Consider the following 576,716-nt stretch of genomic DNA (forward strand, 5'->3'; position numbering starts at 1 on the left):
TCAATGAGTGAATAAACAAATTAGTGCATCCACAGCATAGCAATACTACTACCCAGCAATAAAAAGGAATGACCTATTGATAACATGCAACAATTGGGGTGGATCTCAAGGAAATTCTGCTGAGTGTAAAAAAGCCAAATTCAAAAGGTACGATTCCATTTACATGATATGCTTGAAATAACAAAATTATAGAGATGGAGAACATGTTAGTGGTTGCCAGGGGTTGGGTTAGAGGAAGGAGATGACAGTGACTATATTGGGTAGCAGGAAGAATCTTTGTGGTAGAAGAACAGTTGATTGTGGTGGTTACCCGAATCTACACATGTGATAAAATTGCATAGTACTACACACAGATACAGAACATTGCACGTAAAACTGGTGAAATCTGAATAAGGTCTGTGGATTGTACCAATGTCAATATCTTGTTTATATAAGATATTACCATTGGGGAAAACTGGGGAAAAGTACATGGGACTGCTCTGTAATATTTTGTACAGATCCTGTTAATCTATAATTATATCAAAGTAAGTGAAGTATAATAAATGATGTAAGTGAAGGACTATGAATATTTTAGAACTCATACATTTGCATATTGTAAAATAGAATTACATCTTTAATATGGAAAACAGACAAAATATAAAAGAGCCCACATTTGTGTTTAGCCTAGACATGTCAATGAAAATGACAATGTGTTCATGGTAATTGCACAGGGTACACAGCCAAACCCAGACAAGTAAATCAAAAAGGTTTTGTTGCTTAAACATCAGTTATGAGTCAGGATTCCACCAGAGAAGCAGACCAATAGGACATTATATCTATGTCTATAAAATTTGTTCATTCATTCATTCGAAGATATTGGCTTACACAATTGTGGGGTTGGCTGAGCAAATCCAAAATCTGTAGGGCACACAGACACAAAGGAATGATCACCCCCCCCCCCGATTATCCAGGATAATCTCCCTTACTTTAAATCAATTGATCAGGAGCTTTAATTACATCAAAATATCTTCACACCAACACCTAGATTAATGTTTGATTGAGTAACTCGGGGCTCTAACCTAACCAAGTGGACACATCAAAAAACTACACAACATCATAAAGCAACTTTATAAGTGTATTCTGTGAATAGCCACCTTGGCTTTATCTTTATGGGTAATCCAAGCGCTAATGATTTAAATCAATAGTGCCAGACGAGGAGTTTTCTCTACATGAGGGTCCACTTATAGAACTTTGGAGTTAAAGGGGGCCGTGAAAAGCTTAGTTTGTATTTGAATATAGCCAAGGCACCTCCTGTGGTCCTCCCTGGCACACGGCGGGGCCAAGGCTCCTGGCGGCAGCAGCGCACCCAGCAGGAGCAGAGAGAAACCCACCTGGAGCACCGCGCGACGGGTGCGGGAGCACGAGGTGGGCGGAGCCTCGAGGCGCTCTGGCGGTAGCAACAGCTCCCAGCCCGCCAGAAGGGCGCTCGGCGGTCGGCGGGGAGCCAGTCGGGTAGGGCGAGCGCGGCCAGCGGTGGTGGTGGTGGTGGGGGGAATGCGGGAGGGGGAGGAAGGAAGGGGAAGAGGCGGAGCGTGGGAGCCCACAGTGTCAGGAATACAATAGTGCTCCGCGCCGCTTCAGCCGCCGCGGTGCCGCCGCCGCCCAACCGCTTGCCGGGCGCTGAGGCCTGACGGGCCCGGAGGGCGAGGGCCGAGGGCGGGAGCTGAGGCGCAGGGGGCGGCCCCAGCAGATCGGGCGGGGGGCGGGGGTGGGGAGGAGATTGGAGGGCAGGTGCGAGGGAGGGGAGAGAAGAAAGCGAGCAGTTCGGGGGGCGGTTACCACTCCAACCGGACTCGCCCGGCACAGTGCCGGGCCGAGCGTGGAGCTGGGAGGGAGCTTTGACTGGCTGCACGAAGGTAGGCGCCACTGAGGCCGGACGCGATGCGAGTGAGCTGGGGGGCGGCGCGCCGGGTGGGCACGGGAGGGGCTGCCTCAGGGAGCCGAAGCGGGCGGTGAGGGGCGCAGCGTCCCGGCCCAACCTCGCGGCGCTCCAGGTCGCTCCGGCGTCCCAGGCGGCTGGGGGCCGAGAGCGTGTGTGAGCTGATGTAAAGTGACCGGCAGTGGTCGGCGCGGGGGGCGGGGGCGGGCGCCCGAGCTCGGCTGCAGCCACACTCAGGCAGGCGTGGAGCGCCATAACTGTTGCGGCGGATCCCTCCGGTGCCCCTTCCCGACGCCCCCTCGCTCCCTGTCCTCTGCCTGGTCTCGGGTCTCACGGGGTCAGACCCGCGGCTGGAGGACCTGCTCTGCGGGACGCCTGGAGCCGGATGCTCCCGGGAGCGAGGGCGCGCCCTGGCTGTTTCGATGTTGGGGGGCGGGAAGAACCGTGAGCCCTGAGGGGGGGCAGGCGGTGAGGGGAGCGGCGAGGTCCTGGGTGAGCCTGGGCGCCCCGCGGGCTGGCGAACTTTCCCTCCCCCTCGCGTCATTGTTCTGGCGCTGCTGATCGGGTCCGCCACGACCACCGAGTGCCGGGCGGTCCGGGGGGTGGGAAAAGCAAGAGGGCTTTGCGACTCTTCTGGAGAAAATTTCCCACCGCTGTGCTTGGCAAAGTTAACTTTTCTCCAGCGATCAAGTTGGTTTTATTCGCTCCGCCGTGGGGCAATCGATTAAAAAATATATGTATAGACTCCCTCCAATCTTTTTCTCTCTCTTTTCAGAGCCACTGCTTCGGAGAAGTCTGTCTCTAAATTGCACAGGGCAACCTGCGTTTATTATTTGGGAGAAGGGAAGGGGGGCGTGATCTCGAGTGAGTGACCATAATGGTGGTAATGTGAAGGCATGTTTAAAAGTTGGTAGCATTGTGTAGCCCTGGGACATATGGAGCGCCTAGGCATTTGGCAAGAAACTTTTTTGGGCGCTTCTCTGACTTTCGGGGTTGCAAGGAAATACATGGCCTCAGATGTACACGAGATTTTTTTCAAGTGAGATCCGTTTATCTGTGAAGCTGAGGAGGCGATCCCAGCATCCCCCCCCCCATCTTCCACCGTCTGACTGTATAAGAAATCAAAACCATGTTGATGGTGATTCCAGTGGCCTGGAGGGAAAGACGACCTCGTTCCCTGCATTCAGTCTGATAAAGATAACTGTCTGCTTCTCTCTAAACTCTAAAATAATTTAAGTACAGATTAGTTGCACAACATCTTGGCTTACTTTAAGCAACCCAGAATCCACTTTCCCAGAGTAGTTCTCTTAAATACCTTCCCTGCAGCCACTTCTTGTCAGCCTGGGGGTGGGGGTGAGGGGGTAAGAAAAGAGTAGACCCGAACAAAGCATTGTTTTTATTTAATTTAATACTTTCTTGACAACTGTAAACAATGGGAATGTGGATCCCAGCCTCTGTACACTTTGAATAGTGTAGTTCTCATAAAACATATGATTACTCTCCGGATAATTGGGAATAGATGGGGTTTTTTTTCTTTTTTGTTTAGCCGAGGAATATTCTATCTCTATAACATATCTTTTTTTTTTTTTTTCATTTATAGTGAGCTCTGAGCTTAAATATTTGAACTGTAGAAGGATAATACCTCTCTTCAAGGGGGTGAAGGGATTACATGAGGTGTTTTGGTAAGTGTTTCTCAGTTAGTGTGAGCTACCATCATTGCCACCTTTTCTTCAACTGTGCTTTTCTATAGTTTTGTTTGCTAGAAAAGAGCTCTTAACCCAATCTTGTTGCTGTGAAACAGTGCCGTTGTCCAGACAATTCTGGAATACTCAGGGGTTCTAGAACCCACACTTTGTGTCTCACTGTTTTCTGAGCTGCCTTGCTGTGTCTTGGCCTTCTCACCAGTAGGAGCCTGTGAAGCTCCCAACTCCTTCCTGAAGTGTTTGTGATCAGCTGGGAGCCAGGAGTGACTTGGAAGCAGCCTTGACCCACCATCTGGCCTGTAGAGAAGGTTCTCGGGCAGGACAGGTGATTGTTCAGAGCTCTCATCAGAGTTGAGACATATAGTTAAAGAACAAAGGATGTGGAAGACTCACAGGTTGAGTATGGGCCTCTTCTTTGATAATGCTTGTCCTTTCCCTCCCTTGTGTTTTCACTGCCACAGCAACCCATTTCTCCCCTAAGCTACACAAAGCCATTTCTTCTTTTTGCCCACTACTTTGAGGTCTGGCTAGAACTAGGCAAGTATCTGGGGGGAAGTTGGGGAGGCAGGAAGCATCAGGTGTTTGTGAAGACATGGCGTTACAGAGGGCTCTTACAAGCCTTGAGAAGGGACACAGGTTGAAGATTATCATAGGACGTGATGTACCTACCTCCTCATGGAGCTGACACACAAGGAGGAAGGTAGAGATCAGATGCTGGCTTCCATTAAGAAAATCTCTCATCGGGATAATTTACTATAACCTTTACTTACCTCATGTGATACATGAGGGGTGGGTGTTGGGGGACACTCCTCTGGCACTCTCCTGAAATGGCTACTAGTGGGACACTTGAATGGTTTACAAGTTTCTACCTGTTCCAGTTACAGTGGCTGGGAAAGCTGAAGCATTCTGGTTTGTGGGGTGGGGAGGATCTAGAATGAGTAGGTAGAAGTGGTGAACGAATAAAAGGGTGCTAGCAAGTGGTCATTACAGACCAAGTAACTACTGCTTTGAGTTTTCTGTTTTCTGGAATCTTCTGTTTTCTGGAATGGTTGTTTTTGCCTCCTCCCTGTAGGTCTCTCTGTAGACAATAGAGAAACTCTTACCATCAGACAATAGCGAAACTCTTAATAGTACATTCATTAATACTCTTCAAGCAGTAAATAATTTAATCTCTTACCACAACCCCAAAGCCATGGCTGAGCCCTGCTACCCAAGGAGTTCCTTGTCCCTTGATATTGGCTGATAGGCAAGGAAATCCAAGCATGGAGAATATAGTACCAGCGTGACACTAGACCTTGTGTGTTGTAATCTCCTGGGAAAATTGTTATTCTAAATTTTAAAAACTTATTTTGATATAATATTATAATTACAAAAAAGTTGCAAGAGTAGTACAAAGAACTCCAGTATTCCTTTTACCCGAAGTCACCAATTACTAACAGTTTGCTCCCATTTGCTTTATCATTTGTGCTTGCTGTTTCTTTTTCTGAACAGTGTGAGTAACCATTGAGAGGCTAGTACTTTTCAAGGGCATCCTGTCCTGAAGGGTGGCTCAGATGCAGCTGTGGGGTACAGCAGAACATGGTTGGTGATGCAGGGCCCCAGAGGTAGTGAAGTCTACCTACAGCCGTAAAACACATTTGTACATCACATGGAATCTCTGGTGCTGGATATAGGAATCATTATCAATTGTAAAATGGTTAAGATAAACGCCTCTTTTGTCATCATTCATGTCAAGTTTGTTCCTAACTATGCCAAACCTTAATATTGTTATGAAAATCTACTCCACCACCCCCAACTTTGTGCCATAATGTATTCTCCAACATTTTAATCGATTCATTCAGCAATCATGCATTGAGTGCCTCCAATTTGCTAGGGGGTATAAGAGGTGAAAGATATTCATCCCCTTACAATCACAACATCCAGTGGAAAGGAATAAAGAAAAGTACCATCACAGTCAGAGAGTGTTCTTCTGAAGCGGTCTACAGGGGGTGATTGGGACACCAGGCTGGTCAAGGATCTGAAGAGTAGATACCTGGGAATTGTTTGGGATGTATGTGAATGTGAAGATCCATCTTCTCTGAGGCTTGGCACTCTTAGTTGACAACGATCATGAGTTAGGGAAACCTTTGGTGTCATGCACCCAGCTTCGGCTATGGGGGTAGGCCAGCTTGGATTCTAATCTACCACTTGATCTTGGCCAGTTACTTAACTTCTCTGTGCCTCAGTTTATTCATCTGCCAAACCACTTCTTCGAGGTAATAATTGAGGTAACAATTGCTCTGTAAACATTCATTTTTATCTGCCCTTCCAAAAATGCAGTACATGGGGAAATCGCCTGAAAGGTATTAGGTAGTAAGGTGGGATTCAATGGAGTGTTTGTATTTTTCTCTACAGATAATTGCTAATTGTAATAAGAGCCGTGATGGAGATTACTGTGTGGAAGAATAACAATACCAGCAGCCGATGATGTGTTAACTATTTCCTGTGTGCGGAGCACTGTGCTAAGTGCTTAATGTAGGATATCTCTCTGAGGTTTGAGTCTCAGAAGTGAAACAAAGGTAACTTGTCTAAGGTCACACAGCAAGTTAAGAGGTAGAATGCTTCTGAGGGAGACCAGCAAGGTGCCCTGGGGCCTGAAGGATGAGCAGGAATAAAAGCAAGGTACAAGTCAGAGAATGGATTGGCAGGCAGAGGGAATAGCACGTGTGAGGGCACTGAGGTGGGAAAGAGATGTAAGGATCCATAGAGGTTTGGCTAGGACCTGGGGAAAGAAAGATGAGGTACGCAGGGGAAGATTGACAGGGCCTTATGGGACCTCATTAAGGAGCTTGTGTTTTATTCCAAGGGCAGTGGGAAGCTGCTGGAAGGTGTTTTTCACTTTTTCTTAAACCAAACCGTGTGTGTATATATACACTGTGGTACCCCGAAAATAAGACCTAGCCGGACAATCAGCTCTAATACGTCTTTTGGAGCAAAAATTAATATAAGACCCGATGTTACATTATATTATATTAATTGTACTATATTATACCTGGACTTATAGTAAAATAAGAGCGGGTCTTATATTAATTTTTGCTCCAAAAGACGTATTAGAGCTGATTGTCTGTATAGGTGTTATTTTCGGGGAAGCACAGTGTGTGTGTGTGTGTGTGTGTGTGTGTGTTTAATCCAGAAAAGCATCTAGGCCTAAACAAAAGTGGCTTAAGAAAGTAATTTCCCTGTCAGTGCCCCACTTTGTGATACAATAGAGGCAATGTTTCTAACCCAAATGTGTAGATCTTAGACAATTTTTACTACCCACCATTAACGTGGCTAGAAAGACTTGCTGTGATACTGGAAGAAGCTGGTCCTACAGGATGTTTTTAGAAGGAGGCTTAATTAGTCTCATATATCTGAGGATTTTTAGGCTGCATTAAGGGAGCTCTTGCAGCTTTCACCAAGCCCTGTCAAATGGGGAAAAAAGTAGAACTGGGAGAAAAAGTAATTCCTGGAAACCTGAGTTGTTCAGTGTTAGAAATGGAACTATTGAGTATAAGACTTTGGTTTAAATAAATCATGATAAAGATGCTTCAGTGACTAAATGGAAATATTTTTTATGTGTGGTTTTTTTTGTGTTTTTTTTTTTTGGTGTGTGCCGTCTGTGATGGCAGACAGCACATTTGTGAGAATCTGGGAAGACTTAGGCATTTTTTCAATACTTACATATTTATTTATTCTCATACAGGTACTGCAGGTTTTTCTGTTTGAAACTATTTATGTGCAGACTAAACTTCACAGGAGGAAAACTCGTGTGCTCTTCCCCTTTCCATATGTACTGGACCCCAAACATATTTACTTTGAAGTAGCCTGTGTCAGTTAGATTTGGCGGGGGATGGGCGGTGGTGGGCGGGTGGCTGGAAGATCTAAGATGGCCCTGCTCACACATCTGGTGGTTGGCAGGCTAGGTTGGTCTAGGAGGCCCTACGTCCCACGCCAAGATGGCTCATCTCCACTCCAAATGGTCTCCTCCAGCTAGCTGGTCTGAACTTGTTAAGATGGTGGTCTCCAAGACATAAAGAGTAGCGAGTGAGAACAGGCATCGGTGCCCAAGCACTTCTTGAGTGTCTGCTTGTGTCACATTTGATATTGTCCCATCAGCCAAAGCCTAGAAGTGCTTCTGTGGCTAAGCTCAGAGTCATTGTGGGAGGGAACCATCCAAAGGTGTGGATACAAAGAGATGCAAAAAATTGGGGGCCATTACTACAGTAATACATAATAATTATGAATGTAACCTCTTTTCCTTTGACAAATCGTGTTAAACACCCATTTCTAAATGTAGTGTGTTCTTGAAACTAAGTAATATGATTGTGCCACCTCTTTTACTGAGTGTGGAGCTGAATGATGGTTTTTCTAGGAGGAAACCAAAGGGAGGCAGTGTGGCTCTGGATATATTCTCATGAGTGGCTTGACTGCTCATTGATTTGTGTGACTATGATCAACGGAGCCCCCCTGTGTTTCCTCAACCTCCTGCCCAAGCTTTCTCACAAAAACTGGAGTGCACTAGGCTATACGAGGGTTTGTAGACAAGAAAAAGATGCTTAATTGGGAATCCATCATTACCTGAAAGGTGAGAGAAACATTTGCAGCCTTTTCTCATAACCTTTATGTGATTTATAGTTTTTACCGAAGAACAAAAAAGACTTACTTGGGCACTGTAATAAGGATAAAGGATTCTTTGTAGATGTGTTTTATTTGGTCAAGGTTTTAAAATCTTCCTGTGGTTGCAGGGAAATATCCAGTATTGTGCTGTGAAGTAGGGGGCCAGTGACCAGCAATTTGGGGCACCAGCCTTTGGTCTTTGATTGTGAAGTTTTTAGAAGTAACACCTTGCACATAACTGAAATGGGCTTTACAACCAGTTTGTGGCCTGAAACATTACAGGAAAATGCAGCTGGACCCTGGGAAGCACGTGTGGGACACTGGATAGAAGGCTCATTTTGTACGTCTTAGACTTGTACATTCCTCCAGAAAATGGTGTGGTGATAGACTCTCAGCTTCCCTTCTTTTCTCCTAGGATAAAAATTAAAGGTGAAAAATCCCTGACATTGTAAAAATGAGGGACTTGGAAATAGCCATCAAAATTATAAATGCACATATCGTTTGACCCAGCAAACACTTCCAGGAATTTATTCAACACATATTTGCATATTACTTGGAGTATTGCTTATAATAGCAAAAGGTTGGTAATATCCTAAGTATCAGTCACGGCTCGATTGTACAGTAGTATATATCACACTGATACTGCATGATCTCCAAGATGTACAAAGTGAAAAAAAAAGCAAGAAACAGAACAGTGTGTATCATATATGCTACCATTTGTGTAAAATAGATAGTGAGGCAATAATATATACATTCTTGCTTATACAGAAAATATTTCTTGAAGGATATTCAAGACACTGATAGTTTGGGGTTGTACATGCTCAGGGGCAGACGGATGGAGGGAGACTTTTCACTGCATAAACTTTTATATGTGCTTTTTGAATTTTAAGCCATGTGAATATATTACCATATTTTTAAAATTAAATACATTCATTTAAAAAGAGATGGTATATGGTGATGGTGATGTGAACTTACATGGACTCCCACCGAAGTTGACCTGGTCAGAACTATCTCTATTAAAAATATATATCCTTGCCTGACCACTGTGCTATACACCTAAAGCTGAAGCAGAATAATATTGAGTGTCAGCTATAACTAAATATATGGGTACGTATAGTCACAGGATGTGGAGTAAAACATAGGGATTGTAACAGCTATATAAGATGTCAGAGGGTTAGTAGATTGGGGAGGTTATCACTTTGTCAGGGGTGTAAATGTTTATTTCGTTGCTTTGTACAAGGCAAGTAATATGCTGAAAGAGGGGAAAAAATTCTCAACTCAGAATTCCATATTCCATGAAAGTGTCCTTCAAAAGTGAAGAAAAAATAGGGCGACCAGTTAGCTTGAATCTAATAAAAAATGTGTGTGTGTGTATTATATATGTCTCCTGATATGATCTCACTTATATGTGGAATCTAAAGAATAGAATAAATGAACAAGCTAATCAGAAACAGTCTCAGAGACATAGAGAAAAAACTGAGGGTTGCTAGATGGGAGGAGGGTGGGGATGAGGGAGAAGGTGAGGGGATTAGAAAGCACAGTCAGTAACCACAAGATTGCCACTGGGATATGAAAGACAGTTGGGGAATATAATCAATAATGTAAAGATTTTGTAGGTTATCCAGTGGACGCTTGTCTTATTAGGGAGACCACTTCATGGACGGACTAGATGCCTGACTACTGTGCTGTATGCCTGAAGCTGAATAATAATGAATGCCAACTATAATTTAATATATATGTGGTCACAGGATGTGGAGTACAGCGTAGGGAATAGAGTCAGTGGAATTGTAACAGGTATATACGATGTCCAGGGGTAGCAGATTGTGGGAGAGGGTTATCACTTTGTGAGGGGTGTGAATGTCTAACAATTACATTGTTTTGTACACCTGAAACTAATAAAACATGTATTGATATCAATATAGATAGATATGCATACAGATATATATCTCCTGTCACGTTTGTTTCCTAGAAATGCCTCAGAATAATGTACTTCTGAATTTTTAACTATAGTCCTGCCTTTTCCAAAATGTCATCTGAGTGGAATCATATAATATGTAGTCGTTTTGGTTTGGCTTCTTTTACTTGATTTTATCCATATTATGTTCCTGTTCCTTTCCTCACTGAATAGTATTCCATTGTATGCATGTACCACACTTTGTTCAATTCACCTGTTGAAGGACAACTTGGCTGCTTCCATGTTCTTGGCGATTATGAATAAAGCTATAGTAAACATTAACATGCAGGTTTCTTTGTGAACATAAGTTTTCCGTTCATTTGGGTAAGTACCTAGGAGTGAGATTGCTGAGTTTTTATAAGAAACTGTCAAACTGTCTTCCAAAGTGGTTCTACCATTTGGCACGTTTGCCAGCCACGAATGAGGCATGTGTCAAGGTTCATTTTCCCACATATGGATGTCCACTAGCTCCAGGATCATTTGGTAAAAAGACTATCCTTTCTCCATTGAATTGCTTTTGTACCTGTGTCAAAAATATGACTTTGCTGTGTGGGTCTATTTCTGAGCTCTCTATTCTGTTGCATTAATCTATGTGTCTATCATTTTATTATTATCACAAAGTCTTGGTTAGTATAGCTTTGTAGTAAGTCTTGAAATCAGGTAAGATGAATACTCTTTCTTCTTCTGTATCAGAATTGTAGTGGTGAGAGAGGACATGCTTCATTTATTCCAATCTCGGAAAGCTTTCCATCTCTCACCGTTAGGTATGTTAGCTGTAGGTTTTTGAACATACCAGGGGTGCCAAAAAAATGTATACATATGACTTGTATTCATCTTTTGTTATTGATATATATTAAGTAGTACAATTGTAATACAGTTTTTTCCTTTCTTAAAATATGTATATGGTTTTTTTTTTGGCACCCTCTGTATATACCCTGTCATGTGGAAAAGAATTGTCACAGTAGGCCTGAGGCTGTTTGCTGTCTTTAGAAGGCCTGCTTGCAAGATTGGCCCTTGGCTGGTACCTGGGAAATGGGCTTTTCACACATTTTGAAGATAAACTATTCTACCTTCATTTATTCCTTTTCCAATTCTCTTCATTTCTTTATGCTAATCCAAGTTCCCACCTTAATCTTTCTGCCTGAAGAATTTTCCTTTAACGTTTCTTTTATGCCAGGTCTGCTGACAGTAAATTTTTTGTCTGAGAAAGTCTTTATTTTATTTTTCTTCAATTTTTTAAAAACTTTTATTTATTTTAAGTGTTTTTCCAGGACCCAACTACAAGTCAAGTAGTTGTTCCAATCTAGCTGTGGAGGGCGCAGCTCAGAGTGGCCCATGTGGGGATCGAACTGGCAACCTTGTTGTTAAGAGCACCACGTTCTAACCAACTGAGCTAACCGGCCGCCCTATTTTTTCTTCATTTTTGAAGGACACTTTCATGGAATATGGAATTCTGAGTTGAGAATTATTGCCCTCTTTCAGCATATTGCCTTGTTTGCATGGTTTCTAATAAGTCTGCTGTAATTCTTACCCTTGTTCCTCTATAGTTAACCAGTCTTTTTTCCTCTGGGTGTCTTGGAGGTCTTTCTTTGCCTAGGTGTGACTTTTTAATTTTTTTCATATTTATCCTGTTTGATGTTCTCTGAGCTTCTTGTATCTGCGGTTTGTTGCCTGTCACTAATTTTGGAAAGTTCTCAGTTATTATTTCTTCAAATAATTCTTGTGCCCTGTTTTTTTTTCCTTTGTCCTTCTGGGATTCCAATTACAAGTATGTTATACTGTTGGATATTTCCCACAGTTCTTGTGTGCTGTGTTCCATTTTTTTCACTCTTTCGTGTCTTTCTTTTAATTTTTGTTGACCTGATCAATAAACTTGATATTCATGCTCCCTGATTCCTTGGCTGTGTCAAGTCTGCTGTTGAGCATGTTGTGTTTTTTACTGTGGGTTTTTTTTTTTTGTTTTTGTTTTTTTTAATTTCTAGCATTTCCATTTGAGTCTTACAGTTTCTGTCTCTTTGAAATTATCCATCTGGTCTTGCATTTGTCTACTTTTCCCGTTAAAATCTTTAACGTTAATCATAATTCTTCTAAATTTCATTTCTGATAGCCACGACATCTGTGTCATACTGAGTCTGGATCTGATGATTGCTTTGTCACTTGGAATATTTTCTTGCCTTTTCTTATGCCTCATAAGCTTATTGAAAGCTGAATATGGGCAGGAGATACTGAGGTAAATTGATATATTTGAAGAAGAACACAGGTTCCTTTCTGCTAGGCCCTTATTGGGGGGACTAGAGTTAATCTAGGCAGGAGGTGACTTGCATTGGATGTTTGGTTTTGCAGTGGGCACCAGAGATTTCTGATTCCTCTGGTGGTAACCTTTTTGCCTCTTGCTTGGCTTGGGGTTTTCCTTTGTGTTGTTTCCCAAGAGTTGTTTCTTACAGCCCTCCTAGTTGTATTCCACTGTTACTAACCATGTAGCTGGTTTGCCAGGTGGTGGCTGGTGAGGGAGGAGGACGTTTTGTGATGATTTTATTCAGCCTTAGACTTAACAAAGGTACTGGAACCTGGGCCTTGAGTGGGTCCTTCAGAGGATTTCCTGCTCCTCCAGGTATGGAACTTTTTCTTTTTCCTCTGTTCCTTTTCCCTTGCTGCAGTGAGGACACCGGTGTCCTCAAGCCTTGGGTTTTCAGCCCTTCCCCCTGCGGATTAAGCCTTTTGTTCTGTACGGGAGATAAAGGAAAGAGGTCTGGGTGGATTTCACAACGGGTGCTGTTTTCCTCAGGCAACCAGCCCCACCGTGAGAGCTTCCTCTGGGATTTTCCCCATCCTCCCGGTAGGAACCTGGTGGGGTTCCTGTAGGAAAAACTTGTAAGAGGATGGGAATGCTCCCCCATGTGGAGCCCAGGAGCTTCATAACTCTCATGACACCCTGTACTCCGGCCTCCAGTAATTTATCAGCATTTTCAGTTTAATCTTCCCATTGATTGACATGCTCGGATCATGTGTGCAGGCGCCTGGCTTTTCAGATAGAGATGCTGGTTTGCCCTGTGACCTTGGTTCTCTGATAGGTCCAAGAAGATTGTCTAGCTTCTTTCTTGGAAGGGTGGGAGTGATGGCTTCTCAGTGCTTTACATGTCACAGCTGAAACCTGAGTCCTAAAATACGTTTTAATCTACATAAATGTCTAATGCTGTGCATGGCCCATAAAACTCAGTACAGGTTAGTTTTCCCCCTTTTTCTCTTTTTCTCACCCCCTTGAATTTTATGGTTTTCTGCCTAGGGAGCCAGAAATAATTGATTCTGGTTTGGGTTCTGCCTGTTTTAGGCTTTAAAAACTTGTACACCACTGGCAGTATGTTATGTTTACCTTGCTCTCTTCCACAATTCTGTGTATGCCTTGGTAATTATTGAGCACATTGTTAGCACTCAGTAATTATTTTCCTTATTCAAAATTAGAGCATAATTAAGACTTTCTAGATTACAGGTTTTGCTAGTGACCATGTGTCTGTCATTGTTATTCCTCACATTTCCAGATGTAATTCAGTTTAGCAAATATTTGTTGAGTGCCTACTGTTCTACGAGTGAGGCACTAGGTGTTGAGTAGAATACAGGCGGTGGACCAAGGCAGTGGAAGCCCTGTGGATGGAAGGATGTTGCAACTTGGGAGATACCTCCGTTTCAACCTAAAGGATTTTAAAAATTCTTTTTAAAATTCTATCTTCAATTATACTGGAGATACATGAGTGCATTCCAGTAAAAATTGTAGAAAGAGCCATGATGGTCCATGTCATTATTATGACATCCTCATTCCATCACATTTACCTTCCCAGGATGAATTTTGATGACTTATTTTTGTTTTACTATGTAAATTGTTATATCAGGTATCATGCCATCTAATCATTTGCTGAAATACTTTTATTTTTCAGTGAATAAGTACCCAAATTCATTTAACTTTTAAGGAGTGTATATTTATGTATGTGTTTTCTCATTCACTTTGTTTTAATGGGTCTCAAAATTCTGTGGCAGATTTTTGGTCAAGTTGTTTCTGTTAAAAAGTACCGATTTTAAAATCCAAATGGTCAACAAAATGGTCTCCTTTCCTTCTGAAGGTTTTACAATTCATTGTAATCATTAACCAGTCTTTTACTATTACACTTAAATGGCCAATTGAGACAAACAGTTCTGAGACCATTCTTCCACCACTGATTAAGACTGGGGTGGCAGGTATTGGGGATAATATTCATTTGGCCTTCTGAGCTTTCTGGGCAGACTTGGTGACCTTACCAGCTCCAGCTGCCTTCTTGTCCACTGTTTTGATAACACCCACAAAAACTGTCTGTCTCATGTCACGAACAGCAAAATGGCCAAGAGGAGGGTAGTCAGAGAAGCTCTCAACACCCATGAGCTTGCCAGGAACCATATCAATGATGGCAGCATCACCAGATTTCAAAACTTTAGGGCCATCTTCCAACTTTTTCCCAGAATGATGATCAATCTTCCACTTAGCAAATTTGCAAGCAATGTAAGCTATGTGACAATCCAGCACAGGTGCATATCCAGCACTGATTTGGTCTGGATGGTTCAGGATCATCACTTGAGCCATGAAGGAAGCCAGCTGCCTCCACTGGTGGGTCATTTTTGCTGTCACCAGCCACATTGCCACAACAAACATCTTTGACAGATGCATTCTTGACACTGAAGCCTTCATTGTCCCCAGGAAGAGCTTCACTCAAAGCTTCACAGTGCATTTCATCAGACTTTATTTCAGTTGTAACTCTGACTGGAGCCAAGGTGACCACTATGCCAGGTGTGAGAACACCAGTCTCTACTCGGCCCCCAGGGCAGGACCACTACCACCAACTGTGTAGACAGGGGCAGGCGCACAGGTTTGTCAGTTGGACAAGTTGGTGGCAGGATGCAATCCAGAGCTTCAAGCAGCTTGGTTCCTCTGGCATTGCCATCTTTGTGGGTGACTTTCCATCCTTTGAACCAAGGCATGTTAGCACTTGGCTCCAGCATGCTGTTACCATTCCATCCAGAAACTGGCACAAACGCTATTGTGTTAGGGTTGTAGCCAATTTTCTTAATGTAGGTGCTGACTTCCTTAATGATTTCCTTGTATCTCTTCTGGCTATAAGGCAGCTCAGTGGAATCCATTTTGTTAACACCCACAGTTAGTTGTTTCACACCCAATGTGCAAGCCAGAAGGGTATGCTCATGGGTCTGCCCATTCTTGGAGATACTTGCTTCAAGTTCACCAGCAGCAGCAGCAGCAACAATCAGGACAGCAAGTGAGCCTGAGATGTGCCTGGAATCATGTTTTTGATAAAGTCTCTCTGTCCTGAGGCACCAGTGATGGTCACACAATACTTGCGCGCCTTGAATTTCCACTGGGCGATATCAGTGGTGATACCACGCTCAGGTTCAGCTTTCAGTTTATCCAAGACCCAGGCAGACTTGAAGGAGCCCTTTCCCATCTCAGCAGCCTCCTTCTCAAACTTTTTGGTGAATCTTTTGTTGATCCCACCACATTTATAAATCAAATGGCCAGTAGTGATAGACTTGCGTGAATCTTCATGTCCAGTAATGACAATGTTGATATGAGTCTTTTCCTTTCCCCTTTTGGCTTAGATTTAATGGCGGTTTTCATGATACCTGTGTTCTGGCAGCAAATCTGTTACAAAACAGCTAAGGAATGTTTATTTAAAGAGGTAACTGTCATCATTCAGTTTGGATGCATAGCCTGAAAATGGCTTTTTGCTTCACATCATTACAGTGTAACTTTTAATTTTTAAATCTGAAAACTTGTTAGTGGTAAATAGAACTATAACAGTCTACTGTGAGTAAATGGGAAATACAGAAATTAGTGCTGACTGAAAAGATGATCTATTACCTTTAAAAAAAACCATTATACAGTAAAATTGATTTTTTGGGGGTGTGCATAGTTCTGTGGATTTTGACACATGTATAGATTGGTGTAATCACCACCACAGTCAAGGTACAGAACAGTTCCATCACCCCAAAAAACTCCTTTGTGCTACCTCTAGTCACACTTTTCCCACCCCTGGCAGCTACTGATCTGTGCTCCATTGCTGATAGTTTCGTCATTTTGAGGAGGTTTCCTGTATAGAGATGTGTTTTAAGATAGGTTCTGAGAAATCATACATGGTTCACATCATGGGGGCTCCAAGAGACCATGTCCTCAACAGTTAGCTTTTAAAAAGTATAAAAATAACATTTAGTGATTATCCAAATTACTTATTTTATGGAAAGGTACTAAGGCTCATATCTTGAGGAGTGTGTAGCCTGGGGCTTGGTATATGGCAAGCACTCAACACGTGTTGGTTGATTCTGAGCTACTTTTTCCATTTTCTTTATGAACTATAGCAAGGTATTAACTTTTGGTGAGCGGGATTCTTTAATGTTGGGAGGACAAGTAAAACCATCAAAATTGGGCATCTGGTCCAACCTTTGGATGTTATATAGGGCTCCCATACACCTATGTTCTAAACGTTTTCACCACTGAGGACAACTTTTGAAATTTTCCTTACTAACAACTGTCACATAAATGGTGTGACACTGTATGTAATCTTTGGGTCTTACTTTTTATCACTCAGCATAATGCTTTTGAGTCATCCAAATTGTGTGTATCAATAGTTTGTTCCTTTTTTATTTTTTTAATTATTTTTTCAGTTACAGTTGACATTTAATATTATTTTATATTAGTTTCAGGTGTACAGCATAGTGGTTAGACATTTGTTCCTTTTTTTTATCGTTGAGTTGTATTCCATTGTATGAATGTACCACATTTGGGTTGTTACCAGTTTTGGGTAATTATAAGTAGAGCGGTTATAAAAATTCACGTGCAGGTGTTTGTGTGTACATAAATTTGCCCCTCTACAGTAAATACATGAAAGTGAGATTGCTAGAATTATACTACAATTCATGGTAAGACTAGTTAGCTAGAGTTTGAATGCTAGAGTGGATAGAGTAGCAGACCCAAGTTGAATCCTGTTTTTGCTTCTAACTAGCTATGCAACCTGAATGAGTTTAACCTCTTTGTGCCTCAGTTTCCTCATTTGTAAAATGAAGTCAGTAATACTAACCACTTAGGTTGTTGTGTCAAATTAGTGCTATATTAAGGATAAAATACTCAGCAATGTCTGACATACCTATTATTATTATTATTATTATTATTACCATTACCTCATGTTTAATAGAACCTTTTCTTGTCAGAAACAGTCAGCTTTGATTAATTAAAATGGACCATTTAAGTAATCCATAGTGTGGCGTGTTTGGTAGGCAAGTTTCAAAGCACATGCTCTCTGTGGGGGAAATTTCTTGACAGTTGTTAGTAAAGGGAAATTTCAAAAGTTGTCCTCAGTGGTGAAAACGTTTAGAACATAGGTGTATGGGAGCCCTATATAACATCCAAAGGTTGGACCAGATGCCCAATTTTGATGGTTTTACTTGTCCTCCCAACATTAAAGAATCCCGCTCACCAAAAGTTAATACCTTGCTATAGTTCATAAAGAAAATGGAAAAAGTAGCTCAGAATCAACCAACACGTGTTGAGTGCTTGCCATATACCAAGCCCCAGGCTACACACTCCTCAAGATATGAGCCTTAGTACCTTTCCATAAAATAAGTAATTTGGATAATCACTAAATGTTATTTTTATACTTTTTAAAAGCTAACTGTTGAGGACACTTGATGAGGCATGGTCTCTTGGAGCCCCCATGATGTGAACCATCTATGATTTCTCAGAACCCATCTTAAAACACATCTCTTTACAGGAAATCTCCTCAGTTCTGAGGAGCACATTGAGGAGAGAGTTACAGAACTTCAGCATGCCCACTCAAATCTCTCCCTAGCGTGCTGTGAGTAGAACGTGCAGCGGAGGCCCCTTTCTTGCAGAACTCCAGTGTAGTACGGTCCAGTTCAATCTGAGCAAACATCGGGACCAGAGGGCGTGTGTTTCCCTGTGCTTTGAGGTACGCACAGAAGGCTACCCATTCACCAGCTAGACGGGAGGAAATCTCGTGTGTGGAAAGAGGAACCTAAATGTTCTTTCTTGTTTGTTAGTTCAGTTGTTTTGTAATGTTTTCAAATGACACAATCCATCGACTGAGGATAATTCTTCACCTGGGATTCCAGGCAGAACTGGGTAGAACAAGAAGTCTTGAGCAAACAGTCTGAGATGTCATCTCTGAACTGTTTCCTCACTGCGTCCCCGACCCCAGTACTACCAACAGTCCAACACTCACGTTTCCCTGGAGCCTTTCCTCCCATCTGGGACACCCTTCCTTCTTTTGCCCTGCTAATCCTGCCTGGGCCATTTCTTTTCAAATTCTTGAAAGTGATGGCTCAGCAAGAGACACCTCTCTTCCCGCACCCCACTCATTTGGACACCATCCCCTACTCCATGTTCTCTCATTAAGGCCTTTCTTTTCTAGTCAACTTTAGCACCTATTGCCATACTTCCTCGCTCTGTAACATATTTTGTATACATATGACCTGAGGATTTACAACTAGATTGCCACTCTCTGATTGATAGGAAACCCTCAAATTATCTATGTCCTGCCTTCCACAAATACAAAATGAGAATTGCTGCCTGCTGTTTAACAAATTAAACATCGGTTCTCATTTTGTGTTAAAAAATTACGTGTAACATGTTCTAATGGCCACATACGCGGTTGGACAATTAAGTTCGCGAACTCACCCTAGAAAAAGTGCTACATACCTCATTGCTGAATATCACTACGGTCACCTTTGAAGTACTCCCCTTGGGAAGCTATGCACTGATGCCAGTGCCTACTCCACCCTTCAAAGCAATTTTGGAACTCTTTTTCTGGAATGGCCATCAGAGCTGTTGTCGTATTCCCCTTGATGTCCTGAATGTCATCAAAATGTCTTCCTTTCAGTATTTCCTTTATCTTTGGCTAAAGGAAGAAGTCATTGGGGGCCAGATCAGGTGAGTAGGGAGGGTGTTCCAATACAGTTGCTAGTTTACTGGCAAAAAACTCCCTCACAGACAGTGCCGTGTGAGCTGGTGCATTGTTGTGATGCAAGAGCCATGAATTGTTGGCCAGAAGTTCAGGGCGTGTAACTTTCTCATGCAGCCTTTTCAGCACTTCCAAATAGTATACTCGGTTAACTTTGTCCAGTTGGTACAAATTCATAATGAATAATCCCTCTGGTATCAGAAAAAGGTTAGCAGTATCACTGCAACAAGTTCACGAACTTAATTGTCAGACCTCATACGACCTATAGTTTGCAAAAGAAATAAGCATTTTGCGGACTGTGATTCCTTGCCATGCTGCTACTGTGAAAAACTGTGGCCATACAGTCTGCCTGGGCAGAGCACGGCTTCACAGTGTTGATTACAGTCAAAACTACAGGCAGCTTTTCCCTGGCTCCATCATGGTTTCCAGCCTTCCCTGTGATTCCTTGCCCACTTACAGTGTCCAAGAGCACTAGGAATTTTTTCTTTTCAAATGTAGATGAACTTTGGCTATAAACGGTTGTATCCTACCTGTCTCATATGAAGCTCGCATCATATACAGGACAGAGGTGTGTGTGTATTACGAGCCTAAATTTAGCTGTCTATGATAACCAGTTTAAATCAGGATAAACCTTTTTTATACTTCTAAATAAACGTATCTGTGAAAGCTCCAATTGTGCCATGTAGCCCCTCGAGGAGAATCCACGTAGGTCTTGCCTTTAGGGAAACTGTCTCGAGGCTGCTTTCTTGCCATGATCTGTGTGCTTCTACAGCCCAGGCGCGACTCCACCTCCTTCCATCCGCTGTCCATCAGGCTCTGAAGGCCTCTTCCCTCCGCTCCTGCCACTAGGTCCCCACTGACCCCTGGCTGCCCACTGTGTAGCAGGTAGTGTCTGTATTCCTGAAAGCCTAGCAATTAATGTCCCCCACACCCAATCGTAACCTTTCTCACCACCCCTACCTCTTACTTCTCGAGTCCTCTTCTCTACCCACTCTCCCCAAACATGCCTTCACTGGAGTCTAAACATACCATGAGTCATCCTGCCGATCTGTCTGTACGGCCTCTGCCTGAAGTTCTCCACATTCCTCTGGGTTTGTTCCATCCTGCACATTCTTCAGAACCCACTTCTGACAAAGCTCTTTTTTCTTTTTTTTTTTTACCTCAGTGGTTCCTTCCATTTCTGAAGGCGCACAGAACTACATGTCTCCACACATTGTCCTGAATGGGATGGTGTGATAGCGTACTTAATGGCCACAAAGTCCTTTCATCTCTGTATGTACATCCCTCTATAGTGTGGCTTTGCAGCTTGGCCCGTGAAGAGGTGGAGTTTCTCTATTCCTTTAATTTGAGCTGCACTTGTAACCTGCTTTGGCCAGCAAAATGCAGCATGAGTAAAGTAACTCCGGGTAACTTCTGAGCCTAGGTTTCAAGAAGGGCTGTAGCTTTCCTCTGGCTCCCTAGAAACCCTGAAACAACCATGTACAGAAGCCCCAGCTAGCCTGCTGGAGGAAGAGAGATGATGGGGATAGACAGGCCAGTCAACAGCCGTGTGTGAGGCCATTTTAGAACATTCAGCCCCAGTCTCATTGCCAGGTGACTTTGGAACCGCATGAGGGACCCTGGGAAAGACTAGCAGAAGAACCACCTAGCTGATTCTAGCCCAAATTGCTGATCCACAGAATTGCGAGCAAACAAAATTGTTGTTATTTATAAATAAATGCTTGTTGATTAATTGACATTTAAAAAGCAGTTACTCTTAGAACTGTTCTATATCTTGTTTGTACTGGTAATTATATTCATACGCATTTGTCAAAACTTGAACTGAACATTAAAAAGGGTAAATTATATTGTGTATAATTTTTTTAAATTAAGGTATAATTCAAAGCAATTATGCTGAAGAAATCCATTTATTTGATAAATGTAGCTAAATGTATAGGTAACATGTTACTGTGAGAAAAGAAATTTGGCCCTTTGAAAATAAATTTGCACATAATAGGCACTCAGTAATGTTAGTTTCCTTCTTCCTTCCACACAAATTCTTCACAATCACCTGTCAAGGCTGTTAAAGAGCACATTCCCACCCTCGAGATGGCTGGATCTCAGGTGATTTATGAGATCCTATGATTGATTTGAAAGGTAAATAAATGACTATTTTAGAATGCTTATGTAAAATACAATATATAAGCGCTACCATGCTATCCTAAAGGCTTGCCCCCTAGAACCTTAATTTTATTTCCAAAGATTTAGACTCAGTTATAAATAAACCATTAGCCCTCTGTTAATAGAAATTATTTAAAACTTTAAAATAATACAAAAGGATGATTGAATGTCTTTTCACTGTCATACTGGAGCATTGACTGAGAGGCCCACCAAAGATTTAGTTCTCTAGGGGATTGCATCTTTCTTTGGCTCATTATTCACTAATGATTCAGGTCCAGATTTCTTGAACTGATGTGTTAAATTACATGTTTTTGTCGGGTAGAGATGTAAAATTTTCTTTTTGGTACAAGAAAGAATCCCAAAGACTACAGATTAATTGTCCTATAGGGCATTAACCATTCTTCTAATTTAACTATTTTACGAGGTCTGTCAATTAAGTTCACGAACTCATCCTAGAAAAAGTGCAACATACCTCACTGCTGAATATCAGTCCAGTCACCTTCGAAGTACTCCCCTTGGGAAGCTATGCACCGATGCCAGTGCCTAGTCCACCCTTCAAACCAATTTTGGAACTCTTTCTCTGGAATGGCCATCAGGGCTGTTGTCATATTACCCTTGATGTCCTGAATGTCATCAAAATGTCCTCCTTTCAATATTTCCTTTATCTTCAGATAAAGAAAGAAGTCATTGGGGGCCAGATCAGGTGAGTAGGGAGGGTGTTCCAATGCAGTTATTTGTTTACTGGCTAAAAACTCCCTCACAGACAGTGCCGTGTGAGCTGGTGCATTGTTGTGATGCAAGAGCCATGAACTGTTGGCAAAAAGTTCAGGTCGTCTAACTTTTTCACGTGGCCTTTTCAGCACTTCCGAATAGTAAACTTGGTTAACTGTTTGTCCAGTTGGTACAAATTCATAATGAATAATCCCTCTGATATCAAAAAAGGTTAGCAACATCTTTGCAACAAGTTCGCGAACTTAATTGCCAGACCTCTTATTCTAGCATTTTTATTTTCAGTATCTATGTATACCAGATCTCTCAAATATTCTTTGAATAAGCCTAACATCCTACTACTAATAAATTAGTAATTCCCTTACTTATAACATTCCCTTACTAATAAATTAGTCTTTGCTATGTGCTCATTCTATATTTGCATGTGAGTCATGTTTTTTTCTATGCAGTTTATTGTATCAGGTCTTATACTTAAGTCTTTGATCCATTTTGAATTAACTTTGGTACATGGTGACAAATAGCAGTCCAGTTTCATTCTTTTGCACGTGGCTATCCAATTCTCCCAGCACCATTTATTGAAGAGTCTGTCTTTGCTCCATTGTATGTTTTTAGCTTCTTTGTCAAAAATTATCTGTCCATATTTATGTGGTTTTATTTCTGGGTTCTCAATTCTATTCCATTGGTCTATGTGTCTGTTTTTCTGCCCAATGGCGTATTTTAAAGAAATAGAACAAAAAATCATCAGATTTGTTTGGAACCACAAAAGACCCCAAATAGCCAAAGCAATCTTAAGAAAAAAGAACAATAATGGAGGTATCACACTTCCTGACTTTGGCTTGTACTACAGGGCTACAATAATCAAAACAGCATGGTATTGAGTCATGTTTTTTAATTTTGAAAATTGTATTATGACATCCCAAACATCCTACAGCATTGCTGGTGGATCACGCCCCAGCCTATGCAAAGTCCCTGAAATCCACTACTGGCTGCTGGGGTATTTTAGTGCTATACCAGCACCTTGAAATACCTTTCTGATCATACTGGTACCTGAAGAGGTCTTCACAGGAAAAAACAAAACTGGATACCTCTGCAGGTGCTCAAGAACACTGAAGACTTTGTAGAACTACTCTCACAAAATGAGAAACTGATGTTCCTTCTGTCATGTTACTGTTCTTTCTATAAGCTGAGAGGATGACATTAAGAACCTTTGTTTTAGGAGATCCAGAGCTGACAGACTCACACTGGGCCCTTCTTTTCTGTCAAACACTATTTCTGTAATCTGCTTTTGCTAGTAATGGCCATAAAATAACTATATTGGAGCAATAAAAATTGATAAACTACCAACTGCCTCGAAAATCTAATGGCTTTGGCAGAATATACTGCAGCTCACTGTGATAGGACCTCCTTTTCCCTAACAGGTTTTATTTTAACACTTTCCTTTTCACACTAATGAACAACATAATCAAATTCACAAATTCAGCAAATGTGCAGTGTGTCCCAGGCACTAGGCACTGCTCTACCCTCACGAGCCCCTCCCCACCCCCACCCTGCCCCAAGCAGGCTCCAATAGTACTCAGTGTCAGTCATTGATTGGTAGTTATCCAGGATGAAAATGGAGAATAGAGCCCAAATGGAGGGTTGCAGTCTGCTGTATCAGCACCCAAAGGATTTCAAATGGAGTCAAGCAAAAGAATGGATCTCTTTCATATTAATAAAAGCTTAGTTACGTATGTACAAGACCACTGAGTATTAAATACGTACAAATTTGTAACATCCTGAGAAACTGGTGTTTATAAATATTCTGAATCAGCTTGATAATTTTATTGAAAGAGGCATAAAACAAATACCTTGCAATAAAAACTCAAACTCAGAAATAATCCACGTATGGCGCCCATTCATACAAAAACCAAAGTACCAACTTGCCATTCAGCATAGGGCATCCTCTGCAGAAGAAGTCAGAACTAAAATTTTAAAACACCGGGGAGGAGGGGTGGAGTGGGTGGAGGATATGGAACAGGAGCCGGGGAAAATATTTCAACCCATCTTTTTCCTAGTGATTATTCAAACAAAATTCTTTAATTCACTATAAAATGTTTTTGAAAAAAAGTAATCAATTAGGCCAGCTTCTGCCCTGGCATGTAGGAAGCTGGAAGCATTGCTCCCACCTTTACAATTTTAAAAAAGCCAGCCTAACTTCAAATTCATGACTTTTATTGAACCTATCAGAGAGAAAGAAGTATTTTGCTCAAGTATTTGTTGAGAGGAGTATTTGTTTAAATATTTTGCTCATTTTTAAATTCTGTTGTTGAGTTTTGAGAATTAAATGAAATGGAATATTCTGGATAAAAATCCTTTCTTGGTTATGTGATTTATCAATCAATATTTTCTCTGTGGCTTGGCTTTTCATTCTCTTAACAGTATCATTCACCAAGCAAGATTTTAATTTTGATAAAGTCTATTGTATCGTTTTTTTAAAGGATTTACGTCTGAAAACTCTTGTATTAACCTCAAGTCATGAAGGTTTTCTCCTACGTTTTCTTCTAAAAGTTTTGTAGTACTTATTTTGCATTTAGGTCTATGCCCATTTTAATTTAATCTTTGTATATGATGTGAAGTTTAGGTGGAGATCTTTTCTTGCGTATGTATGTATAATTGCTCCAGCACCATTTGTCCAGAAGACTATCCTTCGTCCTTTACATTGCTTTTGCACCCATGGCAAAAATCATTTGCCTTTATTTATGTGGGCCAATAGCTGGACTCTCTTTTGTTCCGTTGGTCTATTTTTATCACTTCATCAATCCCATTGTCTTTATTACGATAGCTTTCTAGTAAGCCTTAAAATCAATGAATGTGATTTTTCCAACTTTATTCTACTTTTTAAAATTTGTTTTAGCTATTCTAGATATTTTGCTGTTCTTTATAAATTTTAGAATCAGCTTGTCTATATTTGCAATACCTGGGATTTTTATTAGAATTTTAAATCTAATGATGAATTTGATCAATTTAGGGATAATTGACATGTTTAATGTTTAATATGCTGAATCTTCTACCACATGATTATTTTATATTTCTCCATTTACTTAGATTTTCTGTGACTTCTTTTATAAGTGTTTTCTATAATAGTTTTCAGCATATAGATTCTGCACATGTTTTGTTAGGTTTATACCTAAATATTTCATTTGAGCAATTGTCAATTATATTGTTTTTAAAACTTCAGTTTCCAATTGTTTATTGCTACTATAGTGAAATATAGTTGACTTTTGTATTGACCTCATATCCTGCTCTCCCTTGCTAAGCTAACTATTATAGGGCTTTTTAAAAATATATATATAGATTCCCTGATATATTCTAAGCAAGCAATCATGTGTTTAAAAGTAGGGATAATTTGATTTCTTTGAATCTATATGGCATTTTTGTGTCCCTTATTTCACAGGCTGAGACTTCCAGTATGACATTTAATAGGAGTGGTGAGAAAGGGCATCTTTTTCTTCACCTTTAAGGGTTTCATCCTGAAGTTTTTTGTTAGGTTGAGGAAGTTCCCTTCTATTCCTAGTTTGCTGACAGTTTCTGTCATGAAAGCATGCTGAATTTTGACAAATGCTTTTGTTGTCATCAGCTGATATAATCATGTGGTTTTTCTTCTTTAGACTTAATGGTTGATTACATTGATTGATTTTGAACATTGAACCTACCTTGCATTCCTGGGATAAACCCCACTTGGTTGTAGGATTTTATATGTCGCTATTTGTTAATATTATGTTGGGGATATTTGCGTCTATATTGATGAGGGATATTGGTCTGTAGTTTTCTTTTTTGTACTGAATTTGTCTAGGTTTGGCATCAGGGCTTGATAAAATAAGTTGGGAAGGATTCCCTCTTCTGTTTTCTGGAAGAGATATTACAGAATTGATGTTACTTTTTCTTTAAATGTTTGTTGGAATTGGCCAGTGAAACCATCTGGACCTGGGCATTTGGTTTAAAAAGATTTTTAGCTGTGAATTTAATTTCCTTGGTAGATATGGCATTATTCAGGTTATTTATTTAATCTTCAGTGAGTTTTGGTAGTTTTGTTTTTGAGCAATGTGACCATTTCATTTAAGTTGTCTAATTTATGTGTGTAGAGTTATAAATAGTATCCCCTTATTATCCTTTTAATATCTGTGGGGTCAATAGTGATAATCCCCTCTTTCATTCCTGATATTGGTAATTTGAGTGTTCTTTCATTTTTTCTTTCTTAGTCTTGCTAGAGGTATATCAATTGTATTCGTGTTTTCAAACAACCAGCTTTTGTTTTCATTGATTTTTCTCTGTTGTTTTTCTGTTTTTCTGTCATTTTCCAGCTTCATTGATTTCTGCATTATCTTGATTATTTCCCTTTTCTGCTTGCTTTGGATTTATTTTGCTTTTTTTTAATTCTCTAGACAAAGTGTAGATTATTTATTTGAGACCTTTTATCCTCCTAAAAGAACATGTAATGCTATAAATTTCCCTCTAAGCACTGCTTCAGTTGTAGGACACAAATTGGGTTATGTTGTATTTTCATTTTTCTTTAATTCAAAATATTTTCTAATTTCCCTTGGCAGTTTCTCTTTGATTCATGGATTATTTAGATGTATACTATCTAATATCCAACTGTTTAGAGCTTTTCTTCTTATCTCTCTTTTGTTGATTTCTATTTTAATTCCTTTATGGTCAGGGAACATATTCTTGATGAATTCAGTTCTTTTATGTTTGAGGTTTGTTTGTTTTTTAGTTTCAGGTGTACCAAGGAACATAATAGACATTTACACCCTTCACAGTGTGATAACCCTCCCCCATCTGCTACCCCTCTGACATCGTATATAGCTGTTACAGTTCCATTGACTATATTCTCTATGCTGTACTTTACATCCTGTAAGTGTATAAATATATAATTATAGTTGACATTCAATATTATTCTACTTCAGCTTCAGGTGTACAGCACAGTGGTCAGGCATCTACACAGTATGAAATGATCCCCCTGATAAGACCAGTACCCATCTGGCACCTTACATGATCTTTACATTACTGACTATTCCCCATACTGTATTTCATATCCCCGTGACTATTTTGTGACTACCAATCTGTACTTCCTAATCCCTTCAGCTTCTCCCCCATCCCCACCCCGTCACATCTAGCAACCATCAGTTCTTTTTTCCCTATATCTCTGACTCTATTTCTGTTTTGTTTCCTCATTTATTCTGTTCTTTAGATTCCACATATAAGTGAGATCTCATGGTATTTCCCTTTCTCTGTCTGACTTATTTCACTTTGTATAACATTCTCTAGGTCCGTCCATGTTGTTATAATGGTAAGATTCCATCCTTTTTTATGGCGGAGTAATACTCCATTGTATAAATCTACCACAGTCTTTTTGTCTAGTCGTCTGTTGATGGGCATTTCAGTTGTGTACATATCTTGGCTATTGTGAATAGTGCTGCAATAAACATCAGGGTGCATATTCTTTTTTGAATTAGCGTCTTGGATTTCTCCGGGTAGATACCCAGAAGTGGAATTGCTGGATCATACTGAGTGCCGTTTTAAGATTTTTGAGATACTTCCATACTGTTTTCCATAGTGGCTGCACCAGTCTGCAATCCCACCAACAGTGCACAAGGATTCCCTTTTCTCCACATCCTCGCCAACACTTGTTGTTTGTTGATTTATTGATGATAGCCATTTTGACTGGGGTGAGGTGGTATCTCATTGTGGTTTTTATTTGCATTTCTCTGATGGTTAGTGAGGTTGAGCATTTCTTCATATGTCTATTTGCCATCTGTATGTCCTCTTTAGAGAAATGTCTCTTCATGTCCTCTGCCCATTTTTTAATTGGGTTGTTTGTTTTCTTGGTATTGTGAGTTTTTAAAATAAATTTTGGATATTAACCCCTTGTCAGGTGTATCATTGGCAAATATCCCATTCAGTAGGCTGTCTTTTTGTTTTATTGATAGTTTCCTTTGCTGTGCAAAAACTTTTAATGTAGTCCCACATGTTTATTTTTTTCTTTGAGGTTTGTTTTATAACCCAGGATATGGTCTATCTTGTTGAAAGAGTATATGTTCTGCTATTGTCAGGTAGAGTGTTCTACACGTGTCAGCTGATTCCACTAGGTTGATAATGGTGTTCAGTTTTTATTTATTCTTGCTGATTTGCTGTCTACTAGTTCTGTATATTAATTAGAGAGGAGCCTCCAACTATAATTGTGATTTTTCTACCTCTAATTTTAGGTCTGACATTTTTGGCTTCACATATTTTGAAGCACTGTTGTTAGGTGTTTACACATTTAGGATTGTTAAGTCTTTTGGATGAGTTAATAACCCTTTTAGCATTATGTCATGTCCCTCTTTATCCTTGTAATTTTCTTTGCTCTGAATTTTTCTTTTGATTGGTGTTTGTATCATCTTTTTTTATACTTTTCACCTACCTTATGTCATTATATTTAAAGTGATTTTATTATACACAGTGTGCAGTTGGGTTATGTTTATATTTAGACTATTACACTTAACGTAATTATTGACCTGCTCACTTTATGTCTACCATTTTATTATTTCTTTGTGTTATCTCTGTTATTATTTTCTCTTTTTTCTGCTTTCCTGCCTTCTTTTGGGTTATTGGAACATTTTTTAGTGCTCCATCTTAATTCGTCTACTATGATTTTTGAGTTTATCTTTTTGCATATTTTTTGTGTTTGCATCTTGGGATTATGATATACATATTTAGCTTTGCACAGTCTGTTTTGAATCAGTGCTTTACCACTTCAAAAGGAATGCAGAAATATTAGCACCCTACAGGGCCTTCACCCTCCCCTTTTTTGTTGTAGTTATCTCATATATTACATGTACACCTATTGAAAATCCCTTTACATATTGTAATCATTTTTGCTGATAGCTACCAAACATTTTAAAGAACTCAAGAGAATAGTCTGTATAATGTTTATCCAAATATTTACCATTTATGTTGTTGTTTCTTCATTCCTAATGATCTAGATTTCTTTCTGCTATAATTTCCCAACTGTCTGAAGAACTTCCTATAGCAATTCTTTTAGAGCAGATTATTGGCTATAAATTCTCATTCCCAAAGGATATTTTTGCTGGATATAGAATTATGTTTTAACAGTTCTTTTTTCCCCATACTTGAAATATGTTATGCCATCTCCTGAGCTGCATGGTTTCCAATAAAAAATCCACTGTAATTCAAATCGTTGTACCCCTGTAAGGTAATGTGGTGTTTTTCTCTGGCTTCTTTCAAGATTTTTTCTTTGTGTTTATATTCAGCAGTTTGATTTGGATATGTTTGGACATGGATTTCTTTGGGTTTATCCTGTTTGGGGTTTTTCACTGCTCAGCCTATTCAAAGTATCATAAGTAGGCTTTAGATTTCAGAATAGGCTGGCATAATAATAGGCCTATTCTGAAATCTAAATTCTGAAATAGATTTTAGAATAGGCTGGATAAAAGACTTCTTTTGAAAGTATCTTTGCTTCATAGGGGCCTGCACATAGTAGAAATAGAAATATTTGGTATATTCATATATCCCAGACAGAATTCAACATCCGTAGTAAATTATAGTTGTAACTCCTGCTCACTTTCAGTGATGTGGAAGATTATTGCAATTGGACTAGAATGGAGAGAATTGAGCCCAGAAGAGAATGTGTTTTGTAGCTTTCTACACCTGTTTAGTTGCAGGTCTGTAAGTTAGTTTTCCAGTTCTGCTATAATACATTGCTATGCATTTACAAAATTTGCCCCTCCCCCAAGCTGAAACCTGAACATAAGTTTATGATGAAATGCTGATTTGAAATAGCTACTTTTTTTTAATCAAAAAAGTCTGAAATTCTTTCAGGGAAGCATCAAGTCGTGGTTCGAGCAGAGATTGATACACTACAACCTGCCAGCCAAATCTGGCCCACTACCTGTTTTTGTACAGCCCACAAGCTATGAATGAGTTTTTCTGTTTTGAAATGGTTGAAAAAAATCAAAAGAATAATATATCATGACTTGTGAAAATTATATGAAATTCAAATTTTAGTGTTCATAAGTGAAGTTTTATTGGAACACTTCCATGTCCATTTGTTTACATATTACCTATGGTTTCTTTTATGCTGCAGTGACAAAGGTGAATGGTAACACAGAGACCGAATCACCTACAAAGCAAAGAAGTATTTACTGACTGATCCTTTACAGAAAAAGTTTGCTAACTCCTGGTTTAGAATAATGTCCAATTAATTGAGTTAGAATTTCAGTGACTTGAGCTGTGTGAAAAGAGTAGCTAGAATTCAAACTTTGCTCTTAGGTGTAAGAGAAGTAGAAGAGTTACTAACTGATTACAGTACGAGTCTAGTTACATGTTTAAATATTTTCAGTTCTGCAGCAATATTCCACATTACCTCTACTTTTAAAATTAGCCCTTCAGGAAATCCTGCCATTTGCAACAACATGGATGAACCTGGAGGGCATTATACTAAGTGAAATTAAACCAGATAGAGAAAGACAAATACTCTATGGTATCACTTATATGTGGTATCTAAAAGAAAAAAAAGTTGAACTCATAGAAACAAACTGTAGAATAGTGGTTATTAGGGACCAGGGGGTGAGGAAATAGGGAGAGATTGGTAAAAGGGTACAAACTTTCACTTATAAGAAGAATAAGTTTTGGGGGATCTAATGTACAGCATGGTGACTTTATTTAGTGATACTGTGTTATATATTTGAAAGTGGCTAAGAGAGTAAATCTTAAATATTCTCACCACAAAAAGCAAAAATTATGTGAGGTGATGGATGTGTTAATTAACTCGGTGGGAATCCTTTCACAATGTATATATCAAATCTCACACTGTACACTTTAAATATATTATCGTTTTATTTGTCAATTTCACCTCAGTAAAGCTGAGGAGAAATTAAATGAATAAATAAAGGGCAATAAATAAATAACACTAGCCCTTCGTATCAGGAGAAATTAAATGGATGAAGAAGCAGAACTGTTACCTAGTTATTTGAAGAAGATTGTCAGTTGGAGGCACTTTAGGCCCAAGTATGAGTGGCTTGGGGAGGTTTTCTTGGCTAGAAGAGATAAAGACATTTAAATTTTGTTTTCCTGCCTCTGAGTTGGGCTTTTTACAGGTCTAATTATCTAATGGACTTTCTGTCAATAGGCTTCTTTTGTGAGGCTGTTTCTCTGTGACTAGTGAAAGGAAATGGCCGGTCACCTTTAAATGAAGAGGACAGCCCAGCTCTGACAGGAACCAGCCTGCCACTGCCCCTCATCCCGGTCCCTATAGTGGGCCTTTCCTCTGTCTCGGAGACCTGCTTTGCCCATTGGCATCAGAAGTCCATTGAAATGTCCATGGACTGTTTCTTCCAATCTCTTCTCTCCATCTCAAGGACTAGATGGGCCACATCTGTGCTATTCGTGCATTTAAGGATATTTTTGGGCCAAAGTTAATTTCTGTTGCTCATTGAAATTTAGGCTTCTTCAGTGGATCGCCTATCACAGAGTTCCTAGAAACAACCAATTTTAAATCACAATTCACATTAATTTTTAGGATTAAAAAAAAACTACTCACTTGATTTGGAAACTTACCTTTTAGGTGACAGGAAAACAAATCTCTCTTTGTATTATGCATGCATATGTATATCTATATATGTGATTTCTCTATATATTCACCCTTAGATCTATCACTGCCATGAAATACAGCTGTTCAAAGTGCCCTGGGCCACACCATCCTGAATCAGAAACCAGGGTGTGCCTAAACAGTCACTCAGACTTTTGCTCGCTCTCTTTATGGTGCCAGGACAGTCTTCAGACATACCCAGTTCACCCTGGAGGTATCTGCTGTGTTTTCCTGAATAGGTACTGTGGAATTCCAAGTATCATCCCCCCCACCCCTCTTAGCATCTTTGGTGACCTCTGAAGCAAGGTCCTTGCTGGGCTGCTAGTGCTTTTAGCCCCTGGAGGCTGCTCTTCTGTATTTGCACAGCTCCCAGTGCTGCTACACCACTGACAGACCTGACTCTGCCCATGTGGGTGGCCCACTCTTCCAGTACCCACTTAAGGACACTGGTGTCTGTGCTGAGACTCTTCATTGTCTCATCCTTCTGCTGCAGCTGTAGCTCCCGAGGCTGTGGGGGCTGCATGTCCGCTTGTTTAGGGTTCTGTGGAAAGTCCCTCTCACTGGGATTCTGAACCAAGTTCCTGAGAGCTGAGCTTTTCGATAAAACTGCGTAACACTTCACACCATTTTCTGAATCATTCCTCCCTCCTACTTTGGAGTATTGCCCATAGGTCCAATCGATGAGCTACCATCTTCTCTTGGGACACCCTTCTTTACTAGGAGATGCCTTGTTCCCTCAAGAACTAGATTCCTAGTAACATAGGCTGCTCCTGGGCGCACACTGACAGGTGAGAGTCCCACTGTGTGCTAATCACCTTCTGCTCACATGGGGCCCCTCTGTGGGTTTATGTCTCTATACAGTCATGCACCACGTAGTGACATTTTGGTCAGCGATGGACCATGTATACAGCAGTGGTCCCATAAGATTATAATGGAGCTGAAAAAATTCCTATTGCCTAGTGACACTATAGCCATCTTATCTTAATGTCTTGGAACCCATTACTCACGCGTTTGTGGTGCTGCTGGTGTAAGCAAACCTAGTGCACTGCTGGTCATAGAAAAATATAGCATGTACAGTTACGTACAGTACGTAATACTTGGTAATGGTAATCAACGACTATATTACTTACTGGTTTATGTATTTACTGCACTATGCTTTTTATCATTAGAGTGTACACTTTCTACTTAGAAAAAAGAGTTTGCTGTAAAACAGTGTGCTGTGTTACACCGGCAGCAGCCTCATCCATTTTGTGTGTACCACGTCTCTTGATTGCGTCATTTTCTCTTGTGCTTGATTTCATCTTCTTTTTTTTTTTATTTGAGTTTTGTTTTGTTTTTTAAATTTATTGGGGTGATATTTGTTAGTAGAATTACATAGATTGATTTAATCTTTTTTAAGATGTGTAATTCATATTTTTAATTTTTATTTTTGAAAACTTCTGTAAAAAATTTTTCAATTACTGTTGATATTGAATAGTATTTTAGTTTCAAGGTATGCTGTACACCTGACTGAATCTTCAGTTGTTTTGTGCAGTAACGTGCTGTACAGGCTTGTAGCCTGGGAGCAGTAGGCTACACCATATGGCCTAGGTGCGTAGTAGGCTGTACAGTCTAGGTTTGTGCAAGTGCCCTCTACAATGTTTGAACAAGGACGAAGTCATCTAATGACGCATTCCTCAGTGTATCCAGTCATTAAGGGGCACATGACTGCATTGATAATGTATGCCCTGTGGTACATATATTCCTGTTCCTCTCTCTCCTTGAGGATATTTTTAAGCTGGTCAACTGCTGTAGGAAGCCCAGAGCTTAATTTCTACCTCAACTAGGCCATCTGCAGTCCATCTGAGATATTGGCATTAGTTTGGTCTTCTCCCTGCCCAAACATTCTGCCACATACTACCTTTGCCCACTGCAGGCGTACGTCTCCAGTGGTTGCTACCATGTTTCCCCAAAAATAAGCCCTAGCCAGACCATCAGCTCTAATGTGTCTTTTGGAGCAAAAATTAATATAAGACCCGGTATTATATTAATATTATATTATATTATATTATATTATATTATATTATATTATATTACACCTGGTCTTATAGTAAAATAAGACTGGGTCTTATATAATATAGTGTAAGACTGGGTCTTATATTAATTTTTGCTTCAAAAGACGCATTAGAGCTGATGGTTCGGCTAGGACTTATTTTGGGGGAAACTCGGTACTTCATAGAAGTTGACTTTCATTCTTCCCAAACCTCCATCTATTTTTGTATCCTATTCCAAGTATTGTTATCCTCCTTCTAGTTCTTTGAGGTAGGAACTTAGATTATTGCTTTGAGACTTTCATATTTTCTAATGTAAGCATTTAGTACTATAAATTTCCTTTTCAGCACTGCTTTAGCTGTGCCCTACAAATTTTGATATGTTATGTGCGTTTTCATTTTCATTCAGTTTGATGTATTTTTTAAAATTTCTCTTGAGACTTCCTCTTTGACCCATGGCTTATTTAGAAGTATGTTATTTAGTTTCCAAATGTTTGGAAATTTTCCTGTCATCTTTCTGCTATTGATTTGTGGTCAGAGAATGTACTCTGTATGATTTCAAGCCTATTAAATTTGTTTACACTTGCTTTATGGCCTAAGATATGGTCTATCTTGGTACTTTTTCAGTAGGTGCTTGAAGAGAATGTAGTCTGCTATTGTTGGATGCAATGTTCTACGGGTGTTAATTAAATCCTGTCGGTTGGTTCTGTTGTTGAGTTCTTCCATACCTTTGCTGATTTTCTCTCTGTTGGCTCTGTCAGTTGTTGAGAGAAGAATGTTGAAGTCTCCAACTATAACTGGGTTTGTCTGTTTCTCCTTTCAGTTGTTTTTGCTTCGCGTATTTTGTAGCTCTGGTTTTTTTGGTGCAAACACATTTTGGATTGCTGTATCTTGGTAGGTTGACCTGCCTGTCTTTTTTTTTTTTTTTTTTTTTTTAAGATTTTATTGAGAGAAAGGGAACAGGACCTTATTGGGGAACAGTGTGTTTTTCCCAGGACCCATCAGCTCCAAGTCAAGTTGTCCTTTCGATCTCAGTTGTGGAGGGCACAGCTCAGCTCCAAGTTCAGTTGCCGTTTTCAGTCTTGTTGCTGTGGGGGGGGGGGCAGTGGGGGGGCGCAGTTCACCATGCCTTGCAGGAGTCGAACCGGCAACTTTGTGGTTGAGAGGACGCGCTCTAACCAAGTGAGCCATCCGGCCACCGCTGGCCTATCATTATTAATGTTCTTGTCTATCTGTGATAATGTTCTTTTTATTGATACTAATATAGCCATTTCTGCTTTCTTTTGAATAATGTTTGCATCTTATTTCTTTTTTTTTTTACTTTCTGTATTTGAAGTGAGTTGTGGTAGACAGCATATAGGTGGATCATGATTTTAAACCCATTCTGCCAATCTGTCTTAATTTGTTTATTTAGACGATTTACATTTTCTGGTCCTTCAGAGATCAATAAAATGTCTATCTATAGAATGCATTTTTTCTAGGTTTGTGTCTGGCTTCTTCATGAGTGACTCTTTAAAAAATATGTGATGTAATGGAAAACTTACTAGATGAAGAGTCAAATGCCCTGGGGCCTGGGCCTTCCTTTGCTGTACAGCAGTTCTGTGACCTTGGGTAAATAATACCACTCAGTTCCATTAAAAAAGGCTCACTGAGCTCCTGTTGGGCACCAAGTACTGGGCAAGGGACCAGAGACACAATGATACGATATGACTTACTCCTTGCCTTCCAGGAATTTAGAGCTCAGTGGGAGGTATGTACAAGTCATCAGATCATTGCAAGGGGTAAATATTATGGTAGATGTTAGTAGGGGCATGTTACCCAGCTTCGGAGTGGGGGGGAGGTTAAGTAAAGTTTTCGATAATCGATGATGACTTAGCATAATTGAAAAAATAGAAGTCATAAAGATTAGGGGGGAAAAAAGAGGTGACGACTGCATGGAATTTTAAATGACCGATAAAGATTGACAAGGTAAAAGGGAGCAGAGAAAGAAAATTATGAACATTTCTGAATTTTTGTTTCCTTGTATTTAAGGGGAGATTGGCAGTCTAATCAAAAAAAATCCAGCCACTACCCAGACACACATGTATAATGTGTAATCTAGATGTCTCCAGGCCTTGGTATCCTGTATGTCTGTTTATACCCAAATGACTTGGTTCTTGCTTCCACTGGCTTCTGCTGGACTTGGATCCTCCAGCAAAGTGTTCATGGTTAGGTCTGTAAGTCATCATGGGGTATCCCACATGTCTTAATAAATCAACATCAATTATAGTCACCCTTCTCCTGTGCAGATCATTTATACAGTAGATGCTTAGGTAGGCAGTAGAGAGCAGGATTGAATCAGGCTTCAAAAGACTCTTTTTAAAATAAGGATTATAGTTTATTCGAATGATAAATTAATGATACATGTCATTTTAGTTAATGTACTGGTAAGTTAATTACATTTTTAAAAAACTTTTATTTTAAATGTGTTTTTCCAGGACCCATCAGCTCCAAGTCAAGTAGTTGTTTCAATCTAATTGTGGAGGGCACAGCTCACAGTGGCCCATGTGGGGATTGAACCAGCAACCTTGGTGTTATTAGCACCACACTGTAACCAACTGAGCTAACCGGCCGCTCCCAAAAGACTCTTAAGCTTACACTTGATTTTTGTCACATTTCTAATTCCTGTATTCACCCTAATGGTATCTTCTGCATATAGGTAAATTTTACTGTATTTGTTTCCCTCTTCCTCAAACCATGTTTGCGTTTATTAATAAGGATTAAATATATTTTTATATTTTTATAAAGTTCTTTTTCAATTTTAAGGCGTTTATAAAGCACTCTCCCAGTATTGGTTTTAATTCTTACAACAGTTTGCCAGTAATTTTGTTAACTCATTTTATAGGTGAGGAAACTGAGGCCCAGGATGTGATCTGCCTAAGGTCACACAACTGCTGAGTGAGCCAGGGCTGAACCGCGGTCTCTCTGACTCAGTCTGGTGCTTTTTCCATCAAAAGAGAAGTCCATCCATTCACTTCTTCACTACGTGTATTGATCTCATTTCTTCTGCTGTATTTTAGGTCTCTCTCCTCTTCCCCCTCTTTCCTGACTGAAGTTGTCTTCTTCCTTAGGTGCGTATCTCTGCTGCCCATCGGACTGAAAGTGTTACTTGTTTTTCATACCAACCCTTGGAGGAGCCATTTCCTTCTTTTCCCCAGCCTGGGACCAGGGCTGATTTTCCAGATGGTCCCTGGGCCTTCATCTGTATTGCTCGTCACCGAGACAGTGAGCTATCCGACCATCATTTATGTGACTGTCACCATAGAGAGGGAAGATCTGATTGGTGCTTATCCTACAAGTGTGGTTCTGCCCGCACCACTGTGCAGTGACCTGTCTGCTCAGATCTGCCTTGGGCAGCTGCCTGCTGGGATGCTTTTGACCTCTCTTCCAAATGTCTATGTAGCCCCCGGCCCCCTCTTGAGGTGATCCCCTTGGAGGCTTCCATCTGAAGCTGCCTTCCAATGGGACCTCTCGGCGCTCCGCCTCTCCCTGTTCTCACACCTCCTACGGGGAAAGCTAGGCTGTGTGCACACAAGTATAGTTCAGTATGGCAGGTACCGTGAGATGCTCAGGGCTCTGGGGATGCTTTACTCACCCTAAAATCCTTGCAGTTTTTATTTTCCGTAAGCCCAGTCCAGTCTGGGAGTCATTAGATAACAGACGTTCTGGTCATGACGCTCCAAATGACTCGTCGTGTGACTTTGGACAAACCCTTTCTCTTTATGGAGCCTCAATTTTAATCCTGGGCTCTGGTGGAGGGACAGCAACTCTGGGGGTGTCAGAGATACATGAGGAGAGACCGAGGCATGTATCGGGCTGACACCGGAGGGGCAGCCCCCACCCCCCCGTGCAGCCGGCAGGTGGGCAGCACCCCTCCTGCGCTGAGACCCAATTTGTTATAAAGCTCTTTAACCACCTTAATCATTCATTTTTTGAGAATTCCTGTCCATTGTCTTTAGTGTTTTCTAATAACTGCATGAGTACATGGCAGTACAGAATACAGGAGCTACTGCATAATGTCCTCGTGGTATTCACCAGTGGCCAAGCCTTTTAGAAGAGTGTCTGGCCGGGGAAGACATGGAGAATGGTAAAGAGTTGGAAAGCAAGACTGCAGAATAGCAGTAACGGATTATGATCACTGACTCTGCAAAAGACAAGATTAAGGAGGTGCCCCTTCATTATATGGGACATTTTAAACAAAATTTGGTGGTGGCCAGTTCGGAGTACTAAAAATAAAATAAAGGACTTTATTGCTATGGTGAGTTTAGGAAAAGGAGAAAGTGTTTGTAACAACTGTTGACATGTTGAAATGGATTCCAAAGGGGTATAGTAAAATTTCATAGCTGAACCTGAGGGAAAAAAAAGTGTCATAGTCTCCCTTTTGGGGGTTCAGGTAAACGCAGAGGACTTGAGGGGCAGTGGGCAGACTTGGGGAGGGGACGTGCTTACATCATCACCCAGCCCTCCCGTGGAAGTAGCATGATGTAGTGGGGAAGTAGGGCCTTGTGAATCAGTCCATGGGTTCAAATCTCAGCTCCTTGATGTCTCACTGAGTCTCTTTCATGTAAATGGATAACATCATGTAATAGGTATGATTAAATGAACTAGTGTATGTGAAGCGTCTACCATAGCAAAGGGTGCCCCCATGAGTATAGTAGCCCACACCCCTCTTGACATTACAGCCTGTCCCTAGCTTGGCGCTCCAAACTCACTGCTCATCAGTCTCTCATACCACTCTGCAGTCTAATCACACAGAATCACTTACAGGTAGTTTTGTCTGTTAGTTCATTTTATTTTAAGCATATTGTTCTTTTCCACGCGCTCGTGTGTGTTGTGCACTTCTCCTTGGAGAATTCATCTTGGTGCAGGGCTGGCCTTGCACTTCGTGGACTCTGACACCCAATCTTGTTCACACTGAGGATGGACCCCTCCTTAGGGATGGACTTGAGGTGACCTAGCTCTTGAGCTCTGATCTGTATAAGCCAAGTTGGCAATTTTTTGATAGACGTATAGTGAACATTCAACTGATGGTATTTTTGTGTGATTTCGCCACACCTCACAGCAAATGACAAGAGCTGATTGTGTGCACCACTTTCAAACTCCGTGGTGATTGATGTCATCTTAATAGCTTGAAACTGACCATGAACAGAGTATCCACATCACAGAAATCCATACACTACAAATTAGAGCTCCCCACCCCCGAGAGCCTGATGTTAAACATTTATCAGCATTCCACTGATACGATCTCTCTGTCTCTTTGGTTGTTGTATGGGAGGCCAGGCCATCTTCACAAGATTACATCACATGTGTGGACTTGGACCGGGGACTTTGGACCTGTGATGTGATTCTCATGTTTGATGTTACCCGCCTATGAGCTCCTCTTGGTCCTTTTCTGAAACCGTGGTATTCCTGCCTTCAGCCCAGATGGCTGGGTATTCGGACATGAGCTCTATCTCCTCTGGGCCATGCTTGGATGCCAACTTCTGACTGTGTGACTCTCCTGTTTTGATCATTCAGACTGATCCACCTTGTGTTCTCACAGTCTTTTTTCATCCTAAGTAGAATATAAAATATAACGTTTGTTTTTACTAAATTGTAGTCATATTCCAATCCTTCCCTGAAATGAAGTCAAACTCACTTTTTTTTTTTTTGCATCCATGCCACTCCCTGTTAATTTGTTTGGAGTTTTGGGTATTGATAAGTTTTTTAGTCTTCTGTGGAGTCCGTATCGGGGTTCGCCCCGTAGGTGTCCAGTCACATCCAAATGTGGGTTTTACTAGTTATTTCTCAGAGTAAACACATGTGTTTTGCTCATCGCTAAATTCTGGAGAGGTCCGGTGCTGTTTGGTTGGTCCATGTCCTGATAATATGTCACTTGCAACATGAAGCTTCCATGCCCTCTCTGGACAGATTTAATCATTATCCTTCTATGGTTCTAGGAAATTGGGAGCCTTCCCTCTTTCTTCTCTTATAAAACCTGTCACCCTGGATGGTTGTGGTCATTTGTTTCCCTCTTTTTCTTATCCCTCCATCAGAGCACTGGGCTCGGCGAGATTATAGGTCTTGCATTTATCCGTCCCTGTATCTGTAATGCTAAGCATGGTGTCAAGCCTGTAGTATCCTGTACATAAATTTGGAATGTGGGCAAATCAATGAATAACATTCTATGAAATTAAAGAAAATGTAAAAGTTAAGTTAGCCTGTGGGAGTTTTTAAGATTAAGATCCCTAAATCCAAATTTACACTGTGGATTAAGAATTAATTCCTGAACAGTCCTTTTGCCCCCTTTATAATATCTTTCAACTCTGGTTGTTTCTAAAGTATGTGAAAGTGCTTTTAGAAAGATTCCCTATACAGGAAGGAACGCATAAAGGAGTGTCATTCTGGTTCTACAGCTTGGTCATGGAATTATGTGGGCAAATGAACCAGGCCTTTTATTTAAAGGATGGTTTCCCCTCTGTGGATAGACAGGGGCCAGCTTCTTTGATGCTGACTTATGAAATTCTGCCTGTGTTCTCCCTGCAGTTATTTTGTGGGCTCACTTTATCCACTACAGTTTTGACTTTACGTGTTCCTAGTCACTGGCAACGAAGATTCAGGTTAAGTACCAAATATTATTCGTATTTCAGCAGACAGGAATACAGAGAGAAAAGGAAGTGTACGTGCTAAAGAAAGATAAAGGGGTGGTGGCAGCGGTAGTGAACAAAGAGAAAAAAAACCTTAAATATACATACATATAGCATAAGGGACAGAATCTAAAATATAAGTGGAAGTATAATATACCTGAGGAAAAAGTGTACAAGTCATAAGTGTACGGCCCTACTAACAATCGAAAAGTGAACATGCCCATTTAACTGGTGCCCAGGTCAGGAAAAGAACATTACCAGCATTTCACAGGCCCCTTTCCTGCTTCCTGGCAGTGCCTACTCCTTCCTTTTACCCCAGAGGTTATCAAGTTACCACTATCCTGATTCTGTCACTATAGATTAGTCCTGTTTTTTCACTTTGCATAGATGAAGAATATATATGTGTGTATATGTGTATGTATATATGTATGTATGAGGCGTGACAATTAAGTTCACAAACTCATCCTAGAAAAAGTGCTACATACCTCATTGCTGAATATCACTACACTCACCTTCGATGTACTCCCCTTGGGAAGCTATGCATCGACGCTAGCGCCTAGTCCACCCTTCAAAGCAATTTTGGAACTTTTTCTGGAATGGCCATCAGAGCTGTCGTATTACCCTTGATGTCCTGAATGTCATCAAAATGTCTTCCTTTCAATATTTCCTTTATCTTCAGGTAAAGAAAGAAGTCATTGGGGACCAGATCAGGTGAGTAGGGAGGGTGTTCCAATATAGTTATTTGTTTACTGGCTAAAAACTCCCTCACAGGCAGTGCTGTGTGAGCTGGTGCTTTGTCGTGATGCAAGAGCCATGAATTGTTGGCGAAAAGTTCAGGTCGTCTAACTTTTTCATGCAGCCTTTTCAGCATTTCCAAATAGTAAACTTGGTTAAGTGTTTGTCCCATTGGTACAAATTCATACTGAATAATCCCTCTGATACCAAAAAAGGTGAGCAACATCACTGCAACAATCTTGTGAGCATAATTGTCATAAAATCTCACAGTTTGTAAAAGCCTGTTATATTGTGATGAATATATTGGGGTTGTTTCCAGTTTGGGGCTATTCCATATAGTTCTCATCTGAACATTCTCACACATGTCTTTTGAGGAACAAATGTGTGTATTTCTGTAGGCTATATAACGAAGATCTGGGTCATAAGGTATGCATATGTTAAGCTTTAGTAAATATTGTTGAACAGCTTTCCAAAGCATTTATACAGATTTACATTCTCACCAGCAGTATACAAGAGAAACCATTTGTCCACAGCTTTGTCAACACTTGTATTGTTGATGTTTTCAATTTTAGCCATCTAATGGTAGTAGTGGTATCCCATTGTGGCTTTCTTGTTTCTTTTTTATTGAGGTATAATTTACATACAATAAAATGCAAAGATTTTAAGAGTACAGTTTGAGGTTTGACAAATATATATACCGATGTAACCCATACCCTAATTAAGATATAGATGATTTTGTCACTCCAGAAAGTACCATCATGTCTCTTTTTAGTCGATCATCTCCAATGAGAGGTAACCACTATTCTGATTTCTGTCACCATAGATTAGTTTTGCCTGTTATTGAACTTCATGTAAATAAAATCATACAGTATGCTCTTTTTGCTTGTGTAATTTTTTTACATTTGTATTTTTCAGTTACAGTCAGCATTCAATATTTTATATTTGTTTCAGGTGTACAGCATAGTGGTATACAGTATATGTTCTTGCATCTGCCTTGTTTTTGGCTTATTTTGCTCAACGTAATGCTTTTGAGATTCATCCATGATGTTGTATGTAGCAGTAGTTTTATCCTCTTCTATTGCTGAGTATTTTATTGTATGAATATACCGAAATTTGTTTACCTGTTCTCCTGTTGATGGACATTTTGGGTTTTTTTGGAAGTCTCATTGTGGTGTCAATTTATATTTCTATGACAACTAATACTGTTGAACATCTTTTGACAATTTATTGCCATTTCAGTATCCTCTTGTGAAGAGCTTGTTCGAATCTGCCATTTTTCTGTTGAGTTGTCCCTCTCCTTATTAATTTATTGGAGTTCTTTATATAGTGTGGATGTGAATCCATTCTAGTATGAGAGAGTCTGCTCATTCTCTTAAGAGTATCTTTTTCACACAAAAACCTGTATAGAAATGTTCATAGCAGCTTTATTTGTCATAACCCCAAATTGGAAACAACCCAGATGTCCTTCAGTGGGTGAGTGGTTAAACAAACTGTGGTATATTCATATAATGGGATAAAAGGAAAGAACTATTGATACATAGAACAACTTGGATGGATCTCAGGAGCATTATACTGAATGAAAAAAAGCCAATCTCGAAAGTTCATATACTGTATGATTTCATTTATATAACATTCTTAAAATGACAACTTTGAGGTATTATTTACGTACCACAAAATTCACGTGTTTAAATATACAATTCAATGCTTTTTTAGTAAATCTACCAAGTTATATAACCATCTCCATAATCCAGTTTTAGAGCATTTCCATCACTCCAATACAATTCCTTGTGCCCATTTGCGGTCACTTTATTCCCCTTTTCCCCCAGCCCTTGGCAACGACTAGTCTAATTTCTGTCTCTATAGATTTGTATTTTGCAGACATGTCATAGAAAGAATCATACACTATGTGGTCTTTTACGTCTGGCTTCTTCCATGTAGCGTAATGTTTTTGATGCATCCATGGTTGTACCATGTATCAATAATTCATTCCTTTTTATTGTTGAATAGTATTACGTTATATGTATATACCACGCAATTATGATTATCTCTTTGCTGTGGATGGACATTTAGGGTGTTTCCACTTTGGGGTTCTCATAAATAGTGCTGTGAACATTTAAGTACATGTCCTTGTGTAGACATGTTTTCATTTCTTTGGGGTAGATTCCTAGGAGTAGAATTGCTGGGTTGCCTGGTAAATTTATGCTTAACTTTTTAAAGAAGCTCCATCTGTTTTTCAAGGTAGCTGAACCATTTTATAGTCCACCAGCAATTCCTGGAGAATGTTCCATGTACTTGAAAAGCATGTGTATGTTGCTCATCTTGGGAAGAATGTTTCATAAATGCCAGCTAGGTCAATTTTGGTGTGTCAGTTTTCTGTATTCTTGCTGATTTTCTTTCTAGTTATTCCATCCATTATCAAGAATGGGATGTTGAACTCTCTGTTAGTGTTGAATGTAGAAAACATTCAGCAGTTTGATTATGATGTGCCTGGGCGTGGATTTCTTTGTATTATGTTTGGTGTTCTCTCAGCTTCTTGACAACTTTCAGCTATTTTTTCTTCAAATATTTTTCAGCATCACACACTTTCTTCTCTGTATTGCATTCCATTTACACAAATTTTAGATCTTTTATTGCTATCCTCAGGTCCCTGAGGCTTTGTTCTTCCCCCCCCCCAATCTTTTTTCTTTGTATTATTTAGATGGGCTAGTTTGTTTATCTGTTTTCAAGTTCACTGCCTCCTCTATCCTGCTATTGTATTCTTTCATTGAATTTTTATTTTGGTTATTTTAATTTCCAGTTCTAAAGTTACTATTTAATTATCCTTTGTCTCTTCTCTTTACTTTGCCAATACGTTCTATTTTAACTTTCTTTCAGGAGTGTTCAAGTTTGGTGATTGCTCATTTGAGCATTTTTATAACAGCAGCTTTAATATACTTGTTAGATAATTTCAACATTTGTATCATCTCATCATTGGCATCTGTTGATTTTCTTTCCCCATGTCAGTTTGCATTTTTGTGCTTGTTTGTATGCTGAGTAATTTTGGATTTTATCCTGGACATTTTGAATATTACGTTATTAGAATATGAATCTTGTTTCAGTCCAATGGAGAGTGTTGACATATTTGTTTTAGCAGTCGATTGACCTGGTTAGATTCAGACTGCAACTTTCAGCTCACTTTCTGTGGGCTATAGTTCCAATGTCAGTTCAGTATTCAGTGTCTTTGCAGTAGCACTCTTCAGATCTGGCACCCACTGGTCAGTGTGGGACCTGAGTGTTAGTCTGTTAGCTCAGTTCTCAAAGATCTCGACGTGCTGATAAGGATCAAACCCGCACGTGCACAGGTAGGGCATGATCCCAGTTGATCATGATGAGTCCTAGCTCGAAGCAGCTTTATGGGTTGGCTTTCCTAAGCTCTTCCTTCTTTGTTATTTTTGTGGTACTTTCTGGTTTCCTAGAGCTTTCTTTTTTGGTCCTCCAGTCAGAAACCATGCACTTTCACGATGCACTGCCTCTGGGGCCCAGGAGCAGGCAGGCAGACAGAAAGTGAAGAAACAACGGGATTGGCCTTTGCCCTTTTGGAGCTGTAGCTCCACCGAATACAATGAAGTTTCCTCGGTGAAGGCTCGTCTCCCTCAGAGTTTGAATTCCTCCGGTCTCCCTCTGTCAGTCAGTGTCGTTGCTGCTGCCACAGCCTCCATCATGGGATTTTCTGGGCATGAGAGAAGGGAGAAAAAGGAGAGAAAAACCCAGGGGATTTCCCCCAGTCTCTCTGAGTTTTAGTAGTTCCTGTTTCCGAAAACAGCACCTTGAGCCAGAACATGTGTTCTAACCACAGTGGTCACTTTCAGGTTTTGTTGTGTTGAGTTCAGGCCAGAAAATACAGGAGGAAGAAAAGTAGTAAAGTCACCACCAGTTCAGTTGTACTTGGCATTATTCTTCCCTGATCCTCCTGCTGAGACATACTTTAAACAGATTTCTAATAGCTGTTCATGCATTTTGTACAGATTTTATAGTTGCATTCAGTGGCCAGAAAGGTGGATGTGCTTACTCCATCTTACCTGGAACCAAAAGTCTTAACTGATATTTTCAGTAATGTTTTGGCTCGGTTTCTCTGCCTACCCAAAGTACTGATATCTCTGAAGTAATAGTTGCAGAGATGCAGTGTTTCATGTAGTTAAGTGGACGTAAGTTTCTAAGGGTAAACAGAGGAGCTGCACTGCTGGCAGAATACACAGTGACCTCCTGAAAAACAAAGCCCCTTTCCGGAAGTCATACACGGTAATCCCATCAGGAAGTACAGTGCTTCGTCCTCATGCAGCATCATTGACCTGGTGGTTTTTCTGTGGCCCTGTCTGTCTGTCTGTCTGTGACATCCTCTGACTTCTGTCCTGCTGTTTGCAAGTAACCTTTCCCCACCCCAGGACTTCATCAACCCCTTTCTCCTCCTCCCTCTTCTTTTTGTCTCGTTTCCCCTACAGTCTCTCCTTCCTAGCATTAGAGTCTTTCATTTTATCACCAGGCTCTGTCTTCCAAGGATAAATACCCTGCCTGTGACATCTTAGGATGTAAGTGCTTGCACTTGAATGATGGAGAAGCTACGCTGAGGACGTGGGGGGTGAGTAATCACCTTTTGCTCATAGATTAGGGCGAGACCCGAGGCTCCGCAAGGCATTGTGGTTGTCTAGCCAGCCAATTTTCCAGACTATCAGGGCTTTTTCTCTTATATGGCATTTCTGGTGGTTGTGGGACCAGGCCACATCAAGCTCCAGTACAGCCAGGAATATGGGTCTAGAAACAAAAGTAGTATTCAAGTCACACTAACCTCATTAATCTGGGAATAGATCAGGGCCTTCTGAGCTGTTTTTTGGTTTGGTTTTGATTGTTCTTACTCTTGAAATTTAATAGTAAGACACTACTAAATAACAGTCATCTTTATGCAGGTATTATTTCCTATTGTAAGTTACATGGTACAGAATCACTCCTGGAAGGAAGTCCTAAACTGGCAAAAACACATGGTCAAAGCACATGTTTTTATGCTGCAGCATGCTTTCCCTCTTTTATGGTGGAAATACATTCCTTAACAACCACAGTGGGCTTCCCAGGTGTCTATTCAGATGGATGCCTCAGGTTCCAGGCACAAAAGGCTGCTCATAACCAGGCACGTAACCGGCTGGGCATATCACTACGAGGTGTGACAATTAGGTTCATGAACTTGTTGCAACGAATTTGCTAACCTTTTCTTATATCCGAGGGATTATTCATTATGAATCTGTACCAACTGGACAAACAGTTAACCAAGTTTACTATTTGGAAGTGCTGAAAAGGCTGCGTGAAAAAGTTAGACAACCTGAACTTTTGGTCAACAATTCATGGCTCTTGTATCACGACAATGCACCAGCTCACACGGCACTGTCTGTGAGGGAGTTTTTAGCCAGTAAACAAATAACTGCATTGGAACACTCTCCCTACTCACCTGATCTGGCCCCCAATGACTTCTTTCTTTACCCAAAGATAAAGGAAATATTGAAAGGAAGACGTTTTGATGACATTCAGGACATGTAGGGTAATTTGATGACAGCTCTGATGGCCATTCCAGAAAAAGAGATCCAAAATTGGTTTGAAGGGTGGACTAGGCACTGGCATCAGTGCATAGCTTCCCAAGGGGAGTACTTTAAAAGTGACCGTAGTGATATTCAGCAATGAGGTATGTAGCACTTTTTCTAGGATGAATTCACGAACTTAATTGTCCAACTTCATATGTACAGATAAAAACTTGCTGATATGAAAGATATGGTACCTTTTGGAAAGAAAATCCTTAGCTGCAACATGTTGTCTCATTTACTACCACTAAAATCCATTATCTTCTTGGCTGGGAGCAGGGCAGCAGCAGGGAGCTGCCTGAGTTATGACCTCACTGTTTTTATGCCAGACTGGCCCTTCTTTGTTTTGTTTTGTTTTTTACATTTTTGATTTCCAAGAGTTTTATTTTTTTCTTTTGACAGGAGTCAAAGTGACTAGTTTAAAAAAACATCACTCACTGTTCTTACTCTTTTATTTTACAAAGTAATCTTGTAAAATGTATTGCGAGAACTAAGACGTCACAGAAACAGTGATTAAACAGGCAACAATTCTACAAATAATACTGATTTAATTATGTGCATAGGTTGACCAAGGCATGAGAATTAAAGCTAGCTTTATTCAAGGCCAGTATAATTCTTGTAACCCCCCCCGCCTATAATAATTTTCAGGCCCAATTTAATGAATTATTCCTTATTCATTGTGAAATATTCCTAGGTAACACCATTAAAGGCTGTTTTGAGTTCAGATTGTTGCATTATTTTTTAAAGCTTGTCTTGGGATAACTGTTGCATTTCCCAGAACCTGTAAGCTCTGAACTGAGAAGTTCTGGTCCAAGATTCATGGAACTTGAGAATTGGACCTTCGAGGTCATAAAATCCAGGTACCTTCCCAGTGCAGGAATCCTCTCCACAATATTCTGTCAGACAGGCAGTTGTCTGATTCTTGACCACCCCCCACCCCATCACCCGCTCCAAGAATACATATTTTTTTCTCTCCATACATTTTTGAGGCTACTTACTCATCTTTCCATGATAGGTCATTCTTTATTCCCAAGCCAAACTCTGCCTTCCTGGAACTCTCACCGCTATTTCCACCTCTCCCTCCATAGCCACACATTGCAAGTCTCTCCTTTATCCAAAATAGTTAAAGCCATCTATTTTCCTACTTCCCATTTCCCTTTCTCCCACCTGTGGTTCTTCACAAGCTGAAAAATCCCTGATTCTCTCAACAGCTTCTTATGTCAAGGATTTTAATGCTGTGGAAAAATTCAAAGAACAATATAATGAGCACTCAGATTCTCCACTAGACAGGATTATGAATAATTAAGATTTTGTCATATTCTTATTTTTCTTAAAGAAATTAAAACGTTAGAGAAGCGGTTATTTCCCCTTTGATCACCTCTTCTAGTGTCGTGCTCCTCCACCCTCAGTTTCATGCATATATAGGTGTGTACAAACAGCATATAGATTGGTTTCTGATTTGTTTTAACTTACATAAATGGTGGTATTATAAATGTGACTGTGTATTTTGGCCACACAGCAAAATATCTTAGCTATTTTCATACGTTTTGTATTAATTTTTCCATACTATATATTATATTAGTCATTGTATGTAACAACATATTTTTGGCTGTCTGCCATCTGGACTGATGGTTGGATTGTACCTTGTTCCTGCCCCTTTTGAAGTTAGGTGTGGCCATGTGACTTACTTTGGTCAATGAAATGTCAGCAAAAGTAAGGGGTGCACTTTCAAATGGAGGTTTTCATAGCCAGTATGAGATTTAGCACACTTCGTTTCCCTGGCAGATAGAGATGGGGTCTGAGAATGACTACTTGAGCTTTCGTGTCAACTCACTTTAAACACGTAGCCTAAGGAATACACTTGGGTTGTGTGACGCCACTCACGTTTTCGGTTCCTTTTGTTACTTTGGCAAGCTTAGCCCATCCTGATGGACAAGTAGACCTACATCATTGTTTTTAGCTGCTGCAAAGTATCCCCAAGTGTGAATAGACCTTACTCTGTCTAGCCGTTTTCCTTTTGACAGAAGCCTAAGTACTTCCTGAATTTTGCTTTCATGAACAATTCTGTTATGGTAATTGTGTGAATTTGTGAGAATTTCTCCAGGATATATATCTAGAAATAGGATTGCTGGGTCATGAGGTACAGTTCTTTTCCGTTTTACAGGATTCTGTCTGTACTATCCAAAGCGGCTGTACCAATTTGTGCAACATGATTCCCAAACCTTTTTCTAATCTTGATTCTCCTCTCTGAATTCCCTTTTGTCCTTTTGTTGGTCATTGTTTGTCAGTGATACGCAGACTGGAATTTGGTTGTCCAGTTGTTTTCTGACTGAGGTAGATGGTATGTTTCCAAATTCAGCCCAAGTGGAGTAGCTGTATCACCCTGTGGTATTTGCTGGAATCAAACACGGAACTGCTATCATCCTGTATTTGGGAAACAGGTTTTTAAAAATTACAATGGCTTTACACATGTTCTAGTTAAATTTCATCCTTATTTTCCTTATCGTATTAGCTTTCAAATTCTCCCCTTTCCTCTGATGAATATTCCTCCTAGGTCAGTAACCCTAACTTTATGTCATCGATCAAAGTTTTGATGAGCACAGGTCCAAGGGCATAGATAATTCTGTGTCCCACCGCAAGATGCCTTTCAGGTGTACCTGTCTGCAGCCTAGATTCTTCATCTCAGCAACTGGAAAACCCTGATGGCCTTTGTCAGTTGCCTCCACATATAGTGTCCCTATAAAGAATTATCTCAATAAATGATTCAAGTGACTGAACAGAAAGGAATCTGGGGTAAGTTGGGTGTGTTACAATTTTAGAGAGCCTGTGCTAGCTGCTGCTAGTGACTATTTTTCTCTTTTTCAAGTGCTTATCTAACCAATGCTTAATTAATCTCATCTAGAATTTAGCTTGGAGTGAAAGTCCAGCGTTTTTGTTTGTAATGAGTATACTCCACCCCGTTGAAAATAAGGGAGATTTTTGCCTCTCTCCAGTCTGTTGGGAGGTCTGGTTTCTGCAAGTTTTCATAGATGACAGGTAGTGATTCTGCTGTCATAGATGCAGACAGTCTTTTAGCCCTGAGGAGAGGAACAAGGCCGTGTTTAGGATCATGACCAGCCCAGTTGCCTGTGCTCTACTCCCCAGCCAGGGTATCTCTTCTCCTTGCACCAGAACCAAAGCTGTTCATAGTTCCAGGAACTGTAAGGACTCCCTAAGCCAGTGGCTCAGGTCATTACAAGTTAGGCTTGCTAATAATGGTCTTTCTCTTGTTCTTTGGGACCAACTATTAATACATGTCTAATTCCGGTTATTTTGTTGTTGTTAGGATTGTTAGTTACATGCCTCAGAATCCCAACTCAAATGAGCCTAAGAAACAAACAATTTACTGGTAGATGAGTAGCCCGTGGTCTGAAACCTTTAGGAGTGGCTGTATCATCACACACATCCCAGCCCGGAGTTTCCTTCTCTCACCTTTGCTTTCCTCTGAGTTAGTTTCACTCAGGCAGACCATCGGCAGCAGATGGAGTTTCTCTTTTCTAATATTGTCAGAACCCTGGCGTGACTTGATGTGGCCTGGGTCATGTGCCTGAGACGCAGGAGCTGTGTATGTGTTGCAGAGGCAGCAATTGCCCTCACCCAGCCCGCATGGACTGAGAGTGAGCCCTCATCCATTCCTCTTTCATCCATTTGCTGGGTGCTTCCTAGTATGTGAGAGACACCGTTAGGCTCAGGGGTTATCATGTGAGCAATAGGCTTAGTCTCTGCCTTCTTAAAATGTGTAAGTGTTTAGAAAAATGGACTTGAATGTGCTTGCCGTGATAAAGGAGAAGTTACTGATACGGGGAAGCAAACGACAGGGGTTCTGACCTCTGCTGGGGTGGGTGAGGAAAGGCTGCCCTGAGGAGGTGTTGTTGGGATAGAAGTGTGACATGAGCAGGAGTGAGCTGTGTGAAGTGGGAAGAGTAATGCTGAGCCGCGGGCGGGGCTGGAGTACTACGTGCAGAGGCTCGGAGGGAGACAGGAACGTGTTCCAGGCACTGAAAGGAGGCCAGGATGCTTGGAGCACAGAGACTGATGGGGCAGAGAGGCGCCGGTGGGGCTGAAGGAGTAGGTTGCTACCACCTCTAGCAAGGCCGAGTGGCTGGCCAGAGGTTTGGCAGCCATAGAGTTTGAGCAGGGAATCAGGGTGATTAATAGCCCTGGTCCATGTGGATAACTCACTTCCTGAGACACAGCTTAGTCTAGTGAACTAGCCAAGAGCACCCACTTCGTTGGGATTTCAATCGGGCCACCACAATATCTGTCATGTGTCCAGACCTGGCTCAGGCATTGCCTCTCTGCCAGGAAGCAGTTCTCATTGCCCCTTCCTTCCTGCCCCTGGGAGAGGGTGTGTGTTCCTCCTTCCTGCTGCCTTCGTACCCTGCTCAGAGATCTCGCCTGGCTTGGGTTACCCCTTCCGGGTCTAGGCAGGACATGTTGGGGCCCAGTCAGGCTAATGTTTGGCATCTGTGCAAAAAAGTATTATCATAGCAAGGTCTGGCTGTGAAAGGCCTGCTTATAAGGTTGTCCCTCGGCTGGCATCTGGGCACCTGGTTTTCAGGAGGGTTCCCACCATTCCCAGAACTGAGAAGGGTAGTTGCTTGTGCCTGAACTCTTGATACAGTGCGGTTTCTGCTGAACACCTGCTTTCCTTCTTTTGGAGCCTGGAATTTTGGCATTTGCCAATCAGAGGGTGCCTATGTGACCAGCCTCCAATCAAAACCTTGGGCACTGAGTCCCTAATGAGCCTCCCTAGTAGACATTTCACATGTGTTGTCGCAACTCGTCGCTAGGGAAATTAAGTGCATGCATCCTGTGTAACTCCACTGGGAGAGGTCTCTTGGAAGCTTCTGCCTGGTCTCCCCTATATTTCACCTCGTGTGCCTTTTCCCTTTGCTGATTTTGCTTTCTGTCCTTTCAGTGTAATAGATCATAGCCATGAATGTGATTGTGTGCTGAGTTCTGTGACTCCTAGTGAATCACAGAAGTTGGGGAGTGGTCTTGGGGACCTCTGACATAGCATCCTTACATAACCATTGTTAAATCCTTGTTTAACACTTACTCGAAGGAGAGCGTTAGCCTGGTGAGGAACCAGGGCAGACGGGGACTCGCTGGTGGTGGCACTGCTCTCCTTCTGAGAAGTCAGCTTTGGCCCTAAACTTGGAATCTTCACTCTATTAAACCACGGTCCTGCCGGGCCCACAAGGGACTCTGAGCACTGGGGAGCAATGGAAGGGTTTTACACTAAGGAGTATCGTGATCAGATTTGCATTTTGAAAAGAATCATCATGAAAATTCGTGGGGAAGGTTTGCTTTCCCAGATTCAAACTTACTGCAAAGCCACTGTAATGAAAAGAGCGTGGTAACAGACTGGAAATTTGGTGTAGCGTCCAGGTTTTCCAAATTCCAGCTCAAGTTTCTTCATCAAATCTTTTTTGAGTTCTTCCTTGGGCCTTGTAAGGGTGAACAGGTAAGAGTCATTTCCTCCTTGGCTTTACTTCTGAGGTCATGCAAAAACATGCATCACTTCTACTGTCTGCAATAGAACCCGCTGAATCTGTTTGTATGTGGTTGTGATGTCAACTGTCAAAGTAGGATTGTGGGGTTCTGAATTCAGAACCCAGGAAAAACAGTAAATAAAAAAACCTTTTTACCAGTCTTCTATGAATTATAGGTATTTCAAACCATTGCATATTAATAGCTTACGGGTAATTTTGGCACTTTTAATTTTTATCGTTTTTCATTTGGTAAAAATGAAATATTCCTGTTTCTACAATCTGCCATCATAGTTTTGTCTTTCTTCGCATGTCAGGGGTGATGTTTCCTAAAGGAAAACTTAATTAGACTGTTCAATAATCTTGGGGAAAAGAGAACGTTGGTTATATAAAGCACACTAGATGAAAGACTTTATTTTAAAAACCTTTGAAACAGGAAGACATCCTGTACTGAGGGAACAGAGGTGGGATGATGGAGTTTTGCTGTCCTCATTTTGCATTTCTAACAGTAAACTTGAAAGCACAGGATCTTCTGACCATTGAAGCTGAAATTATGTATTCAGTGTTTCTCATGAAATAACATTTACCATTAGAAAGATTGCATTTGTACTTGTCCTGGGTAGTTCTAAAAATTTCTATGCAGAAAACTCAGCAGTTCAAGACCCAAACGAGCACACAAAAGCATACATTGATTACATACATGTCTGTGTATTGGCTGATTTCTGAAATGGTGTCTCAGAAGGATTAAAATTGAGCCTGTGTTCCGAGCCCGCGGTGCGGCCCATGGCCTGGGAGTGAGCCAGGGAGTCGCAGCTCCTGCGCCTCCTCGCAGGCTCTTGTTGCTGCTGCCCAGGAAGATGGAGGGAAACTGCCTCACCACGCCAGCCCCACACACGGCTGGAAATCCTGCCTGTGAGGCTTCTCCTCTGACTGACAAGAGACACGGAGGTGATAGTCTAGCCCGCTGGTTGCAGTACTGGGGCAGGAAAAGCAGAAGTGAGAATAAAACCACTACACTATACACCTGAAACTAATACAAAATAATCTTGAATGTCAACTCTAATTAAAAAAATACATAGTCGCGGGATGTGAAGTACAGCATAGGGAATATAGTCAACAGTATTGTACTAGCTATGTACAGTGTCAGATGGATAGTAGACTTGCTGGGGTTATCACTTTGTGAGGGGTGTAAATGTCTAATCACTGTGTTGTTTTGTACACCTGAAACTGATCATAAAAAAAATCAAGCCCTCCCACCAAACCAAGCCCACACGGATCGTAACGATCAGAAGGATCAGCCTGTTTGTCAACAGCCTCCTCTTGCATGAAACAGCATTCAGGAACCCTGGGTGTGATGGCCTGTTTGCACTGTGCACATGGAATATGGGCAGAGGGTACTCAGATCTGACCTAGAAATTTGAGATGTAGGTAGAGAGACCTGATACCCCGCTGGGGACTCCCAGGGCAATTACCTTGAGTCTAGTGAGTGGAATACAACTCCTACAGGAAACTAGGTGTTTTGAACTAAGCAATAATGTATGTAGAGGCAAAGTTTCATGTCTGTCTTTCTTTGTTTATTATAAGTCCTCAAAAGTGCGTAGGAATTAAGGTTTTCCAGATTGGGTGAGGGCTTTGGAGACAAAGGGAAAGAAGCAGAGGAAGGAGTCTTCTTTTTGTACTTATTTTTCTTCATCAGTAAAATCCTGCAGTATTAAGTTGACCCAAATGAAATTGCTGATATTCAAATATTTTGACCTACAACAATGACATTTCATATGGTTTAACCTAATATAAGCTAATTTTACCACATAAATGCTTTGAAAATATTCTGTTTATTGTTGCATTGGGCTTGACTTCATCAGGAGGGGAAGGTTCTCAAATTCTTAGAGTCTTTATTCTTTATAGTAACTTATGGCATACTCGTCACTTACCAAACCAGTGTTTTAGCAGCTCTATTGAGGTATAATTGATGTACAAAACTGCACATATTCAGTGTATACAATTTGATAAGTTTGACGTATGCACACACCTGTGAAACCATCGCCACAATCAAGGTAATAGACATATCTATCACCTCCAAAAGTTTTCTTATGCCTCTTTTTTGTGATAAGAACACTTAACATCTAATCTACCCTCTTAAATTTTTAAGTGCACAGTACATTATCATTAGTAGGCATTATGTTGGACAGCAGGTCTCTAGAACTCACTCATCTTGCATAACTGAAATTTTATACTTACTGAACAACTCCGCATTTCCTTATTTCCAGCCCCTGGCAATCGTTGTTCTTCTCTCTGCTTCTGTGAGTTTGACGATTTTACATACCTCATTTAAGTGGAATCGTGCAGTATTTGTCTTTCGGTGACTGGCCTTTTCACTTAGCATAATGTCCTCCAGGTTCATCCACATTGCAAATGGCAGGATTCCCTTTTTTTTAAGGCTGGATAATATTCCATTGCATTGCATACACCACATTTTCTGTATCAGTTCATCTGTCAGTGGACGTTTGGGTTGTTTCCATGTCTTGACTATTGTGACTAATGCTGCCGTGAACATGGGAGTACAGATATCTCTTCAGGATCCTGATTTCAGTTCTTTTGCAATTATATGACCAACAGGTATGTGAAAAGCTGCTCAACATCACTGTCAGGGAAATTCAAACAAAAATCACAATGAGATATCACCTCACACCTGTTAGGACGGCAGTTATATGTTTTATATGTACAGAGGGTGCCAAAAAATGTATACACATTTTAAGAAAGGAAAACTGTATTAAAGTGGTAATACTCAATATATACCGATAACAAAAGATGAATACAAGTCACGTTTGACTTCTGCAATTACAAGAGGTGCTCAAAGTGGTTACCATCAGCGTCCAGACACCTCTGATTACGGTGAACTAGTTACTGCTTGAGCAACACTGACCAAAGTGTATGCTTGTGTTGCTGCACACATGTACCATGCGTCTCAAATTGATCACGGATGCGTGCAATTGTTAGGCATGTTTGAGGTTCTGTTGTGTACTCATGCTTCCGTTGTCATTGTACTTCCACAATGTTCTCGAATTTCAAATAACACTTCCAAATGGTCTTGCGCTCCGTGAACACAACCGTGCTTCTGCCATTTTCTTTGTCCTGCCCCTTGCAGGTGACACTAGCATTCATTTGATTAACCATCTTTTGAGCAAATGTCATACTTTACATTGCTACCGTAATTCAATTCAACTTCGACATAGATAAAATCTCTTAACATATGTATACATTTTTTGGCACCCCGGGTGTGTGTGTGTGTGTGTACACATACATTGTAAGAAAGGAAAAAACTATTAAAATTACACCGATGGTAACCACTTTGAGCACCTCTTGTAATTGCAGAAGTCAAATGTGACTTGTATTCGTCTTTTGTTATTGGTATATATTGAGTATTACAATTTTAGTACAGTTTCTTCCTTTCTTAAAATGTGTATACATTTTTTGGGCACCTTCTGTATATGTGTGTTATACACACACACACACACATGTGTGTGTGTGTGTGTGTGTGTGTGTGTGGGTAAGAATGTGGAGAAATTATAACTCTTGTGCACTGTTGGTGGGAGTGTAAAATGGCGCAGCCACTATGGAAAACAGTATGGAGATTCTCAAAAAATAAAAAAATAGAGCTACCATATGATCCAGCAATCCCACTTCTAGGTATATATCCAAAAGCAGTGTTTGTTTTTAACTTAGATATTCTTGAGAGAGAATCCCAAAGAAATCCAGAACCCCAGGGCTTACTGTCTTCAATACAAGGGCATTGTGATCTGTTGTCTAAGTAAACTGAGTAGCCTGGAACTTTCAGTTTGTTTCTGGCTCAGTCCATGATTCACTAGGCCTTCTTAGACAGTCATTAGGCATGACTACAAATCAGTTGCTATTCCATCATTTCATAACTTCATCCTCATAATGCACGTTAGAGGCTAGCTACTTATTCCCTCACTCAGAATGTTTTTGGAGCGAGCTCTCCTTTTTGGAATTACCATCAGAGCCATTTTCTAAGCCACGGGAGGAATTTATTATTCACTTCATTCATTCAATAAGTATTTATTTGAGTCACGTACAGTTTTGGGCACTGTATCAGGCACAGAGAAGATGACTAGGACATAGAGGGCGGTCAAGGGGAGGAGTGTGAACAGATGTATGCGTGCAAGAAAGCACAAGGACACGTGAGTGCGGAGCAGTGAGGGGCTCAGCTTCCCTAGAAAAGAAACTGTGCAAGGAAAGTAAGACTGAGCTGTGGCCACACTGTGCCTTGGCTACTCGGCCCAGGAGTTTGAAATCTGTGCTGTGAGCAGTAGGGAGCCATTGAAGGTTTTTGTGCTTTTAATTTTAACCTGCCAGCTAATTACAGTAGAATTGGAATTACAAATCAGCCTTGCACTTTATTTTCCCAACTTGTTACTGACTAAAACTGGTTTTACACACCTCAGTTTTGTGTTCACTTGAATGGACTTTGAATAACATTTGATTGTTTCCAAAAATTAAATTCACTCTCAAAGGAAAAAATTTGCTTCCATTGACCTTATTCAAAGAAATATGATATGCCAAGGGAACAGAAAGCAAATCCAAGCAAAAATGTTCTGACTATTTTGAGAAATTGCATTGTTGGAACAAACATTTGCTGCCTCAGAGGGTCTCTTGGAATAAGCTTATAATTGGATGTGTGCATTCTGGTGTATTTTGGGTTGTTTTTTAAATTACTTCATAGTTACATGTGTGTGATTAACCTTTGGAGTTGGTATCTGCCCTGCCCTTACTGGAGTGCACTGAAGAGTAACACTGGTGCAAATAATGAGGATGGGGATTGTAACTAAACAGAATAGGGGTTCTAGTTGCAGTGTTTTCTCTTCATATGACATCAGGGGTGTGGGGTGTGTTCCTCTGACATTCTAGTAACTATTTAACTGCTGATTGCAGGTGCTACTCACCTCTGGTCTGAGGAGGTACCTATGGCTGCCTTGGCATCAGGTAGGATGAGAGACTTGCAAATAGAGTGACATTTGCTATCTGTATGGTCGCTAATACACGTTTCTTCTTTTGGGCCAGGTGTTTGACCCCTCCGTGATCTTGGCATTAGCTAGAGTGTCCTCTCAGTGGAGCCCAGCAGCTTTGCCTGGGTTTGGGGAATTATACAGTATCTAAAGGGATTCAGTGTAGTAGGACTGAGGCGTGTGATGAAATAGACAATAGTTTAGTGGTTGCCAGAGGGTAGGGGGGTGGGGGTGGAGATGAGGGTAAGGGGGATCAAATATATGGTGATGGAAGGAGAACTGACTCTGGGTGGTGAACACACAATGGGATTTATAGATGATGTAATACAGAATTGTACACCTGAATTCTATGTAATTTTACTAACAATCGTCACCCCAATAAATTTAAAAAAAAAGAAATTTCCATTCTACAGTTAAAAAACTGACTTCTAAATTCTATCAATTAACTATTGCTGTATACCTAGCCACTTTCAAAGTTAGTGGCTCAAAATAGTAATTATTTATTTGGTTCATTATTCTGCGAGCTGACCTTTTGGGCTGGGTTCAGCTGAGTGGTTCTGTTGCTGTTAGCTGGTCTCCCTTAGACGTGGGTCAGCCACATGTCCGCAGGGAGCTCTGCTTCTGAAGTTGGCTGGCTGTCAACTGGGGTCAGGGGTAGAAGCATGGGTCTGTACATCTCTTATTCTGCAGCAGGCTAGGCCAGGCCTGTTTTCATAGTAGCTGGCAAGTTTCTAAGACTGAGTAGAAGTGGCAAGGCCTAGGCTCAGAACTGACACACCATCCCCTCTGCTGCATTCTGTTGCCCTAAGCAAGTCACAAAGCCAGTCCAGATTCAAAGAGTGGGAAGGAGCTTCAAAGTTACCTTGAAAGGGTGGAGAATCAGGGCCATTTTTGCTATCTATGACACAAATAGAGATTTCTTAACGGTTTCAGTTACTCCTGTAACGTTTCAACACTCATGTGTTCTTTATGTTCAGAGTTAAAGATTGATCAGAAACAAATAGGAAAGTATTAAAATTATTCACAAGTCAGGGCCTGATGACAGTCCTTTTGTGAAGCTGAGTGTTTTTGGACCTTGGAGGCTTGGATACCTGAATGCCTCACATTTTAAGTCAAAGGCATTAATTCTGGATCCTTGCAACTAAATGTGAAGAATGTAAATGGAGGTTTCAAATGGAGCGGCAGGTTCTTTTATACTGCTCTCCTCAGGAGGCAGGGCCTGTGTCTCCTTCCAGTGAAATCTGGGTGGGCTTGTGACTGCTTCAACCAACACAATAGAATATGTGACTGGTGAGGCTGAGTCATAAAAGGCAACGCAGCTTCTGTCTCATTCATTAGAACACTCATGCCGGGAGCTCTGAGCTGCCCTATAAGAAGTCACCTGTGCTGGGGACGCCTCTGGGTGCTCCCGAGATGGTCTCTGCTAAGCCCAGTCCTCCCTGTCAAACGTGCCAGATACATGAAGACTTGAAGAAACCTCCAGATGGCTCCAGTTCTTCCCAGCTAAGGTCCCAGACATCTTGGAGTAGGAAAAAGCCATCCCTGCTGTGCTTTGTCTGAATTCCTGACCTGCAGAATTCGTGAGATGATAAAATGGTGGTTGCTTTCTGCCACTGTTTTGCAGTGGTTTGTTACACAGCAGTTGATTCCTGGAACAGCATAAATGAATGGGCATGGCTATCTTCCAGTAAGAATTTTACATAATTTTACATTTCACACAATATTATTCTTCTTTTGATTTTTTTCCCCAGCCATTTAAAAATGTAAAAGCCATTCTTAGCTCATGAACTATCCCCAAAACAAGCAGTGAGTTCCATTTGGCCTAGGAGCCATAGTTTGCTGACCCCTGATCTAAAAGATTATGTAGTTACTTGTAAAATTTAAACCTAAGGGCTTCTAGTCAAGATGGCGGTGATTTCATACTTTAAACTGATATCTTCTTTCTAAACAAAGTTATCATGGCTAAAATTAAAAATTAGACATATCTGTGATCACAAAAAAATAAATCTCTGGACCAGAAACAGATCAAACAGTGAGTGAAGATTGTTCGTCACAGACCCTAGTTACTGATGAACTGGACTCTAGATCCAGAAGAAGGTAGAGATGGCTGGGAATTGTATTTCTGTAGATAATGAGGATCAAAACACCATTGCATAGAGGAGATGATCCGTGACTATGTAAAGCCAAGGATTGCCCAGGAACAGAGACAGAAAATGATGTTACTTCTAGTCAGAGTGGCAGGCAGGAGAGCAGAGAGAGACTCAGGGCCAGAGACAAATGTATTATTGGCCTAGTGTCTAAATCTGAACTTTTCTCCCTATTTTGGTGGGATGGGACTGAGACTCCTGGGAGGAGAGGGTGATGGAAAGAGGGAAATGAATTTTCTCCAAGGTTAGCCTGCAAAGTAAAATTTCAAAGTGAGGACAGTTGTCCACATTAACAACCAGCAAATAAATTCACCCTCAATGAGAATCATTTTAGAATGACTTGAAAGGTTTCAAAGAGATAAAGGAAGAGTAACATCCATTACACATTAAAAAAAAAAAAAAAAAAAAAAAAAACCACACAGAAGTAGCCCATACCTGATAGGAACTCATATTTGACTTGTATTTTTACATAAATGTCAGTGGTTACAAAATAGTTTAAATTAGTTATGGTGCTATACACAAGGCCCTCTGAGAGCAATACTGCTGTTGGAATTGTCAAGGTGTGGTGGCTGAATCAGGCAAGGGAGGCTTTCTAGAAGAGTGACATGTTTGCTAAGCTGTATAAGGATGAGTTTATATGTTTTCAAAGTGAGGAAATGAGAAGAGGGCCTTCCAGGCAGAAGGGACGGTATGATTATGTAAAGCATAGGGGTGAGCAGTGGCGTGGGGGTGGGAACGACCGAGGTTCAGCGCTGTTAGAGCGTAGCACCAGGCAGGGTGAAGGAGGCAGGGAGCAGGAGTAGCTGCAGCTCGACGGTGGAGGACCTGGAGGACCTGCATGAAGACCTTAATAAAGATCTGGGAGCAAAGGGAAGCCATTGAAGTCTCAGCAATGAAGGGACACGGTCTGATTTGTGTTTCAGATAAGTTTCTGGCCATTGGGTGGAGGGTAAATTTGAAGGCAACAAGATCAAGAGTCCTAAGACCAGTTAGGAAGCTGCTGTTGTAGTCTTGGTTTCGGGAGATTGTTAGGTCCCAAATGGGAAACGAAAGCTAAAATGAGATAGGAATATTGATGTAGAAGATAATTTCAGATGTTACCTTGGCAGAATTTGATGACTAATTGGATATTCCAGGGTGAGAGAAAGGAAAGTGTTTAGACATTTCTCTAGATTTTGTGACTGCATAGAGGCGTGTATCCACTGAGACCAGTAGAAGAGTCAGTGGAGAAAGAGAAGATAGTGTGGCCTTGGTATTGATCAGCCTTCAGGTGGATGCCTCTCTCTCTCTCTCTCTCTCTCTCTCTCTCTCTCTCTCTCTCTCTCTCTCTCTCTCTCCTCTGTTCTGGGGGTCACAAACGTGTAGTGTGTGTAGTGTATGTAGTATGGCACTTTCCATACTGCATGTATAGTGTAGTATGGAAACACCATCACTTACATGATGGTTAGAGGAAGAAAAGGATATTAGGATATTAGGCGGCAACACAGGGAACCCAGAAAAAGCCTTTGGAAACCAAGGCATTTTTTTCAAGAGGGATGGTCAGAGGTGATGAGCATGTCAAATTCAGCATACAGATACCTAGAGAGGAGGGGTGGGAAATATACAGAGACATGACTTTTCCCAAAACTCTGGTGTGGTACAAGCCAGTTGAGGAGTGACTGAGAGGAAGAAAGGGAAGATTTTTAAGGAGTTTGCAAGAGAAGGGAAAGAAAGAAGTTAGGTATTAAATAGAGCAAAATGATAGTTTGGGGATAAAGGTAGGGAGAGATTTGAACCTGTTCACAGATACAAATCTAGTATAGAGTCAGAATTAGGAAGGTAAAAAGGCAGATTTTTTTTTCTGTTCATAGAAAATTATTTGTTCATTTAGAGCTGTCTAAAAATTGGAATGGATTGCCTTGTTAGATAATGAGCTTCCTGTCACTGTCAAGTAAGTAGAGGTTAGCTGTTTTCTGCTCAATTGTGTAGAAAGATATATTGGTGACTGTCTTGGGGTGTTTTAGTCTCTGTTCAAGTCTCCAGTTTGCCCGAAGTTGTTTTAAGCATCATAAACGAATGAATTACTCTGTGGGCCTGCCTTGCCTGGCAGCTCTCCATAATCAAATCAATGGACCAAGTACATTTATGTGCCTTTGATCTTGAAGGATGAAATTAAACTGCAGATTCTCAGATAAGAAAATATTAAGGCTAGGAAAGTTTCATCACTGTGACAATCAACCCTGGTCTGAGCTCATGGTCAGTATTTTTGACAAGGTAGCCACTTTCCACACACAGCAACAATGAGTCTTTATTTCATTTTTTTAAATGAAATTCATTGGGGTGACGTTGGTTATTAAAATTATATAGGTTTCAAGTATACAGTTCTATAATACATCATCTGTATATTGTACTGTGTATTCACCACCCTGTTTCAAATTTTTGAGAGTTTTATCTTTGTCCACCATGCTTGTAAAACACTCTTACTTGGAATAATTAAAATAGCACTGAGATGATGGGAGAAATACAGAAAAAACTGTTTGCTTGACTCTGTGGTTCATATTTCTATATGGATGCTTTTAGTTTACACAGAAGTTTGGTTTTCTCGTGCCAGGAGGAGATAATTCGTTTCTATCTATGTTCTCTAGTCCTCATTTTAGATCTTCTAGAGATCCCTTCGGCTAGCATTTAAAACAGTTCAGGGGTAACCTTTTGCTGTTTTGTCTCAAATGACTACTTGTCTGTATCCAAACCTGGCTTCGTGGGGTACTGAAGCATGAACAGCATAAATGACTGAACTCAACTAATTCTCAGAAAGCCACATTTTAGTCAGTACTTTCCAACTTTCTCACCATCATTTCTTTTACAGAACTAACAAGTGGTATAACTAATTAGAATTTTATTCCTTCTCAGGTTATACACTTTCAATTCTCTGTTTAACCTTTTTAAAATGCTAATAAGCAGTAAAAATAACTAAAACTCACACAGGGAAAGTAGAAAATGCAAGTATATGGGAGTAACAGTTCCCTGTCCCCAAAGAAAAACCAGGAGCACCAGGTGTGATGAATATTTATCTTTTAAGGAAAAATCGCTACATTCTTGTTACCAACTGACTTTCCTTCCTATGGCCCACAGATAAGGGGGTCAGCCTCCCAGTTTCCCTGGCCTGTAAGTGTTGCCTGTTTCCTTGATGTGAGAGAGTGCAGTAAGCGAACAACTCCCAAGTTCACAGGCTGATTCTTTTCCTTCTCAATTTAGTACTTTCCAGATATGTTAGGAACATGAATAAAGTGCCTTTTTTATCATATGCTTACTTTGTTAGCAGTTAATAATTTTGAGATAATTTTTTTTTATTTTGAAATAGCAGATTTGGAGATAATGTGTCTAAATTTAGAGAGAAGTTGCAAAAATAGTACAGAGAGCAAACTTCCTGTTCCAGACAAGATGGAGTAGACACATTTCACTCTATTCCAATTAAATGTCATGCTGTGGGTAGCTTAAAAGTAAATGGGTGGGGAAAGATACGCCATACAAATGCCAATCAAAAGAAAGCTGGAGTGGTTATACTAGTATCAGATAAATTAGACTTTAGAGCAAATAAAATGATCAGGGACAAAGAGGAGCACTGCATAATGATTGAAAGGGTCCGTCCAACCGGACGACATAGCAGTCTTAAACGTGTATGCACCAAATAACAGAGTTGTAAAGTACATGACGTAAAACTCACGATAACTGAATTGAGAAGTAAACAAATCTACAATTACAGTTGGGAACTTCAGTGCCCCTCTTTAGAGAATTGATAGAACCAGTAGACAGAAAATTAGCTACAGAAGAAGCCCACCAATCAACCAGATCGAATTGACATAGAATGCTTCACTTGACAACAGTATAATATATTTACTTTTCAAGTACACATGTAACATTCACCAAGATAGGCTATATGTCCTAGGTCATAAACCTCAACAAATATAAAAGAATTGAAATCATACAGAGTATATTCTCTGATCAAATGGAATCAAACTCGAAATCAAAAGTGTACTGCAGGAAAATCTCCAAACTCTTGGAAACTAAACAACACACTTCTCATTAATCCATGGATCAATCCGGAAGTTTCTAGGGAAATAAAAAGTACATTGCCCTGAATGAAAATGAAAATACAGCATTACAAAACTCGTAGGATATTGCAAAATCGGTGCTGAGGGGGAAATTTATAGCACTAAATGCTTATGTGAGGAATAGGTGAAAGAGCTCAAATGAATAATCTAGGCTTTCACCTCAAGAAAATAAAAAAAGACTGAAATAAACCCAAAGCAAGCTGGAGGAAGGAAATAATCACGAGAAGTTAATGTAATAGAAAACAAAAGCAATACAGAAAAACGATGAATCCAAAAGCTGGTTCTTTGAAAAGAGAGATTCTAACTTAATTGGCAATGGGTGCAGTTTGGGCATTGAGATTTTTATAAGCTCCCCCAGATGATTCCAGTGTGTAATGACGATTGGGAACCTATGCTGGGGAGGCCAGATATATTTTCTTGGCTTTTAACCTATGTTGGCATTTATGGCCCAGCCCCTTTCATTTTTTCTGAGGAAAATTTGTAGCCATTTTTTTCTCCCTCACTTTTGGTTGCCCTCAGAGTCAAGACTGACTCTTTCCCCTCGTATATTCCTCTTTCCCCTTGTATATTCCGAGTCCGGCCCCGGGAGCATGCTGTGACCTTAGGTGATTATTTAACAGCACCCCCCACACTTCACACCCACACCACCTTGATTGATTTTGGGATTAACTGAAACCCTCCTCTGATTGGTGTGTCACACGCCATTGGTTACCAGTTCTAGGCTGTGATCACCCAAGCTTTCGTGACAGTATGTCTAGAGCACCTGGTCCTGTGGCCCTGGCTCTGAGGAGCAGAAGGAAGGACTTGGTTTCTCAGTTCTGGAGGCCAGTGTGATGCCTGCGCTCTGTTAGCGCAGTAGGAACAGCTGACGTGTGGTGGATTTGAACTTTCTCAGTAAGTTTGGGATTGTTGCTGTTTGTTTGACCTTATATGTGAGGCTTTCATGCCTGCTGTTATCCCTGAAACCTAGGATAAAGGTTATTTTTTTCTCCTAATAAAAGCTGACGATCATTTAAAATCAGGTAGATGTTATTGTAAATGTACCAGGGGTACATGTGAGTAAATGTTGCAATGTGGACACCACTCACAGCAGCAGATAAGAAATGATTATTTTAAAATTTTGAGTTTCTATCTGGAGAAAGAATTATGTTGTATAGTAAAAGCTATTCTTGTTGATTTATTAGGTTGGTGCAAAAGAAATTGCGGTTTAAAAGCAGCTGAAGAAGAATTGCACAAACCGCAGTCTCTTTTGCACCAACCTAATAGTTTATCCTTAAGAGGCCGTATTTGCGAATATTATTTTATCAAAAAAGGATTTATGTTTTCTACATGTCTCTCTATTTTAAAGATGCCAAGCCTACTTATTTATCTGGATGGTTGAAATTATTGAATATATGTACATAAATTAAAAAGAAAATGTACTGCTAATTTTTTTAAAAAGTTATTGGAACTGGGGCCTTTTTCCTTAAAAGGCATAGAACAGATTTTAATTTAGAACGGGCTAGGGCCATTAAAATCTGTCAAGATAATATCACAAAATAGGCCATCCAGGCTGAAACCTTCCAGTAAGGTCTGTGCAGCCAAGCAGTGGGCTGAGAGACGGGGAAGGAAGGGATGATGTTAGGAGAGTGATAATTCAATTGTATGCTTCCTAGTTTCAATATTCTTTCTGTTGTTAAAGGAAAGGTTTCTTACCGTTTAAACCAGAGGTTGACAAGCTATGTATGGCCTGTGAACCAAATCTAGTCTGCCACCTGTTTTCTGTATGGCCTTTGAGCTAAGAATGGTTTTTGCGTTTTTAAATGGTTGAAAAATGAAGAGTAGTATTTCATGATGTTAAAATTTATATGAAATTAAAATTTCAGTATAATAAAGTTTTATTGGAACAGAGCCATACTCATTTGTTGTTCTGTTTATGGCTGCTTTCATGCTACAATAGCAGATCTGAATAATTGCAACAGAGACCATATGGCCCACAAAGCCAAAAATATTTGCTATCTGGTATCTTACAGAAAAAGTTTGTCGAACCCTGATTGAAATTCATTTCCCAACCTGGCCTTCCCATGTAAGATGATTTCTCCTCAGGGGGTTTGAAATTCCCAAATAATGTGTTAACAAGTCTGTATATTAAAGGGGGTAAACCTGCTTCCTGGCAGCAGGCATTAACTGTGGTTGACCTAGAAATACTTGTCTGAGCGGCAGGAACCTACCAAGATAAATTCTTCTTCTTTTTTCTTAAGTGCTTTTTGAGGGCTTTGGAAAAGAGTTGAGCTCCACACTCATCTCGTCACAGGGGGCTGATGAGTCACATGATATGTCTTAATTTTTAAAATAAACTTTAAAATGACTGAGATGAAGGTATTCTTTTAGAAAGTACAAAAAAGTTTATTACCACTTCTGGTAGCTCTTCTTTTTTAAAGGTAAAGATTGGTTGGGGGTGAGGAGAAGCAGTAAAATACATACCATATGTTCTTTTTCTTCTGATTATTTTTTTGTTTACTCAGACTCTTGATAGATATTTATGGCTTCAGTCACTGGACTACTGAGATGTGGAAGAGATGAAAGACATTTGAGGCAAACAGGCTCGAAGGGTAGTTTTGTTTTCACAATAATGAAGCAGTGATAGATTGTTTTATAGAGAGGGGTGAATCCTGAATTAAAGCATAGGCAGTGGACTCAAATGGTCTCAGTGTGGAGAGGGTTAGTATTCTCTACCCCAAAGCAGGGGAAATCAGCTCAAGAAGCACATTTATAGTATCTATGATTTCTGGGAGCTTTTGTGCCCACATGGCAGGAATTGACTCTTAAGGACATAAGAAATGTGCTGCTCCAGTCTGACCATTGGACTAAGTCAAGCGTCTGTCACTGTTCCTGGCTCTGAAGGATAGTTTCCTGAAAGCCTAAGAGAGCTGGACTTTAAGATGCTTCTTTACTTAAGGATTACTTCCAGATACCATCATGGATTTATCCTTGCTGATTTTATCTCAGTCCTTCTTGAACCTGTTTACATTTCCATTCTGTTCCACTTCTTGAGCTGATGAGTTCTCTACGTTCCCTAAGCTTTGCTCAAAGTCCTGCTTTCTTTTTGATAAAATTGCCTTTAGGTTTCAGGGAGTGCCCCTTTGTTACTTTAACTTTGTGATTGGGTGAATAAACTCAAGTCAATCATTTCTATATTCTTGACTCTACTGATGTCTGCTTCTTTCTTTCAGAGCAAGATTTCTCAACCTTGACAGTATTAACCTTTTGTTTGGACCAGATAAGTGTGTAGTAAGGGACTGTCGTGTGCGTCATAGGATGTTTACCAGCGTCCCTGGCCTCTACCCCCCAGATGCCCCCTTCCCAGTTGTGAGAACCAACAAAGTCTCCAGATAGTGCTATGTGTCCCCTGGGGGACAAAGTTGCCTTCAGTTGGGAACCACTGCTTTTTTGGGGGGTGGGGGGTCTTCTCCAAACTGCAACGTTTTGTGCTTTTTGAACTACCTTTATAACATGGAGGCTTCTCTAACCGATTGATTGTATTGTGCTTTTCTGGATTTTTTTCAGCTCTAGTGAATGCCTGTCTTGGACGACGTTGATAGCTACTTTCATAGTTTCCATTTTTCAGATCAGCTGCACCATTTGTGGGTGGTGTGGGAGACAGATACCTCAAAATCTTAGAAGTATTTTTTTCTAGTTATAAATGACCTCTATGTATACTATAAAATTGTGGAGGATGGAAAAAATGAAAGACTGTTTTTATCACCCAGAAATTCATCACTTCAGTGTTACTAATGTACCTGATGTTAATAAGCTGGTCTGTGGCCTTCATCTGTTTTTCTGTATATTTTATTTCATAGACGTAACATTGCTATATAACCAATTTTTGTAATGTTTTTTGCACTTAACATTTAAACAGATGTTTCCCTGTATACCACGTTTAAATGATTAAATGAAATACCATAAAATTAATATACTTTAATTATTCCTCTTTTGTTTGATAGCTAGGTTTCATTTATTACTTTCATTATGGAGTTCTAATGGACATTTTTGTTCATAAATCATTTTCTATGTTTTGGATTTATTCTCAAAGACGAATGTTGGAAGTAGAATTCCTGGGTCAAAGTGTGTAAATATGTTTGAAGTAGAACCTGAAATTATTTTTAAGCTGCTGCATGGCCCCACAGAGAGCAGTGAATAGGAGCTCTTGCAGTGACCACACGTTTCAGAAGTGCGTCTCAAGGGTGTATGGAAAGAAAGGAAAGCGCTGTGTTGGAGTTAATCACTTTTCCTTTCCTGTCTGCTCTTCTGTGGGAGTATTAATGGGGAGTCAAGTAGCCACCAAACCACAGGCTTAGATTCCAGTCCCAAATAATCCCATTGGGTTGACTTCCAGACAGTGCTCCTTTAACCGGGAGATTCACTTAAGGAAGGCGTTTACTTCATACATTTGTATTTTGCCTGGTTTACAGTCACTGCTAAAGTAAATCTGCCTGTTGTAATCAGTTTTGTTGAGATTATAGTAGGAATAAGATCTGAAAACAGCCATCAAAAAGTACTGTTGCCAGGGGTGCAAAGTGAGGGCTGGTGCAAATTTCATTTCTGCCAAAACAAAGGAATACTCATTGTGGGAGGTAAGGAAGAAAAGAATAGCTTTATAAAGCCTGTACCCTGAATAGAGAACTAGTAAATAAACAGCTGAATAATATATCCAAATGGCACATCAGGTAGTTACTCCAAGATTGCCCTGTACTTTGTTATGGTTTTGCTTAACAAAACATTTCATTCTAAAGTACTTTTGAAAATGTACCACTTAATGAAGATTCACATGTCGTCTTCAGTAGGGGTGCCTAGAAGCAGAACCTGAGGCAGTATTTGAACGGACATGATTTATTGAGGGAGTGCTGTCAGGAGAAACCTACAAGGGAGCAAGGCAAGAGGGTAGGGAGGAGATGGAGCTAAAGTCAAGAGATGGTTCTTGGGAAGTCTAGCCTTAGCCTGTTTGGGTTGCAGGGGGTGTAGGACAATTATTGGCTGCTGGCTGCCCCTGGGAGAGAGAGACAGAGTCTAGTATAATCTCCCTGGCAGGACGCCAGCTCTTGGGGAGGGGGACAGCTGTGAGCCATTAGCAGCCAACAGGCAGCAGCTGGGAGAGGGTATGCTGGTTAGGTGAAGGGGACCTATGTGGGGCACCGCAGGATCTGTTACTCTTTTGTGAGTTTACTTTGTGCAGGACGCTCCTAAAACATGGAAGTAAGAGATGAATGTGCTCTAGTCCCTACTTTCAAGCAGTTTGTGGTCTAGTGGCACAGCTGACCATGTAAAGAAACTTTATAGTGCAAGTCAGGTGCTTTTTACACGGACAGAAGCATGTGCAGAGACTTGGGTAGAAAGCATGAGAGGAAATGGTTGTGTGAGCGGGTTCTCTAGGGCGCTTCATGAGGAGAAGCCCACAAATTGGTAGGATGAGGTTGGGGGGAAATGGGCTAGCCAAGGTAAACAGGGAGGGAACTGTAGACAGAGGGAAGAGCCCCTCGCCAAGGCCTGCAAGTATGAAACAAGATGATGTTCATGAAATCACATGGGGCGGAGCATGTGCAGGAGGCAGGGGAGCAGCCGCTGATGAGGCGTGACAGATTGGAGCCAGAATACTGTGGGCCTGGAAGGTCACGCAGAGGAGGCTGGGCTGAGAGGAGGCAACATTCCTGCTGTCAGCCACCCCCAACAGCCTGCCTCAGGGCTCAGGGTCAACTTGGAGCGCTGATTCCTGATATACCTGCCAGCTCTGCCCTCTGGTGGCCATGTGGCTCTAAGCATGTCACTTAAACATTTCTGAGCCCCAGTTTCCTCATCTGTAAAATGGCTGGTAATGATATTTATAGGACTGTTGTTGTGATTAGAAATAATAAAGCCAGATCTAAATTTACCATCATAGAATCACTGCTGGTGTTTCCTGTTCTTTGTCTTTTTCCTACAGTAATTAAAACAGCAGTGCTGTCACAAAAGCGAACAGACAGATGAATGGACTATAACAGCCCAGACCCAAAAATTTGCTTGTTTTGTTTTCTTTTCTAAAAATCATTAGCACCCCAGTTTCTTATTTCCTAGGACTGGTGTTACTGGTGTTAAATAATGTTTCCTGGGTTCTTTATTGACAATAGAAGATTTCTGTTTCCATCTATAATGAAAAGTGATTGTTACTATAATAGTTTTAAAAACACCAAATTTTGCAGATTCTTAAAAATCTGCACCTCCCTCAGTCATGAACACTTGGTAACTCACTTAAAGAACAGAATATTATAGAAAATGGAAGCACTATTTTAGCCAAAGCTCATAAGACCAGAACTTCAGATAAGATGGAGTATCTATCTCACCAGAAGTCTTGGGTTTGTCACTTGAGACTCAGGGAAGTGAGAAGAGGGTCCATGCTCCGCTGACTTCTTCACTGAGAGTTTTTGGAGAATAAAAGTATTTCCTCTATGGCATTTGCTACCGTCAGTCCGGGTATGAGTTATCCACATGGAGGTTATGTTCAGTAGACACAGAATTTTTGTTGCTAGTCCTCTTAACTTTGCCTAAAAATGTCTCATTACCAAAATGTTACAATAATTTAAAAGCTTTTAAAGCTTTATTGAGGTCTAATGTACGTACTGTAAAATTCACTTTGAGTATATAGTTCACTGGGTTTCAGTATATTTACAGGGTTTTGCAACTATCACTACTATTCAAGTTTAGAACATTTCTGTCACCCCAATGAAATTGACTTGGCATCAGTTCACATTCCCCCTCCTAACCTAAGGCACCCACTAATCTACTTCCTGTATTTTATAGATATGCCTACTCTGGACATTTCGTATAAATGGAATCATACAAAAAGTGATCTTGTGTTTATGACTTCTTTGACTAAGCATAATGTTTTTGCGAAGTTTTTAAATATGGTTTACATTTGTTTTACATGTAGCACGCATCAGTACTTTGTTCCTTTTTTACTGCTGAGTAGTATTCCATGGTATGGATGTACCACAGATTGTTTTGCAGTTCACCTGTTGAAAGACATCTGGGTTTTTTCCAGTTTTTTGGCTATTAAGAATAAAGTTGCTATAAACATTTGTGTACAGGTTTTTGTGTGAACATAAATTTTCATTTCTTTAGGATGAATGCCCAGGAGTACAATTGTAGTTGCATGTTTAATTTTTAAAGAAATGGCCACAATTTTTTTTCTAGAATAGCTGTACCATTTTACATTCCCTCTAGCAATGTCTGAGCAATATAGTTTCTTCACATCTTCTCCACCATTGGAATTTTCATGTGCTTATTTGCCATTTGTATTGCTTTTTGATGAAATGTCTGTTGTTTGCCCATTTTCAATTGAATCATTTGTTTTCTTACTGTTGAGTTTTGAGAGTTCTTTACATATTCTGGATACAAATCCATTGTTGGATATATGATTTGTAAATATTTTGTCTTGTTCTGTAGCTTTTTAAAAATATCTTCTTAACAGACTTTTGCAGAACATGGTTTTCATTTTGATGAAGGTGAATTTTTCTTTGACAGATCATGCTTTCAGTGTCAAGTCTAAGAACTCTTTGCTTAGCCCTACATCCTGAAGATTTCCTCCTATGTTTTCTTAAAGTTTTACTTTTAAGTATGTGATCCATTTTGAATTAACTTTTGTATAAGGTGTGAGACTTAGGTTGAGGTTCTTTGTTGTTTTTTGTGTTTTGTTTGTTTGTTTTTTGGTATTGCTCCACTACTATTGTTGAAAAGGCTATCTTTCCTCCATGGAATTACTTTTCTACCTTTGTTAAAAATCTGTTGGGCGTATTTGTGTGGGAGTATATTCACTTTTAATAATATAGAAATATATTAGGTTGTGGTAGGCAGAATAAGATGTCTATACTGTGATCCCTGGAACCTATGAATATGTTAGGTTACGTGGCAAAGGAGAATTAGGGTTGCTAATCAGCTAGCGTTAAAATAGGGACATTATTCTGGATTATCCGGGTGAGCCTGATATAATCGCAAGGGTCCTTAAAAGTGGAAGAGGGGAGGCAGAAGGTCCAGAGAATGAGATATGATGATAGAAGCAGGGTCAGAGAGATACTGTGATGGCTTTGAAGGCTGAGGATGATGGCCAGGATCCAAGGAACGTGAATAGCCTCTAGAACATGGAAAGGCAGGAAAATGGATTCTCTCCTAGAGCCTCCAGAAAGGAACACAGCCCTGCCCATATCTTGATTTTAGCCCAGTAATACCTATATCAGACTTATGACCCACTGAGCTGTAAGATAATAAATTTGTGTAGTTTTAAGCCGCTGACTTTGTGGTAACTTGTTACTGCAGCAATAAGACATTAATAAATAGATATTTTAGTAAAAGCTGCCATTGATAATAGGATTTTAGATGTTTGGGCACACGATTTATCTGAAAAGTTTACATATATGGAACATCCCAATGATATCAGATAAATGAAGTTCCACTCTAGGTATGTTTGTGCATTCAATAGGGAATAATTAGAAATATGTATTTTATTTTTGTTTAAATTTCTACACTCATTGCGACTTTAAATTATACCTTACTTTTTGATGGTGCTATTGTTGTTTTTGTTTGCATTCAGAAGAGTGTTTGAATGTCTTAAGTTGTGCACGAGGGAGCCAAATGTAGCCCCCAAAATTTATGTGATAGGAGGTTAACATTTTATTTAAAGAACTGTTCTTCATTTTGCAATGTACACAAATATTGAATCACTATGTTGTGCACCTGAAACTGATATAGTGTTATATGTCAATTTTATCTCAATTTTTAAAAAAGAAATATTCAATGTACTTTAACAGTAGGACAAATAGAACTTTGATTAATGATTTTGATACTTGTGCTACACCTGTTTTATTTTAATAGCTTATCGAGATATAATTTACATACCATACAGTTCACCCATTTAAAGCATACAATTCCATGATTCTTAATATGAATATATTAATAGTGAATTCTACGTGCAAACATTGCTGCAGAGTACTTTGAATATCTTAACTCACTGCTTTCTGACTTCCATTGTTCCTGATGAGAAGTTAGCTGTTTATCTTATTGGGGTCCAATTATAAGTGAGGATTCACTTTTCCCTTGCTACTTTCAAGATTTTCTCCTCTGGCTTTCAGTAGTTTTACCTTAATGTATCTGTGGATTTCTTTACAGGTGGTGGTGGTGGTGGTGGTGGTGGTGGTGGTGGTGGTGGTGGTGGTGGTGGTGGTGGTGGTATAAACTACTTGGAGTTTGTCAAGCTTCCTGGATGTACAAATTAATGTTTTTCAGTAAATTTAGGAAGTTTTCATCCATTATTTTCTTCAAATTTTTTTTTTTCTGCTCCTTTCTCTCCTCTCTTTCTGGTACTCCCATTACATACTCGTATATGTTGATGCACTTAATGGTGTCCCACATTTCTGTAAAGCTTTGTTCATTTTTCTTCATCTTCTTCCTCTCTGTTCTTTTGCTTGCATACTCTATATTGATCTGTTTCAAGTTCACTAATTCTTCTGCCAGTTAAAATCTACTGTTGGACCTCTTTAGTGAATTTTTCATTTTAGTTACTGTACTTTTCAATGCCAGAATTACCATTTGGTTCTTTTTTATACTTTCTATCTCTTATTTATATTTTTGTCTTTCTTTTTTGAATTTTGTTAAATTTATTGGGGTGACATTGGATACTAAAATTATATAGGTTTCAAGTGTACAATTTTATAGTACATCATATGTCTATTGCATTACGTGTTCACCACCCAAAGTCAAAGCTCCTTTCGTCACAATATATTTGACCCCCTTTTCTACTTCCCCCACCTCTCCTTTCCAAACTCTGGTAACCACCATATTGTTGTCTGTCACTATGAGTTTTTGTTTGTTTGTTTGTCTTGTTTGTTCATTTTATATCCCACATAGGAGTGAAATCATGTTTCTTCACTTTTTCTGCCTGACTTTGCTTAGCATGATAATCTCAGGATCCATCCATGTTGTCGCAAATGGCAGTATTTCATCTTTTCTTATGGCTGAGTAGTATTTCATTGTATATATGTACCACATTTTCTTTATCTGATCATCTATGGAAGGGCAATTCGGTTGTTTCCATGTCTTGGCCACCGTAAATAATGCTGCCGTGAACATAGGGGTACATACATCTTTATGAATAAATATTTTCAAATTTTGGGGGTACATACCCAGAAGAGAGATTTGATGGATCATGTGGTAACTCTATTTTTAATTTTTTGAGGAAGCTCCATACTGTTTTCCAGAGTGGCTGTACTAATTTACATTCCTACCAGCAGAGTATGAGGGTTCCTTTTTTTCCACAACCTCTCCCACAGTTATTATTACTCCTCTTGTTGATGATAGCCGTTCTAACAGGTATGAGGTGGTATCTCATTGTGGTTTTGATTTGCATTTCCCTAACAGCTAGTGAAGTTGAGCACCTTGTCATATATCTGTTGGACATTTGTATGTCTTCTTGGGAGAAGTGTCTGTTCATGTCCTCTACCCATTTTTTTAATTGGATTGTTTGTTTGTTTTTGTTGTTGGGTTGTATGAGTTGTTTATATATTTTGGATATTAACCCCTTATTGAAGGTGTTGTTTGCAGATGTCTTCTCCCATTTGCTTCCTTGCCTTTTTGCGTTGTTGATAGTTTATTTTGCTGTGAAGAAGCTTTTTAATTTGATATAATCCCATTCATTTATTTTTGCTTTTACTTCCCTTGCCTTTAAGGTCAAATTCATAAAATCCTCTGTAAGACCAACGTCCATAAGTTTAGTACCTATGTCTTCTATGTATTTTATTGTTTCAGGTCTTATATTTAGGTCTTTGATCCATTTTGAGTTAATTTTTGTGTATGGGGACAAACAGCATCTAGTTTCATTCTTTTGCATGTGGATTTCCAATTCTCCCAGCACCATTTATTGAAGAAGCTGTCTTTTCTCCATTGTATGTTTCTGGCTCCTTTGTTGAAAATTATTTGCCCATGTAGTATATATGTGTTTATTTCTGGTTCTCAATTCTATTCCATTGGTCTGTGTGTCTTTTCCAGCCAATACTATGCTGTTTTGATTATTGTCACTTTGTAGTATAAATTGAAGTCAAGGAGTGTGATACTCCAGCCGTGTTCTTTTTCTTAGGGTTGCTTTGGCTGTTCGGGGTCTTTTGTGGTTCCAAACTATTCTGATGATTTTTTGTTCTATTTCTTTAAAAAATGCCATTGGGATTTTGATGGGGATTGCATTAAATCTGTATATTGCTTTGGGTAATATGGCCATTTTAACTATGTTGATTCTTCCAATTCATTAGCACGGAATGTCTTTCCATTTCTTTGTGTCTTCTTCAATTTCTTTCAAAAATGTCTTATAGTTTTCAGCATATAGGTCCTTCACATCCTTGGTTAAGTTTATTCCTAGGTATTTTATTCTTTTTGCTGCAATTGCAAAATTTTTTTTTCATTTCTATTTCTGAAATTTCATTGTTAATATATAGGAACACAGTGGATTTCCTTACCCTTTACTTCTTTAGCCATGGTTTTCTTTAGTTCTCTGAATATATTGATATGGCTAATTTAAAGATTGCCTATTAAATCTGACATCTGGTTGCTCTCACGGGCAGTTTCTGTCATTTTTTGCTAGTGTATATGTCATACTTTCCTATTTCTTTGCATGTCTCATAATTTTTTTGTTGGAAACTGAACATTTTAGATAATAAAATATAGCAACTCTGGGTACTGGCACCCCCACCCCAGGCTCTTTATTGTTATTTATTTACTTTAGTGACTCACTGGATTATTTTATTGAAGTCTATTTCTCCCCCCTTCTCCCTATAGTGTGAAGTCTTGATGCTGCTTTTTAGGGGTGCAGCCTTTGGTATGCCCAGAGTCATTCTGGGATGATAGTGGTTCTGGTGGGGCTCTCTTTCCCTGACCACAGTGGAGCTAGCTATTAAGCTCCACTAATTGCTGGCTGCTCTGTTGTTTTTAATAATGCCCTGGGGCATAAATTGCCCCAGCAAACTGATCCAATCCAATTAGGGCTCCTTTGAAGGGATAGTTCCTGAGATCAGTATTTGAAATTTCTTCTGACCCCAGAATGGTTCCTCCCAGCTGTCTCATTCCCTGGTTCTCTCCAGCGTGCTAGCCAGCCTAGGTGTGAACAACCTCTCCAAGCTCTGTTGCAGAGGAAGTCGGTTCCATTGGGGGAGATTTGGAGCCCTCTGTTCTATAGCCTGCTTCTCCTGCTAGGGAAAACCTCCGAGCCACAGCTCTAGCACAGGGGGTGGGCATAGTGATGTGTTTCTCTGTGAGTCACAGCCCCAGGTCTCCTAGGGTTTCCTCTCCTGAGGTAGAACCCCCATTGTGTAACCAGGGTAATTGTGGCCCCAGGGTTCTTGGTGGCACCACACCCGAGGCATAGCTTCCATCCCAGGAGCAGGGGCCACCTGGTAGAAGAGAGCACCCCACCTCTTAGCCACACTTGTGTGGAACTTAGCCTCAGCAACAGGTAGCTGGGGGCAGGATGAGAAACGCTGATGTCTGCCTCTAACAGGAAACAAGCCTGGCAGCTGGAAGCTGGGAGAGAGGTAGCTCTGTGTTCTCCGCTACACCAGCCTCCTGTGACACCTGTGCTGGGAGCCAGGGGTGCAGGGAGGGTGTCTACGTTCAGATACTACCGATTCTTACTCTACTTACTGAGTTTTAGGAGGTTTCCTTTACTAAATGCTTCTTCATTTGCCGTATGCCCTTAGGACCATTTCCAGAGATTTTAAATGAAGGGGTTTTTGTTTCCATGCAGCTCTTCATATTGTCATACCAGGAGTGGAACTCTGTTAGCTTTTTAACATACAGTTTTGTTTCTGAATCTCCTAATTGTTCACAGTGGCCTTGTACTTGGATTTTTATGTCCTTTGAAGATTGTGAGTGATGTGAAGGCAGCAGCCCTGACCTTTATCCTCATGAGTGCCCCCGTAGCATTCTGTGTCCTCTGGCACAGAACAGAATGGCGGTGACTGCCTGTATCACTCCCTTTTCTCGTTTATATTTGCAGCACTTCCTTTGTGACTTGAAGTATCTAGCTGTGTCTTCCTTTTTTTCCTACACTCTAGTGCTGGTGTATTCCCAGAAAGGGGGTGCCTCTGTCACTGGCCACACCCACAAGGAAGGACACTTGAACCATTTGAAGTTTTAGTCAAAAGCATTATGTCTCTTGACAATATAGGAGCTTTCTATTGCATTCCTTGCAGTGTATATGTAGGTATAATTTTAAATTCGGTTAGTGGTTTTGGGACTGGGTCCAGGGATATAGTGAGAAGAGGGAGAAAGGGCAGACAGAAAAGCAGTGTGTGGTTCTGCTCTTAAAGGTGAGACGTGCCTCACGTGTTCTTTCTTCAGCCAACCACATCTCATGCCTTTCAACCTTGGCCCTTGACAGCTCTGCCTTGGCTACTGCTTTTTTCTTTCCTGCTCCTCCCTTGTTGGGGATGCTGAGCTGGTGACAGCCCTGTGGCTGCCCTTCTTTGTTTGGGTGGACATCGATCATGTGGCCACATTTGAGGCTACAGCCTGTCCTGTGCCCTTCATCCTCTGTTGCGTGGGCTACCTCCTAAGGCCCATGTGTAGCTTCGCCCAGTCTTTGACACACTCTGTGTTGGAGAATTTGATAGTACTCTTCTCCCATCACTCTAGGCCATTTGAGAATATTCTTGACAGAAATCATTTGATTTGTGTGAATGGCCTGCTGCTCCTTCTTGGGATCTGTAGGAAAGCATTGACTGTCCTCTGGGATGGGTGTGCGTGCGTGTTGACTGTTTCATTCAGTGTTGTTCTCTTTCCCAGGATGCTCCAGAATGAAACGCCATAGAACTCTCAGCAGCAGTGACAGTTCAGATGAGAGTGAGTAGAACCAGCCAACAGCTGGTAACCTCTGTATCTATACTCCTTGAGGATTTCTTCTTTGACTTGAGGACACGCTGTTTCATACTTCCTTCAATGGTTAAAAAATAATGTTTTTAGGAAGGAAAGCTTTGGGTACCATTTTTCTTATCCATTTAAATTTCATTAGAAATAGACACGTTAGGTGGGAGAATTGGTTTTATGTGGCATATAGCATTTTGTTTTTCACTTTTCATTTACTTACACAACAAATGCCAAAGCTAATAATGATTTAACACTGCTTTTCTAGAGAGGAAGAAAAGTACGAGAGCATAAATTTGTAGGCCCTACAATTCTAATTGTAGCTCAGGTACTAAATGTTTGACTGGATGAATCATCATTTGTAAAAGGCAACAACCTTATTAACGATAGCATTTGTGGAAGTGTTGAAGGATACACAGATTACTTGTTCTACATTTTTAGTTTTCCAGTTGCTTTTGCAGATACTTTTTCTCCAGGTGGAGCATGAATAGTATTATTCCAAAATGTTATGAGGTATGATTACAGCAAATCAAATCTCCTCAGGATTAGCATTGTTGAAGCTTTTACACGCAGAGGGGTCACCTATAAATGTCATTAAACTACATTATGAGGCTTTCTCGGTTGTAATTTAACTTTCTTCAGTGGTATGAGATCACTGTGTTCTTCTCCATCATATCTTTCATATTCTCTTGGATGACATTTAGTTATATTAGCAGGTAATAAGTCTCAGTATTTTTTTCTAATTATCTTTTGCAGGTCCTTCTACTTCCTTTACCTCAGGCTCAATGTATAGGAGCAAGTCAAAAATTCAAAATGAACACAAGAAATCTGCTGAGGTGAGATCAGATATTCAATTTTTAGACTTGAAAAAAAAATAGACAGTTGCCTTCTGCGTACATACCTACAATACCCAGATCTTGGAGATGTGAGGAATAAACTACGTGCCAACAGATAGGCTTGTTTTCTGATTAGTTTATTTTTTTAAGTAAGATTCCATTTTCTTTTCCCTTTGGGAAAACAGTAATCTTCGCACTGTGATTTCGTTTTGGCGATGACACTTAAGTGCCTAGCTTTAGAATATAAAGCTTCCCCTTAGCCAAGAAGTCAAAGGGAGCCAGACTTGGGGAATTGGGAAGGACCCATACATCTGTCCTATGATTAGAAAGAGCTAAGTTGGTAAGTGGGAGACAGTGCAAGAAGGGATAGATGAGGACTAGCGGATGGAGAAGGGAAGGACCAGTTTGCAGATCTGGGCTGTGGTGGTTCCTCACAACCGTCAGCACTGCCAGCCCAGGAAGAAAGTGGCACTCCCGGTGAGGCCACGCATCTTCTGCCCAGGGGGCAGCAAAGTGCCAGAGTTGCACTTGTACTTGGTAATGATTCCGTGGATCCTACAGACTTTCCTCTGTGATAATTAAATGATGATAAATTGCCCTGTGTATCTTCACTTCTACTATGAGTACACTTCCTTGGCTGAAAAGGAAAAGAGAGTATAGTAGTTAACTCTTGCTGCATTACAAATCATCACAAAAATAGTGGCTTAAAGCAGTACACGCGTATTATCTCAGTTTCTGTGGATCCGGAGTCTGGGCACATTATGACTAGGTTCTCTTTTCAGGGTCTTCCAAGGCTGCAGTCAGTATACTAGCTGGGCTGTGTTCTCATCTGGAGGTTTGACTAGCAAAGAATTGGCTTCCAAGCTCATTCAAGTTGTTGGCAGAATTCATCTCCTTGCAGCTGTAGGACTGTGGTCCCTGCTTTTTTTGCTGGCTTTGGTGGAGGTCCACCCTCTGCTCCTGGAGGCTACTTGTCGTCCCTTGCCATGTGGCTGGCCTTCTCCATAGCTCCTCTCAAAATATGACAGCTTACTTTTTCAAATCCAGCAAGTGGAGAATGTTTTGCTCCAGCCTGCTAAGACTGAGTCTTACATTACATAATCATGGGAGCAACATCCCATCACGTTTGCCATATTCTATTGGTTAGAAGCAAGTCACAGGTTCTACCTGCTGCCACACAAGGTGTGTGTGTGGGGGGGTCATTGCTTTAGAGTGTCAGCCAAAGAGAACATTTCTCCTATTTTCAGAGGTCACTTTTCATTTCCCTACTTTGCCAGGGATCTTTCTGGGCTGAGTAGAATATCAGTGAATTTATATGTGTCTGTGTCATACAGAAAAACTTCCAGAATAAAATGCACATAAACAGGAGCAGAACAAATTTCCCATCTATCCTAACGAGGCTTTGACTACATAATGGTGAGAAAGAAAGAAACCTTGCTGCTTTCCCATTTAGGACAGCTGGTCCTAGAATAGAAAGTGACTCAAAAGCTTTAGACTTTAAGGCCTGCTGCCTCCAGCGCAGTGAGAATAGCAGTCTTTTGTTGTGAGGGATAGGGCACCTGGGCTACTGGAAGCAAGTGTTTTCATTTATGTTTCACATTCTGTTATAAAAGAGAGACCCTGATATTGTAGGACCAAACTCGCCTTGGTGTTAGAAGAGATTGATTCCATTTTACTCTGGCTTATTTCATCTCTCTGAAATAATTTGTTATCATAACATGGACATTATCACACCTACCTCTCATAGCTACCATTTATTTGATATTTTATGTGCCAAGACCTTTATATTAGCTCATCTGATTGTTTCCCAAAGTTAAGCAATTGTAAGAATCTCCTTGGATGCTTCCCTCATTTAAAACTGTATTTAATAGCTTAATTGTATATCAGTATGGACTCATGCGTATTTATACCTTGGTTTATAATCCAATACCACATAATTTGTTGTGCTGCTATAATTGTTCCATAAATTAGTGAAGTCATCTCTATTATTTTTCTCTTTTCAATTCCATTGATTTCTGATCTTTATTATTTTAGTCCTTTTTGTTTTAGGTTTATTTTGTTCTTTTTCTAAATTCTTCAGGGTGGGTACTTAGGCTATTTCAGATTTTTCCTCTTTTCTAATATAAGAATTTTAGTGCTATAAAGTTTTCTTTAAATACTGGGATGTAGCTACATCCCATTGATTTTGATACGTTTATTTTATTCTAGTTTGGTATATTTTTTATTTCTCTTGAGACTTCCTCTTTAACCCATGGATTATTCAGAAGTGTGTTTATTAGTTTCCAAGCATTTGGAGACTTTCCTGCTACCTTTCTGTTACTGATTTCTAGTTTGAGTCCATTTTTGTCAGAGAATATAGTCTGTATGATTTCAGTTCTTTTACGTTTGTCAAGGTTTTGTTTCATAGCCCACAATATGGTTTATCTTGGTATGTGTTTCATGGGCACTTGAAATGAATGTGTATTCTGCTGTTGTTGGGTCCTATTGGTTGATAGTGTTCCTCTATATCCTTGATGATTTTTTCTGCCTCATAGTTTATCAATTGTTTAGAGAGAGCTGTAGAAGGCTCCAGCTGTACTTGTGGATTTGTCCATTTTTCCTTTCAGTACTATCAGTTTTGCCTTACATATTTTGAAGCTCTCTTGTTAGGTATATACATATTTAGGGTTCCTATATCTACTTGGCAAATTTCTTATCATGTATTGCCCCTCTTTGTCTTTGCACTATCTAATATTATTATAGTTTCTGACTTTCTTTTTGATTCATGTTTGTGTGGTATATTTTTTCCATCTTTTTACTTTCGATCTATATATATGATATTTGAAGTGATTTTTTTGTAGATAATATATAGTTGGGTCATTTTTCAGTCCACTCTTACAATCTCTTTTAACTGGCATATTTAAACCATTTATATTTAATTTTGGTATTATTTGGTTTAAATATGCCATTTTATTGTTTGTTTTCTATTTGTTCTCTGGGTTTTTGTTTTTTTCCCCCCTCTGATTTATCTTCTGTCTTCCTGTGGATTACTTGAACATTTAAAAAACAAACTCCGTGTTGATTTTTCTATAGTGGTTTTGAGTGTGTATTTTTGTGTCAATTTTTAGTGGTTGCTCTTGGGTGGGACCCTTTACATATATAACTTATCAGTCTACTGCTCTCTGCATTTTACCACTTCAAGTGAAATACAGAAACTCTTAACACCAATTTAGGTTCATTTACCCACCCCCCACCTTTATTATATAATCGTCTTAAATATTTTCTGTACATATATTGAGAACTACTTTAGACAATGTACTATTTGCTTCAACCATCAAACATTATTTGCAAAACTCAAGAGGAAGGTAGTCTATTATGTTTACCCATATTTTTACTCTCTTGTTCTTCCTTTATTCCTGATGTTCCAACTTTCCTTTTGTTCGTTTCCTTTCTGTTTGAAGAATTCCCTTACACACAATGCGATGGATAGATGATGTTTTGTAGAAATGTACATTTGAAACCTATATAATTTTACTAACCAGTGTTACCCCCAATAAATTAAATTAATCAATCAATCAGTTTCCCTTTAGCCATTATTCTTTTAGGGTGAGTCTTCTGGTGACAAATTCTTTCAGTTTTCCTTCATTTGAGAACGTCTTGGCTTTATGGCCATTCCTGAAGGATATTTTCACTTGATATAGAATTCTGATTTGACGACACTTTTCTTTTAGCACCTCTGGCCTCCATGGTTTCTAATGAGAAGTCTGCTCTCACTCAGATAGTTGCTCCCCTGTAGGTAGTCAGTCATTTATTTTCCAGTTGCTTTTAAGATTTGTCTTTGTTTTTAGTTTTCCAAAGTTAGATTATGATGTGCCTGGGCATGAATTTCTTTTTTTTTATCCTGTTTGGAGTTTGATCAGCTTCCTGAAGCTAGGTTTATATCATATGCAAAGTTTGGGACATTTTCAGCAATTATTTCTTCAACTATTTTTTCAGGTCCACCTTCTTCTATCTCCGTCTCTTCTTGGGACTTCAATTGCTTGAATGTTAAATCTTTCGTTTTTTTACCATAGGTCCCTTAGACTCTTACCTTTTTTTTTTTTAATTCAGTATATATTCTTTTTGCTGATCAGATTGGGTAATTTCTCTTGTTCCCTTATTCTTTATTCTGCTAATTCTATTTTTCTGTTGAGCCTATTCCCTGAGTTTATTTCAGTCATTGTGTTATTCCATTTCAAATTTCCCATTTGGTTATTTTTTTATGTCCACTATATCCTTGCTGAAACTTTCTCTTTTTTTAATTAAAGTTTATTGGGGTGACAATTGTTAGTAACTGTCAATCTTCTTGTTTCAGGAAAGTGTTAGTAATTTCTCATTGAAGCATTTTCATGATGGCTGCTTTGAAATCCTTGTCAGATAATTCCAACATCTGTGTCATCTCGGTGTTAGTGTCTGTTGTCGCCTCTCCTGATTCTTAGTGTGATGAGTGACTTTTCCATTGTGTCCTGGCCTTTTTTGGTAGTATGTAATCAGACACTAAGTCTTATTTAAATCTGTTTTATTGGGCCTCTGTAATAAATGGGCCAGTGAGGAAGAGGGGCTCTGACTCCTTACCACCAGTTGCAGAATTCCTAGGCTCCCCATCCTAGTTCTGTTATCTTGCTAGGAAGATAGTTCTCTCATCTGTCTGGGAAGGGGCAGGAGTTACTCATTACTCTCCTTAGTACTTGGTGGGGGGTGGAAATCCCTACCTCGCTGCCTCCCTGATATCAGGAGGCGTGGTGGTGGTAAAGGGTACCTCATTACTGATGGGCTATCATCCAGGCTGTCTACCTAACCCCTGCTGATACCACACTGAGGAGTGGGGGGCACCTTGGTATCACTGGGTGGGAGTGGACATCAAGGCCTGTCAGGTGATGTCCACTGACATCACAACAATCTCCCTAAAAACAACAACAACAAAACTATTTTAAACATCTTTCTTGAAATATGATTCTCACGCCAGGCAATTTATCCATTTAAAGTGTATAATTCATTGGGTTTTAGTATATTCAGAGAACTGTTTAACCATTACCACAATCTAAATGTAGAACATTTTCTTCACCCCAGAAAGAAACTCCCTACCCATTAGCAGTTACTCCCCAATTCCCCTACTCCCAGCCCCTGCCAACTACTAATCTAATTTGTATCGCTATGGATTTGCCTGTTGTCGACATTTCATAGAAATGGAATCATACACTATATAGCCTTTTGTGTCTGGCTTCTTTCACTTAGCATAACATTTTCAAGGTTCATTCAGGTTTTAGAATGTCTCAGTACTTCATCGTTTTATGACCGAATGATATTCTATTGTATAGAAGATCACATTTTGTTCATCCATTCATTAGTTGATGGACAATTGGATTGTCTCCATTTTTGTAGTATTATGAATAATGCTGCTGTGAACATTGAGGTCCAAGTTTTTATGTAGACATGTGTTCAGTTGTCTTGAGTATCACCTAGGAATGGAATACAGTAAAGGAGTCATATGGTAACTCTTTAGCCATTCGAGGAAATGCCAAATTTGTTTTAAAGGGGCTTCATCAGTTTCCACTCCCACCAGCAGCAGTGTATGAGGGTGTAAAATTTGTTGTTGCTGTGGGTACCAGAGACTTCAAATTCTTCTAGTGGCCTTGTTTTGGTTTCCTCTCTTGGCTTAGTCTTCCCTTTGTGCTTGTCCTGAGGGAGAGTCTGTCCTTTGCAGCTCTCCCAGCTGTAAGCCACTGTTATTACCACCGGGGGCTTTAGCGTGGTGGTAGGACATGGGGGCGGGGCAGTGTTCTCTCATCTTCTGATGCCATCTCAGTCTTTGGAGTGCATAGTGGTCCTACATCTGTGATGCTGTGAGATGGGGGAGGCGGACTTAAAGGGTAGAGCTTTTTTGCCCCTGCCCCCTATTCTGCTATCTGCCCGCAGCAAGTATACGCTGGTGTTCTCAGTCTGTATCCTTCAGGCTCTCCCGTCTGTAGATCAAGGCTTTTGTCCCCCTTAGATAACACAAGGGAGGCTGAGGCCGGATGCTTTTCCTTTCTCCCAGCACTAGTGAAATTATATTAGTGCCCTTACTTGATAGCCTTCCCCTGGAGATGAAACCTTTTGTTCAGTAAGGGAGTCAGGACACTGAGCCCCAGGGACCCAGACAGCACCACGGGGGACCTTTTCTCCAGCTTTCCCCCCCATCTTCCATAAGAGAGCCAAGTTGGAGTCCTGGAGAAAAAGCTTATGAGAGGGTGGGAACCCTGTGTGACTACATCCCCAGGAACTTCGTACTCTCACAGCAGTCCCCGTGTGGCCCCAGCAATTCATCAGAATTTGTAGTGTCGTGTTGGTATTGTGGCTTCTGCGCCAGGTGAGCAAATGCTCCTGTCCAGTGTCTCCCCGCAGCCATTCCTGTCCCTCTTTGAGTTGGCCATTTGTCCTGTGACTCATTTCTGTAACGGAGTCACACAAAAATCGTTAATTTGCTGCCTGTCCTGCCTTTTTCCTTCTTGTAAGGATTGGAGTTTCTTCTTTCTGACCCTCTATAGGTCCGAGATAAACCCTATTTTTTTACAGGCAATTAGTCATTGAAACGCAATATAAATGATCATTTTTTTCTGGGGCTTAATTAGCCGCCTTAATCGATTTTTTGGTTTGTTTGTTTATTTATTTTTTTTTTTTGGATGTTTAGTGCTTTGGTGAGATTTCTGAACCTGCCTTCCCCCTGATTTATCCTTTAGAGAAGAGTTTCCTATGGGTGTGTGAATCTCACGTAGGGTTCAGGGGCTTTCAGGGGCTATCTTAAAGGACTGACTGCATATCATCTGTGACTCATGTATTACGTCCAAGATTTTCACGGCACCAGAGTGAATGCTCATATATTTTAACTCAGCAGAGAACACTGCAATACCCTCACATAGAGCCTATTTACATCACTTTATCTGTATTTTTTGACAAGCTTGATTATTTGATTTTCTGGCCCACAGCAGATAAAAAGCACTAAGCTTGCAAATGCACATTTACTGCACAAAAAGGGACATTGAGGGATGGGAGAGAAACTTGCAGAGCAAACCTCAGATGTCATCTCTTGTATGAAAATTGCCCAGATCTCCAAGTCAGACTCAGTTGCTCCCCCTCCTCCATGACCAGGATGCATACACCTCTGTTATTTATGGGGCAAGGGGCGTAATCAAACCTCCCAACACAGCCCCGAAGTACATTGCTTTATGGCAATTGATGTTCCAGTGAATGGCAGCCGGTAGCCATCAAAAATGTCCCATTTTTTATAAGAAACTTGAGAATAATTTTAAACTGTTTGAAAAATATTTCCATGTAAAATATTTACATGATTTTTAAAGTTTTAAACTTAGAAATTGAATCAGCTTTGCTTCATTGGAAAAAAATATCATTGTGGGAAACAATGTCTTGACAATAGTGGGTACCTTTGTTACCATATAAGAATAAGCTTGTATTCTGTGCTAGGTTTTCACTGTTTTAAGTGGTTGATTCTTGTAGATAACCTGAAAATCTTTTCTTGCCGTAAGATTGTATAATTCTAAGAAAATTGCTTACGGTTAACTCTATTTAAATATAGTTACCATGTTTGCAGTTGGTTTTTTTTGTGTGCTTACGGGGTGACACATCTGTTTGTGGTCAGTTATGTATAGTTTCAGATTTAAGTGACTGTGAATCAAAAGTGATCAATCTCTAGTTGCTTCATTCACACGAACCAGACAGTGTTCCCCTTTGTGTCAGACAGGAAGTAAATGTTTGGCTTTTCCTCTAAAAAATGTCGCATAAATGTTCAGACTAGCTGTGCTTTAAGAAACTGTGCACTGAGAGATGTTAATGAGAGCAGTAAAAGCCAGAGCTGTCCGTGAAGGGCATTTTCATTTTGTGGCGCTGGCAGGTTAAGCATTGATATTCTAATTGAATTCCTAGTGAGGCCTCCTTTGTTTCTGTGAGCATCTGAGAGGCCAAGACGAGCATGCACTGTTGGACTTGGCATAGATTCTGGGCTGTATGTTAGCCTGTGAATCCCCTCTTTGACCATAAATGAGCAGATATCTGGTAAGTACAAAGCCTTTTTGTTTCAGGAACTTTTGGGGCAACTACCAGTGCATATAAAATAGGCACACAATTAAGAACTTGTAAAACTTCTCAACTTCATTACCTAGGTCAGTGTCAACATCCAGATCCTTCATTCATAATCTTTAATTTTGCAATAAATGGCCATGTTTTATTTTGTGAAGTTTCTGCATTAACTCGTGGTCTCTAGAATGTTGGTTACAGGTCTTGATGGGGCTCTTGCTTGGGAACCCTGTCTTTGGGAGCCAAACCATGCACGTTTTAGTTGAGCCAGAAACATCTCCTTTACCCCATCAGATTACTTTCTGGACTAGATAGAACTCAGCCATATTCTTCCTCTTTTAGAAGTAAAGCTGAGACTATGGTGATAATAAAATAACTGCAGCTAGAATTTATTTAGCAATGACTATGAGCCCAGTACCATGCTAAGCCCTTAATGTAAATTCACCCATTTAATCCTTAACAACAACCCCTCTGAGGTAAGTGTGATTATTATCCCCATTTTACAGATGAGTAAACTGAGACACACAGAATTTAGATAACTTGCCCCAAACTATTAAGTGGTAAAACCAGTAGAACAATCCAGGCTGTCTGTCCCTAGACCCATTTTACTTTCTTCATAGATTTTTAATTTCATATTTAGCTATATTAAAACATTTGCCAATGATGGTCTCCTATAATGGGTAAAATATTTAAATGCTCTGGATATTAGAATATGACACGGGGAAAAGTAGTAAATAAAAGTCAAAAAATATGAAAAAAAAATTTGCTTGGTTCAAACATTGAACCATGAAACAAAATACATTCAGAGAGACCCAGCTTTTGTCTCTCTCTTCTCCCTATTTTCCTCCCTCTCCAGAGCTAACCTTTTTTTAAGTTTTAGATTTATCCTTTTATTGTTTCTTTATGAAAATATAGACAAGTGTGTGTGTGTGTGTGTGTGTGTGTGTGTGTGTGTGTGTGTGTGTGAGAGAGACACTGTATGTGTATAAAACTCACACCTCTACCCAGGATACACTATAGCTATTTTATTTGCCTGTATTCATTTTAAAAACAAGCAAACAAACAAAAAAGTCTTATCAGAAGAAGATTCATGAGACCAGTCTGGTAATATATTTCATATCACTTTGCAGATATATGCCTGAGTACTGAACTTACATTCCTATCCCCTCTTTAACATTTTATGTTCCGCCTCATGCTTGAGATGTTTGACTTCTATAGCAAGATAAGGCAGACTCTTGTACTCTACTTTGAGTTAAAATGCTTCTCTGGAAACTTTGGATCTGATGCTATTTAATCTGGCTAGCTTATAAAATTGAAGTCAGGCTTATCATATAAGTCTGCTTTTTTTTTTTCTCTAAAGGTAGACAGGAAAATTACAGTAGTCATTGGGTTTAGCCATTTACTTAAGAAAGAAGGGTGTGAATTGACTGGTATTCCTGCAGTGCAAGGTTTCCCAGACTTCACAGAGTGCCTGTTCCTGAAGAGCATGTATTTCTTTCTTTTTCTTTTTTTTTTTAATTGGGGAATATTGGGAAACAGTGTGTTTTTCCATGGCTCATCAGCTCCAAGTCAAGTCGTCGTCCTTAACCCTAGTTGTGGAGGGCACAGCTCAGCTCCAAGTCCAGTCACCATTTTCAATCTTTAGTTGCAGGGGGCACAGCCCACCATCCCATGTGGGAATTGAACTGGCAACCTTGTTGTTGAGAGCTCACACTCTAACCAACTGAGCCATCCAGCCACCCCTCTGGCAGCTCAGCGGCAGCTCAGCAGTTCGTTGTCTTCAATCTAGTTGTGGAGGGCGCAGCTCACTGGCCCATGTGGGAATTGAACCGGTAGCCCTGTTGTTCAGAGCTCACGCTCTAACCAACTGAGCCATCCAGCCGCCCAAGATTTGGTATTTCCAAAGCCATGGGCAAAGGCCAGATTTCACTGGCCTCTGCTTTTATACCTCTTTGTCTAGAGTCTCCAAGTTACTCTTCTGTTTGGCGAATATGTGTATTAGTTTTTAGGGCTGCTGTAACACATGACCACAAACTGGGTGGCTTAAAACAACAGGAGTTTATTTTCTCACAGTTCTGGAGGCCAAAAGTTCAAAATTGACCAGGCTGCACTCCAGCAATTTTAGGGGGGATTCCATTTTTTTTTACCTCTTTCAGGTACTGGTGACTGTCAACACTTATTGACTTGTAGATCAATGAGTCATTCCAGTCTCTGCCTCCTCCGCTTCTTCCTCTAATTTCCTTCAGCCTTTCTCTTTGTAAAAACACTTGCCATTGGATTTAGGCCCACTGGGATTTTCCTGGATGATCTCTTCATCTCTGATTTTTAAAATTATTTACATCCACAAAGATCCATTTTCCAAATAAGGTTAATATTCACAGGTTCCAGAAATTAGGATCTGGACATATCTGTTTTGGATGCCACCATTCAACCCACTACAGTATGTTTCCAGGTTAATTCCTTAGGAAACTATACAGAACAGGTTTTCATAAGCAGTTATATCAAGTATGAACTCACGGCATATGCTGTATGATTAGATAATGTGGCATTATTAAGCCCAAAGTGTACTTTTGCAGTTAATTGATTTATATTGTGAAGTGTATCACATGGAAAATAATGAAATATTTTAAGAAGCTGAAAAATATCAGGTTGTTGCCAAAGTGATTGCGGTTTTTGCAATTATTCTTAACCTTTTAAACCGCAATTACTTTTGCACCAACCTAATACTTGGCTCTAGTATTCTTTATGGATCTACGGTAGGATTCCCACACCACTGTCTTTCCCAAAGATAGTAGTTTAGCACAACTGTAAATTGCTACCGCCACTTAACCACTGGCTCATTAAAGACATGCTAATAATTTATTGAAATGGATCGGAGTGTTCAGGAAAATGGTGATTCCATTTCTCCTACTAGCCACCCGGAACACTGAGCTCTGTCCAAAACATATTCAACGGATATGTCTGTGATCGTTTCTTACCCCCTTATACAAAGCATTATGTAATAAACCACCAGTTTTTGTTTCCTGCTAGACGTAGCTTTCTCCCTCCATAGCACCCAATTAACTTTAATAGGCTAGGATTCTTGGTAGGAAAGTCATTTTGTTGCCACCTGACCACCAGCATGTTTAAGGTTTGTTTCATTCTCTACTTTGCTCAGGTCATGTTATTAATTCGAAATTTTCCGTAAGTGAAACCAATAGGCATTTGCAGAATTGTCTCTGGAAAGTAGCAAATGGAATGAGTCATTATTCATTTAAATGGCATCATTTGATTATGTGACTGTTCAATCTGAAATGTCGTCAGTTTAAACAGAACTGCACCAACTGAGAACTAATTGCTTCATTGGATAATTCTCTGTGCCTCTACACGTAATTTGGACAGTGTTTCTCCTCAGAGAACCTTTATTAGCATGAAAGGCTAAAATGTTTGCTTGATAGCAGCTCTTCCTTTGATCTTCCTGAAACGTGGACACATTTATCTTCAGCTTGCAAGTGGTTTTTAAATTTTTTTCAGAATTAGAAATTAGTAGGTGAGATATAGACCAGCGTATGTGTGCTTTCGTGTGAAAGTGTATTCCCTCATTGCTTAAGACACTAACTGGGACTTAATCACTGAAATCATTGCCAGCACTCACGGCATACTTAAAAAAAGCACGGCATGCTTTTTTTCCCCTGTTGTTTAAAAGGCAGAATCACAAAGCTTAGGCTGCCACAGCCATTGAAATCACATTTCTAGGCTGGTGAGCACATTTCTGGGCCCCTTAGTCATCCAGAGGCCTTTTCAACCAGAGGATAATAGTACATCACACTTTGGATGGATCCCCATTCCCATATTGTCAATACCTAATTGTGCTGAGAGTGCAGAAAATGAACTATGGGGAATCTCTTCATTTCCACAAGTCCGGGTTGTAATTGTACCCATATCATCATCCCCTCCCTCTGGCCTCTGGACGTTCCACACAGCTTGGGCTCCCTGGCCAGGGGTAGGGTTAAGGCTCGCACTGGAGCCTCTTGGCTGCCGCCGTAGACATATCAGTCCTGTCCTCTTCACCCGTGAGGAGTTCACTGAAAGCGATAAAAGTGAATAAAGTAGATAGTAAAAGTTTATAAAAAAGAAAATGAAAAGAAAGAAAGAAAGAAAAAATAAAATGAGACTAAGGACATTTTTAAAAGATATAAGTACAAAGATAACTAGAATAAAACTGAAAACCTTCTTAAATATAAAAAAATTACAATTAAAAGCAAAGAAATCTGATAAAGAAAGAAGCATAGGAAATATAATATACATAATTATAAAATATGAGAGTTGAGACCAAATATATGAGTCATGCCAATAAATATGAATGGGCTTAACATCTGTTAAAAATATTTTTGGCTTACAAAACAAGACCCAGTTATATGCTGTATATAAGAGCATACCTAAAACATCTATTCAGAAAGGATTAAAAAAAAGAGATGGACAAAGGTATACCAGGAAAATGGAAACAAAAATAGCAGGAGTTGTGATATGAATATCATACAAAGTAGAAACCAAACCCCCAAAACAGGAAAGGACACTCTAATGCTAAAAGCTACAGTTCACCATGAAGGTACAATACTTGTGAATCATTATACATTGAATAACACAGCAACCACTTCATGGAGCAAAGACTATAGGAGATGCAAGGAGACATACATAGAAACACACTAATCATAGGAGATTTTCAAACACCCCTCTCCATATCAGACAGATTAAGTGACCAAAAAAATAAGGGGATAGAAGGTCTAAACAACATAAGCAGTAAGGTACATCTTGATGAATGTATATCAAATTCTACAGCTTGATTTTAGAGGTACTAGAGACTACACCTGCTCCAATATCTAGGGTACATACACAAAATATGATCAAGTATATTAAGTCACAAAGGAAGCATCAATCATTTCCATTAAGTAGAAATATTATAAACAACACTGACCACAATGCAGTAAAATCAGAAATTAACAAAAACAGAAAGGTCCTTCCCTATGGAAATTTTAAAATCTATTTAACAACTCTTGGGTGAAAAGGGGAAATTCAAACTGAAATTATAGGTTTGGTTTTTTTAAGATAATGAAAACATTCCAGTTCAGATGCTTGCTCCATATCTTGTTATATGATGAGAAAAAGAAGGCAAGCATTGTTCTACCTACTCCTGATAAGCTTTTCTACAAAAAAATTTACTTCTCAATGTTTCTAATGTTTAATTACAGTATACTAAAAATAGTACAGTAGCTCTATTTTTTCGTTTATGTATTTATGGCCAACAGTAAAGGACTTTAATATTTTGACCAAAATGTTTAAAGGTATACAAAATCATAATTTTCCCATTAATTGTTAAGATCACTTTTCATAGTTATTATGTGCACTGTCATTTTTATGGCCCCACACTGCTGTATAAAGTGGAACTGCCTGTACTTTGCAAACCTCTGTACAAATAAATTTGAAAACCTGGATAAGATAGATAACTTCCTATGGAAATACAGATTACCAAAATTGACCCCAGTAGAGGCAGAAAGCTTAAAGAAATAAATTTCAAAAAAAGAAGTGGAGAACATTATTAAGGAACTGCCTTCCCCCAAAAGAACCAAATGCAGATGGTTTCAAAGGGACCATGATTCTCAGATTATTCTAGAGCATTGTAACAGAAGGAAAATGTCCTAAATTGTTTTATGAAGCATGCATAACACTGATACCTAAACCTTAAAGATAAAAAACAAAATAAAAAGAAAGAAAACTGCAGATAAATAACACTCATGGATGTAATACAAAAACATTAATGAGTTATTAGAAAATGATACTATTCTTCATAAGAAAAGATGAAATAGTGCCATTTGCAACAACCTGGATGGGTCTTGAGATTATTCTGCTAAATGAAATAAATCACACAGAAAACGTCGAGAACCATATGATTTCACTGATGTGGGTTGTAAAGCTGAAAGGAACAAGACAAACAAATGAAGAAACAAAAACTCATAGACACAGACAATAGTTTAGTGGTTACCAGAGGGTAAGGGGGGAGAGGGGTGGTCGATGAGGGTAAAGGGGATCAAATATATGGTGATGGAAGGAGAACTGACTCTGGGTGGTGAACACACAATGGGATTTATAGATGATGTAATACAGAATTGTACACCTGAAGTCTATGTAACTTTACTAACCATTGTCATCCCAATAAACTTTAATTTAAAAAAAAAGAAACGCTACAATACCATATTAAGAAAATAATATATGACCAAATGACATTCTTCTGGAAATGCAAGTTTGTCTCAATTTTAAGAAATCCAATATTATCATGCAACATATTAATATATCTAAGGAAAATTATATACTTATTTACATATACACTGAAGAAGCCTTTAACAAAATTCAATACCCGGGCATTATAAAACATTCAAGAAAATAGGAGCTGCAAGATACTTTATTAACATTATAAAGTGTATACACCATAGTCCTCAACCTAGTATTTTATTTAATGGGAAACACTAGAGACATTTCCACTAATTTCAGGAAAAAAGCAGATATGCCCACTATCCCCATTACTATTCCAAATATTAGTAAAGGTATTAGCCAATGCAATTAAAGAAGAGAAATCAATTAGAGACATAAGACTAGGTAAAGAAGATACAAAACCCTCTCTTTTTGTAGATGATATGGTAGTTTATCTGGAGACCCATAGGAAAATTCATGATAAAATTAAAGCAATTAAAGAATTCAAAAAAAATTCAATGTGGTAGCAGGATATGAAGTTCACATATAAAATGAATAGCTTTTGTAACCAGGTGGAAGATATAAACATGCCGGGACATGTTGTAATATTGGAAATTAAGGAAATACTCCAAAAAGTATGGGATGTATTAAAAGAGCACAGGCACCAGCCAACCTGAAAGCGTTCCAAATGACCAAAGGTGGGACAGTTTCATGAACAAAATAAATAATAATACTGAATTATAATCCAAAGAATAAAATAGATATCCACAAGTCTATAATGATATAAATAAACAGGTAAATACCGTGTTTCCCCAAAAATAAGACCTAGCCGGACAATCAGCTCTACTGTGTCTTTTGGAGCAAAAATTAATATATATTATATAAGACCCGGTATTACATTATGTTATATCATATTATATTATACCCAGTCTTACAGTAAAATAAGACTGTGTCTTACAGTAAAATAAGACTGTGTCTTACAGTAAAATAAGACTGTGTCTTATATTAATTTTTGCTCCTCCAAAGGACGCATTAGAGCTGATTGTCTGGCTAGGTCTTATTTTCGGGGAAACACGGTAAGGGAGAAAGGACACATCTTTCTTAGAAAAGAATTTGAATTAATAAATGTAGGACTGACGGAAATAGAAAATCACCATTAGAACACCACAGAAATAATTGTTGCAGGAAAGATATCTACCAATGGATACTAAAATTAGTTCATGACAGTTTGAGGAGAAACAGGATGTTTTTATAATCTCAAAGTAGCTCCTCTAAGATATTTTTTTAATTACAAAGGGAAATATAGTAACCTGATAGTGAAGAAAACAAGCAAGACACTACCTTAACCAAGTGATCAAGTTTAACATCACTACTAATAAGACTGGCATTGTATATCCCTGATATAATGAAATGAGAAGGGCACAGCATCATTTCTGTGGTGTTCTTGCCAAAAAATGAATAACCTCAGTCTAATCATAAGAAAACATCACAGAAACCCAAATTCTACCAAATATATGACTAGTACTCTTCAAAAGTGTCAACGTCCTGAAAGACAAAGAAAGACTGCGAAACTATCACAAATCCGAGGGTACTAAGACATGACAACTAATTGCAATGTGGGATCTTGGATTGAATTCTGGAACAAGGACACTAGGGGGAAATTAGTAAAATGTGAATAAGGTCTGTAGATTAATTAATAGTATTGTAGCAATGTTAATTTTTTGGTTTAGGCAATTGTGCTCTGGTTATACTCAATGTTAACATTAGAGAAAACTATGTGAAGGGCATGCAGGAGCTTTGTACTATTTTTGTAACTTCTGTAAGTCTAAAATTATTTCTGAGTAAATAATTAAAAATTAAGGTGATAGCTAAATAAACAATTATAAGTTATATGGGGATACTTTTTACTTAATTTGAGAGAGTTAAGGATTATTTGTTTTATACAAACTGTTTTAGAGTAACCTGTATTGTTAATTTAAATTTAAGGAGCCCAAGAAAATAATTCAGGAATAATTCAGGACTCATATAAGGAGCTTCCCTATTCTTTTGGGATCACAAGCCCATCTGAGCATCTGATGAAAGCTTTGCTCTCCCCAGAAACATGCTGTTACTCGATATTTGTCATACAGCTTCAGGGGCATCAGAGACACCCCCATGCCTATCCACGAACCACAGGCTGCCAAATTGTCCTTAGTATAAATACTAAAACTTTACTCTTTATTAGATATAGAGCAAGCTGGCTTCTTTGTCAGTATTTCAATCCCCTTCCAATTAGAAGAAGGTAATCTGGCCATTTAGGAAGTTAGAGATGTCTCTCTTGTTGAAATGTAGAGTAGGTGGGGATGGTCTTTTTAAAAGACAGTTAAGTGGTGTCAGTTCCTTAGTGATGGTCATCTCAAGGTGTGTGCAATGTCTTCCAGGTATTCCGAAAGGACCTCATCAGTGCCATGAAAATTTCAGATTCTCACCACGTTAATCCTGACAGCTATTACCTCTTTGCGGATACATGGAAAGAAGAATGGGAAAAGGGAGTCCAGGTACCAGCCAGTCCAGACGCTGTTCCACAGCCTACCCTCAGGTATTTGCATGCTTGCACCTTTGACTTAAGAAATCAATGTGTGTGTTTTTTTTGTGTGTGGGGGGGGTTAAGGTTTTATTGGGGAAAGGGAACGGGACTTTATTGGGGAACAGTGTGTACTTCCAGGACTTTTTTTCCAAGTCAAGTCCTTTCGATCTTAGTTGTGGAAGGCACAATTCAGCTCCAGATCCAGTTGCCATTGCTAGTTGCAGGGAGCACAGCCCTTTTTTTCCCAAGTCCTTTCAATCTTAGTTGTGGAGGGTGCAGTTCAGCTCCAAGTCCAGTTGCCGTTGCTAGTTGCAGGGGGCACAGCCCACCATCCCTTGCGGGAGTTGAACCGGCAACCTTGTGGTTGAGAGCCCACGCTCCAACCAACAACTGAGCCATCCGGGAGGCAGCTCAGCTCAAGGTGCCGTGTTCAATCTTAGTTGCAGGGGGCAGAGTCCACCATCTCGAGGAATTGAACTGGCAACCTTGTGGTTGAGAGCCCACTGGCCCATGTGGGAATCGAACCGGCAGCCTTCGGAGTTAGGAGCACGGAGCTCTAACCGCCTGAGCCACCGGGCCAGCCCCTGTATTCAATCTTAGTTGCAGGGGGTGGAGCCCACCATCCATTGTGGAGTTGAACCGGCAACCTTGTGGTTGAGAGCCCACTGGCCCATGTGGGAATCAAACCGGCAGCCTTCGGAGTTAGGAGCACGGAGCTCCAACAGCCTGAGCCACCGGGCCGGCCCAGGAAATGAATGTTCTTATGGTTATCTGTGTGTTGCTTAGGGACAGAGTTTCATACATTCATAAATGCAAAAGCATATACCATGTTTACCAGTTCACTCAGACTACTGGCAGATTATGCCAGGCTAAAATAGGCCAGTAGTTACAGTCAAGTTCAATTATTTGGGGATATAATATGTGCCCATTTACAGGATAAAGCTGTTTGGAGTCCAGTCTGAAATTATAATAAGATTTTTGGAGACGAGGATTTCCAAGTCTGACTGAACAATCAGTAGAATTTATTTGTCTTTGAAGAGAAGCAGAGCATTCATTACATAACCCCATAATAACCCTTGTAATGCGTAACACCATGAGAAGTTGCTTCATTATAATAGGGGCCTTATAGTGATAGCATCTATAAATAAAGGGCCAAAACATTTAGTTGTAGAATGCATAAATACTGGGGGTGCCAAAAAAAATGTAGACACATGACTTGTATTCATCTTTTGTTGCCAGTATATATTGAGTACTCGCATTACAATTTTAATACAGTTTTTTCCTTTCTTAAAATGTGTATACATTTGTATAAATGAAAGGGGATAGCTGAAATAATTGGGTTGACTAGAAGCCTGTAGCCTTCGTTTGCAAAGATTAGAGAAGAAAGTTTAAGCAAGACAGGACTTTGGTTTTGTAGGAAGGGGAGAAAGGACTTTTCTGCCAGAGTAAGTAGTAAGTTCAGCTCCTCAAGAGTAATGACTGGTTTTAGAAACCATTTTTTCTTACTGGCCTTTGTGTTCCCAGTGCTTTACACAAAGGCTGGAATGAAATAAAATGCTTGGTATAAGAGTGAGTGAATGAGTGAGTGAAGGGAGGGAGAGTGGGTGAGGGAAGGGAAGGGATAGCAACAGATAAAGGGGCTGATGGAATCTGCTGCCTACTATGAGAAATTATACCTCTCATTGTACATCTATTTCTTTTTTCTTTTTTTTTTCTTTTTTTAAAGATTTTATTGGGGAAGGGGAACAGGACTTTATTGGGGAACAATGGTCAAATTGTTGTCCTTTCAATCTTAGTTGTGGAGGGTTCTGTTCAGCTTCAAGTTGTTGTTCTTTCAGTCTTAGTTGTGGAGGGCGCAGCTCAGCTCCAGGTCCAGTTGCCGTTTTCTAGTTGCAGGGGGCACAGCCCACCATCCCTTGCGGGAGTCGAACCGCAACCTTGTGGTTGAGAGGACGCACTCCAACCAACTGAGCCATCCGGGAGCTCAGCGGCAGCTCAGCTCAAGGTGCCGTGTTCAATTTTAGTTGCAGGGGGCGCTGCCCACCATCCCTTGCAGGACTCAAGGAATTGAACTGGCAACCTCGTGGTTGAGAGCCCATGCTCCAACCAACAACTGAGCCATCCAGGAGGCAGCTCAGCTCAAGGTGCCGTGTTCAATCTTAGTTGCAGGGGGCAGAGCCCACCATCCCTTGCGGGACTCGAGGAATTGAACTGGCAACCTTGTGGTTGAGAGCCCACTGGCCCATGTGGGAATCGAACCGGCAGCCTTCGGAGTTACGAGCACGGAGCTCTAACCGCCTGAGCCACCGGGCCGGCCCCTGTACATCTATTTCTAGTACATACAGAGGGTGCCAAAAAAAGGAACATGCATTTTAAAAAAGGAAAAAAACTGTATTAAAATTGCAATACTCCATATATACCGATAACAAAAGATGAATACAAGTCATGTGTATACATTTTTTTGGCACCCCCAGTATTAGGTTCTTAAAGGACAGAGGTTATACATCCTTGAATTCTCTGTCCTTAGCACCAGGTTCATGCTCCAGAAATGCTTGTTGAGTCCCTTCTGGAAACACAAGCCCAAGCTGTCCCACCCACAGAGACTGTCTGCTCTGTTGAGGAAAGCTCCAGTCATGCCGAACATGCATCCTGAGCCTTACTAGCTCACCATCATTGACACCAACATCTGGCCCCTAAAAATTAGAACAGCATCATGAGTGAACAGAAGAGTCGGGCATTTGCACGTCCTTGCTGTCAATATGTTTATATAGCCCATAGCAGTAACAGTGGGGAAGCTAGACTTCCACCTCAATCCTGCAGTAATGATGCATCCCTTCCCCTCCCATCTAAGGTGGTATCAGAGGAGACTGAGTGCAAAGTTGGGACTTTCACCATTGCCCAGTAGTAATGAGGGCACCTCCTCTTCCTGTAATGTCAGTGGAGGAGGCCACATAGAGAGCAGTAATAAGGTGCTCTTACCAATCCCAGTGAGGGAGGAACATCAGTGGGGGCTTAATGGGGAGCCAGAACTCCCAGCCTCACCCAGCAGTAACAGAGTCCCTGCCCTTGGATATCGACAGAGGCCAAATGGTGAACCAAGAGTTCTGCAACCATGGTAGTAATGAGGTGATAACCCCTCTCCCTAACCCAATCTCCATGCAGAGCAGTGTCAGAGGAAGCGAGTCAAAACAGAAAGTTTAAAGGTCCAGAGTCCCAAGTTGCAGTATGAAAAAAAATCACTTATACCAAGAACCAAGAGGATCTCAACTTGATCAAAGATAGTTAATAGATGCCAGTACCAAGATGACACAGATACGAGAATTGCCTAATAAAGATTTAAAAGCAGTCATTATAAAAATGCTTCAGTGAACAATTGTGAACACATTTGAAGCAAAATGAAATGATAGTATCTCTTCTTTCATTCCTGATACTGGCAATTTTTATCTCCTTTTTTATTTGCTACAGGTTGATCAATTTTATTGACCATGTCACAGAATCATCTTTGTTTTGTTATTTTTTTCTGTTTTTAATTTCATTTTTCCTGCTCTTTCTATTATTTCAATTCTTCTGCTTACTTTGGGTTTATTTTGCTCTTTAACTAGTTTCTTGAATTGGGAGCTCAGCTTATTGATTTGACTTTTCCTCTTTTCCAATGTAAGCATTTAGTGTTATAAATTGCCCTCTCAGCATTGCTCTAGTTGTGTCCCACAAATTTTGATGTGTTCTATTTTCATTTTCATTCCCTTTAGTGTATTTTCCCCTTTAGACTTCATCTTTCACCTTTTTTCCCCTTTGAGATTCATTTTATTTAGAAATGTGGTTTTCAGTTTCCAAGCATGTGGATATTTTCTTGTTATCTTCTAGTTACCGATTTCTAGTTTTGATTCCATTGTAATTAGAGAACACACTCAGTATAGTTCCAATTTGTTTAAATTTGTTGAGGTTTATTTTATGGCCCAGGATATGGTCTATTATGGTACATGTTTGTGGATGCTTGAAAACAATGCTGCTGCTCTTGGGTCGAGTGTTTTATAATTGTTAATTTGATCCTATTAGTTGATGGTGTTGAGTTCTTCTATATCCTTAAACATTTTCTGTCTATTATGTCAATTACTGAGATAGGTTCAAGACTCCCAACTATAATTGAGAAGCTGTTTATTTATCCTTTCAGTTCAATCAGTTTTTGTTTCACATATTTTGCAACACAGTTATTTGGTGCACATACATTTACAATTGCTATGTTTTCTTGGATTGATCCTTATGTCTTTATATAATGTGCCTCTCCATCTCTGGTAATTTGCTTTGCTATGAAGTCTACTTAATCTGATATTAATATAGCTACTCCTGATTCTTTTGAATAATGTTTGCCTTATATGTCTTTTTCTTTTCAACTTACATATATGCTTATATTTTAAGTATGTTTTTTGTAGACAACATATATTTAGATCATGTTTTTAATCCACTCTGTCAATCTCTGTCTTTTAAGGGGTTTACATCATTTACACTAAATGTAATTATTGATATGTTAGGGTTTAAGTCTGCCATTTTAGTTTATCTTATTGTGTATGTTCTCTGTTTTTTTATTTCTGGTTTTTTTTTCTGCCTTCCTGAGGGTTATCTGAACAAATTACCACAGCTTCACCCAATGTGAAATACATTATTTGAGTAGCCCATAACTGTTCATGAAATTGAATTTTTAATTAACAACTCTCCCTAAAAAAATACCTCCAGGCCCAAATGGTTTTACTGGAGAATTCTACCAAACATTTAAAGAAATAAAAAGTGATAATCCTAGAAGAGAAATTTGAATCAAACTTAATGGAGTTACAGAATAGCTGACTGTGGGAATGTGGATGCACTGTTGTTGAGAGGCTCTAGATGTGCAGCCAAAGGAACTTAGTGAAAGTGAAATTACAGACATAAATAAAGTGATTGTGGTAAAAAGAATGAAGATAGCCTGGAGAAAATGATGCCAACAAAAAATTTCACATTAGGGCGTCCCGGTGGCTCAGGTGGTTGGAGCACCGTGCTCCTAACGCCGAGGTCACCGGTTCGAGTCCCACATGGGCCAGTGAGTTGCGCCCTCTATAGCTAAGATTGTGAACAATGGCTCCACCTGGAGCTGGGCTGCTGTGCGCAGCCGGACAACGGCATGCGCTGCCGTGGGCTACCATGTGCTGTCATGAGCAGCCGGCAGCCAGCGTGAGTGGCCAGCAGCCAGCAAGAGCTGCTGTGAGCGGCCGACCGACTGCCAGTGACAGACTGCCTCAGCCCAGGGGAGCGCAAGGTTCATAATACCAACATGGACGAGGGAGTTGCGTCCTCCACAACTAGACTGAACAACAGCTTGAACCAGAGTGGGGTTGAGGGGGAAACCACATTAAAGGAACTCTCAGAAATATTTTACAACACTGAAAACACAAAGGACAAAATGTTGGAAACTAATCTAAATTTAAAAAGGAGTATGACAATTTGTCAAAGCCTAGAAAAGGTGCTTTCTCTTTATCATAAATCATGCAATGAAAAGGAATCAAGCACTGTACTCTTGATAAGTTTTTACAAAAAGAATTTAAATTCACAGTGTTTCAAATTATAGTGTATTAAACACATACTGGTTTTACAATTTTTATTTCCCTATATATTTGTAACCCACAATAAGAGAGGTTTTAATGTTTTGACAAAAATTTTAAGGGTCACTGAACAATAATAATTTTCCCCATTGATTATTAAGATTGCTTTTCAGTTTCAGCTTGCACAGTCATTTTTACAGTACCATGCCACAGGGCAGAACAAGGACTACCTGTAATCTGTAGTGACAGCAGATCAGTAATTTTTTGGAAGAGGAGAGTGGAACAGGAAGGTACAAGGAAACTTTTGGAAGTAATGGATATATTCATTATCTTGGCTGTAATGTTGGTTGCAGAGATGTATATATATGTTTGTCAGAACTTAACTAATTTGTACATTTAAAGTATATGCAGTTTAATGTATGTCATTTATACCCCAATTAATGTTAATAAAAGTATCATTCACATCTATATACAGAGGGTGCCAAAAACATTTTAAGAAAGGAAAAAAGTGCATTAAAACTGTAATACTCAATATATACCAATAACAAAAGATGAATACAAGTCACGTTTGACCTCTGCAGTTACAAGAGCTGCTCAAAGTGGTTGCCATCCATGTAATTTTAATAAAGTTTTTTCCTTTCTTAAAATGTGTATACATTTTTTGGCACCCTCTGTATATATGCACATACATTTCATGTATGTGAACAATCACAAATAGAGGAATCTATAGAATGGTAAGAAAATGTGATAAGTGATAGTGGGCACATAAAAACATAACAGTGTGTGATTAGAAGAGAAAAGAAAGACAGCAGAATGTGACTATAAGCTACCTAAAAGCAGAAGCCCTACTGTCAAGTAGTAGTTTTTCAATACACATTTATTGTTGTAAGGAGAATAAGGCAAAGGAAGCAAAGAGGAAAATGGGTAGATATCAGGAAAGAAAATTAATGAAAAAGCAAAAGATACTCTGGTAAGAAAAACAAAAATGAGGATAGGAAGAAAAGGGTATAAAAACAAGGAAGATTTGGGAATAATAGCAAATAAAAAGGGCTGAATCTCCCATTTTAACCACTTGCCTTTTCTATACTGAAAGTAAAAAAGATTTTTTTCACTTTATCAAGCAATTGATTGAGTTTTAGTGTAAGTAAATATGCATTGTACATAATGAGTGACATGGTAAATCAAAATAAGAAAATGGGACAATATTTTTACTGATATATCCCCTCGGGCAAGGAAAGCAAAATAAAAAATAAACATACAGGTGGCCGAATGGCTCAGTTGGTGAGAACACAAGCTCTGAACAACGGGGTTGCCAGTTCAATTCCCATATGGGCCAGTGAGCTGCGCCCTCCACAACTAGATCAGATACAACGAGCTGCCAATGAGCTGCTGGAGGGGCAGCCGTATGGCTCAGTTGGTTAGAGTGTGAGCTCTCAACAGCAGGGTTGCCGGTTCAATTCCTGCATGGGATGGTGGGCTGCGCCCCCTGCAACTAAAGATTGAAAATGGATTGAAAATGGTGACTGGACTTGGAGCTGAGCTGCACCCTCCACAATTAGACTGAAGGATAACTACCTGGAACTGATGGGCCCTGGAGAAACACACTGTCCCCCAATATTCCCCAATAAAAAAAGTAAAAAGAAACATGTAGGATTACATCAAACTAAAAAATATTTTCACAGCAAAGGATACCATCAATAAAACAAAAGGGCATCCTGTTGAATGGGAGAAGATATTTGTCAAAGATACATCTGATAAGGGGTTAATTTCCAAAATTGATAAAAATCTCATTCAACTCAACACCAAAAAAAAAACCCAATTAAAAAATGGGCAGACAACATGAAGAGACATTTCTCTAAAGAGGACATACAGACATGAAAAAATGCTCAACCTCACTAATCACTAGAGAAACGCAAATAAAAACCACAATGAGATACCATCTCATTCTGGTCAGAATAGCTATCATCAGTAAATCAACAAACAACAAGTGCTGGCGAGGATGTGGAGAAAAGGGAACCCTCGTGCACTGTTGGTGGGATTGCAGATTGGTGCAGCCACTATGGAAATCAATATGGAGATATCTCAAAAAACTGGAAATGGTACTACCTTATGACTCAGAAATTCCACTCTTAGGTATCTAGCCATAACGGTAATTCGAAAAAATTTATGCACCTCTATGTTTATTGCAACGCTATTCACAATAGCTAAGACGTGGAAACAACTGAAATGCCCATCAGTAGATGACTGGATTAAGAAACTGTGGTACATTTATACAATGGAGTATTACGCAGCCATAAAGAAGATGAAATCTTACCATTTGCAACGATATGGATGGACCTAGAGAACATTATGCTAAGTGAAACAAGTCAGATGAAGAAAGAAAAATACCATATGATCACTTATATGTGGAATCTAAAGAATAGAATAAATGCCAAACTAATCAGAAACAGTATCAGAGATACAGAGAAAAACAGAGTTCCTAGATGGGAGGATGGTGAGGGAGAAGGTGAGGGGATTAGAAAGCACAGTCGGTAATCACAAGATTGCCACGGGGATGCGACAGACAGTTTGGGGAATATAATCAATAATGTTGTAAAGATTTTGTAGGTTATCCAGTGGACAGTTGTCTTATTAGTGAGACCACTTCATGGATACTGTAGATGCCTGACCACTGCAGTGTACGCCTGAAGCTGAATAATAATGAATGTCAACTATAATTTAATATATATGTGGTCACAGGATGTGGAGTACAGCGTAGGGAATGGAGTCAGTGGAATTGTAACAGCTATATACGATGTCAGAGGGGTAGTAGATTGCGGGAGGGGTTTACCACTTTGTGACAGGTATAAATTTCTAACTATATTGTTTTGTATATCTGAAACCAATAAAAAAAAGTGGGAGGTAGGAGGATTTCACTAAGTTCCTCAGTCAGGTCAAGTTCTAAGTTTGTCACATAACCACCATGGGCTTTTATAAATGTGCAGCTTTCCATTTTTTTTAGATTTTTCAACATTGGGATATAATTAATAAATATTTTTTTATCAAAATAGAATTCACATACCATAAAATTCACCCTTTTAAGTTGTGTGGTGGTTTTTAGTATATTCACAGAGTCATGAAACTATCACCACTATGTAATTCCAATTTGAAGGCAAGAAGTTCAAGATCAAGTTGCTGTCAGGGTTGGTGTCCAGTGAAGCCTCTCTTCCTGGCTTGTAGATGGCCACCTTCTCTCTGTATCCTCACAGGGCCTTTCCTCTGTGCATTAAGAGGGAGAGATCTATTTGGTGTCTTGCTCTTCTTTTTTTTCTCTTCCTCTTCTTATAAGGACAACAACCCTATCAGAGTAGGTCCCCACACTTGTGACTTCCCTTAATTCTTACGGGCCCCATCTCCAAATAGGGCTTCAGCCTATGAATTCTGGGAAGACACACGTCAGTTTATAACAGCCACTAATCTGCTTTCTGTCCCTATGGATTTGCCTATTCTGGACATCGCATAAATGGAATCATACAGCATGTGTCCATTTGAAACTGACTTCCTTTACTCAGCATAATGTTTTCAAAGTTTGTCCATGTTATAATACTTACCAGTATTTTGTTACTTTTTATGGCCAAATAATATTCCATTCTATGAGTATACCACATTTTGTTAATCTGTTCATCAGTTGATAGATGTTTGGGTTGTTTCCATGTTTTGGCAATTATGAATAATGATGCTATGGACGTTCTTGTACAAGTTTTTGAGTGGACATATGTTTTCTTTTCTCTCAGGTATATACCTAGGAGTTGAATTACTGGGTCACATGTTAACCGTATCTCTACCATTTTGAGGAATCATTAAATTGTTTTCCACAGCATCTGCAATATTTTGTATTCTTACTGGCCATGTATGACAGGGTTCCATTTTCTCCATATGTTCACCTCACTTGTTGATAATAGCCATCTTAGTGGGTATGAAGTGTATCTCATTGTGGTTTTGATTTGCATTTGCCTGATGGCTAATGACGTTGAGCATCTCTTCTTCATGTGCTTATTAGCCATTTGTATATTTGTTTTGAAAGAGAGCTTTTCTGCTTTATTACAAAAAGAAGAACCCTTTATGTGGTCAGAAAATACAAGATTGATCTTTTTTTCTCTTCCTGTGAAATGCTACTGTTCAGACAGCCAAAGTGTATCATCTCAGTTGTTCACTTCTTTCTTTCTTTCTTTCTTTCTTTCTTTCTTTCTTTCTTTCTTTCTTTCTTTCTTTCTTTTTAATTTTCTAATCCATAAACTTGGTATTTTTTATTTATTGGTTTCCTTAATATTTCTTTGTGATTATTTATAGTTTTTTGTTAGATATCTTTAACATTTTTTTCATTAAATTCATACCTAGGTCGCTGTGGTGTTTTAATGCTATTGTAAATATTTTTTTTTATTTTAGTTTGCAGTTGTTTCCTTTTACTTTGTAGAAATACTACAAATATATCCATTGACCTAGTATCCCATTACTTGGATAAATTCACTTATTAATTGCAGTAGTTTGTAAGTTCTTTAAGGTTTTCTGTGTACACAATCATGTCATCTGTAAATAAAAATAATTGTACTTCTTCCTTTTGAGGTTGATCGTTATAGTAGTACCCCCCGCCAAAGAATCTTGCCTCCTGCTCTCTGTGCCCTTATGTATAACCCTCACACAACAATTCTGAACTGGTATTGTCCAATGTGACATCAGCAAAAATGATGCAAAACAAAGGCTTGATTAAGCACTTGCACATGGAGGCTTGCCTTCTTTGAATCATGAGACCACCATGCCATAAAGAACACCCCCGCAAAACAACGAAAAAAAAGAATATGTTGATCAAGAGGCCCCACTGCCCTAGGTAAACTCTTTTCCCTGGATTCCCACCATATGATTACAGTTTCATGAATGATCCTAAAGCAAGACCAGCAAGAGATGGCTCTGCCAACTCACAAATTTGCAAAAAAATGGTAGATAATTGTTATTTGAAGATGCTAAGTTTCAGAATAGTTTGTTATGCAGCAATAAATAATGGGTACAGGCATTTGTACCTAGAAATAGGGTGTTGCCATAACAGAAGCACAAAATATGTGGCATTGGTCTGGTCATGATCTGAGGCTTGAAAAAGTAGCACGGAGATAATTGGTAAAGTTGGATGTATGGCAAACAAACTGTTAGTGGGGTCTGGACAGATGACAACGCATAGAGTAAAACCCTTAAAGAATTCATAGAAAACACAAATTTGCATTGTATTGTACTATACTGATAAAAGCACAATCATCAGTTCACTTTATGTTCCATCGCATTCACTTTGGAATGGATGCCCGTGGTTGCTGAAAATCTGACTCTTCAGTGAATAGGATGACAAAGTCCCCTGATCATCAGTTCCAGAATGTCCCATTTTTATATGGTGCATTCCTGAATTCCATATCTCCATAATTATATATATATATAATATAATTATATATATATATATATATATATATATATATATTCCAAAAAAATGTATACACATATTAAGAAAGGAAAACTATTAAAATTGTAATACTCAATAAATACCGATAACAAAAGATGAATACAAGTCACATTTGACTTCTGCAAAAAAAAAACACAAAAAAAACCAAGAGGTGCTCAAAGTGGTTACCATCAGCGTCCAGACACTTGTGAGTATGGCAAACTACTGCTTGAGCAACGTCGACCAGTGTCCATTTGTATACATTTTTTTGGCACCCCAGTGTGTGTGTGTGTGTGTGTGTGTGTGTGTGTGTGTGTGTGTATTTGGAGAAATTATTCAGGTCTTTTGCCCACTTTGAAAATTGGGCTGTCTTTTTATTGCTGAGTTGTCAAAGTTCTTTACATATTCTGGATACAAGTCTCTTATCAGATACATGATTTTAAAACATTGTCTCCTGTTCTGTGAATTGCCTTTTCACTTTCTTGGTGGCGTCCTTTGAGGCACAAAATTTTTTAATTTTTATGAAATTCAGCTTTTCTATTTTTTCCTTTGGTTGCTTGTCCTTTTGGTGTCAGGTCTAAGAAATCATCGCCTAAACCAAGATCATGAAACTTTACATCTATTTTTTTTAAGAATTTTATAGTTTTGTTTCTTATACTTGGGTCTTTGATCTATTTGAGTTAATGTTTGTATATGGTGTGAGGTGTTCGGGGTCAACTTCATTCTTTTGCATGGGAATATCCAGGTGTCCCAGCTTCATTTGTTGAGCAGCTTACTTTTAGAAAGTCATAGACACTATATACCCTAACCCCATCCACCTGGGTTCCATGAGTACCTTATAAACCAGGCTGCTATGGAAGAAAACATAGTTCTTGAATCACCAAGAAATCCCAGTTCTATTTTTTCTTACAAAAGTGTAACTACTATTTTTTTTTTATTAGTTTCAGGTGTACAAAACACTATAATAGTTAGACATTTACACCCCTCCCAAAGTGATAACCCCCCCATCTACTACCCCTCCAACATCGTATATAGCTGTTAAAAAAACATTGACTATTCCCTATGTTGTACTTTACATCCCGTGACCAAACATATATATCTCAAAAAAACTGGATACACATTTTAAGAAAGGAAAAAAGTTGTATTAAAATTACACTGATGGTAACCATTTTGAGCACCTCTTGTAATTGCAGAAGTCAAACGTGACTTGCGTTCATCTTTTGTGATTGGTATATATTGAGTATTACAATTTTAATACAGTTTTTTCCTTTCTTAAAATGTGTATACATTTCTTTGATACCCTCTGTATATATTTAATTATAGTTGACGTTCAATATTGTACTTTAGCTTCAGGTGTACAGCACAGTGGTCAGGCATCTACACAGTCTATGAAGTAATCCCCCTGATAAGTCCTGTGCCCATCTGGCACCCTACGTGATCTTTACAACATTGTTGGTTATATTCCCCATACTGTATTTGATGTCCCTATGACTATATTGTGACTACCAATCTGTACTTTCTAATCCCTTCACCTTCTCCCCCATCCCCACCCCTCCCATCTAGCAACCATCCTTTTTTTTCCCCCTGAATCTCTGAATCTATTTCTGTTTTGTTTGTTCGTTTATTCTGTTTTTTAGATTCCACATATAAGTGAGATCATTTGGTATTTGTCTTTCTCTGTCAGAACTTATTTCACTTAGCATAATATTCTCTAGGTCCGTCCATGTTGTTGCAAATGGTAAGATTCCATCATTTTTTATGGCAGAGTAATACTCCATTGTATAAATGTACCACAGTTTCTTAATCCAGTCATCTACTGATGGGCATTTTGTTGTTTACATATCTTGGCTATGTGAACAGTGCTGCAATAAACATCGGGGTGCATATATTTTTTCGAATCAGTGCTTTGGGTTTCTTTGCGTAGATACCTAGGAGTGGAATTGATGGGTCATAAGATAGTTCCATTTTCAATTTTCTGAGGAACCTCCATACTGTTTTCCATAGTGGCTGCACCAATCTGCAATCCCACCAACAGTGCACGAGGGTTCCCTTTTCTCCACATCCTCGCCAGCACTTGTTGTTTGTTGATTTATTGATGATAGCCATTCTGACTGGGGTGACATGGTATCTCATTGTGGTTTTTATTTGCATTTCTCTAATGATTAGTGATGTTGAGCATCGTTTCATATGTCTGTTGGCCATCTGTATGTCCTCTTTAGAGAAATGTCTCTTCATGTCCTCTGCCCATTTTTGAATTGGGGTGTTTGTTTTTTCGGTGTTGTATGAGTTTTTGTAACAAATTTTGGATATAAGCCCCTTATCAGATGTAACATTGACAAATATCTTCTCCCATTCAGTAGGCTGTCTTTTGTTTTATTGATGATTTCCTTTGCTATGAAAAAACTCTTTAGTTTGATGTAATCCCCCATGTTTATTTTTTCTTTTGCTTCCCTTGCCAGAGGGGATATATCAGTAAAAATATCACTAAGGGTATTGTCTGCAAATTTACTTCCTATATTTTCTAATAGGAGTTTCATTGTTTCGGGCCTTACATTTAAGTGTTTAATCCATTTTGGATTTATTCTTGTCTATGGCGTAAGAAGGTGGTCCAATTTCATTTTTTTGCATGTGTTGTCCAGTTTTCCCAGAACCATTTATTAAATAGACTGTCTTTACCCCCAGTGTAAATTCTTGCTTCCATTGTTATTAGATTAATTGACCATATAGGCATGGATTTATATCTGGGCTGTCTGTTCTGTTTCATTGGCCTATGTGTCTGTTTTTATGCCAATACTTTGCTGTATTGATTGCCATAGCCTTGTAGTGTGATTTGATGTCAGGTAGTGTTATACCTCCCACTTTGTTCTTATTTCTCAAGATTGTTGTGACTGTTCGGGGTCTTTTATGATTCCATATAAATTTTAGGATTATTCTTAAAATCCCCTCTTTCACAAATCTACCAAGGTAACTTTTTAAAGTTTTCCCTACTTTGAACTAAGAAGCTGTTTTCTACTTTATGCTTGACTCTGTCCAAGTATGATACTTTTTCCCCCTACTATATGACAAAACATCATTTATGTTCCTTTTTATTGGTTAATTTTATAACTTTTTATGTTAGTGTTTCTTTTTGTATGTCTTTGTTGTTTTTTGCATAGATCACAAAACTCCTAGATGTTAAGGAGGTGTCTGGTAACTGGTTATTTACACTCTTGAGAATATTTCAACAGTTTTTGAAGTGGAAAGATAATACCTTTGGGAGCATTTGAGATCTTGCTCCCTGGCACATGTCGTGAATTTGGCTCAAGTAAACTCATAAAAATAAAAAAAATAAAAAAAGAAAAAAGCTGTATTCTCAAAGTTTCAAATTAAAGTGTTTTCTTCTGACATAACTGCCAAATCTAAGCTAATATAAATGTTTCATAATAAACCCTTGTAATGATTGCTTTTAGAATTAAAACTTATCTTCAGTGATTGTGTATTGCTTTCATATAAAGAAGAAATGTTAATAATTATTCAATTGTAAAAATTCTTCCTGCCTTCCAAATTTTAAAAATTGTAAATCACTGTGCATTGAAAGCATGATGGCATTTCTCTTTTTTAACATTTAACTTTTTATTTATTTATTTAGTTTTGGTCCTTGGAAAGAACCTTTTAGATTTTTATTAAAATATAGCTAACATACAATATTATGTTAGTTTCAGGTGTACACCATAGTTATACAACATTTATGTACTTGAAGAAATGATTGTTTATTAATTCTGTGTAAAAGATTTTTAATACAGAATGTTATAGCGGTTTACAATAGCATACGAAAAGTGTCAGAATGTAAAAACAAAAATCTTTTAACATATTATTTTGGGTTAGTTTGTTAAAATCAAAACCAATTGGTTAGTTATTTTATTATCTACTGATGGAAAACTCACTTCTCTGGAGAAAATATTCTAAAATATAAATCTGTTAGAGAAATTTAAGTATGACTCTAATGTAATACAATAGTTACATAAGTTAAAATATTGGGAAACAATTCTTTACCATTATGTATTACTCAAGATAGGCCAATTCCTGTAACAAACATCCCCAAAAGTCTCAGCATCTTAACATAATGAAGGTTTTGTTTCTTGCACATGTCTCCTTCCAATGTGGGTTTGGGATGGGGGTCATCTCTGTCCCATGTAGTCAGTCATTCAGGGACTCAGGGGTTTGTTTTATTTTAGTTTGGTCTGGTTTCGTTTTTTTTCTGTGTTTTTTATTTATTTATTAAAGTTTATTGGGATGGCAATTGTTAGTAAAGTTACATAGATTTCAGGTGTACAGTTGTGTATTACATCATCTATAAATCCCATTGTGTGTTCACCACTCAGAGTCAGTTCTCCTTCCATCACCATATGTTTGATCCCCTTGGTTTCGTTTTTTGAGTGGCTCTTCTATCTACTAGGTCCTTTCCCACTCCCTTCTCCACCCCAAAAATTCTAAATCAAGTCTGCAGGAAAATAAAAGACAATGCAGAGGGTTATGCAGGTAGATTTGGAAGGGGAGGCAGCTAGACTTTGAAGTGGTTTATCCACCCATATGCCATAAGCCAGGACTCACTCACATGGCCCACCTAACTGCAAAGGAGGCTGGGGAATGCAGTCTTGCTGTGTGCTTAGATGAAAAAAGGAAACAGGGTTTGGTGAGCACAGAGCATTTCTCTGCTGCTCTTTAATAGTGGCATTACAAATTCAAACCTACAGGAGCACAGGAACCTTATTTATTTTATTCACCACTGTAACACTCTCAGACCTCTTGCATGGCAGCTCTGGGCTCCAGGAGAGAGCATTCCAAGAGATAAGAGGTAGAAGCTGCTAGTCTCAAGGCTTGGGCTCAGGAACTGGCACAATATTCCACCGCACTTAATTAGAACATTTGCAGAGCTCCCAGACTGAACGGGAGGGAAATAGATCCTACCTCTTGACAGAAGAACTATCAAAGGATTTCTGACCATCATCAATCCATCACAATAGTAATATTTTAATGTATATATTTGAATTGTCTTATTACCTACAATTAATCCATTAGAAAAACTTAAATGCAAATAAAACTAAACACTTGCTTTTTATTACCTAAACTGCAAGATTGTCAAAATACTTCAGAATTTTCTTTCCTAATGGACTTAGAAGTGATTTTGGATATCTGTAAATTAATTGACCTGATCCTTGGGTGCTAGAATTACTCTATTGGTGATATAATAACTAAAAAGGACAAAAAGATGCAATAGAGTAGGTGGAGCAAATCCTTTCAGAATTTTTGTTTTGGCTTCAGACTAGGATTTTCCCTCTGTTCCATCATCCCTTGTGCAGTTCTCTTGTCTTGTAGTGTAGTGTGTGTATGTGGTGATTGAAGGGTGTGGTGCAGAGAATCACAGAGCCAGCTTGCTCTGTAAGTTACAACTACTTAGATAAGTTTGTTCACTGCCACAAATAATTTTTTTTTAAGGAAGGCGCAGCTCACAGTGGCCCATATGGGAATCGAACCAGCAACCTTGGTGTTATTAGCACCACACTCTAACCAACTGAGCTAACCAGCCACCCCCACAAGGAATTTTTTGAAAGTTCAACAAATAAAGATGGTGTTGACCCCATTACATATATTTTTAGGTAGACTGGGTGATTTTGACTCTCGTCAGTAATAAATAAGCTTCAGATAGTTTTTTCAGGTTTTTATTTGTATATTTAAATTATTTTCTACTGCAGTAAGTTTCCAGTGAAAGGAAAACAATGCTTCATGTTTGGTAAAAGAAGTGTGCATTATAAGTTGTATGACACAGAAGTGGTTAATGGTTAATATTTACTACGTGTATGTGTGTTTAAAACTATAGATGAATTATTGACTTCTGTAAAAAAATAATCAGAGTACAAAACATTAACTGTGTAGTATATATGCTTATACATACATATACATCGTATGTGTATATATAAATAAAGGGGAATGTTCTTGATTTTTTTCACTTAACAATATATCATCATATACTTCTGAGTCATTAATGATACTGAGAGGGAATGATTAGATTTTCAGGCAGGCCCTATTTCTCTTTGGAATGTACAAACTGGACTAACTGCGCTATGGACAGTAGTACTTGCTTCACTAACTTGCCGGCTCAAATATATACCCACCGGTTCAGCATTTCCACTTGGATGTCCAATAGACATCTCAGACTTAAAGGTCCCAAACTGAACTACTGATCTTCCCAAACTAGTCCCACGTGTAATTTTCCATGTTTAATTGATGGTAGATCCATCCTTTCTGTTGTAGCTCTGCCTTTTCAGTCTTTCAGGCAACATTCTTAGTCATCTTTGATTCTTCATTCCCTCATACCCCATATTCACTATTAAAGGAGACCCTCTTGGCTCTACTTTCAAAAGATAATATGGATTTCATACAGTAAGTCAAAGGAGGAACAGCCACTAATGATCAATGGGAGCACAGGCCTACCTGCCTCCCACTTCACTGCTGTATTTGATCGTCATGCCTCTCTCACCTCCCCCTACTCCCCTTGCCCTACTCTTCCCACACCACCTTTCCCATTCCATTTCAGGCAGCGGCAGCCTACCGTTCATGCTTTCAATTGTGAGAATTAGTAGAGCACAGTGTACAGAGACTTTCATATACACACTTATCTAAAGTTTAAGGCAGTCCTTTGACTGTTTTTCCAGTACTATTGCTGTATAAGTTGTTTTTCCATTTACTATTGCCCCCAAACTTAGCAACATCAAGCAACTATTTTATTGTATTCATGGATTCTGTGGGTCTGGAAATCAGGCAGGGCACAGTGGGGGTGCTTCGTCTCTGCTCTACAATGTCTCTGACCTCATCTAAGAAGACTTGAAGTTTGGAGTTGACTCAGTAGCTCGGGGGTGGAATCATCTGCAGGTTTATTTACTAACATGTCTGTCACCTGGGCTGGGATGTCATAAAGACTGCATGTGGCCTCTCCATGTGGTTTGGCTTCTTCACAGCATGACAGCCTCAGCATAGGCAGACTTTTTACAGGCCTTAGGCACAGGGCTCCCCACATGCACATGTTCCAGCAAACGGGGTAGAAGCTATATTCCCTTTTATAAGCCAGCGTTGCAATTCTCAGAGCATCACTTCTGCCATATTCTATCGGTGAAAACAGTCACAAGCCCTCCCCAACTCAAGAGAAGGAGAAATAGCCTTTACCACTTGATGCGAGAGTGGCAAAGTCACATTGTAGAAGAGCGTGTGGGATTTTGAAAATACCATCTGTCACAGGTTATAATTGTCCTGTTTGATAGATGAGTCATGGAGTCTGGTAGAGAAGTGGTAGCCTGGAGTGGCAAGATTAATAAGGGGTATCTTGGGAAACGACTCCTAGAGAAATGATAACAAGGGGTTCCTATTTAGTGATCTTTTAAGACACTTATTTCCAGCCTTTAAAAAATCCATGATGTTTTAGTGTTTGCAAGATCTGTGCTCTTCACAGATGATTCTAATCTGCTCATTAGGAAATGAAAAATAGTCTCTACTGCCAAATATTTTTAAGATTTTTCTTAAAGTATAGCTAACATGCAATATTATATTAGTTTCAGGTGTACACCATAGTTATTCAACATTTATATGCCAAAAGAAGTGATCACCCTAAGTCCAACAACCATCAGACACCATACAACGCTCTCACAATATTACTGACTATATTCCCTGTGCTGTACATTACATCCCCATGACTTACTTGTTTTATACCTGGAAATTTGGACCTCTTATTCTTCTTTATTCCCCCCCCCCTTTTTCAGTTACATTTGACATTCAGTATTATTTTATATTAATTTCAGGTGTACAGCATAGTGGTTAGACATTTATATAATTTAAGAATTGATGCCCCTGACGCGTCTATTACCCACCAGGCAGTATACATAGTTATTACCATATTATTGACTGTAGTCCCTATGCTGTACTTTACATCGTCATGACTGTTTTGTAACTACCAATTTGTACTTCGTAATCCCTTCACTTTTTCACCCTGCCCCCCAAGTCCCTCCTCTCACCCCGACACCATCTGTGTCCATCTGACACCATGCATAGTCATTACAATATTATTGACTATATTCCTTATGCTATAACCTACATCCCCATGACTACTGTGTAGCACCCAGTTTGTACTTCTTAACCCCTTCCCCTTCCCCTTTTTCACCGATCCCCCCAACCCCCCTTCCATCTGGCAACCATCAAAATGTCCTCTGTATCTATGAATTTATTTCTGTATTGTTTGCTTGTTTATTTTGTTCTTTAGATTCCACATATAAGCAAAATCACATTGCATCTGTCTTCCTCTGTCTGACATACTCCACTCAGCACAACACCCTCCAGGTCCATCCATGCCGCTGCAGATGGCAAGACCCCATTCCCTTCCCTGGCCGAGCAATATTCTATTGTATAATCATATATGTACCATCACCTCTTTATCCATTCTTCCACCGAGGGACACCCAGGCTGCCTCCACATCCCGGCCATTGTAAACAATGCTGCAATGAACATATGGGTGCACAATTCCCTTGAAATAGCATTTTGGGTTTCTTTACATAAATACCCAGAAGTGGGATTACTGGGTCCTCCTTTGTCTCTTCTTATAACCTTTGTTTTGCAGTCTATTTTGTCTGGTATAAAAATATTGCTACCCCTGCTTTTTTTGTTTATTTCCATTTTCATTAAATATCTTTTTCCATCCCTTTCAGTCTGTGTGTGTATTTCAATCTGAAATGAGTCTCTTGTAGGCAGTATCTGTCAGGATCTTGTTTTCTTATCCATTCAGCCACCATGTCTTTTGATTGGAGGATTTAACCGATTTCTATTTAAAGTAATTGTTGATAGATATGTAGTAATGGCCATATTATTATTTCATATTTTTCTTTTTTTTTCCTTTGTCTTAAAGAAATCCTTCTTAGCATTATAATCTCAAGATCCATCCATGTTGTCACAAATGTTCCTATATCGTCTTTTCTTACCACCGAATAGTATTCCATTGTGTATATATACCACAACTTCTTTATCCATTCATCTATCGAAGGACACTTTGGTTGTTTTCATGTCTTGTCCACCGTAAATAAAGCTGCAATGAACATTGGAGCACACGTGTCTTTATGTATAAATGTTTTCAGATTTTTGGGGTAGATACCCAGGAGAGGGATTGCTGGGTCATATGGCAATTCTATTCGTAATTTTTTGAGGAACCTCCACACTGCCTTCCATAACGGCTGCACCAGTCTGCATTCCCACCAACAGTGTATGAGGGTTCCTTTTTCTCCACAGCCTCTCCAACACTTGTTACTATTTGTCTTGCTGATGATAGCCATTCTGACTGGGGTGAGGTGATATCTCATTGTGGTTTTTATTTGTATTTCTCTGATGATTAGTGGTGTTGAGCATTTTTTCATATGTCTATTTGCCGTTTGTATGTCCTCTTTGGAGAAATGTCTCTTCAGGTCCTCTGCCCACTTTTCAATTGGGTTGTTTGTTTTTTTGTTGTTGAGTTTCACAAGTTCCTTGTATATTTTGGATATTAGCCCTTTATCAGAGGCACTGTTTGCAAAAATCTTCTCCTATTGAGTTGGTGGCCTCTTTATTTTGTCGATGGTTTCTTTTGCTGTGCAGAAGCTTTTAAGTTTCATATCGTCCCATTCATTTATTTTAGCTTTTACTTCCCTTGCCTTTGGAGTCAAATTCATAAAACGCTCTTTGAACCCAAGGTCCATAAGTTTAGTACCTATGTTTTCTTCTATGCAGTTTAGTGTTTCAGGTCTTATGCTTAAGTCTTTGACCCATTTTGAATTAATTTTGGTATATGGTGACAGATAGCAGTACAGTTTCATTCTTTTGCCCGTGGCTTTCCAATTCTGCCAGCACTGTTTATTGAAAAGGCTGTCTTTTCTCCATTGTATGTTTTTTGCTTCTTTGTCAAAAATTATCTGTCCATATTTATGTGGTTTTGTTTCTGGGTTCTCAGTTCTATTCCATTGGTCTATGTGTCTGTTTTTCTGCCAATACCATGCTGTTTTGATTATTGTTGCCCTGTAGTACAAGCTAAAGTCAGGGAGTGTGATACCTCCATTATTGTTCTTTTTTCTTAACATTGCTTTGGCTATTCAGGGTCTTTTGTGGTTCCAAACAAATCTGATGATTTTTTGTTCTATTTCTTTTAAAAATGCCATTGGGATTTTGATGGGGATTGCATTAAATCTGTGTCTTGCTTTGGGTAATATGGCCATTTTAACTATGTTGATTCTTCCAATCCATGAGCATGGAATGTCTTTCCATTTCTTTGTGTCTTCTTTAATTTATTTTAAAAATGTCTTATAGTTTTCAGCATATAGGTCTTTCACATCCTTGGTTAAGTTTATTCCTAGGTATTTTATTCTTTTTGCTGCAATTGCAAAAGGAATTGTTTTTTGTATGTCTTTTTCTGAGATTTCATTGTTAGTATATAGGAATGCAATGGACTTTTGTACGTTGATTTTGTAGCCAGCGTCTTTACTGTATTCGTTGATTGTTTCTAATAGCTTTTTGGTGGAGTCTTTAGGGTTTTCTATATATAGCATCATGTCATCTGCAAAGAGTGATAATTTAACTTCTTCATTGCCAATTTGGATGCTTTTTATTTCTTTCTCTTGCCTGATTGCTGTGGCGTCTCTCCCGATTTTTAGTGGTTACATGCAGCTGTCGGACCAGCTTGTTCCATGTCTCCACCCCTCCTCCCAGTCTCAATGTGGCCTCTTCTGTATGTCTTCTACCTGCCAAACATTTAGATCAATGGTCGCAGCTTCCTTTTATTGCCTTCTCAGCGTCACAGCAGAGTTCACATGGAGCAGAGGTAGCAAGTAGGTAGCCTACCTTGAGGAGCAGCAGGTGGATCCAGATAGTTATTACAACATTCACTTACACTCAAACATCCAAATTGGAAACTGCACCCTACTGCATCATTCTAACAAAATTGCTCAGACCTCTAGGTTTATGAGCTTTTGCTGATTTGGTTAGTGGTCTGGTGACCATTCAAAGAGTGTCTGTTATACCTAGTATATAATAGCCAGAGAATAAAATTACCCAGGGATAATCCCGGGATTTTCCCCCTCAGCTGTAACAGTGTTATATGTACTTGAAGATATTAAAGCTGCATTTTTAAATTCCAGAGTCATAGTTTTTTCACTAATTCTCATACACCTTCCCTTCTTTTGTTATAAATACAAGAATTTCTCCTTGTGAGTATGTTGTGTTAACTTTACCTTTTACCCATGTGTTTCCTTTCCTTTGCTGTTACTGATTCACTCTATAATCTTTAGACTCAGTCCTTAGATTCAGATCTTTAGTTACATATGAAAATATACATATTAAAAGATGAGATACCATCATCATCATTATAAATTTTGCATCGAATTGTAATATATACACGGAAAAGTAACCAAAGCATAACTGTATATAACTCTGTGAATTTTCATGAATTAACTGTCATTTCACTGCCACTCAGATCAAGAACTAGAGCATTACCAGCACCCCAGAAGCCCTCCTGCTCCTACCCACTAACTGACCTTCGTCACCATAGGTGATCGTTTTACCAGTTTTTGAACTTCATCTTGTTCATCATTGTGGCTGTGAGATGCGTCCGTGCTGTTGCATGTGGTAGTAGAGCATTAAGCTTCACTTCTGTGTCGTGATCTGTTGTGTGATTATACCACATGTTATTTATCTGCTCTGTTCTTGATAGATATTTGGGTTGCTTCCAGTTTTCAGCTATGATGAAAAATGCTAATAACATTTTTCTGCATCTTTTGGTAGATATATGTGGACTTTTTGTTTAGTATATTCCTGGGAATGGGTTTTCTAGATCATAGGGTATGTGTATGTTCAGGTATAATATCTGCTGCCAAATAGTTTGCCAGAGTGGCAATTACACTCCCACTAGCAGTATATGAGAGGTCTGTTTGCTCCGCTAAGTAGTGTCAGTTTTTTACCAGTCTTCACGTTCAGCCATTCTGGTAGGTAGTAGTGATTGATTTCAATTTTCAATCTGTAATAACTAATGAGGTTCAGAACCTTTAAAATGTTTTCTTGCCCTGGATAGCTTTGTCAAGTGTCTATTCAAGTTTTTTGCCCAGTTTTTAGTTGGTTGTTCTGTCTTTTTGTAATTTGTAAGAGTTTGTTATATATAGTTGATAACGTTTTTCAATGTCTTCCTTTATGGTTAATGACTTTTGTGTCTTATTTAAAAATTATCCTTTCCTATCCCAAGGTTATAAAGATACTGCCCTTCGTTTTCTTCCAGAAATCTAATAAACGTTACTAGTTTAATTTAAAAACATTTATAGTCTACCTTGTTCCACATAGAATTTGAGGCAATTGAGGTGTTAGCAGAATATTCTTCCTTTTAGAAGAAGATGAATCGTGAAAAGATTATTCTAAAATTACCTCATCCGCCATTCATCAAAAAAGCACAGCATATTTAATCTGATAGTCTCTGGAGAATTCATATACGAGTATTATCCTTTTCAGTTGGGTTCATTTCAATTGGAAGCAGGCCTCTTACAGCAGTTCCGAAATTTTTAGCTTCAATTAATATTATAGGGTTCTGTTTTTTCTTCAAATATTTGTTGCCTTTGGCTTTAAAAACTCCATATAGTAGAAAAAATAATATGTGCAAATGTGTATAGTTACTAGCTTTATTCAATATATATTGTTTGGAATCAAAAGCTTTTAGAAGGATGCTTAGGAGGAAATATTTACTCTGTATTTACAGAGTAGACTGCCTATATATTTATATGTATTCATATGAATGCATTTATGTTTATGAATCCTTCTAAATATATAGTAACTCTAGAGTAAAGAAGCTCGCTCCAGAAGTCTTACAGAGAAACATATTTCATCATAAAATAATGAAAATTACATCTGTGGGTTTCTGTCTTGTTTTTTACAATTGCCAGGGAATGATAATCCAAATTTCCTCTTGGGTGTGTTTTCTTTTTATTAAGTGTTTTTTCTTTTTTAATTATTTTTTTTTAATTTTTTTATTGGGGAAAAACAGTGTGTTTTTCCAGGACCCATCAGTCGTTGTCCTTCAATCTAGTTGTGAAGGGCACAGCTCAGCTCCAAGTCCAGTTGCCATTTGCAATCTTTAGTTGCAGGGGGCGCAGCCCACCATCTCATGCGGGAATTGAACTGGCAACCTTGTTGTTAAGAGCTCGCACTCTAACCAACTGAACCATCCGGCCGCCCCTCTTGGGTATATTTTCTGATGCTTCATGCAGTACCTAAAACATTGGTTGTAGAATAGGTAATTGGTATGAGAAACTTCTTTTTCTTTCCTTGCTTGGTTTCCTTGCCTTAAGCTCTTAAATGTCAGAAGGGGTGAGGGGAAATACGGGTTTGCTCAGCCCTGCTGAAGAAGTTGATGGAAGATCATAAATCTTTCATGCCATCATATTACTCTGGCTCAGGCTTATGATCACTATCATTTATGGTTGGGTAATGCCTTAAGTTTGTGTAAGCCCATGGCCTCTTGGCTTTAACTTATCTACATGAACAGTGAAAATAAGAACTATAACAACAGCGGCATTATTAAACATTTATTTTTTTGCTGTACACTGTGCTAAGCACTTTATATATTTTATTTCATATAATTGTCTTAATAGCCCTAAAAGTTTGATATTATTTTATCACAATTTATGATTATCGTCAGCCCTAGCTAAGAAAACTGAACCAATATGGAAACTAAGTAATTGCCCAAGATCACCGTACAAGTGAGTGGCAGAATAAACAGCCTTGTGTGATTCTCGAGCCTGAACTCTTTATCACCATCCAGTGTTGCCTTTGTGGCAGAAAAGCATGAGCTGAAATAGATCTTTGGTATGGAATCTGGTTGTGCCTTTGTGCAGGTATCACCCCTTCCTCGGTTTCCACTTCCAAATAAACGTGGTGGCCGTTGTACCAAGAACACACAATGCAACATTTTATTAGAATGAATGGTAGTAGGGGCCCAGGAGCCATGAGGGTAAATGAAGCATTTCGTTAGCAGTCAGTGTTCACAGCTTATGACAAAACTGAATTTGTAGAACCATTTGCTGTCTAGAAAGGGATCTGCCATCCTCCCATTTGGGTAGAAAGGGGGAGCATTTGACTTCACTTCATGACTTGAGTGCTATTGGGCCTATCCAGTCAGTGCCTGCAATCTGTCATTTGTTGATTGTTATCACTGTCTGTCTTTTACTTTTCTAGGATTGTGGCCGAGAAGGTAAAGGATGTTCTGTTTACCCGGCCCCGAAAGTATATCCAGTGCTCTAACTCAGAGACTGCGGAGCCTGGTTATATCAACATTACGGAGCTGGCGGCATCTGTGTGCCGCTATGACCTAGATGACATGGACATCTTCTGGCTCCAGGGACTCAATGAGGACCTTGCAGAAATGGGTAAGTTAGTTTTTCACAAGTAAGTTGCTTCTTGACGCAACATGTGATTTTTTGTTGTTGTTTTTGTTGTTAAGTTGTCAGGACCATTTTACTTGCTTTCATCTTGTGACTTCCTTTCTTTTCTGGCCTTTTGTTTACTTTTCTCTTTGATTTTATCTTAATGAGGCATATATTGAACTGCATAAATATACTGAAATAGAGCAATACAATTTAAATCTGACCTTTTCTTTCCTTGTTCATGGTGAGTAGCACAGATCAGGGATGGCATGTAGGTTTCACGAGACTGTTTCCCAATTCTGAGTGTGTGAGTGGTCATGGCTCATGGACTTCTGGTTGAGGAGGATTCTTAGATTGGTTCCTCATTCAGCCCTGAAAAGCATTCAGATCAGAGAGCGGGCCCCAAGATAATAGCTCCTCTACCATCTCTTCTTGATGGAGAGAAGCTCCAAGTTCAGCATTAGGCAGCACCGCTGCAACTGACAGGGTGATATGACCAGACGCCTTAATGCAGGTAATTTTGCTGCTTGGAAGAATGACAGGCCAAGGGTAAACCATCCCAAAGCAGTTCTTAGCTACCTCCAGAGAGTTCTAGAGTGGTCATGCAACTCTCAAAAATAAAATAAAATGAAACAAAAACAAACAGAAACCTTGCAAGTCAACATAATAATAATTTTAAAGAGAATGGATGCTATGCGGTACCTTACTGGCAATCCTAGGCTGAAAGGAAACTAACACACACAACTCTTTTTGGCCTGTCTTCCATCTGAGCAGTGTTTAGGTCAAAGTGGTTCTGTGGAACTGGGTGCTTTTTAATTCTATATATGAGATATGGTGAAGGATACATTTGAGTTCATTTTTGTTTGAATCTCATTTGTTCGTTGTTAGTACAAGGATCAGTGGTTTTCCTTCCCTCCCTCCCCCTCTTTTTTTTTTCTTTCTTTCTTTTGAGGTTGGTATCTGAATGCATGTGACCAAAAAATTAAAATTGAATGAATCCAGTTTGGCACAATGGTGGTACTTATTTTGCCAGTAACCAATACTTACTCCTTGCTTTTTAAAACTTTTTGTTTTATGTATTTTCTTGCTCTGCTCTCTAAGAGGAGAGGGGTTGTCAATTTAGGATGGGAAGCACAAAGAGAATAAAAGACAGACAGAGTGGACCGTCTTTTTTTTAAACAAGTGGATTGATGGCTCGAGGTGTGGTGTTTATGAACCACATAACATCCACATACATTACAGTTGTTACAATGCTGCCTTTGACATGACACTACCTTATAGCAAGGTCGCTTTGGGATTTTGCAGTTAATTCCCTTTGGATGAGTTTTTTTTTTAAATAAACTTTATTTAGGAATATTTTTACATTTACAGAGAAGTTGCATATTTAATACAGTTAGCTATATCCCTCACACAGTTTCAGTTTCCCCTAATGCTGACATCTCACTTCACCAGGGTACATTTGTCAAAGCTAAGAAACCAACACAGGTACATTACTACTAGCTAAATTCCAGGCTTTATCAGGATTTCACCAATTTTTTACTAATGACCTTTTTCTGTTCCAGGATCCCATCCAGGATACCACACTGCATTTAGGCTTGGACGAGTTTTAAAAGAGGATTGCCTTACCTCAAGCATTCCTTTAGGGTGAATGATATTGTAGTGAGGCTTCTAAGAGCTTAAAATAAACTTTTTTAAAAGCAATGTTCAATTAAGCATATTTTTGTGATTCAGATTAAGGAATTTTAAAAATTGAGTGCTTACTACATACCAGGCATTATATTAAGCAATGTATAAACATTACCTCGTCTCAGCCTTACGAGAAATCAGTGAGTTTGATATTATCCTTATTTTATAGATAAGGAAACTAAGCCTTAGAGCAGATAAATAACTTGTCAAAGTTTACATAACCAATATGAGGTCAAGTTGGAATTTGAATCCAAGGGCTCTTCTAACCAGACACTATACCCCTTCACTGCAGAAACAAAGTTGTGATTTGTATTGCCTGGAAAATTGAAACATACCACCTGGGTAGTTTTTTGTATGTTTTATAAGTATCTACAACATTAAGAAAGGTAATTTATGTGGAATTTCAAAGTTCCTTAGGAGATCTTATATTGCAAATGAAGTAGAATACTTAGGTAAATTTGTTTTTTGTTTATTTTGGGAATTGTTCCTCAGTTTACAAGCTGTTAGAATAAATATATGTGTGCTCTCACAAAATTATTAGTCCTCCAAGCAAAAAATGTTTAGTTTTATCAATATCCACCATATGAATCTTTTATAGTTTGGTTATTAAGTATGGAAGACTAAGAAAAATTAAAAATATAGAAGGAAAAGGAATCAAGAGTCAAAAAATGGAATTTCAGAATTTGCATTTAGACTTTTGTAAATGCTAACAGGTTTGTTTTATATTGGAGTTTGACCTTGGTAAATTATTGGATTTTTTTAAAAGTCAGATTTGAAAAACAATATTTCATGTATATAATCACATATACAGTACCTAGAATTTTCTTTTATGACTTAATACCTTTTTGTATGAAAATTTCCTTGTATAACCATTAAATGTGCTCATTGGGACTAATTTGCTACGAATGATTATTTATATCCAAATAATTACGTGATTCTAATTATCTTATGCTATAAGTTAGTCTTCAAAATTACAAAGCTCAGTGAAAGTCCCCTCTCTGGGAATAAAAGAAAATGCAGAGATTTAGGAGGAGACTGGCTAGGATTTAGAGAAAATTGAAAGGGTCAGTAATAGATCTTACAAGGAATATGGTAAAATGCATTTCTCCTTCATGTGTCAAACACTAATATGTAATGGTAGGTAAATATTAGAATAGCTCTGGTAAAATGATTCCTTGAAATCTGGTGGTATTAGATCAAGGAAGAGATGGTTTTGTCCTTTAGAATATCCTCACCCATGGAAAGAGAACTGACTCTAGGTGGTGAACACACAATGTGATATATAGATAATGTATTACAGAATTGTACACCTGAAACCTATATAACTTTACTAACAGTTGTCACCCCGATAAACTTTAATTTTAAAATGAAAAAAGAATATCCTCATGCCTGCACCGGGCTCACAGTAGGTGATTTGGGAATGACAGCTAACTGACAGGTTGATTGATTGTTTGTATTTCTGTGCAGGTTGTGGGCCAGTTGATGAGAATCTTATGGAAAAGACAATAGAAGTCCTGGAACGCCATTGCCATGAAAATATGAACCATGCTATTAAGACAGAGGAAGGGCTAGGCATAGAGTATGATGAAGATGTGATCTGTGATGTGTGCCGGTCTCCAGACAGTGAAGAAGGGAATGATATGGTGTTCTGTGATAAGTGTAACGTCTGTGTGCACCAGGTCAGTGAGCGCTGAGACCAGCACCTCCCCGCCGTCAGCCTTGCCGAGGCTCGCTGATGAGCTCCAGCACCATGTCTGGGTAGCAAGCAGCTTGCGTGTAGGGGGAAAAGAAAGATGTGGTCTGGCTGTTCCTCAGTAGTTCCTTTAGAAACAGTACTTCTTATAATCCCCAGGGTGACTTACTAACTTGACCCCAGGGGCCACTCCCAGGTGATCGCTGTGTTCCTTTATGCCCACGCCATCGAGATTGCCTTGTTCAGTACTTTTACAGTACCTTGGGGAGTCTCCTTGCTGCCTGCCTGGGAGTCTCTCCTCTGCCTTCGAATCCTTGTGAACTCATCAGGTGCACCCGTGGTCAGCAACCTTGAGTTTACACCTCCTGCAGCCGGAAGTCTGGACTCCTTATCCTAGCACCTGGCGCCCTCCCCCATCTGCCACGTATACCACTCCCAGAAAGCTAGGTCCGCTCCACTTTTAAAGGTCATAGAATCTTAGGACTATAAAGGACGGTCCCACTCCTCAATTTTACAGGTTATGCCAGGAAGGTGAAGTGACTTTAACTAAGCTCTCACTGCTAGTTATTTGTCATTCTTTCTACCACACTGCCTTTTTAATGAATAATAGTGATGGTGATGATATCAACATTCTTTTCAGCTCTTTTCTTCCCCCACAAGCCGTGTGTTCCAGCGAAATAAGGTGACTTAAGGGGGCAGTGGTGCATATTCCTGACACTACCTTGGCTCCATGTTTAGGCCACACCCCAATCCAAAATGCCTCCTCCCATCTCCAACTGTCAAAAATCTACATATCTTCCAAGATCTAGTTCAAATCCTTTCTTGAGCTCCCCTATCCCAAGTGATTTTTCACTCTTCTGAACCTGTTGGATGTTTCATTTCATTAATTTATCTAGCAGATAGGTACGCACCACCATCCATATGCCAGGACTGTGCTGCATGCGGAAGACACAGTCAGTGGCGAAGAGGCAGACATGGTCTTCACCCCCAGGGAGATCAGAGTCTGTTGTAGGGACTACCTGGAAAGTGCCCATTTAGCATAATACACCGAGTGTCTTTTGTAGGTAAAAGTCCATGCTGCTGTGGAAGTACATGGGGGAATGGGGGGTCAGGGACAACTTTCAGGAAGCGGCATCCAAGTTGAATCTTAACGGCCAAAAGGAGATGCCAGATGAAACAGCAGCAGGTGTTCAGGCAGAGTGGAGAGCACGGTCAGATGGGGTGAAGGAGTGGGCAAAGCATATTGGAGGCAACTCTGAGCAGTTCAGAGCTGCAGAGAGTGGCAGGTGGAGCTGGGAAGGCATGCAGAGTAAGGGGAGACAAGGGTACAAGGCACACGTGTGAAGGGCCTTCTCTCACAAACTAAGGAACCTCGCTTTTGTCCTATCAACTCTGAAGGATCGGATTTGTATTTTAGAAAGATCATTCTGGCTACAAAATGAAAGGATTATATAACAGGAGATAGAGAGAAACCACGGCTTAAGACTTTATTTTAATTCCCTGGGCCGTGTAACCTAACCCTCTATATTAGAAGGTACTCAAAATTATTCTGTGGCCAATTGGTTCTTCATTTTACTTTTGCCCTTGTTTTTTGTTTGTTTTTTAAGAGAATTTATGAAAGGTAACTTTTTTTAATGTATACACTTTTATTTTATTTTATTTTATTTTATTTTATTTTATTTTATTTTATTTTTTTTTATTTTATTTTTTTTTATTTTTATTTTTTTTATTTTTTTTATTTTATTGGAACAGTGTGTTTCTCCAGGGCCCATCAGCTCCAAGTCAGTGTCCTTCAATCTAGTTGTGGAGGGCGCAGCTCAGCTCCAAGTCCAGTCGCTGTTTTCAGTCTTTAGTTGCAGGGGGCGCAGCCCACCATCCCATGTGGGAATTGAACCAGCAACCTTGTTGTTGAGAGCTCACGCTCTAACCAACTGAGCCATCCTGCCGCCCCTCGGGCAGCTCAGTGGAATGCTCATCTTCAATCTAGTTGTGGAGGGCGCAGTTCACTGGCCCATGTGGGAATCGAACCAGCAACCCTGTTGTTCAGAGCTCGCGCTCTAACCAACTGAGCCATCCAGCTGCCCACTTTTGTCCTTTAAAAGACTGAATTTCAAAAATTTGTCTTTACCAGTTATTGTCATTTATGTCACACCCTTAGTGAGAGAGAAAATCTTTACTATATAAGGATGAATTTAGGTATCTGACAGTATAGGTCCACAGTCCCTTCTCTGCAATTCCAAATTTTTAAAACTCTGAAAACTGCACATTGTTGTTTAAGTTTGGCACCAAAACTAGTTTGGGGGCAATAGTAGAACTCACCCAATATGAGGCCATTTATAGTCTTTATACCGTTTTGTGTAAATACTCGTGTATTTTTTAGAGAAATATTAATGTATTTGATTATATGGCACTGCCCCTGGTCCCATTAGGGGGTTAGGTAATATACCGTGTATGTACGATATTTCTTAAAATCTGAGCAACCCTGAATTTCCTGATGTTTCTCACCCTAGGGTTTTCTGATTAATGACTGTCAATCTGTAGTAGGCTTAAAGGGAATAGTACAAAGATCATCTGTGTATACTTTCTGTATTTGTCCTTCACAGTTGGGACAAAATATTAAGGAATTATTTTCAAGTTATTTGACTAACAAAATGAAATGTAGCATAATAATTCTCCTCAAAGGTATTTTTAAAAAAAAACATACCCAGTGATGACTATGAATGATGCTCTTTCATCACGTAGAAAAAGATAACAGTAACACCTGCCCAGGCCTTGCAGGATGTAAGCTGGTATGTAGTAAAGCTGGGTGTTGTGCCACATAAAATTTCATCTAACAGAGGTTCTTCCAGAGTACAGTCACTGGCATTCTGAAGTTACTTAGGTTAGAGCTCCCTCTGTTGACTGAAAAATGATTTAAAATGATTTGGAAGACTTGGTTTACTCAACACAATCGGGAACATATTGACATATTTATTAAACAGAATTTTTGTTCTTTAATGCCACCATAGTATGCAAATGTTTGTGCCTCTGTGCCTATAATATACTTAATAAGAGAGGTTTACTCTATAGACTTCAGATTTTAACAGTGAACTTAAAATTTTTCATTAAAAATGTGAAAATTGAGACCATTCCAAGTCCCTTTGTATGTTCCATTTTCTGCTTCTTAGCCCTGGTATTGAATACTCAAACTGAGGCTTAAATTTGCCTGAAGATACATGCTCATGGTTTTTCTATCTGTCATATATAATGTTTGGCACTGAGTTTATTAACCCCCTGAAATTGTATGCAAAACATATGTTCATGCACGTGTGTAGTTTTCTCAAGAGAGTCCACAGCCTTCATCATTTTGTGGTCTACAAAAACTTGAGAACCATTGCTATGAAATACAAGTTTCTATGATTTTATGACCATGAATAAGTCTACACAAGACTCAGTAAATGATTTTCTGCCCAATAGAATGGCCAGGAGGTAAAGGGTCATCCTAGAACCAGCCATTGGTTTTTCTTCTGCTGGTCTGAAAGAGGCTGTGTTTTAGGGAGGAAGCTTGCTTTCATTTCCCAGCAATCTTTCTATCTGGACCTCAGAGAAAGAAAAGCTTTGAAAGTTAGAAACCTTATAAAGTGATGTTCTGCTGTTGTGAGACCAGCCTGGCCGGATTCCACCTTCAGTTCTTGAGCTTTAATTTGTATGACCAAACCTACCGACTGGAGCTCAGTGTAGAGATCATTCCAGATAAATTGATGATAAAGGACCTACTCCCAGTGACCTTAAAGTCTCAGTGAGGAGATGAAACATGACAGCCGAAGTAGAGCCTACGTGATGCAGACTGTGCACCTAGTGAGGGGAAGCACTGAGTAGAAGGCCGGGGCCGAGAAGTGGAGCAGACACAGGGGGTATAGTGGCCTGAGCAGTGAGGTGAGGAGCAGCAGGCTTTAGATCCAGGGCCAGCAAACGTTTCCTTTGAAGGCTCAGATAGTAAATATTCTAGACTTTGAGGGTCACATACAGTCCCTGTTACATATTTTTTAATTTCCTTTAAAAGTATGAAAAACATTCTCAGCTTGTTGGCCTTACAAAACAGGCTACAGGTAGTTTGCCAACCCCTGGTTTAGAAGGGGGTGGAGGTAAGGAGTTTCTAGAGGGTTTGTTTGTGCAATGGTATGAAATCACTGTTTTAATAAGAATATGGCAGCCAAATAGAGGAAAGGTTGAAGGTGTGAAGGGGGAGGAGGAGGATTTTGAAACAAATCAATCCAGGCATGATGTGATGAGGACTTGGGTGGAGCCATTGTGGTCTGGATGGGGAAGAAGGTCAGAGTCTAGAGGTCACTGCAGGGAGCACTCCTAAGCCCCGGGGACAATAGGTGAAGGAGGAAAGGGGATAATAGGAGTCTGGGAATTTGGATCTGGAAGGTGGGAAGCATTGTGGTGATATGGATAGAGGGAGCTGGGAAAGGGGGCCAGTTGACGGGTGGGGGGGTGACATGATGGTAACTGTTGTGACTTGAATCTGAGCTGTGGGTGAACCACCTGGGCAGGCACAGATTCTGAAGCTGCCGTGGTGAGTAAGTCAGTGGTGTAGGGTGTCCCAGGCCACATGGGGAGCCAGGTGGCCCCCCGGTTTGGTCTCAAATGGTGAGAGTAGAGCAGTAAGCAGGGAAGGATGGGCGTAATGAAAATGAAATCTAGAATGTTTTCCAAACTAATCTCCCTCCTCTCCCCCACTAATTCATTTATTTGTCCAGCTTCATTCCGCAAAGGATTTGAAGCAGCTTCCAAAACTCATTATGGAGTATTGTGATTAGTCTAATATTCTATTCAATTCAGTATTTATTCACAAGGCCCTTTTTCTTCAACTCAAGCAAGTAATTGCTACAATTTGCAGAGTGCTTTTTGTGTACCAGGCAGTTAGGCTCTTTAAACATCAGCTCATTTGCCTCTCAGAAGTTTCATTCTGTTTATTTTCTAACATGCTTTTCTTGATCAAAACACTGCCTGACATGGAGAAGTTGTTGAATAAGTATGTGACTAACTATAATAATCATTGAAGAAGCTTTAAAAAATGGAGGCCAAAAAAAAATATGTAACCCCCCAAACTCAGATAACAGTTGGGCTAACCTTTGCATGTATTTCCTTCTAATCTTCCTCTGTTCTCACAGACCGACATACTGCTCTTAGAACAGATGCTGGAAGTTGCCCTTTTTTTTTTTGGAATGTTTTAAACCGTGCTTCCCCAAAACTAAGCCCTAGCCAGACCATCAGCTCTAATGCATCTTTTGGAGCAAAGCTTAATGTAAGACCTGGTATTATATTATATTATTATATCCATTCTTATATTAAAGCAAGACTGGGTCGTATGTTAATTTTTGCTCCAAAAGACGCAGTAGAGCTGGTGGTCCGGCTAGGGCTTATTTTCAGGGAAACAGGGAATTACTAAATCCTAGATATGAGCTTGTTTGGCCTTTTTGGCCTCTTTCTCCTAAAAGTGGAGGATACTCTGTGGCTGTACCAGAAAGCAGACATCGACCCTGGTGAGAAGAATGCTAACCACTCTCCCTTTTCCTCGTGTCTCCAGGCCTGTTACGGCATCCTCAAGGTCCCAGAAGGCAGTTGGCTGTGTCGCTCCTGTGTCCTGGGCATCTATCCACAGTGTCTATTATGTCCAAAGAAAGGTGGGGCCATGAAGACCACCAAGACGGGAACTAAATGGGCTCATGTCAGTTGTGCCCTGTGGATTCCGGAGGTAAGAACTCATCCAGGCCTGTGAGGCCTCTTGCTCGAGAGTACTCCCATTTCCCACAATATTCAGACCGCCTCAGGCTTCATAGAGATGCTTCATGCCTGCCCATGTTTCTGAGGTGATAATGCTTCTCCGTGAGCTCCCTCACGTCCTTCTTGTATAAAAGTGATCATGTAAGCCCATGCTGATTCATTTATAGGTGGTACTGCCAGCAGTACTGGATAAATTTGTAGGACAGCAGAGGCACAAAAGACCAGGAAATGAGCAGCAGGATTTTTTTAAAATATTTATTAAATTTAGTGGGGTGACATTGGTTAGTAGAATTACTATATAGGTTTCAAGTGTATAAATCTATAATATATTATCTAACTTTTGCATTGTGTGTTCACTACCCAAAGTCAAATCTCCTTCCATCACATATATTTGACCCCCTTTACCCTCATCTACAACCCTCTCCCCCCTTATTCTCTGGTAACCACTAAACTGTTGTCCGCGTCTATGAGTTTCTGTTTGTTCGTCTTGTTCCTTTGTTGCTTTCAGTTTTATATCCCACATAGGAGTGAAGTCATATGGTTCTCACCTTTTTCTGTGTGACTTATTTCACTTAGCATGATAGTCTCAAGATCCATCCATGTTATTGCAAATGGCAGTATTTCATCTTTTCTCATGGCAGAGTAGTATTCCATTGTGTATATATACCACATCTTCTTTAATCGTCTATCGAAGGATACTTCGGTTGTTTCCATGTCTTGACCACCGAGCAAAAGATTTTTTAAGGTAACATTTACCTTAAAATACCAAATCTTAAGTGTAGGGGGTTCATGCATTTTCACACGTGTGTATCTGTAACCACAACCCACACCAAGACATGGAACTCTATGGAGAGATCCCTCATACCCACTTTCCGGTCCCTCTTTGGGTCCCTATTACCCAAGAGTGATTTCTATCAGTATACATTAGTTTTGTCTGTTTTTGAACTTCATATAAATAGAATCATACTTTTTGCACTTTTTTCTGTCTGGCTAGCACTCTGTGTTGTAGTGTGTATCAACATTCATTCCTTTCTATTGCTGGGTAGTGTTCCATTGTATGGATATACCGTGATTTATTTATCCATTCTCCTTTGATGGACATTTGAGTTGTTTCCAGTTTGAGGCTATTACAAATAAAGTGAGCAACAGCTCTTTCCCCCCACCCCCCTGTGATGGTTGCCCTTTGATTTTTGAAGCTCTTTCCAGAGCTTGGTTGGATTCAACATTTGTTTAAGAGCTTCTTTATACAAAACTCCATCCATTATTATTTAATCTGGTTCTTCAGTTTCTGGTATTTCTTGATGGGCTGTGTGCACACTAAGTTGATTAAAAAGGGCTTCCAGACAGTACTTCTCCTTACTTCTTATGGCTGCCCTTTTTTTTTTAAACTATTTGGACATCCCACTCACATCCTCTTTCCCCAGCCCCTATCCAAGCCAGCAAATTTGTTAGGCAGTTTAACTGTAGGACAAGAGAGACTACAGAATTCAGTTCACGGGGGAGCTGATGACAATATATCAGTAATTCACTCTCCTTTAACATTTCCCTGGCTTTATTCTTGTTAATGTCAGTTCCAGGGGAGTTATACAATAATCAAGCGCACAGAGTTAAACTGAAAGTTCTAGATACATACTGTGGTATTCTTATGGATATAGAGGTCAGTATTTTTAAAAATACTTGAGAAGTGGTTTCTTTTTCTTACTAAGAACAGTCAGCTTATAGATATGTGAAATGAGCTTTCAGGTTTCCGGCCTGAGAGTGACTACTTTCCAGCAGCAAATCCCTTGCTAAGAGAGCCGGCTCCCTCAGCATATAAGAGTCTGGAATATGACTCAGGAAGAGTTCTTTAAAAGTAAAAGAAGCTTTCACACCTCTTGACCTTCTCTTACGGTTTCTAGTACCTGGTTTCCAGTACCCTTTGGGCTGGTTTCTTGATGTGGGCAGAACTTGTGCTAGTTTAACCATCCTTATTCAACAGACCTTCACTTTTTAGAGTTGTGTCTCTCTGAGAAATTCATGTACATATTTGTATTAAAGAAAAAGAGGAAAGAAAAAGAAAACACTTTTTACTAGAATTTACTTGACCCCTTATTTTCATGTGGAAAAGAATTTTCCATCTTTTTTAAAAACATCCTTTTCCTTTCAGCACTCTCCCAAAGACTTAATTTCTCTTTGAAGCCACTTTGGCTGAGAGAGCAGATGAGTAAGCTGATGATACATATGTGATTTTTAAGGACTTTGGTTTACAAATGTTGTCATCCCCATCCTTTCTACTTCCTTGCTGCAATCTCTTCATTGCACAAATTGCTGCTACTTTCCAACAATATCATGCTTCTTTGTAGACTGAACTGAAAGGCTTGTCGCTGCCTCTGTTTCTCATCCTTCATTGATTAAATGAAAAAAACAAGGCATGTGGCACCATCTGTAACATAATAGGTGCTAGATTTTGTGAATTTTAATTTCTTTCCTTAGTAGCTTTCTTTTTTTAAAATTAAAGTTTATTGGGGTGACAATTGTTAGTAAAGTTACATAGATTTCAGGTGTACAATTCTGTAACACATCATCTACAAATCCCATTGTGTGTTCACCACCCAGAGTCAGTTCTCCTTCCATCACCATATATTTGATCCCCTCCTTAGTAGCTTTCTTTGATTCCTAAGTAAAGTGTAGATGTCTTTGATTCATTAAGGTAACCACACCTAGTCTCCACTCCAGCCCTCTCATCCTATATATGAATCGTTATATTACTGGAAATGATTGAAGTCTTGAGCAGTGGCCAGAGACAAGTTTTATTTCTCCTTAGTCCCATCGTAACCTTAAGAGCCATGGCTCACCTCATTGTTGTGATGTTCTGAGCTTCATGTAGCATCATTCATGGTTTGTAGAAGGGATTTCAGGAATGCCATGGGGCCTCGCCTTATGCTACTGTTTTCTTCATAGGTCAGCATTGGTTGTCCCGAGAGGATGGAACCAATCACAAAGATATCCCACATCCCACCCAGTCGGTGGGCCTTAGTCTGTAACTTGTGCAAGTTGAAGACAGGAGCTTGCATTCAGGTAAGTCCCCATGAGAAGTGGTAGAGTGGGCTAACACCAAATTAGCCAGACTCGCCCGCCCAGTGAGAGCATTCTGTTAACTGAAAGGTTACTCAGGAGGCCCGCCACTCACTCCCAGGGCTCTACCATTGTACAGACCATTTCTGGAACCCTTTTTTTTTTGGATATTGTCTCTGAACCCTTCAGCTTAGTCTTTTCAGTATCCATAGCGGTAGTTAATTTCCATCCTTGGTTGTCAGAGTTGATGAACTAGGTGAATTCTGAAGTACCTGGCTCAGGTGACCAGGGAGACTGCACCACTGAGCCCCACAGCACACCTGCTACCTAAGGCCACGCTACTAAGACCGGGACACATAGCAGCTCCACCTTACATAGAAACAAACAGGGAGGCAGCCAAAATGGGGAGACAGAGAAACATGTCCCAAATGAAAGAACAGAACAAAACTCCAGGGGGAAAAAAAAACGAAATGGAGACAAGCATGATCTCAGGGAGAACTTCAACATAGAGATAGGAAACATAAAAATGGAGATAGAAAACAAAGAACCAAGCAGAAATGAAGAATACAATAACAGAAATAAAGAAGACATTACAGGCTCCAGGGTACAACGTGAGGTGCCTCCCTGGTTACACAAATCACAGGTGACTGTATCCAGTACCTGCAGCTGGAGAAGAACAAGCACCAATTTCATCCAGCAAGGCTAATCCCTATGACCAGGGATCTGACCTTTAGCTAATTGTAATGTTATTATAATGTCATTTGGATCCTTTTATAGTTCATAAGCATGATGATTGGGTTCCACACTCCTGTGTGAGATATGCCTCCCGCAAACCTTGTTACAACACATGAAATGAAAACATATGCCCACACAATAACTTGTACACAAATGTTCATAGTAACATTATTTCATAAAAGCCAAAAAGTGTAAATAATCCAAATGACTATCAACTAATGAATGGATAAACAAATGTGGTATAGCCATACAATAGAATATTATTTGGCTATATTTTAAAAAGAATGAAATTCTAATACTTGTTACAACACGAACCTTGAAAACATGCTAAGTGAAAGAAGCCAGACGCAAGCAGCCACATATTGTATGGTTCCACTTACATGAAATGCCCAGACTAGACCTATCTATAGAGAGAGAAAGTAGATTAGTGGTTGGGCGGGGCTGGGGTTGGGAACAGGGAGCGACTGTACATAGGCATGAGATTTCTTTTGGGAGGGGTTGAAAATGTACTGGAATGCATATGGACATGTTTATACAACTCTATAAAATATACTAAAGACCACAGAAGTATATACTTAAAATTGGTGAGTTTATGGTATGTAAATTATATCTCAATAAAGCTGTTTTTTAATAGGCATAATAGTACCTCCCCTATCACCTTAACTGGTTACAGTAGAAATAAATGAGATGTATACAGAGGCATTTTGTGTAATAAAATGTTTTGGGGAGAAAGTTAAATAGCTTTTTAATTGGCACCAAAACTTAGTTGGCATTTCTCCTTTACCACTGAAATATATAGACCTCCAGCTATAAATATCATAGAATGACTTTTTTTTTTTTGAAACTAGATGACTTTTATGGCAGAGTTTCCTAAGGACATTCCAGTTTTCATCTAAATACCCAATTCATATTCATGTATTTTGTTTTAGGTAATTTATATTTATGTTTCTATTAGGTTGCTGCAAAAGTAATTGCGGTTTTTGCAATTATTTTTCACCTTTTAAACCACAATTACTTTTGCACCAACCTAATACATTCTATAAATTTGAACTGAGAGAGATGATTTGTCTTTAGCTTCCCATTAGTAATAGTTTTATGTCACACATTCATTCTCTTAAACAGCAAACAATCTTTTTGCTTTCTTTTCCGATATTTGTATCAGTTATTAAATAGCAAAAGAGCACTATGCCCAACACTTTTAATCTTCTGCTAAAGAATGCCTTTTGCGTCTTGTTTTTTAAATGACTGGCTAGTTTCTTAGCCAAGTGATGACAAAAGATACCCAGATAAAAATACATTTGGGGCTTTTATCACGGTCATTTTCATGAGGCTTTTCAAATACATGGAAGTTTTAAGGATACAGATGTCAGTGTAATATAACAAACTTTTCCAACAGAGCTTTCCAGAGCTGGGGTGGGCTTTTGTGGGAGTGCTAGAGTAATTAGTAAATGGCTAGATGACCACTTAATTGAAAAGTGGAAAGCGTGGGAGGTGGGGGGGGCGGTGAAGGTAGAAAATCAGGTCTTTTAGAGGAAGTACAAGCAATAATAAATGTGATGCTTGATAAGATGATCTTAGAATTCCATCCCTGGGATTTTTTATCCTGTGAAGTTAATTTAAATGGAATCTGCCCCACTAAAGCTTTGATGGTTGTCAGGATTCTCTTAGGTGTTGAATTTCTCAATCTATTATAAGGAGACCTGTCAGGGTTTGCATTTCTTCAGTCTTTATTCATATCCAAGGTCATTCTCTATATTTAGTTATCAAAAACTCAACACATAGGTGATTGAGCATTTTGCCCTCCAGATGCAGGCATCCAAAAGAGTTGAAACTTGGCTTTAACCATGGGCATTCCCACTACATCCTTTGAAACAAATCCTCCATTGCTTTCCCTCCTGCCTCTGCATAAGCATAAATACACCCAAGCATTTTAAATCTTTGGAAGGAAAGCTATAGCAGTATAACCATAACAAATGGTAACTGAGACTAAGTGAAGCATAGGAAAGAAGTACAGCAGTCATGGGCCAGATTCTCCCTGGTCTGTGTTGAATCTTTGAATGGCAAAATATAGTTAATTTCAGATTATCTATAACCATACTGTCCAATAGAACTTTATGCAGTGATGGAAGTCTGTGCTGTCCAGTATGGTGGGAATATGACTAATGTGACTGAGAAATTGAATTTTTCATTGTGTGTAATTTTAATTAATTTAAATAGCTGCTTGTGGCTGGTTGGCTACCATGTCAGAGAGCACAGCTCTATAAGAACAATTTCAAGAAGTTAGATTACTTAGATATTGGAGTTCCCATGGCATTTTTAGAACTAGTAGATGCTCTGGCAATAATACTGACTTGTTTTTTTCCTGTAATGTGTTCAGAAGAATTTCTTGAGCACCTGCTTGTTCAATAGTTGTTGGCAATGCATGACAAATGACACAGCTGCTCTCTTTAAGAACGATGGCCAGGGATTTGACATTTGTTATTCTGTAGGTACAGTGTGAGAAGTACCACTATAGAAGCACATAATAAGGTAATATGGGAGACACAGAATAGGGACAGCATGACTCTTTACAGAGGTCAAGGACGAATTCTCAGACAAACTTAGTGCTTGAGCTGAAACCTTAAAGGAGAGTTTGGAGCTTTTGGGGGGTTTTTGCCTTTGTTTTGCTGTTTTCTATAAGAACAGATTGCCTGGGTGACTTGTAAAGCCTCTGTCATGGTCAATTCAGGACCAGCTTTATCCCTGTCTTTCCTTTGCTTCCTGAGTTCTCATTTTAGGCCCAGGTATATAGGGCTTCCCCTTCTCCCCAGCCCCGCTGCCTTAACACATCTTTTGTCTTCCTTCAGTGCTCAGTGAAAAGCTGCATCACTGCCTTCCATGTCACTTGTGCGTTTGAGCACAGCCTAGAAATGAAGACCATCCTAGATGAAGGGGATGAAGTGAAGTTCAAGTCATACTGCCTCAAGCACAGCCAGAACAGGCAGAAACCTGGGGAGGCCGAGTACCCCCTACATAGGGCTGCAGAGCAGAGCCAGGCCAAAAGTGAGAAGATCAGCCTGCGGGCACAGAAGCTTCGGGAGCTGGAGGAGGAGTTCTATACCCTGGTCAGTGTGGAAGATGTGGCCGCAGAGCTGGGGCTGCCCACACTAATGGTGGACTTTATCTACAATTACTGGAAACTAAAGCGGAAAAGTAACTTCAATAAGCCGTTACTGCCTCCGAAGGAGGAGGCAGAAAATGGCCTAGTGCAGCCAAAAGAGGAGAGTATTCACACTCGCATGAGAATGTTTATGCATCTTCGGCAAGACCTAGAGCGGGTAAGGAGACCAGCTGTGACGAGTGTGTAAATCTCAGTCTGCATAGAAATGGAGGTCCCACTTCCAGTTGTTTTCTTTAAGCGTCAGCTCATTTACAGTGTGGGCTTCTGTGTCCTTGCTTATCTTCTCATTTCATCATGGCCCCAGATACTGGGCTCTGTTTCAATTTTGTCAGGGAATGGAGAAGCCTCACTTATATGCTCCATGAACCGTAAATCTGAAATAAATTCTCCTTTGGTTTATTTTTTATTCACTGTTGAGCCTAAATTAGATCAGTTGTATTTTACTGACACACTTATGAGGCTGCGAGCTGAAGAAAGAATGAATTTTGTTCAGGAAAGACCTAGTTCAGAGTTTCTCAAACTCGGCACTATTGACAGTGGTGCTGGATGGTTCTTTGTTGTCAGGGCCTGTCCTTTGTTGTGTCCTTGGTAAGATGCTTAGCAGCACCCTTGCTCTCTACCCACTAGTGGCCAGCAGCAAACCTGCCTCCCCACTGTGCCCAGATACCAGTTGTGACAACCAAAATATTTCCAGATTACCAAATGCCCTGGGGGTCAAAATCGTCCTTGGTTGAGAGCCTCTGCACCAGATAATTCCATTTAACTCATGATACATATGATATGAATAAAGTACCAGTTTAGTAGATACCGTATATACATAGTATCTACTAAATTCTGTACGGTAAATGCAGGGCCTAACTTATACCCCTGTAGTACCAATTTAGTAGATACTATATATACATTGTATTGTATATATGCAATTTAGTAGATACTATGGATATGTAGTATCTACTAAATTGGTACTACAGGGGTATAAGTTAGGCCCTGTGTTTACCCTACAGAATTTTATTATCAAGTATAATTACAGAGATGGCTTATTTGTTTGTTTTTCTCTGCTGCCAGAATTTGGAAGGGAACATAGATTTGGCTCACTTTTTACAATTTAACTCACATATATATAGCACTTACTGTGCAGCGACACTGTTGTAAGCATTTTTTATATAAATTTTATTGGGGTGTTGTAAGCATTTTTTTATAAATACTGACTCATTTAATCCTAACATGCCTATGAAGTAAGTGCTATTATTATCCCTACTTACAGATGAATAAACTAGGACACTGAAAGGTTGAATAATTTGTCCAGATGGGGAATAGGACAGAGTGAGGATTTCCCCCTTGTGAATGAGTTGAAAGAGTGAGCAGTAAACTTTATCTATAACTGTTGGAAACTGAAACTTTACCCTGCTGGTCCAGCACTCATTAGAAAATTGTACTGGATCCAGCATTACCATTGTTTACTCAGGGAAGGCTGAAATGTTAAATTATCATTCAGTCTTCCCAGCCTGGCTGTGCAGATAACTGGCAAGCCCAGGACACTGCAGGGAGAGTAGGTTTTAGGAGGTGGCTTTGGAGCCTTTTATTTATGCTGCTGAGTGATATGGGAACCACAATCCCACAAATGACCAATGCTGCGTGAATTCATGTGGAGTGGCTGTCGTTGTACAGCCTTTAGGTTCATTCTTCTCTCCTCACCACTCCCCGTCCCACCCGACTTTAGTTGTCTAAATTTTAGCTAAACAATTTTGTCAGATTAGCTCAACATGACAAAAATCTCTGTTTGCTGGGGTTTGGGCTTTCAGGTCCGAAATTTGTGCTACATGATAGGCCGGCGAGAAAAGCTGAAGCTGTCACACAACAAACTACAGGAACAGATCTTCGGTTTGCAAGTCCAGCTTCTTAACCAGGAAATGGCTGCAGGTAACCTATATATCAAAGATGGTCTAGAAAATACCAGGGATGCCAAAAAAATGTATACAAGTCAACACTTTGGTCAGCGTTGCTCAAGCAGTAGCTCGCCATAATCAGAAGTGTCTGGACGCTGATGGTAACCACTTTGAGCACCTCTTGTAGTTGTAGAAGTCAAACGTGACTTGTATTCATCTTTTGTTATCGGTATATATTGAGCATTACAATTTTAATACAGTTTCCTTTCTTAAAATGTATACATTTTTTGGCACCCTCTGTATATAGATTCTATTTTAACAAGTTAAATGTTATGTCAATTATTTCACTTAAAAATCTTTTAAAATTCTTGTCAAATATCTCATTTGCTCTAGTCCAACCATGATACAGTGTGACCCATTCCACTGTCAACTCATGAGACAAGAAATCCCAGGGTGGGTTTGGGGGAGTTGCAGGTCTAGGGCAGATAATATAGGTCCCAGACAGATTGGGGCCATTAGTTGGAGCCATGAAATTGTTCTATAATCATTAGATTCATTTATAAATCAAGAAGATAGTATCTAATCCTAGTTTCCAAAAAACATTTCATTCCAGGGTTAGCCATCTTAACAATAATCTGTTAAAATAAATCCTTAACCAGAAGTTAGGAGATCTGGGTTCTTGTCTCTTCATTTATTCACTAATATTTGTTGAGCACCTACTATGGGCTAAGAATTGAGCTAGAAGATAAGATAGAGCAGTCAGTGAGACACAATCCCTGCCTGCAAGGTACACTGCCTTGCAGGGACAGGTGAGAGAGACAGGTGAGCATAATTAGAGTGCCCTGAGCATGGAGAACGTGGCTGGAATGGTGACAGTTATATTCAGTAACATGTGTAACCTCCCTATGCCTCATTTAACATAGAGGTTGGTGGCAGAGCTTGGGCAACAAGGGGTCTCTGTGCTATTGGCTTCTCGGTGGGAGTTGGCCCCACAACTGCTTGTGGCGTCAGTAGATGGCAGCCCCTGGGAGAGAAGGGGGCTGTGAGTGTTCCACATGGACCGTTGGGGAATAAACGGTGCCCATTGGGGCACCTAATAGTTGTCCTCTCTGTATGTCATTTTTGTGAGGCTACATTAAGGTAATAATGGGCAACGGCCAAGGCCATATGCAAGGAGGAAGTGTTTGGTAGCGCTCTGTTAATTTCAGAGCACTCAAAATACTAGAGAGAGGACCTGTTCTAAATATGAATATAGGGTGAAATAGCCAGTTAACCGACAGCCAGCACTTCCCAGGCCAAACCCATAGCAGGCCATTGGCAGGGATGTCAGTCCTTTCCTCCCGGCCTTGCCACTACAAAACCTGCCCCACACCTCCATGACGGTCATTCATAGTGGGGAGATGTTTTTCAGTTAAGGACATAAAATACTCAGGAACCACCCACTACCACTTCTACTAGTGTCAGGTTAAAACCCATCTATGCGCCTCACCCACCAAAGCCAGTGCTGTGTTCCTGAAGGTTTGTATTTGACTTGCTTTAGGATGGCCAGGAAAGACGAGGGTGGAATCTGAAATGTCTGTGTTTAAGGCGCATCCTAAGTGCTGTCCAGTACCCACCATGTGCGAGCATGCACACGCGCACACACAGACCCTATGTGTGTATCATTGCTGGTGACATTCTTTTCATAAATGGAAGGGGCAGAGGTGGGGGTATAGGAGGCAGCACACTAGTCTTTGTGATCATTTTACAGACTGGGAGAGCAGAAGGAGTGAGGTCGGGAGTCACAGAGCAAACACTGGCATTGCTGAGTTTCCCCCGCCCCAACCTCTAGTTCAGCTCGTTCTAGCTGCTATACTGTGATGTACTCGCAGAGAGTGTTTGTTAGCCATTTGGAAGAGTGGGTATGTGAACTCACTCTGCCGTGAGTACGTGTGCCATTGTTTAAATCAGTTGTTAAAATGAATCTTTCTTTTTGATCTCAGGACTTCCTTTGTCAAGTGCACTAGAAAACTCATTGTTTTACCCACCACCAAGAATTACCTTAAAGTTAAAAATGCCCAGATCGGCCCCAGAAGACTGCCGAAACAGCTCCACAGAGCCTGATCACGGACCCCTCTCTCCTGACAGCAACTCCCCTGTTCAAAATATAAGGAGCACGCAAGTGCCTCAGGAATCACTAGAAATGAGAATGAAATCATACCCAAGGTATCCATTAGAGAGCAACAGTAACCGTTTGCTGGCCAGTCTCGGCCTTTCTATTAGTGAAGCAAAGGATCCCAGTCCTGCTTGGAGACCTCCATCTCCGGAGTTCTATCATGGGCAGTCACAGGGAAAGCCTCTGGTCCTTCCGGCTGCCCTTCATGGGCAGTCTTCCATTGGGAATGGGAAAAATCAGCCTAACTCCAAGGTTGCCAAGTCCAATGGCCTGGAGGACAGCTGGTCTGGGGATATTACCCAAAAAGATAGCTCGAGTGAGATGTTCTGTGGCCATGAGTCTATGCTCAGCTCCCACTTGGCCAGTCAGGGCAGCTTTAGAAAATCTGCTGTGGAACACTTCAGCAGGTCCTTTAAGGCCACCAACAGGTGGATGAGGAGCACAGAGGGCCTCCCGTGCTGTGGGAAGCCAACCAAGAATAGTAACCCCAAGGAGCAGCTCTGGGGCAAGCAGCTTGTCAGGCGGTCTGCAGGGAGAGCTCCATATCAGGAAAACGATGGGTATTGCCCAGATTTGGAGCTCAGTGATTCAGAAGTAGAAAGTGATGGGAGTAAAGAGAAAGTCAAGGTTAGGAGAGAGAGCTCAGACAGGGAAAATCCTCCCCACGACTCTAGACGGGATTGCCACAGTAAAAGCAAGACATATCCCCTTTCCCACAGTTCAATGCAAAGGTGATCAACAACGTCCAAGAATAACTCCATCTGCCTTTGCCATATATATTGTGGAAAACCCATACACTAAAAAGATTCTGGCATATGTTGGGAGAAATTGTAATGAAAAAAATAAAGTGTTTCCACAGTAAATTGGCTTGCAGTTTCTGAACCAGTTTCAAGTCTAGTTTTCACAAGCACATTATAAGAATTGCAGATTGTCCAAAAGTCTCTTTTTGCCAGAGACTATTGAGAACAGCTGGGCCCAGAGTATTAGTTCAGTAAATACTTTGGGGCAGCTTTGCTGTTATATTAACACATTGATGCGCATATGTGTTAAGAATCCTTGTATTGTTCATGGATTTGCGAGAGACATGATTACCAGACACTAATACTACTTATCTTTTGAAGCTACAGCATGTGACTCCCAGAGCGCCTATCTATAGGAAGTTTCTAACTCCACTGGTATCTGGAAACCCTCCTCAGGGAAAGACCAGGGGCCAACATCTCAGATACTGTCAGACTCAACTACCCTCTTCCTTCGCTCTACGCAAGGTAGAGTTCCTTTCAGAGGATCTTAATTTACCAAGTCAATACTCCTAATGCTTATAAGTGTCCAGTGCCTGTTCCTAGACTTGCTTGTTGGGGACGCACTTGTAACTATTTCACCCAGCTAACAAGCATAAAAAGCTAACTTGTGGATAGTGTTTACAAAAGTACGAAAGTACTACTTCCAAGGGAAATGCTCTGATTCTCCCAGTGGAGGCGTTTGTGAAGGATCCCAGAGCCTTTCCCAAAGTGAGACCATTTCTGGGGGATTTGTACCAGGTCAGGGTTTTTGTGTTATTGTTTTCAAATAAGTTTGACTTAAATAAGTTTGGCTGACAGTTTTTGTATACCTGCTTTAATGTTTATAAAATTTTTATTGAGGTATAATTAAAATATAATAAAATGCACAGAGGTTAAGTATTCTTACCTGCTTTAATTTTGAAACATATTTTTATTGTCAAACAGAATTTGAAAGCATGTGTTTAACACATGGATGTAATTTAGCTTTGTACCAACTTTGAATCCGAAGTAATTTCCCAAACAAAAAGCTGGAACCATTTTTCAGAAGTTGTTTCTACCCTGTTCCCAAACTATCTGCCTTGATTGATTTCTGGGAGGAAGAGAATGATTATGTTTGGTGGGGGGTGGGATAAAACATGTCTGCTTCCCATGTAAAGAAGGGGGAACTGTTACAGTTTTTAAAATGTGAAGCCAACTATAATTCTCTGCTCTCTTTTCTTAGCCTTAATATTCTCTTTCTTCTAGTTTGGGAAACTGTAGTGGAAATATTAAGACAAAAGTGGCCATTGTCAATTTTTTTTGAGTTGCTTAGTGGTAGAACAGCCCAGCTACAATAGGCGCCGGTCAGTAAAGGCAGCGGCGCTTCTCTCCATCAATAAGGAAACAGCAGTTTCCTCTCCCCGCTTTTGTAGCCTTGTTAACGGCTTTCTTTGCTTTTGTTTTTGCCTCCTTTTCTGGAGACTTCTGTATTTTGCCTCTCCTTTGGTCACACCTTCAGCATGTTTCTTTTAACACCTGTGTACATGTGTGAACATGCCCTAACATGTGGAAGGTGTCCTGTATTTTGTTTGAATGGAAAAAGCTGTGGATTATCCAAAGGAGGAATAGAATTTCTCCTATTTATACACCAGGTTTCTGTGCATTTTTTTTTCTGGAGTTCTCCTGGGGTTAGATACTAATTGGACACTTTCATGGCGATGAAGTGATAATGGAGCTGTGTTATAAACTCCTTGTGTTAGAGGCCAGTACAGTAGCCCATGTCCCTTCATGCTTTTCAATTCTGAGTGAGTGGGAGGAAAAGTGAACATTGAAAAAGTGCTTTAGCCAAATTCCATATGTAATGCCATTGGGATAGTATTGACTAAAATAATTTCAGTCAGGGAAACATAGTTGTAATATTTTTACAGGATTTTCCTAGGTAAATGAAGGAGCCTTCAGTTGTGTACATTTCAATTGCCCCAAAATGTATTTGCTACATTTTGCTGTTGTTGGAAGTATTACCTCTTAACCTTCTTTGTTAATTTTTTTCATTTTGTCTTATATAGTCCAGTTTTCCAAGGTAAACTCAGTCTTTTTTCAAATGTCACGTTTTTACCAATACTTTTTCATTAAATTATGAAAACTGCTAACTACTGTCAGTGTGGTAATGTTTTATTTTGGCATATGGGTTTTAGGAAAAGCTTACATATGTGCCTTTTGTATTTTAAAAAAATCTTACTCAAAAAAATGAAAATAAAAAGTCTTGTTAATTAAACAAAAAGAGATGGTGGGGGAAAGGAAGGGGGGGGGGAATTCAGTGTTTAGAAGCACAAATTCATGATTCATGTCAATCCCAGGGCCCAAAGAGAACTCTGGGGACTTGGACTCAGCCAGAAAGCATGAGTCCATTGGTCTGATAAGACAAAACCTTAGTGTTATCCAAAAAAATCACCAGGGAAATGGATCCTATCTATAGTCACAAAGTTTGGGAGGCTTAGATCAGGCGTCACTTAACTACATATCTTTACAGTATTCATTCTGTTTGGAGTCATGTGAGTATATTAATGTTATACGAGTTATGTAGTATCGTGGGGGAACTCTGAGGCCTTTATAAACATTTTCATTATGTTTGAGAAATGTACTTGCTAAAAGTCACTGGGTAAATCAGTAGTGAAGATAAAGGATAAGGTTGTTTCTCTCCCCCTTCTTCCCTCCCTCCCTCCCCCTCCTGTTAATGGATAGCTGTTTTGATTCAGTAAATTGTTAGGTAAAATGTTGGAGAACTGTAACTACAAATATACCTTATTACAGCCAGCAAGAGCTTTGGGTTTATAGTAATGTCTGTATTTCCAATGGGAGATGAACCTTAGTCTTTGCGTTGAGAAAACTTTTACACTCAGAGAATAAACCATAGGATGCACAGTCCTGGGGGATTTTCCCCTTAAGGACTCAGCATTGTTTTCCCTCAACAACTCAGCATTGTTTTAAAAAAAGGAAGAACAGGACAAAATAGAGTCACTTTTGCTAAGCCACATCACCAAACCAAAACTTAAGAACTAACCTAATTGCAGTTTCAGCCTCTCCCAGGAGTGGAATTTTCAACCAATCAGATTGCAATTCCCTGGTCAACACTGGGGAGGTAATCTGCCTGATAAAGGTGTTTTTGCCTGAAACTACCCACTCTTTTAACTGCTTAGTCCCCTTCCTTCTGCCTATGAAAACCTTCCATATTGTATTACTCATCAGCCTGCCCTTCTAGTTGCTAGATGGGATGCTACCCGATCCATGAATTGCTTAATGAAGCCATTAGATCTTCAAATTTACTGGTTGAATTTTGTTCTTTACAGCGTGCTTGCTGACCCTTAAGAATCGAAGGAAAACACCTGATAGGAATAAAACCTTACCACTGAATAACTCATGCAATATTTTTTTTAAATGTATCTTATTTGTAACAAATGTTTATTAGATTTTCACAGCCTTAATTCAACTATTTTCAAGTTTTATGGAAAGCAGCCATTGTGTATTGATTATTTTAAAAATAGCTTATAGTTAAATAAAGGCCTACCCCGAGGCTGTCAGTCTTCCGCAGGGAACTCTAACACTCAATTCAGCACAGTTAAAGAAGGCTTCTGTGAATACAGTTAATTTTGATTCATGGATTGGGACAAACTCATGACCTGAAGCCAAGAGGATAATTGTCCTTGAAATGAGTCAAGTAGGGGAGGCTCGATCCCCAGACTGGTGTCCCCTGTTCTTTCCAGTCACTGATGAGTTAAATACATTAATCGTCTTGATAAACTCTCAGAGCATCCATCATTTCTCAACTTGTGAAGGGGGTGTTGGATGTGCACATTCCAGCCTCAAGGCCTGCACACCCCAAGTTTTAAGTTTCCTTTCCCTGTTCTCACTACTCCTGCTCCACCTCCTCAATTTCATTTATTTTTACTGAATATCAGGTTATAAACAAGCTAGAAAGGTGGAATTGGACTGATTAAGCTATACTCATTACAGCAAGTTATCAGAATTTGGAAACCACTTGCAGAAGCGCCTTTTCATCAACATTACTTTCTAAAGTGTCGCCATGATGTAATGAAGCTGCTTCCATAAATCACACATGGAAATGGGTCTCATTTTATAGTCATTTTTCATATGGTTGATAAAAACAACTTCATGCTAAGAATTGATGACACTTTGAAAATTGTAATCTCATTGTACTAATCACCTCAGCCTCAAAAAAGAAAGATACTTCAGGTTGGGTGGTTATTGGTTTTCAATCTTTCAACTGCTTAGGGAAGCAAACATTGCATACTTATTCCTGCTTCAGATAAGCCTTGTGCATGTACCAGGGTTCTGGTAACAGACTTTTCTTTTTATCCTAACTTTGCCTCTTCAACTTTCCAAGACAGGCTCTCTGGTTAATTCTACCATTCTGTGGCCATGGGGTAAAACCAACGATGGTTCACAAGGCTGGTTTTGGCTATTTGCAGTACTGTGGCCATTCATCAGTCTTTTCAGTCGTATTTTCCCACAGGGGTAACAATAAACAGGGTCAAACAGGACTGTCTGCATCTTTGGGACAGATGTCCTTGTCCCCCAGTCCTCATAGGTGAACTGAGAACTACACTGGCAAAGATGAGGCTAAAGATCAGTTTCAAGACAGTTTGTTTGGGACCAGCCAACACTTCAATTAATGAAGATGGCAGTATTCATTGAGCCCTTTCTCTGTCCCAGGCCCTTTGCTAATTAAGCCTTCTACATAAACTACCTTGTATTTAGTTCTTATGCCAACAATATAAAGATGATACAATTAGCTCCATTTGACACATATGAAAACTGAGGCCAAATGGTTAAAAAGCAGTTGCTAAAGGCCCCACAGCTAGTGTACAGCAAGATCAGGGCAAAAATCTGTGAAGTTGCCTCTACAGCTCATACTCTTGGCCACTTTGCTTGACTCCAGTGCCCCAAGCCCCTTCTCTAAGTGTTCCTACTCAGCTTCTCCCTGAAAAAAGCAACCTGACTTGAGGTTTAATCATATGAGTTCTGTACCACTTGAGCCTTGCCATCCTGGACAGAGATGACTGCACCAGAATTAGCCATCTGACACACAGGCAGTCTAGAGGCTCACGTCCGAAGAGCAAGATAATTCACACAAATCTGGACAGGACAGGCTTCGTGGTAGAGCTAGGACCTGGTGGACTTGCCACCTCTATGGCTCGTCTAACCTGTAAGCTAAATAATGGCCCGTCAAAGAGGTCCACATCCTCATCCCTGGAACCTGTGACTGTTATCTTGTGTGATAAAAGGGACTTTGCAGATGTGAGGACCCGAGATGGGGAAGTTACCCTTGATCAGCCCGGTGGCCCAACCAATATCACAAGAGGGAGGCAGGAGGATTAATATCGGTAGTAATAGGAGATATGACAGTGGCAGCAAGAGGTTGGAGTGACGCTAAGAGGGGCATGAATGAGCCAAGGAATGCAGGTGGCCTCTAGAAACAAAAAGTCAAGAAAACGAATTTTCCTCTAAAGTCTCCAGAGGGAACCCAGCCCTGCCTGCCCCGTGATTTTAGACTTCTGACGTCCAGAACTGTAGGGAATTAAATGTGTGTTGTTTTAAGCCACTAAATTTGTGGTAATCTGTTACAGTAGTAATAGGAAACTCATATACAAGACATAGAGAAAGTGTTTCTTACCCTTTCAGAGGAGCATTCCTCCTTCCCAAAGGGCCCACCTGGGCTACCACTGACCACTCTAGGTTGGTCCTCTGCTTTTCTCTCTTCATTGAAACACTTTATTAAAATGGAAAATAGGTGTTTTTTCAATCAATAAAATCTTCCCCTGTATAAATTAGATTTCTATTTCCTGCCCTTCACATTTTTTCTAAGGTAGCCTTTGTTACTCAGGTGACCTTGGGTAATCCTGTATGGTCCTGCTTGATTGACTGTGGCTGGACCTGGCACCGCCTGAGGAGTTGCCATAGGTTTGGATATGCCCGTTTGGGTAAAAATATCCTAGGGAAGTGGAAATAATTCTCTTTGAGTGTTACTCCATGGGGAGAGGTGAGGCTCATTATGAGGAATGATGCTCTAATTATCAGAGTGTCCTACAAGGAAGTGGGCAGCTTGGAGAATTCTTGAAGATCCCAGGCACCTGAGCAGAGCTTGGGGATTAAAGAATGCAATTTATGCTACTTATGAAAAAACCTACTTTTAAATATAAAGACAAAGTTTAATAGGATGGAACAATCCTATGCTAACACCAAAAGAAAGCTGGAGTAGCTATATAAATATACAAGGGCCAATTCATCAAGAGGACATAAAAATCCTAAATGTTTATGCACCTAATAAAGCTTCAAAATACATTAAGAAACTTGTTGAGGTCATCACTTTGTGAGTTATGTAAATATCTGATCACTATGTTCCATATGCCTGAAACTAATAAAAAAATAATGCAGCTTCCTGGGCAAAACAATAATAATACATTAAGGAAAAAATTCTAGAACTGCAAGGAGAAATGAACAAATCCACAGTTACAGCTTATGTCTATAATTAACAGAACAAGTACACAGAAAATCAGTAAGGACATAGGAGATTTGAACAAAACTATCAACCACCTAGATTTAAATTGACATTTACCACTCCATCCCCCAACAGCAGAATGCACATCGTTTTCAAATGCAAATGGAACATTTACCAAGATAGATATTCTGGGCCATTAAACAAGTATTAATAAATGTAAGAGAATTCAAGTTAAAGTATGTGCTCTGACCACAATGGAGTGAAATTAGAAATCAATAACAAACATCTGTAGAAAATCCAATTATTGGAAACTAAACACACTTCTAACACGAGTCAAAGAACTCAAAATGGAAATCAGAAAATATTTTAAATTGAATGAAAAAAAACAATTTGTGGGATGGTGCTAAAGCAGCACCTTAGGGAAATTCTATAGCACTAAATGCCTATATTAGAAAAGAAGGGTTTCATTCAAATCAATGACCTCACCTTCCCCCTTAAGAAATTCTAAAAAGAAGAGGAAATGAAATCCAAAGTAAGTAGAAGAAAGGAAATTATAAAGGTCAGAGATGAAATCAGTGAAGTAGGGAAGAGAAATTCATTGGAACCAAAAGCTAGGTCTTGGAGGAGATAAATAAAATTGATGAAACATCTAGTGAGACTAATCAGGAAAAAGAAAAGGTAAATTTACCAGTATTAAAAATGAGAAAAATTTTCATTGCTACAGATTCTACAAGTATTAAAAAGATAAGGGAAGGGCGGCCGGATGGCTCAGCTGGTTAGAGCACGAGCTCTCAACGACAAGGTTGCCGGTTCAACTCCCACATGGGATGGTGAGCTGTGCCTGCTGCAACTAAGATTGAAAACCGCAACTGGATTTGGAGCTGAGCTGCACCCTCCACAACTAGATTGAAAGAACAACAACTTGGAGCTGATGGGCCTGGAGAAAACACACTGTTCCCCAATATTCCCCAATAAAAAAGTTTTTCAAAAAATAGTTTGTTACTTCATATGGCTGGATAGCCTCCAACATGAGTTTAAAAAAAAAAAGAAGGGAATATTGTAAACAACCTTATGCCAGTAAATTTAACAATAAAGGTGAAATGGATAAATTCTCTGAGACAAATTATTAAAGCACATTCAAGAAGAAATAGATAACCTGAAAAGCTCTTCATTATTAAATAAATTGAATCTGCAGTTAAAAACTTGTGAAGAAAACTCCAGCCCCAAATCACTTCACTAGTAGATTTTAACAAACATTTAAGTAACAAATAATATCAAAACTTCGAACAAATTGAACAGGAGAGAATAGTTCTCAACTCATTCTATGAGACCAGCATTACCCTGATAACCAAACTAGGCAAAGACCTGATAAGGAAAGAAAAATAGACCAATATCCTTCATCAAAGGCAAAAGTTCTTAAAACTAGCAAATTGAATCCCAACAATGGATCAAAAGGAGAATACATCCTGATGCCTTAGCTCGGGCTGCTATAACAAAAAACTATAGACAGGGTAGCTTAAACAACAGAAATGTATTTCTCACAGTCTGAAAGCTGGAAAGTCCAAGCTCACGGTGCCGGCAGATTCCATGTCTAATAGGGGCTCACTTTCTAGCTAAGTAGACAACCACCTTGCTGTGCTCACATGGCCCTTCCTAGGTGTGTACTTGAAAGAGATCTCATTCTCTCTTCCTGTTATAAGGGCACTATTCCCACCCTTGTGGCCTAATTGAAACCTAATTACCTCCCTGAGGCCTCACCCCTGAATACCATCATAATGGGGGCTAGGGCTTCAATGTATGAATTTTGGGAGGGACATAAACATTCACTCCATAACAAATACCAAGTGAGATCCCAGAAATGCAAGGTTGATTTAACATTCAAAAACACTCAGTGTAACTCACCATATTTCAATAAATACATAAAAAAAACATTTGACAAAATTCAATATCCATTGCTGATAATGCTCAGCAAACTTAAAACTTACCAATAAAGGACATCTATGAAAAACCTATAACTAAGATATTTAGTGGTGAAAGACAGTGCTTTCCCCCTAAGATCAGGAATAAGACAAGAATGTCTGTATTCCCTACTTCTCTTGAACATTGTACTGGAATTTCTAGAGAGTGCAATAAGCAAGAAAAAGAAATGAAGGCATCCTGATTAGAAATGAAGAAATACAACTTGCTTTATTCTCAGATCACATGATTGTCTATGTAGAAAATCAGATGAAATCTACAAAAAAACTACCAGAACGAATAAGTGAGTCTAGCAAGGCTGCAGGATAAAAGGTAAATTTACAAAAATCTGTTGTATTTTATATACAGGCAAATAACAATCAGAAATTGAAATTTAAAAAAAAAATTACCATTTATGATAGCACCAAAAAATTGTAAAATTCTTAGGTATAAATCTGCCAAAAGATATGAAAGACCTGTACAATGACATCTACAAAACATTGCTGAGAGAAATGGAAGAAGACCTAATTAAGTAGAGAAATATACGATGTTCATGGATCAGAAGACTCAACATTATTAAGACGTCAATTGTACCCAAATTGGTCTATAGACTCAATGCAATTCCAATCAAAATCATACCAAGTTTGGGTTTTTTCGGGGGAAGGGGTTGGGGGATTGACAAGCCAATTTTAAAATTCATATGAAAGTGCAAAGGACCTAGGGTAGGCAAAAACACTTAGAATGAGAAGAATGGAGTTAGAAGACTGATACTACCCTATTTCAAGACTTATTAGAAAGCTATAGTCAGTAATCAAAACTGTGGTATTGATATAAAGATAGATATATAGATCAATAGAAGAGAATGAACTCAGAAGTGGACTCACACATATATGGGCAACTGATTTTCAACAAAGGTATACTCCATTTAATGAAAAGGGGATTGTCTTTAACAATCGTCTTCCCAAAAAGTGTGGTGGAACAATTGGATACCTGTATGTTAGAAACTTCAATCCATACCTCACACCGTATATAAAATTTTAAAAAATGGATCAAAGGCCTAAATTTAAAACCTAAAGCTATAAAGCTTCTAGACAAAAACAAAGGAGAAAACCTTTAGGACCTTGGTTAGGCAAAGGTTTTTTAGATATAACACCAAAAGCACTTTCCATTAAAGAACATATCAATACTTGTAAATAGCTCGTCATCAAAATTAAAAACTGCTACTTTTTGACAGACACTGTTAAGAAGAAGAAAAGAGAAGTCGCAGAATGGGAGAAAAGATTTACCAATCATTTATCTGATAAAGGACTGGTATCCTGAATATGTCAAGACTCAAAACTTAATAACAAGAAAATAACTAAAAATGAGCAAACAGTCTCAACAGACACTTTGGTGAAGACATACGAATAGCAAATACTCAATGAAAAGATGCTCAACACCATTAGTCATTAGGGAAATACAAATTAAAACTACAATGAGACCCCACTACACACCTATTAGAATGGCTAAAATTAAAAAGACCACACCAAGTGATAGTGAAGACGTCTAGAATTGGAACTCATATACACAGGTGGTGGGAATATAAAATGGCTCGACCACATTGGAAAAGTGTGGAAACTTCTTACTAAGTTAAACATACACCTAACATGAGGTCCAGCCATTCTCCTACTAAATATTTACTCAAGAAAAATGAAAGCAAATGTTCACATAAACACTAGTACACAAATGTTCATAGTAGCTTTGTCTGTGATAGCCGAAACTGGAAACTCAAATGTCCATCAACGCTTGGATGGATAACAAGTTGTGTTTACATACAGTGGAATACCGCTTAGTAATAAAAAGTAAGAAACTACAAGATAGATGAATCTCAAAATAATTACGCTGAGTGAAAGGAACAGATAAAACAGAATACATACTGTATATAAAAATCTAGAAATTGAAAACTAAAGTGACAGATCCATGGTTGCCTGGGAGTTAGGAGAATGGAGGGATAATAATTGAGGCCACAAGTGCCACTTTAGTCTCTTAAACTTTGCTCTAACCATCTCCTTCCTGCCTAGAGCCTGTGCCTTTGGATGCTGGTTTCTGGCCCTTCCTCCTTCATGAATTAAAGAGAATTAGAATGTCACAGTGATTGTGAATTGAGTGTACTAAGGGGTTTTAGGACAGTGCAGATGGCAAGGAATGGGACACTGGATTGCGAGATGTAAATAATTAGGAATACTGACCTTGGATTCAGTACATTCAATAAAACACACATCTCAAGTGTAATACTGGATGATGCTTGACAGGACATACACCAACTCAAAGCTCCATCAGGATAGCCAGCAGCTCCATCACCCCCAGAAAATTCTCTTAACTCCCCTTCACGGTTAATCCCTGCCTCCCACTGCCCCGGGCAATCACCGTTCTGTTTACCTCCCTCCTTTAATTTAATATTTTCCACTTGTGGGTTATTTAGAGAACGTGTGGGTGGTGAGGTGGCAGGTCCAGGAGTACATGGAGACTCTCAATGGGCAATGTGAAGCTGAGTCAAATTAAGCCTTTCCTTTCCTCACCAAAAACGTTTTTGCAAGAGTTGGCCTCCAGCCATCAGAGTCTTCTCCACTAAGAAAAGAGGATTTATTTAACAGCTTTGTTCTTTCCTTTTTAATCTGTTTATTTGACCCGACCCTCGACCCACTCTCTCGGTTAAGCATTTTAGTAACTTTTTGTTTGAGAAACTAGCGAACCGTCCAAACTGCAAAGCCTAGGTTAACTGGTCTCTAAGCCTCGACCCCAACCCCCCATCCGGGTGGCTTTGCAGGATTCTTCCAGCTGAGATGGAGGACAGGGACAGCGTTGGGCTTACCGGCTACATCCCCCACCCCCAGCCTAAGTGTCCCCCTCACCTCCTCCCGCTCCGCTGCCTGACCTTTGAGCCACCCAGAAGTCACCAGCCCGGCCTCCCTGCCCCCTCCCCGGAAAGGTCTGGCGACAGCCGAGCAAATCCCGCTCAGACTGGTCTTCCGATCAGGGACAGCGGGAAGGACACCGACTGCCATCCGCCTACCCACGGACTCCCGCCGGAGACCAGGCGGGCTCGACCTGCAGCGTCCGAGGGCCTCGCTGTCGCCTGAGGCCGCAGCGGCGCTACCAGATAGCGGAGTGGCCCCTCGCCTGCACAGGTACCGAGCTGTAGCAGGTACCTGCCGCAACGTCCCCGCTCCCCCTCCCCCCCACCACCACCCGGCCACCCGTTTGTGACCACGAACCCCTCCCTGTCGGGCTGCGCTCTCTGGAACCCAGGCAGAAAGGGCACATTTGCCAGCCAGCCCCTGGCTTGCACAACAGAGCGAGCGTGGGGTTAAAAGTTGCTATTGCAAAAGCCTCGCGTCTGATCTTGGGCCTTATCTCAGACTGATAACATGCAGGCCTTTGGAGCCGGTGCCAATTTTTAACAGTCAATGAAGATTGCAAATGCTGGCACACTAGCAGTTGGTATTGGAGGCCGATTTGAGCTGTGTTTCTTAAAAAAAGAAAAAGTCAGTTTATTGAAGGAAATATTAAACCAAAGATTGTTTTCCTTTTCCTCCCATTATTAACTTCCTCATCTATGTGTGGGGTCACTGACTTCAAAGCAGGTAGATTGCAGAGAGAAAAGATGAAGAGCCAGGTGATTTTGGTCCTCACCAGCCTGGGTGCCCACCTCTTGGGAAAGCCTCTCTTAGGAAAGAGAGAAGGCTCTTGAAAGTTGCCTGTTTTTCCTCTCCCGCATGGGTTTCTGAGGTAATGTTTTATTTCTTTTCTGATAATTTTTCATTTTCTTCTCCCTGTTTCCTGGTCACAGTCTCTGGCCTAAAATCCCAGCATAGAATGTTCCTGCCTGTGAAGTTCAAGACCTTGCCAAGTTGGCACCGTGCCTTCCTAGGCAGCAAGAAATAGCCGAGGGGCTGCCAGTTCTACAAGGGTGTCCAGACGATGTCCTTTTCTCCACCCGTTCCATTATCTGAATTTGAAAATGTGTGTTCGTTCTAATTTAGTATATTATCACCAATGAACATATTTGTTTACAATGCAGTCAGAAAAATGCAGAGCGAAAAGGCTCTGGCCTTTGAGCAGTCAGAGAAGTGAATCAACAACAATGGATTGGGAGGGCAGCAGGAGAAGGTGACCTGCAGACTCCCAGAGGGGCCACCAATGAGGGAGTTGCCTCCCCCCACCCCCTCACTCCCGCCCTGCCTTGGGGACTAGGGTGTTGGCATAAAGAGCAGCCTTGCCTCTGCTGAGCTGCTGGTTCTCTGAGGTCACCAGCGCCCAGGTGTGGATGTTGGAGTGTTGTGTTGCTTTGTTGTTGTTGTTGTTTTGGTGTTTTTTCTCTCTCTCTTTTTAAAAGACAGCTTGATAAAAAAGCCCTGGTAAGTTGACTGAAGATGTCTCATGTTATTGCCTATCAGCTCTTCCTTTTCAGGCACATCTCCTGCTACGTTGCATATTTCTTTCTGATTTGGAGAAAGTGCGTCCAGCCTTTCCAGTTCTAACAAAAAACACTCAGTCTGTACTGGGCTCTTACCAGGGTCTCAGTCCAGGTGTTGTGCTGAATTTGCTCCATGTGATGACATTTCCTTTTGTCTCTGTCACCCTCAGTAGATTGCCCCATGACAATGTCTTCCATTAAGATTGAGTGTATCCTGCCGGGGAACTGCCGGTTAGGTGAATCTCCAATATGGGAGGAAGCGTCCAACTCTCTGCTCTTCGTAGATATTCCTGCAAAAAAGGTTTGCCGGTGGGATTCACTCAGCCAGCAAGTGCAGCAAGTGACTGTGGGTAAGGATGAAGGCCGGGCTCAGATCCGCTGAGCCAGCCATCTTTTCCCTGGGAAGGGGTGGGACCACCTAAGGTGCTATTCCCACAGGACCTTCCTAAAGCATGTTGAATAGACTTTAAAAGTTTTGGATTGCCGTGCTGTCTGTCCTCCCACTTTGACCCAGGAGTGAATTCTAGATAGTCAATATTTGTCTCTTCCTCTGCAGTGGAGGGGCAACATTCCCCATTTTGCTCTGATAAGGAGGCACTGTAGAATCTTTCCCTAACATCTTCAGATAACAGCACTGAAAGCTTGAGACCCAGTATCTACCTTGGATCAGACCAAGGTTAATTAACAACAAAAAATGTATATTCCTTCTTTGAATGTGAATAGAAGAGCGTTTGGATTGATAAAGCATCAACCAGTACTATCTGTTCAGTGTACAAAATAGAATTTCCAGTGCTTTTGAGTGTGATTCTGTTTATGGCCATGTGATTTCCAGAGGGGTTTTATGATATTCTGCGGCCCAAAGGGATGGCCATAGAGAAAGAAGTTTCTTGTTTTCATTATTGTGATCTTGGCAAGAGACACCAGGAATTCCTCAGCATTGGGACCCTCACTCTCAACCCAGAACTGGGGACCTCAACCTTTATTTTTATGAGAGGTAACAACTTTTTAATTCGCTCAGGGATGTGATTATGGCTGGAAGCAAAGTGACTGTGACCACTGAGGTCAGAGCAGGGGGAGGGGCCCATGCCTTTCCTAGTCTCTTTTCCAGCATACACACGTTAGGGGTACATTCCTACCCTAATCTGCACACCCCCTCCCCCAAATGTGGAAAGGGCTTGTGCCGTCAGCAGTAGCTTAGAAGGCTAACGGAACTCTCAAGCCACAGGCTGGGATCCCTGATGAGAATGTGACTCTCCTAATAGTGTCCTGCACATTCCCTGGGACCCTCAGTGGCTCAAATCAACTTCTGGGTAGGGCTTTTAGCTGAGCACTCAGCACCTTGCACTGAATAGGTGTTCAGGAAATGTTTTCAAAATAAATTCTGATAAATTTGTTTCTGGTGACTGCTCACCATGGTAATTAATAGCTCCACTTAAAAAAAAGGAAGTTTTCTTGTACACAGAATATTAAACCCAGAAAACCTAAAATTGAAAAATACAGGGAGCATTTTAGATCTTGCTCCCCAGCATATATCGTCAGCTTGGTTCAAATAAACTCTTATAAAAATTCTCTAAATAAATAAATACATACATACATACATACTAAATATAGTAATATAATGAAGACATGTGTTTTATCACTGTAGCTACATTCATATTTATTACTTTTATGATGTCTACTTCCAAAAAGTATTTGAAAACAATTTTAATTAAACAATTTTAAATTGAATTAGATTTAAATAAAAGTTAAATAAAATATTTTAATTAAATGAAATCTTTAATTTAAACAAATTTAAAATTTTTATTTAATTAAATAAATTTAACTTCTAATTAAATAGGGCCCCTTAAAAAAGACAGTGCTGTATTGGAGGGAGAGAAAGATGTCGCAAAACCTAGTTGCTGGAACTGAACAAAGTTTGTCTCTGAATTTCCTGGAGATCTGTCAGATTGAGCATCAGTTGTTCTGTAACAACTGCTCCGGTGCGCCCTTTCCCAGTTAGAAACCTCCTCCTCTGAACTTGATGTGACTCCTGCCCCAATGTGTGGTGGCTGCTGTGGTTTGACTTCTCTGCTTCTCTCACTAGACTGGGAGCTTCCAGAATTGGGTTCCATTCACCTTTCTGTCCCTGCTATCCAGAACAGCACACGGAGTTCATTCTCAACAAATCTACTCGGTTACATAGCCTTCACTATTCAACGGAAGGAAGAGAGCACTCCCATTGTCAAAAGAGCTGGAATCCTCTTAGGCCAGGTGGCATGGTGGTCGCAGCATGCAGCTGGGCCACTGGACTGCTTGCAGCGTTCTGAATGTTGCTTTTGCCTCTTGCAGATGCCCCAGTCAGCTCTGTGGCCTTCCGACATCGACATTTTTAAAGAACAAGTCCCACCCAACTCCCCCCATTTCCTTTTTTAAACTTTTTTTCCTCCCCTTCTGCCTTCCCCCACCCCCAACTCTGGTTCAAGCGATTGTTTCTCAGTCTAGTTGTGTAGGACACAGCTCCCTGGCCCATGGTGGTACTGTGAGCCTTGCGCTCCCCCACCTCCCCCCTCGGCTGAGGCAGTCAGTCACCAGTCATCTGTCCCCGGCTCACAGCAGCTCACGGCAGCCCAGCTCCAGGGAGAGCTGTTGTTTACAATCTTAGCTGTAGCAGGTGTCACTCACTGGGAATCGAACCGGTGGCCTCAGCTGAGGAGCACGGAACTCCAACCACCTGAGCCACCGGGCCGGCCCACTCCCCCCTTTTTTGACGGCACATTCCTCATATCCCTCATGTTTCTGTATTTGTCTAATGTTTCCTTGTGGTTAGAGTAGTGCTATACATTCATGGCTAGAATACTGCATAGGTGATGTTTTGGCTTTCTCAGGGTATCCCATCTAGATACTCTCTGTCCCTCGTTGGTTGATGTTAGTTTTGATCACCCAAATCAAGGTCTTCTCAGATTTCTCCACTGCATAGTTATTAGTTTTTATTTGCAATTTTGTGGGGTTTGTTAATTATCTATTGCTGTGTAACAAATTACCCTGAAATTTAGTGACTTAAAATAACAAACATTTATTATCTCACGTCATCTCTGAAGGCCAAGAATCTGGGTGTGGCTCAGCTGGATGGTTCTAGTTCAAAGTTATGTCATGAGATTGCAGTCTCAGTGGGGACAACAGCCTCAGAAGGGGCTGGAGTCTCTGAAGGGGCCTGGAGGATCTGCTTCCAAGCTTCCTCATGTGGGGGTTCGCAGGAGGCTTCACTTCCTTACCATGTGGACCTTTCCATAGGATGGCTCAGGACATGGCTTCCCCCAAAGCTGGTGATGAGAGAGAGAGAGAGAGAGAGAGAGAGAGAGAGAGAGAGAGAGAGAAACTAGTTTTACTATAACTAGTCCCAGAAATGGCATAGCATCACTTCTGCCATGTGCTATTGGTCACAAAGGCAATGGTGGAGGGAACTGTACATGGGTGCGAATACTAGGAGGCATTAGGGGCCATCTTGGTGCAGGCTACATGAAGAGATACTTTAAGTCCAAGCAAATATCCTGGTCCTCATCAAAATCTCTCATTTACATTTTACGTTCTTTGATGATTCTTGCTTGAACCAATCTTGATTGTGATGGTGGCAGAATGACTTACATACGGCTTTAAATGAATTTTAACTACAGTTTGAATTTAAATAATGCATTTCACACCTATTTCTCATTTTGCTCCCATAATAACAACCCTATAAATTAGCCAAAGTCAATTCTAAATCCATGCTGTTTCCACCTCCCCATATTGCCCCCTCCTATTTTCAGCCATGCTGTCCTGACTCCATTCACTTTTAACATGGAAGGTAGGTGAGATCTGAGCAGCTAGTTCTGGGTTGCTCCCAATCTTCTTGGACTTGACACAACCACAGATCTAGTCCAGGATGGGTTGAAAGATTAAAGATGGAAGTTCGTTGGAAGCCTATCTGCCAGTAATTTCTGCAGGATAAAGAAATATGATTGGATACTTTACCTCCTGCTGAAATTGATTTTCTCTCTCCCTTATGGCTAGAAGTTTACAGTTCTGTGGCACTTTGTGAGACAAAATAAAGATGTCCTCAGAGGCCTGAGTTCTTAGCCTGGACCTCCTGAGGGTAACCTGTGCCCTCAGGAGACCCCTTAAAATTGTAGGTGTCATCTCGAGTATACATACTGGCTGTGTGCATCTGCCAGAAGCACCTGAGAGCCTTTTTCTAGAGAGAGTTCATAGCTTTCAGCAGGTGCTAAGACGTGTCCCTGGACCAGGAAAGGGTGGGGTCATCTGACAGTCTAGATGGAGTTTCAATTTGGTAGGCAGTACCCTGGAGGTATCACCACACCCAAGGGCTGACCTGTCTGTGCTCACTGCTGGATACTGATGCATAATCCAGGGCTCCAGGTTGTTCTTTCCCACTAAGGAAGGGCCTTTCCAAGCAACAGGGGGTTCCCCTCATGTTCCAGGCATCTTTTTCTGTGAGGCACATAGTGGAGAGGAATAGTAATGAAACAAATCTAACTGCCTTACAGCAGGAAACTGCCACACGGGCATTCTTTTCTTCAGGACAGAGAATCTATCCTGTCTTGCTTGCTATTCAGGCTTCCTGGTTTCAGTCCATTTTCTCTTCTTTCAGATGGAGCTTAGTAAAAGTAAATGAGCTTTCCAGTTTCTTCTTACAGTCAAATTCTGCTCTGCCCCCTGAGATCACACTCAAGTCTCTATAAGTGAATAGCTCGTGTGCACTTGAGAAGAATGCGTATTCTACTGTTGTTGAGTGGATTTCTATAAATGTCACTTAGTGACCAGTTGGTGAATTCTGGTCAGTTGTGTTCTTTGCTGATTATCTACTTGTATCTATTACTGAGAGAGAGATGCCAACATCTCCAACTACTATTGTGGATTTGTCTATTTCTCCTTTCAATTCAGACTTTTGCTTTGTGTATTTGGAAGCTCTGTTGTGAAGCACATACACATTTAGGATTACTATGTCTCCTTAGTGAACTGACCATTTTCAATATGTAGTACCCGTATTTAGCCCTGGTAATTTTCTTTGCTCGAAGTATATTTTTCTGATATTAGCATAGCCTCTCCAGTTTTCTTTTCATTAATGTCTGCATGGTATATCTTTTCTCATCCATTGACGTTTAAGCTACCTATATCATTATATTTGAAGTGAGTTTCTTGTAGACAGCATATAGTTGGATTTTTTAAAATTCCTTTTCACAATCTGTCTTAATTGATGTGTTTAGATTATTTAATGTAATTATTGATATACTGTAACTTAGATCTACCATTTTATTATTTGTTTTCTCTTCTTTCCCTCTGCATTTTTTCATTCTTTTGTTTCCCCTTTCCTGCCTTCTTTTGGGTCATTTGAACACTTTTCAGGATCCAGTTTTAATTTCTTTATTGTGATTTTTCACTACATCTCTTTGGATAGTTTTTAAAGGGTTGCTGAAGGGATTGCAAGATATATAGTTAACTTTTCACAGTCTATCTAGAACCAATATTTTATCACGTTGGTAATCCACCTCTTTATGCTATAGTTGTCTTTATACACAAACATTGAAAACCCCATCAGAAAATGTAATTTTTGTTTTCAACCATCAGAAATATTTTAAAGAACTAAAGAGGAGAATAATCTGTTATATTTTCTCACATATTTACTATTTTACTATTTCTATTGCTCTTCTTTCATTCTTTATGATCCAAACTTCCTTTTAGCATCATTTCTTATCTGTCTGAAGAACTTTCTTTAGCAATTCTTTAGAGCAGGTCTATTGGCTATGAATTCTGTTAGTTTTACTTCATTTGAGAATGTCTTTATTTCACTCTCTTTCTTGTAGGATATTTTCACTAAATATAGACTTCTAGGTTTACTTTTTTTAAAATTTTATTTTATTAAATTTATTGGGGTGACAATTGTTAGTAAAATTACATAGATTTCAGGTGTACAATTCTGTATTACATCATCTATAAATCCCATTGTGTGTTCATCACCCAGAGTCAGTTCTCCTTCCATCACCATATATTCGATCCCCCTTACCCTCATCTCCCATCCCCCACCCCCCACCCCCCTTACCCTCTGGCAACCACCAAACCATTGTCTGTGTCTATGAGTTTCTGTTTCTCATTTGTTTGTCTTGTTCTTTTGTTGCTTTTGGTTTATATACCACATATCAGTGAAATCACATGGTTCTCTGCTTTTTCTGTCTGACTTATTTCGCTCAGCATGCCATATGACCCAGCAATCCCTCTCCTGGGTATCTACCCAAAAAATCTGAAAACATTTAGAGATAAAGACACGTGTGCTCCAATGTTCATTGCAGCTTTTTCTTTCAGCAAATTAAAAATGTGTCACTTCCTTCTGACCTCCGTGGTTTCTCATGAAAAAAATCGATAGTCATTGAAATCATTATTCTCCTATATGTAAAATGTCATTTTTCTTCCATTGCTCCCAAGGATTTCTATTTGACTTTAGTTTTCACAAATTTGATTATGACGTATCTGGGTATAGGTTTTGTTGGGTTACCCTGTTTTTGGGTTTGTGCAGCTTCTTGGATCTATAGTTTTGTGCTTTTCAGCAAACTTGGGGAGTTTTGACCCATTTACTTCTTCAAATCTTTTTGAACTTCCCTATTACTCTGCAAAGGGTCCTGAAAGCTTTTGCAGGTTGGAAATTTGCTAGATGTAAACTTTAAATAAAATATTTGGCGATCTAGGAAAAAGACTCCAAACTGTGAAGTTGCCTGTTGATAAAACAACCTCATGCTGCTTTGGAGGGAAGGATTACTCTGAAATGTATGTGACCTGTGCCCGAGATGGAATAGACCCTGAGGGTCTTTTGCGGCAACCTGAAGCTGGTGGAATTTTCAAGGTGATCTGGCTATTTCTTTTCTTTTATGGGTGATGTGGGAGATCCTCGGTTAAGTACCTGAGTGATCAGTGCTTTTTCATACTTTCAAAACGTAATTCTATTTAGCATTTTAAGCTCACTATGCTAGGCTTTAAAACGTTTTCTTTAGATTTCCTAGACTAGAAGTTATCTGAAGTCCAGGACAATATGTTTAGCCTCTTTTGAAAAAAAAATTATATGTGTGTGTGTGTGTGTGTGTGTGTGTGTGTGTGTGTGTATTCAGAAGTGCTTGCCAAAATTCTATAAATCAGTAGAATGGGCTTGGAAAACCAGTATTTGAAACATGTTTATAAAATTATTGATTGTTTGTTTTGATATCACAAGAATATTTTCAAGTGTTTAACTTTTTTGGAACAAAACAAACACTAGTGGGCTGGCCCGGTGTCTCAGGCGGTTGGAGCTCCATACTCCTAATGCTGAAGGCTGCCGGTTCGATTCCCACATGGTCCAGTGGGCTCTCAAACACAAGGTTGCCGGTTCGATTCCTCGACTCCCGCAAAGGATGGTGGGCAGCGCCCCCTGCAACTAACAACAGCAACTGGACCTGGAGCTGGACTGCGCCCTCCGCAACTAAGATTGAAACGACAACAGCTTGACTTGGAAAAAGTCCTGGAAGTACACACTGTTCCCCAATAAAGTCCTGTTCCACTTCCCTAATAAAATCTTAAAAAAACAACAACAACATAAAAACACTAGTTAAAATGATAGACCTTTTGAGCTGAAAAGAAATGTAGAAATCATCTGGCTCAAACACCTTTCTTAACAGCTGGGAAGATGATAGAAATAAATTCAGTTTTAAATCCAAGTTAGTTATAAATAATTACTAGTTATTATTATCTATATGAAAAATTGTTAGACCATAAGTACCTAATCAAGTAATTCCTTTTTTAAAAAACTTTAATTTTAATTTTTATTTTAAGTGTGTTTTTCCAGGACCCATCAGCTCCAAGTCAAGTAGTTGTTTCAATCTAGTTGTGGAGGGCACAGCTCACAGTGGCCCATGTGGGGATCGAACCAGCAACCTTGTTGTTAAGAGCACCACGCTCTAACCAACCGAGCTAACTGTCTGCCCCATGTAATTCCTTTTTATGATAGGAAATAAAACAAGAATAATAGGTGGCTAAATATATGATATGAATCTTAAAAATGGTTTTGAAGAATCCTTGTGAATTACTTTTTTTCAATTTCTTTTTTTTCTTTGTTTAACAGATAACTGGCCTGGGGGTCAAAGGAATTCCTCCCTATCCTTATGCAGGATAAGTGACAGGCCTTCATTCCTACTAGAGGAAACTTTGAAGACAACTAGAAAATTCTGGAGCTGAAATTTCAATCTAGTTACAAAAAACGGAGGCAATGATATTATAACAGGGTTAAATGTTTATTTACAATTTTTTAAAAGTGGAGATTTTTAACAAGGGGTGACAGGTAGGTTTGATAACACACCATAAGGCATTTTGCATAAATATATGGTGATGGAAGAACTGACTCTGGATGGTGAACACACAATGTGATATATAGATGATGTAATACAGAATTGTACACCTGAAATCTATGTAATTTTACTAACAATTGTCACCCCAATAACCTTTAATTTTTTTAAAAAAAAAACCCGGCATTTTGCAAAGGGACTATAGAAATGTCAAGAACTGTTCAACTGTCAACCAGCCTCTTGATTCTTTGAAAATTGCTGGTGGGTGGGGGAATGAAGGGACGCTATCTGTTCTTTATTCCGCATTCCAGTTATTATACCTAAAACTTCAAAAAACGAATAAATAGTAATATGGTAATGACTGATTACAATTATGTTCCTTTTTGTTTTCATCATAATCTTATAAAATATGCTACAATGCTAACCTACCTTCATATTACTCTTCCTATATATTATTTTACAAACTAAAATAGTGCTAGAGGATAAGAATTAAACACTTAGGCAAAATCCATGGTTCCAACTGCCACCTACCTAATAGATGCAAATATATCACCTTGGAAATAATTTTTTTTTAAATAGCTTTATTCAGTTATAATTGACCTACACATATTTAAAGTATACAATTTGATAAGTTTGATATATATACATTATGACATATATATGTATATATATACATACATCAATGAAACCAACACCACAAAGCAAAATCATGACTCCATCCACTACCCCAAGACTTTCCCTGTACCCCTTTGTAATGCTTTCCTTTGGTCCGTCTGTATGCTTGTCCCCATCCCCAGGAAACCACTGATCTGATTTCTATCACTATAAATTAGTCTTTAAAATTGAGTAGTATGATTTCTCCTTTATTTGTTCTTTTTCAAAATTGTTTTAGCTGTTTTAGTTCCTTTGGCCTTCCATATAAATTTTAGAATCAGCTTGACTATATCTACAGAAAATCCTGCAGCAATATTAATTGGAATTGCTTTAAATCTGTAGAAAAATTTGGAGAGAATTGGCATCTTTATTATTTTGAGTCTTCTAATCCATGCCTACAGCATGTCTTTCCAATTATTTCGGTCTTCTTTGATTTCTTTTTTTTTCAATTATAGTTAACATACATTCTTCAATTTCTTTCATCAGCATTTTGTTGTTTTCAGCATATAGATCTTGTAAGGGTTTTGTTAGATTTTATCCAAGTATCTCATTTTCTGAAGCTGTTGTATATTATTATTTCAATTTTTTTTGTTTCCAGTTGTTCATTGCTCATTTATGAAAGTATGTTTGGTGTTTGTAGGTTGACCTGGTACCTGACGACTTTGTTAAACTCACTTATTAGTTCCAAGAGTATTTCTGAAGCTTCTCTGGGATTCTTCGGATGCGTAGTCATATCTTCTGTGAATAAAGACGTTTTATTTCCTCCTTTCCAATAGTATATTTTTATTTCTTTTTCTTGCCTTATTGCACTGACTAAGACTGTCAGTGCTATGTTGAATAGGAATGGAAGAGTGGACATCCTTGCCTTGTTCACAATCTTAGAAGAAAAGCATGCAGTCTTTCTATGTTAAATATGATGTTAGCTGTAGGGTGGTTGTTGTTTTTTGTTGATACCTTTCCTCAGGTTGAGAGTGTTCTCCTCTAGTCTAGTTTGCTGAGAGGTTTATTATTATTATTATTATTATTATTATATTATTATTATGTATTTTAATCAAATGTTTTTTCTGCATTTATTGAGATGATCATGTGGTTTTTCTTCTTTAGACGTTACTATGATAGAGTTTTGCATTCCTGGGATAAACCACCTTGGTAATAGTATTACTCTTTTTATTAATATGTATTGCTGGATTCGATCTTCTAATATTTTTTTGAGGATTATTTGCATCTATGTTTATCAGGGATATTGGTCTCTAGTTTTCTTTATTTCTACTGTTTTTGGTATTGATATCAGGGTAATATGAGTTAGGATGTATTCCCTCCTATTCTCTGGAAAGGATTGTGTATATTTATTGCTATTTATTCTTTAAATATTTTGCAAAATTCACTAGTGAAATAATTTGAACCTGGAGATTTATTTTGCAGAAAGTTTTTAAACTTTCCTTAGTAACGATAGGGCTACTCAGGTTATATATTTACTCTAAAGTCTACTTTGTCCAGTTTTCTTTTAGTTCATGTTTGCATGGTATGTCTTTATCCATCCTCTTATTTTTAAAGTACCTATATCATTGTATTTGAAGTGAGTTTCTCTTTTTAATTCAGTCTGCTTTTTTTTTTGAAAGTCCTGCATCTCAGGACACCCCCAAACTGGGATGACTGATCATCTTATATACCCTGCATATGTGGTCCCATGAATCTTTTTTCTTCACCCATCCCCCACTCCCTCCCCTTTGGCAATCAAGGGAGTTCAGAGAACAACGGGAACAACGGGCCTGGAATGGGAGGCTCCCAGGGCTCCAAGGAAGGTGTAGACTATCAGGAGACCAGGGATGATCTGAAGCACAAAATAGGGCACCTTTCCATCCCCGACTCCCACCACTACACCTGGCTAGCCTCCTAAACCACTCACTTCCGGGTAGTGAGAGTGGTGGAATGGTTGTGGAGCTCCAGCGACCAAAGTGAAGTATTCTAAGGACTTTGAGGAGGGAATCTCCTGAATTTCAGGTGATCCCAAGCCCCCACAGTGGCTCTCCTGCTCTCTCCGGTACCCCTAGGCCCAGGAGCTCAATCTACCGGGACCAAGGTTCTAGCCCTTCTCTCTTGGCAGTGGAAGCCTCCCCCATGACAAACATTAAACCCGCTACATTATCTGAGTTTTTTCTGGCCAATTTCCCAAATGGCCATTTAGTAAACCAGACTTCTAAAACGACATTTGCTTGAAAGCGAATCAAGAAATCTGGTCAATCTTTGAACCTAGACTTAAGGTCAACCCCCAAATCAGAACCTCTTGTCAAACTACAAAGCAGGCCATCTGGTCAACCTTACTTACCTAAAGCACTCTGCCATCGTCCCTGAGGGTCCCTGCACATGTTTTGCAGAGCATGCCAAGAATGCAAGGTCCTGACCAGTCTTTACACAGGCCATTTTTCAGAGTTGTGTTTGTAGCAAGCTCCCTTGAGAAATGAGGTAACGTTTCCCTCCAGATAAGAAGCAGGCTTGTTACTGCTCATTGTAAGAACAATTAATCCCCACGTTCAGTGTTCCTCTCCTACAACAGAGTCTACCATGTGTACATGCATGCATCTAGGCCCACCTGTATTACCTTCTTGGAGAACCAGCTCAAACATCATGCTGACATTCTGGCTCTTGCTTTTGCTATGAATAGTGAAGTCTTTTATCTCTGACCCAGGAGTCTCATGTCTTCTGCTTGCATCCATGAAACAGGATAGCTTGTTAGCTTGCAAGTAGGGTAAAATCTCAGACCCTCTACAGTTCTGGACATTGACCTGCACACATCAGACTCTGAGTCCAAGGTCCGCAGGTCAGGCACCAACACCAGACTCCTCATACCAGGCACTAAATCCTGTCTTAACCCTTGCCAGATGCCAACTCCCAACCTATGCTGCCAACTACTACTTCCCCAATTTGCTCTCCAAAGACTAACTCCACACTAATAACCCTAGAACCTATCTCCTATTTTTTGCTCCAGAGACTAAGTTCCAACCTCTCCCTCTAGAGATTTTGACCTCTCCTGACAGAAATCAAGTCAGGACCTCTCCCTCCAAAGGGTACATATCAACTTGTGCCATGAACAACTAGGTTCCCTAATTCCCCTTCCCAAGGCCAAGTACCAATTTCAGCTCCAGAATCTGAGTCCCCATTCTTAGTCCTAATATTAAGTGTCCAATTTTTACTGCAGATGCTAAGTCCCGACTTTCATAAGTAATCACCAAAGCTATCTAACCACCTGACCTCAACAGAGCATTTCATGATACTGCTTCTCATGCAGAGAAAGGAGTGGGGGAAATACTGGCAGAGGTAGACCCTGGCGTCTTCCACAGAGGGTACAGAGTCCTTTTAGAATTGATCCTAGGGAAACCAGAAACAATAAGCAACCCTGAGCAGAGCCTTCTCACACTCTGTGGCTTGTGGTCTTTTGATAATGACCCAGGCACCTGGAAGCCCTATTTCTTGGATAGAGGAGGTTGGAGAGCAGTGAGACTGACATGGGACAACCTCAGGGGCCAACAACAAGGGTGCAGAGGCCTTTTAGGAAGGGCTCACTGGGGGAAAGGGATGAACCCAAATGCCAGCAGACGCTCCCTCAACAGAGTTGGCTAGACACACAGCCTGAACCTGGGCACTTAGTGGCATCATCTCTTGTACAGGGGAGAAAACAGTTGATGAGAATAGCACAAGTCAACCCTAAGGTTCTCCCTGATGAGTGCAATGGCCTTTCAGGAGAGTCACTACAGAAACTGCAGGGATCTGAAACCCCAAGTGCCCCCACCCCTGCATCCAGCTGGGCTTCCAATACCTTCCAGGGTTCTATGGCCCCATTTATCATGAGGGGGAGGTAGAAAAGTGGTGGAATCCCATGGGACAACTCCAGAGGCCAACGTGAAGGGTGAACAAATCTTTCAGGGGAACCATCTGTGAGACAGGAACTATTTGAAACCTCATCTAAGCTCCACCCTCTTCAGAGAGCTAGCCACCTCACATAGTCACTCTAATGACATGGTCTGGAATGTTGATTGACTTCTTCAGCTTGACTATGGAAGCTGGATTGACTTGCTCAGCCCCCCTGGGCTTCCACATAGGGTGCAGAGGCCTTTTAGGAGGTCGCTTCCAGGCACCTAGCTCTTTGGAGGCTTCCACAGGGGATAGGCTTGCCAGCCCCAGGTTCCCATCTCTGAAACCAGTAGGACCAGCACCAGTAGCCCCGGGGGCTTCTGCAGAGGTGCAGAGGCCTTTTTGAGGAATGTCCTGACGGTTGGTCTCTATCTCCAGATCAACTGCAGCAGGTTAATCATGCTACTGCAACCCAGCGGCTTCTTGGCCTTGATTATCATCTGGGAGAAATCAGATGGCATCTAGGATAACTGAATGAGCCCCTGAAGGCGACTGCAGTGAAGGAAGAAGCTTTTTAAGTGGAATTTCAGCAGACCCGGGGCCACGTGAAGCCCATACTGTGCCCTCCCACCTGCAGATAGCTAGCTGTCTGGCATAGTCTTGGTTGTCCTCCGATCCCCATTCTTAACCTGAGAAGATCAAGAAGGAGCGAACTAGAGGCACCAGGGGGCCCTAGGGACCTGTGCACAGGCTGCAGAGGTGAAGGACGTCTCTGGGAAGTCCACGGAGGCCAATACAAAGGCTTTTCAGAAGAGGGCTACTATGGAACTGGAGTGAACCCAATCCCCAAGAGGTGCTCCCCCAATCCCGTTGCAGCCAGCTAGCTAACCAACCTCAAGTAAAGAACTTCCTAGCCCTGTTTCTAATCCATACCTAATCCTGACCCTGAAGTCAAACAATTGAACAATTGAACTCAACCTAAACTTCACCCTAACACTGATTCTGACCACGAACCCAACCCTGGCATTAATTATCCTAAACTTGCTTCTAAACCTGACTAGAAACCCTAACACTAAAGCTAACCGTAAACTAGACCCTAAACATTACCTGGTCCTGACCCTGGCTCTGACCCTAACCCCTAACTTCACCCTAAACTTGATCTTTACCCTAAACATGTCTCTAACCATGAACCTCTCCCTGACTTAAACCTAAGCAGAACACTGACCATCACCTAGAACCTGATCTAACTCTACATCTAACCCTAATCCTGACCCTGATGCTAATGCTAAAACATAACCCTAATCCTGATTCTGACAATAAACGACTTATCCTGACATTGATTCTGAAATTGACACTCACTCTAACTCTGACCACAGACCTGACCCTCATCTGTTTCCCTGACCCTTATTACCTTGGTCTTTAACATAACCATAACCCTGACACTAATTATTCCTAAACCTAACCCTAATGCCGAGTTTGTAGGAAAATGTGTTATTCTGACCTTTTTACATATACTGTTTATAATAAGATTTCTTCTAAGACTATGTGGGCCCGCCTGGTGGCTCAGTCTGTTGGATCTCTGTGCTCCTAACACCGAGGTCACCGGTTTGATTCCCACATGGGCCAGTGAGGGGCGCCCTCTACAGCCAAGATTGTGAACAACGGCTCTCCCTGGAGCTGGGCTGCCTGTGAGTGCAAGGCTCATCATAATACCAGCGTGAGCCAAGGAGCTGTGTCCTCCACACAACTCGACTGAGAAACAACGGCTTGAACCGGAGTGGGGGGTGGAAAAAAGGGGGTGGGGAGAATGTTATCTTGATGTTGTTTTCACTGAACTTGTCTTCACAAATACTGCTGAGTTTCATCTAAATTTACTCCAACTCACAATAGAGTTATTTTGGAGGAGAGTGTGATTCTGGACACATATTTACTTAGATTAATCTAAATTTGCTCTAACTTTCAAAAACTGGTTTCCTTGGCAAAGAATGTGAGGTTCTGAGCTTGTTTTAAAACATACTGCTTCTCTTCAGCTAGGTTTACCCTAACTTGCATTGGGAAATTAATTCTGAGAAGAAAGTGTGATTCTAAATTTGTTTTCACTCATATTGCTTAATTCCATCTCAGTTGCACTAAATTGCTGTACGCAATTATTTTTTAGAAATATGTGTGATTCTGTGCTTATTTGTACATATACAGCTTAGTTTCATCTTCATTTGCTCTAACTATTCAAAAGATATTACTTTTGAGAAAAATTTGTGATTCTGACTGTTTTAAAATAAAGCTCTTAGTATCACCTAGATTTGTTTTAACTCACTTTAAAAAGTTTGTTTAGGGAAAATATGTGATTCTGAGTTATTTGCATATAAACAGCTTAGTTTCACTAGATTCATTTTAAATGTATTAAGTTACTTTGGAGAAGAATGTGTGACTCTGAGCTTGTTTTCACATAAAGTACTTAGTTTCGTTTAGATTTACTTTAATCCAATTGAGAAATTTTTTAGAGCCCAAGTTATTTGAAAGTAAATGTCTTAGTTGTATCTAGATTTCTTAAGTTATGCTGAGAGGTCATATTGGCGAGAAATATATGATTCTGGTTCTGCTTCTATCAAAGGTGAACAGGGATCAGATTTACCCTTCCACCTGGAACAACCAAAGAAACCTGACAAAATGAATGAAACAACAGGTTTTAAGCACTGAACAGCAGGCAACCAAGAACTGAGAGATTGGAAGCAGATGAGGTGAGTACTTATGATTCTTCCAGTTTACTGCCTTGAGAAAGTCTTCACTAATCATCAGGGAAATTCAGATCAAAACCACAATGAGTTATCACCTCATATCTGTTAGAATGGCTATTATCCAAAAGACAAGAAATAAGTGTTGGCGGGGATGTGGAGAAAAGGGAACACTGTTCACTATTGGTGGGAATGTAAACTGGTACAGCCACTGTGGGAAACAGGATGGAGATTCCTCAAAAAATTAAAACTAGAACTACCATATGATCCAGCAATCCCACTTCTGGGTATCTACCTAAAGGAAATGAAATCAGTACCTCGAAGAGATATCTGCACTACTATATTCATTGCAGCATTACTCGCCATAGCCAAGACATGGAAACAAGTGTCGACAAATGAATTAATAAAGAAATTGTGGTGTATAATATATACAGTGGAATATATTATACATCACAGAACCTCAATCAGCAGCCTCACGGGCCTCTGGTCACTAATTACCTTGGGACTCAAACCCTTGGAGCCATACCCCTGACAGCACTGGCAGCCGATCACTGACCTTCCAAAACTCACAATGGCCAAGTCATAGGGATTATCAGAGCACGCAGAACAATCCCTCAATTCTTGATTGTCAGGTCTGTGAAAGGTCTAAGATTTTACCCTCTTACAAGCTTACAGGTTTTATAGATGCTGACAGAAGACACACGATTCCTGGAGCAGAGATTAAGGTTTTACTATTAGGTCAGTGCAAAGGGAATTGCGGTTTTTGCAATTATTTTTAACTTTTTAAACCGCAATTACTTTTGCACCAACCTAATACTCAGAGCACAGCAAACAGCATGCATATCATGTTGGTACCCCATATCCTCCAAGTCCCACAGGGGTGACAGAGAGAGGTTCTGGTGGATGCTGCACATGAAGCGTCACAGCCAAAAAACACCAAAACAAACAAACAAACAAACAAACAAAACAAAAACACTGTGCTTGAGGAATCCAGCCTGCTCTTTGTCCGAGAGAGAGACATTAGCTCATCCCTCAATGTTGCTTGTTGTCCACACAACCCTGAGAAATGGCCAAGGTCATAAGTGGTCAGGGCTGTGTATTGTTAGCGTGAAAATAATCTAAGGCCAGGCTATTATACTGCAACCCGCACAAAGGAGTTTAGACTGACTTGCAGATGTTTGGTGTCACTATCAATAATGACAGAGGGGCAATACGTGGGTCCAAAAGCAAACCCTATCCCCAATGTGTTCCCCAGTCTTTCCCCCATACACAAACATATAACCCAAAGGGGCACAGTTCATTTCAGTTCAGAATTTGTTGTTAAACTTGATTGGGATCACCTTACATTGGTTTGGTTAAGTCCCATGGGTGGTCTCATCAAGGGTTTGTAGCCCCGTTGCTAAATGTGGCATAATCCGTGGCCACTCTGGTGTCAGGAGAAGCAGATGAATTTGTATCAGTCATATCTAAACAAGGTTGTGCTAGCCCTGTGTTTGTACAGGCATGAGGGAAGTCTGTGTTCATGAGCTGACGTTGATGGCATCAGGCACAGCAGAATAGTTTAGGACCAGCCATGTTCACATGAGTTTATCTATGTTTGTCATCCCAAGGAAGTGAAGACAAACCTAGAAGCAGGTCAGATTGCCAGCTGCACCTGCTGCTTACCCCAGAGACCATATGATTTTTTTATCAGGCTGCAGTGCTCTATCTAGGAGACAACGAGCATTGTCTCCCCACCTTGCACCTCTCAGGGTCTAATGTGTTCCTTCCCCACATACACTCCTTCCACTGCCATTAAATTGGTATGTCCCATCCCAGTGCCTATAACTTCACTTTTATCCAATCATCCCCTACTTGCACCCAGACGTTTCATCTAGAAAGGTCAGGTGCAAGAGGACCAAAGGTATTTTTTCAAAACTTACAGGTTTTGTTATGTCTTCTATCTTGGCCAGTGTGGGCCACTGGAAGGGAACTTGGTGAGCCATGTACTCAATCAAGTGGTCATTACCATTATGATCTAGGACTGTGTCCATCCAATAAGAAAATCATAACTCTAAGCCTAACTCTAATCCTATGATCTAGGACCATGTCCATCCAACAAGAGAATCCAGGTGACTGAACCAGAATGAAGTTGTGGGGACAGAGCCCCAGAAAGTAGTTTACAGGCTCTCGGCCTCACGTGAAAGGGTGCTGGCTCGGGTGGTGGATGGCCCTCGGTTGTGGCTGATTGGCCGTCGGCTGTGGCCGGTTAGCCGATTGGCCGCTGGTATAACTGCTGCGGCTACGAAGGATTGCCGAGGATTGCCGAGGAGCCGAGCAGAGCCGAAGAGAGCGGAAGAGGAGAGCCGAGAGAGAGGAACAGAGTCGAGAGAGTGGAGGAGAGTCATCGGTCGGTAGGTTGGCGGAAAGGCGGATGGCAGGTCGGCGTCCGGTGGGCCCAGCCTCCAGTGAGACCGTGGTGGTATGGCTCCCCTACCTATGGCTCCGTGGGTGTTCCTTTTCGGCCTCACCATATCCTGCGTTCTTGTGTGTTGAGCAGGAGCAGAGACCCCGCAGGCTGCCCCGCCTGAAAGATGGCGCGGCGAGAAGGCCTCCGCGCACGACAAATGGCGCAGCAAGCAGGGTCTCCCACACGACAGAAGTTCAAGTCCCCTAGTCCCCTTTTGGGCTAAGCTGTCACTTGGAGGGTTACCAACAAGGCTGGCCTGGGATTGCTGTGAGGGGAAGGAAAGATACATCATGCCCAGGAATGGTAGGGCAGAATCCCAAATTTTCAAAATAGGTCTCTATAACTCATCCCTTTTGTCCGATCATTATCCAGGAGGAGATCCCTTTCTGGGGACAGCCACATTCAGTGATCAAATTGCCTTACTAAGGTATGTGGATCAGAAGGTAAAAGAGGTAGTCTGAAATACTCTGAGTCCATTTTTGAGGAGGCTGTTCAATGCTCAACAGTATTAGATATCTGCTGATGGTAGGGAGCATGGAATGTCTAATACTTTGACTATTGGCCCATTGTTGGGTGTACCGTCAGACTGCAAATAGTCGGAATCAGAAACTTAGAGTCTTTTACTCTGTGTCCCGTCTCTGATGGTGGATGCGTTGCTATGTCCAGGAAGCAATGGCAGTGTTCTGGGCAGTGCAGATTCCATCAGCTGCTTAATTCCAGATGGTCTCATCAGAGAGCAGGCCCTTACTACGGGCATCTACATGTGTCACCCAGACTGACCTCAACTACCAATGATCCATTACTGATCACCACAGGCCCCCATCATTGTCCCCAGAAACCCCCATCACTCTAATCAGAGACCTCTCTATTAACCTCCTCCATCACAGTCTCTCAGGCCCTAAAACCTCAAATCAAGTTCCAATTTTCTGCCAACTGCTGTTAAGCTGCTTCTGAGAACCACTTATATTTCTAGTACCCACTCCTAAGACCACCTTTCCTAAGAGCTGCTCTTTTCTGTCCAGCATAGGAAAGCTAAATTAATTGTTCCAAAGCTGTGATTTTAAAACTGTTTAAAGTATCACAAGACTTTTGAAAAACAGATAAGGTGTGTGTGTGGGGGGGGGTACTTGTGGGATTTGGGTTTCCTCGTTAAGCGAAACAAGAGTCAGTCAAGGATAGACCCTCACCTTTTCTGCAACCAGATGCCCCGCCCCCAACTCAAGAAGACATGCTTATTGGATGATAAGCGTGTCAGTCAAAGCGAGATCCCACCCTCTGCCAAAAGACTAGTGCTCCGACGTTCTCACTGGTTGGAAAGACTATCAATTAAGTCTCTACTCCCTCCCCCTGTGCTGAAAGATGGACGGATCCAGACCCACGCTCGCTGACAGTCCGGTTTGTCAATCAGCGCTCCTCACAATCAGCCCTCCACCCTCTCCCTCAGCACATCTAGGACCCCAAGAGCAAGAGTTCTTGATTGGCTGCCCGCTGCTCTTTCAGCTGGAGAGCCCACCCTCTACAGGTGTCAGAGCCGCTCTCACAAACAGCTGATTAACCCCAGGGTTGTCAACGGCCCACAGATCTATCACAACTGGCTCCACCTCTTCCTGGACATCTAAGGACACAGAGACAGGCGGGCCTGCAAAGAGGCTCTGCGCCCATCCCCGCTTCTCTGTGTAGGTCCTTTTAAGGTGTCGTGTTTGGTGCTCAGTCTCACCCGAGAAGGGAAGAGAGGCGACCGGGCAGTGTTGGGTTCCCTGGGTGTAAGTGCGCAGTGGTGAAAGTAGTCTCTGCGCAGCCGCATTAAGGAAAACTAAAACCTGGGGCGGGTCCAAAACACTTTTAAAGATTAAGTCAGAGCGCGACTACTTTGGTTTTCTCATCTAGTCCTTAAATATTGGCATTCATTCAGACCGCCCAAGTTGAATCTCCGTGTGGGAAATTTTACACGTGTGTGCACAAGTGTGTGGTTTTTTTAAAAAAAAATTTTAAATTTTAACCAGAAAATAGTTGTGTTTGTGTGAAAAGAAATAACACAAAAACAGAAAAAAAAACATTGGATTGTAACTCTGATTCTATCAAAAACTTGCTGCATGACTTAAACAAGAAAACTCTGAGCCTGTGGGGACAGAGCCCCAGAAAGCAGTTTCCAGGCTCTCAGCCTCACATAGACAGGTGCTGGCTCAGGTAGTAAATGGCCATCAACTGTGATTGGATGGCCATCAGCTGTGGCTAGTTGGCCGTCAGCTGTAACCGGTGAGCCATTGGCCACTAATATAACTGCTGTGGCTACACTAGCAAGCGGAGATGGCTGCTAGAAAAAATGGGGGCTAGCAAGAAGATGGTGGCTGAGCTAGCAAGAGCGGATTGCAGAGAGGCGGATGCTGCCAGCGAGAATATAGTGGTATGACTCCCCTATCTATGGCTCCGTGGGTGTTCCTTTTTGGCCTAGCCATATTCTGCGTTCTCTTGCGGGGAGCGGGAGCAGAGACCCCGCAGGCCTCCTTGCACGACAGAGCCTCAGTTTCCTTTTTTTATAGAAGATAAAGATCACATTAAGCTCTACCTATATGAAAATGCAGGGTGTCCACCTTAAAAATAAACCTTAATACTAAGTGTCGTGTAGGAGACCCTGCTCGCTGCGCCATTTGTCATGCGGGGGATCCTGCTCACAGCGCCATTTGTCGTGCGGGACGGCCTGCGGGGTCTCTGCTCCCACTCCCCATACAAGAACGCAGGATATGGTGAGGCCAAAAAGGAACACACAAGGAGCCATAGATAGGGGAGTCATACTTAGTATATTCTCGCCGGCGGCACTATACTCTCACTGGAGGCTGGATCCACACTGTCCGCAACCAGCCATCCTAACTGCAATCCGCGCTTGCCAGCCCAGCCACCATCTTCTTGCTAGCCCCCATTTTCTTCTCTTTCTCCTTCTCCTTCTCGTAGCCACAGCAGTTATATTGTGGCCAATGGCTCACTGGTTACAGCTGACGGCCAACTAGCCACAGCTGATGGCCATGCAATCACAGTTGGCCATTTACTACCTGAGCCAGCACCTGTCTATGTGAGGCCGAGAGCCTGGAAACTACTCTCTGGGGCTCCGCCCCCACACTAAGAAATCCACCGTGCCTTTTAGGAGGAGCACCATATAACAATTCAGTTTATGTTAGTCTTCTAGACAAGTTAGATGCAGCTGAGTAGCTAAAGAAGCAAAGAAAAGGCCAAGATAGGAAATGCTCTTCCCGGCTCTTCCTACTAAGCAACTATGAGTGAGCAGGTTATTTAGATTCTCTCTGTCCAGGTTTGTCCTTCTGTGGTATCAGGGAGCTCTCAGAATTTCTTATTTTTGTTTTTTAATTCTCACAAGCCTGGAAAAATAAAGTCCCTTGAAAAGCTCAGAAATATATATATGTATGTGGGCACAGAGTCCCAAAGACCAGTTTCTAGGCTTTTGGCCTCGTGTGGGTGGGTGCTAGCTCCCGTAGTGAATTGGCCATAGGCTGTGATTTGTTGGCCATGGGCTGTAACCAGTTAGCCAATTGGCTGCTGATGTAATGGCTGGGACTGCGTTGGTTGGCTGGCTGGTTGGCAGGCAGAAAAGCAGATGGGCGGGTTGCGGATGGTGTGGATCCTACTTCGTGTGTCTCGCCTGGCCACCAGCGAGAACATAGTGGTATGACTCCCCTGTCTATGGCTCCGTGGGTGTTCCTTTTTGACGTCACCATATCCTGTGTTCTTATGTGAGGAGCAGGAGCTGAGACCCCGCGTGACACCCTGCATGACAATGTATATAATTTTTCTGTTATTGTGTTTTCTGTAAGATTGTGTAATATGGTAATGATGGTGCTTAATTCACTTACAACTCTAGTTTAAAAGTTTAAAAACAGGGGCTCGGCGGAGTGGCTCAGGTGATTGGAGCACTGTGCTCCTAATGCCTAAGGCCGCCAGTTCGATTCCCACATGGGCCAGTGAGCTGCGCCCTCTACAGCTAAGATTGTGAACAACAACAGCTCTCCCTGGAGCTGGGCTGCCGTGAGCCAGAGCCAGAGGTTAGCATGAGCTGCCACCAGGTGTGTACTGCCGTGAGCAGTCGGCAGCCGTGAGCACGACTGGCAACCGACTGCTTGGGGGGGGGAGCGCATATGTCCCACACAATTAGACTGAGAAACAACGGCTTGAACCGCAGGGTGGGGGAAGGCAGAAGAAAGGAGGAAGAAAAAAAGAAGTTTAAAAATAACCATAACTCTAATAATTTGTTATTGGTTACACAATATAAATTAAACTGTACATCAATAACCTAAATTGTGAGGGGGAGGAAAAGTAAAAGTGTAGAGTTTAGGCACACTGTTGAAGTTGTTATCAACTTAAAATAGGGTGTTATAATTTTAATATACTTGATGTTATCTTCATGGTAACCACAAGGTAAAAACCTGTAGTAATTACATAAAAGAACATGATAAAGAAGTCAAAGCATGCTGATACGGTACCAAAGACATTAAAACAGAAAGACAGCAGAAGAAACAAAGAACAATGGATCTACAAAACAGCCAGAAAACAATTAACAAAATGGCAATAGTAAGCCCTTACCTATTAATCATTACCTTAAACATAAATACTGTAGATTAAATTGTCCAATCAAAAGACATAGAATGGCTGAATAAGTTTAAAACAGCAACAACAACAAAACAAAACAAAACAAGACCCAACGATATGTTGCCTACAAGAGACTCATTTTATTTATCTTTTTTTAAATCAAAGTGAAAGCGATGGAGTTTATTTCAGTGAAATTATTTTAAATTAGGTATGATACATTAAGCTCCATATGCCCCAACCTGGTAGAAAATTTCCTCTTGGTGAGAAATCATTTACTTTAATGGCAAAATTTTTACATACCAGTAAAATCTGTTATCTCTAACACTATGCATACAGTACGTTTCTGGCAAAAACCTTATACATCTTTCAGTTGTCAAGACAAGGTAAAAATATGGTTGCATAAAATCACAAAAAATATAAATTGCTGAAAAGATCATTAAAAAGATGAAAAATCACTTGCATTGACTCACATCATCAGTTAATAAGAATTTGCAAACTACAATAAATTTTTGAAAATTCTGATGCAACCTTAACATACTCAACCAAAAGTTGTCACTTCTAATATCCCAGCTTAGAAAATAATTTACTGCAATAGTCTGTGCATTGATCATACAATTTGTACAGGTGCAATATTTAAATATCTTCAAAATAAAACTCAGTAACTAAGAGGAATCACAATAACTTGAAAAGAAGCAAAGTTTACACAATTAACAATTTTTAGAAGGTCCTGTTTAAGTTGGTTCTTCTTTTTGTTCCTCCCTCCCACAGCAGCTTATAGAGACATGACAACGTTTTAGTTCTATATACGCGTACAAATTTGTAACTTCAAAAATACAGTCTTCTGGGGCCAGCCCGCCGGCCCGGTGGCTCAGGCAGTTAGAGCTCCATGCTCCTAACTCCGAAGGCTGCCGGTTCGATTCCCACATGGGCCAGTGGGCTTTCAACCACAAGGTTGCAGGTTCAACTACTCGAGTCCTGCAAGGGATGGTGGGCTCCGCCCCCTGCAACTAAGATTGAACACGGCACCTTGAGCTGAGCTGCCGCTGAGCTCTGGGATGGCTCAGTTGATTGGAGTGCGTCCTCTCAACCACAAGGTTGCCGGTTCGAGTCCCGCAAGGAATGGTGGGCTGTGCCCCCTGCAACTAGAAAAAGGAACTGGACCTGGAGCTGAGCTGCGCCCTCCACAACTAAGACTGAAAGGACAACTTGAAGCTGAAGGCACCCTCCACAACTAAGATTCAAAGGACAACAACTTGACTTGGAAAAAAGGCCTGGAAGTACACACTGTTCCCCAATAAAGTCCTGCTCCCCTCCCCAAATAAAATCTTTAAAAAAAAATACAGTCTTCTGTTCTTAACATCAGGAACAGTACTGCATTTAAACAGCCTACCATGTTTCCCCAAAAATAAGACGTAGCTGGACAATCAGCTCTAATGTGTCTTTTGGAGCAAAAATTAATATAAGACCCGGTCTTATATAAGACCCAGGTTATATATTATATTGTATTGTATTATATTATAGACCCAGTCTTACTGGGTCTTATATTAATTTCTGCTCCAAAAGACTCATTAGAGCTGATTGTCCAACTAAGTTTTATTTTGGGGGAAACATGGTACATAAAATCAGTATCTTCAAAACAGAGGGCCACATACAAGTTATAAATACAGTTTTGAGCTTATATTTAAATGGAACTCCTATTGTTTTATACAGCTTTGAGATTCTAAATTGAGTAGAACAAGCCCTGGACAAAAAGAAACCAAGATTCTTCTTTTGAATTCAGTGTGTGCAGGAGCCAAATATACAACTACAGTAACTATGCAAGCTATCATGATATTTGAGTACAGTATTGTCTAATAACACGGGTGCTTACTGTATTTGCCAAAAACAACCCTACATTAACAAACAGCACAAGAGACTCTAGCCTTAAAGACATATATATACTGAGGGTGGAGGGATGGAAAAAATACTTTTTACCTTTCAAGCAAATGGTAAGAAACAAAAAAAGGCAGGTGTAGCTATACTTATATCAGGCAAAGTAGACTTTAAAAATGATGAATTGTATTAATCAAAAATCTTTTTCAGGATCAGATCACAAACTGACCCATCTGAGCTTGATTTATCAAAATGAAAGCTTCCCCCCAAAAGGCCACTTTGTAGGGTGAGTGGAATTTTCTGGAGAAGGGAGAAAGCAGATTCCAGGTGAGAGAAATGGTGGCCCAGAGGTCAATATAACTTAGAATCTTGGCGGAAGCAGAGGCTAGAAAGTGTGTGCAGAGAGTATTTTTCATTTAGATGAAATCTGTTCGAATCTACACACACACACACACACACACACACACACACACACACACGTCCTGCCTCATCTTGATGAGTTCAGAGTTTCTGAGGATTTCCTTCCTCCCCCCTCCGTCTTTCTCTCCTTCTCTCTCCTCTTCCTCTTTCCTCCTCCCTCTCATTAAAATAACCTAGTTTATTTTTGTTTAATTCCTGGTAGCATGACCACAATTAAATGGACAACACACTCAATGCAGTTTGTGTGTGCTGTGGAGGGGGAAAACTCAACAATAAACAGAATGAATGGTGGGGGCGGTGAGAATTTTAAATAAGGGAGTCCTCTTTGAGAAGCTGCTATTTAGCAAAGACTTGACGGAGGTAAGGGAGTTGGGAAGAGTGTAAAATGACAAGGTTACAGCACTTCAAGGCCCCCAGAGGTGCACCTCTGATGGACACCTCGTGGCATCATCCATGGTTGCTCCTTCCCTGAACTTCTGCTGAGACCCTGGAGCCTCACTCTGAGCCTGGCAGAGTTCCCCAGACCCTCTCTACCTTTGAGATGACCGACTCCCAGAATCCTGCATTTTTTCACAACTACTATTAAAGGGCCTAACTGGCCTACGTAGTTTTTCAAACCTTGTCTTCAGGAACCATCACTTTCAATACCAGACCCCAAACCTCTCAGTAGTGACTGCCAGGATTCCAAAGCCACCTTCCACTCTGAGTCCACAATCTGAACATTCCCCAAACCAGGGTTACCACAATTTCATTTTTTAGGGCACTTATTAAAAAACTGCTATGGTCACTACATTAATGTTAATAAGGAGTCATTCATTGCACCAATATTTACAAACACCTAATCTGTGTCAGGCAACATTATAAGCACTTTTAGATTGATCTTCTCAATATCTTTAGGAGGTCGTGAATGTAGTTAGCCCCAATCAATAGAGGAGGAAAATGGGAACACAAAGTCACACATTTGGTATGGAGGAGGCTATGATATGAACCCAGGCAGTCTGGCTCTAGAATCTGTGCCATTAAACCACTATGACTGTCCGGCAATCATGGCTTTTGTTTCAAAGTTCTCTATTCAACCAGACACTTTCTCTAGGTCTTTCTCAAATGCCATCTCAGTAAGGCCTGTTCCCTGGCCACTCTAGCTAAAATTTACACACACACACACACACACACACATATACACACACACACACACACACACACACTATACCCTTTCCTTCTTCATTTTTCTCCTTAACACTTATCACCATATTATACACTTTATTTACCTAGAAATTATCATTACCCAAAATTGTTATTCTTTACATTTATTATCTGTTTCCTACACAAGAAGTTAGCTCCAAGAGGGCAGGGATTTGGGCCTGTTTTATTCACTGCTATATCCCCTGTGACACAACAAGCAGTTGGTAAATATTTGCTGGATGAATGAATGAATAAGCCCTTCCAATGATGGTTGATGCCAAGCTGCCTTGCCTGGATCCTGGTTGGTCCTGGATTCGCCCCTCTGACTCACATGCCGTTGATCTCTGATGTACTGGCTCTGCTTACAAATATTAACATTTATTTACAATTGGAATTATACCAACGCAGATGAATTCCTATTGAGAAAGTCTGCCCTGGAGTGAATACTGAGCCAATTTAATTCCTTCTTCAATGCCATACAGTACAGTTCACCCAAAGCAAAAGTTGGCCATTTTCATTTTTCTGAAATCGTTTTCAGTGGAATGAATCATTTTCAGGTTAATTTTCCCCTCCCCCCCCTCTGCTGTCCCTTTCCCCCCTTCCCCGCAACTCTGATTCAAGCCATTGTTTTTCTCAGTCTAGTTGTGGAGGATGCAGCTCACTGGCCCATGTGGGAATTGAACCAGCGACCTCGGTGTTAGGAGCACAGTGCTCCAAACACCTGCGCCACCCGGCCGACCCTCAGGTTAATTTTTACAGTGATAATTCAATCTATGCATCCATTTTCCTGTCTGTGTCACATTTCAGCAATAATAACTTTGCCCCAGATATTTCCTTGGCCTCAGCTGCTCCCTGAACAGCTCAGGCCCATTCTTGCTTCAGGGACTATACAGGTTATTCTCTCTCCTAGAAATGCTCTTGCATCTGTGTAGCTCATCTCTCTCTTTCTTCAGATATTTTTCCTCAAAAAAAAAAAAATCACCTCTCAACAAGGCCTAAGCTGACTACCTTATTTAACAAATACAAGCTTCTTCCACCCAGCACTCTTGATCCCCCTTACTGGCTTTATTTTTAATCTAATGCATACTTCTTACCTCCCAGTGTACAAATAATGTGATTTGTTTATCGTCTATCTCCTTCTGTTAGAATATAAGCTCCACAAGGGCAGGAAGTTTTGTTTTGTTTTGTTTTTTAGATTTTACTGGGGAACAGTGTGTACTTCCAGGACTTTTTTTTTTCCAAGTTGTCCTTTCAATCTTAGTTGTGGAGGGTGCTGTTCAGCTTCAAGTTATTGCCCTTTCAGTCTTAGTTGTGGAGGGCGCAACTGAGCTCCAGGTTCAGTTGCCGTTGTTAGTTGCAGGGGGCGCAGCCCACCATCCCTTGCGGGGACTCGAGGAGTTGAACCGGCAACCTTGTGATTGAGAATCCACTGGCCCATGTGGGAATCGAACCGGCAGCCTTCGACGTTAAGAGCACGGAGCTCCAAACACCTGAGCCACTGGGCGTCCCAGGGCAAGAAGTTTTTAATCTTCCCTTCCCTGCTGTATCCCCACTGCCTATAAAAGGCACTCATTAAATATTTGTTGAATGAATAGCTTTCTGTCATTCTGTGCTCTATTTGTGGCCAGTTTTCACCAAGTCTAATATTTTAGGATCAAAATTTGCAGATTCACATTTTGTTCAGAACATCAGATCCTTCCATCAGTTTTCCTTCAACACATTTTAAAGTTCAGAGTTTCAGCTGTTCTCAATTTATTTCGTGGTGCTTATGTGTATCAGTAATGGTAATTATGAAGCTGGTAAGATATTGTTTTTATTTCCTGGATAATCTATGAGAAAAACTGTAAGCAATCCACTTTAGACAGCCTAGAATGGTCTGGGATGGGCTTTGCTAAGCTGGGTTTTCAGTAAGCTTCTGGTCAACTTTGTGTAGTGTGTAAAATATAAACTACTAACTATGGCCCGTGGGGCCTGAGGGATATGGCCTATGACCACTCTATAACTTCATCTCTAGCCTGGAAGATTCCAGTTATTCCAGTAAGCACAACATTCCAGCCACACTGGCCTTCTGGTAGAAGTTATCTCATCTGTTGATTTCTGTGCTTGTGTACTCTCAGTCTTACTCACTGCCTGGAGGTAAACTCCCTGAGGACAGAAAATGTCTTAGTTCGGGTCCCTCCAGAAGCAGACCCTGAAACAAGGATTGAAGCCAAGTGTTTTATTCAGGACGTGATTCCAGGAAGCAGCTATTGGACAGTGAGGAAGTACGGAAGTGAGACAAAGAAGAGAAGGCAGCCGATGAACAGCATTATTAAGCGACTTAGCACTGTGGGCACCTGGAACATGTTTCCACTGCAGAATTCTGGGGGCCAGTGAAGAGGACCCATCTTGGAGGTGTCCCATCTGGGAGGCAAGGGGGCAGGGGTACTTATCTATCAGCTCTCATCGGTCCTTGGTTGAGGGCAGCTGCTGGGTGTGTTCATCTCCTGGCCTTTCCAGCCTGTCAGGCCCGCAGGCTGAACAGCCTTCTGCAGCTTGAGAGGAAGCCCTCCAGTGAAGACATGGGGACCCTGGCAGTTGGCCAGTGCACACTGGAGCCGTAAGGCACTGACATGTTGCAGGGAACTGAGTGTCTGCTACAGAGGCTGTCTTGTTCACTAGGCCTTGCGTGCAATAAATGCTCTAGCAGATTGAAGGAGGAAGGTTGGTATGTTGCCAGAGCAAAGCTAGGTCCAAAATATCAAGGTTCAAATACCCTTGGGATCAAACAGTAGGGTGAAAACATTAATTTTCTGACCACTCACACTGGCCCCCACACCCATCCTGGGAAATTCCTGAGGACAGAGATCCTGGTATGTCAGTGCCTGGCGCACTATCAGGGCCTGGCACACAGGAGCCACTCAACTCCCACCCTTTCATCCCAATGTGGTCCTTTAAAGGTCAGTCACTCACCAGAATGGCCATTACAACAAAAAATGGAGAATAAGTAATGGTGAGGATGTGGCATTCACCACGGGGGAAGTGTAGACTGGAAGATGGGCATGATTTACAATAGCTGATCACCTGTCTACCTTCTGACTTAGCAATTCCATTCCTTGGTGTACGCCTGAGAAATGAGTGCATATATCCATTAAAAGATGTATATAAGAATGTTCACAGAATTATTCATTTCTTTTTAATATATTTTTTTTAATTTTATTGGGTAACAGTGTGTATTTTCCAGGAGCTCCGAGTTAAGTTGTTGTCCTTCAATCCAGTTGTGGAGGAAGCAGCTCAGCTCCAAGTCCAGTCGTTTTCAATCTAGTTGCAGGAGGTGCAGTCCACCATCCCATGCGGGAATTGAACTGGCAACCCTGTTAAGAGCTCGCGCTGTAACCAACCGAGCCATCCGGCCGCCCAGAAGAATTATTCTTAATAGCCCCAAACAGAAAACTACCAAAATGCCCATCAACATTGGAACAAATGAAGTGTGGTCTGTTCATACAACGGAAAAGAGCACAACTATGAGGATGGACAAACTACTGATCACGTAAGAACGTGGACCTGTCTCATACCACCAAGCTGAACGAAAGAAGCCAGGTACTACGTGAAATGAGTCAGACTGAGAAAGACTAATACCATATGATCTCACTTATATGTGGAATCTAAAGAACAGAATAAACAAGCAAACAACACAGAAATAGACTCAGAGATACAGAGGAAAACCTGATGGTTGCTATATAGGAGGGAGTGGGGATGGGGGAGAAGCTGAAGGGATTAGGAAGTACAGATTGGTAGTCACAATATAGTCATGGGGATGTGAAATACAGTGTGGGGAATATAGTCAGTAATGTTGTAAAGATCATGTAAGGTACCCGATGGGCACTGGATTTATCGGGGGGATCACGTCCTAGTCTGTGTAGAGGCCTGACCACTGTGCTATACACCTGAAGCTGAAGTAGAATAATATTGAATGTCAACTATAACTAACTATATAGGTGTATATAGTCACAGGATGTGGAGTACAACATAGGGAAGATACTAGATGGTATTGTAACAGCCATATGAGATGTCAGAGGGGTAGTCGATTGAGGAGAATTATCACTTTGTGGGGTGTAAATGTCTAACTATTGCACTGTTTTGCACACCTGAAACTAATAAAAAATATATATTTAAAAAAGAAAGTCAGGTACAAAAATGTATGGATGCACTCATATGAAGTTCCAAACCAGACAAAACTAACCTATGTTGTTACAAGTCGAGAGAGGGGTTACCCTCGCGGTAGGGAGGGTGGACCTGAAGGGAGCTTTCCAGAGAGAGAGGCCACCTGGAAGAAGACTGAAGTGCCAGGCATGTGAGTGAAGACGCCATCTTGGACGTCCATCCCAGTAGAGCTTTCAGATGACTCAGTACCAGCCACTGTCTGACCTCAAGAATCACTTAGCTGAGCACAGTCAATCATAGGACCATGAAAGAAAACACTAAATTGTCATATTAAGCCACTAAGTTTTCGGGTATTTGTTACACAGCAATAGATAATTGGAACACCCAGAAAAGGCGGTGGTGGCCCTTTTAAGGAATGATACCCCCACTCCCACATCCCCCTTACAACAAAATCAACACCAGCCAATCAGATTTTCAGTCCCTTTAATTAGGTGCTCTGAGGAGAAGGCAGAATGGCAGGCAGGTGGTGGAGAAGGTGGTGTTTCTTGAGCCCCACTCAGCAACCAGTCAGTCCTCATCCTCTGGCAGCTGGATCTTGCTGGGGTCAAAGCAGTTGGATTCCATGATGGGGAGACCATTGGCCTCTCGGTATTTCACAAGCCTCTCAGCTTCTCGGCGGGCCCACTCCTGCATCCTGGAGGCAGCAGTGCGGGGGGAGACATGAGGGAGCCTCACTGGACACCAATTCCCACCTTAGCTCCCCATTCCTCAATGGTGTAGGACAGGATTCCTGGCAGAATCCCCTTCAACCTCCACCCCTGCCTCTGCCCACACCCATCCCATTCTCTTAGACACCCCATGGACCTGTAGTCAGGCAGATAAGCCACAAAGGTGCTGCCAAGGACCAAGACGATGGAGAAGCCAAAGAAGAAGACGACTCGCATGTTCCAGACGTCCACAACAGGATCCTTGTCGTAGCCATGGGAGTCTGGGTTCTGCGGAAGGAGAAGTCAATGAGGTTTCCTGCTGCTCCACAAAGCCTTATGCTGGCCCTGCATAAGCTGCCTTCTAATTGGACCAATTTCCTCTCCAATCCCTAAATTCCTCTCATTCTGTTCTTGGGACTTGTCAAGCCCTTCCCACCACAGGACCTTTGCACTAGTTGTTCCCTCTGCCTGGAAAGCTTTTCCCCCCAGATTTCATGGCTGGATCTGCCTCTTCATTCCAAGTTTTGGCTTCATCATCACTTCCTTTAGGAGGCATTCCCTAGTCACCTTGTCTGTTAAGTTGAGCTATAGGAAATTGCCATTTTCATAGGTCAAAAATGGTTGAATATTGGCAATTTCCTATGGTTCAATCTAATAAAATTACTCCTTAACCCCAAGTCCCTCTCAATCCACTTATCTTGCTTAACATTCTTTCTAGCATTTATTAGTTTATCAAAGTAGCATGCTCCTAGATCGTCTGTATCACATTATCTTACATGATCCATTACATACTCTACATTACTATTGTCAAATATTTTACATATTTATTTTCTGTGTTCTTCACTATCATATAAGAGCAAGGGCTTTATATGATTTCCACACTGCTGAACCCCTAGGGCCCTGAGCTGTGCCTGGCACACAGGAGGCCCTCAATACATATTTACAGAATGAATGAATGAATGAGCATCCTATATATCCAAGCCCCTCAACCAGAGGTTAGTATTGATGAAGTACCTCTTATGTGCCAGGCCTTTTCACATATACAAACTTCACAATATCCCAGTGAGATGGAAAGTAGCAATAATAAACACCTTCTAATGCTGAGTACTTACTAAGTGCCAGATGCTGTTCTGAGCATTTTAACTCATTTACACAAGGCAGGTGTAATATTTTATTTTTTTAGAAGGTGTCCTAATACTTTCCCCATTTTACAAAGAAACTGAGGCACCAAAGGGTTATGTCTCTTGCCCAAGGTCACTCAGGTAATTGTCAGTGCCTGTATTCTAGCCCAGGTATTCTAATTTCAGAGGCTCTGCTATCAAGAGAGCACAGCAGATGTGGTAGATCCAAGTTCAAATACCGGTTCTGCCACACATTCAGTTATGCGAACTTGGGCAAGCCACTGGACATCTCTGTGCTTCAATTTTCTCGTCTGTACAATGGGTTTAGTAAGAGTACCTACTTCGAAATAGGGTTGTTTTGAGGATTTAGATGAATTAATGTATGTAAAGCGTTTAGAACACTGACACCAAAAAAAGTCCTATCAGTGTTTATTATTATTATTATACTATATTGCTTCTAAGTGTTTTGAGCACTGCCCACTTCAGGTTTGGTACCTGTCTGCAACATAAGGCCAATCTAATCTCTGGCCCTGAACAGAAGATATCACCAGACAAAGGAGGAAAAGAAGCTAGGCAAAATTCCCAAGTCTTCAAGGATTTCACCAGCTGCGCAATCCTCAGCCGCCTAACAACGTCCTCTATGGCGCCCCATCCGCTGGTCCCCGACTGACCCTTTTGGCGTCCCGTTTCCCCTCCCTCTCACCTTCTCATAGAGGTTTTCGTCCTCGACATCTGGGTCCTCCTGCCAGCGCATAGTAGGTTCCGCTGCCCGCTTTCCCACCACAGCGGACGGAGCAATCACAGCCCTGGAGGAGCTGGATTCCCAGCGAAGCCAAGCAGCCGGACGCCCTCGCGTCGCGGCTGCAGCCAAAAGGCGGCGAGCGCACAAACCTAACAGCCCAGCCGCCATGACAGATTGTTCTGCAGACTCTCAGGGGCGGGGGCGGAAGTGCGACTCTGCGCAGCTGCAGTTGACCCCAGCGCGATAATTGTCGCTCTGCCTCCACCGCACTAAATAGGTCCCGAGTCTGGATTTTTTTCAAGCGAGTGAGGCGCTGAGCAGCCCTCTTTCTCTCCCTCTGTCATGGCCTCAAGGGAGCAACCATTTTCCAATCCTCTCGATCGGGCTATGGGAGTTCTGCCTGAGCGGTCAGCTCCTACCCTTGCTGAGAAGAAAGCAGTGACATTTGGGTGGATGCAGTTCCCAGCCAAACGCACCGGAACTTCCCATGCCCTCCGGGAGAAGGGGCGGAGCTTCCGTTTGTCTTTCATCTTCGAAGGAAGCCAGGCTTCTAAAAAGCGGGCCTCGCCAGATTGGCCAATAGCTACTCCTTTTCTCACTTGTGGGCGTTTGCACAGGGAATGGGGAGGTGGCAGATGCTGGCCAATCAGAGCGGGCCAGGGCTGGCCGATGGCAGACGGCGACCAATAGACGCAGCCAGGCTGAGCGCGCTCCCTCGGTAGGTGGATGGTGGTCGAAGCGCCGGTTCCCTGCTCTTGGTCGCCATTTTGTGCTGCTGATTGCGGCCGACGGGGAGTAGGTGGCAGTTAGTTTTCCGGGGAGGGCAGTGCGATTGGCGCTTCTCCCCTCCTCCCTCCCCCGCCTTTCTGTTTCCAGCCTCGGACTTGGTTGTCGCGCGGACCGGCTCCAGCTGAGTTGGGAGGGTTGGTGGCGGTGGCAGCGGGCCGAGGTGATGTCAGGGAGCCCTCCCTTGACAGCCCGGGCCGAAAAGGTGAGCGTCGACGCTGGTCGTGGGGGCGGAGGTAAGGGGCTGGGGGCGGGGGGTGGTGCATAGAAGAGGAGAGAGGGCGGACTGCGGGCTGCAACTGAGGGATGCGTGCACTGTCTGAGCCCGGGATGGGTTGTCTTTTTTAAAAAAATTTTCCCCCTTTTGAGAGCCGTGGCGCGTGCGCGATCGGGACACTGGATAGGTGCACGCGGGTTGGGGGAAGGGAGGGACGGATGGGAGTGGGATACTGTGACTTACTGTGTCGGAGACACCGAATTTTATCCGTGGGGAGGCGAGTGTCTGCGGCTTTGGTTTTTATCCACAGGAGAGGGGCTGTGCTGTCTGTTCTGTGCGACTTTGTTACTTACCTGTTCATGGGGGTGTTTTGTGGCTCGGGTGCTTAGTCTTGGAAGGAGGAGTAAGAACGTTTGTATGACCCTGGTCTTTATCCTTGGAGTGTGTGTCTAACTCTGGTCCCTATCCATGGGGAGAGGTCCTTATCCATAGGGAGTCTTCTTGTGACTGGCCCTAACTGACTTAACTGGGTAGGAAGGGAATGCAAGGAATGTGTATGACTTATTGCCCGTTCTTTGGGAAGGGGGTTCCTTTCTGTGATTCTGACGTTCATCTATTGAAAAGGGGCTTCGGTGTGTGTTTATGACCCATACTTATTGTGGGTCTGTGATTTTGGCCCAGAGTTATTTGGGGCGCGTGTCTGTGACTTTGGTCCCTATCTGTTGTGGATGACTGGCCCCTTTGCCAGAGTCTACTGAGGGTTTTGTATCAGCTGTTATCCGCTGGGGCCCCTGGTTGTTCTAACTCTTACCCATCTGGGAGCAGGTAACTCTGGTTCCCTGTAGCTTGAGGAGGAAGAGAAAATTGGTGTGTGTGCATAAGCGGAGGAAAGGTGTGGTGGTAACTTAGTGTGGGGCAGATGCTGTTATGGCCTGGCCTTGCCTGATTCCTGTTCAGAGGGTGAGACCTGAGGATTCTGGGATACTGTGTGGCGACCCCTGGCCAAGTCATGTGGCTTGGGAATTCCTTAGTTCTCATGGTAGCCCTGAGGGTTAGGTGAAATGACTGCCCTTGCATCCCAACAGAATAGGACAATGGTTTGGAACAGCCTCTGAAAGGGCTCCTTTTGCCCTGGGGAGAGAGCTGCATTGGGACCTGGCTGCTCATAAGAGACAGGGTTCAGGGCTGAGCCAGTTGCCGTGTGAGGCCCAAAGCTGTGTTGGCCAGGAGCCCAGGGAGGCGGCAGCTGTCTCATTGCCAAGTTAGCCCCTTCACCCCCTAAGCCTTTCATGGTCTCCTGCTGTCTTATAGGGGGCAGCCAGCATCTTGTTGGGAGGATGAAATCACACCTTGGGGGTCCATGGAAGGAGACTGGTGGGTGCCTGGGACCCTTTTGTGAAGTCTTTCCTCTGTGCCTAATGTGCCCAATCTGGAACAAGTCATTCAGCACCAAGAGCTCCCCCCTGGGCAGGTAGCTCCGGGCTTCAACTTGTCTACCAGTTACAGATGGCAACGCCCTGATCACAGAATGGGTGGCACCACCAGTTCTCTCTGCAAGATGCTCCCTGTCTGCTGAAGGCCTTGCTCTTTCTATTAGGGCAGTGGACTCTAATCTCACATTTGTGTGGGAAGGAAAGGAGCTGGCCAAGTGGGGGGGGCAGGGGGCTAGGAGCAGCTGCCTCCCCGCTCTGGTCCTCAGGAGCACTAGGAGTTGGGAAACAACGTCCTCAGGCTAAGGGACAGCAGAGAACCTAAACAAGGAGGGTTTCTCAAGGAGGCCCTCTCTGCCCCAACTGCTTTGACTCCTTTTTTCCTTCCTCTCTCCCCAGAGTCCCTGCAGGAGGCATCACCCAGGCTGGCAGATCATGGTGGCAGCTGTGGGGGTGGCTGGGAAGTGAAACGGAGCCAGCGGCTGAGGAGGGGCCCCAGCAGCCCCCAAAGGCCCTATCAGGATATGGAGTATGAAAGACGGTGAGTTACCAATCCCACCCCCATCAAGCAGCCTAGGCTTGTCCCCATCTCAGAACTGCTCCAGGAAGGTGCTCGGAAAGGGCGTCCAGGCAAAGCAAACAGTGCAGTAGATGATTGGTTTCTTTTCAGCAGACATTTACTTGGCACCTGTTGTGAGCCAGGACCTGTGTGCTAGGCTCTGGGAGTGCTGTGATGAAGGAGACAGATAAGATTGCAGCCTTCTCCTTACTCAGGGTCTCACAAGGCAGGCCACACAGTTTACAGGTGATGCCAAAACAGCTGGATGGGTGCCACGGCTGGTTGTGAGGGTGGGAAAGGATTAAAGAGAAAGGGGAGAATAGAGGCTGATGCCCAGGTTTCCAATTTGGGTGACCCTGATAGGTATATGGTGCCATTCACCAAGGTCTGGACAGCTACTGCAAGAGGAGAGGCAGAGACGGGTAGTGGGTTGTAAGTGCCTGTGGATTCTCACGAGAGGTGTGCTTTGGGTTTAAGGCATGGAAGGGAGTGGTGCCTTCAGAGTTAGGAATTTGCCAGGCCAAGTGTGGGGCAAGCCAGGTCAGATAGTGGGAGATTTTCAGGGGCAGGATGGGTTGAAGTGGGCGTGATACTTGTCTTGGAATGGGACACTCTTGAACACTTATTTTTAAATTCTGGTCGAACAAGAAACAGTTGGGACACTTGATAAAATACAGAGAATCCAGACCATACCCTCACCATCAACTGGTGGATCTCCCCAGTTGATTCTAATGTTGGTGATCTGTTCCTGACATTTTAGGATTACATAGGAAAGCAGACCTAACTCTCCCAGAAAGCCTCTATTAAGAGTCGGTAGCTTTTGTAAAAGTCAGGGGGGAAATAATTTTTGTAATGTCTTACAAAGGGTTTCTTCTACCGCCAGGCCCTTTTTAAAATGTAGAATTATAATACTTTGTTTTCTGAAAAGTGAGCCCAATTTGAGATGTTGTCATAATCTAGTGTTAGTCAGTCTTGACCTTCTTTAAAAATGTCTTTTGAATGGCATTCAATTTTGTATGGTATCCACTAGAAGTACCCTGTGGCAGTTTCTGAGTTTAAGTAACATACTTGCTTCAGACTTTATTATCAAATAAGGCCACTGGTTTCTTTTGGCTTTTAAAGAACTTCAAGTGCAGAGGTTTCAGTTAATCATACTTTTCCAGTTCGTGGTGGGTTTCTATCACAGGTCAGTATAAAGGCCTTCTCTTGCCATATTTATTCTTTTCTTTTTTATTCCCAATTCCCATAGCCATAGGCAGCTTTTCTGTCATTTGAAATGTATGATTCTAAAATACGTACTGTTGTTTTGAGCATCTGTGTTTTCACTTTACACAAATGGCAGAGTGTTAGTCTTCATTCTGTTTCTTGAACTTTGTATTACATAGCCCTGCATTTCCAAGATCTGTCTGTATTGCTGTGTATATTAGTGCTTTGCTTCTAATTGGTCCCAAGGACACCATGGGGTGTGCCTATTGCCCTTTGCTTAACAATTCTCCCAAGGATGGATACTTGTTCTGAATTTGGGTGTGCTAAACTTCATCACTTCTCTGTCTTATAAGCTGTGCTTTCAGAATTCTCTCTATTCCTATCTCTGAATCACAATGATTGTTTTCACTCTGTTGTTTTACCTTTCTCATTCCGGTCTTTAAACCCATCTAGAGTCCACTTTGGAATATGGTACAAGGTAGATTCTGGTTTTATTTTCCTCCATATAGTGAGTATTTTCCCAGTACCATCTCCTAAATAGTCCGTGCTTCTTTACTGATTTGTGGTGCCTCATGTCATTTGAAGTTCCCTCATGTACACGGATCTGTCTTGAGTGATCTGATATGTTCCATTGGTCTATTTGTTCTTTCTTGTGCCAGAGCCTTAGTGTTTTTTATTATTATGACTTCAGAGAATGTCTTAATTGCTCCTACTTTGCTCTTATTTTTCAAAGTTGACTTAGCTATTTGTGGAGCTTTATATAAAAAGTTTATCCAATCCCTCATAAACATTCTAGAATTTTTATTGAGATTGCGTTGAATTTATAGATTAATTTGGGGAGCATTGTCATCTTTGTAAGTGGTCTCACCTCACCCAAGACCTGTATGGAGAATATTTTTAAACTCATTTAAAGGACATAAAAATCTGAATAAATGAAAGTATAGGTCTTGCGTATTCTTTGTTAAAGTAATTCCTAGGTACTTCAGTACTTTTCATTGACATTTTACTTTCCAAGTGGGTATTTGCTGGGGTAGAGGAAAGCTGTTAATTTTTATAAGTTATCTTATCCCTACTGCACTCTCTTGTTGTTTCTAATCATTCATTGTTTTCTGTTTCGTTTTTTGTGGGTTTTTTTTAAGATTTTATTGGGGAAGGGGCACAGGACTTTATTGGGGAAGAGTGTGTATTTCCAGGATTTTTTCCAAGTCAAGTTGTTGTCCTTTCAGTCTTAGTTGTGGAGGGCACAACTCAGCTCCAGGTCCAGTTGCCAGTTGCTAGTTGCAGGGGGCGCAGCCCACCATCCCTTGCGGGAGTCGAAACCGGCAACTTTGTGGTTGAGAGGATGCGCTCCAACCAACTGAGCCATTTGGGAGCTTAGCAGCAGCTCAGTGCAAGGTACCGAGTTCAATCTTAGTTGCAGGGGGCGCTGCCCACCATCCCTTGCGGGATTCCCATTTGGGAGCTTAGCAGCAGCTCAGTGCAAGGTACAGTTGCAGGGGGCGCTGCCCACCATCCCTTGCAGGATTCGAGGAGTCAAATTGGCAACCTTGTGGTTGAGAGCCCACTGGCCCACGTGGGAGTCGAACTGGCAGCCTTCAGCGTTAGGAGCACAGAGCTCCAACCCCCTGAGCCACTGGGCCGGCCCTAATCATTCATTGTTGTTTCTGATCGTTTTTCTAAGTATTTTGTTATGTGGTATGCAAATCAGCCCTGTCACTTCTCATTTCTTTTTCCTCACTTATAGTATTGTCTAGGACTGTTGGTACCATGTTAAATAGTATCAGAGATGCTGGGTGCACAAATTAAGATACATTTTAGCAGGTTGTACTAGAAGCTCCAAAGAATAATGGCTTAAACAATGTAGTTTATTTTCTTTCCCGTAAAGGACACCTGCAGGTAGGCAGTCAGTCCAGGCCCCTTCTGCTTAGCTATCAAGTATGATGTGTGCTGTAGGCTTTTAGAAAGTAGACTTTAATAAACCAAGAAAATTCTTTAATTTTAGTTTACTAATATTGTTCAGAAATGAGTATTGAATGTCATAATTACATGCTTTCTTTCTCCTTTTGTCCATTAATTTAATAAATCGCATTAAGTTATATTCTTGGCATTCTTGAGATATACCTTCCTTGATCATGGTATGAATACGTATATTTATGAGTTCTTATTTTGAGAAAAATTTCAAATTTACAGAAAAGGTGCAAGTACAATGAACTCCCATATATCCACTACCCAGAACCACTAATTGTAAACATTTTGCCACATTTGCTTAACCTAACCTACCCACCTACCCCGCTCCTCCTCTCCCTCTCCCTCTCCCTTTCCCTTTCCCCTTCCCCTTCCCTTCTCTTTCTCTCCCTCTCCCCTCCTTCTCCCCCATCCGCTTCTCTCTCCCCTCTCCCCTCCCCGACATATACAATTCCCCCCCAGTCATTTCAGTTAGTGGCAGACATGACCCTTAAGTACTACAGCATGTATGACCTAAGAACAAGGACCACAATGCACTTATCAATATCAGGAAATTTAACATTGATACACTATTTTATCTTATATAAAGTCATGTTCAGATGTCATTAGTTGTCCCAATAATGTCCGTTATAGCTATTTTCCCCTAGTCCAGATCCAATCCAAGATCACACATTGCATTGTGCTGCTTTGTACTTTTAGTCTCCTTTAATCTAGAACAGTTAGTCAATCTTTTTTTTTTTAATTTTTTTTAATTGGGGAATATTGAGGAACAGTGTGTTTCTCCAGGCCCCATCAGCTCCAAGTCGTTGTCCTTCAATCTAGTTGTGGAGGGCGCAGCTCAACTCCACGTCCAGTTACCGTTTTCAATCTTTAGTTGCAGGGGGCGCAGCCCACCATCCCATGTGGGAATTGAACCGGCAACCTTGTTGAGAGCTCGCGCTCTAACCAACTGAGCCATCCTGCCACCCCTTCAATCTTTTCTTGTCTTGTATGACCTTGATATGTTTTAAGAGTACAGGTCAGTTGCTCTGTAGATGTTTCTCAATTTTTTTTTAATTGTAGTTGACATTCATTATTGTTCAGCTTCAGCTTCTGGTGTACAGTGCCATGATCAGGCATCTACATCATCCCTGAGGTGGTCTCCCTAATGAGACAAGTGTCCATCGGATAACCCACAAAATCTTTACGTTATTGATCACATTCCCCAAATTGTGTTTTTTAAGTGTTTACTCATGAATTTTTGGCAGAAAAATTAAGCAATGCTTTGTGTGTGTGTGTGTGTGTGTGTGTGTGTGTGTGTGTGTGTGTGTTTTAGCAGGAGAAAATAACCAAATTTAATACATACATATGTATGGAAACCCTGCATACCTGAGAGAGTCAGAGACCCCCACATGCACGAGAGATTCAGAGATGGAAAGGGAACAGGTATATAACATGTATATTTTTAAAATACTTATATTTGATCAGATACTGTATTATTTAGGATATTTTCATTCATTTCCATCAGTGAAGTGGTCCTATAATTTCCTTTTGTATTTATCTGGCACTGAATCAAGGCAGCCTCATGACATGAATTGGGCAACTTTTTCTCTCTTTTGGAGAAACTTGTATAAGAATTATCTGTCCTTTGAAACCTTAGTTAAACTTACCTTTTAAAAGGCCTGAGTTTTTTATTATAATTGTGTCTACTTCTGCCAATTTTTGCATTTTATGTTTTTAGAAGTATATTCATTTTGTGGAGGTCCTCATATATTATTATTTAGTCCAGCTTCCTAGAAATGTATTATGAACAGGGTCTGCCTTTGGATGGTGTTTAGTCAAGCAAAGTGCTCTGTGGCCAATGAAAAGTATGTATCCCTTACTATCTAAATATGTTCCCTTCCTGAATTTAGATAGCAAGAGCTCCAAATTTATTTGGTTTAGATGTTGAGTGTCAGAGAGCTCAGGATTTCATCTGACCATTATTCAAATCTGTTTGGTTCGGGGCAGCTGGTAAGCTCAGTTGGTTAGAGCACAGTGCTCTTACAACAAGGTTGCTGGTTCGATCCCCACATGGGCCACTGTGAGCTGCGCCCTCCACGACTAGATGGAAACAACCATTTGACCTGGAGCTGATGGGTCCTAGAAAAACACACTTAAATAAATAAATAAAAGGTTTTTTTTTAAAATGTTCAGTTCTTAAATTCTGATGACTAGAGTTCAAATATTGAGGGATACCTATAGTAAGCAAACATGAAAAACATTGTTCGTATCAAAAACTCGTACAAGCCACCTCTTGTTGAGGCATTTATCATAAGGCAACAGTTTGGGTTCCAAAGCTGAGCTCACAAGGACAGGTTTCATTTCACTCACAGTGATATCCCCAGCACCTAGAACAGTGCCTGGCACATGGCAAATGTTCCCTTACTATTTATTGAATGAATAAATGAATGAACAAACAACTATGAAAAATTAGAAACCAGGGCGGCCAGTTAGCTCACTTGGTTAGAGCACGATGCTCATAACACCAGGGTTGCCGGTTCGATCCCCACATGGGCCACTGTGAGCTGCCCCCTCCACTAGATTGAAACAACTACTTGACTTGAAGCTGATGGGTCCTGGAGAAACACAAATAAATAAAAGTTTAAAAAATAATAATAAAAGAAAAATTAGAAACCAATGAAAATGTCTGCAAACATTTTATTTTCTCTATTTGTTAATTATCTTTTAGCTTTCTGACTTTTCCAATATTATGAAATTTCGATCATACAGCAAAGTTGAAAGAATTTTACAGTGGACACCTCTATACCCATCCACTAGATTCTACCATTAACATTTTACTCTACTTGCTTTATCACATGTTTATTTGTTTATGGTAATTTTTTTTTGCACTCTAGATATTTTTAAATTTTTACAAAGCCATATTTATGTTTTTTATTTTATGACTTCTGGGTTTTGTCTTGCTTAGAAAGCCCTGCCCCATTCTTGATCAATTTTTTTGTTATGTTTTCTTTCTAATATTTTTGTGGTTTCTATTCAGGGATTTAAATTTTTGATTCATCTAGAATTTACTTGGTTTAAGAAGTAAAGTAGATCAAAAACTTCATTTTCTTTTTTTCTTTTTTTGTGGTTGTCAAGAACTCAGATAGTTGTGTGTTTTTTTAAATTTATTGGGGTGACAATTGTTAGTAAAATTACATAGATTTCAGGTGTACAATTCTGTATTCCATCATCTATAAATCCCATTGTGTGTTCACCACCCAGAGTCAGTTCTCCTTCCATCACCATATATTTGATCCCCCTTTACCCTCATCTCCCACCCCCCACCCCCCACACCCTCTGGTAACCACTAAACTATTGTCTGTGTCTATGAGTTTCTGTTTCTCATTTGTTTGTCTTGTTCTTTTGTTATTTTTGGTTTATATACCACATATAAGTGAAATCACATAAAAACTTCATTTTCTTAAAAGTCAAACTTTTTCTGTAAAGGATCAGATAGTAAATATTTTTGGCATTGCAGACCATATGGTCTCTGTCACGACTACCCACCTGAAAACAGCCACAGACAATATGTAAATAAATGGGTATAGCTGTGTTCAAGAAAACTATTTAGGTGACTGGATTTGGCCCACTGGCTGTAGTTTGCCAATGCCTGGGCCAGAAAGTTATCACAACTAGTATTTATTGACTGATCCACTTTCCCCCTGTTCATTTGAAATGCAAGCTTTGGCTTATTCTAAATTTCCATGTTTTTTTGTACTGTGGACTCTTCGGTTTCACTGATCTGTCCATTTGTGTTTTGATGGTCCAACCTTTATAACATGTTTTAATGCTTGGTGGGGCTCCTCTCCCCCTTGTTGGTCTTTTTTGAACATTTTTATTACTTTTATGTACAGAAAACTCAACGGTGTGCATTCAGCCCAATTTGGTGGCCAGTTCTTTAGCCTTTGCCTTTTCTAGCTTGGCAGTATGAGCCACCAGTTTTGGGCCCGGGACGTTGCCTCCCCAGTGATGGCAAATCTCATCGTATCTATCGTTATGATTAGTCCAGATAGTTTCCACCAGCTTAGCCAGCACTCCTTTGCCTTCCGAGTTAACCTGTGTGAAGGCGACCGTCGTGCAGGTCTTCCTGTGGACTAGACGCCCCAGCCTGGCCTTCCCCTTGATAATGCAGTAGGGAACCCCCATCTTACGGCACAGGGCAGGCAGGAAGACTGCCAGCCTGATGGGATCCACAGCATGTGCAACCACTACCAGCTGAGCTTGTTCTCCACCGAAGAGGTGACAGTATTAACCCCTGCTCGAAGGACAGGTGGCCTCTTGGTGGGGACATCCCTTTACTGGCAGTTTTTTTCTTGGGCCAAGCCAACAATCTCTGCTGCTTCTCTGGCTTTGTCTCTGGTCTGTACTTGTGGGTCAGCTTAAGTAGTTGAGTAGCTGTCTGGCGTTCCAAGGCCTGGGTGAGCTGGTTAATGGCAGGAGGCACTTTCAGGCGCTTATAGAGAATAGCCCTTTGCTACTGCAGCGGAATGTAGCAGGGCCATTTGACAAAGCAGGTGAAGTCCCTTTGGGCTGGATGTCCTGTCAAGTGCCAAAGTTCTTGGCATTTTCTCAAACAGGAGCTTTACCACCTTCTTGGCCTCCTTTTTCATGACAGCAGGGGCCGGCGCCACCTTCTTCCCCTTTGCCATCTTTCCTTTTGGCATCTTGGGCGGAAGGAGGAGAGCTCATTAGTCTTTTTTAAAAACAATTTTCCTGATCCTTCTAAGTTGTTTCTTGGCCTTTGCTGTTATACACAGTGCTGCAGTGAATAATGTTTTTGTACATGTGCAAGCATATCAGTCCATTAAATTCCCAGAAGGAGAATTGGGGGTCAGTGGGCATATAGATTTTTAGTTTTGCTAGCTATTTCCAAATTCCCCTTCATGGTGATTGTTCCATTTTCGCTCCTACCCGCAATATGAGAGTGCCCATATAGTCTTGCCAACAGTTTGTTGTCAAACATTTGGACTCTTGCAAATCTGTTGAGTCAAAAACGTTCTATCCCAAATCTTCCTCACAGAAGAATTCCAAATAATATATGTAGATACTCCCCACTCCAGGAGATAGAGCTTAATTCCTCTCCTCTTGAGTGTGGGCTGGTCTTAGTGACTTGCTTCTAAAGAATAGAGTAGAAAGAGAAAAAAAAACTTTGTAGCAGAGAAACTTGGCAGACCCCACCGTAACCAGATGATCAAGGTCAATATCACTAGTGCTAAGTCATGTTGCTATCGTGCCCCCCTCCCCATACAGTACAATCAGAAGGGCTTGTCTCTAATGTAGTCTTCTCCCAGAAACTCCATCCCCTCAAGTCTAATCACAAGAACACATCAGACAAACCCAAGTTGAGGTACATTCTACAAAATATCTAACCAGTGCTCTTCAGAACTGTCACAGTCGTAAAACAACCAAGACCAAGAAACTTGCACAGGCCGGAGGAGACTCCAAGGGGCATGATGACTAAATGCAATGTGGGAGCCTGGATTTGATATTGGAACAGAAAGAGACAATAGTAGTGGAAAAACTGGTGAAATCCTAGTAAAGTGTGTAGCTTAGTTAACTTCTTAGTTTTTTTACTACCCTGTTTCCCTGAAAATAAGACCTAGCCGGACCATCAGCTCTAATGCGTCTTTTGGAGCAAAAATTAATATAAGACCCAGTCTTATTTTACTACAATATAAGACCAGGTCTTTATAATATAACATAGTATAATATAGTGTAATATAACATAATATAATACAATATAATATAATATAATACCATGTCTTATATTAATTTTTGCTCCAAAAGACGCATTAGAGCTGATGGTCCAGCTAGGCCTTATTTTGGGAGAAACACGGTAAAATGGTGCAGCCACTGTGGAACCCAGTTTGTCAATTCCTCAGAAAATTAAATATGGAATTACCATATGATTCAGCAGTTTCACTCCTTGGGTATATACTCAAAATAATTAAAAGCAGGGATTCAAACAGATACTTGTACACCAGTGTTCATAGCAGCATTATTCACAATAACCAAAATAATCAGTAGGTGGAAACAACCCAGGTGTCCATCAGTGGATGAATGAATAAACAAAATGTGGCGTATACCATACATACATACATATTCAGCGCTAAAAAGGAATGAAATTCTGATACATTCTACAACATGGATGAACCTTGAAAACATATGCTAAGTGAAATAAATCAGACAAAGGGACATATATTTTATGATTCCACTTAAATGAGGTACTTAGAATAGGCAAATTCATAGAGACAAAGTAGAATAGAGGGTGTGAGGTGGGAAGTTATTGTTCAGTGCCTGTGGAGTTCCTGTTTGGGATGATGAAAAGGTTCTGGAAATAGTGATGGTTGCACAACGTTCTGAGTGTACTTTGTGCCACTGAATTGAACACTTAAAAATGGTAAATTTTTGTTACGTATATTTTACCACAATAAAAATGATTTAGGATAATGTACAAAAATAAATTTTAAACATTTATTTAAAAATGGTCTATCCAATGATGTAATACAGAATTGTACACCTGAAATCTGTGTAATTTTATTAACAATTGTCAACCCAATAAATTAAAATTAAAAAATGAAAATAAAAAATAAAAATAAAAAATAAAAATGGTCTATCCGGTGTAGTTTTAAATTTCATCTTTCAAAAAAAAATTCATCTTTCATTAGGATTGACATAGAGCATCTTTATATTTCCTTACTGTGAGTTCCATTCCTTTCCTTTTACCTTTTCCTATACGTTTTCCCAGTTAATCTTTTGTCTTGACTTACGGTGGGGTTTTTTTCCTTCCAAGCACGTATGTTTTATTTTTATGTAGTCAAATTTAATAACCTTTTTTCCATGGCTTTTGGATTTGGGTCATAGTTTTCCCCATTTCGAGATTATCAAGATTTAATCCCGTGTTTTCTTCTGCTTTTATGGTTTCATTTCTTCCATTTAAATCATTGACCCATTTCAAATGTATCCTGCTTTATATGTGTGAAGTGTAGTCATAAGATCTTGCACACGTCCCAGTAATTATACTTGGGATCTTCCTATTTTCTAAACAGTGGCTCTCTAAATACAGACAAGGTATTTATGTCTGAATATTAATTTTGTACCTAGCATCCCTACTGATTTATTATTTGTAATCATTTTTCAGTTGATTCTCTGAGGTTTTGTAAGTATATCCTCATATCATTTACAAATAATGGTAATTTTACCTTTTCCTTTCCATCTTTTAACCTTGTTTCTTCGTTCCTTTATTTAACTATTTCAGCCAGTGTCTTAAAATAACGTTCATAGTGGTGTCGATAATGGACATTCTAATGTTGTTCCTGCCAGGATTGGGCCCCTGCTAGTCGTAGTCTCCTATGGTGCCTGTTTTAAGTCAATGTGTATTAGTTGCTTTTAGAATACTTTTTTAATCATCATTTTATTACAAAATAATTATTGGGTACCTACTGAGTACTAGGCACTAAGCTAAGCTTTAGGGACTAGGGCAGTGAACCAAACAGGTGTGGTTTCATTTCCCAGAACTCACAGTCTAGTAATTTTTTAAATCATTAAACAAATTATTACATTAAACCAACTTTAAGGTAATTATTTTACAGTTGTTGCAGTAGGAGACATTTTAACAAAACAGCTGCTAGTGCTAGCAAGGTAAACATGAGACACAGGGGCAGGGTGGCACAGTACATGACGAGGCAGAGGGAGAGAGGTCAGCAGGGAACTCAGCCCGTAGGACCCAGCAGATCTTGGTGAGCTTTTTGGTGTTTCACCCTGAGACTAAGGGAACCACTGAAGGGAGCTATACAGTTGTGCTTGATTGGCTTTGCCTTGTAGAGCACTCACTTACATTTGGGGTATAGAGAAGGAACTGGGGTGGGGGACCTGGGAAGAGGTCAGGAGGCCACACCCAAGGGCCCAGTGAAGGAAGACATCATGGGCTGGAGGTGGGGGGGAGGAGAGGAGAGAAGTGGATTGGGTTTGCGAGAGAGTGGCAGGAGCCTGCTCACCGCACAGGGTCAGGATTTAGGGACCCCTGTCAGGGGTGGGACTGAGGGTCTGGAAGGAGTGAGTGAGGGGGGTCAGCCTCACCTCTTGCAGCTTTCAGAAAGGACTGCGCTCTTCATGCCTCCCATCCTTCTTCCCCCAGAGGTGGTCGTGGAGACAGGACTGGCCGCTATGGAGCCACTGACCGTTCGCAGGAGGACGGTGGGGAAAACCGCAGCCGGGACCACGACTACCGAGACATGGACTACCGCTCATATCCCCGCGAGTACGGCAGCCAGGAAGGCAAGCACGACTATGACGACTCATCCGAGGAGCAGAGTGCAGAGGTGAGGGCAGGAGGGCCAGTCAGGCCTGGGTGGGGCGGTGGCTCTTGCAGGGCCTCTGGCTGCAGGTAGCTCTCAGCTCCTGTGCCTTCGGACTGTGCTCAGTGGCTTTGCCTCACCTGGAGGGTCTGTCCCCACTCCCCCTCTGAGGGCTCCTCTCCCAAGTTGGGTCTCCCTGCTTGGCTCTGTATTTGTGAGGGCCTCTGGCCACCACCTCTCTCCCTCCTTCCCCAGTGTTCACTTTGGGTCCATGGTTCACTGCAAGCCCTGTACTGCCTGCTCCCAGCCAATATGGGGCCCTTCAAGAGCCTCTGACATGACCCCCGGAGTCTGGGGTTGGGAAGGCAATTGGGAGACTGTATGTCACCATGCAGAGCAGCTCTGCGAGTCCAACTGTGGGCATTCCCAGTGGTGGCAGAGCTCTTAGAAGGCAAAGACCCTCTCAGGCCTCTCCTCTGAGTTCCATGTTGGGTAGTTAGCCCTAGCCTGAGGAGGGAGGCATGATGCTTACCAGCAGGGAACCCCCCCGCTGAGCGGAAGAAGCAGCTTTGTCTTAGGGGAACCCTGCTTTGAAGGGGTGGTCAGGGCCATGGTCCTGCAAGCAGGCAAGTCTCCTATCTAGTGGGGTGGCAAGCATATTCTTGCAACCTCAGCCCTGGAGGGGCAGAGTGTGGGCCTCTGGCCTCCCTTTGCGGGGCCCAGTGCTAAGACCCCTGTGGTAGACAGTTAAGCTTCCCCAGTGGCAGCTGGGTTGGGAAGAAGAGGAGTGGGGCACTAAGTTACCTGGTCCCTGTAAGGGTGAGAGGGCTGTGGACCCAGGCCTGGCCTGCTTAGTCCTGGAAGAGTTGGTTGGGCAACACCCAAGAAGCCAGCGACCACACCCTGTTAGGAGGGAGCCTGGTGCTAATGGGAGACTGGCCGGGCAAAGGATGAGGAACCAGGGGCCGGTGCTGTTACCCGTGCACATTCACCAGTCCCTGCCGGCTGGCTGTAGCCAAGATCTTAAGCTATTCCTATACCCACAATTTGGTTGCAGGGCCCAGGCCCAGGCTGGGAAACATAAGCAATGTGTGTAGCCTTCTGTGGCACAAGGAACAATTGTACACATACTAGCTGAGCTGGCAAGGGAAGAGGGGAGAGAAACAGAGGGCAAGGTTTAGTGTGCCAACCCCAGACCGTCTCTTCCCAAGGTTTAAGCAATGTCTGCTCACCTGTCTGTGGGAGTTCCTCCCCAACCTACCTGACACTGGCTTATCCCCACTCTACCAAGGCAGCCCCCAAAAGCATCCCAGGGAGAATTTCCAAGCCCAGAAGTGTTGCAGTCCAGGGCATACCCACCCTGCCTGCCCCGAGCCTTTAGCCGGAGCCCGCCCAGCCCTGGCTTTCAGAGCCCGCCCGCCTCAGAGCGCCAGCGGCCAGCCCCTAGGCCCGCCCAGACTGACCGCCCGTCTGGTGTCTCTCGTCTCGTTCTGTCGGCCAGGATTCCTACGAGGCCTCCCCGGGCTCCGAAACTCAGCGTAGGCGGCGGCGGCGGCACAGGCACAGCCCCACTGGCCCGCCAGGCTTCCCCCGAGACGGCGACTATCGGGACCAGGACTATCGGACCGAGCAAGGGGAGGAGGAGGAGGAGGAGGAGGAGGAGGAGGAGGAGGAGAAGGCCAGTAACATCGTCATGCTGAGGATGCTGCCACAGGCAGCCACTGAGGATGACGTACGTGCGCCCCATGGCCCCGGGCAGGTGGCAGAGCAGGAGGCCAGGCTGGGTCTCCTCCAGGGCCCTCAACTTCTCCCTCAGCCCTGACCTCAGCGCCTTTCATCCCTTCTCCCCAACGGCTCCTGTCCTCCAGCACTGATCTGTCCTCTGGGCACGCCTTGTCGCCTTCTGGTCTAGAAGGAAGGGGTGTCCAATAGGCTGGCTTGCCCAAGGGGCTGCCGGTGGTGGCTGTGGGAGGGACCAGAGCATTCCTCCTGCACGTTCCACTGCTCGTCCAGCCGTTGTGCAGATGTTGATCGGGGGCCACATGCTGGCCAGGCCCAGTGCCAGGCCCAATGCTGGGCATGCTGATGGCAGAGATGGTGCGGGTGGGGAGAGTCCCCATGGGATTTTCTGAGGTTTTATTCTCCCCTCCCCTCACCCTCTTTTGTCACCAACATCAGATCTCCTCACTGGCCTGGCCACAGAGCCTTGGGTTTTTCTTTGACTTCCTTCGCTGCTGCTGACAGCCTCCCCACCCTGTCTTCCTTCCTTTTCTCCTCTTTCCTTCTCCTACAGACTTACCTTAAGGAGCCACAGTAAAAGCCCAAAAGGGCCACTAGAGTAGCCTCCCTGATTATCCTCCTTCTCCCCCCACCCCCATGAATTCTCTGCTCAGCTCTCCTCTGAAATCTGCCAGCTGCCCATTTTGTCACAGAGAAAAACCCACCTGTGTATTTGCAACCTTCTCAAGTCTGACCCACCTGCCGTGTTCAGGGTCAGACAGTAGCTGAGTGCTGACACTTATTGAGGATTTATCATAGGGTGGGCCACACGCCACATCTGATTTAATCTTCACAGCCCCCCCACAGGGAAGGTACTCTGTATTTCCATCCTATGGATGAGGAAACCAGGCCCGCAGCAGTGAAGCAACTTGCCCCAGGTCCCACGGCCAGTGAGTGGCAGAGCAGAGTTTGTGTGTGACACTGGACAGCTGGGCCCCATAGCCTGCATTCTTATTGTTTCCTGAGCCCTCCCTGTGTGTGTGTGGTCCTAATAAAACTCCTCTTTGCCCTTTTTCATCCTCCTGCGTGTATGTGTGCGTGAGAGAGAGACAGAAAGAAAAAGTGTGTGTGTTTAATCTCTTTGTTGTTGTTTAACCTAATAAGGAAACTGAGGCTCAGAGGCATTAACAATGCCCGGCGCAGGCTCCTAGTCTTTCACAAGATGCACCACTGGCCTAGATACCTGAATTGCCTCTGCAGCTTCCCTCTGGCTAACCTCATCCCGGAAGCTTTCCAAACCCCACAACCACACCTTTCTGTCTCCACCCCAAGTTACTGCTCCACTCAGGGTCTGGGGCACATGGGTTGGGTTTGCTCAGACCCCAGTCCTTCCCAGTTTCGTATTTGTGTCATGGGTCTCTTGATGCAAGCAGAGGGCAGCCCCTTTGTGAAGGGCCAGCATTGCATCCCAGCTTTCCTCGCTTTGTGGCTGCACCAAACCTGTTGTCAGACCGCCCCTGCCCACCATTCTTGACCCGTGGGCTTGCTTGCTCTCTTACTGTTCTCCACCCCAGAGGGTCATCACACCGCCATGCTTCACCTTGCACTGTGCCCCTTTCTTTATTTGACTCGCTCTGCAAGTCGGGGGCCAAAAGCTGAGACTAGGTACTGGTGTGGGTCTGGGGCCGTGGTCACTCGGCGAAAAGCCCTGAGAGAGAGAGGAGACAGTGTGTGCACGTCACCAATGGCCCCTTAGGGCCCTGGAGGCCTCTGGCCGGCTTCAGCTACTCAGCAGCCCCCTTATGCTGAGCCTGCCCCACTCTGTATCTCCCCGTACAGATCCGTGCCCAGCTGCAGTCCCATGGCGTCCAAGCCCGGGAGGTCCGGCTGATGCGGAACAAATCCTCAGGTGAGCTTTCGTTCCCAGTGCCCTCCCCTTCCACTGGCCAGCCTCTGCTTCCAAGTCTCCCTCCTGCCTCAGTCTCCTCCACACCCTCCCTACCCTGCCTTCCTGCCACAGCTGGGAATGGGCAGCTTGGGGATACCCCTCTTTTTCTCTCCCCCCTCATCCCACTCTCCTCATAGCTCCAGCCAGCAGCCTCTTGTGCGGGGCTGTTGGGGAGGGGGTGCAGCTCTGAGCTGAGCTGAGTGCTTCCCGGGGGCAGGGCCAAGGCCAGGCTCCGGGGAACCTCCTTTCTGGGACTCTGAATATCTGAGATGGTAACCCCCCCATGTACTCCCTTCCCTCTCCTTTTTTCTCCTTCTCCGGCCCTCACTCTCCCCTATATTTTTCTGGTAACAGCCTCTGATCAGAAAGTAGGTCTGACACGGCCCCCCATGTATCCCAAGAGGGGAGGCAGGGGATGGCTCTTGTCCCAGGGCTCAGCCCAAGGAGCAGCCAGGACATCTGGCCTCACTTGTCCCCTCCCTCCCTCCCTTTTGCAGGCTGCTTGGACCTGGCCTGAGGGTAGCAGGGGGGTGGGGGGAGAGCTGTCTCTGCAGGATCTCTGGCCCAGGCTCCCCAAGGCAGGCACAGTGGGGCCTCACTGCCTGGGCTTCTCTCTCCATTTCTCAGTCTCTCTCCTCCCCACGCCTCCGCCTCTCTCTCTCTCTCTCTCTCTCTCATATCATAACATTCCATCCTCCTCTGCATCCTAACAGTTCCTTTAGAGATCAAGCATGCAGCCCCAAGCCCCGCCACAGCTAAGCCCTCCCTGTGTACACCTCCCAAGGAAGATCTGCTTCCTGCAGCCGCAAGCCATAGGTCCCTTTCTAAGCCCTGGCCAGGCCTGGAGTCTCTCTTGGTAGCATGCAGGTCTTGCTCTGCTTCACCCCGGCCAAACCAAATGTTGCCAGGATTGTGGTCTCTCTCCCCAAAGCGGTATCCCAAGTGCAGCCCCCTCTGTGGCCCTGGGTGCTTCTCCCAGACACCCACTGATTCTTTACTCTAAGGTCCTCCTGGCCCCCGTTCTCCTGCTGTGTTAGAGTATCTGGACTGTGGGTGGCTGTAGTCTTCCCAGCTTGGCCCTGAGGTGGCTCCCTTATGACACCCGTCTCTCATGCACTGTGGTGAGGCTGAGGTGACATTGTGTCCCCAACTCCCCCTGTTCCTGATGGGCCTGGGGACTCCCTAACCTCACTGAGCTGCCCAGCTTCTTTTGCTCCATTGATAAAACTGTTACGGGGCCCCTCCTAGGCGCTCCTGGGCTTTGTGCTGGGCCCCGCCCTTTGGCTATTTATTTTGGCCCATGTGGAGCCAGTAGACTGCCCATCTGCCCTCCTTCCTTCTCTGGAGATAAACCTCTACTTGTGCCCTTCCCAGTACCTTCTCTCTGTCTCTGTCACCCCAGGCTGGCCAGGCACATCTGCCCAAGCCCCATCTCTCTGTCTTTCTTCCCAGCTGGCGTGTATGTATCTCCCCCGACCCACCCACCTCTCTCCAGGTCTGTTTTCCTCCCTTCTCCTTCCCTTTCCTCCTTCTCCCAGCCATCTTCCTTGCTTCCCACTCCCTGGTCTTTCTCTCTCTGATTGCTTCTCTCTCTTCCTTTCTTCTTTTCTCCTCTCCCACCTTCCCTCTCTGCCCCCATCCTCTCCCCTCGGGTCCCGCCCCCGGGAACGCCGTGTGTCCAAAGCTGTTGACTAACCCACTGCGTCTGTATCTGAATGCTGTCTCCAGGTCAGAGCCGGGGCTTCGCCTTCGTCGAGTTTAGTCACTTGCAGGACGCTACACGATGGATGGAAGCCAATCAGGTTGCTTTGCCGCACTTGAACCCCCCCCCCAAACAAATACTACTTTGTAATCGAGCGCTCCCCATCGCCTGATTCTTATGGACACAGTTCCCTGCCCTGTGGCCCTGTGTCCCATCCCCCCGTCCCTATCTCTCCCCCTTCCTGACCCTCACTATCTCCTCTTCCCATCTCTCATTACCCACTGGGCCGCCCATCAAGAACCCACACTCACCACTAGCTCTGCCCCTCCACCTCTCCCGGATGAGCTTTCAGAGAAAGGGCTACCGGGGGGTCTTCCACCTAGGTTCCCACACCCCAGGGGACTGCCCCACTCTGGGGTTAGGCAGAGCGAGTACTTCATTCCACTCTCAGGCACCACTGGAAATCCAAGCACAGGGGAACTTAGCTGTTGGCATACTAACTAGCAAGTCCCAATTTGTCAGCTCGCCCTGCATGTGAGTTCGGCCCTTTGACTCCCACGTAAGAGGCCAGCACTGCTCTGTTGATCTCAGGTACCAGTCAAGTGTCATAGTTTCATTCACCAGGACTCACATGATTGCCCCATCCCACCCACTGCACCTACCCACCGCTGGTATCACCACTCGCCCCGCTCCACTTGGGGTATGCCTGCCCTCTCAGCAAGGAGCCATGCCACCCGGAAGGGCCCCTGCTCCCCCAGTCTGGCATGGTCTTCCAACCGAGCAGCTTTGGGACCTTCAGAGACCCAAGGAACTGCTCTGCTTGCCCACCCAGAGCCCCGTGCACTGGTGTGTGGCACTAAAGGAAAGCCTCGGGAGGAGGGGCAGATGTGCTGGAAAGGGGCTCAGTAGGGCCGGCCCTGGAGCTGTCTCTGCCGGTCCGTCGGCTAGTGCCATGGGCCAAGGACCCAGCCAGCCACAGGAAGACAGCCTCCCAGCAGGAACTTGCATCTTTTCAATATGGCTCTTTCTTTTTCCCCTTCTCCAGCACTAGTGTGCGTGTGCTCTCTTTCTTTCTCTCTGTCCCCTCCTCTCCCTCCCTTCCCATCCCCTCTCATCCCAAATGTAGCCTGTATAGTGCTGGCCTTGGGTGTGGCCTGGCAGTATCAGGGACGAGTGGGGGCTTTTCCCCACTGTCTGGCAAGCATCGGTCAGCCGAGCACTGTGTGCCTGGTGGCGTGTGTTCACGTGTGCGTGCGCGTGCCCTGAAAGGCAGCAAACAGCTGCGCCCGAGGGCTGTGGCGCTTTCCCTCCCTCCTTCCCTTCCTTTTTCCCTTGTCAGTTCTCCGACCTCCCTCCGTTCCCTGTCCCTCATCCATCCAGCTGAAGGGCTCGCTCACTCTCTTCTCCTGTGCTGAAACGGTGCGTGGGGCACTGCTGCCTGGGCCTCACTCAGCTCTGCTTTTTCCCGCAGCACTCCCTCAACATCCTGGGCCAGAAGGTGTCCATGCACTACAGCGACCCCAAGCCCAAGATCAATGAGGACTGGCTATGTAATAAGGTACAGGGGCGGTGGGCAGCACTTACCACGAAGTGCGACAGCAGCAGTGATGGCAACATCTCTGTCTCCCTGGGGCCTCTGACGTGGCGTGGAGGACTGGCTCGGCTCCCGGAGCCATGGTTCCTTGCCACACGCCCACCTACCAATGTGTTCTGAACTTCCGCTCGGTTGCAGTCTCTGTCCTCGTGAAGCACTGTCTTGCCTGAAGTCCCAGTAGACGGTCAACAAATATTTACATAAATGACTCGCTCGTGACAGTGGAGGCATAACGTGGTGTGTAAAATGTGGAGCTCAGAGGCAGACTGGTTGAAATTAGACTCCCCTAGATCTGCGTTGATTTTGATCAGGGCCCTGAACCTCTCCCTGCCTCGCTTTCCCATTTCTAAAATGCAAATAGTAACGACACCTCTCCCCAAAGGTGGTTGGGAGGATTAAAATGTGGGGATGAGAGGGTAACGCTGCGAACAACAGCTGGCCCACACTTAGCACCATTTAATGGCAGCTGCTATTCTGAGGGAAAGCACAGGATGTTCTGTGAGCCTATGTCAGCTGGGCCAACCTTGAAGGCCATTCTGACAAAGCTCTGTCCACCTGAGACAGGGTAGGAGCCTATAGGCTCCTACAGTCATATTCCCAAAGAGGAAGCTGAGGCTCAGGGAGGTGGAACCGTGGTGAGCCTTGAGCCGTGACTTGCGCCTGATCACAGGGGCCATGGATGCCACCACTGTGGGTTCAGGGCTCCCCTGGGGCATAGCCCCATCTGCAGCCAGCTGGCAGTCCTGAGACCTAAGCGTCGGACTGAGAGTTTGCTGAGGCCCCAAAAAGAACTCTGCCTAGCAAAGGGAGTGGCACCTGTGTGTTTAAAAAACGAAAAAGTAATATCAGAAGGCGGGAGTCCACTGTCTCTGGAGAGGTAGGGACAAAGTGACAGTGGAACTCCATCCCTCCTGTATTTCCTATATTTTCAGATGCTCCTCGAAACCAGGGAATTCTCTGCTTTGCCCTCCTTTACCGCCCACATCCTGTTGGTTGCCAGGTCCTGTCACTCCCATCACAGAAATGCCGCCCTGGCCATTCCCACCGTGCAGGCCAGTCCTCACTCCTTCCCCCAGGCAGTCACCTCAGACCCCTCTGTGGTGTGCTGGCCTCGTGCCTCTTTCTCCTGCCCTCTCAGTGTAACATTGCTTGAACCACCTCTGACCGTGTCACTCTTCCTCTGCTTAAAAACCCCCACAACGCTGAGCTTAAGCAGGGTGGTCCTTCATAATGTAGCTTCACCCTCCCTCCCTAGCCCTGGCTTTGGCCTCCTCACCCTCCTACATCAGCTATGGAAAACCTCTTGTTCCCTCTGTTAGTAATCTCCTCCCAGCAAAACCCCACCAACCCAGACTTCTGGGTCTCCCAGATCGAACGTCCCTTCTGACTGTCCCCAGCCAAGTGAGCGGCGTGTCTTGGCTCACTCCTTTTCCCGAGTCCCTGTTGGTGACTGTCCCCACAGACTAACCTGTTCCTCTGTGCTATATCTGCTTCCCGCTGGTTGGCCATGAGGCCCGAGGCCACTTTCTGGACATGCGGAGTAGAGCCTGGCACAGGAGTAGTGCTCAGTACCTGACCTTAGAACAGCCAGAAATGTGGAAACCGGGGTCTCCGGAGGCTGGAATATCCACAGCAGATTTCTCGAGAGCAGCAGGATCCAACCCAGTCCCCAAGACAAAGGAGGGGTGGGAGCCTGGCGAGAGAAAGACTCCTGGCTTTGAGGGATAGAAATGTTGGAGGTGTCTGAACAGGGAAGCAAGTTTTGAGAAGAGGAACCTACTAAAGGGACCTTGTTGGGGGCCAGTCCTGAGAGTTGGTACCACAGAGAGGCAGCAGTTGTAATGAGTGGGGAACTTGTCATTGCTTCCTGAGATGAGAAGGTGGCACTGAGGACAAATTGGAGACCTTGTAAAGGGGAGTCACAGGCCTGAGAATGAGAGCCAGAACACCAAAGTCCCCAGCTGCCCCTAACTCTGGAACCTCCCTTCCCTGGGGCGTGGCTGGGTTCCCTGGGGGGGGGGGGTTCTCCTGATCCAATTTTGGGGGGCGCCATGGAAAGCCCAACCCTCTCTGACGGCCTGGCCTGTGCCTCACAGTGTGGCGTCCAGAACTTCAAACGCCGCGAGAAGTGCTTCAAATGTGGTGTGCCCAAGTCAGGTGAGAACCTCATGCCGCCCCCTCCCTGGGGTGGTGGAGAGGGGAGAAGGGTGAGGAGCCAGTGCTCTGGGAGGAGGGTGAGCAGCTTGGAGCCTCCCCTTGGTCACCAGCCTGTCCTTTGCCACCCCTGACAGAGGCAGAGCAGAAGCTGCCCCTGGGCACAAGGCTGGATCAGCAGACACTTCCACTGGGAGGACGGGAGCTGAGCCAGGGCCTGCTCCCCCTGCCACAACCCTACCAGGCCCAGGGCGTGCTGGCCTCCCAAGCCCTGTCCCAGGGCTCAGAGCCAAGCTCGGAGAACGCCAATGACAGTGAGTCAGTTCCTTCCTTCTTCCTTCCTGCCCTAGGGTGTCTGGGCGGGGCTCTCCAAGGCCAGAAAGATGGTGGTGACCACGACAGCCCCCCCAGGGCTCTCCACCTGGTGGGGCGACAGACAGGGAGAGCAGGGAAGGAGCATAACCCAACTCGACTTTGGGGTGTGTATTGGGAAAAGTGTGAGCAGGTGAGCAACTGAGCTGGGACTTGGAACTGGCAAGCAGTTTGTCCAGGAAGAAGAGGTGAGAGGAAGCAGCAGGTGCAAAAATGCGGAAGCCAGAGGAGAGGGAGCAGTGGGGAGCCACCAGAGGGTAGGGTTGGAGCAGAGTTCAGGGGTGACCCCTAATGCTGGGCCCCTTCCCACAGCCATCATTTTGCGCAACCTGAACCCACATAGCACCATGGACTCCATCCTGGGGGCCCTGGCACCCTATGCAGTGCTCTCCTCCTCCAATGTACGCGTCATCAAGGACAAGCAGACTCAACTGAACCGCGGCTTCGCCTTCATCCAGCTCTCCACCATCGTGGTGAGGGCGGCACAGGGGGGGCCGGGCAGCCAGGGTCCCGGCCCCCGGGGTGGGGAAGAGAGACCCTGACTCCAGCCCCCCACCGCGGCCCCATGCCTGGCAATGGGGCAATGGAGCCGGGGACCTCCCCGGGCCTGACCCTCCTGCCCCTGCCTCCCCTCCTCCCCCAGGAGGCAGCCCAGCTGCTGCAGATCCTGCAGGCCCTGCACCCGCCGCTCACCATTGACGGCAAGACCATCAACGTTGAATTTGCCAAGGGTTCTAAGAGGTCAGAGCCCCACCTATGTCCCTTCCCAGTTTGTCCCCCAGCTGGGGGCCCCCCATCTCACTCCCAGTCTCTGACATCCTCCCCAGGGACATGGCCTCCAATGAGGGCAGTCGCATCAATGCTGCCTCTGTGGCCAGCACTGCCATTGCTGCGGCCCAGTGGGCCATCTCACAGGTACTCAAAGACCCCTCTGCCCCAGCATCCTAATACCTGGGCCGCCTCAACCTTCCCGCACTCTCTCTGCGAACAGGAGGGCTGGCTTGCTGTTTTGGCTTTCTGTGAACCCAAAACCCTCACAGTGGCTGCCATGAGCTCTGGGGGCCTCGCTTCCGCTCCCTTCCCAGTCACCTCATCCCAGGCTTTCATTTTCAATGCCATCGTGGCTAGTTTTCTCTCCTGTTTGGTGGTTATTTTATTGTCCTGAGTTGTTAGATCTTCTTTAATGAAAAGGCATTTATAATTGGCTGAAAGAAAGTTGGGAGATAAGACTAAAGAAGGGAGGGTGGCATCTCCCTTGGTCTGATGCCCAACACACGGGCCACACGGCGCACAGACTAGTGTTCGCCCTGGGAGCGTTTTGGCATGTGTCTTTGTTCCTGTCTTGTTTTTACTGCTGCCCTGCTCTGCTGCGGCCAGGCAGCCCTCGCATCTCACGTCTGAGGGCTGCATGCTTTCTGTCGGGAGACAGACTAGCCTCACCTGTGGGCGGTTGCGTCTTAGGTTCCCCTGCCCCAGCACGCCCTCCTCTGCTAATGAGCCCTCCCACCTGCCCCTCAGGCCTCCCAGGGTGGGGAGGGTGCCTGGGCCACCCCCGAGGAGCCACCGGTCGACTACAGCTACTACCAACAGGATGAGGGCTATGGCAGCAGCCAGGGCACAGAGTCCTCCCTCTATGCCCATGGCTACCTCAAGGGCACCAAGGGCCCCAGCATCACTGGAACCAAAGGGGACGCAGCCGGAGCAGGTAAGCCCAGCATCTCTCCTCAATCCCATGTGTGGGCCGCCAGGCAGAGGGTCCTGGGCCCTGGGCCCTGTCATTCACAGGCATTCTCCTCCCTCTTTACAGGTGCTGAAGCCTCCCTGGAGCCTGGAGCGGACTCTGTGTCACTGCAGGGTTTCTCCCGTGCCCAACCTGGTGCCACCCCTGGCATCTACCAGCAGTCAGCAGCCGAGGCAAGCGGCAGCCAGGGCGCTGCTGCCAACAGTCAGGTGAGGGAGCTCAAGGGAGATCCTGGAGGGATGGGCACAGTGGGTATTGGCAGACGCTGAGCCCTGTTCCCTTGTCTGGCCCCATGACCAGTCATACACCATCATGTCACCTGCTGTGCTCAAATCTGAGCTCCAGAGCCCCAGCCATCCCAGCTCTGCCCTGCCACCGGCCACCAGCCCCACTGCCCAGGAGTCCTACAGCCAGTACCGTGAGTAGCCCCGGCCTACAGATGTGTAGGTGGTGGGGAGTTCCTTGAACAAAGCAGGGAGTGGTGTGACCCACCCCCCTGCCTTCTTACTCCCCAGCTGTTCCTGACGTCTCCACCTACCAGTACGACGAGACATCCGGCTACTACTATGATCCCCAGACTGGCCTCTACTATGACCCCAACTCCCAGGTGATGAGGCAGCCCAGGGAGCAGGTGGGGTCTGCAGTTCCCCTTCTTGAGGCTGTCCTTCATGCCCCCTCTCCCCCCACCCCAGTATTACTACAACGCTCAGAGCCAGCAGTACCTGTACTGGGATGGGGAAAGGCGGACCTACGTTCCTGCCCTGGAGCAGTCAGCTGACGGCCATAAAGAGACAGGGGCACCCTCCAAGGAGGGCAAAGAGAAGAAAGAGAAGCACAAGACCAAGACAGCCCAACAGGTGAACACTGGGGTCCAGCAATCATCAGCTCGCTATTCTGTGTCTTCTGATGGCTGCCTTTCTGTCACCTGTCACCGCCACTGCTGAGGGAGCAGTGTGGGGACCAGATGTGTATGTAGGCAGTAACTGTGCTCAAGGGAGACCAGGCTTTGCTCTTTGCTGCATGACCTCTTCGGTACGGGGTCGTATCTCCCTGAGGTGGCCAGTGACATCCACATGAGCCCCGTTAGCTTTTCTGTCCTCTACTGACAACCCTCATGCTGCTGCTGGGAGTGTGGGCTGCTATGGGCATGCCCAAAGTCAGGCTAGCCCTGCCTATGGAAACCAGTGGGCGTGCAGGCTCCTTTGGGCCCGGAAGCCTACTCATGGGGGTGTGTCCATGTCTACAGAGAGCTTCTCTCAGGCTCAGCAGGGGGCGGGCAGGACAACAGCCCCTGCAGTATTCTGTGCTAGTGGGCAGTTGGGGGGAAACTCAGTGTGTGTCGGTAGAGGAACAGAGCAACAGTCTGGGTGCAGCCTTACAAGCAACAACTTGGCGGCCAGGTAAATTCTAAAATGGTGTTGTGCCTGGGGTGAAACTGAATATAATACGGAATGTTACATAGTATCATGCATGTAAATTAAAATTATTGACAGAGAAAGTCATCTTACGCGTTTCAGAATGATAAATGAAAACATACAAAAAAAAAAAACATACAGAGAACAGAATAGTGTGGGTGCCTGTCAGGAGTGTGAGGTCACAGCCAGAGAGGGGCTTGATGAGCACCAATGACAGTATGACAGAGAACTGGGAGCTTTCACCGCTGCCTCTCTCACCTCTGCTTGAGGTGCAGGGCGTGGTAGGCTGCGGTAAGGGCAGTGGGGCAGTAGAGTTGGTGGGTTCCTGAGAGCCTCACCTCTACCCCTCGCCCCTAGATTGCCAAGGACATGGAACGCTGGGCCCGCAGTCTCAACAAGCAAAAAGAAAACTTCAAAAACAGCTTCCAGCCCATCAGTTCCCTGCGAGACGATGAAAGGCGGGAGTCGGCCACTGCAGATGCTGGCTACGCCATCCTGGAGAAGAAGGTGTGTTGTGGCCACCCGCTGTCATCCCCCACCTCAGTCTTGTCATCCGTCCAGTCCCTCTGTGGAGTCCCTGAATTTCTGTGTCCCTCCACCCCAGGGAGCACTAGCTGAGAGACAGCACACCAGCATGGACCTCCCAAAACTGGCCAGCGAGGACCGTCCAGTGAGTGCAGAGGGCAGAAAGAGGGGCAGCGGAGGAGGGGACGAGGGCTCTGATCTTGCCGGGCCTGATCTCCCACCTTCTTCAGAGCCCACCTCGGGGGCTGGTGGCAGCCTACAGCGGGGAGAGTGACAGTGAGGAGGAGCAGGAGCGAGGGGGCCCAGAGCGAGAGGAAAAGCTCACCGACTGGCAGAAGCTGGCCTGTCTGCTCTGCCGGCGCCAGTTCCCCAGCAAGGAGGCGCTCATCCGGCACCAGCAGCTCTCCGGGCTCCACAAGGTGACTAAGGGAGGCTTGGCAGGGAAGCCTGGCCTGGCCTGGCCCAGCCCGGCCCAGCCCAGCCCAGCCATTTCACTCTTCCTGTCCTCTTGCAGCAAAACCTTGAGATTCACCGGCGAGCCCACCTATCAGAAAATGAACTAGAAGCACTTGAGAAGAATGACATGGAGGTGAGGTGTGACCCACTCCTGGCCTCCCGCCCCTCAGGCAGCTAGTGCTCAAGTTCCTCAGCTGAGTACAGCCTGGCTGCCGTTAGCCATCTCACGTCCAGTCCCTGCGAGGCTTCTTCCCAATGCCCCGCACTGGCTGCTGGTGCCTATGATGTCCTGCCCTCAGGACCTCAGACCTGTTAGTCAGATCCAGTTCCCCATGGGACCCCCTACTACCCATCTGTGCCCACATTTCCTGCCAGTAGTGACCAGCTCCCCCATTCTCTCACACACACAAACTTTCAGCAAATGAAGTACCGGGACCGCGCAGCTGAACGCAGAGAAAAGTATGGCATCCCTGAGCCACCAGAGCCCAAGAGGAGGAAGTATGGTGGCATGTCTGCAGCTTCTGTGTGAGTGCCCAGGGACAGGTGGGGGGGTCTGAGGCTGGTAGGCCAGTCACTCACGCTGTCCCACTGTCCCCTGCAGGGACTTTGAGCAGCCCACACGGGACGGGCTGGGCAGTGACAACATTGGCAGTCGCATGCTCCAGGCCATGGGCTGGAAAGAGGGCAGTGGCCTGGGCCGAAAGAAGCAGGGCATTGTGACGCCCATTGAGGTGAGTCTCTGTGATCCCATCTCCATCCTCCAGTTCTCTCCACTGCAGCCCTGCCTCACCCCTAGCCCCCCTGACAGAGCCTGCCTCCCTCATACAGGCCCAGACACGGGTGCGGGGCTCTGGCTTAGGAGCCCGAGGCAGCTCCTATGGGGTCACCTCAACTGAGTCCTACAAGGAGACACTGCACAAGACAATGGTGACCCGCTTCAACGAGGCCCAGTGAGGAGCTGCAAGAGATACTTCTGTGTCTGTCGGGTATGGAAGTAGTCCTGCCCCAGGCAGGAGAGGATGAAATGTCAGGTGGTCTGAATGGGGCCCTGCACCTGTCTACCAGCCACCTCCCCAACCAGAGAGGCCCTGACCAAGTCAGACTTTGAGTTGGTGACTTCTGTTGGAAAACTGGGCTGGAATATGTTCTTCTTTTTGTAATAAAAGCTGAAAAGTCCGCAGCTTTCATGTCTCTTTCTCACATCCCAGCATGGTTTGTGGCCCACACAGACACGGGACATAAACACAAACAAGGGGACTTGGCAGGCCAACGTAGGTGGCAGTGTTGGCATTCCCAATGTCTGGTACATGGTGGCTAGCCACTCAGTGGGGGTGGAGGGGCAGAACATGGGGCTCTGGCCTGTGCCCCAACCCACAAGATCCTGGTTACAGCTCATCACCATTGTTGGGGCCAGCAGGCCATGCTGTACCAGGAAACCCAGCACCACCAGAGCACCACTGGGCTTCAAGTCCCCCTGGGGCAGAGCCAGGATTGCGAATACGCCATCCCCTCGCCTCGCCACCTCGCAGCGGCACTTGCTCTATAATAAATAGCAAGGCTTAATTGTACTTGGCCCTCCCTGGGCCTGTGGACCGTGCCCTGGGACATCTCCAAGTGGACAACAGTGGGCACTCTGGCACCAGTGGGCACTGCCTTGTGCCCTTAACGGGCTGATGACCCCGAGGGAGGGGTGGAGAGAGAGAAGCTTGGCCTGCCAATCTCAGGCCTCAGGGATACCAGGACCATTTGGGTCCACCTCTGTCCCCATCCTCCAGGGCCGTTACCACAGGGCCCCAATAAGGAGCCCTCATATGTGGTCACCAGTAGTAAATGGTACAACCACTCTGGAAAACATTAGCTGTTTTATATAAAGGTAAACATATGCTTATCCTATGACTCAGCAATTCTATTCTTAGATATTTACCCCAAGTAAATGCAAATGTGTCAACGGAAGGACTTGTCATATGTATATTCATAGCAGCTGTATTCATAATAGCCCCAAACTGGTAATAATCCAAATGTCCAACAAGAGGACAATGGATAAATTATGGTCTATTCATTTAATGGAATACAACTCAGCAATAAAAAGGAACAAAATACTGATACAAATGACATGAATGAATCCCACAAACATGTTGAGTGGAAAAAGACACAAAAGTGTGCTGACTATATGAGTCCACGTGTGTGGAGTTCTCAATCAGATGGAACATATTTATGGTGATAGCAGTCAGCAGGGTGGAGGTGGGGAGGTTGCTATTCACTGGAAAGAGTTGCAAGGTAGCTTTCTGGAATACTGAAAAGATTCTATATCTTGACTCGGGTGGTCACACAGGTGTGCACTTAGGTAAAAATTCAACAAGCTGTATAGTTAAAAATCTGAGCATTTTCTCATATATAAATTATACAAGAAGTTGGAAAAAGACCACCAGAGCAAACGTCAATAAGAAGGAAGGAAATAAGAGCAGAAAGAGATGAAATAGGGAGGGGAAAAGGCAGAATAATAAAAACAGGAAAGCAACCTCTGGCAAGACTGATCAATTAAAGAAGATAGAAGACACAAAAACCAAATCCATAATTAAAACGTAATTTACTATAGATGCAACACGGCTTTTAAAGGCAATGGAAGTAGGGAGGCGGCTGGTTAGCGCAGTTGGTTAGAACGAGGTGTTCTTAACAAGGTTGCCGGTTCGATCCCCATATGGGCCACTGTGAGCTGCGCCCTCCACAACTAGATTGAAACAACTACTTGACTTGGAGCTGATGAGTCCTGGAAAAACAAAAATACATTTTAAAAAATTTTTATGGGTGGACGGGTGGCTCAGTTGGTTAGAGCGTGAGCTCTGGGCAATGGGGTTGCTGGTTCGATTTCCACATGGGCCAGCAAGCTGTGCCCTCTGCAACTAGAATGAAGCCTGAGATGCCACTCAGCTCCTGCATGGCCAGATGGCTCAGCTGGTTGGAGCGTGGGCTCTCAACCACAAGGTTGCCAGTTCGATTCCTCGACTCCCGCAAGGGATGGTGGGCAGCGCCCCCTGCAACTAAAATTGAACACAGCACCTTGAGCTGAGTTGCCGCTGAGCTCCCACATGGCTCAGTTGGTTGGAGCGTGTCCTCTCAACCACAAGGTTGCCGGTTCGACTCCCACAAGGGGTGGTGGGCTGTGCCCCCTGCAACTAGAAAACGACAACTGGAACTGGAGCTGAGCTGCGCCCTCCACAACTAAGACTGAAAGGACAACAACTTGAAGCTGAATGGCACCCTCCACAACTAAGATAGAAAGGACAACGACTTGACTTGGAAAAAAGGCCTGGAAGTACACACTGTTCCCCAATAAAGTCCTGTTCCCCTTCCCCAATAAAATCTTTATTAAAAACGTAGCTAAATGAACCCAATAGTATATGTTTTTATCAAATAGAGTTTATCCCAGGAACACAAAATAGGTCAACATCAAGAAAACTACACTCATATATGTAGTTCTCTACAGTAACAGACCAAAAGTAAACAAACATATAATAATCTCAACCACAGAAAAAGCATTTGATAAAGTTCAATAATCCGTGAATCTATACTTATATAAACCAATGAATAAAAGAGTAAATAAATGGAGAAGAGAAAGAGCTTCTTTACAGTAGAATGTCAATAACTACAGAATGATGATGGAGTTAGAAAATCTAGGGCTGCTAAAACTAGTGGTTACACTTTATTGAGGAACAGTGTATATTTACATAAATCCAAAGTATGTCCCATGAGATAAATGTTAATTCCAAAGGGAAAAAAGATAGTATCTTCACAGTAGAGAAACCTGGCAGACATCATCTTAATGAAGGGAACAAAGCGAACATTATCAGTATTAAAATTATGAGCCATCAGATAGGATGAAATGAGAGAGACAGCACATCCAAGCTGCAGAACCTAAATCTAATGAGGAAACATCAGACAAAGCCAAACTGAGGGACATTCCACAAAATTCCTGGCTTGTAATCTTCAAAAGCGTCAAGGTCATGAAGGTCAAGAGAAGTACAAAGAACTGTTCCAGACTGAGGGAGACATGCCTTCTGAATGTTCAGATGTCACCTCCTTAATGAGGCCTGCACTGACTACCCCATTTCAAATTCCAAAGCCTCCCCTGCCACACTCCCTATGCCCCCTTCCTTGTCTTACTTTTCTCCATAACACTTCTCACCTTCTCAATTTCTAACATCCTACTATGTATTTCCTTACTTTTCTATATTGCTTGTCTCCTTCACTAAAATGAAAGCTCCACAAGGGAAGGTACTTTTGTCTATCACTTGTCTATCTTGTTCACTACTGTGTTCCTAATGCCTACAACAGGGTTTGGCACATACCAGACCTTGGCAGCATGAATAAGTCACACACAACTGTTTGAATCACTCTCATCCTCATCACTCTCGTCCTCAAGCCTCCATTTTTTTTAAACTTATTTTATTTATTTATTTTTTAAGTAATTGCGGTTTTTGCAATTATTTTTAACCTTTTAAACTGTAATTTTTTTTAAGGCGGGCCCAACTCACAGTGGCTCATACAGGGATCGAACCGACAACCCTGGTGTTACTAGCACCACGCTCCAACCGAGCTAACCAGCCACCCTAAGCCTCCATTTTTTTAAAAAAAAATGGCTAATAAACAGTTCCTTAAAAATCTATTAAGTACAACCACCCAATAGAAAATGCATAAAGGACATGAATTCCCAGAAAAGAACTGCAAATACCTTTAAATCTATGAAGAGATGTTTAAGTTCACTCCCAGGAAGAGAAATGCAAATTATAATTACACAGGATTGGCAAACATCCAAAGGCACTTTCCTGCTGGAGGCAAAGTGAAATGGTACAACTATTGCGGCCCCCACTGTCCCCCCCTACTTTCTCCACATGCTTTTGCTCAAGCTATTCCCTCCCACTGGAATGCCTTTCCCTCTCACTTGGGAAAGTCCAAATCCTGCCTCAATTACTCCCAGTGATCCATTTGAAGGCAATCAATTCTTCAAAGAAGGACTTGGCCACACACATGGCTTCAGTTGTCACCCCTAATGGTCTTCATATCGCCAGCCCAGATTTCCCTCCACCCCCTGAATTTCAGACCTGGTCTGTGGGGGCAGAGCCCCAGAAAGAAGTTTCCAGGCTCTCGGCCTCACATAGACAGGTGCTGGCTCAGGTAGTAAATGGCCATCAATGTGATTGGATGGCCATCAGCTGTGGCTAGTTGGCCGTCAGCTGTAACCAGTGAGCCATTGGCCACTAATATAACTGCTGTGGCTACGCTAGCAGAGAGAGAGAGGAGGAAGAATGGGGGCTAGCAAGAAGATGGCGGCTGGGCTGGCAAGTGTGGATGGCGGTTTGCAGACAGTGTGGATCCAGCCTCCAGTGAGAGTATAGTGCCGCCAGAGAGAATATAGTGGTATGACTCCCCCATCTATGGCTCCGTGGGTGTTCCTTTTTGGCCTCACCATATCCTGCGTTCTTGTGTGGGGAGCGGGAGCAGAGACCCAGCAGGGTCTCCCGCACGACATGGTCCCCAACTGTTCACCCAACGGACACATACCAGACCTTGAATGTCTAACAGACATCTCAAATGTAACACATCTAAAAACAAACTCCTGATCTTGCTCCACACCTGCTCCTAGTGGAGTAGTTCCCTTTTCAGCTGATGACAACTCCATCCTTCCAGCTGCTCAGACTGAAAACCTGGGGGTCAGCCAAGACTCTCTGTATCTCCCCGTATCTGATCCCTTCACAAATCCTGGCATCTTTACCTTCAAAATCAATCCAAGACCTAATCTTTCTTCACTACTTCCACTTTTACCACCTTGTCTGATCCTCTCTCATCACTTCCTTGACTCTTGCAGTAGCCTTTACACTGAGTTTTCTGCTTCCCCCTTTCCCCTTACAGTTTGTTCTCTCACCACACAGAACAGCCAGATTGTTTATTCTAATATATAATTTATAGGGGGCCGGCCCTGGTGGCTCAGGCAGTTGGAGCTCTGTGCTCCTAATGCCAAAAGCTGCTGGTTCGATTCCCATATGGGCCAGGGTGCCCTCAACCACAAGGTTGCCAGTTCGACTCCTCGACTCCCACAAGGGATGGTGGGCTGCACCCCCTGCAACTAACAACAGCAACTGGACCTGGAGCTGAGCTGCACCCTCCACAACGAAGATTGAAGGGACGGCAACTTGACTTGGAAAAAGTCCTGGAAGTACACACTGTTCCCCAATAAAGTCCTGTTAAAAAATAAATAAAATAAAATATAATTTATATAATGACTCTCCTGCTTAAAATCCTTTTATGGCTCCCATGGATCTTAGAATAAAAAACATTTCAGCCTGGCTTGCAATGCCCTATTTGACATGGCCTAGGATCTCATCTCGCAGCACTCTCCCTTCCTCACTGCTTTCCAGCTACAAAGACTTCCATGCTCTTCCTCAAACATGCTAAGAACTTGCAACCTCAAGGCTTTGCACTGGATGTCCCCTCTATCCGGAATGCTTTACCCCACGTTCCATGTGGTTCGCTTCCTCACTTTTCACATGCCACCTCTGAGAGGCATTCCCTGACTACTTTACATGGGGTATGTCGTGCGGGAGACCCTGCTCGCTGCACCATTTGTCGTGTGAGGCGGCCTGCGGGGTCTCTAGACCCGCTCCCCACATAAGAACGCAGGATATGGCTAGGCCAAAAAGGAACACCCATGGAGCCATAGGTAGGGGAGTCATACCACTAGTCTCACTGGAGGCTGGAAACACACGACCAGCAACCTGCTGTCCACTTCTCTGCCTGCCAACCAACCGACTCGACTCCCTCGACTCAACTCACCAGTGCAGCCACGGCAGTTATATCAGTGGCTAATTGGCTAACTGGTTACAGCTGATGGCCAATTAGCCACAGCTGATGGCCATCTACTACCTGAGCTAGCACCTTTTTACATGAGGCCAAGAGCCTGGAAACTGCTCTCCGGGGCTCTGTCCCCACAGGTATTAGGGCAGGTCTCTCTGAGATGAGGCAAAAGATAAATAAGGAAAAGATCTGATGGAAGGGAGGTCTTGACTATTGCAAGGGCAGTCTCCTTGTTATGTTCTCTGCAGTGTTCCCAGTGCCCTGCACTTAGTAAGTGTAATGGAGGGTCTCAGCTCCCACTCCCCACATAAGAACGCAGGATATGGTGAGGCCAAAAAGGAACAACAGAGCCACAGATAAGGGAGTCACATCATTATATTCTTGATGGCAGCTGGTCGAAACACAAAAGCAAACATCTGCCAGTACTCCAAGGGGGTCTTCCTGCACCCCAGTCTCACTGGCGGCCAAGTGAGATGCAGGAAGTAGGACCCACACGATCTGCAATCCTCTTATCCACCACGCTTGCTAACCCCACTTGCCAGCCTCAATCCGTGGTCCGCTTCTCTGCCAACCAACCAACCCCTCTTGCTAGCGTAGCCATGGCAGTTGTATTAGTGGCTAATGGCTAACTGGTTACAGCTGATGACCAACTAGTCACAGCTGATGGCCATCTATTACCTGAGCCAGCACCTTTCCATATGAGGTCGAGAGCCCTCTGCTCTCTGGGACTCTGTCCCCACAGTAGGCATTCAATAAATCTTTTTCAAATGAACAAATTTGGAGGTTGTTGACAAGATATGAGATACAGAATTTGGGATAAGATGATAAAGGCATTTTGTGTTAAACACCTTCGCTCAAACATCTTCTCAGCGAGGGCTTCTGTGGGGACAGAGCCAGGAGTGCAGTTTCCAGGCTCTCGGCCTCACGCGGAAAGGTGCTGGCTCAGGTAGTAAATGGCCATCAACCGTGATTGGATGGCTATCAGCTGTGGCTAGTTGGCCGTCAGCTGTAACCAGTGAGCCACTGGCCACTAATATAACTGCAGTGGCTATGCTAGCAGAAAAATAGGTCCTAGCAAGAAGATGGTGGCTGAGCTAGTAAGCGGCGGAGTGTGGATTGCGGATTGCAGAGAGGCGGATTGCAGCTAGCAAATGGGGAGTCGTTCAGTTGGCAGAAAAGCGGACAGCAGTTTGCAAGTCATGTGAATCCAGCTTCCAGTGAGACTATAGTGGTATGACTCCCCTACCTATGGCTCCGTGGGTGTTCCTTTTTGGCCTCACCGTGTCCTGTGTCCTTATGTGGGGAGCGGGACTAGAGACTCCGCATGACACCCCGTGTGACACCTTCCTTGACCCCACTGTCCCCCAAATTTCTGCTTACTGTGGTCTATTTTTCTCCATAGCATTTAGGAGTTATATGTACAACACACATTTGCATATATATTTAATTATATATTCACATGCAAATATAGAATATATACAATGTATTAAATGTAAGACATTTATTATATACAGATGTAAATTATTTACATATTGACACTAGCTATCATGTTATGTAAACTATGTAGTATTTATATATACATTGTATTATATAATTTATACTACATAGTTACATGTATCTATTATAATACATATTTATATGCGAAGCTATAATTTTTACTTATGTGTTATGTTTATGGTCTGTCTCTCTTGCTAGAATGTCAGCTCCGTGAAGGCAAGAAAGCATCCCTAGCGCCTGGCCTACCGCTTGAGCTCCATAAATGTCAAATGAATGAACTCCTTTGGCCATCTGAGCCTCAGCCTTCCCATCTGGAGGATGGGTGTGTCTTTCCATTTGGAGGTACCCCAGTGTTCCGCTCCCTTTTTTCACTCCCAGAACACCGCTCCCGGAATTCCACAGCCCAGGTTTACATTTTCCCATACCCTGGCCGCTGATGCCCACCACGTGCACCAGCCACTGGCCAGACCGGACTACCACCCCCAGCATGCCTCGCGCTTTCAGGAGGGACCACAACCCGTAGGGGTGTCTGGGTCTGACACGGGCTGCCGAAGGCGCGGGAACAGGGGCGGGCGCCCCTCTAGCTAAGCGTTTGTGGTACGTCCCAAACCAGGGCCCTCCAAGTCCCCGCGCTTCCGAGCTCCGCGCAAACTCTGGCTCTTCTTGTGCGACGGAGGTGGTTTGCTCTTCCGTTGCCCCGTGGCTTCGGCTCATCTCCAGCAGGAAGGCGAGGCTTCCGCCCGGCGCAGGGGGTGAGCTGGAGCACGGTGCCCCCCAAGCCCCTGGACAGAATTTGAGGGAGGGGGCTCAGTTTCGGGGATCCCCCAATGGGCATATTTGGAGGCTCTGGGCCCGGGATGGCTTTTAGGGGTGGCAGTTTTTGAGGGACCCTTAAGAAGTGGCTTTTGGGGTGGGATGTGGGAATCTGTTGTAGGAAATATCCCTTGGAGACAAGGTTTATATACCCCTCGGAGACAGGGTTAAGGGGGATGTTTGGGGAGACCCTTATGGTCCATGAATGAGTACTCTGTCCATGAGGCAGGATTTGGGGTGCTTCCCAAGGGGAGAGGCGAAGTTTGAGGTCCCTGACGTCAAGGCGGAATTTTGGGAGGGCTTGTTTTCAGGAGAGGTCCTGGCCACGGTAGGAACGTTCAGGACCGACGTGGCATTGTGAAGGTATCTGTGGCCTTTGTGACCTCTGCTTATATGATGCGATACCCCCCGTGCTTGAGTACTCGGGGCGGGGAGACTGGACAGGTCGGGGCCCACAAGTTGTTAGGGAGAGGAGCCCCCAGCCCAGGCTGTGGAAGGGACGCCGGAGCACAGCTTGCTACGCGCTTCCCGAGGGGACTGGGTGCCACCCGGCCTTCGTTGGCCGCGGCTTTCTTCATTATTCATGAGGAGGTGGGGCTATGAGGAAGCCCATTTTTTTGCCTCTTTCGCACCTGGTCCGCTGGAAGTATCGGCTTGTGAATTATTCACGATGGGGCGGATCAGCGTGCTGAAGGGGCGTTCTACAGTTTGCCGGGCAAACTAGCCCTCATTGATTAATCGTAAAGGTGAGTAGTGCCCAAGTTTTCAGTGGCTTCTCTAGGGGCGTTGTGCATAATTCATGAGGGGCGTAGCTTTTATGGATTCATCTGCATGATACACTGTTAGCTTTGCCTTGTAGGCTCCAGGGTATAAGCCTCGTGCATGGTTCATTTCTTAAAGCTCAGTAATCTCAGATTATCAACAAAGGGTCTAGATTCAAATCGTATTGATTCTTTCCAAGCCGTGTGATCTTTGTCAAATCTTTCCGTGAGCCTGAAAAGTGGGCATGGGCATAATGATGATCAGATTAATTTACACTAATTTAGCATTTTATTAGCACATTTAATCCCCACAACAATCCTAGGAGGTAAGTTATTATTATCCTATTTTATAGATGAGGAAACTGGGACACCGGGAGGATAAGTAATTTGCCTACTCCCTGTCAGTGAGTGGCCGAGCCTGCATTCAAACCTAGCCAGTCTAGTTCCAGAGTCTGTACCCCCTAATTTATTGGTACTACTACTGTTAGTTAAATAGAACTATGTGCCAGGAACTGTTCTAAGCCCTTTCTACATATTTATTCGTTTAAAATCTATCATAAGGTAGGTTACTATTCTCATTTTATGGGTGGGGAAGCAGTGGCCCAGAGAAGTGAAGTGTCTGGCCCCAGGTCACAGAGCTAGTCATCGGTAGGTGGAAGTGATTTTTCTGAGGGTTTAAGAACTCTCTAAGGAGGTCACCTTTGAGCTGAGACCCGAAGGACAAGAAGAAGGACAAGAAGAAATCGATTTCCTGCTCTGCATTCCTGAGATCAGTGGCACAATGCCTGGAAAGGAGACACCACATCTGTTAATGGGATCTATTATTATTCGACAGAAATGTGTTCAGTGCTTGGGGTTTATCTCTAGTGACTTGGCAGTCAGTCCTACCTATTTAATGGACATTGGTGACCTTAGCATTCTGTTTTCCAGTGTCCTTCTGAGAGGGTGTTTGAAGGCATTATTTTTTAAATAATGCCCCAAGTTGGGGGGCTTCTCTAGTGGTTGGGTATACCCTCACACACAACTAATTTTATATTAATATATTTACATATTACCTTTATAGTAATATACACATATATATTTTTTAAAATTTAACAGTGCCCTTTGCCAGCACTACACTGAGCTCATCCATAATTCATATTCTCTGATTTTGATAACATATTGCCTTATGAGGTAGATGGGTTCTATTGCTATCTCCATTTTACAGTCATGGAAATTGAGGCACTTGCCAGAGGCATGTAGTGCGTCTGGATTTGGTTGGAACAAGGCAGCCCTGTTTCACGTGCAGTTAGTCAGGGGTGGGGAGGCGGCTGCTACACTTCCCCTGGGTTTCCCCTGTGACTCTGCAGCATCGGCTTTTATTATTCATGTACAGGAAGGCGTGCCCATGTTGCCAGGGCTGGATTACCCTAATCCCTACTTGCTGGGAGGGCTGTCCATCAGTCTCATGCATAATTCATAATGAGTGGGTGGGACCTTTCTTGACCTTTCTGAGTTTCCAGGTTGAGCTGCTGCAACATTGTTATTCATTATTCATGAACCGGGGAGTGTGTTTTTCCTGTAGTAGCCCTATTTCCCTGCTTACAGAGTATTAGATGCTGCAATAGGTGGGCCTGCCCCTTTTGTTCCAGCCCACGGGGCTTCATGCATTATTCATAAGAGATGTAGCCTTGGTCTCCTTGGCTTCCGGGCTGCTGCAAGATCATTCATTATTCATGAGCAGTGGGGCGTGGCTTCCATGTTGGCTTTCTGGTCGCAGAGTGTTAGTCAACCGAGCACCTGGGCATATACATAATTCATGACCAGGAAGTGTGGGCTTGAGGTCCTTTCTTGGTTTCCATGGCAGCCTGGCTGCAGCAATTTATTCATTATTCACGTTCCTCTGCTTTCCCGATTTTCCTAGTTAGTGCCATAGTAGCCACCAGGTGGAGCTAGTCCTCTTTAAATGAGTCCCTGACTTGCAGGGATCAACATTCATGATTCATGAATGGGCGCGGTCTGCCTGCATCCGGGTTCCTGGGGGTAGGGCCCAAGGTTTTGTTCCGGCCTTGGGCTCAGCAGCCGCCATCTTGTGTCGGCGGCGGAGGTGAAGGAGGCTACAGGGACGAGCGCAACCACTACGGCCGGGGGAGGAGAAGGCGGCCCAGGCGGCGGCGACGACTCTAGGCGGCCCAGGCGGCGGGGAGGAGGAGAAGGAGGAGGGTGGCTTGGCTTCGTCTCCTACAGGAGTTGGCGGCGGCGCGACCCGGGGAACCGGCATTGGTAACAAACGGCCTCTCTCAGCGCCTTGGCCGGGGTTTCGGGATGCATTGGAAGGGACAGGGCCGGCGCTGGGCCAGGCTGATGTCGGGGCGGGCGGTGATAACTCGGAAGCTGGGGTTCGGTGGGGGGGGGTGGGTGCAGATCTTGGGGCGGGGCCGAAATTTCCCATCCAGGACCAGCCCAGTCCCTCGGCCTCGTAAATCTGACCTTGGGGTCAGACCCTCTGGATCTGTTTGTAAAGACTCCGGTCCAGTATCCCTAGTCAGGGACTGACCCGGTCCCGAACCTTGCACTGCAGGTCAGAACTGCCCCTTATCACCAGTAGAGCCTTACCGGGTTGAGACTCCTGGCCAAAACCTCCCACCAATGCATATCATCAAAGACCGTCCCTAGTCCCTCAGTATTTGCTTTCCAAGAGGGGCCAGACCCCGGGGAGGTTCACATGGCTTTCATTTCTGAGAGTCTTTTCTAGCATCTTCAGATCCTCCCAACACACAGAGAAAATCTGCCCTCAAATGTTCCAAGTAGACTAGACCCTGTGAAAGGCCATCTGGGCCTGGCCTCCATATCAGAGACCCCTCCACATGTCAGGTCTCCCAGCCCCACCCTGCCCTTAGCATCTTCCATCAGAAATCCTCTGGACCAGCACTTCTATTCAGAGACCCCTCTCAGCATTTACTTTGACTCACTTCAATTTCTAGAATCTGCCCTTAGAGACTGTCTCTAAGTGAATGCCCCCCTTTTTCATGCTCCCAGTATTCTCTTCAGAGACTACCCCCTGCAGGCATATCTCCCTCACCAGGCGCCCCTAACCCCAGTATCTTCCCTCAGAGCCTCCCAGGGTAACAGGCACCAGAACTGTTTGGACACAGTCCTCCATTAGGGATAGAGACCCACACACACACACCGCATCTGCCCTTGCAGACCCTATTGGCTCCTAGCCTTCTCTGCCTCAGAGACTCACCTCTCAAACCCCACCCTTCACTCAACCCCTGCCTTTAAAAGCCAACCGGGGAGTGTTGGCTTCTCTCACAGATCCCTTAACCTCACATCAGGTTTCCAAATCTGCCCTCGGCCTTTCAAGGTCCACAGCATCTTCAGTCACAGGTCCGCAGCTTCTCTTTTTAGCTTCATAGGACCCTACCATCATTGTCAGATGTCCCTTCCCCCAACCAGCCCAGTTGTCCTCCAATCAGAACAGAAAACCCCCTTCTCAGCTTCTACTCTCGGCACCTCCACAGGATCCTACATAATTGGTCAGAAAAACCCAACCCCACTAGGGGACCTAGCCAGTATCTGCTTGCTGAACTTAGGGCCAGAACTATCTGGGCTCAGCCTCCCGTTTCCACTCCCTCAGACAAGCTGCAGTCCCTGGTCTGTATCAATGAGCTCCGGTAGAAATCCCACCTTAACTCTACCCTGTGCCTCAGCATCACCCTCATAGCCTCCTGGGACTCTGGCATCAATGTCAGAGACAACTTCCCCTGCAAGTCCCTGTTTTCTTTTTTAGCAAAGATTAATCTCTGCCACCAGCATCTGTCCCCAGGGCCCTAGAGTCCTCCTGATGGACAACAGCCCTCCCTCCAGACCCCAGCATCTCCCTGCTGCCTCCTGGGGTACAGAATCCCCCACCCAGTCCCTGTGCAGCTTCCATGGAGCCCAGCAACTGCCCTCCCACCTCCTTGAAGCCTCTGGGGGCCTGCAGTGTAATTTCCCTGCCCTTCCCTAAAGGAGCCTTTTCCCAAGACCCTTTTGGAAGATTTAAAAGTTCCTTTCCAAATATTTGAGTCTTAATCACCCTTGCCAGGCTCCACCCTGCCTGTCTTGCCCCACTGGCCCCCAGGGCTCCTAACATCCCCTTTCCTGCCTCCCTCTGAGCCTCCCTGGACTCAGACAACTGCCTCCTGACTCGTCTCTTTTATGTTCCCAGGGACTTCTCAGTTAATCCCTCCCAGGAGGCTTGACAGGCCCCAGCATCCTGTGCCCTAGCCTCTCCATCCTGATAACCTGACCCCCTCAAACCTTCTCCAGGACTCCTACCTCAAACCTCTGGTTTGGGTGGTAGAGAATGCTCAGGCTTCAAAATCACCAGTTTGGAAACCTAAGGCAAGTTCTGAAACTCGGAGCCCCAGTTCAGCTTTGCTGAACAGTTGGTAGTGTATGTATCCTAATTGGGGCCTGAGTATATGTTGAGGGAGAAAGGGTATCGATTTTGTGCTGGGGGTGGAGGATCTTGAGCTCCTCTGGGACTTCTGCCCCCGACCTGTTCTGCATTGCCTTGAGACTGGCCTGTTCCAAACCTCTGCAATTGAAATTTACTCCAAAACGCCAACCAACACCTGCTTAGACCCTTGCTGCCAGCACTAGAGGTCCAGAGGTGAAAGGTATAGATATTAAAGATCTCTCTGGCCCTGGATCATCTCTGACTTAGGGAGTGGAGAGATGGTGTGTCCCAAACAGGCAAAGCAGTGACAAGGCAAGGAGATAAGGAATGGAAGCCACTGCAGGTGCCCAGGCAGGAGCTTACTCGCGTCCTCAGATTGCTGAGTTGGTAACCTCAGACCTTGATTTTTTTTTTTTTAACTTTCCCAGCTACCCCTTGAGGATAGTTCCATTTGCTTCTGCTTTTGGAGAAAATGGGGCTAAGAGGAAATGAGATCCCTTCCCGGGTCAGAGAGACAGTAAATGGAAAAATATGATTTGCCTTTGTCTCCCTAATTCACCTAGTGTCTTCCTACCTAGGTTGGTTCTTAGCTTTCCTAGTAACTCAGCTGGTTGACTCCGGCTCTAGCCAGCCATGAGGCCTCCTGGGTCCTCCTCTTTCACCCCTGATCCCTTAGGCCTGTGTGCTGGGCCCTGAGCTGGGTCCTGACTCTAGTATTTTCCCCAGGAGGCATTTGGCAAACAGTCCCTCGCCAGCTGCTTCCCTCCGGGCAGGTGGCTGGAGTTTCCTGGGCCTTTGTTTTCTTATTTATGGTGTGGGCATAAGGTTATGTGGTTGTGGACATTGCTGGGATTAAACAAAATCCATTATTCTGACTGACAGGGAGTAAGCCCTTGCTAGATAGCAGGGAGCTCCTGTCATCTTGCTTAGTGCTAGAGTGTGAGAGGTGCCAAGATGGAATCTGAGGTACTTGGTGTGATTGGGTTCAGTGTACAACAGAGGCCTAAAGAGCGTTGGCAGTGAGGAGATGATTCAGGATCCTGTTGTCTCCAGTGTCTGCATCCAGTCACCCCTACCCCCACCCCCAGATTTCACTTCCACAGCGGACTGTATTGTTCTGTCTCTGGGACCTAGTGTGTGACCCTCGGCGAGTTAACTTGCCCTCATGAGCTCAGGTTTTCCCACTTGTCTGGCAAGGACGCTCAGCCCTGCCTTGCATTGAGGGGATGACACCTGATCACACACACCAGGAGGCAGCCTGGGCTTCAGGCTCAGCCGATCCTGGTCTGAGCCCAGCTCGTCACTCTGTGGGAACCTCTGTCAAGTCAACACGTCCCTGAGTGAAGTTTTTTCCCTCCACTGTGAGTTGGGGGTGTTATTGATAGTAGTCCCAACCCCATGGGGTTGCTCTGAGGACAAAGCGAGGCAAGGCTCATAAAGTGCTTAGTATGATGTCTGGCCCAGGGCGGACTCCTAATAAACACTCGCTTATCATTGTTAACCTGCTTAAGGGACTCCACATGCAGGCTTGGAAGGTGTGTGTGTTCTCTCTTCCCTGGCAACTCTTATTGGCCTGGGTGTTTTCCCCTCCCAGAGCTGGGGTGGGAGGGAGGGGATGGGGGGTGGGGCTTTGTAAAACCCCTCCCTGATCCCCTCTGGGGACTGGGTTCTCTGCCATCACGCCACTCTGATGGATGTCCAAGTCGCGTTTCCCTCCGGCACCCGTGTCGCAGGGGTTAAGGGAGAGGAGAAGGGCTGCTCGTTATTGCTCACCTGCTCTGTGCCAGGCTCTATGGTCTGTGTTCTATCTCATCACTTCAGCAACTCCACGGGGTAGGTAAGTGGTATTATCGCCCCGATTTTACGGCTGAGGGAACTGAGCCATAGGGGTTAATGAGATCTGTTAAGGAGTGGCAAGCTGACCTGAATCTCTATTCCTCCTCTGACTTCCCCACAAGTACATTCTTCTTGTCACTCCTTTCACCCTACAGGATTGGCGTCTCTCCCTCATTATGCTGGGCTGGGGAGAAAGGCGAATGGCCTAGTGGTCAGCAGCATGGATTGCAAGCCAGACCACCTGGGTTCAGATCTTAGCTCTGACAGCTCTGTGACCTTGGGCAAGTCACCTCACCTCTCTGTACCTGTCTCCTCTTCTGTAAAATGGGGATACTAGCCCTTAAGTCTTCCCTTCCCCCATAGTCGCCACTAACCAACAGAAACACCCACGTGCCTCAGGCTCACCTCTGACCTTCCTTTTTCCCTCCAGATGTCCAGCTCGCCGCTGTCCAAGAAACGTCGCGTGTCCGGGCCTGATCCAAAGTCGGGTTCTAACTGCTCCCCTGCCCACTCTGTGTTGTCCGAAGTGCCCTCGGTGCCAACCAACGTGAGTGTCTTCCTGGATACTGGCAGACGGGGTGGTGGGCGGGAATATCTTCTGTGTCACTGTCCATTTGTCCACACCCTCCTCATGCATGTCTCCCCTCCGTTCCTAGGGAATGGCGAAGAACGGCAGTGAAGCAGACATAGATGAGGGCCTTTACTCCCGGCAGCTGTAAGTGGGGCCAGAGTCGGCCAAGAGGTGGGAGAGGGGCTCTGAGAGGATGTGGGCAGGAAGGCCAGGCCCTGACCCAGCATGCCCCCTAACCTGACAGGTACGTGTTGGGCCATGAAGCAATGAAGCGACTCCAGACTTCCAGCGTACTGGTATCAGGCCTGCGGGGCCTGGGCGTGGAGATTGCCAAAAACATCATCCTTGGTGGGGTCAAGGCTGTCACCCTACATGACCAGGGCACTGCCCAGTGGGCTGACCTCTCTTCCCAGGTACCTCTTCCTGGCTCCCTTCTCCCCTGCCGAGGGATTAGCCTTCCCAGGCTCTGTAGCCACTTCACTTTGTCCCCTACCCCCCTTTGCAGTTCTACCTGCGGGAGGAGGACATCGGTAAAAATCGGGCTGAGGTCTCTCAGCCTCGCCTCGCTGAGCTCAACAGCTATGTGCCTGTCAGCGCCTACACTGGGCCCCTCGTTGAGGACTTCCTTAGTGGCTTCCAGGTACCTTGGGCATGGCCCAGCCTCCTGCCCAATTCTCTCAGAGCCCATCTCTGGTGTGTTTATTTGTTCGGTATTTAATGGGCTGGCCCGCGTGCCAGGTTTCATGCTGGGGGTTCAGCTAGGGAATGCAGGCAGGATTTAGCCCCTGGACCTGCCTGCATTCCAGGGCGGGGAGATCTGAACAGACAGACAACACAGCACAGGGGTAGGAGCACAGACGAGCCATATTGCCTTGGCGTGAGTTTCTGCTTTTACCACTGTGACCTCGGGCAGGTCTTAATCTCCTATGCCTTACTCTTTCCTGTTTTGTAGACTTGGGGTGGGGGTGGGGGGGTAATACCGACCTCAAAGAGTTTTTGTGAGGGATAAGCACTTAGAATAGCAGCTGGCACATGATAAAGGGCCATCTGGTTGTTTGTTACATAAAAATTCTGGGCTGGAAAGAGTAACTGGGAGCTGAGATTCTGCCCTGGTGTGTCCCAGCAGCCAGGGCATTGCCGCCAAACCCTGAGGTAGGGGTAGGAGTTCACCCTGGTGGGGAGGGGTGCGCATTCAGGCAGAGAGCAAAGTCCCAAGGGTCGTGGCTGAGCAGGCGTTGTCTTGAGAACTGGGAGCAAGTGGGTGTGGTAGGAATGAGCTCAGACTTTGGCTGGGGACAGTTTTACCTCTTCTGTGTCTCATAGGGCATGGCAGGGTTGCGGGCAGGCAGCAGTGGGTGTTGGCAAATGAATGAGTCAGATGTTCTCCAGACTCTGTCCTCTCAGCTGCCTCTTTACCTTGCCTGCCACCGTCTGGGGTTTAGAGACTCATAGGGATACAGTTTCTCTTCACTGAGTTCACGGCCTCTGAATCTAATACAAAGTAGATACTTCGATACTTTGTGTCTATGAAAGAGTTGAACCAACAAAGCCCTCAGGACTCCCTGAAGCCTCACACCAACCTTCCTCCATTCTCACCCTGACCCTCCTCCACTCTCCACAGGTGGTGGTCCTCACCAACACCCCCCTGGAGGACCAGCTACGGGTGGGTGAGTTCTGTCACAGCCGTGGCATCAAGCTGGTGGTGGCAGACACACGGGGTCTGTTTGGGTGAGTATCCCCTCCCTTTTCCCCCCGACCCCTGCCAGGCCCAAGCCAAGACCCCCAAGATCTCACTGCCCTCAGCCCCCCTCAGCCCCCCGGGTTTTGGATTCTATGTGTTCACCTCTCCATGTGGCATAAGCGCCATCTGATTCCCAGCAGGGATGGGCTGAATTTGCTCACCAAGTATTTGCTGCATCTTGAGGGACACATGGGGTCCCTGCATGCATGGGATTTGGGCATCAGCCCTGTTGCCTTCTCTACAGGCAACTCTTCTGTGACTTTGGAGAGGAAATGATCCTTACTGATTCCAATGGGGAGCAGCCGCTCAGTGCCATGGTTTCTATGGTCACAAAGGTGAGGAGACCAGCCTCAGGGCTCCTGGCAGGCAGCTGGGCAGCAGCAGGCCTTCCTGTCTGCTTGTGGTACCCTGCGCTTCGCCTCTGAGACTCACTCTTCCTTTAACCAGGACAACCCTGGTGTGGTTACCTGCCTGGATGAGGCCCGGCACGGGTTTGAGAGTGGCGACTTTGTCTCCTTTTCAGAAGTACAGGGCATGGTTGAACTTAATGGAAGTCAGCCCATGGAAATCAAAGTCCTGGGTGAGCTAGGGCTGTGGGGGAATTGGGAGATGGAAGGTGTGTCCCTGGGCTCTGAGCGAGGGGAGACACACCCTGGGTGTCGGAGATGAACCAGGGGCAGAGTCCCCGGGGGTCTGACCAGAACTGGTGGGCATGGGGGAGAGGTGCTGTCTCGTGTCTGAGCTGTTCCTGGGAGAATAGATCGCTGGTATCTGTGCTGAGGGAGAAAGGTCTCTGATGTTTGAATGGAGCAGATAGTGGATCCACTCATGTCTGAGCTGATTTGGACAAGGAGCCGGGAATGTGTTTCAGTGTAGACTTGGGGCCAGGGACACAGGGTCTCATGGGTTTGGGGCTGGGGCTGGGGCGGAAAGGGGATGGCTTCTGACACCAGGTGGAACCTGGGATGGAGAGGAGATGGCTCTTGATGTCTGAACTGGGCCAGGCACAGATTTGTCCTTATCCTGTAGGTGTTGTGGGTTTTAGGGGGAGGGTGGGTAGCCTGACAGCTTCCTGTCTTCCCTAGGTCCTTACACCTTTAGCATCTGTGACACCTCCCATTTCTCCGACTATATCCGTGGGGGCATCGTCAGTCAGGTCAAAGTACCTAAGAAGATCAGCTTTGTGAGTATGGGGAGTAGTAGGCTGTGGAGGTGGTTCTGGACATTTCTAGGTTCTCCATTTCTTTCTTATGGTTCTGATGCCCTGCCCCCCACAGAAATCCTTGCTGGCCTCACTGGCAGAGCCCAACTTTGTGATGACAGACTTCGCCAAGTTCTCCCGGCCTGCTCAACTGCATATCGGCTTCCAGGCCCTGCACCAGTTCTGTGCTCAGCACGGCCGGCCCCCTCGGCCCCGCAATGAGGTGGGTGGGTGGGCAAGCCAGCCAGGGCAGATGACCTTGGTACTGAAGGCCCACCATGCCTCTCTACCTGTCCACCTTCCCCTCCCATCCCCACAGTGGCCTAATAGGTGTGCCCTTGGTTCCTTCTGCCCCACCAGGAAGATGCAACAGAGCTGGTGACCTTAGCCCAGGCTGTGAATGCTCGAGCCCGGCAAGCAGTGCAGCAGGACAGCCTGGATGAGGACCTCATCCGGAATCTGGCATATGTAGCTGCTGGGGATCTGGCACCCATAAATGCCTTTATTGGGGGCCTGGCTGCCCAAGAGGTCATGAAGGTCAGCATGGGTGGAGAAGGGCAGGGTAGGCGGTGGGCCAGGCACCTCCCTTGCCACATCACTTGTCCATCTATGTCAGGCCCCTATTAACCACTGACCAGTTCCCCTTTCCTCCCCAACCTCTAGGCCTGCTCCGGGAAGTTTATGCCCATCATGCAGTGGCTATACTTTGATGCTCTGGAGTGTCTCCCTGAGGATAAACAGGCCCTCACGGAGGACAAGTGCCTCCCGGTATGTGAGCGGGTCCCATGGGAAGGTGTCATTGGGGGCATTTTTGGCAAGACCCTTCTGACCCTCCTCCCTTCACGTTCTGCAGCGCCAGAATCGTTATGATGGGCAGGTAGCTGTATTTGGCACAGACCTGCAAGAGAAGCTGGGCAAGCAGAAGTACTTCCTGGTGAGTGATCCCCTTGGACACCTCCTGGCCTCTGGCCACCTCTTCTGGGTCTCCTGCCTCCTGAGGGGGAGGGTCTTTTGGTTCTTCTGCCTCTATTATATGGCTTTGCCATTTTCTTTATCTTGAGGGAAAGACTGGTGCATCCTTCTGTTTGTCCCCTCTGTGCCACTTCCCTCAGATGACTGGTTGCTTATTTCTTGTGGCCCTGGGACTTGAGGATGGGGCACTAGATCTCTTCCTGGCATTTGCTGTCTTCAGAGGGAGTAAGGACTGATGCTAACCTGCATTACCCTGACTGGCCTCTGTCTTTTCTTGCGTGTTTCCTAGGTGGGTGCAGGTGCCATTGGCTGTGAGCTGCTAAAAAACTTTGCCATGATTGGGCTGGGCTGTGGGGAGGGCGGAGAAATTGTCGTCACAGACATGGACACCATTGAGAAGTCAAATCTGAACCGACAGTTTCTGTTCCGGCCCTGGGATGTTACGGTGAGTGAGCGGGTGGGATGGAGGGTGCTTTGTCATCTCACTTTCCTCCTGTCTTTTCTCATTCTTTCTGGAAAGGAGGCCTTTCCACTTTTTTCTCTCCTTTGTCTCTTAATCCTCAGTTTTTCTGTCACTCATTCAACAAACATTTATTTAGTGAGTACCCTTCCATTGACTCCACCATTTTTCATCCCCCTTTTTTTTCCCTTGACCTCTTATCAGTGCTGTTAGGACAGTGTATTGGGGTTCTCCCAAACCACCCCCAAGTTTTGTGCTTCGTTAGGAAGACTCACAGGACTCAGCATGTAGTCAGTCATATTCCCAGCTGTGATTTCTTCCAGCAAAGGATGCAGAGCAGCATCAGCGAAGGGAAAAGGCATGCAGGGTGAAGTCTGGGGGCGACCAGGCACAAGTTTCCAAGACTCGCAGTGGAGTCACAGAGGACATGTTTAATTCTCCCAGTAGCCAGTTGCAACGACATACGTGAAATGTTGCCAACCAGGGAAGCTTGTTAGAGACTCAGCACCCAGGGTTTTTACTGTGGGCTGGTCATATAGGCACCCTCTGCTGGGCACATACCCAAATTCCAGATTCCCAGAAGGAAAGCAGGTGTTCAGCAGAAACCACATTGTTTGTATAAGCAGTGTAGGCAGAGAGAGCCACCCTTACCAGGTAAGGAATGGTAAGATCACTCCCCAAATCCAAGTTCCCAGACGTTAGCCAAGGACCAGCCTTGCGAGCAGGTCTTTGCTTGGGGAATGCTTTATGCCTGCTAGGTTCACTCTTCTCTGCACAGATGCAAGCTGGGTTATACAGGAACCTAGCTGGGAAGCCTTCTGTGGGGAACAATGTCAGTTATAGTTAATGTCCATGATAAGTGCTCTGCAAAGGAAACAGCAAAAATAAGGGAAGTTGGGTGGGTCCGGGACACAGGTTTGCTCTTTGGATCACAGTGGTTGAGGAAGGGTCTGCAGACTTGGAGGGGGTGAGCGAGTAGAGCCCCCTCTTCTGGGGAAGAGTGTTCCAGGTCACGATCCAGAGGTGGGGAACAGTAGGAGATGAGCCAGAGGAAACGGGGACAGCTCCTTTTACCCTCAGTGGAGGTGAGAGCCAGGCGACAGTTCTGAGCAGAGGAGGGACAGGACCTGACTTGAGACTTTGAGACGATCCTGCTTGTCTGTGTGGTAAGGTCCTGTTTTCTTTGAGGGAATGTCCCCAACCCCGGGTGCTGTTATCTGAAAGAACAATAGATGTTGGGCAGGCAGAGGACCAGATGGCTGGCCTGTTGTCGCCAGTCGGTGTGTGGCCACTGCTTCCCTTTCCGCGGAGCCCCTGCTACATCTGTCACAGCCCTGTCCATGCTGCACTGTCACAGGCTGTCTCCTACTAAACCAGCGAGCCTCCTGAGGTTGGCTGACTGAATGCACGAATAACCGAGCTGTGTTTCCCCATCCTCACCCTCACCCCCTCTAGAAATTAAAGTCTGACACCGCTGCTGCAGCTGTGCGCCAGATGAATCCACACATCCGGGTGACCAGCCACCAGAACCGTGTGGGCCCTGACACGGAGCGCATCTATGATGACGATTTCTTCCAAAACCTGGATGGTGTGGCCAATGCCCTGGACAACGTGGATGCCCGTGAGTTTCGAGGCGGGTGAGGAGGTCGGGCGCGCGCGCACGCATTCTCCCTCTGCCTCTGCCTCGCTGCTGTCTGTCTCCCTGTCTTCACCTGATAGCCTGCCCCCCACCCCCAGGCATGTACATGGACCGCCGCTGCATATATTACCGTAAGCCGCTGCTGGAGTCGGGCACACTGGGCACCAAGGGCAATGTGCAGGTGGTGATCCCCTTCCTGACGGAGTCGTACAGCTCAAGCCAGGACCCGCCTGAGAAGTCCATCCCCATCTGCACACTGAAGAACTTCCCTAACGCCATCGAGCACACCCTGCAGGTGATCAGCTTTGGGCGGTGAGGAAAGGGAGCAGGAGCCCTGCCTCTCGGCCGCCGAGCTCCTGGTCTGCGGGTGTTGCAAGCCTAAGCGCCAGATGTGCTGTTTATCCAAACCTTCCTCCCTCACTTCCCATCCAGCAGCCTAGGTTTCTAAAATGGTTCATTCTTTTGTTTTTTAACTTTGATTTTGGAAATTTTTCAACGTGTAAAGAAGTATAAAGAGTAGTATTGTGAACACTCAAATACCACTCATCAGCTAGATTTAACAGTGGTTCCTGTTTTGCCACATGTTCTTAGTGTGTATTTTTCTTCATGCTGAAGTGTGTCACGGACATCATAACACTTCACTCCCTAATACTTCAGTATACTTCTGCAAAGGGAGGGTGTGTTCCCAGATAACAGGATCTCTTAGCTTTGGCCAGATATTTCTTTGTCGGGGGAGTAGGAGATGACCTGTGCAAACTCACTAGTTTTACCACTGCCCAGATCAAGTTCATTGGCTTTTAAATTGAGGTGCTGGGGTGGGCGGGAGAGTGCGGAATGTTAGGAGCAGTGGTTGGGTGGCTGCCCTTCTCCCAGAGCATTTGTGTTCTTCCTACTTGATTTGTTCACCGATGTCTTTCTATTGTCTCTGGAAACCCACTTTGTCAGCCATCACCCCCATGTAACTCATTTATTCTGTCCTTAGTGGGCTCGGGACGAGTTTGAAGGTCTCTTCAAGCAGCCAGCAGAAAATGTCAACCAGTACCTCACGTAAGTAGCCAAATGCCCCCTCACCCCATCCCCTGCCTCCTAGCCAAGGCATCCGGTCTGCCTTACCATTGTAACATTTAGTGCCAGGCATACCTAAAATCAATCAGTGAATGCTTGGGCCTCATACCACTGGGGTTGAGGACTAGCTTTCCATGGAGAAAGTGGGGTTGCCCTGGAGCCCATTTCTGGGGCTGCTGTGTAATCCTGCCCCTTTGATCCCTCTAATTCCTGATAGAGACCCCAAGTTTGTGGAGCGGACCTTGCGGCTGGCTGGCACCCAACCCCTGGAGGTGCTGGAGGCGGTGCAGCGCAGCCTGGTGCTGCAGCGGCCACAGAACTGGGCCGACTGTGTGACCTGGGCCTGCCACCACTGGCACACCCAGTATTCTAACAACATCCGGCAGCTGCTGCACAACTTCCCTCCTGACCAGGTAATACCCACTTGCCAGGTCCATTTGGCAGAATCCAAAGCAGGAACCTGCTGTGGGCTCCTCCCGGTCATTAGTCCCCCTGTGGCAGGTGCCCTGAGGCATGGGGGTCACAAAAGAATGATTAAACCTGACTTATTCTTCCCGTCCCCTTTCCTTGGAGCAAGAGACTTCGTTTCCCTTAGTTGTGCTATGGGTAGAGTCATAACAACTCCCAGGCTATAGGGATTGTGCGGGAGAAATTACGGAGTTAAGAGCACAGGAATTGGTGTGGGTTCAAATCCCAGCTCCATTTGCACTTGGGCAAGTCACATGACTTCTCTTTGCACCTCAGTTTCTTCATCAGTGAAGTAGAGATAATAGTATATCTACTTCGTGGGGATTTTTGTGAGGCTTTATTGATACTTACTAACATCCAGTTCATACAGTGCCTGGCAATCCATAAGAGTTTGTTGAATGGCTATCTTGCACAAAGCGATTGCCGGGAAATTGGTGGTCGTTTTTTCTCAGTGATGTCCCTGCTTCGGCCTGGCATCAACTTCCATCTACAGTACCCTACAGTCTGAGTCTTTCATGGTTGAATCCAGCCTGCTGTGTGTGCCCAACCATAGTGAGTCAAGGCCCATCCGGGGCCCAGGTGAGGAGTTAGGATTGTTAGAAAGGCCTCCGCTCTCTGGTCCTGCTCCTCAAAAATCTCTCCACTCCTTTAGCTCACAAGCTCGGGAGCTCCGTTCTGGTCTGGGCCCAAACGCTGTCCACACCCACTCACCTTTGATGTCAACAATGTAAGTCTCCTCCCTGGGGTCTCCTAGGCTCGGTGGGTGGGAGGCCAAGACTCCCCAGACGAGGACTGATGTCTTCCCCCTTCTGGGTCCTGCCTTCTCCCAGCCCCTGCATCTGGACTACGTGATGGCTGCCGCTAACCTGTTTGCCCAGACCTATGGGCTGATGGGCTCTCAGGACCGAGCTGCTGTGGCTGCACTCCTCCAGGCTGTTCAGGTCCCCGAGTTCACCCCCAAATCTGGTGTCAAGATCCACGTCTCCGACCAGGAGCTGCAGAGCGCCAATGCCTCTGTTGGTGAGAGTGTTAGGCCGGTCAACCATGAGTCACCTCCTCACTTGTCCCCTGCCCAGCTCAGCCTGCGCAGCAGTCCTTGGGCTCTGCTCTGCAGTCCCAGGCCTGAAGCTTCCCCCACCTTCCTTTGAGTCTCTCTTCCTCAGAAATGCAGGTGGTCGGTGGGGGCAAATTCTCTCCCTCACTCCCGCGCTCTAGTCCTCAGGAGAACTAGTTGTTTGTTTCTCTTGCTCTGTGTATCTGCCTTGAAAGAAAAACTCGTGCTTTCTTCTTGATCTGTCTATCTGGGGGGGGGGGGCTATGATCTCCACCAGTTCCCTTGATACCCACTTCCATCTTCCCAGGACCCCATGTTCCTTCACGTGCCTCTTCACCCTAGTATGCCCTCCATGTAGCTTTCTTCCTTTCCCTCTCAACACTCCCTCCTTATCTCCCTCTCCATATCTTCCCCCCAGTCCCCCCGTCTTTCTCCATCTTTTTCTCCCAGTTTATTCTGTATATCATGGGTAAAGGGCCAAGTATTATAGTAACTCTTAACCGTGTTTCCCCGAAAGTAAACCCTAACCGGGCAATCAGCTCTAATGCATCTTTTGGAGCAAAAATTAATATAAGGGGCCGGCCCGGTGGCTCAGGTGGTTAGAGCTCCGTGCTCCTAACTCCGAAGGCTGCCGGTTCGATTCCCACATGGGCCAGTGGGCTCTCAACCACAAGGTTGCCAGTTCAATTCCTCGAGTCCTGCAAGGATGGTGGGTAGTGCCCCCTGCAACTAAGATTGAACACGGCACCTTGAGCTGAGCTTCCTCCCGGATGGCTCAGTTGGTTGGAGCGCGTCTTCTCAACCACAAGGTTGCTGGTTCGATTCCTGCAAGGGATGGTGGGCTATGCCCCCGGCAACTAGCAACGGCAACTGGACCTGGAGCTGAGCTGCACCCTCCACAAGTAAGACTGAAAGGACAACAACTTGAAGCTGAACGGCACCCTCCACAACTAAGATTGAAAGGATAGCAACTTGACTTGGAAAAAAGGCCTGGGAGTACACACTGTTCCCCAATAAAGTCCTGTTCCCCTTCCCCAATAAAATCTTTTAAAAAAAATTAATATAAGACCTGGTCTTATTTTACTATGAGACCGGGTCTTACATAATGTAATGTAATGTAATAATAATATATAATTTAATATAATTTAATATAATAAATATAAGACCGGGTCTTGTATTAATTTTTTGCTCCAAAAGACGCATTAGAGCTGAATTTTCTGGCTAGGCCTTATTTTCGGGGAAACAGGGTAGGCTTTATAGGCCATACATTATCTGCAGCTGTCACCTTTGCAGTTGAAGCACAAAAGTAGCAATACGTAACAGTAAATGAACAAATGGAGCTGTGTTCCCATAAAATTTTGTTCATAAAAGGTGGCAGGCTTAATTTGGCTCATGGGGCCCCGTGGTCTGTGTTCATCCACTCCCCTTCCATCTCTCTTCCTCCATAGATAATGAATGCATCTGTAGTTATGTAACTCCGCCTGTATTTCACTTCCATCTTCCCCTTCCTCTCTATATGTCTTCTCCCATCTCCTTTGTCATCACCCCATCTTCCTTCCTAAATATCTATCCCCTTGTGTTCCTCTTTGTATTAGGTTGGCGCAGAAGTAATTGCGGTTTAAAGAGTTGAAAAAAAAAATTGCAAAAACCGCAATTATTTTTGCACCAACCTAATACATTTCTTTCCATCTTTCCTTCACTTCTCCCTTTATTTATTTGTTTGTTTGTTTGTTTGTTTGTTTGTTTGTTTGAAGATTTTATTGGGGAAGGGGAACAGGACTTTGTTGGGGAACAGTGTGTACTTCCAGGCCTTTTTTTCTCAAGTCAAGTTGTTGTGCTTTCAGTCTTAGTTGTGGAGGGTGCCGTTCAGCTTCAAGTTGTTCTTTCAGTCTTAGTTGTGGAGGGCGCAGCTCAGCTCCAGGTCCAGTCCTTTATTTCTTTTATCCATATATTTCTTCTATCTCAAATGTGTATATATAGTATACGTAAGATGTATGTAAAAAGAATATAATGTATATAAGGTGTTAAAATGTATAATATATATAAAATCTCCTACCTGTCTCACCCTTTTAAATGCCCCCATGCTCCCATTTTCATTTCTCCTCTCTCCCCCTCCATCTTTCCTCTATATCCACATTTGCATATTTCCCCCAACTTCTCCTTCACAAATCTTTTTCATCAGCTCTTCCCCTGTATCCTCCATGTTTCCCCACCTCTCTACATCATTCTCCCCAAGATCTCCAGCTCTCTCTGGATCTCTCCATCTCCACTTTCTCCTAATGTCATTTTGGTTCCATAGTGTCTCTAGAGATAATGCTTGATAACCCCCCTTGTCTTCAGGTTTGTGCTCTATTGCCCTGTCTACCTCTCCCGCTTGCCCCTCCTCCTCCCAGAATGGCTTTCCTTTTCAAATCCTTTATCTACCTGAATACCTTTTGGCCCACCCCAAGCTCCCGTTTCCATTTCAGACCCTGGCCTGGGATTTAAAGGGCTCATGGTATCCTCTCTTCCTGCAGATGACAGCCGTCTAGAGGAGCTCAAGGCCACGCTGCCTAGTCCAGAAAAGCTCACTGGGTTCAAGATGTACCCTATCGACTTTGAGAAGGTGCTGGGTGGGAGGCCTGGGCAGGCAGGGGCATGGGTTAAGCATGGATGGGCTGGACAGAACAGATCTCTGGGGATCTGGAGGCAGCCCCAGGCCTTTGTGGGGATTGGATGATGGGCCTACCATGTGGCCTTGAACAGATAGGTGTTCCCAGCCATGCCTTTGTGATCTGAGAGAGCCCGGCAGGTAATGGCAGTGTCCCTAGAGACCAGGCATCCTCTTCCTCCTCTCATCCTCTTATTATCTCCCCACCCTCCCTCTCTCCCCGAACTCATTAAAGGATGATGACAGCAACTTTCATATGGATTTCATTGTGGCTGCATCCAACCTCCGGGCAGAGAACTATGACATTCCCCCTGCAGACCGGCACAAGGTGAGGGGAATCTAGAACTAACGTTCACCCCCTCCTGGGCTCGACTGAGTTCCCCACACTCCGTCCCTCCTGTAGACTCGGAGCCACTTCCCCCTTCAACACAGCCTTCCTTGATGTCTCCTGTCTCCCAGAGCAAGCTGATTGCAGGGAAGATCATCCCCGCCATCGCCACAACCACAGCAGCTGTGGTTGGTCTTGTGTGTCTGGAGCTCTACAAAGTGGTGCAGGGGCACCGACAACTTGACTCCTACAAGAATGGTTTCCTTAATTTGGCCCTACCCTTCTTCGGCTTCTCTGAACCCCTTGCTGCACCCCGTCACCAGGTGAGGGCCTGCATCAGGGGTGAGGTGTTTGTAGAAGCTGGCTCTAGTTTGCTTCATAGACTTGCACCAGGTGAGGGTTTCTGTCAATGTGTACCTACTCCTTTTGTGCGCCCCTTGTTCATTTATTCACTCATATCATATTTTTCGAGTACCTTCTATGTGCTAAACACTGGCATGATTCTGCCTGTGGAAGCCCTCAGAAAAGATGGGAAGTTGAATTGTGCCCTAGGAAATTATTAACTACACAATAATAGCAACCGACATTTATTAGGTGCTTACTATGCTAAGTTCTTCTACTTGCTTCGTTTATTAATTTATTCAAATATTTATTGAGCACCTGCTATGCCAGGTACTCTTATAGGTGCTACAGTTATATTAATGAGATAGATTAAATAATACAATAAGTGATTTTGAAACCCTGAAAAAAAGAATAGGATACAGGGGACTTGAGAGTACCAGGTGGCAAAGGGTGGGTTTGGGATTTTAAATATGTGATGGTCAGAGAGGCTTGTGATCTCACTTAACATGTCCCTTCATGAGTGGAGGTGGGAGAGTGATGGGGCCGGACCCTCTGGTGGCCCCCACCCCACTGACCGGCTCCTTGTCCCGCAGTACTATAACCAAGAGTGGACGTTGTGGGATCGCTTTGAGGTACAGGGGCTGCAGCCTAACGGTGAGGAGATGACCCTCAAGCAGTTCCTTGACTACTTTAAGGTGAGGCCCCTTCCTCGCTCTCACCCCACCTGGGGGTGGAGTGTGCGGGTGACTGGCCTGTCCACCCCTGTGACATTGCCATCCCCTCTCCCTCCTCCAGACAGAGCATAAATTAGAGATCACCATGCTGTCCCAGGGCGTGTCCATGCTCTACTCCTTCTTCATGCCAGCCGCCAAGCTAAAGGAACGATTGGATCAGCCGTGAGTTGGGTGGCGGGGAGCCTCGGCTTGCAGCTGGCCCAGTCCTCTTCCCTGCCCTTCACCTCCTCGACCCCCACCCACCTGCCCTTCCGCTCGGCTTTCTGCTTTCCTGACCCTCTGCTCCCCTGCCCCCAGGATGACAGAGATCGTAAGCCGTGTGTCGAAGCGAAAGCTGGGCCGCCATGTGCGGGCGCTGGTGCTTGAGCTGTGCTGCAACGACGAGAGCGGCGAGGATGTTGAGGTCCCCTACGTACGATACACCATCCGCTGATCGCAATGCCTTCCTGTAGACTGGTCCCAGCCCCCGTCTCGAGACCCCCTCCAGCCCAGGGCTCCCATTTGACCTCTGGCAGTAGCCCAGCAAGCCAAGCCTGGTGTTCCCTCCTCTTCCCCCTACATGAACCCCTCTTGCCATTGCTTCCTATCTTGTTCGGAACCTGAATCCTAATAAAGAATTATTAACCCAGATGTGACATGCCCCCGCTGGTTCCAGGGAAGCAAGGGGCTTCCTGGTTCAGATGGTAACCCAGAGGGCTTGGCCCCACCCCAGCTACCAGTTTCCTGGGCAGAGAAAATGTGGGAATTGCCACCTTCTTGCTCCTGCCCTCCCTGCTTAGGAGGAAGTAGAGGCACCAGTGAGGCCATAGAGAGCAGCTAGCTACCTGGGTCCAATTTATTTGAACTGGGTTACAGTTTCTCCTTTTCCACCTCCTTATTCCCTGCCTGCCATATTGATGTTGGGTCAACACGGCTGATATCCTTGGGGCAGATACCTTTCAGCCTGGCTCAAGGCACTCAGACCCTGGACATGCCTTTACCATCATGATTCCCAATGCCAAAAATGGCTGTGGTGCCCTCAGTTCAACTTCCCTGCTGCAGGGAGGCCTAAAGAGCTCTGCTGGACTGAGGAATGCCAGTGCCTGTGCGTACTTCAGTTTTTATGAAAATATTTAGCTGAGAACACCTTTCCTGCCCCAACTTACCCCCCAGGGCCTGGTCTGCCTGTCCTGAGGGACGCCAGAGAGGCAGCTATGGGGGCTGTGGGTTGTGATTGGTTAGAGCAGGCCCCAGCAGGACTGTATGTTCCATCTTTAGTCTTGGCTGAGCACTCCAAACAGTTGAAAGCACCAGTCTGGCCACCTGGTGCCTGAGGATGCCACTTATACCTCTGTCACCCAGCCACTTAGACTCCTCATCCCTTCACTCAAACGTGGGTCCTGAGAATAGCACAACCTATCCCTGAACCTGCCCTGACACCCCTCACAGCCTATCCCCACATTCACTGCCTCCTGGGCCAGCTTCAGACACCATGTATGCCCTGGTCTACTTCCCTCATGACCTCATCCTTTCACACTTCCTTTTTATTTCCCACCAGGACACTGGACTGAGGTGCTTTACTTCTGGCATCTAGTTAGTGGTGATGCTAGCTGTCTAGGTTAAGTGCAGATTTTCCATTGCTGCTCTAGAGTACTCCAAACATTCCACACCTCTGTCCACTGTTTCCACCATTGCAGCATCTGAGGCTTGCGCACACACTTAATTCCTCTACCCCCCTTCTCCACTATCCCAGCTCCTTGGGTACTCTGTAGACACTGTTCACTGGATCTTACCCATTTACAGCTCCTGATTCTCCAGATACTTAGTTCCTTGCTTCACCACCACAGCTCTTGGATCCCCTTGCTACTTGATTCACACCTGACACCCTTCATCAAGAACCCATAAATCCTGCTTGCGTTTTATTTCCCCAATACATGTCATTGTACTTGTCTGTCATGTTTGTCTACTGTTACAACACCAGCAAGATAGGAGACCAGGGCTCTGGGCATGGGTTGGGTGGCTGCATTGAGCCCCCTGCACCTAGCAGGCACCAAGGACAGGATGGGACAAGGTGGTTTCCTCATGTCTCTGCCTAGGACTATTTGCCATTCAGGCATTCCACAAACATTCATTGAGTACATACTGTGTGCCAGGCACATCCTAAGCATTGGAGACCACAATGGATCAAAAAGATCCCTCTCCTGGGCAGGGGTGGAGGGTTGTGTTCTAGTGTAAGACCCAGAATAGACAACAAACAGCAAATTGTTGGAAGTTGATAGGTGCTATTCAAAGGTCTGTAGAGCTAAGTCAAGATCTGGAATGATGGGGTAGGTAGGCATTTTTCAAATGACTAAGAGAAACCTTCATGAAGAAGGTAACATTGAAGTAAAGAAGGTAACATTGAAGCAAGAAAACATTGAAGTGAAGGTAACATTGAAGCAAGAAAACATTGAAGTGAAGGTAACATTGAAGCAAGAAAACATTGACGTGAAGAGGGTAACATTGAAGCAAGAAAACATTGAAGTGAAGAAGGTAACATTGAAGCAAGAAAACATTGAAGTGAAGAAGGTAACATTGAAGCAAGAAAACATTGAAGTGAAGAAGGTAACATTGAAGCAAGAACGTGGAAGAAGTGAGGGGTGAGGCCTGCCTGTATCTGGGGAAAGATCATTCCAGGCAAAGGGAACAGGAAGTGCAAATTCCCTGAGGCTGGATTGTGCTTGCTTTGTTAGGGAACAGCTAGGAGACTAGTATGGCTGGAGCGGATTGAGAGGAAGGGTAGGAGATGAGTGATAGACATGATTGTCGAGCCCGCGGTGGACTTCTGTCTTTGTCAAATACAGTATTTCCACTCCCATCGTGGGTAAATCGCCACTAGTATAAACCTTACTGAAAAACTAACTGATGTGACCAAGGCTGCCATGAAGGGAAGTACGGAAGAGACGGGGGAACTGGTTTTGGACTGGGGTGCAGTGTAAAGATGTCCCGGAAGGTCTGCTGAAGTCTGCGGCCATTTGAGCTGTGCTTGGTGATACCGTAGTGCAGTTTTCCTGCAGAGGGGCGAGGGATTAGGTCTGCCTGGCAGTGTTGACACATAACAGGCCCCCAATAAAACAAAACAAAACTGCAGAGCCAGGGGAGCCACGGAGGGCTGTGGCGGGCAGAAAAAGGTAGTTGAGAAGTGGCAGGACAACCCAATTCAGGGTGCGTACCCAAAGCTCAAGTGAAGCGGAAAAGATGCCCCGTCTCCTGCCCCAAAGTTCTAAGCATGCGCAGTAATGCCTCTAAAGGTCCGCCTTTCTTCTCAGCCTAGGCTCCACCCCGTGGGCATCCTAAGGGAGATGGGCGGGGTTAAAGGCGGGACCAAAGTAGATTGAACGCTCTTTTGACCAATTATCTAGCGGGGTATTCGGCCTTCAGTGACAGGAGCTCAGAACAAAAAGGAGGGCCCGCTCCTTGACGGTGAAAACCAATGAAAATCAGGCAGAGGCGTGGTATGGCGGTGAAATCACGCCTCTTCGGTCAAGACTCGCCCTTCATTCTTGCACTGCCTCACCCCAGGGAGCAAATCCGATTGGCTGGGTGACAACCTCAAAGGGCGGGGCCGCACACGTTCACAGTGGGAATGAGCTAGCGGTGTGGGAGTGGGGGGGTGGGGGGAAAGCAGCAGGGCGGGGTTAGACTCTGCCCTACCTAAAGTAATAAAGGCCAATGATTCTCCCGGCCGCCTCTCCTAGAAAAGTCACCTGCTCGCGAACCTTTAAAATTCCTGCCTACCGAAGCACCGCAAGGAACTAAGACTGACTGCCTCATCTTTTTCTTCCTTGCAAAAGTCCCGTTTGCCACCATGGGGGATGTACCAAGTGAGATCGAGTAGGGGGAGTGAGTGGTGACCGGTACGCTGGTTATTGACTGCTGCCCACTTCGGCGCTAGCAAACTTCTAGCAAGACCGGACCTGAGTACTAAACAATATCTACACTTCCCTCTGGCGCCGTTCCAGGGCGGGCGCCACATTCCCTGGTGGGCGCGCAATGGCCGCGCCCCCTCCCGCTGCGGACGGGTCTTTTGGTACGTGCAGTCCGAGGTGAGTCCCCTCCCTCCACTTCACCCTGTCCAGCGCGTGCGTGCGCATGCGCGGAGCGCGGCGCGCGCGGCGGTTGGGTCGTTGGCAGTTCGGCCCTGGGATCCGCCGCGTCTCCACGGGCAGTCGGCTCTGAGCCGCGAGCTGCTGTGAGCTCTCGGATTCGAGCCGGCGCCGACGGGCCCGGGGGCGTCGCCCGCAGCGGCCAAGCTCATGGCCGACTGAGCGGGACGCCGCCTCCGCCTCAGCCACCGCCGCCGCCGCCGCCTCCTCCTCCTCAGCCGGCGGCGGCCCGGGCCCAGCAGCCATGGCCGAAGACTACTGGGACGGGCGCCTGCGGCGAACTGGAGGAGGAGAAGGAGGTCGCGCGGCCTCAACCCGGGCCGCCGCCCCAGGCGCCTCCGCGCCGTCCCCGCGGCGTTGAGGTTGTTCGCGCGCCCCCGCCGGTGAGTGCGTCCCCGAGACGTGGGGTGGAAGCTGCCCTTCCTCCTACAGAACCAACCCAGGCCCCGGGCGGTGCCCAGGGGTCTGAACTACACCGCTGGCATGGGCCCCCTCCCTCCAGCGAATTGCCCAGAATGCACCGGGGCAGGGGGGTCATTCAGGGCCTCCCTGACCTTGGCCCCGCCCTGGGCCGGGGCTGGGAGCTGGGGGTGGGAAGCATTGTGGGTGCTAATGGGGAGCGGGGTGATCCAAGGACCAGAGGGTGTGGAAATGGGTGGCAGGGTGGTGAGAGTGTCGAGATTTGCTAATGGGGGCCTGAGCTGTGGAGGGGTCGGAGCATGTGGTTTAAGTCTTAACCGCTGTGTAAGGTTTGGGGCCCAGTGTGTGCTAATGGGGTGGACGGCGGTGGAGGGACCCAAGCGTGTATAATAGGGGACAGGATGTAAGAGAAGTGTTGGGATATGTAAATGGGGTTCTATTTGTAGAAGGGCCCTCTGTTAACGGGGGAGAAGGTGGTAGAGGTACCAGAAGATGTGCATATAGGATCAGGGCTCTGAGGCCCTGTGTGTGGTGATGAGGGTCGGGATGGTGCTAATCCTGTGTATTTGTCCATGAGGGACCGCACTGTGTGAGAGTCTAGAGTGTGCTCAGGGAGGGCAGGGTAGCAGAAGAACTCGAGTGTTGAGAGCGTGCTAATGGGAGTCATAGCTGTGGAGAGTATGTGCATGTGGTAATAAAAGTCTGGGTAGTATGAGCCCCAGTCTGTACTAATGGGGGCAGAGTGGTGGGACACCTGAGCCTGTGCTAATGGTTAGAGTTGTGGATATATGGGGGGGAAGGGGGCAGTGGTGACGAAGGTATCTTAGCACTGTAAGAAGTTCAGTGTATTCAGAATCAAGATGGTGTGAGATCAGTGTGTGTCCATGAGGACAGGGGATGCGAGATTCTAGGACGCGGTAAGGAGAGGCAGGGTAATATATGAAGCTCGAGTAACTGCTAATGTGGGTTTAGAGCCATGGAGGTGCTTAAATGTGTGTCAGTGGGGGGAGAATCAGATCAGTATGAGGTCTGGAATATATGCTAATGAGACTCAACATTGTAAAGACACTGTGTGCTTGTGTCCACGGGGGTGGGGAGGGGGGTTGGGATGTGTTGAGGTTACAGGGAGTGCTAATGGGGGATAGAACTGTGGACGGTTTCTGTGTGCAATAAGAAGGCTCAGGGCTGTGAAGGGATCCAAGTTTGAACCAATAGGGGTCATAGCTGTGGACAAGTTGAAGCAAAGAGAAATAAGGAATAGGAATATGTGAAGGTCTAGGTGTGCTAAAGTGGATTAGATCCCTGGATGGCTGAAGTGTGTGCTAATGGGGGTTCAGGCTGAGTGGAGACCTGTGTGCACTAATGAGGGTCAGGCCATCGTAGAACAGTGTGTTTGTGTGTCCCTGGGGATAGGGCTGAGTAAGGGTTCAGGGTGTGCGAATGGGGAGGCACTGTGAGGCCCAGTGGGTGCTAATAGGGGTCAGGGTGAAGTGAAGGTTCAGCTTGTGCTGATGGGAGGTGGCAGGGGGAGAGCAGTGGGAGGACCAGAATGTGTGTTAATGATGGTCAGAGCTGTGGAGGGGTCTGAGCGTGGGCAAAAACAGTCAGGTCAGGGGTCTACAAGGTTCACTTTGTGTTGATGGGATTTAGGGCACGGGGAAAGTTCACTGAATGCTAATGTGGGTCAGCTGTAGAGGGTCCCAAGTGAGTGTTAATGGGGAGTGAGTGCTGTGGAGAAGCTAACAGGCAGCTGGGCCTGAGAGGAGCCCAAGAATGTGGTGGTAGTAAGAGTTAACTCAGAAGGTTCTGGTGCTGTGTTGGGACTTTGTGTGCTGATGGGAGTTAGAGATAAAGGGAAATTGCAAGTGCTGATAGCAGTTAAAATACAGAGAGGCCTTCTTGAGGGTCCAGTGTGTACTGAAGGAAGAGGACACAGGGTCCGTGTGTGCTTATGGGGGCCCAGACAGGCTGTGGATACCGTGTTCCTGTGGGAGTTAGTAGAGTGCGATGACTGTGTCCTCACTGGTCAGTGTGGTGTGAGGTGGTGGGTGTCCTTCGGTATGAAAATATTCAAGTTTTACTACATATTAATGTTCAAGTGTCTCTGTTCACAGGGGCCCACCCAGGGCCCTCCTGCTGGGAGTGTTGCATGATTCAAAGATTTTTTACCCCATCTTTCTAACATACCCCCCAAAACTGTCCAGCCCTTGGAGTTTCCAGTTAGAGGTCATGGACCCATGGCTCCTTCTGGCTCCCTCATCATCATCCATCCAGCCCTACTTACAGTCTTCCCCCACACACCCCGAAGTCCCCCATTCCCTCCCTCAACAGACAGACTGGGTATCATACTGTACGGACATAAGAGAGTCTTTGGGGGCTGGTTATGCTTTACCCTCCTCAGCCTCAAGTCCAGTGTTCAGCCTCCTATGTCAGGATTCTGTTGTTTTCCTGAGTTCTCTGAATGGACCTCATCCTCTTTACTGAGGTTTTTCAACTAGACTGGCCCCTCTACCCCTCCTGAGGGTGGTGAAGTCAGGCAGGCAGAAGCAGGGTGTGGGGACTGCTGGGTAAGCACCTGATTTCAAGGTAACAGATGACCCACTTCTCTCCTCGAATCCAGCCCCAGCCACATCCTCGACCTCCTATCTAGCTTCACTTCCCTTGGGCCCAGGGCCATCTTAGGCCCTGCTGTGAGTCCAGATGGTTCCTGGGCCAGGTCTTACCCCCTCCTTGCTGGCCCAGAGCCCAGGAGGAAGCAGAAGACGGCCGGCCTAAGCCTTTGGTGGCCCCATTCCCTCCAGCAGCCCCATCTAGGTAGGTCATCTTCCTGCCGATGCCAGCGTCCCTGGGCCACCTTGTCGAGTTGTTCATGAGTAGCAGGGACTCACCCTGGTAGAGGTTGGCCCTAGGCCCTCAGCCCCCTGATTCATTAATTTCTGCCATAAGCACTTTTTGAGCATCTACCCTGTGTCAGTCACTGTTCCAGGTCCTCAGGATATAGCCGTGACCTAGACAGACAGAAATCTACCCTGGCGGAGCTGATCTTCTAGTTATGGCGGTGAGGAGACAGACAGTAAAGAATAAAGAATCCAATAAGTAGATGGTGTCATTTCTGAGGAAGTGATGAGTTCTGGGGGATAATTGGCAAGGTAAGGGAGCTCAGGATGGTTGAGATTTTAAATAAGGTTGTTTGTGGAGGGTTATCTATGGAAAAAAGGTAATATTTGAGTAATAGCCTGAAGCGGGTAAGGGAGTGAGCTGTTTTTGAAACCTGAGGGAAGGGTGTTCCAGGTACTGGGAACAGCCAGTGCAAAGGCCCTGAGGTGGGACTGCTGGGTGTGATTGCAGACCAGCAACTAATACCACAATGATTAAGGGGGGGGTGAGGCCAGAGAGGTAATAGGGGTGAATGGAGTAAGAACTTGTGGGCCACATTGAGGACTGGGAAGTTTATTTGGGGTGGTAAGGGAGATGTGGTGCATTCTCAAGTAAAAGAGAAATGTGACTTGCCTTGTAAAAAATCTGGGTAGGCCCTGTAGGTCTCAGCCTGACTGAACCTTTCCAGGAGTCCTCAGGACAGCTGGTATGCATTGAGACCCACCCCACCCAGTCTGGGCAGGACCCCCCCCCTCCCGCACCCCTCAGCTGGGTAGACCAGTGGAATAGTCCACTAGTCACCGTGACAGTGGTTGCTAGGGGAGGTGGGAGGTCCTAGTGGCCACAGAGAGCAGTCTGCCTTGGCAGTTGGGGACAATGTGGGGCTGGTGCCAGCGGAACATGCCATTCTATGGGCATGCCCAGGGCCATGTCAGTGGTCCCGAGGTCCTGGGCGAGCCCCCCGCTCCACCCATGGCCAGGTCTATCACTGCCGCTGCACCTGAGAATACCTGCTGTGGAGCCCTCTGTTCCCACAGTGAGACTGCCCCCATAGAGACCAACATTCCATCGGTTGGTCCCTTACCTTCAGCCAGCCACCCAAGCCTCAGTACCCAGGTGGGCTCCTTAAGATCAGGGGCCCCGGAGCTGGCCATTGGTGGGCAGGCACTGACAAGAGGCCCCATCCATGCCAGGAATCCTGAGTGGTTCCAGGGCTCCACAGTGGTTGGGTGGACACCGACACAAGTTCGGTTCAGTGTGTTTCACTAGATTGTCATGGGTTTTAGGGGGCCTATGGTAGTCAGGCAGATGCTAACATGGGACCTATTCCCATCCGTACCCCCTGCTCAGGTCGCCATGGATCGGATGAAGAAGATCAAACGGCAGCTGTCAATGACACTCCGAGGGGGCCGAGGTGTAGACAAGACCAATGGTGCCCCTGAACAGATAGGCCTGGATGAGAGTGGTGGCGGCGGCGGCAGTGACCTTGGAGAGGCCCCCACCCGTGCCGCCCCTGGGGAACCTCGCTCTGGACGGGGACCACTCACCTCTGCACCAGGTAGGTCTACTGACCATTCTCACCCCTAGACTGGTCCCCAGGTGCTGCCTCCATGTGGAGTTCCTCTTAGACTTGTGTTCTTTTCATTTTCCTTTATCCATTTTCTCTCTCTTCCCTGCCATCCTCTCAGTACCCTCTCTATCCATCTGTGCCCCTTTCGTTGGCTTTGTGCCCAGGCCTCAGGGTAAGGAAGGGTACCCGGCCTGCCAAAGCTGCCCCAAGCCTCCCTTTGCCCTTCTCCTGCACTCTGTAGTGGCCTCCTCAGGCCTCCTGCTGCCTGCCTGCCCTGGGCCTGCCTTCCAAGGGCCTTTGGCTACCTCTACCTCTGCCTGCCCCCTGGCCTCGGGCCAGCCGGCATCTCAGCTCACCCCTGGTACCGGGTGCTTCACTAGGTGACTGTTCCCCCCTACCCCATTCAACCTATCCTGACCTGTCTGAACCTCCCTGGGCCTTGCCACCCTCTCCCCGAGGGCCTCCAGGTTGCTCTGAGGGCCGTATGCACACCTCTATGATGAGGGAATGTATTCCATGGGGGAAGGGGTGTCCTGGGGCTCCTGACTCCACCTGGCCTGCCCTCCCCCTGTCCGCACCACCAGAGATTGTACACGAGGACTTGAAGATGGGGTCTGACGGGGAAAGTGACCAAGCTTCAGCCACGTCCTCGGATGAGGTGCAGTCGCCAGTGAGGGTGCGCATGCGCAACCATCCCCCGCGCAAGATCTCCACTGAGGTGCTGAACCCCCTGTCCGGGGCTGATGGGGCTGACAAATAGGGTTGGACCTGGGGAGGTGGAGCTCATGGTCCTCTTTCTCCTCTGTCTTACCTGCTAGGACATCAACAAGCGCCTATCACTACCAGCTGATATCCGGCTGCCCGAGGGCTACCTTGAGAAGCTGACCCTCAATAGCCCCATCTTCGACAAGCCCCTCAGCCGTCGCCTCCGCCGTGTCAGCCTGGTGAGTATCTTCTTTCCTTTCCTCTGTTCCCCTTCCTCCTCCTCTCTTCCTAAGTCCCCTCCCCTGAGCCTGCTTCAACCTGCCTCTCTTATCCCACAGTCGGAGATTGGCTTTGGGAAACTGGAGACCTACATCAAGCTGGACAAGCTGGGCGAGGTGAGGGACAGCCAGGAGGCCCATGATGGAGATGGCTTCACTGGGAACTCGCTGCAGCCTCGAGCTCCTTTTCTGTCTCTCCTCCTCACTCCCCAGGGTACCTATGCCACCGTCTACAAAGGCAAAAGCAAGCTCACAGACAACCTTGTGGCACTCAAGGAGATCAGACTGGAACACGAAGAGGGAGCACCCTGCACCGCCATCCGGGAAGGTACAGACATCCGGGAAGATGCGCTTCAGGCTTCCTGGGCTCTCCTGCTGCATGCGCACACACACACACCCACACAACCATAGTGAAATCAGACCCTAGGGGTTCTGGGACTTCCTCCTGACACTTGGGGCTTCCTGAGAAAGTACCCATTACCTGTATATCTCAGTAATAATCAACGTAACCAGGAATCTGTTCCTGTTTGGGCAAAAGAGGCAGATGAGTTGGAAAGCAAGATGCTTGATTTGGTTCTGAGAGCTTCCCTGAAAGTGCTCGACAGTTTACTTGGTACAACAGTTCGAGTCAGAACATCACATGCATTGAATTCTAATTACGTAGAAACTGAGTATGCAAACTCAGTTTCACGTGAAGCTGCAGGCCTGTGTACTGAGGATTGGAGCAAGGCCCCTTTCCAGAAACCAAAAACAGGTTGTGAAAATATAGTGTCACATAAACCTGGGGCTGCAATCCCAGGGTCTTTCGTACTCTTAATTTCCACATCTGGAACGTGAGAACACAGCTGCCTGGCATTGGGTGGGTTAGAGCCAGTGACTGTGAGCCACCACCCCAAACTACACAGGGAAAGGAGGAAACCCTGGGCCTGTCACTGTCTAGTCCTCGTCTCTGTCCTGAGGGTGGGTCCCTGACTCTTCCCTCATCGCACCCCCATGCTTCCTGCAGTGTCCCTGCTCAAGGACCTCAAACATGCCAACATCGTCACGCTGCATGACATTATCCACACGGAGAAGTCCCTCACCCTTGTCTTTGAGTACCTGGTAAGGTTGGGTGCCAGTGGGTCCCAGGGGGAGGTGGGGAGATGGCCGGGAGCCAAAGAATGTGACCCTCTTTCCTCTACCTGCTCTTCCCTCCTCAGGACAAGGACCTGAAACAGTACCTGGATGACTGTGGGAACATTATCAATATGCACAACGTGAAAGTAGGTGTGGGGCAGGAAGCAGGGGCACAGAGGGGCCCTACTCACACACTCCACCCACAAATCTCCCAGAAATGACTTTTCCCATTTGGCTTTTCTGCTGGGAACCCTTGGAGGGCCTTGGGACCCTGTCTTCTTTTGTGAGACAAGGCCCTGGGCTCAGTGTCTGTGTTTGGGAGGGGGAGCAGTGCCTTCTGGGAGTCAGGCTGCTGGATACTCGCTGACCTGTGCCTGTCGTTCCTGGGTCCCTAGCTGTTCCTGTTCCAGCTGCTCCGTGGCCTGGCCTACTGCCACCGGCAGAAGGTGCTACACCGAGACCTCAAGCCCCAGAACTTGCTCATCAACGAGAGAGGAGAGCTCAAGCTGGCCGACTTTGGTACCCCCGACCTCTCACTTCTTCCCAATGATCCCCAGCCTTACTCTCCCAATCTCTCCCATCCCCATGACCACCTAGTCTCAGGTCCCTTCAGCCTTGCCAGGCTTTGCTTAGGACACCCTCAATCTTAACTGCCCAGGACTTTAATTCCAGCTGTCTCTTCTCTCCACCTACCAGGCCTGGCCCGGGCCAAGTCAATTCCAACAAAAACCTACTCCAATGAGGTGGTGACACTGTGGTACCGGCCCCCCGACATCCTGCTCGGGTCCACGGACTACTCCACCCAGATTGACATGTGGTGAGTACAGGTGGAAGTGTGGCAGGGGCTGTGGTGAAGAAAGTAGCTTGGTCACAGTGGCCAATCAGCCAGCTGCCTCCCTATTCATTCACTGTGCCCTCCCTGCCCAGGGGTGTGGGCTGCATCTTCTATGAGATGGCCACAGGCCGGCCCCTCTTCCCCGGCTCCACGGTGGAGGAACAGCTGCACTTCATCTTCCGCATCTTAGGTGAGGAGGCACGAGCCCCAGGAGCTGTGGGCACATGCAGGGAGGCCCTGTGAGATGCTTAGGGGAGTACCTCTTCCCGACAGGAACCCCAACTGAGGAGACATGGCCGGGCATCCTATCCAACGAAGAGTTCAAGACATACAACTACCCTAAGTACCGCCCTGAGGCCCTTTTGAGCCACGCACCCCGGTGAGGCTGGTGGGTGGCTGGGTGGGTGTCAGAGGCCAGAGTGCCCAAGCTCAATTTAAAGCAGGTCCTCTTGTCCTTGCGGTAGACTTGACAGCGATGGGGCCGACCTACTTACCAAGCTGCTGCAGGTGAGACCACCTTCCTGGGCCAACCTTGGGGCAGGAGGAATTTCAGGTGTGGGGAAATGGGGAGCTCCAGGGGTAGGGAAGAAGAGAGGCCTGCTCTGTGAAAGTGCCAGTCCTACCTGCCCTCCTCCACTCAGTTTGAAGGTCGAAATCGGATCTCCGCGGAGGATGCCATGAAACACCCATTCTTCCTCAGTCTGGGGGAGCGGATCCACAAACTTCCTGACAGTGAGTGGCACTGGGGAATGCACTAGCTGGTGGGCAGTGGGGAGCAGGACTGCTGCGAACAGCTGGGCAGCTTGGCTAGAGCTCTGGCTTAGCCGCCTCTGAGGGGGTGCACCCTTGTTCCCATATGTGATCTGTTTATTACAAAAAAGTTACTTTTCAATTCCTTTTACCTCTCATGGAAATTTTCAAATCTACATACAAATAGAATATTTATCTTTTTTAAAAGTAAACATTTCCTTGTAAATTATATACTGAGAAATGCACAGATCATAAGTATACTGCACAATGAGTTTTCACAAACTAAACACAGACATGACATGAATTTACAGGTCAAGAAACTGGATGTAAGAGGTTCCCCTGAAGTGCCCTCTCGATTCTTTAGCTATTCCCCCCCCCCCCCCCCGCTGCCCCAAGGGTTAACACTAGTTTGACTTGTAGTGGTACGAATTTTCCCTTTCCTTGTACTCTGCAGAAATGGAATCAGAGGGGGTGTTTTCTTTTTACATCGAACTTTAAAACGTTAGCATGGATATTTAAAAATTAAGTATCTTTATATATTAGACCAAATACTAATAGGAGTCCCCAAGTACTACAACAGGTTATCAACTCATGGCCGATCTGGTCTTTATCTATTAGGTTGATGCAAAAGTAATTGCGGTTTTTGCAATTATTTTTAACCTTTTAAACCACAATTACTTTTGCACCAACCTAATACATTCCCTCTGATTATTTTGAGTCAAATCTCAGACACATCCTTCATCTATAAATAATTTCAGCATGTATACGTAAAATATTTTTTTAAACATAAAATCATTATTGCACCTAAAAAATAAATTGGCTCACTTATCTCTCCACTGGACTAATATAAATCAAATCCCAAATACCATCCATCACCTAGACTTAACAGGTGGTAATTGCAATCACATTATTACACTTGATAAAATTAATAATGGTTTCTTGGTGTCATGTAATAGTCCATATTCTATTTTTCTTAGTTGTACATGGTTTGTAGGATTATTTGACAGGTGAAAGTCAAGTCTCTCAAAGAAAAGGCAGTTTTATTCCCCCAGTGGAGCCATATGGGAGGTGGTCCTGGATGGCCTTGTAGCACATTCCCTACTTCTGTCTCTCCTCCACCCACAGCTACTTCCATATTTGCACTAAAGGAGATCCAGCTACAAAAGGAGGCCAGCCTTCGCTCTTCGTCGATGCCTGACTCAGGTAGATGTGGCTCTTACCCTCTCCCTGCCCCATCCACCTACCTGCTTGTCCACCAACAGCCATCCGCTCTGCTTTTGCCCACAGGCAGGCCAGCTTTCCGTGTGGTGGACACCGAGTTCTAAGCCGAGTTCTAAGCCACAGACCCAGGCCCCAGCAGGCAGCAGCTGGAGGGATGCCATACCCCTCACAGGGCAGCCCCCAACTGCATCCTCCCTGCTTGCCACCTGCCTGACTCATGCTCACCTGCCCACATGTCCCCTGCTGCCTGTCCAAACACCTGATCATTGGCCTGTCAACCCACCCATTGGCCTGTCTGCTGGGTGCTAACAAAGCTCTCAATGCTCCTTCGCCTGGTCTGTTTGTCTCTTTCTCTCTGTCTCAGTAGTTGCCGGCGGACAGCATGGCCGTGCCAGCCTCCCACATTGAGGCCAGGCCTGTACCCCTCCCCATCATGCCCTCCCCCAGGACCACTCACTACCCCATGGCCAGCCAGGGGGCCAGAGCTAGCCCAGGCAGGGGTTCTCGACTCAGACAAGATGTGGCGATGCCTTGGGTCTGAGACTTTCCCTGCCTGCTTTCCTGCCTGCCCCACCTGCCTCATGTTTTGTGGGCTGTTTGTTTGTTTGTTTGTTTGTTTCATTCATTGTTGTTTTTTAATTATTTTAAATGAGGTTTTCATTTTTTAAATGCAATATCTCTGTATACAGACTGGCTGGGCCCCACCCCCTGCGTGTGGCCCTCCCACAGTATTTTGTGCAATGAAGCCCCACTCCCAGCCTTTCCAAGGCAGGGACACAGCCCCTATTCAAAACCCTGACCATCACCAGACCCTGGGGTCGGCTAAGGGAAAGCATGCCTCAAGTACTCGCCTTCCGACCCCCGCCTGCCATCCCCAGCCACAGGGGTACCTGGGCCCTACTGGAGACTCTGGGAGATGGACAAGGTGGGGGCCCCCACTCTTTCCCTCTTGCAGTCCCATAGCTGGGGTCTCTTTCCTTCTCAGGGTCTCCCTAGCCCAGCCCTCCTGCTCCCATCCCACTCGGTGCTGTTGAGTAGGGGCCCTGCCAGGAACTGACCAACTCAGTGAGGAGCCATAGTGTATATGTGCACAGGCAGGGACAGGGGGGCAAAAGGAGGGGTTGTACCTACGCGTTAGCCCCTAACCCCTGGGGAGGGTGAGGCAGGGCAGGGACAGTCTCTGGGGTCAGTCCCAGATGGGTGGTTACCTCCCCTTCCTCCACTCTAAACCCTGGGTCCCTCAAATGGGGTGGGAGGGCAGGGGTGGGCGCCCTCCTAGTGGGGTTTGGGGGGTTGGGTTCCTGAATGCACCATAATCGCTGTATGAAATATTAAAAAGTCTAAAGTGAAAAATGTGATTGAAAATCCCTACAGGGGTGAGGGTGGGCTTGACCCAGGGTGAGTGCTGGGACCACAGTGAATTCATACCTGGTCCCATAGTGTAGGAGAACATGGGGGGTGGGCCAGGGACACGTCACAGCTATGAAAAAGGCATCAGGGTTTGCACACACACCGGTGGAACAATGAAGCAGGTAAGTCAGGCTGAATAGAGGATGGGCTAAGAATCAAGCAGACAGAGGAGTTGTGTTTACCCAAGAATATGAGGAAGCCAGCTAGAGGATAGAGACAGGAAGGTGTAGGGAGGCTGTTTGGAAAACACATGAAAGGCCCAAAAAACCAGGAGGTGGGGAGATGAGGCAGCAAGGCCCAGTATGACCACCACATGTCTCACTGGGACACCATAAGGCAGGTCAGTTGGAGAAGGAATATGAGAAGAGGATAGATTTTGGACCACTGAGTGGGTAGGGGAATCCTGTAACACATGGATTAAAATCAGGAGTGAGTCCATCAATGGAACTTGAAGTTTGGATCATTATTGTCTAGGAAGTAATGAAAACCACGGTGAGACATGGGTGAGATAACCCTGGGAAGGATGCAGTCGTTTGTGAGAGGCCACAGGTAGAATGGCACAGCCTGGGACTTTGCCTAAGGTGTGAGGGTAGCCAAGGCTTTGATTCTCTTTGTCCTGAGAGTTCTAGCCCCTGTCCCACCATTTTGGGCAAAGCCAAGACTAGACTTCCAAGCAGAAAAGGTGGGGTGGGCAGGGCCAGGTAAACAATGCAGGTAATAGCAAGTCTTACTATGCTGGTTACTGAAATCCAGCGGCAGGGGCCCAAGGGCCTCTAATCATTACACTGTGTTCCTGTATGCACTTTGGTTATATCTCAGCTTGCAGCCTCAGGGTTCCATGATGGCTGTCATGGCCCCAGAGGTGGGAAAGCAAGCAGGGAAAACGGCACTCTCCCTCCCTGTCTGTTTCCTGGTAACAAACAGGGCTGCAACTTCCTGTGCCATCTCTTGGCTAGGACAAGATAAGGAAGTTGTCCTCCTTCCTGGCAGCAAGGGAGGCTGGAAAAATTGAAGACCTTGCAAAGGGGGACAAGAGAGCCAGGCCAGACTTAGAAGGGCTAGAATTCACACAACTGCTCTGGGAAGTGGTAGGGTCACCGGTGTGGGCAGAAGTGGGCTTCTGGAAGGTGGAGAGAATGAGTCCAGCCCTGGGGAGGGAAACCTCTTGGACTGTAGGAAGGACTGGCCACCCAGGTAAATGGGGAGGAGTCTGCAGAGGGGCAATGAGGAGAGCAGTTGGGCTTGAAAAGCAATGTGCTATGTGCCAAACCCAACTTGAATGCCGCTATGGGGACCCCCAGGTGAAAGGGCTGCTCCCTTTTCTTCCTCAGAGATTATGCAACTGAGTTGTTACCCCTCATCCGTGCCAGGTCTGGGCTGGGGTCTGGAATAAGTAATGAAGACAATCTCTGCCCCACAGAGGTAAATTATGAGATCGTGTATGTGGGGCGGGGTTGAAATTGTGCACAGAGAGGGTATTCTGGACACTCCAGGCCCAGGGACCTGTGTGCATGCGTGGGCCTAGAGGTGTGGAGAGGCGAGGTGTGTTCTTGCCTGTGGGAATGGCTGGTGAAGTGAAAGAAGTCACTGAAACAGACCCAGGATCGTGAGCCTGTCCTGGGGAGTTTGTGGGATGGTCAGATGGGGATAACCAATAGACAGGTATGTAGATGCAGGGAACCAGAGGGAAATACTACTGTTATCACCAATAGGGAGGGTGGGGAGCCCTAGCAGAGAAAAGAATGGCGTAACCTAGTGCAATGATTCTGAATTGGAGATAATCCTGCCCTGCCCCCAGGGGACTTTTGGCAATGTCTGGAGACACTTTTGGTTGTCCCAACTGGGGGGCGCTAACGGTATGTATAGAGGGAAGAGGCCAGGAATGCAGTACAACATCCTGCACAACTTCCCAAAACAGAAATGCCAACGGTGCGGAGATTGAGAAACCCTGGCCTAGTGTAACGATTCTCAAACTTTTGGTCTCAGGCCTTTTATATTCTTTAAAGTTGAGGACATCCAGAAAGCTTTTGCTTTTGTCACAAAGCCTCTGAAAAATACCACCACACGTGCAAGAGAGAATGACAATACAAAAGTATTGTGAAACTAGTTTTGACTTTGTGAACCCCCTAAAGGGCCTCCTGAACGGATTGAAGCCTAGGACCACAGTTTAAGTATCTCCAGCCTAGTGTTTAAGGTCACAGCTCGAACTGGAATTCCTTTATTCAAACCACAGCTCAGCCACTTACTGGCTGGAGCAAAGTGAACTAACATTTCTGGTCCTCAGCTTGCTCCATTGTTGCCCATGGGCGACTGGTATTATCTGCTGCCCAAGGCTACTATTTACTGCAATAAAGCACTTAAGGCTGTTACTAGTTATCATTGCTGTAACTCCGATAAATACACAGGGCCTGGGGCTGACTTCCATTCAACAGTCTTATGGAGAGAACAAACCTAGTTCAGACAGGGAAGCAGTCCGCAGGCCTGGGTGGCGCTGTGGAGGTGGTGACCTCTTTTGCATTGGATTTTGATAGACTAGAAGGGTAGTGCATTGAAAGAAGGGCATCCTGGTCCAGCTTACAAAAACGCCGCTCCCAGGGTAGGGACCCGCGGTCCCCAGCAGAGAACCGAAAAGACCTGGTACCTTTGTGTGTCCTCGAGCAGTCCCCACTAGGTCCTCGTCTACCTCGGGGACCTCTGCCTCCACCCTCCACACAACCATTTTCAGGGACTCAACATGGCGTTAGGATCCCACAAGGCACCTTTGTCTTTCTTAGCTCCCAACTGGAGGTTTTACCCCGCCTATTAGTCTCAAACATCACCGCCCACGGTCCAATGCGGGCCTAACGCTTGGACGTTGTCCCACCGTGGCCTGTTTCCAAGATTGTTGGAGCCCCCGGCTGGTTGGGGGGCTCCGCTTCCGTTTCCGGGCCAGAATCCGGAAGTGGCAATTGAGGGGGGACTCCTCTATCCCCCTGCGAGGGCTGTAAGAGGAGGACGAATGGCGATGGCGGCGGTCGCAGCGAATCCTTCGGCTACGGCCGAGGACCCAGAGCCACAGCGCGAAGCGGTGCCGGGCCTAGAGAGCCAGCGGCGCCAGATCGAGAACGGCGAGAGTGGGCGAGAGCGTCCACTACGGGCCGGCGAAAGCTGGTAAGACTGGGCTGCGAGCGAGGCCTTGGCTATAGGGATAGTGGGGGTGTTGGTGATGGTGGAGAATGTGGCACCTAGGTCCGCAGTTCGGTGGGGGCTGGGGTGTGGCCCGTGGCCTGTGGGACGGAGAACGAGCGGGGCAGAGGGGCGGGGAAGTGCCTGTGAGTGATCGCTTGGTCTGGGAAAGAGGCGTGGCCCGGGTGGTGGAGCCTAAAGCCTGAGAACCAGATGGGGTTCGTTATGGAGAGGTAGGGGGCGGGGCCTGAGAAGAAACGGCCTTGGGGGTGGGCCTGGTCCTGGGTAGAGGAACTTGGAACCTGGGAAGGAGGCGGTCCGGCGGCGGAGGTCGGGGGCGTGGTTTGCGTGGCGTCACGTAATCTGGGGGCGGGGCGATTGCTCCACGGAGCCTGAGAACGAGGCAAGGCGGTGACGTCGGGGAGAAGAGCGAAATCCGAGCTGTGGGCGGGAGAGGGGTCCCGTGCCTGGCAACGAGGTGCGTGACGTGCGCCGAGGGGCGTGTCCTGAGGCTAAGGAAAGACTGCCGCAGAGGGGAGGTGGTGCTAGTGAAGCAGAAAATGGCGCCTGCGAGTGAGCGAAGTTTGTGACGCGGCGAGGTTTTTGCTTTGGACGAGGCCTTCCCAGGTCGGAAGAAAGTGCAGGTGATTGGCGCGGGAGGTACCTTCGATGTTATATTTGTTTTCTGTTTTAGTACCGTTATTTTTTTTTCTTCAGGAAAAAAAAGAGCTATTTTTAAAATGTGAATGAGTATCTTGATAAATAGGGTTTTTTTAACTGATTTCTTGGCTAACCAGTGCTTGAAATCTGTTTCTGAGTTCTGTTTCTTTTTTGCCGAATTGTATCTCCTTTTTTAAATTATGAAATACGTAAGCCTTAAACAAATTATTTAAAACGTTAAAAGCCCAAATTGATGGACATTCTATAAAAATAAACGGCCGTTTTGAATAAACGGCTATTCAAAAATTTCAAGGTCGTGAAAGACAAAAGATGAACTGTTCCAGATTGAAGGAATTAATGGGATTTAACAAGTTGTGGTAACTAAATGCAACGTGCGATCCTGGATTGGATCCCGGCGCAGAAAAAAATAAATAATTGAAAAATGAGGCTTCTTTTCCTCATAAAATTTTCTCTTCTTTACTGTAAAAGATGTTAATGGGAAAACTGGTGAAATTTGACTAGGTCTGTAGATTCGATATTAGTACTGCTAATTTCTTGCTTTCGGTAATTGTGGTTATGAAAGAGAATATCTTTGTTTGAAGGAAGAACATGCCGGAATATTTAGGTGTAAATAATCATCAGTTTACTCTCAAATGGTTGAAAAAATAGGGTTTGTAAAAGTGTATTTAAAGAAAGAATGGTCGAGCAAATGGGTAAACTGTTAAATTTGGTCTTCTGGATGGGGGGCATACGTGAAATCTTTGTATTACTTTTGCAGTTATTCGGAGTCTATTTCAAAGTAAAAAAAAAACTTAAAGAAAGAACAATAAAACAAAAATTTGAATTCACCACTCGGGTTAAGATTCAGACCGTTACCTTAAGAAAGCCTTCTGTGCCCCTCCCAGATGAAAATCCCTCTCCCTGCGCCACAGGAAACTGTTATTCTGAATTTTTAATTTTGTTAAATGTTTTTCCACCACTGTATGCATCCCAAAATAGTATTTGTGGTCTAAGCTTTAATTTTATGGAGAATATATATGAAACCATCTTGGATGCATACCGTGTGCATTGTATCAGGTGGTACATGGTATCCACATGACGTCATTTGTGACGTTAGTCTTGATCACGTAGTGAAGGTGATATCTGCTCGGTTTCTCCACTCTAAAGGTACTATTTTTCTCTTTCCATGCACAGTAATTCTTTCAAAAACATAATCTATGTCCATCTGTACCTCAAAACATTTTAGCAGCTTCCCACCTCTTGCAGTGTAAATGGTAAAATTGTTAGTGGCTTGCAAGGCTTGATGATTGTGAGGCTGGTCCCCAGCCCTGATTTCTTCTCAGATCTCTCTGATTACCCTCCCCCTCACCTTCTCCAACCGGCCATATTGGACTCTTGCTGTTCCTCTAAGGCCACGAGCGGGCTCCCACCTCATGGCCTTTACAGGGAGGTCTGCCCATCTTACAGAGAGATCTTTAATCACCGTACTGGTAAAATATATATTCCTGTTACTGGAGAGACACGGTTGAGATTCCCTAAATCCGCAATACGAAACCAAACATTTTTTTTTTTTTTTTTACACCGTTAAGCTATAGCTCTCCAAGGAAAAGCCTCAGTCCATCCTGAGAATAAACAACAATAACTGGAATGTATTTATGGCCCTTTTAGAGGTGTTCAGGGTTTCCTTTTCGGGGGCATTGAAAATGTTTTGGAACTAAATAGAGGTTGTGGTGGCACAACATTGTGAATGTACTAAATGCCACTGAATTGTTCGCTTTTTAAATGGTCCGTTTTATGTTAATTTAAATTTTTTTTTGTTATATCAGTAAAAAAGTTAACCCACCAAGGTTGGTTCAGTATTGAAGCCAGTTTATCTCTGCTATTGTGGATAATATCAAGAAGCGTTTTTCCTTAACTCCATTTTTTTTAATATGTTTATTTAAGTAAGAGCAAAGCATCGCAAGGTTTTTTAATTTGCCGCCTATTTTCTAGGGGTTTGCTACAGTGGTCAGGAAATTTGTGTTTAAAGCATTTTGAAGTCATGAACTAACCCCAAAATCATATACCTCGTATCAATATTAATATTGGCACTTTCTGTCTTTTGTCAGCTGGTAGATCTGGGCAAGGGCAACTTATTTAATTTAATTTCTAGGAGAAGCTTGGATTTTAAGAGTAAATTACAATCTATGCTAGTATAGCTTCTTTGGCAAATTGTAGTTTTTCTTTTTGAGGATGAACCATCTACAAACGTAATCAGGGAAAGTGGAGGGAGTCTCTAGGTCTGTGCAGGGTGTGGGGTAGTTTCCTAACAGAGGTAAGCAAGTATGTGGTTCTTTGTTCAGGTAAGAAGGAGGATGGTTGGGTTCAGTGTTGCAGAATGGATAATGATGTGTAAAGGGAAAGCAACAGTTAGGTTTCATTGAAGGTTAAGGACTAGCCTAGAAATATTGCAGGTTTTCTGTCGGTGTAGAAAGCCGCACAGCACGGGGGAACCATTAATTTAATGAAGACCCTAGAACTAAACTGAAATTTTCACATGTTTCTTTGGGGATTGCTGCTGTAGCTCTTCACAACATAGTATATGCCTTAGCGACTGGATCTAATGAAAGACTAAAACAATAGGTCTCTGACAAATCTTTTGTAACTGAGTCAGTCTTCCTAGTGCTTGTTCAGACTTTATGAACCAAAAAGGGAAAAGCGTCTCTGAATCTAGAATCCTGGAGGGGGGAATCTTTTGGTAGAGAGTTACTGTACCAGTCTTGTTGCTTGAACATGGGTAGTATGCGTTTTAGCTTGAAAAGTATGCAGTTATTGAAAGATATTAGCATATCTAATTATATATGTAACCATAATCAGCATAGGAAGATAAACTATTTCATTTTGTCATTTTTTAAATACTAAGTTTGAAAGATGAAAGGGCTTTTATAAAAAACCTAATTAAAATTTGGATAATTTAGGTAAACCTAATGATATGCCTATTATCATTCCTTTTAGAGGGGGAAGTAGCTACCAAAACTACCCCAGAGATAGTTTAGGGATAAAAGACCATTTTAATAGTGTTATTCTGAATTTGGAGCCTGAATTTTGGAAAGACAAATCAAGAATAGTTGTTGGGGTTCTTTTTTGTTTTGTCTGTTTTAAATAAAACGACAGCAAGAAAACAATAGTTGTTAGAAAAGACAAGATATAAGTTGAAGTAAAGACAAGAAATGTAGTCAACTTTGTAAAACCACAGTGATAAACGGCAAAGATTATTAGGAGCTTAACTTTTATTTTTAAAGCAAGGAATCTCTTTTACATGGGTTAAGGTATTTTTTTAAATAAGTTAAGAGGATCTCAGAAAACACCAAGAGTTAACAATAATTTGGTGACGAAAAAAGAACTTCTAATTTGGGCATAAATTAATATGGTCATTTTACAGAAAAAAGCCCAAATTCTAATTTTGCTTCTTTGATACATTATTCATGTAACAATTTACAAGAAAGGATTTATTTATATTCCTTTATATATGTATTTAGGCTTATGCAGATATATAAATAATAAATTTGAAATAATGTCATTTGCTATCTGAACAAGCTAACAACCTTTTAATAAACAAGCAGGAAATCATCTCTTAATTTATATCTATTTCTATTTCTCTGTAATTGTATCTAATATAATTAACCAATTATGTAAATTATCTTAACCAAAACAACCAATTTTCTTTTCTCCAGACACAAGCGAAAACTACGGGACAGAAAATATTGTTTAGTAACTTATTTCCATAAACGCATACTTTATAACACCTTAACAAGTTTGAGGAAGCGTAAGTAAACATAAGTGACTTCAGCAAGATCAGTTGTACTTCCATATACTGGCAACAATAAATTCATTTAGGATAGCATCCCCAAAAAGGGGGGGATAGCATCCCCTTGTAGATGAATTTATTGTTGCCATTATATAGAAGTGAATATAACAATGCAGGTGCTTTTCAAGTGTCTTCGAATTATGGTTGTAATTTGTTTATGAAACTTCAGTCTTCTATGGAGCCTTCAGAAATTCAGGTTGTAGCCAGATCTTTTTGTTTTGCTTATAAGGAGTGATTTTAATGTTAATTCCTTAAAAATCTGCTTTAAAAAAAGTTGAACAATGCTTCTGTCGCATTGAATGCCCCATTGAGGATACATTAGCTTACCTGAATAAATTAACCTCCTAGACCGTCAATGGAAGCAATAAGAACCATGAAGGGGGGGGAAGGGTCAGTGTTGGGATCTTCTAGATGAGTGATGGAAGGTGTGTGGCATGAACCACAAGAGTGGGGAGAGTGTGTCCCTGCCATGAGTGAAGTGCAGGGTCTGTGGGGATCAGTGCAGCCCCCCAAAAAAAAAGCCCACAGAAATCTGCCTATTCAGGCTACTTGTTGACAATTGCAAGGTTTTTCTATTCCTCCACCCCCCCACCATCTCGCTAATAATCCTTTTATAAACTATAAACAAAAGAAAGTCCATTTTAAAAGAATCCCTTTTATTGGGTTAAATTGCTGGAGAAGTAACCAATACAATATTCCATATTTTTCATCAATTTTGTAGTTGTACGGGGGGAGGGGTGACAAAAAATGTACACACATGACTTGTATGCATCTTTTGTTACCGGTATATATTGAGTATTACAATTTTAATAGTTTTTTCCTTAAAATGTGTATACATTGTTTTTGCACCCTCTGTATTTAGTACAGCCTTCTATGTGTCAAAAATTGCATAGCAGAGCAGTTTGTGTGGGACAGGGATTGTACATCTGTGTGTATGTGAGCTTTTATGTTGAATCCCTGGGATCGAACAGTAACAGCTAACATTCATTTAGCACTTAATATATGTCAGTTATTTTCCAGATTTGAGAATTTCTCGTGACATTTTACAAAGACAGATTTCAACAGTCCGAAATGTTTATCCTAGTAGTACATGTAAAAGTTTCTCCTTTAAAAGAGAGCCAGACAAGCTGTACACTTAAAAATGGTTCCGATGGTACATTTTGTGTTGTGTTTTTTTGCCACAATTTTTTAAGAAGAGTGAGCTAGTCAACATAAGCTCAGAAATTTACATAAAGCCAAAATAAATGCTAAATATAAAAATGATGAAACGTGGCAGTATGCAGTCTTTGAAGGTAAACCTTATGATTTTAGTATTTTAAATTCTTTCCTGTTTCTGAGCAGATTTCAGAATTTAATAATCCATTTCTTAGCTGAAGATTTTTGCCTCCATTTGTATGTCCTTCATACAAACACTGCACACTTAACGAGTGGCTAAAGCTTTATAACATTAGCTGCAAATAACCGATATTTTGAGTCTTAATTGAACTGTTATACCACAGATTAATGCAAGTGAGTTATTTATTCTATAATAAAACCTCACGTTCCGTGGCACTGTGGGTGTGGGTTTTTTCCCCTTTATTGAGCACATTTTCTGCTCTTAATTAAATCTCTTTTAGTTTTCTGAGAAGTTAGGTAATCTGTCCAAATCTGAGTTGCATTGAATTAAGTTTTGCTCCTGATTTATTTTTATATGATGCTAAAACTTTTTTTCGTGTTGAATTCTGGAAAGAGTTGCTTTTTCTAATTAAGATAATTGACACATCACATTGTCAGTTTTAGGTGTACATGAAACTTGACTTACGTGTTGAGACTTTTAGTCTCATAACCTTGTGAAGTGGTAAAACTAAGCCCCAGATAACCATGTGACAGCCGTTACCTGTCTGGTCCAGGTTCCTTGTGGAGCAGCACTGGTACAGACAGTGGGAAGTGTACGTGCAGGGAGGAGAGCAGGACTCGAGCACCTTCCCCGGCTGCATCAACAATGCTAAGCTCTTTGAAGGTACCGGGCCTCTGCCTCCCCACCGCAGCCTAGCCCTGGAGTTCTTGTCCCTTCTGGTCCTACAAAGGATCGTGAGCCCCTTCTTTGTGCTAGGTCATTGGTGGGATGGCCAGCTGGCGCGTCACTTTCCTTCCCTGATTCTTCTCCCCCACCTCTCCCCATCCCCCGCAGACCAGATAAACTGGTGCCTCAAGAAGGGATTGGTGGAAGGTGAGGACTATGTGCTGCTGCCCTCGGCTGCTTGGCATTTCCTGGTCGGCTGGTATGGTCTAGAGCAGGGGCAGCCGCCCATTGAGCGCAAGGTATGGTGGGTGGGAAGGCTGCTGGGGGGAGATTCTGTGGGGCATGGGGTAGGAAGAAGGCCTTATAGGCCCTGGGTGGGTCCAGACCCTTGTGTCGTGTGTCTCCACAGATGCTGTATAGACACATCTGTGTCTGCACTCCTCTCCCCTCATAGGTACCTTGGTGTGTCCCCCGTGTGTGCTTGCCTGTGTATATGCTCCTCTGATCTCAGGCCGTTGTGCTGCGTCGGTGTATGCTGTGCGGGTACACCTGTATGTGCGCCCTTCTTCCCTTCCAGGTCGTAGAGCTGCGTGGCACCCAGAAGGTTGAAGTGTACCCAGTAGAACTGCTGCTTGTCCCGCACAGTGATATGGGCACACCCCACAGTGCTCAATTCAGCCAAATCGATTCTATTGGTGAGTCTGAGGGTCACAAACGAGTTGGCGTTTCCCAGCCACGGGTCACAGCTCGATGACCTCAGAATGCATGGGGTTCAGCTGTGGTAGACTGAGAAGGCCTTGGTCAGGTTAGGTAGAGGCCCCGAGGTGTTCTCTAGAGTCCCAGGGGTACGTGAGCCGCGTTGCAGTGGCTTTGCTGGGCGGGCTCCAGTCCTGGGTGTGGCTCAGCTGTTGTGGGTTCATCAGGGACATGAGGTATTGACCAAGTGTGCAAGGTCTGGGGGGGTGTGAGGGGGGTCTGGTGCTGAGAGGGGTCGATTATTCAGTGCCCCAGGACGACCTTGAATGTGTTCTTTCACCCTCCACAGACCTAGTTTTGCGTACCGCTCGAGAAAAGTTTCTGGTCCGCCCTGAGAAAGAGACACGACTCTGGGTCAAGAACTCACAGGGATCTTTTGAGAGGTTGTGCAACACACGTGTCACAGTGCTTGACGCTGCTCTCAAGTCTGGGCAGGTAAGGGTGGGGAGGGCTTTTCTGCTCTCTAGCAGTGCTTAGGCCGGGGGAAGTGAGCTAGGCCCTCCACGAATGCCTGTCCCACTTTCCTGTCTCTTCCTCCAACCAGTTGGTGGTCATGGAGACCCGAAGCAAGGATGGCACTTGGCCCAGCGCACAACCACAAGCTGGGTAAGCCCTTGAGGTATCTGGTCCAGAGCCGGGTCCCACAGCAGGCAGCACGATGGAGCCCGTGAGCACAGTTGCCCCACATGGAATACATGCTCGGCTGATAGTTTCTCATCCACCCCAGGAACAAAGCATCGAAGGAGGATGAGGACTTCCAGGGCCAGCCAGGCATCTGTGGTCTCACCAACCTGGGCAACACTTGCTTCATGAACTCAGCCCTGCAGGTGGGGCCGTTAGGACTGTGACTGGCAGAGCCGTGGGGGTGGCCTTCGAGCAGTGGGGGCTGGGGCAGAGCGACAGGGCCTGCAGGGCAAGGGGTCAGGTTGGAAGCTAGGACCCCACAAGGCTGACTTCACATGCCCATGTTCCTTCCTGAAACATCACTACCTTCTCTACGGGCTCCCTGATTTCCCTTTTCTTCTCCCTCTTGTCACCATGTTGTTCTTCCTTCTCCTGAAATACTGCTGTATTCTCTCTCCCGTTCCTGCACCTTTCTTTCTCCCATCCCTCTGCCCCTTCTCTCTTGCTTCCCCCTTCCTCCTCACTTCCTTTTCTGTCCCCAACTTGGTCACCTTTTTCTCCTCTTCTCTACCTCATTCCCCTGGCCCTGCCCCTGCAGTGCCTCAGCAATGTGCCACAGCTCACCGAGTACTTCCTCAAAAACCGCTACCTGGAGGAGCTCAACTTCTGCAACCCGCTGGGCATGAAGGGGGAGATCGCAGAGGCCTATGCGGACCTGGTGAAGCAGGCCTGGTCTGGCCACCACCGCTCCATCGTGCCCCAAATGTTCAAGGTGTGACTCAGCCCTGGGCTGCTACCCCTACCCCACTCCCCCACTTCTCTTGACTCCTCTAACTCCCTCTTGTGCTAATGGCCCTGCCCATCTTCTCAGACCAAGGTCGGCCACTTTGCATCCCAGTTTCTGGGCTACCAGCAGCATGACTCACAGGAGCTGCTGTCATTCCTCCTGGATGGGCTGCATGAGGACCTCAATCGTGTCAAGAAGAAGGAATATGTGGAGTTGTGCGACGCCGCCGGGAGGCCAGATCACGTAGGTGCTCCTGAAAACCCCATTAAAGCCTCTAAGGCCTATGCCTCGGGGATTCTCTGGCCCCCCTGGGCTATCCTGTACCCCACCCCGCCCCCACCTCCAGCCTCTGTCCCAGCCTTGGCTCCAACACGACATCTGCCTCCACACCCACCTCAGTCACCCTGCCCCACGCAGTCTGCTGCCCAAAATAAACCCCAAGCCTGCCAGTGAGCACAGTACCCAGATAGCGCTCACTGTAACTCCACCTGTGGACTGAACCAGTGGCCCTCGCCTTAACGCGAACCCCATGCACATCCACCCCAAAACATGGTCCTCCCTGCCCTGGGCAGGCCCCACCACCTACAATGACACTGTCAACAGGAGGTGGCTCAGGAGGCTTGGCAGAACCACAAGCGGCGGAACGATTCTGTGATTGTGGACACTTTCCACGGCCTCTTTAAGTCCACGCTGGTGTGCCCTGATTGTGGCAATGTGTCTGTGACCTTCGACCCCTTCTGCTACCTCAGTGTCCCGCTGCCTGTCAGCCACAAGAGGGTCATGGAGGTCTTCTTTGTCTCCATGGACCCCCGCCGCAAACCAGAGCAGGTACGGGGCATAGGGACGTTGGGGACACGAGGGACACATAGAGCTAGTTTGATTATCCCTCCATGCCTCAGGGTTCCTGCACTAACTCAGCTGCATGCCCTCATTCTCTTTTGTGGACACTTGTCTCCCTCAGCACCGGCTCGTGGTCCCCAAGAAAGGCAAAATCTCGGACCTGTGTGTGGCTCTGGCCAAACACACTGGTGTCTCACCAGAAAGGGTAAGGCTCTGGATGGAAGGAGGGTGGGATTCAGGGGTAGGGGGGCGGAAGGGCCTGGGGAGACCTTGGAGACTGACCGGCCCATCCCTTCTCGGCATCCTGTTTCCAGATGATGGTGGCCGATGTTTTCAGTCACCGCTTCTATAAGATCTACCAACTGGAGGAGTCTCTGAGCGGCATCTTGGACCGAGACGATATCTTCATGTGAGTAAAGGGACTGGGGAGGTCGGGGTTCCTCAGGAACCTCCTTTGCTTAACCACTCTCCCTCTCCCCTCGCCCAGTTGACAGGGTATCTGCCCTGTACAGGGCTTCAGCCATGTACCTTAGCAGGGCAGGGGCTTTGGAAGTCTTTGAGTAACTAAAATAGAAAGTGCTTCACGAGTAGAAAAGTTCTTTGTCAACGAAGCGGTGTTTTCCAAAAACAAAATGGTTTTAAATCCCTTTGTCACTAAAGGTTTTTGTTCACCCCATAAGTGCCTTGTAACTCCAAAGTACTTTATAAAACATCACATAAAGAATGTGCCGTGTAAATCATCTAACAGTTTGTAAAAGCACAAAACGCGGGGTGACTCTTCTGACCCTTTTAAAAAATATTTTCAGGCTGTGAGGGGTGAGTGGATGGAGCAACTGGGGTGGAGTCTGAGAGCTTTGAGGTGTCCTGATCAGGCGTGACCTGATGCCTGCCCCCCCCCCCCCCGCCCCCAGATATGAAGTGTCAGGCAGGTCTGCAATCTGTGAGAACTCCAGAGAGGACGTGGTGCTCCCTATCTACCTGCGTGAGCGCACCCCAGCCCGGGACTACAACAACTCCTACTATGGCCTGATGCTCTTCGGGCACCCACTCCTGGTGTCGGTGCCGCGGGACCGGCTCTCCTGGGACTCCCTGTACCACATCCTGCTGTACCGCCTCTCGTAAGTCTGCACTCACACCTGGCTGTGTGGCTACTTGGCTGCCACCTCCCTCACGTGGCCACGAGACAGCTCAAGCTTAATATGGCCAGAGAGGAACACGTAGTCTTTTTCTTTCTCTCAACCTCTGGCTTCGCCACTGCTTCTCCTACGTAGGTGCTGGGGATACACAGGTGAAGAAAACAAAATACAGCTTCACCTTGTGCTTAACTGTCTCCTCCTCGGAGAGGCTGGCTCATTTGTAGTCTTCCCAATAGATTTATAGTGGGCTTAAAATCCAGAATCCCTCCTGAGGCCAACAGCACTGTGCTGTCCGGCTTAGTCTCCCTCACGTCACACTTACAAATCCACTCCTCAGGGGCCTCCCCTGCCCGAAACTGACAGCACATGTGTGTCTGTGAGCCAGTGGCTTATCCCCACTAGGTCCGCGCGCCTTAACTGTGGCACACCGGGCCCTCCATTGTCAGGCTGCGTCTTCATGCATTTCTGGGTCGTCTCCTGAGACCTTCTGGGCTCCTCATTAACAACCGTTTGTGTGGCTTCCATTGTGAGCAAAGCAGAATCCCGGGCTCTGCCCTCCCTGCCTTGTGCACCCGCCCCCCTGCCAAGAATCTCTTCTCTCCGCAGACGCTATGTGACCAGACCCAGCTCTGATGACGAGGATGATGGCGATGAGAAAGGTGAGGAAGAGAATGGACAGCAATGAGGGTCTATACAAGTGCTTCTGAGGGTGGGGGTGGGTCTGTGTAGGTCTCACCCCCACAGGGTCCACCTGGATGGTCATTGCCACTCACCCCCTGGGGCTGACGCCCACCTGTGACAGCCTCCCCTATCCTAGCAGATATGGCAGCTAAGGACAACATCCCGAAGCCTGGACACGTGGCTGGGGGCAGCTCCCAGAACCCGGGGCCAGAGCAGGCTGGGCCCAGTTCTGGAGTCGCAGGCGGGAGCCGCGCCCCCGTGAACAACTCCCCTGGACCATCTCACTGGCCCCAGAGAGCACGGCGCAAGCACCTGTTCACCCTGCAGACAGTGAACTCCAACGGGACCAGCGACCGCTCGAACTTTAACGAGGATACTCATGGTGTCTCCTCCAGCTGTGAGGCGGGGTTAGGGAGGCGGGAGGAGGGGTTTCCTTGGCAGCAGGGCACATAACCACCTACCTCGCCCCCAGCCCAGCCATACATTGCCATCGACTGGGAGCCAGAGATGAAGAAGCGGTACTATAACGAGGTGGAGGCTGAGGTAAACAGGGTCCCAGGGGTGGGGGGGCACTTGCAGTGACGCCCCTTCAACTCTTCGCACACACTCACCCCCAAGTCCTCCAAGCTGTGACTATACAATACAGCGTCAAGAGTCTCAGGTTCCTGTCTTCAAAGTCCATGCTGTTAAGCACTCACCGCTACCCCCTTTTATCCACACCTCCCGGCCCTAGGGCTACGTGAAGCATGACTGCGTTGGGTATGTGCTGAAGAAAGCTCCTGTGCGGCTGCGAGAGTGCATTGAGCTCTTCACCACTATGGAGACCCTGGAGAAGGAAAATCCCTGGTGAGGGACCAGACCGGGGCCTCTGTGGCTCCAATTAGGTGGGACCACCTGCCCAGGTCCCTATTACATATAAATACGCCTCCTTCTCCCTGCCCCGTGACTCTAACCCCCTATCACTCTGGCCACCAACATCCGAACCGTATCAGAGCCTTTGCCTGGGCTGTTCCTTCTCCCAGGAATGCTCTTCCTCCAGTTCTCTGGCAGGACTCCTTCGTTTTGCTCAGGTCTCTGATCCACTGTCACCTTATCAGAGAGAGATGTGCTCTTAACAGGGTTAAAAGTCGCTTCCCCTCCAGCTGTCACCTCCCAGGGCTCTTTTTCTTCCTGGCCGAGCAGTACTTTCTTTCTAGCTCAGTAACGCCACTGGATGTCACGTTCTAGGTCCCCTTTTGCATCATTATTTCTCTTCTCTGTTAGAGTAAGCCCCTAGAGAGTGAAGACTTGAGTAAGTTCACTGTGTGTCTCTTCTCACTGATTATAATAGTGTGGGGGTATGCAGTGGGCACTCAGTAGATCCTTGCAGAGTAAATATAAAGAGAATCAAAAAGATAAAGCTGGTCTCAAAAATAAGAGCAATAGAAAAAAAACCTCAGCAACATCTCCATGGAGCAGAAAGGGAACAGAAATACAAAGTAGCAGCAAAGGAGTCAGCAGTACAGCTAGTAACTACCTGGTGGGTGGGTGGGTGGGTGCGTGACGGAAGTAGGCAGAGAAAATGAGAGGGCTAAGTGTCTCATGGACCAGAAACACTAGTACAAAAGCATATCCAGAAGGCAATCGGTGAGCACTTGAATGAAAGGCGGGATTTTAACGTGTGAAAAGCAAACTAGAGGAACAAGCATGTGGAAATAAGAGCAGCATCTGGACAGGTCAGGACCCACAAAGGCCACCTGGTACAGAGCATGCCCAGAAAGTGTCCGTAGTGACTCAGGCTCTGTCTGCAGGTTCTGTCCCTCCTGCAAGCAGCACCAGCTGGCCACCAAGAAGCTGGACCTATGGAAGCTGCCGGAGACACTCATTATCCACCTGAAGCGCTTTTCCTACACCAGGTTCTCCCGTGAAAAGCTGGACACCCTTGTGGAGTTTCCTATCCGGTCTGTGGCCGGGAGGCTGGCTGGGGGTAAGGCAGGGAGTGGGGAGAGGGCACACGCTGGTATTAACCCTCCCCCCACCCACAGGGACCTGGACTTCTCGGAGTTTATCAAGCCGCAGAACGAGTCGGCCCCAGAGCTGTACAAATACGACCTCATCGCGGTGTCCAACCATTATGGGGGCCTGCGTGATGGACACTGTAGGTGGCAGGCTGTGGCAGGGGCATGCCCTGGGGTGGGGAGGATGTAGCCACGGGCTGAGTGGTTGTGTGAGCCTGTGGTGAGGACCTCAGGGTGGGAGGGGTGAGAGAGTGAACCTGGACACCTCTTAGGGGCCAGAAGGTAGCTAAGGACAGCTCCCCCTCTCTTCCAGACACAACATTTGCCTGCAACAAGGACAGTGGCCAGTGGCACTACTTTGATGACAACAGCGTCTCGCCGGTGACTGAGAATCAGATTGAGGTCTGACTTGCGTCCTACCCTCCCCTTTTCCTGACGCTCCCCGCCCCGATCCGCCCTAACTCCTGTCCTTCCCCACAGTCCAAGGCAGCCTACGTCCTCTTCTACCAACGCCAGGATGTGGCTCGTCGCGCGCAACCCCAGCCGGACTTGTCTGACCCTCCAGCACCTCCTGCCTGCGGTCAGCCTTCCAACTCCGAGTTCATGGATGTAAACTGAGCAGGCGAGCAGGCCCTGGCCCTGCCACGTTAACAGAAGTTATCTCTGTTCTTTTCGTTCCCCTCTCCAGCCGCCCCCCCCACCCTTATCCTCTTAACCGTCCCTTTAACTATTCTCTTAAAGGTGTTAGGTGCCCCAGTGCCAGGTGTTGCAGGCTTAGTTGTGGCTACTGTTCTCCTGTGCCGCCATGTTGCTGTTTACTGGGGAACAAGAGGTGTCTCCTCCCGGCAGTGTTTCCCTGCCTGTGTTTGCCCCTTAGAGCATTAACCTTCCCTTCTATTCTCTATTTATGGTGTTGCCTTCCCTCTGTCATCAACCTGGGGTGTTCTGCATGGGTGGTGGTGGGGTACACCAGAACACAAGAGTGTATTTTCTTATTGAGACCCTGTATCTTTCTCTGTGTATACATAAAGTGCCAGTGTGTTTCTCGGCAGTGTGGGGTTTTTATTTCACGTACTTACTAAGCAGTTGTACGCCTGTGTGGTTATGTGCTTATTGAATGCCAGGTGTATGACAGATGCTGCTCTGAGTGCCTGTTGAGCGCCAGCTGTGTGTGCCAGGTGCTACTCTGAGTGCTTTTGACACACCCTCTGTGCCACAGACGATTCCCAGTAGCAAGTATTTTCCAGAGCATTTTACACATTGACAGAATCCTCACAACAGTCTCACATAAGAGTTGTCATCTCGATTCAGATGGGGAAACTGAGGTACAGAAGTCAAGCAGTTGCTCAGGTTCTGTCAGGAGGTCAGCACACCTCATCGTCAGATACACTGGTGTCGGTCTCTTGGGGAGGGGGGTGGTTTGACCTCCCCGCCCAGGATGGAAACCTTTCTGTGGAAGTGAGCCGCACTACAGCTGGTGCTGCGGGGGTGGGGGTGTGCACCTGGAACACAGGCATCCACGTGGGTAAATGCATGGTTTCTGGGCATAAAGATACTATCTGGACCAGCTCACAGGCCGCCTGTAGTGTCCTCTGAGGAGAACTGCAGAGGTGGTACATGGCCCAAACCAGCCAACCTGGCAGGATAAAATTGCCGTGTCTGTGTTGCCCTTAGACTTGGCCCCCTCCCATCATGACCCCAGCTCTCACCGGGCAGGATCCCTCCAGCCTTGTCCCAGAGAAAAGCTGTAGCACCCAACACAATGGCTACCGCATCGGAAGCCATTTAAGCACTTGAACGTCCCCCACCTGGCCCCTCCTGTGGGTGCCAACTCACCTCTGAGAAAGGCGTGTGGGGTGGAGTGGAGCAGACATGTGTAGTATGGACATAAGCCTCTAATTCTTCACACTGAGGAAGGGAATCCTGTTCAGTGGCCATTTTGAAGGGACCGTTCCCACAGGGTCTCACCATTGCCCCCAGCCCGCTGCCTTTGTACCAGACCTGGCAAGACCCACTCTTGGGGTCACTTGGCCCAGCATTACCACCCACAAACCTCCCAGTCACGCCGTGACACAGGCAAAAATCGAGATAGCTGTGAGGAACCCAACTCAAACTGACTTAAGCAAAATGAACAAATACTAATTCCAGGTCTAACTGGAACCAGGATTTCAAAAATTTATTTAATCCTCAGGTAGACTATGATTTAAGTACTACTACCCCATTTTGCACATGAAGCAGGCCTAAAGAGCTTGTTCAGAATGAGCTGTCGGGACAGGAAGAGCTTACTACTTATGAACGCTCAGTCCTAGACAAAGCCCTCCCAAAGTGCAGTCATTTAACTTCCCAGTTCTAACCAAAGACGTCTTGAAAAGAGCTGGCATAGCAATCAGAAACAGGAGACAACAGATACAGTTACACAAACGCCTCAGATTGGAATTCTCAGACAGTGTAAAAGCAATGTTTTCTCTGGTCACGGAAATAAAGATGATTACAAGTGAACAAGAAATGTAAAACTTGTAAAAATGAGTTGAAAAAGGAGTGATAGACCTCAGAAAATTTAAGTCGATGAGGTTAACGTCACTGAGGAGGGAATTGGTGAATTGGATATATTTGAAAGCGTATTGAGGAATACAATGCATCTTTTAAGAGATTTTCAAGTAGACTAATATATTTTGATAAAATGTGGGTATCAAAGAATGGAAAAAGTATAAACTTCAAACAAATGAGGGAAGGAAATAGTAATCAATCCAGAAGAAGGCAAGAAGAAAGGAACGTGGAACAAGGTTTCAAGTAAGGTCTGCTCTGTCCCCTGCAGTTCAAGGGAGGGGAGTGGGAACCTGGCTGCAGATTTGAGACCTTGACCGTGACTGAAACCTCAACTGCCAGGGTGCCAGAGGATGGGGCGGGGGCAGGTATAAGTGTCACAAAATTTCTGTGATTTTGAACATGGCTTTTTCTTGATTGGATGCTTGCTCAGTCGCTATAAACCTTTCCCTACGATTTTTCAGAGCTTTGACTGTTGGCTCTGATTATTCTTTTTTCATTTCTGTTGAGGAATGAGAGCTTGGAGCTTCCTAGCCCGGCATTGTGCTGATGTCACTCCTCTTGTGTATTGTTTTAAGTGTGTTTCTTAACACACTTAGTTAGGTAGCATGTAGTTGGGTTTTTTTTATATAATCTAATCTGACGATATCTGTTTTAATTCAGGTGTTAGATCATTTAGTTAGTGTGAGTATTGATATATTTAAGTATGAGTCATCTAGCTATTTGTTTTCTATTTGTCCTTATGCCCTCTTTCCCTCTCTTTTTCTGCTATATTTTGGATTAAATTTTTAACAATTCCGCTTTATCTCTTTTGTTGGCTTATTAGCTATAACTCTTCGTTTTATTTACTGATTGCTTTAAAGTTTACAGTATACATCTTTAACTTATCAAAGTCTACTCTCAAGTGATGATGTGTACCACTTTGCATATAAGAACTTTACAACAGTGTGCTTCCATTTCTCCCTGCTCAGCCTTTATGCTGTTGTAATTGTAAGTTGTACTTTTGCATATGTTATAACCCCCAAAAAAAATTGTTATTTTTTTAGTCAATTACTTTAATGATATTTAGATAGGAAAAGGAATTGTGTATGTTTACCCATGTAGTTGCCATTTCCAGTGCTCTTCATTCTTTTGTGTAAGTCCAGGTTTTCGCCTGGTATCGTTTGCCTTCTGCCTGAAGGACATCCTTTAACATTTCTTGTAGTTGAGGTGTGATGAATTCTCTCAGCTTCTGTGTGTCTGAAAAAGTCTTTATTTCACCTTTTTTTTAAACTAAAGTTTATCGGGGTGACAATTGTAGGTAAGGTTACATAGATTTCAGGTGTACAATTCTGTATTACATCATCTATAAATCCCATTGTGTGTTCACCACCCAGAGTCAGTTCTCCTTCCATCACCATATATTTGATCCCCCTTACCCTCACCTCCCACCCACCCCCCACCCCCCTTACCCTCTGGTAACCACTAAACTATCATCTGTGTCTATGAGTTTTTGTTTCTCATTTGTTTGTCTTGTTCTTTTGTTGTGTTTGGTTTATATACCACATATCAGTGAAATCATATGGTTCTCTGCTTTTTCTGTCAGACTTATTTCGCTTAGCATATTTCACCTTATTTTTTGAAAGACATTTTTATGGGTACAGAATTCTGAGTCAACAATTTCATTTTTTTTTCAGTATTTGAAAGACATTAACTCCACTGTCTTGTTTGCATTGTTTCCAGTGAGAAATCTGCCATCTTATCTTTGTGCCTGTGTGCGTAACGTGTCTTTTTTTTCCCGTGGCTGCTTTGAAGATTTTCTCTTTAGCACCATTTTGAACAATTAGATTATGATACACCTTCGTGTAGTTTTCTTCATATTTCTTATGCTTGGGTTTCTTTGAGCTTCTTGGATCTGTGGATTTCTGGTGTTCATCAAATTTGGGGAAAGTTTGGCCAGTATTTTTTCAAAAACATTTTTTCCGAAGCTCCCTTCTCTCTCCTCCTTCATGTACTCCAATTACTCATGTATTACTGTGTTTCCCTGATAATAAGACCAGGTCTTATACCGTATTTCCCTGAAAATAAAACCAGGTCTTGTATTAATTTTTGCTCCAAAAGACGCATTATGGTGTATTTTCAGGGGACGTCTTATTTTTTCATGTCCAACAATCTACATTTCTTCAAATAGAGTCATATCTTTTTCTGGAACATCATCATAATGTACTAAATGCGTCCGTCTGGCTGACGATCTTAACTGGGGCTTATTTTCGGGGTAGGTCTTATTTTCAGGGAAACATTGTAGGTTGCTTGGAGTTGTTCCACGGCTCACTGACACTTCCATCTCCTTACTCTGTGTGTTTCATTTTCAATAGTTTGTATTGCTGTGCCTTTAAGTTAACTAATATATACTTCTACAATGTGCTGTTCATCCCATCTTGTATATTTTTCAACCAATACATTGTAGCTGTTTGGTTTGGGTCTTTTTTATTCTCAATGTCTCTACTTACCTTTTTGAACATATGGCATAAATGACTGTTAATGTCCCTCTGCTAATTCTAACATCAGTGTCAGTTCTAAGTCGGTTTTGATTGATTGGTTGTTCTCCTTATGGGTTGTGTTTCCCTGCAAAGATATTTCTGGCAATCTTTGGTTGGATCCCAGACATTGTGAATTTTACCTTACTGATTGCTGAATATTTTTGTCTTATAAATCTCCTGGAGCTTTATTCTGGAATGCATCTAATTTTCTTAGAAACAGTTTGATCCTTTCAGGTCTCGCTTTTATGATTTGTTACGCAGTTCCAAAGGAGTATTTATTCTAGGGCTAATTATTCCCTACCACTGAGTTCTCTAGCCAATGACCTGTGAATTATGAGTGTTTCCAGCCTTGCTGATTGGATTAACCACTGTTTCTCACCCTGTGTGAACGCCAGGCATTGTTCCCTACAACCCTTTTGGACGGCTTTCTCCCCAGTCTTGGGCAGTTTCCTCGCACACATAATACCAATTGATACTCTGCTGACTGTTTAAGCAGGACCCTCTGCAGATCTCCAGGGTCCTGTGCAGCTCTGTTCTCTCTGGTACTCTGTCCTGTGGACACTAGCCATCCTGGTCTCCATGGGCTTTCAGCTCTGATGCTCCAAGTCAAGGGGTCTTCCAGATTATGCCTGGGGTTCCCCCCACTGAGCTGTGGCCTGCACAATCCCTTCAGGCAGTCAGCTGGGGAATTCATAGGGCTCACTTCGTTTGTTTCCAGTCTGTTGGGGATCACTGTCCCTCATTTCTTGATGTGCATTGTTTTGAAAACTGTTGTTTAGTGTATTTTGTCTGGTTCTATTGTTGTTTCAAGCAGGAAAGGTTAAGTCTTGTCTTGGCTGGAAAGAGAAGTGCTTTCCCTTAACTTTGTAGAATTTACTTAGCTGTTCTTTTTCTAATTTTTTGAGATGGAGGCTTAGCTCATTAATTATTCCAACTTTTTTGCATTGTAATCTTAGGTACTAAAAGACAGAAATATGCTTTGTAAAAACCCCATATACATAGATGTATTATCTTTAATACTATTGGATTCTTTAAATTCTTTTAATCCAAAACCAGTAATACATTTGTGATATAATTATAGTTTTTTGTGCCATTATTGTCCTTATCTTGAAAAAACTTTCCCTAACAACTGGTCAAAAATGGATATGAATATGGGTGTCTGTATATTTTTAAAACTTTTTCTTATAGTACCTTTACAACATTGTACATTCTTTCAGTGTAATAAGGAGCTAGGAGAGAGCAATCTGGAAGTTAAAAAGAGATATGGAAGGCAGAAGGAAGCAAGGAGAAGGAACAGAAAGGAAGAAAAATGAGGAGCACATGGGTGAGGTGTATAGTTACAGTTTGCATAGAATGCAGTGCGCGGTTGGTCACAGCCCACATGCCTTTGCCAGCCACCCCCACTGAGCTGGTCACTGCCCGTGTTAGCTACTCCATGAAGTGGAAAAAACACTATAGAAGAAAATTGTGACTAAAGCTTGTTGGTGTTGTTAAGAATTAGCAATGTCTGAAAGCAGGGTCCCACAGGAACATCTTTGTTTTTCATTGCCAAGGAAGATTCCATATCCTAATCTCTGAGGAGCTCTAGAATCTGGCTTCTTCCTATTCTAGAACCTGACAAAGTCTTGGTTTTGGTTTGCTCTAGCAGTTACACTTGCTGAGGAGCCCTCTCTCTATGAGTTTCCGTGAAGGTGAAATATGTGTTTTAAAATAAAATCTGTTTTCGAATCTATCCTAGAAAGAAAAACTCTTCAACAATTGTTAAAAACTGTGTAGTGCGTTAACATCATAAAAACAATAATGCAGAGGGGACTTCAGAAATTACAAAAGGCTTCCAGATACATTTGCATTTGCCCTCTGTGATAACACCGTGGACTGTGGTGTTATCACTACCCTGTTGCAGATGACAGAGCTGCTGCTCAGGAGGTTAAGTGTTTTGCCCTTGCCCAAGGTCATGTAGCAAATAAGTGGTACTTCTCTTTCTACTGCTCTACTTCTTCTAACGTGCTGAAAAATCCACTTTGTTTGTTTTTTTTAAAAAGTACTTTTCAGTTCTGCTAATGAATTTGATCATGTATAAGCTTTTCTTTACAAAAAAAAAAGAAGAGTGAGCCATGTTGGTAGGACCAACTCTAGAGATCAGTTAGTCATTTCAGATTATCTCATTCCTTAGCTTTACCTTTGTGCACCCAGCCACGGTGGGATTAACGCTGTCCTGGTTTGTGAAGGACTCTCCATCACAGGGGTGGGGGGCGATGGAGGGGTGACAGCTTCATCAGGATTGCTACTTTCTTAGTGGTTCTGGCATGAGGTTTAAAAGCAAGCGGTTTAACATAGCTGGCTTTCTCTAGAAATTTTTTCTCCCAAATTTCATCTATTTGTGGTCTTCGTTTGTTTCATCTATTCAGGTCTTTGTTGTAACCCAGAATCAAAAAAAGGATTCTGTTTTGTTGTCCAAGTAGAGACAGAATATCACCTGCTTTGACTATTTGCATGCTCTGAAGACTCCACAATGGAATGGCATAGGGCTGACTCTTCATTTTTACAGGAACAGAGACAATAGAAGCTTCAGATTTGCAGTTGTGTAATTTTTAAATGAAGGTGAATTAATTTCATTTACAAGAAAACAAGTTAAAAGAGATAATTTTGTGTTTTTGGAGAATGAAAATAGTTTATAATAACCATAGTCCAACGCTTACATCTTTACTGATGTTAAAACTCAGCAGAGGGTAACTGACTTTTGGGGGGAATCACTTTGCAAGTTCTATAAGTGTTTGACCACTATGCTGTACACCTGAAAATAATATAATACTGAATGTCAACTATAATTGAAAAAATTTAAATTAAAAAAGAAAACTCCAACAGAAAGTATTTTTTGGAGATAGGCCAGGGAACCACCCAGCAGAGTCAGGCACATTAAGTAAGCTAATTTTATTGGGTTTATAGAATTAAATAGATGATAAGGAAACGTATTAAGTGCATGTATTACTTGTTGTTGACTACATTTGAAGCCCCAAAGCCCTCTGTTTATTTTTTTTTATGAGTTTCACCTTTATTTGTATTCTTAGAGCAGTTATAACCTGAATCAAGTGATTTAGCACTGGGCTATGTGTCATGTTACAGTTTATTTTTTACACAATTTACAAAATTTTGTTCATCCAAATCTATAAGCTCTTTGAAAGCAGGAATCTTGGCTTCTCCTCACGCTACATACCCCCAAACCTGGAAAAGTGCTCAGAAGAGTAGGTGCTCAATAAACACTTGTCAAATGACTTTTTTCAACGGATGTCTCTAAAGCAATTTTCACAATGTCTCTCTTCTTACTGTGTTTCCCCGAAAATATGACCTAGCTGGACAATCAGCTGTAACGCGTCTTTTGGAGCAAAAATTAATATAAGATCTGGTATTTATATATTTTTTAAACTTTTATTTATTTCAAGTGTGTTTTTCCAGGACCCATCAGCTCCAAGTCAAGTAGTTGTTTCAATCTAATTGTGGAGGGCGCAGCTCACAGTGGCCCATACGGGGATCGAACCGGCAACCTTATAGTTAAGAGCACCACATTCTAACCAACTGAGCTAACCGGCCACCCTGAAGCCCCACATCTCTTAGCAAAGAGGTAAGAGATTTTGCCCCCTGGAGGGCAAGTGAGTGGTGAACCCACAGCTGGTGTGTGTTCTCCTGAGAGCTTTATTTTTTTTATTCCTTTTCCCCCCAGTTTTATTGTGATATAGTTGACATATAGCATTGTATTGGTTTTAGGTGTACAGCATGATGATCTGACATATGTATATATTGTGAAATAATTAGCATAATAAGTTTAGTTAACATCCATCACCTCACATACCAAGATCTTTTTGGAGGAAGAATGGACATCTTTAATTTCTTATTGGGATGCTGGGATGTTTATTATTTTTCCCATGGTATCCTTCTAACACCCCTCCTTATCCCTTCCTCATGTTTTCTCCAACAGTTTCCTAAAGTAGAATTTGTGGAAAACCTGCTTTATTTTTTTTAAGTTGGAATTTTATGAGCCAGCCCCTTTTTGTATGATAGTATTCCCAAGAAATCAGGAGTTATGTGTCTTTTTTGCAAGTACCATTTTTAAAACTGCAGCAGTCACTCATTAATTTCACCGAAAATGTAGCATCAAAAAGTGATAGTTACATTTTTAAAGTGTAATTAGATGATAACATTTGAGATAAAGGAATAATTCGCATTCCACAGCTTGGTAATGTCCTCAAAATAGTGCTTTGGGTAGGATAGACATTATTCTCCAATGTCAAGGGTGCTCCCTTCACCAGCAGCTAGGATTTTCCAGGGAGCTCTCCCATGCCATCTTACTTTAAGGACATGGAGCACACTAGGGGTCTAGTCAGAAGCCCCCTCCTAACTCCCATCTCGGGCTTTGAACTTGTTCTCTACATGTGCAAATACAGTATGTTGGATGATGCTCTAAACACAGCTTTGCTGCTCTGAGTTTCCATGGTTCCAAGAGCACAGATGAAATAACAGCATAAACTAAATTGTGTAGGTATGTGTTGCTTCTCTCTTTCTCTCTCTTTCTCTCTCTCTCTCTCTCTCTCTCTCTGTCAGTATTCTAGGAAGGATATAATTATGGTGGATGCATTCCCAAATAATAATAAACAATAAAACTGGGAACAATATATATGGCTGACCATCTCTATGGTAACCTCCATTAACTATATGTATGCATATTTTACTAATTTTGGTAATTCATATTTTAAAATATAAATGATTTTATGTTCACCATCATGCATTTGTGACCATCATTTGCTTTTGATGGTAGTGATTATTGACTATTGTTTCTACTCTAGAATCTTAAAAGCTGTGGAGGAGGTGGATGGAGGAGACACAGAGAGAGAGATGACTCATTTTAATCTTTGCTGGAACAAACAAGTGATTACTTCAGAAAAAGATGATGCTAGCTACTATCTACTCCCCCACCAGCCACACACACACACACACACACTCCCAAAAACCTTTCCCACTGGTGTATAAAGTGCCTTTCTGCATTGACTTTGACCTTCAACCACTGCTGTCAGGCTGGGGCTTCTTTTCAAGTGCTATGTAGACTTTAGAGCACTTTGCATTTAAGTGAGTCTGGGGGAATCACTTCAGCAGAGATGCTTGGTTGTCTTATGCATGTGAGGACAGCTCTTTGAGGTCCTCACTTGCTAAAGTCTCATCATGAGGATTTAAGAACTACTACAGACCATCTCCATTGGCTTTATTAGATGAAATGGCTGAACAAACTAACTGTAACACGGCGAACTGGAGGCTTCTCAGGGTCATTACTAAGAGAGCCAGTTATATATTCAGACCATGACATCTTCAAGGCAGATGCAGTTGATAAATCACTTCTCTCTGTGGCCTTCTGACAGTTTTCATTATGGTATTAGAAATGTACCAATATTTCCTGATGAATTTGCCAGCTTCACTGTCATCTCTTTTGTGAGCTGTGAAAATGCATATTAAAAGAAGGATCCACAAGACAAACACCATGATTTCACTTATATGTAGAATCTTAAAAAAAAAAAAAAAAGAACAAATGAAACAGAAACTCATAGACACAGAGAACAAATTGGTGCTCACCAGATGGAAGGGGGTTGGGGGACTAGGTGAAAAAGGGGTAAGGGATTAAGAACTACAAACTGCCAGTTATAAAAATAGTCACGAGGATATAAAGTACAGCACAGGGAATATAGTCAATATTGTAATAATTACGTATGGTGTCAGATCATGAAGGTGATCACTTTGCAAAGGTACATAAATGTCTAATCACTATATTGTACACCTGAAACTAATATAATAATATTGTGTGTCAACTGTGATTGAAAAATAAATTTAGAAAAAAGAAGGGTCCAGAATAAGACAGGAGTCTGTGATCCATGTGGGTCCCAGGAAGCATGATTTTATTTTGTTTTTGTATTGCTATGGACCAGGGCTTAAGTTAACAGTTGAGTGGCCTGAACTGTTGTCACAGAAGGTGGTGTTTCTTAGAGGCTTTCTTTCTTTCTTTTTAAAGATTTTATTGGGAAAGGGGCACAGGGCGTTATTGGGGAACAGTGTGTACTTCCAGGCCTTTTTTCCAAGTCAAGTTGTTGTCTTTTCAGTCTTAGTTGTGGAGGGGCACGTGCCATTCAGCTCCAGATCCAGTTGCCGTTGCTAGTTGCAGGGGGCGCAGCCCACCATCCCTTGAGGGACTCGAGGAATTGAACCGGCAACCTTGTGGTTAAGAGCCCACTGGCCCATGTGGGAATCGAACTGGCAGCCTTTGGAGTTAGAAGCACAGAGCTCCAACCGCCTGAGCCACCGGGCCGGCCGGAGGCTCTTTTCTTATATCATCTGAACAATCATGAAGAAAATGCTAATTAGCTACTCTCCAAAAATATTTTGTTTTAAATGATGCTTTGGGTTTGAATGCCCCAGCACAGATTTCTTCTCATCAAGAAACCCTAGCTGTTTCCATTTTAAATCTCCCATACTTCCCCGAGCAGGGCAACATGTCTTCATCAGTCTCAAAGGCTAGCAGAGCTTTTCCTCCCAGACAACTATGGTCACTGAAGTGTTCAAAAGCAAGGATAACATATTCAAGATTCTTCCTTATGGCTGAGGTTTCCAGCAAATATCTCTGCCATCCATCTGCCTGCTTTTTCTGTTACTCCTGAAATCCTGACACCATGCCCATGGTAAAGCCATACCTGTGGCTATTCAAATGTGTTTTCCTGCCTTTTCTTATTCAGTTTCTGTTTTTCACACTTCTGTTAAACTCAGCTTCGTATTCACGATAATTCTCTTAGTGAGAATCAATAGGAGGTTTTGATTCTCAAGACACACAACCAGATTTTTTTTGTTTGTTCTGACATAATTTTCCCTGTTCTTATGACTGTACTCAGGCCCAGAGAGGTAACATTTTCTTCTTCATTTGTAAAAATTTCTCTTTCCCCCTCAAAGATATTTCACCACTGTTGGTTACTTTAGCAGATAACATGTAACATGTACCATACATTCCTTAGTCCTTGAAAATGATTTTCAGCTGTTGTTCTGCTATATTGTATTCCCAGCCAACTTTTTGGAACTTGCTACTCTTTTAAAGGCCATAGTGATTTAAAAAGACCAAAACTTTCTTTTTGTCACCCAAAAAGCCTTAATGTCTCCAACAAAGGTTGTGAAATAGCCACAAAGTGACACAGAATGGACACCTGCAGCTCAACGAGATTGTACCTTACTTTCTTAGTTGTGAGATAAAGCTTAAATTATATTCATATTTAGTGTTATATTTTTTCATTCAAATTCCTTGAAAAAATAATCCAAGTGTGGTATGAAGTGTAGCATTTTATTATTAATCAGATTAGTGGGCTGCCAGGTCCCAATATTCTCCACTTTACCGAATACAAGAGCTTTCTATAGAATTCTGCTAAACCAAAATAGGTTTTTCCTCTGAGCACTAATGATAAAGTTGTCTAAACATGTGAATTGCAACATTTTTGTTTTCTTCAAGTAAAAAGTTGAAAGATGAGTTGGAGGAATTTGTGAACATACTTGTTGTTTTTTAATGACTACTTTGCCAGATAGAGAGATTGGGTGACTTGGCTGCTCTGAGAGGTGGTGTAACCTATTGGGTGACAGCCCTCTTTTGCTGGGTTTTGAGCAAACAGTCAGTGAATGTTTCTATGTAATGGGTGTTAAAGTACAGTTGTAACATTTTTATAAATTTTAAGGTTAGCTTTTGGAACATTTGGATTTCATAGAACATAGTAACATGGTTTGATTTATAGGATTGATCTACGTTAAACTCTATGGAGTAAATATCCACCACCACCACCACCACCACCCCATTTTTGACACTACAGGGTGATATTTTTAATTGAAAGTTCCCATAATGGCAATGTTACCCATAACAGTGTACAGTTATGTAACGGTGGAAACATGTTCAGAATAAGTCTTTCCTTTTATGTTTACATTGTGTGAACACTATGGACTAAATCAATTTCTGTTGCTATCACCATCTATTTTTCTTTTCATTGATGGTTTTTCCAGTTACTATGCACTTAGTTAGCATAGTGTAATCCACTTGAGCACTGGAGTCAAGAGAACTGGTTTGAGTCCCAGCTTACTATCTAGGTGGTGCTTCAAACACAGCAGGGAGCAAAGGGCCATGGAAGCCAATTCTCTGAAGTTGGTGTGTGATGTGTTAATTTATAGCCTGATTCTCCTGTTGACTTCTCCTCAATTCACTGTGCCCTAAAGATTTTAGCTGTAACTGGAATATTTGGAAGAAAAAAATAAATCCAGAGACTGATACTTTCTTCATAATTTCCAGAGTTTTAATATGACACATATGGCATACATATGACACACACATATAAAACATATGCAAACTTCAGTAATTCATTTACAACTGTCACTACTTTTGCCATATCCATGTACCAAATGAACGTTCTTAATATGTTTAAATTAATGCATATTTCAAACTTTAAATAAAATGGTGCTCAGTCTTAAGTGCAGGGTACACTTACCACTGGTGGCAACGATGGACACAGCAGTAAATGAGAGTGAACCAAGGGCAGGGAGAGGGCACCTTCCCCAGGCTCTTTCAGCCGCTGTGTGTATCACAGGTAGAAGGTCTCAGGTTGGAACTTTGTTCGTCTCTCTTTCTTTTTTTTTTCCCCCCTCTACTTTTTCAAGTTGGAACTTTTGACAATAGAAGAGCGGGTTTCAGGCCCAGAGCCTCCACCAAATTCTACTTTAGCTTAGTAGGGTTTAGCTAAAATTCAGTAACGTTATTTTGTTTTTGTTGTACTGACCCCAGTATATATAGGGGGACAAGCAATAACTTAGACAAAACGTTTTGTGATCACATAAACCTTCTCCTTTAAGAACATAAATTATTGAGGCGGTCAGATGGCTCAGTTGGTTAGAGCACGATGAATCGCTCACCAAGGTCGCCAGCTCAATTCCCACATGGGATGGTGGGCTGCGCCCCCTGCAACTAAAGATTGAAAAGGGCGACTGAACTTGGAGCTGAGCTGCGCCCTCCACAACTAGACTGAAGGACAACGACTTGACTTGGAGCTGATGGGGCCTGGAGAAACACACTGTTCCACAATTAAAATTTTATAAATAAATAAATAAATAAATAAATAAATAAATAAATAGTTACATGAATTTGATTTAAAAAGACATAAGTGAACATGTTAGAAGTTAGCACGTAACTACTACTTTAATTTAATCAAAACACTTCACAATGAGATTGTAGGGATTTTTAATTTTAATTTTAGTTTTTTAGAGAGGACACAGCTCACAGTGGCCCACGCAGGAATCAAAGCGGCAACCTTGGTGTTATTAGCACTGCGTTCTAACCAACTGAGCTAACCAGCCACCTCTGGGATTTTTCAAATAGCCACAGTAGAACTCAGAAAGGAAATAGGAATGTCAGGTAAAAAAGCCAGATCTTTCTAGTATTTTGCTTCTTACTTCAATATTGAGATGTTACATAACTACCTATAATTTGCTATGTAACTACGTATAGTGCAATTATAAGTTTGATTAATATGTATAATCAAAAACTGCAAACAAAATAAGCTTTTGAATCCAAACATACATCTGAATATGCAACAGGTGGGGGTGGGGTGAGAGCCTCAGAACAGACAGTGGGAGTGCCAGGGCAGCCAGGTACAGAAGTCACTCCAAATGCAGGAGCACCAGTGTTCAGGCAAAGGGTGTCCTTTATGTGCCCTGTGAAAAGACTGTGGCTTGCACACCAATCCTTGCACTACAAACACTACCGGTGCTATCGATTCGTGTTGGTGATGTTGCTAGAGCCCTCCATTCAGTCTCATTTGTAAGGTATGCATTTTCCATAAGGGTGAACATTTTCATCTATTTTTGTGCTTTAAGATTTTGTTTAATGTAACACTATGCTTTAACTTTTGAAAGGGGAAAAGAATTGCAAACTAAAGAGTAAGAACATGTTCTGTGTCGTAGTTGTCGGTGTTTGCTCCAGTTCCTATAGCTTGTGTAAGCAGCCCAACTTGAGGTGGAAGAAAGGGACACTGTCAGTCCCAACTGCATGCCAGAGATTTTGGGCAGGCCACCTTCCAGTTTACTGTTGCCATTTGCTGACCTGTAAGACAGGTACACTGATAGGTACCCATTTGATGTTTGCTGTTGTTGATGTAACTAATCTCCAAATATGCTTTTGAACTGTAAAAGGTCTGTGATCTGTGTTTTAAGATTGCACAGATGAACTCATTTCTTTTCATTGGGATTTTTTCTAGAAAATTACAGTTATGGTCTCCTGTCTTCCCTTTTAGAATCTCCTCGGTAACTCTCCATATCCTAGCTCCTGTGGGTTCACAATGGCTAATGCCCTGCAGAGTTCCACACTCCTCACAGGTGGCCACGCATCAGGGCAGTGTGAGCGGACGTGGGCAACTGTAAGATGAGGTGACATTGGGAAGATGCTTCATCAAATGCCAAAAGTGTGAGAATCATACCCTCCCTCACATTTCTGCACATATATGTCACTCACTCAAGCAGTTTTTAAGCAGCAGTGTGGTGGCAGCTGCTAGGCTAGCTTGTCACATGTCCATGGATTCAGCCAGAAAAGAGACCATGAGCCCAAATGCATTCACAATGCATATTACTTACAGAGACAGCACAAGTAAGACCAGCATGGTATCAGCCCTCACGTCCCTAGTCCCACAGGATGACACTGAACAAGAGGGGCCTGATGACAGGCAGCACAGGTGGTAGGTCACTCTGTCACTGAAGAGCCAACTCTCAACTACAGCCAAGCAGTCGTGTAGATTTACACGGGAGCCTGCAGCTGTACCCTGAGTGTGGTCAAGTGGGAAGTCCCAGCCACACCAGAGCTGGGGAGATGGATGAGAAACTGCCTCATGGTGGCTCCTCATCAACCTGCTTGTCTTACCATGTCCCGGGGAAAATCACAGGACCTTCTGCCAAGACTCATGTCAGACTTCAGTCAAGTCTGTGTGGTCTGCATGGAGACGTTCAAGGTCACCATGGTGCCAAGCAGAGCTGTTCTGCTATAACTTCTCTGCCTGACCTGTCATGTATCTATTAGCTAAGAATATTTTTCAGAAGCACAACTACCCCATCGGAACCCTATCAGTACTTGGACCCTGTCGGTACTTGGACCCTGTCAGTACTTGGACCCTGTCAGTACTTGGACCCTGTCAGTACACGGAATTGTACTGATAGGGAGTTAGATGAAGTCCTCTCTTAGGCAAACTTCAGAGAGACAGCTGGCTTGGTTCTTGACCACCACAATAAAGTGAGTATCACAATAAAGCAAGTTGTAATTTTTGGATGATGGAGGGTCTTGCCTTCAATTTGTAAAACAAACAAAAAATGCAACATCTGTGAAGCACAATAAAGTGAAGTAGCATAAGACGAGGTATGTCTGTATTTGTCTTGAGTGACATCACGTGGGAATGACCATGGTTATGACCCCCAGTAGAATGATCAGACCCACCTGGAGGACAGACCACAGCGCGGCTCCTGGTCTGACACCAAGCCAGCTACATATGTCATTAATCCAGGTGCAGCAAGAGGTATTGGCACCTGCACGCGCCCTGCCTTGGCTGGCTGGCACGGAGACTAGGGCAATGGAATTGCCCATCTTCAGTCACACTAGAGAGTTTAGACTGGTTTGTGTGTGGCAGGCAAGTACAGCCCTGGTGTCCGTGTTAGAAGTGGGCCCCCTTAGGGCATGAACTGCAGCAGGACTGGAATCATTTATTACTACAGGAATAAACCAATTTGCATCCGTCATGAGAGACAAACTCTTTGAGTGGAGTTAAGCCGTTCCCACAAAGCAAGCTGAAGTGGTTCTGAAGGGAATACTCAGGCTACCCTCACTAGCCTGGCCCCTGCCGCCACCTGCTCAGCGGGGACTGGATTTTGCTAATAGGTTTGTAGCAACTTCAGCAGGAGCATTTTGTTGACTTGAGGTCTAGGACAAGGTTACCACAGCATTCTGAAGTGACAAGACAGGTTAGGTGTCCTGCAGGCAAGAGGCAAGAGAGCCTAATGGCCCCCCACCCACCTCACTATGTTAAACCCCTGGGTCTATGGTGTTCCTTCCCCACCCACCCAGGTTTCACTCTTCTTCGGTGGCCATGTGATTTTATGTCCAGTCTCCGGAGCACCCATGTCTTCTAATCTCCCCCACATCTATACCACACTGTGTGTCTAGACTAATACAGTGGTTTCTTCTTTGTATATCTTGTGCCTTCCTAGACCATCTCCCACCCCTAGAGGTGTGCACCACTCCACGACCAATTTAGAAATTGTCACCTTATACCTATCATCATTGTCATCAGTCTCCATAACCGCCCAGACCAGCCGCCTAACCAGGCAGGAAGAGAAACACCAGATTAGCGTCTCCTAACTCCCATCTCTTCTCAGCCACTTACCATGTCCAGTCTCTCAGCTTCCTGCAGGTAGGCATGGAAGGAGGAAAGGCAGAGTGAAAGGGCCTCCCTCTGTGGTCAGGGTCTCTTACGGCCAGTGTGGGCCTCTTCCCCTTCCCCCCAACTTCAAAAAGAACATTGTCCTCAAATGTGGAGAATTTCCACATCTACAGCCCATATTGCCTGTTTTAAATGTGTGCCCACTAGGAGCTGAGCCCTGACGGACCACTTACCTTTTTTTTTTTTAGTTTTTTTCTTTCACGAGCCCATTTTATTTTGTAATAGCATTTGCACTTGGAGGTGATATAGTGCAAGAAATGGCCAGCGAATGGCCCCCTGCCTAGTAATTTTTGGTAAAAGGCAGCACCACTTGGTGATGATTAGATGTGTTCAGGGAATTCAAAATGTAGCCCACTCCACTTAGGCGTCCTTGGACACCAAGTTCCCACCAGATGTGCAGATCGGGTAGCAGTGCCATGCCCTGAAGGCACCTACTGTGGTCAGTGCCCACCGACCTCAAGAGGAAGGAAGGGAAAGAGCCTAGAGGGTCTGTTGTCAGGACTGGACAGGTCCAATGCCCTGGGTATGTGTCCTGAAGCTTTCTTTGTCACCTGACTATGTAACTGGCAGTCTCAGTACATTTACCAGGTTTCCTTGGCTTCGTGTGCTGAAATCACTAGACCTTGTTCCGGGGCCCAGCCCTGAATCGCAGCTAGGTTACCGTACCCTGTGCGGTACTGTGTCCAGGTGTCCATGGTCCTTCCCCAGGCAGTGCAGGGCTAACCAGCTTGTTGATTGTTGATGGGCATCCTGAAAAGGTCCTATCCCATAAGCATCAGTCCATATGAGCCACAAACTGGGGTGTGTGGGTCTTGTGCAATCTGCTGCCATAATGCTTGTTCCCATAGAGGCTGATACTTGCTGCCAGACTATTGTCCATGGATCCAGGGCAAGCTCCACAGCCGGCAATTCTGCCCATTGAGCACAGTTCCCCTCTCCATGCAGTGTTTTTTTTTTAACTTTTAATTTTGAAATAATAATAAACTCACACGAAGGTGCCAAAAAGTAATGCAAAGGGATCCCATATATCCTTTACTCAGCTTTTGCATAACTATAGTACAACATCAAAATGAGGAAATTGACACTGGGACAATCTACCAACTTTATTCATTGCCTTTACATGCACGTGTGTGTGTAGTGCTATGCACTTCTACCACATGTGTAGATTCACGTAACAACCACTGCAGTCAAGACACTGAACTATTCGGTGAGCACAAAGAGCCCTGCTATGCCTTCATAGTCGCCTTCCCCCCATCCCTGTCCCCTTGGCAACCACGAATCGGTTCTCCATCTCTGTAATTTGTTATTTCAAGAATGTTACATAATGGGATCTCAAATTGCTTCTGACCTTTCATAAAACAGTTTGTCTTCAAATAAATTTATTTTGTAATAATGCAAAAAAAGAATGTTACATAAATGGAATCATACACTATAAAACCTTTTGAGACTGGCTTTTTTCACACACCATGATTTCTTTGAGACCCAACTAAGTTAGTATTTATCAATAGCTTGTTCCTTTTTATCATCAAGTATACTTCATCATATGGATGTACCACCATCTGTTTAACCATTCATTCACTGAAACATGTCTGGGCTGATTCCAGTTTTTGGCAGTAGAAATGTAATGGCTGTATGCGACCCCTCTGGCTTCACACACAGCCATTACATTTCCACTGCCTCTATTCCTAATGTTGTACTCCACTTCTTGTAAGTATATATGTAATAAATATATATATATATATATATATATATATATATATATATATATATAAATATGTAGTTGACATTCATTATTGTTCAGCTTCAGGTGCACAGTGCAGTGATCAGGCATCTGCACCATCCCTGAGGTGGTCTCCCTAATGAGACAAGTGTCCATCGGATACCCTACAAAATCTTTACAACATATCACATTCCCCAAATTGGCTTTCATATCCCCGTGGCAATCTTGTGGTTACCGATTAGAGCACAATTCTTTATATGTTTTAGATATACATCCTTGGTCGGATACATGTTTTGCAAATGTTTTCTCCCAGTCTGTAGCTTGTCTTTTCATTTTCTTAAGAGTCTCTCCTAGAACAAACATTTTTAGTTTTGACAAAGTCCAATTAGTTAGTCACATTTCCCTATCATGGATTGTGCTTTTGGTGCCATGAAAAGAACTTTTTGTTTAACCTGATGTCCTGCAGATTTTCTCCTGTTTTAAAAGTTTTAAAGTTTTTACATTTTACATTTAAGTCTGTGATCCACTTTGAGTTAATTTCATACAAGGAGTAACATTTAGTCCAGGTTCACTCTTTTTTCCCATTGATGTCCTCTTGTTCCAGCACTATTTCTTGAGTATGTGTAAAGAATAGAATATATGAAGGTCTGTCTGGGGACATTTGGGGATGTAAACTGTTACAGTGACTTGGATACGTGCTTGGCCTTGGGAGGATTGGCTACCCTCCCAAGGACAAAGAAAACAACAGGATGTGGAGCCTGGCCTTCGCCTTAGCGTAACTGGGCCGAGCTCCAACACATCTAATCTCATACCAAGGACTGGCCCCGGCTCCTAGCCAGATCCGGGACCAGGTCCTTGTGTTGCTGACACGTATGCTTGTTGGCTCCTTGCCACTGTTGTTAGTGAAGTCCTTAAAACCCCAGAAGAACAGGGGCAGGCACGGTTGTTCCCCGGGCCGCCTCTGCTGCTGCAAGATATTTCGCTGGTGCTGATGAAGGGCCGGTGCTGCTTCTGCGACTCCAATTGACTGGGCCCTGGTGGTATGATGCACTATCCTCTTGTTCTCTCCTTTTCTACTGTCACTTTCGGTTTGTAATAAACCTCTCAATTTCTACATTCGGCTTGTGGTGGTGTGTCTTGCGTATCGAGCCCCTCTCAAGTAGTCCGTGCACGGCAATTGATATTATTGATTATCGATACAGTAGGCTGACCTTCTTCCATTGAATTATTTTTGCTCCCTTGACAAAATTCAGTTGAGCATATATTTCTGTGTTATGTGTTCTGTTCCATGGGTCTGTGCGTCTATCACTCTGCAAATGCCCCACTCTCTTGATTCCTGTAGCTATATAATAAGATGTAATATGAAGTTGAGTAGTTCCTCCTGCTTGTTTCTTTGTTTTCCAAAATGGTTTTAGCTATTTTAGTCTTTGCTTTTCTATGTTCATTTTAGAAAAAGCTTGTCTATATCTATGAAAAACTTTTGCTAGTATTTTCATAGTAATTGCAGGAGAATTGACTTTTTTTTTTTTTACGAGGTTGACTGTTCCAATCCATAACATGATACAGCTCTCCATTTATTTACAAAAAGAAAAGAAAAATATCATTTCTCTGTCAAATTCATTCTGCCATTGATCCTTTTAATGAGTTTAAAATTTCACTTGTATTTTTCAGTCCTATCATTTCCATTTGGTTTTTTTTTAATATCTTATATTTGGTGACAATTTCTACTTCATTTGTTTCAAGCTGATTTGTAATTTCTTACTGAATCATTTTTATGATAACTACTTTAAAATCCTTGTCAGGTAATTCCAACATCTGATTAATCTTGGTATTGGCTTTTGTTGATTGTTTTTCATTCACATTGTAATTTTGGGGGTTTTCGTATGACACCAGAATTTTATTGTATCCTGGACATTTTCTCTATTATGTTAGGAGGCTCCGGCTTTTATTTAAATCTGTCTTAGCAGTCAGTCATCCTGTTTAGATTTAGTATGCGGGTCCTGATCTTTTTGGGCTGTGGTTCCAATGACAATTTAGTTTTCAGAGACCTTGCAATGTCATTCTTGTCTGCTTTGTTTGCCTGGTGCCAAATGAAGCACCATCTCAGTCTTTGCCAGTGCCAGAGATGTATGTGTTTCCCTGGTCCCGTACTGTGCCTGTGGGTGTGGGATGGGAGACGTGGATTGGGAGATGGGTGCACTTTTTTTCACTTTCCCAGTGCCTCCTGCTCCACCTGTGCTCGTGCTGCCCTCAGGGGAGCAGCTTCCTTCTCTGGGTCTGCATGCTTCATGCAAATTTTAAATAGGTTTTTCTTGGTGGTTGCACTGCTGGAAGTGGCCCATGGTGCCCCATCAGACTTTAACTTAACTTATCTGTGCTTGAATTAGGTCCAGTTATCCTGAAGAACCTTAATGTATCAAGGCAAGTGCCATGTGTGAAACCACAGGGAGACTGTGGCCTAGTGGCAACTTCTTATTGCCACAGGCTCCAGTCTGCATAATTGTCAGTCACTGACACTTGTATTTCTAAAGGCTCACTAGGCCTGACTGGCCTAAGTGGGAGGGCAATCTGTTGGATGTTTTCAAAAAGTACTGCCACCTCCATTAGGTGTTTAATTCAATGATCAGCCAACCATCCCCTTCTTGTGTTATTTTAGTGACACCAAATAGTGGGTTGGGAAAGCCAGGTGGACTCCTGGTTGTCTTATCCCACTGCTACTGTTTTAATTAGAGAATTTCTCCGCTGGAAACATCCCACACAATCAGAAGAAGTATTATGTGTACTTAAAACTGTTATCCCAGTGCTTGTAACAACATCCGTTACAATCATTTGGATGTGTGTCCATCAAGTAAAACATGACACAATTTCAACATATATCAACTGTGGTGAGGCACAGCTGATAACCTGAAAGGGTGTCACATGTCTGATGTCACTCTACTAGGAGCAGGTGCAGCCAATGCCCAGTGTAATGGGGACCCTTTAATCACAAGCCTTTGCCAGAAGTGATAGTCTGGTATGCAGTGATGGTTTCTGTATGAGAAACATAGAGTTCTGTACTTTGTAGGCGGCAGTAGGTTTTGCTCCTTGGCTTCCAGAGGGACTGGATATTGTAAATCCACCCACGTAGGTCCAAAAAAACCCAAAAAAACACTTGGCAATCAGGACTCTGGATTTTGCTGGGGCTGGTCAGACATTAAGAGGTACCCTTTTGCCACCCCAAAATATACCTTTTGGGATATTGATTCTGGTTATTTTTAAGAAATGAAAGACTCAGAAAAATCTTTTCCCCTTGCCCCTAACTGCCTAAAAGGAATTTAGATAGAGGACCTGCTCCAGGAAGGGAGCTATCACTGTAGATAACTATAGTTTAATATGAACCAAAGGTAATGGACAGGGAGGAACCTAGCAAGCCCCATTTGATCAAAGTCCCTCTGTGTCCCATTGTTAAAGGTGGCCCAGCAAACATTTATTTATCAAACATTTGCTTTTCCATCTCCAGGTGAATTGTCTTCCTGCCCTTTGAAGTCCCAAACCCCCCACCCCTTAGTGAAAGATGGCATTTAAGCCTTAACTGCCTGATCTGTCCTCAGATCCCATATTCTTGTGGCACTGCTGTGTGTACTTACATATTAAATTGGGTCATTTCCACTGTTAATCTGTCTCATGTTAATTTGATTATCGGTCCAGCCAGAACTTGAAAAGAATAGAAGGAAAAATTATTTTCCTTCCTCATGACACCATAGTCAGGGCTGCTGAGACTAAGGCTTTTGACTTGCCAACCAACAGGGCATCATGTCTATAGTGAAAGCTTTGGACATCAGAAGGTAGAGGTACTTGCGCTAAATCTTGACTTATCCACTGGTGACAAATTGTGTGGGAGACTGTTCCCCATGAGTGTTCTTTATAGATGGCAGTGCCCTGAAAAGAATAAGAGCATGCACTGCCAGGTCACAGGGGTTCTCCTCATATCCCCTAACTTGGCCTGCATGGTCCCTATGTTTTCTCCAAAAAGGCATTGTGGCTATACTGGCCCCACGTGGGGTGCCAATTTGTCAAGTGGTTAAGCAGTCCCTAAGCAGTAGTGCAGTTCAGTTGGCTTGTCATGTTTCTATAGAGTCAGCTGGTAAGGAAACAATGAACCATAAGGATTTATTATTTACACAGACAGTAAAAGCAAGGTCTGTAGTGTGTCACTCCCCATGTGCCTAGTCCCTACAGGATCATACTGAACCATAGGGGCGGACGACAGAAAACATGTGTGGTGGGTCACTGTCATTGAGAACCCTTCTCTAAACTACAGACAAGCAGTTTTATAAACTTACACAGAAGCCTGCAGCTGTACCCTAAGGGAGGAATCAAAGCAGAAAGTCCCATGCCTCTCTTGAACCAAGGGCGACAAGTGAGAAATGGCTTTGTGGAAGACTCCAACAAGACAGCAAGGCTTCTGGGAGATATGGTGGCCTTGTGACAGCTTCTTATAAGACGCCCATGTTCCAAAGGAGAATTGCAGGGTGTTCTGCCAGGACTCAGGTGATTGGGGTCAAGCCTTGACTACACGACCTATGTGGAGAAAAGCAATGTGGCCAGGGCACCTGTGGGAGGCTTTTGCCTTCAGTTTACATATGAACATGCAGGCCTTGGAGCTTAGAAACTTATTAGCATTTTATAGAAAATGACAGTCCAAACGTGAATGACTAGTGAATACAGAATTTTAAGTGGTACCATTCGCTGTAAGTTTCTTATTAAATCTTGGTTAATGTGGTTCATATAGAAAATATTTTGCTTAAAATATTAGAACACAAAAACAAATGTTTTTCTATTAGTCATATGCCATTATTACAACTTTGGAATTCCCCTAATAAAAATGTAGAAGCAAATAGATCAAATTGGAATATGTATAAGCAAAATAAGGGCTCCACATTGAGCTCCAGTATTATAAAAGGATAAGTGTAAGGTTAAGTCTTTATGCTTTTGGATAGAACAATCTTAAACATTTAAATTTAAAGGTCCTTTGCATTCTGACATTTATCCTTTATATAGTTGCTGCATATTCATAGTCACTTTTTGTGACACCTCAAGTGGTGTAAGTAAAACAGCTTTCTGTTGCTATGTATATATATATAAAGATTTTGTTGGGGAAGGGGAACAGGACTTTATTGGGGAACAGTGTGTATTTCCAGGACTTTTTATTGGGGAACAATAGTGTGTTTTTCCCAGGACTCATCAGCTCCATCCAAGTCAAGTTGTTGTCCTTTCAGTCTTAGCTGTGGAGGGAGCGGCTGAGCTCCAGGTCCAGTTGCTGCTGTTAGTTGCAGGGGGCGGAGCCCACCATCCCTTGTGGGAGTCCAACCGGCAGCCTTGTGGTTGAGAGGACGCACTCCAACCGACTGAGCCATCTGGCCACCTGGGAGCTCAGCGACAGCTCATTGACTTCATTCTAGTTGTGGAGGGCACAGCTCACTGGCCCACGTGGGAATCAAACTGGCAGCCTTGTTGCCCAGAGCTTGCACTCTAACCAACTGAGCCACCCCTCCGCCCCCAGAGACGTATATTTAAATCAATATTACTATCCAAACATTTAAATTTCTTTTAACACATGGTTACCTGCTTACTTCTATATTCTTCTATGGCAGAGTAAATTCAGACTCTTCTCAGGTTTAAATTAAATTTGTTTAAAAAAAACTGTGTTGCTGGTAACATTTTCATAAAGTGAAATTTTCTTATGATGACACATTAGAAAGCAGAGGGAAGGTAAAAGCTATGGAAGTAAGTAGGAAGAATGAGAAAAGAAAAGACAGGTAAAAGGGAAGACGAAAGAGGTTTCATTTCTTTGTGTTTTGGGGAGGAATATACCAATTTTTTAGACTTTGCTATTTCTGAAAAACGTTAGGATAACTAATCTTTAAGAATCTTTTTTTTTTGGGGGGATGGGGGTGGTAGATGAGGGTAAAGGGGATCAAATATATGGTGATGGAAGGAGAACTGACTCTGGGTAGTGAACACAAAATGTGATTTTTCTTTTTTATTTATTTTTAAATTTTATTTTTATTTTTTAAATTTATTGGGGTGACAATTGTTAGTAAAATTACATAGATTTCAGGTGTACAATTCTGTATTACATCATCTATAAATCCCATTGTGTGTTCACCACCCAGAGTCAATTCTCCTTCCATCACCATATATTTGATCCCCCTTACCCTCATCTCCCACCCCCCACCCCCCTTACCCTCTGGTACAAAATGTGATTTATAGATGATGTAATACAGAATTGTACACCTGAAATCTATGTAACTTTACTAACAATTATCACCCCAATAAACTTTATTTAAAAAAAAAGAATCTTTTTTTTCATACATGATTATTTAATTCTAGTGCCTCTATCTTGGTAATGACTACGTTGAAACTATTCTGCAGCTATCTTTCTATTTGGCTTAAGTTTAAAAGCACAAAGCAAAGACTTTAGAGACTAAAATAGACTCCTACAATAAAAATATTTTAAAACGCTGAGCCATCTCTTGGCTGGTATTAGATTATATTATTATAATGCTAACTGACATTCATCAGGCCCTGAAAAACTGAGATACCCTGTGAAGCAAAAAAGACATCAAACTGTTTTGCTGTGATCTTAACCTTAATCATCTTTTACTTTTGGAACATGAATAACCCCTGTCCTCTTAACACAGCAATTCCAGATGAACTAGAATATTTATTCAAAACCACGCATTCCTTGCAGACTCTTTAAATGTGGCGACTGCACTGTGGGAGGAGGGCTTCATGGTGGCTTCACTGGGAGGCCAACCAGGGGTCAAGTGTCAGTGCTCTCTCTCCCTCGCTCTTACCAAGGTGAGGAGCTTTGGGTGACTTATTCCCCATACCTTTGTTTTCCAAGCTCTGAAAAAAGAATAACGACACCCATCTTTCAAGGCTGTGGAGGCTTGGAGGTAGCACCACCAACAGCTGTGTTTCAGGTGGTTCTTTCTTTTCCTCTTACTTTCTTTCTTTCTTTCTTTCTTTCTTTCTTTCTTTCTTTCTTTCTTTCTTTCTTTCTTTCTTTCTTCCTTATTATTAGTTTCAGGTGTACAAAGAAATGTACTAGTTAGACATTTACACCCCTCACAAAGTGATAACCCCCAAATCGACTACCCCTCTGACATCGTATATAGCTGTTACAATACCATTGACTCTATTCCCTATGCTGTACTTTACATCCCATGAATACGCAGGGGGTGCCAAAAAACGTATACACATTTTAAGAAAGGAAGCTGTATTTAAATTGTAATGCTCAATATATACCGATAACAAAAGATGAATACAAGTCACGTTTGACTTCTGCAACTACAAGAGGTGCTCAAAGTGGTTACCATCAGCGTCCAGACACTTCTGATTATGGCAAACTACTGCTTGGACAACGTTGACCAAAGTGTCCACTTGTATACATTTTTTGGCACCCCCAGTATATATTACTCTGTAAGCTAAAAACTGAAAATACATCTTATTGCCAGTTACTATAAAACATTCACAAGTATTGCCAAGGAACACCTAAATATTTTTTTAAGTATAAAAAATGTACAGAAAATATTAACTAATTATAATGTAATAAAATAAGGAACGAATAACTAAAGTGCTCTGAGAAATAAAACAACTCTCTCTTAAAGAACCTTAAGCTCAAAGAGATAATTCTAACCAAAACTGCAGAATATCTAAAAAATAGAAATACAGAATATCTAGGGGAAAAAAGAAAACGATAGTTCCTCCTTCCTTTTCCTCTTCCCTTGAATAATTCAGTACAAGGGACATTAGATGGGGCTTAGCAGGCTAGGTGTGCCTGTGCAGGGTGGGGGTGGGGTGGAATGTGGGGTGGGGGTGGAGGATGCGGGGAGGCACAGGATGTCAGAGCCTGAGGAGGCGGAGGTGGGGGATGGGGAAGTATCCACCTTAGAAAGTGCTTGTTGCCAGTTTGAGGTATCAGAGCTGAGAGGAGGAGCCTGCCAGCACTGAGTGTGGTGCTTAACCAAGGTCAGGTGGGGGAGAGCAGTGTACCAGGAGATTGGTTACCTTCCATAGCAACTATATTAAAGATATTGGGAACCAGGTCCCTGACTATGAGAGAAGGCAGTTACAAATAGGTACAGGAAGGAAACGAAAATAAACCCTGTGGTGCTGGTATACAATCCGAGGTATCACAGTGAGCTCATGGAAGGGGAAAGAATACTTCCCAATGCATTTTATGAAGCCAGTATTACCCTGATAGCAAAACTAGACAGAGACATTACAATAAAAGAAAAGCAAAGACCAGTATCTCTCATGAACTAAGACACAAAAATCCTTAACAGACTATTAGCAAATTGAATCAAGCAATGTAGAAAAGGAATTATATGCCACGAGCCAGTGAGATTTATTCCAGATATACAAGGGTGGCTCAGTATTCAAAAATCTGTCAACATAATCCACCATATCAAAAGGCTAAAGAAGAAAAGTAGCAATTAATATCAAAAAACCATTTGGCAAAATCTAATACCCTTTATGACAAAAGCTATCAGCAAACTAGGAATAGAAGGGAACTTTCTGATCTCAATAAAAATAAAAGCCCTACAGCTGACATATTTAATGGTGAAAGACTAAATGATTTCCTCCTAAAATTGAGAACAAAGTAAGGATGTCTGCTTTCATCACTCTAATTCAGCATATCATTGGAAGTTCTTGCCAGCACATACCGAAATGCAGAATAAATTCAAGCTGTTAAAGATGGAAAACATGAGGGGTGGTTAGAGCACGGTGGTGCTCTTAACAACAAGCTTGTTGGTTAGAGCTCAGTTGGTTAGAGTGCGGTGCTCTTAACAACAAGGTTGCTGGTTCAATCCCCACGTGAGCCACTGTGAGCTGCGCCCTCCACAACTAGATTGAAACAACTACTTGACTTGGAGCTGATGGGTCCTGGAGAAACACCCTTAAAAATAAAATTTTTAAAAAAGTTTAAAAAAAAGATGGAAAACATGAAGAAAACTAAATGTCAAACCTTAAAAGGAAATTTACAATGATAGTTATATAAATTTGGGGACAGGGCTCTTGCCACGCTATTCTCTATAAAGGAAAAGACAGCCAGATTTCAACTAGAAATACTTTATAACATAATATGGCAAAAGAAGCCAAAGAAATAATAAAACTTTATCAGTGACCTAAACATCCAATCATTCATCCCACAGATAGCCCATCACTCACCTACTCATCTGTCATCACTCACCCCACAGACTCTCCATTCCTGAACCCACAGAGCTTCATAACTTGGCCTCCTGAACCCTAGCCACCATCACTAATGGAAGTTGCCATTCTTGATAAAAGCCAGTGTCTTGGTGAGTTGCTGTAACTTAGATCCCTTCTGCTTTTTATCTGTCCTCTTTTTCCTGCCTATTTGCCGTGGGACAGGCATCCTCATTAGCAGCTGTGAAGTCACAGCTTGCCCATGGCCACCAGACAGCAAGTCGAAAGGGCACGTCCTGTGCTCATGGCAGAGGAGCTGGCCCCTCTCTGGTGGCTGGTCTTTGTGTCCTAGGATGGGGAGGCAAGACAGGGGTCAGTTTTTAGGGGTTTTGGAACTGCAGCTCAGAGTGTAAATTTGGAGAAATCTCTCTTCTTGCTTATGTAGTTAAATATAGATGTAAAAACATAAAACTAGGGGAAACTGAAGAGCAGAATAAACAAACAAACAAAACAGAAATAGGCTCACAGATACAGAGAACAAACTGATGGTTGCTAGATGGCAGGGGGTTGGGCAGTAGGTGAGAAAGGTGAAGGGATTAGAAAGTACAAATTGGTATTTACAAAATAGTCACGGGGATGTGAAATACAGTGTGGGGAGTATAGTCAATAATGTAAAAAGTACGTAGAGTGTCAAATGGGTACTAGATGTATCAGGGGGATCACTCCATAAATTATATAAATGCCTAGCCACTGCACTGTACACCTGAAACCAATATAAAATAATACTGAGTGTCAACTGTAATTTTAAGAAATATATGGTCACAGAATTTAAAGTACAGCATAGGGAATATAGTCAATGGTATTATAATAGCTATGTACGGTGTCAGAGGGGTAGTAGACTTGCTGGGGTTATCACTTTGTGAGGGGTGTAAATGTCTAATCACTATGTTGTTTTGTACACCTGAAACTAGTAATAATAATAATAATAATAATAATAAAGTGGGGACACAATGAGGTAGGAAGGAGCTCTCCAAGGTGATGAAATCCTCTGTCTCTTGATCATGGTGGTGATTACACGGGTAAACTTCTGTCAAAATACACCTACTAATCACCAAAATGGATGCATGCTATCCTATGGAAACTATCTCTCAATTCAAGTAATTTTTCCAAAGTAATAGATGCTATAAATCCAAAAGCAAAAAACATAAAACTACATAGATTAAGTTAATCATATAGGTATAAAGATGTTATATCTATGTGATTTATGTGGGGTTTAAATAGTTTTCATGAAAAATTGTTGAAACTTGTGATGGTTACATGCCAGACCATTATACTTCTTATTACCCTCTGTCAGTGTGTTTAAATTTCGATAATAAAAACTTTTAAAAGGTCATTTTGAGAACTGTAATAATGATAAACATGCCTCTTCTCGCTTTTTTTTTTAAATTCAAGTTTATTGGGGTGACAATTGTTAGTAAAGTTACATAGATTTCAGGTGTACAATTCTGTATTACATCATCTATAAATCCCATTGTGTGTTCACCACCCAGCGTCAGTTCTCTTTCCATCACCATATATTTGATCGATTTGTAAAATTTACTTTTTTATGTGTATTTTTTTTCCTTTACCTCTTTACTTTTACTCCATCTCCATGAACACTCCTTAAAGCATTGTGTCCACTGTTTGGAGCTGTATAGAAGTGTATGTATCTCTATCAGTTCATATTTGTACATAAAGCAAATCAGCCACTACACTTCACCATTATGCAAGTAAGTCATTTTATGATCACTGTCTTCATCTTAAGATTTAGAAAGATGCCCATATATCTATATCTATACATATCTATCTATCTATATAATCTTATTCTATATATTTATATAGTCTATATAAGATATACATATAAAAGATATGTCTATCTTGTTCTGTATATTTTGATATATGCATATTCATATGTATTTTATTTATAACAAATATTTATGTTACACACACATATATAATTATAAATATAATCTTGGTAGACAACACTAACTTTACAATAGACTGTGTGGTACCTATGACCCACATGTAGGAACCATGACAACAACTGGCAGTACGGAGACCCATTGTGATCACTGTGAAGACTGGCCAATGGCCCAGAGGATCTCGGCATCACTCCTGGATAGTCGGTCCTAGGAATGGTCGTGGATTTCGATAACCACCTAAATGACATTTGGAATGATGGATAAATCCAGAGGTCAATAAAGCTATTCTGCACCTGTGTGAGGGAGGGATTTCAGTGACTGGTCTCTGGGCATTTCCACTACACTGAAGAAGAAAAGCTATTTTTAAATATAAATAAATATCTCATAGCCTGCGTGGCAAGCTGACAGTTCTCAGAAGTGGCTCGTGCCTTGAAAGAGGGCAGAATGTCCCATCAGTTCTCTTTTTGATTCAAAATCTCTAGAGGAGGTACAGATTATCCAGTCTGAACTTCTCAGAGAAGTCCTGCCCAGTTGCATTTTGCTATGATCCTCCAAATCAAACTTATGTCTGCTTCTTCAAGATTGTTCCTATTAAATAGTTTTAACTAACCTTTTTTTTTTAAATTAAAGTTTATTAGGGTGACAATTGTTAGTAAAGTTACATAGATTTCAGGTGTACATTTCTGTAATACATCATCTATATATCACATTGTGTGTTCACCGCCCAGAGTCAGTTCTCCTTCCATCACCATATATTTGATCCCCCTTACTCTCATCTCCCACCCCCCACCCCCCTTACCTCTTCTACCAGCCCCCCTCCTCCCTTACCCTCTGGTAACCACTAAACTATTGTTTGTGTCTATGAGTTTTTGCTTCTCATTTGTATCTCTTGTTCTTTTGTTATTTTTGGTTTATATACCACATATCAGTGAAATTATATGGTTCTCTGCTTTTTCTGTCTGACTTATTTCGCTTAGCATTATAATCCCAAGATCCATCTATGTTGTCACAAATGGTCCTATTTCATCTTTTCTTACCACTAAATAGTATTCCATTGTGCATATATACCACATCTTCTTTATCCATTCATCTACTGAATGACACTTTGGTTGTTTCCATGTCTTGGCCACCGTAAATAAAGCTACAATGAACATTGGAGCACATGTGTCTTTATGGATAAATGTTTTCAATTTTTTTTGGGTAGATACCCAGAAGAGGGATTGCTGGGTCAAATGGTAATTCTATTCTTAATATTTTGAAGAACCTCCACACTGCCTTCCATAGTGGCTGCACCAGTCTGCATTCCCACCAACAGTGTATGAGGGTTCCTTTTTCTCCACAGCCTCTCCAACACTTGTTACTATTTGTCTTGTTGATGATAACCATTCTGACTGAGGTGAGGTGATATCTCATTGTGGTTTTTATTTGCATTTTTTTGATGATTACCAATGTTGAGCATTTTTGTCATATGTCTATTGGCCATCTGTATGTGTCCTCTTTGGAGAAATGTCTCTTCAGGTTGTCTGCCCATTTTTTTTTTTTATTTAATTAAATTTATTGGGGTGACAATTGTTAGTAAAATTACATAGATTTCAGGTGTACAATTCTGTATTACATCATCTATAAATCCCATTGTGTGTTCACCACCCAGAGTCAGTTCTCTTTCCATCACCATATATTCGATCCCCCTTACCCTCATCTCCCACACCCACCCCCCGCCCCCCTTACCCTCTGGCAACCACTAAACTATTGTCTGTGTCTATGAGTTTCTGTTTCTCATTTGTTTGTCTTGTTCTTTTGTTGTTCTTGGTTTATATACCACATATCAGTGAAATCACATGGTTCTCTGCTTTTTCTGTCTGACTTGTTTCGCTCAGCATTACTCTCTCAAGATCCATCCATGTTGTCACAAATGTTCCTATATCATCTTTTCTTACTGCCGAATAGTATTCCATTGTGTATATATACCACAACTTCTTTATCCATTCATCTATCGAAGGACATTTTGGTTGTTTCCATGTCTTGGCCACCGTAAACAAAGCTGCAATGAACATTGGAGCACACGTGTCTTTATCTCTAAATGTTTTCAGATTTTTTGGGTAGATACCCAGAAGAGGGATTGCTGGGTCATATGTCTGCCCATTTTTTAATTGGATCCTTTGGTTGTTTTTTTGTTGTTGTTGAGTTGCATGAGTTCCTTATATGTTTTGGATATTAACCCCTTATCGGAGGTGTTGTTTGCAAAAATCTTCTCCCATTCGGTAGGTTGCCTTTTATTTTGTTGATGGTTTCATTTGCTGTGCAGAAGCTTTTAAGTTTCATATAGTCCCATTCATTTATTTTACCCTTTACTTCCCTTGCTTTTGGGGTCAAATTCATAAAATCCTCTTTGAACCCAAGGTCCATAAGTTTACTACCTATGTTTTCTTCTATGCAGTTTATTGTTTCAGATTTTATGTTTAGGTCTTTGATCCATTTTGAGTTAATTTTGGTACATGGTGACAGACAGCAGTATAGTTTCATTCTTTTGCAAGTGGCTTTCCAATTCTCCCAGCACCATTTATTGAAGAGGCTGTCTTTTCTCCATTGTATGTTTTGGCTACCTTGTCACAAATTATCTGTCTGTATTTATGTGGGTTTATTTCTGGGTTCTCAATTCTATTCCATTGGTCTGTGTGTGTGTTTTTCTGCCAACACCATACTGTTTTGATTATTGTAGCCCTGTAGTACAAGCTAAAGTCAGGGAGTGTGATACCTCTAGCATTGTTCTTTTTTCATAGGATTACTTTGGCCATTCGGGGTCTTTTGTGATTCCATACAAATCTGATGATTTTTTTGTTCCAGTTCTTCAAAAAATGCCATTGGGATTTTGATGGGAATTGCATTAAATCTGTATATTGCTTTGAGTAATGTGGCCATTTTAACTATGTTGATTCTTCCAATCCAGGAAAATGGAATGTCTTTCCATTTCTTTGTGTCTTCTTCAATTTCTTTTAAAAATGTCTTATGTTTTTCAGTATATAGGTCTGTCACATCCTTGGTTAAGTTTATTCCTAGGTATTTTATTCTTTTTGTTGTAATTGCAAAAGGAATTGTTTTTTTGTAATTTCTTTTTCTGAGGTTTCATTGTTAGTATATAGGAAGGCAATGGACTTTTGTACGTTGATTTTGTAGCCGGCAACTTTACTGTATTTGTTGATTGATTCTAATAGCTTTTTGGTGGAGTCCTTAGGGTTTTCTATATATAGCATTATGTCATCTGCAAAAAGTGACAATTTAACGTCTGTAGTTTTTTTGTGTGTGTGTGTGTTGTCCTTACCTGGTTTTGGTATCAGGATAATGTTGGCTTCATAAAATGATTTAAGGAGTACTGTCTTCTTCAATTTTTTGGAAGAGTTTGAGCAGGATTGGTATTAGATCCTCTTTGAAGGTTTGGTAGAATTCACTAGTGAAGCCATCTGGTCCCGGAATTTTGCTTTTCGGAAGGTTTTGGATGACTGATTCAATTTCCTTCCTGGTGATTGGTTTGTTTAGATTTTCCAGTTCTTCATGGTTCAGCCTAGGAACGCTATATGTTTCTAAGAACTTGTCCATTTCTTCTTGGTTACTGAATTTGGTGGCATATAGTCCTTCATAGTATTCTTCGATGATCCTTTGTATTTCTGTGGCATCCGTGATAACTTCCCCTCTTTCATTTCTGATTTTGTTTACTTGTGTTTTTTCTCTTTTTATCTTAGTGAGTCTAGCCAAGGGTTTGTCGATTTTATTAATCTTTCTCAATGAACCAGCTCTTTGTTGCATTAAATTTTTCTATCGTCTTTTTGTTCTCTGTTTCATTTAGTTCTGCTCTGATTTTTATTATTTCCTTTCTTCTGTTGACCTTGGGTTTCATTTTATGTTCTTTTTCTAGTTCTTTAAGGTGTAATATGAGGTTATTTATCTGGGATTTTTCTTGTTTCTTGAGATAGGCCTATAGTGATATAAATTTCCCTCTTAAAATTGCTTTCGCTGCATCCCAAAAATTGTGGTAGGATGTATTTTAATTTGCATTTGTTTCTATGTATCTTTTGATCTCTCCTCTTTTCTTTTTTAAATTTTATTGGAGAAGGGGAACAGGACTTTATTGGGGAACAGTGTGTACTTCCAGGCCTTTTTTTCAAGTCAAGTTGTTGTCCTTTCAATCTTAGTTGTGGAGGGTGCTGTTCAGCTTCAAGTTGTTGTCCTTTCAGTCTTAGTTGTGGAGGGCTCAGCTCAGCTCCAGTTGCCATTGCTATTTGCAGGGGGTGTTGCCCACCATCCCTTGCAGGAGTCGAACCGGCAACCTTGTGGTTGAGAGGACTCACCCCTACCAACTGAGCCATCCTGGAGCTCAGCGGCAGCTCAGCTCAAGGTGCCGTGTTCAATCTTAGTTGCAGGGCACGGAGCCTACCATCCCTTGTGGGAGTTGAACTAGCAACCTTGTGGTTGAGAGCCCACTGGCCCATGTGGGAATCGAACCGGCAGCCTTCGGAGTTAGGAGCACGGAGCTCCAACCGCCTGAGCCACGGGGCCAGCGCCACTCCTCTTATTTCTTCTTTGACCCAGTCATTCTTTGAAAGTAGGTTCTTTAATCTCCACATATTTGTGGTTTTTCGTGCTTTCTTTTTGCAGTTGATATCCAATTTTAAAGCCTAGTGATCAGAGAATATGTTTAGTATGATTTCAATCTTCTTAAATTTGCTGAGGCTAGTTTTATGTCCCAATATATGGTCTATCCTTGAGAATGTTCCATGTACACTGGAAAAGAATGTATAGTCTGATGTTCTAGGATGAAGTGCTCTATATATGTCACTTATGTCCATTTCATCTAATGTGTCAAATAGGGCTGATATTTCTTCACTTATTTTCTGTTTGGATGATCTATCCATAGCTGTCAATGATGTATTTAGGTCCCCTAGTATAATTGTGTTTTGGTCAATTTCTCCCTTTAGTTCTGTTAGTAGTTGCTTGGTATATTTCGGTGCTCCCTGATTGGGGGCATAAATATTGATGACTGTTATGTCTTCTTGTTGTATAGTCCCCTTTATCATTATGAAATATCCATCTTTGTCTCTTGTTACCTTTTTGATACTGAAGTCTGTTTCATCTTATATCATTATGGTGACACCTGATTTTCTCTGGGTACCATTTGCTTGGAGTGTCAATTTCCATCCTTTCACTTTGAGACTATATTTGTCATTGTAGCTGAGATGTGTCTCTTGGAGACAGCATATGGTTGGGTTTAGTTTTTTAATCCAATCTCTTACTCTATGCATTTTTATTGGTGAGTTCAGTCCATTTATATTTAGGATGATTATTGATATATAAGGATTTCTTGTCATTCTATCTCTGGTTTTCTGGTAGGATGATGTCTCCATTGTTTCTTTGCCTTTTTGTTGCTGTCTATTATTTCAGTGTCTTGGCATTATATGATTTTCCCCTCTGTTTCTTCTTTTATTATGATATATATTTCAGTTCTAGATTTTTTTTTGAGTGGTTACCATTAAGTTTATGTAAAAGAAAGTTTCATATTTAAAGTGTTCCATTTTCTTCAGCACGCTTACTTTCTCCATTCCCTTATGCCAGTTCAGACCTTTACTCTCCCCTCTTTTATGTCTTTGTTGCCACAAATTATCCTTATTTATGCTGTTTGAATAGCCTCCTTCAGTATTTCTTGTAGTACAGGTCATGTGTTAGAAAATTCCCTCTGTTTCTGTATGTCTGGAAAGGTCTTTATTCCTCCTTCATATCTAAAGGATATCTTTGCTGGATAAATTATTCTTGGCTCATCATTTCTCTCTTTCAATAGTTTGAATATTTGGTTCCACTCCCTCCTGGCTTGTAGAGTTTCTGCTGAAAATTCCGATGATAACCTAATGGGCTTTCCTTTGTAGGTTACCGTCTTTTTTCCCCTGGCTGCTTTGAGGATTTTCTTTATCATTAATTTTTGACAGCTTCTATACAATGTTCCTTGGGGAAGGCCTGTTGGAGTTGAGGTAATTAGGCGTTCTATTTGCTTCTTGGATTTGAGGATCCAGTTCTTTCCACTAGTTTGGGAAGTTTTTGTCGACTATTTGGTTGAATATACTCTCTGTTCCCTTCTCCCTTTCTTCTTCTTCTGGTATGCCCATTATTCTTATATTGCTCTTTCTGATGGAGTCAGAAAGTTCTTGTAGAGTTTTTTCATTTCTTTTAACTCTCAAGTCTCTCTCTTCTTCCATCTGTGTAATTTCCAGATTTCTATCTTTGATGTCACTGATTCTTTCCTCCATCGGGTCAGCTCTACTACCAAAGTTGGCTATTTCATTCTTCATTTCTTTTATTGAGTTCTTAATTTCCAGAAATTCTATTTGGTTCTATTTTAAAATTTCAATCTCTTTGGTAAAATGTTCATTTTGTTTTCTGATTGCGTTTCAGAGTTCATTAAACTGCCTGTCTGTGTTTTCTTGCATCTCATTGAGTTTTTTCAGAACTGCAATTTTGAATTTGCTGTCATTTAAATCACATATTTCCATGTCTTTTATTTCGTTTTCTGGAGACTTTTCATTTTCTTTCTGAGCTGCCTTGTTACCTTGGTTATTCATGGCAATTATTAAATTATTATTTCTCTTCCTAGGCATCTACAGGAGTGGGTCCTGCAACAGCTTGATAGGAAGAGGTGTTTCCTTTGCTTTCCAGTACGTGTTGGTGGAATGCTTTATTTTCTTTCCAGCTGCAGCCTTTAATTCTCTCTCATGTTGTAGTGTTATATTTTCTCTGCACTGTTCTGGCTTCTCACACAATAGGGAGATTCCTTGGCAGGCGGGCTTCTCCTCTGTGAGTAGGTTGCCTGGGTCTCAGGGCTCAGCCTCCATTGGGGGATGTGGAGAGCTTCTGAAATTCCGAAGCTCTTCCTGTACCAGATTCAGGGCCTGTGTGTTTCAGTGGCTCTGTTTACCCCTGCAGGGATCTGCCCAGATAGGTGGGGCCAGGGGCGGGGTTAGGTTGTGAAAGGTGGCCCAGAGCAATGGCAGCAACCACCACCACAGCCCCCAGGGCTCCTTCCGTTTTCCTGGAACTAGTTGGGCCTGGAACTAGTTGGGCGGGGAGTCCATGGCTGCAAGGCCACAGTTCTTAGAACTGCAAATATTCTGTTCTTTTGATCTGACATTGTTATAGGTCTGCTTCTAGCACTAGGCGGTGGGGGTGAGGTTTGAGTTCTGAAGTGTTGGGGGGGGGGGTCGGCTAGGCTCTGTGCCTAAGCCTCCCGTCCTCTGCTTGGCAGTGAGGGCTTAAACCACCGTTTTCACCCTTTTTCCCTTAGTCTTTGTTCCGAGGTGTCTGCTGTGAGCGTTGGGTTCAGCCATATTATATGCTGGTCCCTCAGGCCGGACTGTGGGCCATAAGGGCAGTGCTAGCAGTCTGAATTCTTCCCTCTCCCCGGCTGTGGTTGCTCTGGAATGCAGGGAACTCGGGAGCTCTGAGCTAGGTCTGCATCCTGCACCTACCCAGCCCGCATCTCCGTCCTCTTTGCTCCTCCCCGACTCGCCTAATTTGCCCACCTTTAGATGATTTCAGTTGCACGCCTCAGTCTTGCCTGTATGCTGTGCAGGGAGTCCTTTGTGGAGTTATTTTTGTTCGATTAGTTGTAAATTCCAGGGGAGATTTCAAGAGGCTCACCTCATGCCGTCGTTTCTACCTAACTAACCTTTTGTAATATGCAGAAATTACTTTTTAAGGCTTATGAAAAAACTATCTTTTAAAAAAGCCCACATTTTATTTTTAAAAATTCATATTACATATACAGAGGATGCCAAAGAAAAAGTATACACATTTTAAGAAAGGAAAAAATGGGGGCCGGCCCGGTGGCTCAGGCGGTTAGAGCTCCGTGCTCCTAACTCCGAAGGCTGCCGGTTCGATTCCCACATGGGCCAGTGGGCTCTCAACCAGGTTGCCAGTTCAATTCCTCGAGTCCCGCAAGGGATGGTGGGCTCTGCCCCCTGCAACTAAGATTGAACACGGCACCTTGAGCTGAGCTGCCTCCCGGATGGCTCAGTTGTTGGTTGGAGCACGGGTTCCCAACCACAAGGTTGCCAGTTCAATTCCTCGACTCCCGCAAGGGATGGTGGGCAGCGCCCCCTGCAACTAAAATTGAACACGGCACCTTGAGCTGAGCTGCCGCTGAGCTCCCAGATGGCTCAGTTGGTTGTTGGAGCCTGTCCTCTCAACCACACGGTTGCCGGTTCGACTCCATGAGGGATGGTGGGCTGTGCCCCCTGCAACTAGCAACGGCAACTGGACCTGGAGCTGAGCTGCGCCCTCCACAACTAAGACTGAAAGAACAACAACTTGAAGCTGAACAGAACCCCCTACAATTAAGATTGAAAGGACAACAATTTGACCATTGTTCCCCCAATAAAGTCCTGTTCCCCTTCCCCAATAAAATCTTTAAAAAAAAAAAAAAAAAAAAAAAAAAAAAAAAAAAAGAAAGGAAAAAATGGTATTAAAATTGTAATACTCAATATACACAAGTCATGTATATATGTTTTTTTGGCACCCCCGGTATATTCTCTGGGATAAATGTCCAAGAATGCAATTGCTGGAGTATATGTTTAGTTTATGAGAAACTGCCAAATTATTTTCCAGAGTAGCTGTACCATTTTATGAATGACCAAGTGTCTCCATATCCTTGTCAGCATTGGTGTCGCTCTATTTTATTTCAGCCATTCTGGCGTGTATACTGATATCTCATAGTGGTCTAAATATTTATTTCACTGATGTCTAATGTTGTCAAACATCTTTTCATTACTTATATGCCATCGGTATGTCCTCCTTGGTGAAATATCTTTTATAATTAGGTTGTTTTTATACCTTTTTTTTTTATTTGGAGAATATTTTATTAGTTCTGTAATCAAACCCATGTAGATAAGACCTTACATATTTAATACAGTGCATTACCCTTGTACAAATGAAAAAAAATATGTTTAACATTTCTAGACCAGTATGGCTGTTAATTTCTGTACAATGCCAACCCAACATGGTACAACTGGGATACTTTTTCCAAAGTTGACAGCACAGCTAAAATTTCCAAAAATTCAAATTATATATATATATATATATATGTGTGTGTGTGTGTGTGTGTATGTGTGTGTGTGTATAATCTGAATGTATATATAAAGACCAATAGCAGTATATTATGCATCAATAGCAGCAACAGCTTTTCCAGGCTCTGCAGTCACCTGGACAAAATTATAGAGACATCCAGCATACTCCATTAAAAAAAAAAAAGGTTGAAAAACAAAACCTCAGAAAACAGCAAAGTTCTGTCGTGGTACCTAGCAACATTTTTTTTTAATTAGCTTCTCAATCATCATCTGGAAAGAAAACATTCTAGAATAACATCATTGAAAACAGCTCTGATAAAGCACAGTCACAACTACGTATCCTAAAGCAGGTACAGAATATTTTACATTCACAGAGTATGATACAGTACTGTCCTACATCTATAATACTGAAGGATACAATTAAAAAGGCATTATTTCAGATTTGATTGTATTTTTCCAGCGGAGGGCCCAAAGTATGGTACGACACAGCTCTGGTATACTCTTGAGTTTAAGAGTTCTTTGTATATTCTAGAAAACTAGTTCTTTGTCAGATACGTAGTTTGCCAATATTTCCTCCCAATTTGTGACTTGTCTTTTCATCTTTCATCTTCACAAGGGATTTCACAGAATAAAGTTTTTAATTTTGATCAATTTTTCCTTTTATGGATCATGCTTTTGGTGTCTAGTTGAAGAACTCTTTGCCTATCCCTGGATTCTAAAAATTTTCTCCTATGCTTTTTTCTACAAGCTTTACAGTTTTACATTTCACATTTTTGCATTAATTTTTGTATAATATTTGAGGCTTGCTTATTCATTTATTTATTTATTTAGCCTACAGATGCCCACTTGCTCCAACACCATTTGTTGAAAAGGCTATCCTCCATTGAATCACTTTTGCAACTTTGTCAAAAATAAATTGGCCATACTTGTTTGTGGGTTTTTCTGGGCTCTCTATTCTGTTCCATTGGTCTATGTGTCTGTGCTTCCACCAATACCAGGCTGTCTTGATAAATGTTGCTATATAATAAGCATTAATATTGAGTAGAGTGATTCCTCCCATTTTCTTATTTTTTTTCTCAAAAGAGTTTTAGCTATTCTAATTTTTTTGGCTTTCCATATAAATCTCAGAAAATTATTATGTGTAGCTACAAAAAACACTAGGATTTTCATAGAGATTGCATTAAACCTATACATTGATTTAGAAAAAATTGGCATCTTTACTGTGGCACCTTCCAATCCATGAATACACTAAGCCTCTCCATTTATTGAAGTTATTTATATTATCAGAATTTTGTAATCTGTAGATCATGTGAGTCTCCTTTACATATTTTGTTAAGTGCATATACCCAAGTATTTCGTTTTCTTAGGATTGATTGTAAATCACATTATATTTAAAATTTCAGTTTCTGTGTGTTCACTGTGACTATATAGAAACGGATTGTTTTTGCATGTTGATCTTGTATCCAGCAACCTCGCTGAACTCCCTGGTTAATTCAAGGAGGTTTTGGGGAAGATTTCTTGGGATATTTTACATAGGCAATCATGTGACTTGCAAATAGGAACAGTTTTTTACCCCTTTACAACCCGCATGCTAGTATTCTTTTTCTTGTGTTATTGTGGTTATTAAAACTTCTAGTACTATGTTGAATACCAATGGTGAAAGTAGATATTCTTGCCCTGGCCCCTATTTTAGGGGGAAATAATTCAGTCTTTCACCAATAATATAATGTTGGCTGTAGATTTTTTGTAGATGCCTTTTATCAAGTTGAGGTAATAGTCCTCTATTTCTAACATGCTGAGAAGTTTGGTTTTGTTTGTTTTTTTAATCAAGAATGGGTGTTGGACTTTTGTCAAATACTTTTCCCCCATGAATTAATATGATTGTATGATTTTTCTTCTTTAGGTTTTATGGTATAATAAGAAATACCTATATGTATTTTGTTTTTGTCTTCAGTTCCTGGCACAGAGTTCCTAAAACCCTTGGAATTTTGTGAGTAACAGGAATGTCCTTCATTATTCATAAGGAGCCCCTTTCATCACACTTGAGTTTATGTTAATGGATGACTTAGGGGGAGCCCCATAGACAGCATCAGGATGGGGCTGTTAGCATGCATGCAAAAGTTCCAGCTGCTCACGAGGCGTGGTTGGTGGGAAGAAAAGCATTAAGGGAAGACAGTGGACTCCTTAACACAAAGATTGCCTTCCTGCTCTTAATACCACTAAAAGGTTTCATCGGCATGCAATGAGAGCCAGAACAAAGAAAAAAGTTGGCCAGGCAGGTCCAGGACAAAACACGCTTCCCAGGGGCTAGTCTGCCTTTGAGTAAGAAGTAGATTCCATACAAATGCAAAAATCTCTCTCAAGTCACCGGGCTAGGCAGAGCCCCACGTAAACAGAAGCACTGGAACTGGTATGCACAATAAATATACAGTAAACACAGTCATCAAGGTTTGGGGGGAGAGAAGTGAAACAAAGAAAGGAAAAAAACTTTCAAAAACTGCCAAGCCAAGCCACTGTCAAATCGAATTATATCAGAGGTTTAAATCTCAAAATAGAAGGTAAAGGTCATCGTTTCAGGGCTGGTCACCGGAAAGACCAAGTAATTAGAGGGTTGAAATTTTCAGCACCACCACCTACTAACCTTCAGGGAGGGGAAGGAGGCTGGAGATTAAACTCTAAATTTACAAACTCTTGAACAGGGAGATTTGAAGAGTTTCCAGGTTGATGAACACATTGAAGTGCTGGGAGTGTGGTGGCCCTTGAGAGCATGTGGAAGCTCCTCCCCCCACTTTACCTTGCTCTATGCATCTCTTCCATCTGGCTGTTCCTGAGTTGTACCCTTTGCAGTAAACCAGTAAATGTAAGCACAGTCACGCACCACTTAAGAGACCAAGAATCAAAAAGAAACAGAGGACCAAGACCTATACAAACAGAAAACAGAAAACAATAAATTGGAAGACTGAAGTGTTAACACATCAATAATTACCTTAAATATAAATGATCTAGGGTGGCCTTTTAGCTCAGTTGGTTAGTGTGGTGCTGCTAGCACCAAGGTTGCAGGTTCAATCCCCCGCATGGGCCACTGAGAGCTGTGCCCTCCTTAAAAAAAAGGGGGGGGGACCCTACAAAACATCTTATGCTCATAAATTTGACAACTGGGAAGAAATGGACCAATTCCTCAAAAACCACAAATACCCAAAACTCAAATAAGATGAAGTTTGATGATCTGAGTAGTTATACAACAATTAAATCGAATTTATAATTTAAAAGTCCAAGGAAGTGCTTTTTAATTTTATTTTTTATTGAAATATATTTGAACATAAAACATTGTGTAAATTTGAGGTGAACAACGTGTTGATATAATACATTACAATATTGTTATGATTGCCATTGGAGCAATAGCTAGCACCTCTATCATGTCACATAATTGTCATTTCTTTTTTTGTGTGGTGTAAATAATTAAGATCTAGTCTCTTAGCAAGTTTGATGATTATAATACAATATTGTTGTCTATGATATCTGTTCTTATAAGGACTCCAATCCCATCAGATCAGGACTCCACTCTTATGACCTCATTTAACTTTAATTACTTCCTCTGAGGCCCCATATTCAAATACATCCACACTGGTGAGTTAAAGCTTCAACATGTGAATTCTGGTGGGGTGGGGGACACACAAACATTCAGTCCACAACACCCATGCTTTCTCCTTGCTTCCTCTGTCTCTTTATTGACCCTGGTGCTTCCTGGTGTGACCCCTTACGGCGTGGCATGCCCCCTCTTCTCGGAACCTATGAGTGTAACAAACTCTTTCCATTGGCAGTTGTCTCCTGATCTGTTGGCCTCACTATACCTGAATTAAAAAGCATCAACAAAAACAAAATCCTTCTATTTTAAAAAATACTAGTACTAACATTTTACCACTTTTAGTGAAATGTGGAAAATTCACTTCCATTTAGGCCCCTTATCTTCCCCATTTTTGTTTGAATCATCAAATGTGATATTGACAACTCAGGAAAAGGGTAGTCTGTGTATACACATATATTCCCGCTCCTCTCCATGAGTCTTTTTCCTTCCTGATGCTCCATGATTCTTTCGTTTCTCAGTTTCTGTTTTTTGAAGAACTACCTTAGCCACTTGTTAAGTATAAGTCTGCTACCAACAAGTTCGTTGAATTTTCCTTTGTCTGAGTACATCTTTATTTTCCCTTATTTAAAAATTTTAATTAATTTATTTTTTACTTATTAGATCACCAGTGTACTCTAAAAGGATATAACTCGGGGGTGGCCGTATGGCTCAGTTGGTTAGAGCGCGAGCCCTCAACAACAATGTTGCAGGTTCAATTCCCGCATGGGACGGTGGGCTGTGCCCTCTGCAACTAAAGATTGAAAATGGCGACTGGACTTGGAGCTGAGCTGTGCCTTCCACAACTAGATTGAAGGACAACGACTTGGAGCTGATGGGGCCTGGAGAAATACACTGTTCCCCAGTATTCCCCAAATAAAATAAATAAAAATAAAAGGATGTAACTCAGGAACAGCCACATGGAAGAGATGCATAGGGCAAGGTTTGGGGAAAAAAGAGTGGAGCTTCCATGCCTTCTCCAGGCATGTCACTCTTCCCAGATCTCCTCGGGTTCACCAACCCAGAAGCTCTCCAAACTCTGTCCTTTTGGGGTTTTATGGAGGTTGCATTACATAGGCACGACTGATTAAATTATTGGCCATTGATGATTGAACTCAGTCTCCTGGGCCTCCCCAGGAATCAGGGGGATGAGACTGAAAGTTCCAACCCTCTAATCCCAAGGACATTGAGTCTGCACATTTACACACAAGTTCACATTTTAAAACAATGGAACACATCAGTAAGAGAAAAAAAATTTATGATATAATTGGAACATCCCAACCACCGGGAAGATTAAGAAAGGAGATGAGCCCACTCTTTACATTCTGCTTCAAATGCCTCAAAAAGGTCCCAGAGATTTCAGGGAGCACCTGGTTTATATAGTAAAATGTGATCCTAAAAGTTTGGGGTGACTTGGGGCAAAGGTAATAGTCAAAGGGAGAATTGCCCCATCCTCAGGTGAGTCCCAAAAGTCACCTCATTAACATAACAAAATACAACTTTCTTGCTCTCATCACTTAGGAAACTTTAAGGTTTTTTAGTAGCTTTGTGCCAGAAACAGAGATGAAGACCAAATATATATTTATTATAAATTACCGTATGACAGGCCACCCCCTGGCCTTTGAACATGGATCTTTTATAGAAAAACAATCATAAAAGTAAAAGATACTGGCACATAACTAGAATCTCATTCAGTCATTAATAACTATCCAGTCCATCATGATATCATAATGAAAATGTCTCCCAGGGTGAGACCACTCAGGTTTGCACACTTCTATTCTATCTCGTGAGGTTCCCAAAGCAGGAGTAGTGTCAGCAAACATATGGCTTCACCTTTTCAGGCATCTGGTATAATGGAACTAAGAGACAGTATCATCTCTTGCTCTTAGCCTCTTTCAAGGGGTTAATATAATATTGGATTTCCCTCATTACATAACATAATCCTTTTATTCACTCCCTTAGTCTCAGTTACTATTTTTCCTTTTCTCCATTTATACCCAAACTTTTCCACCTCTGGAAGGGACATTAGGTTTGACCACTATGCTGTTCTAGATTGCAGGCAGCAAGCAGTACTAGTCTAGCAAGTGCCTCCTTCTCGGTGCACTGCTGTTCACGTAGGGGAAGGTCACACAAGTGCAGAACCAGTGGACTATCTTTACCATCAAGCAATAAAACTGCATTCACTGTTAATCCTAATTTTGTCAGAAGGAGTGAGGGCACATCCTGCCCCATCAGGCTCTTAGGAATTCTGACATAAAGGTGAAAAACAGTCACAGTTTCTGCTTAGGAATCATCCCTGTTTTCAGTCCTTGTAGTTGCAGCCTTTGTCCTGCTACCACTTCATCAAGTCGGGGGGAAATTTGATGTGATGAGGGGAAGAAAGAATACCAGCATGTCTCCTGTCTAGAAGAAACGCTGTTTCAGCCCCACTCATGTTCATGTTGAGTGTGAGCATACACTCATGAAGGCGTGTAAGCCAGCCCTTCATGCTTTATCTCCGTTTTAGACACCCACTGTTCTATTTCCCCATTCCAATTCTCTATCAAACTATTACTCAGAGGAAGCTATTGCTGCCCATTGTTGGACATTATGGGCTGCAAAGTGTATTCCTTAGTGTGAAGAAATGATGGTAGCCGTCCAAATTGGTGCAGTACCTTCTGTTCAGGTCTTTTATAGCTCTCAGAGCATTTGCATTTACCACTGGCTAAGCAAAGCCCAGTCTAGGGTCCGTGTCTATTCCTGGCAGGATCCATTTGTAGCCCCTCCCCACGGCTACCAGCATCTGTCTAACTTGCCAGCTATGTTCTGGGCCTTCCCCCAGGGAGTCTGCCACACAGCCATCTGCACTCTCCATCTTTCTTGTTGGTAGACAGCTGTTATTGGCATTTTGTGCCTCAGAGGGTGCAAGAGGACAGTGTCTACATTCAGCCCATCTCTGCATTGCTGCAGATCCCCATGTACACACATCTCATGGACCTAGGTGGCCACTTTAAGCAAGTACAGGGCGATATCTGCTTATTGAGTCTAATCACCTTCCAAACGTGGCAGGAATTCTTCCGATGGGCTTCAACATGTCCTACTTTAATGCACCCCTCAAATTTCCACGAGGTTGTCCCTTTAATAGGCCAGGTTTTCATTGTTCTCCTGCCTGACCATAGGGCCGGGCCACTGGCTACTGTCCAGGAGTCAGTGAAAACCCAAACATAGGGACTTTTACCACTGTTCAGGTCTTCCATAACTGATGGGAAGACAGCATGCCCTTCAGACCACTGAGCTGACTTGATTTTACCTTCTTTCGTCATCGTGGTGGCCTTTCAAACAGGATGTTATCCATTCACTGTGGATCAGCCAGCACAAACCAAGCAGCACTTTGTCCATCAGTTGAGAACTATTTAGAAGGCACTGTCCAAGTGACAATAGAAACCAGCTGCTCCTCAGTTCAGGGTCTGTCCTAGGGAAAAAAGGCTCTCTGCGTGTTGAGTATCTCCTCATAGCGTTCCCCTAGCAGCATGATCCTGTATAAACCATTTCCACATTATTAGGCCACTCTCCTGGACACTGCCAATGCCATTAGGGCACTTCTCCGGCATCGTCCTAGACATTGTGGGTATTTCAGTTGTTTTAAGATCACTTTGTGTCCTTCATTCATAGAGGTAGCTTCAATTATAATGTGCAATAGCAAGGTGGTAAATGCCATTCAAATGGCCATTCCACAGATTAAGGGTTCAGTCCTACAAGACTGTCCCTCCTCCACTACTTCAGATACCAGTTGCAAACCTGTATTTCTGACTGACTGTAAACCAGAGGTTTGCACGACCGCCTCCTTGGGTTAGATTACTTTGCTAGAGTGGTTCACAGAACTCAGAGAAACATTTTACTTACAGTGTTTCCCCCAAAATAAGACCAGGTCTTATATGAATTTTTTGTTCCAAAAGATACATTAGGGCTTATGTTCAGGGGATGTCATCCTGAAAAATCATGCTAGGGCTTATTTTCTGGTTAGGTCTTATTTTCGGGGAAACATGGTACTAGATCACCAGTTTATTATAAAAGGATATAACTGAGCAACAGCCAGATGGCAGAGATGCACAGGACAAGCTATGTAGGAAGGGGTGAGGCACTTTCATGCCCTCTCCAGGTATATGTTATTCTCCCCAAATCTCCATATGTCCACCAACCCAGAAACTCTTTCTTTTCCCTTCTTACCTGAAGGATAGTTTACCAGATAGAGAATCTGCAGTTGAAAAGTCTTTTCTCTCAGCACTTTGAAAACTGTTATGCCACTTCCTTTTGGCCTCCATGAGAAATCTGCTATCATTTTTTTAAAGTGTTTTTTTAAAAAAAATTTTGCATTTTTTAAATTGGAATCTAATTGCATATAACGTTGTGTAAGTTTAGGGTGTACAACGTGTTGACTTCATACATTTATTTATTGCAAGATAATTACCAACATAGTGTTAGCTACCACCTCCATCTTGTCACATAACTACCATTCCTTTTCTGCAGTGAGAAAATTTAAAATCTACTCTCTAGGAAATGTGGGGGTTCAGAACAAGCCATCCCAAGATGTGCCTCAGTGGTAGGCAGATTACTTTGAGCTAAAGGCAATTTTAGCTTCAGGTTCAAGAGAAACTTCTGCTTCTTAACTACCAAAGAGCTTGAACTAGGTGGCTTGCCTATAATAAATTATTAGTTTTATTTTTTTAGTTTTAATCTTTTTTTGACCCACCTGTATGGCAACACCAGCCAGAAGAACCTTGAGGGTAGAGGAAAGTTCCTTCCTCCCCCACAGCAGCATTCAATTATATGCAGTATCATTAGCTATAGTCGCCATGCTGTGCATTAGATCTGCAGGACTTATTTACCTACTAGTCGCAAGTTTGTACCTTTTAATAACACCTCCCCAATTCCCCCATCCAGTCTGCTGTCATTTAAACTGGCATGCTGCTAGAGGTAATGCTTTGTGTCTCTCTGGCTGCTTTCAAGTTATTTTCATTGTCTTTAGTGTTTAAAAGCTTAATTATGATACATCTTGACATGAATTTCTTTGGGTTTGTCCTGTTGAGATTCCCTCAGCTTCTTAGATCTATAGGTTTGAGTCTTTTGCCAAATTTGGGACATTTCATCAATTATTTATTCTGTTAAACAGAAATTTTTACTTTTACGGCTGAAAGTCTTTTACAAAGAAAGAGTTTACTAGACTCATTACAAAAAAAGACTAGTCTTGGGGCATGGTGTCTAAACAACGAGCCACATGGCTAGATAGAAAAGAGACAAGTCCGTCGTCCCAGATTTTTGCAAGCATTCTTTACACATCAAGTAGTGGAAAGAAAGACGTAAGCCATTCTGAAAGGCTTTACATTAGCTATAGACAAAGGGAACAAGAGAAGGTGAAGCCGGGCTGGTTCTGGGATGGCAGCAGAGGCCTCAGCAGAATCCGTAAAGCTCATGTGTAAACAAGAAGCGGAGGCTCCTGGGGTCCGATGGCGCCAGGCTATTCTCTTTTTAGATAATCTCGGAAATAGCCACCTGGAAGTTAATTTAACTAAGGTGTGTAAGCAGTCTTTTGTTAGTTTTGCACTGCAGATGTTAACTGATAAACCCCTTTTTGTCTCTTTTACCCTCTGGCCGGCTGTAATTTAATTTAGAACATTTAAGAATTCTCCTTGTTATGTGCATACTTCCTGCATATATGGAAGAGATCAGGAAAACAGAGTAAATTCTCTGAAAGGGTTGAAGCCATCGTCACCTTAAATGTGCTCTTCAGCTGAAAACAAAAGAAGATGGTGGAGGTGGGGAGTCAGTTATGGGAGGTGACCAGGAAAGTCACAGTAAACAAGGGTAAAGTTGTTATGCAGATTTAAGTCCAGGCCTTTATCCATTGATAAGAGTTTCTAAAGATTGAGTCACCCCTACCCCTTCCAGGTACAGCTGGGGAGACACCCTTACAAATGGAGATTTCCCTAACAAATGTAAATGGCTTTCACAAAGGGTAACTTCTACTTGATTTTCAGAGTTTTTCCCAAGTCTGATGTTTCTTAAAAAATAACCTGCCTAAAATAATCCGCATGCCAAAAGAGCCAAATTTTGGGGTGGACAATTCTGCTCCCCTACAATAGTTTTAAAAGAGGTTTCCAGTCCAGACAAGATAGCATAGACCCATTTCTCTCTATTCTTTTCTGCACAAATACCAACCCTGGAAATAAAACAAGACAAAGGAAAACCATGAAAGGTGGTAAAAAGATGAACTCGGTTAGGATCCCGGGGCTGCAGGAATAGCACAACGGCAGGGCTTCTTATGTCCCCTTATCCAACAGAAAGAGGCAACTTAGGCTCAGCATTTCTCTATGCCCAACCTAGCAACAAAAGACAGATCAAGTAGGTTCCTTCCTTCCCTGGGTCAAATGAAAGTCCCTCTGATAATGTGAGGCAAGCCTCACTCCAACAAAAGAATGTATTGGGAGCCATACATAACATAAGTGACCATGAGGGGCGGACGGGTGGCTCGGTTGGTTAGAGTGTGAGCTCTGGGCAACAGGGCTGCCGGTTCAATTCCCACATGGGCCAGCGAGCTGCGCCCTCCGCAACTAGAATGAAGTCAGTGAGCTGCCGCTCAGCTCCTGGGTGGCCAGATGGCTCAGTTGATTGGAGCGCGGGCTCTCAACCACAAAGTTGCCAGTTCGACTCCCGCAAGGGAGGGTGGGCTGCGGCCCCTGCAAGTAACAATGGCAACTGGACCTTGAGCTGAGCTGAGCCCTCTACAAATAAGATTGAAAGGACAACAACTTGACTTGAAAAAGTCCCGGAAGTACACACTGTTTCCCAATAAAGTCCTGTTCCCCTTCTCCAATTAAAAACAAACAAACAAACAAAAAAACATAAGTGACCATGAGAAGTGCTCTCTTTCTCCACTGGGCCCAAGACTCCCTTTCCGTACCAGCACCCTGGGGCAGGCAGGGGGAACCTGCAGGAGGTATGGCTCTACAGCAAGAGGCCAAGACTGAAAACTTCTTTTACCTTGAAGACCTCAAATACCTGAGATTCCCGTTCCCCACAGGTGGCATGAGGCTGGTGGGTGAAACTGGCAGGAAGGACCCAACCAGGCAGCCAGAGTTGGAAAACCCCTTCTCTACTCAAAGGCACTGGGGTAGGCAGGAAGAACCAGCAAGAGAGACCCAGTCACAACAAGCATCCTACCATAGGATGCTACTTTGACTTTGCAGGTCTAAGGTTCCCCTTCCCTGCAGAGAGACACCTGGGTAGCTAAAAGGCACTAAACGGCAGCCCATCACATCCCACTACCACCAAGAAACACAGGAGGCCTGCCTTAATCCTTACCAAGCCCTCAGGCAACTGGAGCAAATTCAAGTGGAGCCCCAGAGGCACCACATAGACCAAGCAGATGAAAATAATACCACAATGCCTCTGAAAATTAAACTGCTATTGGAACTGTAACACAAAAAATAGGCCAAAACATTCATGCTAAACCTAAACAGGGTGACTGACTGCTGAAATGAAAGATTTTAACACGTTGCGTACGGATCACGAGAATCTTTGTTTTTTTCTGAGCCATGCGTTAAGGACGGATAACGAGAATTCTCGTTTTTACTGTTGACTCTTTTTACTTTGCACATTTTATTGAATTATTTGTGTTTCGTTAATAACAAAGGAAGCTGCTTTCTGCAGTATCACACCAGGAGGGATTACTAACATCATAGGTGAGTAAATCCTAAAAAGTTCCATAGGAAAATAATAAATGACATAGAAGCATTTACGCTTTAAAGAGAAGAGTGCATTTTAAAGTAGTTTCTTTTAAAAACCTGCCGGAACAGAGGGGTATGAGGGATTTAAATCCCGCCGTACGCAACGTGTTAATACAACTCAGAGTCTCCTAAGATCATAGACAAATGCCTAGGTTACAATAAAAATTATCTATCATTCCAAGAACTAAGAAAATCACAACCTGAATGAGAAAAAATAATCAACAGACACCGACACTGAGATGACTCAGATGTTCAAATTGTCTGATGAGAATTTCAAAGCAGCCATCACAAAAGTGTTCCAACAGTCAACTACAAATTTTACAGATTGTCTTGGAACAAATGAAAAATGAGAAAAATCTCAGCAACAAAATAGGAGTTAAAAAAAAAGGAAATTAAAAGAACTGAAAAATACAATAAAAGAAATAAAAACATTAGTGTAGGGTTAAACAGTAGAGTGGAGATGACAGCAGATGGAATGACTACAGTTAAAGACAGATCAGTAGAATTCACCTAATTTGAACAGAGAGAAAATGGACTGAAAATATTGAACAGAGCTTCGTAGACCCGTGAGACAATAACAAAAGACCCAGCATTCATATCATAGAAGTCCAGGAGGATAAGAGAAAGACAGGGAGGCCAAAAGAGTATTTGAATTGACAAGAAAATTCTGAGATGTCCCAAATTAAATTATAGCAGGCCAGTGGGTGGAAGGAAGAGACAAGAAGGGGTTAATCAGTTAACTGCAATGCAAAAGTAAAGACTGATCACACTCCGTGGCTATTTCCGAGATTATCTAAAAAGAGAATAGTGAACCCCAGGAGCCTCCGCTTCTTGTTTACACATGAGCTTTACGGATTCTGCTGAGGCCTCTGCTGCCATCCCAGAACCAGCCCGGCTTCACCTTCTCCTGTTCCCTTTGTCTATAGCTAATGTAAAGCCTTTCAGAATGGCTTACGTCTTTCTTTCCACTACTTGATGTGTAAAGAATGCTTGCAAAAATCTGGGACGAGGGACGTCTTTTTTACCTAGTCATGCTGCTTGTGGTTTAGAGTCCATGACCCTAGACCAGGTTTTTATTTTTATTTTCTGCTAGCTATGTCCTAATAAACTCTTTCTTTTAAAAATTTAAAAATGGTTGTTTAATACGTGACACTAAACTTTTGTTTGTTTTTCTCCTTTCTGTCTGCCTGATGTCAATTGATTTATTAGACCAGCCAGCGAGCCTAGAAGGGTAGAAGGAAAACTTTTCCAACCCTACACTATCAATGCCTGTCAGGTCTGCCTCAAACCCAAGCCTCTGTTAACTCTTCCAGTCAGTCCTACTCTGGTCTGGCCTTGCATGTGGGCTTCTGCCAACAAGTCACCAAACCACCAGTGTCCGTCTTTTATGATTCTTCAAACTTGGCTTCTATGAACTCTTCCACCATTCATGCCCCTCTGGCTGACAACTCAAATCCATGCCTCTTTCAACTCCATGGATCAATGGCATGTTGTGCAGTGCTGTACTATCTGATAAGACAGAGACATTAGCCACATGTGGCTAGGGAGCACTGGAAATGAGGCTATGAGACTGAGAATTGAATTTTAAATTTTATTTAACTAATTCAACATTTAAAATATTCAATTCAGTTATTGGAAAACTTTTGAAGTATGTTTGGAACAATTTGTGATATTAATCTGTTTTCAACTGTAAATTTTAGGAAATCTGAATGCAGATCAAGTATTTTCAATGAAAATTTAGCATTCAAATTGAGATGTAAGTGTATAACACACACCTGATTTTACAGCTTATTACAACAAAAAGAATGCCAAATCTCATTAATAACTTAAAAAATTGATTACATGTTGAAATGATAATGTATTGGATATGCAGTTTAAATAGAATACACTATTAAATTTCATTTGTTTCTTTTTCTTTTTAATGTGTCATCTGTGTGGAGCCCCTCATGCTACATTTCCTCCTCCTCATCCACCTGAGTTGGAAATTGAGGCTGCTGTTCTGCGTCAAAGTGACTTAGATTCTCCAGGCAAGAGAGGTTTCATTCTTACTGATATAATTTGGAACAGCCAAGGTATTGTTGCATAGCAACAGGGATGTTTGCATTTGGTGGCCATGGAGACTAAAACCTGTCTCCCACACACAGCCATTGGCCAGCTGCATCACCTACCCAAAGCAACCTCAGGCCTCACCCCACCCACTTACACTTCCCTCACAGGGCCTTGTCATCTATCTGCATCCCTTCAGCCTATGCCTGGCCCCCTCCCCGCGCTGGACAATGGGGACGTCTGCTGATTTACAGACATTGCCTCATATGACTGGGGAGGCCAGAGCCCAGTTCTTACTCTCAGCCACTTGCTAACTGTGCCTTGTGCTTACATCCTCTCAGGAGATACTTTGGCTGCTTCATTTCACATGAAGTGGGGGTTACTGCCTAGTAACACTTTAGCGTAGGCTGAAGAGGCTAAAGCCAACTTTTCCTGCAGTCATTGGCTGTAGCAACTCAGGCTAGACCCTGCCTCTCCCACTGTGCACATAGCAACAGAGCCTTCTCCCTAGTAACAGGCGGCTGCTTCATCCCATTGGCCACCAGAAACCAGATCCCACTTCTCATACACAGCCATTAGCCAGCTGCACCATCTATCTACAATCCCTCAGACTTGGTCTAGACAAGAGAGCTCAAATTGCAGTATTCTATTAACTCTTCCACCACCACTGCTCATCTGGCTGGCTCTTGAAATTAGTCATTTGTTATCTAATCCACTACCAATGGCTCTTGTCAAAATCTAAAATCCACACCCCTGTTAAAATTTCCACCAACTCTGGACCGAGTTCTAACTCTATCAGTATTGCTCTAGTCTGACCTCTAATCTAGAGCACTGATAACTCTTTCACCACCAATGTTTATCTGGTTTGGTTTAGCATTCAGCCTTCAATTAACTATTCTTCCGTCAATGCCCCTCTGATCTGGAGCTTGAACTCAGCCCTGTTAATTTCACCATCATCAGTGTATGCGTACAAGGACTAATCTCAAACTCAACCTCTGTGAACCCTTCCAACATTAAGGACCTTAATAAAGCCCATCTGATAAAGACCACCAGGGTCATATCCACACTCTTACAGAAGTGGGTTTGGTAACTTGGTGCAGCAATGGAGACCACACACCATAGGATCTGTGAGGGATCTCATTTATGGTGGCCAACTTGTTCCAGATTGCCTGGGACTTTCCTGATTTTAGCGGTGAATGTCCCTAATCCCAGTAAACCTCTCAGTCCTGAGCAAACAGGGATACTTGGTCACCCTAGTCTCACCAAATTTAAAAAAAAAAAAGAGGGATTACTATAGGGTTCTTTTGAAGCCCAGAGCTTAAATTTTAAATGAAGCAATGTTGTGATTAGCACAAAACAAAGCAGGTTGGTGTGTGAAAGAGTCAATGTCACCTCCAGACTTCGAAGTGGACCCAGGAACCTTTTAATTCAGAAACACTAAAGCAAAAATAGATGTGACATGTTTGTTCCAGATGCCCCTTATTTGAAGCTCTGAACCTGGGTTGGAAATCGCGGCTGCTTCTTTGTGTGGCTTAGATATTCTCGGTAAGAGTGGGATGCTTTATTATTACTGATATAATTTCAAATAGCAAAGTTTCTGACTTTAGAAAACAAGGTTTCTCAGCAGGGCAGAGACTAGGGTGAGGCAGGGCAGAGACTAGGGTGAGGCAAATTTTGCACCTCAAAGTACAAAATTTAAAGAGGCACCAAAAAACTCAGTAAACAACATAAATAATGTTTTAGTGCAGTATTTTCAAAAGTCAAAATTAATGCAAAAATCCATGATGAACAAAATACCAAAACATTAAACTCCTGTATTAGTTATCTATTGCTGCATAACAAATTTCCCTTAAACATAAAAGCTTAAAACAACAAACATTTATTATCTCAGTGTCTGTGTGATCAAGAACTGGGGAGTGGCTTGGCTGAGTGGTTCTGTCTCAGGGTCTCTCCTAATGTTGCAGTTGTCAACTGGGTTTTCAGTCAGCCGAGGCTGGAAGTTTTACTTCCAAGATGGCTCATTTGTGTGGCTACAGGCTAGAGGCCTCAGTTGTTCACTGGCTATTAGCAGGAGTGTTTGGCACATGGGTATCTCCAAAGGCTGCTTGAGTACCATTGTGACACAGCAGCTGGCTTCTCCCAGAGTGAGTGATATGAAGGAGGGAGGGAGAGAGAACGAACCCACAGAATGGCAACCAAAGTCTTTTATGATCTAATCTCTGAAGTGACAAACCATCACTTCTGACCTTGATCCCTGGGCCTCCATTAACTATTCCATGTCTATATCCTAGGAAAATATTAACTTTTCCATCATCTGTTTCCCTGGATTGATCTAAAAATGTCAGTTAATAATTTTGCCAGAAATCACCATCTTGTTTTATAGGCCATAAGCCCAAGCCTATAAGCAATCTTCTACCATGAGTGAACTTCTACCTTCAATGGTCCTCAGGTCCAGTTCTTGAACTTGGGCCTCTGTTACTTTAGAAACATCATTTCCCCTCTGGTTTGAACTTAAAACCAGGCATCTATAACAGAGGTCTGTTTTTGGAGGTATAATCAAAAGGACATTGATGGTTGAAAAGTTAACCATGGTCTAAGAGTTGAGATCTAAACCAGAGAGACACTGAGAGTGGAAAATTAACATATGCCTAGTCTCTCAATCTATAAAGGGTAGAAGGGTTAGCAGCAGTTTAGATTCAGGGTCAAAATACAGGGACATTGATAATGGAATCATTAATAGAGGACATGAATCCAGATCAGAAGGGTGCAACATAGTAGGTGTAGGTAGAGTTAAGAAAGGCCCAAGTCTGAGATCAGCCCAGGAGCCACTGATGGTGGAAGTTAGCAGAGTCCAGCATTTGAGATTGACCAGAAGTCACAACAATAAGAAGGTTTGGAAATTTCTGTAGAAGTGTGAGTGTTACAGCAACGTTCTCACATTTGCCATTCTGTCTCCCACTCAATTCACAAATACTGCAGGGAAGACAGAGAAAATGAGACTCTGGGAGTATCTAACTCTCCTGAATTTTGAGCTGAGGCTCAGAGACATCTGAATGTCTTTGGGGTACCCAGCAATCCATACCCAAGCTTACCTAGCACCTACCTATGTTGTTGGGTTTACAGCAGAAGAACCTTCTCTACCTCTTGTCAGAGGCTTCCTGCAGGAGGGTATATGTGGACTAGGTTTTGAAGAAAGTGTAGTTCAGAGGTGAAGAACACCCAGAACTCTCTCTTCTCTCCCGAGACAGTAGCAGCTCCTGAATTTCTATATAAGAGAGGCTAAGCAGCTGCAACCTGGTTGATAGCAGAAGTCAGGGGCATGTCTTGGAGATGCATTTTCATCGAAAGTACGCTCATAATGTTTTCTAAATATTTTTCTATTGACAATTTTCTGAAAAACATTAGTTGTCCACATAGAATGCTAGTATTATAATTATTATTCCTAGCTACTATTTTAGTGGGGGTAATGGAGGTAATGGAGATTTAGGGGGATTCAACTCTCCTTGAGTACCAATTCCAGCACATCGAAAGGAGACTGTACCACCCTGACTCCTCCCCCTTCTTCTCCAGTGGTATCGCCCAGGAGGGAGCCGACTTTCCCACCCCTCCTCCCAATGGTATCTTCAAGGAGAGGATTGTACCACCCTGACTCCTTCCCTCTCTTGCCCAGTGATATCTGCTGGGAGGGGACTGTACCATCCCAACTTCTCCTTTCTTCCTAGTGATATCTCCCAGGAGGAAACTGTAATCCTGACTTTTCCCCCTCCCCCAGTGGTATCTCCCTTGAAGATCTGGACATATCTCCCCTATCCCCATGAATGAGGGCTGCCACCTCTGCTTCTTTAAACTTTGCACAGACCTTTACAACACAGTTCCAAAGACCAGCTGCTCCCGGAATCTTGCCCTCAGAAGGTTTCTACCCTTGAACAACGCCCTCCTCCCCCTCCTTCTGTGGAACAGCCCACTGTACGGAATGGGCGGTAAGATGGCGGCCCTCATGGGCCGCCTGGGCGCAGCCATGTTTCTTGCCCGACAACGTCACTCCTGGACAAAGTCTGGGCCGATCCATAACTGCACCTGGTTCAGAGTGAGTAGACCACAGCCTCACATCCCTTAGGATCGTGTGCGAAACCAACAGCCCCAGAAGGGGCAATGGCAGGGGAGATGACAGGAAATGGTAGTGGGCCTCAGAGCCCTTTTAAGTCTTGTCGCGTTGCGCTAAAGCGAGTGGACGAGGGTTTATGGCGTGCTAGTTACTGAGGTGATTTTGAAGTGTTGGCTTTGTTGGCTTTTGGGAATGATACACTGTCAGTTTGTGGGGTCAATTGGTGGTGGAATTAAAGAATCTAATGAATGGGAGTCTATGCGGGTCAGGGATGGGGGCTTCTGGGATAGTCAGTTTTTAGATTCCTTGCTGCGTCTTGTTGTCAAGTCCTAATAGTGTGTGTCCTTCATCAGTCTTCCCAGAGGTTTGCTAATTTTATTAGTCTTTCCAAAGAACCAACTTTTGGGCTTGTTGATCCTTTCTGATATACCTTTGTTTTCTATTTCTTTAATTTCTGCTCTTCCCTGTGCTATTTTCTCTTTAACTTTTTTTAAAAAAAATCTAACTTATAAAATCCAATGTTAATTCATTAATGTTCAGCCTTTCTTTGTTTAAAAAAATTAAGAATGTGAATTTTCCTTTACAACTCTCTTCAGCTGCATTCCACAAAATTTTACATACACCATCTTATTATTGAGCTTTGTGTTTAATTTTTCTTTTAAAATTTATTCTTTACATTAATATTAATGCTTTTGGGAGGATTGACATTTTTATTAGACCATATCCAGGGATATGGTAGGTCTGTGTGCCTATTTTATATTTGTCAATTAAAAAAAAAACATTTTTAATCGTATAGGGCCAGCTCCTTTAAAAGTTTATTTTATATATTTCTTGCTATCATTACTAATTTTTTTCCCCCATTTTGATTTGATCATTGCTGTTATAGAGGAAAAACTATCTGCTCTTATTATTTTATCTTGTATCCAGTTCCTTATGAAATTACCCTATGAATTCTATAGTCTGGTACGTTTTCTACGTATAAAATCACATCTTGGTAAAAATAAGCTACTTTTTTCCCCCCAATATTTATTCTGATTGTTTCATCTATTGCATGAGCTGGAAAAACAATTTTGAGTTTTGTCAGACATCCCTATCTTGTTGCTAATTTTAATGGCAATAGCTTCATCATTTTACTTTTTAGCATAATATTCCATGACTATGTTTTGTAAAAGATTTTTGTGATATTTAAGTGATTTGCTTCTCTAATTTTAGTTTGAGTTTTTATTGGTAATGACTGCTGAATTCTGTCAAATGCTTTTTTGGTGTAAGCTAATAGCTGCCCACACCCAATTTGTTGCTTTAATAAATAATGTTAATGTTGAACCATTTTCATCTAGAAAGAAGAGACTAAATGCTTTCCATAGAATTTAAGGGGGATTTTTCAATCTAAAATGGCAAAATAATTCAAGATGGTAGAAGAGATCCCTTTCATTTCAGATGACCAGGTTTCCACGTTTCTCCATAGTTACCCACCAGGTTCCCATGGACAAATCCTTCCCCTGCCCACTCCATTCACTGCTCCAGTTTCTCCTTTCTCCCAAATCCAGATCTGCCTTGAACCTGGAATTGAGGGATGGGCTGGGTGGGTAAGGTGCGAAGCCTCCTGTGGAGCCACCCAAGAATAAGGGACTCTGAGCTCATTAATTTCATTCCAAACATCATGATTGTTTCTATAATCCACCCAACACTTAGAGTGGGAATTGCTGAACTTTGTAGGGTGAATGTGGAATGACACTGATGACATGGATACTGTCCTTTTAGGATTTCTTGGTGTCTCTGCGGAGCTGTTGAGCTTTCTCCTTACTGGAGGTGGCAGGTTCTTCCATTCATTCTGACTGCAGCCCACATACAGACACCCCTCCAGCTTCGGAAGGTGGGTTGAGACCCAGGATGAACATGCCAACTAATGGGAAATCACCCCAGAGTTTCCCTGCGTTGGTTCCAGGACAACCTGTCAGATCATTTAAGGTAAGGAGGAGGAGCCTATTTTTTCCTACTTTTTCTTTTATTTTTTTGTAGATAAATTTTAATTTTGAGATAACTGTGGATTCAAATATTATGTATGCACTGTTTACCCAGTTTCCCGCAATGGTAATACTGTGCAGAACCCTGATGCGCTATCACAACCGGGATATTTACATACAGAAAAACTTCCATCACCACAGGGATCCCTCATGTTGCCCTTTAATAGCCACAACCACTTCCCTCCTCCCCCGACTCCCTCCTTAAGTCCTCGCAACCACTAATCTGTGCTCCAGTTCTATAATTTTTCATTTCAAGAATGTTATATAAATGGAATCGTACAGTATGTAACCTTTTGGAACTGGTTTTATCTAACAGCATAATTCTCCAGAGATTCATTCAGACTGTTGCATATATGAATAGTTCATTCCTTTTTATTGCTAAATAGTATTCCATGGCATGGATGTACCACACTTTGCTTAACTAGTCACTAGTTGAAGGACATCTTGGTTGTTTCGAGTTTTTGGTTTTGAAGAAAGATGCTGTGATTGTGTAAGGTTTTTGTATGGGATGAATGCACATGAGTGCAATTGCAGGATTGTATGCTAAGTGCATTTAAAACTATTAATTGACTTAGTTTTTTAGTATAGTTTTAGATTTCCAGAATAATTGAGAAGATAGTACATGTAGTTCTATATACCATTCTTGCCCCCTTCTCTTTTGACACAGTTTCCCCTATTATTTATATCTTGCATTAGTGAGGTACATTTGTTATAATTAAACAATATTAATACATTATTCTTATAGTCTATACAGTAAGGTTCACTGTGTTGTACATTTTTTGGGTTTTGACAAGTGCATAATGGTGTATATACACGAGTACAGTTTCATACAGAACAGTTTCATCTGTGCTTCAGCTATTCATCCTTCCTTTGCCTTTGCCTGAGCCTCTGGCAAACACTGCTTTTTTTCACCGTCTCTATAGTTTTACCTTTTCTGAAATGTCGTATAGTTGGAATCATACAGTCTGTAGTCTTTTCAGATTGGCTTCTTTCACTTAGCAGTTTGCATTTAAGGTTCCACCATGTGTTTTCATGGCTCGATGACCCATTTATTTTTATCACTGAATAATATTCCATTGAATGGATGTACCACAGCTTACTTATCATTCACCTATTGGAGGACATCTTGGTTGTTCCCAGTTTTTCACGATTATGAATAAAACTGCTATAAACATTTATGTACAGGTTTTTGTGTGGACGTAAGTTTTCAATTTTTTGAGTAACTAAGAAGGCAATTGCTAGGTCACATGGCAAAACTATTTAGCTTTGTAAGAAACTGCCAAACTGTCTTCCAATACTCCATTCCTGTTGCTCTACATCCTTGTCAATATTTGCTTTGGATTTTAACCATTTTAATAGGCGTGTAGTGGTAGCCCACTGTTGTTTTAATTTGCAATTCCGTAATGAAAAACGATGTTGAACATAGTTTTCCATGCTTATTTGCCATCTGTATATCTTCTTTAGTGAAGTATCTATTCAGATCTTTTGCCCATTTTTCAATTGGATTGTTTTCTTATTGTTGAATTTTAAAAGTTCTTTGTATATTTTAAACACAAATCTTTTATCAGATATGTGTTTTGCAAACATTTTCTCCCATTCTGTGGCTTGTCTCTTTATTCTCTTAATAGTGTCATTCACAGAGCAGAATTTTTAAATTTTAATAAAAGCCAATGTGTCAATTTTTCTTTCATGAATCATACTCTCAGTGTTGTATTTTAAAACATCACCAAACACAAGGTCACTTAGATTTTCTCCTGTTATATTGCAGAAGTTTTATACTTCTGCACATTACATATAGGTCTAAGATCTATTTAGAGGTAAGTTTTGTAAAAGGTATAAGGACTGTATTTAGACTTTTTTCTTTGCATACAGTTGTCCAATTGTTCATCACCCTTTGTTAAAAAGGCTATCCTTTCTCCATTGAGTTGCTTTTGCTCCTTTGTCAAAGATCAGTTGACTATATTTGAGTGGGTCTATATCTTGGCTCTCTTTTTGTTCCATTGATATATTTGTCTATTCTTTCACCAATACCATTCTGTCTTTTTAAAAACTGAGGTATAATTGACTTACAACATTATATTAGTTTCTGGTGTAGAACATAATGATTCGATATTTGTATATATTGTGTAATGATCACCACATTACTGTCTTGTTAACATCTGTTACCATACATAGTTACAGAACTTTTTTTCTTTTCTTTTTTTTTAAATTCAAGTTTATTGGGGTGACAATTGTTAGTAAAGTTACATAAATTTCAGGTATACAATTCTGTATTACATCATCTATAAATCACATTGTGTGTTCACCACCCAGAGTCAGTTCTCCTTCCATCACCATATATTTGCAGAACTTTTTTTTCTTGTGATGAGAACTTTTAAGATTTACTCTCTCGGCAACTTTCAAATATACAATACAATATTATTAACTATAATGACCATGCTTTACATTACATCCCCATGACTTAGTTATTTTATGACTGAGAGTTTGTACCTTTTGATCCTGCTCACTCATTTTGCCCTCTCACCACCAATCTGCTGTTCTCTATATCTATGTGTTTGGCGTTTTTGTTTTAGATTCCACATATAAGTGAGATCATATGGTGGTTGTCTTTGATTTTTTTCAATTAGCATAATGCCCTCAAGATCCATCCATAATGTCGCAAATGGCAGGATTGCCTTCTTTTTTATGGCTGAATAACATTCCATTATTCCATCCTCTTCTCTGCTTCCTGTTTTCTGATGACAGGAATATTGGTTCTTTTGTTAGAGTCCCACAGGTCCCTGAGGCACCTTTTTTCCAGTCAATTTTGTCTATGTTATTTTGATTGGGTAACTTCTATTCTTCTGTGTTCCATTTCACTGATTCTTTCCTCTGTCCCCTGTGTTCTGTTGTTGAGGCCATCCATTGAGTTTTTTATTTTGGTTATTGTATTTTTCATATCTGAAATTTCCATTTGGGTCATCTTTGTATTGTCTATGTCTTTTATTGGGGAAGGGGAACAGGACTTTATTGGGGAACAGTGTGTACTTCCAGGACTTTTTTCCAAGTCAAGTTGTTGTCCTTTCAATCTTAGTTGTGGAGGGTGCTGTTCAGCTTCAAGTTGTTGTCTTTTCAGTCTTAGTTGTGGAGGGCGCAGCTCAGCTCCAGGTCAAGTTGCTGTTGCTAGTTGCAGGGGGCACAGCCCACCATCCCTTACGGGAATCGAACCGGCCACCTTGTGGTTGAGAAGACGCGCTCCAACCAACTGAGCCATCCGGGAGGCAGCTCAGCTCAAGGTGCCGTGTTCAATCTTAGTTGTAGGGGGCGCGGCCCACCATCCCTTGCGGGACTCGAGGAGTTGAACTGGCAACCTTGTGGTTGAGAGCCCACTGGCCCATGTGGGAATCGAACCGGCAGCCTTCAGAGTTAGGAGCGTGGAGCTCTAACCGCCTGAGCCACGGGGCCAACCCTGTCTATGTCTTTTTGCTGAGACATGCTTGTTGAAGCATTTTGGTGATGGCTGATTCAAAATCTTTGTTGGATAATTATATCTATCATCTCAGTCTCGGTACCTTTTTTATTCATTGAGTTTGAGATTTTTCTGGTTCTTGATATGACTGATTCTCAATTGAAACCTAGACATTTTTAGTATTAAGTTATGAGAATCTGGTTCTTATTTAAAGCGATTTTAGTTGGTTTCCTCTGACTTCACTGCAGCTGGGGAAGGTAGGGCACCACTTCATTACTAATACTATGTTTCCCCCAAAATAAGACCTAGCCGGACAATGAACTCTAATGCGTCTTTTGGAGCAAAAATTAATATAAGACTGGGGGGGTGTCTTAATTAATTTTTGCTCCAAAAGACACATTAGAGTTGATTGTCCGGCTAGGTCTTATTTTCGGGGAAACATGGTAGGTGGGGAAAGAAGTCCAGGTTTCCCATTTGGCTTTCCTTGACATCCATTGTGGAGAGCTCACTACTTCTGGGCACAGGCGGAATTCCAGCTTTTCACTATGTCTCCCTTGAGTCCTCCCTGGGTGGGAACAGTAGGAGTGCCTAATTACTGCTCCCCATTACCTCCACTGACACCATGCGGGGTTGGGGGCTTAGCCTTGCTACTCCTTGGCGGTGGTGAAAGTTCTGACTCCTGCATGCCTCCTCTGACACGACTCCAGCATGATGGAGGACAGATGCCTCATTGCTGCTGATTTGGGGTGGAAGTCCAGGCTCCCCATGGTTTCTCCACTGTCAGCACTAAGTGAGGAGCCTCATTACTGCCCAGAAGGGATAAGCCTTAGCTCCTCAGTCTTTTGAGATATCACCCCAGTGTTGTGTAAAGTTTAGCATCATGTTACAGCCAGACCAGAGTGAAAGTGTATGGTCCTCACTTGGCTTTTGTTCATGGGATGGAGTTGGGACCCACTGTTTTTTCCATGATGCTTGGCTTAAGTAAGGTGGTTATTATTGTTTTCCTTTTATTTTATAAATTTTATTGGGGAATATTGGGGGACAGTGTGTTTCTCCAGCGCCCATCAGCTCCAAGTAGTTATTCTTCAATCTAGTTGTGGAGGGTGCAGCTCACTCACCCATGTGGGAATCGAACCGGCAACCCTTTTGTTCAGAGCTCGCGCTCTAACCAACTGAGCCATTGGCCACCCCTGGCACATCCATGATTATCTGTTAAAGATATTTTTCTAGAAATTGAATTTTTGTGTCACAGGAGACGGATCACTAAAGTATAAGGAATTCAGTGGATGACAGTGAAAATTGTTCCTTTTCACTGTCTACACGGTAATAGTGTTTGGAGGCTGATGATTCCGAGCCATGCATGGCACCTTTTTCCTTATTATCAGTACTCTACCCCTCCCCAACTCTTGCTTCCCAGAGACTCCAAAGATGAGTTAGAAATGCCCACATCCCCAGTCAGTTTTTATTTTGCATTTATTTGCATGTTGCCTTTGTTTTCCCGTGGTTTTTAGGAAGTTTTTAAGTATAAGTAGATAAATATTAGGATAAAAGGAAGTACAAAAAATAAAATATCAACACAAGTTTTAGAAGCATGCTGGTCAACATTCCTAGTAGCTAGAAACATTGAAGTCTAGATTTATCTCTGATGTCTGAGAAGACATAACAGAGTAAGAAGTGCAATCGGACATGTGAGTTACAATGCAACCACAGAGAAACCAATAATTCCTCTGTAGCAAAGGTTTCCTGTTACTTGAGGGTCAAGAAATCTTTTGGTAGGGGACAGCCGGTTAGCTCAGTGGGTTACAGCACGGTGCTCTTAACAACAAGGTTGCCTGTTCGATCCCCACATGGGCCATTGTGAGCTGTGCCCCCTGCAACTAGATTAAAACAACTACTTGACTTGGAGCTGATGGGTCCTGGAAAAACACACTTAAATAAATAAAAGTTGAAAAGAAAACTGAAAAATAAACTTTGAAAAACAAATCTTTCGATAGATCTTAATAAGGATGTTGGAAACAATGTCTTCAATTACAGCCTATCGTAAGTGCTACTGTACACGTCGGTGGCCATTTTTCTCTGTGAAAATATTATAACTACTATAAGATTTTGCTTGCAGTCAAGTGATAAGAGAAAGACTAAATATAAATTATCATCTGACTGGTTAATTAATACATCTGACCCAGAGTCAGATTACTGTGATATGCTAGTTACTTTGTGTGGGCTTAAGAGTTTTAAGAAAACATGCCACCTGAGAGCATAGGGATAATGAGTTACATGAAATACGGCATAAAACGCTAATGGAGGGAAGTCGTGTCAGACCTTTAGACTCTTGAAGCTTCTAGCAGGTGGTTGCCACATGCAAGTACTTCCCAGCCATTTACTTTATCTTTTGACCTTTCTGAGGTACAGTTTTAATCTACACCCCCTAAGCAGGATTAAAGAGACACTTTAAAATATAGATTAGTTAGAAAACATAAAGCAGTCCTACTTCCCCCGTAGAATTTTTGTTGAATTAAATCATAAAAGAAGTAATGATTATTGCACATATTGTAGTAGTCTCACTATATCTGTGGAATAGAATTTATCTTCTCAATCATCTTGAGTCCTTAATCTACCTTCTTTTCCCTTTTGAAGTCTTCCCCATGCTTTTTCAGTACTCTTCTGGCTGGTTCTCTTTTTTTCTGAGTTGCTTAGCTGGTGCACAATTTGCGAGTTCTGTTGCTGTTATCAAAGAAGTCTGTGCAGGAAGAGCATTACTAATTAAGAAACTGCTAACCAATATCCAAATGACAAGGCCTGGATAAAGTTCTGTCCCCAAAAGTGTCCATATGTTTCCACTGGAAGAGTGCATCATGGATGTACGCGTGATTGGTCTTCCTTCCGTGTAGCAAACCGCCGTGCTTTTTCTTAAGCATATATAGGGAACTGATTTGTGAAGGAAGACCCATCAAGAAGGTTTCTCTTGCATTAGGTTCCCTCTTAAATTCTATTTTTGCCTGTTTTCAGCAGAGCAACAGCTTTGGTACCTTCTACTTTTTCCTCTGTCTTTGTAAAACAAGCCGCACTCTCTGCATGGTTCAATGCAGTCTGCTGTTTTATATGGCCTTGAGCTGCCCTGTCTTCTGCCTTTTCTGTTTCTTTGCTCTTCTTACATTCTGTTTGTCAACATTTCTTGCTTTTTTTTAATATCCAACATTTCTTTTTCAATTTTCCTCCTCAATTTCCTTCTTAACCTTTCTTTGTTCTTTCACTTTTCTTTAAATGTTTTTTTTTTTCTCTGTGTCACTGAGGTTCTGGGTAGGTCTCTGATTTGAACATCAACTAGGCTTCTGAGAGAGTGACATGTCCTGAACTTCCTCTTTCTGTTTAAGCGTACGACTTTGTATCAGGAAAGGTGAGTGGTGTATCACAAACTCTGGACTGAGAGTTTTTAGAAGTGCTATTGGGTTCAAATGAGGGCTGAAACAGACTAAACTTTCTGACTGGTTCCCATTTGCAACTGATGTTTCAACTTTTAGTGAGTGCATCTTTTGGTATTGATTTTAATAGCAACAGAACTGTTTGAGGATGCTTCTGTCACTTTGTTATCTTCCCAACTTGCAGCCATCTGTGTAGACTGCTCACCATCACCTGCCATGAACACCATGAAGACCATGCTGCTCCTCTTGGCCAATGTGATGGCGACCTGAATGGTGCCTGGGAACCACATCTCACTCCCCTCTCCTCTTCTGTCTGTTATAAGGACGGACAATTGTCATTGGATTTAGGGTTCACCCAGGTAATTCAGGATGATCTCAATTCAAGATCCTTAACAACATATGCAAAGATCCTTTTCCCAAATAAGGTAACATTCACAGAGTCTGGGTGTTAACATGTGGACATATATATATATTTTTTTCTAAGAAAACAGTGTTTTTTTTTTAATTTATTGGGGAATATTGGGGAACAGTGTGTTTCTCCAGGGCCCATCAGTTCCAGGTCGTTGACCTTCAGTCTAGTTGAGGAGGGCGCAGCTCAGCTCCAAGTCCAGTCGCCATTTTCAATCTTTAGTTGCTGGGGGCTCAGCCCACCATCCCATGAGGGAATTGAACCAACAACCTTGTTGTTGAGAGCTTGCGCTCTAACCAGCTGAGCCATCCGGCTGCCCCTTTGGAAGCTCAGCGGCAGCTTGTTGTCTTCGATCTGGTTGTGGAGGGTGCAGCTCAGTGGCCCATGTGGGAATCAAACTGGCAACCCTGGTGTTCAGAACTTGCACTCTAACCAATTGAGCCATCTGGCCGCCCTGGACATATTTTTTAGGGACCACCATTCAACGCATTACAGCCCATCCTCTGGTCCCCAAATTCATGTTTGTCCCATGTGCAAAATAAATTCATCACATTCCAACATCCTTCCAAATCTTAACCCATTATAGCATCAATTCTAAGTCCCAAATCTCATCTAAGTATCATCAGCTCAGAAAGCCCTAAATCTTATTATTTAAATAATCTAAGTCAGGTATGAATGGAGTGAGACTCTAGGAATGATCCATCCTGGGGCAAACTCTCTTTCCATCTGTGAATCTGTGAAAGTAGAAAACAAGTTATCTGGTTCTAAACTACAATGGTGGAGCAGGTATAAGATAGACATTCCCATTCAAAAAGGGAGAAATTGGAAGGAATACAGGGGTCATTGGTTCCAAGCAAGTTTAAAATTCAGCATGGCAATTCCATTAGGTTTGAAGGTGTCAGCATGGAGCACTGGTGTAGTGGCTGCTGTTAATGAGAGGGTTTCTGGAGACTGAAAAACAATGCAGGCAACTCCATAGATCATAACAAGAGTTTATGGGGCTGGCCCGGTGGCTCAGGCAGTTAGAGCTTCATGCTCCTAACTCCGAAGGCTGCTGGTTCGATTCCCACATGGGCCAGTGGGCTCCCAACCACAATGTTGCCAGTTCAATTCCTCGATTCCTGCAAGGGATGATGGGCTCCCCCCCCCTGCAACTAGCAATGGCAACTGGACCTGGAGCTGAGCTGCACCCTCCACAACTAAGATTGAAAGGACAACAACTTGACTTGGGAAAAAGTCCTGGAAGTACACACTGTTCCCCAATAAAGTCCTGTTCCCCTTCCCCAATAAAATCTTTAAAAAAAAAAGAATAAGGTGCTTAATTTAAAAAAAAAAAGAGTTTATTATAAGGTAAGTTACTTACAGGAATAGGGTTGGAGCGAACAGATGACTCAGCTGTCTGCACAAATATTCTCTGCTATCAGACTGCTGTTACAATACATGTTTTATAGTATAGCTTAGGTATTAATGATTGACAAGACAAAGGGACAAAGAATGTATTGTGTGCCAGGAACCTTACCTCCTGGTGGTCTTGTGATAGATGACTTTTTAGAATTGATGCTAGCACCAGTTTGATATTTATCTCGGTTGTCATGCCTTTCTGGCTGTTACTGAAAAAAACCTGTACAGCTGCATTGTGTAGGTTTAAAGAACACTGGTAATCATTAACTATAAGGCTTTGGTATGCTGGCTGAGAACAGTGAGGTTGGTCCAAGTTAACAGCGCAAAACACTTGAATAGAAAAGAAATCAGTGACGCAAAGATGGAGTTAGTTTTGTTCACAGTTACATCCTTATTCAAGGCCTGAAAATAATTCTCTGTGTCTCTGCCCTCTTGGCCTGTGGTGGCTCCATCTTTGTGACCTGTGGCAACACATTCCACCCCTGCACTGCCTACTGCTCCATTGGCTTCTGCCTCTGGGCCTGCACCTCCCCCCTCTGACTTTGTACCCAAGACTCTGCCCTTGAAGTCATTCTTCCTTTTTCTTGCAAGGTAACATATGTTCATAGCTAGGTCGTTCTACCAGACAATTTTCTACCTGTAAAATTTTAGAAGCCTAATAGCCTTTTCTTATTTTGTCTTGTATCCATCCTTCTCAGTTCAAGTTTGCAGTGTTTCTACACATATAACATTCTCAAAAGCCTTGTGGTTCTCCTGTGTCGGCCCCCATTAGACAAGAGGAACCTTATAGATCTTTACTGGATAATCTCATCCCTGTTCCTAGATTCTGCTGAAATGGTTCAGTGGATCCATGAGTCACACACCTAACCCTTCAGGAAACATTGTCTAGCCAAACTCTTGGCTTTCTCTCCATAGCACTAGTTCTGAACAGTGAATTTTCTAATTTTAAGCATTCTTTACAATGTGGGTAGGCTGAGAATCTCTGAAATCGTCAAGTATTGGTTCCTTTTTGCTTAATAGCTCCTTATTCAATATGTTTCTTTTGTCTCACCGTTTACTATAAGCAGCAAGACAAAACCAGGCCACATCTTCAACACTTTGCTTGAAAATCTCTCAGCTAAGTAGCCAAGTTCATTCCTTACAAGTTCTACTTTCCTCACAACTGTAGAACACAATACTATCAAGTTTTTTGCTACGATATAACAAGGATAGTTTTTCCTCCACTTTCCAATAACATGTTCCTTATTTTCATCTGGAATCTCACCAGAAGCACCTGTAATGTTCATATTTCTATGCTCATGATGATACACATACCCTCTAAGATGACAGAAGCTTCCCCTACTCTCTTCCTCACTTCCTTTCGAGCTGCAACAGTGCCTCTCATGTCCATCCTTCTTCCAATAGTCTCTTCAAGGCAATTTAGGCCTTTTCTGTCACATGCCTCAAAATTCTCCCAGATTCTACACATTATCCCAAGCCAAAGCCACTTCCACATTTTTAGGTATTTATTATAGTATTACTTCACTTCCCAGTAAAATTTGTGTTAGTTTCCAGGTCTGCCATAACTAATGACCAAAAACGTGGTGACTTTAAGCAACAAAAGTTTGTTTTCTCATAGTTCTAGAGGATAGAAGTTGGAGAGTGAGGTTTTGGCAGAGCCATGGTCCCTCTGAAGGCTCTAGGGGAGAATCCCTTCTTGCCTCTTCTAACTTCTAGTCGTTCAAGGTGTTCCTTGGCTTGTGACTACATTACTACCATCTCTGCCTCTGTCTTCACACGATCCTCTTCTCTGTGTCTGTCTTCCGTATCTATGTCTTATAAGGACACTTATCATTGGATTAAAGCTCCACTGGGTACTCTATATCAGTCAGGGTTCTACCAGAGAAGTAGAGCCAGTAGGGGATATATGTATATACACACACATTAAGAGACCTATTGCAAATAATTAGATTACGTGATTGTGCGAGCTGTCAAGTAAATCCAGAATCCATAGGGCAGGCTATCAGGAAGGGCAGGCTGGAAACTTTCAGGCAGGATTTGACGTTGCCATCCGTAGGTGGAATCCCATTGCTCTTAAGGCCTTTTAACTGATCGCATGAGACCCACCGAGATGATCAAGGATAATCTCCTTTACTAAAGTCAACTAATGGTATATGTTAGTCCCATCTACAAAACACCTTCACAGCAATAATTAGATTAATGTTTGATTAACCAGGGACTGTAAGTAGCTCACTTGACACATCACAGTCTACCCCTTCTCAACTTGGCACCCACACGCATCTTCTTAAGTCATACTTAATCTCCTAGTAGAGACAATAACAAGGTTACCCTTCTGCCTAACATGATACAACTACAATGTGTACAACCGAAAACGGGCTCTTTCCACAGAAGAGGATGTAAAGTCATTGAGTGATGTTCACTCTTCTCCTTGATACACTTAAATACGGTGACTTAAAGTTAACTCTTATTAATAGATTTTGTTAGATGATAAGAGGATGAGAGAGGGAACAAAACAAAAATATTTGTTATGTACACATTCATAATAAAATAAGGAAGAAAGACGCAAAATTACAGTTCTCATGTCTGCAACTGGTTATGTGGTCATAGCTGGTATTTATAAGTACTTTCTTCTACTGCGCATTCCATATTCCCTTTGCAAGCACCTCAGCTGGTTGTGGTTCTTTACATAGTGGGATGACCCAAACCTTCATTCTTGCAGGGTCTGGGCTATTAATAGTCCTGCCTGAGTTGGGTTGTTGTAGTTTTCCATTTACTTTAATCACAGGGCACGGGAGTATGCCTTAACGGACCTTGTAAATATTCCAGGAATATACTCCCTTACCTGCATTGTGTGGCAGCAGCCCAATCTCCCGTTAGTAGTCAGGATAACCGCCCCAGCCAGTATGTTAACTCCCCTTTTTGCCTATGGATTTAAAGGTATGAGGAGCCACAGAGCATTAGAGATATTGCTTCCAGGCAGTTTGGTTCAAATAAACTCTTATAAAAAATTTTTTTAAAAAGCATGAGGAGCCCAAAGTGGCTGGGTGGCAGCCTTAGCTTCCAGTTCAATGGAATTGCTATTATGTCTCCTGGTGGAAGCATTCCTCTCGTTGGAACTAAGACCTCTACACCAGCAGAGCATGAGGTCACAGAGATGGGAAGTAAAAACTTTGCTAGTTGATCATTAGGGGTAATAGTAAGTGGTGCCATTCCCGTTTCCACCCCTTGAATTCTGGACCCGTGACTCCTGTCTATGGGAGAAGAAGCACCATATATTAGATGCTGATTCAGTGGCTGTATAGCATCCTGGAGGACATTGCTCCAGTCCTGCAAGATACTACCATGTTTCCCCGAAAATAGGACCTAGCTGGGCAATCAGCTCTGCAACAATTAATGTAAGACCCAGTGTTATGTTATGTTATGTTATGTTATGTTATGTTATGTTGTTATGTTATGTTATGTTATGTTATGACCCAGTCTTACATTATAGTAAAATAAGACCGGGTCTTATATTAACTTTTGCTTCAAAAGACGCATTAGAGCTGATTGTCCAGCTAGGTCTTATTTTCGGGGAAACACGGCAACATCTAGCTGGCACTGTAACCAAGTCTTTTTTTTTTCCTTAATCAAACAATTTTAATCAAGTTGGTAGTAAGCAGTAAAAGTGCAATTACATGAAAAACCCCATATTTTACGTTTAAGTTGTTTTCCATTGTCTTTGCTTACAAGAACTTTGAGGTGGGACCCACTCCTGAATCTTCTTCCTGGTGGTGGAATAAGGTACATATTGTTCTGGAGCGGCACTCATATTGAATTTATGGTTTGTCCAAATGAATTTATGAGCAGTAGGTGGTTTGGTCGTTGGAGGAGTCATCGGACATAAAGTGAAGCCAACAGTGCCATTCAGGGGGCAACACGCTTCCATCCACATCCCAGAATGTGTCTGTGCCATTCATTTCGGTTTTTCAGTTGTGTCCCCTTATCCGCGATTTCCCTCTCTGCAGTTTCAGTTCCCTATCATCAACAGCACTCTGAAAATATAAAAGAGAAAATTCCAGCAGTAAACAATTCATAAGTTATAAATTGTGCACCATTCTGAGCAGCGGGATGAAATCTCTTGCCGTTTTGCTCCATCCCACCTGAGACGTCTCCACGCTGTATGTGCTTCCACGCGTTAGTCACTTAGTAGCCATCAGATTAACTATCCCAGTATCGTTATCACACTTGTGTTCAGTTCACCCTTATTTTACTTAATAATGGCCCAAAGTGCTGGCAATTCAGATATGCCAAAGAGAAGTCGTGAAGTGCTTCCTCTGAATGAAAAGGTGAGAGTACAGTACAATATGTTGAGAGAGACCACATTCACATAACTTTGATTACATACAGTATATTGTTATAATTGTTCTATTTTATTATTGTTATTAACTCTTATTGTGTCTAATTTATAAATCAAACTTTATCATAGGTATGTATTATAGGAAAAAACAGTACATATAGGATTTGGTATTATTCATGGTTTCAGGCATCCACTGGGGGTGTTGGAACATATCCCCTGCGGAGAAGAGGGGATATGTTTCCCTGAAAACCCTACCATGTTTCCCCGAAAACACTACCATGTTTCCCCGAAAATAAGACCTAACCAGAAAATAAGCCCTAGCATGCTTTTTCAGGAGGACATCCCCTGAACATAAGCCCTAATGCGTCTTTTGGAGCAAAAATTAATATAAGACCCCGTCTTATTTTCAGGGAAACACGGTATGTGTATAGCCCATCAGTGACAGCCAAAAAACTGTTTGTTGTCTTCATAGTATTTGTTTCCATATTGGTCTTCCTCCCACTAATGTACCAACAGGATTTGCCCTGAAGAAGATTTGTATATAGTCGCGGAAGCCACCGTGGCCTCTGACCTGCTGCAGCCCGTGCTTCAGGACCTGCAGTAACTCCATCTTGTCCCACAGGCCTAACAGTCTTCAGAAGGCCATTTCACCATTCTGTCAAGCCAGCTGCTTCAGGATGTTGGGGAACATGGTAAGACAAGTGAATTTCATGAGCATGGACCCATTGCTGCATTTCATTTGTTGTGAAGTGAGTTCCTTGATCAGAAGCAATGCAGTGTGGAATACCGTGATGGTGGATAAGGCATTCTGTAAGGCCGCAGATAATAGGTTTGGTGGAAGCATTGTACGTAAGGAAGGCAAATCCATACCCAGAGTAACTGTCTATTCCTGTAAGAACAATTTGCTGCCCCTTCTGTGATGGAAGCTGTCCAGTGGAATCAACCTGCCACCCGATAGCTGGCTGGTCACTCTGGGGAATGGTGGCATATCAGTGTTGGTCTTTGCTGCTGGCACAATGGGCCCTCTGCTGTGGCTGTAGCCAGGTCACCCTTGGTGACAGAAAGTCCATGTTGTTGAGTCCGTACATAACCTCCACTGTTACCATGGTCATTTTGGTCATGAGCCTACCAGGCTCACATCTTCATTAGTACAAGTTGCACACACTTTGAAAATGATACCTAAGTGTGGATCATAAGGGCTCAAGGCATCAAGAGAACTATTGCTTTTTGCAGTTCAGACATAGCTTACTTTTTTTCAGGGCCTTATTCAAATATGGCCTTCTTTCATGTAGTTTTATGAAGAGGAGCTAGCAGTAGCAGTAGCGGTAGATGTGGAATATGCATCCTGCATAATCCAAGTAACCTGACCCGGTGCTGTTTCTTGCTTAGTACCAGAGGTAGGTAACAACAGCAATTCATTTTTTGTTGTGTTTGGAGTGTCATGGGTGGCTCCTGCACAGGGTATTCTTACGAATTCACCATTTGAGTGGGCCCCTGGATTTTTGTTGAATTTATCGCCTAGCCTCTATTGATCATGTGTGTCACTATTGCATTTAAGTCAGCCTAGCTTGAGCTTCAGTTTCTGATATTATCATGATACCATCAATGTAGTGTATTACTATACTTTGGACCTGCATCAAGTCCAAATCCCTTCTAACCAAATTATGACAGTTGAATTATGACAACTGGTGAATTCACATCACACCGTGGCGGTACAGGAAATGTAAATTGGGATTCGTCCCACGTGAAAGCAAACTGCAGTTGACTGTTTTCCAATATTGAGATAGAGAACAAAGCATTTGCTAGATCAGTGCTGAGAACCAGTCTCCTTTAGCTTCCTGTATTTTTTTCATTGTTGAACCATATCAGGAACTACTGATGCTACAGGCAAAACTAATTTATTTAAGCCTCGTTAGTCTCCCTGAGCCACCCTCCTTTTTCATGGGCCACACGGGGCTATTCTAAGAGAAATTGTTGGACCTGAACTCCAGGATCTAACATGTCATTAATTAAAGTGGTAATCTCTTTTTGTCCACCATGTATTCTATACTGCTTCAAAATAACATGTATGGGCTTGGGCAATTCTAAAGATTCTCATTTATCATGCACAATTAACACTGGTGAAAGGGTGAATTTACAGTCCTTCTGTTTTACAATACTAGATTGGAGAAGTGTTCTCCAGTTAGACGTAATATCCATCTCAGGAATACATTTAGGTGAAGGAGATGTAACCATTTCACATAAAGTCCATTCAAACATTCCCATTTTCATCCAACTCTCACTTTAATTCTGTCAGCTGTTGCATTGCTATATCCTACCAATCTAACCGTGGCCCCTGTTAGGACTTCACCAACAGATTTGGGAATCACAGTGCATTATTCTTTGGTGTCAAAGAGTCCCAGAAAATTTTCTTCTCTATCCCCGGCCATTTTACCCACGCATGTGCGTATGGCCTTGGGTCCCCAGATGGATGTTGACCCTGGTTAGAGACTAAGAAAAATCATGAGTCCATAATAAATAAATGAACAAGAAAGAAGGGAAAACTCTTCCTTAAGGTCTAATGACAATTACTAATGTGTAAAGAATGATAGAGTTAGGAAAATAACCGTTTTGCAACCATTGTAATAATAATTGAGCCAAGCAAGAATCATTGGTGGATGCCAAAGCTATTGGTTGAAAGTTTAATGAGGAACAAAATATTTATGTAGTCTCAAGGTATGTCCCACAGATTACTCATTAATTACATAGGTAAAATTGGAAATTTTATAGTGGAGAAAACTGATAGACACTACATTAACTAAATGATCAGAAACATAAAATTTTTAATTTGAAAATTCCTTATAATCTCGCCTTCTGGAGATCATCTTAGGTTTAACAGTTCAGTAAGTATTCTTCCAGAACTCTGAAGTCTTTTTGGCTATGACTATCCAATTGTTCCAGATCCATTTATTTAAAAGAGTATCCTTTCCCCACTGAATATCTTTGACACCTTTGTCAGACTTCAATTGGCCATATATGTGTAGGTCTTTCTAAACTATTTTGTCTCATACATATCTTTACAAAAATACCACACTGTCTTGAGAACTATAACTTTTATGAGTCTCGAAATTAGGTAATGTAACTCTTTTTCCCTTTTTCTTTTTTTTTTTTTTTTTCCCCCCCAATTCAAGTTGTTATCCTTTCAATCTTAGTTGTGGAGGGTTCTGTTCAGCTTCAAGTTGTTGTTCTTTCAGTCTTAGTTGTGGAGGGCGCAGCTCAGCTCCAGGTCCAGTTGCCGTTGCTAGTTGCAGGGGGCACAGCCCACCATCCCTTGCGGGACTCGAGGGATTGACCTGGCAACCTTGTGGTTGAGAGCCCACTGGCCCATGTGGGAATCGAACCGGCACCCTTTGGAGTTAGGAGCACGGAGCTCTAACCGCCTGAGCCACCGGGCCGGCCCTCCATATGCATTTTATAATCAGCTTGTCAATTTCTAATTTTCAAATTTCTTTATTGATTGTGATCAGTGTTGTTTGTAATATTTTTATTTTTATTTTATTTTTTATTTTTTTAAGTTTTTGTTTTGGTGAGGGAAGGGGAACAGGACTTTACTGGGGAACAGTGTGTACTTCCAGGATTTTTTTCCAAGTCAAGTTGTTGTCCTTTCAATCTTAGTTGTGGAGGGTGCAGCTCAGCTCCAGGTCCAGTTGCCATTGTGAGTTGTAGTGGGTGCAGCCCACCATCCTTTGCGGGACTCGAGGAGTGAAACCAGCAACCTTGTGGTTGAGAGCCCACTGGCCCATGTGGGAATCTAACCGGCAGCCTTTGGAGTTAGGAGCACGGAGCTCCAACTGCCTGCGCCACCGGGCTGGCCTGTAATATTTTTATTTTAAGGAACCTACTGAGATTGTTTTCTTTGTGCCCTAGTATATGCTCAATTTTTGTGAATGTTCCATGTGCACTTGAGAAAAAGTATATTCTGTATGACCTGGGTGCAGTGTTGTCTATATATATCCGAAAGTTCCACATTAGTGATTATGTTGTTTAGTTCTTTTATATCATTATATATATATATATATTTCTTTTTATTGGGGAATATTGGGGAACAGTGTGTTTCTCCAGAGCCCATCAGCTCTAAGTTGTGGTCCTTCGATCTAGTTGTGGAGGGCGGAGCTCAGCTCCAAGTACAGTTGCAGGAGGCACAGCCCACCATCCTTTGCGGGTCGAACTGGCAACCTTGTGGTTGAGAGCTTGCGGTCTAACCAACTGAGCCATCTGGGAGCTCAGCGGCAGCTCAGCTCAAGGTGCCATGTTCAGTCTTAGTTGCAGGGGGCAGAGCCCACCATCCCTTGTGGGACTCGAGGAATCGAGCCGGCAACCTTGTGGTTGAGAGGTCACTGGCACATGTGGGAATCGAACCGGCAGCCTTTGGAGTTAGGAGCATGGAACTCTAACCGCCTGAGCCACTGGGCGGGCCCAAGTGGTGTTCAGTTTTTCTATATCCTTGTTGATTTTCTGTTTACTAGTTACTTTTATTACTAAGAGGTATTGAAAGTTGGCAGCTAGAATTGTAGATTTGCCCATTTCTCCTTTCATTTTTGCTTCACATAGTTTGAAGCTATATTATTAGGTTAATCTTTCCCACACTGCTACTCCCAGGGATCCCCCTTCTTGGTCCTCTGGCTGGACAGTTGGGGCTTTAGTCTCGCCACTCTGGCACTCACTTTCTGTAAGCCGGTTTGTCTTTGGGGCTAAGTGGTGGGAGGTTAGAAAGAACGCAGTGGGGATCCTTCCCACACTCTATTCCTCTGGCCAAAGAAAAGGATTTTTCTCCCTTAGAGTTTGAGGTGCCTGCTGCTGCATGGTTGCAGCTTGGGCACTGGGGCTTACTTTGGGGCAGGACTGTATCAGAACAAAAGGATCTCTCCCATTTTCTCTGCCTCACAGAGCTTCCCCCACCCCCACTTTATGTCATATTGGTGTTCCCGCCGCCTCTGTACTTGGTGCTTCTCTCAAGGTCCGTTATCTGTTAGTTGTCTAGTTTATTCTTGTGGCTTCATCTAGTGCTAAAATGCTATTGCTCCCAGTCCTTGGCTTATCCTAGCCTTCTCTCCTGAGCTCCAGAATCACCTGCCAGCTGGACGTCTCTATTGGTATGTGCCATAAACATCCCAGCTCAGGTCCAAGATTTATTTCAATTTCTCCTTCTGCCAACCCATTGTCTTTTCTGTTTTGCTAATCAATATATGGCACAAGCCTCAACCCAGCTGTTCATGCTCTTATCCTGGGAGTAATATTCTCTCCCTTTCGCCCATTTGACACTACTTCTGTATAATTTATAAATATAAATATATTGTGGGGAGGTCATAAAATATCCTGATGGTATAAGGAGTCAAGTATTTTAGAGACTAATGAGCTATAGAAACAAAAGTTGAAAATCCCTTCACTGTCTAGCCCCTGACCATCTCTACAGACCTGTATCTTATCATAGCCTGAAGCACCATTTTCCCGTCACACTGTACTGTATGTGGTTCTCTAACTCACCATGTGTGTTTCGTGTCTTCCTGCCTTTTCTTGTGCTATTGCTCCATATTCATGAGGGAAATGATATTCTTGTTTATGAATTCAAAGCACTATCTCTTCAAGTGAAGTTCAACCTGATAACCCAAAGTGGAATCTGGTTCCCTCCCTTGTGAAAGCCCATTGCACCCTGTACCGATGTCCCCACATCCAGCAAAGCTCCTGTAGCACCTCATCACAAGGCTGTGTTCATATACAGGTAACCTTACTGGGATGTGAGCTCCTTGAGAGCAGGCACTCCATCTTTTTCCTTTTTGTTCCCCAGCAACAGGGACAGGTCCAGGCACACAGTGTTTTAACTCAGAAGGACGTCGTCTTTTCTTCATGAATTGATAAAGTAACACAGAAGCAGGCCTGTTCTGGGTTTCCCCACTGCAAAGTGTAATATCCAACAAGACAAAGCCAGGTGTCTGATGTAGTTTTTCTTATTACTTCCCCATAGTTCTCTGTTGAAAGACAGTCCCCACACGTCTTTTCCATGCGTCCCATTCTGATCATTGCAGATTGTTGTTACAGGAATCTGTGTCATTCGAGGATGTGGCTGTGGATTTTACCCGACAGGAGTGGCACAGACTGGACCCTGCTCAGAGGACCATGCACAAGGATGTGATGCTGGAGAACTACAGCAACTTGGCGTCTGTGGGTGAGGATTGTTGTCTATGTAACTCCTGCTTGCATGTGTTTCCTTTCTTGATTGCTGTAACGTGTACACCCTTTCTAGGGTTTAATGATACTTTAGTTTTAGATTCAAGGTCACAGATGATTGATCAGTTTGGGGCACCAGGAAGGGTATGTTTGTTGTCACTTCCCCCGATGAAAGGTTTAAATGGGCCCCCTTCCTTGTGCAGCTCATGAAGATGCACCTTTCTCCTCCATCAGAGGCCCTAAAGCTCAGACAACTTGGCCCACGTCCTGTGCCATTTCCCATTAACAGGCCTCTGCGTGGCCAAACCGGAGATGATCTTCAAGTTGGAGCGAGGAGAAGAGCTGTGGGTACTAGAGGAGGAATCCTCAGGCCATGGTTACACAGGTGAGTGAGCAAGAACCGGACATGGAAAATGGGAGAAAGAGCCCAGGAATTCATATCTAGGGTTATCTTTGGGCAGTGTTTTTCAGGCTTTATTTAGAGGTCCTTGCTCTTTGAAAACTGGAGGACAGAAGGTCTGTATGCTTCAGATGTCTAAATCATACATTGCAATATCATACACACACCTAAGTGCTGGCTCCTATTTTATCTTGATTTTTGTGATTATTTACCACTCTTATCTATCCCCGCCTGCCTTATCTTAGACATTTATTCTTAGCTAGTCTCTCTCTCTTTAGTATTCTCAATTGCCATCCTTCTCTCCATTGCCTTGGATGCCTTCTATTGCCAGGCATTAATTTAATGATCCACCAAGTCTTAGATGAGTGTCAACTATATGTTGGTCATGTTCTAGGTGTGGGGAGCCAGCAGTGACTAAACTAATATCTCTGTTCTCCTGGAGCTTGCAAGTCTAAATGATGGAAAGAGACATAATGTTTCATGGTGAAAAGAAAAATCAATGTAAGATAAGAAGGCTAGAGAGTGATGAGATGTGTGCTTTTAGGGAATGTGGTCAGGAAAGTTTGTTTGGTGAGATTAACATTGCGACTCCCACATCAGTGACGTGAAAGAGATGAAGCCATGCAGATTTTGAATATTCTGGGCAGAGAGATCAGTAAGTGGCAAGCCTATTCTGAGGGTTATATGCCAGTAATAGCAACGAAGCCAGTGTGGCTTAAGGGTGGGTGGTGTGAATGTGAAGAGGTGATATCAGAAAGTTAGCTGGGCTCCAAATTATGTAGAGTTCTATAGGCTATGTTAAGCACTTTAATTTTATATCGTGACAAGGAAAGCCATTGTTGGGTTTTGAGTGAAAGAATGATCTGATCTGATTTGTTTTTAAAGGCTCCCTCTCACTGCTGTGTGGCAACAGTTCTGTTGGGGGTAGTGCCCTCAGGCATGATAACGACCTTCAGCATCAGAAGATTCAAACTGCAGATCAAACTCTTGAATATAACGGGTATGGGAAAGTCCTCTACAAGAAGATGGGCTTTGTTGAACATAAAAGAGCACACACAGGAGACAAAAACTTTGAATGTCACGAATGTGGGAAAATTTACTGCAGGAAATCAAACCTTACTGAACATCTGCGAATACACACGGGGGAGAGACCCTATAAATGTGGTGAATGTGCAAAAACCTTTAGTGCAAGATCATACCTCATTGCTCATCATAAAACTCACACAGGGGAGAAGCCTTTTGAATGTAATGAATGTGGGAAATCTTTTGGCAGGAAGTCACAACTCATCCTCCATCAGAGAACACACACCGGAGAGAGACCCTATGAATGTACTGAATGTAGAAAAACCTTTTCTGAGAAGGCAACCCTCACAATTCATCAGAGAACTCACACAGGGGAGAAGCCCTATGAATGTAGTGAATGTGGGAGAAAATTTTGCGTTAAGATATCCCTTACCCAACACCAGAGAACTCACACTGGGGAGAAACCCTATGAATGTGGTGACTGTGGGAAAAACTTCCGTGCAAAGAAATCCCTAAATCAACACCAGAGAACTCATACAGGTGAGAAACCCTATAAATGTGAGGAGTGCGGGAAATTCTTCAGAATGAAGACGACTCTCAATAATCACCAGAGAACTCACACAGGTGAAAAACCCTATCAATGTAATGAATGTGGGAAGTCTTTCAGGGTGCATTCATCTCTTGGGATACATCAGCGAATTCACACAGGAGAGAAACCTTATGAATGTAATAAATGTGGTAATGCCTTCTATGTCAAAGCACGCCTCATTGAACATCAGAGAATGCATTCAGGAGAGAAACCCTATGAATGCAGTGAATGTGGAAAAATCTTTAGTATGAAGAAATCTCTTCGTCAACACCAGAAAACTCACACAGGAGAGAAACCTTATGAATGTAGCGAATGCGGAAATGCCTTTTATTTGAAAGTACGCCTCATTGAACATCAGCGAATTCACACAGGAGAGAGACCTTTTGAATGTCAAGAATGTGGGAAAGCCTTCTGCCGGAAAGCACACCTCACAGAACATCAGAGAACTCACGTAAGCTGGCCCTTGCCTTGTACTATGGAGAAAGCTTCTCGGTGAAGACTCTTCTCACCATATTTGATCAAGCCCTTTGGACCATCTGATCACCAGGGCACAGAGAGTGCACCTGTAACAATTTGGCTCCTAACTACATTGGTGTGAAAATATGTCCTGATCCCTTAGGGGATAGCTCATTGTTGTTTTCCCTTCATTTGGATTTCCCTAATTAGTGGTGAGGTTAAACATCTTCCTCTCTGTTGATTGCCCACTTGGGTTTTTTCTTCTGTGCATTGACTGTTCATATCCTTTTGCTCATTGTTTTCTAATGGGCTATTTATGTTTTACCTCTTGGTTGAAGTGTTGTTTTTTAATATATGAGACTATAAAAAATCCCCTTTCAGTCATCTGTGTTACAAATACCTTCTTCCAGACTGTGGCTGGTTCTTTAATTTTATTAACTCTTTTCTTCTGCTCAGGTTTTATGTTTTAATATGGTCAGTTTCAAGGTGAAAGTATTCTCCTTTACTTTCCTCCAAAGTTAAGGTTTTCCTTTCAACGTTTAGAATTTTAATCTACCTCGAGTTTTTTGAATATAGTATGGATTCTGCAATGTATAATACTATATTGCTTTTAAAAACTTTAAGGTATAACGCTATGTTTAAACTTCTACAGCTTGCTTTTCTCATGAAATGTTACCTTTCCAAGGTCTGTCCATGTCGATAAATATAGGTCTGGTTTATTCATTTATGTCTCCATTCCCTAGTGAAAGACATTTGTATTATTTCTGTGTTTAGTGTCTGAATCTAGAAGTGGAACTGATGGGTCATGAGGTGTAAGCAGTGTGCCAGTTATTAAGCTATTGCACCCCGGTTCTGTACCCACCCTTTCTGTACTGTGCTTTGTGATACTGGCTGGGGCCATGACTCTACAATAAACACATTTCTGTCTTGCCAGTGTCTCCCTGTTGGGCCTCCATGTTCATCTGTCCAGCGTTACTTCTTCACTGGGGCAGCAGCAGTTCCTCGTGGTAGCAACAGTTTAATCCAGTTTGCAGTTTTCCAGCCTAATGGTACCGCAACCCCCTAGAGACATTACCAGCAGTTGGCTGGTGCCACCTCCTTAGAGGTATGAGTCCCAGCCATATGAGACCCCTCCTCCAACCTTCTAATTTTTAATTTCCCTTGTTACCCTTGCCTGGCTTCTAATTAATTTCCCCTTGTTACCCTTGCCTGGCTGCTTTTTGCAGCTGCTACCTCCATGATAATTTTAATGTTCTCTTTTTGTCTTTTCATTTATGTGATTGATAACTATAACAAGTTAAGAATTCTTGAATAAAATGCATTGTTACACACACACACACACACACACACACAACACACAAAAGAATTCTTTATAATAAGTTCTCTCTGTTAAAATAACTGATATGGTTTCTGTCTCCTTGCTGGGTTCTGATTAACACAGAAGTTTTTCAACTCTATTAAATAATTGATTTTTTCCTCCTCCAAAGTGTACTAATTTACACTCTCATGAACAGTTTGAGAAAAAGTTTACATTTTCCCACATAGTCACTAGGACTTAACTATCAGTCTTTGAAATTGTTGCCAATCTGAAAGCTGTAAAATGACTTTAAGCCTTTCCATCCATGAATGTGGTTTGTCTTTTTATTTTTTAATGTATCTTTTTTGACCTTCAATAGTATTTTATGGTTTTCTCCAACATATTGTCTTTGGAAGTTAATCTTTTTAAGAAGCTTTGCTCAGATACATGTATATGCATCTATATTTCAAAATATAGTGATGTATTAATGGGATTTACATACATATGTATATGTAATATCTCTGTATGTACACACACACACACACATCTACACCTCCTCATGCATTTCATTTTACCCACATATTCATGACATTGGTTGGTTTTTATTCCTTTCTGCATTCCTTCCAGCACCATTTTCTTCTTTGCCTGAAAAATAGCCTGTAGAGTTTTCTTTTCTTTTCTTTTTTTTTAGATTTTTTACTGGGGAAGCAGAAGAGGACTTTATTGGGGAACAGTGTGTACTTCCAGGACTTTTTCCAAGTCAAGTTGTTGTCCTTTCAATCTTAGTTGTGGAGGGTGCCGTTCAGCTTCAAGTCCAGTTGCCTGTTGTGAGTTGCAGGGGGTGCAGCCCACCATCCCTTGCGGGAGTTGAGGCGTCAAACCGGCAACCTTGTGGAGAGCCCTCGCTCCAACCAACTGAGCCATCTGGCCACCTGGGAGCTGAGTGGAAGCTCATTGACTTCATTCTAATTGCAGAGGGCGCAGCTTGCTGGCCCACGTGGGAATCGAACCAGCAGCCCCGTTGCCCAGAGCTCGCGCTTTAACCAACTGAGCAATCCGTCTGCCCCTGGAGAGTTTTCTTTAGTGGAGGTCTATTAGTGGCAAACCTCAACTTTGTCTGAGAATGTTTTTCTGTTGCACATTTTTTGATAAGCAAAAGTGAATCCTTTACCTTTAGTATTTGGTAGCACTATGCCATAGTAAATTGATGCTAAATTAAATACATGTTTTGCTTTATCCCCTGAATATTCCATAATGATTATGACTCAGGGTATTTGAATTAATCATCAGACGCCCCTAATACAGCACACACTTGAATATACATATTATACTTTCTGCATTTTGTATATAGCATGCCCTCACCCCCATTTACTAAGTATTAATTAAGTTTATCAAGATGCCATCTCATCTATTCTTCCAATCCTCAGCCCATCTATTTAAAACATTAAATGTGATATTCTAAAATTATTATGGAAAGTGTCAAGCATAAATAAAGGTAATCTATAGTGATATAAAGCAGATCAGTGATTGCCTCTGGGGTGTGAATTAACTCATAAGGGGTAAGAGGGGTGATGGAACTATTCTGTATCTTTTTTTTTTTTTTGGGGAAGGGGAACAGGACTTTATTGGGGAACAGTGTGCACTTCCAGGACTTTTCCAAGTCAAGTTGTTGTCCTTTCAGTCTTAGTTGTGGAGGGTGCAGCTCAGCTCCAGGTCCAGTTGCTAGTTGCAGGGGGCACAGCCCACCATCCCTTGTGGAAGTCGAAACTGCCAACCTTGTGATTGAGAGGATGCGCTCCAACCAACTGAGCCATCCGGGAGGCAGCTCAGCTCAAGGTGCCGTGTTCAATCTTAGTTGCAGGGGGCAGAGCCCACCATCCCTTGTGGGACTCGAGGAGTTGAACTGGCAACTTTGTGGTTGAGAGCCCACTGGCCCATGTGGGAATCGAACTGGCAGCCTTCGGAGTTAGGAGCACGGAGCTCCAACAGCCTGAGCCACCGGGCCGGCCCCTATTCTGTATCTTGATTGGAGTGTGTGTTAATGGGTGTGTACAATGGTCATCAAATGAGTAAACTTAAGATCTGTGTATCTCATTGTGTGTAAATTATATCTCAAAATTTAAAAACAAAAGTGAAAAGATCCCTGTTCCCACACGAGGAGCTGCCTGGAAGAAAGTCAGGAATCTTGACCACTAGATCAGATGAAACACATTGGCAATGGGAGACTTAGTCCTCCCAAACCTTTAGAAATGGCAGGTTGTGCTGGTAGCTACCATCCCTTACATGGTGATCACCCCCGGTCAACATTACTGTGTGTATTTGACTCCCAATAGCCTAAGCACAGTCCTGCCTGTAGTTTTTACCCCCCTGACATGTCAGCAGTGTCTACTAACACCCCATGAGCTTACGGCAATTCATATCACCTCCTTTAGCCTAGAGCACACTGCTGATCTACCAGTAGCTCACAACAGCTTGTCTCACCGCAACCTTTTGCTCCAGCAGAATCTGCTGAGCCCCCTCCATTATGATGCTCATAGCATCATGTCTCACTACCCCTTTTAGCTGCCATTAAATTGTTTTGGTTTTACAGTTTTGTGCTGAGACAAAATTGATATAAAATGCACGTAAGATTCACAGTTTGAACCATTTTGAAGTGTCCAGTTCATTAGTTTTTAAATTTTTTTATTTTTCAATTATGGTTGGCATACAGTATTACATTAGTTTCAGCTATACAATATAGTGATTAGACATTTCTATAACTTAGGAAATGATCACCCCGATAAGTCTGAGACCCGTTGCAATTTTTGCTGACAGCATAGTGTCTTTTCACTCCTTTAGCCTCCAGCTTAGTGACTGATGATTCTCCCTCCATTAACTCAGTATCATGCCTTTTTGCCCTCCTTCAGACTCAGCATGGTGACCACTGACCTCCCATTAGTTCACAGCGATGTGTCTTATCACCTTCCTTTAGACCTAGTGTAGTGTCTGTCTGACCCCATGTTGGTTGGTCCTCACCATTTTGTCTGTTGATCCCCCATTGGCTACCACCGTACAATATGTTTAACCCAACAAGTTTTAATCACAGTCTCTGCTCATCTTCCATTAGATCCCATCGCTGTGTCTGCTGATTTTTTATTAGTCACCAGTACAGTGTCTTTGACCCCCATAAACCCATAGCACAGCACAATTGCACCAATATTTGCTATTCCACAATTTGCCACCAGTATGATGACTTTGATCCTCCTGAGCCCCATCGTAATGTCTGCAGAACTCACAAGACCTTGTCAGGCTATCTTCTGATCTGCCATTTACCGAGCTTCAAGTTTTTTTAACCTGAGGATCCAGCAGTGTCTGCTTTCTTTAAAACAGTCCCCATAACTGTGTCTTCTGACCTTATATTATGGCCTCTCAATGTATCTGCTGACCACACATTAATGTCTTCTGATTCATTAGTCACCAGTACAGAGTGTGAACTCCTTGAGAGCCCATCACTATGTTTTTGGTCCTTATCATTGTCGAATTATTATATCTGTGGAATCACCCCCTTTAGCCACTAGTTCTGTGTCTTTGACCCATTGAGGCCTGAGTGGAGCCTGCTGACCCCACATTAGCCCCCATTATGTTATCTGTTGATCCTCCATTAGCCAACAGTATCATTTCTTTGACATCTGTGTGACTCCAGCATGTATTTGCTGAACCTACCTTAGCTGCCATCACTCTGCCGATCCCCAGTTATCCGCAAGAGCAGAGACACCTCTGGGAGCTTCCAGCCTAGTATCTGCTGATTCCACTTTAAGCTCCCCTTGCTGACCACCTGTTAGTCATGAGTACAGTGTCCTTGACTCTCATAAGTCAATCACAGTGTTGCTGACCCTGCTCCCTGTGCCTCATCACCGTGCTTGTTGATCCCCCATTAGCCACTAATATAGTGTCTGAATGCTGTGATGGCCCAGATCAGTGCTTACTGACCATACCTTAGAGCCCATCACTGTGTATGCCAACCCTCTATTAACCTCAACACTGACTGCTATCTACCAGCCATTAGTGTAGTCTTTACCTCATGTGTCTCAGTCATGATAGCTGTTGCTGACCCTACGTGAATTAGTGTCATCATGGTGTTTGTACTCTTGGTCACAAGTAGTGTCTTTGATCTTCATAAAAAATCAGTCGTGTCTGCTGACCCTACGTTATCACTCTGCTGATTAGCCATTAGCCACCACTAAAGTGGTTTTCTCCATCCCAGCATCAGCCTATGCACAATCCCCATCCTTGTAGATGTTGGTCCTTCATTATCCACTAACTAGTACAATATATTGACCTCGTGAGCCCCAGAATAATGCCTGGGTTTCATTAGAGCCTACCCTACATTAGAGCCCTTTATGGTTTCAGATGATGCTGTATTAATCACCAGTACAGTGTCTTGCACCCCAATGAGTCCTTAGAGTCATTTCTTTTTTTAAAATTAAAGTTTGTTGGGGTGACAATTGTTAGTAAAGTTACATAGATTTCAGGTGTACGATTCTGTATTACATCATGTATAAATCCCATTGTGTGTTCACCACTGTCATACAGGGTGTCATGCGGGGTCTCTGCTCTCTCTCCCTGCACAGTAACACAGGTGTCGTGCGGGGAGTGGGAGCCGAGACCCCGCATTACACCCTGCACGACACATGGCGCAGCAAGCAGGGTACACTGTGTCCAGGAAGTCTGGCTGTGCCCAGAGAGAGTGGCGGTGCCCTGAGAAACCCTAGCTGTGCCCGGGGAAACTAGTGGTACCCTAAGAAGTCCAGGAAGTCTGGCTGTGCCTAGAAGTACTGGTGGTGCCCTGAGAAATCCTGGCTGTGCCCAGAGAGCCTGGCTGTGTCCAGGATATTGCATTCACCTTCAGGCTCCTCGCACAGGGCCCCTCGCGGAAGACGCTTGTCGCGTAGATTGTGAGGCGAGAGCCTGTAGGGGTGGAGTGTGGGGGCAGAGCCCCAGAAAGCAGTTTCTAGGCTCTCAGCCTCACATAGAAAGGTGCTGGCTCAGGTAGTAAATGGCCATCAACTGTGATTGGATGGCCATCAGCTGTGGCTAGTTGGCCGTCAGCTGTAACCAGTGAGCCATTGGCCACTAATATAACGGCTGTGGCTACGCTAGCAGAAAAATGGGGGCTTGCAAGAAGATGGTGGCTGAGCCTGCAAGCAATGCAATGAGGGTGGCGGATCGTGTGGCTCCTGCCTCCTGTGTCTCCAACCCAGCTGCCGTTGAGACTATAGTGGTATGACTCCCCTATCTATGGCTCCGTGGGTGTTCCTTTTTGGCCTAGTCACATTCTGAGTTCTTATGTGGGGAGCGGGAGCTGAGACCCCGCAGGCGGCCCTGCATGACAACCACCCAGAGTCAGTTCTCCTTCCATCACCATATATTTGATCCCCTTTACCCTCATCTACCACTCCCTCCCCCCTTACCCTCTGGTGACCACTAAACTATTGTCTGTGTCTATGAGTTTTTGTTTCTTCAATTATTTGTCTCGTTCTTTTGTTGTTTTCAGTTTGATATACCACATATCAGTGAAATCATATGGTTCTCTGCTTTTTCTGTCTGACTTATTTCGCTTAGCATTATACTCTCAAGATCCATCCATGTTGTCACAAATGGTCCTATTTTATGTTTTCTTACCGCTGAATAGTATTCCATTGTGTATATATACCACAACTTCTTTATCCATTCATCTATCGAAGGACATTTTGGTTGTTTCCATGTCTTGGTCACCGTAAACAAAGCTGCAATGAACATTGGAGCACATGTGTCTTTATGGATAAATGTTTTCAGATTTTTTGGGTAGATACCCAGGAGAGGGATTGCTGGGTCATATGGTAATTCTATTCGTAATTTTTTGAGGAACCTCCACACTGCCTTCCATAGCGCTGCACCAGTCTGCATTCCCACCAACAGTGTATGAGGGTTCCTTTTTCTCCACAGCCTCTCCAACACTTGCTACTATTTGTCTTGTTGATGATAGCCATTCTGACTGGGGTGAGGTGATATCTCATTGTGATTTTTATTTGCATTTCTCTGATGATTAATGATGTTGAGCATTTTTTCATATGTCTATTTGCCATTTGTATGTCCTCTTTGGAGAAATGTCTCTTCAGGTCCTCTGCCCATTTTTCAATTGGGTTGTTTGTTTTTTTGTTGTTGAGTTGCATGAGTTCCTTATATATTTTGGATATTAGCCCCTTATCGGAGGCACTGTTTGCAAAAATCTCCCATTCAGTTGCTTGCCTCTTTATTTTGTCGATGGTTTCTTTTGCTGTGCAGAAGCTTTTAAGTTTCATGTAGTCCCATTCGTTTATTTTAGCTTTTACTTCCCTTGTCTTTGGAGTCAAATTCATAAAATGCTCTTTGAATCCAAGGTCCATAAGTTTAGTACCTATGTTTTCTTCTATGCAGTTTATTGTGTCAGGTCTCATGCTTAAGTCTTTGATGCATTTTGTATTAATTTTGGTACATGGTGACAGATAGCAGTCCAGTTTCATTCTTTTGCACGTGGCTATCCAATTCTCCCAGCACCGTTTATTGAAGAGGCTGTCTTTCCTCCATTGCATGTTTTTTGCTTCTTTGTCAAAAATTATCTGTCCATATTTATGTGGTTTTATTTCTGGGTTCTCAATTCTATTCCACTGGTCTATGTGTCTGTTTTTCTGCCAATACCATGCTGTTTTGATTATTATAGCCCTGTAGTACAAGCCAAAGTCAGGGAGTGTGATACCTCCAGCATTGTTCTTTTTTCTTAAGATTGCTTTGGCTATTCGGGGTCTTTTGTGGTTCCAAACAAGTCTGATGATTTTTTGTTCTATTTCTTTAAAATATGCCATTGGGATTTTGATGGGGATTGCATTAAATCTGTATATTGCTTTGGGTAATATGGCCATTTTAACTATGCTGATTCTTCCAATCCATGAGCACGGAATGTCTTTCCATTTCTTTGTCTTCTTCAATTTCTTTTTAAAATGTCTTATACTTTTCAGCATATAGGTCTTTCACATCCTTAAAGTTTATTTCTAGGTATTTTGTTCTTTTTGCTGCAATTGCAAAAGGAATTGTTTTTTCTTATTTCTCTTTCTGAGATTTCATTATTAGTATATAGGAATGCAATGGACTTTTGTACGTTGATTTTGTAGCCGGCAACTTTACTGTATTTGTTGATTGTTTCTAATAGCTTTTTGGTGGAGTCTTTAGGGTTTTCTATATATAGCATCATGTCATCTGCAAAGAGTGACAATTTTACTTTTTCATTCCCAATTTGGATGCCTTTTATTTTTTTCTCTTGCCTGATTGCCTTAGAGCCATTTCTGCTGGCACTATATTAGCTCCAATGATTGTGTCTGTTGAATTCCTGTTAGTCATCAGTATAGTGTCTTTGATCTTTGTGATTACTCCCCACAGTTTCTGATGACCCTATATTAGGAACAGTTATTGTTCCCTGATCTCTGTACGTTGGTTTGTTGGCTGTTCTTTCAATCCCTGCAATTATTCCTTGGATTCTGGTGGTTCCCAGGCCTTCAGACTGCTTTCTTGTTTTTCTTTTGCCTGCACTTCAGAGACTAGTTCTTTGTCTTTTGGGCTGTGGCCTGATCCTCAGGGTCTATCCTCTGTTGCTCTGGCTGTTTTGTAGTCCCTCTCCAGCTTCCAAATGCCAGGACTGTTTTGTGGTCTCTCCAGATGTTTGACAATCCCGCTATTCCTCAAGCCCAGAAACTGTCCCCTTGTCCCTCCAGTTGTTTCTTTGTTTCTCTGGGTGTTCCCTCAGCTTGAGATTGTTCCCTTATCTCTCTGGCTGTGTCCTACGTAGGTGTTTCTGGCTATTGCATGACATTTAGTGACGGTTTCCTCTTCCATTTAGCTGTTCTAGACTCTCTCTGGCTGTCCATTAAGTACGAGGACTATTCTCTGGCCTTCTGGCTTTTTGATAAGCTCTCTGATTGTTCACATCACTTCAGTGAATGTTCCTTGGTCCGTATGGCTACTTTTTTTCTTTCATTTTTTTTTAAGGAGGGTGCAGCTCACAGTGGCCCATAAGGGGATCGAACAGGCAACCTTGGTGTAATTAGCACAATGCTCTAACCAACTGAGCTACCAACTGAGCTAACTGGCTGCCCCGTATGGCTACTTTCTAGTGTCCTGGGATGTTTCCTCAGCCCTGGCCTATTGTCTGGAAGCACAGACTGTTGCTGCTGCTTCTAGCTGTTCCCCAATACCTGAAATAGGTTACCTCACCCTCCCAGTTGTTACCTCAATTGTGCATATGTTCACAGTTCTTCCTTCTGCCTATTTTCTGGTTTCTCCAATTGTTTCTCAACACCAAGGACTGTTATATGCACTGGATGTGGCCGGGAGCATTAAATAGCAAGTGGGAGTCTCAGCCTGCAGCGGGAGCACCTTCCCTCCAGGTAGATCCCTTTAGTTGTGGCTGTCATGGAGGAGTAGACCCTACAGAGAAGCTGCCTTCTTCAGAGTCCTGGTGTGGCTCCTGGCAGGATATCTAGAGTCACTACATTTCCTCCCATTATCCTTCTAGAAAATTCATTAAAGTGACTAAAGTAAGTTTCCCCTGATCCAGCATTTGATGTGTCTGTGTGTGACTCTTTGCTTGGGAGAGACTCTGATGGCTGAGGAAGCAGGTGGGGGTGACAGTCCTGTGAGGGTAGCCTGGGGGCTGGCCCTTCCTTCACCCGAGCGTCAGTATTTCTCCCTAAAAAATGGGCCTCACAGTCCCTACCCCAAATCCTTCTGAGGTCTGTGCTGGGTTGGAGGATGCTCCATAGCTGTATTTGCCCCTTGGATATTTTTTAAGTCAAAACACAAAATTCATAATAACTTCATGTGTAATATTACTAACAGTGATTTAATTTCTAGACAGGCAACATCAAAAGCACACACTATAATACAAAAAAGGGAGGTAAATTGGATTTCATCAAAATTAAAAGCTTTTATGCTACAAATGATATTATCAAGAAAGTAAGAAGTCACTCCACAGACTGGAAGAAAATATTTGCAAATCATATATCTGCTAAGGGATTTGTATCCAGAATATATAAAGAATTCTTATAACTCAATAATAAAAATGGATTAACTCAACTTAAAAATGGGCAAGGGATCTGAATAAATATTTCTCCAAATGAGACGTACAAATGGCCCAAGCATGTGAAAAGCTGCTCAGTATCATTAGGCATCAGGGAAATGCAAATCAAAACCATGAGATACCACTTCACACTTACTAGTATGGCTAGAATAAAAAAGACAGTAAGAAGTGATGAGCATGTGTAAAAACTAGACCCATCTTACATTACTGGTGGAATTTAAAGTGGTGTACCTGTTTTGGAAAGCAGTTTGGAAGTTTCTCAAAATGTTAAACATAGTTACCACATGATCCAGAAATTTCACTCCTGGGTATCCACCCAAGGAAATGAAAATATATGTCCACACAAAAACTTACGCACAAATGTTCACAGCAACATTATTCACAGTAGCCCCAAAGTGGAAACAACCCAAATGTTCATCAACTGCTGAATGGATAATGAAAATGTGGTATATCCATATGATGGAATATTATTCAGGCTTAAGAAGGAAGGAAATTCTGACACGCTACAACATGGATTAATTTTGAAAATATGTTACTTGAGAGAAACCAGTGACAAAAGGCCACATATTGTATGATTCCATTTATATGAAATGTCCAGAATAGGCAAAACTATGGAGACAGAAAGTAGATTAGTGGTTGTCTAGGGCTGGGGTAGGACGAAGTGGGAGAAATGGAGAATGACTGCTTATGGGTGTGGGATTTCTTTTGGGGATGATGAAAATACTCTGAAGTTGCACAACTCTGTGAATATACTAAAATTAATTTCATCGTCACATTAAATGGATACATTTTACTGTAGGTGAATTGCATCTCAATAAAGTTAAAAAAAATATTTTAAAAAATTTAACGAGGTCATGAAGAAAAAAATTTTGATTAGTGCCTGCTTGCATTTTGAGAAAAAAAGACATCTTGCCTTTTCCTTGTCCTAGCTGTGTGTCTTTGGGGAAATCATATTATCTATGCCTCAGTTTCTCCATCTGTAAAATGGGGATAAAATAATGCTTATTAACTCATAGGGATAGAGTGAATATTAAATTAAGCTATATATGTAAAGTGCTTAAAACAGTGATTGGCACACAGCTGTCTGCATTGCTAGTAATAGTAATGGTAAATATAATTTAATTTATAACTCAGTAGTGATAACTCCTACTAATGATTGCTTACAATACTGCAAATAATGTTTTATTAGGAATGATAATTTACAATATTGGAAATAATGTATAATAATAGTAATAATTTCTTGCACCTTGGCACTTTAACTCATGATTTTGACACTGTCTCCCAAAGACAATACAAATATTCAATATGCTCATTGTAATGTTTTTCTTCTTCTGATGATGATGCTTATACACTAATTTGTAGTGTGAAAATTCCACTGATAAATACCAATGTTTTCAAAGGCGTATGAGGACAACCATCCCCAAAGTGATAATGTTCTTGTTCCTATTTCCAAGTAAGGTCACATTTTGAGGTGATGAGGGTTAGGACTTCAATGTATCTTCTTGGAGGACACAATTCAACCCATAACAGTTCCCCATTATGTGGTCCTCACTGTGGACAAATCCCCATGTTTATAAATCTCTACTGTTGCCACGATTACAGATGAGAAATCCCCAAGCTCTTTGTAAATTATTTTCTTGAAAAGTCCCCTGTCTTCTGTGTGGCATATCCCCTCTTTCACAAATTCCCAGCTGGCAAGTACCGTATTAGTTTTCGATTGCTGTGTAACAAATGACTACAACTTAGCAATCTAAAGCAACATCCATTTATTATCTCACAGTTCTGTACATCAGAAGTCCAAGTGAGCTTGGCTGGGTTCTCTGCTTAATAATCGCTCAAAACCAAAGTCAGAGTGTTGCCACACTGGACTCTTACCTGGAGGCTCTCAGGAAGAATCCATTTCCAAGCTTATTCAGGTTATTGGCAATTCAGTTCCTTGCAGTTGTAGCACTGGGCTTCCCATTTCTTTGCTGGCTGACAGCCAGTGCTTCTCTGCTTCTAGAGGTCAACTGCGTGCCTCACCATGTGGGCCTGTCTTTGAAGCCAATTAGGTAGAGCCAAAGGTTCTCATGCTTCCAGTTTCTCTGACGTCCTCCTCTGCCACCAGGAGGAGAAACCTTGACATTTTTGAAGGGCTCATGACCTCAATTAGATTAGGCTCACTTGGATAATGTCCCTATTTTAAGGTCAACAGATTAGCAACCTTAATTACATTTGCAACATCCCTTTTGTTATAATCATGGAGTTATATTTCATCATATTCACAGGTTCCACCCACATTTAAGGGGAGAAGTTTATATAAAGATGAGAGGGATACTGGAGATCATTCTTAGAATTCTGCCTACTGTAACCAATTTTGTATGATCTTCTTATTAAAAAATATCCCACTGGCATATTTCCATTAATGATCCCACTGGCAAATCTCCTTTCATAAATACCTTCCCATTGGCAAATCTTTCATTCATTAACCTGTTGGGAAAAAAATCACCCCAATCAAAAGTGCCCATTAAAATATCTCCATTTGTGAGTCCCTTTGACAAATCTTCTCACTGAGAAATAAAAACCTTTGACATATCACCTGTTGATGTCTGCCATCGGAAAATCTTATTCATAAATACCCATTGGCATATTTCTTATTTATAACCCCTGTTGAAAATCTCTCTTTTTATAAGTAACCCCTATAATATGTATTTCATTGTTTCTTGGTGATTGAAATATCTCTATAGGCTTTCCTTAGAAAAGATTTTTATTAAAACATAGCTAACATACTGTATTATATTAGTTTCAAGTGTAGGTCATAGTTATTCAACAGTACCCACCTGGCACTATACGTAGTTATTACCATGTTAATGATTATGTTCCTTATTCTAAAGTGACCACCATTATAAACCTCTATATTCTTAAATATCCATCTGATGGTACAACTCATTTATGCCTTTTGGTGACAAATTGCCTTACATTTTAAACATCTGCTTATTGGCATATGTTCTGTTGCCCAGCTCATTTTACAAATACACCCATCATAAACACCCTTGTTGGTATATACCCCATTGGCATTACCTATTGTATATCTCCCCACTCATATACACCTATCAATATATCTCTGTTTCACAGCTCCACATTTACCAGGATCTACATTCATAACCACCTGCCCCCAGGTAGAACTCCACTGATGATGACAGGAGACAAATCTCTTTAGTCTTAAATACTCAACAAGGGCACGTTTCTCATTCACAACCCAATTTACAGATCTGATTTGCAAATACCTGACTATTGGAAATTTTTACATTGAAAATCTCAGTCGAACATATTCATACAATTTTTACCTACTGGAGAATATCTTTCATTGACAGCTTACATTGACATATCTCCCCTTTCTTAAATACTTCTCAATATATGTTACACTGATGAGCATTTAATAAATACAAGTTCCCCATTCATAGATACAAGTTCATTGGCGTACTTGTCTCAAACCCAGGTTATAATATTTCCCACTCATAAAAATCACAGCTACTCGAATATGTCTGTTACTCCACTGACAAATCTCCACATTTATAAATTTGTTCCTGTGACTTTTGCAGCCAAAATGGAGTCATAGGGACTGGATTTACCCTTATGCCTGAAACAGACAAAGCAAAAAACAGACAAAATATATTTTTAAATGGGCTTTAAGACATTGGATATCAGGCAGTGAAGAACAGTGATCCCTGAGAACAGGGAAGCAAATGAAGTTAACCCTGTGATTGGTCAGCATACTTCCTTGAGAGAGTTTCCAGGGCACTACACAGAGAGGGGGAACTGAGGAAAAGACTGGGGAATTCCCTGAGTTGAGAGGATACTGTGAGTCTAGGGAGAACAAGGCAGCTAGAATTCATAGGACACACCACCAGAGTGGAGAAAACTGCACAGAGAGAAGACCTTGGTAATTTGCCTAGGGTCCTCCTTGAGTATTTAATAGAGTACCCATCAGCACGTGTGTGAGGAAACTAACTGAAGCCAGGGAGAGAACCATCTGAAAGGATAAGAGGAAATGATGTCTGATGCTCACACGGGGTTGGGAATCATGCCTGTTCTCACCAGCCAGACTGGAAAAATAGGGCATTGGGTAGAGAATTCAGGAAGCTATTGCCTCACTAGTGGGGAATAATTAGATACACCTAGAAGGATTTTGGAAGCAAGACCTGTAAGAATCCAACTGTTTCCAAGTAACTCAGTTGTTTCCCAGAACAAAATTCAAGATAATTTATATAAATGCATAAATATCCAGTACCCAACAAAGTTAAATTTACAATCAATCAAATATTACCAGGCATGCAAATAGGTAGGAAAACAGAACACATAATGAGAATGATCATGTGATCAACCAACCCAGAACCTATACAAATATTAGAATTAGCAGACAAGGATATTTAAAAACTTATTATAAATGTATTCCACATGCTCAGGAAGCTAGTCGAGACATGGAAAACATAAAAAAGGCCCAAATACAGGACTTCCACTTCAGGGAAAATGGAGTAGATGCACGTTTCCCTACTCCTGTCATTAAGTACAACAACAACAACAACAACAATAACACAACAACAACCTGGAAATGATATTTATAAAACAAGCTCAGTTGGTTAGAGCACAGTGCTGGTAGCACCAAGGTTACCGCATGGGCCACTGTGAGCTGTGCCCTCCTTAAACAAACAAGATGACTCTGAAAGGTGGCGTGTAGAAGGCAGATTGGCTAGGGACCTCAGGACCCCAAAAAGCGCACACTGGTGAGTTCCATGAGTTTTCTTTCTGCCTCATGTATCTGAGACTATGCTAGAGAACCTGGCAACCTGGGAATGCCAATGAGCCCAGACAAGAAAGAAGACCCTGCTTTCTCTAGTCAAAGAACCAGGAAACTTTTAGAAAATAGTTGCTTTATTGCATCCAAACAGTATAGACAAAAAATGTAGCCCAACGCCCACCCACACTAATACATGCCAAGTGGGGAGCTTATATTTTTACCCTCAACAGGCTCTAAAAGTCATGCCAAACCCCTGCCAAGGTGGTGTCAGAAAAAAATGATTATGGAGTCAAGACTTTTGTCCCCAAGGAATAGTAACAAGCTCTCCCATATGTGGCATCAATAGGGACCATGCAGGAAGCGTGACTTCCTTTCTCACACAGTGGCCAAACCAGTTGTCCCTTCCAAAGGTGGAAACGTTTGTGTCAAATTCATTAATAAATGGAGAGAAGCAATAAGCTGAGAGTAAAAGAATGAATAAATGTGTTATGCAACAAGGAAAATCCATTACATTGGTGCCCTGGGAGGCTCAGAGCAAGATATGAGATTGTCTCTTAGTCATACCGGATGCCTGAAAGAATGAAGCCATATGTTGCTAAGACCCCTCCTACTGACAAATTGGAACGGAAGCCTGCAAACCTGAGTTGCTTTGGGAGATGAACTGGACCAATTGTTGATGACTGAGTGGGACTCTAGTAATGTGCCAGTGTCTTTTGACTATTTTATTTTATTATTTCTTTTGTTTTATTTTATTTTATTTTGGAAAGAACACTTAGGAGATCTACCCTCTTAACAAAAATTTAAATGTACAGTATATTATTGTTGACTGTAGGTACAGTGTAGTGTGCAGTTTACATCTACACACTATGATATGGTGGAACACTGGCATTGTTGCTAAGATTATATTTATACTGATGGTCAAATATATCAGAAAATTGGGTTAAAGATTTTTCAGGATATAATACAGGTGATGGAAAATGACTGGCTTGAGGAAGAAGTGGAGTCAGCTAACCATCAGCTAATTTCTATGCTGCACAAGTTTATCATAAGCTACAAATAGAAGTAGATCAAAGGGAAAGAATAATCAAATTAATATAAAAACATAAAAATGCATATAATAGTTTTATAGGATGAGTTCATTTTTTACTATTATTGTATGTCATATAAATGCTATACTAAAACTAGATGCCCAAATATATTTTGCTGTGAAAGAGCCTGGGCCAAAGGCTAGGGATAGCCTGCGTAGTGAAGTATTTAACCTTACCCAAAGGGATGTCTGGTCTTTGCCCTCGGCTTCTGGAAGATGATCTCTAGGCCCTTGAAAAGTCAGGCCTGACAGACGTGTCTTTGTTTACCTGGGGGCCTTGTGCCATTCAGATAGCAGCTATCTGATTTAGCATGGAGGCTCAGAGCCACATCAACAACAGCCTTCATCATGTTGTTGAAGGGGCTTTGGGTCTTGAAACTTGGCCTCCTGAGGGTTGGAAACTGAGACCAGCCATGTGAGCAGTCAACTGTGCCTACATGATGGAGCCCCGGATTGAAGGTTCTGAACAAAAGGCTTGGGTGCGTTTCCCTGGTTGGCAGTACTCCATGCTATTGCAATCAATGCCAGGAGAGTAATGCTACCTTGATTCTGTGGGGGAGATGATAACTGGCAGCTCTGCATTTGTTACCTTCCTGGACTCTGCCATATGTGTTTTTCTCCTTGGCTGATTTTAATTTCTATCCTTTAGCTGTAATAAAATGTAACTATGAGTATAATAATTTTCAGTGAGTTCTATGAAGCCATCTAGTGAATTATTGAACCTGAGGGTGGTCTTGGAGACCCTGCAATTGGTGTCAGAAGTGAGAGCAGTTTTGTGTGGGGACTGTTTCCTCTTATTTCTGTACAAGATAAACATACAAACATCAGTTGATTTGCTATATACTAGTAATTAACAAGAAAGTGAAATGAAAAACCAGTACCACACAATAAAGTGGAAGTAAGACAACACCAAGTAAAATAGCATAAAAATATGAAATACTTAGTTGGAAAACTTTGTCAGAAGATGTGAAAGAGCTGAACACTACAAAATATTGCTGAGAGAAATTGAAGAGTACTTAAAGAAATAGAGAGCTATACCTTATTTATGGGCCAGGGAGCTCAGTATGGTTAAGATTTCAATTTTCTCCAAATTGATCTATAGATTTAAACCAATCTCAATAAAAATCACAACTGCTTTTTGTCGTTGTTGTTGTTGAAAGGGACAAACTTGTTCTACAATTCATATGGAAATGTAAAGGACCTATGGAGCACTTGAGATATTGCTCCCTGGCATATGTCATCAGTTTGGCTCAAACCCATAAACATTCATAAATAAGTAAGTAAGTAAGTAAGTAAATAAATAAATAAATAAATAAACAAAGGACCTAGTAGCTAAAACAACTCAGGGGGAAAAAAAAAAAACTTTGTTGAGGTATAACTTACATTCCATATTTAAACTGATAGTTACAAAATAGTCATGGGGAAGTAAAGCATAGTATGGGGGAGTATAGCCAATAATATTGTAATAACTATGTAGGGTGTCAGATGGGCAGTACACTAATCAGGGGATCACTTCATAAATTATGTAAATGTCTAACCACTATGCTGTACCCCTGAAATTAATACGAAATGATACTGAATGTCAACTGTAATTGAAAAATAAAAAAAGAAATTGTACCGTTCAACAACCTTAATTTTGTAAATGAAACTTTATTCTTAAATGTACAACAGGCTCCAAGACAACACCTTATTCTAGCTATAGGTGGCAACAGGTGTTATGGCAGGGAATCCAGATGTTTAAACAGGAATGGAGTTAAGGATCACCTCAATGACCTTTATTAAATTTACCTAGTTGTGCAATTGTCACCACAAATTCTAGAACATTTACATCACCCCAATAAGATCCCTTGTACTAATTTACAGTTAATGACCATCCCCATTCTCACCCCACCAGACAAACCCTAATGTACAGCTCTCTATAGATTTGACTTAACAGACATTTCATATAATATACAAATACAATATTAGATCTTTTGTGTCTCACTTCTCTCACTTAGCACAATACTTTTGAGGTTCATCCATGTTGCAGTATTTACAGGCATACCTTGTGGAGATATTGCAGGTTTGGTTCCAGACCATTGTAATAAAGAGAGTATCGCAATAAAGCGAGTTGTAATCTTTTTGCTGGTAGAGGGTATTGCCTTCAGTTTGTAAAAAAAGCAACACCTGTGGAGCACAATAAAAGGAGGTATGCCTCTGTTAGTGTTTGTTCCTTTTTGTTGTGGAATATACCACATTTTGTTTATCTATTCACCAGTTGATGGATATTTAGATTTTCTCTACTTTTTGCCTCATATGAATAATGCTGTTATGAATATTCAAGGACAAGTGTTTGTGTGAACACGTTCCATATCTTTTGGGTAGGTAATAGGAGTGGCGTTGCTGGGTTCTACGGTAAATTTATAATCAACTTTTAAAGAAACTGCCAAACTTTTATAAAGTGGCTACACCATTTTAATGTATCCACACCAGAAATGTATGACAGTTTCTGATTCCCCATATCCTTGCCAACACTTGTTGTAATTGTCTTTTTTATTATAGCCATTTTAGTACATGTACTACAGTATTTCATTGTAGTTTTAATTAGAATTTCTCTGATGACTAATGATTTTTGGGCATCTCTTCCAGTGCTTATTTGCATATTTTATTTGGTGAGATGTCTCTTCAAATCTTTTGCCCATTTTTAAACTGGGTTATTTGTCTTATTTTTATTGAGTTGTAGGAGTTCTTTATATATTCTGGATACAAGGTCTTTATCAGATACATGATTTAGAATACCTTTTCATTTTTTTTAATGGTGTCCTTTGAAGCACAGATCTTTTTGGTTTTGATGAAGTCCAATGTATCATTTTTTTTTCATTATGGCTCATGCTCTTGGTGTCCTAAGAATTCCTTGCCTAACACAAGGTCAGAGAGATTTTCTCCTATGTTTTCTGCTAAAACTTTTATAATTTTAGCTTTTATATTTTCATCTCTGATCCATTTTTCAGTCAATTTTTAGTATGGTGTGAAGTAAGATTTAAATTCATTTTTTTGTGTGTGGATACCCGATTATCCCTGCACCAAATGTTGAAAAACTTTCCACATTGAATTTCCTTCACACATTTGTAAAAAAAATATGTTTACCATAAGTATGAGGGTTTATTCTTGGACTCTATTCTGCTCCATTGATCTAGGTCTCTATCCCCATGCCAGTACCATACTGTCATGATTACTGTAGTTTTAGAATAATTTTGAAATTGGGAGGTGAATGTCCTCCCACTTTGTTCTTTGGCAAATTCATTTTTGCTATTCTTGGTCTTTTTTATTTCTATATAAATTTTAGGATTAGCTTATCAATTTCTGAGGAAGAAAGCCTGCTGGAAATTAGATAAAGTATTAAATCTGTAGATCATGTGATTTTTCTTTAGCTTGTTAATATGATAGATTATATTGAATGATTTTGAATTTTGAAGCAGGCTTTCATCACTGGAATAAACCCCACTTGATCATGATGTATAATCCTTTTATATGTTGCTGAATTCAATTTGTTGATATTTTGTTGAAGATTTTTACATCTACATTCATGAGAAATAATGGTCTGTAGTTTTCTTGTGATGTGTTTGTATGGCTTAAGAATCAGGGTAATACTGGCCTCATGGTGTTAGAGAGTGTTTCTTTCTCCTCTATTTTCTGAAAGATTTTGTGCAGTATTGACATTATTTTTCCCATAAATGTTTAATGCAATTAACTAATTACAATATCTGGCTTTAGGCTTTTGCATGTGTGTGTGCTTGTGTGTGCGTGTGTGTGTGTGTGTAAGATTTAAACTTACTAAGTGCTTATATTTATATGTTTATGTGAGGCCCAGGCCTGGGTCTCAGATCTCTGATATCAGTCAGCTGTCTTGAGATACTATGGTGGGATTGGAGGACAAGGAAATAAAAACTAAAACCACACAGAGCTATCACTATACATCCACCATAATGGCTAAACTAAAAAAGATGGAAAATACCAAGTGTTGACAAGGTTGTGGAGCGACTAGAATTTGTATACGGTGCTGGTGGGAGTGTATGTTGGTATAGCCACTTTCAAACACCAGTTTTATAAGCTAAAACTGACTATATGGATACTCCATGACCTCACAGTTCAACTTCTAGATATATACCTAACAGAAATCCATAAATATGTTCACCAATAGATAGGGACCAAAATATTTATAACAGCAATATTCCTAACAGCCCCAAGCTGCAAACAACCCAAATGTCCGTCAACAGTAGAATAGATAAATATATTGTAGCATATTCACACAATGGAAGGTAATATGACAATGAGAATGAATTATCTATAACTATATTAAAAATATAGATGAATCTCACATTCATAATGTGAATGAAAGAAGATCAACACTGAAATATGAAATATAATTGACTCAATTTATATAAAATATCAGACAGACAAAACGAAGCTATGCTGTTAGAAGTCAGGACAGCGTTTACTCTTGGGGGAGCAGTGGTAAGGACTACGAGGGAGCAAAGGGAGTGCTTCTGGGGTGTGGTCATGTTCTGTTTCTTGATCTGAGTATGTTCAATTTCTGAGAATTGAACTCTATGCTTTGACATATGCATTTCCTATATGCATTATACTTTAATCAAAAGGTCTAAAATAAAATAAAATTGAATGCTAGAAAGAAAACCCCTTTTCTTATAAGTACCATAAAAACACAAGGGAAAATGAGCAAGTGTCTATATATCAGTGCTCAAAAAAAGCAGTGCTCTTTCTAGAGAAGTCTTCCAGTTATTCAACTGTAATAAACTATAGTTATATCTTAAACTAACCAACAATAATGCAAAATGACTTTATCCCATAGCAATCTACACAAAACTACTCTTACTATGCACATAGAAAATGAATATATCTTAACAAAATTGAAAGGAAAACACAATTAAAATTTTACTTATTGAAATCCAATTTCTCAATCATTCTTTTTCAATCAAGAATCCCAAAGAAAGTAGAAGGTTCAATGGATGAAACTGGAAGTCTAATGTCCTGTGGCTCAGGGTCAGTTACTAAGGGGATAAGAAGTCTGTGGTCTGCAACTTACATAAATGATAGCTTTTGGGGTACAGGTTAGAAGGTATAGATAGTGTGTTTTGAGTGTGAATCATCACCTGCTGCCACAGCATGGAATTCATGAGGGAACAATCGCCACCTTGAAATGTGTGCAACATTTAATAACTATATTCTTGTAACATAGGCTAGACTTTTGCCTAATGTGTCAGTGAATAAAGTAAGACTTTAAAAATTCTATTTCATTAAAAAATATACATATACCATGGTGACTTCTCAAATGGAAGAGAAAGAACAACTCTTCATGGCAGCCTTTTCTGTGTCTTCAATGTCAATGATTGCAAAAACTTCTGGCTTTGACTCGCAGATCTGCACCCCCAAATAGGTTTTTGCCTTGACTTCAGTGCCCTGCAAGTATCTGGACAATGAAAACTCTTCTCCCCACCCTAGAACTTTGAAAAAATTTTGGGCCAGTATTGAATACTTTTACATCCCAGGGTATGAAAAACTAATCAGTGCTAAATTTACAAAGTCCTTTATCCAAAAAGTGAAATATAAGAGACCACATGTTATCTCCTGGGGTCTCTATTTCTACCATTTGCAGGAGCTTGAGAGTCACTATAAGAATCATGAACCCAAATAGGACTATTGCTCAAATGCTTTATCAAAGTCTCCCTGTGCATATAATTGCATACCAACTGTGGTGATGCAGTTACTGGTATTTGAAGGATACTTGGCTTTGTCTTCTGTTCACTGAAGTTTGTCATATCTCCTTCCCCTGCACAATGACTGCAGTATTGGGCGCTCCTCTTCCCTACTATGAGACATCTGATGCATGCCGAGTTGTAATGTTCTGATGAAGGCTTTTTCAGTCACTGCCTTTATAAAGTTTTTCTACACTATGAGTTTTCTGATGTTTAATGAGATTTGATCTGTCAGTGAAGGCCTTCTGACATTCTGTGCAGGCATAGGGTTTCTTTCCTGTATGAATTATCTGATGCATACTTAGTGTTGCTTTCTGGATGAAAGCTTTCCCACATTTACTACATTCATAGTGCCTCTCTCCAGTATGCGATTTCTGATGGATAGTGAGGCGTGACTTCCAAGTGAAGGTTTTTCCACAGTCACTGCATTTGTACGGTTTCTCTCTAGTATGGATTTTCTGGTGTGTTATGAGATTTGACCTGTCAGTAAAGGCCTTTCCACATTCAGCACATATATTGGGTTTCTCTCCTGTGTGAATTTTCTGATGCACACGCAGTTGTGACTTCTTAGTGAAGCATTTCCCACAGTCACTGCATTCATAAGGTTTCTCTCCAGTATGAATTCTATGATGTGCAATGAAGTGTGATTTCTGGATGAAGGCCTTTCCACATTCAGGACAGACATAGGGTTTCTCTCCTGTATGGATTCTCTGATGCACACTTAATGTTGATTTTTGGATAAAGGCTTTCCCACATTCATTGCATTCATAGTGTCTCTCTCCAATATGAGATTTCTGATGTATTTTGAGGCGTGACTTCCAGATGAAGGCTTTTCCACAACCGTTGCATTTATAGGGTTTCTCTCCAGTATGAGTTTTCTGGTGTTTAATGAGATTTGACTGATCACTGAAAGCCTTCCCACATTCAGCACACATATAGGGTTTCTCTCCAGTGTGAGTTTTTTGGTGCGTAGTGAGATTTGTTCTATGAGTGAAGACCTTTCCACATTCTGTACATATATAGGGTTTTTCTCCTGTGTGAATTCTTCGATGCACATGGAGTTGTGACTTCTTAGTGAATGATTTTCCACAGTCACCGCATTCATAAGGTTTCTCTCCAGTATGAATTCGCTGATGTGTATTGAAATGTGATTTCTGGATGAAGGCCTTCCCACATTCAGTGCATACATAGGGTTTCTCTCCTGTGTGAATTCTCTGATGCATCCTGAGTGCTGATTTTCTTGTGAAGGCTTTCCCACATTCATTGCATGCATAGAGTTTCTCTCCAGTATGAGTTTTCTGATGTATATTGAGGTCTGAATTCTGGGAAAAGCCTCTTCCACATTCACTGCATTCATAAGGTTTTTCTCCTGTATGAATTCTCATATGTCTAAAGAGATATGACCTGTGGAAAAAAGCTTTTCCACATTCACTGCATTTATAGGGTTTCTGCCCAGTATGAATCTTCTGATGTGTAATGAGGTTTGACTTGAGAGTAAAGGCCTTTCCACATTGAGTACATATATAGGGTTTCTCTCTTGTATAAACACTCTGAGCTACATCAATTTGTGGGTTCTGAGTGAAGACTTTCTCACGCTTGTTGCATTCATGGGATTTTTCTCCAGCACGAATTCTCTGATGCTCAAAGAGATGTGACTTCTGGGTGAAGCTCTTTACATATTCAGTACATACGTAAAGTTTTCCCCCAGTATGAATTTTCTGATGGTGGATGAGAACTTGTTTGTGGCCAACATGCTTTTCACATTGATTATGTTCACAAGTACTTGCTCCTGTGTTAGCATTCTTATTCTTAGAGGAAGAGTTATGGGCAAAGTTGTTGCCATTTTCAAAAATCTTATCAAGGTTTGTTGTTGCATTGCTTTTATTATGATTATGTAAGTTCAAAGTGTGCTTCAAACTCTTTCCAAATGTTTCACAGTTATGGTGTCTTTTTATTGAAGGAACAAGCTTGGTACTCACATGAATTATTCTTTCAATATTTTTACACCCATAGCCCCTCTCTTTAATGAATACTTTCACATGATTTAAAGGGTTATTTTGGTTTTCTTGATATCTGTCTAGCTGGGCATTATCTTGCCATAATTCTTCTAAAATGGAACACAATGACTCTTCTATGGATTGACCAAATTTCTCACAGTGGAATGAAACTTCTTCAGAAATTCTCTGTTGTTGGGTTTGCTCAATGTCCTCATCTAAAAAGAAAAAGGAAAAATGAAAATGTCTCAAAGAACAATTAGCAGAGGATAGAGGGTACATGTAGTTGAGACAGGATGAACACAGAGAAATAGAAGACTTCATATGACGATAATGAAAATAGTAATAATGCAGTAATACAAAACTCTTCTAAAACACTTACTATATGCAAAACAATCATGTACCATTTGTGATGCACCAGGTACTGTTCCAAGTGCTTTATACATAATAGCTCATTTAATCCTCACTAAACTCTAAAAGGTAACTATCATTATCAATCATGTTTCACAGATGAGGAAACAGAAGCAGAGAAGTCATGTAACTTGGTGAGTATCAAGTAACTAAATAAGTGAGAGAGATGGGATTTGAACCCATATCCACTACTAAGAGGTCTGGATAGTGAGTAGAATAACTAGAAAAAGGAACTGCAATCTGTTAAAGGGAAACCTGGCATGCAAGAAAGATTTCAGATTGCATGTCCTTATTTCATATGTGCTCTAAAACCTTACTAATCTCTGCTTCCTCTTGCTTTTCCCTCTGAGCCATTATGAGCATAAATATTTAATATATGTGTCTCACACATCAGTTCCTCTATATTAATAGGAAAAACTGTTGCAGCATCAGCCATCTTGACAAAGACAAACAGTAAGTAGTATCTGTGCTCCAACTCCATAGCCAGCTGCAAGTCTTCCTTGGGCCCAGGAATATATGCTTTTACCAAGTGTAAAATAGGAGAGGGAAAGCCATCTACGGCAGAAACTTCAAGCCATCCATCCAAATCTATTGACCTCTCCTTTTATAGTAACAGAGTGTAGCTGGGCAAAACATTGACCAGCTTCGCTTTGTTCTCACCAGTGGAGTATGAGCAGAAGTGATATGTGCCACTTCTCGGAAAGGCCTTAAAACGTGGGCAAATATTCTCCATTCCTCCTTCCCTTCCCATTGGACTCAACAATGACCCAATATTAACCACACAGCTGACAACAATGCCCTAGGAGATGGCAGAGCAATGCTTTGGGACATGGTCCCTGAATGATGCGTCAGGATTAGAGTGGACTTGTTGAATGGACCCATTCACCTCAGAATTCTTACATGAGAGGATACACATTTGTATTAAGTTTGCTGTTTTGCTCCTCTGTGCATATTCAAAACAGACTCTAATTTCAGTATACCTCTAGGGAGGTTGTATCTGCTATAACTTTATAAAGCAGATATGGTACCACGCATGCTGACACTCAATTTGGAAGTTTTGTGTTATAACAGAAAGAATTAATACTCGAAGGCTAAAATTGTTACCATTTCATGCAGTTGTCTTCCCTTCCCAAATATAACCTATGGTCCTTTGAATTCCTCCGAACAGACACTTGAAAAACCCTTTTGAGAGAAAGCAAAATATTCTCCTCTGTCTATCTCTCCAAATTCAACACATTTAATTCACTAAGTGTTTTCCACACTTTGCTTCAAAAAACTGAAGTATTCAGCTTTCTATGAATGCGTCCTGGTTCTAGTGGGCTTACTCAGCGTGCTCTTCCCACACGGGCAGCTTGTCTAGCACCAGGCTCCTGCAGCGTGTGTAGCTTTGCCAACATCTGGCTCCTGATGTACACGCAGCTTCCCCAGCAGCCAGCTCTTGCAGTGAGGGTGGCTTCTCTAGAGCTCAGCTCCTGCAATGAGTGACTTCTCCAGGACCCCGCTCCTGCAGCACGAGTAGCTTCTCCAGCTCCAGGCTCCGGCAGTGTATCGCAGCCAGCAGCACCCAGTGGTTAACCCTGGCAGCCCTCTCAGCTGATTGGTGGTGGAATACCTCCAGCAAGACTAGCTCTTTCTGAAGCCTGAGAGGGCAGATTTCCAGCAAGTTCAGCCAGTGTGGCACCACAGCAACTCTTCTGCCATCCATGAACCATAGCTGTGCCCTCCCAACAAAGTCTGGATCTCACCCCTCAGAAGCAGGGGAGGCATTTCCTTGGGTGCTCCTGTACAGTCCTAGAGGTACTGGCTGTTCCTTATTCCCGCTGTTCCTGTTTTCTTTAGAGTTCTCTTTACTTGTACTAGCCAATCCCTTGTTACTCTGATCCCACGATAGCTAGTGGTTCTTTATGTTATACTTTCCCTGTTCAAATACGTATATGGTTTCTCTCTCCTGATCAAAGGGTACGAACTTCCAGTTATAAGATTAAAAAGTTCTGGGGAGCTGAGGTGATTATAGCTAATGATACTGTATCATATACTTGAATGTTGCTAAGAGAGTAGATCTTAAATGTTCTCACCGCAGAAAAGATGGTCACTATGTGACAGGATGGAGGTGTGAGCTAACACTACAGTTGTAATCATGTTGTAATTTATAAATGTATCAAATCAACACATTGCACACTTTAAACTAATATAATGTTATATGTCAATTATATCTTAGTAAAGCTGGGAAAAATAGCGTAAAATATGGCATACCTACGGATAAATCTGATAAAAGATGCATAAGACCTGTACACTGAATGGTAGAAAACATTGCTGAGAGGAATATAATTGTTCATGAATTGAAAGACCCAATAATATTAAGAAGACTTCGATTATCTCCAAACTGATCTCAGTCAATGTAACCCCAATCAAAATTCACTTTTGTAGAAATTAAAAAACTGATTCTAAAATTCATATGAGTATACAAAGGACTTAGACTATCCCAAACAATTTGAAAGAGAAGAAAACAAAGTTGGAGGACTAATGCTACATTTCAAATTTATTATATAGCTACACTAATCAAGACAGTATAGGAATGGTATAAAGATAGATGAATAGATCAATGGAACAGAATGAAAAGTCCAGAAAGAGACCCACACACAAAATGATAACTGATTTTCAATAAAGGTACAAAGGGAATTCTGTTAAGAAAGGACAGTTTTCAAAATAAATGATGCTGGAATGACCATATGGTCACATGCAAAAAATGAACTTCAATCCACACTTTAAATCACATACAAAAATTAACACAAAATGGATCATAGAACTAAATATAAAAGCTATTTAGATTAGGTAAAAATTTCTTAGCTACAACACCAAGAGCACAATCCATAAAAAAAGGAAACAAAATTCTCTATAGAAAACTGAGCAAAAGAAAGGTATAAAAAGAGATTTGTACAAACACTCCACCAAAGAAGATATATGAATGTCAGATATTAGATGTTAAGGAAATGCTAATTAAAACCACAGTAAGAGGGGTGGCCAGTTGGCTCACTTGGTTAGAGCGCAGTGCTCATAACACCAAGGTCACAGGTTCGATTCCCACATGAGCCAGTGAGCTGCACCCTCCACAACTAGAGTGAGGACAACAGCTTGACTTGGAGCTGAGCTGCGCCCTCCACAATAGATTGAAAAAAACAAAACAAAACAAAACAAAAAACGACTTGATTTTGGAGCTGATGGGTCCTGGAAAAACAAACTCTTCCCCAATATGCCCCCCACAAAACAAAAAAATTAAAATAAAATAAAAAACACAGTAAGATACCACTACTCAACTATAAGAATGGCTAAACTCTCTGTCCTCCAGTGTGCAAGAAGAGGTCATGTGAGCACACAGCAAGATAGCAGCATTCTGCAAGCCAGAAAGACAGCTCACCAAGAATGGAATCGTCTTGCACCTTGATCTAGGACTTTCCAGCCTCCAGAACTGTGAGAAATAGATGCCTATTCTCTAAATCCCCAGTGTATGGCATTTTGTTATAGCAGCTGGAACTAAGACAAGGTGCCTTCTGGGAGAGCGATAATCGTATTTGAAGGAGATTCAAAATGCCCACTGAAAAACAATGAACAGCTTCAGCATTGTCACCAGTGAAACAGAATCATCACAGTAAAACTGTCCCACATCTTGCCTCATGGGTATTTAATGTATCTTTAGGAAAGTAAAGCGAGGCCTGTGCTACTTTGGAAGGATGTGTTGCCTCACCCCAAAATTTTAGAGGTATTCGGGCCAAACATTGAACCCTAGGAATGCAATTCTCTCCCATTCTCAGCAGACTTCAGAGCAGATTGGGTGGTTCTAGATAATAAATGGTCAAAACTTCCAGAGCTAAGTAGAGCTTTAATGTAGCTTAGATTCTAGCAACACATAAATACCTCTGATAGTTCTAGGTTTTAAGTATTAAAAACTTAAGTAAAATATTTTATTAATTTAGTTTAAAGAGAAATAAACTGATACAACTTTCTGCTTAGATAAAAAAAAAAAAGAATGGCTAAAGTTTTTTTTAATGGACAATTCCAAGTGCTGACGAGGATGTAGATTAACTAACTCTCATACATAGCTAGTTAGACTATAAAATGGTACAGCCACCTTTGGAAAACAGTTTGGTAGTTTCTAACAAAGTTAAATATATACTTATCGGGGCGGCGGGATAGCTCAGTTGGTTAGAGCACAAGCTCTTAACAACAAGGTTGCCAGTTCGATTCCCACATGGGCCAGTGGGAAACAATGGCTTCAGCTTGGAGCTGAGCTGCCAGTGGGCGGCCGGTTGGCTCAGTGGTTGGAGCGTGGTGCTCATAACACCAAGGTCACCGGTTTGAGTCCCACGTGGGCCAGTGAGCTGTGCCCTCCACTAGATTGAAAACCAACGACTTGACATCCTGGAAAAACACAGTGTTCCCCAATATTCCCCAATTAAAAAATAAATAAATAAATAAATAAATAAATATATATATATATATATATATATATATATATATATACTCATCATACAACACAGCAATGTTTACTCTAGAGAAATGAAATCTTATCATCACACAAAATCTGTAAGCAGATGTTTATATCACCTTTCTTCATAGTCACCGAAACTGGAAACCATCTAAATATTCTTCAACTTATGAATGGATAAACAAACTGTGGTATATCCATACTAAGGAATACTACTCAGAAATAAAAAATAAACTTTGGAAACATACAACAGTATGAATGAGTTTTGAACCCATTATGCAAAAGAAGCCAGGCTCGGGCCCGCCCAGTGGTTCAGGCGGTTAGAGCTCCATGCTCCTAACTCCGAAGGCTGCCGGTTCGATTCCCACGTGGGCCAGTGGGCTCTCAACCACAAGGTTGCTGGTTCAACTCCTCGAGTCCCACAAGGGACGGTGGGCAGCACCCCCTGCAACTGAGATTGAACACGGCACCTTGAGCTGAGCTGCCGCTGAGCTCCCAGATGGCTCAGTTGGTTGGAGCACGTCCTCTCATCCACAAGGTTGCCAGTTCGACTCCCGCAAGTGATGGTGGACTGCGCCCCCTGCAACTAGAAAACGGCAACTGGACCTGGAGCTGAGCTGCGCCCTCCACAACTAAGACTGAAAGGACAACTTGACTTGGAAAAAAGGCCTGGAAGTACACACTGTTCCCCAATAAAGTCCTGTTCCCCTTTCCCAGTAAAATCTGGAAAAGAAAAAAAAAAGGAAAAAAAAAGTTTCTCCTACTTAAAAAAAAAAAAAAGGAAGCCAGGCTCAAAAAGCTTCAAAAAACTTCATAATTTTGCCTTTTCCAGAATGTCATTTTATTTATATGACCTTCTGGAAAAGGCAAAACTATAGACACATAAGAGAGAGCAGTAGTTTCCAGGGCTGGAAGTTATGGGAAGCAGTGATAACCAAGGGGTCTGAGGTAATTTTTTGTTCTATATCTTGTTTGTGGTGATTACATGACTGTATGCATTTGTCAAAACCAATAGAATTATTAATATAAATAAACCTCACAGAATCATAAAAAATGTGAAAAATGGAGTTAAGCAGAGGTTATGGAAAATATAAAGATACAAGTTTGAATTGGAAACACGTGGCCATGTTGTTTATATCTCTGAAAGAATAGTTTGATTGCCACATACTAGGTAATGGGGGCTAATTGTAGGTTTGTTTTATAAAGCTCATGGCTAGATAAATAGAATGTTTTAGGCAATGAAATCTGTCATTAGCATTTAAAATGAGCTAGTAAAAAGAATGAATCAGCAAATCTAATCAGGAATAGAATAATCATAACCCAGGCATAAGAAAATATGGAACTGGTTTTATGTGATATAATTGGGAACTGAGAAGATGAACTGAAAATGATATTTGCAAAAATGGAAAAACAATAGGAATTATAGAGAGATTAATTAAAATGACCAAAAGATTTATGAAACAAAATGTGACAAAATTTAGAAGGTGAGAAGGTTTCCTGACATGTGAGGTGATGATTCCATTTCTGATATACTGAGGATCAAGAGAAACTCCCATGGAAACTTTCTGGGTAGGTAAATCTAGTACTAAAGTACCAATGAAAAACAGAGACCGGAGATGTCAAAAGCAGAATCATGAGAATTTCAGTTATGATAAAATGAGGAATCCTTCCATGTATATGAAGAAAAGACTGATGAACAGTAGATAGGGTGCCTAGGGATGCCTCACTTATGGGGATAATGAGGAAGAGAAGGGTGGAAAGAGAGCAAATAATAAATTGGATGCAAATCAGTAAGAAACAGACAGGAAATTCAGTTGAAAGAAAGGGAACATGAACAAGGTCACTCATACCGTGTTTCCTCGAAAATAAGACCTAGCTGGACAATCAGCTCTCATGCGTCTTTTGGAGCAAAAATTAATATAAGACCCGGTATCATATCATATCATATCATATCATATCATATCATATCATATCATATCATATCATATCATATCATATCTCATATTATTTATATAAGACCGGGTCTTATATTAATTTTTGCTCCAAAAGACGCATTAGAGCTGATTGTCCAGCTAGGTCTTATTTTCGGGGAGACACGGTAAGAGGGACACTCAGAGACAACAACAGGTCAATAATGAAATGCTTGGGCCAGCCCAATGGCTCAAGTGGTTGGAGCGCCCTGCTCCGACGCCAAGGTCGCCAGTTCGATTCCCACATGGGCCAGTGAGCTGTGCCCTCCACAGCTAAGATTGTGAACAATGGCTCTCCCTGGAGCTGGGCTGTCATGGGCTGCCGTGGGCTGCTGTGAGCAGCTGACTGACTACCAGCGACTGACTACCTCAACCTGGGGGGGGGGACGCAAAGCTCATAACACCAGCATGGGCCAGGGAGCTGTCCTACACAACTAGACTGAGAAACAACGGCTTGAACTGGAGTGTGGGGGGGAGGTGGAAGAAAAGGAAAAAAAAATGAAATGCTCAAACTAGGTATTGGAAAAATGCAAAGTAAAAAATGAGATACCACCTTATTTCCATTGTTGGCCAAAAAATGAGAAACTTTGGTACTACTAATTGTTGGCAGAAACTCTAGGAAATCAAGAACCCTTGTGCACTTTGCTGGGAATATATATAGATTAGTACAGCCAATTGAGAATAATGTGGTAGTGCTCAGTCAAATTCAGGATGAGACTATGCAATGATCGGGCAATCCCTCTCCTCTGTACGCATTCCTGAGACATTTGCATACTCCATAAGGGAGGATTTATGTACACATTTATTGTAGAGTTGTTTGTATTAGCTGGGAATTAATGACAACCCTAGTCTCCACCACTGGATGAAAGGTTAAATAAGATGTGGTGCTGGCACACTGTTGAATACTATGCAGCAATTTGAAGAAACAAAGCCAGGTGAACACACTACAATATGGACAGACCCCAGGGATGAGTTAAAAAGGGAACAGAATTAAAACACAGAGTACAGTATCATTTATATATACTAAAAATACATACTCATATACCAGTACTTCAGGCTTCAAGAGAATACCACACAAATTCAAAGATCAAATACATTAGACCAGTTGCCCATGGGAGGAGGGATATGTAGTGCATACGGGGAATTGAAATAAAAGAGAAGAAAATTTAAAATACCTGAATGTACAAGGAAAGAATCTAAGATGGGGGCAGGGGGTGAAGATGGAGTAGGAAGAACAAAAAACTCCTAGATAAGATAGGGTGGTATGTATGTGACCCAGGGTACAAGATTAGAGACAGCTCACTTGTCAAAAAGCCAAGAGAAGAAGACAATAGATGTGGCAAGGGTCATAATTCGAGATGGCATTTAGGTATCCGAGGGGTTTATGGAAACCATCTTCAAGCAAGTCCAAAAGTTTAGAACTTCCAAGACACATTATCTTCATAGCCTTTGAAAAGTATTGCTCTCTCCTACAAAAGTGAGATATACTTCCATGTCCCCCATCTGCCTGGGTTACATGTACACTTACTCACCTGAACAGCTCTGATGTGGGGTTTCCCCTTCCAACATCCATGGCCCCTCTCCTTGCTCCAACTTGAAGATGACCTCTGGTTTGGGAACTTCATACCCTGTTAACAGGACATGATACAGGATTGGGTCTGGCTCAGTGGGTTTCAGGGACCTTTCAATGGCACTTCCATTTGCTCTTCAAAAAAGTAATCATATTTCGCTGGGAATAGAGTAATAATAATAGTGCTGAAAAGGGACTGAATCTAGACAAATCAAGGACGACACCATCACACACTTGAGATGTCCCAGAGCACTCGGCAGCTGAGAATGGAAATAGCCTCACTGAGGCCCCTGGCAGATGCGTAGGGCAGCTGTGCTTACCGAGGGAGAGCAGGTGGCTGTAGTTCTCCAGTGTCACATCCCGGTACAGGCGCCTCTGAGCAGGTTTCAAGTGCTGCCACTCCTCCCTACTGAAGTTTACAGTCACATCCTCGAGTGACACTGAGACCTGTAACAACATAATCCTGTTCAAAGTGACATGGTCAGCACTGGGGGATGGGGAGAAGACAGATAGGAAGTTGTTTGTAATGACTTTTACCGTTATGTGTCCTGCAGGGATTTCCCTCAGTACCTACATTTTGCATTTTATTTTGTGAGAGAAAAGAAAAATTATGGAAGTATCTTGACATTCATTGTGTAATATAGTCATTCATTTATTCATTCATTTTTGTAAAAATTATTTATTTTTATTTCAGTTATAGTTGACATTCAATATTATTTTATATTAGTTTCAGGTGTACAACATAGTGGTTAGACATTTGTACAATTTATGCAGTGATCTCCCAATTAGCCTACTACCACCTGGCATTATACATAGTTGTTACAATATTAATAACAATATTCTCTATGCTGTACTTTAATCCCCATGACTACTTTGTAACTACCAATTTGTACTTCTTAATCCCTTCACTTTTTTCACCCTCAGTTCCCCAACCCCACTCCCATCTGGCATCAGTTTGTTCTCTGTATCTATGGGTCTGTTTCTGTTCGGTTTGTTCATTTATTTTGTTCTTTAGATTCACATATGACATCATATGGTATTTGTCTTTCTTGGTCTGACTTATTTCACTTAGCATTATAACCTCAAGACCCATCCATGTTGTCACAAATGGTCTTATTTCATCTTTTCTTACAGCTGAATAGTATTCCATTGTGTATATATACCACACTTCTTTTTTTTTTTTAACTTTATCGGGGTGACAATTGTTAGTAAAATTACATAGATTTCAGGTGTACAATTCTGTATTACATCATCGATGTATCACATTGTGTGTTCACCACCCAGAGTCAGTTCTCCTTCCATCGCCATATATTTGATCCCCCTTACCCTCATCTCCCACCCCCCACCCCCCTTACTCTCTGGTAACCACTAAATTATTGTCAGTGTCTACGAGTTTCTGTTTCTCATTTATTTTTCTTGGTTTTTTGTTGTTGTTGTTTTTGGTTTATATACCACATATCAGTGAAATCATATGGTTCTCTGCTCTTTCTGTCTGACTTATTTCGCTCAGCATTATAATCTCAAGATCCATCCATGTTGTCACAAATGGTCCTATTTCATCTTTTATTACCGCTGAATAGTATTCCATTGTGTATATATACCACAACTTCTTTATCCATTCATCTATCGAAAGACATTTTGGTTGTTTCCATGTCTTGGCCACCGTAAACAAAGCTGCAATGAACATTGGAGCACACGTGTCTTTATCTCTAAATGTTTCCAGACTTTTTGGGTAGATACCCAGGAGAGGGATTGCTGGGTCATATGGTAATTCCATTTGTAATTTTTCGAGGAACCTCCACACTGCCTTCCATAACGGCTGCACCAGTCTGCATTCCCACCAACAGTGTATGAGGGTTCCTTTTTCTCCACAGCCTCTCCAACACTTGTTACTATTTGTCTTGTTGATGATAGCCATTCTGACTGGGGTGAGGTGATATCTCATTGTGGTTTTTATTTGCATTTCTCTGATGATTAGTGATGTTGAGCATTTTTTCATATGTCTATTTGCCATTTGTATGTCCTCTTTGGAGAAATGTCTCTTCAGGTCCTCTGCCCATTTTTCAATTGGGTTGTTTGTTTTTTTGTTGTTGAGTTGCATGAGTTCCTTGTATATTTGGGATATTAGCCCCTATCGGAGGCACTGTTTGCAAAAATCTTCTCCCATTCAGTTGGTTGCCTCTTTATTTTGTCGATGGTTTCTTTTGCTGTGCAGAAGCTTTTAAGTTTCATATAGTCCCATTCGTTTATTTTAGCTTTTACTTCCATTGCCTTTGGAGTCAAATTCATAAAATGCTCTTTGAACCCAAGGTCCATAAGTTTAGTACCTATGTTTTCTTCTATGCAGTTTATTGTTTCAGGTCTTATGCTTAAGTCTTTGATGCATTTTGAATTAATTTTGGTACATGGTGACAGACAGCAGTCCAATTTCATTCTTTTGAACATGGCTTTCCAATTCTCCCAGCACCATTTATTGAAGAGGCTGTCTTTGCTCCATTGTATGTTTTTAGCTTCTTTGTAAAAAATTATCTGTCCATATTTATATGGTTTTATTTCTGGGTTCTCAATTCTATTCCATTGGTCTATGTGTCTGTTTTCTGCCAATACTATGCTGTTGTGGTTATTGTAGCCCAGTAGTACAAGCTAAAGTCAGGGAGTGTGATACTTCCAGTATTGTTCTTTTTTCTTAGGATAGCTTTGGCTAACTCGGGGTCTTTTGTGGTTCCAAACAAATCTGATGATTTTTTGTTCTAATTCTTTTAAAGATGCCATTGGGATTTGAATGGGGATTGCATTAAATCTGTATATTGCTTGGGGTAATATGGCCATTTTAACTATGTTGATTCTTCCAATCCATGAGCACGGAATGCCTTTCCATTTCTTTGTGTCTTCTTCAATTTCTTTTAAAAATGTCTTATGTTTTTCAGCATATAGGTGTTTTACATCCTTGGTTAAGTTTATTCCTAGGTATTTTATTCTTTTTGCTGCAGTTGCAAAAGGGATTTTTTAAAATTTCTTTTTCTGAGATTTCATTGTTAGTATATAGGAATGCAACGGACTTTTGCACGTTGATTTTGTAGCCGGCAACTTTACTGTATTCGTTGATTGTTTCTAATAGCTGTTTGGTGGAGTCTGTAGGGTTTTCTATATATAGCATCATGTCATCTGCAAAGAGTGACAATTTAACTTCTTCATTCCCAATTTGGATGCCTTTTATTTCTTTCTCTTGCCTGATTGCTCTGGCAAGGACTTCCAACACTATGTTGAAAAGCAGAGGTGATAGGGGACAGCCCTGTCGTGTTCCTGAACGTAGAGCAAAGGGCTTCAGTTTTTCACCATTAATTATGAGATTAGCTGAGGGTTTGTCATATATGGCCTTTATTATGTTAAGGTATTTTCCTTCTATACCTATTTTATTAAGTGTTTTAATCATAAATGGATGTTGTATCTTGTCAAATGCTTTTTCTGCATCAATTGATATAATCATATGATTTTTGTCCTTTATTTTGTTTATGTGATGTATCACATTGATGGATTTGCAGATGTTGAACCATCCTTGTGCCCCTGGGATGAACCGCACTTGGTCATGATGAATAATCTTTTTAATACAGTATTGCATTCGATTTGCTAGAATTTTGTTTAGGATTTTGCATCTGTATTCATCAGAGATGTTGGACTGTAGTGTGTGTTTTTTTATGTGTTGTCCTTGCCAGGTTTTGATATCAGGGTAATGTTGGCCTCATAAAATGATTAGGGAGTACTGTCTCTTCTTCAATTTTTTGGAAGAGTTTGAGCAGGATTGATATTAGATCCTCTTTGAAGGTTTGGTAGAATTCACTAGTGAAGCCATCTGGTCCCGGACTTTTGCTTTTGGGAAGGTTTTGGATGACTGATTCAATTTCGTTACTGGTGATCGGTCTGTTTAGATTTTCCAGTTCTTCATGGTTCAGCCTTGAAGGCTATGTTTCTAAGAACTTGTCCATTTCTTCTAGGTTATTGAATTTGGTGGCATATAGTCCTTCATAGTATTCTTGGATGATCCTTTGTATTTCTGTGGTGTCCGTGATAACTTCCCCATTACCATTTCTGATTTTGTTTATTAGTGTCTTCTCTCTTTTTATCTTAGTGAGCCTAGCCAAGCGATTGTCAATTTTGTTAATCTTTTCAAAGAACCTGCTCTGTCACATTAATTTTTTCTATTGTCTTTTTGTTCTCGATTTCATTTATTTCTCCTCTGATTTTTGTTATTTCCTGTCTTCTGCTGACCTTGGGTTTCATTTGTTGTTCTTTTTCTAGTTCTTTAATGTGTAACGTGAAGTTATTTATTTGGGATTTTTCTTGTTTCTTGAGATAGGCCTGTAATGATATAAATTTCCCTCTTAAAACTGCTTTCGCTGCATCCCAAAATTTTGGTAGGATGTATTTTCATTGTCATTTGTTTCTATGTATCTTTTGATCTCTCCTCTAATTTCTTCTTTGACCCAGTCATTCTTTAAAAGTATGTTGTTTAATCTCCATTTGTTTGTGTTTTTTCTGCTTTCTTTTGCAGCTGATATCCAATTTCAAAGCCTTGTGATCATAGAATGAGCTTAGTATGATTTCAATCTTCTTAAATTTGCTGAGGCTGATTTTATGTCCCAATAGGTGGTCTATCCTTGAGAATGTTCCATGTATACTAGAAAAAAAAAGTACAGTTTGATGTTTTAGGATGAAGTGCTCTATATATGTCTATTATGTCCATTTCACCTAATGTGTCATTCAGGGCTGCTATTTCTTTATTTGTTTTCTGTTTGGATGATCTATCCATAGCTGTCAACGATGTATTTAGGTCCCCTAGTATGATTGTGTTTTGGTCAATTTCTCCCTTTAGTTCTGTTTGTAGTTGCTTGGTATATTTCAGTGCTCCCTGATTGGGGGCATAAATATTGATGACTGTTATGTCTTCTTGTTGTATAGTCCCTTTACCATTATGAAATGTCCATCTTTGTCTCTTGTTATCTTTTTCACCCTGAAGTCTGTTTCATCTGATATCATTATGGCTACACCTGATTTTCTCTGGGTACCATTTGCTTGGAGTATCAATTTCCACCCTTTCACTTTGAGTCTATGCTTTTCCTTGTAGCTGAGATGTGTCTCTTGGAGACAGCATGTGGTTGGGTTTAGTTTTATGATCCAATCTGCTACTCTGTGCCTTTTTATCGGTGAGTTCAGTCCATTTACATTTAGGGTGATTATTGATACGTGAGGATTTCCTCTCATTCTATCTTTAGTTTTTCTGGTAAGACTGTGTCTCCATTGTTTCTTTGCCTTTTTGTTGTCTATTATTTCTGTGTGGTGGTATTCTATGATGTTTCCCTCCTTTTGTTCTTTTATTACAGTATACATTTCAGTTCTGGATTTTTTTTTTGAGTGGTTACCCTTAAGTTTATGTAAAAGAAAGTTTGATATTTAGAGTATTCCATTTTCTTCAGCATGCTTACTTTCTCCATTCCCATATTCCGGTTCAGGCCTTTACTCTCCCCCTTTTTATGTTTTGGTTGCCACAAATTGTCCCTGTTGATGGTGGTCAAATAGCCTCCTTTAGTATTTCTTGTAGTGCAGGTCGTGTATTAGAAAATTCCCTCAGCTTCTGTATGTCTGGAAAGGTCTTTATTCCTCCTTCATATCTAAAGGATATCTTTGCTGGATATATTATTCTTGGCTCATAATTTCTCTCTTTCAATAGTTTGAATATTTGGTTCCACGCCCTCCTGGCTTGTAGAGTTTCTACTGAGAAATCTGATGATAATCTAATGGGCTTTCCTTTGTAGATTACCATCTTCTCTTTCCTGGCTGCCTTGAGGATTCTTTCTTTGTCGTTGATTTTAGACAGCTTCAATAAAATGTGCCTTGGAGAAGGCCTGTTGGCATTGAGGTAATTAGGTGTTCTATTTGCTTCTTGGATTCGAGGATCCAGTTCTTTCCATAAGTTTGGAAAGTTCTCATTCACTATTTGTTTGAATATACTCTCTGTTCTCTTCTCTCTTTCTTCTCCTTCTGGTATTCCCATTATTCTTATATTGCTCTTTCTGATGGAGTCAGAAAGTTTTTGTAGAGTTCTTTCATTTCTTTTATGTCTCAAGTCTCTTTCTTCTTCCATCTGTCATTTCCAGGTTTCTGTCTTCGATGTCACTGATTCTTTCCTCCATCTGGTCAACTCTACTACCTAAGCTGGCTATTTCACTCTTCATTTCTTCTATTGAGTTCTTAATCTCCAGAAATTCTATTTGGTTCTTTTTTAAAATTTCAATCTCTTTGGTAAAATGTTCATGTTGTTCTTTGATTGTGTTTCTGAGTTTTATTAAACTGCCTTCTGTGTTTTCTTGCATCTCGTTGAGTTTTTCAGAACTGCAATTTTGAATTCTCTGTCATTTAAGTCACATATTTCCATATCTTTAAGTTCATTTTCTGGAGACTTTTCACTTTCTTTCTGAGCTGTCTTGTTGCCTTGGTTATTCATGGCAATTAATGATTTATTATTTCTCTTCCTAGACATCTACAGGAGTGGCTTCTGTAACAGGTTGATAGGAAGAGGTCTTTCTTTTGTTTTCCAGTACGTGTTGGTAGAATGTTTTATTTTCTCTCCAACTGCAGTCTTTTTTTGTCTCTCACACTGTAGTGTTATGTTTTCTCTGCACTATTCCAGCTTGTCACAGAATGTGGGGATTCCCCGGAAAGTGGGCTTCTCCTCTGTTAACAGTTCGCCTGGATCATAGAGCACCATGTCCCTGTGGGGATGCGGAGAGCTTTTCAAGTTCCAAAGCTCTTCCTGCACCAGATTCAGAGCCCGTATGTTTCAGCAATTCTGTTTACTCCTGCAGGGATCTGCCCAGATAGGTGGAGACAGCCACGGGGTGAGTTGTGAGAAGTGGCCCAGAGCAATGGCAGTGACCACCACCACAGCCAGTACTGTTTCCACAACTCCCTCCCCATTTCTGGAACTAGTTAGGCTGTGAATCTGTGTCTGTGGACCACAGTTCTCAGAACTGCAAATATTCTGTTCTTTTGATATGATACTGCTACTGTTCTGCTTCTAGCACTGGGCAGGTGGGGGCGGGGCGGCTAGTCTCAGTGCCTAAGACTTCTGTTCTCTGCTAGGCAGTGAGGGCTTACACCACCATTTTCAGCCTTCTTCCCTCAGTCTTTGCTCCGAGGTCTCTGCCATGAGCGTTGGGTTCAGCTGTGTTATATGTTGTCCCCTCAGCCCTGTGGGCCATAAACGGAGCCGTAGCAGTCCGAGTTCTTCTCTCTCCCACAGCTGCAGTAGTTCCGGGATGCAGCGAGCTACGAGCACTGAGCTAGGTCTGCGTCCTGCGCCCCCATGGCTCCGTCTACGCACTTCTCCCTTCCCTCCTTCCCTGCTTGAGCAATTCGCCCACCTTTAGGTGAATTCAGTAGTGACACTCTTTGTCTTGCCTGTCTGCTGCACAAGGATTCCTTTGTGGAGTTATAGTTGTTCAATTTGTTGTAAATTCCAGGGGAGATTTCCAGAGGCTCACCTCACACTGCCATTTTGATGATGTTTCCAATTGTCTGTTAATGGGCACTTGGGCTGCTTCCATATCTTGGCTATTGTAAATAATGCTGCAGTGAACATAGGAGTGCACATATTTTTTGGAATTAATTTTTCGAATTTCTTTGAGTAAATACCCAGAAGTTGAATTGCTGGGTCATAAGGTAGCTCTGTTTTTAATTTTGTGAGGAACCTCCAAACCATTTTCCATAGTGGCTGCACCAATCTGCAATCCCACCCCTAGTGCATGAGGGTTCCCTTTCTCCACATCCTCAGCAACACGTGTTTGTTTTGATGATGGACATCCAGACAGGTGTGAGGTGATATCTCATTGTGGTTTTTATTTGCATTTCTCTGATGATTAGTGACGTTGAGCCTCTTTTCATATGTCTATTGGCCATCTGTATGTCCTCTTTAGAGAAATGTCTATTTAGTTTTTCTGCCCATTTTTTAATTGGATTGTTTGGTTTTTATTTATTTATTTTTTTGGTGTTGAGTTGTATGAGTTCTTTATAAATTTTGTATAGTAACCCTTTATCAGATGTATCATTGGCAACACAGCCTCTCATTTAGTAGGCTGTCTTTTCATTTTGTTGATGGTTTTCTTTGTTGTGCAAAAACATTTTAGCTTGATGTAGTTCCATTTGTTCATTTTTTATTTTGTTTCCATTTCCCAAGGAGATATATCAGTAAAAAAATATTACTAAGGGCAATGTCAGAGAGTTTACTGCCTATATTTTTTTCTAGGAGTTTTATGGTTATGGGTCTTACATTTAAGTCTTTAATCCATTTTGAGTTTATTCATGTATATGGAGTAAGAAGGTGGTCCAGTTTCATTTGTTTGCATGTGTCTGTCCAGGTTTCCCAACACCATTTATTGAATACACTGTCTTTACTCCATTATATATTCTTGCCTCCTTTGTCATAGATTAAATGACCATATAGGTGTTTGTTTATTTCTGGGTTCTCTATTCTGTTCCATTGATCTATGTGTCTGTTTTTATGCCAGTACCATGCTGTTTTGATTACTATAGCCTTGTAGTATACGTTGATATCAGGTAGCGTGATACCACCAATTTTGTTCTTTTTTTCTCAATATTGCTGTGGCCACTCGGGGTCTTTTGTGGTTCCATGTAAATTTTAAGATTATTTGTTCTAGTTCTGTGAAAAATGCCACTGGTATTTTGATAGGGATTGCACTGCATCTATAGATTACTTTGAGTACAGTCATTCTTTTTCCAAAAATGAAGATTAAGATGGGCTCTGTTTAAATCCTCTATTTAATGTAGGAACAAGATACAATAAATTTACTGATTGATTATGTGCTTGGAAATGGCGATAGAACTGAATAAAATATAGAACAACCAACATAGGAAGACACAAAGGATGCTAAAAGGCATTTGGAGAAAATGAATGGGGGGGGAAAGGCAAAACCATAAAGACTTTAAAAATAATACAGACAATACCTTCATGATCTTGGATTAGGAAAATAATTCTCAAACGGGAAGCAAAAAATTAACATAAAGAAAAAGATTGGTAAGTCTGTCTACAATAAAGTTCAAAACTTCTGTTAATGTAAAAGACAGCATTATAAGACAAAAAAGGAAAGCCACAGAATAAAAAATACTAGAACACCTGTTACAGACAAAGGCTCGTATTTAGAGAGCTCATAATTCTTATAAACCAATAGGAAGAAAAGAGACCACCTAGTAGAAAATTGGGCAAAGGATTTGAACAGGCATTTTATAAAAGCAGAGATCCAAAGTTTTCAAAAGACACATGGAAAGGGCTTAACCTTCTTAGTAACCAGGGAGTGCAAATTCAAACCACAATTAGATACGACTACACAACCCCTAGAATGTCTTCAAGGAAAAAGGCTGATAATATGAAGTGATGAAGAGAATATGGTGCAATGAGAACTCTCACATGGCTGATGGCAATGTAAATTGGTACAGCCACATTGGAAAGCATTTTAGCTTTATCTGGTAATGTTGAAGACATGCATACACTAGGATACAGTGATTCCACTCATGGAAATACACCCAATTGCCATATGTGCACATGTGCTGCTGGAGTCATGTTCAAGAATATTTACAGCAGCATTATTCAAAATGTGTGTAATAGTTCATGATAAAAAGTAAAAATTAATAGTAATTAAAAAAATCACTGATCAGGGGGTGGCTGGTTAGCTCAGTTAGTTACAACGTGGTGCTGGTAGCACCAAGTTTGCCAGTTCGATTCCTGCATGGGCCACTGTGAGCTGCGCCCTCCTTAAAAAATAATAATAATAAATTAATAAATAAAAAAATCAGTGACCAGTATAACAGTAACAGTATACACTATTTTTTTGTGGAAAAATATTAAGGATATTTTTTAGTTGTTTCTATTTGCATAATCTCTAAGCATATACCCCACCTACCCACTCACCCACAAACTAATTAGGACTGGTTTTCTGTGCTAGAGAGACTTGGAGAGTTCGGAGAGAGAACCAACTGAATGTACTACCCTATTCAAAAACTTAAGTTAAAAATTACCAATGGTAATTGAAAAATAAATTTTAAAAAAATTACCAATGGGACCAAAATGGAATACGCATGATTCTCCCTTGCTCCAACTTGCTAAGAACAGCTACAAACTCTGGACGTTATATGTAAAACAAAGATAAGAAGACTCTCAGTTGGAGAGAAGAAGGCAAACTAGTTAGGGACCTCAGAACCTGAGGAATGATAGAGCAGTGATTTGCCTGAGTTTTCTTTTTGCCCCATATATCCTGGACTAGTACTGGGGAAGCTGGAAAACCAGAATGCCATTGGCACAGACAAAAACTTCCCCCAAGAAAGCCTGCTCTCTCTTGCCAAAGTACCAGGAAAGCGGCACTGTAGCAAGACATAAAAATTTAGATAACTGCCCTACTCCAGCCAAGCATCACAGGAAAAACTGTGGCTTCCCAGCCTCATTTCTATCAGCAAAGTCTGAGTGGGGAGTCTAGATTTTCATCCCTGCCTGAGGGAAATGAGGGCCCTCCCCGTAGTGTCGTTTGGATTACATGGGGATCTTGAACTTCCACCCTCACCCAGTGACAAGATATCCTTCCGTCTCCTGACCAGGGTAGTGAAAGAAGCAGTATGGTGGAAAGCCTGACATTCCACCATCAGTCAGCAGCAACAAGGTGCTCATCCCACTCTGGGGTATCAAAGAAGGCCAAGTGGAGAACCTGAACTTCCACCTCTACCTGGTAGTAAGGAGGAGGTTCTCCTTTTCTAGCAAAACAGAGTCAGAGGAGGCCAGCTAAACACAAGATTCAAGTAATATCCTGAGTCCCCTACTTCCCAAAATATCCAGGACATAATTGAAAATCAGGCATCATATGAAAAGCAGGAAAACCGTAACTTGAATGAGAAAAGACAATCAACAGACACCAACACTGAGATGACACAGATTTTAGAATTATCTGACAAGATTTTAAAAGTAGCCATCATAAAAATGCTTCAATATACTTAAAAGAAATGCAAAAATAGAATGTCTCAGCAAAGAAATAGAAGATATAAAAAGAACTGAATGAAAATTTTAGAATTTAAAAATACAGTAGCGAGAATTTTAAAACTCTGGATAAGCTCAATAGCAGAATAGAGAGGACAGAGGAAAGAGTCAGAGAACTTGATAATAGAAGTAATCCAATCTGAACAACTGAAACAAAATTGGGGGGAAAATGAGCAAAGTCTCAGGGACCTGTGAAACTATAACAAATGATCTGGCATTTGTGTCATCAAAGTCCCAGGAGATGAGAAAGAATATGGGGCTGAAAAAGAATTTGAAGAAATTATGACTGAAAATTTCTCAAACTTAGCAAAAGATATTCAAGAAGCTGAGCAAACCCCACAAGGATAAATAAAAGAAATCTACAACACACTATAGTCAAACCTCAGAAAACTAAGGACAGGAAAAATCTTGAAATCAGCAAGAGAGAAATGACACCTTACCTACAGAGGAAAAACAATTAAAGTGACAGAGGATTGCTCATCAGAAATCATGGAGGTGAGAAGGAAGTGGCACAACGTTTTTCAAGTGCTGAAAGAAAAGAATTGTCAACCTTGAATGCCATATCTGATGAAATTATCCTTCAGAAATGAAGAGGTAATGGCTAATAAACACATGAAAAGATGCTTGACATCATTAATTATCAGGGAAATACAAATCAAAATTACAAAGAGATACCACCTCACATCCACTAAGATGGCTAGAATAAAAAAGTCAGATAATAACAAGTGTTGAATATGTGGAGAAATTGGAACCTTCACACACTGCTGGTGGGAATGTAAAATGGTGCAGCTGCTTTGAAAAACAGTCTAGAAGTTCTTCAAATGATTAAACATGAGTTATCATTTGACCCATCAATTCTACTCCTAGGTATATGTATACTGAAGATTAATGAAAATATATGTCTACATAAAAACGTGTATACAAATGTTTATAGCAGCATTACTCATAATATTCAAAAGGTGGAAACAGCCCAAATGTATATCAGCTGACAAATGGATAAACCAAATGTGGTATATTTGTACAATGGAATATTAATGAACCATAAAGAGAAATGAAGTACTGATGCATGCTACAACATGAATGAACCTTGAAAACATTATGCTGAGTGAAAGAAGCCAGACACACAGACCATACATTATATGATTCCATTTATATGAAATGTCCAGAATAGTGAAGTTTATAGAGACAGAAAGTAGATTAGAAGTTATGTAGGGGTGGGGGAGGCAGGAAGGGGGGAAAGCAGGGTAGGGGAGTAATGACTAAGGATATGGGGTTTCTTTCGAGGTGATGAAAATGTTCTGCAATTGATTGTGGCGACGGTTACACATAGCTATAAATATACAAAACAAAAAACAAACAACAACAAAAAAAAACACAAAAAACAAAAAAACCCACCCGCATTGAATTGTACACTTTGGGCAAATTGTCCCCATCTTTTTGAGCACCTCATTACTTTCCAGCACAATGAGGTCTTCCTGACCATTTTGTACTTTCTCTGTTCTAACCCTGGAGTCAGTCATTTCTCCACTAATAGGAACAAAAAGCTCTAGTTCTTATCAGTGATGGCAAATCAAGTGTGCTTAATGTGTTTGGCACATCATTGTCCTTTCCTCGTCAAAGTGAGGAAGGTTTTCCCATACAATAAAATACCAACTAATCAATGTAGAAGAAATGATGGAATTAGAAAAATACTGCTAGGGAAACAGCAAGTAATTAATTGTTACAGGCAAGAATCATCACTGGATGCTAAACTCAGTGGACAAAAGAATGAGAAATAGTCAAATATATGGTGATGGAAGGAAAACTGACTCTGGGTGGTGAACACACAATGTGAGATATAGATGATGTAATACAGAATTGTACACCTGAAATCTATGTAACTTTACTAACAATTGTCACCCCAATAAACTTTAATTAAAAAATAAAGAATGAGAAATAGGATATTTCTTTAGTCTCAAAGAATCTCCCCACAAAAGAGTTATTAATTACAAATGGAAAGACAGTAACTTCACAATACCTGACAGACAGCATCTTAGCCAGGTGATCAAAGTTAATATGATCGATAAAAGACAAATTGATATTCAATTTGTCAAGAGCTACTGAGAAGAACAAAGTATCATTTCTGTGATATTCCTAACAAAAATGAATAACCTGAATCTAATTATGAGGAAGCAAGAAACAAACCCAAATTGAGGGATATTCTTCAAAACTGTCAGTGTCATGAAAATCAAGGAAAGGCTAAGGAACTATTCCAGATTAAAGACTAAAGGGACATGACAACTAAACACAATACATGAACCTGAATTGGATCCTGGATCGGTGGGGGGATACTATAAAGGACATTATTAATAATCAAAACAGCATGGTATTGGCAGAAAAACAGACACATAGACCAATGGAATTGAACTGAGAACTCAGAAATAAAACCACATAAATATGGACAGGTAATTTTTGACAAAGAAACAAAAGACATACAATGGAGAAAAGACAGCCTCTTCAATAAATGGTGCTGGCAGAATTGGATAGCCATGTGCAAAAGAATGAAACTGGACTGCTATCTGTCCCCATGTACCAAAATTAATTCAAAATGCATCAAAGACTTAAGCATAAGACCTGAAACAATAAACTGCATAGAAGAAAACATAGGTACTAAACTTAGGGACCTTGGGTTCAAAGAGCATTTATGAATTTGACTCCAAAGGCAAAAGTAAAAGCTAAAATAAACGAATGGGACTATATGAAACTTAAAAGCTTCTGCACAGCAAAAGAAACCATCGACAAAATAAAGAGGCAACCAACTGAATGGGAGATTTTTGCAAACAGTGCATCCGATAAGGGGCTAATATCCAAAATATACAAGGAACTCATGCAACTCAACAACAAAAAAAACAACCCAATTGAAAAATGGGCAGAGGACCTGAAGAGACATTTCTCCAAAAAGGACATCCAAATGGCAAATAGACATATGAAAAAATGCTCAATATCACTAATCATCAGAGAAATGCAAATAAAAACCACAATGAGATATAACCTCACCCAAGTCAGAATGGCTATCATCAACAAGACAAATAGTAACAAGTGTTGGAGAGGCTGTGGAGAAAAAGGAACCCTCATGCACTGTTGGTGGGAATGCAGACTGGTGCAGCCACTATGGAAGGCAGTGTGGAGGTTCCTCAAAAAATTACGAATAGAATTGCCATATGACCCAGCAATCCCTCTCCTGGGTATCTACCAAAAAAATTGGAAAACATTTATCCATAAAGACACGTGTGCTCCAATGTTCATTGCAGCTTTATTTATGGTCGCCAAGACATGGAAACAACCAAAATGTCCTTCGATAGATGAATGGATAAACAAGTTGTGGCATATGTACACAATGGAATACTATTCGGCGGTAAGAAAAGATGAAATAGGACCATTTGTGACAACATGGATGGATCTTGAGATTATAATGCTAAGTGAAATAAGTCAGACAGAAAGGGCAGAGAACCATACGATTTCACTGATATGTGGTATATAAACCAAAAACAACAAGAGAACAAGACAAACAAATGAGAAACAAAAACTCATAGACACAGACAATAGTTTAGTGGTTACCAGAGGGTAAGGGGGGTGGGGGGTGGGAGATGAGGGTAAAGGGGATCAAATATATGGTGATGGAAGGAGAACTGACTCTGGGTGGTGAACACACAATGGGATTTATAGATGATGTATTACAGAATTGTACACCTGAAATCTATGTAACTTTACTAACAACTTTCACCCCAATAAACTTTAATTTTTAAAAAAGGACATTATTGTGAAAACTAGGGAAACTATATATTACATATTGTACATTAGACAATTGTCAATGTTAAATTTCTTGATATTGACAACTGTAACTGTGGTTATGTAAGAGAATGTCCTTGTTCTTAAGAGATACACATTGATGTGTTTAGAGGTAAAGAGGAATTATGTTTGCCAATTACTCTCAAATGTTTCAGAAAATAAAGCTTTAACATATCTGTGTGTATATACATACATTCATACATACATACACACTTACATATGAGTACATACATACATAAATTGAGAAGACAGTGAAAGCAAATATGGCAAAATGTTAACAATTGGTGATTTTGGATGAAGAACATATGTGTATATAGTCCTTAGCCCTATTCTTGTAATATCTCATCAGTTTTTAAATAATTTTAAAATAATCAAAAGTTTCAAAATAATCAAAGCTTAATCTGAGTATTCATCAACCTGGGTAACACTGTTCACCTCACCCAGGTGATTCCCTGAGACCCTGCCCAAACCAACTTACAGGCCCACCCAAACCGCTTCCAATGGCTTTTCCATGCAAATGGCCTGTCTTCACTCATACTGTGAACTTTCCTAAAATCTATCAAAGGTTCACAAACTCCAAACAAGCAGCATCTGGCCTCAGTGTGCCCTGTATCTCTTGCTAAGCAGCCCCAACTCTGGTACCAGTGACAGCCAGCCTCGTTTCAGAGCTCAGCCTCTCCCAGGCACATGCAAGACCAGCACAAGTGGCACCCATCTACAGATCACTTTATAGCTCATACCAAGTGGCCCTGGGCAGGACACAGGCAATGGCTGACCTTGGCCTGAAATAGAGTCCCTCCCAACATGTCCCAGAACGAACATACTCAGTGGCCAGCTGCAGACCACACCAGAGCACCACCCAACCACCTCCACAAATGATATACCCAAAGGGCAGACTGTGCAGGCACTAAAGCCCTGCTAAAGCAAATCTTGCTCTATAGGGTCAATCCCTGCATAACAACTCCTCCACTATAGATCACAGCCAGTCCTCACAATCAATCAGCCTAAAGATCAATCCCTCCCACTGTTGTGCAAACAGCAATTGAGGCTCAACTACAACAGGATAGCACACACAACCCACACAAGGGACACACCTGCAGCACCCAGCCCAGGTGACCATGGAGACTGGGCCACTGGGCCCCACAGAACACCTACTACTTAAAGCCACTCTACTAAGACCAGGAGACATAGCAGCTCTACCTAATACATAGAAACAAATTCAGAGAGGTAGCCAAAATGGGGAGAGAAAGAAACATGTCCCAAGTGAAAGAACAGAACAAAGCACCAGAAAAAGAACTAAACAAAATGGAGACAAGCAATCTACCAGACATAGAGTTCAAAACAGTGGTTATAAGGATGCTCAGTGATCTCAGGGAGAACTTCAACAAAGAGATAGAAAACATAAAAATTGAGATAGAAAACATAAAAAAGATCCAGTCAGAAATGAAGAATGCAATAACTGAAATGAAGAGTACATTACAGGGAATCAACAGTAGATTAGATGAAGCAGAGAACTGAAGCAGTGATTTAGAAGATAAGGTAACAGAAAACACCAAATCAGAACAGCAAAAAGAAAAAAAGAATCCCCCAAAAAAGGATAGTTTAAGGGGCCTCTGGGACAACATCAAGTGTACCAAGATTCACATCATAGGGAAGAGACAGAAAGAGAAGCGACAGAGCAAGGAATTAAAAATCTGTTTGAAGGGGCGGCCAGATGGCTCAGTTGGTTAGAGCGTGAGCTCTTACCAACAAGGTTTCCAGTTCAATTCCTGCATGGGATGGTGGGCTGCTCCCCCTGCAACTAAAGATTGAAAACAGTGACTGGACTTGGAGCTGAGCTATGCCCTCCACAACTAGACTGAAGGACAACTACTTGACTTGGAGCTGATGGGTCCTGGGAAAACACACTTCCCCAATATTCCCCAATTAAAAAAAAAAATTTTTTTTAAACCTGTTTGAAGAAATAATGATGGAAAATCTCCTTAACTTGGCAAAGGAAATAGACATACAAGCCCAGGCAGCACAGAGAATCCCAAATAAGATGAACCTAAAGAGGCCCACAACAAGACACACCATAACTAAAATGCCAAAGGTTAAAGACAAAGAGAGAATCTTACAAACAGCAGGAGAAAAGCAGTTATTTAACTTGAAGGTAGCTGCCATAAGACTGTCAGCTGATTTCTCAACAGAAACTTTGCAGGCCAGAAGGGATTGGCAGGAAATATTCAAAGTGATGAAAAGCAAGGATCTACAACCAAGATTATTCTTCTCAGTAAAGCTATCATCTAGAATCGAAGGACAGATAGAGAGCTTCCCACACAAGAAAAAGCAAAAGGAGTTCATCACCAACAAACCAGTATTAGAGGAAGTGTTAAAGGGACTTCTTGAAGAAGAAGAAGGAGAAGGAGAAGGAGAAGGAGAAGGGGAAAGGGAAGGGGAAGGGGAAGGGGAAGGGGAAGGGGAAGGGGAAGGAGAAGAGGAAGAAGAAGAAGAAGAGGAGAGACAAAAAAATATGAATAATAAAATGGCAAGAACTACATATTTATCAACAATTAGTTTAAATGTAAATGGATTAAATGCTCCAATAAAAAATATAGGGTGACTGAATAGATAAAAATATAAGACCCTTACATGTGCTGCCTACAATAGACACACTTCAGATAGAAAGACACATAGACAGATTGCAAGTAAAGGGATGGAAAAAGATATCTCCTGAAAATGGAGACAAACAAATCCTGGGGTAGCAATACTTATACCAGACAAAATAGACTTTAAAACAAAGCCTGTAACAAGAGACAAAGAAGGACCCAGTAACCCCCCTTCTGGGTATTTATCTGAAGAAACCCAAAACACCACTTTGAAGGGACACTTGCATCCATTGCAGCATTATTTAGAATAGCCAAGATATAGAGGCAACTTGGGGGTCCATCAATGGATGAATAGATAAAGAAGAGGTGGTACATACAAAGGATGCCCAAAAAATGTATACACATTTTAAGAAAAGAAAAAAACTATTAAAATTGTAACAATACTCAATATATATTGATAACAAAAGATGAATGAACTCTTGCCATCTGCAACAAGATGGATGGATCTAGAGGGTATTGTGCTGAGTGGAGTAAGTCAGAGAAAGACAAATGTCATATGATTTCACTTATATGTGGAATCTAAAGTACAAATTAAATGAACAAACAATGCAGAAACAAACTCATAGATACAAAGAACATTTGGTTGTCAGCTGAAAGGGGAGTTGGGTGGGTGAAAAAGGGGAAGGGATTAAGAAGTAAAAATTGGTCTCAGGGATGTAAAGTCACAAAACAGTCACAGGGATGTAAGTACAGCATAAGGAATATAGTTAATAATATTGTAATAACTATGTATGGTGTCAGACGGGTACTAGATTTATCAGGGTGATCACTTTATAGGTTATACAAATGTATAATCACTATGCTGTACACCTGAATCTAATATAATATTGTATCTCAACTGTAATTGGAAAAAAAAGAATCAAAACTTTAAAATTCTTAGTAGAAAATACAGGTGAATATTCATTAGGCCTTGAGGTAGGTGAGGATTTCCTAAAAAAGAAAAAAAAATGCACTAAGCATCAAAGAAAAGATCTAATGGTTTGACTATGAGGAAATGAGGACCCTTTAGTCATTGAAAGACCCTTTGGCCTTGTGGATCCTTGGTTGCTCACCTCCGGTCAGTGAGTGTTCAAGAATGTAGAACAGGCAGGGAACTCACAGTATCTGCTCCACTACTAGCAGCTCCCAGAGGAGGCAGATCTGAAAGCACTGGGCTATGTCCGGCACTTCCCCACTCACCAGCTCTCCTGAGCACAGCCCTGAGGGTTGCTGAGAGCAGGACCTCCACCTGTGCCCCTAGAAACACCTGACCTGTCCTCCCACTTCATAACCTAAGGGCGCTCATCCAAGGAGAACCCTGGGGGTCAGGCTTGAGGCAAGCTCTCATTCCGCCTGCCCATCTTCCTGACCCCTGCTCTCTTACTAGTTACCCCAGGACAGACCAGCAGGTGTGTGGGTGACACAAGGGAAGAGCCTCAGGGAGCAGGGGAGGAGTGGCTATTTACCAGCCAGTATGGAAGAATGAAAATATGTAATACCTGACATTTTTAAACATTTTAACAACTACTGCTGCCTACCTGTTGGCTGACAGCCCAAGCTGGTAGCAAAAGACCACCCTCGCCTGTCTCTCCCTCCCTGGTAGTCACTAAGACCACATTCGCAGGGAAAGTATACAAAAACCATACCAGGCATTATGAGCGTTAACAGATGGAAGATGAATACAGACAAGATACACTGCCCGCAGAAGCCCCTTTTTGATTCCTTTCTCCACCAAAACAGAATTTTTGGACCCCACCCTGGCTGGGAAGGCAAACGAGTATGTGAGGTGACAGAAAAGGACTTTGGAGCTAGAGATCTGGGTACAAAGTTGCTAACACAGAGCCACCCAGATTCCAGCCTCACCTGCCACATATGAAAAGATTTGATTATCTGGGCTGTTTCTACCATGGAGAATAACATGCGTCCCTACCACCATCAGGACCCCTACAAGGAGCTCCTCATGCTAGGTGAGGATCCCCACTCCAGCTCTCCATGGCGTCCAGTGAACCACACAGCAGTGTCTTCCTTCAGGGTCATCTCAGTCCCAAGCATATGAGGTCTGACAATTAAGTTCATGAACTGACCACCGTGCGCTTACATTGGCGGCACTGTACAAACAGCTCAGTAAGGTTTCATAACCTTGGTAAATCAGTATCTCACAGCTGTGTTCCTGTTGACATGGTGGTGTCTTGCTGAGGGGCATTCATTAATGTCGTGTGTGTTTTTGTGTGCCCTTGGACCTGTTGTAAGAATAAAATGGCAACCACTACATATCAATCAACAATTACTTTCAATGTAAATGGATTAAATGTTCTAACTAAAAATACAGGATGGCTGAAAGGATAGAAAACAAAACCCTTTCATATGCTTCCTACGAGAGACTCACTTCAGATCGAAAGACACACACAGATTGAAAGTAAAGTATGGAAAAAGTTCTTTCATGAAAATGGAAATGAAAAATAAAAGCTAGGGTAGCAATATCCCACTTCTGGGTATTTCTCCAAAGAAACCAAAAACACTACTTCAAGGGGATGTGTGCACCCATATGTTCATTGCAGCACTGTTTACAATGGCCGGGATGTGGAGGCAGCCTGGGTGTCCCTCGGTGGAAGAATGGATAAAGAGGTGATGGTACATATATGATTATACAATAGAATATTGTTCGGCCAGGGAAGGGAATGGGTTCTTGCCATCTGCAGCGGCATGGATGGACCTGGAGGGTATTGTGCTGAGTGGAGTAAGTCAGACAGAGGAAAACAGGTGAAATGTGATTTTGCTTATATGTGGAATCTAAAGAACAAAATACATAAGCAAACAATTCAGAAACAAACTCATAGATACAGAGAGCATTTTGATGGTTGCCAGATGAGAGGGGGGTTGGGGAGATGAGTGAAAAATGAGAAGAGATTAAGAAGTACAAATTGGTTATTAGAAAGTAGTCATGGAGATGTAGGATATAGCATAATGAATATAGTTAATAATATTGTAATAACTATGTATGGTGTCAGATGGGTACTAGATTTATTAGGGTGAAAGACAAAAGGGGGGTTTGGGGGCAGGGTTAAAAAGGAAAGGGATTAAGAAATACAAATTGGAACTTACAAAATAGTCATGGGGATATAAAGTAAAGCATAAGGAATATAGTCAATAATATGGTGTTAACTATGTATAGTGCCAGGTGGGTACTAGACTGGTCGGGGGATCACTGCATAAATTATATAAATGTCTAACCACTATGCTGTACACCTGAAACTAATATAAAATAATACTCAATGTCAACTACAATTGAAAAATTTAAAAGGGGGGGAAGGTGAAGGGGAATAAGAGGTTCAAATTTCCAGGTATAAAACAAGTAAGTCATGGGGATGTAATGTACAGCATGGGGAATATAGTCAGTAATATTGTGATAGCGTGGTACGGTGTCAGGTGGTTGCTGGGCTTATCATGGCGGTCACTTCTTTAGGTATATAAATATTGAATATGTATTCTGTACACCTGAAACTAATATAATATTGTATGCTAGCTATATTTTTATATAAGAATCTTAAAATTCAGAGCCAGTGGTAGTGAAGGGCCTGTGCTGGGGGTCAGGGCTTAGCGTCTCTCCGGCTAGGGCGGTGGTAGACCCCATCCAGACCGGCCGCAGTCCACCTGCAGGGAGCTGACCCCCCCAGGTGTGCGGCTGATCCTCCCATCCCACCTTTCCTCTATCAGCTGCATCATATTTTGCACTGAAACACACAGGCTCTGGATGTGGGACATCAGCCATGTGGTGCTCACATAACAGGAAGATGGTGATCTGCCTCAGGGACAGTGAGTCTGGAGCCTGCTGCCCCTGTGACCCACCTGCCTCATCGCTGAGGCCCTGGTGACAAGTAGGGGTGGTCTCCCCACTGAATGAATTTCTGCCCCTGGAGTCCTCTCCCTCCTCACCTCACACAACCTGCCATGTTCCTCTGCATCCAGGGCCGGGGACCACTGGGGAGAGCTCTGGTTGGTTGGCATGTTCCCACTGGGCCTGAGCTCTCGGGCTCTCTTGCTGACAACTCCGCTCTTCCTGGGAGCTTGAAGCCAGCAGGCACCAGGGGACTTGGCCAGAGCCGCTGGGGCCGGAGAGAAGATCCTGCAGCCTTCACTATGGGGCCTGGTCCAGGGACTCTGCTGAGGCTCCAAGAAACCCTGGAAAGACAATGTCCATATGGTCAGTCATTCCACACTCACCCCAGAAATGCTCCCTGGGGACCAAGGGGTGGCTCACTGTGATGGATACTGTGGAAGAGAAAAGTTCAGGGAAACCAACACCAAGTATTAGCATAGAGTGTGGGAAAAACCCATGAGATTTGGTGTAAAATGAATGAGGATTTGAAATCCAGCTCTTCTCAGTTCTAGCTAGAATCTGGGTAAGTCACTTTAGCCTGAGTTTCTTTATCTTAAAACTGAGTATGAAAATACCCATCTCATAGGGTTGTTACAGTTAAATGAAGTGATGCTTCTAAAGCACTCACTCCTACTTGGCACCTAGAACACATTCCATTAATATTAAATATTGCTATTATTAAAAGGTACAAGACATATTTTACTAAGTACCTCATTTAATTTTCACATTCATCCTGTGAACTTGGTATTACTATTATTGTTCTTATTCCCATTTACCATCAGATAGAGCCACTCAGAAATACTAACATATTTGCCCCAAGATCACTCAGATTAGGGGGAAGGACAGAGATTTAAACCCAGGTATGCCTGGCTCCAAAGTGCATTTTCTTAACTACTATGCCATATGGTAGTCTATATACAGCAGAGACACAATAAACATTATTCCTGTTTCCTGCTGCCTTCAAAGTGCACCAGCTGAGGGGTGACCATGTCACATGTGCATAAACCACCTTCTATATATATCAGTATACATTCTGGGCAAGTTATAGAGCCCAACCTCTTCTGCCAAAGATGGAAAAGTAAACTCATCGCCTGACCCTCTCCCCCAAATTCCCATCTGGGCCCTGAACACCAGCGTGTATGTACAGACTCCTAAATCATTAATTGCCACTGTCTGATAAAAACAGTGGTGCCACCAACTAGTTTCCACAGGCTCCTCAAATAATCAACAACACAGGCAACACACCCTCAAGAGAAAATCAACCATGGATCTGCTTAACATACCTTGGGGGCCAAACCTGACCACTATAGGACCCCATAACTCACAGCCCATATATAAAATCAGTGACTCCCATAAAACCCTCAATAACAGACCTTCTGGTCCATCACATACCCACTTACACAGTTCTGCGATTACCGATGTTCACAGGTCCCAATCAATGACTCCTAGAGGCCCCCAAGACTCATTCCCAAAGACTGGCAATCCCAGGCTTGCAATTGATCGTTCACCACCTCAGTGTCCCAATCAATAACTCTCGTGGACCAATCAATGAATTCTGATACTTACATCTCCAACTCTTATTAAAACTTCAAGAATTTCTAGAGCTCCCAATCACTTATCCACAGATGTCTCCAATTATTTTCCTTCAAGGATTCCCCAAGACTGTCACTGCCCCAATATGAATGACATTTATAGGACCTGGATTATCTAATCTTATTGGACCCTAACTCATTGATCTTTCCTCACAGAAATAACCCCAATCCTTGACTCCCAGAGGAACCCAATTAACCCCAAATCTGATTTGCCATTGAATTTAAAGGATAAAAAGAAAACCTAAAATACTTCCAGGTGGAAAAATAATGTTCTTTACAATGGGAAGGTATCACAATGGCACTAGACTGCTTATTTGCAACAATAGGAGCCATATTAGAAGAAAACATCTATGAAATATTGAGAGAAATTGATCTAGAGCCAAGAATTTTAAATCCACCCTTGACCTATACCATTCTTCTGTGAGAGCAAAAGACAATTTTAGACATAAAAGCATTTATGGCATAATATGCCAATATTCCTATCTCAGGAAAATACTCAAGGGAATAGTCTAAACAATTATAAACTGAATAGTTACAGAAACCTCAAAATCAGAGGAAAGCAGTTTTGAGAAATGATCCTTGCAATTGATATACAGTTATATCTGAATAGAGAAGAATAATGTAATTGGGTATTTGGAATAAATAAGATTATTACTATTACTAAGTGGAAAAAAAATTTACATACCCTGGAAAAATCTACTGAGTGAAATGAGGAGGAGAAGGAAATTATGCATCTCTATTACTTGATCCAAATGACACTGGACATTATTTGGATCTAGTAATAAAGAAAATAAAGACAATCATATTTGTAGGGAAGGTGAATGTAAGTATTAGGAGAAATTGATAAAAATAATCAAAATTTCAAATATTAGAATTCTAAAATAATAACTGGAGGGGAATTAAGAGAAATGTGACTGAACCAGCAAAAATTGGAAAAGAAAAAGTTAGGAAATACCAACCAAGTAAAATAAATAGTAAACATAAAATAATAGGAGGCATAAAATCAAATAAATTATAATTCAACTGAATAAATTGAATAACCTGAATTCTGCTATAAAAGATACAGACTATGGAATTGGGTTAAAAAAAGAAACTGTAGTCTCCATACATCTAAAACAAAAAAGCAAGATGTGAAATAAAGCGTTGGACAGAAACATGCCATGTTATTTATCTTTCTTTCCATTATGGTGAGCACTCATTATGTCTTAGGAAATCCTTGCCTACGTCAGTGTCATAAAGATGTTTAATGTTTTCTTCCAAAAGTTTTATTGCTTTATTTTTCACATTTAGATCTATGGTCTTCCTGGGAAGGATTTTGGTGGGTGGTATGCCTTCGGGACAAGATTAATTTCTTCCATATGGATATCAAGATGACCTAGCACCACTTATTGAACAGATTTCCCTTTCTCCACTGCTCTACAGTGTTGCCCTGTGACCATATATATGTGGAGGTTTATTCCCAAATTCTATATTTCCATTGGTCTGTTTGTCTATTCTTGGACCAGTACTACACTGTCTTTTTTAAAAAAGATTTTATTAAAATATAGCTAACATATAATATTATATAGCTTCAGGTGTACACCATAGTTATTCAACATTTATATACCTAAAGAAGTGATAACCGTAAGTCCAGCAACCATCTGACACCATACAACGCTTTCACAATATTATTGACTACATTTCCCATGCTGTACATTACATCCTCATGACTTATTTGTTTAATATCTGAAAATTAGAACTTCTTATTCCCCTTTACCTTTCCCCCCCTTTTAAAATTTTCAATATTATTTTATATTAATTTCAGGTGTATAACATAGTGGTTAGACATTTATATAATTTAAGAATCGATCCCCCTGACTTGTCTTAATTAATGTACTTCATATTAAGTTTTGATATATGGTAGAGTAAAAGATTATTAAATTGGACTACATCAAATTTAAGGCCTTCTGTTCATCAGAAGACAAAATTAAGAGTGTAAAGGCAAATACCACAGTGGGAGAAGATAACTGCAATACTGTATCTGACAAACAATTCATATCTCCAATAGATCAAGAATTTCTAGAAATCAATAAGAGCAACTGAAAATGAACAAAAGGAACAGGCACTTCACAAAGAAGACATCCAAGTGGCAAACAAGCATAAGAAAAGATGCTCAACTTTATTAGTTAGCAAGGAAATACGGATTAGACTACAATAAGATGCTCCACCATATTACTAGAAATGGCCAAAATGAAAAAGATGGAAGAGAACCAAGAGCTGGTGAGGACATGGAGCAACTCAAACTCATAAATTGTTTTTTAGGAGCATAAAATAGTACAAACACTTTGAAAGACTGATTGGTAGTATCTATTAAACCTGAAAATATGCAATACTCTATGATCCAGCTATTCCAGTCCTAGGTTTATACCCAAAAGAAATGAGAAATGTGAACATATGTTTACCAAAGGACAGGTACTATGATGTTCATAGTTGCTTTATTCTAAACTGAAAACATGCAAATGCCCATCAACATTAGAATGGATCAACAAGCTGTGCTACATTCACGCAAGGAAATACTACACAGCAACGAGAATGAACACATTGCTACACACACCATGCATGAGTCTCATCTCATGAACATTGTGCTGGCCAAAGAAGCCAGACCAAAAGAGCAATACATCAATACTGTATGATTACATTTATACAGATTTCAAAAACAGGTAAAACTAATATATGCTGCTAGAAATCAGGATAGTGGTAACCCCTGGGAGGAGGTTAGTGATTAGAAAGGAACACAGGGTGGGAGCTCCTTGAGTGCTAGTAATGTTCTTGATCTTGGTGGGGGTTGTACAGGTTTGCTCAGGTCTGTTCAAAAATCATCCAGCTGAACATGCATATAATGTGTGCACTTTTCTGTATCATGTTGTAATTCAATAAAGATTTAAAAAAATATACACCAGGCAAATGTAAGAAAATGAAAGCAGATCTGGAAATATAATGATTGAGGTGGAATTTAAGGTCCAAAGTGCTTCACAGATTAATAAAAAGGGCAGACCTTTTAATAATAAAATATACAATAAATAAAGAAGTACTAACTTGCATAAATCTTTAGGGTCATTCAACATATACAAATAAAATCAGCACAAATGCACGGAACCATATGAAGTCTCAAAAATCATAATTATAGGGACTGCGTCTTCTGGCGATGGAGTAGATATAATTTTACCTATTCTTGCTAAATACAACTAAAAAACTCTGGACATTATATATGAAACATAGGAAGATTCGGAAAGATGAAGAAGGCTGACTGGTTAGGGACCCTAAAACCAAAAAATGATGTCCCTGGGTTTCCTTTTAGCCTTATATATCCTAGACTTGGTGCTGGAGAAGCTGGCAACCCAGAAATGCCAACAGGTGCAGAGAAAAACTGTTCCAAGAAAAGCCCATTCTCTCTAGCCAAAGGACTGGGAAAGGGGCAGTCTGGCAAGATAGAAAACCTTCAGACAATGACCACTCTGCTCAAGCCAAACACCACAGAAAACACTGCAGCCCTACCCACCTTGACGAACAGCAAAGTTGAGCGCATATATTTCCACCCTTGTCAGACTGTAACGAGGTGCCCCGCCTCCTGGCCCCTACGGGGGTGGTGCCAGAGAAAGTGCAGTAGGGTGCTGAATCTTTCCTCGCTCCTGGGCTGTATCAGCTGCCTCTTCCTCCCCTAACCCCTCAGTGGAGACCATGTGGTGATTCTGGGCTTCCATCCTCACCCATAAATAAAAAAGTACCTTTCACCCTCCCCGTGGAGGTGACGTCAGAGGAGGCCTATGGAGCTCTCACCAAGGCTCAGCAGTAACAAGGGCGCCTCTGCCAACAGTGTCAGTGGACATCACATGGGAAGCAATGACAGGGTACCTATCCCCCTCCCAGCCAGGGTGGTATCAGCAGAGGTCTAGTGGGGAGCCTGACACCAAGATGCAGTGGGCAGAAGTATTTGGAATCGTTCCCTGGGATTGATAACCAGTGCACAGTACCTGACGGACAAGCTAAAGCAGTGCTGTGAGGAAAATTTGAAAAGAGAAAAAGCCTCAAAATCAATCATCTAAAAGCTCATCTCAAGAAACTAGAAAAGAGTGAAATAAACCTAAAGCCATCAGAAGAAAGGAAATAATAAAAGTAGGAGCAGAAATTAATGAAATTGAAAATAGAAAAACCATAGGGAAAACCAGTGAAACAAAGAGTTGGTTCTTAAGGAAAAAAAAAAAAAAAGAAGGAGAAGAAGAAAGAAGAACAACACTTTGGAGGAAACAGGCTATGCAACAAGAAGAAAACTTGACAATTATTAATATCCTCAGGAGGTTAGAAGATAGTGCAAACACGGGACAAACAAGAGCTCTTGGAAATTAAAAATATAAAAGTAGGTAAGAGAAATAACTAATAGAAGATACAGTTGAGAAAATCTCCCAGAGAATATAGCAAAAAGACAAAGAATTGGCAAGTAGAGGAAAAAAAGAATGAACCCTTAAGTGGAGATTCAGACAATTGGCACAAAGTTCAAGGTTTGAATTTGAGTTTATGATAAATATATTAAAAATTAAAATGAAGAAAAAACGAGGCAATTGTTAACTCCAGGGAAAATGTAAAGATTAGTAGTAAGGCAAAGTAATCACAGTTTTTTTCAATGGCATCGCTTTGAATAGCATTTACTAATTTATACTAATGTGAACACTGAAAAATGATCTAACTAAAATTGTGCTTTAACTATAGTGGAAGGATAAGAGATTGGAAACAAGTGTATGTATGATGGGATGGGGACAGGAAAGAGAACCACATCCTCAGCCCCAGTAGACGATGGCTAATACAGGGGGGAAAAGTAGCATCACCACCATGTATTTTTTAGAGATATAAAAGTAAATAACAGGGAGATGAGGGTAAGGGGGATCAAATATATGGTGATGGAAGGAGAACTGACTCTGGGTGGTGAACACACAACGGTATTTATAGATGATGTAATACAGAATTGTACACCTGAAATCTATGTAATTTTACTAACAATTGTCACCCCAATAAATTTAAAATAAAATAAAATAAACATCAGAAGTTGTATTGGAAAAAAAAGTAAATAATAAATATATTCTCTTAAAGTACTGTTTTTCATAATAAAGTTTCTATGATCTTTGTAGAAAAATTTAGCTCTTTCAATTATGTGTATGCATAACTGATGAAAAAGAAAATATTCCTTCATTTTAGATAATTAGAATTTTCTTATGACTAATATTACTTAGAGTGTAAATTAAAGTCCTCTTATATTGAGTTTAAGAGCATTTACATGAAGTAATTCATAAGTAGAACACAGACTATTATTGTACATAAAATGTCTTAATTTTGCACATTGTAAAGTTCCATTAAATCATCTTTAAAATCCCTTTTAAAAAAAGCTAGTTCTCCAAAAAGAACAGTAGAATAAATAAAAAAAAAAAACCTCTAGTAAGACTGACAAAGAAAAAAATCAGAGAAGACACACCAATATCAGAAATGAAACAGGGTATATCATTACAGACCCTACAGATATCAAAAGAATAATAAGGGAGTACAATGAACAACTCTACACACATAAATTTGACAACTTAGGTGAAATGGACCAAGTCCTCAAAATGTACAAACTACCACAACTCTTCCAATATGGAATAGTTCATTTGAATAGCCTCATAACTATTAAGGAAATTGAACTCACAATTTAAAAACAACTCTGAAATAGAAGTCTCTATACCCAGATGGTTTCACTGGGAGATTTCCACAAATCTTTCAAGAAGAATTAACACCAAACCTTGACTATCTCTTCCAGGAAATAGAAGAGGGTATTTTTCCTAATTCATTCCATGAAGCCTAATAACAAAACTAGACAAAGATAGTATGAAAAAGAAAAACTAGAGACCAAGATTCCTCATGAACATAGATGCAAAAATTCTTAAAAAACTATTAGCAAACATAATTCAGCAATATAGAAAAAGAATTATATACCATGACCAAGGGGGTTTATTCCAGGAATGCAAAACTGGTTCAATATTTGAAAATCAATCAACATAACCCACGATACCAACAAGCTAAAGAAGGAAAATCACATGATCATATCGATTGATGCAGAAAAAGTTTTTGACAAAATCCAACACCCATTCATGATAAAAACTCAAAGAAACTTGGAATAAAGGGAAACTTTGTCAATTTTAGTTTTAAAAATCTACAAAAATCCTACAACTAACATCATACTTGATAGTGAGAGACCCATGTTTTCCCTTAAGATCTGGAATAAGGCAAGGATGTTGACCATCAGTACTCTTATTCAACACAGTAGTGGAAATTCTAGCCAGTGCAATGAAGCAAGAAAACAAAATTAAAGGCATACAAATTGAGGAAAAATAGAACTGTCCCTATTTGCATATGATGTGATAGTCTACAAAGAAAAGCTCAAGGAAGCCATAAAAAACTTCTAGAAGTAATAAGTGACTTCCGCAAGGTTACAGGATACAAGAACAACACACAAAAATCAGTTGTATTTTTATATGCGAGCAGTGAACATGAGAAAACAAATTGAAAATACAATACTTCACATCACTCAGAAAATGAAATATTTAGGTATAAATGCAACAAAACATGTACAGGGCTTGTATTCTGAGAACTACAAAATGTTGATTAAAAAATCAACAAAGATCTAAATAAATGGGAATAGATACTGTGCTTATAGCTTGGTAGCCTCAACATAGCAAAAATATCAATTTTACACAAGTTGATATATAGACTTAATGCAATTCCTATCAAAATCTAAGCAAGAATTTTTTGTAGATACAAGCAAAATTATTCTAGGGACGGCCTGGTGGCTCAGACGGTTGGAGCTCCGTGCTCCTAACTCCGAAGGCTGCCGGTTCGATTCCCACATGGGCCAGTGGGCTCAGCCACAAGGTTGCCAGTTTAATTCCTCGAGTCCCGCAAGGGATGGTGGGCTGTGCCCCCTGCACCTAGCAGCGGCAACTGGACCTGGAGCTGAGCTGCGTCATCCAAAACTAAGACTGAAAGGATAACAACTTGAAGCTGAATGGCACCCTCCACAACTAAGATTGAAAGGATAACAACTTCACTTGGAAGGAAGTCCTGGAAGTACACACTCTTCCCCAATAAAATCTTTAAAAAAAATTATTCTGAAACGTATGTGGAAAGACAAAGGAACTAGAATAGCTACAATTGTGACCAAGAATAAAATGTGAGGAATCAATCTACCTGATTTCAAGACTTCTTATTTAGCTACAGGAACCAAGAAAATGTAGTATTGATGAAGGAACAGACACATAGGTCAATGGAACAGAATAGAGGACCCAGAAAAACCTCACACAAGTATAGCCAACTAATTTTTTTTTACAAAGATGCAGAAACAATTCAATGAATGAAGGATGGTTTTTTCAACAAATGGTGCTAAATTAATTGTATATTTATAAGCAAAACCCAAAATGAATCTTGATCTAAATATCACATTTTATAAAAAATAACCCAAACTGGATCACAAATTTAAATGTAAAATGTAAAATTATAAAACGGTTACAAGACTACATAGGAGAGAATCTTCAGGACTTAGGGCTTAGTGAAGAGTTCTTAGACACGACACCAAAAACATGAACTGTAAAAGAAAAATACATAAATTTGCCTTCATCAAAACTGAAAACTCTAACTCTCTGAAAGACACTGTTAAGAGAATGAAATGACAAGCTACAGACTGGGAGAAAATATTCACAAACCCTTTGCAAATCTGACAAGATTCTAATCTATAACATATAAAGAAATCTCAAAACTCAACACTGAAGAAACAAACAATCTAATTAGAAAGTGGGCAAAAGGCAAAGAGACATTTCATCAAAGAGGATATGTGGAGGGCAAATAAGCACATAAGAATATGTTCAACCTCCATAGACAAGCATATTCTAAAATTTATAGAGAAGGGCACAGCCTCTAGAATAGCTAAACCAGTCTTGACAAAGAAGAATAAAGTGGAAGAATCACTCTAATCAATTATAAAGCTCACTGCACAGGTACAGTAATCAAGACTGAGGTTTTGGCAGAGGGATAGACACATGGATCATTGGAACAGAATAGAGGATCCAGAAATAGCCCCATTAGCCATACAGCCAACTAGTTTTTGACAAAGGTGCAAAGCAATTCAATGGTGCTGAAATAATTGCACATCTATGGGCAAAGCAACAACAACAACAAAAAACAACCCCAAACCCCTCACCCTAGGGGGTATGGATGAAAAAGTTGAAGTGGAATATACGATACAAACTTCCAGTTACAAAATAAATTAGCCATGGGGATCTAATCTACAACATAAGGAAAATAGTAATATTGTAATAACCTTGTGTGGCAACAGATGGTTACTAGGTTTATTGTGGTAATTATGTTGTAAAGTAGATAAATGACAAATCACTATGTTGTACACCTGAAACATAATATTGTATGTCAACATACTTATTAAAAAAATAAATTTAAAAAAATAACCTCAACCTAAACCTCACTCCTTTTCAAAAAAAATTAACTCAAAATGAGTCATCGACTTAAAGGTAAAATGTAAAACTAAAATTTTTAAGAAAAAAACATGAGAAAATCTTCAGGATCTAGGGCTAGACAGGGTGTGGTATAATAAGAAATATATATTTGGTCTTTGTCCCTAGTTCCTGGCACAGATCTCCTATAATCCCTGGAATTTCCTGAGTGATAAAACTGTCCTTTGTTAGTTTGCTATTCCTAGTAATCCCTTTTCATCCGTGCCTGAGTATACCCTGAGAAAATGACTCTCGGTGGGCTCCTCCATAACTTCAGGTTGGAGGCTGGTTGACAAAGAAGCAATCATGTAATTAGAGGGCTGGATTAGTGGGTTGCAACTTTCACCTCCCCCCACCCCACCCCCCGGCACCCCCACCTTCCTCCCAGGGAGGGAAGAAGGGCTGGAGATTGAGTTTAATCACCAATGGCCAATGATTTAATCAATCATGCTTACATAATGGAACCTCCATATAAACAAACCCCTCTATAAAAATCCCTAAATGATGAGGTTCAGAAAGCTTCCAGGATGAACATACAGATGTGCTGGGAGGGAGGCATGGAAGCTCTGTACCCCTCCCTTCATGTCTTGCTCTATGTATCTCTTCCATTTGGCTGTTCCTGAGTCGAATCCTTTGTAATAAAGTGGTAAACATAAGTGTTTTCCTGAGCTCTGTGAGCTATTCTAGCAAATTATTAAACATGAGGAGGAGGTCATGGTAACCCCCAATTTATAGCTAGTAAATCTGAAGTATGGGTGACCCGGAAATTGTGACTGGCAGCTGAAGTGGGGCCAGTCTTGTGAGACTGAGCCCTTTAATTTGTGGGATCCAATGCTATCTCCTGGGAGATAATGTCAGAATTGAACTGAACTGTTAAACATTCAGTTGGTATCAGAGAATCAGAGAATCACAAAGTTTTTAGACTGGACACCAAAAGCATAATCCATAAAAGGAAGTATTGATAAATCAGACCTTGCCAAATTTTCAAAAAACTTTTGCTCTTGAAAAAGACCAGAGGATGAAAAGAATGAAGAGGATGACAAGACAAGCTACTGACTGGGAAAAATATTTGCAAACAACATATCTGACAAAAGACTGGTATCTAGAATATGTAAAGAACTCTCAAAATTCAACAGTAAAAAAACCCAAACAAGTCAGTTAGAAAATAGGCAAAACATACACATGTACAGGCATTTCATTAAACAGGATATACAGATGGCAGATAACATATGAAAAGGTGTTCAATATTATTAGCCATCAGGAAAATGCAAATGAAAACCACAATGAGATATTACTACACATCTATGAGAATGGCTAAAATAAAAAAGTGACACCAAATGCTGATAAGGATGCAGAAAAACTGGATCTCTCCTACACTGCTGGTGGGAAATGGTATAGCAACTCTCAGAAACAGTTTGGCAGTTTCTTATAAAACTAAGCATGCAATTACTATACAACCCAGCAATTACACTCTTGAGCATTTATCCCAGAGGTATGAAAGCTTATGTTCACACAAAAACCTGTACTCAAATGTTCATAGCAGCTTTACTGGTAATAGCCCCAAACTGGAATTAGTTCGGATGTCCTTCACCAAGTGACTGGTTAAATAAACTGTGGTACACCCACCCATGGAATGTCACTCATCAATAACAAGGAATGAATTATCGATACTTGCAACAACTTAGACAGTTTTCAAGAACATAATGTTGAATGAAAAAGTCAATCCCAAAAGATTATATACTGCATGATTCCATTTATATAACATTTCTGAAATAACCAAATTTAGAAATGGAGGACAAATTAGTGGTTTCCAAGGGTTAGTGGGGCAGGAAAGAAATGGGTGTGGTTACAAAAGGACAACACCACGGATCATTGTGATGTTGGAACTGTTCAGTATTTTGATTATAGTGGTAGATGCACAAATCTACACAGGTGATAAAATTGTGTAAAACTTCATACACACACATATACACACTTATGAGTAAAACTGAGGAAATCTGAAAGAGATGGAGGAATTGTAGCAAGGTCAAAATTCTGGTTGGCATATTATACTTTAATTTTTTAAAATGTTACCATTAGAGGAAACTGGCCAAAGTGCACAAGGGATCACTTTGCATTTGTTTTTGCAATTGCATGTGACCTATAATTATCTCATTATATATATTTCAATTTAAAAAAATCAAAACAGATGTTCAATGTCTAGCCATTAGGGACATGCAAATTAAGACAATGATGAGATAATCCTACACACTTATTAGAACAGCTGAAATTTAAAAAAACACAAAAGGGTGCTAATACCAAATTCTGGGGAAGATGCAGAGGAACTGGATGTTTCATACATTTCCAGTGGGAATGTAAGTGGTACAGCCACTCTGGAAAATAGTTTGGCAGTTTCTTTAAAAACTAAACAAATACCACATGATTCAGCAATTGTACTTCTGGGCATTCACTCCAGAGAAACGAAATATTTTATGTATACAAAAACCTATACTAGATTGTTCATGGCAGCTTTATTTGTAATAACCCCAAACTGGAGACAACCAAAATGTCCCTCAATAGGTGAATAGTTAAACAAACTGTAGTACATCTATAACATGGAATACTACTAAGTAATAAAAAGAAATGACCTATTGTTACTCGCAACAATTTGGGTGGTTTCCAAGGACATTACGCCAAATGAAAAAAAAAAAATCTCAAAAGGTCATATACTGTATGGTTCCATTTAAATAACATTCTCGAAATGACTAAATTATAGAGATGAAAACCAGATTACTGTTTGCCAGAGATTAAGGATAATGGTGGGGGTAGACTATGAAAGGGGTAACATTTCTGTATCTTGATTGTGGCGGTCATTGCACAAATCTACACACATGAAAAATGACAAAGAATTATACACACACATTGCACCAACGTCAAATTTTTATGTTGTATTATGATTTTTAAGATGCTATTGGGGAAGGGGAACAGGACTTTATTGGGGAACAGTGTGTATTTCCAGGACTTTTTATTGGAGAACAGTGTGTTTTTCCAGGACTTTTTATTGGGGAACAGTGTGTTTTTCCCAGGACCCATCAGCTCCAAGCCTCGTTGCTTGGGGCCCAAAAGAGCAAGCAGAATCCGCAAACTTTTCAATCTCTCTAAAGTAGATGATGTCCGCCAATACGTTGTGAGAAAGCCCCTAAAAAAAGGAGGTAAAAAACCTAGGACCAAAGCACCCAAGATTTAGCGTGTTGTTACTCCACACGTCCTGCAACACAAACGTTGGTGTATTGCTCTAAAGAAACAGCATACTGAGAAAAATAAGGAGGAGGCTACAGAACATGCTAAACTTTTGGCCAAGAGAATGAAGGAGGCCAAAGAAAAACGCCAGGAACAGATTGCCAAGAGACATGGGTTGTCCTCTCTGAGAGCTTCTACCTCTAAGTCTGAGTCCTGGCAAAAATGAAATTTTCTAAGACTAACAAATAAATAAGATCAGACATAAAAAAAGAATAAAACGATAACCAAAAACTAGTTTGCAATTTACCAGGGGCTGGGGCATGGGGGAAAATGGGGAGATCAAAGGGTGCAAACTTCCAGTTGTAAGATGAGTAAGTTCTGGAGATCTACTGTACAGCATGGTGATTACAGCTCTTAATATATTATTATACATTTGAAAGTTACTGAGTAGATCTTAAATGTTCCCATCACACACACATAAAAAAGGTAATTATGTGACATAATGGAGGTATTAACTAACACTATGGTGGTAATCATTTTGCAATATATAAATGGATCAAATCAACATATTGTATACCTTCAACTTATACAATATTATATGTCAATTATATCTCAGTAAAGCTGGGGAAAAAAGAAATATTCTCTAAACATGCCAGTATTGAAGATGAATTCAATAATAAAATATAGACCACATACCAAATTTTGAGACAAAGCTAAAGCTATATATTTAAAGGGTGTTTTGGTCTAAATTTTTTTTTATTATTTAAAAAGAAAAGCCAAAGATAAATGAACTAAGTGTTAAATCTAAGAAATTAGAAAAAGAATATATTCATAAGAAACCCTGATAAAGGTAAAAGAGAAGGAATACACACACATACACACACACGCACACACACATACACACACGCACGCACACATGCATATGAGATCGGACAATTAAGTTTGTGAACTTTCCACCGTGCGCTTGCTTACATGGTGGAAAAGTTTGAGAACTTAATTGTCCCACCTTGTGTGTGAATGCGTGTGGGGGTGTGTATGTGTGTGTGTGCACTCACACATATATTCACACAATTTTAGCAATGAAAAAGGAGCTATTACCACAGATGTAGAAGTGATAAAAATAATTTAACTAAGCATTATTAGTTAAAGCATTATTAATGCCACTCTGTGAAAATATAAAATCCCTCGCAAGTATAAACTACCAAAATTAATCTCTCCCAAAGTAAAAATCTGTAGAGACCAGTAATCAGAGAAAAGAAAATAATTAAAATTTACCATTTTAAAGACACCAGTTCTAAATGTGTTTATAACTAAACTTTAAAAAAGACAATTTGTATGCCATTTTAGCATATAAAAAAAATATCCTGTATTCCTTTAAAAAACTGGTATAACCTTAATACCAACACATGTTAAGTATAGTACAGAACCAAGGAAACTATAAGTAGTTTTCTTATAGTGGCAAAATTTTTGAATAAAATATTACTAACTGAAACCCAACTATGTCCTATAAGAAAAATTCCCCTTGATGAAATAGAATCATTCCAGGAGGGCAAAGATGGGTCCACAAACATATCAATATAACTCATTACAACAATCCAGTAAGGAGAATAACACCATTTAGGCTATCAAAAAACATCTGACACAATTCAGGAGCCATTCTTAATAAAAATGCAAATTAAAACAGGAACATAAAAAACTAACGTGTTCTGTGGTATTTTGGTAGTCATTGCAATATTTATAGAAAATTTCATTTTTGCCTGGACTCAGACTTAGTTTTGCAAAGATTTTTATTAAAATATAGCTAACATACAATGTTATATTAGTTTCAGGTGTACATCATAGTTATCCAACAGTAACCACCTGGCACTATACAGAGTTATTACCACATCATTGATTATATTCCCTATGCTGAAGAAGTGATCACCATGGTAAATCCAGCAACCATCTGACACTGTACCAAGCTATCACAATATTATTGACTATATTTCCTGTGCTGTATGTTATATCTGCAAGACTTATTTGTTTTATATCTGGAACTTTGAGCCTATTAGTCTTCTTGATCTTTTCCTCCCTTTTTAAATTTTTCAATTAGAGTTGACATTCAATATTATTTTATATTAGTTTCAGGTGTACAGCATAGTGGTTAGACATTTACATAATTTAAGAAGTGACCCCCTGAATAATCTAGTACCCACCTGGCCCTATACACAGTTATTACCGTATCATTGATTATATTCCCTATGCTTTACATCCCCATGACTATTCTGTAACTACTAATTTGTATTTCTTAATCCCTCCACCTTTTTCACCCTGCCCCCAAACCCCCTCCCACACTAGATCACCCTGAAAGATCTAGTACACATCTAACACCATACATAGTTCTTACAATATTACTGACTATATTCCTTATGCTATACCCTAAAAGTCCCTTTTCCCCTTTATTCCTACCTCCAATCCCCTCCCATCTGCCAACTATCAAAATGTTCTCTGTATCTATGAGTTTGTTTCTGTTTCATTTGTTTATTTTATACTTTAGATTCCACATATAAGTGAAATCATATGACATTCGTCTTTCACTGTCTGACTTACTACACTCAGCACAATACGTTTAAAAACAAGTCCAGATCAGAAGATTTAATATCATTAAGATGGCAACATTCCCCCACATGATGTACAGGATCAATATGATCCGTATCAAAAATCCCAGCTGGTGGGCTAGCCCAGTGGCTCAGGTGGTTGGAGCGCAGTGCTCCTAATGCTGAGGTTGCTGGTTCGATTCCCACATGGACCAGTGAGCTGTGCCCCCTACAGCTAAGATTGTGAAAAACAGCTCTCCCTGGAGCTCTCCCTGGAGCTGGGCTGCTGTGAGCAGCCAGAGGTTGACAGACCCAGGGCCTCAGCCGGTGGGGGAAAGCAAGGCTCATAATACCAGCATGGGCCAGGGAGCTGTGTCCTACACAACTAGATTGAGAAACAACAGGCTTGAACTGGAGTGAGGAAAGGGGGGAGAGGGGAGGTGGAAGGGGCGGGGGGAAATCCCAGCTGGCATTTTTGCAGAGGGTAGCTGATCCTAAAATTCATATGGAAATTCAAGGGACACTAAATAGCCAAAACACTGAATAAGAACATAATTGGAAGACACACATTTTCATAATTCAAAACTTACTACAAAGCTACACAAATCAACACAGTGTGTTACTGGCATAAGAGTAGACATATAGATGAATGAAACAAAATTAAGAGCTCAGTAATAAACTGTTACATTTATAGTTAATTGATTTTAGATAAGGATTCCAATACAATTCAACAGGAAAAGAAAAGTCTATGACATTAAAAGAACAAGCAACAAAATAAAAAAATAGATAAATTGGACTTCATCAAAATTAAAAACTTTTGTGCTACAAGATCACCACCAAGAAAGTGAAAAGACAGCCATAAAATGGGAGAAAATATATGCAAATCATATATCTGACAAGGGACTTGCATTCAGAATATATAAAGAGCACTTACAATTCAATAATACAAAGACAAATCATCCAATTAAAAAATAGGCAAAAGACCTGAATAGATATTTCTCCAAAGAGGATATGAAAATGGCCAATAAGTACATTGTCTTAGTCCATTTGGGCTGCTATAATGAACTACCATAAAGTGGGTGGCTTAAACAATAAGCATTCATTTCTCACAGTTCTGGAAGTCCAAGATCAAGGCGCCAGCAGATTTGGTGTCTGGTGAGAACCTGCTTCTTGGTTTACAGTTGGCCATCTTCTCGCTGTGTACTCACATGTCAAAATGAGGGAGGGAGCTCTCTGGGGTCTCTTTTATAAAGGCATTAATCCCATTCATGAGGGCTCTAGCATCATGACCTAATTATTTCCCAAATACCTCATCTCCTAATACCATCTCATTGGGGATTAGGATTTCAACATATGAATTTTTTTGTGGGGGGACATAAACATCCAGTCCATTGCACATATTAAAATATGCCCAACATCAGTAGTCATTAAGGAAATAAAAATCAAAACCACAATGAGATACCACTTCATACCCACTATAATGGCTAGAATCAAAAAGACTGACAATAACAATTGTTGGTGAGAATGTGACAAATTGGAACCTTCATACATTGTTGGTGGAATGTAAAATGGTGTAACCATTTTGAAAACCCGTTTGACAGGTCTTCAAAATGTTAAACATAGAGGTATCATATGATCTAGCAATTCCACTCCCAAGAAAAATGAAAACATAGATCCACACAGAAACTTGTACACAAATGTCCACAACAGCATTATTCATAGTAACCAAAACAGTAGAAAAAACCCAAATGTTGAACTGGTGAATGGATAAACAAAATGTGGTATATCCATGAAAAGGAATATTATTCAGTAATTTAAAAAAGAATGAAGTACTGGAAGAGATCTAAATGGGGGAGTAAACCTGCTTCCTTCTGTGAACAAATTAAAATTACAACTAAATTACAGAAAAATCAACCTGGAGAACCATCGGAAGGGAAGTCTGGCTGAACAGAAGTTTTATAACTAAGGATATAAAGAAGCCATGTCGAGACTGGTAGGAGGGGCAGAGACGTGGTACTGGCTAACCCCAAACCTCCATGTGGCGGTTGAGAACTGGGAGTTATATCTCAGCCATGGAGTTTCCCCCGAGAGGAGCAAGAAATCCCAGCCCCACACCAGCCTCCCAACCCAGAGTACTGGTGCTGGGAAGAAGAGCCTCCACAACACCTGGCTGTGAAAAACATTGAGGATTCTGACCGTCCAGGTGGAATGCAAGGAGTCAGGAAACCCAGGCGTCCTCATAAAGGGCCTGCGTACAGACACTTTCACTCCCAGGCACCGACCTTCGGCTCCAGCGGAGGGACAGTAACTTGGGGGATGTCAGAGACATGGGGGGGGGGCAGAGAGAACCCACACAAGGGACACTCCTGGAATTCCACACAAGGGACGTGGCCAAGGTCAACACCTTGATCAGGCCTGATGGAGAGAAGGAATATGTTCGACTGGCTCCTGACTATGATGCTTTGGATGTTGCCAACAAAATTGGGATCATCTAAACTGAGTCCAGCTGGCTAATACTTAACATAAAATTTTTTTCAATGTAAAAAAAAAAAAGATATAGGAGGGCTGAATGGATAAGAAAACAGGACCCTTGGGGCAGATGGGTGGCTCAGTTGGTTAGAGTGCGAGCTCTGGGCAAAAGGGCTGCCGGTTTGACTCCCACATGGGCCAGCGAACTGTGCCCTCTGCAACTAGAATGAAGTCAATGAGCTGCCGCTCAGCTCCCAGGTGGCCAGATGGCTCAGTTGGTTGGAGCACGTGCTCTCAACCACAAGGTTGCCGGTTCGACTCCTGCAAGGGATAGTGGGCTCCGCCACCTGCGACTAACAGCGGCAACTGGACCTGGAGCTGAGCTCCATCCTCCACGACTAAGACTGAAAGGACAACAACTTGACTTGGAAAAAGTCCCGGAAGTACACATCATTCCCCAATAAAGTCCTGTTCCCCTTCCCCAATTAAAAAAATAATATTTAAAAGAAAACAGGACCCTTACATATGCTGCCTACAAGAGACTCACTTCATATTGAAAGACACACACTGACGGAAAGTAAAGGGATAGAAAAGGATATTTCATGAAAATGGAAAAAAAGCAAAACAAACCTGGGGTAGCAATACTTATTCCAGACAAAATAGACTTTAAAACAAAGGCTATAACAAGAAAAAAAGAAGGACCCAGTAATCCCACTTCAGGGTATTTATCTGAAGAAACCCAAACGCTACTTCAAGGGGATGTGAGCATCCATATGTTCATTGCAGCATTGTTTACAATGGTCAAGATGTGGAGGCAGCCTTGGTGTCCATTGATGGATGAATGGATAAAGAGGAGGGTGGTACATGTCTACAATGGAATATTACTCGGCCATGGAAGGAAATGGGCTCTCGCCATCTTCTCTAAAGAACAAAATAAACAAAACAGAAACAAATTCATTGATACAGAGAACACATTGATGGTTGCCAGATGGGAGGGGGGTTGGGGGTGAGTGAATAAAGAAATTAAGAAGTTCAAATTGGTTGTTACACAGCAATCATGGGGATGTAGGGTTTACCATAAGAATTATAGTCAATAATATTGTAATAACTATGTATGGTGCAGATGGCTACTAGATTTGTTGGGGTGATAGATTGGAGGGGGTTGGGGGACAGGATGAAAAAGGTGAAGGGATTAAGAAGTAGAAACTGAAGGGCCGGCCCGGTGGCTCAGGTGGTTGGAGCTCCGTGCTCCTAACTCCGAAGGCTGCCAGTTGGATTCCCACATGGGCCAGTGGGCTCTCAACCAAGGTTGCCAGTTCGATTCATCGACTCCCACAAGGGATGGTGGGCAGCGCCCCCTGCAACTAAGATTGAACATGGCACCTTGAGCTGAGCTGCCGCTGAGCTCCCGGATAGCTCAGTTGGTTGGAGCATGTCCTCTCAACCACAAGGTTGCTGGTTTGACTCCCGCAAGGGATGGAGGGCAGCATCCCCTGCAACTAGCAACAGCAACTGGACCTGGAGCTGAGCTGCGCCCTCCACAACTAAGACTGAAAGGACAACAACTTGAAGCTGAATGGCACCCTCCACAACTAAGATTGAAAGGACAACAACTTGACTTGGAAAAAAAAAATCCTGGAAGTACACACTGTTCTCCAATAAAGTCCTGTTCCCCTTCCCCAATAAAATCTTAAAAAAAAAAAAGAAGAAGAAGAAGTAGAAACTGATAGTTAAAAAAATGGTCATGGGCATGTAAAGCACAGGGAATATAGTCAATATTATGGTAATAACTATGTATAATGCCAGGTGGGTACTAGAGTAGTCAGGGGTATCATTTCTTAAATTGTACAAACGTCTCACCAGATGCTGTACAGCTGAAATTAATATGAAATAATACTGAATGTCAACTGTAATTGAAAAATTTAAAAAGGAGGGGAAAGGTAAAGGGAATAAGAGGTCCAAATTTCCAGGTATAAAACAAGTAAGTCATGGGGATGTAATGTACAACATAGGGAATATAGTCAATGATAATGTGATAGCTTAGTATGGTGTCAGGTGGTTGCTGGACTTATGGTGACCACTTCTTTAAGTATATAAATGTTGAATAACTATGGTGTACCTGAAACTAATATAATATTTATGTTAGCTATATTTTAATAAAAATCTTTAAAAAATAAAATTAATTGAAAAAATGTAAAAAGAATGAAGTATTGATACATGCTATAGCATAGATGAATCTTGAAAACATCATGCTAAGTGAAATGAGAGAGTCACAAAGACTACATATTGTATGATTTCATTTATATGAAAAGTCTAGAACAGGCAAATCTATATATAGAGAAAGTAAATTAGTGGTTGCCTGCAGGTGAGGTTAAGGGGTGGGAATAAGGAATAAGTAGGATATTTTCTTTTGGGGTGATGAAATGTTCTAAAATTAGATTGTGGTGGTGGCTGTGCAACTCTATGAATATACTGAAAACAACTGAATTGTAAGCTTTAAATGGGTGAAGTTTATGGTAGTTGAATTATATAAATAAAGCTGTTAGAAAAAAATAATATAGCTAGGGAAGTGGCTGTGCAAGATTTCACACCCAGTATATAGCAAAGAAAGGTATTCAATAAATGTTTGTTGAATGAATGAATGGATACTTTCCACTTTCAAATTAGCAACAAGATAGGGATACTCTTTATCAAATATCATTCAAGGGCGCGCTCGCCAGTTCTATTCCCACATGGGTCAGTGAGCTGCGCCCTCTACAGCTAAGATTGTGAACAACAGCTCTCCCTGGAGCTGGGCTGCTGTGAGCAGCCAGAGGTTGACAGACCCAGTGCCTCAGCTGGTGGGGGAAAGCAAGGCTCATAATACCAGCATGGGCCAGGGAGCTGTGTCCTACACAACTAGACTGAGAAGCAACTGCTTGAACAAGAGTGGTGGTGGGGGGAGGCAATAGAGGGAGGGAATATATATATGCCATCCAACATTGTTCTGAAAGCTCTAGCTTATGCAATAGAAGATGAGGTAATCAGAACAAATATTTGAAAGGAAGAGAGAGTAAAATTGACAGGTTTTTTTTCCAATGGAAATTAAAAAAAATATGCTATTCACCATGATGACAAAAACAAATGTAAAATATCTAAGAATGAACATTTTTTAAAAAAAGGTGCTGGATCTATAGTTTAAATGGTTATTTTTGAAATGAAGTAAGTGGTTTTAACAGTCATATGTTAGAAAAAATGTTAAAGATTATTAAAGAAAAAAAGAACAGTGAGGGGACTAGCACTATTCAATATTAAAAGTATTTCTAAAGTCAATACAATTTTTTGAAAGGGAGTAGATACATATATCAGAAGAAAAATAGAGTTCAGAAATAGAACAATATCACTTGGGAATTTAGGTAACAAAAGTGGCATTTAATTGAGTTAGAAAAGGGTATTCATTTAATGATTGGTGCTGGGAAATTTTCTATCCAAATAGAAAATACAAACTTTGATTCTATCTAACACCACACACCAGAATAACTTCCAGTTGGATTAAAATTTAACTTTAAAAATTAAAACCATAAAATGTTAAATTTAAGGCATATATTTATTTAAGCATGAAGTGGGGGAGAACTCACTAGGTAAGGCAAGACACTCAGAACCTGTAAAGGATAAAGGCAGTTATGTCTAATCAGGTGATTATTCTTTCTAATTATATCTGAAAACATCTTATAAAAATCAAGATATAAAGAGACAAAGGGAATGTAATTACAAGAAAGAACACAAGGTTAATATTCACAAATTAGTAAGAAAGACAAACTACCCAAACGAAACAAGAATAAAGGATATGAAATTTTTAAAAAATACAATCAATAGCCAATAAATAGGAAAAGATGGGGTCTAGTTGTCAGGAAAATGCACCTCAAAGTAGGCTAGATACTCTTGTATTTGATTCTCAGAATGGGAAAATTTAGAAAGTACTAACATTCACTGTGGGAGCGGATTTTGGAATCCTGTTCTATATGTTGCTGGTGGGAGTTCCAATTTTATAAGTTTTAGAAAATAATTTTGTGATATGCATTGAACTTAAAAACATCCATTCCTGCACCTAATAATCACTCAGATGACAGTCTCTGACTATAATTTAGAAATCAATAACAAAAATTTCAACTTTTGGAGAAATCAAAATCTTTTTTCTAAATAACCTAGGGGTCAGAGAAAACCGCAAAAGAAATTAGAAAACAGAAGTGAACCACAGCGAAAATGTTACATATCAAAACTTGGGACATGGAGCTAAAACGTTCTCAGAGAAAAATTCATGAACTTAGTGCTTATATTATCAAAGACAGTGATTGAATATTAATGAGATAAGCATTCAATTAGGAATTAAAAAATAAGAATGAAAGGAAAAAAACTACAGAAAAGAAATAACGAAATCAAGGGCAGAAATTAATGACACAGAAAACAAAGATACAGGAGGACCAACAAAGTCAAAAGTAGGTTTTGGAAACAACCCCATCCAGACCTAAAGAGCACCTACCACTGACCCTATGAAGCAGCATAGGAATATATGATTAAGTAGGCCCCTCCACCTCTAATCCCAAATAAACGCATCACTCACCGCATGGAACCCAATCACTCACACCACAGAAACCTTGACCACCCACCCAATAAACCCCATCACACACCTCCCAGATCCTGCATCACTCACCCCACAGTTCTCATCACTAATTCACGGACTCCTCAATACTCACCGCACAGATTCTCCACCATTCACTCCACAGACCACCCATTACTCTCCCCAAAGACTCCCATCACTTATCCCACTGAATCCCCGTCATTCATCTTATAGACCTCCATCACTTACCCCACTTACACCCTATCGCTCACCCAACAGAATCTTCCATTATTAGCCCCGCCCCACAGACCATTACTAAGCCCACAGACCACCCATCATACCCCAGAGACCTTATCACTCACACCATTCCCTACTCCACTAACCCCTTATCACTCACTACACGGATCACTTATCCCATCACTTAGCATACTGATCCCATCACTTAGCCCACAGATCCAATCACCTAACCCACAGAACCCGTCAATGACCGCTAAGGATCCCAGTCAGTGACCTATGAGGCTCCTCATCGCTGACCACAGATATCCCATAGGTCACCCTATAGACCCCGTATCACTGATCCCACAGACCGTCCAATATTCACTCCATAGTTCCCCCATCACTCACACCACAAACAGCACCAATTACCTCACTGAACCCCCCATCTCTCATCCCATAGATTACCCATTACTTTTCCTATTGACCCCATCACTCACCCACAAGCCCTGTCACTCACTCTATGCACCTCCTAAGTGACCCCAGAGAAGCCTCATCGCTGACCCTAAAGAGTACCATCATTGAGTATGAAATCCATGTTATACCACCCCCATAATTATGTCAATGCTTTACTGGCCCTAAATTGCCACCTCAGTTAAACTCAGGCAGGGAGCCCTAAGTGTTGAAAGTGCCTCTGAGGTACTCGTGGGTTTCAGGACCTCATCCTGCACATGCTCAGTGTCGCTTCGGAAGCGGTCCTCAGCCTGCAAGTACACCCGGTGCACTCACGACATGTTAGTGCGTGTGCTTGTGCGAGTGCGTGTGCGTGTGTGTCGGAGGAGAGGCGGGCTTTCAAATTTTCCTTAGTGACTTTGTCAAGCAACTAACATGGCTGTCCCCATGGGAGTGTCTCTCCGGGAGTCGCCATCTTGGAAAGGGGGTCATTACTGCCACGGAGCTGGAGGTACCCTGCCCGATCTCCCACTGTGGGACTTCCCAGTAGCGGATGGGGCCAGCCCACGAGTTATGCCACCCGGACTTCTCCCGCCGCACTGTCCCCAGCAGCCACGGATGCGCAGGCCGAGCGCTGTCCCTTCCAGCACGCGGGGCCCCAGCCCTCAGCCGTATCCCTGGGGAGACACGGCTGCTTCCCCTGTCCCTACCCCCCACCCCATCCCGGCTGGAAAGACTCCTCGCAGCAGCTGGTCCAGAAATAGGCCCGCCCCCGCCCCCGCCCCGGCCCCCGCCCGGCCCCTGTGCTCCCGCGACGGTCCCCATTTTGCGCGGGCGGCTGGCGGCTGCGGAGCCCAGGGCGCCGCTTCGTGCCCACCTGACGGCGCCTCTGTCCATCAGTCCGCTGAGGGCATCGCCCGGCTTCTCTGCTGTCACCGACCCTGGGTCGTAGCCACCGGGGAATAGTACGTGTCAGATTTAGGCCAGGAAGCGGAAGTCGCCCGCAGCGAGAGTTTAACCACTCTGGGCGCGGGGAGCTGAGGTGATGGAGCGCCAGATACCTAGTATCTGTGGAAGGAGTAACTGGGGGTCTGTGACATCGGTAGTGGAACGTGTCATCCAATTTTTAAAAATCGAGTCATTAACCTTCCTGTTTCTTTATATAAGCATTAAGGCTGAAGTTCTAAAGATCCAAGTTTTGGTTTATTTTCATTAGTGTTCGATTTCAAGTGCTTATTTGTAACTTTCTTTTGACCCATGAATTAGAAGAACATTGTCGAACTTGCAAAAATTCTCGGAAACCCAAAGGGCAAGGGAAGCGGTACTTTATTCAGGCTGCTTCCTAGTGCACTATTCCCTGGAGCATGGAGGGTTTTATGGGTAAGGAGTTTTATAGGGCGGGAAACAAAAGCGGCTGAGAGCCAGCTGCATGTTTGGTGGGCTTTGATCCGCAGGTGTTGCAACGCTCCGGGAAAGGAGTGGTTTGCGATTTGGCCCGCCTCAGTCGCATCCTGTTCTCAGAATTAATGACTCAAAGAAAGAATTAAGAGGCAGTGCAGAAAATTTTACACTTCCTCACACCATTTTTCATTTCCTCAAACACAAAGTTAATACGATGTTAGTGCTTTCTAACCTAATTGTGCTGTGGTTTGAGAATGTTGTCTGAATTATGTTGAGTCTTTGAAATTTGTTGAAACTTGCCTTAAGGCCCAAGTAAAGGCCCAGTTTTCATAACTGTTTCATGTCTTGATTTAAAGATGGTATATTTTCCTGTTGTTGGGTTTAGTGTATGTCTTTATTGGTTCAAGCTTGTTAGTTGGGCCGTTTAAAATGTGTGTATCCTTCCTGATGATTTTCTTTTCTTGTCCTAGGAGTTACTGAGAGAGAGAAATTCTCCCACTGTGTTGTTGATAAGTCAGGTTTTCATAACACAGGTCAATTTTTCCTTCCTATATTTAGAAGTTTTCTTATGGAATGCAGGTAAGGGTATTTTGTTGTTGAATAGATACAGCCGAATCACTTCCCCCAAAAGACTGTAACATTTCCTACTCCCACCAGCAAAATGATTTCATTAAGGCAAATCTCTAGCACTGGATGTTGATGATCTCTTTGATTTTTGCCAATTTGAGGGCTAGTGATACAGGAGAGTTAGCATGTCCCTAGGTAGACAGGGAGGTCCCTGGTGGAATAAACAAAAGACAGCCATATCCTAAAACTTCAGGTTTTGAAATCACTCCTTTGCTCCAGGACATAATGTAACAGGGCCTTGAGGTTAATCATAAAATTCATTTTGGCCTGACAAATGGAGCAGATCTGATAGATAAGAGTGGGTTACTTTGCTAATTCCTTTAGGATGGGCAAGCAGAACAAACCTGGTAGTCGAATTTCATTAAAAGGCTCCAGTTCCCTTCTTCAAAAACAAGTTACTTTCTTCAAAGAGCTCCCCTTCCCCAAGCAGGCAAGGGAGGGTATAAAAGTAAGAAATTGCCTCAGTCACGGGCACCCCCCATTCAGGAACCCCTCCTGCTCGAGAGCTGCAACCTCTTCTCCTGCCTCTAATAAACTATCCTCTTTTTAAAACTTTTTGCTTCAATCTGGTCTGTGTTTCCATTCTTCGGCTTCATGAGACACGATCCCGGCCCACACCCAGAAACTGCCTGCAGATCCAACATCACCTACATCACTAGTAGTATTGAATTTGCATTTTCCTGACTACTTGTGCAACTGAGGATATTTTTCTGTGTGTTGACCATTTCGATTTTTCTCTTCTGCCAATCTTCAAATCCTCCTACCTACCAGTTCTGGAAGCTTCTTAGTATAGTCTGTCAAATTTTCTAATTTCCAATTTTCCTTGGAGTAATTTGTCTTTTTCTTATCAATTTGTAGAAGCTCTTGGTATATTAGTGATATTAACCCTTTCTTAGTTTCATTGCAGTAGTATTTACCCGCAATTTTTTTTGTCCTTTGCATTTTATAGGTATCCTTTGATCTGCAATTAGAAAAATGTATTCTCTCATCAGAAAAGTCTAAGCTTTCTTTTCTGGCTGCTGTTATCTCCTGTCTTGCATGGTCCTCCTTCCTCATTCCAGGTAGTCCTAAAAAGATGGTCTTAACATTTGTTTTGTTTTTATTGTTTTAAATTTTTTACTTAGACCTTTAATCTAGTTGGAATTTACTCTGGTGTATGGCATGAGGTCGAGGTCAAGTTTTGTTTTTGCTGTGTCAAATAAAAACAAATCCTGAAGTAGATAGGAAGAGACTAACTAGAAAGATGATTGCAATAGGGAGAAAGCTCCCATCTCAGAAATCTGAAAGCACCTCATAACTAAACAGAAAAAAGGCCTATATTTTATAGATAGGGCAAGGAGGAGGCAAACTGAGATAAGTAGAATCTGTGTAAGAGGAGCTGCACAAGCAGGGGAATGACCAGTGGCATCTGACTGGCCAGCTGATTCTCAGGAGAAGCTGAGAAGGGGGGACACCTTCCAAATTTTTGTGTGTGTGTGTTCTTGCTCAGACTTGGGGGCAATCAGAGTTCCGGAGCCTGTAGGAAAGAGAGAAGCCTGACTAAAGTTTAGCTAACAAGCACTTTATTTCAATTAATCAGTGTTTACGAGGCAAAGAATAAGAATTTGGAGGGTCTGTGTCTGACCTTATAGGTAAACAAGGGGGCATCCATGAGTCCTATCTAAGCATCTATGGAAGGGAGGATTCTTTGCAGTAAGCCATTTTCTGGCACACAAAAGAGTAAGGGGATTTCTTAACCTTCACCTATTACCAGGGTCACAGGGCTCAGGTAAAATTCATTATCAACTGGGACCATTTATGGAACATACTGCCCTGTATCCACTGAATTAAACATCACTTCTGTTATATAAGGTCACAAGTATATTTTGCTTCATCTAAACTCTATTTTGTCTCTGTAATCTCATTTCAAAGGATTTTTGTTCTTGCAAATTTATTTTTCTAGGAACTCTGAAGTTTAAAATCATTTTATCAAGTTTCAAAGTGAACGCTATTCTCTGGCCCCTCAAAACCCCAACAAGGGCTGGCCCGGTGGCTCAGGCGGTTAGAGCTCCATGCTTCTAACTCTGAAGGCTGCCGGTTCAATTCCCACATGGGCCAGTGGGCTCTCAACCACAAGGTTGCCAGTTCAATTCCTCGAGTCCTGCAAGGGATGGTGGGCAGCGCCCCCTGCAACTATGATTGAATATGGCACCTTGAGCTGAGCTGCCGCTGAGCTCCCGGATGGCTCAGTTGGTTGGAGCTCGTCCTCTCAACCACAAGGTTGCCGGTTCGACTCCTGCAAGGGATGGTGGGCAGCACCCCCTGCAACTAGCAATGGCAACTGGAGCTGAGCTGCGCCCTCCACAACTAAGACTGAAAGGACAACAACTTGAAGCTGAATGGCACCCTCCACAACTAAGACTGAAACAGGACAACAACTTGACTTGGAAAAAAAGTCCTAGAAGTACACACTGTTCTCCAATAAAGTCTTGTTCCCTTCCCCAATAAAATATTTAAAAAACAAACCAACAAACAACAACAAAAAACCCCAACAAAACAAAACTATTGTGATTCTGATTTGAATTATATTACAATAGTTTTGGGAGAGTTAATGCTTTTTATTATAATAAACCTTTATTCTAATAAGCCTGTGCTTCTATTTAATCATATCTTGTGTTATATACTGACATGATATTTTATAGTCTTCTTGTAAGTCCATTATCTTTTCTTGTAAAATTTATTCTTAGATATTTATAATATTTTTGTTGTCAATATTAATACTTATTTTTGCTAATACTATCTGCTTATTGCTAGTATAGGAAGAAAGTCCCTATTTTATAATTATATCTTGTATCCAGCTCTTTATCAAAACTACCTACCAATTCTGGTGACTTCTTAGTATAGTCTGTCAAGTTTTCTAATTGTACAATCGTATCAGATATAAATAATATTCTTTCTTTTATCCAATATTTGATGTGATTATTTCTTCTTCTATTTTCACTGTATTAGCTGTCCTAGATTAGCCATTAAGCTTATGTGGCTATTTAATTTTTTAATTTATTTAATCTAAAAAAATTTTTAATTCGGTTTCTTAGTCACCTAGCCACATTTCAAGAGCTCAATAGCCACATATGGTTAGTGGCTACTGTATTGGACAGCACTAAATATAAAACATTCCCATCATTGTGGAAAGTTGGGTAATGGTGAGCTAGAGCCTCCAAAATAATGTTGAGTAACTGATGTGACAGAGAACATCCCTATCTTGTTGCCAATTTGAATGGAAATGATTTAAACATTTTTAGTATAGTTTAATATAAAGTTTCCTGGCAATTTTTGGAAAATGGTTTTGTCAATTTTAAGTAGTTTCCTTCTATTGCTATTCTGAGTTTTTATTATTAATATAATGACTACTGAATCATATCATATACTTTTTTATATTAATTAATAGCAGTATGTGGCTTTTCTAAAGTATCGGTATAATGAATTATGTTGATTGATTTACAAATATTAAACCACACTAACATTCCTAGCATTATCTTTTTTTTTTTTACCATTTTTTTTTTAAAGATTTTACTGGGGAAGGGGAACAGGACTTTATTGGGGAACAGTGTATACTTCCGGAGATTTTCCAAGTCAAGTTGTTGTCCTTTCAATCTTAGTTATGAAGGGTGCAGCTCAGCTCCAGTTGCTGTTGTTAGTTGCTGGGGGCAGAGCCCACCATCCCTTGCGGGAGTCGAGGAGTCGAACCGGCAACCTTGTGGTTGAGAGCCAGCGCTGCAACCAACTGAGTCGTCTGGCCACTCGGGAGCTGAGCGGCAGCTCATTGACTTCATTCTAATTGGAAGGTGCAGCTCGCTGGCCCAACATGGGAATCAAACTGGCAGCCCTGTTGCCCAGAGCTCGCGCTCTAACCAACTGAGCCACCCATCTGCCTTCCTAGCATTATCTTAATGGTGTGGTGTATTTTTTTCTTGAGACACGGTTGGATTTGATATGCTCATATTTTATTCAGAAAATTTCATCCACATTCATAGATGATTGTCCCTCTTATCTTCTTTTTTGAATAACATTTTAATTTGGGTATTAAGATTATTTTCCTTTTATAAAATAAACTGAGAAATTTCTATCTTTCTCTATGAACTGGTAGAGTTTATATAACATAGACCATTTAGTCCTGATTTACTTAGGGAAGTGTTTCTTGATTTCCAACTGGTTAAGATAATTTGATAATTTTTAATTTCTGTTTTTATTGGCTCTATCAAATATGATCTATCAAAGCCCTACTTTTAAAAATGTATCAATCATTTCTCTGAGGCAAAGTTAGACAACTGAATGTTTTTTAATGTTGCAAAGACATAGAAGTAGAGATTAAATAATCTGCTTATAAGACAAAAAGTTCTTTTTATGTCTATTAAAATATAGCTATTGATTATAATTTTTATATCTTTTTTTACCTTTGTTTTTGTTAACTTGATCCATCATATTCTTTTTTTTTAAATTTTTATTGGGGAATATTGGAGAACAGTGTGTTTTTCCAGGACCCATCAGCTCCAAGTCAAATCGTTGTTTTTTTTTCAATCTAGTAGTGGAGGGTGCAGCTCAGCTTCAAGTCAAGTCATTGTTTTCAATCTAGTTGTGGAGGGTGCAGCTCACTGACCCATGTGGGAATCGAACAGGCGACCTGGGTGTTATGAGCACTGCGCTGTAACCAACTGAGCCAACCGGACGCCCACTGGCAGCTCAGCTCCAAGTCAAGCTGTTGTTTTTCACTCTAGTTGTGGAGGGCACAGCTCACTGGCCCATGTGGGAATCAAACTGGTGACGTTGGTATTATGAGCACTGTGCTCTAACCAACTGAGCCAACCGGCCGCCCCAACATCATATTCTGAAAGAGGTATATTCTCCCACTATAAATTATGATTTTAAGGTTTTGTTACATTTCTATGAATTTTTGGTGGTGTTATTTGTGTTTGTGTAAAGGAAACATATATATGTATATATGCCGGGGGTGCCAAAAAATGTATACACATGACTTGTATTCATCTTTTGTTATTGGTATATATTATTAAAATTTTAATAGTTTTTTCTTTTTTAAAAATGTGTATACATTTTTGGCACTATATATATGTATAGATACACATATATGTATCTATTTACTGTATACTTCGTTATTACATAATGTCTCTGTTACCTATTGTTTACCTGACATATTCTTACATAGTGTTTAGTTTTGCCTCTTTATTTTAAATGTGCTTTTAGTAAACAGCACACAACTTTTGTTTTTAGCCCAATGTCACAGTCTCTTGTAGGAGAACCCAATAAGAGATTTCATTTGTTAATGATATGCCTGATTTTGTGTCTTCCATCAAACTATTTCCCTTTTTCTACTTTGTTGTTGTTTATTCCTTTTCAATTTTCTTACATTTGATGTCTGTCGTTTCTGTTCATTCTCCTCCATCTTTTAGTAATTTGGAATTTCAACTCTGCTTATCAATTCTGTTGGTGATTATCCTTCCATACTTATAAGCATGAGTAACATATTCAGATTTTCTCTATTGGTAGATTAAATACACATGCACACACACAAATGGGTTATTTGCATTTACTCCTAATTTTTCAGAAGAATGAACGATTTAGAATGTTTTTACTTCTTCATTCTACCCTCACCCCAAATTTGTGTTCTTTTCTGAGATAATTTTTAAAAAACTGGAAGGGATGCTGGGAACATGGTGGCAACAGAGCAGTTTTTAAGTATCTTTTCATGCCAACATACAAACAGACAGAAACACTGGATAACAAAATCAAACCCATGGACAAACTTGATAATGAAACTGGAGGACATGATATCCCCCAGTATGGTAGATTTTCTATAGATATGGCTACCAACAATGTTTCCATTCCCACGTGTGCTTGCCACTCCTCTCATCAAGATGTAGAATATATTTTTTCATTCTTTGTGTCTGGGCTGGTTTTATGTTCTGTTTCACCAATAAAATGCAGTAGAAATGGCATTCTGGGACTGCTGTGCCCAGGCTTTAAAAGGACTTGAACTTCTGTTTTAGACACCCTGTAATAAAGTTCATGGTTATCCTTCTGAAGACAGAAGCCCTGAAAGATGAGGCACCATTTCAAAAAGAGGCCATGTGTATGAGAACTAAGGCCTCAGCTGACGACTAGCACCGAGGTCCCAATCTTGTGATGAAATTGTCTTGGATACTCCAATCCCATCCCAGCTGCCTCAGACATCATATAGAGAAGAACTGAGCCACCCCCGCTAAGCCCTGCCTAAGTTCCTGACCCATAGAATTATGAGAAAGAAATCATTACTATTCTAAGCCACTAAGTTTTGGTGTGGTTTATTTATACAGCAATAGATAGCTGAAATATCCATGAATCACAAAATACATGTGGGTAAAGACAAGTCACCAACAGCCACAATAACTGCATGGTATACTTACCTGTGTAGAAAAAAATCAGAGAGAAGTAAGGGATATTTGACAGACCTGAGAGCAGGAGAAGGACAAAACTTTCAACAGGGATGACAGGCCAACTTGAATTCAGCAGCTGAAACTGAGAGGCATTTCCCTCCATGTGTAACGAGTATAAGGGGTCTGCAGTAAGGTCTGAGGGGGCTGGAGCAGCCTAATTCATATAAACTCTTAAGAATGACTGTGTTTGGGGTCCTCTAGACCACCCTCAGGTTCAGTGATTCACTAGAGGAACTCACAGAATTTAGCAAAGCTGTTATACTCAGTTACAATTTATTGTAACAAAAGGATAGAGATTTAAATCAGCAATGGAAAAGAGCAAATAGGGCAGAGTCCAGGAGAGACCAGGAGCAAGTTTTCAGTTCTCTTCTCCCAGTGGAGTCATCTGGCTAGTGCTTCATTCTCTTAATAACATGTAGGGTAACAACCAAGGAAGCTCACCTGGGCCTTGGTATCCAGAATTCTTATTTGAGGTCAGTCACATCAGCGTGGCTCACTTTAGTTATTCAGTCCCTCCAAAGTTCACGCTGATACTGCATGGCTCAAGGCCCCCACCCTAAATCACAGTTTTACAACAAACTATCTGGCATAGCTCATCAACTCAGATAAACAAAGATATCTTAACAGGCAGGATATTCCAAGGGCTTAGAGGTTGTCTCCCAGGAGCTAGGCAAGGGCCAAAACTTTCTTTGAAATGTGCAAGGTCTGGACAAACCAGACCTGCTGAGTTAATCCTTCACTATACACTGATGCACCAGGGCTTTCTTCTAGGACAGAGATCTATACTGAGGAGAAACTGCTGGGGGTGAAATAAAAATTGAGCAGGTCAGGACAATAAAGACTAGGTATATTTGTATGCTATGGCCTCTGTAACAAAATACCTCACAACTGGTGACTTATAACAACAGAAATTTATTCTCTCACAGTTCTAGAGGCAAGAAGTCTGAAATCATCACTGTGCAAAAATCAGTGTCAGCAGGCCTGTGTTCCATGTAGAGGATGCTGGCATTCCTAGACTTATAGTAGCTACATCACTTCAATCTCTGCCTCTGTGGTCACATTGTCTTCTCTTCTGTCTGTGTCATCTCTCAGCCTCTCCCTTATAAGAACATTTGTGATTGCATTTAGGGCCCATCTGGAAAAACCAAAATAATCTCCCTATCCCAAAATCCTTAACTTAATCACATCTACAAAATCATTTTTTGCCAAATTAAGGTAGCACTCACGATTCCAGGAGTAAACACATGGATGTCTTTTTGGGAGCCATTGTACAACCTACCACAGTCCACCCTCTGGTCCCCAAACATTGACATCCATCCCACATACAAAATAAATTCACCCTATCACAACACCCTCAAAAGTGTCAGCATTTTACATCATCCAATCACATCCAAAATCATCTAAATATCATTAGCTCAGAAGTCCCAAATTTCAACATGTAAATTAGGTATGGGTGTGTCATTAAATATGCCATCCAGGGGCAAAATTCCTCTCCACCTATGGACTTGTAAAACCAGAATAGAAGTTATCTGTTCCCAAAATACAATGGTGGGACAGGCATAGGATAAGAGTTATAGACATTCCTAGTCTAAAAGAGAGAAAATGGAAAGAAAAAGAAGTCATTGTGGGGTGGCCGGTTAGCTCAGTTGATTAGAATGCGAGCTCTGAACAACAGGGTTGCTGGTTCAATTCCCACATGGACCAGTGGGCTGCGCCCTCCACAACTAGACTGAAGGACAACGATTTGGAGCTGATGGGCCCCAGAGAAAAACACTGTTCCCCAATATTCCTCAATAAAGTTTATTTTTAAAAAAAGAAGTCATTGTTACTGAGCCATTTGGAAAGCTAGCGGGACAAATTCTATTAGTCTTCAAGGCCTGGGAACAATCCTCTGTAGTTTGAGGATCTACCCTATGGGCCTAAAACTCCAGTCTTGGAGTCATTATTGTTTTTTCTTGAAGGATAACACATGTTTGAAGCTGAGTAGTTTTATAACCCTGTTTTCTGCCTGCAGAATTTTAGGAGTCTGACAGCCTTCCTTCATTTTATCCTGTCTGTCCTTTTCAGTCCAAGATGACAGTGTTTTCTGCTGGTATAACATTCTCAAAAACCTTTCAAATTCCTGTATGTATCACAGGAATTCACACCATTAGATGAGAGGATCCTCCACAGATCTTTTCTCATTAATCCCATCTCTATTCCTGGCTTTTGCTATGAAGGTTGAGAGGATCCATGAAAATGACATGCCTAATCTCTTCAGTACTAGCAAAAGGTTGTGTGGCCATACCTCCTGGCTTTCTCTGCAGAGCACACTTTCTTAACAGTTAATCTCCTAATTTTAGCACTTTTTGCAATCTGGATAATCTGAGAATTTCCCAAGTCATCAAGTCCCGGTTCCTTTTGCTTAACAATTCTTCCCTCAGTTTATCTTTCCTCTCACATTTTCCTATAAGCAGCAAATAGAAGCCGGGTTCCATCTTCAACAGTTTGCTTGGAACTCTCCTCAGCTAAATATCCAAGTTTATTTATTATAAATTCTGCTTTCCACATAACTGTAGGACACAATTAAGCTGCATTTTCTGTCACTATAGGACAAAGATCACCTTTCCTCCAGTTTCCAATAACATGTTCCACATTTCCTTCTGAGCTCTAATAAACCACACCTTTAATGTTCAAATTTGTACCAACATTCTGTTTATGATGATATATGTATTCTATATGACAATATAGGCTTTTCTACCATGTTCCTCACTTCTTCTGAGCCCTCATCAGAAGCACCTTCAAAATCTATATTTCTATGAACAATCTATTTTAGGCAATCTAGGCTTTTTCTGTAATGCTACTCAACATTCTTCCAGCCTCTACCTATTATCCAATTATCTTAGTCCAAAACTACTACCATATTTTTAGGTATTTGTTATAGTAGCACCCCACTTCCAGTACAAACTCTATAGTAGGTTTCTATTGCTGCTATAATAAATTACCATAAACTTGGTGGCTTAACACAACAGAAATGTATTCTGTCACAGTTCTAGAGGCCAGAAGTTCAAAATCAGAATCACTACACCAAGATCAAAGTGTTGGCAGGGCCATGCTTCCTCTGGAAGCTTAAGGGAGAATTCATTCCTTGCGTCTTCTAGCTTCTGGTGGCTGCTAGCATTCCTTGGCTTATGGACACATCACTCTGATCTCTTCCTCTGTAGTCATATTTCCTTCCCTTCTATTTGTGTGATCTCCCCTTGCCTCTCCCTTATAAAGATACTCATTATTGTGTAGTAACGGCCCACCTGGAAAATTCAGAATAATTTTCTCATCTCAAAAATCCTCAATGACAGTTGAAAAGCCCTTTTTTTGTCATATGGTAACGTTCACAGGTTTCAGGGATTAGGACATGGATTTCTCTTAGGCAGCCATTATTTAGCCTACTTCAGTAAGGAAAGAGAATGTCCAGATAAAAGTGGGAAAATAGAGCCAAGAAATCTCAGAAACAAGTTGCCACAATGTTTAGCACTATGCAAAATCAACAGAAGAGGGAGCTCTGACATTTGAGAAGCTACCCCAAGTATGATCTACTTCCAAAAGTTAAGTAAAACTAATTTCATATAAAGAAGAATAACAAAAATGTACAGATGGCAAATCCCATACAAAGTTGCTATAAGAATAAAAGCATAAGGAGTAGAATATCATCCTTAGAGACAATGAAAGCATGCCAGAAACACATGTTCACAGAACAGCTCAAAGCTATAGCCGGCTATTTCAAACAAAGTAAAAGACATTAAGAAAATGATGCAAGACGATAAAAGAATAACATAAATAAGAACTAGACAATTTCAGAAATGACTTGATAGATCTCTGGAAATAAAAGAAAAAAACATTTCAGAATAGAAGATAAAACTACAAGGAACACAAAATAAATAAGCACAGCACATGATGGCTTAAGAGAAATAGAAGGCAAAGAGGAGGAAAAAATGTTTTTAAAGACATAAAGAAAAATATTTGAGAGCAAATGACAAATATCAAAGTTAGAAAGTGAAAATCTAATTCATATACCATAGGAGTCCCTGAAAAAGAAAAGCAGACCAAGAAAACAAACAAATGCTAAAAATTATAGTTCAAGAAAACTTCCTGGAATAATAATAATAATAATAATGATAATAATTGAAACCACATACTGAGAGAGCACACCAGACTTCCTTCTGCTTCTGACCAAGATGGAGTAACAGGGACCAGATCTACCCTCCCACCTGAAACAACTAAAATAATGGTAAAATATGTGGAACAGGGGACGGCCCGGTGGCCAAAACTGCCGGTTCAATTCCCACATGGGCCAGTGGGCTCTCAACCACAAGGTTGCCGGTTCCGCTCCTCGACTCCCATAAGGGATGGTGGGCTGTGCCCCCTGCAACTAACAATGGCAGCTGGACCTGGAGCTGAGCTGCGCCCTCTACAACTAAGACTGAAAGGACAACTTGACTTGAAAAAAGTCCTGGAAGTATACACCGTTCCCCAATAAAGTCCTGTTCTCCTTCCCCAATAAAAATCTTTTTAAAAAAATGTAGAACAATGATGTAATACAGAATTGTACACCTGAAATCTATGTAATTTTACTAACAATTGTCACCCCAATAAATTTTAAAAAATGTAGAACAATGGTCTTTAAAACATTGGACATCAGGCAATAAAGAACAATGATCCTTGAGAAATTGGGGAAAAATGAAGTGAGCCTTGCAAATGCCTCAGCTTGGATAGAGTTTCTAGTCACAGTGCTGAGAGAGGGAATCCAGGCAGAGCCCAGCGCTCTTCCTGGGTTAAGGAGATGGACCTGGGAGTCCAAGAAGACCAAGGCAGCTACCTCACAGGGCAGGGCACTGGAGAAGAGAGAGCCGCACAGAGATGGAAAGCGCTCCAGAGATCTGCAGAGGGCCCCGCTTGAATCTAAAGCTGAGTAATCCTCAGCTCATGCATGTGAGGACACTATTCAAGGCTGGGCAAAGCAAAGAGCCACCAGCTAGGATTAGAGATACTAATTCTGGAAGTTCACAGAGAGCCAGGAATAGTTCCTGATCTCACTAGATATAGTGGAAAACCTCATAATTCATAGGGAATTTAGTAGGGTACTTAGACGACCAGTAGTGTGGGTAAAATTAGCCTTAGAGTAACTGCGGCTATGGCCCTGCTTAATAAAGACCTGAAAGAATCAAACTATCCCCCAGATAAATTAAATATGTCCCAGAATAAATCTTAACAATATTTATAGGAATACAAAAATACCCAGCCTAAGCAAGGTAATAGTCACAACATCTGTCATCCAGTAAAAAATAACCAGGCATTCAATGAACCAGGAAAACATGACACATAATTTGGAGAAAAATAAATCAATTCAACTTGACCCAGAAATGACACAGATTATGAATCAATAGTGAAGAACATTAAAACAGTCATTATAACTCTATCTCAAATGTTCAAAAGCCTAGATTAAGGATATTAAGTAGAAACATAGAAGACTTTTCTAAAAGCCCAAATAGAACATTGAGAGATGCAAACTATAATATCTGAAATGAAAAATGCATGGATGGGATTAACAGCAGATTAGATGTTGCAGAAGAAAAGATTAGTGAATGTGAAGATATAGCAATAGAAACGATCCAAACTGAAATGTAGAAGGAAAAAAGACTGATAAAATGAACATAGTATCAGCTGTGGGATAAATTCAAGCTGCCGAACATATATGTATGAGCAGTTGGTATCTCTGAGAGGTGGGAGGGATAGAAAAGATATTTGAAAGAGCACCCTATGTACCTGAGAATATCTAACCAGAACGACCACCATCAAGTCATAGTTTCATAAATTACTGGACTTTAAAAAATAAAGACAAAAATTTTTTGAGAATCTAGAAAAAAGAGCAAGTGATCTAAGGGTAAGAAAATTAGATCATCGTCAGACTTTGACAGCAACTCTTTATGCCAGAATAAAGTAAAGTAACATTTAGATACACAAGGAAAGAAAATGTGAGCCCAGAAATTTATACCAAGAAAAACTGTCTTTCAACTATACAGGACATGGGCAAAATGTTATCATCACGTAAGAACTCAAAGAATATTGTTTTCATAAGTCCTTCCTAAGGAATCTATTTTATTTTTATTTTTTAAAATTTTTTTTAATTGGGTAACTGTATTTTTTCCAGGGCTCATCAGCTCTAAGTCAAGTCATTGTCCTTCAATCCAGTTGTGGAGGGCGCAGCTCAGCTCCAAGTCCAGTTGCCCTTTTCAATCTAGTTGCAGGCGGCGCAGCCCACCATCCCATGTGGGAATTGAACCAGCAACCTTGTTGTTAAGAGCTTGCGCTCTAACCAACTGAGCCATCTGGCTGCCCCCTAAGAAATCTATTTAAAAAACAAGCTTCAGAAACCAAAATGACTAGAGAGTCTTTGTCCTAAGAACTGGTGGTAAACAGTGAACTGAAAATAAGACTAAATAACAGTTCAAAGGAAGGGTTTAGTATGTAAGGGATCGGGTAATATAGATATAGTACAATCATGAAAAGAAAATTGGGAAAGAATGGGGAGAATATATTCACGTTTTTAAACTATTCTTAGTAATTATATCACTGGTGGTGGTATTAGTATTGCTGTTCTGAGACTGAATAACGTGGGTGCCCAGAAAGGGGTTAACATAGCAGGCCTGAGACTGCTATCTTTTGAAAGGGCAAGCGTGCTCACAAGGTTTGCCCTCAACTAGAGTCTGGGAACTTGGATTTCACGAGGGTTCCCACCATTCCCTACCTGATAAGGGTGGCTCATTATGCAATCAGTGTGATTTATGCTGGACATCTGCTTCCTTCTGGGGCTCTGGACTATTGCTATGTGCTCAGCAGAGGGTGCCTAGCGACTAAATCCCAATAAAAACCTTGGACACTGAGTCTCTAATAGGTTTCTCTGGGCAGAAACATTACACATGTGTTATTGCTTTCATTACTGGGGGAACAGCAAGCGCTGTGTGACCCCCTGTGGGAGGGAGAGACAGCATAAGGAAACCTGCGCAAGGCATCCTCCTGTGCCTTTTTCCCTTGCTGATTCTATCACATATCTATTTGCTGTTATAACCTTAGTTATAAAGATAACTATACGCTGAGTCTGGTGAGTCCTTGTGAATCACTGGATGTGGTGGCAGTGGTGGGATGCAAAGAACAACCCTGACTCACTAGAATATGGCTACAGCACTACTGAGGAAAAAGAAAGAAAAGAGATGGAGGGTGACAAAAGCCTGGTATCTGGGTGGCTATCGAGTTACCTACAGTGTTAAACAGCAACTGAGCTGCCATCTCTTGTGAGAGGTAACAGTTCCCTATGGAATTTGAAAATGATCAATCCAACCATAGGCAAGTTGGCTCGCTGGATGCCCTGGCTGCTCGTGGCTGTGCTGGCTAAAGGGAGGAAAAAGAGCAGCTCAGCTGATGGCTTTGGTTTTTGTTCTCGCCTCCAAGTGGGAGGAGAAAAGGCCCAAATATTCCGCTCCCCCCAATGAGGTTTGTATGAGCTAAAGACAATAAAAACTGATTTGTAGCCGCTTTTACCTCCAGGTAGGAGGGGAAAGGGTCCCAAAATTCCTGAAGGCGGGCTTTGAGTGGACTAAAACTATTAAAATTGTGTTGTTCTCTCCTCCAAGTCAAAGGAAAATAGCTAAATTGGTTTCCAGGGCTGAAGCAAGGATTTAGATAAACCGGGGGCGGGGGGGGCAAAGGGGATTACAAAAAGAAAACCATGTGGGTGGCTGGATGGCTCAGTTGGTTAGAGCGCAAGCTCTGAACAACAAGGTTGCGGGTTCAATTCCCACATGGGATAGTGGGCTGCACCCTGTGCAACTAAGATTGAAAACGGAGACTGGACTTGGAGTTGAGCTGCACCCTCCACAAGTAAATTGAAGGACAATGACTTGGAGCTGATGGGCCCTGGAGAAACACACTGTTCCCCAAGATTCCCCAATTAAAAAAAAAAAAAAGGAAAATCCTGTGTGTACACACAGCTATAAAGTAATAAATCAGACTAAAAAAAAAGACAGAAAACCACAAAATTCCACTCTAGCCTTCTGCTCAGCTTAGTACCCCGTTTCCCCGAAAATAAGATCTAGCTGGACAATCAACTCTAATGCATCCTTTGGAGCAAAAATTAATGTAAGACCCAGTCTTATATTAAAATAGTAAAATAAGACCGGGTCATATATTAATTCTTGCTCCAAAAGACGCATTAGAGCTGATTGTCCAGCTAGGGCTTATTTTCGGGGAAACACGTTAGTTGCCTCAGCTCCACTGCTGCCCCTCCTTACTTTGTTGCTTGGATCTCCTGGCATCTGTAATGTTAACCCTGTAAATGCTGCTTTTAGGGCTAGGGGTTTGAGGGAAAAAGAGGGAAATCTTATAAGAAAGGCTTTGCATTTTATGGCTACTGCATCTGGGAGTATGATAAAAATTGATGTAAAATGTTATATTTTTCATTTCATCAGTGCTAGACAGATTATCCTGATAGAGAAAGCTGCAAAGGAAAACAAAAGTGTTCGTGGATCATATCTCCCTTGCTTTTTGCCTTGGACAGATTGCAATTTAAACTCTTTGAGTACTGGAAACAGAACAAGACTCCATGACAAATGAGTTTTGCCTCTTGGAGCATCTGAAAGGAGGGGGACAACATGAAAGAGAGGCACTCTCCACATAGAAATGGAACTTTTGGAGATATGAAACCCAGCTTTAAAAAAAACACACTTTTATTTATTTGTGTTTTTCCAGGACCCATCAGCTCCAAGTCAAGTAGTTGTTTCAATCTAGTTGTGGAGGTCGCAGCTCACAGTGGCCCATGTAGGGATCGAACCAGCAACCTTGTTGTTAAGAGCACTGTGGTCTAACCAATTGGCGCCCCTGAAACCCAGCTTTTAGTTTGCTAATGTGCTCTTATTGAAGTGAAATGCCTGGCCTGTAGAGGCTGCTGGTTTTCCATCCACATATACATATTTTTGAGTGAGTCTGTTTGGACTCTAAAACTGATAAGATAAAAAGAGCTTTTAGGAAAGCTTTGCTTGTCACTTGGGCTTGGAACACAGATGTCGGGCCCTTCCTAGTCTTCGCTTTGCTGCTACTGAAGGAAAACCACTGGCTTTTTAAGAAAATATTTTTATTTTTCAATTACAATTGATATTCAATATTGCTTTATATTAGTTTCAGGTGAGTAGCACAGTGGTTAGACATTTATATATGAAGTCTGACAATTAAGTTTGTGAACTTGTTGCAGTGATGTTGCTAACCTTTTTTGATATCAGAGGGATTATTTATTATGAATTAGTGCCAACTGGACAAACAGTTCACCAAGTTTATTATTTGGAAGTGCTGAAAAGGCTGCATGAAAAAGTTACACGACCTGAGCTTTTCGCCAACAAGTCATGGCTCTTGCATCACGACAATGTACCAGCTCACACAGCACTGTCTGTGAGGGAGTTTTAAGCCAGTAAACAAATAACTGTATTGAAACACCCTCCCTACTCACCTGATCTGGCCCCTAGTGACTTCTTTCTTTACCCAAAGATAAAGGAAATATTGAAAGGAAGACATTTGGATGACATTCAGGACACCAAGGGTAATACGATAACAGCTCTGATGGCCATTCCAGAAAAAGAGTTCCAAAATTGCTTTGAAGGGTGGACTAGGCACTGGTGTCTGTGCATAGCTTCCCAAGGGGAATACTTTGAGAGTGACCATAGTGGTATTCAGCAGTGAGGTATGTAGCTCTTTTTCAAGAATGAGTTTGTGAACTTAAGTGTCTGACCTCGTAATTTACGAAGTGATCCCTGATTAGTCTAGTACCCACCCGGCACTACACATAGTTATTGCAATATTCTCTATGCTGTACTTTACATCCCCATGACTCTTTTGTAACTACCAATTTGTACGTCTTAATCCCTTCACCTTTCTCACCCAGCTCCCCAACCCCCACTCATCTGGCAACCATCAGTTTGCTCTCTGTATCTATGAGTGTTTCTCTTTTGTTTGTTCGTTTATTTTGTTCTTTAGATTCCACATATAAGTGAGATCATATGGCATTTGTCTTTCTCTGTTTGACTTATTTCACTTAACATATACCCTCTAGGTCCATCCATATTGCTGCAAATGGGAAGATTTCATTCTTTTTTATGGCCAAGCAATATTCCATTGTATATATGTACCACATCTTTATCCAATCATCCATTGAGGAAAAGCCTCTTGCTTTTAAAAAATCCTGGATTCACAGATCTTAATTGCCCAGGCCTGACTCTGAGCTGAAACCTGAAACTGTCTTCTGCAGCTGTTTCAGCTTCACTGTGAGCTGTTCTCTACTGAAAGTGCATCTCAAGGAACAGAACTCAAATTATGAAACAGTTGCCTACTTAGCCTCCACGGGGCCATGAACTGTAAAAATATCATGGATGCTGAGCGAATATGATATTTGAATTTCATACAAATGCCGACAAGAAAGGGCTTGTTCTCTATAATTGAGTTGCTGATCGGCTCCATAATTCTGATACAGAAACTGATTGTGTGGCTAACCTGTGGTTATTGTTGAATGCTGCAAGCGGGGGGAAGACATCACAGGGAACGTGACACCTTCACCCACTCCCCACAGATGGGACTCACCCCTCCCTGTGGGAGGTGTCTCACTGCTGTTGACTTGTTGTGTTCGACTTTACTTGCAGTTTGTACCAATGAACTGAGAGCCTGATTCCAATCCCCTCGCCTCTATGTTGCTGTCCCTACCCTCTGCCCAGGATGGAGCCACCCAAGCAGAGAGAGTTACTCACTCCTAGCACATGGGAAGGCAGCAGGAAGAGCAGGTGATAAAGGTGGTTCACTGTGCCCAGAGTTTGTGCAAACAATGTGGTTTATGCTGAGCATCTGTTTTCCTTCTAATAGTCTGGAATTTTGGTATACATTAGGCAGAAAGCGCCTAGTAACCAGCAGCCAATAAAAATCTTGGGCACTGAATCTCTAATGGCTTCCCTTGTCGGAAACATCACTTGTTGCTGCATTTTTGTTGCTAGGACACAGTGAGCTCTGCCTGACTCATCTAGGGAGGGAGACAACATGAGGAAGCCTGTGCCTGGCATCCTTCAGACTCTGCCTGTGTTTTTTTTTCCTGGCAGATTCCATCACACATCCATTTGTTGTAATAAACCTTAGCTATGAATACAGATATATGCTCAATTGCTCCTTTTACTGAGTCACCAAATATGAGATGGTCTTGAGAACCCTAACACAGTGGGATAAAGTAAATGAATAATTATGAGATAGTCTAATTTTATCATCCTCTATTATCTTTGAGAATCTGTGTTTTTGAGGTGGAAGAAAATGCAGAGACAATATAGACTAGGTTAAGCAAAAAAGAAACAACCTATATTCCTGAATTTGAAATAGTATGATCTCATAAGATAGTTTATTTTTTTAAAAGAATGTGTGTGTGCATGTGTATGTGTGTGCGCGTGCACTTTCTAGCCCTATCTGCTGAAGAGGCCTAGAAAAAATGACCAACTCTGGCTCCCAGATTGTGGCCTTGGAATACCATTTCTTGTGAAACATAAAAAAATAAAAAACTGCAGCATATTTTGGAGAAATGACTGATTCCAGGTCTGTAATGGGAAATGTAAAGATAACCCTGGAAACTTATCATCATAACAGATTGTAAGGAAGCTGTCAAGCCCTGCTAGCTTCGTGGCTAAATGACCTGAAAGCCAGCTTCAGGAGTCTCCCACCGACCACAGATCAGACAATGTGAGCTTCAAGAAAATAATTGCAACTTGATTGAATCCATCTAATATGTTTAAATTAAAGAGTTCACAATGATCTAGCAACTTTTGGAGGATGATAGGAAACCGAGTCATTTTCCTGAAAACTGGCAGATAAAGGGAAACGAATGCCTTTCCTATATGAACTGGAGCATCAGTAACCAAATGATAAATTGTTGCGACCTGCACAACACAAGCTTTGGGAAGGCAAGGGAGGCAGCGAGGGTTAAACTATCTTAAAGAGACAGAGACTCAAATATAGTTAAATCACAGAGGACCGAGGGACTCGCAGCCTCAAGGGACTGGAGCCCCGAATCAGGTCATCGTGGGTATTTATTGATTTCTTACAATAAGCATCACATGATTAGAGGCAGGGTCTGCGAAATTCTCACACCACACCATAAAAATTCTTCCAATTCCCAGATATCTGTCCCAAAGCAACCGATGCTCCTTGTCCCCAGGTGACTAAGGCGGGTGTGTACAACCCTCTGGGGGAGCAAGTCTTACAAGGTAAAACCATCCCATGAGCTAAGCAGGAAGAGCGATATCTTATCACTCTAAGAAGTCCTTTGCACAGCAGGGTGCAGGACAACAACTGGGGCAGGCATCAGCAGCTTCCCATAATGGTGAGGAGGAGGGGTATGGCTACCTCCTGACTTTTATTATGTTAACTCATGGGGGTCCCAATGGGGTCCCGTCTGGCTTAAGCCGTTCCTCCCATGAGGAATCATTACTCGTCTTTGACTGCAGACCCAGCTTACAGGGACCAAATAGGGAGACTTAGGATAAATGAACTCAACCCCAAAGAGGGACAGTCCCGCAGAGTCTTCTTTCCCTAAGGAAAGATTGGAGGGGACAAATGGCTAGGCCGCTGTGTGACCACAATAAATGAGTGAAAGGTTCTCTAAAAAAGTATTGCAATTAGTAAATGAAAAAGAATTGTTAGGATTTGAATATCACCATTTTGCAACTGCCAACGAATGGATCTAGGCCTTGAGCATCTCAGCTGCTAACATCACACACACAAAATGACACAGCATGTTATGTAACCCCCAATGAGAAGACATGCCATTACCTGTAGTTTTGTTAAAGAGATCAAACCTGAACCAGATCTGGGCTCTGGATCCAGCTGCCAATTTGCAGGAAATGGAGTACAGAGAAATATGTTGAACTGCTTGTGAAATAATAGAAAAAGACACTATCTATATCTGTATCTATATTATCTATTTCTGCCTCTGGTTCCTGGCACAGAACTCTTAAAATTCTTGTAATTTCCTATAAAAGCACTAGGAGCATCTTTTGTTCTAATTATTGGGTCCTTGACCCCAGTTCCTGACACAGAGTTCCTAAATCCTTTGGAATTTTCTGGGTGACAGCAGTGTCTTTTGTTCTAATAAGGTGACTCTGGGTGGGCTCCTGGATGGGAGCTGGTCACCAGAAAGACCAAGCCATGATTAACAGCTTGGAATTGTCAGCTTCACCCCTATTCTCCTAAGAAGGGAGAAGGATTGGAAATGGAGTTAATTATCAATCATGTCTACATGATGAAGCCTAGATGAAATCCCAATAGCTTGGGGTTCAGAGAGCTTCCAGGTTGGTGAACCTGTGAAGGTACTGGAAGAGAGGCGTGCTCGGACAGGGCAGGGAAGGCGCCGTCCCACATACTTTGCCCTAGACATCTCTTCCATCTAGCTGTTCACCTATGTCTTTTACCATATTCTGTTATAATAAACTGATAAACAGTAAATAAACTGGTTTCCTGTGAGATGCTCTAGTAAATTAATTGAACTCAAGAACGGGGGTCATGGGAACCTCTGGTTTATAACCCATCAATCAGAAGCACAGGTTGTCACCTGGATTTGCGATTGGTATCTGAGGTAGGGGAGGGCAGTCTTGTGGGACTGAGCCCTTAACCTGTGGAATCTGATGCTATCTCTAGGCAGACAGTATCAGAATTGAACTGAATTGTAGGACACCCAGCTGGTGTTATAGAGAATTGCTTGGTGTGGGGAAATCCTACTCACATCTTGTGTCAGAGGTGTTATGAGTGTGGTAGTAGTGTGAGAATAAAGGAGAAACACAAGAGGAAGTAGTGTAGGGTTTCTATACACTGTGAAATAATAGAAATCACCCAAATCTAGGCTGTGGAAAATCCAGACTTGAGTGAGAAACTTGAGAATAAAGAAACTTGAAAATCTAACAATTTTTCAAATGGGCAAGACTAAACTATCATGTTTGGGATATACACTTGGGTGATATAATAGTCAAGAAATACAAAGTAATTGCTATAAAGCTAGGGTAATGGTTGGTAAGTTGAAATTGGATGGGGTTTCTAGGGTGAGTGGTAAAATTCTTTTTTGAAATCGGTAGTTGTTACAAGGGGGTTTGCCTTCTAATAACCCATTAAGCTATACTTTTGTGATATATGTCTTTCTGCATCTATATTTTATATTTTAATAAAAATATTCAAGTCCTAGGCTAGTCTTGGCTTTCCCCTTATAGCAGAGAATATTTATCTTAACTGCCCAGTCAACATCCATTTAGATTTCATTTTACGCATATGTTGCAAGAGTCATGGCTCAATATTGTTTTCCTCCTATTTTGAGATCTCTGTTCTAAGGTTAAAGAATTCTGTAGCATATTTTCCTCAAGCCCAGAATAGTGATGGTAAATTCTCTATACTCTTTGTCTAAAGTATCTTTGCATTGACTGATAGAAATTTTCATACTCATCTTTAAGATAAAATGAGTGAAAACGAAATAACTTCTTTCTATTCTCACACTTAAAAAGAGGAAGAACTGGAATTGAAACTCATTAATTTTACTCAGAATTTCATGGTATTTCCAGTATTTCATCATGACTGAAATCTAGAGTTGTTTTACTGAACTTAGTATACTGTAAGCCTAGCACTGTGGCCTAGATCAAGTGCCCCCACAATATATTTGCCCAATAAGTTTAAAAATTAAAACATTTTTTCATTGTCATAAAATACACAAAACATAAAATTTACCATCTTTGCCATTTTTGATCTTACAGTTCAGTAGTGTTAAATATTTTCATATTGTTATGCAACCAATCTCCAATAACTTTTTCATCTTGCAGGTCTGAAACTCTGTCCCCATTAAACACAAATTCCCCATTTCCCTCCTCCCTCAGCCCCTGGTAACCACCATTCTACTTTCTTGTCTATGAATTTGACATCTCTAGGTACCTCATATAACTGGAACCACACAGTATTTGCCTTTTGGTGACTGGCTTATTTCAGTTAGCATAGTGTCCTCAAGTTGCATCCCAGTAAAATTTTTAAAAATTCTTGCAATTTGGAAAATTTCAAACATACACAAAATAAAAGAGTGGGATAATGAGCTCCTATGAACTGTTACCCATCTCTAACAATTATCATAAACTTGCTGTTTTTTTCCCCATATACTTCATGAATGATTTTTATTAGAGTTTTTTCCCAATGTTTTATTATGAAAATTTTCAAACATCCAGAAAAGTTCAAAGAGTGGTACAGTGAATACCTATCATCTAGATTATATAATTAACATTTTGCTACATTTACTTTATCAATAGTTTGCTTTATCTCTATAACTTTTTGCTATATTTGCTACATCTCTCCATCTCTGCCCTCTATCCACCCATGCATCTTTTTTTTTTTTTTTTGAGAGTAGATGAGAACTTAATACTTGTAAATGTTACAGATCGTAGGGGCAAGCTGTAAATGACCCATGTCATTGCGAATGGGAGGAGAGACCCAAGTCAGATGTCTCAGCAAACAGCAGTAACGTGAACACACACTGAAGGCATACCTGGGAATGCCAGGTGCTATGCGAAGTGGTTCATGCACATGGTCTCGTTTCAACCTCTGGGCAGCCCTAAGAGGTAGGTGTTCTATGTCGTCTTATATGTGGGGAAATAGACCCAGAGAAGTCAGCACAGTGAAGAGTTCACACAGTGCTCAAGTGGCAGAGCCAAGATTGAAACCCAAGCCCTGCTGTGTGCATTAATTCCCCCGGGGTCCAGCTCTGTTCTGCTCACAGGGGCCTATGAGGGCGAGGCTCACAGTCGCTACCCTGGGCTGAGTACCAGCACCATTTGGAGAGCCTGGTAACAGTCCCCACCCTCTGCCCAGGATGGAGGCACCCAAACAGAGAGAGTCACTCACTCCTAGCACATGGGAAGGCAGCAGGAAGAGCAGGTGGAAGGAGCTAAGAAACCAGGTCATGGGGCCTCCCAGCCCCAAGCCCCAAGATTTGAGTTCCCACGCCCAGGTGTGGCCTTCAGACCTGTACCAGGTTTTGAAGGTGGCACATGAGAGAGCCTGTCCACACCTAGGCACAGCCCAACTGAGCCTGACCAATGGTGAGGTGGGGCTGCTCCTGGCAGGCCCTGCATGGGGTGAGTGGAAGGGAAGGCTTTGCCTTGCAGATACCAGTTCTCTGTTCTTTTTCCTTCAGGAGCCCTCCCACATCCCAGGGCTGGGTACAACCTGCAGCTGTGCCCCCATCGCAGCACTGTCCTGTCACCTTGGCTGTCTCGCTCACTGGTCCATGAGCTTCTCAGGGGCTGAAGGCACACTTCATTCCCCTTTGCAGTCCTCCTGTCAGGGCCAAGCACAACTCCCCTAACCAGGGCACAACCCAAAATTCCTGTGCTCCCGTCCCTGAATCAAAGGAACCAGTAAGTGGTGGTTGGCGGGGGGACGACGCAGGTCCAATGCCTGCTTTGGTTGTACTTGCTGGCACCACATCTACCTGTCAAAGGTGGACCTGTATTCTGCCAACTGTCCTGCTCGGTCAGGGGAACAGCAGGGTGTGGAAGTGAGGTGGGACAAGGGAGGGACATGGCTTGTTTTCATCAGCTCTAAAGCTACACCTGAAAATCTATCTGGAAGGAGCATGAAGAAATGGCAGCCCTTGCAGAACACCAGCTGGCCTCCTGAGGGGTCTGCTCTCAAAGGGCCACACTTTCAAGTTAGTGGAATTGTACTTAAAAAAAAAAAAAAAAAAAGATTAACCGCTTCTCTTTTGTTGGGCTCTGTCTGGGAGCTGCTGGAAGGCTAGTGAATTTGCTCAAGTTTGGGGATGGGGAACGCTCCAGAACTCATCTGCTTCCTCCATTTCAGTTTCAGCTGAGGAAACCAAGGAGGGCAAGAAAAAGGGACATGCACAAGGTCTCAGTGGAAAGGGCAGAGCCTGGCACTGCTCACCCACCTTCCCCAGCTGCCCGCTTCATAGAGCAGCAGGTGGACTCTGTATTCTACTAGTGGTTACACTGGTCTTCACCTTTAGTTAGGAAGCCCAGATCTAACACTACCTTTTCATACCCACAGGGGAAACTGCTGGAGAGTGAGGATGGACCTACCTGCCCCAACCCTGACCATTTCCACCACCTCAGAAGCCTGGCCTTGGCGTGTGGCATCAGAGCCAGGAACAAACAAATCACAAGTGCACTTAGTTTCACAAATCTGATGACGGCTGAGTGTGGTATATATTTGGGAAGATGATCCAAACTTGGCTCTGGAGGTTCCTCTTGATGGGAGGCCAGTTCTCAGCTGCCTGCTCCTTCTGGGGTCAAAGATCCAGGCCAGTGAGAAATGCTGACATCCCAACTTTGGGCTGTGGAGTCATCACCTTGGCGTGGGCTGGGTTATGGGGACAGCCAAGCTGAGACAAGACAGGTCCTTACAGCCTAGGCTGGGCCTGGTTCTGGGGCTCACTACCTGTGGTGCCAGGCTTTGCCTGTCAGCTGGAGGCACTGGGTCTCGTAAGTCTTTGGGGGCTACTTGGTAGAGTCCTGGGCCCATCAGGGATGATTTGTCTTGACATTTTGCGACTGTCCCTGCAGCAATGCTGAGAGAGAGGAGATCCTTCTCTCTCCCAGCACCTCCATGTACCTGGAAACTCCCCAAATCCATACTATTGGGATTTCATGGAGGCTTCCTGAACACCCCTTCCATATTGGTATGATCGATCATTAACTCCATTTCCACCCTTCTTCCCTTTTTGGAGAATGGGGGTGGGACCTGAAAATTCCAAGCTTCTAATCATGGCTTGGTCTTTCTGGTGACCAGCTCCCATCCAGTAGCCATCCAGGCACCCACCCAGAGTCACCTCATTAGAACAAAAGACACTCCTATCGCCCAGGAAATTACAAGGGATTCAGGAGCCCTGTGTCAGGAACTGGAGTCAAAGACCAAATGTTAGAACAAAAGCTACTTCTAGTGCTCTTATTACTTAGGAAATTACAAGAGTTTTTGCAGATCTTTACCAGGAACCAGAGGCAGAGACCAATATATATTTTCTATTATCTCACATCACCCCAAACCACAGGCTAGCAAGTGGTGGCACTGGGATTCAAATCCAGATAGTCTGTCTAGAGTCCATTCTTTTAAATAATAAAAGTATGCTACTCATTCTTTCTGCTTGAAGAAATATCTCCTGCAGCTTTCTGACCTGCTCCAATCAGGACTGATTGTCCTGCACTTGACTACCCACTCCAGTCCTAGAATCCATGCCAGAGGTTATTGCTATGGGTCAGTTTACTGGGGATCCTTCCAGACCACTTTCTATGTCCTTACATATATATTGTACATAGAAAATATATAGTTTGTATTTTTTCCTTTTATAGGAATATTCTTTTTAAATTAAATTTATTGGTAACATTGGTATTGCTTCTCCAATTAAAAAATAGCTTGAAATAAACATGGCTTAGAGAGATTTCCATAGTGATACATATAAATCTACCTGTAGTACTCAGAATAATGACCCCCCTCAAAAATATCCACATTCTAATCCCTGAAGCCTAGGAATAGGTGACCGTACATGGCAAAAAAGACTTTGCAGATACAATTAAGTTAATTATCTTAAAAGGGGGAGATTATCTTGGTTTATCTGGGTGGGCCCAATGTAATCACAAGGTCCTTAGAAGTAGAAGGGTCAGAGTCAGAGAGAGAGAGAGAGAGAGAGAGAGAGAGAGAGAGAGAGAGAGAGAGAGAGAGAGCAAGAGAGACAGAGAGACAGAGACAGAGATTTGAAGATTCTATGCTGATGCCTTTGAAGATGGAAGATGGGGCCATAAGCCAAGGAATACAGATGTCCTTTAGAAGGTAAAAAGGGCAAGGAAGTGAATTCTTTCTTAGAGCCTCTAGAAGGAATGCAGTCCAAAAAATATCTTGATTTTAGCCCAGTGAGACCCATTTAGAACTTTTCACCTTCAAAACTGTAAGATAATAACTTTGTACTGTTTTGAGCCACAAACTTTGTGGTAATTTTTTATAGCAGGAACAAGAAGCAAATATCTTACATCATCATTTTTAACCACTACATTGTCAGTACTCCATAGTAGGAGTCGCCATTATTTATTTAGCCATTTCCCTGTTAATGAACTTTTGGGTCACTTCTAATTTTTCCACTGGCATGCTCAGCAAATTCCCTGGTATGTGATTCTATGGGTACACATGTGAATATTTTATTAGAAGAATGGATACCTTGAATAGAATTCCTAGGACAAAAATGGGCAATATTAATTTTAATAAAACTGCCTACATTATCCTCCAAAAGTCAGAACCAGTTTATGTTTATGAGTGGATGACCTGCCAATTGTACATTCTCTTTCCAGTGTGAGATATTATCAATCTGTAGAGCAAGCAAAACCAAATCATATATTTGTTTTAATTTGCATGTCTCAAAACACTATTGCATTTCTCTAATGTTGATCATAATTTCTTAAGTTTATTGGACATTTCTTTTTCTATAAATTGCCTATTCATATAATTTACCCATTTTTTATTGGGTTTTTAAAATCTTTTTCCTATTGGTTGGCTAGAATTCTTTATTCTGGATATTAATTTTCATTTTACTTTAATTGCCTGTCTTTCTATGTTACTTATGATCTTTTATTTTTCAGGAATTTTGAACTTAGATGTAGTAATATTTGTCAATGTTTTCTCTCATGGTTGTTTTAAAAAATAAATTTTATTGGGGAATGTTGGGGAACAGTGTGTTTCTCCAGGGCCCATCAGCTCCAAGTCATTGTCCTTCAATCTAGTTTTCGAGAGCACAGCTCAGCTCCAAGTCCAGTTGCCGTTTTCAATCTTTAGTTGCAGGGGGCGCAGCCCACCATCCCATGCGGGAAGTGAACCCGCAACCTTGTTGTCCAGAGCTCGTGCTCTAACCAACTGAGCCATCCTGCTGCCCTCTCTCATGATTTTTGTATTCTATATCTTACTATAAAAAGCTTTCTATGATCTGAGATTATTTAGTAATGTTCTATATTGTCTTCTAACATTTTTATGGTCAGTATTTTAGTCCATCTGGAATCTATTTTTTATTTTCCTTATTAAAGACTATTATTTTAAAATTTGCATACATAAAATTGACTTGTTTTAGTGTGCATTTTAATGAATTTTAACACATAAATTGATTAACTTAACCACCACCAAAATCTGTATACAGAGCAGTCTCATAACCCAAAAACACTCCCTCAGGCTGCTCTTTCATAAGCAAACCTCCTCTTCATCCCAATCCCTGGCAACCACTCATCTGCTCTCTCTCTCTCTCTCTCTCTCTCTCTCTCTCTATATATATATATATATATATATATATATATATATATATAGTTTATATATATAAACTAGAATGTCATATAAGTGGAATCATCAGGAAAATCTGAAAATCTGCTCAATCTGCTCAAGTTACAGTACCTTTGAGTCTGGCTTCTTTCATGCAGCATAATATTTTGAGATTCGTCTATGCTGATGCATATATTAATGGTTCATCCCATTTTATTGCTGAGCAGTGACACTCAGCATTGTTTGTATAGCCTATTGTATGAATGTATCACAGTTTGTTTATACATTCACTCATGGAAGGACATTTGGGTTGTTTCCAGTTTGGAAATTATGAATAGAGGTGCTGTAGACATTCGTGCATAAGTTTTGGTGAGCACATAAGTTTTCATTCCTCTATAGCAGAGGCCAGCAAATTACAGTCCATGAGCCAAAACTGGCCTGTTGCCGGTTTTTGTAAATAAAGTTTTATTAGAACCAGCCACATTCATTTGTTCCTGTGTGAGTTGCTTTCTTGCTCTAACGGCAGAGTTGGGTAGTTGTGACAGAGACTGTATGGTGGCCAAACTCTAAAATATTTACTGCTTGGCCATTTACAGGAAGACTTTACTGACCCTTGGAATTCATAAACAGTTTTTTGGGGTTACTTTACCAAGTCTTTTCTCTAGGAAGAGAGGTAGGTCTCACCTCCCGGAAACACAGTTCCACCTATTGGAGAGGAAGGTTCTCCATCAGAGTTTTGGCTCCTGTGAGGTTTCCTTTGGCCACTGCCAATTCCATCATGAGACTGCTTAGGGGCCTGGGCACGGAAGACTAGAGAAAATAACAATAAAGTAGTGGGGGATTTCCACACTCTTGGAGCATTAGGCATTCTTTTTTTTTATTCATCAAGCCAGAACTAAAGGGCTTCTCCTGGATCTCTGTCTGAACCACAGTGTTCACTTTTGGTTTCAACCTGCATTTAGTTCAATCTAGAGAATACTGAAGGAAAAAAGTGGAAAACTCAACACCATGTAATTGGAACTTCAAATTCTGGTCTTCTTACCCAGTCCTCCTGCCACTATTTACTTTTCAGAGCCCTCAAATAGCTGGTCCATGCATTTACACCTGAGCTAAATCTGTGAAGTCTTTCTCCCCCTGCAATGTGCAGCTACTGGTGTCTCTGCTTAGATCATTTTTTAAAAATATACATTTAAGGCTTGCTTTTGAGGGGCCACCCCCATGTCTGTACAGCTTAGTGTTCAGCCAAAGACTGATCAGAGGTTATGCAAAAACATGTCAAGCCACGTTTGACTTGCTTTAGTGCTGGAGGGTATATTCAAGCCTCAGGACTTTTACAAGTCTGTCCTGGCCTTTATGTTTTCACTGGGCTTGTTTGTGTCTCCTCTGTGCATACACAGGCTCAGTAAGCCAGAGATACGTGGATGGTTTGTGTCTCTTCTGATCTCTGCTATATGTGCATGTGCACAAAGGCTCCAGTCTCCCCAAGACATAGGGAGAGTTTATCAGGTCCCCTGTGAATGTCTCACCTCCCAGATCTCCACGTTAAATTCCTGGCAGACCAGGCCATTGCAGACCCCAAAAGGCTGTAAAGTCTGGCTAATGGCTCTGCTGGCCCCCTTTCCTTTCCTTGCTGCTGAAAGATAGTCACTTAAACTGGCCATGCTCCAAATTATGTTAGCCATCTCCAGCAGCTGCGGGGAAGCTTGCTATTTTCCTGGCCTGCCCTAGTTGAAACACTGCACCAACAGTGCTGGAGGAATGATGGGAGCTACACTGGAAAAAAAAAAAAGAAAAAACACAAACTGAACTGCTCTGAGCCAAAGTTGAGCAGTTTTGATGAATAAAGCACTTCTCAGTTTGAGGTATGCATTTGGTCTAATTCCAGAGTACTGAAATTGTTGTTTTTGACAGATCCCCTCTCCCCAGCTTTTAGAGTTACTTTTGAGGGAAAGGATTTGTCAGCCTCCTTACTCCATCATGCCAGAAGCAAAAGTCCGCTTCAAGTTTTACACAAGCAAACATAATGGAAGAAAGCAGCACACCCGCCACCAGCCCAATCAATACCTCAGATTAAAATCAAGACAGTTCACAGGGGCAAAGATGCTTGTCTCTTCGCAAACATCCTCAAAACAAAACCTACTGCCTGCTAACAGCATGATTAAGACTCCACACTTTCCCTTCAACCACACGCTCTTCTTGAATATGACACCTCACCATTATCTTCCTCTGTATTTCAGAACTGAATTCAGTTAGCGTGTGCAGGGTAACAGAGAACTGCAGAACCAGACCCAATATGCTTACAACTAAACTTCTTCCATTTTATTATTGTCAGCCTTTCCATTTCAAGTGTTTCCACTCTAAGTTGAATATAGCTGTATTTTTTTAAAATTAAAGTTTATTGGGCTGACAGGATATAGCTGTATTTCATTTCTGTATCCAATCTGAGATTCTCTATCATTATTATGTGAGTTTAATCATTTATATGCAGTGCAATTCTTTGGCCTTATTTCTAGACCAGTGTTTCTCAACAAGGGGCAATTTTGTACCCCCGCCCCAGGACATTCAACACTGTTTGGGACACTTTTTGTTTTTTACAATGAGGAAGTGATGATGCTACTGGCATTTAATCGGTAGTGGCCAGGGATACTGCTAAACAGCCTACAATGCGCAGTATGGCTCCCACAACAAAGAAGTTGCGCCAGATGTTCGGGGGTTATATACGTTATTTCTCAATAGCTTTCTCCTAGGAATGCAGTCATTGACATTGTTGGGCTGTGAATCACTGACTCACCACACACCCAATCAATGACCACCAAGAATACTTCATCTGCTGATTTCCAAAACCTCCTGACCACTGTATCACATGCCTAGCAACACTGACCCCAGAATCTGGTGTTTATTAAACACTGATCCAGAATTGTTTCCATCTATGTCTTCCAGGAAACCTACTTGCTTGATACCCAAACCCTTAATTGCTGACACTTAATCACTAAGAGGAATAGATTCCATAAGACTGAGGCCCCAAACAGACCACACAGACCATAAGCTACCTTGGAGTCACTAGTCAGACAGCTCCTAACCATTGACTCCCAGAGCATCCACATCCCAGACTCCCTTCAATCACTACCTTGCAGACAACCATAATCACTGACTTCTGTGGGCCTCTCAATCATTCACCTACACATTTCCCCCAATCAACAACTCTCATAGGCCTTCAGTTGCATTAAGCAACAGAAGTCCATTTTCTTGACTCTCACATAACTCCAACCCTTGACATCAACAGATCTCAAGTCATTGACCCGACAGACACTTAAAACCTGGCATCCAAGGACTCCTACCTCTAACACAACAGACAGCAAATAACTGCATAGAACCTTGCACAGTGAACTATGATGTCCACTAATAACAGATTCCCATCATTTATCCCCCACAGAATACTACACCAAAGAATGCACACACATGGTAAATAAGCATATGAAAAGATGCTCAACATAACATGTCATTTGGAAATTAAAAATTAAAACAACAGTAGGGTACCATTACACACCTATTAGAATGGCTAAAATCCAAAATACTGACAATACCAAATATTGATGAAAATATGGAGCAACAGAAATGAGCTATCAAACCACAAAAACACATGGAGGAAACTTAAATGCATATTGTCTTTAATGAGTAAAGCCAATCTGAAAAGACTATATACTATATAATTTCAACTATATGACATTCTGGAAAAGGCAAAACAATAGAGACATGTACACCTATGTTCATAGCAGCACTGTTCATAATAGCCAAGAGGTGGAAGCAACCCAAGCATCCATTGATGGATGAATGGATAATCAAAATGTAGTGTATACATACAATGGAATACTATTAGCCTTAAAAGAAGGAAACCCTGTCACATGATACAACCTGGATGAACCTTGAGGACATAATGCTAAGTAAAATAAGCCAGTTATAAAAACAAATACTGTGTGATTCCACTTTTATGAAGTACCTAGAGTCATCAAATTCATAGAAACAGAAAGTAGAAGATTGGTTACCAGAAGCTGGGGGGAAGGGGGAATGAGGAGTTGTTTAATGGGTACAGTTTCAATTTGCAAGATGAAAAAGTTCCTGAGATCTGTTATGCAACAATGTGAATACACTTAACACTACTGAACTGTATGTTCAAAAATGGTTAAGATGGTAATTTTTATGTTATGTGTTTGTTTTATCACAATAAAAAGCATTAAAAAATGATAGAGACAGTAAACAGATCAGTGGTTGCCAGAGTTTCATGAGGAGGGGGAAGGATGAATAGATGGTCCACAGGGGATTTTTAAGGCTGTGAAACTACTTTGTGTGATACTGTAATGCTGGATACGTGTCTTTACACATTTGTCCAAATGCATAGAATGTACAGAGTGAACCCCAAAGTAAACTATGGACTTGTACATTAAAATAATGCAGTAGAAAATGTAGAACTTGAAAAAATCCGTTGCATCATGACAACACAATATTCCAAAATAGGTATGTGGAAGGCATATGAGGAGGAAATGTGAATAATAAAAATACTTTTAGGATATTTCTTTCCTTTCAACCAGGATCTTGGCAGAAAAGGGATTGGCATTCTCAAGCTGGGTAACTCAAGGGAACTAAGAAAATGGCGAAAGTGTGGGCAGAGGTAGGGAAGCCACGGAGGGTGTGTAGTACCTTGGGTCTGAAAACCAAGACCTTAAAGATCATCAGCCTATGGCTTGTAGGGGGTAGTGGAGAGAAACAGAGTCAACGGCTGCCTGCCAGGAACTGGGAATGTGAACACACGAAGCACGGGTCATTCCACAAGGACCTGATGTCCCCAGATAGCAAAGTACACATAGTAACCTCAAGCACCACTTGGTCCCCAGCCAGATGCAAACTAGCCCCGCCCTCCCAATAGCCTGGTTCCCCTTCCCATCAACTACCCACTCCAGGCTAATCCCCTCGCTTTGAGCACTCCTTGCCACTTGATTTAACTCCAAACCTGGTCAGGTCAGTGCCAGGTCAATCATGATGTGCAGGAGGGCAGTTTCCAGAATCCTCTGGCCCTGACACTAAATATTTACACACACACACACACACACACACACACACACACACACACACACACACTTCATCTCTTCAGTTCCATCTCTATATTTACCCGCTCTACTGGTCTGTTTCTCTGCTGTCAGTCTACAAATATCTAGGAAAAAAAGTCTGGTGATTTTATTGGGGTAATGGGAATACAGGTGCCTTTTAAAAATGTTTTATGTTGTTCTGTTTACTCTGAATATTTACAATTAATCAAAATCAATTTATGAACAGAAAAAGATATACAGCCATTCACATTTTTAAAAAAAAGCATCTAAAAGTCCTGCCAATAAAAATTATTCATAATTGTTCTATTTAATTTCTGGAGTCATTTGTTCTCCAAAGGCTTTACAATTGCTTATCTTCAGTTTTCATATTAAAACTTCGTAAGAAACGTGTGTAGCGTGGATCCCAAATCATGTGTAACCAACGTCTCTGCTGATGTAGCTTGTGATGAGAGTTGAGATGGAGGTGGGGGTATTGTGGGAGTTAAAACCCTGGATTCTGGGTCAGGGTAACAGGTTTCAAAACTAGTTTCATTGTCTAACATCTCTTATAACCTTAGAAAAGCTACTTAATCCCAGTTTCCTCACCTCTCAACTAGAAGTAATAATACCTACCTGACGTTGTCATGAGGACTGAGTAGGACAAAAATAGTACCAGGTGAACTTTCATTGAGGGGCTCCCATGAGCCAGGCAATGGAGGATGGTCTTGATAAGAATGACCTCATCGAATGCTCACAACAACCATGCAGTGAGCGCCATTATTGTCCCCATACTATAAGTGAGAAGACAGGATGAGAGTGGTCAATGCCCTTATTCAAAGTTACACAACTAATAAAAGATTGAATCACGATTAATCCACAGACAGTCTGCCTCCAGAGCCCCATGTTCTTAACGATGTGCTTCCAGAAGTCCCATAAAACCCACATGAGCTGACAAGACGTGAGTGCTTAATAAAGGGACATCATTATTAAGATGAGTAATAAGACATAGTTGACATAGTGCATAAACATCTGGTACTTTTTGTTTCACCACATCATATCTATGAAATGAAGAAAAACTGCAACTATTTTGACTCGGTGACTAAAAGTGCTTATTCTCTAATATGATATAGTTGAAAATGATATGTCAGTATTTCATCTTCAAATTAGGTTAATGCGAGATTCCTCATCTTGCCTACAAAAGAATGGAGAATTCATAGACTTGCACTGTCCAGAACAGTAGCCGCTAGCCACAGGGACTGAGACATGTAAAGTACATATGGGATTTCAATGATTTAGTATGAAAAAAGAATGTACAATATTTCATTACAGCCATGTGCTGCATAAAGACGTTTAGGTCAACGACAGACCGCATATAGGACAGTAGTCCCATAAGATTGTAATGGAGCTGAAAAATTCCTGTCATCTAGTGATGCCATAGCCATCTTAATGTCATTGTTTAATGCATTACACAAATATTTACCATTGTGTTACAGTTGCCCACAATATCCAATACAGTAACATGATGTACAGGTTTGTAGCCTAGGAGCTATAGGGGAACAAAATTTGCCACCCCAAAATATGTCTACTTGGCATGAGGATTATTTTAGACTGGTTAGTTTTAAGAAACGGCAGACATAGAAGCTCTAAAAACCAAGAAGAGGTTACCCTTTGTGAAAGACATTTACATTTGTTAGGGAAGTCGCCATTTGTAAGGGTGTCTCCCTTGGCTATCCCACTGAAGAGGGAGATGATCTTATCTTTAGAAACTCTTATCAATGCAGAAGACAAAACCTACATGGCACAACAACCTCATCTTTGTCTCCTGTGCTTTTTCTTGTAACCTCCCATAACTGGCTTCTCCCTACCCCCGACATCTTCTTTTGTCTTCAGCTAAAGATGGTATTTAAGGTGGTGGCTTCAGCCATTTTTGCGAGTTACTCAGTTTTCCTAGGTCTCTCCCATGTATGCAGGAGGTAAACATGTTATGAAACTTTTCTTTGTTTTTCTTTTGTTAATCTGTCTTGTATTACAGGGATGTCTCAATTAAGAACCCATAAGAGTAAAGGGAAAATTATTTTTCCTCCCCCTGCGTGACAACAGGCTCTAGACCATACAGCCTAGGTGTGTAGTAGGCTCTACCATCTAGGTTTGTGCAAGTGCACTCCGTGATGTTGGCATAACAAAATCCTCTAACGATGCATTTCTCAGAACATATCCCCTTAGTTAAGTGGTGCATGGTTGTGGTATTTTCAGATTGATTACACATTGAAATGATATAATTGAGGACATACTGGGTGTTGACTGAAAAAATATAAGGCCAAAGTGAGAGGCAACAAATGTTTATTTAAGATCCAAAAGAATAGCTATTCAGGACTCATTGGTTCAGGCAGAAACCCAAATAGTGTTCCAATTAGGAGGTGAAGGCAAGGGGTATTTATGAAAAAGGAAAGGAGAGCAATTACATGAATAAAAAGAAGGCATTTCTATGCATATTTTATTAAGGAAGAAATTTCTATAGATGCAGATAAACTAACATAGTGATGTTAAATTTAAAGAATGTCTTTAATTTTCAGTCCAGTAGTCATAACAGACAGTTGTTTGGAATATAATGATGCTTTTGGCCCAGTCCAAAGGTTATTTTGCCCAGTTTTAACATTCCAAAGGTTTGAGGAGTAAGCTGTGCAAGGCAGTTGTTCTGGGATGGCAGCTCTGACTCCAGTTTAAAGTGGCTCCATTTATATTATTTTTCATATTGGTTAAGTGAAATATATTCTCTTTTTCTCTCACTATGTTGGCATGCCCCTCCCCCAGTCCCTGGCACCCACCATTCTACTTTCTGTTTTCATCAAATGAAATATATTCTTTAAAATACTTTCATTTGTTTCTTTTTACTTATTATAAAGTGGCAATAAGAGAATTTAAAATGTTAGATTCCTTCTCTTAAACAGATGGGACTCAAAATGCCATTTCAATCTTAACTTTGACAATTAGAAAAGTACCATGTGTTCTTGATTCCAAGATACATATGTTTTACATCCTAATAATATTCTGGCTCAGACTCTGATGTAGAGTGGATGGGGTGGAAATGGACGTCCTGGTGGGGGCTGGGACAGTGAGAGGAGGTGTCAGGTCGGCCTGGGAGAGAGGGATAAGGGGGATTAGAAATCAAAGTTGGTAACCACAAGATTGCCACAGGGATACACAAATCAATTTGGGGAATGTAATCAATAATGTTGTAAAGATGTTGTAGGGTATCCGATGGACACTTGTCTCCTAGGGAGACCTCCTCAGGGATGATGTAGATGCCTGATCATTGCACTGTACACCTGAAGCTGAAGCTGAACAATAATGAATGTTAACTACAATTATATATATATATATGTATATGTATATATATTTACAAAAAGTGGAGTACAGCATTAGGAATAGAGACAGTGGAAATGTAATGGCTGTATGTGATGTCAGAGGGGTAGTAGATTCCGGGGGGGGGGTTATCACTTTGTGAGGGATATAAATGATAAATGCCTAACTATTACATTGTTTTGTACACCTGAAACTAATAAAAAAATAATTTAAAAACAAAGGAAAAAGAAATATCAGCAAAAGCCAGTTGGGGAGGGGGAGGAAAAAGGACCAAAGTTGACTGTTGGTCACTGGGTGCCCTCTTGCCAGCCACCTATCTAGCAGCTGAAGGTAGGGATCAGATTTGTAATAAGAAGTGTTAGAGTCAGAGGCCCATCCCCTCTCTTCCAGCTCTTCCATCAATGCCAGGTCCTGACTCATCCCTCCATTTATTCTAGTCACAGTGACAAGTTGAAAGAGAAGGGACACATTCGGTGCAGAGAATACAGGAGGAGAGGATCTGACTAAGCAGAAAGGGAGTGAGGGGATTGGAATAGGAGTGGCTTCTGTTTCTCACCACCCCTCCCCCCGTTTATTTTGCAGCCGCTTCTGCCCCATCCTCCAAAGAGCCCAGGTCCAGCTGGCAGGTGTGTTTTGGGCAAAAATGCGGCTCTTTCAGCAGCTAGGTCAGGTGCTATGTCTCACCCTCCTGTAGCCAGAGCTGTAAATCTGGTCCTGCACACAGCATGAGACCCCTCTTTGCCTGTCCCAGTGGGTTGGAAGGACCAAGACAGAGCACCCCTTCCAACTTGGACAAAAGTGACAAGCTTGTTCTCCTGCACCCATCTGGGGAGCACTGGTTCAGGGCTGAATGTGAATTTGTTTTGTTTTTTTAAATATAAACATTTAAAAAAATTTTTATTGGGGAACAGTGTATTTCTCCATGGCCCATCAGCTCCAAGTCGTTGCTCTTCAGTCTAGTTGTGGAGGGCGCAGCTCAGCTCCAAGTCCAGTCCCTGTTTTCAATCTTTAGCTGCAGGGGGCACAGCCCACCATCCCATGTGGGAATTGAACCGGCAACCCTGTTGTTGAGAGCTCGCGCTCTAACCAACTGAGCCATCCTGCTGCCCTGAATGTGCATTGTTTACCTGCCATCCTGGGCCCAATACACTCAAGTGGAATTTACTTTATGTGGCCATAGCCTGGGCAGTGCCTGAAGATAACTATAAAGTATACTATATACTCTGAAATTAAATATGTCTTTTAAAACCCTTCTTATCATTTTGCCAATATTTTAACTTCTTCTGGTGGCCATTTAATGTATTCCACAAAGATGTATTGAGCACCAGATGTGTACCTAACACATGTTACCTCTGTGTTTTTACTTCAATCACATCTATTACACTAAAGCCTCTGGGCCCAAGGCAACACACGCAGGTGCTCTGCTCTCCCCATTAGGGCTCAGGGCCCAGGGCTCAGGGACATGGATTGCCCTGAGCACCATCAGCGAGGTGAGGATTTGTGAATGGAATGCTGCCTCCATTTATGTCTGATACGTAAACCTATGGAGAAAATAGCAGTTACCGGGAAACTGTAAATCAGGGCCAAAATGTGCATGCTTCTAATGCCAGGCATGGATGGATAGATTTTTTTCCAATTCATTAGCTCAATTGAGAAATTCTTAAATATTCTGAGCAGAGAAATGTTAAGAGGAGATTCTTTCAAGAAGCCTGTGGAATAAGATTTTGGGTTTGGTGTGTGTGTGTGTGTGTGTGTGTGTGTGTGTGTGTGTGTGTGTGTAATCTTAAGGATAAGGAATACTTGGGCACAGGGGGAGAGGAGCAGAGAACTGTGGGTTTCTGAGATGGGTAGGTTCTACACCCAAGAGTCTGGGGACAGCTGACAGTGGCATTACTGAGGAGTCCTCCTGCGCAACTCAAGCCCTGCCCAGGCTCCCCCTTCTGCCCAGCCACAACCCTGAACCCCGGATGCAGCTTGCTTCCTTTACTTGTAAAAGGAGAAGCCTGCACTTTATTTTAGTATGAATTTATACATTATAAATGAGAAAGGTCTGGAAAAACATTGCCACACCTGTAGAAAAACATTATTCATATTTGGGGGGAGTCTTTGTTGCCCTTCCTTTTCTGTGTGTAGGTAACATTTTTACCTGGAGATCCTTGTGTAGCTTGCATTTTTCACCTTAATGTTGTATTAAAACCATTTCTCATGATGTTACATAGTCTTGATAAACAATAAATAGTTTCATATTTTTAGATAGAACATCTACCTCGGTTTCCTTAATTTATTATTCTCCAACTGTGCTTTCGAATGTTTCCCGTTTCACCAATAAAGCTTGGATATCTTTATAACACACTCTCTCTTTCTCTCTGTCATCTAGCAAAAGAAGATGAGTGTGGACGAGATGGACAGAGAAAATGGAGGAGGGGAGGCGCGGGATAAGGGAGGGGGAGCTACTCCTTCACTTTGAGGACCCTGGTCCCTGGGGCGGAGCATGGCGTGAGCAGGACTGTCACCAACCCAGGCAATGGCTGCGGAACTGGGCGGAGAAGCCCTGAATTCGAAGGCGGAGGCCAGCCCTCCATACTGCGGAGAACGGGGCGGGCGCCTTGCCGCAGTGGCACTTGGCCTTGGCCTCAGGCGGTCTCTGGCGCCCCCTGACGTTAATACTGTAAAGCTGCAAGGGGAGGCTGCTGTTAGTCCTCTTTCCCGCTCCTCTTCCTCCTCCATTTTGCTTCACGGCTTTTCTCTCATCCTTCTCTCCCCGGTCCCTTTCTAGTCGTCCGCTTGTTAATTTAGGGGTCCCAGCCCGAGGAGTTCCTTGCAGAACTGGCTGCTGTCATTAGACCCAGGGGAATAAGCAGGCCGAGAGGGGGCCGGGCAGTGAGGGGGGGGGGACAGTCGGCGACTAGGCCTCTCCCAGGGCTGCGACCGGAGAGGGGCTAATTTTGAGCCGGGACCACTTGCCGCCTGGGCCGGGACCCCCTCCTTGCTGTCCTGGTCTCTTGCTCTCTCTGGTCCTGGGAGGAGGTTTCAGAAAGGTCATAACCTGGGGTGCGAAGGAGACTACAAAGCCCTGGACCCTCGTAGTCCCCTCCTGTGAGCAGAGCGCAGAGGAAATGAGACATGAGGGCCCCAGAGCCTGGGGTCTCTGGGGTGGGGAACTGCCGTTGTTAAAGAAAACCCAGAGCTAGGCATTGGGTAAAGTGGTAGAAGCAGATTTTATTCAGGACTATTGAAATAGGGGATAAGGGATCTCAGTGTGGAACCCGGTTCTGTTCTGAATACAGCACGGTCAGGTGGGAATTTATAGGGGGTGGGGGCTGTATCAGTAGATGGAAAATTACTAAGAAGGAACATAAGGGGTAAAGGAGATTCTGGTTAAACTGACCTAAAATAATTCTTGCTGAAGGCAGGCCAGTGATCAGACATCACCTGGGGTGGGGGTGGAGGATGAGAAACCCAATCAAATATGGAGGATGGGGGGCTCTCTCTAAACTGACTTTTCAGGATTTTTGCTAAAATTGGACAATGCAGAGAGGAACAAAGAAGTCTAAAAGTCAAAGCCTAGTTGAGAAGTTCAGGGGAGCCCTGGAAGAGTTTCGTCAAGGAAAGAATCTTTGTCACCAGTCCTTGGCCCAGGACTCTGGAAATGCCTGCTGGTGACACTTTGAGACCACAGGACAATTGTTCGGGAGTGGGTGGAGGGGCTTGTGGGGGACGGGAAGCAGCCACCTTCCTATGCCCCTTGCAGATTTCTAAAGCTCAGGCTGCCTCGGATCCACACTCTCCCCTCCCTGATTCAGAATAACCTCAAATCTGAACTCAATTCATGGCCCAACGGGAACTCAGGAACTCAGTCCTTGGTCCAACCCCCAGGTTGAGTCATTCCATGTGGAGCTAGGAGGGACCTCAGTGACCCTCCACAAACCCAGTCTCAAGTTACCACAACTGGGGTTCATTTAGCATCCTGTCTCACCCGGAATCCCCACTTACGTGCTTTTGTGCACCTCTTGTGTTTGGACCAGGCTATCTGCTGTCCCAGACTGGGTACCTGATGGCCTGACCCAAGCCACCTAGGAATGGTTTCCAGGTAGGGCATGACTCCCAGCAGCCAGACATGAAGGTTGGTTCCAGGATCCAGCCAGCTGCTGCCCCAGGGACCCCATAGACCTCCCAAGAAGAGCCAGTTCACCAGGAGAGCTGCCTGGAGGAGGAAGAGGACAACTGCAAACACTAGAACTCATCAGTGATTCCACCCCAGACACTGATTCATTCACACAACATAGACCTCGGAGCTTAGATATACGAACGAGCCTCACAAAGCCTAAGAATCTACACACATTTGTCCATTTATTCTTCTATCCACACATTCACCAAATATGTGTAGAGCTCCCAGGCAATTGGGGTGCAAAGGGGAATGAGGAGCACAGAGGAGGGAGGAAGGAAGACTGCATTACAGCTAAGTTTAGGGATCACGTGCATGGTAAGCTGGGAAGAAGTTGTCAGGAAGGGGCCAGAAAATGCGGCTCCCAAGATGTTACTTTAGAACTAAGCTATGAGAGGTGAGAAGGAATGTACCAAGTTGAAAAAGAAGGACACTCGCAAGCTCCTTCATGGCCTTTGATCCAGATACTAGGTACCATACCTGTCACTTGTCAGTGCTCTTTGCTACCATTGGTGTGTTTGAATAAAGTTTGAAATATTGTGACTTTGCCTATAAAGACAAATAAACAAAATAAAACAAAAGCCTGAAAGCAAAGAGAACAGCATAGGAAATGAAAATCATAATCTAAGTGACAGGGGATGAAGACTTGAATTAAGGCAGGAAGTGCGGTGAGGCAGATACAACACGCCGTTTGCAAGCTTCCTGTGAACTTGAAATTAGATAAGCTAGAGGAAAACAGCCAACATGGAGCCTGACATACAGTAGGTGTCAAATAAGTGCTAGATTGCCATCCTTCCCCTCCCTGGGGCAAATTCTGTCAGAAAGCAGGCCTATGGAAGCTTTCTGTGAGTGTAGGCCAGGAGGAAGGCCTTATTCTGGCTCCTGATACTACGGCAAGGTTTCAAAGGGATGCCATGCTCTTGTCAGCTCTGGGGAGGGCTTCTGGAAGCAAGGGAGCACAGGAAGTGACCTAGTTAGCCAGGGCGACACACCCTTACCAAGCAGTCTTCCTTTCAAGTTAGTCATGCCATTGTCTTCTGCCATTCACGGGCTCTGTCCAAGGGTGGGGGTTGCTGTGGGGCCCTCTGCCTGCTCTCTGAGAGGTTCTCAGACTCCCACCATCCTGCCCTAGTGGCCCCTTGCCCTACCTTGGTAATTTCCCAACCACATGTCCATCTCAAATTCATCCAACCACGTACTCTTCTCAGAAAAAATCTCACTCTAGCCTCAGCTTTTACAACACAGGGAGTTGAGTGGATGTTGGGAAACAGGAGGCAGAGACTATAATACCCCATAACTCAAGCATTCTCTTCTTGACATGACTGTGGTCTTCTATATAGCAAAGCAACCTCGAGCTATCTATGGGGCATAAGGAGTACTGTGTCCCCTCATTTAGAAAGGACATAAGGCGGACAGGCAGGGAGGGAGGGAGGGAGGGAGGGAGGGAGGGAGGGAGGGAGGGAGGGAGGGAGGGAAGGTGGAATAAGGGAGGGAAATAGGGGGATAATGCAAAGAAGCATGGATGGGAGAAAAGAAGGGATAAAGAAGGAGAAAGAATGACGTGTAGAGACAAGGTTTGGATGGAATAAAGAGAGAGGAAGGGGGAGAGAGAGAAAGAAGATGAAGAAGAAGGAGAAGAAAGGAGGAGGAGGAGGAGGAGGAAGAAAAGGAGGGAGAGGAGAAAGAGGAGAGAAAAGAGGGAGGGGAAAGGAAAGATAACGTGAAAGAATGAGGTCCAGAGGCAAAGTATGAAAGGAATGAAGAAAATAGAGGGGCAGAGAGAGAAAGGGAGGGAAAGAGAAAGGCTGAGGAAGAGGAAGAACAAGAGAAGGAGGAAGGAAGACAAAGGGAGGGGAGGTCTGTCAGGAGTTCTGCCGGAGGAGAGGGAGGTTGAGGGTGGTTCTTAGGTCTCTGGCGCAGCTCTTTCCCTGGATTCACCCACGTGCCTCACTAACCTCAGCATCTCTTCAGTGAAGTGTAAGTGCAGGAGTATGAAACCGTCTGAAACTCACCATACTCCCCCCGCCACCGGCGCACACACACCTTCCAGTCTAGGACATCTTCCCCTCCAAAATTATGGTTTACAATGTGAGAGGGGATGTTCAAGGCTGAGGGAGCGTATCTCAGAGTCATTTCTTTAGTATCATATACTCAGTGTGTACTGCATGCAGTCCACTGAGACTTGTTCCGGAAGCATATTCCAGTAAAAAGAGGGGTCCTGTCCTCAAGGAGCTGGTGGTCCAGTGGATCTGTCCTCCTGCTGATGGTCTGATGGAGTCAGTGTCTCTTGCTGCCCGCAGTCATGTCCCCATCTGAGAACATAGGTGAGAAGTGCATGGTCCCATCTGGGGAAGCTGGAGAACTAAAGCCTCAAAGTCAGCACCTGCCCACTCTGAGATTCCTCTCCTGAAAGCCAGGTATCTCTGCAAGGAGGAGGAAAGTCCCCATAAATTGGTTGCTTCCTTCTCCCATAGTCCAGCAGATTGTCCCAGGCTGGAAGGGGAGAAAGCCCTGCCCAACTAGAAGCTTCTGGCACTGCTTTACCCAGAGTTCATAGCCCAGCACAGCTTAGAGGAGACGGGGGTTGGACGTCCCCACCCCTGCCAAGAACTCCTCCATTGTAACTGGGCTTTGCTGGCCACCTGTGAGAGACCATAGCCACCGTAGCCTAGGGACAAGCTGGTACTTGAGCCCCTCCCAACTCTCACTCGTGAAGTTGGTGCAGTGACGACATGAGCTGCTTCATCCTGGGCCTCTCTCCTGGGTTCTTCCCTACTCAGCCCTCCACAATTAAAAAGAAAGGTCCCCCTAACCATCCCACATATATTCCCTGATCCACTACCCAACAGAGAAGGCTGATGTAACATTTGGTGTGACTCCCAGGTGTTCTCCTGGCGGCCTTCAGACAAGACGGTCTCACTGCTATACCCCCAGCGCAGGCTCTTCCGGCCTCAGGTTTCAGTGACAGGAAAATGGTATGTGCCTGCCTTCTGGGGCTCTGCCCTCCAGCTCTCAGAGTCACAGGGAAGAAAGAGCTAAGCTTTTATGTGCCCAAGGCCGCGTGTCAGGGTGCTGCAGGGCAGGCTAGGACATGAACACTGACGCTACAGTATGGAGTAGAAGCGAATCACTTTCATGTGGAAAGGTTTTCCTGTTTTTCTATTTTTCCCTTTAGCTCTATGGCCACAGAAAAAGGATTACTAGGCCCAAGGGTGTAACTCACCTGAAGATTTCTTATTCAGCTGCCAAGCGAATATTTCTTTCTTTCCAAGTACATTGTTTTATACTCCCAACCTGACTTATACTCCACCTTCAGCACTGAGTATCATTATTTCTAATTAATTTTACTTTGATATTTGAAAATGATTTTTTTTTCTGGTTGTGTTCATTTTAATTTCTTTTTTCACTAGTAAGATGAAAAATTCCCCACAGCTTTTAATCACCTTAATACTTGTTTGTTCAGGCCCTTTGTCACTTTGTCTTTAGGGTATCTCCTGGTATTTTTAGTCCTGTTAAATTAACTTTTAATGAGTCCCTAATTTGTGTCCTGCAGGAACTGTGCAGGGCCACTATAGCATACAGATGAAGCCAACACAAGTTTTACCCTTCAGATGACATTTTTCATGGGAACGTGGTGCTCCTAAGAGAACATTTATTTCAGTACCATGTAAGGTAGGGGTTTGCATCAGGCCCAAGGAAGGGGGACACTTTCCTCTGAAACAAAATACCGCAGCGGAGGAATAAGATACTGAAGGAATAAGAATGAACCAATAGAAGAAAGCACAGAAGAATTCACAGGCAGAAACAACAGCACTAGGTGGTGAAAAGCCCACCAGCAGATCTGTAAGACTGGAGTGGGAGAGCAGAAGGGCTTGAAAAATCAGGCATTGGGGGTTAGGAACGGCTAGAGTAGGAATGGCTTTGAACTGCACGCCAGGGAGTTTGGAACCACTTTTTGGAGATAAGGAAGAGTTATTGAATGAATGGCTTTTAGCAGGAGAATGATATGGGAATGTTTGTTTTCAGATTTGAGTCCCCTGACTGCAGTGTTGAGAGTGAGTGGGAGAGAGATCCAAAATACAAGGGCATATTAGTGGCCTAGGGCTGCTGTAAGAAAGTGCCACAAACTGGGTGACTTAATCAAAAGAAATTTATTGTCTCACACTTCTGGAGGGTAGAAGTCCGAGATCAGGTATCGGCAGGCTTGATTCCTTTTCAGGACTGTGAGGGAGAATATGTTCCATGCCTCTCACCCAGCTCCCGGTGGCTTGCTGGCAATCTGACGTTCCTTGGTTTGTAGAAGCATCACCCTGATCTCTGGCTTCATCTTCACCTGTGTCCTCCCTGTGTGCCTGCTCTGTGTCCAAATCTCCCCTTTTTATAATGACACCAAGCATATTGGATTAGCGCCTACCCGAATGGCCTCATTTCAATTTGGTTACCTCTGTAAAGACCCTATCGCCCAACAAGGTCACATTCTGAGGTACTGGGGGTTAGGACTTCAACATATAGTTTTTGCAGGGACACAGGTCAGCCCCTAACAAAGAGGGAAAATAAATTAGGAGTTTAGGACTTGAACTAAAGCCATGAGGAACAGACACAAAGGAGGACTAGAATAGAAATCATTTGAGAATATAAAATCCACAAGTCTTGCTGTTTCATGAAAAGTGGGGGAAGGAGAGTTCAATTTCCAGGTTTGGAATACTTTCATGTCATAGTTATTTGGGTGTTAGTACCAGAGAAGGAGGATGAGGAAGGGGAGTAGAGGGGGTTCAAACTGTAAGGTGACGAGATCATTCTATATATATTGAGCTTGAAATATCCCATAGGTCAAGCAGGATCAGAGCTGCAGACATACATTTGGCAGTGAGAAGCAGTTAAGTAAAAGTTTAAAATAATGAGCAAGCAGGTGATTGCCCAAGGAAAGTGGGTAGAGAGAAGACAGAGGGTCAAGAACAGAATGCTAGAGAACCCCAGGTATAAGGACTGCACTTAGCATAAGAAGTTCATTAAAAATTCCAAGGAGGAGCTACCTTCTATGAGAATGTTTGATCTATAAGAAAGGGGACTCTGATTTGCTCACTGCTATGCACTCAACTACCTGTAACAGTGCCTGGAACAGAGTAGCTTTCCAATAGTTACTTGATGAATAAAATGCTGAATGAGCTACTCGGAGAGGTGTATGAAAAATCAAAAGCTCAGTGTCCAGGAACCACAGGAGTGATTCTATCACCTCTACCATAGCTCACATCAAAAATATCATTCTTGGGCCAGCCCGGTGGCTCAGGCAGTTGGAGCTCCATGCTCCTAACTCCAAAGGCTGCCGGTTCGATTCCCACATGGGCCAGGGTGCCCTCAACCACAAGGTTGCTGGTTCAACTCCTCGACTCCTGCAAGGGATGGTGGGCCGCGCCCCCTGCAACTAGCAACGGCAACTGGACCTGGAGCTGAGCTGCACCCTCCACAACTAAGATTGAAGGAACAACAACTTGACTTGGAAAAAAGTCCTGGAAGTACACACTGTTCCCCAATAAAGTCCTGTTCCCCTTCCCCAATAAAATCTTTAAAAAAAAAATCTGAAAAAAAATAAGGTGCAATAAAAATAAAATAAAATAAAATAAAATAAATATTAAGCTCCATATTATAAGCTAATTTACCAATGGAAACTGTTATTTTGTGGTTTCTTTCCCCCAAAAGCTATTAAAAAATTGCTCTGAGTCATCCACACCTTCACCAGTAACCCTATCACTAACAGCTCATCTATATTTTTTAATGTCAGCACAGAATAGGATTTTAAGTATAGTTGTAGAGTAGTAAAAAAAAAAAGATGATGAAGTTCTAGAAATCTGCTACACAACATACTTTCAATATATCATTAATTATATGTACCCTATGTAGTTAACAATAAGGTATTGTACTTTTTGAAATTTATTAAGAGGACAGATCTCATACTAAGTGTTCTTATCACCGAAACACACACACACACACACACACACGCACGCACGGATGGACGCACACAAGGAAATTTTTAGAGGTGAAGAATGTTTAGTATCTTGATTGTGGTGATGATATCACTGGTATTGCATATGTCCAAACTCATCAAGATGTATGCACTAAATATGCGCATTTTTAGTATATTAATTATACTTCAGTAAAGCTTTTAAAAACAGAAAATCCAGATAATTATGAGACCTCATGCGGTCTTAAAGGACTGAGCATGTATCCGCAGCCTACATGGTGCGTACCTAGCACTTAGCAAGCCCTTAATACTTTCCTATTTGTTAACTATGAGATAAGGACTAACTCGCCATCCCCGCAGCTCCCTGCAACCCTCAAGGGCACAAGCGCCAAAAGGCGCCTCCCGCGCTGAGTCATCAGGCGCGCGCCAGCCGGTCTCAGCGGCGCAGGTGGCACCAATGAGAGCTGCTCACAGACTCGAAGAGGCGGGGAATGGGGGAGGGCTAGGGGAGACCTGGAAAGGACGCTGTAGGGTGGGACGTGAACAGCCGGTGGAGATGCTGGGTGAGACCCGAGAAGGTGGGAGAGAGAGATGGTAGAGGGTACGAGAGAGGGGGAGATGTTGAAGGGGGCTACGTGGCACCTAAGGCGGGAGCAGGTTCCAGGAATAGGTTCTCGGCTGTTCCAAGTCAGACCCCTTGGGCCCAACACCAGGCCATGACTTACAGGCACGTGAGCTCCCGACTGCGCGAAACAGGAAGGCACCAATCATGCAAGCAGGCTCCTTGCACATCACGTAACCTATCCCGGCCCCCCGAGCAAACTAAGGCGTTCATTTGTTCAGCCCTTAGATCCTCCCTGAACCCTCCTGCTAAGTTAGCAAAATGCAAGCTTATCCCCAAAGCCAAGCCAATACCTTCTTAGTGACCAACGTCAGGGTCATCCGAGAGCCTAGTCAGGGCCTCAGGTGCTGCAAGAGAATTTACCCTGATTAGAGGCACATGTAATCTTGTGCTTCACACAGCTTCAATCAACAAAAGCTAAGTGTTGGAGCCTCAGACGGATGAGGAGGGTGTCTGCCAGCTTCTGTCATGGTTTCTAAATACCAATCTCAACTTAAGGATACAGGGCTCTTTGGAGAAACGGTTTATTCTAGGGTCGGAGCAGGGAAAGTACAAGATGGGCTTGGAACATCTTGTGGCAGAAAGCAAGGAAGAGCTCAGAGAATGATGGAGACATATCCGAATGATACAGGATGCAGCTTGAGGAGGCTCTCACTGCACCAAATCTGGACAATTGGAGCACCAAAGTAAATAACAGGACTCCCAGTTCCGGTGGAGATGGAGTTTCCCCATTCCTCCCAAGCCCTCCTTCTTACAACTAACAACCCCTGTACATAACAACAAACAGGCATAGGAAGACTCTGAAAGATGGAAAGAAGAAGGCAGACTGACTAGGGCCCTCGGGACTTGAGGAATAACACAGCAGTGAATTTCCTCAGCTTCCTTATTGCCGCCCATAAGTTCTGGGCAAGGGGCTCCAAAAGCCTACAACCCAAAAAAGAGAGAGAGGAGAGAGAAAAATAAAGAGAAAAAATGCTACGAGGAAAGCCTGTTCCCCTTAGCCAAAGGCCAGAGCAAAGCATGGCCTAACAACAGAAAACCTTTTAAGTAATACAAGCCCTACACCAAGCAAACACCAACGGAACAACCGCCCACCCGAATCCCACGGTTCAGGGGAGCAGGGAGCTGATATTCCACCCCACCCCTCAGCAGGAGGAAATGACCTGAGCCTCCACCCCCACTGGCAGCAACAGACTAAAGAAGGCAATGCCAGTTGGGTCTAATCAGGATTCCACATTCTCTTCACCTCTGGCGTCAGCAGGGCCCAGCCGGCCCAGCAGGCAGGTGAGCTCATACCCCCAAACCAGAACAAGGAGATGGTGCCAATCTGTGCCCTAAATTTGCTAGGAAGGTGGGAGCAGATGGACGGGAAAATGAGTTTCCACCCCACCCACCCACATTGAGCGTGCGGTAAGTGTTCCACCTTTGTTGGGTTTGCATGGGAACGGCCCAGCTGGAAGTTGAACTTACATACCCATCCCACCCCTCTCATGCCATACCTCAACAGGGGACTACTGGCAAATCTCACGCTATAATATTTCCCAAAAAGAAGATTGAATAGTATAATATCCAGAATGTTCTGAATACAATAAAAGAAATCATTTGTCATACCTAGAACCAGGAAAATCAACAACTTCAGTGAGAAAAGACAATTGACACTGAGCTAAACCATATGTTCAGATTATCTTTCAAGGATTTTAAAGCAGACACCATAAAACTGCTTCAACAAGTAATTACAAATTCAGTCTTTCACCACTAAGTATGTTGTTAGCCATAGGTTTCTTCCGTGTTACCCCAAAAATAAAACCTAGCTGGACAATCAGCTCTAATGTGTCTTTTGGAGCAAAAATTAATATAAGACCCAGTCTTATTTTACTATAATATAAGACCAGGTCTTTAGTATAATATAATATAATATAATATAATATAATATAATATAATATAATACAATATAATACAATATAATATAAAATACCAGGTCTTGTTTTACTATAATATAAAACTGGGCCGTATATAACACAATATAAGACCAGGTCTTATATTAATTTTTGCTCCAAAAGACACATTAGAGCTGATGGTCTGGCTACGAAGGCCTTATTTTGGGGGAAACACGGTTGTAGATGCTCTTTATCAGCTTGAGGTAATCCCCTCTATTCCTAACTTGCAGAGAGTTAAGCATTTGACAAAATCCAAGAGTGAGCAAAAGGTATGAAGAGACATTTCACTGAACAATAGATACAATAGCAAATAAGCATATGAAAAGATGTTTAACATCATTAACCATTAGGAAAACAAAACTTAAAACCACAATGAGTTATTATTACACACCTATCAGAATGACTAAAATAAAAAATAGTAATACCAAATGCTGGTGAGTATGCAGAGTAACTGTGTCACTCATACATTGTAAGTGGGAACGTAAAATGGTACAAGCACTCTGAACAACAGTTTGGCAGTTTCTTATAAACATATAATTACCATATGACCCAACAATTGTACTCTAGGGCATTTATCCCAGAGAAATAAAAACTTATGTTCACACAGAAACCTGGACATGAATGTTCATAGCAACTTTTAGTAATGTGAAAAACTGACAACCTAGATGTCCTTCAACAGGTGATCAGGTAAACAAACTGTAGTACATCCGTGCTATGGAATATTACTCAGCAATGAAAAGGAACAAAATGTTGCTACACACAACTTGAATAAATCTCCAGGGCACTGTGCTGAGTAAAAAAAAGCCAAAGCCAAACGTCATATTACTGTATGATTCCATTTATATAACAGCCAGGTGTACAATGTTTTGATTTGATACATTATACATTGCAAACTGATTACCATCATAGCATTAGCTACCACCTCCATCCCATCACATAGAGACCATTTTTTTGTGTGTAGTGAGAATATTTAAGACCTACTTTCTAGGCAACGTTTAAGTATATAATACAGTATTATTAGCTATAGTCACCATGCTATACATTAGATCCTCAATCTTGTTCATCTTATAACTGGAAATTTTTACCCTTTGACCAATATCTCCCCATTTTCCCCACTCCCAGCCCCGGGTAACCACCACTCTACTTTCTGAGTTTGTTTGTGTTGTTTTATTTTTTTTAGATTCTACATATAAGTGAGATCATACGGTATTTGTCTTTCTTTTTCTGACTTATTTCACTGAGCATAATGCCCTCAAGATCAATCCAACTTTTTGCTACTAGCAGGATTTCCTTCTTTCTCATGGCTGAATAATATCACATCTTTTTTTATCCATTCATCCATTGATGGATACTTGCATTGCTTCCTTACCTCGGCTATTGTGAATAATGCTGCAATGAACATGGGTGTACAAATATATCTACAAGATCCTGATTTCAATTTCTTTGGGTAAATATGCAGAAGTTGGATTGCTGGATTATTTGGTAGTTTTATTTTTAATTTCTTGAGAAACTTCTGTACTGTTTGCCATGGAGGCTGCACCAATTTGTATTCCCACCAAGAGTACACTAGGGCTCCCTTTTCTCCACACCCTCGCCAATACTTATCTTTTTGATGATAGCCATTCTAACTGTTGTGAGGTGATATCTCACAGTGGTTTTGATTTGCATTTCCATGATGATTATTGATGTTGAGCACCTTTTAATATACCTGTTGGCCAGTTGTATGCCTTCTTTGGTACACTCTATTAATTTCATCTGCCCATTTTTTAATCAGATTGTTTGTTTTATTTGCTATTGAGTTGTACGAGTTCTTTATTATGTTTTGGATATTAACCTCTTATCATATACATAACTGTAAATATTTTCTCCAATTCCATAGGTTGCCTTTTCATTTAGTTGATGGTTTCCTTTGCTGTGCAGAAGCTTTTTAATTTGATGTAGTCCACTTTTTAACTTTTGTTGTGTGTGCTTTTAGTGTCATATCTAGGAAACCATTGCCAAGACCAATGTCAAGGCACTTTCCCCGTTTTCTTCTAGGAGTTTTATGGTTTCAGGTCTTAAATTTAAGTCTTTAATCCATTTTGAGTTAATTTTTGTGAGTGGTGTATATCTGGCAATATTTTTTTTACCCAACAAATGGATAAAGGAAACACATATTTCAGTTAGCTGCTTTACATTCTATTGGTATAAAGCCACAGAGCAAAATTTACTTGTATTATTAATTACTTTAAACTATTCATCTCTTATAAACTTAAGATGAAGGCAATGAAAGCCTTTTTCTCCCTTACCAACTTGGAGATTTTTATGCTAAAATAGCATGTATCAGAATTTCCATGTGGCTTTTCCTTATTCAAGTAATGTCCTGACATGGTTCTATTTTGGGTGGTGATTAGTTTAATTGCCTGTTCTATAGCATTTTCTTCCTCTACATCTCACTACTTATAAAACTGCAGATATTTAAAGGGTTCTGAAAAATTTCCTCCATTAAAAGTTTTCACCATTTTCCTTATATGCCATTTTCCTGCAAATCCACATACTTTTCAAATATTTCCAGGATATCTAGTAGTTATTTGGGGGGAAAAACGAAAACTCAGTATCTATCTTAGTCCTTATACCAAAAGAAATTCCATCTACATAGAAGTTTTAAATGTTGGAAAAAAAAACACAACTAAAGAAATAAACCCCTTGGAAGTATTAAATTAAAACAAGGGTGAGTATTTTTATAATAGACAAATCAGATGTCATGAAAGAAAAGAAAACATTGATAAATTAGGCCTCCTAAAAATATAATTGTTTGTGTGTACTTCTGAACATTTTGCTGTTCTTATACCAACATAATTTTTTTAAAATAAAAATGAGATCAATGAATGCTTATTGTTCTGCAACTTATTCACTTGGCAATAAAATAACAGCATATTTCCAAATTAGTGCCTTCATTTTAATGGATATATAAGTATCTCATTACATGGAAATTTTTTGTATTTCTTCTCTTTTGTTAGTACCTTAACTAACTAGGTTATAGGAGGAGCAGAAAGTAAACTTACACCAACACTTATAATGCCTAGAGATTTTTATCAAAGGGTTTTAAAGCATTTAATCCAATGGTTTTGTGACCCCCTCTGCTTCAATGTGTAGCTGGAGATAGGTGATTCTAAAAAAAAAAAAAAACGCTCAGAGTCACAGAACATATTTTTTATCCCACCTCCAGGTGGATATGAAGTTTAACATTTTTATAAAACAATAGTAATTAAGATTCTGAAGACAAAGTTATGGATGTTGAAAATTACATAGTTTTGCTTTCCAGAGTGATGATAAAAACGCCTCATTTTAGTAATTAACTTTAAAAAAATAAACTTAATACATCAATATATCTCAGTTGTTGCTAATAAGGGGAGAGGAACAATGAGCTTTCTAATTTCATAATCTAAATATTGTATCTTCCAAGCAGTTCCCAAATTGTATACAAAATCAAATGAATACTTAGTTGTTTTCTTTGGTTCTCAGATTTTTTCTCCTACATTCGACATGGCTTATTTCTTTCCAGAAAATTCCCTGGATGTAATTTTGCACATACCCCAGCAGAGGGCCCTGTATTCTGAGCCACCCACAATCAGGCATGCATAGAAGACACGCAGACACCAGTTAGGAAATCAGGAATGAGGGCTCCTCACCTCCCACACTCCACCCACAGGGCTATCAGGTTCCAGTCACAGCTGTTCAGCTAACAACAGATGGCGTCTGCACTTCCTTTTAATCAAGGAGGCAGAAGAAATGGTTTCTAAGAATAACTAGTGGCTTGGGAAAATATCCCCATCATGTGAATTACCATGCAAGTATTTTATATTGCAGTTTTATTCCCCTTAGATTTCTATTCTGACTTAAAAATGTATTTGAAAGATATACAGACATATGCATATAACATAAATGCTCAGGAAAAATACATTAAAAAATACATCACAATGATAAACAGTGGTTATTACTGAAGATAGTATGGCTTATTTTGCTACATTATTTTATTTCCCAGGTCTTACAGTTAGCACAGTTCTTTTGTTTTAAATATTTCATTTTCCAAAAGAGAAATATAGAAGAATGAAAAGGAAAGAGAAAGGAAGTAATACATGCTTATCAAAAAGATTCAAAACATTTGGACCAATTAAAAAATCTTTATTAAAAGAATTTTTAGAACAGTATAAAATAATGTACGTGAAAATGACTCATTTAGCCTTTATCTAATTAGTCATTTTTATCCTTTCAGCAAAGAAGTGGAAGAATCCACTTATGTGCAGAAACTATGGATCTCTTTTCCAGAAACAAATATTAAAAACTGCACCGTGAAGTGCTGTTGTTTTTATCTTGATTTCAAGGAGGGAGGAAAAAACCCTGTCTGATGACTTTCTGCCATTAAAGTATATTTTGAATTAAAAGATCATTTAATCATTTATTCCACAAATATTTAGAGATTCCTTTTATGTGCCAGGCACTTTTCAAACAATGAACTCTCCCCCCACCTCTCTCCCTCAAAAAGCTTGCCTGCCTAATCTAGATCGCAAAGGGCTTTCTTATCAGAAAACTAGCACTGTTACTAACTTCATGCCCTCTAGATAGATTCTCTATCTCCCCAAGCCCAGATGTCCCTTGGCTAAACCCCTTCATTCTTTAGCTGTCCAACTATCCTTCAAGGACACCTTCTCATCTCCCCCTACCCAATTGGCTTTTGTCCTTTGCATATTTGCTTCCTCAGTACTTTTGGATGGACACCCTCATCAAACTCTTTGCAGACACCATGTTTTCCACTGAACTGTGACAGGAGGAAAGAAGGGTCAGGGAACTCTAGAGCCAAACGTACTGACATGGAAGTCCCATGTATGTATAAGTGGACTGTACTTATAGAATAAGTAGGTTTGTAAGCATTCCCTAGTTCAAAGATGGGGTATTTCTTGTCTTTCCCACTATATTTTATTTTACAGTTTTTAAATGTTTATTTTGAAATGATTTCAAACAACAGAAAAATTGCAAGAATAGTACAAAGAACTCCTGTCTACCCTTCATCCAGATTCCTCACTTATTAACATTTTTTACTATTTGCTTCATCCTTCTCTCTCTTTCATCTGTTGACATAAGAAACATCAAACCTGTAGAGAATTTTTATGAGCTTATTTGAGCCAAACTGATGACACGTGCCAGGGAGTAAGATCTCAAATGCTCCCGAGAATAATAGTTTTGCAGCTCCTTTTATGTATTTGAAATTAAGAAGGGCATTAAAGAAGATGGGAGAAAGTAAGGCATGGATTGGATTACAGGATAGTTAACAAGATTATGTGCTCTCTTGAGGGTTAATACACCCTTTGAGGGGTATTTCTGCTGGTATTTCAAAAGTGTGTTAACCTAAATGCACAAGAAGAGTGGACAGGACTGGCTTAAAACCTTTCACTAAAGAAGTTATAAGCCTGGGGCATGACTACCCACCATGACCTATCCAGTTAGGAATTTATGATCAGATCATCTTGCAAGGTTACTTTCCATAGAACTTCTTTTTTTCATCCACACATCATACCTCTCTCTAGCTCTACCCATATAGATATATACATTAGTAAATAATATAATATAATAATGAAAAATGGATTCTACAGATGTAACCTTACAGGGTGATCTAATCATAAATTCCTAACTGGGCAGGTCACAGAAGGTAGTCTTGCCCCAGGCATATAACCTTTTTAGTAAAAAGTAAAAGGTTTATCTTTGCCTTAAGCAAGCCCTGTCACTGTTTTTGTGCTTCTAGGTTAATATACCTTTGAAATAAGCATAACCACCCTCAGGAAAACACATAATCTTGTTAACTATCCTGTAATCCAATCCCTGCCTTGCTTTCTTCCACCTTCATGTAACCTTCCTTCATTGCCTCCTTAATTTTAATGCATAAAAATGTTCAATCCAAAGATGGCAGAAAAAGAGAAAAGGGGCACAAATAACAGCTGGGACATATAGAAAATGAATAGTAAGATGATAGACTCAAACCTAACCATATCAATAATCACATTGAACATAAATGGTCTAAACACCTAAATTAAAGGCACAGATTGTCAGATAGGATAAAAACAAACGAACAACAAACACACAAAAACAAGACACTACTCTATGCTGCCTACAAGAAACACACAGAAATAAGTTAAAAGTAAAAGAGTAGGAACAGACACACTGTACTAACACTGTGTGGCTATATAAATTCACACAATGTAGATTTCAGAGCAAAGAATATATCACAGAAAGTAAGGTCATTTCATAGTGATAAAGCAGTCAATTAATCAAGAGAATATAACAATTCTAAACATGCATGTACTTCATGACAGAGCTTCAAAATATATGAAACAAAACCTGATAGAATTGAAAGAAGAAATAGAGATTTCTTTTTATTTTTTTATTTTATTAAATTTATTGGGGTGACAATTGTTAGTAAAATTACATAGATTTCAGGTGTACAATTCTGTATTACATCATCTATAAATCCCATTGTGTGTTCATCACCCAGAGTCAGTTCTCCTTCCATCACCATATATTCGATCCCCCTTACCCTCATCTCCCACCCCCCACCCCCCACCCCCCTTACCCTCTGGCAACCACTAAACTATTGTCTGTGTCTATGAGTTTCTGTTTCTCATTTGTTTGTCTTGTTCTTTTGTTGTTTTTGGTTTATATACCACATATCAGTGAAATCACATGGTTCTCTGCTTTTACTGACTTATTTCTCTCAGCACTACTCTTTCAAGATCCATCCATGTTGTCACAAATGTTCCTATATCATCTTTTCTTACCGCCGAATAGTATTCCATTGTGTATATATACCACAACTTCTTTATCCATTCATCTATCGAAGGACATTTTGGTTGTTTCCATGTCTTGGCCACTGTAAACAAAGCTGCAATGAACATTGGAGAACACGTGTCTTTATCTCTAAATGTTTTCAGATTTTTTGGGTAGATACCCAGGAGAGGGATTGCTGCATCAATTCTATTCGTAATTTTTTGAGGAACCTCCACACTGCCTTCCATAACGGCTGCACCAGTCTGCGTTCCCACCAACAGTGTATGAGGGTTCCTTTTTCTCCACAGCCTCTCCAACATTTGTTACTATTTGTCTTGTTGATGATAGCCATTCTGACTGGGGTGAGGTGATATCTCATTGTGGTTTTGATTTGCATTTCTCTGATGATTAGTGATGTTGAGCATTTTTTCATATGTCTAAGAAATAGAGATTTCAATACCCTTCTTTCAAAAGCTGATAGAATAAGTAGACAGAAAATCAACAAGGATATACAGTAGTAGAATAATACTGTATTAATTGGCTCAAGCTACATTAACAAAATACCACAGACTGGGTGGCTTAAACAACAGGAATTTATTTTCTCACAGTTCTGGAGGCTGCAAGTCCAAGATCAAGATGTTGGCAGGTTTGGTTTCTCCTGAGGCCTATCTTCTTGGTTTATACATGGCTACAGTCTCTTTGTGTCCTTACATGGCCTTTTCTCTGTGTGTGCATCCCTGGTATCTCTTCCTCTTCTTCTAAGGACGCCAGTCCTATTGGATTAGGGCTCCATCCTTATCATCTCATTGAAACTTAATTACCTCATTAAAGGCCCTATTGCCAAATATAGTCATATTGGGGGGTTAAGGCTTCAATGTATGAATCTGAGGGGAACACAATTCAGTTTTGCTTTTTTTTAAAGGAGGGTGCAACTCACAGTGGCCCATGTGGGGATTGAACCAGCAACCTTGGTGTTATCAGCCCATGTTCTAACCAACTGAGCTAACTGGCCACCCCACAATTCAGTTTTTAACAACACTACAAATCAATCTGACCTGACTGATATTTATAGAACAGTCCACCCAACAATAGCAGAATATGTTCTTCCCAAGTACACATGGAACATATATCAATATAGACCATAGTTTGTACCATAAAAGAATCTCAATAAATTTATTAAGGATTAAAGTCATACAAAGTATGTGCACTGACCAAAATGAAATCGAGTTAGAAATCAATAACAGATGAATCCACTATCATAGTTGGAGACTTCAACACCCCTTCTCTCAGAAATGGACAGATCCAGCAGGCAGAAACCAGTAACAGCAAGATCCTTGGATAATCACCAAATATTTGGAAACTAAATAACACACTTCTAAGTAACCCATGGATCAAAGAAGAAATCAAAAGGAAATTTTAAAAATCTAAACACACATATAACATATCAGAATTTGTGGGCTGCTGCTAAAGTAATGTTTAAGAAATAGACCTATATTAGGAAAGAAGAAAGATCTCAAATAATGATCTCAGCCTCTCCATTAGGCAACTAGAAAACGAGGAGCAAATTAAGCCTAAAGTAAGCAGAAGGAAGGAGTTAATAAAGATCAAAGTAGAGCTCAATGAAACAGAAAACTGAAAAACAATTGAGAAAACCAATGAAACCAAAAGCTGTTTTGAGAGCAATAAAATTGATAAACCTCTAGTCACACTGATGAGGAAAAAAAGCACCACTTACCAAAATCAGGAATGAAAGGGGTGACATGACAGGTTCTTCAGATATTAAAAATGATAATAAGGGTACATTATTAACTACTTTATGGCAATACATTTAACAGTTTGGATGAAATTGGCAAATTCAACCAAGGCTCACTCCAGAAGATAACCTGAGTAGCCCTATATCTACCAAAGAAATTGAAATTGTAGTTTAAAATGTTCTTACAGAGAAAACTCCAGGCCCAGGTGACTTCACTGGTGAATCTACCAAATATTAAGGAGGAAATAATAACGTCTACACAAATTTTCTGCCAAAATTGGAGAGGTGGAAATACCTCTCAACTCATCCTATGGGGCCAGTGTTACCCTTATACCAAAATCAGACAACGACATTACCAGAAAAGAAAACGACAGACCAATATCCCTCAGAAACAAAGATGCGAAATTCTAAACAAAATTTTGGCAAATCGAATTCCATAACATATTTAAAAAATATTTTATATTATACATTATAATTCCTTATACCAAGTGGGTTTTATCCTAGGGATGCAGAATTGGTTTAACATTTGTTAATCAATCAGTGTAATTCATCACAATGACCACAATAACAAACTAAAAAAGAAAACCATATGAGCATCTAAATAGATGCAGAAAAACATTTCACAAAATCTGACATTCAGGGGTGGATGGGTAGCTCAGTTGGTTAGAGCGCGTGCTCTGGGCAACAGGGCTGCTGATTTGATTCCCACATGGGCCAACTGAGCTGCGGCTCAGCTCCTGGGTGGCCAGATGCCTCAGTTGGTTGGAGCAGGGGCTCTCAACCACAAGGTTGCGGGTTGGACTCCTCCACTCCTGCAAGGGATGGTGGGCTGTGCCCCCTGCAACTAGCAACAGGCAACTGGACCTGGAGCTGAGCTGCACACTCCACAGCTAAGATTGAAAGGACAACTTGACTTGGAAAAAAAAAAAGTCCCAGAAGTACACACTGTTCCCCAATAAAGTCCTGTTCCTCTTCCCCAATAAAAAATCTAAAAAAAACAAAAACAAATGTGACATTCATTCTTGATTAAAAAAAAAAAAGAATTCCCAGAAAATTAGGATAAAAGGGAACTTCATAAACCTTCTAAAGGGTACTTTCTAAAGGGAGGGTGAGGGAGCGGGAAGGAAGTGAAGGAAAGGAGCAGACCTCCTCAAAGACAGGACTGGCTGAGCTGGGTATGTGCAGGTTGCCAGAATTGCTAAAACATCTGTCAACGCTGGGACTGAGCCTTCTGAAATGAAACTAGCCTTCATACTGGATTCTACCAGGGATGTTTAATCACTTGTAATCTGATCACTTGTAATCTGGGCAGCATCCTTGAACTTGGATCAGCCGAGTTCTGCCAAGGGACATAGATCTTTGCTTTGATACTTTAATAATATTAATGGTGATGATAGTGATAACAGAAACAGCTAAAAATTATCATGTACTCACTGTGTATCAGGCATTGTGTAAAGTTTGATATAGATTAGTTCACAGAATCTTACAACAAGCCTATGATGGAAGTACTTTTTAAAAATGTTAACGATAGGGAAACAGAGACACAGAGAGGGGAAACAACTCATCCAAGGTCATACAGTTACATAGCAGGACATAGGGATACTCACACACTCTAGACAGTGGTCAAGTCCTGAGGCATTCTGGGTAACTTCAGAATTGATTTTCTCATACCACATGATGGTACACAACATCTACATGGAACAAAAACTATAAGGAATTAGTCAGAGGGTTAAAGATGGAGCCCAGCAACGGGACGGCGCCACGAGGTGCAGGATCATACTGGTGGAGATGGGGGGGGGGAGGATGGAAAGGGGGGCGGACAAGAGCGGGACCTCTCTCCCTCGAACTTTCTGCATCGTTCCCCAGCCCAGGGTGGAAGGGGTGTCCCGCCGCGGAGCTATGCTGCCCTGAGCCTGCAAGAGGGACTCTGAGTTGCCTGGCATGCTCACCCTAAACTGGAATTGGGGAGATTGGAGCTGAACTGCCAAGGAGCCTGGCCCCAGGCATACTGGCAGGGCTACTACATCCACCATCAGGACCTGACACAATGCCCAAGGTTTTTATGTGCCCAATGACAGTCATTCAAGCCTGTCTCCTTGTGAGGAGGCCCAGGTTCCAGCTTGTCTTTTGGGAGTACCCCTGACCCTTGGCTGAGCACATTGGGATACCAGTTTCACCCCCACCCTGGGAGTAGAAGCCCTGGCGTCCATGGGGAGGATAAGGGGCAATGATGCATGCTCCCCTGCCTCCTAGGCCTGACCCCTTGCGGTTCCTCCATCCCAAGGCCACTTGACTCAGGCCTGTCCTCTCTTCCCCTGAGTCCCAGGTGCCATGGCTAGAGGTGGCGACTTTACTCCTGAACAGAATCTGTACCCACTGGCCAGAGACACCCCCACCCGCCAATGCAGCTGTAGACTCAGGACTGCGCAAATGCTCCCTCCTAGGGGAAGACTTTTGAGGGATCCACAGCATCCAATGTCCCTTCAGCAGAGCCTGTTAGATAGAAATTTTCTCCCTGTGGCTGAAGTCCTCATTAGATCAGGAACCCCTGAGGGTAGAGACCATGTCTTTTTTTAATCTCTTGGCAGTGCCTGGCACAGAGGAGGGGCCCATTATGCTTTTTAAAAATACAAATAAACATATATAAAGTGAAAAAAAACTATAAGGAATTATTTTATATGTAAGGAATTATTTTATATATACAAAGGATTATATATAACATGTGCATTGTGTCAAGACTGATATAAAGTAAAGATCACATGTGGGTCATTTATCCAGAAATAATGAAAATTTACTTGGAGTACATTTGTCTGACATCTCATTTACAGTGGTTTTATAAATTGAATAGAGATTTATCAAATATGTGTGAGGTAAGCCAACAGATATTAAACTTTTTTTTCCCACCTGTGATGGGACTGTGGATCAGTCCATATGTGCTTGGAATAAATATGTTAACTCTGAGAAAATGTGTACCAAATGCATTTCTGATAAAAACCAAAAGTAGACATTTCAGAATTACTTCCTTTGGGTAAATGCTGTCAGTTTAATTAATTAATTAAAAACTTAAAAATTACCAAGGACCATATCAGATTATTATCCCTACCAAAGGGGCTACCTGGGAGGACCAGTGGTGTTTTTCACTGACCATTGCATCTCAAAGGGGGTTTCACTGTTCAGTTTGTAGGTTTATATTGATCCTTTTGCTTGACTATTAAATATTTTCATACTTGAGCCTTGTTTTATTTATAAGAAATAATCATACTCACCAAAGAATTTCCTCATCAGAGTAAATCTTTAATAAAAAAATTACAGGACTGTTATTTGGTTTAATTATTAGTTTTTCTCCCCTCCCTTTATTGAGAGGTAACTGACAATTATTTTTTTTCTATTCATTTGATCACTGGGTTTGGAAATTGAAAATATACAAACCTGCACACTTGTTTAATTTTATGAACACATGGAAATACCATATATATCATATAATGAACTGTTAAAAAAATTAATCGAAAACAAAAGAACCGTGTCTGTTGGTTTAATAGTGTGACTTTCACCAATTTGGATCGCAGTGATCACAAATTCAAATTACTGCTCAATGCATTTTGTTAGGAAAGACTTTTTAATAATGACTGTTAAAAGGAATGTTTAGGTTCACTTGTAAATTTCCCACATTTTGACTCCCCAGGATTGTGTATTAAAAATCTCTTCAAGGAAAATTCAAAAGTGGAAACTTCCATACTCTGCTTTAGATGGACAATTACTCCCATTGGCTGGGACGGCCCAAAGCCCACGTCCTCTGCGTAGCTATTGGTCTGCCAGTGGCTCCTCGGAGTCTCAAAGTCCAGTCTCTTCTCGTTCTAAATGCTAGGGTGAAGTAGAGCCTATCAATGCCCGTGGCATCCCAAAGCCCGCCCCCCACTGCATCGCTATTGGGTGACCTCGCTGCCTGTCGGGGGCCTGGAGCATTGAGTGTCTCACTCTAAACAGCAGCGGGGGCTTAGCGGAGCGGATAGTTGGGGCAGCTCAGTTGGGCGTGAGGCACTGAGTTTTGTCTCGGTCTGTGCGGGGTCATCTCTCCCGACACGGGTAGCTATCTGAGCGGGAGGCTGTGCGATGGGCTCTCGGATGTGGCGTTCTCCAGGCGGCGGCAGGGCGGGCGAGGGTGGTGAAGTTGGGAAATGGGAGTGGCTGGTTTAGAGGAGAGCCTCAGGCACGCTGGACTGCTGGGATGGATCCAAGATTCCTTACAGAGGGGCGTGCCCCTGGCCTACACCCTTGTTCAAACACTTTTTACCAAACTTGAATTGCTGGAGTTCTCTCTCCTCTGTCCTTCCGGTTAGGGCAGCCTGAACCTCAATTCGCTCAACTGTGAAATGGGTAGGGTTACAACAGTGGTTGGTGAACACTTCAGATTTTGTATGTTTTTCAGACATGTTTCAAAGAATTGAAAATCAACAATTATAAAAACCAACAACCATTTTAAAATCTTTTAAAATTTCTAGGTGGATAATTTCGAGGGGAGTGTCAGAAAAACCATAATCAGCTAGTTCAGGTTTTAACTTTTGTTTTAATATATGGTGCGCTTGATGGTTTTTAATGTGGTGATGATGATGATGATAAAAACCCACATCACTTTAAAGGCCTTCATGACTTGTTAAGTGCCTGTGAAGTACTTGGCTGAAGTAGTGCCAGTTGGGATGGGTTTGGAGTGAGTCCTTGAAGGAGAAAGCTTTGCCCTTGAGTGAGCCATGACCCTCTTCCACCCTCCATCCCTCCTTTCTGGCACAGCATGTCGAATTTTGCTTACCTTTTTGTAAACGTTGTGCAACGGAGCCAGAAGTCTGTCTTCAAATACGGCCTAGAAATTAAAGTTCTAAAATAAATTAAATAATATTCAAATGAAATGAAATTTAAAACGCACTCCTCACCCCCGACATTATTCTTCCTTTTGGAGAGCGTTTTGGAGCCCCTCACTGAGCTCCAACAGGAGTTGTTTCTGACCCCATGTGGTGCCAGGGCTGCTCCACTGGGAGATGGGGATGCCGGCTCTAGGGCTTCGAATCAGAAAAGAGAATAAAAAAAAAATCACTAAGAATTTGTAAGAATTCAACATGTTTAAAATTATGTTTGAAGCCCCTTTTTTTGCCATGCTCTTTTAAACTGAGGTATATTTTACATACAATAAAATGTACCCATTTTCAATACAGAGTTTGATGAATTTTGATAAATGCATACTGAACTGTCCAGTCACCTCCAAAAGTTCCTTCATGCCCTTCTCAGTTATTCTCCTGCAAGACAACTACTCTGTGTTCCTTCACTATAGATTAATTTTGCCTGGCTTAGATGTTCATACAGATGGAATAATATAGTATTTCTCTTTTGTGTCTGGCTTCTTTCACTCGATCTTATGTCTGTAAGATAGATTGTTGCCTTTCATTGCTGAGTTGTGTGAAAAATAATATAAATGGAGCCACTTTAAAATGGAGTCAGAGCTGCTATCCCAGAGGAACTGCCTTGCACATCTAACGCCTGAAACCTATGGGATGCATAAACTGGGCAAAATAACCTTTGGACTGGACCTAAAGCAGCATGGAATCCCCAAAAAACTGTTTGCAAAGATAACAAGAAAGCAGATAATATGACTAATGGACTGAAAAGTTCAAAACATTCTTTAGCATTAGCATCACTGTTAGCTTATTCCCACTTACAGAACCGCCTTCCTTCTATTGATGTAATTGTTCCCCATAGCTTTCTCATAAATACTTCTTGCCTTGCCTCCTAATGGGAACACTATTTGGGTTTCTGCCTGAATCAGTGCTTTCCAAATAGCTCTTCTTTGGATCTCAAATAAATGCTCGTTGCCTCTCACTCTGGCCTTCTAATTTTAGGTTAACAGTAGTATTCCAGGATCCCATTTTTGTGTTTCTTTGTCAATTCTTTTGTTGCCGGACACCTGGTCTGTTTGCAGTTTTGTTTTGTTTTTCTATTATGAATAAAGCTAATATGAATATTGGAGTACAAATTTTTGTGTGGGTACATTGCAGTAGCATGCTGTGGCTGGCTCACCAGAGCCAATTTTGCAAATCTCAACTCTGGTTCAGTGGTGTCATATTAGTAGCTTGAAATAAGCCATGGTGGGAGTGTTTATGTCTTAGTTGGCAAACACTACAAATTAGAGCTTTTTTCTTGGATAGCTGGTTGTTAAACATTTACGAGCACGCCATGGGACATGTTTTCATTTCTCTGGAGTAAATACTGAAAAATGAGACTGCAAGATTGCATGGTATGTGTATGTCTAACTTTATATGAAGATGCCAAACTGTTTCCAAAGTGGTTGTACCATTCTACACTCCCAATGGCAATGCATGAAAGTTCCTATTGCTCCATATTCTCATAAATGTGTGGTATTTATCCTCAGTCTTTTTCATTTTAGCCATTGAATGGTGAAGATTCCCAATAGAAAAGAAACGATGGGAAATAGAGGTTATATGACAGCCTAGTAAGCAGAACTTTTGTCTCTTATAGACAGAGAAAGCACTTAATAAATACAAGTTGAAGTATGCTGAGACCCCCTCACCTAATGACCTTTCTCTGATCCTTCCCACTTCATCAGAGGGATGCTGAGGCTCCAAACAGGAGAATGGAGTCACTTCAAACAACAGGCTGTTCAAAAAATTAATAGTGAAATCTCGTGCGAACCGGTGAATCCTCCCCACAGAGGTAGAAAAGAATTAAATAGTTATACAGTAGTACCTCGGTTTTCGAACGTCTCCGTTGACGAACATTTCGGTTTACAAATGCTGTAACCCCGGAAGTAAATGCTTCGGTTTTCGAACACGTCAAACATATCACGCGGCTTCCTCTGAGTGCAGGATCCCGACGCCTAGCTGTCGGCTGTTTTCGAACGTTTCATAACTCGAAGGGTCTTCCGGAACGGATTACATTAGAAAACCGAGATAGCACTATATTATCAAAAAGTGTTAAACCAGACTGCAATGTGCATCACAAGCAATTCGCTAAAGAGATTGCAAGGACAGTAAAACCTCATCCTTTACATGGCTGGGGAGATACAAGCCATTATATACATGTTCTCAAGAAAGACAATAACTTGTCCTTAAGTAAGAGAACTTGACAGTACCTTTTGCTACACAGTTCATCTCAAATTCACCTGGTAACTGGGGAAGCCATCTGTCTTTACCCAAAGTAAAAAATAAAACACCTATCTCTTTGACAAGCAGCTAACAACTTGGAGCCAGACGCCTAGGTCAAATTCCTACCTGACAGAGACGGGGCGCTATCTTTGTCGATGTTTACATTTCAAAGAGATGACTCCAAGGCCCCTAAGAACAACATCCTTGGGTTGTAAAACTGGCAGGAAGCCTACTTAGCTTGTAAAAAGATTTACATACATCTCGAGGGGACAAAAAAATTTACAAGTTTCCTAAAGGAAATGCTCTAAGAAAAGGGAGGGTGGAAAGTCTCTTTCACTTTTGACACCAGGTAAAAGTCATCTTTTAAAAAATTGTATTTACCCCTCAATTCCTCCACACATTTTCCTGCACTTGTGCCCCATTCCAGGTCCACACTTCCCTCCCCTCTTCACCTGGCCATCTATGACTAGCCTTACAAAATCCTTATCAACCCCATTCCTATCCTAAAGGAGAGCTCTCAGAACAGCAGGCCGCTCTTCCTAGGGCCAGACCCCCAGGCCGGCCACACTAGAGACCCGCTGTTATCTAAGGCTAGGACTTCAGTCTTTCAGAATTAGTAAACGTTGGTGATATTTGGTCTGATTCCAGCCCATTTCAAAGACGGTAAAACGGAGACCCAGGAAACTCCCAAACGGCTACTTAGGCCTCCGGGTCACTGGAACAAAAAGGGGCATTTAAGGATTCTCCGCCCAGATTCAGGAAGCCCTAAAGTCAGACTCAACTGACCGAAAAAAGCCCCGCTTTATTCTGCCACGGTACGATTGGGTTAAAGCCCCTGGCACGCAGGTCTCTTGACTGCGCCTGCGCGATTCAGGACGTGCGAATTTGCCCGAGACCCTGACGTTTCAGGCAGCCCCTCCTAATCCGGAACAAGACCCACATTCCGCCTATCCTGCCTTGATAGGCGTGACCCTGATCCAATAAGGATAGAGGGCTGAGTCCTGTGGAGCCAATGGCGGAAGTCCGAGGAGCGGTGGAGGCGGACTCTATGAGGAAACAAGAAGACAGGCCCAAGATGGAGGCGGCTGCGGCCGTTGCAGCTTGACAGGTGAGGGCGGGCCCCGCAGGGTTAGGTTTCTGGAGCGACCGCCGGGCATGGGCAAGGAGCCGGGACCGAAAGCCTAGCTCCAGGGTGGCTGCGCCTGGGCCCCGGCGCCCCCTGCCCGGAACCGGAGGAGTGGTTTGACCCGGGGCGAGACCATCATCGACAGCGGGGGGTAGTGGTGGGTAGACAGGAATAGGGGTGCAAGGCTGCGGGGGATGGTTTCGCCCGCCGCGTGTGGTAGCACGCCTGCGCAGAGTTGGAAGGCACTCGGTAGGCGGGACAGGGCTGAATGGGGCCTGGGCTGTGGTGTGTTGTTCCCAGATCCCCTGTAAACCTTCTTAAGGTATCTGATGACCCTTCTTTACCAACAACGGGGAATGCATGGGGACGCGGCTCACTACTTGCATGCTTCTTCTGGATCAGTGTCTGAGCCACTAGGAGAATGTTTGAGAATTACCCCCTTACTCCTCCTTAACTCTCACCAGCCTCCTTCCATTATCACTAGAAATATGTCTGTCACCCCTTAGTTGTCAGCGAGAATTTTGGAGCCTCCCTGCTTTACCTCCATTCATCTCACCTCAACAATGACTAATGATTCACCATTACCCTCCTTTTCCCCATGACAGTGTCCGGTGACCACCTTATCCATTCTTCTCCCCATTACAGTTTCTAGTGACCTCTATTACATCTTCCTTCAGCATAATGTTGGCTGAGCTTTGTGATCTCCCGTCACAGTCTGGTGACTCCCATTAGCCATCTAACAGTGGTTGTGAGCCTGCCATCATTATGGCAGGCCAGGGCTTAGGGATGCCCACAGTACCCTTAAGAACACTCTTTGGTACAATTTCCCATTTTCCCCAAACTAAGGGCAATAGCTGATGATCTTTCATTCGTTCCCCTTCACTCTGTCTGTGACTCCTCCCTCAGCACAGTATCTGGTAACCCCCTTCTCCATTGAAAAGCTGGGACACTGTTTGTGTCCATTATGTACCTGACACGCCCCAGTGCACCGTGTGCTGACTTCCCCATTAGCCCCCAGCACAGACTTGTGTACTCCTGTTCCCTCCAGGACAGTGTGTGCTGTCTCTCGTTGTGTCGTCCCACCCCCACCTGGCCCCATGCAGTGAATCCGAGATCTTGGCTGGGCTGAGCAGAGGAACTGGATCGGCTTCAAAGTGTTAACAGGCTCCCTTGGGCTGCTGTGTGGAAATTAGGCTACGGGGGGTGACGTGGAGCCTGGAGGTTGAAATTCTTTTTGTTCCCTGCCACTGTGCTTCCAGACTATCATTACTGGACCTCTGAATTCCTCCTCTGTCTTCTAGGAGACCCATGGCACCTGCCCAGCCCCGCCTCAGCCCGTCTTGACAAAGTCCTAGGCTCCATGGAGCCACCACGGGGCCCCCCTGCCAACGGGGCTGAGCCGTCCCGGGCAGTGGGCACTGTCAAAGTGTACCTGCCCAACAAGCAACGCACAGTAGTGAGTCTGAAGGGAGCAAACGTGGTAGGGGTGTGGATGGACCCAGTTGTAAATCGTGGGTCAAAAGGGTAACTAGGGCTGGGAGGAGGCTTTGGCCGAGGGGTGGGAGAGTTAGTTGGGGCCCCTGTTGGGCACTGATCTCCCACATCTGCACAGGTGACTGTCCGGGATGGCATGAGTGTCTACGACTCTTTAGACAAGGCCCTGAAGGTGCGGGGTCTCAATCAGGATTGCTGCGTGGTCTACCGGCTCATCAAGGGGTAAGTGTGGCATACACCTCGCCCTCTGCCCACTGGGTGCCCAGCCTCCCAGCCCCTCCTCAGCGTCATCCGACTCCTTCACTCTGTTGTGGAGTCTCCGTTAGTCTTGCCTTAGTTCAGTGAATTCGTGAGTCCATCCAGCTTTTGTTTCATTACTTCATTAGTTCATTGGCCTGTAAGGTCAACATCTCACTCTCTCTTTGACCCCCAAGTCTTCACCCTGCTCCATCACCTCCTCCCAGAGTTCATCTCTTTTGTTCTTTCACTTTTTCATCAATTTGTTGGCTCTGTCCTACCTCCATTTTCCCATTATCTGTCTGCTGAGTTGGGCCTTGCTGACCTTCCATTTATTCTTCTGTTCTGAGGTTCCTTAATTTTTTTATTCACTTCACACATTGCTGTGTATTTGTTGTTTTACTGCCTCATTGGCTGTTTTTTCAGGGGCTTCCTTAGCACTTCGGAAATTTAGTTGTTTATTCACCATCTCATTTGCTTCTCACCTTGTGGTTGAGAGCATGGCCTCTTCACACTGTCCTGCTACTCATAGTCCCTTGTGGCTTTGGGCAAGTCACTTTATCCTTCTGAGCCTTAGCTTCCTTATCTGTAAAATGGGGGTAAGGATAGTAACTAGTTCTAGGGTTGCCGTGATGGGAATGAAACATGGCAGATATTGCTCCGTGGATGCAGACTTGGAGGTACTTTTAGGGGTTCCCTGCCTCCCCGAGGCCCTGTCCACCCTCCCACTCACTCCTTTCATACCTCCTGCAGGCGAAAGACAGTCACTTCCTGGGACACTGCCATTGCCCCCCTGGATGGCGAGGAGCTCATTGTGGAGGTCCTTGAAGACGTCCCACTAACCATGCACAATTTTGTGAGTGCAGGGTGGATAGTGGGTGCAGACCCTGGGTGTGTGGGGAGGGTCCTTGACCAGGCCTCAACCTTCCCTGCTTTGTGGCAGCAGGTACGGAAGACGTTCTTCAGCCTGGCGTTCTGTGACTTCTGCCTTAAGTTTCTGTTCCATGGCTTCCGCTGCCAAACCTGTGGCTACAAGTTCCACCAGCATTGTTCCTCCAAGGTCCCCACAGTCTGTGTAGACATGAGTACCAACCGCCGACAGTGAGCCTGGCCTGGGGTGGATGGGGGGATGGGGAGGACAGATGCCCAGCCACAAGGTTCTTACAGAGAGCTGACCCTTATCCCCTGCTCTATACCCTTAATGTCCTCAAGGTTCTACCACAGTGTCCAGGATTTGTCCGGAGGCTCCAGACAGCACGAGACTCTCTTGAACCGCCCCCTGAATGAGCCGCTTACCCCCCAGGGTCCCAGGTAAGGATACCTCAGCTGAAGAGCTGCTGCCGGGAGAGAGATCTGGAGGCCCCTGTAGACCACAAGCCATTCTTTATTCATTCATTTACTTGACAAACATTTGTTGAACACCTGCAAGTATGAGTAGGGGCATGGAGCTGTGGGACCTTGGGCAAGTCACCTAATCTCTCTGGCCCTCAGTTTTCTCATCTGTAAAGAGGGGATAATGTTACTTTTTGCCACATAGGGTTCTGGTGAGACTTAAGTGAGTTAAGACATGTCAGGTGCTTAGAACAAGATCTGATACAGAGTATAAAGGTTTTCCTTATTAATTATAAATATATATGTATGTATGTATATGTATATCAAAGCATCTAACTACTTTATTAATTCTTCCAGTATAATCATGATCAGGCCTTCCCATTTTGAAATATATATATTTTATCATAAATTCCCTTTTATTTCTCCTTTATGTTAAGTATTATAAGACTATATAGTATTTCTATATTAAAAAAGATTATTGCTCTAATATATCATAAGTTTATAAAACATGTGTTTTCTATGTCTGTATTATATATTTTATAATGTTTATACTTGTACGGTATATTATATATTAATGTATCGTGTTATATTTATAATATTTTTATATAATGTAGAGCATCATATATTTTTATATAATATATAAAATAGTAAAGTTAGGGTATTATGTTATATTCAATTGGGGGTGTAATTGAATTAGTTAAATATGAATTTCAGAATAGTGGAAGGGAACATTAAGAAATGTTTTTGTGGGTGGCCGGTTAGCTCAGTTAGAGCGTGGTGCTAATAACACCAAGGTTGCTGGTTCGATCCCCACATGGGCCACTGTGAGCTGTGCCCTCCTTAAAAAAAAAAGTTTTTGTAACATTATATATATGTAGAACATGTATGTATAACATATAACATTATAATACGTATATTTTGAAACATTGCTATTTTAAATAGAGCATATGTTATACATTATATAGTACATAATATATTTGAATAGTACATATTGTTATAAAGTATGATATATATTACTCTTTCTCCCACTGTGTGGCTCACTGTCCCTTCTTTAGGTCTTTGCTCAAATGTCACACCTCCTTAGAGAAAGAAGCCTTTCCTGACATCATATTGACACTTTCTGTCTCCTCATTTTGGTTTATTTTTTTCTTTATCGAATCGATCAGACAGATTAAATATTTTGTTTTTTTAGTTTCTCTCTCTCCCTTCTGGAATTCTGCCACATGAGGGCAAGAACCTTTATTTCTTTTGCCCCCAGTTTTATTTCCACTACCTAGCATGTATCTGTCACACGGCAGGCACTCAATAAATGTTTCTAGAACAGATGAATAATAGTAATGACGGGATATATACTCTGTGAGCTAAACACATGTTTAGGACGGGGCGAGGGTGGTGTGGCTGCTTCTGTTCATTTGACAGTGATTCCACAGCCTTTCCCCTGGCAGCTCCTGCACCCAGCACCGTGACGCTGAGCACTTCCCCTTCTCTACCCCGGCTAATGCCCCCCTCCAGCGCATCCGCTCCACGTCCACCCCCAATGTCCATATGGTCAGCACCACGGCCCCCATGGACTCTAGCCTCATCCAGGTTGGTGTCAAGGGGGGCAATGTCGGGGGACCACTGGGCAGAGGGGAGAACCTTTCCTGTTGGCCTCAGCGTCCTCTGTCTGACTCTGTCCCTCTTCTTCCAGCTCAGTACCCAGAGTTTCAACACTGACGGTGAGCCCCCACTGCCTGCATCCTGAGCGCCCCCTCCCCACTGCACTTGCGTCCACTGACATTCTCTCCACAATCACAGCTGCTGGCAGTAGAGGTGGTGGTGATGGAGCCCCCCGGGGGAGCCCCAGCCCAGCCAGTGTGTCCTCGGGTAGGAAGTCCCCACATTCCAAATCCCCGTCAGAACAGCGGGAGCGGAAGTCCGTGGCTGATGACAAGAAGAAAGTGGTAAGCTCCAGGGAGAACCTGTGGGGGGCACCACAGGCTGAGTGATACGGGGAGTGGGCAGGCCCCTGAGATGCCGCCCATATGGCCCACAGAAGAATCTGGGGTACCGGGACTCGGGCTATTACTGGGAGGTACCACCCAGTGAGGTGCAGCTGCTGAAGAGGATCGGGACGGGCTCGTTTGGCACCGTGTTTCGCGGGCGGTGGCATGGCGATGTGGCTGTGAAGGTGCTCAAGGTGGCCCAACCCACAGCTGAGCAGGCCCAGGCCTTCAAGAACGAGATGCAGGTGCTCAGGTGAGATTGCCCATGTATGTGGAGGGGGGCGAGGGCAGCAGGTACGGCCTTGGCACCTCCGGGGAAAGGCTGTGTTCGGGGAGCTTCTGCACATCACCCATGTTTGTGTCGTGTGATAACCGTAAGCGTAAGTTGGTTATCAAGGGCATCCCTTTCCCCTCTGGGAAATGGGTATATTTAGAGGACCTCTGATGATGTTACTGTTTGTGTTTGGGTTAATACTGATATTAATTAGTGGCTCTGCCGCCAAAACGTGGGTCTTCTCGTTGGCCTGCTGTGCAATGGGTATGGCCGTACGACCCCATGACTGTCACTTGCTTGCACTTACATTAGTAGCATCATGCTAGTGAACTGCATCGCCAGGAAGGCTTGCATCCTTCCTTCCCCTCTGCTTGTACTGCATCATTTGTATTATGTTTATTGTTACAGTCTTGTCATTAATTATAAAACTGCCGTCATTTAAAGAACAGTGTTACAGTTGACCCTTGACCAACAATGGGTTTGAACATCATGTGTCCACTTATACATGGATGTTTTTCCCAACAAATACTGTAAACATATTTTTTTCTTCCTTATGATTTTCTTAACATTTTCTTTTCTCTAGCTTACTTTATTGTAAGAACATAGTATATAATACATATAACGTACAAATATGTGTTGGTCAACTGTTTGTGTCATCATTTCATTAAGACTTCTGGTCTACAGTAGGCTATGAGTAGTTAAGTTTTTGGGGAATCAGAAGTTATGTGTGGATTTTCAACTGCGTGTGTGTGTGGGGGTCAGTGCCCCTAACCCCTGTATTGTTCAGAGGTCACCTGTATTAACTGTAATCATAACCATTATTTAATCATTATTTAATTCATGGTTATAGTTACTCAATATAGCATTAACACTATATTAATTCATTTGCACTGAGAAAGCCTGGTGTTCCCTTTTTGCCACTCTAGTTACTGCCACTCCTAAGGTTGCTAGCATGGGCTTTCCCCTCTGACAAATGGGCACAGTTACGTTGCAGAGTTGATATTATCATCATTCCTCATGCTATTTTAACATTTATCTTCATAATGGATGCCACAGGAAGAAAACTTTTCTTTTCTCTCTGTGAAATAGCAATGATTTAAACATGTTGGTAATTTGCATTTTATTACAATTTTAACCATAATCTGACTGCTATGAAGAATGCTCATGTGCCGTATTATCTGCTCTGACGTGACAAAATGGCAGGGCGTCATTGATGGTACAGTTGACCCTTGAATAATTGCAGGGATTAGGGGTGCCAACCTCCCCACGCAGTCGAAAATCCATGTATAACTTTTGACTCCCCTAAAACTTAGTTCCAGGACCCCCCCAGATAGCAAAATCCACAGATGCTCAAGTCCCTTATATAAAATAGCGTAGATCAGTGCATGCCGTTGGAGCTCTGCATGCACGGACCCCAACCTCAGACTGAAAACAATATAGGTATTTATTGAAAAAAATCCGTGTATAAGTGGACCAGTGCAGTTGAAACCCGTGTTGTTCAAGGGTCAACTGTATTTGCATTTGTGTTACTATAATTGGAGTCAATACTTCTTTAAGGAATGACGGTTCTTCTAAATTAGGGCAGATCTATTCATACATGACAGGGAGCCAGGTACCCAGGAGCACTAACAACAAGGACAGTGAAATTTTCAGAGGGTTTACTTGTGTTCAGTGCTGCTCTAAGTTCCTTACAGATTATCTGCTCTCTCCTCCCAACACGTCCATAAGGTAGCTAATATAACTGCCACAGTTTTACAGTTGAGGAAAATGAGGCACAGTGAGGTTAAGCGTCCTCCTGAGGTTGCACAGTGAGTACCTGGTGAAGCCAGGATTGGAACATAGGCGCTAACTTGAGTCCAAACCCCAAGCTCTTTACCTCTGAGCCTCTCATGGTGATTAACAGGATATAATCACACACCACTGATATTTTTACCTGGCATTTATCAATATTGTGATGCTATACCGTGAAGAAGGTTGGCATTCCACCTTCTCGTCTGTAAAATGGTCACAGGCCCAGGTCCTGGTCAGGGCCAGGTGTGGCGGGTGTTGATGGTTAAGGTGCTACTGGACTGCAGAGGTGTGGGGGCGCTAATGCATCCGTCCTGCTCTTGCTGGGACACTCGGATGAGGCAGCTCAGGACAGACGCCTCCTCACCAAGTCAGCCCAGCAAACACATTGCACAAATTCATTGACTCTGGCCATAGTCTGGCCTTGAGCCTCCTGAAAGATAGGGTGGACATGACGACAGAAGTCAGCATTGCGCAGTGTCATTCCTGATGTTCAGAAAGTGAGTGACAGTTGCTGCTTCCACCATACCCACACCCCTGCCCTGATACCGCCCTCCCTGCCTACAGGAAGACACGTCACGTCAACATCTTGCTGTTCATGGGCTTCATGACCCGGCCTGGGTTTGCCATCATCACACAGTGGTGTGAGGGCTCCAGCCTCTACCACCACCTCCATGTTGCCGACACACGTTTCGACATGGTCCAGCTCATAGATGTGGCCCGGCAGACGGCCCAGGGCATGGAGTGAGCCTCCCAGCCCAGGGACGAGGGAGGGGGCTGGGGCACCTGGGGAGGGAGATGAGGTAGCACCCAGCCAATTTGCACCTGCTTCCACCCCCACAGCTACCTCCATGCCAAGAACATCATCCACCGAGATCTCAAGTCGAACAGTATCTACCTGTTCCCGTCTAAGGACTGGGGTGGGGTGAAGACTTAGATGGATGGCTCTGTGTGTGGGGGGGTGCTTCTGGGAGTGAACAGGGAGGGACATGTGTCACATGGCCTTTGCCAGGTGGCAGAGCTGGGGCTCGTGGGGAGCCTGTAATGGAGGTCTCTTGGTCAGGAGTCAGAGATGTGGCTTGTTCAGGTGCTGTCCTTGGGAACTCTGGTGAGAGTCTGAGGGGTGACCTTGTGGAGGGCATTACAGTTTCTGATCAGTCACAGGCATGGCAGGTATGGGTGCCCTGAGAGGGACTTCCTGGTAGGGAGTGACCAGGGCCAAGTGTAGGGGGCACTCATAGGACCTCCCCACTCAAGTCAAGGTTGTGGCGGGTTTGTGTGACATTGGGGGCCTTCTGGTCAGGGTCAGAGGCATGCCTGGTGTGGAGGCGTAAATGACAGCCTCCCGGTCAGAGTGAGAGGCGTGGCTATTGGGAGTCTCTGTAGTGGCCCTTGACCTCGGTGGACATCTTTTTACACGAGGGACTCACAGTGAAGATCGGTGACTTTGGCCTGGCCACGGTGAAGACACGGTGGAGCGGGGCTCAGCCCTTGGAGCAGCCATCAGGCTCTGTGCTGTGGATGGTGAGTCGGGCCAGGCTGGGCCCGGGGCTGGACTGGGAGTGTATAGGGATGTGGGCTGCAGGGCTGGGATGTGGGGGGCCAAGTGGGGATGGGGATGCCGATGCCAGGTGTGGATGTCTGGACTGCTCACGTGTCACCTCGGGGGGGCTCTGAGTTGTATCCAGTGTGGCTAGTGGGATCTAGGACTATGGGCCGGCCACTTGCTGACCTCCATGGTCCCCCTGCCTGGTCTGGCCTATCGAAGGCGGCTGAGGTGATCCGTATGCAGGACCCGAACCCCTACAGCTTCCAGTCAGATGTCTACGCCTATGGGGTCGTGCTGTATGAGCTCATGACCGGCTCCCTGCCTTATAGCCACATTGGCAGCCGTGACCAGGTGAGCCCCACACCTTATCCGCAATTTCCCAGGCTAAGAGAGTCCCTTAGCCACCAAACCGCAGATCCCCTTTGCACAGACCAAAAATGCCACACTTCTTCCACAAACCCCAAATTTTGAACTCCCAGAATCTTCTGGGTCTCCCATACCCAGAATCCTCTCCTTCCCCCACATCCACAATTCTCTGGGTCCTCAAAGTCTGGAATCTCCAGAATCCCCTATACCCAGAATCCCTTTAGGCCCCCAAATACCCAGAAGCCCTCTGGACCCCTAGATAACTGCCAGTCCTTTGGCCCAGGTACTCAAAATCCTGCAAATCCCCAAATCCCAGAATCCCATTTCTCCCAGAAACAGAATCCCTTTGTACTTCTGGAATACTCACAGATACCCACAATCATTCAGGCCTTGGGTGTCCGGCAGTCTTCGGGGCCCTGGGACCCACAATATTCTAGGGCCCAGACTCTCTCAGTTCTCCAGGTTCAAGGCCTGGAATTTCCCAGGCCCTCAGAAACACTGGATCCTCCAGGCTCCAGATACCAATAGTCCTACAGGCTACGTGCACCCATAGTCCTCAGGCCCTAGAGCCCCACAGCAATACAAGCTCCTGAGGGCTGGAATCCTTTAGCTCCCTCCAGACCCAGAAGTTCACATTTCCCCCTGACTCAGTACTTTCCAGGTCCCTAAGCCCCCTAGAAATCTGTGGATCCATAATCCTCTGGGCCCCAGACAGCTACAATCCCTGACTTGCCCAGAGCTTAAATCCCAGTGTTCTGCAAGCAGAGAATCCTTCCAAGGCCTCAGAGACCCAGAATCCTTGGCTTCACAAGATACCACAATCCTCAGAGCCTCAATACCCAGAATGCCCCAGTTCCCCAAAAGGAGCCTCACAAGTCCCTGGAGACCCCAAATTCCCCTGGGCGTTACAGCCCGGATCAGCCATTCCTGTGCCCCACCCCCAGATTATCTTTATGGTGGGCCGTGGCTATCTGTCTCCGGACCTCAGCAAAATCTCCAGCAACTGCCCCAAGGCCATGCGGCGCCTGCTGTCTGACTGCCTCAAGTTCCAGCGGGAGGAGCGGCCCCTCTTCCCCCAGGTAGGCCGGGTAGCAGGGCTAGACACCTTGGGGAGGAGACTCTGAGAAGGAGGAAGACTCCCAGGTGTGAGTGTGAACCATGTGTGCTCAGGGCTCAGAGGTGTGCAATGTGTGTGTATGCTTCTCTGTAAGAATGGGGTCTGGTGGTGTTGGGGCACTTGTGTGGCTCTGGACACCCCTCCTCATGCGCACCTGCCCCCAGATCCTGGCCACGATTGAGCTGCTGCAGCGGTCACTCCCCAAGATTGAGCGGAGTGCCTCCGAACCCTCCTTGCACCGCACCCAGGCTGATGAGTTACCCGCCTGCCTACTCAGCGCAGCCCGCCTTGTGCCTTAGGCCCCGCCCCCAGCCACCAGGGAGCCAATCTCAGCCTGCCACGCCAAGGAGCCCTGCCCACCAACCAATCAATGTTCTGTCTGCCCTGATACTGCCTCAGGATCCCCCATCCCTGCCCTGGGAGATGAGGGTGTCTCCATGTGCTTTTCCAGTTCTTCTGGAATTGGGGGACCCCCAAAGACTGAAACCCCTGCCTCCTCCATAGTTTGGTTTCCTCTTGGTTTTGGGGATACTTCTAAATTTGGGAGCTCCTCCATCTCCAATGGCTGGGATTTGTGGCAGGGATTCCACTCAGAACCTCTTTGGAATTTGTGCCTGATGTGCCTTCCACTGGATTTTGGGGTCCCCAGCACCCCATGTGGATTTGGGGGTCCCCTGTGTTTCCCCCGCCATTCAAGGACTCCCTCCTTTCTTCACCAAGAAGCACAGAATTCTGCTGGGCCTTTGCTTGTTTATTTTGCTTCCCGACTCTTCTCGTGGGGTTCAGAGCCGCTGAGGGGTTGGGATGAGTCCAGGCGAGGAGTGGAGGTTAGGGGGAGTTGCGGACCACACAAACAGCGCCACTGCACGCATCACCACAGGCGGCACGATGAACGAGGACCACATATGCCAAGCACGGCACAAGAGGAGGCCACGTCAGTCACAGACACAGACATCACGGCAAAGGTGGGGAAGTGGGGGACCACTGGCCTTCCGTGTGCAAAGGATTCTGGGAGGATGGGTAGAGTTTGCATATTTAAGGACAGCTGTCGGAGGCAGGAAAGTGGGGCAGGGGTCCCTGGGGAACTGAGGGATCTTAGCAGTGGGAGGAGCTCTCAATGTGTTGAATAGGGTTGGGGGCAGGTGAAAGGAAATCCTTGTGGGGCTGGGCGGTGGCATTTGAGGAGGTGGGTCTCCAGAAATAGGAGATCCATGGAAGGGGGCTCAAAGGTAGGGCTTTCTTAAGGATTTGGGAAATTCTGATGGGGAACAAAGTGTGCTTGAGAGATCTGGGACCAGGAGTAGGGTTTTCCGGGAATTTCAGGGCTCCAGGAGGGGAGGCTCCAGGAGGGGACACAGTGGTGTTGGGGCCAGAATGGGTTGCCTGGTGTTTGGGAGCTTCTGGGAAGGAAAACGTACTCTGGGGGACCAGGGGTGGAGGTCTTTAGGAATTTGGAGGTTCTGAAACTGAGAAGTAGGTCTTGAGGTGACCGGGAGTGGGCTTCCAGAGGTCTTGGGAATTCCAAACGTGAGAACTGGGTTTAGGACCAGGAGTGAGGTTTCTTGAGGGACTTGGGCGTTCTGAGCAGAAGAGGGATCTTGGTGAACCAGGACAGTTGGAGATTCCAAAAGTGAGAAATGGATTCTGGGCCCAGAGAGGGGTTGCCCAGGGATTTGGGGGTTCTCAGGGTGGGGTGTCAGTCGGAGAAGAGGCTGGCGAAAGACTTCCTCAGGCTGCGGATGGTCTCAGCTTTCACCTCGTCCTGGCTAAGGCTGGGCCTGGGCGGGGCTGGCTCTGGAAGGTTGAAGGCATTGGTCAGAGACTGGGATTTGCTAGAGAGAGACAAGGTGGAGGCGTGGGAGGAGGGGGGGGAGAGGAAGGGAGGAGGGGGAGAGAAACACAACGTTACCCCAGGCCCGGCCCCAGCCCTGCCCCTGTGGTCCTGGGGCGGTGCCTGCGACCCTCCCACCCCTCAGCATGAGCCTGGACCCTGATGGATTCTCAGACGTAGTCAGGGAGCCCTGGGCAGGCTGGGAGGACTTGGATCCAAGTTGAAGTCTGGGATTCATGAGAAGAGACCTGGGCTGAATTTTCTCCTCAAATCTAGGCTCCGACTGGGAGAAGTTTGATATAAAGGTGAAGAGGGGCAGGGCAGTTTCCAAGCTAAGGGTGAGGAGTCCAGGAGGGAGTGGGGGGTTTCCAGCAAGGACAGGCGGGGTGGGGGAAATCCACAGGGAGCAGTGAGGTGGGGCAGTGAGGACTTGAGCTAAGGTGGGGGCAGATGAGGAATGGACCTCAAGAGGCAGAGGGGCTGGTGGGATGATTTGGGAGGAGACTGAAATGGACCAGAAGGAATTTGGGGATGGAGCAGAAAGTAGCCTAGATTGGAAGAAAAGTATGCAGACAACTGGGAAGGGTGTGAAGTGACATGAGAGGACTGTGATTTGGGCCGGAGGTGGGGTGGGTTGGGGCAGTCTGGGGCATTGGCTGGGAGGAGTCAGGCTGGGCAGGAAGAGGATGAGTCTGGCAGCAAAGGCTGTGAGATGGGAGGAGGACTTAGTGGGCTGGGCCCTACGGAAGGAGGGTCAGCAAGGTGCTTGCGGTGGGTCCAGAGGGGCTGGGGAGGGGACTCTCCCAGGACCTATTAGGAAGCCTGAACTGAAAGGGGTTTTCTCTGGGATTCTGGTGCTGCATCTCTGCGATGGAGGGAAAAGGACCTGGGATGGAAGGCAGGAGCCTCTCTGGACTGGAGGGGTCTGGCCCAGACTGGAGAGAGAGCTCTCAGGACCCCTGGATAGGATCTGGGTCTGAGGAGCTTGGGAGCTGGGGCTGCCCTCCTGGTGCAGGAGCATGTTTTGGGAGCAGCAAGGCAAGGGCTGCTGTGGGGGTCCCCTTACTTGAGCTGGGGGTGCGGGGGTCCCCCGGCAGCAGCGGTGGCAGGTTGCGGCACGTCCTGGCTAGGTTTCTGGGCCAGCTGTGGCTTGGTGGGGCGTCCAGCGGGACCCGGGCCACTGGGCCGCGGCTGCTGTGTGGTGGGTGGCCCAGTGCGGGGCATGGGACCTGCCTGGCTGGCTTGGCGGGTAGGGCCAGAAGGGCCTGGTGGTTTCTGGGGTGGGCCCTGGCGCTGCTGACCACCCGGTGGAGCCCCTGAGGCCTTTGGTGGAGCCTGACCAGAGACAGATGTCTGACGGGTAGCCTGTGGGGGGCCCGCCTGTCGCTGGGGAGATGGGGAGGCAGGTGGGCGGGCTGCTGGAGGTGCCCCGGGTCCTCCTGCCACCGGCCGTGATTGGCGGCCTTGACCCTGGGTCAGCGGTGGGGCCTGGGACACAGGCTGCTGGGCCGCTGATGTGGGACTCGGTAGGCGCTGGGGCAGGGGGCTGCCAGCTGGGGGTCCAAGGCCGGAAAGGTGCTGCTGGCCCTGCGGGGGTGGGCGCTGCTGCAACGGGGGTCCCTGGCGTTGGGGGCCTGGGCCTGGCTGTGGAGGGCCACCTGAGGGACAGAGAGAGAGTACACATGTGAAAGCCAGCAAGTTGGGTGGGGGGCTGCAGGATGGTAGGGGCCCAGGAATTTGGCCCCTCACTTACCCTGTGGTGGGGGTCGTTGCTGAGCAGGGGGCCCCACAGGCTGCTGGGAGGCCTGGCGGCCCAAGGGCAGGGCCCCTGGGGACAACGTCTGCGGTAGAGGAGTGGAGCAGGAGAGGTTAAAAATAGTTACCAGCCAGGGGAGCATCAGCCAATCAGAATAACACGGGTTCCCTGTGTGCTGGGTATTGCCTGTGTTTGTGGTTGAGCTGAGGGGATGTCAGGTTGTTGGGTGGGGACTCCTTCCCAGGGTAGGGGTCGGGAAGCATTCGGGGGAAGTCAGGGTAGCAGCTATTTATCAATTTTTAAAACAATTGGTCATTGCCACCACACATAATGGCGACACCCTTAGCCTGCTGATGTGCTCTGTGACACAGCATGACCGAAGGCTGGCATGCCCACCCCTAGCTGACCTGGCTGTGGGAGCCCCTGCCAGGGGAGGCATCCCGCTGCCGGGGCAGGGCCTGAGCCATCTTGTTGACCACGAGCTCCACGATGAGCTGCTTGTCTTCATCCTGGTGGTCACCGATGAGTGGCATGGAGGAGCCCACAACCTTGGGGAGGAAAAGGGACCCAGTGAGGAGAGAAGTAGGAGGTGCATGTGAGGGTGACAGTGACAAAGTACTTTAAGTTGGCAGAAAGAATGGTGGCTGCCACGGAAATGAGCTTCAGTTTGAGAGGCACTGAGGCGCAGTGCGTAGAAGGCTGATCTGCAAGGTACGGAGTCATCAAATTAGGACCCATGGGCCAAATCTGGCCCAGCACCTGTTTTTGTATGGCCCCAAGCTAAGGATGGGTTGTATATATATTTTTGAATCAAAGAAAGATTTCATGACATGAAAATTACATGAAATTTCAATTTCAATGTCTATACAGTTTTATCGGAACACAGCGCATTATTTTTTTAACATATTGTCTGTGGCTGCTTTTGCAGAGTTGAATCACTTCAATGATACCATTTGGCGGCAAAGCCTAAAATACACAGTCTGGCCCTTGACAGACAGTGTTTGCTAATCCCTGCTTTATAGTTTGCTAGGTGCTCTGTTCTTTACAAAGAACTTTGTAGTTGACATGGTACTTTACAGTTTACAAAGCTCCTTGCCCTTTACAAAGGACTGTGAAATATATGGTATGTTTAGAGTTTAGAAAGTGCTCTGCAGAGCGCACCATTGATTACAAAATGCTTTACCTCATATAAAGCATTAGTGTTTACCAAGCACTCCGAATTTTCAAGGCATTTCACAGTTTACAAATTGCTTTACTGTTTATCAGGGGCACAGCTGTTTACAAAGAACTTTAGAATTTTGAAAGTGTTTTGCTTCAATAACAAGGACTTCCCAGTTTACAGAGCTCCTTTTTTATAGTTTTATAAAGCACCTTGCTGTTCACCAAGCACATCCTAATTTATAAGGTACGTTACAGGTTACAGAATGCTTTAGTATCAGCCAGTACTCTTTACAAAGTATAGTTTACAAAGTGCTTTACTGTTTGCCAAGGGCCTCTCAGTTCACAGAACACTTTAAAGGTTATTAAGTGCTCTGCCATTCACCAAATGGGCTCAGTTCACAGAGCACTTTATAGTTCAACGAGTATTTTGCTATTCACTAAGGGTGTCCAAGTTCACAAAGCAGGTTAGAGTTTACTAAGTATTTTTCCATTTGCCAGCGTGTCCCAGCTCACAAGGCACTTTACAGTTTATTACACATTTTGCCATTTGCTGAGGACCTTCTGGGCCACGGAGTCCTCTGCCGTGCACCTGCTCCTCCCTTTATTCCTCTTACCAATCTCTGGGTGCTCCCACCTCAATGATGTGATCCCTTCCGTCCTTGCCATGCAGCGCTTCCACGGCACAGATGTCCAGTCCCCCAAAAATCTCTGAGCACGTATCCACCCATAGCTTGTACCTGCCAAGACATAGGGCAAGGAGCCTGTCAGTGCCTTACCGGGCAGCCACGCTCCCCACCCTCACGTCCCCTCCCCGCCGAGTTTGGGCCAGCCACCTGTCAGACATGGCAATCTGCTCGAGCATTGCAGAACCAGTGTTGGTCTTCCAGTTTCCTGACACTGATGTCCTCCTGGCGGGCAAAAGGAGAGAGGACAGAGACTCAAGGGGACCTGGGCCACGCAGGGCAGGGCAGGGGCCCCTGCTCGGGCCTCGGTCTCTCCACTCACATGTAGGCCTTGTAGTTCTGCCCGATCTTCTGGATGCGCACATCATATTTGGCATCAATGAAGGGCTCGGCAGTGGCGTATGTCTTGGTCAGTGCCACGACACTTGCGATATCCTGGAAGTCATGCTGGTTGTCCACCTTGACCTATGGGAGTGGGGTGGGGATCAGGGCCTGGGCAGGGTAGCACAGCAGTGGGCAGTGAGGCTGCCTCAAGCAGGGGCATGCACACAAATGACACAGGTGAGCTGAGTACAGAAAAATTTGGTGGGCACACCAAGGCGCTCACACATGCATAATTCTGGGCCTCCTGGTTGTTACATGTACACATAGACACAAAGTTGGGTGCATACAACTCTGTGAACATAATAAACACTACTGAATTGTCTACCTTATGTGAGTATGTTTTATGGCATATGAAGTATATCTTAATAAAGCTGTGTGAAAATTGTGTGTATATACAGTATATGCATACAGACACAAAATCAGTTGTACACACAATATCAAACAGAAGCATGGACACACTCCAACATAAAAATTACAAGTCTGCTTTCTACGTACACGAGACAAAATCAGATGTATAGAAAGCATACAGTACCACAAGACCCTTGAATGTAAAAGATTACATAGTGTGTGTTCAACACAGAGGCATGCATATACACAGATAGAATGCTATACACACTAGCAAAATAACAGGACACATAAACTTGGCTGAGTGCATGATACAAAATTGGGCCAACAAAATCTAAGAATGTGAGGGAAAGGATACAAATAGATAAAAACACCACAGGACACAATCAAAATTACCCATGTGCATTGAATATACAATATACATCTACATACATGTGCACAATGCCAGGAGTGTACACCATTTACGAACACACATGGACACCCCCCACTTGGGGACTCACCTTGCCCATCCCGGAGTGTGCATGCCCCATCTTCACAACCACGGGGTATGTTGTGCTGCTGAGCTGGTAGGATGGAAAGGCAGAGCATGGTCAGGGCAGGACGACTGATGGCCAGGGCTGGGGTGGTGCTGAGGGGAGCCCATCCAGTGGGAGCCACATTAGGAGCCATTTCACAGAAGAGGCAGGTCAGAGACAGGCATACAGCAGCTGGGGGTCACACAGCGCCTCCTAACTCAAAATCAAACCCAGAGCCCTGTCTGTCTGGCCCCCCCTCCACCACCTCCAAGTTCTAGACTTTCTGCCTCTGCTTGGATAAGGGTGGGAGCCTTTTCCGGAAAAGGGAAAGTTTGTTTATACAGTGACTGGATGATAGAAAAGTGAGTGCATGCCTGGGGCTGTGGTGGTGAGCATGTAGCAACTGGACCCTTCAGCCAGGCCTTGCACGTTAGCCTTGTCCACGTGCATACACAACCTAGAGACACACACACAAACCCCTAGAACTCAGATCTACACGAACAAACCCAGAGATGCCCACGCAGGTTGAGACCCATGAGACGGAGAGACCTGCAACCAACACAGGCTCCAGAGCCCACGTTGCTCTCCAGCTGCACCAGCACCCAGTCATTCAGCCCAGCGCTCAGAGTGCGGGGCGGGGGCCGGCGCTCCAGGCCAGCCTCCTTGCCCAGCAGCACACACAACTCTTTTGGGCGCAGACACATACACAGCCCTCTTCCCATCACCCAAATCCACACAACAGTTAGAGGGACACACACAACATGAAGGATTACCCATGCAATACAGAGACAACCCTCAAGGCACAGCCACAGAACGCAAAGGCACACACAACTTGGACAGGCACACACAACAGAACTGGACACGTAGTCGACACTCACAGACACATACGCAACACTCCTAGGCAAACTCACAACAAACAGAAGGACCCACATCACATACAGAGGTACACACACTTCTAGGTATTCACAGAGCCACCGAGACCCATCACACGGAGACCCACACCACACTCCTGGGCACACAAAAAGAATATCTAGGGACATGCACACAACCTGCCTTGCCATATGTACAAACGGAGAGGCATACACACAGCTAGAGACACCCACATCCCTCCTAAGCATACACACAACACTTGGGTGTGTGCATGCATGCACGCACACACACACACAAACACACACACACACACTCATTTGCTCACACATTCAGGTACAGGGATATGTCAAGTCTCCCTGATCCTGGGCGGGAGAGAGGGAGCTGATTTGGGCGACCCCAGCCCCACACAGTACAGGATGCACATGGGGCCGGCCGTGCCCTCCCTCTGCTGTGTAGACTGCTGCCCCACAGCGTAGAGATGGTTTTCCCGGAGGGGTGGCGAGGGCGGTGGCGGTTCCCGACAGGCACAGGAAGCCCGCAGGCTCAGAGTGACCGATTGACCTTCAGGCCTTGCCCGCCCTCCTTCCCGCACTCCCACCTTCCTCATTTCCCAAATGACTGTCGTCATTATGGGGCGCTGAGAGGAACTATGTTGGGACGGGCTTGTGAGGATTGTCTAGGTAGTGTTGCAGGGAAACACTGCAGAAGCAGCGTCTGATGTGTGACGTAACATTCAGGCAACACTCAGCTCAGAGGGGAGTGACACATCCACAAGGATATGTGCAACCTAGACCCGCTTTACAGAGGCACACACAACTCCTAGAAGCAACACAAACATACAGGGCTACACAACACACCCAGGTCCACAAATACACCACACATACCACCACCTAAAGCAAACATTCGTCTCTCAAAGGCAGAGACACAGCAGAGAGCTGTGCACAAATGCACACACACAAGCCCAAATTTTCTAGGCTCCTCTTTTCCTAAACCCTCCTTATTTCCTCTGGACCTGAGCCTGAACACAACACTGTGGATATGTGTCTGTGTGTGCCCGCATGTGTGTCTGTGTGTCTGTGTGCGCCCGCATGTGTGTCTGTGCCCACACGTGTGTCTGTGTGTGTGCCCACATGTGTGTCTGTGTGCCCGCACGTGTGTGTGCCTGCACGTGTGTATGTGTCTGTGTGCCCGCATGTGTGTCTGTGTGTCTGTGTGCGCCCGCATGTGTGTCTGTGCCCACACGTGTGTCTGTGTGTCTGTGTGCCCACATGTGTGTCTGTGTGTCTGTGTGCCCGCACGTGTGTATGTGTGTCAGTGTGCCTGCATGTGTGTCTGTGTGTCTGTGTGTGTCTGCATGTGTGTATGTGTGTCTGTGTGTGTCCACACGTGTGTATGTGTGTGCCCGCACGTGTGTCTGTGTGCCCGCATGTGTGTATGTGTGTGTGTGTGCCCGCACCTGTTTCTGTCTGTGTGTGCCCGCACATGTGTGCGTGCAGGGTGCCCTGTACTCTGGGATGCCCTAGAGAGCCCTAGCTTTGAATCTTGGCCTCTCTTCCTCCTAAGGCCATGGGGGACCCTAGGCAGGTCACTTAATTCTCTCTGGGCCTCAGTTTCCTGATCTGTACAAAGGGTACAATTAGGCACAAGCACTTAGTCTGCTCTGGGGATTGCCAGGTGTCTGCTCTGCATACTCAGGTGGGTCCCACGGTCCCCATGGCCCCCACCCAGCTCCCCAGATGGTCACACACATGGACACCCCTCCACGAAACCCTATCAGTTTCAAAACCTGCGCAATAAACCAGATCCACACAACCCCTCACGTGTAGACAGTCGGCGAAACTCTGTGCTGACTCATGTTTCAGAATCACAAAGCTGGCGTCAGAATCAGCTTTGGGTCAGTGAAGTGCTGCAGCAGGACTTTCCCTTCTTTCACTTCTCCCGTTGGTCCCGACACTGACTTACTCAGCCCCCTGTCTCATTCACTCTCACTCCGCCACTTTCACAATCAGCTTCTCCAAATTCCTGGTTTACTTCTGCCCCCACTTCAGAGTAATTTCTTCACTCTCATTCCTGGGCAGGTCACTCAATCCTTTGTGTGTCTCAGTTTCCTCATCTGTATAATGAGAATATGAACAGTCTCTAACTCACAGGGATGTTGTGAAGAGCCAATTAGTTGTCGTGAAAAATGCTCAGCACAATACCTGGCACACAGGAAATCTGCATCCTCTAAAGTGCTGGGTACTATTATTATAATAGTGCTGGGTACTATTATTGGTAAGCCAATACTAATTAACAAGGAGGCAATCAGGATTGACTGAGAGATAAAATACTAAGATTATAGAACCGTGCTTGATAACCAGTAAGCACTCCACAAGAGCTGGTGGTAGTTTTTATTGTGGTGGTATTGTTGTTGACTGAGTTAATCCAGCTTAATTAGCAAGGGGGTATTGGAGATTGAATGAGAGAATTTACACAAAGACTTCAGGGCACAGTACACAGTAAGTGCTCAATAAGTGATGCTAACAACTACCATTATTGTTATTATTGGTCTGTCCTCGTTGAACTAACGAAGGATGTTAATCAGCCCTGAGAGCCCTTTCCCAGGACCCCAGGGAAGATTCAGGCAGCATCTGGAAGCTGTTGGGCAGGGATTGCCTCACCCCACTGTCTAGTCTACTGGGGCGTTGGTCGGGGGTTGGTGGGGAAGGGGCAGGGCAGGACGGGAGGGTATCAGTTTTCTCCTGACTCACTGGCCTCTTTCACCACCATTCAACTCCCCCCACCCCAATGCTCATTAATTCACCAGCACCTTCCCGCTTGCCAAGCCTGGGTTAAGATCCTGGCTCCAGTTGGCCTAGGTTCAAATCCCAGCCATTCCCTGTGATCCTGGGAAAGTTCTTCAATCCCTCTCTGCCTCTTATTTCCTCATTTGTAAAATGGGAATAATGTTGGTACCCATCTCAGAGGCTTATTGTGAGCTTTAAAAAAAAACGAATTATAGTTGACATATAATATTATATTCATTTCAGGTGTACAATATAGTGATTTGATATTTTATACATTATGAAATGGTCACCATGATAAATCTAGTTAGCATCTGTCACCATACAAAGTTATAACAATATTATTGACTGTAATCTCTGTACTGTACATTGCAGTCCCCTGACTTATTTATTTCATAACTGAAAATTTGTACCTCTGAATCCCCTTCACCTATTTTGTCCACCCCCCATCCCTCCTCCCATCTGACAACCACCAGTTTGTTCTCTATCTATGAGTCTGTTTCTGTTTGGTTTGGTTGGTTGTGTTTTTAAGATTCCACATATAAGTAAAATCATGCAGCATTTGTCTTTTTCTATCTGATTTATTTCACTTAGCATAATACCCTCTACTAGGTCCACCCATGTCACAAACATTGTGAGCTTTAAGTGAGATAAATGATGTTGAGTGCCTGGTACACAGTTGGTGGTATGTAAATGCTGACTATTTGCCTGTGTTTTTTGAGAGGGATTAAGACCCAGGCTCTGGCTCCAGGCCACCTGAGTTCAAATCCCAGTTCTGTCCCTTATTAACTGTGATCTTGGTTAAGTCATTTCATCTCTCCATGCCTCAGTTACCCCAGATTGTATTCTTCCTCCATTCACCTGCTTTATTTCCCTCCACTACTTCTTCTTAGCCTCCTCTATGCCTCCCCAACCCTTCACCAGAATGTCGGGTGTATCAGAGAGGAATGTTTGCTTTTTTTTCTTTTTTTTTAAGGAGGGCGCAGCTCACGGAGGCCCATGCGGGGATCGAACCGGCAACCTTAGTGTTATCAGCACCATGCTCTAACCAACCGAGCTACCCGACCACCCCTCCAGAGAGGAATTTTTGTGTATGTTTGGCATACAGTAGGTGCACTAGAAATGTTCACCGATGAACAAACTAATTCAGGCTTCAGCCATGGGGAGTTTGTGGGTTTGTGGGTGATTGGATAGACTTTGGAGAAAGTTTGGAAGCTTTAGGGAATTGCACTGGGGGAATCCTGCCTCTAAGCCCTCCATTGAGGCCGCCTACAAGGACTGGGGCCGATTTGGAGATGGGGGAGGGGGATGACCAAGGCGAGGCCCTGGGGGAGGGAGAGGAGGCTGAAGCCCGTTTTCGGCAGCCCTCGGCCCGCCCCTTGGCCTCCACTGACGGTGGGCGGATGAGTAATGCGTCCAGGAAGCTTGGAGGCCTGTGGTTTCCGCACTACTGCCACCCCCGCCCCTCGAGTGGACATTTATCCTCCGCTGCTCTGGCCCTGCCGCCATCACCGCAGACCCAGCGCCCAGAGAAGCTACATCAAAGGTAGGCAGGGGCCTGCCTGGGTGGCAGCAGGGCTTAAAGCAGAGCTCGAGCTTTCCTGCCTCGGCTGCTGGCTGCCGGACACCTGGCTGCTCAGCCAGGCTGGATGGGGGTGGAGTGGGGTACCAGGACCCTGGGCTGGTCAAGGGAAAGGGGGGGAGGGTGCTGGAACTGCTCCCCCAATCCCGGCACTCCAAACTCCTCCAAACCCCTGACATCCATCCCCACTCTCCCAAACTCATGAAACCCTAATACAACAGAAGCCTCCTAAGCGGCCAACTAACTGCCCTGAATTCCCTCATTGCCCCCCAATCCTCCAGACTCCTAAATCCCCAACTCCCTAAACCTGGAGACTCATCTGCTCCCAAATCCCTCTGGCACCCCCACCCTCTTAAACCCCCCAAGTCCCGCAACTCCCTAAACCCTCAACCTCCTCCAAATCCCTCAGCCTCCCTCAACTCCCCCACCTCCTCTATCTCTCAATATGCACAACTCTGAAACTCCCAACCTCCCCCAAACTCCTCCAGCTCAAAAACCCCAAATTTCTCACCCCAACTGCTCTCAACTTTCCGACTTCCCCGAACCCCCTAAATACCCAAACACCACAGCCCCATAATCTCCCCCACTCACCCAGTCCCTTAAATCACTCAAATTTCACAACTCTGAAACTCCTGACCCCCTAAACTGTGGACTCTTAAATCCCCACCTCCACTTAAAATCCCCAAACTCCCCAACCCCTTATTCCAAGTACAGTTACCTCATCCCCCTCCAGGCTGCTTGGTGGTGGTGGGGGGACAGGATGGGGTGGGAGGCCTCCCTGACCCCTCCTCCCTACCTCTGCAGAACCCACTATGGCCCCCTTTGCGCCCCTGACCTCCGGCATCCTGTTGTTACTGTGGCTGACAGCCCCCAGCAGGGCATGTACCTGTGCCCCACCCCACCCACAGATGGCCTTCTGTAGCTCCGACCTTGGTGAGTTACCCTACTCTGCCCACACGCTCTGTGCTTTGGTTTCCCCCTCAGTCCATTGGGGTTCACGACGAGGCTCACCTCTAGAACAGTTCCAAACTCAGCCCTGCCCTGACTCTGCTTTTGCCACACTGGCATCCTCGTGGTTCCCTGATTACTCCAGGTCCAGTCCCAGCTCACGGCCTTTGCACTGGCTGCTCCCTCTGCCTGGTACCCCCTTGCCCCCAGGTATCCATATGGGTGGCTGCCTCAAAAGTCACCTTCTCAAAATTTTAATCCCTGTTCCCTAATACTCCTGATCCCCCTTACCCAACTCTGAAGTCCCCGGTCATACTTAGTACCTGCTGACATTCCATAGACTGATCTATTTTGCTTGTGTTTAGTCTGCCTCCTTCTGGCTAGAATGTGAGCTTCACAAGGGAAGGGATTTCTGCGTTTTGTTCACTGTTGTGTCCCTAACACCCAGAACAGTGCCTGCCACACAGCAGGCACTCTAGAATATTTGTTGAGTGAATGAACACGTGATGAATACATGAAAAAGGCTTAAAGCAGTGCCTGGCAGAGTAGGCACTCAGTATATAGGTAAATCAATGAACAGAACTGTTAGTGTGTTGTTTGGCATCCAGTGATTGATCTCTAAGTATGTGCTTTGTTAGTATGACTGTTGTGATCGTTTTATTTTTATTGGCTCACGGAGTTCATTTGACTCATTTTACCCCCTCCTCTCCGGCAGTCATCAGGGCCAAGTTCGTGGGGTCCCCAGAAGTCAATCACACCACCTTATACCAGCGGTATGAGATCAAAGTGACCAAGGTACCCCTACGGCCCTTTCCTCAGCAGTTCCTAACAGCTTTCTCCCTGTCAAAAAAAAAAAGGAAAGGAGGGAGGGAGGGGGAGAGGGGGAGGGAGGAGAGGGGGGTGGAGAGCGAGCGAGCGAGAAAGAAAGAAAGAAAGAAAGAAAGAAAGAAAGAAAGAAAGAAAGAAAGAAAGAAAAGAAAGAAAGAAAGAGAAAGAAAGAAAGAAAGAGAAAGAAAGAAAAAGAAAAGCCTCTGGCTGTTGGTTGGTGAGCAGGAAGTTAGCTGTGATCTCAGGATGCTGGTATATGAAGAAGATAGTGGGAGGATTATGTCAGTAAAAGAGACTCTTCCCCTCATCCATCGACAGATGTTCAAGGGGTTCAATGCCCTGGAGGATGCCCATGACATCCGGTTCGTCTACACCCCGGCCATGGAGAGCGTCTGTGGATACAACCACCGGTCTGAGAACCGCAGTGAGGAGTTTCTCATCGCTGGTGAGGCCCCGCCCCCTCGCCCTGGGCCACACCCACCCGTTCCTCAGACGCTGCTGGGCAACCTGGGCCCGGCTAGGCTCTGAGGGAAGGGTCTCAGTTGAAATGGGGGCCGCCCGGGGGGACGCCAATTACGTGCCTCCTGACCCCGGCCTAGCCAGTCAGAAGCTGCCTGTTGCCTCCCCCCCCCCCACGCAGGACAACTGTGGAAAGGGAACCTGCACATCACCACCTGCAGTTTCGTGGCTCCCTGGAACAGTCTGAGTTCTGCTCAGCGCCGGGGCTTCACCAAGATCTATGCTGCTGGCTGTGAGGAATGCACAGTGAGTGCCTGGGCCCTGCCCACTACCTGGACAGTGCTCCTTGGACTCTTCCCCAAACCAGGGCTTGTTTCTTGCTCCCTCTAGCCATTCCTTGTCCCTTTGGCTGCTCCCCAAATCCTTGTGCTGTCCCTGATCTCTCTTGCTGTTCCCCCAGGCCTGAGACCGTTCCCCTAACATTCTGGTTGTACCTTTGCGTGGCTTCCCTGGACTTTCTGGCTGCTTCCTGTCCCTCTAACTCTCCTTTGCTACTCTTCTATAGTCCTGATGTCTGTTCCTGACCCCCTGGGATTGTTTCTTGGTTCTCTAAAATGTTCTCCAAGAACCCAAAGTGCTGTTCCCCAACCCACTGACTCTTCCCCAGCACATGTGATTGTTGCTTTCCAGCTGTGACCGTTCCACACACAAGGGCGAGTTACATTGCCCTCTGACTATCCAGGACTGTTCCCTGATGGCCCTGAATGTGTGCTGACCCAGTGACTGTCTGAGCTCCACGGCTCCTTCCTATGCTTAAGTTCCCCACCCGCTAGCTGTTCCCTGCTGTTGCCAGTTGTTCCCTATCCCATGGGACAGTTCCTCAGGAGAGCCACCTGACTGACCCCTATGTCTGTGCCCAACCACCAGGAAATAGATCCTTTTGCTAGATTACTGTCACATCACCGAACCCAATGACTGCTCCCCCAATGGGAGGGACTGTTCTTGAGTCTGTACCCAGATGGAGTGATACCAGGTCTCTCCAGCAGCTCAATGTCGAAAGCTGAGGAGGGGAAGTTCTGTTCTGTCGGGGAGGGCGGGGCAGGAGGACAAGCCCTCAGAGATGCGTGTCTCTTCCCTCTTCCAGGTGTATGCCTGCTCATCAATCCCCTGCAAACTTCAGAGTGACACTCACTGCTTGTGGACAGACCAGATCCTCACAGGCTCTGACAAGGGCTTCCAGAGCCGTCACCTTGCCTGCCTGCCACAGGAGCCAGGGATGTGCAACTGGCAGTCCCTGCGGCCCCGGATCGCCTGAGTTCTGCCCCCAGCAGAAGCCCAAACCTGCACAGTATTCACCCCCTTTCCCACTCCTGTCTTTCTTTCTTTTAGACAATGAAATAAAGACCTACCACTCAGCAGGCAGTGTCCCTGTGCAGTGTCTGGGAACAAACTTATGTCAGTGATGACCTGGTGGGAGTACCCTGGGACCAATGCTGAGGGGATGAAGGGTGTAAAATGTTGGCTTTTTATATTTTACACAAAATTTGAGGTATCAGTAATAATTCTACACATTGGCATTAGCATTCGTGATCTGCAATGTCAGCAATTTAACCTGTGTTATCAACCACAGCTTACTGGATAATCTCTCTACTCAATACTTTAAAACATTTTACTGATTAATTTATAATTCCTATTTGCACAAGGTACTCTAGTTCATAAACTACCCACTGCTGCCAAATCACTACCTCACTGGCAAATTGCCCTGTTCACAAATCCCTCGGGTCCACAGGCTCATTGACAAATGCCCCATCAATGGGCTAACAGTTCTTGTTTCGGGCACTGTCCTGATGCCATCCAGTGAGGGCATTCTGCCCCATCCAAATCTGTGGCTGTTACTGTCCCCACCCTTAGGTCTTATACTGTGAGTCTGACTTGAGTGAAAGGGAAAAAGCCCCAGGGGTCTGAGACCCCCCCAACCACATAACCCAGCCAAGGACTCTGGAAGAAGGGGTGGCCCTGCATGGCCCCCTACCATGGCCTGCAGGAGACTCCTTGGAAGTGGTTGTTTGGGGAATAGGAAAGATGGGGAGAAGGTATGATCTGGAAATCCCCAATCTCTGCCGTTCCCCCCTTCTCCTACCCCTCCTTCCCTCACTTCTCTGACCAACTTTGACAGCAGTGAAGTGCAGATAAGGGTTCAAAATCAGAACCAACCAGGTACGTTAGCCCAACCCCCCCCCACACACACCTCCCCTTATACAGCTGTCCCCTCACCAAAACTGGGGCCTCTAGATCGAAGCCTCACCTTTCTGGCTCATCTTCCCCCATAAAACCTTAGCTAGAGACCCTCCCACCCAACATTCCCTTCCTTAGGCCTTCCTGCTCCCACAGCTGGTCCCAGGCCCCTCCAGTCCCTGACTCTTGCCTTTTACACTCTGAAGGTCCTCAGTCAGCTGAGGGCCCTGGGAACTAGAAATTCAGATTGGTGCAAACATTCCGTGGAACCCTCCAGTGACCTGTTGCTCTGAATCTGCTTGAAAAAAGGCTGCAAAATATCTTCTTTGGTGGAGAAAAGGACGCCTCAATTCCCTCCCATCAGACTACCCACTGCTCCTGCCAATAAAAACCCAGGTCTCCTTCAGAGTGGCCCCTGTATCCTCTGTGGCCTGCTCCTTTTGCACTCCTAGAGGTTCCCCCAGGGCCCAAGGGATGTCCTAGGATGGGATGGGTGCATTTTGAACACCCAGTGCTCATCTGCCGGGGCAGAGCACCTCACTCCAGCAAGTTTTACATCAACATCTATTCCTTGGTTATGCCCTGGGGGGATCTGAACCCCGTCCGCCAAAAGGGCTAAATGGCAGGCTTCACTGATAGGTATAACTGTAAGCGAAGGGCCCGGGCCCTGCTTTGGCCCTGGTGGCCATGTCACTATTGCCTCAGTTGCCTGCAAGAGTTTGGCAGCTCCTGACACTTCACCGAATCCTAGTACTAACAGCTGTCTGCACTCTTAGGCGGTTCCCTGACCCCAGTGGCAGTTCCCTGAGCCCTCAGCTGGTTTAACCCTGGGGAGGAAGGAGACGTAGAAAGTGGCAATGAAAGGATGGAGCCCAGTGTGGAGGCCATTCTCCTGCCAACCTGCCTACCTACAGGTGGTGCCCCAGATTAATACATCAGTGCTTCATGGCCAGGGCTATCCGACTGCAGCTCTTTCCAGTGTCCAGAGCAGCGTACAAGGCCGCCTGCCCCACAACCTGGCAGGAGTTCCTGGCAGGATATCTGCAGTCCTGGGGTCACTGTATCTTCCCATCACTCTTTTTAGAAAATCCACTAAAGTGAGGAAAGTGAGTTAATCCCCACCCTAGCATTTGGAGTGTCTGTGGATAAATCTCTGCTTGGGAGAGTCACTGATGCCTGAGAGGAAGTACGTGGGGGTGACAGCCCTGTGAGGGTAGCCTGTGGGCTGGCCCTTCCCTCACTGGAGCCTCAGTACTTCTCCCTGAAAAATGGGCCTCACAGTCCCTACCCCGTATCCTTCCAAAGCAGAGGCTAGGGTTGGAGGGTGATCCATGGGTGTCTTCTCCCCTTGGGTATTTTTTCAGGTCAAAACACATGAAGTTCTCATAACAATAACTTCATGTGCAGTATGACTAACAGTGGTTTAATTTCTAGACAGGTAGTGTAGTGAGTAAGAGCATGAATGCTGGGGCCAGGTCACTTGCTTTTAAATCGTGCCCCTTCCATGTACTAACTCTGTGTCCTTGGGGAAATCACATTACCTCTTTTTGCCTGTTTCCTCACCTGTAAAATAGGGATTGAAAAATGCTTAATACATAGGCACAATGTGAGCATTAAATGAGGTCATACATGTAAAGTGCCTGGAACAGTGCTAGTCACATAGCACTTATGAGTATTAGTTATTAGTAGTATGATAAATATAATGTATAACATTCGTAGTGATAATTCTTATCAGGAATGATTATTTGCAATATTACAAATAATGTTAAATAGCAGGAATGATAACTTACAATAGTGGAAATAATATATAATATCAGTAGTAATAATTTAATGCACCCTGGAAACCTTAGTTTAACTTGCGATCCTGCTAGTCTCCCGCAGAGATGTCACACAGATCTAATACGCTCATTTGTTTTCCTATTACTATGATGCTTGTACGCTGCTCCCCAGTGTGCAAATCCTCCTACTGAAAAATACCAACATTTTCAGACTTCTAAGGACAACCCCACTCCCCAGGGATAAAGTTCCCCACTATGCTGCCCTTGCTGTGGGCAAACCATCACGTCTATAAATCCCTACTGTCGCCAAAACTACAGGTGACAAATCTCTAAGCCTTTGGTTAATCTTTCCTTTGAAAATCCCCCTTTTATCACTGTACAAATCCATTCTTTCACAAATACCCCACTAACAAATACCTCTGTTGAACTATCTCCTTATTCATAAATATCCCACTGACATATCCCCATTGATGACCCACACTGACAAATCTCCCTGTTCACAAATACCCAGCAGCAATCCATCACGCACTGATGGACTCCAGTGACAGATATCTCTCTCCATAACTATCCATTCATTGGCATATCTCCTACTGATGGCCCAGTTCATAAATACCATAAATATCTTTCTATGACATAACTCCCACTGACAACCTCTATTGACAAATCTCCACATTCATACATCTTGACCCACTGGCAAATCTACTTCCCCATTCATACATGCTCACCAAATTACTCCCATTGAAAAGCCCCCTTGTAAATCTTCCCATTCAGAAATATCCATCATTGTGATCTAGTTCATTGATAAGCCTGTTTGAAATTCTTTCCATTCATAAAATTCCACCCATCCATATAGTCCTTATTGCTTGACCCCCATTGACACATTTCCCCATCCTTAGATATTTCCAGTTGGAAAATCTCCCTGCTGGAACAGCTCCCAATATATTACTCCATATGTCAACCCCCACCATGACCAATGAAGAGGTAGATTTCTATAAGACTAACCCTTTCTTTTTATTAATAGTAACTGACACTGATGTCTCACTCCAGCCCTGGAAACCTGCTATGCCAGTAGTGGTGAAATCTGAGGACCAACTCCAATGACTCTATAGAGCCCCACCAAAGGAAATGATTATGGCACAAGTTCTTTGTGGATGTGGAGGTGAAGGTGGAGCTTAAGAAAAAGATTAATTGAAAGTCTGCATAACAAGCTGTTAGAACTCCAAACATCCTTTCCAATTACCAATCCCTACTCCAATAGAAGGCTGAAGTTTTGATTTTTTGTTCGTTTTCTAAATTTTTTATTGGGGAATACTGGGGAACAGTTTGTGTCTCCAGGGCCTATCAGCTCCAAGTCGTCCTTCAATCTAGTTGTGGAGGGCACAGCTCACTGGCCCATGTAGGAATCGAACCGGCGACCCTGTTGTTCAAAGCTAGCGCTCTAACCAACTGAGCCATCCGGCCGCCCCAGAAGGCTGAAGTTTTGATCTCTTGAAAGAGTAAAATAGAAGGTTCATGTGGGCAGGAACGCCCAGGCTGTACCTCCCTGTTGTTGACCATCCGCCACTGAACCTGGGCCTCCTGCTGAACCGTTGTGGGGAGCTACAGCTCTGACGGGTGGAGGTGGGACCATCGGTATCAGAGGCCCAGATTCAGTGTCCTTTTCCCTCACTGCAGCATGGGGGCCTCCTCCTGACCCAGCCCCCTAGAAAGCAGTAGTTTTAGATGGATCCTCTCCTGGTTGGGGGTGAGCTAGGCTGGGGAACAGTTATGTTTTAACTGCCCCCCACCCCTGTATCCCTCAGGCTCTGCCATGAGTCCCACCTTCCTGCCGGTCCCTGCTTTGCTCCTGGCTCTGTCCATGACCATCCTTAGGTAGCCCTTCAGGTACTAGCAACAACATCCCCATGTTGTTTATTGTAACTCAGATAGGGGTAAGTCTGGGCAGGCCTCAGAGAGGCCCCCGGCACAGGGGCTCACAGCAAGGTTCCAGAAGTGTGGCTTAAGCCCACTGAAGTGGTAGAGGCTGGCAGGGAGGTGCTTTGCAAACTTTTCATTTTGTTTTCAGGAGTCTTGGGGAATAGAGAAAATCTTGAATGCTTGAACCCCAAAGGGTACCCTGACACACTTCTCCCAACTCTAGTCCTCGGCTTAATTCCCAGCGCTCATCCTCCTCACTGAGACCATGAGGCATTATGAGTTCAAATCACCAGGGTCTCCTGCTCATCTCCTCCCCACACCTGTCTTGCCACTAAAATACAAATCCCTGACTGTTCCAGCCGAGGGAATGCGGTGGGTTTCTGAGACCCAAAGGTTACTGATGTGATACTCACATCCCAGCCCCTCAACCCATAAATGCTCCTCAGCCTCAGTGTCCCTTTCCTGCCTCACAGACATTCAAGGTTCCTAAAGGGTTCCTGAACCTCTGGCTCATGGAAGTATCTGAATGTGAAGGATAATGTGGTTGTGTCTCATGCCCATCAAGAACAGCTGCGCTGACGTTATGAGGAGAGCTTCCCCTTTAGGAATTCCTCATCACAGTTCAGCCAGCCTGTCTTCACCTTACATGGACTCCTCATCCTCAGGCCTCCCTCTGTCCCAGGGAGGGGAACAAAGTGTCCCCCTCCCTGGGACACTCTCTCACAAAGTACCCCCCACCCCAGGACACTGAGTTTCCTAATTTCAGCCAACAACAACACATTCTGTCCCTGACCTATAGTGTCCTGAATCTTTCGGATTGACCACTTGGGAGGGGAGTCACAGTCTGTCCTAGCCAAGGGACATCTGGTCACAGGGCATGGTGTCTGACCCCTCTAGGCTCCTTGAGGGATGGAAACCTGCACTTCAGGAAATGACTGGTGTATCTTTGGAAGTGGCTCAGGAAGGAGCGTATCAGGGAGGCTTCCTGAACATCTGCAGGAAAGGATGCCACTAGGCCTTGAGTGTGCTTCTCAAGTATGCCTGCAGCCACAGTGCCAGCTCGCCCCTGTTCTTTCTGCTCCCTGCTCCTGTTTGCCAGTCCTTACTTCTTTTCCCTGTCCCCTGCTCCTTCTCCATGTTCCCGCTCACTTTCCCTCCTCCTGCTTCCCATCCTTGCTCTCTTCTTCCCGCCCTGCTCCCTACTCCTCTCTGTCTCACCATGTGCTATTCCCTGCCCCCTCTGCCCATCCTTAGTCATTGCTGCCCTTCTCTTCCAGGAGTACAAATTATGAGAAGCATGTGGGACTGGGCTCTGCCCAACCACCTCCAGGTGCTTCCCTGCCAGCCCTGCAAAACCACCTACCCGAACCCCAGCCTAGCACTGTCTATGGAGGGACATCTGCTTGACTGAGCACTGGCAAGAAGCACATGAAACCATGAACTTGGTGGCCTTCCCTGGTGACTCAATATCTGCTATTGAATCATCAGGTACAAAAGCCTCCCGCCTTGGGTCCAAACTTCTACTCAGCCACAGTGAGCAGGGGACCCTCCACCTGCCTGAAACTCCGAAACCGCCCTAATCTCACTAACCTCCCACAACTGTCCGTCCCCTCGAGCCTCCCAAAGACCATCAACTGCTAACTGTGCTGGAAATCTGATCATGTTCTGTTTCTTGATCTGGGTGCAGGTGACAGCAGTGTGTTCACTTTGTGAAAATGTAATGAGCTGCCTCCCTCTGATATGTTCCCTTTTCTGGACTTGTTATATCTCAATGAAATTGGCCCCTCAAAAGAAAACCCTGCACCCTATGACACATCTTCCCCGCTCCTTCTTTCACTTCCAAACTCACTCCTGCCCTCCCTCTTTTGCATAGTCCCCACACCCCTGACCCTCTTGGTTCTCACCCCAAAGCACCCTCTTTTTCCTTACTGCACAGGGAGCATGAATCCTGGGCCCACTGGAGAGACTGGATCCAGAGAGACCTTGGGATCAGACTCCACCTGTCACATCGTGAAACCTCTTTAAATATTTGCTGAGCCACAAATCACCTGGAGTACAGGTGGCAAGGGAGGTGAAGTCCCTATTCCCACAGCACCTCCTACCCCTAGGTCTACGTGATTAGGTTGATGTAAGCAGATCACCAGGCTAGGGAAGTTGGGCCGCAGAGAAGTCAAACTGTGCTTAACAAAGTCCTCCCGTGCACCCTAACCTAGACTGAGCTGAGCAGCCCTGAGGATTCCTGACGCTCTACAACCTGGACGGGAGTAGATGGGGTAGCAGAGCCAGAGTCCCGATATGTGTCTTCTACCACATGATGGAGGCTGGGCAACCTTCCCACCAGAGCTTCAAAGTACAGGGTGGGGGAAAACTGCTTCCACAAATCCAGGCCGAGTTTTTGCCCCTCTATGCTGCACAGTGGGGTGGGGGACAAAAGAAGAAATAGGGATGGCAAGCTGGCCTGTGGGAAGTCTAATGCCTCTGCCACCACCCGCCACCATTACGCACCATTAACTTTTTCTTCTTCCTGGCTTCGGAAATTCTGTTCTTTCTGTCCCTGACAAAAATAGACTCTACACAGCTACAGAACAGCCGGGAGGTGCGACTGCCCTATTACATATCAGGAGCTAATGAGAAAATATAGTTTTCAACATAGTACTGCATTGGTACAGGTATAGAGAAAGTGACCGGTGCACTAGAGCAGGGAGTCCAGAACCTGCCCCACACATAAATGAGAGTTTAGTATATGACACAGGTGGCATACCAGATCAGTGGGGGAAAAAGGGTTGCCTGTAAGGAAAAAGATGAAATTGGATTCCTACCTACCACACTGCATATGAAAATCAATTTCAATGAACACATCAAATAAAAAATATTTGTGAGAGAGCTCCTTGCTTGCTATGTTGAGAACAGTGTTATGTAAGTGAATGGATGTGAGGGCCATTCTGTAATGCATGCAGAGAAGTGTTAAAGAATACATGTAATGAGGATGTTTGTAAGAGTGCTAAAATCAAGAACATCAATTTCAGATGGATGAAAATTTTAAATGTCAAAAAGAAAGCTTGCCACTTTTATAATCCACTATATTTCCATATGTACACGGATCTATATCTGGATTTTCATTTTTTCTTCCTTTAGTCTGTCACTCTCTAGTCACGTGTCTGCATCATACTGTTTAAATTAGAAAAGCTTCGATTGGACGTCATCAAAATGGCAGCGTGAGGTGAGCCTCTGGAAATCTCCCCTGGAATTTACAACAAATTAAATAGCTATAACTCCATAAAGGACTCCCTGCACAGCAGACAGGCAAGACGAAGGGTCTCATTACTGAATTCACCTACAGGTGGGCGAATCGCGCGAGCGGGGGAGGAGGGAAGGGAGAAGTGCGGAGACAGAGCCGCGAGGGCGCAGGACGCAGACCTAGCTCAGTGCTCCAAGCTCGCTGCATCCCGGAACTACCGCAGCTGCGGGAGAGGGCAGAACTTGGACTGCTAGGGCTCCGCTTCCCACAGGGCTGAGGGGAGAGCATATAACACGGCTGAACCCAACGCTCACAGCAGAGACCTCGGAGAAAAGACTGAGGGAAGAAGGCTGAAAATGGTGGTTTAAGCCCTCACTGCCAAGCAGAGAACGGAAGCCTTAGGCACTGAGACTAACCTCCCCCTCCCTACCCTCCCAGAGCTCGCCCCGCCCCCACCTGCCCGGTGCTAGAAGCGGAACAGTAGCAGTGTCAGATCAAAAGAACAGAATATTTGCTGTTCTGAGAACTGGACCACAAACACAGATTCGCAGCCCAACTAGTTCCAGCAAAGGGGAGGGAGCTGTGGAAGCAGGACCGGCTGGTGGTCGCCATCATTGCTCTGGGCCACCTCTCACAACTCACCCCGTCCCTGGCCCCACCTATCTGGGCGGATCCCTGCAGGAGTAAACAGAGCTGCTGAAACATACGGGATCTGAATCTGGAGCTGGAAGAGCTTTGGAACATCTAAAGCTCTCCGCATACCCACATGGACACTACGCCCTGTGACCCAGGCGAATTATTAACAGAGGAGTAGCCTGTTTCCCAGGGTATCCCCCCATTGTGTGAGAAGCTGGAATAGTGCAGAGAAAACATAGCACTACCGTGTGAGAGAGAAAATAAAGGCTGCAGTTGGAGAGAAAATAAAACATTCTACCAACAAGTACTGGAAAACAAAAGAAAGACCTCTTCCTATCAACCTGTTGCAGAAGCCACTCCTGTAGATGTCTAGGAAGAGAAATAATAAATCAGTAATTGCCATGAATAACCAAGGCAACAAGACAGCTCAGAAAGAAAGTGAAAAGTCTCCAGAAAAGGAACTTAAAGATATGGAAATATGTGACTTAAATGACAGAGAATTCAAGATTGCAGTTCTGAAAAAAACTCAACGAGATGCAAGAAAACACAGAAAGGCAGTTTAATGAACTCAGAAACACAGTCAAAAAACAGCATGAGCATTTTACAAAAGAGATTGAAATTTAAAAAAAGAACCAAATAGAATTTCTGGAGATTAAGAACTCAATAGAAGAAATTAAGAATGAAATAACCAGCTTAGGTAGTAGAGTTGACCAGATGGAGGAAAGAATCAGTGACATCGAAGATAGAAACCTGGAAATGACACAGATGGAAGAAGAAAGAGACTTGAGACTTAAAAGAAATGAAAGAACTCTACAGGAACTTTCTAACTCCATCAGAAAGAGCAATATAAGAATAATGGGCATACCAGAAGGAGAAGAAAGAGAAGGGAACAGAGAATATATTCAAACAAATTGTCGATGCGAAATTCCCAAACTTGTGGACAGAACTGGATCCTCGAATCCAAGAAGCAAATAGAACACCTAATTACCTCAATCCCAACAGGCCTTCTCCAAGGCACATTGTATTGAAGCTGTCTAAAATCAATGACAAAGAAAGAATCCTCAAGGCAGCCAGGGAAAAGAAGATGGTAACCTACAAAGGAAAGCCCATTAGATTATCATCAGATTTTTCAGCAGAAACTCTACAAGCCAGGAGGGAGTGGAACCAAATATTCAAACTATTGAAAGAGAGAAATTATGAGCCAAGAATAATATATCCAGCAAAGATATCCTTTAGATATGAAGGAGGAATAAAGACCTTTCCAGACACACAGAAGCTGAGGGAATTTTCTAATACACGACCTGCACTACAAGAAATACTAAAAGAGGCTATTCGACCACCATCAACAGGGACAATTTGTGGCAACCAAAACAAAAAAAAAGGAAGAGTAAAGGCCTGAACAAGAATATGGGAATGGAGAAAGTAGGCATGCTGAAGAAAATGGAATACTCTAAATATCAAACTTTCTTTTACATAAACTTAAGGGTAACCACTCAGAAAAAATCCAGAACTGAAATATATACTGTAATAAAAGAAGAAACAGAAGGAAACATCATAGAATACCACCACACAGAAATAATAGACAACAACAAAAAGGCAAAGAAACAATGGAGACACAGCCTTACCAGAAAACTAAAGATAGAATGACAGGAAATCCTCACATATCAATAATCACCCTAAATGTAAATGGACTGAACTCACCAATAAAAAGGCACAGAGTAGCAGATTGGATCCAAAAACTAAACCCAACCATATGCTGTCTCCAAGAGACACATCTCAGCTACAAGGACAAGCATAGACTCAAAGTGAAAGGGTGGAAATTGACACTCCAAGCAAATGGTATCCAGAGAAAATCAGGTGTAGCCATAATGATATCAGATGAAACAGACTTCAGGGTGAAAAAAGATAACAAGAGACAAAGATGGACATTTCATAATGGTAAAGGGACTATACAACAAGAAGACATAACAGTCATCAATATTTATGCCCCCAATCAGGGAGCACCAAAATATACTAAGCAACTACTAACAGAACTACACGGAGTAATTGACCAAAACACAATTATATTAGGGTACTTAAATACATCATTGACAGCTATGGATAGATCATCCAAACAGAAAATAAATAGCAGCCCTAAATGACACATTAGTTGAAATGGACATAATTGACATTCATAGAGCACTACATCCTAAAACATCAGATTATACATTCTTTTCTAGTATACATGGAACATTCTCAAGGATAAACCATATATTGGGACATAAAATCAGTCTCAGCAAATTTAAGAAGATTGAAATCATACTAAGCATATTCTCTGATCACAAGGTTTGAAACTGGATATCAACTGCAAAAATAAAGCAGGAAAAAACACAAATACATGGAGATTAAACAACATACTTTTAAAGAACGACTGGGTCAAGGAAGAAATTAGAGGAGAGATCAAAAGATACATAGAAACAAATGACAATGAAAATATATCTTACCAAAATTTTTGGGATGCAGCAAAGGCAGTTTTAAGAGGGAAATTTATATCATTACAGGCCTATCTCAAGAAACAAAAAATCCCAAATAAATAACCTCATGTTACAACTTAAAGAACTAGAAAAAGAAGAACAAATGAAACCCAAGGTCAGCAGAAGAAAGGAAATAATAAAATCAGAGCAGAACTAAATGAAATAGAGAACAAAAGACAATAGAAAAATTAATGTGACAAAGAGCTGGTTCTTTGAAAAGATTAATAAAATTGACAAACCCTTGGCTAGACTCACTAAGATAAAAAGAGAGAAGACACTAATTAACAAAATCAGAAATGAAAAAGGGGAAGTTATCACGGACACCACAGAAATACAAAGGATCATCCAAGAATACTATGAAGGACTATATGCCACCAAATTCAATAACCTAGAAGAAATGGACAAGTTCTTAGAAACATATAGCCTTCCAAGGCTGAACCATGAAGAACTGGAAAATCTAAACAGACCGATCACCAGTAAGGAAATTGAATCAGTCATCCAAAACCTTCCCAAAAGCAAAAGTCCGGGACCAGATGGCTTCACTAGTGAATTCTACCAAACCTTCAAAGAGGATCTAATACCAATCCTGCTCAAACTCTTCCAAAAAATTGAAGAAGAGACAGTACTCCCAAACTCATTTTATGAGGCCAACATTAACCTGATACCAAAACCTGGTAAGGACAACACAAAAAAAGAAAACTACAGACCAGTGTCTCTGATGAATACAGATGCAAAAATCCTAAACAAAATTATAGCAAATCAAATACAGCAATGCATTAAAGAAATTATTCATCACGACCAAGTGGGGTTCATCCCAGGGGCACATGGATGGTTCAACATATGCAAATCCATCAATGTGATACATCACATAAAGAAAATAAAGGACAAAAATCATATGATTATATCAATTGATGCAGAAAAAGCATTTGACAAGATACAACATCCATTTATGATTAAAACACTTAATAAAATAGGTATAGAAGGAAAATACCTTAACATAATAAAGGCCATATATGACAAACCTCAGCTAATCTCATAATTAATGGTGAAAAACTGAAGCCCTTTGCTCTACGTTCAGGAACACGACAGGGCTGTCCCCTATCACCTCTGCTTTTCAACATAGTGTTAGAAGTCCTTGCCAGAGCAATCAGGCAAGAGAAAGAAATAAAAGGCATCCAAATTGGGAATGAAGAAGTTAAATTATCACTCTTTGCAGATGACATGATGCTATATATAGAAAACCCTAAAGACTCCACAAAAGCTATTAGAAACAATCAACGAATACAGTAAAGTTGCTGGCTACAAAATCAACGTACAAAAGTCCATTGCATTCCTATATACTAACAATGAAATCTCAGAAAAGAAATACAAAAACAATTCCTTTTGCAATTGCAGCAAAAAGAATAAAATACCTAGGAATAAACTTAACCAAGATGTGAAAGACCTATATGCTGAAAACTATAAGACATTTTTAAAAGAAATTGAAGAAGACACAAAGAAATGGAAAGACATTCCGTGCTCATGGATTGGAAGAATCAACATAGTTAAAATGGCCATATTACCCAAAGCAATATACAGATTTAATGCAATCCCCATCAAAATCCCAATGGCATGTTTTAAAGAAATAGAACAAAAAAATCATCAGATTTGTTTGGAACCACAAAAGACCCCGAATAGCCAAAGCAATCTTAAGAAAAAAGAACAATGCTGGAGGTATCACACTCCCTGACTTTAGCTTGTACTACAGGGCAACAATAATCAAAACAGCATGGTATTGGCAGAAAAACAGACACATAGACCAATGGAATAGAATTGAGAACCCAGAAATAAAACCACATAAATATGGACAGATAATTTTTGACAAAGAAGCTAAAAACATACAATGGAGAATAGACAGCCTCTTCAATAAATGGTGCTGGGAGAATTGGATAGCCACGTGCAAAAGAATGAAACTGGACTGCTATCTGTCACCATGTACCAAAATTAATTCAAAATGGATCAAAGACTTAAGCATAAGACCTGACACAATAAACTGCATAGAAGAAAACATAGGTACTAAACTTATGGACCTTGGGTTCAAAGAGCATTTTATGAATTTGACTCCAAAGGCAATGGAAGTAAAAGCTAAAATAAATGAATGGGACTATATGAAACTTAAAAGCTTCTGCACAGCAAAAGAAACCATCGACAAAATAAAGAGGCAACCAACTGAATGGGAGAAGATTTTTGCAAACAGTGCCTCCGATAAGGGGCTAATATCCAAAATATACAAGGAACTCATGCAACTCAACAACAAAGAAACAAACAACCCAATTGAAAAATGGGCAAAGGACCTGGAGAGACATTTCTCCAAAGAGGACATACAAATGGCAAATAGACATATGAAAAAATGCTCAACATCACTAATCATCAGAGAAATGCAAATCAAAACCACAATGAGATATCACCTCACCCCAGTCAGAATGGCTATCATCAACAAGATAAATAGTAACAAGTGTTGGAGAGGCTGTGGGGGAAAAGGAACCCTCATACACTGTTGGTGGGAATGCAGACTGGTGCAGCCGTTATGGAAGGCAGTGTGGAGGTTCCTCAAAAATTACAAATAGAATTACCATATGACCCAGCAATCCCTCTCCTGGGTATCTACCCAAAAATCTGAAAACATTTATACATAAAGACACGTGTGCTCCAATGTTCATTGCAGCTTTGTTTATGGTGGCCAAGACATGGAAACAACCAAAATGTCCTTCGATAGATGAATGGATAAAGAAGTTGTGGTATATATACACAATGGAATACTATTGGAAGAAAAGATGATATAGGAACATTTGTGACAACATGGATGGATCTTGATAGAGTAATGCTGAGCGAAATAAGTCAGACAGAAAAAGCAGAGAACCATATGATTTCACTGATATGTGGTATATAAACCAAAAACAACAAAAGAACAAGACAAACAAATGAGAAACAAGAACTCATAGACACAGACAATAGTTTAGTGGTTACCAGAGGGTAAGGGGGGTGGGGGGTGGGAGATGAGGGTATGGGGAATCAAATATATGGTGATGGAAGGAGAACTGACTCTGGGTGGTGAACACACAATGGGATTTATAGATGATGTAATACAGAATTGTACACCTGAAATCTATGTAATTTTACTAACAATTGTCATCCCAATAAACTTCAATTAAAAAAAACTTACAAAAGAAAAGCTTCATAAAATATTTGCTGGCAGAGGCATTAGACTCCTTGTACATAGACTGGTATGGCTAATCCCACCCCAACCTGAGATTTTCTTTTTCAGGGTCTTCCTGGCTGTTGTATGAACTTTACTATCAATTTTTCCAGCTGCAGATAAAAGCTTTTAGGTATATTTTGGGGGGACCACATTAAACTTATAAATTAAATAAAGACCTGAGAAGGGGAACTGACATCTTTGTGATGTTAATTCATCCTATCCAAGAACAAGGAATTACTTTCCATTTGTGTAAGCCTACCTTTGTATCTTCTAGGAGTGTTTTAAACTTCCCCTCATATAAGTTTGCATACCCCTTGTTGACTTTATCCCAAGGTATTTTATCTTTTTCTACTGTAATCACAAATGGAGCTGTCTCTTCCATTATACATTCTATCTGGCTACTTGTGTACATGAAAACTATTGATTTTTGTATGTTGATTTTATATTCTGCTATGTTATTGAATTCTTTTATTGTTTGAATTAGCTTTATTATTGGTTCTTTAGGGGATTTCCAGGTGTACTATCATATCATCTATAAATAGAAACACTTTTATGTCTTTTTAACCCATTCTTACATCTCTAATAGCTTTTCCTAGTCTAACTGCATTGGTGTAATACCTCCAAATACAATACTGAAAATGAGTGGAGACAGTGGGCCCTTTGCCTTATTCCTGATCTTAGTGGAAATGACTTCAATGTTATCTCATTAAGTTGATGACAACTTTAGGACTGAGGTATCCACATTTTACCATGTTAAGATGGTATTAGTTGACTTCTATTTTTGAATGATTTTTATCAGAATAGGTGTTGAATTTTGTCAGAGGCTTTTAAAATAACTATGGAAATGATCATATGGTTTTCCCTTAGATCTATTAATATGTTGTATTATATTAATAAACTACCTATAACAGACCATCCTTGCATTCCTAGAAGTAATCTCACTTGGTCATGCTATATTATTTTCTTAATGTAGTTGTGAATTCATTCACTAATATTTTACTTAGGATTTTTGCATTGATCATCATGAGTGAAAATGGTCTATGATTTTCTTTCTTTGTGCTATCAATGTTATAATTGTTTTAGAAAAATAATGTGGAAGTTTCTCTTCATTTTCTGTTCTCTGGAACAACTTGTTTGGCATTGAAATTAACTGCTCTCCAACAGTTTAGTAGAATTCCCCTGTGAAACCATCTGGGCCTGATGCTTTCACCCTCCTCCCTTTTTTGCCACCCCGCCCTCCAGTTCAAGCTGTTGTTTTTCAGTCTAGTTGTGTATGACACAGCTCTGGCCTATGCTCGTATTATGAGCCTTGCGCCCCGCCCCCCTGGCTGAGGCAGTTGGTCACCAGTCATTGGTTGGCTGCTCATGGCAGCTTACGGCAGCTCTTGCCAGCTGCCGGCCACACATGATGGCCACCGGCCACTTATGGCAGCACACAATAGCCCACAGCAGCCCACGGCAGCACACAGCAGCTCACGCTGGCTGCTGGCCACTCATGGCAGCACACAGCAGCCCACAGCAGCTCACGCCAACCTCCAGCTGCTCACAGCAGCCCAGCTCCAGGGAGAGCTGTTGTTCACAATCTTAGCTGTAGAGGGCGCAGCTCACTGGCCCATGTGGGAATCGAACCGGCGGCCTGTGGCATTAGAAGCACGGTGCTCCAACTACCTGAGCCAGTGGGCCGGCCGGCCTGATGCTTTTTAATGGGATATTTTCTTCATGATTTTCTCTATTTGGTCTGTTACACTCTAATTGGGTCATTTTTTGTTAACTGTGTTTCCCTAGAAAATTATCCATTTTATTTAGGGTTTAAATTGTATCTGTATATGCCTTTTTGTATTTTGACTTGGAATCATGCTGTCTTACATTTAAAAAATATAAAATTAAATCAGCATGGATAGGGAAAAATTAAAATTTAATACAAAGAGAGAGAAACTACATTTGTAATAAACTGAATAACATAACCATGGTGAATGAGAAATAACACGAATTACACCAAGTAACTTATGAATGCAGTACTTTGACGGTATATCCTCATCTATAGGCATAAAAAGGGCAAACAAATCTTAAGCTCTACGTTACTAGGTTTGTTTTTCACAATGGTATGGGTGTTGAAATTCTAAAAATACTTTCTGTGTTTTGTAGGATTGAAGAAATGAGTAAGTATATTGATGATGTTGGAGGTTAGGGTTCTCACTGTTAGAGAAGAGAAATATAAACATAGAATGAAGGAGGGCTAGAAGGAACTGTGTAATGTGTTGAATTATAATTGGAAGTATCAGTATGAAAACATTATACACACACACACACAGAGGGTGCCAAAAATATATACACATTTTAAGAAAGGAAAAACTGTATTAAAATTGTAATACTGAATACATACCGATAACAAAAAAATGAATACATACCGATAACAAAAGATGAGTCATGTGTATACATTTTTTGGCACCCCCAGTATATATTGAGTATTACAATTTTAATATAGTTTTCCTTTCTTAAAATGTGTATACAGTTTTTGGTACTGTGTGTGTGTGTGTGTGTGTGTGTGTGTGTGTGTGTGTGTATTTTTTCTGGTTCTGTACAGCGAGGGAGCCAAGAAGGAAGGACATTCTAGTAGCAATGAGTACATCTGGCTGCCAGATCTTGGCTTTGAGATACCATTATCCTAGGGCTGAGGCAGCGAAAGAACAAGATATGCCTGGAGGTGATATCAGTGGAAATACTAGAGTAAGGGCCTATAACCTCCATAAAAGCAATGAGAATACTGGTAAAAATTGTCAAAATCAGTTTTGTCAGAGCTTTAAAAATGGACTAAAGGTCTATAACAATTTAAAAAAATGGTTGAATCTCAGTAAGAACAGTGAGTTTTGTGGCATTTGAACTTTCCCTGTTCCCATCCCCTTCTTCCCACTTCAACAAACAGTCTTGAAAATCAACAACCTTGCAATCCTGATGAAAACCAGCAGCCTAGCAACCACAGGAGGAGGCAGAACAGGGTTGGAGTCCCCCCTAAGTTCCATTCTTAGAGAACTATCTTTATTTGACCTGTCTTACACTTTCCTAGAAAACTCCACTTAGGACGTGTCTATTTGACCTGACTCAGAGTTCATCTGGTGTGAACAGCTTTGCCTGGTCGTACTTTTCAGAAACAATCAGCAGCAGCTGTTTAACATAGCAGGTGTGTGAGGCAGTGATTACAATTAAGACAAACAACAAGCTGACCAATAAAACCTAACAGGAAAAGTTGGGTAATGAGATCTCCATAGGAGGATTTGAAAACCTCTGACATATTCCTAGGAACCTAGAGAGCCACAAATATGCATAAGGCTGTGTGCATGCCAAGGATCTCTGGCTGATTTGAAGGCTCTGCACAAGTTGGAAGTAAAGTTAAGGCAAAGTTGTAAACAGCCTGCCTGAGCATTAACAGCATGCACAAACATACACACTGAACCCATCAGCAAAGACTTGGAGACTTACTAGTTCTAGGTGTTTAAAGAAATATCTGTCTAATCATTAGCTGACCACTAAGCTACTGGAGCAGAGACTTCAGTGGCCATATATGACAAAGAATACATACTTTACAGAATTAGTTCTGGAGTATCACTAAAAATACCTCACAAAGAACAACAAAAACAAACCCTGGGGATGGGGAAGAATATGATGTCTACAGTTGCCACATTATATTATTTAAAATGTTAAGTTTTCAACAAAAGTTTATGAGACATGCAAAGAAACAATAAAATATGAGCCAAAGACAGAAAAATAAAGCAGTCAATAGACACTATCCCTGAGGAAGCCCAGATGTTGGAATTAATAGATAGACTACAAGTCAGCCATTTAGAATAGTTTCAGTGAACTAAAGAAGATCGTTTAAAGAACTAAATGAAAGTATAAGAAAGAGTTTTAAAAAATAGAGACTATCAATAAAGAGACAGAAATTATAAATAATAGAATTCTGGAATTGAAACATACAACTACTGAAATGAAAAATTCACTTGAGGGGCTCAACCGTAGATTTGAACTGTCAGAGAAAAGAATCAGTGAATTTGAAGATAGGTCAACTGAGATTATCCAATCTGAGAAACAGAAATTTAAAAAAATCAACAAAATGAGCAGAGTCTCAGCGGCTTGTGGAACACCATCAAACATATCAATGCACACATAACGGGAGTCCCAAAAGGAGAGAGGAGAGAGAAAGGTGCAATAAAGAATCTTTGAATGAACAATGGCTAAAAACCTCCCAAATTTGATGAAAAATATTAATCTATACATCTAAGAAGCTCACTGAAATTCAAGCAGGATAAACTCATAGAGATCTACATTTAGATGCATCATAAGCAAACTTATAAAAGCCAAAGACAAAGAGAGAATCTTGAAAGTAGTAGGAGAGAAGTGACTCATCACATTCAAGGGATCCTTGGTAAGATTAATAGCTGAATTCTCATCAGAAACCTTAAAGGCGAGAAGGCAGTGGGACAAATTCAAAGCACTGAAAGAAAAAGATTGTCAATTAAGAATTCTATATCCTTCAAAACTATATTTCAAAAATTAAGACATTCACAAATAAACAAAAACAGATAATTCATCACTAGCATACTTCTACAAGAAATACTGTGAGAGTCCTTCAGGCTGAAATGAAATGACACTACTTAGTAACTTGAATCCACATGAAGAAATAAAGAGTACCTATAAAGGTAACCACATAGGTAAATATGAAAGACAGTATGAATGCATTTTTTTGTTTGTAACACTTTTTTCTTCTATCTAATTTAAAAGCCAATGGCATCAAGCAATAATTATAAGTCTATATTCATGGGTACATGATGTGTAAAGATGTAATTTATAATGACAATAAAAGCACAAAGGAGGGGTGAGGAAATGAAGCTATAAAGAAGAAATTTAAAAAATACTATTGAAATTAAATTATTATCAATTCAAATAAGAGTGGTATAAATTAAGATGTTAATTGTAAACCCCAGGGAAACTACTAAGAATATAATTTTTAAAAAGACATGGAATGGGTCCTGGAGAAACACATTGTTCCCCAATATTCCCCAATAAAATTTATTTTAAAAAAAAGACATGGAAAAGAAACAAGATAACTGAAATGGTGCATTAGAAAATATCTGCTTGATAGACCATATACTGGGACATAAAACTAGCCTCAGCAAATTTAAGAAGATTGAAATCAAACCAAGCATATTCTCTGATCACAAGGCTTTGAAATCGCATATCAACTGCAAAAAGAAAGAAGGAAAAAACCCACAAATATGTGGAGATTAAACAATATATTTTTAAAGAACAACTGTCTCAAAGAAGAAATAAGAGGAGAGATCAAAAGATACATAGAAACAAATGAGAAAGAAAATACATCCTACCAAAATTTTTAGAATGCAGTGAAAGAAGTTTTAAGAGGGAAGTTTATAACATTATAGGCCTATCTCAAGAAACAAGAAAAATCCCAGATAAATAACCTCATGTTACACCTTAAAGAACTAGAAAAAGAAGATAAAATGAAACCCAAGGTCAGCAGAAGAAAGGAAATAACAAAGTCAGAGCAGAACTAAATGAAATAGAGAACAAAAAGACAATAGAAAAAATTAATGTGACAAACAGCTGATTCTTTGAAAAGATTAACAAAATTGACAAACCCTAGGCTAGACTCACTAAGATAAAACGAGAGAAGACACTAATTAACAAAATCAGAAATGAAAAAGGGGAAGTTATCACGGACACCACAGAAATACAAAGGATCATCCAAGAATACTATGAAGGACTATATGCCACCAAATTCAATAACCTAGAAGAAATGGACAAGTTCTTAGAAACATATAGCCTTCCAAGGCTGAACCATGAAGAACTGGAAAATCTAAACAGACCGATCACCAGTAACGAAATTGAATCAGTCATCCAAAACCTTCCCAAAAGCAAAAGTCCAGGACCAGATGGCTTCACTAGTGAATTCTACCAAACCTTCAAAGAGGATCTAATACCAATCCTGCTCAAACTCTTCCAAAAATTGAAGAAGAGACAGTACTCCCTAACTCATTTTATGAGGCCAACATTACCCTGATACCAAAACCTGGTAAGGACAGCACAAGAAAAGAAAACTACAGACCAATATCTCTGATGAATACAGATGCAAAAATCCTAAACAAAATTCTAGCAAATCGAATACAACAATGCATTAAAAAGATTATTCATCACGACCAAGTGGGGTTCATCCCAGGGCACAAGGATGGTTCAACATACAAATCCATCAATGTGATACATCACATAAACAAAATAAAGGACAAAAATCATATGATTATATCAATTGATGCAGAAAAAGCATTTGACAAGATACAACATCCATTTATGATTAAAACACTTAATAAAATAGGTATAGAAGGAAAATACCTTAACATAATAAAGGCCATATATGACAAGCCCTCAGCTAATCTCATAATTAATGGTGAAAAACTGAAGCCCTTTGCTCTACGTTCAGGAACACGACAGGGCTGTCCCCTATCACCTCTGCTTTTCAACATAGTGTTGGAAGTCCTTGCCAGAGCAATCAGGCAAGAGAAAGAAATAAAAGGCATCCAAATTGGGAATGAAGAAGTTAAATTATCACTCTTTGCAGATGACATGATGCTATATATAGAAAACCCTAAAGACTCCACCAAAAAGCTATTAGAAACAATCAACGAATACAGTAAAGTTGCCGGCTACAAAATCAATGCACAAAAGTCCATTGCATTCCTATATACTAACAATGAAATCTCAGAAAAAGAAATACAAAAAACAATTCCTTTTGCAATTGCAGCAAAAAGAATAAAATACCTAGGAATAAACTTAACCAAGGATGTGAAAGACCTATATGCTGAAAACTATAAGACATTTTTGAAAGAAATTGAAGAAGACACAAAGAAATGGAAAGACATTCCATGCTCATGGATTGGAAGAATCAACATAGTTAAAATGGCCATATTACCCAAAGCAATATACAGATTTAATGCAATCCCCATCAAAATCCCAATGGCATTTTTTTAAAGAAATAGAACAAAAAATCATCAGATTTGTTTGGAACCACAAAAGACCCCAAATAGCCAAAACAATCTTAAGAAAAAAGAACAGTGCTGGAGGTATCACACTCCCTGACTTTGGCTTGTACTACAGGGCTACAATAATCAAAACAGCATGGTATTGGCAGAGAAACAGACACATAGACCAATGGAATAGAATTGAGAACCCAGAAATAAAACCACATAAATATGGACAGATAATTTTTGACAAAGAAGCTAAAAACATACAATGGAGGAAAGACAGCCTCTTCAATAAATGGTGCTGGGAGAATTGGATAGCCATGTGCAAAACAATGAAACTGGACTGCTGTCACCATGTACCAAAATTAATTCAAAATGGATCAAAGACTTAAGCATAAGACCTGACACAATAAACTGCATAGAAGAAAACATAGGTACTAAACTTATGGACCTTGGGTTCAAAGAGCATTTTATGAATTTGACTCCAAAGGCAATGGAAGAAAAAGCTAAAATAAATGAATGGGATTATATCAAACTTAAAAGCTTCTGCACAGCAAAAGAAACCATAGACAAAATAAAGAGTCAACCAACTGAATGGGAGAAGAGTTTTACAAACAGTGCCTCCAATAAGGGGCTAATGTCCAAAATATACAAGAAATTCATTCAACTCAACAACAGAAAAACAAACAACCCAATTTAGAAATGGGCAGAGGACCTGAAGAGACATTTCTCCAAAGAGGACATACAAATGGCAATCAGACATATGAAAAAATGCTCAACATCACTAATCGTCAGAGAAATGCAAATCAAAACCACAATGAGATATCACCTCACCCCAGTCAGAATGGCTGTCATCAACAAGACAAATAGTAACAAATGTTGGAGAGGCTGTGGAGAAAAAGGAAACTTCATACACTGTTGGTGGGAATGCAGATTGGTACAGCCACTGTGGAAGGCAGTGTGGAGGTTCATCAAAAAATTAAGAACAGAATTACCATATGACCCAACAATCCCTCTCCTGGGTATCTGCTCCCCAAAATATGAAAACATTTATCCATAAAGACATATGTGCTCCAATGTTCATTGTAGTTTTATTTACGGTGGCCAAGACATGGAAACAACCAAAATGTCCTTCGATAGATGAATGGATAAAGAAGTTGTGGTATATACACACAATGGAATATTATTCGGCCATAAGAAAAGATGAAATAGTACCATTTGGAACAACATGGATGGATCTTGAGATTATAATGCTAAGCGAAATAAGTCAGACAGAAAAAGTCAAGAACCATATGATTTCACTGATATGTGGTATATAAAACTGAAAACAACAAAAGGACAAGACAAACAAATGAGGAAACAAAAACTCATAGACACAGAGAATAGTTTAGTGGTTGCCAGAGGGTAAGGGGGGTGGGGGGTGGGAGATGAGGTTAAGGGGGATCAATATATGGTGATGGAAGGAGAACTGACTCTGGGTGATGAACACACAATGGCATTTATAGATGATGTAATACAGAGTTGTACACCTGAAATCTACGTAACTTTACTAACAATTGTCATCCCAATAAAGTTTAATTAAAAAAAACTATTTAACTCAAAAGTATACATTAATGGAGGAGTACAGAAAAAGACGTAAGAAATATAGAACACCAATAGCAAAATTATAAATAGAAATTCTATCTTATCACTAATTACAGTAAATGTAAATGAATTGAACACTCCAATTGAAAGGTAGAACTAGGCATAATGGATGAAAAATATTATCCAATTATATGCTGTTCTATAAGAGACACACTCTAGATTCGAAGACACAAATAAGTTGAAAGTAAATGCATGGGCCAGTCTGGTGGCCCAGGTGGTTGGAGCTCCGTGGTGCTCCTTACGCCCGAGGTTGCTGGTTCAATTCCCACACCGGCCAGTGAGCTGCGCCCTCTACAGCTAAGATTCTGAACAACAGCTCTCCTGGAGGTGGGCTGCTGTGATCAGCAAGCTGCGGAGTGCTGCCGTGAGAGGCCAGCAGCCAGCGAGAGCTGCCGTGAGCTGCCGTGAGCTGCCGTGAGCTGCCGTGAGCTGCCGTGGGCTGCCGTGAGCTGCCGTGAGCTGCCGTGAGCGGCCCATGGATGACTGGTGACCGACTGCCTCAGCCGGGGGGAGCGCAAGGCGCATAATACCAGCATGGGCCAAGGAGCTGTGTCCTACACAACTAGACTGAGAAACAACGCTTATACCAGAGTGTGTGTGTGTGTGTGTGTGTGTGTGTGTGTGTGTGTGTGTGTGTGTGTGTGTCGGGGGAGGCGGAAGTAGGGGGGAAAAGAAAAGTAAATGGATGGAAAAAGATTTACCATGCAAATAGTAACCAAAAGGGAGGTGGAATGGCTATACTAACGGATCAAATATACTTCACTTGTGAATTTGAACAAACATTTAAAAAGAATAAACACGAAACTTTCACAAACTCTTCCTAAAAATAGAAGAAAAGGCAACACACTGTCCGTCTCATTCTGAGGCTATTACCTTGATACCAAAACCAGACAGACATTGTAAGAAAACTACAGAACAATATGCTTTATGATTATAGATACACCTACTATGATTCTCAACAAAATACTAACAAACTGAATCCCACAATATATAAAAAAGATTATACATCAGACCAAGTGGGATCTGGCCCAGGGATGCAAGTGTGGCTCAACTTGCATGAAAATCAATTCATGTAATACACCATATTCATAGAATAAAGGAAAAAACCTACTTGATCATATCAAACATAGAAAAAGCATTTAACAAAGTCCCACATCCTCTCATGATAAAAACATTCAACAAGCTAGGAATAGAAGGGAATAGGTAGCAACGTCATATATGCTAGCTGCACTGCTGTAATCACTTTCACTCATTAAATAATTTAAATCTCACAGCAATTCTATGAGCAAGAACTACTCTTACCCACATTTCGCAAATGAGTACATGAAGGCACAAAGCATTTAAGTGATGCTTCCTACGTTAGAAAGTTAATAAGCTGTGGAGCTAGGATTCCAATAAAGAAATTCTGGCCACAGAGTCCACACTATTAATCACAAGCAACTATGCTGTCTCTCAAAGAATATGGAATAATAATAATGATAAACAAATTTGGTTTCCTGAAAACTAATGACTTGATCTTCATCTGGAAGTAAACTTAATTCATAACACTGCAAATTTGTATCAGTGACCATGATTTGTAATACAGATAAGAATTTTTAATATTAGTACCAATGTTATTTAAGTAAGCTGGTAATGTTGGGTCAATATTGATACTTAATTGTAATTTAATTCATAAAACTGGTGATGATTATTTATATATTATTCAGACACAAATTATATAAATGTAATTTGTAACATTGTTAAAAATATTAAACTAGTAGTAAAATTTGATGGCATTAATAATGGTGATTCAATTTCTATTTGTAACTAAAATTTGATTCATAACCGTGGTACTCATAATTTATATTGCTAATCATAACTTCAATATTAGTAATTATTTATAATAACAATTGGAATTTAATCATATTAATAATGATTTCTGTTAGTAACTAAGAATTCATAACATGCTCATAATTTATATTAGTAATATTAATTTGTAACACTGGCAATAATTTCTAACAACATTTTACAATGTTTTACTAATAGTTTAATTTCTTTTAGTAATTATTACTTAATTTACAACATAGGTGCTAATCACTTATATTGATAATCTTAATTTGTATCACTGGTAATAAATAGTAATGTTAGTTAGATTATTTGATGATATTAGTAATGATAGTACAATTTCTATTATTAAGTATAATATAATTCAAAACAGGGACTTATAATTTATAATTTGTAATGTTGATAATAATTTGTAATAATAGTTATAATATTTGATGATACTAGTCATGATTATTCAATTTCTATTGGGAACTATAGTTTAATTCATAACATTGGTACTCATAATTTATATCAGGAATATAAATTTGTAGTATTGGTGATAATTTGTAATATTAGTGATTATATTTTATGATAATAGTAGCCTACAATTTAATTACCATTTGTAAGCAATTTAATTTCTAACACTGCTATTGATAATTTTTATTGCCAATCCTAATTTGAGACATTGGTAACATTTCTATCAAGAGGAATATTTGATAATGTTAGTAACAATGATTTGATTTCTATATGTAATATAATCTGATTCATTACATTAGTTCTGTTAATTTACATTAGAAGTCGATTTTTAATACTGGTAAGAGAATACATACTGTATATAATAGGATTAATGATTTAAATCACACTTGTAATCACTTAACTAAATTCACAGTATTAATACACCCTCCCAAAGCAACTTCGCCCTCTGCAAGCACGTGCCAGCTGTGCTCTCTGATAGCATCCCATTGGTAACACATCCATTGGCAATACTATTGCAGTAGGCATGATGCTTTTCCCTTCTGCCCACTCTATTTCCCCCAGACTCACCATCTCTTTGTGATTGGGGTAGAAGGTCTGATCGATTAAAGGGAATTCCTGTGTCCCCAGTTTCTTGTGCAGCCGAACCATCTGGGCAAACTATGAGAGCCAGGAGAGACAAGTCAGCAAGTCCTTCACCTGGGGGAAGTCTCCAAACTGGGAGTCCAAGCTTGCACACTTCCTCAGTCCCCCAAAATCACAGTGATTTTGAGCTCCCACCTGCATGCATGAGATATTCCCTGTGCCAATAGCATCCTTCCTGTCACTTACCACCCAGGGCTTGTCACAGAAGTTGTAGACAGAATGCAAAGAGTTAACGCTGGGGATTCCAGCATACTGCAGCCCGATGACCAAACTGCGGTAGTCTCCGTTCCGCGCCATGCTGAAGGCGTGCTGACGGATCAGCACAAAGTCTGGCTTCAGAGACCTGGGGTTCAGGGGTAGGAGTGTTGAGGGTCCCCCTAGAAGCTTCCCACCTCCCTCAGAACAAAGACCAAGTTTCTAAACCTCCACAGCTCCTAGAAATTACAAAGTGATTTCTTACCTCAGCACACACGCACAAGCGGTTCCCTCCCCTACAAGCACCCTTCCTACCCTTTCCCCATCTGGTGACCCCCACCCCTTAAGCTTTTCCTACCTGCTCCTCTCCTCAACAAGGTCAGCTTGCAGCTTACCTAGTAGGTCTCTCAGACTACTAGCTGTCCTCAAAAGATGCTGCTCAGAATAAATTCCAGCCTCAGGGCCTCCACCTGGGCTGTTCCTTCTGCCTGAAACAGTTTCCCCCTAGATATCTGCATGTAGTTCTACTCAAATGTCTGTTACACTACAGGTCTACCTTATCCCAATTGTAGACCCCTCCACCAGCCCAAATCCCTACATCCCTTTGCTTCTATATATTTTTCCTTAGCACTTTTGCATTCTTTTATTTATTTGTGTATTGTGTGTATCCCATGGTAGAATGTAAGTTTCATGAGGGCAGAGGGGTTTGTGGGGTTTTTTTTTGGTCTTTTTTGGGGTCTGTTTTGTTCATTGCCAGGTCTTCAGCACGTAGAACAGCTCCTGGAGTACCACAGGTGCTCAATAAATGTTTGTTGAATGTCAAATGCTGAGAGTGACACCTGGCATACAGTAGACACTCAAGAAATGTCTGTTGAATTAATAACTGAAAAGTTTGGCTTGTGGTCTTCTGGGATCCTTGGCTTTTCTTCAGAAGAGAAGCTATCTTCCACATTCTGTTCCTAAGCTCTTTTTTTAAAATTGAAATATATTTGACAGATAACACTGTGTAAGTTTAAGGTGTATGACATGTTCATTTGATACATTTATATATTGTAATGTGATTGCCATTGTAGCATTAGTTAGCACTGCCTATCATGTCTTATAACTATTATTTCTTTTTTGTGACAGGAATAGTTGAGATCTAGCCTGTAAGCACGTTTGATCACTATGATAGAACGTTGCTATCTGTATTCACGATACTGTGCATTAGATCTCTAGGATTATTTATCTACCATTTTTGTGCCCTTAAACAATATCGCTCCTATTCTTCCATCCCCCAGGCCCTGGTCACCACCATTCTACTCTCTGTTTTTATGAGTTTGACTTTTTTACGATTTCACATATAAGGGACATCATGCAGCACTTGTCTTTCTCTGTTAACTTATCTCACTGAACACAGTGTCCTGAAGGTCCACCCATGTCATCACAAATGGCAGGATTTCCTTCTCTCTCGTGGCTGAATAACATTCCATTGCACTGTGCCTAAGTTCTTGCTCACAGAAGGATGGGTGGGGAGGTGGGGACTCTGCCTCAGCTCTAAGGGAGGCCTTAGGCCTCTCCCATAACACCAAGCTACCCTTTTTATACGCACCGCACAACCTTCACCCCATTCCGAAGAACTTCCATGTCCACAGAGAATCCACCATTGGCATGAGCCACGAGGTTGAGATCAGAGAATTCAGCCTGGAAAGGAAAAAAAATCAGTGATTCACTCCCATCGCACAAAAATGACCACTCAGTTTGCAATCTGGACAGTTCACCCCCAAGTCCACCTGCCCCAACTAACCTGTTCTACTTTAATGTCAATTTCTCCATGGATCTTTTTTCCTTTGAAGTATTTCGCCCTGGAGAGAAAAGGAGAGCACATCCATCAATGCTCAAATCTCAGGAAGACAGAACCCAGGCCTGTCCTTTGCCCATTTTGTCCCTTTGGTGCCACTAGAGAAACCATAGAGTGATTTATGATTGTTGAAATACTTTGAAAAACTCAAACAATACTTTGTGAACAATAAAAAAACAATAAAGTAATCCTCGTGGAGGTGTATAAATGTCAAAGACCATTGCAGGCTTTAAAATAAGTCCTTAAACCTCAGAAATCAGGCAACTCCCAAAGTATGGTCTGCTCGTCACACTGCTATTGTAATGTTTTTGGAAAGCTTTGGAAAATAAGGGGTGCTGTGTAAACTGTAACATACTTTGAAATTGCACAGAGGTTTGTAAATGTCAAAGAACCATAAAGAATACATACAAATGAAGTCTGTCTGGATTTGTCTCAGGGCCTGAGTCCGCTTGTGTGGCCTGAAGCATCTCTCTGCTCTCTGGCCCTTTCCCAAGGAGGAGCACATTCACCACATGTGGTTGTGCCGTGAGGGACACAACAGCCACGGGTGGGCATGGGTATCAGAAAAGAAGGAGCAGACTGAGGGGCACAGGCTGGTGGTGGTGCTATAGAAGCTGGAGCCAGCAATGATGGAGGTGAGGAGGAATGCATTGAGGAGGCGGGGAAGCCATAGGAAGGAGAGGAGGAGGAGCAGCCGTAGGCACAGCACTAACTGCTATGTCACTGTCCCTGGGCCCATCCCCAGCGGGACCAGGTTTCCAGGGGCATCTTCCCCCAGGCTCAGGATTCCTACCTGACAGGTTTCTTCACAGACAGAAGCTCATCCCCAATCAGTTTTCTCATAGAAGGGGGATGAGGGGAGAAGGCACTCCTGGGGTCACCTTCATGCATACAATCAGGGTCTCGGACACACACACACACACAGCACAAAGGGGCCCTACTGGCTTGACTGATATACCCAAAAGACCTCAAGCACAGTTCTCTTTCTCTCTCTCTCTCTCTCTCTCCATCACTGATACTGACCCCTCACAAGTGTTGGGAAAGAATCTTTCTTAGAACTGCATTTTTCATTTATAACATGGAGATGAGTGTAGACTGTATCACTATTTTTCAAACGTTTTTGACCATAAGGGTCGTGAGTACTGTGGGGCTTTGTTCAGATGTCCTCTTTGGGGCCAATGCACCTGAATATCAGGGTGACAGCTCACAGCTGTGTCCCACTGGGAATTGGCTTCTGTCCCAGGGAACTGCCTTGGCCAAGGTTACACCTACCTCGGGCAGTCCATGGCTTATATCTGGTCTGAGTGAGCACGAAGGCCAGCCTCTTTGCCTCCACCTAGGCTGATCCTGAAGGACCATCCCAGCCCCAGAGCGCCCTCTAGGAACAGCTGTGGCCACTGATGCAGCCACATCGTGGAGCAGCTTCTCCTGCCCCATCCTGCCCTCCTTACAGGTGTTGATACCAAAGGCACTCCCCAGTAAGCCTCCGACATGCAACTGTTTCAAAACCTGTTTCCAGAGAGTCCAACCTAAAACAGTGGGCCAGAGAAGTCAAACCACAAATGCCATTTTAGAGCTGAGTCACCCAGCAGCCAGCAGACTAGCAGAGGAGCCATCACTTGTTGGGGCGTGGAGCACAGATAGCCCCTGACATGCTGTAGTGACACAAAGCGCTCTGCAGCAGGTTCGGGCTATGACGCAAGCAAAACGCCACTTGAACCATGAAATCTGGCAGATTCCATGATACTGGAAGTGTCAGTAGTGGGAAAAGATAGTGTGGAGTTTATTCTCCCGAGTGGGAAAATGACAGTGCAGGCCCCTGCGGTTTTGGAGCAGCAGTAACTTTTACTGATGGTGGGCTGTAATGCGATGCTGGTGGAGAGGAATACAGTAGCTGGTGAAATATCCCTGGTACTTGAAAGGTGTGAGGGAAATGGTAACCAGACTTGGGTGACTATTCACTAAACACCATTGATTAGCTGAAGAAAGATCTGACATGCTCAGGGTGAATAATCACCAACTCAAAGCAAAATGTAAAAGCCAGAGGACCTCCTTGGCTGCATTTAAAATTTTTTTTTTATTTATTTTAAGTGTGTTTTTCCAGGACCCATCAGCGCCAAGTCAAATAGTTGTTTCAATCTAGTTGTGGAGGGCGCAGCTCACAGTGGCCCATGTGGGGATCAAACCGGCAACCTTGTTGTAAGAGCACTGCGCTCTAACCAACTGAGCTAACCGTCCGCCCCCCCTCCTTGGCTGCATTGAAGGAAATCCCAAGCTTCTGCAACCAGAGGGTAGTCAGAGGGGAGGAACAGGCTTAGGACTTAATTGCAAGTGTAGTAGAACTTCAGAGAAGGTTGAATTCTCACACCCAGGATGTCTCCTATGCCATATTCAGGGCCATAATAGGACAGGAGTGGGGCCCTGAGACTTGGGATGGGGATACCTGGGAAGATGAATGTAACTCCTTGAACTTAAAGATTCACCTGCAGAAGTAGCCCACTCCTCCTTGTTAAAATATAGACCTTCCCTCTCCTTGAAGATAATGCAGAAGCCTCGAATGAAGCAGGTGTCTCATAAAACACTGCTTGCCCCTTTCAGAATCTACCCTCCTCCTTCCCCTCTCAGCAACCAGATCAATCACCAGGGTCAAATCCTAGCATCTGACTGGAGAGGTTGTAAGCTTGCAAAGGAAGGAAAGCAAAAATACACAGAAGCTGAAGAGTCTGGCTAATGTGTTTTGGCAGGAGCTGGGAAAGGTTGCACGAGACTGGATCCTGAGGATGATGAATCCCGGGGGTGGAACATGAAGGTGGGGCACCCTCCCGGGACACAGAACTTAAAACCCTGACAACGACTCTAGCAGATGTTACTCATACACTGCTGGATGGCTTATGGAAACTTGGAGAAAACAACGGCTCACATCAAGTGAAGCGGAAATACTGTAACTTTATGGTAAACTGTGGAGGAAAGGATCAAAGGGCCAAAGAAGCAGACATGTTAGAGTAGATATTCTACTAAAGTCTGGAAAACTCACCAGTTGACTATGTTCTATGGGAGGGCCCAGAGGATATACCCAACTTACAAAATCAATGAGGAAGATTCTGGTGAGAGTGGCACCAGCCATGTTGAGGAGCACAGTAGTTGTAGGTAATAAATGAAGTCCTGGCCCAGGTCCTGTGCACAGTGGTTCCATTGCGTCCACAGACCCATCTGGTGGTCACTTCCCCAGTTCACAAATGCATAATTGGAACTCATATATCTGTAGTTGTCAGAACACTTACATGGGTTACTTGGCCTGGCCTGTGGGTAAGAGCTATTGTAGTACGGAAGTCTAAATGGATGCCTCTGAAACTACACCCCGCTTCTCCAATCCAAACAGGAAATCAAAGATAATATTGTATCTATTCTAGGGGTGATGGTGGAAATTAGTGCCACTCAAAGATCTAAAGGACGCAGCAGTGTTAGTCCCATCATATCTCCAATGAATTAACCAATTCGGCCCCTGAGGAGGCTGGATGGATCCTGGAGAATGTTTGTAGACTACTGCAAACTCAACTAAGTAGTAGCCCTGGTTGAAGCTACTGTACTGGACATGCTGTCATTGCGAGAACAGATTAAGAAGACCTCAGACACAGCAGGTGGCCACTGAGTTAGTGAATGCATTCTTTTCCTTTCTGATCAGAAAAGAGGATCAGAAATGTTTTACACTCACAGGGGGAGTGACAATGACATTCATTCATGGTCTTGCCATAGGGCTATGTTATCTTTATCACCCTGTGTCATCATATAGTGCAAAGGGACCTGGACCATCTGGGCATCCCACAGAAAATCACACTGGATTACTATATTGATTGCATCATATTGATTGGGCAAGATAAGCAAGAGGTGGTTAGTACATTGCCTTGATAAGACACATGCACTCCAGAGGGTGGGAGGTAAAACCTACAAAGACTCAGGGGCCTGCCACATTAGTAAAATGGTTAGGGATCCAAGGCATGCCAGAACAGCAGTCCAAATAATAAGATAATGCATTCCATCTTGCACCTCCCACAATGAGGAAAAAACCCAACATCTGGTATGTCTTTTCCGATCCTGGAGGCAGCATATTACACATCTGGAAATACTACTCTGAGCCATATTTCAGGTGACATGTAAGGCTGCCAGCCCTGAGTGGGAGCCAGAACAGAAATGGGCTCGATGCAAGCAGTCCTGCCACTCAGGCCATATGATCCGGCAGATCCTAAGATAGTGGAGGTGTCAACAGTGGGAAAAGATGCAGTGTGGAGCTTATGCGAAGCTCAAGTGGGAGGCCCCTGGGCGTCGGGAGCAAGGCCATGCCATCTGCAGCAGAGAATTACATGCCTTTTGAGAAACAAATCCTGGTGCAGTGCTGGGCCCTGATAGAGACAGAATGCTTGACCATTGGGCACCTAGTAAGTGTGCATCCAGAGTGCCCATTATAAGCTAGGTTGTGCCAGGCCTGCCAACTAATAAAGTCAAACAGGTCCAGCAGCCAGGGTTGCACCCAAGTAGGACCAACCAAGCTGCCTGAGCAGGTAGCCCAGATGTCCAGGTCAGCCAAACTGTTGTGCTCATGCCTCCCTCACCTCCCTAAGGGGATTCCTTACAACCAGCAGATGAAAGAAGAAAAAGCCTAAGCTTGCTTCACAAATGGGTTGGCTTGGTATGTGGTTGGAAGCCAAAAGCGGACAGTGGCTGCACTATCGGCCCACTCGGAGTGGCCTTGAAAATAGTGGCAGAGCCCCCACTGGACAAAGCTTTGGGCTGTATACCTGTTCACCTACTTTGTGGAGAAAGAGAAGTGGCCCAAGATTAGAATATATGTTCACTGATGTGCAGTGGTGAATGGCTTGGCTGATTAGTCAGAGGCCTTGAAGAAAAACGATTGGAAGACTGGAACAAGGAGGTCTGGGACACAAAAATGTAGGTGGACATATAGGCATGGAGATGAAGTAGAGTGAGGAGCAGAGATCTTTGTATTGTGTGTTAACACCCACCAGACAGCATCCGCCATGGAAGTGGCACTAAGCTACCAGGTAGACAGATGAGTTAGCCGATGACGTCAGCCAGCCTCTGGAATCCGTCATCCCAGTGCTGGGAGACAGGCACACACATGAAGTGGTAAGAGTAACAGACATAGAGGCTACATGTTGGGCCTACAGAATTATTGCTGAATGTCCAACCTGCAAGCAACAGAGACCAATACTGAGTCCCTGACGTGGCACTGTCCCTCATGAAGACCAACCAGCTATTCTGTGGCAAGCTGACTACATCGGGCCCTTTCCATCCCGTAAAGGGTAATGACTAATTTTGAATGGAATAGTCTATATATGGGTTTTCCTTTCTTAACTGCAGGACCTTGGCCAGCATTGCTATCCAAGGGCTTACACAGTATTTGACCCACGAGTATGGGATCCCACATAACATTGCATCAAACAGCAAAAGAGGTGCAAAAGTGGGCCCATGACCATGGAATCAACCGATGACATTATATACCACACTACCCAGAAGCTGCTGGCCTGGTAGAGTGATGGAACAACTTGTTGTAGCCACAGCTAAGCCCCCAGCTTGGAGGTGATACCATGCAAGAATGGGGCACCATCCTCCAAAACCCAGTGTACACCCTAAATCAATGACCATCGTTCGTGCTGTGTTTCTAATAGGTACAATGTGTGTACACGGGTCTGGGAACCCAGAAGTGAAAGTGGAAGTAGCCCAGCTTACCACCAATCCCAGTGATCCACGTCTGGAATGTGTGCTTTCTGTTCCCTCAGGGCTCTACAGGGTTAGAGGTCCTGGTTCTTTAAGGGGGAACACTGCTACCAGGGAACACAGCAAGCATCCCATTACATTCTAAGCTTTGACTGCTCTCCGGACACGGAAGGTTTCGCACACCAACGGACACGAAGAGGAGTCACTGTCTTGGCACATGACCCTGATCGTCAGGAGGAGGCAGGGCTGCTGTTACACAGGGGGGGCAGGGAGGCACCCAGGTGATCTGCTTGCACACATGTTGGTACTTCTTGCTCAACTTTGAGAGCGCATGGACAAGTAGAGCAGCCACAGCCTGAAGACAGCATGGGGACCAAGGGCTCAGGGAGGTCTCAGGATGAGGGGACGGATCATGCACCAGGTGAGCCACCAAGACCAACACAGGTACCAACTGAGGGTGAGGGGAATCTAGAATGTATAGTAGAAGGAGACAACACATATTATTTATTTATGCCACATTTATCAGCTGCAGCAGTGGAGGCTCTCGTTCGTCTCACTAACCATGCACTTTCAAGTTTCCCTCAGAAAACAAGGCCAATTGCAGTCCTGGAAATGCTGTTCCCAGATCGGGTGAATGTACTCTAAGAAGCGAGTGAATCTGAGCAGTACAAGGGGTGGACCGTGTACTCCACCCAGACCCTCACCCTCCTCCCCAGGCCTTTGCATCTATCCCCCAGCTTCTGGGAGTAGCTGCTGCTGGAGGCTCACAGTGCCATCCCGCCCTGGGAACTGCCCTCTGCAGCTCTGATCTGCCTTCCCCAAGATTGTCCCTCCTCTCAGGGGGCCTCCATGACTGACTGATGCAGGAATGCAGAAGCCTGGCCACCCCCCCCCCATTGGGATAGCTCTGGACGGTCATCCCAGCTCCAGAGCTCCCCAGAGGATTGGCTGAGACCTCTGTTGTGGCTGCATCAGAGCTCAGCCTTTCCTTCTGCCAACTCTTGCGTCCCCCACTCCTCCCCCACAACAGGTGTTCCCCAGAGCTCTCCCCAAGAAATCTGCATGCAAATCTCAGAGTCTCAAGGTCTGCTTTCAGGGAAGTCTCAGAAAAGAAGTCACAGTAACAAATATAGTTTATATAACCCACCATATACATATTTACATAAGAACCCACCCTACATATATAATATATATTATATAAGACACATATATATTATATAGCAAATACAATGTTGGATAATATAGGATGTCTTATATGATATATAACATACAATATATTGTTTATTACATATGTGTAGCTGTATCTAGACTGTATAGTAGAATGTATTTAAATATATATATATATATAATTAGAATGAAAGTTTCAGAAAATAATTACCCCTACTATGTGCAATAGAGTCTGAAACTTCCTTTTCTATTTTATTCCATTTCATGAAGCAAAATATACACACATGTATGTATTATATACTGTAAACCCATTATATAATAAATGTATTATTAGTATATGTCATATATAATATATGGCATACATTATTGATTATATTTCATATTGGATTAACAGTTTTGCTAAATAATAATTCCATTTATTATGTGCAACATACTTGGTTATTTTCTATTTTCATTCATCCTACTTCATTAACAAAATGAAATGCTGGTCACAAGCCAATAGATGGCCCACAGTTTGAAAAACACTGGACTAAATTATCTCTAAAAATGGGAGATGAGCCTCAGCTCCAGAATTTGCAACTTTCAATCGCAGAGGATTTGAGACCCAGAAAGGAATGACAATGAGATTTGGTGGGAAAGGCGTCAGACTTTATGTGTACAATTTATTAGAGTTTGCACAACGCCTCTTTTTTTTCCAGGCTGAGATATCTAAAACTTGCATAGCTCTGAATGTCTGCAAGTTGGTGACGCAGAGGTCTCTGTCCCCACACTGAGCTGGTGTATATAAGCTCTCTCCCTTTATCTGTCCTACCCCACCTATAGTAGACACTAAATAAATATTTGCTACATTGACTGAAAGAAAAGACTGGAGCAGCTGCTGGGATAAAGGAGGGGGGCTGATTCTGCAATGCAGAAGGGGAAGGAAGAATCTTTCACTGAATCTAGCAGGTTCTCAATAAATTCTTCCTGGACAAATTAGAAGAAAAAATGGAAAACACTGGAGTTATGATTATGGGAAGGGGAAGGGTCTTGTCAGTATTCAGTAGATAATTAATAAATGCTTGTTGGAATAAAGGAAAAAGCAGCAAAGAACCTGCCTGGAGGGTCAGAGTGGAGAAGGGATCTGAAGGATGACGGTTACCAATATTCAGAGGGGACTCATAAAGGTTTGTTGACTTCAGTGAAGCAAATTTAGTCAGGAAGATGGCAGCTGTGCGAGTGGGTGTTGGTGAAGGAATCCTAGCATGTATTCAGTAAATGCTTTGTGGAATGATGGAGAAAAGACTGGAGGATCTGATGCAGGGATGGGAATGTGGTTGTTTGAACAGAATACACTAAGAGATTAATAAATGCTCGTTGGGTTAATTGGGGGAAAGGAGCCATTGGGAAGATAGCCATCTGAGTGGGGGAGGGAACCTGGCCAGCATAGAGTAGGTGCACATTATGAGCTTTTAGGATTGTGTAGTGTGGAAGGCAGGGTGAAGGTTGTTGAAGGGGGAATTAGGGCTACAAGAGGGGGAGGAGAAGAGGCTTTGAATATGGGGTTCTTAGTAGTATACAATAAGTGTTCATTAAACAATTGTGACATTAAATGGAGGAAAAGGTATAGAGAATCCAGCTGGTGATGAGGATTAGAAGGAAGAAAAACTGAAGGAGGGGTCTTAGTATATAGGAGTGTTTAACACAAGCCTCCCACACTCACACATGAAAAGTATCTGTAAAATAAATAATTGGCTCTGAAAAGAGAGAAAGGATGCTGGGTAAGGGCTCCTGGGGGGGAGGGGTTCTCTAACCAGTAACAAGCTGATTCGCAATAAATTTAGGCTGAAGTAGACCCTTGGGCAGGGAGCTCTTGAGATAGGGGCAGAACTTCCAGACTTGGAATGGCTCTTATATAGTTAGTAGGTGCTCAAAAAGTGTTTAGCAGCTTAAATAGAAGAAAGGCTCTTTGAAGTATGGACTTAAGATTGGGAGAGGGAATCCTAAGGACACTGAAGGGAGTGGGAAAGGGGTAACCTTTATAATTTGGGCTCTGGACTTATCAAAGTAAAGGAGCCTGGGGAGAGGCTTTATGATTGATGCAAGTTCTCCTAGGGGTAATGAAGTGGGGTGTACTCCCTACACACAATAGGTACTGGATCCACTGCAAGAAAAGGACTTTGGGGAGGAAGAGTGAACACAGAGCACACAGAAGGCACTCCATAAATGCTGACAGAACCCATTGGAGGGAAGGGCCTTTGGGGGAAGGAGATTAGAATTGAGCACCTGGCACATAAGGAATAAATGCATAGTGAATCCATTAAGAGAAAAGGTCTTTGGGGGGGGGCGGGGCTAGGGATGGGCATACAATCACCAGACCCATTGGAGGAAAAGTCTTTTGGGGAACGGGAGTGGGGATGCAGAAACTTGATCTATGCAAGCTTGATCCTCCATCTATGGGAGGAAAGGCTTTTGTGGAGGAGGCACAGAATCAGGCACACAGCAGGTGCTCCATAAATGCTCCAAGGAGTTATTAAAAAGAAAAGGTGTTTGGAAAGAGGGATTGAAATAGTACACACAGCAAGTGCTAGATATCTGATTACTGTATTAATTGGAGGCAAATCCCTTTATGGAGAGGGTCTAAGTTTGGATCGTGCAGAAGGTGCTCAATACATGCAAACTGAAGCCACTGGAGGAAAAGGCACTGGGGAAAGGGTTTGGGGATGGGGTAAATAGAAGGCACTCAATTAAAGCTTGCTGACTACACTGGAGAAAAGAGTCTTTAGAGAAGGCTCACACAGTAGGCGGTTGATAAGTACTAGGTGGGTCCATCAAAGGAAAGGTCTGTGAAGAAGTAGCTTGAAAATGGGGGATAAAGGAGGCACTCGATAAATGCCTTCTAGAGCCATTGTAGGAAAAGGATTTTGGGGAGAGAGTCTGAGGATGAGTCACACACAGACGGCTAAAAAATGTTCATTTGAGGAAAATGATATGTTTGAGAAAGGGGCATACATCAAACACTTAATAAACGCTTTCTAGATTCTTTGGAGAAATAGGCCTTTGGAGAGGGGGTCCGGAGTTGGGGCACACAGAAGGCATTCAATGAAGGCTCACAGGATCCATTAAAGGCAACATTTTTGGTGAGAAGCTGAGGTGGGATACACAGCAGGCACTCGAAGTTCACTGACTAGTTTTAAAGGTCCTTGAGGAGAGGGCTGGGGTCGGGCACGCAGCTCACTCTGGATACATGCTCACAAGATCTATTAGAGAGAAGGCCTTAGAGCAAGGGTTGCAGGGGACAAGACACATGTCAAACTCTCAACGAATGATCACAAAATTCATAAAGCCAAAGGCCTTGGAGAAAGGCTCCTGTTGAGGCACACTGCAGGTACTTGATACATGCTCACGAGATCCATTAGAGGATAAATAAGGCCTTTGGTGTGAGGGTTGGGGGGGGCAGGGAACATTCTGCTCTCAAATGTTCACATGACACATTGAAGCCAAGGCTTTTGGGAAGGAGGTACACAGCAGGTGCCCCATAACCTCCCCCTGTATGGATCGAGGGGATCTGGGGTGGGGTAAGGGCGGGGTACACAGGAAGTGGCCAGCATAATAATTTAAAGGAAAAGGGTCTAGGCGAGGGGGCTCAGGTGCTAGGCACACAAGTGGTGCTCGATAATTGCTCGTCACGGAACCATCTGGGGACCCAGGCCCATGGAGAGACATGGGGCAGTGGCTTACCAGTCGGTGTGGGGCTCGTCGATGACCAGCAGCACCCTAGCGGCGGCGCCCCCACGGCCTGCGCCCCCAGAGCCGCCGCCCACCTGCTCGCTAAAGGTGGCGGCCGCGGCCGCAGTGGTCTGCTTGACAGCGTTGGACAGCGACGAGAAGAAGCCACCACCCCCGGAGGACCCTGGGCTAGGGGCGGCCGGAGAGGCCACAGGGGCGCCCGCGGAGGCCCTTTCGGCAGTGGCGGTCGTGGGACCGGGCGTGGCTCCGGGGCTGGGGGCAGCAGGTGGTGGCGGGGTCGGCTGCGGGCGTTGCAGGTCTGTCATGTACCCATTTGGCAGATTGGCCATGAAGTTGCTGTCCGACAGGCGGCGCCGCAGGTAGTTCATGGCTGCAGCGCGGGGCAGGGGGTCCTAGGAGCAGTCTGGTCAGGAGCCGCGGGGGCGGACCGCGCCGAGCCCAGGAGCACAGCTGCACTCTCAGGCACGACGCGACTCTTTCGCTGCCCGCTGCAGACTGAGGCAGCGCTTAGTCGCGGCCGCCGCAGCGCGGATGGTCGCGCCCGTGCGCCCCTATCTCGTGCCTCGCGTGGTGCAGTCCGGCAGGGCCGCCGGCGGCGTGGACGCGACCAAGGCGACCGGGAAGGGGAGTTTGTGGAGGAATGGCGAGTGACGTCAGCGCGCCTTCAGTGCTGGGGCGGCGGTGGCGCGCGCCGGCTGGCGGGGGCGAAGGCGCTGTCCGCGGTGCTGAAGGTGGCAGTGCGCACGCGCCACGCCGCATCTTGTTCCCCTCCCCCCCTCCGATTGGGGATGCGCAATTTGGGGAGTGGGGGCGGGGGTAGGTGCTTGTCCGAAGGGTAGGGGTGGGTGGTCAGTCAAGCCCCCCACCCCACTTCATCCTGGTCTTCAGACTCAGTCGCATCCACACGCAGGACCCTCCGCAGATACTTGGTTTCCAGTGTTGATATTCACCGCAGAAGGCATGTATGGGGGGGTGGGAATGGAGGCATACACAGAGACACAAAAGTACAGAAATAACTCCCTCATGGCGAGGGGTGGGGGTCACACTTAGTACCCCGCAGCGTGATCAGTTTCCCACTTCTACACAGGCTCAGCTAGGCAGAGGCATGCGGGGGTGGTGTAGACAGCAACAGACAGGCGGAGTTGGACACTTGGGCGGGGTACACACCCTTGCCCTGGGGGGCTGGAGACGCACAGGGAATGACACACACAAAAGTAAGGAAACACACGGAGGCATGTACAGACAGAGAAGACACACCAATCTAGGAATCTATACACACCCAAGTCCAGGGTAACACACATGGACATACATGCATACATGCACGTGTATACACCTACACGCACCCGGGCACCACACTAACACACTGAACCAGGGAAACTCACACGAGTATGCACAACCAGATAAAAGGCATACCCACAGACGATAACGAACATAGATCAGCCACACCGGCACATTCCCTGAAGCTCTAGCCCTGACGTGTGTCCATCTATCCCCCTCTACATACATACTCGGTCTGTACGCCCCCATTCGTCTGCCAAAAATCACGATAACCACCTGGTATTATCAGTGCCCATGGCTGTCTCCCCCTGCACCAGAGAACTTTCTACAGGCAGAGGCAGACCCATCCTATGGTATGCACACAGTTGGTGCCAAATAATGTTTGCCACATAAACAAATGACTTTTATAGTCCAGGTAGAGGTGGGCCGTGAAAGTCATTCTGTCTGCTCCTGTGAGATCCTGACTACAATGAAAGCACAAATTCATTTTAAAATAATTATTTGTTGATTGATTGTACCCAATGCTTAACTGAGCTGTTTTGAGAAGTGTATTGTCTCATCCAATCCTCACAACAATAATATGGGGTGGGTAATATCATTTCCGTTTTATAGATGAAGGAACCTGAGAATTCCAATTCATTACCAGAGGGTCACGTTCAATTTGTGATCCACACATTGTTTTTTCCTTTTAAGAATGTGCCAAGGGTAAGGGGGGTGGGGGGTGGGAGATGAGGGTAAGGGGGATCAAATATATGGTGATGGAAGGAGAACTGACTCTGGGTGGTGAACACACAATGGGATTTATAGAGGATGTAATACAGAATTGTACACCTGAAATCTATGTAACTTTGCTAACAATTGTCACTCCAATAAATTTAAAAAATAAATTAAAAAAAAAAGAATGTGCCAGACGAGGTGCCAGTGTGGCTGGAGCAAATCGAGAGAAGGGCATTTGGCAGGAGATGGGGTCAGAGGCTAGCAGGGACAGGATTGAGCAGGGCCTTGTGGGCATAGTGAGCGATGCTGGGAGACCAACTGAGGGGGATAAAGATATGGCAAGAAGTAGGCGGATTAGGAGTCTCTTCTGCCCGCAGGATTTTCAGGTGAATCATTCACTTATTCACGTGTCCACTCTTAATTCATTAAATCATTGGCCTGATTAAACGAGGTAGTAATGGTGTGGGGTCTGGAGTCAGAGTGCCTGCCTTCAAACTAAAAATGATCACCTGACTCACCTCTAAGGCGATGTGTGTGGGGGCGGGCAGGAGGTGGGGGGAGACCACCTCTATCCTTGCAAGTGCTGTGACTTCTGCCAGGCATGTCCTGTTCCTCTCAGGGATCATCTTTGACCAAGGTCTCTGGGAAGTCCCTTCCCCCAGGACTCAGATTCCATCCCCTCTTCCCTGAGGCTCCCAGTCAAGTCAAATACTTCCAAACCATCCTCTACTTCCTCCTCCATCCCCGACACCTTCAGTCGAACCTCCAGGCCTTTGCTTTGGCCATTCCTTTCCCCTCTCTCCCAACACCCTCTCCGGCATTTCATATCCCAGCATTCCCCATATGGGAAACTCCCCACGAATTGGGCATTTCCCAACATTCCAATATGTGCTGTCCAGTTTTTTTGCTCAGTAACTGAAACAAACAAGCTGTGCTGCACCCATGGTGCCTTTTCTGAGGGCAAGGAACTACTGCAGGTCTAGACTTTTCTGGCTCCTCAGGAATCTGCTGCTAGACTGCCTCTTCCTAGGGGCCCCATTTCCAGGTTCCTAGTACTTGTGGACCTCAGCGTCATTCCCTTTCACCAGGTGGCTCAATTTCCAGAGATTAATTTTTTGTAGACTGTTTTGCAGAAGAATGAGGATTCCTCCCCAGAAGTGTCTCAACTCCTTGAGGCAGAGGTAAGGCTCCTCTACACTGTTTCCATGTTCTCCAGCAGGAATGAGTGTACAGAAGAGGCTCCAAGAATGCTTTTCTTTGCTGTGTCCTGGTGAACGACTGTGAAACCCACACGTCATGTTTGTAATCAGTATTGTACCTATGTTTATAACACACACACACATATCCATGTTGCCTTGATGTGCACCCCCCCATAACTCACATTGTTATGGTGTACACATGGTTGTAACTTCACACTGCACACACTCAATACATCCTTAATTCTTGCACAGACCCATAGGTGTGCATATCACACATGCACAAGGATATGCACTGCCTAATGCGCACACACGAACTTCCACTGTCTTGTAAACGCTCTCTTGTACTCTGTAGTAGCAACCAGAACCCCTCACTTTGGCTTATTCCTCCCAAGATGACCAAATATTCATCAACCCCGTCTTCATCTCAACCCATCAACTGGCCCATTTTACACAAGGGGAAGTCAACCCAGGGAAGTGACCACGCTGACAGACTCCGGGTGTCACAAATCTCCCATCTGAACTCTCCCACAGTGATGCCCGTCCACTCACAGCACGAAGTCCTAAACTCTGCTCCTGATGCGGTGCTTCAGAAACGGCCAGCCTATTACCTTTCGTGTTTTTGTTTCCTCCTTGGTAAATGGGGACGTTACTGATCCTTACAGGTTCATGGTGGATTAAACAAATTCATGATATGGAGGCTTAAAACACTACCAGGCACAAAGAAAGTACTAAGTACTAGCTATTACCATAATTATGATGATTCTTATGTTTTGTCTCATTACAAGGAGCCCAGCATTCGTAAGTGCTAAACGAATGACCAAATGCTAAGAGCATTAGTGTCTGGGTTTGTTCTCTGCACTGTGGAGACACAAATCACTCTGACTCTTCTTCCCTACCCCTCATGATGTCCAAGACTATTGTTAGTATGTAGTAGGCATTGATGTGTTCAATATTTAAAGGAAAGGATCACCTAGTCTGAGTCTATTCCCTCGCTCAGATGTCCTCACCTTCTACCAGCCCTCCTCCACCCCAGATGCCCAGACTTAGCTCTAGTATACAGTAGACACTAATAAGTGTTGAATGAACGAAAAAATGCTAACAGGAATCTGTGTCTGGGTGTGTCTGGGCTCCTCTTGGCAGATGCTGACTCTAGCTTCTCACAGGCACTTCCTTGCCACCGCCCCCACTCCGGCCCCTTGGAGCTATTTGTCCCAGCTAACTGCAGCGTTGGAGCTGGGCTGTTGGGAGTGGCTGGGTGCAGGTGCTTGTGGAGCAGCCAGGCGCCCACCCCAATCACCTCAGGACTGACATGGAATCCGCCAGCAGAGAGGCTCTGGCAGGTGGGAACCTAGGGAGCTTTCGGAGGTGGGGAGATGGGTAACAAGCACACTGGCCAATCAGAAAGTGCCTGCCCAGGCAAGTAGCCAAACAGGAAACCCTAAACACGGAATTCTGCAGAGGGACTTGCTGGGTGGCCCCAAGCACTGCAGGGTGGGGTGGGGTGGGGTGGGGTGGGAGTGGAGAGCAGACATTGGGGCTCCTGCAGCAGCGAAGGGACGAATACTCGCCTTGACTCCTGCCAAACTGTAGCCACAGTGGAAAACACTGTTTTCCACAACTGGCCACTGTGACTTTGCTGGTACTGTGCCCTTTGGCCTAGAAAATGTTATCGCCCCACTCTTGGGGAAGAGGCTGGTTTATTGAGGTCTGGGAGGTCAGGGAGTCAGAGGGAAGAGAGGTGTTAGAGCTTCTAATCCTCGGGGTCTTTGCAGGCAGGCACGTGTAGACATGGCCGATTCTCTTCCACCATCACCTTCTGCCCCTGCAGCATGTCGCATACTGACGATGGTTTCCCCCAGAAGGTCACACTCTTCTCACTTTGACCTTCGACCGCGGTAACAGTGGGCCTGAGGTGGTAGGGGGGGAATGGAGGGGAGAAGCTCAGGGAAGGCAAGAACGCATTCAACAAACTCTTACTGAGTGTCTACTGTGTGCCCCACACTATTTTTAGCTGTGAGATATTGGGCAATTTCTTTATCTTCCCTGTGTGTCACTTTCCCTCATCTGAAAAATGGGAATAATAGTAACAATAACCCACTTCATCGGGCTGAGCAAGGATAAATGAGTTAATTCAGGTAAAGTGCTCAGAGTGGTATCTGGTACACAGTAAGTGCTCAATAAATGCTGCTGATTGTCACATGAGCTACCTTCTCTTACAGCCAAAACCCTTTACATCTCTTGCCATTGCCCACTGGAACAAAACTAAATGTTTTACCCTGGCATTCAAGGCCTTGTTGTTGGGTCCAAATCCCTGTCCCACGGCAATCTCTATCTCTCCTCCCACTTTATCAAGACTCAGTCCCTTGTCTCGAATGGTCTTTGCCTGGGTTATTTCTCCCAATAGGCAACTCCTCCATTCACTCCGATTCGGATTTTCTCAATAAGCCCTTTCTCCATTCATTCCTTCTCTTTATCAAGTCCTTCATGCCTCCACTTAACACCCCTAACTCATCTTCAGGACCTACTCTAAATTCCACAACTGGAGACCACTTTCCAGATGGTAGGTCTTCCATGAGATGGGAACAGGCCCTTAATCTAGCAGCTTGATGTATGAGGCAAGAACGGGATGAGTTGGTGTTTTAACCCTCTCCAACACCTGGGCCACCCTGGGCACCAGGAATCACTTAGGGCGGCTGATCACCTGTGTCCAGGACTCTGCTCACACAGTCTTGACCCCTTCCTGCCAGGGGAGGCCTGATCAGCATTCTAGACCCCAGTTGAGGTGACAGTCCTTTTTCCACATATCAACCATTCCTCATATGCTCTCTGTCAGGGCCCTGCCAACCTGGATCCCTCGGGAGATCCACGGGATCTGCGTTGCAACTGCTGCTGAAAAGCCTTAGAGTGCTTGGGGGCAGTAAGACATTGAGTGAGACATCAAGTCCCCCATGGAGGCACGGGTGACTGAAGGAATGAATAAGTGAATGGAAGCATGAGTGAGTGAGTGACTGCAGGAGCAAATCAAAACTTGGGTAACAGAGAGCAGAACAAATGGACACGTGAAGAACCGAGTGAATGGGAGAATGGCTGAGTAACTGGATGAATGACTGAGGGCCACAGAGGCTGCTAACTCTCCCCTCATTATCTTTTTGCTCAGCTTCTTCAGTTTCTCCCCTCTTCCTTCAGCTGGGAATCAGGTACCTTAAGCTCAGTGCTAGAAACCCTGGTTGCGGGTAGCCAACTCTCCCACTCTGACTGCTGCCATAGCAATATCATGACCCCTTCCTCGGCACGCTCTGCCCCCTCACTCACGGGAACTTGGGGAATGGGGCCGTGCAGAGGCGCTGGCGGGTACGGACGGGGTTGGGTCCACACGGGGGTTTGCACAGCCCCCAGGTACTCCACTGCGACCACGAGCCATCCACTGCAATGAGAGGAGGGGTGTACCGAGTCAGAATTAGTGGTCTCGCGGTGGTGAGAGAAGCTATAGGGATACGGGGTTCACATCAGAGTCCGAAACCTCCTGCCTCTTCATGGGCTGCCCACCCCCACAGCACAGTCTGGGAGGCACGCACAGAAGCACTGCTGGATGTTGTAGCAGTGCCGGATATCCTGATATTCCCCAGCACACCGCTGTCCGTTAAACTTGCGGCCTTTGCAGCTCCTTAAGCGTGTCTGCTGGCCCGGGATCGGCTGGCAGCTGATATTCTTCATCTTTGGGCGGACACAGGTGCTCCATTCCTCCCACGGCCCCCACTCTCCATTCACTGCAGAGACAGGGCAGCAGGGGCTTGCACCAAAGAAGGGAGCCAGCACCATGGTTCGGACCAAGGAATGAGGGGTGGGGGAGGGAGTGGGAGTGATTAGATGTGGGAATGGGGCATCAGAGGGGGAACCATCAGAGGGGGAACCAAGGCATCAGGGCCAGGAATGGAGGAATGTGAGGCAGGAACAAGGTATTAGCAGCAGGAACTGGGTGGGGGTGGGGGGGGGGAGGCTTAGGCATGGAAATGGTACATCATGAGGTGCTGACCAGGGCAGGGCACGGCCGTGTTGCAGATGTGGACCTGAGTGGCATCACCGACACAGAAGGGACCCCCATGTTGGGGCACAGGGTGATCACATGCCCGTCGCTTCATAGTCTGGCCCAGGCCGCAGGTCACAGGACAGGGGCTCACAGGGCCCCACGGCCCCCAGCCCCCCGCCACTGTTGAGAGGGATAGGAGTGAGGAGAAATGCCATCTCAGTCTCCCCCCTCAGCCCTGAGACCCCCAAGGCAGACCACCCCCAAACAAAGAGCTCCACAGTCACATGGTCTAAGATCTCTATCCCCTGAAATGGCAGAGCACCTGTGCCCGAATCAAGAGCTGTGTCAGAGGCCTCATGCCTGTGTACCTGGGCAGGGTGGCAGGCCACTGCAGCCTCTCTGCTCATAGGCTAGCCCTGGGCATGGCTTCCCAGGAGGATCTGTGGAGGGTTCAGGTGCAGAACACGTGCGGCTTCGTTTCTCCACAGGTGCGCTGGGTCCACCGTGGCAGGAGCCCGAGCAGGCGCCCCAGGGGCTCCAAGCAGCCCAGGCCCCATGTGCTGTGATGGGGTGGGGGAGGGAGAAGCCAAGTGTGGTCATGCGTGCTGAAGTCCTCTCACCCTGGCAGTTCCCTGCGGTAACCTGCAGACCCACCCTGGGTACCTGCATCAGTGCCCTGTGGTTGCCCTCACTCACTGGGGCAGACCTTCTGCGTGTCACAGGCCTTTGATTCCTGTGCTTCTCCTGGACAGTGGCCCCCACACTTGGGGGTGGGGTGATCACATGCTCGACGACGGGTCTGGGTCCCTTTGGAGCAGGTGACAGAGCAAGGCTCCCAGGGCCCCCAGTCAGACCAGCCACCTATCTCTGTGGAAGAGAGGGGGACAGGATAGAGGTAGGGGTGTCATTCAGTGATCCTTGCTTCCTCATACGCCCCACATTAGCTAATCCTATTCCCACATCCTCTGTCACAACTGTTCTACCATCATTGCTCATCTGGACTGTCTCAGTAACCTTCACACTGGTCCTTCTGCTTCACCCCTCACCATACTCTGTCCTCTTGACAGCGAGGAAGTCACAGGCCAAGTCCAATCACATTTATCCCCCGCCCACAACCCGTATCACTCAGAATAAAAGCCAACGTCCTCACTGTGGCCCACGAGGATCAAGATCCCCTATGACCTCACTGCCCACCACTTTCCTCCAGCCCCGCCTGCCTCCTCCTTAGAGCTTCACAAATATCAAGCACAGTCCCACCCTCAGGGCCTCTGCCCTGCTTGTTCCCAGTGTCGGTAACAGGCAGTGCACATCTGCCTTGCCGAGCCTCCTCACCAGGACAGCATGGCTGGATCTCACAGGCCTGCAGCTGCCACTCGAGGGTCCCAGGGTCCACCTTCTCAGAGCACTGCCCACCCCAGCCTATGCAGCGCCGGTGCCGCAGCTGGGAGCCCTCAGTGCAGGTCACTGAGCAGGGGTTCCATGGGGACCATGGCGACCATCGTGGGGACCTGTAGAGAGGAGCACATGTCCCACCCTAGCACGAGTTGGCCAGGATGGTGTATGGGACTGCAGAGCATGGGCAGGCATAAGCGGGGGTGTCGGATAAGTATGTGCAGAATGGATTGATGAGGGTACCTGCCTATTAGGGATGTTGGGGGACTGAATGGGGAGAGGTGAGAACACAGTAAGTACTTATCACTTACCTTCACGATTAGGGACCTGGAGCTACCCTTTGAAGTACCCCTAAGGACAGTGCCAGGTGTGCACTGTCCTTGGATTAGGGGTCCAGAATTGCTGTCAGGCCACCATCATGCAAACAGGAAGTGCTTAATAAATAGGAGCCATCATCCCAATGAGCTCAGAGACCCCGTAAGAAATACCCCAGATCTGCACAGCATAACGCTAAATAGATGTGAACTGATGACATGACGAGGGGCAGAGCCGCCTTCAGAAAGATGCCCAAGCTCCCCAGCCTCATGGTGTATCTGTGATATACAGTAAGCAGTTAGGAATATGTCTGGCATACAGTAAACGCTCAATACATGTAAGCTGGCATCATGATTAGGAGACTAGAGCTACCCTCAGAAATCCTCCAGCTGTCCCCGACCTCGGCAATGCATCTGGTATGCCGAAAGTGCTCAATGGATGCGATGTGTCATCATAATTAGAGGCCTGCAGCTGCCCTCAGAATTCCCCAAACTCTCCCATCTCCACAATGCATCTGTATACAGTAAGCAGTCAATATGAGCTGTCATCACAATTAGGGAACTTGAGCCACCTTCAGAAATACTTGAGCTGCACCCCACCCACAATGCTTCCAGTATGCAGGAAATGCTCAATACATGTAAGCTATGGTAGTCCTCAACCAGGGGTGATTTTATACCCCAGGGGACATTTGGCAATTTCTAGAGACGTTTTGGTTGTTGCAACTGGTGCGGAGAGTCACTACTGGCATCTAGTGGGAAGTTGGGGATTCCACAAAACACCCTGCAATGCACAGATCAGCCCTCTCAATAATAATTTTCTGGCCCTAAATGTCAATAGAGCTGAGGCTGAGAAACCCCGAGCTATGGTCATGATCAGGGACCTTGAGCCACCCTTGGAAATTCCAAAGAGTCCAGTTCTGGGCTGCCACACAGTCCTTCTTGCCTCCCCCTAACCCCAGGCTCCCCCTAACCTGCATGCCTGACAGAGCTTGCTGCCTGGCTCCTGGAAGGCGTAGGCACTGTTCAGACAGCAGTCTTCCACACGGACAGCTCCCCCCAGGAGGCCCTTGCACTTGCCCGAGGATTCCTCATACTGGGTAAAGCAGAGTACAGGGTCTGAGCCTGTAACAGGGAAGGGGAGGAGGGCAGGTCAAGGATATGGTGGGCCTGAGCATCCCTGCGGGCCAGCTGGACCCTCACCTACTCACCTGTGGATGGCAGGGTGAGCAGCAGCAGTAGCGGTGGCAACAGCAACCAAGAGGCCTGCGCTGGGGCGGGCATATTGAGCAGTGTCCCTGCAGCCCCACCAGAGAGGTGGCCTGGCTTTATGAGCTGACCTGTTCTGGGAGTCAGTGATAAAAGAGGAACCAGGGGCAGGAGGAACTGGGAGGGCAAAGGGTAGCAGGGGGGAGGGGAGAGCATTGGGCAGGTCTCTTCAGCTCCCATCATTCCCTTGTCACTTCTGCCCATGAGCCACCTCCTCTACTCTCCCCTCCCTACTTCCTGTCTCACTCTTGATCCTGCTGTGTTTATCACTGTAACCCCGGCACCCCAAGCCCCACCTAGCAACCTTTCAGCACTCAATCAATCTTCTTTGTACAAATTCTTACTGAGGGAAAATGGAGCCAAGGAGTTTGGAGCAAGACAAACTTTCTAGCTGTGTGACCTTAAGCAAGTCACTTGATCTTCTCTGAGGTTGTTTCTTCACCTGTAAAATTCATACTCTCTACCATGACAGAGTCAACCTCATGGGGACGTTGAACAGGGTGAAATGAGTGTGGCACGCTCAGTATGTCCATCCTCATGGGGTGGAGAAGGCGTAGAGGTAATTGCTTCATCCTCTATCCTGACTTAACCCACCCTCTTTCCTGAAAGGGAGGTC

General features: G+C 42.8%; 12 protein-coding genes, 2 long non-coding RNA genes, 1 other non-coding gene and 5 pseudogenes across 65 annotated transcripts; 10 read left to right on the plus strand and 10 right to left on the minus strand.

The window, feature by feature from the left end:
• Nucleotides 1-1,415: 1,415 nt before the first annotated feature.
• On the plus strand, nt 1,416-149,178 carry JADE3 (jade family PHD finger 3). Of its 9 annotated transcripts, XM_019716748.2 has the most exons (13): nt 1,765-1,895; nt 2,694-2,782; nt 3,519-3,600; nt 77,395-77,451; nt 78,229-78,308; nt 95,042-95,199; nt 120,469-120,659; nt 123,810-124,021; nt 129,611-129,778; nt 132,748-132,864; nt 136,443-136,913; nt 138,556-138,673; nt 140,622-143,702. In XM_019716748.2, exons 3-13 carry the CDS (start codon nt 3,588-3,590, stop codon nt 141,527-141,529), a joined length of 2,493 nt encoding a protein of 830 aa, XP_019572307.2. In that variant the 5' UTR covers nt 1,765-1,895; nt 2,694-2,782; nt 3,519-3,587; the 3' UTR covers nt 141,530-143,702. The 9 variants fall into 9 exon arrangements, with proteins under 9 accessions (XP_074180108.1, XP_074180109.1, XP_019572307.2 ...); XM_074324005.1 differs by lacking the exons at nt 2,694-2,782; nt 3,519-3,600 and adding an exon at nt 57,253-57,303 and having other exon boundaries at nt 1,836-1,895; XM_074324007.1 differs by lacking the exons at nt 1,765-1,895; nt 2,694-2,782; nt 3,519-3,600 and adding an exon at nt 1,416-1,491.
• On the minus strand, nt 14,315-32,261 carry LOC109437460 (putative elongation factor 1-alpha-like 3; annotated as a pseudogene).
• On the plus strand, nt 133,627-133,729 carry LOC141569803 (small nucleolar RNA U13). Its single transcript, XR_012493596.1, has one exon. It is a non-coding gene; the product is annotated as a small nucleolar RNA U13 (small nucleolar RNA).
• Nucleotides 149,179-185,180: 36,002 nt separating the features above from the next.
• Nucleotides 185,181-187,761, minus strand: NDUFB11 (NADH:ubiquinone oxidoreductase subunit B11). The gene is made up of 3 exons (XM_019716746.2): nt 187,246-187,761; nt 185,579-185,709; nt 185,181-185,408 (listed from the first exon to the last, which is right to left on the minus strand). The coding sequence occupies exons 1-3, from the start codon at nt 187,450-187,452 to the stop codon at nt 185,282-185,284; spliced, it is 465 nt and encodes a 154-aa protein (XP_019572305.1). The 5' UTR covers nt 187,453-187,761; the 3' UTR covers nt 185,181-185,281.
• Nucleotides 187,762-187,982: 221 nt separating this feature from the next.
• RBM10 (RNA binding motif protein 10) lies at nt 187,983-216,567 on the plus strand. 10 transcript variants are annotated; one of them, XM_074323998.1, is made up of 24 exons: nt 187,983-188,306; nt 190,117-190,258; nt 201,606-201,789; nt 203,267-203,497; nt 205,324-205,393; nt 207,161-207,234; nt 208,606-208,692; nt 210,825-210,885; nt 211,020-211,196; nt 211,567-211,727; nt 211,898-211,995; nt 212,082-212,169; nt 212,773-212,959; nt 213,062-213,204; nt 213,296-213,413; nt 213,511-213,602; nt 213,688-213,852; nt 214,768-214,917; nt 215,015-215,080; nt 215,166-215,354; nt 215,450-215,524; nt 215,810-215,916; nt 215,993-216,122; nt 216,200-216,567. In XM_074323998.1, the coding sequence occupies exons 1-24, from the start codon at nt 188,237-188,239 to the stop codon at nt 216,248-216,250; spliced, it is 2,916 nt and encodes a 971-aa protein (XP_074180099.1). In that variant the 5' UTR covers nt 187,983-188,236; the 3' UTR covers nt 216,251-216,567. The 10 variants fall into 10 exon arrangements, with proteins under 10 accessions (XP_074180099.1, XP_019572298.2, XP_019572303.2 ...); XM_019716739.2 differs by having other exon boundaries at nt 187,985-188,275; XM_019716744.2 differs by having other exon boundaries at nt 187,986-188,306; nt 216,220-216,567.
• LOC109437476 (large ribosomal subunit protein eL8) lies at nt 196,976-198,455 on the minus strand (annotated as a pseudogene).
• A 7,779-nt stretch (nt 216,568-224,346) lies between the features above and the next one.
• On the plus strand, nt 224,347-245,428 carry UBA1 (ubiquitin like modifier activating enzyme 1). Of its 7 annotated transcripts, XM_074323993.1 has the most exons (28): nt 227,357-227,573; nt 229,504-229,679; nt 231,729-231,854; nt 232,004-232,120; nt 232,230-232,288; nt 232,389-232,557; nt 232,650-232,784; nt 233,766-233,872; nt 234,130-234,220; nt 234,333-234,465; nt 234,971-235,068; nt 235,163-235,309; nt 235,447-235,623; nt 235,750-235,854; nt 235,940-236,020; nt 236,348-236,503; nt 237,974-238,139; nt 238,256-238,452; nt 239,140-239,204; nt 239,440-239,635; nt 240,343-240,417; nt 240,521-240,710; nt 243,261-243,349; nt 243,630-243,722; nt 243,854-244,045; nt 244,658-244,759; nt 244,860-244,960; nt 245,096-245,428. In XM_074323993.1, exons 4-28 carry the CDS (start codon nt 232,004-232,006, stop codon nt 245,229-245,231), a joined length of 3,177 nt encoding a protein of 1,058 aa, XP_074180094.1. In that variant the 5' UTR covers nt 227,357-227,573; nt 229,504-229,679; nt 231,729-231,854; the 3' UTR covers nt 245,232-245,428. The 7 variants fall into 7 exon arrangements, with proteins under 7 accessions (XP_019572293.1, XP_074180094.1, XP_019572294.1 ...); XM_019716735.2 differs by lacking the exon at nt 231,729-231,854; XM_019716733.2 differs by lacking the exon at nt 229,504-229,679.
• Nucleotides 245,429-248,507: 3,079 nt separating this feature from the next.
• Nucleotides 248,508-260,047, plus strand: CDK16 (cyclin dependent kinase 16). Of its 7 annotated transcripts, none has more exons than XM_019716728.2 (16): nt 248,508-248,862; nt 253,570-253,777; nt 254,374-254,507; nt 254,608-254,733; nt 254,833-254,889; nt 254,986-255,100; nt 255,779-255,873; nt 255,972-256,034; nt 256,284-256,407; nt 256,585-256,705; nt 256,816-256,913; nt 256,997-257,102; nt 257,167-257,230; nt 257,365-257,455; nt 258,599-258,676; nt 259,059-260,047. In XM_019716728.2, the coding sequence occupies exons 2-16, from the start codon at nt 253,576-253,578 to the stop codon at nt 259,100-259,102; spliced, it is 1,518 nt and encodes a 505-aa protein (XP_019572287.1). In that variant the 5' UTR covers nt 248,508-248,862; nt 253,570-253,575; the 3' UTR covers nt 259,103-260,047. The 7 variants fall into 7 exon arrangements, with proteins under 7 accessions (XP_019572287.1, XP_019572286.1, XP_074180134.1 ...); XM_019716727.2 differs by lacking the exon at nt 248,508-248,862 and adding an exon at nt 248,890-249,305; XM_074324033.1 differs by lacking the exon at nt 248,508-248,862 and adding an exon at nt 248,890-249,305 and having other exon boundaries at nt 257,188-257,230; nt 259,062-260,047.
• Nucleotides 260,048-262,981: 2,934 nt separating this feature from the next.
• USP11 (ubiquitin specific peptidase 11) lies at nt 262,982-277,650 on the plus strand. 4 transcript variants are annotated; one of them, XM_019716720.2, is made up of 21 exons: nt 262,982-263,254; nt 269,666-269,775; nt 269,947-270,077; nt 270,356-270,473; nt 270,824-270,969; nt 271,079-271,140; nt 271,262-271,361; nt 271,757-271,930; nt 272,030-272,188; nt 272,549-272,773; nt 272,907-272,990; nt 273,100-273,194; nt 273,697-273,903; nt 274,528-274,580; nt 274,742-274,984; nt 275,075-275,145; nt 275,336-275,448; nt 276,393-276,542; nt 276,627-276,739; nt 276,913-277,001; nt 277,080-277,650. In XM_019716720.2, the coding sequence occupies exons 1-21, from the start codon at nt 263,103-263,105 to the stop codon at nt 277,215-277,217; spliced, it is 2,733 nt and encodes a 910-aa protein (XP_019572279.2). In that variant the 5' UTR covers nt 262,982-263,102; the 3' UTR covers nt 277,218-277,650. The 4 variants fall into 4 exon arrangements, with proteins under 4 accessions (XP_019572279.2, XP_074180102.1, XP_074180103.1 ...); XM_074324001.1 differs by lacking the exon at nt 262,982-263,254 and adding an exon at nt 263,725-263,913; XM_074324002.1 differs by lacking the exon at nt 262,982-263,254 and adding an exon at nt 263,749-263,896.
• Nucleotides 277,651-296,797: 19,147 nt separating this feature from the next.
• On the plus strand, nt 296,798-369,525 carry ZNF157 (zinc finger protein 157). Of its 13 annotated transcripts, XM_074324023.1 has the most exons (8): nt 333,322-333,687; nt 335,467-335,673; nt 349,365-349,434; nt 354,818-354,944; nt 355,236-355,331; nt 356,232-357,409; nt 358,349-358,519; nt 359,403-365,424. In XM_074324023.1, exons 2-7 carry the CDS (start codon nt 335,612-335,614, stop codon nt 358,478-358,480), a joined length of 1,665 nt encoding a protein of 554 aa, XP_074180124.1. In that variant the 5' UTR covers nt 333,322-333,687; nt 335,467-335,611; the 3' UTR covers nt 358,481-358,519; nt 359,403-365,424. The 13 variants fall into 13 exon arrangements, with proteins under 13 accessions (XP_074180122.1, XP_074180123.1, XP_074180124.1 ...); XM_074324021.1 differs by lacking the exon at nt 333,322-333,687 and adding an exon at nt 296,798-296,949 and having other exon boundaries at nt 358,349-369,523; XM_074324022.1 differs by lacking the exon at nt 333,322-333,687 and adding an exon at nt 328,551-329,581 and having other exon boundaries at nt 358,349-369,523.
• On the minus strand, nt 341,274-342,886 carry LOC141569705 (UBX domain-containing protein 4 pseudogene; annotated as a pseudogene).
• Nucleotides 348,017-349,358, minus strand: LOC109437481 (NADH dehydrogenase [ubiquinone] 1 alpha subcomplex subunit 12; annotated as a pseudogene).
• Nucleotides 369,526-375,332: 5,807 nt separating the features above from the next.
• On the minus strand, nt 375,333-379,444 carry LOC109437461 (protein archease; annotated as a pseudogene).
• On the minus strand, nt 375,333-436,086 carry ZNF41 (zinc finger protein 41). 3 transcript variants are annotated; one of them, XR_012493469.1, is made up of 6 exons: nt 435,865-435,988; nt 411,364-411,609; nt 390,204-390,330; nt 389,846-389,941; nt 379,016-381,667; nt 375,333-375,868 (listed from the first exon to the last, which is right to left on the minus strand). XR_012493469.1 is itself a non-coding variant. In XM_074324012.1 (5 exons), the coding sequence occupies exons 2-5, from the start codon at nt 411,433-411,435 to the stop codon at nt 379,620-379,622; spliced, it is 2,343 nt and encodes a 780-aa protein (XP_074180113.1). In that variant the 5' UTR covers nt 411,436-411,609; nt 435,865-436,085; the 3' UTR covers nt 375,333-379,619. The 3 variants fall into 3 exon arrangements, 2 of the variants coding, with proteins under 2 accessions (XP_074180113.1, XP_074180114.1); XM_074324012.1 differs by having other exon boundaries at nt 375,333-381,667; nt 435,865-436,085; XM_074324013.1 differs by lacking the exon at nt 411,364-411,609 and having other exon boundaries at nt 375,333-381,667; nt 435,865-436,086.
• LOC141569711 (uncharacterized) lies at nt 435,353-463,793 on the plus strand. The gene is made up of 4 exons (XR_012493475.1): nt 435,353-435,498; nt 458,985-459,165; nt 459,741-459,963; nt 460,616-463,793. It is a non-coding gene; the product is annotated as an uncharacterized LOC141569711 (long non-coding RNA).
• Nucleotides 463,794-496,286: 32,493 nt separating this feature from the next.
• On the minus strand, nt 496,287-501,571 carry LOC141569709 (uncharacterized). 3 transcript variants are annotated; one of them, XR_012493471.1, is made up of 4 exons: nt 501,468-501,571; nt 500,284-500,455; nt 498,338-498,584; nt 496,288-497,896 (listed from the first exon to the last, which is right to left on the minus strand). It is a non-coding gene; the product is annotated as an uncharacterized LOC141569709 (long non-coding RNA). The 3 variants fall into 3 exon arrangements; XR_012493472.1 differs by lacking the exon at nt 501,468-501,571 and adding an exon at nt 500,808-501,461; XR_012493470.1 differs by lacking the exon at nt 501,468-501,571 and having other exon boundaries at nt 496,287-497,896; nt 500,284-501,461.
• Nucleotides 501,572-501,653: 82 nt separating this feature from the next.
• ARAF (A-Raf proto-oncogene, serine/threonine kinase) lies at nt 501,654-512,689 on the plus strand. 2 transcript variants are annotated; one of them, XM_074324015.1, is made up of 16 exons: nt 501,654-501,789; nt 503,109-503,263; nt 503,420-503,523; nt 504,292-504,394; nt 504,485-504,639; nt 504,751-504,849; nt 506,301-506,457; nt 506,561-506,588; nt 506,668-506,813; nt 506,906-507,108; nt 509,485-509,661; nt 509,761-509,807; nt 510,323-510,441; nt 510,686-510,817; nt 511,777-511,911; nt 512,114-512,689. In XM_074324015.1, the coding sequence occupies exons 2-16, from the start codon at nt 503,168-503,170 to the stop codon at nt 512,246-512,248; spliced, it is 1,836 nt and encodes a 611-aa protein (XP_074180116.1). In that variant the 5' UTR covers nt 501,654-501,789; nt 503,109-503,167; the 3' UTR covers nt 512,249-512,689. The 2 variants fall into 2 exon arrangements, with proteins under 2 accessions (XP_074180116.1, XP_019572273.1); XM_019716714.2 differs by having other exon boundaries at nt 506,316-506,457.
• Nucleotides 512,680-566,525, minus strand: SYN1 (synapsin I). 2 transcript variants are annotated; one of them, XM_019716710.2, is made up of 13 exons: nt 565,899-566,525; nt 555,225-555,282; nt 555,030-555,121; nt 553,430-553,586; nt 553,169-553,258; nt 518,610-518,672; nt 517,703-517,845; nt 517,531-517,605; nt 517,332-517,434; nt 515,944-516,084; nt 515,534-515,621; nt 514,847-515,438; nt 512,680-513,781 (listed from the first exon to the last, which is right to left on the minus strand). In XM_019716710.2, exons 1-13 carry the CDS (start codon nt 566,273-566,275, stop codon nt 513,646-513,648), a joined length of 2,115 nt encoding a protein of 704 aa, XP_019572269.1. In that variant the 5' UTR covers nt 566,276-566,525; the 3' UTR covers nt 512,680-513,645. The 2 variants fall into 2 exon arrangements, with proteins under 2 accessions (XP_019572269.1, XP_019572270.2); XM_019716711.2 differs by having other exon boundaries at nt 512,680-513,743; nt 565,899-566,524.
• On the plus strand, nt 523,665-527,512 carry TIMP1 (TIMP metallopeptidase inhibitor 1). Its single transcript, XM_019716717.2, has 6 exons — nt 523,665-523,823; nt 524,664-524,792; nt 525,523-525,602; nt 525,954-526,080; nt 526,276-526,400; nt 527,239-527,512. The coding sequence occupies exons 1-6, from the start codon at nt 523,688-523,690 to the stop codon at nt 527,407-527,409; spliced, it is 768 nt and encodes a 255-aa protein (XP_019572276.1). The 5' UTR covers nt 523,665-523,687; the 3' UTR covers nt 527,410-527,512.
• Nucleotides 566,526-570,779: 4,254 nt separating the features above from the next.
• Nucleotides 570,780-576,542, minus strand: CFP (complement factor properdin). The gene is made up of 9 exons (XM_019716715.2): nt 576,043-576,542; nt 575,806-575,956; nt 574,461-574,636; nt 573,825-573,995; nt 573,497-573,688; nt 573,135-573,308; nt 572,677-572,868; nt 572,414-572,525; nt 570,780-571,008 (listed from the first exon to the last, which is right to left on the minus strand). Exons 1-9 carry the CDS (start codon nt 576,302-576,304, stop codon nt 570,852-570,854), a joined length of 1,587 nt encoding a protein of 528 aa, XP_019572274.2. The 5' UTR covers nt 576,305-576,542; the 3' UTR covers nt 570,780-570,851.
• Between the last annotated feature and the right edge of the window lie 174 nt (nt 576,543-576,716).

Source organism: Rhinolophus sinicus, chromosome X (assembly GCF_036562045.2).
Source record: "Rhinolophus sinicus isolate RSC01 chromosome X, ASM3656204v1, whole genome shotgun sequence".
NCBI classification, from domain to species: Eukaryota; Metazoa; Chordata; class Mammalia; order Chiroptera; family Rhinolophidae; genus Rhinolophus; species Rhinolophus sinicus.

Bases quoted from the DNA above. Each gene is read 5' to 3' on its own strand.
- ZNF157 (XM_074324021.1), top strand. From the start codon at position 335,612: ATGGGAAATCACCCCAGAGTTTCCCTGCGTTGGTTCCAGGACAACCTG. The intron at 335,674-349,364 runs GTAAGGAGGAGG...CTTGTCCCACAG, and splicing joins AACCTGTCAGATCATTTAAG to GCCTAACAGTCTTCAGAAGG. The intron at 355,332-356,231 runs GTGAGTGAGCAA...TTGTTTTTAAAG, and splicing joins CTCAGGCCATGGTTACACAG to GCTCCCTCTCACTGCTGTGT.
- TIMP1 (XM_019716717.2), top strand. From the start codon at position 523,688: ATGCGTCCAGGAAGCTTGGAGGCCTGTGGTTTCCGCACTACTGCCACC. The intron at 524,793-525,522 runs GTGAGTTACCCT...CCTCTCCGGCAG, and splicing joins CTTCTGTAGCTCCGACCTTG to TCATCAGGGCCAAGTTCGTG. The intron at 526,401-527,238 runs GTGAGTGCCTGG...TCCCTCTTCCAG, and splicing joins CTGGCTGTGAGGAATGCACA to GTGTATGCCTGCTCATCAAT.
- CFP (XM_019716715.2), bottom strand. From the start codon at position 576,304: ATGGGCAGAAGTGACAAGGGAATGATGGGAGCTGAAGAGACCTGCCCA. The intron at 573,996-574,460 runs GTGAGGAGGCTC...TCTCTTCCACAG, and splicing joins GATCCAGCCATGCTGTCCTG to AGATAGGTGGCTGGTCTGAC. The intron at 573,689-573,824 runs GTGAGTGAGGGC...ACCCCATCACAG, and splicing joins CACGCAGAAGGTCTGCCCCA to CACATGGGGCCTGGGCTGCT.
- ZNF41 (XM_074324012.1), bottom strand. From the start codon at position 411,435: ATGCCAACCAACCAGAGCTCTCCCCAGTGGTCCCCGGCCCTGGATGCA. The intron at 389,942-390,203 runs GTAAGCACAGCT...TCCTGTTAACAG, and splicing joins CAGCCACCTGCTCTCCCTCG to GGTATGAAGTTCCCAAACCA. The intron at 381,668-389,845 runs GTGAGTAAGTGT...TTTTCTTTTTAG, and splicing joins CCCACATCAGAGCTGTTCAG to ATGAGGACATTGAGCAAACC.
- UBA1 (XM_019716734.2), top strand. From the start codon at position 232,004: ATGTCCAGCTCGCCGCTGTCCAAGAAACGTCGCGTGTCCGGGCCTGAT. The intron at 232,558-232,649 runs GTACCTCTTCCT...CCCCCTTTGCAG, and splicing joins GGGCTGACCTCTCTTCCCAG to TTCTACCTGCGGGAGGAGGA. The intron at 240,711-243,260 runs GTGAGAGTGTTA...CTCTTCCTGCAG, and splicing joins GAGCGCCAATGCCTCTGTTG to ATGACAGCCGTCTAGAGGAG.
- SYN1 (XM_019716710.2), bottom strand. From the start codon at position 566,275: ATGAACTACCTGCGGCGCCGCCTGTCGGACAGCAACTTCATGGCCAAT. The intron at 553,259-553,429 runs GTAAGTGACAGG...TGGCTCTCATAG, and splicing joins TCTGTGACAAGCCCTGGGTG to TTTGCCCAGATGGTTCGGCT. The intron at 517,846-518,609 runs GTGAGTCCCCAA...CCACTCCCATAG, and splicing joins CACACTCCGGGATGGGCAAG to GTCAAGGTGGACAACCAGCA.
- CDK16 (XM_019716728.2), top strand. From the start codon at position 253,576: ATGGATCGGATGAAGAAGATCAAACGGCAGCTGTCAATGACACTCCGA. The intron at 253,778-254,373 runs GTAGGTCTACTG...CCGCACCACCAG, and splicing joins ACCACTCACCTCTGCACCAG to AGATTGTACACGAGGACTTG. The intron at 255,101-255,778 runs GTACAGACATCC...TGCTTCCTGCAG, and splicing joins CTGCACCGCCATCCGGGAAG to TGTCCCTGCTCAAGGACCTC.
- ARAF (XM_074324015.1), top strand. From the start codon at position 503,168: ATGGAGCCACCACGGGGCCCCCCTGCCAACGGGGCTGAGCCGTCCCGG. The intron at 504,850-506,300 runs GTAAGGATACCT...GTGATTCCACAG, and splicing joins CTTACCCCCCAGGGTCCCAG to CCTTTCCCCTGGCAGCTCCT. The intron at 506,458-506,560 runs GTTGGTGTCAAG...CTCTTCTTCCAG, and splicing joins TGGACTCTAGCCTCATCCAG to CTCAGTACCCAGAGTTTCAA.
- NDUFB11 (XM_019716746.2), bottom strand. From the start codon at position 187,452: ATGGCGGCTGGGCTGTTAGGTTTGTGCGCTCGCCGCCTTTTGGCTGCA. The intron at 185,710-187,245 runs GTGAGAGGGAGG...CTCCTTCCGCAG, and splicing joins ACGAAAACCTCTATGAGAAG to AACCCAGACTCCCATGGCTA. The intron at 185,409-185,578 runs GTCCATGGGGTG...TGCTGCCTCCAG, and splicing joins GCTTATCTGCCTGACTACAG to GATGCAGGAGTGGGCCCGCC.
- RBM10 (XM_019716744.2), top strand. From the start codon at position 188,237: ATGTCAGGGAGCCCTCCCTTGACAGCCCGGGCCGAAAAGGTGAGCGTC. The intron at 203,498-205,323 runs GTACGTGCGCCC...CTCCCCGTACAG, and splicing joins AGGCAGCCACTGAGGATGAC to ATCCGTGCCCAGCTGCAGTC. The intron at 215,081-215,165 runs GTGAGTGCAGAG...CACCTTCTTCAG, and splicing joins TGGCCAGCGAGGACCGTCCA to AGCCCACCTCGGGGGCTGGT.
- JADE3 (XM_074324004.1), top strand. From the start codon at position 60,312: ATGAAGACCTTAATAAAGATCTGGGAGCAAAGGGAAGCCATTGAAGTC. The intron at 77,452-78,228 runs GTGAGTAGAACC...TATCTTTTGCAG, and splicing joins CAGTGACAGTTCAGATGAGA to GTCCTTCTACTTCCTTTACC. The intron at 138,674-140,621 runs GTAACCTATATA...TTTTGATCTCAG, and splicing joins TAACCAGGAAATGGCTGCAG to GACTTCCTTTGTCAAGTGCA.
- USP11 (XM_019716720.2), top strand. From the start codon at position 263,103: ATGGCGATGGCGGCGGTCGCAGCGAATCCTTCGGCTACGGCCGAGGAC. The intron at 269,776-269,946 runs GTACCGGGCCTC...CATCCCCCGCAG, and splicing joins CAATGCTAAGCTCTTTGAAG to ACCAGATAAACTGGTGCCTC. The intron at 274,581-274,741 runs GTGAGGAAGAGA...CTATCCTAGCAG, and splicing joins GGATGATGGCGATGAGAAAG to ATATGGCAGCTAAGGACAAC.